This window comes from Taudactylus pleione, unplaced genomic scaffold (genome assembly GCF_031769625.1).
Source record: "Taudactylus pleione unplaced genomic scaffold, aTauple2 ptg000479l, whole genome shotgun sequence".
In the NCBI taxonomy this organism is placed as follows: Eukaryota; Metazoa; Chordata; class Amphibia; order Anura; family Myobatrachidae; genus Taudactylus; species Taudactylus pleione.
Window position 1 is genome coordinate 8276785 of NW_028284881.1, and position 514748 is coordinate 8791532.

The window sequence follows — 514748 nt, forward strand, 5'->3', positions numbered from 1 at the left end:
CCATCATTGTGGTAGGTCCGATGGCAAAATTCCATCTGTGCAGTGTGGCAGCAGCTCCAGTTCCTTTGCGCATGCGCATCCGCGAACTATCAATGATCCCCTTCCCAGAGGTTAAAAACCATCGCTAATCAATTGTTAACACGTCAATGGCCATCCCTTTAACTTGTGCCTCATAAAAGTTGACATAGTCCTCATGTAATGTTTGTAAATAAGCTATGTGTGCTCCAGCTCCCTAGAAATGCAGCAGCCTGCACGTGCTGATATGTAAACAGCTGTGCTTTACACATGCACTTACTTAAAATAATCCGTATTCGTGTTTCAGCTACAGATATAAAAGCAGAAACAGGTCGGGACCAATTGAAAACGGAAAGACGAGCGGAAGCCTGCAAGAACCTGTTCGATCACTTCGTAAACTCGCGTATTCTCTTTATATAAGGTCCGAGGCGAATCCCACCCCAACCTTACACATTACACATGACATCTACAGGGTTAAATGCAAAAGTAGGCCTGGTCAATCGAAAGCCGACAGCCGGGTGGAAGGTTTTACAGTGAATGACAGCTCCGTCGGCCAATGACAGCGGCAGGGCGGCTGGCTATGAGGAAGTGGCAGCAGGGCAGGCTGTTGCGTTGTCCCCTTAGCGGCAGCAGAAGGCGGGGCGGCGGGATAGCCGTTGGTGACAGTGGAGCTCCCTCTGTGCCCAGTGACCGGCAGCACAAGGTAGGAGGGGAGTGGGGAACGTAACTTATCCACCGCTATAAGCTTCTAGAAAGTACGATCTTCACTGCTCAGAAGCCTTGTGGGGACCACTGGTGGCCGGGGCCACTAACGGGGCAGCAGCACCAGACAGGGTGCGTGTCCTAATGTTGTCGGACCACAGGTCCCAGCATGCCTGCAAGTGCTGAGACCTTTACCCCCCACCCCACAGCTGTGAGAGCGCTACAGGCTGCTGCGTGTTGGTGGCTCCATAATTCCCCCTGTGTCATCGCTGTGACTCATGTCACCTGTATAGAATCCTCCTACTGTACCTTCTCCACAGCAACAGGTGACAGCTTGTGGCTCTCAGTGCCGGCTGCTCCCATCGCCGCCATGGGCTCTATATATGTTTTATTCCAGCTTCAATACTCTGCCCAAGTCTTCAGGTGCCTATTGTGAGCACTTCCTGACATGATTTAACTGATTTCTTCATATTTCGGGAGATAGTTATAAGATTATACAAAAAAATAAAAATAATCATGCCAAAAAGAGAAAAAAAAAAGTTCAGATACTGTGTCTTGCTGAGCACCCTCAGTGTAGAAGCACTGTCTATATATATTGCCCCCAATCCACTTGTGGAAGTGTCTATACAGTGGAAGGGGGGGGTTAGGCACCCCTAAGGAGGGTTAGGTTAGTTTGTACTTAGGGATGATCAGGATTCCCAGCGCTGTCACTACCGGGATCTCTGCATCTGTCGGTCTGACGCAGCCGGGAATTGAACTGCCGCATGGTCAGCCGGTATTTCATGCTGATACCCTCGCAGCAGGTATTGGAGATATCTGCTGAGGTCCATCCTTCATACGTGGGGGTGGTACAAAATATTTGCGAGTAACCCCCCCCCCCTCCAAACGAAAACTGGTGTTTTCGGGGAGTAAGCCGCAAATATTTAATGAGAAATGGGCCCCTATATCTGTGTGAAAACCATTACCTTCTACAGTAGTCTGACAGGCGGCCCCGGCCCCGCAGTGTGTCGGCAACATTTCTGCTTGCAGCCCCCGAGGAGACATGCAGAAATGGGTGCCTAAAGCAGTACTTTAGACAGGTTTGGACGCTTTGCACAGCTAATCCTGGTGTTTTCGGGTGCACACTTGTGCCCTAACTCTATCTATCTCATATCATATGAGTGTGTCATGTAAACTGCCCCTGCATTAGATAAACTCAGGAACAATTGAATCGCTCAGATGGGTGCTCACAAAACAATGAACCTCTCCCCATACTGTATATATTATGGTTTTCCTCCCATGGATAGGAACAATGTTGGCCACTCCATACAAATCAGAATGATTTAATTGATCTACAGACTTTCATTGTGTCTTTTTTTTTTTTTTTTTTTTTTTTTACTTTCAAGAAATGAAAAGGCCATTACTACGGCCAGTGCTGTCCAGACTGAACTTGATTTTCCGGTCATTTATCTCCTTTGTTAAAATGTACGTGTCTCTAGGTTCACAGGGGAAATCACCAGCTTTGCATTATGTACTGTAGCTCTAATCTTTCTACTAATCCTCCTGTTTTCATGGCTAGGATACGTTAACAATTTTGCCACTCAGCAATAATCTAAGACCATTGTCAGCAATTTTCATATGTACTACAAAATTCTAGTTATAATTGAGTTTTAAAAGAATGTCCGTGATGAATCTGTCCAAGAATAGGTTTCAACTGATGAAGGAAAGGAGACCTGTCCAATGATGACGTCACCACAGAGCACTCCTCCTAAATTGCGATGTGTGGGGTGCCTTTAGTATGCATTATACTTCCTTTGTTTTCCAGCCTGCTAATATTTTTACATAAATTAAACTGTTAATCCTCTATATGTGTTCTATGTGTTATGTTTCTGTAGTATTGTAGGCGTTCACAAGGCATTTCCAAGAAATGACTAATGCATCCATGTCTTTTCAGAGAACTGAAAGTGATAGTAATTGCTCTGCTTAAAGACACTGATCATGGCTTCCGAGGCTAAGCAGGAGACACAATTGTGTGGAAACTGGTGAGTGCACACCTTAATAATACTTTGCCTGCTTCTCTCTGTACTCCTGAGGATTGGGGATTTGTAATATTAAATACTGTTTGCTTCAGGGGTATATAATATAAATAATTTCACTAATAGAAGCTGTAAAAGTTATTGATGATATGAATGCAAAGAAATTTGTACTCTAATCTACAGCCATGGCCAAAAGTTTTGAGAATGACACAAGTATTGAATTTCACAAAGTTTGCTGCTTCAGTGTTTTTATACCATTTTGTCAGATGTTACTATGGAATACTGAAGTAACATTACAAGCATTTCATATGTGCCAAAGGCTTTTATTGTGAATTACATTAAGTTTATGCAAAGAATCAATATTTGCAGTGTTGACCCTTCTCTTTCAAGACCTCTGCAACTCGCCCTGGCATGCTGTCAATCAACTTCTGGGCCACATACTTGACTGATGGCCACCAATTCTTGCCTAATCAATGCTTGGAGTTTGTCAGAATTTGTGGGTTTTTGTTTGTCTACCCGCCTCTTGAGGATTGATCTCAAGTTCTCAATGGGATTAAGGTCTGGGGAGTTTCCTGGTCATGGACCCAAAATTGAGATGTTTTGTTCCCCGAGCCACTTAGTTATCACTTTTGCCTTATGGCAAGGTGCTCAATCATGCTGGAAAAGGCATTGTACATCACCAAACTGTTCTTGGATGGTTGGGAGAAGTTGCTCTTGGAGGATGTTTTGGTTCCGTGTCATTCTCAAAACTTTTGGCCCTGGCTGTAGAGCAGGGGTAGGCAACCTGTGGCAGCCCAGCTACTATTTAAATACACACTCCAACAGGCCCTGACACTGTTTTAGCATGCCCTAACGGCAAAACTGTGGCAAGGCATGTTGGAATGTGTAGTTCCACAGCAGCTGGAGTGCTACAGTTTTCCTACTCCTGACCGAGACGTTAGTCTGACTGACACCTCTTTGCAGTAAGATACATATTACCTTCACTTTACAGAAATTTACCTATTTTGTTTGCTGGGTGTCCTATCTGTGCAACAACCTTCCTCCTGATGCCTTTATTTTTCTTAAAGGGGACCTGTCAACTGCTCACACTTTGATTTCTATTAGAATGAGGCCCTTTTAGAGTGAATAATTATATGTCCCTTTATTAGAGCATTTAGATGAATGCTTGCTTCATGTCTGTACCACACCTTAAATAGTTCATATTTAGGCAGGCAATGATAATTCGGGTCTGCCTGCCTGCCTTCCCAGAACACAGGCCGGCTACACACTGCCTGAGGTGCTGCGATTCATGCAGGAGTAGAGCAAGTGCTTACCAAAGCCATTGGCTGCATGAGCGAGACGCCACAGGGCCTCATTCAGAGGCAGTCGGAAACTGGGCGGCTGCTTGCATCCTGACCGCCCGCCTATTTCTACTTCAGGGTCCATAGGGTCCACAGGGTGACCTTGGGGGTATAGCTGGATCCTGGATCCTCGGGCACCACGGAGTTAAAGCTTTTAGCTGCTCCCAGGATGCACTTGGGTCCAACCTCCCCTATACCCCGCCCCCGAGCCACAGGCACCTCAGTTTTAGATGGTGCCCGGCCGGAGTCGGGTCACCCTGTGGGGTGGGCTGCAGGAGCAGCCCCCTAAAGCTTTTAATTTTTTATTTAACTTAGTTAAATTTATTTATTAATTTTTTTCTACAGTTTTTTCTCCAGAGCGGCAGCGCTGGGCTGTCTGTACAGACGCCCACGCTGCCGCTCCTTCTCCCTGCTGGCGCCGCGACGCCAGCACTGAACTGGGGATCGCGGCGGGGGAAGCCAGAGTCTGTACTAGCCGGACTCTGGCTTCCCCCAGGACTGCTGCCGGAAAACGCCGGGGAGATCAGGTAAGCCGCGCACCGCTGATTAGCGGCGGTGCGCGGGTTCCTTTCAAATGCAGTCCCATGCCCCCGGTCTAGGGGACAGACCGGGGGCGCTAGCGGTGGCGGCGGGCCCCCCCTCCAGCGGAGGCATACCCCGCCAGACCACTAGACCACCAGGGTTAATATCGCGGCAAGCGGGATGCCGGCAACCCGGGGGTTAATATGCTAGCCAGGGGAGGAAGCCTTCCCTGTCAGCGGCTCCTCAGCTCAGCGCGCCTTTCAGCTCGGAGTCTGGCGTCGCTGAGCTGCAGCTACTCGGCCACTCCTCCTCTGAGGTCTCCAGCGGCCATTTTCTCTGTGGCAGCGTGGATACTCTCAGGGAGCACGCGGACCGGTCCCCCTGTGTACCTCTCCCCTGCAGAAGGACAGTGTACACAGCGCTATAGCCCTCCCAGACACTGAATCTGGGAGGTTGATTGTAGTGGAAAGGTGCAGTGAGTATATCTTCCTGCATGGTATGTGACTTTTGCTAGTGCTGCCTGTCTGTGTCTTTTTTCTACTTACTGTCAGCCTGTACCTATCCCTTTCTTTCTCCTACAAGCCCTACAGGTGTGCGGGGGAAGGGTGTTTCTACTGACCTCACCTATATAGATCACGTATTTGTGAGGTCCGTCACATACAGTTGTGTGCTACACGGTGCCATATTGTGGGCTGTTGTTCAGCACACTGGTGAGTGCGCACGTTTTCTTCCTAAGTCATGTCTGAGGAGGAGATTGAGCACTCCGGGGCTCCAGCATTGTTCTCCTGCAGGCGCTGTTCTGCAGGAGTGGATAGGGAGGATTTGTCACAGGACGGCCTGTGCGGACGGTGCCAGGCGGTCCCTGGTACGTCTAAACCTCCCATTTCGCAGGAGCCACCATGGGCGATGTTTTCCCAGGTGCTGGTGTCCATCGCGGACCGTCTGTCGGTCCCGACTGCCGCCCCTACTAGGGCGTTGCCCCAGCCTGCCATACCCCATTCCCCGGGTGTCCCACAATTATTGCAGACTCCCCCGGGGTCTCAGCCTGTTGGTCCCTATGCGGGGTTGCCAATGTATATTCAGTCCACCCCTGTGGCACAGCCGGCTGTGGTGCCGTTTCAGGCTCCTGTGACAGCTCCTCCACCCTGGGTGTATGCGCTTTCCCACACTGTCCAAGATTTGGCGGCAGCATCTTCGGCTTTTCAGTCGATGTTGCGCAGTGACGTGCCCTCCAGGGCGTCTAAACGCTCAGTCATGGCACAGGCTGCGCATCTTTCGGATTCTGAGGGGTTCTCGGATGATGGTGAGGTACAGGATGACTCAGCCTCAGATGCCTCAGTCCAGGAGGTAGACACTAAGTCTTCCATCAATGTGCGGGCTCTGGTTAAGGCGGTGCGGGCTATTCTTCTGATTGAGGATGAGGCACCCGCTCCCAAGTCAAGGTATCCTAGTTTTAAAAAAGCTAAGGTTACTTCTACAGCGTTCCCCTTGTCTGATCAGTTGACTGATCACATGGCGGTGGCCTGGCAGACGCCCAGTAAGCGTTTCCTGCCACAGAAACGCTTGGCGTCCAATTATCCATTCCCGGAAGCGCATTGTAAGAAATGGGAAACTCCGCCTGCAGTCGATTCCCATGTAACACGCCTCATCAGGAGTGCTACTTTGCCATTGCCGTCTATATCCTCGCTGAAGGATCCTACGGACAGGAAGGTGGAGACTTGTCTAAAGTCTATTTATTCTCTCTCAGGGGCTGTAGCCCGGCCGTCCATGGCCATCTCCTGGGTGGCCAAGGCCATTGAGGGGTGGGCCAACGCCTTGGAGGACACGTTTACGGATGAATCTCCGGACGTCCAGAGGGCGTTGTTAGGACAGATGAGAGATGCCGCCTCCTACATTGGAGAAGCATCTTTGGATGCTAGCCTGTTGACCTCTAGGGTTTCGGCGGCAGCAGTGTCTGCTCGTAGATCCTTGTGGTTGCGGTCTTGGAGAGCAGACGCGGATTCAAAGAAAGGCTTGGAGGCCTTACCTTTTAATGGGGAATTACTATTTGGTCCGGACCTGGACAAAATAGTAGATACCCTGGCAAAATCCAAGTCAGCCTTCCTCCCTTCAGCTACTACACCTGCTAAGGTCCAGAGCTCGGCGTTTCGTTCCTTTCGGGTTCAGGGCAAGGCAAAGGGTCAGTCCTTCCCGAGGCAGTCCGCACCCAAGACCGCCTCAAAGCCAAAGAAGCAAGCCTGGAGTGCTAGGCGCCCTTCTTCCAAGCCAGAAGATAAGCCTTCTGCGTGATGGGACGGGCCTCCCTCTGGGGGACCCCAGAGTGGGAGGCCGACTTCTTCAATTCGCCCAGTGCTGGCACAATACCACCACGGATGCCTGGGTGCGAGAAGTGGTCTCCCAGGGGTACGCCCTGTCTTTTCGGCACAGGCCGCCTTGCCAGTTTTTTTGCACAAGTCCTTCTCAGGACAAAACCAAGGCCTTGCAGGTTCAGGAAGCCATAGAGGCCTTGCTGACGGCGGGGGTCATTATACCCGTACCACAGTCTCAACGTGGGATGGGGTATTACTCTACGCTGTTTCTGGTGCAGAAACCCAATGGCTCTCATCGCCCCATCCTCAATTTGAAGTCCCTGAACAGGTTTCTCAGGGTTCCCAAATTCAGGATGGAAACTTTGCGTTCCATCATACTGGCGATGGAACCGGGGGATTACATGGTCTCCCTGGATATCCAGGACGCCTACCTCCATGTGCCTATAGCAACATCGCACCAACGGTTTCTGCGGTTTGCTATTCTCCACAACCACTACCAATTCAGGGCTCTACCCTTTGGTCTCTCCACGGCACCAAGGGTATTTACCAAGGTGATGGCGGTCATGGCGGCTCACCTTCGGAGCCAGGGGATACGGTTGCTACCGTATCTAGACGACCTCCTCTTGCTGGCAAGCTCCCCGGAGGTACTGATCCAGCATCTCCACCTGACGGTCGCTTGTCTACAGGCGCACGGCTGGTTGATCAACTGGAAGAAATCCTCCCTCATCCCATCACAATGGATGGTTCATTTGGGGGCCCTGCTGGACTCTCGTCAGCAACGGATTTTTCTGACTCCAGAGAAGGTCTCCTCCTTACAGCTGCGGATTCACAGTTGTCTGAGCAGTGGCAGAGTGTCGGTGCACTCAGCGATGAGAGTTTTGGGGTCCATGGTGTCGGCATTCGACATGGTGGAGTTTGCCCAGTTCCATTCCAGGCCCCTGCAGGGGCTGATTCTTTCGGAATGGAACGGATTGCCACACAGGATCCGCTCTCAGATGCTGGTGTTGTCCTCGGAGGTGCGTCTGTCCCTAGCCTGGTGGCTGCAGACAGCGCATCTCCTGGAGGGGCGCCCCTTTTGGATCCCGGAATGGGTTCTGCTCACGACAGATGCCAGTCTCCGGGGTTGGGGGGCGGTGACAGGCTCCTTGTCACTTCAGGGTCGTTGGTCGGCGGAGGAAGCGATTCTTCCCATCAACATCCTGGAACTGCGGGCAGTATACAGAGCCCTGCAGTCGTCCGGCACCGCTCTTCACGGAAGGGCCGTTCAGGTGCAGTCAGACAACGCCACCACGGTGGCGTACATCAATCACCAGGGAGGGACTCGCAGTCGAGCTGCGATGTCGGAGGTGTCCCGCGTCCTGGCTTGGGCGGAGCGCTATCTTCCAGCTCTCTCGGCAGTTTTCATCCCAGGAGTCCTCAATTGGGAGGCAGACTTCCGTTACGATGTGCATCCCGGGGAATGGTCGCTTCATCCAGAGGTATTCCAACTACTCGTGGACAAGTGGGGGCTGCCAGAGCTGGACCTGATGGCGTCCCGTTACAATCACAAGCTGCCTGTGTACGGGTCAAGGACAAGGGACGCAGGCGCAAGTCTGATAGACGCGCTGTCGGTGAAATGGCTGTTTCAACTGGCTTACTTGTTCCCTCCGATATCTCTGCTGCCTCTGGTCCTGCGCAAGTTCAAACAGGACGGAGGCACACTGATCCTGGTGGCCCCAACGTGGCCCAGAAGGCCGTGGTACTCCGATCTGCGGAGCCTGTCCATCGACGCTCCGTACCTCCTACCTCAACGGCGGGACCTGTTGTCTCAGGGGCCCTGTCTTCACCCGGATCTGGGTCGACTATCTTTGACGGCGTGGCTCTTGAGACAGCCGTCCTGAGGTCTCGGGGCTTTTCTAGCTCCGTTATTACCACCATGCTGACGGCGGGCAAGCCTGCTTCCGCGAGGATCTATCACAGAGTGTGGCACACTTACTTTCAGTGGTGCGAGGCCAGAAACTATGATCCCCAGGTGTTCCGAGTTTCGCGTATTCTGGCTTTCCTTCAGTCCGGTTTGGACTTAGGATTACGTCTTTCTTCACTGAAGGTACACGTGTCTGGTCTGTCGGTGTGGTTCCAGCGCAGGATCGCTGCTATGCCGGACGTACACACCTTTTTCCAGGGTGTTTTGAGAATCCAGCCTCCCTTTGTGCCACCTGTGGCCCCGTGGGATTTGGCGGTGGTTCTTAGGGCCTTACAGGGTCCTCCTTTTGAGCCCTTGGAGTCAGTGGAGCTCAAGTGGCTAACTTTTAAAACTGTTTTCCTCTTGGCAATTGCTTCTGCCAGGAGGGTTTCAGATTTGGGGGCGCTTTCTTGTCGTCCCCCTTTTCTGATTTTTCATCAGGACAGAGCGGTGCTTCGCACTCGTCCTGATTTCCTGCCTAAGGTGGTTTCCAGGTTCCACATTAATCAGGAAATTGTTGTACCAGCCTTTCAGTCACCTGATCTTTCGGCTGGGGAGACTTCCTTAGACGTTGTAAGGGCACTCCAGGTTTATGTGGACCGGACTAGTTCTGTGAGGAAGTCGGATTCTTTGTTTATCCTCTTTGGTTTTCACAAGAGGGGTTGGCCTGCCAACAAACAGACTCTAACCCGTTGGCTTCGTTCTGTTATTATTGAGGCTTATATGCAGGAGGGTTTACCTGTTCCAGCCTCTGTTAAGGCTCATTCCACTCGGTCCGTGGGCCCTTCTTGGGCTGCTAGCCGTGGCGCCTCTGCTGTTCAGCTCTGTAAGGCGGCCACCTGGTCTTCCATTCAGACCTTTTTGAGGTTCTATGCGTTTGACACCTTTGCCTCTCAGGATGCATCCTTTGGGCGCCGGGTTCTCCTATCAGCACAGGAGCGTCCCCCGCCCTTAGTTGGACTGCTTTGGGACATCCCCAAGGTCACCCTGTGGACCCCTATGGACCCTGAAGTAGAAAACAAGAGATATGGTAAGAACTTACCTTTTGTTATCTCTGTTTCTACGAAGTCCATAGGGTCCACAGGGCACCCGCCCTGACGCACCTGGCTTCATATGGGCTCTGTGACTGGTCACCAGTTTTCCGTCTCCCATTTCTGTGAGTATGGTTCTTGTGTGTTCCAGTCTTCCTTCTCTCTGTTTCGTCTCCTCCTCCGGCCTGGGCTGCTTACCAACTGAGGTGCCTGTGGCTCGGGGGCGGGGTATAGGGGAGGTTGGACCCAAGTGCATCCTGGGAGCAGCTAAAAGCTTTAACTCCGTGGTGCCCGAGGATCCAGGATCCAGCTATACCCCCAAGGTCACCCTGTGGACCCTATGGACTTCGTAGAAACAGAGATAACAAAGGTAAGTTCTTACCATATCTCTTGTTGTTTCGGTCGTTAGGCTGTGGGTTTACACCCACAGCTCTAACGACCGCTAGGCTTACGACGAGACCCTAGGGTAGGGTCTCACTTGTCGTAAGCCCCGGAGAGCTTCTGGCTCTGTCAGAGCCGGAAGCTCTCCACAGACATCACTAGTGATGTCAGTGGGGCCTCCCCCAAACGGTAGGCGTTCCCATGGGAACGCCTCCGTTTGGGGTGCCACCCCCTGGCCCGCCTTCCAAACGGGGCGAGCTGTCAATCAACATCGACAGCTCACCCCCTTTGGAAAGAGACCTGCTACGACCGGCGCTGTCGATCGTAGCGGGTCTCACGCATGCGCACAAAGGAGCCGGCTCCCTCGTGCGCATGCGCACTTGACAAACATCGAGGCGGTCGTAGACCGTACGGCCGCCTCTGAATGAAGGCCATAGTCTCCACAAGTAAAGATGTTAGGAGAAACCTGAACACTGGGTTGGGAATGAGTGGGCTTTTGGAGCGAATGTAAATTGCGTTACTATATACTACAATAATAGAGCATGAACCAACTAAAAAATACAACAATAAACTAGTTTTTTTTTTTTTTTTTTTACAAAAATTAATTTATTGAATGCTTCCCCATATGAAGAGTCAAGACGTGACCAATATCTTCTTTATTGTCACCAGGAACAGATTAAGCATACTTTCTTAATGTTTAAATCTGACTATTTACTTTATAAACTGCATACTTTTTTTGAAGGACCATCCAATCAGCCTACGTCTTATAAGACATGCTTTCTTTTCTTTGCTAGCCTCTGGGAGTATTGGGCATAATAATACACCTATTACTTTATTTTGAAACAATTGAGTAGTTTGAATGAAACAAAGATTCATAAATGACAACTGCTAAATATTATGAATGAATTTTCAGTACCTGTGTTAGTGCAATAAGAGCAATATTCACCAGTAAAGCATGCTACATACTGCAATTACAAAACCATTTGGGAGCACTTTGCCAGTATGAGCGCTAGATAATGTACACAACACCCTATTATTTTTCCATTCTAACATGTTGTTCTTCTTCTGTGCTTTGTTTCTAGTAAACATGACATTCCTCAAATTAATTTCACTATACACGAGATTCACTGCAGACGTAATATCAGTGTGTGCAAGATGTGCAAGGAGCCGTTTCCCACCAGCGATATGGAGGAGCACATAACCAGTGAACATACTCCGGTAATCACATTTTGCCCACACCCTTTCAATGATCTCTTGCGTATTTGTTGAAAATGATTGAGCCATGCCTAATTCGCCATACAGATGTGTCCACTTACATCTCTAGTTTGTGCACTATAAGTCCCATTACACATAACTTGTGAGCGCCGTGGGACTGAGTAGTGCCGAACGTCTCTTCATGCAACTTTTTCCCTTAAAATGCGTCTTATTCACAAAGCGATGCCATCAAAATAGTATCATGTAAAAACCAATAAAGAAACCAGCAGATACCACCAGAATGAAAGCTAATTGCCTTTACTATGCAGGAATGTTCTGCAACTACTGTATGTTGCAACTCTATTAATTAAAAAGGTCTAGAAATTAGATTATTCTATAGAACACCCAAGAAAAAAACCTATACTACAGATATAGGGCCTGATTCAGAGGTGGACACAATACCGATGTTTGTGTTGTTGACCGATTGTTTTTGTACTGCGCATGCATACGAGTCGCACTTCCCATGTGCCATGTTCATTACAGACGGCAGTCGCTGTGAGGACTTGGACGCAGACGTACTGCGAGCATATTGAGGGCATCTATGCCCGCGCAGTGGTTAACGCTCCAGCGGCTTACTTCCAACGGACATTCTGAGCGACCATAGAGATGCTCAGAACATCAGTGCTGCGACCGATGGTGCCTCTGTGTACGCAAATAGTGTCTCAATACAATCCCAGCAGCTGCAACATTTGCATACTAGTCACCTGAAAGCATTTTGGTTGAACTTTGATATGATTTCAGGCACGATTAGAGTAGTGGGCTTTGTGTAATTTAGTAACATTTGTTGTGTTAATGAGTTCTGTCATTTGTCCTATTCTCTCTGTGTAATGGCAGCTGCTGATGTGGATTTGATTTTATTGCAGGTGACTTGTAAATGTAAAATGACCATGGAGAAGTATGAGTTGGAGGAACATGAGGTCAGTACACACCATTATAGTCTTTGGGTCTGAGAAGTCCAGTAGGACGATAGAGCTTTAGACATAGCAGATCTGAAGAGAATGTTATATTGCTGTATATAATTAAGAATGTGACTTCCTTTCCTTCAGCAAAAAATACATAAATACATTTTTCTCTAGTGTTTAAATTTGTTTTATATGGTTTGCAGTATTCTACAGATATCACAAATAATTCTCATAGTATATTTGAGGAATAAAGAGATTCTAAATTTGCTAAATACAAGTAGAAGCTAAATATTTTTACTTCAACTCTTGCTCTAATGCACTATGGCTATATATTGACTGTTACTCTAAGGGGTATATTACTCAAGTGTGCATTTTTAGAAGTGGAGATGTTGCTCATAGCAACTTATTATTATTATTATTATTATTATTATGATTTTTTAGATAAATGTTAAGTAGAAGCCGATTGGTTGTTATGGGCAACATCTCCACTTCTAAAAACCCACACTTAAGTAAATATATCCCTAAGTGAGGAATGTGTAGAGCAAAATTTTACACTAAAATGAAATGGACCCTGGGGTATACAGCTATGGCATAATCACAAAACCGAATATATGTTCTATAGTTCTTTTGTCATTTAGTGATACTACCTTTAGGTCAGTATTTTCGTTTTGTTCCATAGTTCACCTGGTGACAGAAAGTCCAAGACTGATAACATAGTGCGTATGCATAGTGCCAAATACTCAAGCATGGCTGAACAGAGATTTAGGACCTCATTCAGAGTTGGTCGAAGCGGTTGTACGGGAAAAGGGGCCGGATATGCAAATGATTCCCTCACAAGTTGCGTCCCTAAGTTCGGATCGGTAGCTGGCCGACCAAGGGGAGGAAGCGGCCGGAATTCAAAAAAATACGCCCCCTTCTCGTACGCATTGCACGTCATCTCCGGGCATATAAGGATTAATCGAGACCATTGGGAACCATCGGAAACTGGTCGTAGAGCTTAAGGTTGACCATACCCTCTCTTAAGCTCTACGATCATGTCAGTGTTAAAACCTCCCATGTCACATGTGCCATGACGCTACTTTGTTAATTATGCACTCCCATAAACCGTATGCACTCCCATAAAACGCCGTTCGCATAATTAGGCACGCCTGCGTTCGGATCTCCACTCCCCCGTTTTCAAGCACCTTCCCCTGTTACCACCCACAAACGCCTCAATCTGTCACTCAAACTACCGACCTGGCTGTGTTCAAGGAGAGAGAAATTTCTGATCGTAGCGGCTAGTTTGCGCACGCGCACTGCGAACTTTCCGCATGCGCAGTATAGCGAACATCGGTGGCGTACGACCGTGCGGCCACTTCGACCGACTCTGAATGAGGTCCTTAATGAGGGACCCTTCTCACCTGACTGCCATGTCTGTCTGTAGTATGAAACTGAAACAATACAGTAATAGGACTTAAACTATACAATGGTTATTCTCATTTCCAATCACTTTAAATTCTGGAAGTCATTCACCTAATTTTCAAGTATATCCATGTTACAATGTGTACTTGCTGCCCAGAACCTTCCTCGGCTCTCAGACAGCAGTTGAATTTATATGCAGTAACTTGCACAACAAACAAATGGGTCCCATACATCTAGCTGCTATCGGGACAATTCCCCATTCTGCCAACGCTGGGGAGTCGGGATTATTCAACCCGACCCAAAAAATGCTTGCAATCGGAGGAAGGTCACATAGGCCGCAGCGACTTGGAGACAGCACTAAACCTTTCAATACATCTGACTCCCATTCATATATTAAGTGATTTACCTTCTATCCGGGGGTTAGGATACCCTAACCTCAGTACTTACCGTTGAGACGCCAGAGCCGGCATCCTACGTGCCGACATCCCGACTGTCGGGATTTTGACGAATTCTCAATAAAGGCTTCTAAAATATATAGTTGAGTTCTTAACTCATTTACGCTGGGCTACAACAAGACAACAGTGTAGATACACAGATGGAATACAGATGCCACCGTACACTATTAAACATACTTAAGCAGAGCGCAGACACAGCCATCCTTATACATACCAATAGTTGTAAGGAATATGTCCCATAGACATTCTGTAACTATACAGGATATATCATTCAATTTTATATAATGTCCCTTGAAGATTAATTTGGCCTATTTTACATGAAGCAGTGTATATTTGTTACAGACAGCTCCCAGAGTGTGGAAATAAGCTGTGTAATGTAACAATGGTTACTAACTCGCACCTTACACAGTCTGATTAGAAATAAAATAAATGCCACAACATTTACCCAGTATATGCTGCATCTTTATCAGTGATAGCAATATTCCGTGTAACGCATGTACGTCTTAACAAAGTAGTTAATTTTTCTGTAGTATAATATACTGTAATAGCAAAACAGCTCCCCATCCCCCTGTTCCTTTGTGTCCTTTATATTCTGCTAAATAAGTTCTTAATAAGGACCACTTGTGCACAGTGTAATATGTGGTCATTCACAGCGTGTGTACAAGTCTGCAATTTATACTCTGACTTCTTATAGTTTGTGGATGTTCCCTAGCCTATCATAACTATGTAAATATGTGTAGGTGGCTTCAGGCCTAATTCAGAGATGTACGCTAATGCAATCGCAGCTGTGATTTTGCACGGAACGCAGCTGCAAAAAAGCTTTCCCGAGCATAGGGATGCCCACTACTTTCTTCTCATGTGAAATCTGATGTTGTATACTGGTAACATGACGTACATCGACCAGCCATGCAGCCCTCTGCGGCAGGTCTGACCTGTCTCAAATACAGCGGCTCTCCTGCCACGCAGAGGGCTCTCATGATGCGTATGAGATCACAATGGCTAATTCATGCATGCCCATGTAACAGCGTTTAAATGGCAAGCTGCACCTGTGTTTTCTAACCACCCCCTGTTACCTCCCCCCAAACAGTATCTACCTGTCACTCACTGTGAATGAGTTCACTGTGCGCAGAAACGCAAGACAAGCTCTGCGCATGTGCAGTGCGTCAGGCCCATGGCTCTGTTTTCAAATTGAGAATATTGAGATGGTTGCGGCAATGATGGATTTTTTTAATTTTTTTTTTTTTTCCTGTAAATTACTTGTGCGCTAATCACCTGGTATATTTGATTGTAGTAGTTATTGCACCTCTTTATAACAACAAAACATTGCTTTACAAGTATCTGGTACAACTGGTGCAACCAGATGATGCTACCTGAGATGCTTACATTCTCCATCTTCCCCATAAAAACAACATGCATTGTCTACTTACATTGCTATTCATTCCTGGAAAACCTCCACCTCTAACCATCACACATTGATTGATTGAAGAAAAATTATGTTTTTCTCAACTCTAGTTTGTACATAGAATATTTTTAGTTACATAAGTAACCCAGAAATCTTAATGCCCAATTGACTGTCTCTCTTACAGCGATCTGCTTGTCCTCTCCGCCTGTGTAAGTGTCAGTTTTGTGAGCTAGAACTTGCCTATAATAAACTAGAAGACCATGAAGAATACTGTGGAGCTCGGACTGAGCGCTGTGAGAAGTGTGGGTGCAGTGTGATGACCAAAGACCTCGAGGACCACCCTCTTCAGTGTGGCAAAGTAACGGCGCCAAAGAAACCTTCAAGAGTGCGTAGTTGGACAGACACAGACTATGAGGGTGCATGGTTTGAGCCATTTAGTGGCAGAGCCACTTTCACAGACAATATGTACTCTCAGATGCCTAGACATTTGCCCAATAGATTTTATGGGAAATCCATATTAACCCAGTCCTTTGATGTAGCCCAAAACATGAGGAGAGAACAAAACAAAGGTGAGTTTCCTGACCAGCTGATAAATAAATTTAAAGGAAATGATAGGACTATTAAATTTGTGTTCTCATGGGTATACAATTATTCGATGTCTGCGCCTAATCTTCCAATGCAGGAACCAGATGGTCTGTTGGGAGACATACTGGTTCTGGGCAAATTTCCTTTATAAAGATGTTATTTGGAAGCTATAGAAGGAAACCATCAAATAAGAATTCCAGACAGAATGATACATTTAGTTTGTGTGACGTTAAAGAGAACTTGTCATCTTTCTGGAAAGTATAGATAGTGCAGTATGCAGGAGGGAAGCAGGGAACATTTTCTCTCTATGCTTACCCGTGTATATGGGGCATAACATTTATTATTAGCATTAAAGGACCTGTATCCAAGTAGGTCACCTATGATATACTTGCACAGTTATTTCCCGCACACATCTCCTCTGCTTCACAAGTGCTCAAGGAAGGCAGGAGGGAAGCTTTAATGCCTTTATTTTTTTTCCTGCAATGTCATTGAGACCCTCGCCTGTAAAATTTTTATTCACTTGAAACGTTCAAAAGGTAGAGGCCTAAACAACACAGCTGTCTTTTTTTGTCTTTTAGCTGTACTACTATTAATAATAATAATATCCCTGTAAGTGTCTTTAATAGTAACATGGGGCATAATTGCCACCATTTTTCTCATGTAAGTTCTTCCTTTATCTAGTGAGAGAACAAACAAATCTACCCAGGGATATCCCAGTGCACACATGGGAACAACTACCTGAAGAAAGACCAAACGTACAACGAGTTTACGACTCTTTCCAATCTCAAAGCCATCGGAACACCACACTCTTCAACACCGAGCCTGATCCCCCATTCACTGAGAGAGGAAAAGAATTCTGGATGGACTTTTATTCTAAGGACAGTGTAAAGAAGATGACTCATGAGCAGAGCAATCCTAACTATTTTTCTGATGATGAATCGCTGCCATTGGATGTGCCCAGCGCTCCTACCAGTACGTAGCATTCTTGCCCACATTGTTATGATTTGAAATTGACTTTGCAGGGATCTTCCTTTTACAAGTATATTTACAGTGCTCTATTGAGGTAGATTTAGCTTTTCAGCAATGTAGTATGATACAGGAACTTTCCCATCACAAATTTAGTTGAACTAATATGACTGAGTATGAACTTGGTTGTACTGAGTAATACATTTACCTTTGCGCTGTTAGTGATTGTTTCCTTACAAATAGGAATATAAAGAGTTACCACCTAATCTGCGCACAGCAGCCAATAATGGGAGGTCCAGATACCATTGGATGTCACATCCAAAATAAAATGCTCAATGATGTACAAAAATGGCAAAAGGAGCTACACCTAGGCGCTAAAACATACACATTTAGACATACAAAAAAAAAAGTGTACACACACACACACACTCACACACCTCCCCCCCCCCCCCCACCTCCCCTTCAGGATCTTTCTGTTCGTTCCTTTCCAAGCCAAACGGGGATTTGATGTTGTACGATCTCCTCCTCAAAGATAGTTTGACATGTGGAAAGATATATCCATGTGTAAGTACTTAAATTGATTTCTCTTTTTGTGATCAGAATATATCCATCTCCCCACAACCCTTGTGCCACACCAGCGTAACCCACTCACACAAGGGAGTATGTATCCTCAAAAGGTTTCTTTATGAAGTACCATCACCCGGAAAATTCGAAGGAATAGAGGCAGAAGATATATACTGTGTACCGTAACTCACTTTAGTGAGATGAACACACCACATATAAAGGTTTCTTTAGTGGGGAACTACAAAGCGTACCCAAACTCAGTCTGGAATGGTGGTTGTATGCCTATAACTGTTTCTTTCTACTTCAGGGTCCATAGGGGGTCCACAGGGTTGACCTTGGGGTATAGGTTGGGAACCAAATCCGGGCACCACGCAGTTAAAGCTTTTAGCTCCCAGGATGCACTGGGTCCACTCTCCCTATAACCCCACCCCCAAGCCAGAGGCACCTCAGTTTCAGTTGGTGCCCGGCCGGAGTCGGGTCACCGTTAGCGCAGGGGGAGCTGATTAGCAGCCCCTAAGCTTATTTTATTTTTTTAGGGACAAAGTTTTTTCCATGGACTTTGGACTCTTCAGAGCGGCAGCGTCGGACTGTCCATAGGATGTCTAAGCTGCCGCTCCGTCACCCCGCTGGCGCTGAGACGCCAGTACAGATCTGGGGATCTCAGCGGGACCCCAGAGTCTGTACTAGCCGGACTCTGCGGGCGCCCAGGACTGCTGCCGGATCCACGGGGAGCAGGTAAGGTCGCGGATCACCGCTTGCGGTGATCCGCGCATTTCAAATGCAGTCCTGTGCCTCCGGTCTCAGGGGACAGACCGGAGGCGCCGGCAGTGGCGGCGGGCCCCCCCATACCCCGTGTGTCCACTAGACCACCAGGGACTTAACGATCGGTGCAGGGAGCCGGGTCCTGGGGGTTAATAGCCGGCCAGGGGAGGCAGCCTTCCCTGTTACAGCGGCTCCTCCCCTCAGCTCAGCGCGCCTTTCAGTATCCATAGTCTGGCGTCGCTGAGCTGCTTCCTCCGCGGGCCACGCTTCCTCTGAGGTCTCCAGCGGCCATTTTATCTCTGTGGTGCAGCAGAAATCTCTCAGGATGGCAGTTGGTCCAGTCCCCCTGCGTACCTCACCATCAGGTCAGTGTACACAGCGCTGTAGCCTTCCCAGACACTGAATCTGGGCAGTTGAATGCAGTGTAATAGTGCAGTATATTATATGACATGTTTATGTATATATGTATATATCTGCATTGTATGTGACTTATGCTAGTGCTGACTGTCTGTACTTTATTCTCTCACCTGTCAGTGTATATCTATCCCTTTTCTTTATCTGCCCTAATACAGCTGTACTTAGGGTGGTTCTGAGACCTCACATTTATATACTGGTTAATATTTGTGTGGTTTGTCACATACTGTTGCGTGCTGCACGTTGCCATATTTTAGATGGAACTGTGTGTTGCATACGCTGAAAATGGGTCCCTGCAGCTAATTTTTGGCATCAGTCAGGACCAGTATAGTGCTGCTTAATATTTCCGCCAAGAGGGTTGGTCAGATATGTCTGACCAGGAGATAGAGCGTTATACTGCACCCATTTTTACTATCCTGCAAGTCATGTGCTGCAGGTGTTAGTGCGGAGGATTTGACTCATAAAGGGTTCTGTATGTGGCGTCATCTGGTGCCGGGCCCCTTACACGACCCCCTTGGGCGGTTTGTTTTCTCGGGATCCTCTCAATTGCGGATCACCGGGCGGGCCCCATTGTTGTACCTCACTTGGGGTTACTTCACCATACTGCCCTTTTCATCTCAGGGTATCTCGCAGCTTCTTGCACTCTTCCCCTGTGACACAGACTACCGCTCCCTGCAGGGGTTTTTTCGCAGTATATGAATTCCCCCTGGTGCCACAATAGTCTGTCATTCCCCTTGCAGGGATTACCACAACAGCCACCCTGGGTGGATGTCGTTTTCTACGAAACGCTAATTGGCGTGGTTGACGCCCTGTGGTTACTTCCCAGTTGGCTCTGCCGTGAACTGGATACTGTTTGGGGCTCTTTCCCTCTTACACGGGGGGAAGCCTATTTCAGGTATTATTATCCCTGCTTTAGGGCTGGTAGCAGGTCCATTCTGGTTAGAGTGAATGTTGACCTGCACCTGTATCATACACCCTCAGTATTGCGTGCCTTCGGGTTCCCTGTTGCTGACTAGCGGGTGGATCGCATAGCGGGACTCTGGCTGTTGCCAGATAGGAGGTGTTACAACAGTGTTTGGCCTCCTGTCCCAAATTCCCTGAGGGTCATCACGAGCCCCTCCTGGGGTGGATGGGCGTGTTACTCGTCTGATTACAGACGTTACTACGCCTCCCATTCCTGCGTGGTCGGATTCTTCGGATCCGTAGGTGGTAACTCTGCCTGAAATCAGTATACTTGCTTTCAGGAGTTGTTACCCATCCTACCATGGCTATAGCATGGTTGGTTAATACTATTGCATATTGGGTTGATGCATTTGTAACGTTTTTTCCCCTCCAACACGTCGGGGGTTCAAAGGTATTTGGTCGCTCACGTAATATATGCAGTTGTCATAGGTGGAAATGCCTATATTGGATACCAGTCTCCTAACTTTCAGAGTTCTGGCTGCGACTGTATCCTCCGTAATACCCTATGGCTGCGCTCTGGGAATGCAGAGGTGCAGATACCATCTTTAGGGTTGATATTGTTTGGTCCTGACCTTGACAAGATTGTAGTAACATTGGCAGTATTACTAACGACAAGTTTACCGCTTTCAGCTATGCCCACTACAAGGCCTCAGACTAAGTCTGTTAAGTCTTTTTGTCCTCTGGGTCAGCCTAAAGGTCTGTTTCTTCGTAGACTGTCGGCATCTACAAGGGCCGACATATCCAGTACCGAGCAGGCCTGGACTGCCAGCCGATCCTGCTTCTGAACCTACGGATATCTCTTCAGCCTGACGGGACAGGCCTACAACTGGGAGATATCGATTTTCTCAGTTCGCCCGGTACTAGTGTCAAGTTGCCGCGGCTACGTGGGTAGGAGGGTATGCCCTCTTTGCTCAGGCGGCCTCTTTACAAGGGCCTTACAGATCCAGAAAGCTATGCAGTTGTTGCGGTAAGCGGAGCTAATTAGGCCATCCCCACTATCTCAGTGAGGGACTGGTTGTTCTGCTTTCTTTCTGGTGCGGTGGCTGAATGGTCCTCTTTGGCCTATTCTCTGTCTCAATTCCCTGAACCAGTTCCTAAAGCTACCTGGGCTCAGGAGGAAATCCCTATGCTCCATCATACGATGTTTGGAACCTGGGGACTTTATGGTATCACTGGATATACAGGACGCGTGCCTACGGGTACTTACAGAGACCTTTCCTCAGCATGGGCTGAGGTTTGCTGTATCACAGCAACACTTACAATTTTTCGGGCTCTGCCTGTTGGGACTGTCCCTCAGCCCCACAGGGGTTTACCAGCGTTTTGGATTTTCTGACAGTTCTTCTGTTCATTATATCCCAATGCTCCTGTACCTGGACGGCCTCCTGCTCTTAGCGGGATCACCGGGGTACTTTACAGCCAGGTCAGGATGACTGTGGCTTCTTCAGGGTGCAGACGTTTAATCAACGGGGAAAAAGTCCTCCCTGCATCCCTCTCTGGGTATTCTTCATCTAGGATCCCTGCTGGATTCTCAGAATCTGAGAATTCTTCTGGCGTAAGACGGAATCTCCACTCTTCCATTAGGAGTACATGGTTGTCTGCGCAGTCGACAGATGTCTTTACACTCTGGGATGCATGGTGGAATGGGCTCAGTTCCATTCCAGGCCTTTCCATAATTGGCTCATCTCCAGATGGAACGAGTTTTTTCTGTCGGATAACTGTTCAAACGATGATGCTCTCTCCGGAGGCAAGTCGGTCCCTGTCCGGGTGGCTATGGCCATCTCGTCCAGGGTTTTCTTTGCTATGGACAGTGTCTGGATCGAATCCTTTTCAGTGCAGTTGGACGTCTGTCGATTCCACCCTGTCAATTAACTTACTCTGGCATAACTCTTGTTTCCCGGTGAACCTGAAAAGGTTCAGTCCGACAGGGTCAGGACAGTGGCTTCCTTTTTAGCAACACTGTTCGTTGGGTGGCAATGACAGGTATGTCACATATTCGGACATAGTCCGAGGGTCTCCTCCCGACCATCTCGGCAGCGTTCATTTCAGGAGCTCTCCATTGGGAAGCGGGAGTCCTCAGCCGTCACGACGTGCATCCCGGGGACTAGTCTCTTCCCCAAGAGAGGTTTCATCTCCTGGTGAGCAGGGGGGGCCCCCCTGAGGTGACCCTCATGGCCTTCTGACTTTATCACACTATGGTGTTACAGTCCAGCTCTGGGGATTCTGAAGCAACCTTCAGCGACTCTTTGTCGGTGAAGTGGTCCTTCCACTTTGTGTACCTGTGTTCTCCGGTCTCCCTTCTTCCTCGAGGTCTTTGGAAGTGTTTTCAATCGAGACTGAGATGCTTTCCTGCTGGTGGCTCCTGATTGCCCCAGATGTCAGGGGTACTTGGATCTTCGGAGTCTCTACATCGATACTCCATCCCTGATGCTTCACTGCCCGGACCTGTTGTCTCAGGGTCCTTGGTTTTGCCTTGGACCTGGGTCGTTTCTTTGACTGTGTCCTTACAGTGGTCTTACGGCTTCCCTGGCTTTGTCATCGTTGGAATGATTAGAGCACATGGATCAGCTTTTGCTGGGACCTACCACAAACTGTGGCAGCCATAAATCTTATGGTATTGTACCTGTCGATACAATCCTCCGGTGTCCAGGATTTCCAGATATTCTGGCATTCCTTCCGGCTGGCTTGGGTTTCATACTTGGCCTGGTCTTCCTGACAGTGCGGATCTCTACACTGTCAGTATGGTTAAGATATGGAATTGCTCCACTCTGGTATCCAGTTCATCCTTTGGAGTGTTTTCTTGATTATGCCTCCATTTGTCCTCCCTAGGGACTCCTTGGGAGTAAGTAGTGGTTCTTCGTTACCTCCGGGGACAGTCAATGGAACCGCTGGTTGTGATAGCCATTACATGGTCTATTGCTTAGGCTCTCTCTTTCTCTCAGGGTGTTTATATCAACCAGGAGAGTGTCTGAATTGGGAGCGTTCTCATGTGGCTCCCTCTTCTGGAGGGCATCATGTCAGGGTGTGAGTTGCTCTCGCCCTGTGTTTCTTCTTAGTGGTTTTCAGGTTCCATATTATTCTGGAACTTATGGTACGGCCATTCTGTCCCCAGTCCTCTCGGCTGGTGTGGCCTCATTGACTGTGGTCTGGCCTCTTTGGATTTATGTGATCCGTTCAGGTTCCTTACGGAAATCGGACTCCTTATTGGTGGTCTGAGATTTCTGGTTTTCACAGGAAAGGATGGCCGGCCTATAACCAAATGTTGGCTGGATGGCCTCGTAGGTCTTCCTCAGGGGCCTACCCATGGGTAGGCCTTCCTGTTGTTGATGCTTGTTTTTTCTCGGGCCATGTGACCCTCGTGTGCGGCTCGCTGTGGCGCCTCGGCTGTTTTGCCTTACTAGGTGGCCACGTGGTCTTCTGTCCACACCTTTTTAAGGTTCTAGGCATTGGTTTCCTTTGCCTCTCAGGATGCTTCCTTTTTGGCGACGGATTCTCCTCTCAGCACAGGAGCGTCCCCACCCTTGGTTGAACTGCTTTGGGACATCCCCAAGGTCAACCCTGTGGACCCCCTATGGACCCTGAAGTAGAAAACAAGAGATATGGTAAGAACTTACCTTTGTTATCTCTGTTTCTACGAAGTCCATAGGGTCCACAGGGCGCCCGCCCTGACGCACCTGGCTTCATATGGGCTGTGTGGCTGGTCACCGGTTTTCCGTCTCCCATTTCTGTGAGTATGGTTATTGAGTGTTCCAGTTTTCTCTCTCTTTTTCTCTCCTCCTCCGGCCTTTGGCTACTTACAAACTGAGGTGCCTCTGGCTTGGGGGTGGGGTTATAGGGAGAGTGGACCCAGTGCATCCTGGGAGCTAAAAGCTTTAACTGCGTGGTGCCCGGATTTGGTTCCCAACCTATACCCCAAGGTCAACCCTGTGGACCCTATGGACTTCGTAGAAACAGAGATAACAAAGGTAAGTTCTTACCATATCTCTTGTTTTTCCTCATATTTTCACACATGTATTGCACTCTCCAAATAATGGAATTGGTAAATACCAGATAAGATAAATATTTTTCAAAAATTGTAGATAAAAAAGAACCGTTCCAATGGTATACAAATTGTAAAACACCAAAATGAGCTACTTAAAAACAAATGCATAAAATTTTAAAATAGGATTGAAAAAATTATCCCCCTTGTGGGAAATGTCAACATTTAAATGCTTTGGCAAAATTAGGTAAAATGTTCCAAAGATTAATCAAACATACCTCAACAAAAGGGATCAAAAGAAGTCACACTTCCTCACGGTCGACGCGCATTTCGGCTCGTACAAGAGCCTTTGTCAAGATATACCACAAGACCTACAGTATGTTTCCTTGTGTACCTTCTAGGCAGTATCTTAATTTTATTTAACTATCCTCTTTGCAAACTCCACAACGGAAGCTTGTACACGAAGCTGTTTCCAATACCTTTATACAGCATAAGGGAATAATAACACTAATATACAACATGCTCTATATAAAAGAGGTACATATTACATTGACAAATTTGTTCAGGAACTTATCAAAACTGAAAATATGAGATTAACCTGTACTAGCCAGGGTATTTTGCACTGAAAATGTTAGATCCATTTTTATTGTATATTAAGCAAGCTACTAAGGGCCTGATTCACTGCAGGTCACTATTGTAGCTGCGATTACACACACACAATGCTAATGTTTGCAATCGCAATGCCGTCGCAGGCCAACATAAAGATGCCCACTTCCCCTTACTCCCATCCGTAATAGTTTGTGTCTGCAAAAACATTGTTACCATCAAGTAACATCTGAGCCTCATGCACAATTACACAAGGTCAGACCTTGCTCAGAAATTGCTAACCTCGTCACATGCAGTGGGAGCTCAAGCTGCGCAATGGTGTTCAAACGCACACTGACACACCTGCGTTTCACAGACCCCCACCTGTCAACACCCCCCAAATGCTCACTTCCTGTCAATCACTCTGATGGGTCAGCGTAGTCTCTGCGATCGCAGTGATTTTGTTTTTTATGCACGTGCACTGCGATACGTGCGCAGTACGCAACAATCAGCCACCTGCATTGGTAATCGCAATAGCGAGCCATAATGAATCTGGCCCTAAATTCGATTTGTTTTGTACATTAGTACAGTAGAAGAGACTTGGGGCCTGATTCGGACCCACTCGCAAGTGGATCGATGGTGGTGCACTACGCGCGGTGTGCGCAAGCCCCGGAGCGAGTGAGAAATCACTCGCTCCGGGGGATCGCTACAAACGGGGCAGCTGTCAATGTTGATCGAGCGCTCGCCCCGTTTTGTAGGCGGGGAGAGGGGGTGGCTAGCCAAACGGAGGCGTTCCTGAAGGACGCCTGCTGTTTGAGGGCGGTCCTACTGGCATCACTAGTGATGTCAGTAGTGAGCTTCCTGCTCTATTAGAGCAGGAAGCTCACTGGGGCTTGCTGGAACGTGACCCTACGACAAGGGTCTCGTCGCAAGCCCGATCGCGACCATCACATGGCCGCCCGCAAAAGCTGTGGGTGGTCACCCACAGCTATGCGAGCAGCCAGGGGCCGTTTAAAAAAAAAAAAAAAAACGGCCGCCCTGATTCAGAGAGAGCGCTCGCTTTTTACGAGTGGCTCTGAATCAGGCCCTTAATTCACTCCCTTATCAGTGTGTAAGAGCGAGATGCATCTACATACAGCTTTCTGTTAGGATACTACATGCAATAACCCGGGTGAAGTAATTGAGTTTAAATCATTAATGGTCACTAGACTGGATACACAGGCTGTCATTTGCAGCAGGATCTGGTGTTTAGATAAGTATTAGTATACTTTGCAAATAAAAGTGCCAACATTTTAATTATCCCTACTATGGGAAGATGAAACCTACCTTAACTACAGAGATAGGAAAGAAAGGATGTAGTTGGTGGTCAGGATGCTGGCACTGAGAATTACAACACCAGTCAGAATCCTGGCGCCAGCATCCTGATGGTAAGTGTTTGAGTTAGGGGGAGGGTTAGGTAGCGGGGGTTAGAGTTATGGTTGGGCTGCAAGGGGGAGGGTTAGGATTAGGGGTAGGGTAAGGGTACTTACCGGCTTGTGTCTGTATTTTAACCCAGTCGGGATGCTGGCATCGGGATTCTCAGCACCAGAATCCCATACTAGGGATGGCCATTGGTGTGGTTACCATTGATGGCAAAATAGCAAGTAGCCATCGATGGCTACCAACTATGCAATGGATGACCATTGATGGTTTCACCAACCGATGGTCATCCCTGTTTTTTCTTTCATACGATCTGGGGTACACTCGACCATGGGGTTGCTTGAGGGTCTGAGGGAGCTGGCACTTAATTAGACTAGTATGACTTAAAGGGTGTAGCTCCTCCCCTCTGCAACCCGTGGTCTCCAGTGTTTAAGTGCCCATGGAAGCTGGGCTGTTTTTAGATTAGTTTTTTCTTTCGTTGTAATGATTATTTTACTGTTACTGTAGTATGTGATGTATGGTGCACCCGCAGCACACATCGGGAGATCCGTCGGCTATGGAGCACGGGGGTGAGGAACTCCGCTTAGAGCTCTCCCTCACACTGGCTCACAGGCAACAGCGCGGTCAAAACGGCCGTTTTAAGGCTGTGCATAATTAACAAAGCAGCGTCATTGGCCACGTCACTTGGTTGTCTCTTAGCCTGAACTGTTTGCATGATTGCGGTAGGAAAATCCAACCACAAGCACTGCAAGCAGTTCAGACGCCTTTCGATGTACTCGATTAATCTAATAAATAGCGGAGATGATGTATGATGTTAATGGCCAGGGGGCGTCTTTACAAAATAGCGAGCGCATGGTTCGTTCGTTCGTTCGCTCGCTCAGACATAGAGGCGTCAACAGACCGCAAAGAGCGAGCGCTCAATTTAAATAGCGGCCCATTTTTCTGAACGACCGTTCGCAAATAGCGTCCGGCTCTGAATCAGGCCCTCAGTTCCCAGAGAGCTACAGAGAGTAACGGCCCACACTGCTATGTTTGGGTTATGCCTCTGCTATACAAAATTTGTTTGTTATGGGGTTCCTCTAACCTGCATGAGTATACCACCGGTTCACCTGCATAACTGTTCTCTGCGCTGGTATTCACTCCTGACGAAGAGTATCATTTTAGTCACTCTAGTCTGGTGTGATTTTTCTGCTATCTTAATAGCGTCGGAAACTTGTGTCACAACCGTATACACAGGTGTGATCATTAGTCCTTTCTTTACTGGTTTCGCTTGCGTGCACTTCGTATAGATGGCCAGTCTACTTTGAGTCTGGGTTGTTCCTCTGTAGGGAGGGTGTAGCCTTGATTTTGGTCAGGGGTCTGCATGCTACTGAGTGGTTCACAGGTGATATCCCGAGCTGTATGAGTGCTGCTTGCCTCGGCAGCACATTAGCTACAATTGGAACGATACAGAGACGCTTTGCATGGCCCCTGCACAAGGATGACACGCAACTTCGTGATGCATTCCATAATGGACTTACTTTTCTTCTCTCACTGCAGACAACCTGTTGAGCATAGGTGAGATGTGCCTAATGTCTCTACAAACCCATTGGGCGTGTCTTTTCAGCATGTGACCGCAATAACCAGTGCTAGCGTGGAACTGGTCAAGCTGTTCTGGGTAGCTCTCTACCAGGCTTCCTTGGTGTTTCGTTTTTTCTTTTTTACTAGAGTGGCAATAGATATGCCCACTGTTCCGACAGTCTTTGGCCTAATAATGTAAATTTAGCTGGATGCCTGAGGTTTAAAATCTCAATTTTTGGAGTTCCAGCGTTGGGTTATTTTTGCTTTTCGGCTGCGGTTTTAAAACCGCTATTTGTAGTGCTGACATTGTGTGGCTTTTCCTGGTCTTCGGGTCTATCTAGGTATGACCGAATGGTTTTTTTTTGTCTACAATGGGCCTGATTGTCATAGACACTTATGTTCAAGTGCCCTGAATTGGCACCGTTCATTTTCGGATGGTTCTCTGTCATGCATTAGCGTTGATTTAGCTGATTCTACTTCTCCCACTGTAGTTGCCCCCTGACAGGAGAGGTATCTTTACCCATGCCTGAACTTTTGAACCACAGGGGTGTTTCTGCCTTAGTCTTCCCCTTGGCCCTGAGACAGTGTCTCACGGACTATAGTACCTACACAGGTCCTGCTGCCATGGCCAGCACTGACGTGGGAGCTGCCCTAGACAGGCAAGGGCCCCCTTTTCAGGATAACCCTCTTTTCCAGCTGTCTGTTTTTAAGCCTTATCTACATCCTGGGGATGTTGCCGGGATGTCTGCTGTTATCGTCCTTAGGTGATCATTGTTCCTGGGCTAAGAAGAAAAACCCATCGAGGGACTCTGTACCATTTGATATCCACCATCAATGGCAAAACCATCTACAATCGATTGGTTGTTAATGGTTGATGGTCATCCATACTCCCACCTTCTGTATCTAGCCAGTTTTTTATTTAGTGCCTGAGGGAGAGGCACAAAGATTTGAAGCTTAGGAGTTTTTTAGTTCTAGTTTGCTTTTTTGCTTTTAGGTTGCCTGATCCTCTTATGATGGGCTTTTGGGGAGCAGGGTCAATTGACAGCGCTGGCAGCTGGTGCAACACACTGTAGAATTCGGTCACCAGGTATCTGCGGGTGCTCTGGGGCCCACCTTTGTCCTCCTTAACTGTTGCTTTCCTCTGATGCTTTGCAACGCCTTTACCCAGGAGCTGTGGCTGTATCACTATGGCAGCCACAGCAGGTGAAAATTATCCACATGAATCCAGAGGGCCAGATATAAGGCAGGACTGCAAGTACACAATCACCCGGGCCTGACACAACAATGGTCAGTCCAAGGGAACCTTCCTAAAGTCTGTGGGGTTGTCTGCCCCTCGTTCTTAGCTGTACCTTTTAGCAATCTTATCTCTCCTATGGTTGAAGAACATCATTTTTCAGCCACTTCTGGCTCAGAGAGAGAATTTTCACAGGGGTTCTGACTTGCTGAACTCTGTGGAAGAGGGCACCCGTTTTGTGGAGTCCTTCTTGGAAAACCTTTCACTGCTGTTAGCTGTTTTCTTAGGCAGTGCTCTCCCTTGCTGGGGGATAGCCATTTCAGATGGGATGGGCTGTATAATGGCGCCCTTTTGCGGTCCCTCCTAGGTTTTGTTTAATGGCTTCAGACTTTTCTGTCCTGGGAGAGCCCATGTGGTGGTGGCTACAAAGATTCAGGTGCTGAGCTGATTTGGCTGCTTTTTATATCAAATCTATGCTAGACACTAGCCATGGTTTTGTTGGAGAAGTGGACTCAATGCTAATGGCACCTACCTGGAGTTTGTAGTTTTGTCTGGGATGAGAAGTGGCTGGTCTTTGTTGTGGCTGATGGGTACAGGGCTCCTGCACCGAGCTCTGTGCTACTACCTGATGGTTAAGCTTTTAGGAATTGCTTTTATGGTGAGCACAAAAAAATCCTTTTTTCCCAAGCCTTACGGTCCAGAACTGCATCTGTTCTACTAGTACCATTTAATACTTGCATTACTGGGGGAGTTTAGCTGCTCATTAGCATAATTAGTGCTGAGCTGATGATAGACATGTTTAGGGCTTACCCACACATGGTGCCTGTGCCCCCCATCCAGCACGCAAATGACATCTTACAGTTAATAATGTGTTTTTCAGAGCACCAACCAGCAGACATTCACTGCTCTGTGAACATACATCTTCAGGCGAGCGGTGGTGCCATATAAAAGGAAGGGGCAGTTATTTTGGTTGGGGCGTATCTGTCCTATTAATAGCAATGTACACTTTCTCGTTTGGTCATATAGCAGTTAGTAACAAACTCTGGAGTGTGAAAGGTTGTTTGGACCTTTTCTTTATATGCTGCTTTACACTCTTCCTTGTTCTACTCACCCAAGATAAACGTTTGTGTGGATATAATGTGTATTTTGTGTGACATGTATGATGGCAGAAACCAATAGCAGTGGCATAGCACATGATAGAATATATAATATAGTAAGTACATGCATTGGATTTACAGACCTATTAGTTATGGGGCCCTGTCTGATAACATAAACATAATTATTATATACAGCAGCTTATAGAGCAGTTTGTGGTTTGCCTTAGTAGCCTACAAGTGGCAGTTGCATAGTGTGGAATAAGTTATTTTCCCTTCTTGGGCATATGAAATGGCAAAGTGCAGTACTGTCCACAATCTGTGATATTGGGCAGCTGGCTCACTTACACACGTGTCTAGTGCAAAGCTTAAATGAGATGTTCACTTATGATTAATAATTACTTTAAAGTAAAAGAAAAAACTGGTACCTAATACATTGTAGTTGCATAGTATTATTATTATCCTTTATTTATATGGCGCCACAAGAACATAGAACTAACAAGTGAACAAGAAACCTGTAACTTACAGTACATTACAGTGCAGGACAAGGACACGATTTATATACATTGCTGCAATAGCGATTAAACACACAATAAGCAGCAGGGAATTGGCAGTCACGTGTTAGGTGCCCTTATGGGGAGTAAAGAGTAGAAGAAAATGTAAAGAGAAGCACAGGAGGGAAGAGGTCCCTGCTCGTGAGAGCTTACATTCTAAAGGTAGTATAGTATTAAACTTCTTTAGATTAGATTACAATGCCAATGTCAACTGCTGTGGCATTGACTGTATGAGGTGCTATGGGGCTGGCCATCTCTACCCTCTATCCCGGCTAGAAAAAGTTTTGTAGATCTAAGGTATCACAGAGCCTTTAGCACTATACTACACTTATCTATAATGTGTTTGGGGAAATTGCCATTTCCTTTATTATGAACTGTTGCTTAATGATATAACTTGTATAGCTATGTTATGCTTGAAGTGTGATGTGTTGTATAATTAGCTGTCTACACAATTGCAACGTTTTCTGTTAGCATAAGTTGATTTAAAGTGACCCTCTCACCAGTTATTAATTCTATATCACGTAGTGCCTTGTACACATTGTTATTAATATAAAGGCATGGCCTAGGTCACCCAAGTGAGTTCAAGTGCATACTCTAAGCTGCTAGTTCACAAAAGCAGACTACATTGGGCTGGCGTCCTCTATACATCACAACGGGAGACTTGATTTCAGCATTCTCTTCAGGCTACCTCTTGCTTTACTTCACATACATAGGGCTCTATTTATGTAAAGCATGATCTGGCTATCAAAAAGTATCACTGTATATATCGCATTGATGCGATTTATAGTATGTTTTGTAGCCATTCATGTAAACTTACCTGTCTGATGTCCTCTGGTAAACTGCCCATCTGCGATCCTGGTAAGCAGTGCAAAGACAGACATACTGGGAGTCCGAAATGTCTTCTTTCCACTGTGCATGCGCTGGCGTCTGAAACTAGCAGGTCACGTCTGACCTGCTGCAAAGGATGCTGGTCTAAATGGGGAGGAGCAAGCACGAGTGACAGAAAGAGAGCAAGGAAGTATTCAACATCCTGAGATGCAGAATCTGTACACAGCAGAGGAATGGAAAGTTGAGCTTCCGTACTTCCATGAATCGCTCTCCCCATACTTCTGTATGGGGAAGCGATCTAGCCATGGATCAGGGGCTATGCAGGAGAAGTCATGAACTTCTCCACGGTAACCCCATTCCTGAACAGAAAGAAGCAGTGTAAAGCCCTGTCTTCAGTTTAACAGGGCCTCCGTGAATAGACTCCATGGTTTGTCTGGCTGGTGGTTCCCAACTAAACTAAAACTGATATTTATCTCCCTTTGCTCTTGTGGTTTTTTTTTTTTGTCTCTAGCTGATGACATCCAGCTGCCCTGTGAGTTCTGTGAAGAGCTATTCCCAGAAGAGGATCTTATTTTGCATCAGGTAGGACAAGTCACAAAGCCTTTCTCTCACTCCTCTTTGTAACAAGTCATGTGTGACTATTTGTATTACTATAGTCCATTAACGCTTTTGTAGCCCCTCAAGCTCAACACAGTTTTATCATTGAAACATATACGTTCTTCAATATTTTTTTTTATTTTTTTTGAGTAGCTTCAACTTACTTGATTGAACCAATAAACTGGGGAACAAAATTGTTGTTGTTTTTTTTTTTTTTTTAGTCCCAAGGATGAAAATACCTGATTCTTATAGTATGTTTTGTCTTTTTGTGCTGAATTCAGATATGCTTGGGAAATTTCTGTATCGGGTAAGGTTTTTGAGTGACATGCAATTTTATTTTTTAAAAGACCCATATATTACATACTTATAAAATTTTTATCAAAAAGTAGCTTTATTTGATTTGTCTACAGTACGTTGCCTTGGGAAAGTCTCTCCAGAGTCCAGCAGTAGTCAGTCAGCAAATTGGGGCTTGATATAATGGAACCCAACAAAAAGGAAGAAAAAAAAGAGATAGATAGAGATATATATATATTCTTTACACATTGGTCGGAGCCGGTAAGTGCAGCACTGACTTGGAGCTTCCTGAGAACGGGTACCTGTCTAGGGCGTCTAAAGGATGCTTCGGCGGTGCTACAGCAGCGATCCTGGCTGCAGGGTGCCATTTCAGGCACCCTGCTAACCAGAAGCAGTGGTGTTTGGTACTGTGCCTCCCACAGATCCCTGCATTTAGAATTTACATGTTTTTACATATATTCCTGCCTTCTGATATGTTGGTAGTAGGATAGCTTGTCTCACAATGCTCTTTTTTGGTTACAGTCAGGTTGCAAGCCTGGTGCATCATTCTTCAACAGGAGACCTCCTAGTCCACTCGTGGAACAGAATCCCAAATCATCCCCACCAGCTGATGACTATTCACATAGTATCTTCATTCCCTGTGAATTTTGTGGTGTACCAATGGAAGGAGAGATTCTGTTTCATCACCAGGTAATTCGCAATTGTGTGTGGCTAAGTTGATGGAGCTAGAGATGCAGCTTCTGCAGCTACTTGTTAGAAGGAAAGGAAAATGCTTACACATGTTGTGACTGGATTGTGCACTGGTTAGAGATGCTTTCATGAAACTGGGTTTCTGCTGTTTATATTTAGGGTTGTGTCCCGTAATTAATAATTCAAAAATAAAACCTCAAGTTAAATAGATTTTCTTTTATTTGCCATTTCTTTGCTGATTAACCACACAAACAGCAATGATTACCCCAGGCGCAGTGGTACCAATCTACACTAATCATTAATTCAAAGAAAATTTTGGAGCATATAGAGTAAAAAAGGTTAACTCTAAAAAGACAGTTAAAAGTTATCCTTTATTCCTTTAAATAACATGTCTCAGATGGGTACAGGATGCTGGTGCTCAGGATCCCGGCAGCCAGAATCCCGTAGCCGGCATCCCAACCAGGTTACACTCCCGATGGCTCTAGGTAAATAAGCCTAATCCCAACCCTCCCCGCTGTCTAAACCTAATCAGCCCCCCCCCCCCCCCTACTGCCTAAACCGAACCTCCTCCTCCATGCACCCTAAACTTAACCCTACCCCCATTAGTGCCTAACCCTCCCCTCAAACCCGCTACTTACCTTCGGGATTCCTGCGTCTGCAATCTGAACGCCTGAATCCCCACTGTCGGGAATCTGAACATATCCAGTCTCAGAAATGTTGTGTAAAAAATTAATTAAATCGCATCTTCATATGAACCACAAAATAATAGAATATTTGCACGCCCAGACACCCTGGGGTAGCTTTAATAAAGCTTCTAAAAATAAGAAGTGGTGGTCATAACAACCAGATTTTGTGTATCATTTCTCTATTGCATCCTAGAAAATGACAGACAAAATTTGGTTGCTATGGGCAACATCAGCACTTGTCAGTTTTAGAAGCATTAGTAAATCTAACCCCCTGTCCGCATCTTCAATTCTCTTTTGCCTCCCTTGCCCTCCCCACCTTCCCTTTTGTAAATTGCCACTTCGGCTTCTTTACTATATAAACATTTGGACAACACTGTAACGACTTGTTTTTTTTTTTTTTTTTTTATTAGTTTTCACTTTATTGTTTTTACGTCTTTATATAGCCAGAAAACTGTGCAACGCTTTTAAATTGCAGACAAACCTAATAGAATAAAATCAAGTCTGTGTATTAAGAGAGACAGAGGTAAGAGGGCCCTTCTAGCATTCATGACATTAAGTGACACTTAGTACATATTGCTCCAATTAGATTGCAAATGGGGGAAATGCTTAATGGGGGCCACATTATTCATTTGCACAGATGAGGATTAGAGAGTTCTGTGCCTAAATAAGGAGTATTGCTGTACAATTTCATTAGCTGCAAATGGGATGTAATCTGGTAGGTTGAGTGTTTGATAGATTGGAGGCAGTCGGAAAGTCTTGTTGTACAAGGGAGGGAATTTCACATAGACGGAAGGCTTGTATTTGGGAATGAGAGCAGGTAATAAGTGGGGATGAAGGATGAGCTTGTGAGCAAAGTGGAGAGGTCCAGCTACTTGAGACAAGTGAGCACAACATTTGTGCAGTTTTCTTAATGGCTTTGTATAAGTAAAAGTGTTTTTATATTGGATTTAGTAAAATACTGGCAATCTTGGATCACAATTGCATCTGTGAATCCTGACAGAACACAGCTGCTAATATATGCAGATGCAGCCACAACCTTATCTGCGCACAGAGACGTCCACTGCTGCCTTCTCTTCTGCAAGCGCACATGCACACCAGCATACACATCGTCCACTGTCGACAACTTGTGGCTAGTCTGACCTGTCTTTAAGTCTGTAAGTCTCTGCACAAGTAGAGAGCTGTATACACACACAACGATTTTGTTACCAACGATTTTCTTTCAGATTTTTTAAAGTGTAATGAACGATTTTTTTGAACTACAAACTATTTTTGCATATTCCCTAAATGAAAATCGTTGAGTTGACAAGTCTGACTGAACTACAAACGTGAACGCGCATGAACGATAATCGTTCATCGTTTGACTCAGAAAGTGAACGATTTTTTCAAACTATATCGTTTAACAAATCGTTGTGTGTGTGTGTATGCAGCTTTAGAGACACCTGGATTTTTAAGACCACCCACCCGTCACCTCCCCCAAAAACTTGCAAGCTGACAATCATTTCTGCGTGTTCGCAGGCTTGCGAGTGCCATTGCAATGCGATCGCACACATGTGCTATGCTACATATGCGCACAGGATAAAAATTGCTCGGCTGCGTTGATGTTTGCAATTGCGATCCAAACTGAGAGCGGAGCAGCAGTAATTATTTTCTTTCTTTTTTTTTTTTTTAAAGCTGCTACAAACTAGATTATTAATCATGAAAGGGTGCTTAGGAGAAGACCAGTAAGAATGATTGCAATTGTCCATGTGGGAGATTGAGTGCATTAAATAATGTTGTGGTTTTGTTTTATCTGTGTCTTGTGTAAGATATGTGAATTTGTGTTCTGGATATATGATCATCGATATGTTCATAGATGGATGTAACAGGACTTAGAGACCTATTGGATGAGGGCTAGAAAGGAGAGTCAAAGATGACACCCAGGTAGCGAGTTTGAGGAATAGGTTTTGTTAGACCACAGGTTCTCAAACTCAGTACTCAGGACTCCAAACAGTGCATGTTTTCCAGGTCTCCTCACAGACTCACAAGTGAAATAATTAGCTCCACCTGTGGATCTTTTAAAATGTGTCAGTGAGTAATGACTACACCTGTGCACCTGCTGGGTGACCTGTGTGGAATCCTGAGGACCAAGTTTGACAACCACTGGTTTAGACAAAATGATTGTACTTTGTAGGACCATCTGGTACACCACCTGCATTGTTGAGCAATTTTGGGTTCATATAAGGGGGCTCACTTAACAGTCCACCCATAATTACTGTAACTGGGAGCCGGGTGGGGCAGGGCTTGATGTAGTCATTGCACCATTACTCTTTGGACAAATACAAAAGTAAACAAAAAAAAAACGACCTATATGTGTTTGAGTTTAGGATGAACTATACATAATGCTATACGTCTGAACACACTGATGACTGATTTCCTATTGTTTAGGACGCAACCCATAAGGGAGCAGGAATTGCATGTTACTGTCCAAAGTTGCTTATACTAGCTACCAACTGGATTGCACAACATGTGCTATTGATGACAAGGTTGCCTATGTAGCATGGGTATGCGGTCAGGAAGCCGGCGGTCGAAATTCCGACCGCCGGCTTCCCGACTGTGAAATCCCGGCATGGGACTAATGATAGGCGTAGAAATCCCGACTCCTATCATTATCCACCTGCAGAAATCCCAAAGCCCGGCATACCGAACTAAGGCACCCCTTCCCTCCCCCACGGAAGGGTTAGGTTTAGGGTGCAGGGAGGGGGGTTAGGTTTAGGCACCCCCTGGGGCGGAAGGTTAGGGTTAGGTACTAGGGGGGTGGTTAGGCCCCCCAAAAGGAGGGTTAAGGGGTGGGGGAGGGTTGGAGATAGTTAAAACACTTTGTCGGCATCTAGTCTCCTGCCTTCCGGCGTCTGTATTACATGCGCCGGGCTTATATCCAGCGGTACATACCGATTCCTGTAGCATGCCATACTCTGCAACACAAACTGAGCAGTCTAGTAGGATGTTCATTACAGGCAGAGTTGAACTGGAATACATATGTAACAGGTATACAAATAGGAGGAGCTGACTGGATGCAATGAACCTAAAGTAAACATTGCCAATATGAATTGTAAAGTTAGAGTATGTATTTGATCTATTGGCTTTAGATCAGATAACTCAACAGATCAGTTCAATACATGCAAAGTGATTGATTGGTCTCTCTTTAGGATCAATGTGACATGGGTCCAAACGCTGGAAAAAGCTCTCCCCACTTAACCGCGTACCTTACTGACGATTCACATGTTGAAGAGTACAGAACTCCTGACATCCCGGTCTCCCAGTCATACCAAGGACACAGAGCAGGTTTGTGCTAATGCTTTGTGGTTACAGTATGTTATATATGCTCTAATACCAATGTAATGGCATGCATGAGAATACATAATTACATTCTACAATTATGGCCCGTATTCAATTTGAGGCGAGAAGTCCAGACTTCTCGTCTGCTGGACTTTTCACCTCCTTCGCTTGTTTTCCAGGCGGAAAAGTATCGCGCACGTGCCCGCTATTCCCCGTATTCAATTCCAAAGTAGGCAAAATCGGGAACAGGCGAAACTTGGATTGGCAAAAAAATACAGGAATTTTTGGGAAATAATTGTAGGACCCCCCCTAAAGATGCCCAGACCTCGGGGATGACTATGGGTACCCCCGTTTTTGCCTGCAGAAGAAAGACTGCTTTTTAAATAGATGCGGCAAGTGGTTATTTTTTCCGACCATGAGGAAGTGATGCAGAAGAGCACTTAGGTTTTTTATTTTTTCATTTTTAAAAGTGGTCCCATCAAATTTGGGGCACATGAAAATTGGGGCAAGCATATTTTTAAATCCCTAAAGGTAATTTTAAAAATTCTTCAAAAATACAGCTTCCGCTACTGTGCGCACTGAAAAAGCACCTGCCACATACTCGGGGACCCCACCAGAATTAATTCGTTAGTTTGGCATTTTGTTTCCCTATTTATTTTTTTCACCCCAAAATTTTGAACAATTTTTTTGGGGGTACCTGTTTTTTTTTTTCTTTTACTTTGCACTTTTCGTTTTAAGGAGGCATCCCCAAGGGTGCAGGCTTTTTTTTTTTTTTTTCTTTTTTTTTTGTAGCCTGCACCTCTAAACCCCAAATCTGCACTTTTTTTCACTTGCTATAGGTAATGAAAAAAACAGGGATAATTTTTCAAAGAGACCCTTCGCCCCATTTACGAAAAAAAACGTGAATTTTCGGGAAATATGCCTGGGACCCCCCTAAAGATGTCCAGACATGGGGGATCACTATGGGTACCCCCATTTTTGCCTGCTGAAGGAAGGCAGGGTTTGTAATAGCCGCGCAAGGTGCAATTTTGCGGCTATGAAGAAGTAGTAAAGAATAGCACTTACATTTTTTTTGGGGGGGGGGGGGGGGAATAACTATTCCTTTCAAATTTGGGGTACATGAAAATGGGGTTAAGCAATTTTTTTAAGTCCCTAAAGTTATTTTAAAAAATCTGCAAAATTGCACCTGCCACTTGTCCCTGCCGCATACATGGGGACCCGACTTGACTTAATTTAGATAGTTTGGCACCAAGTTTCCCTATTTTTTTTTTTTTACCCCCAAAAGTAAACCTATTTTTAAACTTTTTGACACAGTTTACCTTTAGGGGACTGTCTTAAGGCTGCACGAGGGTTCCCGCAATGTTGTACCCCAAACCGCAATTCTGCACTTTTTTCCGCCTGCTATTCATAGGCAAAACTTTTTCACCTATTAACATTGACTTTCCGCCTAGGCAAAAAGTCTTCCAAATTGAATATGGAGGAAACTCAAAACAGGCGAAAATGAAAGTATCACGGATCCGGACTTTTTGCCTCAAATTGAATACGGGCCTATCTAGGAACCAATCTAGGAACTGGAGGAGAAATCGAGTGGTGAAGGGGGACTATTATACAATGTAATTTTCCTACTTGCATGTATTGTGTGGAGCCTGTGTGTATGATTGCCTGCTTCAGAGTTCCAATCTTAAGAGTAAAGCATCCACACCATGCACAGTGATACGCAGACCAGACACTGTTTCGTGGTGACTGTATTAGAAGGAAACGTGTCTGACAGCAGGAATAGAGGAGATCGCCTGCACTTACCCTACACCTGCACCTAATCAATGATTCTAATTCAGGTGCTTCACATAGTTACTAAAGGAGAGCGCACAGGGTCATATCTGCTAGTATGAGTATATCTATGCCACTCCTCCTTTAGTAACTGTACAAGGAGCTCTGGCATGGGAATTCTGGGAAGGGGATAAGCAAGGTGTGGGATGGCAGCAGAGGTGAGAATTTGGCTACCTGAAATATAGATATCTTGTCACATGTTAGGTACTGCCTTGAGGCAATACTGGTTAAATCTAAATCACAGCAACCAACCACTTGTAAATTCAAGTTTGTTTTACTGCTTTTCACTAAAACCTGCTTTCCTCCAATGCTTCTTGGCTGTAACACTTTGCTGGCTTTGCTGCCTAGTTTCTGGTAACACTACCATCCCTACCCCCAGGACAACCTGGTGTGTGCAGTGATTGTTTGGAGGTCATGATCCAAACAAAAATAAAGCGTCCCTTTATGGCACGGTCCTCAAGGCACACCAACAGTCCAGGTTTTAAGGATAGCCATACTTGAGCACAGGTGTTTTTGATTTAACCATCTGTGATCAAGCATGGATATCACTAAAACCTGTGCTGTTAGTGTGCCTTGAGGGCCGTGGTTGGGAAACACTGATTTATAGAATGACGTGATGTAGTGAGATTCACTTCTGATCAAAGTAATTTCTTGTTTATTTTAAATATAACTTGAAGAAAGAAAAGTTCTGTCCTAGTGTATTTTGGCTGTTTTCCCTGCAGACAATAATACTGCCAGCACCAACCGATACCAGATGAGGGACAAAGTGAATAACCCTGCCAAAGCCACTGATGCAGCAGGCGGTCTGTATCGCCAGACTGAGATGAACAACACCTCTCTGTGTTACGCCAATATAGATGAGAGGAGAAAAAGGAACATACAGGAGAATTCCCAAGTACTCACAAGCCATCGCAATGACCTCCACAGGCCACCTCTCTATTCAGGAGCATCAAATAGGTAGCATGCCTACTTTCTAATTATAAACCTGAATCAATTATTATATATAGTCCTAGTTATTTTCTCTTTTCAAATAGACCTAAGACTTGGTTCTGTTTGTGGGTGGTATTTGCATGGTAAAGTTCATTAACCTGGATTATTGCTGTATGTCACATGGAGAGTGACCCTTATGAAGTGTGTGCAATGAGTGAAACTTGGGGAGCTTCCTTCCTTCTTTTTGACACTTTTAAATGTTTGTTGTGGTCATTACAGATTTTTTTGATTGACATCATCAGCCTATTTCCCTATTGATTAGCAGCTGGCACTAGTGCTCTTAATCTTTGTACTTGTATGGCCGTCACTAAGGTGCACAGTTGGGCAATGAAACACATCTAGAGGCAATTCTATGAATGGCGATGTTTCACTGTACACGTCACTGCTTTTTGTGATACCCCAACATTGCAGTGCGAGGGAAAACGGAGATGTTGGTGGTCGTGTGGTGCTGGAGAAATAGAACACTCACGGCTCTCGCCGCTAATTAAATTGCCCCCTGAGAGACCAGTTTAACAGTTTGGTAACGTTTATAAGCCTGTTTTCAGGAATACAGCTAGCCAAGCATCATGGGAGTTGTCAGATACTAACCTTATTTTATATAGATTGTACAACAGACATTAAGATATTCATACGAATCATCCATATCCTCTAACTAAAGGTTTAACTTTCATTGACAGGGATATCGGCACCAAGGACAAGGTAAGAGCACATTTCCAATCCATTTAGCCGTCATATTCAGCCATCTATAGCTATTGACACTGCTACATATAGTATGTTTGCTTTTTTTTTTTTTTAATGATGTTTTATTTTTCTCATTCAGACAAAAAAGAAGATAAACATGGGAGCAGATGATGTCGCTAAAGAAGAATGATATGATATTATGTAATTTTCAGAATCTTATTATGGTAATTTAGTTTCTGTATGATACTCCTGTACTACATTTTATATTCCACATCTATAAATGTGTGTGTATATGATTATCATATCAGCTTGTGAGTTCTGTAACCATATAATAACCAACAATGCTTTTATATGGGTTTTATGTAATAAACCCATTATAAAGACTACAGCTCTAGCAAGTGTTGGTGGGATTCACAGGTAGCTTAGTTATACATTAAGAAAATAGTATAGAGGTATATAAAACATAGGAGCAGTAGTAGATAAGGTGTATGTTTTTGTTTGCAAATGTGGTGGAAAACCAGAAATGTCTTTGGGTGCTAAAGGAAAAAGACTAATATATTCTGAAGACACTGAGATGAAAGCTAGGAACACTATTCCGTTCTAAATGACATAAAAATATTTTCTACAATAATATCTATTGCTAATTACTTGTAATGTCTCTTTGCTAGGCTCCTTTATATATTTAAAAAAAAAAAAAAACTTTTGTTTTTTTTATATTACTATTTACCCATCATGTACAGTAGCAAGAAAAAGAAGGCTCATTTGGTATATGCATACATCAGAAACAGCACATTCACATTACTACTGGCCTTCCTCTCCTTATATCTTGTGCCTGTTATGTGTGTTTGTTGTTAATTAAACCCAAAAGTTCAGAAGCAGTACCTACAACGCTGTAATACACAATTATGACAATACTGGGTATCGGAGTAATGCATAGATGTATTTCTACATATGCTGTTCGTACCACTGAGCACACAACATCCCTGCTGTCTGCATGTGATGTTACTGATGCTCTTATTTAGGCAAAAGCAGTCATGTTGTCTAACTGCAGCTTAAGTTTTGTTGCAGACATCAGAATATTAAATGGTTGGTTGTTTGCTGACTGTATAAAACAAACAAGCTATTACTGAATACTGAGGATTGCTTTTAGGAACATACAAATTATGATGCGAATTCTTATTGCTGCAGATTATAATCTGCAGCAACAAGAAATAGCATCATAATTTTATTTTAATCAGTGATTTTGCTTTTTTTAATGTCCAATAAGCTTTCACATGAATTACTCGCTACACAAATGCAGTCCTCATGTTATTATGATTTGATTGATTATAGGCATAGGAATATGATTTATTTTATGGCCTCACCATATACACACCATGGAAGCAGACATTTTGTAACCTGAATAACATCCACAAGAATGCACCACCTCCATTTGCTGGGAACCAGTGACCTCACAAAGTGCCTCAGTCTTCTAGCGAACCACCAGACTGTCCGCACTGCATGCAAATGACAGGTGCAATATTTGTTATATGCCAGAATTGACTTCCTTCTGTTGGTGTAAATAGTGTTTCCATTTTTGTTTTAAATGTGTTTTATATGACATTAAATAAACAATTATTTAATTGGTCTTTGACTAAAATGTTTTTTATAGATACAGATCCTATAGCTCGAGTGAATTACAGTACAGAGGTGTGCACTTATTAGACTCAAACAAGGTCTTGAAAACAAAGTCACACTTTTTCTACAAAACTCTGTGACACACTGTTTACAACAACTATTAATACTTCGTATCAAAGTGAATATAAACCGTTTCTCTTGATGTATTTATCCCTGTATTGGGATAAGTTCTTCTATGAGGCCAGTCTTGGTGGTGGTCGTCGTCTTCAGTTGCTCAAAGATTCTCTTTCGATTTGCATCTGGGGTGTTAACTGGCCAGGGAAGGACATCTGTTATTTTCTGCCAAGGCTACTACCTTAAAAAAAAAATACCACAATGCATTGCAAAACCGTTTTACAGTGTAAATGTAAACAACTGGAGTTGAGTCTTAATTTGCACACATCTGTATATTCGTTCAGTAGAAGACCTCAAGTTCATTATGGATTTTGAAGCAAGTTTTAGCTTCAGTCCCTATAAAAATTAGGTGTAGAAAGCTTCTCTATGTAAAATGTTGAGCAATATGCTTAGAATGCCCCACACAATCTTTGCATTTGTCCCCAGAAAGGGGTTGGGTACGGGATGAGAGCGCTCAGGATCCTGACACCAGCATCCTGACTGGGTTAGGATACAGACACCTGCTGGTAAGTACCCGTTCCCTACCCTAAACTTCTCATCCCGCAGCCCCTAACCATTGGCTGGGAACCAGTGACCTCACAAAGTGCCTCAGTCTACATCCCCCAGACAGGAGGCAGGTTGTAATTTTGTAACTTTACATTTCTACGTTAAAAGGGGTGTGTGTACCCAATCAAATACCATGCCAATGCCATACTTGGCTGCTATGGGTTGGGCTGTACTAGTGAAGAACAGTGGGGAAAAAGGGGACCATGTTGATTTTAAATTAACTTGAGCCAGCCGCTTCTGTATGTCGGTGACTGTCCGAATGTGGTGCTTTGATTTCTATTAGTGGACCGTTCCGAACTCCTAGCTCATCAATGACGCAGAAGAGCTGCCGCATCACAAGGTGGGAAGAGAGCACTCAAGCCGATATAAATGTGCAAAACACCTCTTCTCCATTATCGGCCTTTGAAGAAAAGGGTGTGTGCAATTTAAATGCCCAGGGCAGCTGGTGCACACGTTGGAAATTAGGCAAGAAAATGATGAACCCTAAATGAGTGAAATTGCCGTATCTCATACAGCGTTTGACGTGCCCCAGAGAACTTGACACTCTAGATAGTATTAGTTCAATGTTGGCACCGGCCTTGGCCTCACCTGCTTTGTGATAACGCTGTGCTGTTACAGGGCCAATGCCACTAGATCAGGGATGGGGAGGCCGTATAAGGCCCCCGCAATCATTTGGTCTGGCCCTCCTGAGCTTTTTTTTCTGCTAGCTTCATCTGGATAGCAGGATACCTAAAATGGCACCCTGCAGCCAGAATCTTTGCGGTAGTGCCGCCAGCAGCGTTCTTAGAACGCTTCAGACAGTCATACCGCTGCCCTTACAGTTCCCCGGAGCATCCTCAGATACTCTGGGCATTGCAGTAATCATCTGCGATTGTTGCCTCACACGGAGGGGACGTGGCCTGCACCAAGCCTGCGAATAATGTTATATATATCAAAATGGCCCTCAGTAGTAAAACTGTTCCTCACCCCTACACTAGATGCATGTGGTATTGTAAATGGTGATTCTTTTTAAATAGGGCACTTCTGTTCAGCACCTTTTGAAAATGACTGGATGAAGGAATAGAAGAACAGAGAAAAGAGACCATGGTGCCTGAATGATAACAGTATATAGGACAGAATGTGCTGTACCCTATAGCAACTAATGTGTTTATTCACTTTTATGCTGCATATCCACTAGACCATATGCTCCCATGAGCAGTGATGTGCTCAATGTCGTTAACAACATTGAGCACCCACACATTCGTTTAGTGACGTCGCCCCCATCCCCGTACTTGCAGAACCTGACCATATCGTCAGGTTGCCCTGCAAATAGGGGCAATGAAAGAATCTGTGGTTGCTGACGGCATAACCACTGGATGATATTGCAGATGGTGAACGATAACGATATTGTCAATGTTTCAAATCGTCCAATTTCCTCTTCAGGGTCCATAGGCTCCACAGGGAGACCTTGGGGTATAGATGATGCCGAGTCAGATGGGCACGTTACGCAGTAAATTTTTCTTCCCAGGATGCACTTGGGTCTCCCTCTATACCCTGGGCCAGAAGCACCTCCGTTTCGTTGGGTGCCCGGCCGGAGTCGGGTCACTGCTACTCGGGGGGGCTGATTTAAAAAAATAAACTCTTCAGGGGCTGTTAAACAGCTTTACTTCAAGTGCGGACAGTCCAGGGACTGTTCAACAGCCGGCTCCTCCCCGCTACGCAGCGCGCCTTTCCACCGCAGTCTGGCTGGGCTGTGGCAGCTCTCCTCCGGATCCGCCCCCTCATCTCCGGCGGCCATTTTCTCCTTCATCACTCAGGTGGTGCGGACCCCGGGTCCCCCTACATACCTCTCATCCAGGTGGTCAGTGTATGTAGCACTATATCCTACCAGACGCTGAGTCTGTGTAGTTGATTAGTAGTGCCAGTAAGTGCAGGTGTGTGTTCTGCATTGTATGTGACTTTATGCTAGCGCTGTCTGAGTTTCTTTTTCCTCTGTCAGCCATTTCACTTTCCCTGTGTCTCTTTTCTCACAGAGCCCTGATACAAGTGTTGATCAGGGTGCATCTTGAGCCTCACAGTTTATTGTCCTGTGTGGTGGGTCACATACAGTATACTAATATCCTCTCCACCATGCCTGGTAGTGAGGGTGATATGCCAAATTTGACTCCTGACCTGCTGTCATGTAAAAAGTGTGCAGCGTGATTAGGTGTGGGAAACATGGTCCTTCAAGGACCATGTTTGAAGTGCTATGCCCCTCTAGGTCCCTCTACTGTATCAGCCACTTCACAGGAGCCCCCTTGGGCGTGCTTTGCACAAGCACTTACGGCCAATGCGGTACGTCTGGCAGTCCCTCCTGTGTTACTCCCCACTGGGGTTCACACAGCAGCAGTTTATGCCCCGTCAGAGCCTACTTCAGCTGGCTGCATGCCTGCAGGTTGTATCTCAGCCTCCTTGGGTTAATGTGCATCCCTCTACGGTGCAGAATCTGACAGGAGTGCAGCAGGGGGAGGCATCCCAGATTAGACCGGCTAAAAAAAAATTAGCAGTCCTCTCAATCTACTCAATTTGATGACTGACATATCGTCTGATGATGGGGTGCTCTAAGATGACACTGACTCAGAGTCCTCTACACGAGAGGTGTAGCCAAAGTAAAAAAAAAATTATATTCCGGGTCTGATACAAGCTGTCCGTGCAGCTTTGGTCATAGAGGAGGACGATCATCCAGCACCTAAGTCCAAATATGCTTATTGCATGGAAATAAAGGTTACCGCTGCCATATTTCCTTTGTCTGACCAGCTGGTGGACCACCTGCAAAAACGCCTGGCTTATGCTTGCCCTTTTGCCGAGGACTATTTTACCAAATGGAAAACTTCGCCAGCGGTGGATTCTCATGTGACGCGCTTGGTTAAAAGCGCGACCCTCCCTATGCCATCCATGTCGTCCTTAAAGTATACTATGGGTAGGAAGGTGGAGGTTTGCCTGAAATCCATTTACTCCCTTTCAGGTGCTGCGTGCAGACCGGCCATGGCTATCTGCTTGGTAGCTAGAGCAATGGGATGTTGGGTGAACACCCTGGAAGGGTCCTTGTCCTCATATGCTTCCAGAGAGCAGTTGAATTTAGTGAGCAACCTCTGAGATTCAGCCACCTATATGAACGAGGCTGCCTTGGATGTCAGCTTATTGAATGACAGGATTTCCACTGCGGCTCGCCGCTCCCTGTGGCTACGCTCTTGGAGGGCAGATGCGGACTCCAAGAAGGGCTTAGAGCAGTGGTGGCGAACCTTGGCACTCCAGCTGCTGTGGGACTACATATCCCAGCATGCCATGCCACAGTTCCTGCATTCCCTAATAGCAAAACTCTGGCAGTGTATGCTGGGATATGTAGTCCCACAGCAGCTGGAGTGCCAAGGTTCGCCACCACTGGCTTAGAGTATTTACCTTATAATGGTAAAGTTTTGTTTGGCCCTGATTTGGATACATTTGTGGATACTATGGCAGCGGCTAAGTTGGCTTGTCTGCCTTTTGCCCCTGCTCCCTCTGAGTCTCAGACCTCGTCCTTCCGGAACTCTCGGGCCCCATGTAAGGTTAACACGCAGTCCTTTCCTAGGCCGTCAGTCACCAAGAAGACTACCAAGCCCAAGAAGCAAGCTTGGAGTGTGAGACGTCTGGCTACCAAGCCTGACGACAATTCATCAACCTGATGGGTCGGCCTCCCCTTGGGCGATCCCAGGGTGGGAGGCCGACTTCTTTAGTTAGCCCAATACTGGTGTCAGACTACCACAGACACCTGGGTAAGAGAAGTGGTCTCACGGATACGACCTAACCATCAGTAGTTCTGCACAGGCCTTCTGTCAAACAAGGACAAGGTCTTAGAAACTCAGAAGGCAGTACAATCCTGGCTTCTGGCAGTGGGTCATTGTACCGGTCCCGTTATCCCAGAGGGGAACAGGTTATTGTTCCAGTCTCTTTTTGGTTCAAAAACGGAACAGATCCCACCGACCTGTACTCAATCTCAAGTCCCTAAACAAATTCCTCAGGGTACCTCGGTTCAGGATGGAAACCTACGCTCAATTATACTGGCTATGGAACCTGGGGATTTTATGGTGTCACTGGATATTCAGGATGCATACCTGCATATTCCGATTACTTGGGCTTACCAGCGATTTCTCAGGTTTGCTGTACTACAACATTTCCAATTTCGGGCTGTGTCATTTGGCCTGTACTGCACCTCGGGTGTTTACTAATATTATGGCGGTAATGGCAGCCCATCTGCGGCTGCAGGGAGCCCGCCTGTTACCATACCTGAACGTCCTCTTATTGTTGGCAGGGTCTCCAGAGGTACTTCACCACCAACTACAGCTGACAATATCTGCTACAGATGCACGGGTGGCTGATCAATTGGAGGAAGTCCTTCACTTCATCCCAGAGGATGCTCCATCTGGGAGCTCTGTTGGATTCACAACCGCAGTGGATCTTTATGACTGCCGAAAAGATCTCCACTTTGCAGATGCCTCCACAGTCGCTGAGTGTCCATCCACTCAGCAATGCAGTTACTGGGATCCATGGTATCGACTTTCGACATGGTGGAATACGCCCAGTTTCGTTCTCTGCCTCTACAGAAATTTCTCCTCTCCACGTGGGACGGACTCCCCCATCAGATAAAGGTACAAACGATGGTGCTCTCTCCGGAGTTGCGTATGTCTAGGCTTGGTGGCTGCAGGCGGACCACCTCACCAGGGGGTGCCCCTTTTGGATTCCGGACTGGGTCCTCCTGATGACGGACGCCAGTCTCCGGGGTTGGGGTGCAACCCCGGAGGAGATGGATAGCAGGGGAAATGGACAGCAGAGGAGTCTGCCCTGCCAATCAACATATTGGAACTTCGGGCGGTCTTCAGGGCCCTGCAACAGGCCTGACTCGTACTTCACGGAAAGCCCGTGCAAGTTCAGTCAGGCAACACTACCACCGTGGCTTACATCAACCATCAAGGAGGAATGACAAGTCAGGCGGCAATGACATGGGCGGAAGGTCATCTCCCAGCCATATCGGCAGTGTTCATCCCAGGAGTTCTCAATTGGGAAGTGGACTTCCTCAGCCATCACGACGTGCATCCCGGGGAATGGTCTCTTCACCAAGAAGTCTTTCAGCTCCTAGTGTACAAGTGGGGCCTTCCGGACGTGGACCTCATCGCCTCCCGACACAATCACAAACTGCCAGTGTACGGGTCCAGGTCAAGAGACTCCAAGGCTCTCTTGGTAGACGCTCTGTCAGTCAAGTGGGCCTTCCAATTTGCGTACCTGTTCCCTCCAATCTCCCTTCTTCCACGAGTACTTCAGAAGTTCAAACAAGAAGGAGGCACTGTCCTCCTGGTGGCTCCAGCGTGGCCCAGATGTCTCTCCATCGTCACTCCGTTGATGTTGTCTCAACGTCCGGACCTGTTGTCTCAGGGTCCTTGCCTTTATGGACCTGGGTCTTTGACGGCGTGGGTCTTGAGACATCCCTCCTAAGGTCCAAGGGTTTTTCCGGCTCTTTGGTTAACGCCATGCTCAGAACACGGAAACCTGCCTCTGCCAGGATTTACTACAGGGTGTTTCATACCTACTTTTGAATGGTGTCGTCATAGAGGTTACAATCCCCAGGTGTTTCGGATACCCAGAGTTTTGGCTTTCCTGCAGGCGGGTTTGGATCTTTGTCTCCGTCTTGCCTCACTGAAGGTGCATGTATCTACCCTTTCAGTGTTGTTCTAACGAAGGATTGCTCCTCTTCCTGATATCCGCATTTTCCTACGGGGTGTCCTTCGCATTCAGCCTCCCTTTGTCCCTCCTGTGGCACCTTGGGATTTGGCTGTGGTCCTTAGGGCCCTCTATTTGAACACCTGGACTCGTTGGATCTCAAATGGCTTACAGCTAAGACTGTTTGTTTGTTTTTCTTCTGGCTATTGCTTCTGCCAGACGAGTGTCAGATTTGGGGGCTCTCTCTTACCATTCCCCATTTCTAGTTTTTCACCAGGACAGGGCGGTGCTTAGGACTCTGGGTTCCTTCCTATGATGGTTTCTAGTTTCCACATTAATGAGGAAATTATTGTACCGGCCTTTAATTCCTCAGACCTCTCGGCAGGTGAGGCCTCCAGGAATTTGGAATATTGATACTAATTAATATATGGAGGACTATTTATCTATTTTTATTTATTTTTGGATCGCTCTACATGTCATTGGAAATAATCTTACAGTTTTTATATAAGAATTATTATCTGTATAGTCTGAATTACACCTATCCTGTTTTTTTTATATTAATACTTTATTTTGTCATAACATTTTTTTTTTATGCAGATACAGGTTGAATAAATATTTCTATATTTACATCATTGTTGTGATTGAAATAGCGCAGTTCCTGGTTCATATATTTATCCACGCGGTTCCCCTAATTTACAGTAAACGCAGGCCGGCCAAAACTATCAGGTCATTGGGAATGGTTACCACAAGCCCCGTGCAAACCGTGCCTTAAGGATTTATGTGGACCGTACCAGTTCCCTTCGGAAGTTGATTCCTTGTTTGTTCTCTACGGATTCCACAAGAAGGGATGGCCAGCCAATAAGCAAACTTTGGCTAGGTGGCTTCGCATGACAATCTCTGAGGCTTACACTCATGAGTGCCTTCCAGTGCCGCCATCTGTTACTGCTCATTCTACTCTGTCTGTAGGTCCTTCGTAGGCAGCTCGACGTGGCGCCTCGGCTGTTCAACTCTGTGAGGCGGCCACGTGGTTTTCTGTCCAGACCTTTCTGAGATATTATGCATTTGATACCCTTGCCTCTCAGGATGCTTCCTTTGACCGGCGGATTCTCCTTTCTGCACAGGAGCGTCCTCACCCATAACGGGACTGCTTTGGGACATCCCCAAGGTCTCCCTGTGGAGCCTATGGACCCTGAAGAGGAAAATGAGATATGGTAAGAACTCACCTTTGTTATCTCTCTTTCTAAACATCCATAGAGTCCACAGGGCACCCACCTGCTCTGGTCCCCGGTTTTCAGTCTCCTGTGTGAGAATGTGATTCTTGAGTGTTCCTTATCTGCCTCTGGCCTTTGGCTTGCTATGAAACTGAGGTGCCTCTGGCCCGGAGGGCGGGGTATAGAGGGAGACCCAAGTGCATCCTGGGAAGAAAAATTTACTGCGTAGGGTGCCCGGATGACTCTGCATCCCCTATACCCCAAGGTCTCCCTTTGGACCCTATGGACTTCCAGGAAAGAGATATCAAAGGTAAGTTCTTACCATATCTCTCATTTTATCGTCGAGTGGATACGTGGCATTACAGATCTAGGGGCAGTTGTACTAAGCTCTGGAAAGTGATAAATTAGAAAGTGATAAACTGCCAACCAATCAGCTCCTAACTGTCATTTTTCAAACACAAAGAAAAATGGTAGTTGCTCAGATCAGCACAGTTGGAATTTTTTTGGGGTGCCTTGCTTCTCGGACGTGAGCCCCTTAATATTAGGGACGCCAGTATAGAGGAGCCTTGATGATTGGCCTGGCGCTTATTCATATATTTGCAAATATGTGTAACCAATACCTCTAAATCTCTATTATCATGTAGGATTTAAGTATTGTTTTTGCTGCAGTGTGCTGGAGGGCAAATCTCTTTTTTTCCATTTTTCAAACACAGCCTGTAACATGACAGGAGCTGAGTGGCTGGCAGTTTATCACTTTCCAGAGCTTCGTACATCTCCCCCCCAAGTATTAGAGCAAGTTCAGAGTGTTCAGTGTTCTAAGTGTGTCAAGATTAAGGGAGGGAGTATTCTGGGAGTTTCTAACAAGTGAAGTGAGAGTTTTGTAAAGCTTAAGGTGAGTCTCAAGGGGAATTGTTTAATTTTTATGTGGAGATCAGTATAAGAAAAGGTGCTAATTAAAAAAAAGAATCTACATATCCCAGATACTTATAGCTGTTTATACATTTTTGCTGAAAGGGAGTGCAGGTGAATTTTGTTTGCAGGGTTTAAGTTAAGATGACTACATTTTATAAAGCAGGTACAATAATAACCATTTCTCTTTCCTCAATGCTGGGGGACACTGGACCATAGGTTGTAGCTGGGAATGCAGGAGCTGGCACTTAAATTCAACCTGTAGCTTTAAGCCGAAGCTCCTCCCCTCTGCAACCCCATGATGCCAGTGTAAATTAAGTGCCTGAGGAGTTTGGCACGAGTTGGGGCTGCTCAAGGTAGCTAGTCTTTTTTTTATTTACTTGGTAAATGTTTTTTTTTTTTTTATTTTCGTAAGAGTTGCTGTGCGCTGCCTACAGCAGCGCACAGTGTGAGTGCAGCAACATCAGGAAGGCACAGCTCGGCGGGTGCCGGCTGCTGCAGGGGGGTGCGCAACGGCAGCTCCTCCCTTAGCACTACAGTCTCCCCAGACTGCCTAGACCTGGGGACAAAGCGCGCCATCACCCTTATAGGAGGGTGCCAGGCGGCCGCGATGTCCTGGATGGTGGCAGCCATCTTACCGGGTTTGTTGTTAGGACGGCCCCCTTGTCAGGCGCGCTGGACCACGGGCTACCTGTGGTGGGGCATTCCAAGTGCTTTAACTACATGGGGGGGGGAGTAGCACTTGCTGACTGTAGTATGTGCAAGGAGAAGACTCATAGCGCAGGGGGGCAGAGCCTGTCACAGCTGGACACCCCCCTGCTTGTGGCTGCTTTGTTCAGCCTCACTGACTGCATAGGAAGCTGGAAGATTGAGAACTCTGCTCTCCACGCCATCTGCCTCTGTGGGCTCAGTGTTTACTTGGTGGTGGTTCCTTTGGCTCCTCTCTTCTGCAGCTGCTAGCCTGTCCAGGACAGCTAAGTATCCCATTATTTACGCGGTTTGCTCGGGGCTTGTGGTAACCATTCCCAATGACCTGATAGTTTTCTGGCCGGCCTGCGTTTACTGTAAATTAGGGGAACCGCGTGGATAAATATATGAACCAGGAACTGCGCTATATCAATCACAACAATGATGTAAATATAGAAATATTTATTCAACCTGTATCTGTATAAAAAAAAATGTTATGACAAAATAAAGTATTAATATAAAGAAAACAGGATAGGTGTAATTCAGACTATACAGATAATAATTCTTATATAAAAACTAAGATTATTTCCAATGACATGTAGAGCGATCCAAAAATAAATAAAAATAGATAAATAGTCCTCCATATATTAATTGGTATCAATATTCCAAATGTGTTGCAGGGAGAGAGAAAATTCCATTGATACAAAGCCACTTTAATTGTGAAACAATGTCTCCATCAGGGTGCAATATGCAGTAATTGACAGTGTTCCATAGGAGTAGCCACAGATAGATGGTATAATCAAAGCTATTTGATCACTGCAGTGTATAATATAAAGATGTGGAAACTGTAAAAAAGTCAAATGCTTCTTGTCCGTACTATGGACTATGATAAAAAAAAAGTCACAAGTATTAATTATAGTGGATAGCTTGCCACTTATAGATGGTGTTGATTAGACAATCAGGCTATGCTGAAGTGTTCAGCGTAAGAACTCCGGTCCGTCCTGTATGCTGAGGCTCCGGTCACAGAGCTCAATGAGACAGACGTCTCTATCCAGCTCGGGGCGGTGCACAACAGCCGCACAAGTCAGCCAAATGGTCTGTGAGTCCTGCAGTGTTCTGAAAGAGCTGAACTGTGGCCCTGATTCAGAGTCGGACGCTCTGACAGAGCGCTTGCTCTGAATCAGGGCCGTCCTTCCTGATTTTTAGAGCGGCCTCTTGGCCGCTCATATAGCTGTGGGTGACCACCCACAGCTATAGCGAGCGGCCAGGAAGATGGTCATGATGGTCAAAACCATCGCGATCATCGGGCTTGCGACGAGACCCTTGTGGTAGGGTCTCGTTGCCGCAAGCCCTAGAGTGCTTTCAGAGCCGAAAGCACTCCCACTGACATCAACTGTGATGTCAGTGGGGCCGGCCCCAGACGGTAGGTGTTCCCATGGGAACGCCTCCGTCTGGGCAGCCACACCCCCGGCACGGGCAGCGACGGTTTGCCCGTTGCTATCTGGGTCTCGTGCATGCGCACAACTGAGCCGGCTCCGTCGTGCGCATGCACACTGGGCCAACATCGACCCGCTTGCGAGCGCTCATGAGCGGGTCTGAATCAGGCCCTGTATGCAAACGGCTAACGCTGGTAAATAGCAAATCCACCACTGATGTAACACTGCAATTGCCGGGTGTTGTGAAGGAAAATAAACTGGAACTGAATACCACAGGCTTCCCCGAGCAGGTCCGTGCAATCTTTGGCGTGATCAATAGAAACGATGGAGGAACAGGCAGTCTCCTAATGCATTTCTTTACGCCCCGATAATTTAATCAGAGGGGTGGATACCATGGTGTAAGACTGAAGGTGGTCAGACCAAAATGCACTACCATGGTGTTTTTCACGTGTGCCCAGTGTCAGGCAAAATTGCCATGTGGACAGGTGGACTCCGGGGTGCTGTGCACAGACTGTCAGGCACATGCGCAGCCGTCAGGTGGCACCATGTCCACCCCGGACGTGCCGGTGTGGGCACAGTCTATGGGTCAATCACTCTCTGGCTTGGTGCAGCTTCTGACGCGTCAGGAGAAACAGGCTCGCACCGCAGCTGCAACCGTTTCGGCCATAGAGAGTGCTGGATCAGCAGCGGCGGCTGGCACAGTTACTCCACTGCAGCCTGAACTATCTCGGCTTTGTACCATGGAGTGCTCGGTGGCGGGATTCAAGAAAGTTTCCTCTTATATGGAATGTTCTTTGAGGATCCTAAGCTGCGCGAATCACAGAAGCATCTTCTTTCTTCCAGGAGGCTGCTAGAGGTTTCCGAGTCCGAGGAGGATGAAGGTGAACTACCAGAAGAGGAGGTTACCCCTGAAAGGGAGGACCCGAAGCATTCTCTGAGTCATGGCGTGGAAGATCTAATTGCTGCGGTGCAGCAGTCTCTAGACTTCCTGGACTTGAAGGCACAAGCGGTGGGACCATTCAAGTGCAGGCGTAAAAGGACTGTTACTTTTCCTGCTTCCTTGGTTCTCTCCAATCTCGTGGAAGAGGCGTGGAAGGCCCCAGATGAGACGTTTTCTGTCCCTCGCAAATTTGCGTGTTTTTACCTGCTTTCGTCTGACCATGTCAATAAGTGGGAGCAACCTCCCAAGGTGGATGCGGCAGTGGCCCGTTTGGCTAAGCACAATGTGCTTCCCGTTCAGGGTGCAGCGTCCTTCAAGGATCCGCTGGATAAGAACTTGGAAGGTTGCCTTAAGTCCATATTTAGTGGCTCGGGGTTGTTATTCGCCATGGAAACCTGGGCCCGACAAGCTTGTTGCTGGACTTCGGGGGACTTGTTCAGAGAGGCGTTAATGGATTTGTTGGAACAGCTTCGTGGGGCAGCTGAATATGTGTGAGCCGTCCAGGATAGCGCTCAGGTGGCATCAGGGTTTCGGCTCGGAGGGCGCTCTGGCTCTGCGCCTGGGAGGCTGACGCTGAATCCAAGTGGTCTTTAGATCTCTCTTCGGTGGGGGGATTCTGTTTGGGGCTGAGTTGGACACCATTATTGTCCTGGCTACCGGGGGCAAAATCACTTTCCTGCTCGCAGTGGCCCAAAAACCGCGGGGCCCGTGGTTTTGGGCGTTTTTGCTTCTCCTGTCGAGGGGGAGCGTCTACTAGAGGTCAGTCTGCCAGAGGTTGGTTTCTCCCCAGCAGGGATTCCGCTTCTCGGGACAGGTTCTCGGGTACTTACAGGCACTCGGGAGCCAGGGCTCTGGAGAAGCCTAGTGCCTGATGGGGTCTCGGCCCACCCAGTCCGGTCGGGGGTAGGCGGATACCTGCTACAGTTCAGGGACCGGTGGGTGGCATCGATGGCCAACACCAGGGTGCAGGGCATTGTTTCCCAGGGATATGTCATCGACCTCGGGTCCGCGGCAATGTTTTTCCGCTACGACCCTTCCACGGGGCACGGAGAAGAGAGTGGCCTTGTACCGGGCCATCTGTTCTCTGCGAGTTGTGGTTCCAGTTAGGCATCGGAATGGAACAGGGATTCTACTCCCAACGTCTTCCTTTTTTGGAAGCCCAATGGCACCTATCGCCCGATCTTGAATCTACGGGCCTTGAACACCAGACTGTGTGTGGACCGATTTCTCATGGAATCTCTCCGCTCTGTGATCCAGGGAATGTCGGTCAACGAGTTTTTAGCTCCACGTTCCTGTTTGGTCAGATCATCATTCTCTCCTCAGGTTTGCAGTCGGCCCAGCACACTATCCATTCCAGGCTCTGCCTTTTTCGACTTGGCAACAGCCCCACGCGTCTTCACAAAGATCATGATGGCTATAATGAGCCTGCTGCACAAGGACGGGGTAACGGTTGTTCCCTCTTTGACGATCTGCTGGTAAATGCAGATTCAGCTTCCCAGTTGCAGGCCCATCTGCACCACATGGTGCAGGTGCTTCAGGATCATGGCTGGATCCTGAACGTCATAAAATCTCAATTGACGCCTTGACAGTACCTGATGTTCCTAGGAGTCATTTTCAACACCTCTCTCCAATGAGTCTTACTGCCCGAGTCCAAAGCCCGGGCCCTCCAGGATTTGGTCACAACTGTGCTGTCGGTACCTCGCCCATCCGGCTGTGCATGAAGTGGTTGGGCACTATGGTCTCCACCTTCGAGACCATCCAGTACGCCCGTTTCCACGCGCGGGAGTTCCACTGGGAAATTCCCCACAATTGGACGGGTCGCATGGAGGACCTCTCTTCTTAGCATCTGGTTCTGTCGGACAGCAGTCGCCAATCCCTTCAGTGGTGGCTGGTTTCCGATCACCTGCTCCGAGGTCGCTTCTTGGCTACTCCAGACTAGGCCATTGTGACCACAGATGCAAGTCTCCTTGGTTGGGGAGCTGTGACGTCGATCCTTCATTTTCAGGGTCTTTGATCGGCAGGGCAGTCTCTGATAAAGACCAATGTGCTGGAGCTCCGTGCCATCTTATCTGGCTCTGTTGGGAGCCCAGTCTATCCTAGCCGGCAGGCCGGTGCTTATCCAGTCAGACAACGCCACGGCGGTGGCGTATGTGAGTCACCAGGGTGGCACCAATAATGCAACAATGGCGGAGGTGGCCCGCATTTTCACTTGGGCAGAGATCTTTTGTTCCAGCACTCTCGGCAGTGTTCATTCTGGTAGTGGAGAATTGGGAGGCGGACTTCCTCAGCAGGAACACCTTCCTGCTGGGGTAGTGGTCTCTCCATCCGGAGGTCTTCCAGCAGTTGGTATGGAGGTGGGGTCTTCCGGAGGTAGACTTGATGGCGTCTCGGCACAATTACCAAGTGATCAGATTTTGTGCAAGGTACAGGGACCCAATGGCCTTTGCAGTGGATGCCATGACCGTCCCGTGGCGGTTTTGGCTGGCATATGTTTTTCCTCCAATTCACGTTACCTCGGATAATCTGGCAGATCAAAAAGCAACAGGTTCCGGTGATCTTTGTGGCTCCGAACTGGCTGCGCAGATCGTGGTACGCCGCCGTTCTCAAGCTGGCCGTAGGTCCAGGTTGGCGACTTACGCTGTGGCCGGACCTTCCATGATTTGGCTTTAACAGCCTGGCTTTTGAGACCGAGCTCAGGGGTTTTCCCCTTCTGTGGTCTGTACTATGTTGCGGGCCAGGAAACAGGTTTCCTCACGCAACTATCACAGGGTCTTGAAGATCTACATCTTGTGGTGTGAACGGTGTGAGGTTCACGCATCCCGGTTTTGCCTGCCAATGATTTTAGCTTTCCTTCATGGAGGTCTGCAAGCCGGCTTGCGGCTTTGCTCCTTAAAAGTTCAGATTTCGGCTCTGTCGATTTATTTTCAGCGATGTCTGGCCCTCCTGCCAGAGGTTCAGACTTTTTTGCAGGGAGTGTTGTGGGTTCAACTTCTGTTTCAGCCACCGGTGGCTCCATGGGATCTGACATTGGTCCTCTCTGCTCTTAAGCAGGCCCCTTTTGAGCCTTTGGTTTCTGTAGACCTGCGATTTGTTACGTGGAAATTGGTTTTCCTTATGGCCATTTCCTCGGCTCGGCGGGTCTCGGAGTTGGGGGCTTTGTCTTGCAAACCACCGTTCTTTATTTTCCATGATGATAGGGCGGTACTCTGAACAGTACCTTCGTTCCAACCTAAAGTTGTGTCGGCTTTCCACTTAAACCAGGACATTGTCTTTCCTGTGTTTTCCCCATCGGAGTCTTCCCGGGATCAGGACGATCTGATTCTGTTGGACGTCATCTGGGCCCTGCGGGTCTACTTGGACAGGACTTTGGCCCTCCATCGGACGGATTCCCTACGACGCTCAGAAGCGTGGCTGGCCGGCTACGAAGCAGACCATCACACATTGGATCCGATCAGTCATTTCTCTGGCCTATTCTGATGCAGGGCGACTGGCACCTGCCAGGGTGTCAGCTCATTCTACGAGGGCAGTGGTGACCTCCTGGGCGGCGCGCCACGGGGCCTCCTGGAACAGTTCTGCCGCGCAGCTACTGGTCCTCTATCCACACGTTCACTCTGTTTTACAGGTTTCATGTTTTTATCTCCGGCGACGCCCACTTTGGGCATACAGTTCTCCGGTCAGGCAGCCTGAGCGTTCCCTCCCCTAGGGGTGGCTGTTTGAATGTCCCATGGAAAGAGAAAAAAAGGATTTTTGGGTACTTACCGTTGAATCCTTTTCTCCGAGTCATGTTGAGGGACACTGCGTTCCCTCCCTCATGCCCAGGCACTTTTGAAGTACTGACATCATGGGGTTGCAGAGGGGAGGAGCTTATGGTTAAAGCTACAGGTTTAATTTAAGTGCCAGCTCCTGCAGTCCCAGCTACAACCCATGGTGCAGTGTCCCCCACCATGACTCAGAGAAAAGGATTCAATGGCAAGTACCCAAAAATCCTCTTTTTTTTTTTAACCTGCTTTTTAACTCGGAATATGAATGGATGTCAGAAAGGGCAACTGCCTGAGACTCTAAACTGCAGCTAAATACTCTATTGCACTGACCTCATTAGGACCTGGAAAGCAGAACAGTATCCATCTGGTGTGATGCGAGTTTGTCGCTAGAGCCACATGGCGCAATGCAATAAGTCGTATGCATAAATATTTTTTGCTGAGTTATTAAGTTACCAAATCAATTTCTAATTTAAAGAAGAGAATTGAACACAGTCAGTAGGATATCATCATCAATGTATAAATTGACCAACCCCAATTCAAGCTTCATTTACTGTCCTTTATATTTGTCCATATGCAAGGAGTAAGCACTCTGAATTTAGTGCTTGAAGAAGGGGCAGTTTAGATAGAGGGAGAATTACCCAAAACTGCAAACTCTGTTTAAAACCCTCCCTCTTTAAGGAGCCGTACTCCCGTCTTCTAAACGTTCCTTACATATTGTATAGGAGGGACATTTTATTTTTATACTAGTTTGCAATTGTAAATCTGTTTATTATATTAAAGCTCTACAGAGCATATGACTTAATACATTATAATATTAATGTTCTCTACAGTAGAAGATCTAGGGGGTCTATGTCTTAATAATCACAGACCAGCCGCGATTATTATCTATCTGTATCGCCGGGTAAATGTTGTTTTACCTGTCAGTCTGCTCTGCCTTCAGCTTATAATATAAAACCAACAAAACTATGCAAATGTCCTCTAAGTGTATTCTTGTACAAACTACAAAAATACAGCCCTTGTTCCTTTTAAAATCTGGATGCACTTCAGCCTGTGAATGTATTGGCATTTGTAAACAACTTATATTACATAGGTCACTTTATTTGCTGTACTTGTTGATCATGGGTGTGCTATATTTAAGCATTGTTACACGCATTCCAGTAGTCCTTGTTTTTATTAAAAAAAGCTATAAAATTTAACACATTTAATGCCAGAAAAAATATATTGTTGCAAGATGTTTCCAGGAAATTGTTCCACCTACAGTCCCTAAGTGATATTAGCATAAGAAACATTTACATTAAGCTGGGTACACACTGGAGCGATATCGTTCCAATTTGGCCAAATCGGAATGATAAATCGGGCATATCGCTCAGTGTGTATGCCCAATTTGCGTGCTCTCGCGGTTGAATGCTATATAGTCTGGTCGGGTATGTTGGCCAACCAGTTGTGATCACGTACAGTGCCATGCATATTAATGAAGGACGGAACGAGTGATCGTTCCGTTCCTTGCGTCGCTGTAGTGTGTACCGGCAATTACGCGATGTCCAGGGTATCCCTGGACATCGGCACAATTGCTGGTCGCTCAAGTTTGTACCCGGTTTTAGACTGTAGTTTTAGGTTTAGGGCTTTTATTTCTGAATGGAAGGAGTAATTATTAATTAGGGACTTTTTAATTGTATCTGTTGATCACAAAACAAATATTGACATCAGTATTTGTTTTGTGATCAACAGGAACAATTAAAAAGTCCCTAATTAAAAATTACTCCTTCCATCCAAAAATAAAAAAGTAGGGTAGATGCACAGGTGACATTACATGTGGTTGGTACTAGTCATTAGTTTGGGGAGTGTTTCTTCTTCATGGTCCATAGGCTCCACAGGGAGACCTTGGGGTGTAGGTGATGAGAACTAATCCAGGCACCACGCAGTTAAAGCTTTCAGCTCCCAGGATGCATCGGGTCCACTCTCCCTATACGCTGCCCCCGAGCCAGAGGCATCTCAGTTTCGTTGGTGCCCGGCCAAAGATCGGGTCACCATTTAGCGGGGGGCTGTTCATCAGCCCCTAAAAGCTTATTTCTACTTCAGGGTCCATTGGGTATCCACAGGATACCTTGGGGTATAAGTGATGACGTCAGGCATCAGGCACCACAGAGTTAGTTTTTCATCCTCCCAGGATGCACTGGGATCCCTCTCCTATACCCTGCCCCCGAGCCACAGGCACTCAGTTTTCGTCGGTGCCCGGCTCGGAGTCGGGGCACCTGTATGAGAGGGGGGCTGTGATAGCCCCTGAAGTTTCTTCTGGCAGCTGTGGCTGCACATTGAGTGTACAGCATGGACAGTCAGTACTGACGTCCATGTTGTCACTCCTCCAGAACGCTGTTACCATTCCGGGGATGCTGTTAGGTAACTGGGGTCACTGCTAGCGGTGACCCCCGGTTACCTGGACTGTGGCCGGCTTTACGGGGGACTAGAGAAGCAGCGGGATCCTGCAGAGAGTCCCTGCCGGATAACGAAGTCCTCAGTCCCAAGGCAGGGGGCTCCCTGGGGACTGGCCGCAGCGTGGAGCCAGGTACTATCCTGCATATCCACTACGCTCCTGGGACAGCGGGCCGTGGTGGTGTGGATCACGTCTGGCGTCCTGGGGGTTAAATGCAGGCCAGGAGAGCGCGCCGTCCCTGTACAACAGCCGGCGCCTCCCCTGCTGCACACAGCCTTTCCACAGCGGTCCGGGCCCACCTCCTTTCTGTTTCTCGGCGGCCATTTTCTAAGACTTGATCAGCGTCCAGCAGCGCTTGCCATCGGTGGCTATGTGATCCGGGTCCCCCTGCATACCTCTCCTCCGGTGCAAGGTCTGTGTATGTAGAGCTGTTTCCTACCATGCTCTGTAGTCTGTGTAGTTGATCGCAGTGCTGATAGTGCAGGGGTGCTTCTGCATTGGATGTGACTTAATGCTAGTGCTGCTGCCTGTACTTTCACTTCTGACTGTCAGCCATTTTAACTATCCCTATTCTCTGCTAAAGCCCTTGCGGTGCAGTGTTGCAGGGTGTGTATTGCCTCACTATACAAGTATTGTCTGTGAGGTGTGTCACATACAGCTCCATGTCACTCATCATGTCTGACAGTGAACGCAATTTTCCTCTTCATCCAAAGTGTACCACATGTCATGTACCATTGGTGGAGGGTAATAGAAACTCTGAGGGGTTATGTAAGGCGTGTTTTCTACTGTCGCGCCCGATTTCTGTCTCTGCACCTGTGCTGGAGCCGCCCTGGGCTTGTTTCGCTAAGGCGCTAACAACCCTTGTGGGCTTGCTAGCGACGCCCCCTGCATTTCCCCAGATGGGGTTTTCACAGCAGTCAATGGTGTCGTCGCCCATACAGGGGTTCCCCAGACAGTTAGTGGTACCCCAGAGTCTCCCGCTCTCGCCTCCTCAGGTCTCACAAGAGCCTGCGTGGGTTAGTTCCTTGTCCACTACGGTGCAACACCTGTCGGACGTTTTACAGGAGTCATCATTGCGGCCGCATAAGCGACTTTTGCCCTCTCAGACTGCCCAATATGATCAGGATGACGTGTCGTCTGATGACGGTGACATTTTTGACCTTTCTGACCAGGAGACTTTCCGTACAAAAGAGACGGAGTCTTAAATCTAAGGTCTATATACCGGGCCTTATACATGCAGTCCGTACGGCCTTAGTTATTGGGGATGACGATCCCCCCGTGACCAAATCAAAATATGCCTTCTTTAAGGATATTAAGGGTAATGCCACTGTATTTCCCCTTTCTGGTCAGCTAGTGGATCATTTAGAGGAGGCGTGGAAAAATCTCGGTGAGCGGTACCTAGATCATAAACGTTTGGCCGTTGCATACCCCTTTGCAGATAATTATTTCTCAAAGTGGGAAACCCCTCCACAAGTGGATTCTCATGTCACATGCCTAGTGAGGAGTGCTACTTTGCCCATGCCCTCCTTAAAGGATGCTACGGATCGCAAGGTTGAAATATGCCTGAAATCCATTTATTCCTTTGCTGGGGGGGCGTCCAGACCGGCTATGGCCGTGTGCTGGGTGGCTAAAGCCATGGAGTGCTGGGCTAATAGCTTGGAGGCGTCTCTGGACACTGACTCCTCACCTGACCAGGTGGAGTTAGTGGGTAATCTCAGAGACTCAGCCACGTACATTAATGAGGCAGCCTTGGATATAGGTCTCCTTGCTTCTAGAATCTCCTCGGCAGCAGTGGCAGCTCGCCAAATCTTGTGGTTGCGTTCTTGGAAAGCGAATGCAGATTCCAAAAGGGATTTGGAATGCTTGCCTTTTAATGGACAAGTCCTATTTGGTCCAGATCTGGACAACATTGTGGCTACTCTGGCGGCAGCTAAATCTGCGTGTCTGCCATTGGCTACGATCCCATCAAGGTCGAGTACTTCGTCCTTTCAACCTTACAGAACCCAGGGTAAGTCCAAGGTACAGTGCTTTCTGAAACAGGCAGGAGCCAAGAAATCTGCAAAGCCAAAGAAGCAGGCTTGGAGTACTAGACGTCCTGCTCCCAAGTCGGACGACGAGCCTTCAGCCTGACGAAACGGGCCTCTCTTTGGGGGACCCCAAAGTGGGAGGCCGACTTCTTCAATTCGCCCAGTGTTGGCGTCTGACCACCTCAGACACTTGGGTAAAAGAAGTAGTCTCTCGGGCGTACGCCCCTTCCTTCCGGCAGAGGCCTCCCAGCTGGTTTTTCACCACGGGTCTTCAGTCCAATCAGGACAGGGCCCTGGAGTTCCGGAAAGTATTACACTCTATGACCCAAGCGGGGGTCATAGTGCCAGAAACCCAATGGGTCCTACCGGCCAATCCTCAACCTTCAAATCCCTCAACAAGTCTTGAGAGTTCCTCAGTTCTGGATGGAGACCCTGCATAACATCATTTTGGCGATGGAACCTGGAGATTTCATGGTGTCGTTAGATATTCAGGATGCTTACCTGCATATCCCTATTGTATCAGCGCACCACCGTTTCCTCAGGTTTACTTTGGTCATCGACCACTTCCAATTTCAGGCACTGCCCTTTGGTCTGGCCACAGCGCCTTGAGTGTTTACCAAAGCTATGGCAGTTATGGCAGCTCACCTGCGCATGCAGGGGTTCGATTGTTACCCTATCTGGACGACCTCCTGTTGTTGGCGGAGTCTCCAGAGAAACTTCAGCGCTATCTGCAACTGACAGTCTCTGTGTTACAGGATCACGGCTGGAACATAAATTGGAAGAAGTCCTCCCTGGTTCCATCACAGAGGATGATCCATCTTGGAGCTCTGTTGGACTCCCGACATCAGAGGATCTTTGTGACGGAGGAAAAGATTACAGGCAAAGGTTTGCATTTGCCTGCAGAGTCGCCGGGTGTCTATTGACTCGGCAATGAGGTTACTGGGTTCCATGGTGTCGATTTTGGACATGGTGGTGTTCGCCCAGTTCCACTCCAGACCTCTGCAGAAGTTTATCCTCTCCAGATGGAATGGGTTGCCCCAGCGGATAAAGACACAGACTATGGTGCTTTCCCCGGAGGTATGTCTGTCGTTAGCCTGGTGGCTGCAGACTATGCACCTGAACAGGGGGCAACCCTTTTGGATTGCGGACTGGGTCCTTCCGACGACGGATGCCAGTCTCCGAGGTTGGGGAGCAGTCTCGGGCCCACACTTCTTACAGGGAAGGTGGATGCCAGTAGAATCTGCACTACCAATAAATATCTTGGAACTGAGGGCAGTATTCCGAGCTCTCCAACAGGCAAGACATGTCCTCCACGGAAAGCCCGTGCAGGTACAGCCGGACAACGCCACCATGGTGGCTTATGTAAACCGCCAAGGAGGAACCTGCAGTCAGACAGCTCTGACAGAGGTGTCCCGCATTCTAGTGTGGGCGGAAGGCAATCTCCCTGCCATCTCGGCAGTGTTCATACCAGGAGTCCTCAACTGGGAAGCAGACTTTCTCAGCCGTCAAGACGTGCATCCAGAAAAGTGGTCTCTTCACCAGGAGGTGTTTGAGCTACTGGTGAACAAGTGGGGCCTTCCAGAGATAGATCTCATGGCCTCCCGACACAACAACAAGCTGCCTGTGTATGGGTCAAGAACAAGAGACGCAAAGGCACTTCTAGTAGATGCCCGGTCAGTCAGATGGACCTTCCAGTTTGTGTACCTCTTCCCTCCGTTCTCCCTTCTTCCTCGAGTGATTCGCAAATTCAAGCAAGAAGGCGGCACGCTCCTGCTGATAGTACCAGTGTCGTCTGGGCCATGCTGGAGCTAAGATCTCAGGAGCCTATGCACAGACGCTCCGATGCTGTTGCCTCTACGTCCGGACCTGTTGTCTCAAGGTCCTTGCCATTACCTGGACCTGGGCCGTCTGTCTTTGACGGCGTGGCTATTGAGACTGCCCTCTTGAGGTCCAGGGGTTTTCCAGCTCTGTTGTTTCCACCATGCTCAGAGCTCGGAAGCCATTTTCTGCAAGAATTTACCACCGAGTGTGGCATACTTTCTTTGAATGGTGTTGACTTAGAGGATATGATCTTCAGGTTTTTAGGATATCCAGGATTTTGGCTTTCCTACAGGCGGGCATAGATCACGGTCTTCGCCTTGCTTCACTGAAGGTGAGGGTTTCCGCCCTCTCAGTGTGGTTTCAGCATAGGATTGCTACACTTCCTGATGTCCACACCTTCATGCAAGGTGTACTTCGCATGCAGCCTCCCTTTGTTCCACCTGTGGCTCCTTGGGACTTGGCTGTGGTCCTTAGGGCTCTCCAAGGACCGCCATTTGAACCACTGGGCTCAGTGGATCTAAAATGGCTCACAGCTAAGACTGTGTTTCTTCTGGCCATTGCTTCGGCCAGAAGAGTGTCAGATTTGGGGGCTCTCTCATGTCGCCCCCCATTTCTAATTTTTCATAGGGACAGGGCAGTGCTGCGCACTTGTCCTGGGTTCCTACCTAAGGTGGTATCTAGTTTCCATATCAATGAGGAAATTAGTAGTACCGGCCTTCAATTCCCCAGACCTATCTGCTGGTGAGGCCTCCTTGGATGTGGTATGGGCCCCTAAGGATTTATGTTGACCGTACCAGTTCATTTAGGAAATCGGACTCCCTGTTTGTCCTCTATGGTTTTCATAAGAAGAGTTGGCCTGCCACTAAGCAAACTTTGGCAGGATGGATTCGCATGGCAATTTCTGAGGCTTACATTCATGAGGGCCTGTCTGTACCATCCTCTCTTAAAGCTCACTCTACTCAGTCTGTGGGTGCTTCATGGGCAGCTCGACGTGGTACCTCTGCAGTTCAGCTGTGTAAGGCAGCCATGTGGTCTATCCATACCTTTGAGGTATTTGATACCTTCGCCTTTCAGGATGCTTCCTTCGGGCGGCGGATTCTCCTTGCAGCACAGGAGCGTCTCCACCCTTAAAGGATACTGCTTTGGGACATCCCCAAGGTATCCTGTGGATACCCTATGGATCCTGAAGTAGAAAATAGGAGATTTGGTAAGAACTTACCTTTGTTATCTCTATTTCTATGAAGTCCATAGTGTTCCACAGGACTCACGCCCTGTCGCACCTCTACTGCAGATGGGCTTTGATCTGGTCACCGGTTTTTCCGTCTCCTTCTGGTGAGAATGTGATTTCTTGTGTGTTCCATCCTTTCTTCTCTTTTTTTTTTCTCCTATGGCTTGTGACGTAACTGAGTGCCTGTGGCTCGGGGTTGGGGAATAGGAGAGGGACCTGGGAGGTGCCCGATGCCTGACGTCATCACCTATACCCCAAGGTATCCTGTGGAACCCTATGGACTTCGTAGAAATAAAGATAACAAAGGTAAGTTCTTACCATATCTCCTATTTTCTTTATTTTACAAAGAAGAGCGTGCAGCAGCAGACTGTCCGTGGGACGTCTGCGCTGCCGCTCTGTCACCCCTCTGGTGCCGCAACGCCAGTTCTGATCTGGGGATCTCAGTGGGTGTTCCGGGAGTCAGCGCTAGCCAGGGCCTCTGGAGAGGACCCAGACTGCACCAGGACTTCAGGGGAGAGGTAAGGTGGGTTGCCGCATATGGTGACCCGTGCATAATGGCAGTCGATACCGCTGGTCTCGGGACGACGTGGCTCTTGAGGTCAAAGGGATTCTCTAGCTCGGTCATCAACACAATGCTTAGAGTGCATTACCCTGCCTCTGCCAGGATCTACCACAGAGTGTGGCATACATATTTTCAGTGGTGTCATACAAGACATTATGACCCTCAGGTGTTTTGAATTTCCAGAATACTTCAAGCTGGATTGAACCTCGGCCTACGTCTGGCCTCGTTGAAAGTGCATGTCTCTGCACTGTCAGTGTGGTTCCAAAGTAGAATTGCTCTGCTTCCGGATATCCACACCTTCCTCCAAGGTGTCCTCCGGATTCATCCTCCCTTTGTTCCCCCAGTGGCTCCTTGGGAATTGGCAGTAATTCTTTGGGTCCTCCAGGGTCCTTTATTGGAACCACTAGATTCAGTGGAACTTAAGTGGTTAACAGCTAAGACTCCTTTTCTTCTGGCTATTGCATCTGTCAGAAGGGTGTCAGAATTGGGAGCACTCTCCTGTCGTCCTCCTTTTCTGATATTTCACCGGGACAGGACGGTGCCTCATACTCGCTCTGAGTTCCTCCCTAAAGTTGTTTCTAGTTTTCATATTAATCAGGAAATTATACGACCAGCCTTTCTATCACCAGACCTCTCGACAGGTGAGGGCTCATTGGATGTGGTCCGCGCCTTCAGGATTTGTGTGGACCGTACCAGTTCTCTTCGGTAGTCAGACTCCTTGTTTGTGCTCTGTGGATTTCACAAGAAGGGATGGCCAGCCAATAAACAAACATTGGCTAGATGGCTTCATATGACCATCACAGAAGCTTACATGCAGGCAGGCAGGCCTGCCTATTCCGACTTCTGTTAAGGCTTTTTCGACTCAGTCTGTGGGTCCCTCGTGGGCAGCTAGCTGTGGTGCCTCGGCTGTTCAGCTTTTGTAAGGTGGCCACATGGTCTTCTGTCCAGACCTTTCTAAGGTTGTATGTATTTGATTCCTTCACCTCTCAGGATGCTTCCTTTGGGCACCGGATTTTCCTCTCCGTGCAGGAGCATCCCCACCCTTAAAAAGGACTGCTTTGGGACATCCACAAGGTCTCCCTGTGGAGCCTATGGACCCTGAAGTAGAAATGAGTTATTGTAAGAATTTTACCTTTTTTTTTCTCTTTCCTCGAAGTCCATTGGGTCCACAGGGCACCCTCCCTGATGCACCTGGCTTCATATGGGCTATGTTTCTGGTCACCAGTTTCCCATCTCCTTCTGTGTGAGATTGTGATTCTTCTCTCATCCTCCTCTGGCCTTTGGGCTCGTTACCAACTGAGGTGCCTCTGGCTCGAGGGCGGGGTATATAAAGACTGGATCCATTGCATCCTGGGAGCTGAAAGCTTTAACTGGGTGGTGCCCGGATTGGTTCCCATCACCTACACCCCAAGGTCTCCCTGTGGACTTCGAAGAAGGAGTTAACAAAGTTCTTACCATAACTCATTTTTTCATAAGGAGAAATCCTGGTTAAAACAATCAAGAGTTATGGTATAACATACCTCAGTTAACTCTTTTTCTGCAAGGTCCACAGGATCTACCTTTGGGTATGCAGTTGGAGTGAACCATTGCACCAAACAGCTTACAGCTATGAAACAACCAGCATGCACAGGTCCCCACTATATACCCCCCACCCCCACCCATTCAGTTTATAAACAAGCCTAATGGCAAGAGACTGAAAGTGAAGTAAGAAGTACAATGTACCCAAGAAACACTCTCAAAATATGAAGAGGGAATCAGTTATGCAAAAAAGCAAAGAACAGATCCCAACTGAGGCTAGGTGCATCAGGATGGGCGACCTGTGGACCCTATGGACGTCGAAGAAAAAGAGTTAACTGAGGTATGTTATACCATAACTCTGATTTTCATCTGCAGGGTCCATAAGATCTACCTTGGGGATGTCCTAAAGCAGTTCCCTTAAGAGTGGGGAGGCTCCTGAGCAGAGAGGAGAATCCGCCGCCCAAATGAATCATCCTGGGAGGCAAAAGTATCAAATGCATAAAATTTGATAAAGGTTTGGACAGAAGACCAAGTGGCCACCTTGCACAGCTGTTCAGCTGAGTCGCCATGTGCAACCGCCCCACAGACCGAGTAGAATGTGCTGTCACCTTGGGACAGGGAGATCAGCCTGTGTATAGAGAAAAAGTCTTACGCAACCAGCGAGCCAAAGTCTGTTTGTTAGGTGGCCAGCCTTGTTTGTGAAACCCATATAACACAAAGAGCGCATCTGATTTCCTGATGGAGCTGGTACAATACAAGTAGATACGTAGGGCTTGAACCAAATCCAAGGACGCTTCACCTTTAGAAAGTTCTGAAGACTGAAAGGCCGGGACTACAATTTCTTCATTAATATGAAAACTGGATACCACCTTTGGAAGGTACCCTGCTCTATTTTGATGAAAAATCCAATATGGAGAGTGACGTGACAGTGCTGCCAAATCAGAAACTCTACGAGCTGAGGAAATAGCGAAAAGAAAAAAAGTGTTTTTGCTGTCAACCATCTTATCCAAGGCCCAAAAGGAGAAGCTTGCAGTGCCCTGAGAACCAAAGATAAATCCCATAGTACCACTGGAGGGACAAATGGAGGTTGCAGACGGAGAACCCCCTACAAAAATGTTCTAACATCTGGCAGGCGAGCATTTCTGCCCTGGAACCATACTGACAATGTAGAAACCTGAACTCTCAGGGTAGCCAGGCGAAGACCTAAGTTTAAACCTGCCTGAACAAAAGCAAGCACTCGCGAGACCCTGAAAAATTTAGGGTCATATTTTCTGTGTGGAACACCAAAGAAAAAATTAATTCCAAATCCTGTGATAGATGCGGGCCGACGAAATAGAGAAATCCCTTGGCCTTTAAGATGGAAGACTCGAGCCATGCCGTCAAAGCCAGCTGAGGTAAATCCCCAGATATAGGCAGGGACCCTGCAATAGTAAATCCGGTCGTAGAGGCAGTGGAAGTGGACTGTCTATGGTTAGACATGTCAGATCGGTGAACCAATGTCTCCTGGACCAGGCAAGAGCTATTTGTATTATCCTGCCGCACTCCTGCTTGAATTTTCTGATGACCCTTGGGAGGAGGGAGATTGGTGGAAACAGGTATGCCAACCTGAAGTTCCACCTCACCACCAGAGCATCCACGAAGGCAGCTGAAGGGTTCCTTGTTCTGGACCCGTACCTGGGGACCTTGTGGTTGTGACGTGATGCCATGAGGTCTACGTCTGGTAGTCCCCACCTGTCCACCAGGAGTTGGAAGACATCCGGATGAAGAGCCCATTCTCCGGCGTGTATGTCCTGACGACTTAGGACGTCCGCTTTCCAGATGAGGACTCCTGGGATGAATATTGCTGAGATTGCTGGAAGATAGCATTCTACCCACTGCAGAATGTTCGCCACTTCCCTCATGGCTGCTGGACTTCGTGTGCCTCCTTAATGATTGATATAGGCCACCGCAGTCGCATTGTCAGACTGAATCTGGACAGGCCTGCCTTGAAGTAGGTCCTGTGCCAGAATGAGTGCTCTGTGCACTGCACGAAGCTCCAAAACCTTTTATCTGTAGGTAACTTTCCTGATCCGTCCACCTTCCCTGAAAGGTGTGATGACTTGTCATCGCCCCCCATCCTCGCAGACTTGCATCCGTGGTGAGTAGTTCCCATTCTGGGACCCATAACGGGTGACCCTTGTCTAAATGGGTAGTCTGTAGCCATCAAGCAATGGAGAGCCGAACCTCTGGTGAGATGCAGATCGGAGAACTAATGAAAGATCCCAGGAAGCCACAGGAACAACAAACGGTGGCTGTACATGGAGAACTCCCTAGAAAAAAGTGTGCACCAGAATTTGCATGCACGAGTGAGAGTGAATGGATACCCGCTGCTGACTGAGAAAGGTGTGAATTCTGGTTTGTAATGACACAACCTTCTCCGGAGGGAGGAAGACTCCCTGAGCTCTGGAATTCAACAAGGCTCCCAGATGGAGCATCTCCTGGAATGGAGATAACGTGGACTTCTTTCAATTGATGATCCACCCGTGTGATTGAAGGTACCTCCACCGTCATCTGGATGTGATCCCTGAGAACTGCTGGCGACTGTGCCAAGAGAAGCAGGTCATCCAGGTATGGTAAGATTCTGACGCCCCTGGGGTGCAGATGTGCTGCCATGATTTTCAGAAACACCCGAGGGGCCGTGGACAGTCTAAAGGGTAACGCCTGAAATTGGTAGTGTCTGGTTTGGACAGTAAACCAGATCACATCCAGATGATGGTGGAGGTGCTGCAAGCACACATCGATAATTGGTACGTATAGATGTTGATAATTGGTTCGGATAGGGAAACGTAAATAGGCATCCTGTATATCCAGTGCTAGAATAATGGACCGCAAGGACTCCATGCGGAATTTGGGAATCCGAAGAAATTCGTTCAGGTGTTTAAATGGTATGTAGTTATGTGGGGGGAAGGTTAGGCTATGGGAAGAGGGGTTAGGGTTATGTCACTGGGAGGAGGTTAGGGTAAGGCACCCCCCCGGGGGGGTTAGGGTTAGGCATCCCTAAGGGAGGTTGAGGTTACTTACCTGCCGCTGTCGGCATTTCCTACCTTTGGACAGACGCTGTTGGGATTTGAACCGGCGGCTAATCAGCCACCGGCATTTCAATCCCATTCCGTTTTACATTGAGGATGGGTGGGAAAGAGCCATCCAGTTTCTGAACTAGTAAGAAAACCAAACTCTTTCTGGGATGGGGGCACAGTAATAAGACCCCCTGAGGCCATGAGAGAGCAAATAGATGCCTCGAGACCTTCTACCTTTTCCAACTGTGTAGGAAGGCTGGTGGAAAAGAACATTGAGCTGGTGGAAAAGAACATTGAAGGTGGACGCTGACGAAAGGTGAGAGCGTATTCCTTGAGACACCATTTCCCTGACCCAAGCGTCTGTTGTGGTTTGCATCCACACTGCCAAAAAACGAAGAATCCGAGGTGTGGAGGAGGCACGCCCTATCATGCAGCAGGCTTGTTAGTTGGTTTTGAGGCTGGACGTCCGGTGGATCAGGGTTGTTTACCTCTGGGCTTGGAGCTTTTAGGAGCAGAACTCTGGGTTCTTGGGAATGGCTGACCTCTGGCCTTACCTTGACGGCGAAAGGAACGAGATGCTGAAGTCCTGGGTCTCGTAGTGGTAACAGATGGATAAGATCATGACTACATTGGCTACTTCCAAATCGGCTTTCTTACCAATTCAGGACAAAACAGAACATCACCTGAAAAGGGAAGGGCTTCCAGAACCTTTTTAGATTCTGTGTCTGCCTTCCAGGTGCACAGCCAGAGAGCTCTTCTTGCCACCATGGCCGAAGCAGCAACTTTAGAGGTCAAAATCCCTGAATCTATGGATGTTTCAGATAGATAAGCTGCTTCTTTGATATGTTCAACTGTAGTAACTAAGTCAGCTCTAAGTGTCGATGCCAGGGCTGGACGAGCTAGAGCCCCTGCGTTTACATAAATGGTCTTTAAGAAGTTTTCCAATTTCCTATCTAGGATATTTAAGAGATGCCGTGTTAGGAATAGGTAGGAGGGATGACCAAATAAGCCGAGTAATCTGGGCATCCACTGGGGGAGGAGTCTCCCACTTAGCCCTATCTGCAGCAGGGAGAGGGTAAAAGGTAGCTATATGCTTAGAAACCTGGAAGCATCTACTAGGGCACAGGTTCTCAAACTCGGTCCTCAGGACCCCAAACAGGGCATGTTTACCAGATCTCCTAACAGAATCGCAAAGGAAATAATTAGCTCCACCTGTGTATCTTTTCAAATCTGTCAGTGAGTAATGAGTGCACCTGCTGGGTGACCTGGAAAATGTGAACTGTGTGGGGTTCTGAGGACAGAGTTTGGGAACCACTGTACTAGGGTGAGTCCACTCTTCCACCAGGGGATCTTCTAGTTGTGCAGAAGATGGAAATTCCACCACTGACTTTTTCTGTCTTTTAAAGATAGGTGCCTTGGATGTAGGATGTTGCTCCGATTCCTCAACTAGCAGAATAGTCAACTGCTCTAAGAGCCTCCAAGTCTACAGGAGACATATCCATATCTGAGGTAATGGAAGCGCTAGCATCGTCATCTGAGGATATCTCTGAATCCGAACCTCTGGCAGATAATGGAGTGGAACTTTCACGTGGAGCAGGTCTATATGCCTAGGAGCCCTATTTCTATCCAGACACTTGAGCTAACCCATGGACAGACTGTGAAAAAGTTTGCATCCAGGGAGGCTCCTCCATGGGGAGCTGTGGCACAGCAACAGGGACAGGTGGTACTGGCATTGACATGCGATCTAACATTTGTGACATTACCTGAGTCAGCCGATATGCCCAAGCCGGTTCTTGGGAAGAAGCCATAGGCGAAGTGACCTGTTGCAGGGCCCCAAATCAATTGAGACACAGTCTGTCATGCTCCAGATCCTGAGGAGAAATGACACTAAGACATTGTTTGCAAGAGCGCGATGCAGTAGCACCAGCCACCTTTGTAGCCTTATTTCTGGACATACTGTAAGTCGCAGAAAAAAACTACACTCTTAAATAATTAGTACAGTGTAAGCAAACCAGGGTCTTTCAGTGCTAGTATACAGTGAACACACTTGTACTAGAAATATACCTGCTTTTCTGTAGTCACTACTAGCTAGGTATACAACTTAAAATAGTACTCACCCCTGCAAGGAATTAACCCTCAGTGACCATCCCCAGCGGCACAGACATGAGGAAAGTACACTCACATACAAGGACCATACACTCAGACCACTCGATGCAAAATATGTGGGCAAAGCTCAACAAACCAGCCAAATGTAGCAGGAAAGTAGCGCAGCTGCTGGGAGCAGGCTATCAGAGGATACAGGATCCCTGCTGCACCCTCAGACGCTGAGACAGGCTATAGCTAAAATGGCCTCGCAGTATTCTAGTGGGGGAGGAGTGCATAGAACCGTGCCAGCCCTGTAAAGCACGCCCCGCTTCCCCTGGCTGGTCTAACCCCCAGGGAAATGGCTGCCACTGCAATAAAGCAGCCCCTGCTCCAATACTAGGTTCCTGGTGGTCTAGTGGTGAGCGCGGTCACTCCGGGTGCCCCTACCAGCACCGCCAGAGCAGTTGACCAGGCCTTACCTTATATCCCCCGATGTGCGCCGGATGCGGCTGGCGGCTCCTGTGTGTGGGAGTCCGCGTCCGAAGTTACTGACCCAGTCGCCAGTGCTGCGGCCACCGGCGCTGGTGGAGTGGCAGTGGGGGCGTCTTATAGGAAGCTTTACACTGCCGACTCTTAAACTATTGAAATAAAAATAAAGTAATTGAAATAAAAATCGGAGGACCACCTAAAGTAGCCCCCCTATAAACTGGTGCCCACCCCCTGCCGGCACCAAACTCAAACTGAGTTCCAGTGCCTGGGAGCGGGGTATAGAGGAGAGGAGCCTGGGCTTTTGGGTAATTTGCATTAACAGTTTGGTGCCCAGAGTTGAACCTGTGCCCCCTAGTGGAGGAAGAAGAAATTGTTAACATTCAGAGCTTCCAAATTGCTCCATGCTGATACATGGGGTGTTCTTACAGAGGATAAATGTGTCGTGGGCATGGAGATGGAATTGCAGGCTGGTAAAAATGAGAGATATGGTAAGAACTTACCCTTGTTAGCTCTCTTTCTTTGAAGTCCATAGGGTCCACAGGGTTGACCTTGGGGTATAGGTTGGGAACCAAATCCGGGCACCACGCAGTTAAAGCTTTCACTCTCCCTATAACCCCGCCCCCAAGCCAGAGGCACCTCAGTTTGTAAGTAGCCAAAGGCCGGAGGAGGAAAGAGAAGACTGGAACACTCAAGAACCATACTCACAGAGAAGGAGACGGGAAACCGGTGACCAGTAACACAGCCCATATGAAGCCAGATGCATCAGGGCGGGTGCCCTGTGGACCCTATGGACTTCAAAGAATGATAGATAACAAGAGTAAGTTCTTACCAGATCTCTCATTTTCTTCTTCAGGGCCCATAGGGGGTCTACAGGGTTGACCTTGGGGATGTCCCAAAGTAGTCCTTATAAGGGTGGGGTCGCTCCTGAGATGAGAGGAGAATCCGTCACCCAAAGGAAGCATCCTGAGAGGCAAAGGAATCCAATGCATAGAACCTTAGAAAGGTGTGGACAGAAGACCAAGTGGCCACCTTGCAAGGCAGAACAGCCGAGGCGCCACAGCGAGCCGCCCACAGCCCGAGTAGAATAAGAAACAGAAAGGCCTTCCTATGTGCAGGCCCCTGAGATAGACATACGAAGCCATCTAGCCAATGTCTGTTTATCGGCCGGCCAACCTTTCCTGTGAAATCCATAGACCACAAATAAGAAGGAACTTGAACGGACCACACAAATCCGGAGAGGCCGGACCACAGTCAATGAGGCCACCCCAGCCGAGAGGACTGGAGACTGAAACGTCGGTACAATAAGTTCCTGAATAATATGGAACTTAAAAAACACTTTAGGAAGAAACACAGGGCAAGTGCGACTCACAACCCTGTCTTGGTGAAATATCCAGAAGAGGGAGCCACATGAGAATGCTCCCAATTCCGACACTCTCCTGGCAGATGCAAACGCCATAAGAAAGAGTCTAAGCCATAAACCATGTAAGTGCTATCAAAACTAGTGGTTCAAATGGAGGCCCCAGGAGGGCATGAAGAACCACTGTCAAACAACAAGGAGCCCCTAGGGGGGGATAAAGGGAAGTAGAATTTAGAAAACACCATGAATGAGGGTCTGGATACCTGAGTGTGGATCAATTCCACATCCGAACCATACCGACAGTGCAGAGACCCGCACTTTCAGTAAGGCCAGGCGGAGTGCTAGACCCAAGCCAGCTAGAAGGAATGCCAGAACTTCTGGAAATCCTAAACACTGGAGGATCGTAGCTACAGGTACGATACCATAAGAATTATGCATGCCACATTCTGTGGTAGATCCCAGCAAAAGCTGGCCTACACGCTCTAAACATCCCAATGATAACAGAGCCATAGAAGCCTTAGGACCACAGTAGGGACGCAGTCAAAGACAAACGACCCAGGACCAGGGAAAAGGAAGGACTTCGAGACAACAGGTCCAGATATTGAGGCAGCCGGAACGGAGTGTTGATGGAGAGACTCCGAAAATCTAAGTACCAGAGACTTCTGGGTCAATCTGGAACCCCCAGCAGGACAGTACCTCCATCCCGATTGAACTTCCAAAGACCTTGAGGAAGAAGAAAAACCGGAGGAAACAGGTACACAAAGTGGAAGGTCCACTTCATTGACAAGGCGTCACCGAAGGTTGCTTCAATACCTCTAGTTCTGGACTCGAACACCGGCAGTGTGTGATAGTCAGGAGGCCATGAGGACCACCTCTGGGGAGGCCCCCTCTGCTCACTAGGAGTAGAAACTTCTCATGGAGAATAGACCAGTCCACGAGATGCACGTCGTGATGGCTGAGGAAGTCCGCTTCCCAATGGAGAAATCTTGGAATTAACACTGCAGAGATGGCTGGGAGGAGACCCTTGGACTATGTCACAATGTGTGACATTCCTGTCATTGCTGCCCAACTACGAGTGTCTCCTAGATGTAAGCCACTGTTGTGACATTGTCGGACTGAACCTTTACAGGTTTACCGTGAAGTACAGTATGTGTTAGGCCACAGCGAAGGCCCAAGACAGCTTAAAGTTCCAATAAGTTGATTGGCAGGGCGGAATCGACAGACGTCCAACTGCCCCGAAAGGGCTGCCGTCTGATCACTGCGCCACAGAGATAGGCGTCCGATGTAAGGATTACCCTAGATGAGATGGCCATAGCCACCCAGATAGAGACAGACACACCTCTGGAGAGAGCATCATCGTTTGAACAGTGATCCGATGGAGAAACCCGTTCCATCTGGAGAGGATCAGTTTTTGCAAAGGCCTGGAACGGAACTGAGCATATTCCATCTTTCCGAAACCCTGGATTCCAGAACCCGCATTACAGAGTGTAATGACACCTATCGACTGTGGAGACTCTGTGCACTTGTAGATGAAACATGGAGATCTTGTCTGACGTCAGAAGGATTCTCCGATTCTGAGAATCCAGCAGGGCTCCAAGGTGAATCATACCCTGTGATGGATTCAGGGAGGACTTTTTTCCCAGTTGATTAACCATTTGTGCTTGTGAAGGAAAGCAATGGTTAACTTCAAATGGATTTAAAGTACCTTGGTGATCCTGCTAAGAGCAGGAGGCCGTCCCGATACTGGAGCAGACGGATACCCTGAATAGGTGGGCTGTCATAAAAGCCATAAATTTGGTAAACCCCGGTGGGGCTGTGGACCATCCAAATGGCAGAGCCCAAAAATTGGAAGTGTTGCTGTGGCACAGCAAACCTGAGCTAACGCTGATGAGAGGGCTCTATAGGTTCCTGTAGGTTCGCGTCCTGAATATTGAGCGACACCATAAAGTCCCCAGGTTCCATAGCTCGGATGATGGAGCGTAGGAGTTTCCTCCTGAGCCCAGGCACCTTTAGGAACTGGTTCAGGGATTTGAGATAGAGGATAGGCCAATGAGGACCATTCAGGCCTCTGCACCAGAAAGAAATTAGAATAACTAGTCCATCGCTGAGATAGTGGGGCTGGCATAATTACCCCTGCTTACCGCAAGGACTGTATAGCTTTCTGGATATTTAAGGCCTTGTTCGGGTCTGAAGAAGGGCATGTGTAGCGAAACATGTGGGGAGGCCGTCTGAGCAATGAGAGGGTGTACGTGTGAGAGACTTCAACTCTTAACCAAGCATCCGTGGTGACTTGACACCAGCACTGGGCAACTGAAAAAGTCGGTATCTCACTCTGGGATCCCCCAGATGAAGGCCTGTCCCATCAGGCTGAAGGTTTATCCTCAGGTTTAGAAGCAGGGCGTCTGAAGTTCCAGATTTGCTTGGTTCCAGGTATGGCGGCCTTCATGGAGGCCGACAGCCTAGGAAAGGACTGGCCTTTAGGCTTTCCCAGAGGACAAAAAGACTTAACAGATTTAGTCCGAGGCCTTGTAGTGGAAGTAGCTGAAGGCGGAAATTTGCCTTTGCGATACTGCCCAGGATGCTTTAATCTCGTCAAGGTCAGGACCAAACAATATCTCCCCAATATAGGGTAATCCATTTCAAGGCCTATCTTGTAGTCCACCTCTGCCTTCCATGAGCGCAGGTGGATACAGTCGCAGCCGAAACTCTGAAGGTTTGGAGACCGGCATTCAATGTTGTTACTCCAACATATGAAACTGCATTTTGAATGTGAGCAGCAAAAGGCATCTGATCCCCAGAAGTTTTTGAGGGAAAAAGGTCTACAAATGCATCAGCCCAGCACTCAATAGCATTAGCCACCAATGCGATAGCCATGGTTGGACAGGCAACAGTCCCTGAAAGCGAGTATATTGATTTCAGGCAAAGTTACCACCCACGTATTCTGTAGCATCTGTCAGAGCAGGGATGGGAGGCGTAGTAGCGCTCTTAATCAGACGAGTAACATGAAAATCCACCCCAGGAGGTGATTCCTATTATTTGTAATGACCCTCAGGGAATGGGAAACATGAGGCCAAACGCTCTTGTGATACCTCTTATCTGACGATTGTCAGACCCCCACCATGTGATCCACCCGCTGGTCAGAGAGGGGGAAAACAGCTGAAGACATTTTAATGCTTAAACTGAGGGTGATTTGAGTTAGGTGCAGGTTCAACGTCCTATAACTAGGATGGACATGACCGTCAGCACCAAAGCAGGGATAAAAATACTTGATTTAGGCTCCCCCTCATGTGAAAGAGATAGGAATCCGATACATCATCCAGTGCACCCTTGGCTGGCGATCTGTGTTAGACAGCAGTGCAGACTGGGAAGTAACCACTGGGCGTTTATTATGCCATCTTTTGGCTCTTAGAAACGACATCCACCCAGGATGGCTGTTGTGGTAAGCCCTGCAAGGGAAATTACAGACTGTTGTGGTACCTGAGGGAATTTGAAAAACCCCGGTAGGGAGCGTTAGACTGTGTCACAGGGGTAAACCGCAAGAACTGCAAGATACCCTGAGAGGGAAGGGTAGCATGTTGAAGCAACCCCAAGAGGGTTACAACTATAAGGGCCGCCAGGCGATCCACAATGGAGGCCAGGTCTTAAGAAACAAACCACCCAAGGGGGATCCTGTAAGGGGCCCGGCACCTCATACATAACCCTTTCTGAGGCAAATCCTCCGTACTCACACCTGCAGCATATGACTTGCAGGATAGCAAAAATGGGTGCAGTATCGTACTCTATTTCCTGGTCAGACATATCTGACTAACAACCATCGTGGAAATATCAAGCAGCGCTATACCGGTCCTGACTGATGCTAAGATTAGCTGCAGGGACCCATTATCAGCGTATGCAACACACAGTTCCATTTAAAATATGGCAACGTGCAGCGACTTACCTGATCCCCGGCGATCTGGCTGCAGCCTTGGGATACCTCCAGAGCCCGGCTAGTACAGACTCTGGGGTCCCGCCACGATCCCCAGATCTGTACTGGCGTTGCGGCGCCGGCGGGGTGTAGGAGCAGCAGCTTGGACGTCCAATGGACAGTCTGCCGCTGCCGCTCTGAAGTGTTAAAAACTAAAATAAACTCTTAAAATAAAAAGTAGCTTAGGGGCTGCTAATCATCCCCCCTGCGCTAACGGTGATCCGACTTCGGCCGGGCACCAACTTAAACTGAGGTGCCTCTGGCTTGGGGGCGTGGTTATAGGGAGTGTAGATCCAGTGCATCCTGGGAGCTGAATGCTCTAACTGCGTGGTGCCCGGATTTGGTTCCCAACCTATACCCCAAGGTCAACCCTGTGGACCCCCTATGGACCCTGAAGAAGAAATGTGAGCTCATTTCAGATGGATTTCCTGCACCTGCAAGTATAGGATTATGCACAAATGAAGCCAACTATGAATACAGACAGATCATCCCAATTATTTCTAAGCATGTAATGGGGCTGTCGAATTACGTGCAGCTCTGAGGCCCTTAAGAGTGTGCCTCAATATACAGTTCACACTATCCCTTCTGAATATATATATAAATATGTATGCATAAAGTCTAACACGTGATGAAGGCGCTCTCCCCAAAACGTAGGGGGAGATTTATCAAAGCTTGAAGAGAGGTAAAGTACCAACCAATCAGCTCCTGTCATTGGTCAAACACAGCCTGTAAAATGAGAGACACCAAGCTTTGATAAATCTCTCCCATAGTGCTGTTAATTAATTTTGCATTAGTAGTTCTAGGTTTTCTCTACTTGAATGGATTCCTGGATGATTGAAAGGCCCCCACATTCTCTGGGAAGTACTGAGTTTTTCTTTCAATTGACCCTTTCAGCATGATCTCCGGACTTGCATGACTTGAGATCATGACTTGATGTAGAAACCTGCCATCTACCAGGATGCTCTGGAAGGCCAAAAACAAATAATATTGCTATATGTAGAGAATGTGAAATGTCACCCAGTAACATCACTTCTCTGCACATGATGATTTTTAATTGGCAAAAGGAACTGCCTCGAATGATGCCACCATCTTCCCCAGAATCGTCATACCCCTGAGAATAGAAACCTGTGGAAGCAGAATTACAGTCCTGACCAAAGACTGTAGATCCTGAAGTTTTTCTGAAGGGAAGATAGACTCGCTGAACACGAGTATCGTAGAGGAGACCTAAAAAGATCATCCGTTGAGATGGTATGAAATTTGACTTTGGATTGTTGATTACCCACCCGAGGGATTCCAACGTTTTCTTGACCACCTGTAAAATTATGCATCAACGTAGACTCTGAAACTGCTTTTACTAACAGGTTGTCCAAATATGGAATGATGGTAACTGCCTTTTTTTCTGAATAAGGCTACCATGTGAGTCATTATCTTCGTAAGCACTCTGGGAGCCGTGGATAAACCAAACGGAAGAGCTCAGAACAGGAAATGATGGACTCCCACTGCGAATTGAAGTAACCTTTGATGACCCTGCCAAATTGAAGCATGAATACAGGGATGCCATAAATTCCCCTTCCAACATTGAACTGACGACACAGAACACAGAGACTCCATCTTAAAAGTGTGCCATCTCTAAACGAAGATTGAGCCCTTCAGCATAGGCAGGAACGAACCATTTGGTTTTCTTACTACTGTAGAAAGAGATGAGAGTAGAAACCCTGACTTCTTTGCTCTACAAGAACGGCAATAATAATCCCCGATTTTTACAGAGAAAGCACTGCTGCCCTGATAGCCTCTTGATGAACTTGGTCTTGAGGTAGAGGAGTAGCAGAGAAATGACTTGGACAGGGACCCAGCAGATACAGGTATGCTAGTCTGTGAAAAGGAGAACACCCGGACACAGGGGCTACTCACAAATGGTGCTGTCAGGACTTCTATTGTAGAAGCCCAGCACTACACACATATCAGAGGGAAAAACCCTCTCCCCAGCTTTCTGTGTTCCAGATCCCAGAGCCTACTCAGAGAGAACCAGTGATCTGTGCACTGAATTCACAGACACTATAAATGAAAGCTGGATCAGAGCGGGGATTCCTATAACCCTGACTAAATGGACTGCCTGAGCCCTGTAAACGGGAGCTGAGGCTGATGACAAACACAAAACAAAATAAGAAAAATAAAGCTAACTTTAAGGAGCATAGAAACATAGTGCCTCACTCCACAGGCACTAGAAAACAACAGAGGCTATTCAAGTGGTCCAACCCACTTAACCCAGCGTCAACAGGCAGTGTCACCCAGATTGGATGAGAAGGAAAATCCTGTGTGCAATATGATGTTAAAGCAACAATCCTTGGGTTCTATGGGTGAAATATAGAAAAGGTGCCTGGCACATGCAAGGTGGATAATGGATCACGATGAGAGCATAAAAAAGCATTCAGTATAGATGGTGTCATCTGGACACCAGATCATCTCTTAATAAAATCCCCACTTTATTAAACGCTCTGTACTTTTTGCTCTTTGTATATTTTCTACCCCCGGTCACTCGCTATACCCATCCCAGACCATGCAATAGGCAACCAGGACTCCTGCCTAGTACCCAGTGTACACAGCCAGATTAAGAGGGGAGGTGGTGTCTCTGGACCCAGTTCCACCCAGCCAGCATCTGATCATCAAGCTTCATGCTATGGTGCTGGCTCTTGGGGTTGCGTCAGCGGCACACCCAACCCATCTACTCTGCTGTAGTACTGCAAATAAACATAAAATGTGAACATTAACATTACGGTTAGGTTTAGGGATACCTTACAAATGCCATGTTGACAATATGACCATGTTGATGTCTAATCTGTGTCTATATGTCCTCTGTTGACATTATGACCATGTCGACATGGTCACTGTCAATCTAATATAGTGAACACCTGCAAAAAGACAACTTATTTTACATTAGGTTATTTCTAAGTAGAATGGACAGTCACACAGTGGGAATGGCCACAATATATGTACTGAAGTAATGTTTATGTGAATGCACTTCATTGCATTTTCAAGCGTATGACATGAATGGTATAATAATTGTATTTGCAAATGAATTATTTTCCCCAAGTTAGATATGTTACTTTCTCCCTCTCACCTTATATCCAGTGAACTGTTGGTAACTTTTGGTTTAGGTCTAACTTGCCTATCACGGCATAAACCCGTGAATCACGGGTCAAATGAGACGGGACGCCATTTGCATCATATAAGCCACACCCAATCCATGCGACACAGCAATTCTGGGTATTATTCTTGCCACCCCTCCCCGCATTACTAGAAAGTGGGTGAGTTACAGGAGATTCACTCATTCTTCTGGGGTCCGGAACACTACCCGAAAAATTGTGAATCTCCGGGACCTTCTGGGATAGTAGGCATGTATGGTTCAGGTATAAATAGTTGGTCAAACAGCATTCTTACTCCTCAATCATTTGTCATGATTTTATATTGGATTCCACTGGGGGCATCTACCACTAGCTTCTCTATTGCCACTACTGGCATCTGAAACTATGGAATGGAGCCGCCCTTCCTCATGATGGAGAGATTGGCCCATGAGGGCAAAAAGCTCCACTGACCCATCATGACTCCATCCCTGTAGAAATCGCTTATTAAACCAATCTCCCAGGGCTCTTGACAGAGTTTGCAGTAAATGTAATTAAAAATAACACAATAAAATAACACAATAAACTAAGGACATTCAAAATCAATTTTTTATTCTTATGACACTTTTCCTTATTTATTATGCTTAATGTACACAGCAGTGTCTTAAATACCAATACAGACAGGGAGAATGGCATTGAGTTAAAGGATTTGTTATATGCAACCATAGATAACTGCAATAATAAATATACATCAACTGTACAGCACACTTTTAGGGCTCAAAAAGCAGATATGTTACACTTAAACCCATGCTAAAAGTGTTTCTATTTCAAGTGGGTCACCCTCCTCCTGCAGCGCCATTATAATAACCTTTTACCTGGCAAAACTGGTGGGGTTTATTGGAGGCAGCAGTGGTGGAGAAAGGAGCAGATCTAACTCACAGTAACAGCACATTAACCTTCCCCAGTGTATGGACCAGGACCCTCGGCAAATTGCTAAAACAAAGAGCTTTCCAGAGCAGCATTTTTTGGGGGGGTTGGCATGTTGTAGTGTTGGTGGCTGGAATAACACTAATATAGTATGTAATAATAATGCAAACATAATCTATCATATTTGCAGTTGGGTTACTTTGACATTAGTGTTTATAGATCCCCAGAAACAATGTAGCGTCACTGTCCTGTAGGCTCTGCCTCTGAACTGCTATTTGTCACATGTCTGTATTTAGCAAAGTCCACTTCCAACAACCTTCAGTGACCATTTAGCAAATAAACCCAGCAAGAACAGGGAGAACAGCCCAGCAACCTAAGTACATCTGCAAGTCCTCCTAATAATATGGGTACTACCTGAACAGAGAACATGTCCAATGATGGCAAAGCTAAATCATTGCTGCATTACATGTACCAGGACATAAAGGTAATGGTACAGCATAATACGCATTGCATAGTAATGCCATTAACACGTTTCTCAAATTCCTATAAACTTGTGTGTAATGGGCAAACAAACATCTGTTCCTCTGTACACATTAGTTTCAAGTACAAACATCATAACTATACATCACCCGATTATTTAAATATCTTTAAATGATTTAGCAATATTGTTCTGGCTTACATAGTATAGAAATGTATTCACACACTACATTATCATGGGCTATCTTTACACTGTCCAGGTATCCTGTAGATATCTGCCCCATCCCTGCTGCGTCACAGCATAGATAGTGTTGTCATTTCCAGCAGCACTTTATATGGAAACACTGATTCCACCACTAAAAACACTGCAACAGAAGTAAGTCTGAGCAATAATCTCTGAGTAAGGCGTCATCCAGCTCAGCTTGGGCCATTCTCCCTTTAGGTCAATGCTATGTTAGTGAGTTAAGGTTGCAGTGTCTGCTCCAATATGTAATCTACTTATTGGAAACTAATTCTGCAATCACTTCTGGTGCGTTTACTTACCCAAATAACTGCTGGTCAATAAAAAGGAACTAACAATATGCGGTTTATGTTGCACTAATAATATTCTGCCAAACACCCAGACTTCAATACATATTAAGTCTATTGTGTGATATCAAAATGCACTGATTCCCTTGTTCTCTCTAAAAAGTCCATCTCTGATGACATGAGCTGGTAATAACCAATGCATTTTTACTGTTCTTATTAAAGTCCTCCTGTGCACATTAGTGTCACAGCTCTAGTAATGATCCACTCACACAACACACCCTTTTGCCATTACATGACATGCTGCATATGGTCCAAGCCCTTAATAGAGACAGTGCATTGTATAACTCTGTACTTTCCATCTCAGCACCATAAGGCCACAGATTCAAGTTCCCCGGAGAATGCTCACTCCTAACTGGAGCCCATCAGTCTAAGAAACTGAGCTTGGAAATATACCTAAAATAAAAACAACTTTTTAAATAAAAATACTTCTTAATAAAAAAAAATATCCCTGTGCAGCTCGTGTTCCCATATACCTCTAAATACTGAGAAAAGTCCAACCAAAATTGCCAAATGAACTGGATATTTCCGACAACATTAGACTATGTACAGCCAGCAGAATCCAGTGCTTATTACAACTAGTATAACTTAAATATTACTTTGCAAAATAACTAAAATAAAAAACACTTTTTTCACAGCTCTATATCCAGTGCGTTACATTCCTGAACTCTGGAAATGATTGATCATTAAATAATATTCCGGTGTTTATTCTTATTTACAAAAAGCCTATTATTTTTCATTATATCCTGTTCCTCCAGTCAAGGTATAAAATAACTGGATATTTTTATATTTAGAGTTTTGCCCCAAATGTTAAGGGTTCCTAATACGCTACCTTAGCATTTGGGGAGAAAATCAAGTAATCTGCTCACATCAATCAGTACTAAAATTATTCTACAAAACAACTCACAAACAAGGCAAAAACCCCACCAGAGACTTCACAAATACAAAAGGTAATTGTGCGAGTTTGGGCAGAAACAAACAAACAAAAAAAGATTGTTCAATTATCTTGTTTCCTCAGCGTTCTGTCCATGGGGCAAGCGACAGTTCCTGCTTGTGAGCAATTATAAGTCCCAAATGGACTGAATCCTCCATTCTTCGACCTTCTCCTCTGCTGGTCACATAAGGGTCAACCACTGAGTGGATCTTCCCTATAATGGATAGCGTGCTTCAGTTTCTCAAGCATTATTTCAAGGGAAGAGTACTGAGGGAGCTTTATCATGAACATGCAGGTCTCCACACGGATGTATCTGGAGTCGGGGGAACCTGCAAAAAGTAATTTCCATTCTTAGCAAAAATAAAGTTACCATTATAATCCTGAATGTTAGATAATGTGCGGGAAAGGGAAGAAAAATATGTATAGAATTTAGTGAAGGAATGCATTTGCTGCTTAAGATATTGGTATAACTCCCAACTCCCAGGATTTATATAGGGGTATATATGCCAGAAAACGCACATGACAAGATACACTCCCAACTCCTGGATTTATATAGGGGTATATATGCCAGAAAACGCACATGACAAAATACACTCCCAACTCCTGGGATTTATACAAGGGTATATACGCCAGAAAACACACATGACAAGATACACTCCCAACTCCCGGGATTTATATAGGGGTATATACGCCAGAAAACGCACATGACAAGATACACTCCCAACTCCTGGATTTATATAGGGGTATATACGCCAGAATGTGCACATGACAAGATACACTCCCAACTCCTGGGATTTATATAGGGGTATATACGCCAGAAAACGCACATGACAAAATACACTCCCAACTCCTGGGATTTATATAGGGGTATATACGCCAGAAAATGCACATGACAAGATACACTCCCAACTCCTGGGATTTATATAGGGGTATATACTAGAGAAAACGCACATGACAAGATACACTCCCAACTCCTGGATTTATATAGGGGTATATACGCCAGAATGTGCACATGACAAGATACACTCCCAACTCCTGGGATTTATATAGGGGTATATACGCCAGAAAACGCACATGATAGAATCCATAAAAATCTCCTCATTAACTACTTCCAGTTCAGGACCATCCACTTCATTAATTTAATCTTTTTCGCTGTTGTCCTTAAATACTGTTCAGCTTATTGACATTCATGACCTGCTACATCAATGGTAATCGGAAGCCTAGCTGACTTCCACAGTGATGTGCTAACTTATTTTGGCTTGGAAATTGAGGGGCTGAGGCTAAAAGATATGTTACAGGAATTCTCCTGAAAATAGGGCAGAAACATGAGACACATTTGTTAAGATATTTTACAATCCAGGGTCTGGCTATGGTTACTATAATATCCCTTTAATCAGAGACAACCACGAATTACACAGGTTCTGTGGCTGATTAAAACCAGGTGAAAAGTAGACTTCAAGTCAGCCAGCCACAGAACCTGTGTTATTCATATATGGCCCTTATTAAAGGGATATTACAGCAACCCTAATCTGGGGGCGCACAGGGTTGGGTGGGAACAAACAAGCTTTAATCATAACTTGTGTGAATACAATAACATTTCTTTCTCCCATTATAACATGTTATACAATAATGTATCTCAGAAGCACAGCATCATCTGTAATCCTGACAACAATGATCTCTCTTTATCATGTAGATCACTAGTTACATGTTGTTTTAGCATCTATGTTCAAGGTCAGCTTTTCCCCCTATTCACTTTACCTGTTGCTCCATCAGGTGGTGCTATTTTCATGGGATATGGCGGGACATGTGCAGTGTCTGGTCCTCCATCTTTACATGGACATGTGAAGGGAATACGCTCCTGGTTGCAGGCAAATTTGATGAACTTACAAAGTTCTTCCTGAGTAAACATTTCCAAAGCGCACCAGAAAAACTCTATGTGCTGATCAGTCTCCATGAGACCAACTTGATACATTGTGTGAGCCTAGAAGATAAGAACTTGTGTAAGCAGCACGAATGGAGTATGTCTTCACAAATTAACTATTCTTAAAAATAAAGAAATGACAAAAATCAGCAAATGTGAACATCCTATAAGCAGCTTATGCTGGCCATACACCTGCACGACCAGCATCAGATCCGATTCACCATCCGACTCCCCGGATCTCCCTGACAGTCCCGGCAGCATGTTTGTTGTTTCTCTTAGCAAACGATCTGTCATACGATCGATCCTGTGCCTCACGCGCTCATCAGGGAAAAAGTAATTGAAATTACTTTAATGGACGCACAATGCATCGCATGCACAAAATAAACGGTACGATCTGCACGTTAGGATGGAACATATGTGCTGCACATCTGATCATACGATCCGTTTTAGGAGCTGCAGGAGCGCGCATCGGATCGCATCTTACTCCAAAAATACACGATTTCACAGGATCCATTTTAAGGACTCGTTGAAAGTCGGGCAATCGGCCCGAAATCGTGCAGGTGTATGGCCAGCATTAGACTACCAAAACGCATCTATAATTTGGTGACTCCTGTACCTTTAAAAACTCCAGATTGATAAATGGCAGCCCACAGGTTCTGAGCTCCAGCTCCAGGGCAGTCAGACTGGTTAGAAGCTGCAGGGGGATGATGGAACCCAGGCCAGCACGTACTGCATTCATACAGTCTTGGTTCTTCAGTTCCCGCATACGGAGGTTTCGGATTCCTGCTGCATATATGTCCTTGTTTTCCCAGCTAAAAGGTAAAATATAACACAAGATATAGACACACATCTTTGTGTACTTATACACATACTGTACTATGGAGAGATTTGTACATCTTTACAAATGTGTTTTCCATAATGTTTTTTGCACAAAAACATCTTCAAATGTCTAAGCAAACATGTAAATTACAGACTGCAGAGAAGCTGTGCAGCATTATAAGTTACAGCGGCAGAAGCATATAAATGCTGAAAACATTTCATATATGAACAATATCAATTTGTAATTCCATATTGCAGGCTGAAATGCTGATGCCAATACTTCCCCTACATCACTGCACCAGAAAGTACAGGTGTAAATGTGCCTGAAGGTTTAAAAAGTACAGTATAAATAAAATAGGATTTTTCCACTCGCATTAAACTTTTTCCTTGAAACCACTGAAGGACACTTCCCCAGGAAACAGAGTACATTGGTTCTTTAAATATCTTCCATATCCCCAAACTGCTGGACAGTTATTCTTCCATGCAAGCCCCATGGGATAGAATTCTCTCTGTATGTGTATATATATATATATATATATATATATATATATATATATATATATATATATATATATATATATATATATATATATATATATATATATATATATATATATGATTTTGATGAATTTTAAATGAGTAAAGGAATCTAGTAGAAAATCCAAATTTCTCTATCACCCTACTGGGGGACACTGGAAAATGCGGATATACAAAAGAATGGGGTACTTTGAAAAGTTTGCAAAGCACAACACTTTATGCCAAAAATTGGCGTCTATAGTTTCAAAAACAATGTACTTTGTAAAATTTGGTAACAGTATGTTCAGAGACCAAATGGCCTCCCGACACCGTGCCATAGCACCTTGCTGATGTAGCAGAATGGGCCTTTACAAACAGGTTTCCTGACCACACAGCAAGCATGGCAAATTACAAACGTGAACCATTAGACAACATTTGTTTGAACGTAGGTCAACCCCCTTTTGAAGATATACTAAAGAACCAGAATATTGTTTAATTTTGTGACATCAAGTGGCCTGGAGACAAAGATCTTCAAAGCAAATCCCTCTTCCTCTATAGACAGAATCTGACCTAGTGCTGGAATTACAATGGTTTGATTTAAATGAAAATTGGAAACCACCTTAGGTTGAAAAATGGTTTCATATGAAGCATACTGTAGCTCTATGTTCATGAGGAACCAAAAATGGGAATTTGCAAGATGGAGCCCCTAGATATGACACCCTCTGTGAGGTGGGAAAAACAATTTTTTTTTTTAATTTTTTTTTTATATACATTAAAAAGTGTTTCAAAAGGAAATTGTTGTAACACCATAATGAGGACATGGAAGTCTCAGGGGTGTAGTAGATGAAGGAATGGTTTTCACAAATTCACTGCCACACCCTGCATATGAGCCTGTACTTGCAGAACACCTGCTACCCTCTTCTGAAGAAAACAGAGGGGCAGAATTCTAAACCTTTAAAATGCTCAACTTTAACAAAACCATTTGGCAAAAAACTGGAGCTGCTATAATAATTCTTTACCAAAACAGGTTTCCTGGCTCTGAGCATGGCTTTGAGCACACTGTAACACTGCCCCCCTTTATTAAGGATCATGGCTTCAACAGTCACACCGTTCCGGCCAGTCACACTAATCCTGGATGGTAAAATGGTCCTTGAGTTAATATGTCCCATCTATGAGGAAGACGCCAAGATGGACCTACTGTGCAACATCCTGTTACAGTATGTGTACCACAACAATCTTACCCAGTCTGGTTCTACTTAGATCACAAGTATCCTTAACGGTTTTGAATACATAGAAACACACAGAGACATTGCCATCTATTATTACCTGAGTTTATTATGTAGTTCAGTTAGTGTATGATACCAAGCTGGCTTCGTGTGTGCAACAGTCAAGCTCAATGCAATTTATCTCCCTTGATCAGCTGACCAATTTGGCTCAGATGTAACCTATGTAATCAGGCATACTATATCTTTAAATTCAGTCTAGGGTGCAGCTGTGGTGAGGGGAGCAGCTGTGTTCAAATGCACTTAAGCTAGGTACACGCTATACAATCATTGGGCCGATTTACCAATAATTGGGTGATCGGCCTAATTTATTGTATAGTGTGTATGAATGATTGTTTCAGCGTGATAAAATGGTTAGAAAACATCAACAAACGCATTCCTTTGACTATCCGATCAGTCGGTCAAGACAGAAAATCTCAGCTTAAATTTCCCAATATGGAGCAGCGTGTGCATTCTCAATAATCTGCCTCTATATCCTATCATCATGTCATCCTCCTTGTGGGCGGACATATGCAAATCAGTGTGGGATTGCGGAAAATCGCTAGCTTCTAATAAAAAATTGAACAATGTGTAGCACAGATATGCTTTCAATTTGCTGAAAAATCACCCCGTTCAAAAAAATCTGACTGTGTTCACATAGCTATAGTGTTTAAATCATAAAGTGCATTAAGCAGTTGAACAAACATTGAACATCTGAGAACAGCCAATTTCAACAAAAATTTTTTCATTTCCTTATGTTCAGTCCAAAAATACCTAGACTTTTAATCATAAATCACCACAAATTGTTTTTTTTTTCATATCACTCCATGGTATCTTCTTTAACATCCTTCACTCTCCCTGCATCTCACCCCTCTGTGCATATTGCAGCCACAATAATACACTCCCTTTTTATTAGCACTCATTAGCTTTTTTCTTATCTTTTATACTTAACTATTATATACCCTCAACCTGCTGCCATAAAAAAAAAACTCACACACACACCACCTACAACTATATTTATCTCTCTCTCCTACTGTTTTTATTAACTGGTGACATATCACCAAATCCAGGCCCTACCCACATACAGCCGATTTACAACAGTATATACATCCAGCTAACCTCATAAACATCATGTGTCTCCCAAGACCCTCCAAATCCTTTAAATGTGCCTTATGGAACACATGATCTGTTTATCATACATTAACATCTATTTATGACATTTTTATCTCAAACTACTAAACCTTCTGGCAATAACAGAAACATGGCTCACACAATTGGACCCTACATCCCTTGTAGCACTTTCACACGGTGGTCTTCACTTCACACACATCTGCAGGTCTGGAAACAGTAAAGGTGGTGGGGTTGGAATATTACTGTCCAAATTTTTCACATACACATTTCTACCACAGGTTCCATTACTCACGTTTACATAATTTGAAGTACATTCTATCAGGATTTTTACCCCATTCTCTCTGCTTTCCTGGATCACATGAACAATTTCTTGAACATACTGCATGGCTCTCTCATTTCTAATCCTCTGGCACCCCCACCATCATCATGGGTGATTTTAATATCCCTATTGATAGTTTACAATCTCCTTGCCTTCAAACTGCTCTCTCTAACCTCCTCTCTCGGCTTCTCCCAGTGGACAGTATGGCCACTGCCTTGATCTTTTATTCACCAGACTATGCTCAGTTTCTAAACTCACTAACACTCCTTTGCCACTCTCAGATCACAACCTTATCACCTGCATGTTCTCCTCCATTACTTTAAGCTCGGTGTCACTGAAGTCTACCAAGCCTCCACTAATCTGCAGAAATATTTAACACTAATAATTTTTAACAACTTTCCACCTCTCTGCAAAAATTACTCTCACCAAATTCTACATTCAATTCTCTCAAGATTGCTGTATCACACCTTAACCAAACCTTAGAAATAGCCCTTGATGAAGTGGCTCCAGCTGTCCATCACACTCCAAGCAGACATAGATGTCAACCCTGGCATTCTAAATTAACAAGACGCATACAAAACCTCTCATGTAAAGTAGATCAGTGGCTTCCTCACATATAAGACTATCTACCACTCTTATCATGAGAGTATGGACACTACCAAACAAACATATTTCCAATCTTTCATCTCTGCTCAAGCTTCTTACCAACAGAGACTTTTTAATAAATTTAAATCACTTCTTACCCCTCCCTCACCCAACCCACCAGCTATCAGTGCACAATATTTTGCCTCCTATTTCAAGGACAAGATTATTAAGATCAGAAATGAAATGGTATGCTCTTCCTATGCTAGTGACCTACTCAATTCCTTTCCTGAAAACACTGGCACGTTCTCTTCATTTAGTCCTACAAATGAAGAAAAATAAGAGTTATGGTATAACATACCTTTGTTAACTCTTTTGTCGAGGTCCATAGGGTCCACAGGAACTACCTTGGGGTATGTGGTTGGAGTGATCCAGGCACCAGTTACAAGCTTTAGCTCCCAGGATGCACTGGGTCCGCCTCCATATATACCCCGCCCCTGGCTACAGGCATTCAGTTAGTTACCAAGCCCATGGCAGGAGAAGGAAAGAGGAGAAGGAAGGACAATTGTACATCAGAAACACTCTCTCTAAGAAGAGGGGATCATTAGAATACAAAAGAAGAAGATTACCCAATAACACCAGGTGCGTTAGGGTGGGTGCCCTGTGGACCTCGAAGAAAAAGAGTTAACAAAAGGTATGTTATAGCATAACTCTTATTTTCTTCTTCGGGTTCCATAGGGTCCACAGGAAGTTCACTTCCTGTGGGGATACTCCTGTTTAGCAGAAAGGAGAATCCGAAGTCCAAAGGAAGCATCATGAGAGGCAAATGTTTAAAATGCGTAAAATTTGAGAAAAGTGTGGACGGAAGACCACGTGGCTGCCTTGCACAATTGTTTAGCAGAGGCACCACGACAAAATGCCCACGATGGTCCCACAGATCGTGTAGAATGTGCTGTCACTGTGTTTGGAGAGATCAGCTTGTGTGTAAGCCTGAGAAATCGTCATACAAAGCCATCTAGCCAGAGTCTCTTTGTTAGCTGTCCAGCCCCGCTTATGACACCCAAACAACACAAAAAGAGAACAGATTCTTTATTGGAGTTGGTGCGATCCACTTAGATTCGTAGGGTGTGTACAACGTCCAGAGAAGCTTCACCTACACAAAGGTCTGAGGACTGGAACCATAATTTCTTCATTTACATGAAAGCGGGATACTACCTTAGAAAGGCACGAAGAACAGCTCTATCCTGATGAAAAATCAAAAAGGGAGAGCAATAAGAAAGGGCTGCCAAATCAGAGACCCTGTGGGCCGAGGAGACAGCAAGAAGAAAAACTGTCTTTGCTGTCAACCACTTAAGGTCTACTGATTTTAGGGATTCAAATGGGGGAGCCTGTAGAGCCCTGAGAACCAAAGACAAATCCCAAGGAGCTACCGAAGGGACAAAGGGGGCTGAACAGTCAGAACACCCTGAAAAAATGTCCTAACATCAGGCAGCAGGGCGATCCTTCACTGAAACCAAACTTAAGAGTGCAGATGCCTGAACCCTCAGGGTGGCCAGGCGGAGACCCCGGTCTAACCCAGCCTGGAGAAAAGCAAGCACTCGTGAGACCCTAAAAACTTCAGGATAATCTTTTCTATGTTTACACCACTGAAAATACTAGTGCCAAATCCTGTAATAGATGCGGGCAGAGAAAGGCTTCCATGCCCTGAGCATCGTCTGAATTACAGAATTAATAAAACCCTTGGCTCTTAAGATGGAAGATTCAAGAGCCACGCCATCAAAGACAGACGGGGAAGGTCCGGATGCAGGCAGGGACCCTGTTTTAACAGGTCTGGCCTTAGAGGAAGAGGTCATGGAGTGTCTATGTAGAGACTCTGAAGGTCGGTAAACCAATAGCGTCTGGGCCAAGCAGGGGCTATCAGTATTACTGTTCCGCCCTCATGCTCGAATTTCCTGCTGACCCTTGGGAGGAGGTAGAACGGAGGAAAATGATACGCTAACTTGAAGTCCCACTTCACTGCTAGAGCGTCCCCAAAATGGCTGTGGGATCCCTGGTTCTGGACCCGTACCTGGGGACCTTGTGGTTGTGGCCTGAGGCCATGAGGCCTACCCCTGGTAGTCCCCATATTCCCACTAGGATCTGAAAGACATCCAGATTAAGAGCCCATTCCTGGCGTGTATATCCTGATGACTTAGGAAATCCGCTTCTCAGTTGGGGACTCCTGGTATGAATACTGCCGAGATTGTTGGAAGATGACATTCTGCCCAGACCAGAATGTTTGTGACTTCTGCCATGGCTGCCCGACTTCGCGTACTGTGTTGTTGGACTGTACCTGGACAGGCCTGCTCTTCAGTATATCCTGTTCCTGAACAAGTGCTCTGAATACTGCACACAGTTCCAGGATGTTTATGGATAGGAGACCCTCCTTGGTCGTCTATCCTCCCTGAAAGGTGTGACGACCCATTACTGCGCCCCATACGCGGAGACTGGCATCGGTAGTGAGGAGCACCCCATCTGGAATCAGAAGGGGCAACCCCTGTTTCCATGAGCTGTCTGCAGCCACCATGAGAGGGAGCGCCGAACTTCTGGCAAGATGAGAATCGTTCGAGACCTTACCAGATGATACTGACCGTCCCACCGAGACAGATTCCATCACTGCAGAGGCCTGGAATAGAACTGGGCATATGCGAACTGGGCATATGCCAACATGTTCGAAGGTGGATACCATGGACTCCAGGATATGCATTGCTGAGTGAGCTGACACTCCTTGATTGCGGAGCAATCTGCGCCCCCGCAATTGTAATGCAGCAATCTTCTCCCCCCGGTAGAAAGATCCTTTGTGCCAGGGAACCTATGGCCCCAGATGTACCATCTGTTGTGTTGCAGAAAGAGAAGACCTTTTCCAATTGTCTATCCAGTCGTGTAGGTAGACAATGGTCAGCTGGAGATGACGTTGTAAAATCCCCGGAGACTGCACCAATATCTGGAGGTTGTCCAAGTATGGTAGTATCCTGACTCCTTCTGAGAAGAGCAGCCATGACTGCCATTATCTTGGTAAACGCCCGAGGGGCTGTAGAAGGACCAAAGGACGAACAGCAAAAGTCAGAAACCCCTGGTGGAATATGCATTCTGTATGTCCAGGGAACCAGGAAATCCCCAGGTTCCATTGCCAGCCTAATAGACCGTAGGGTCTACATACGGAACTTGGGCACATGGACAAACCTGTTGAGAGATTTCTGATTCAGAATAGAGCGATGAGACTCATCTAGCTTCTGAATCAAAAACAAATCTGAGTAATAACTCCTTCCTTTGTTAACCAAAGGAACCAGGATTATCACCCCTGAATTTAGAAGCCTGAATGGTCTACTAGAGAGCAAGGCCTAGATAGAATCTGATGGGGGAGTTGTGCCAACAACCTTCTGGGAAGTAACCCTTTAGGAAGGTCCAAAAAATTAAAAGTATTCAACACTTGCGCTTAAATAAAGGGTGTGGCAGCTAGTAAAGTGAAATGGAGTACACCTGAACTCCCTGTAAATATATATATAGGAAAAAGAAAAAACAAAACCAGCTCTCCCTTCAATGAAGTAAATGGGTAAAGTCATCCACTGATCCTAATGTATTCATTCAGTGATGTCTATAACACATCAACACTTACATTAGGGTTCTCACCCAAAGGCATATAAAGGTATCTTTATCCTTACATTCTATCTTCCCTTTAGAGTATGATGTCTAAGGAACTTACATCAGTATCATCACCCACATGCCATAAAAGGTATCTTTAAAAAATCCACGTGTGAAATGGCACACACTGTTGTTATATATATCTCTTTGATTCTAACTGCACTATGGGCCTGATTCAGAGGCGCTCGCTGTTTGCGAGCACTCGCTCTGAATCAGGGCGTTCTTTTGTTTTTTTCGGCCTCCAGGCCGCTCACACAACTGTGGGTGACTACCCACAGCTTGTGCGAGCGGCCTGGCGATGGTCGCAATTAACGCGTCCATTGGGCTTGCGGTGAGACCCTGCGGTAGGGTATCGGCTCCCGCAAGCCAGAGTGGACTTCCTGCTCTAATAGCAGGAAGTCTGAATCAGACCCTATGTACCATGTGACTCCGTTCTTTTATTATTATGAAATTAACAAAGATAATAAATCATTATTAAGGTATTAACAAAACAGACAGAGAGAATCAAGCAAATATAAGAACCCAGCCAACCTAAAATCGTTTAAGGAGGATCATCCCATTTGGAAGCCCACAGTCCAAACCTAGTCTCAACCTTCCTAAAGTAATCAAAGTAGCAATAATATAGGCCCTCTGAAGCTACATGTAAATGAATAGGAAGTAATCTGGAGCAGGAGAACTGGCTATCATGTAAACATCCCCACATTCGTGTAGAGCAACGAGTGGCTGCCCACGATGCCAAGGATATCGGGCCTAACATTGGCAAAAGCAGTACCGGCTACAGGGGAGGAAAGAAAGCACAGAGAGGATAGATCTTGATGTATATGAGATAAATCCACATACAATGCCTGAACCCGAACAGCCATCCGTTGTCCCACTGTGATGATAGCATGCAGAAGATGTTCCATAGTGCCCTAGGAAATTCAATCACAGCAGGGTTAAGGATCAGAATAGGGAGGTAGGTATCAAAGGAGGGTGCCCCACACAGGATATCAGTGCTACAAGGCTGCACCAGACCGAAGATCAAAATTGTAATAAAAGTACCAAAACTGGACAATGCAGGACAGGTCACTGCTGGCTGAACAACATCCAGGAACTACCGGTAACTGTCAACCTGGCCAGGATAAATCGAAAAGATCAGCCTGGAGGAGACTGGCACAAAGAGCAGCAGCAGCCCCCTAAACAGCAGCCAGGATGCCTGATACGGAGACCAGCAGGGAAGATTACCGCAGCACCCAGGAGGTCCGGACGGTGAGGCAGCACTACAGGCACCCGTAGGAAAGCATCAACACACCAACAGCAGGACTAAGGAGTCTGCCCCTCGCACACAGGGGCCGGCCACCTGGGGGGAAACCACCACAGACTGCAGCGGAGCCGGCAGGAGAACACCAAGATGGCGCCCGGAGCTGGCATGAGACAGAGGCCCCACACGGGAACAGAGTGGCAAGGAGCAACACACTGTGACAAGAACCCGTCACATCCAGCCCCATGGCAGCAGGATGAGCTCCGACACCATGTAAGGGCAAAAGCAATCCTCAAGAGGCCACGGGATAGGATATTTGGGCTGGAGAGCATCAGGATTAGTGCCCTACCTCCATGTTCGTCCAGGCCACGCTCCGAATATAAAATACTTTTACTTACACAGAAGGATATTAACCAAACTACCCCAATATACAGTACATCACTTTGCTTAACTTAAAATAGCTCTGAACCCGACCTCTGCGCTCTGCACAATTTCTACGTCTCCACACACATTACAGGACTTTTTTTGGACTGTACCCACTCTGTGGAATGCCCTCCCACGCACAATAAGAATTTCTAGTCTCCAAACCTTCAAGCATTCCCTGAGGCGGAGAAGGCATGCATGAAAAAGTCTGCTTTTATTTCCTTTTAAACAGTGTACTTACAGGTCCTCTGATTCCTGGTTATTTTTGTGTGTAGTGCTTGCTGAACCACCCACATTAGAGACCATCCAATCCATGCCATCTTGCAGACTCTTTATCAAAACACAAGGATTCCTCAACATTTGATTTGTTCGCTGCCTTGCATTCTTCTAGGAGGGAGCACTCAGAATAAGATTTTTCCTAGGACTGGGCAGAACTCTGATGTTTCCGGAACTTACCTGCTACTTGCAAGACAGCTCCTATCTGCCAGGGTAGCACCAAGTGTGGGGAGGAAAGCAGATATCGTGGCCATATACACTCTGCAATATCTCACAGTGTATGGCAATGATATCTGCTGGGTGTCCGGCTGTCAGTTACAATATCTGTCCGTCCAGCATTAGACTGAATTTAGTATTACACTTTAGACATTTTCTTTAGCTATCACAGTAGAAATCTCTAAAAACAGTTGGGATCCAAAAGCTACGTGTGACCAATACATAGAAACTCAGAAAGATATAAAAAGGGGGATAAGCGCTTAGAGGTTCTGGATGGATACACAAAGTAGATAGATGTTAAAGTATACAATATATTAAATAATATCTGCTAGTCAGGAATAAATAAACTGGAATTTAATAGTTAAAAATTAAGAAAATAAGAGACTTCAATGAAACTATAAAGGGTGATCAAGTACATCACTTGGTGACAAAAAAAGACATTTGACACAGAATTATAGAAGATTTGACCCAGGAAGTTATTACCATTAAAACAGAAACATTTCTTGCAAACACAAAGAAATCATGTATCAATAGTGTCAGCTGGCAACTAGAATAGATATGCTAAGACATGTAGGAAACAAAAGTCCAGAGGCAATATGCAGTCCTCCTACTTCTCATAGTGTTTCTGATGACGTTTTTTTGTTTGATTACATACAAAAATAGATTGTAAATAAAAAGATGAAAAAAATGAAGGAAAATTAATAAAAATTAAAAGTGGAAAATATATGCCAAGTTCAAAATATAAAAAAATCCCTTTGTGACATATATAGAATAAATCAAATAGATCTCACCGGTACCAAGAGAGAGAGCTGTAGAGATATACAACTCTAAGTTGAGGCGGGTGGTAATTACTTGTTCTATTTGATAATTCTCCACCACATAGAGCCAGGTTGCAGTTTTCGTGTAAAATACGGGTGTTTTTTTCGTTGGACCCTCAAACTCAAGGTCCGCGCTCCTGTCGGTTCTTGTCTACTAGCGTGCTGCGGTGTTGGCTCCGTCTAATCACTGGTACATGTAGATCAGTGCTTGCAGTTAGAAACGGCCTTGATACGAGGATTAGGAGGTGGGACACAGGTGGAATTGTGTAACACATTTCGGTTATATTCAATGCAGCCGTATTCGATGGTGGGAGACTGTGTGTCACGGACACAAATTATTGGTCTCTTCCTTCAACGTTCATCGCTGGGTAATAAAACCAGGGTACCTTATGACCAATACATGTATTTTTCTTCGATTTTGACTTTGCTGACTGTCCAGCTACTGTATCCATTTTAATGATAAATCCACAGACAATTGCAATTGCTACACTTTCAGTAAATAAATGCTAAAGTGTCACATTTGTGTTTTGTGAGTTTATAACCGTGATAACCATGAACGAAAGTACCTAGAGGAAATTGTATCAAACCATCTGAAGAGTAAAGAAGTGAACAAGTCTATACCAACCAAACAGGTTCAAAAGAATGTACTTGATAAATGCCAGCTAGAAGCTGATTGGTTGCAATGGGAAACTTCTCCACTCTTTAGAAGGTTTGATACATTTCCCACTTAAGAGACAAGATGCCACTAAAATGACATCTCTTAACAGATCGGTATCTGCTTTCCCTGCCTTTAGATCATATTCCATAGATACTCACACAACAGGGATGTGTCTCCCTTTTGCACAAAGTTCCACTTCTTCCCCAGTCATGGCCATATATGTAAATTTCAAGCTTGGCTTGTTGGGGGAGTCTGGGCTCTCAGTAGGAAGATGTTGTGACGCTATCTCAGTACAGAGCACTTCCAGATCAGCCTCATCATTTACCTAGAACAGCAGTCATAGAAATCAGATGCTGTGAAGCATAAAACAGAACCATACTTTCTAATTTATCAGGACAACTTCTGTGAATGACCACAGTGTCAGAGCTGTCAGTTTTCTACCAATATTTATCTAAACAAAAAATTAATAAGTGCTGCATGATGAGATTTGTAGTTCTTTAAGCACTGGAGTGTGTTATATGGGGAATAGGAGAGGAAGGTGATGAAGAAGGAAAAGAAAGACATAGGGAAGAAGGCTGAAGTAGCAAAGCTGGAGAAGTTAAATAAAAAAAGATACATAGTGATCTGGTTTATATACCAGTGATAAAGTGAAGGTACTGCTAAGTTATAACAATGGAAACATTTACATTTTCAAACTTCTTGATGTAGTTGTGGGTTAGAATATCTGCCTCATAAAGATCGGTTTCCATATCCAGCGCTTCTCCCACAAGCATCTTCCAAAAGCAAGGCAGCAGATCCAGAGGAAGGGGCAGGTCTGCTCGGATAGCTATACCAAGGAGCTGGCCAAAGAAATGGAGTAACTGCTCCTCAGCATAGGTTATGGGGCTGGGGGTCAGAAGAAACTTCCCCTGTGAAAGACACATAAGCATAGACATAGTACACACAGATAAGAAACCAAGCCCTGCTAAGCCTAACATTGTAACTAGGTTATCAATTTCCCTGCTAATAGGACACAGACCCTCCTATATATCACCAGTAGTTTCAGGGACTGGTTTGGATGGAGAACCTGTCTGGGAAATTTCTGGAACTGCTCTATTTGGTCACGGGTCTGTGACCAACCTGATAGTACCTGATTCTGAGGTGGAGGCAGTGGCAGTCTTTCTTGTGTCTTTACCTGCAGCTGTGTCTGTGACTTTACTGTGTCGCTACAACCCCTTCCAAGGTGTACTCTGTGAGTCCGACTGTGCGATAACTGAGAAGCCCATTGAGTGTCTATAGACGCTGCAATCATACTTTGTGCATCTTTAGACGCCACCACCGGTCGGACCATTGAAACTTGCCATCAGCCCTAATGCTGGCGGCAAATCATCTGCATGAGTATGGCCTCCAATGTGAGCGATTCAGCATCTCTGTACACAACTACTTTCAGCAACACGCCCATGTCACTCCAATAACACCCATACTACGATACATCTGCTTCTGATTAGCCAACACCCTGTAACCGCCCTGGAAAGCCCAACACATTTCTAATACACTTTGTGCATGCGTCTGAATCTATACGAACACAATTGGGATGTATGGGCGGTGTACTCAGACACATGCACAGATGAAAAACATTACACCACTGCAACCAACATCGGCACTGCATCTGACTCTTAATCACGCCCATAATGTTGTATACTATGCAATAATGGTGCTCATTATAGAACGTCACTCGCCTTCTATCTGCTGATCTCACTCATTACATAATGTCACTCCCCATCTATCTGCTGATCTCACTCATTATAGAACGTCACTCCCCTTCTATCTGCTGATCTCACTCATTACATAATGTCACTCCCCTTCTATCTGCTGATCTCACTCATTATATAATGTCACTCCCCATCTATTTGCTGACCTCACTCATTACATAATGTCACTCCCCATCTATCTGCTGATCTCACTCATTATATAATGTCACTCCCCTTCTATCTGCTGATCTCACTCATTATATAATGTCACTCCCCTTCTATCTGCTGATCTCACTCATTATATAATGTCACTCCCCTTCTATCTGCTGATCTCACTCATTATAGAACGTCACTCCCCTTCTATCTGCTGATCTCACTCATTATATAATGTCACTCCCCTTCTATCTGCTGATCTCAATTGATATATAATGTCACTCTCCTTCTATCTGCTGATCTCACTCGATATATAATGTCACTCCCCATCTATCTGCTGATCTCACTCATTATAGAACGTAACTCCCCTTCTATCTGCTGATCTCACTCATTACATAACGTCCCTCCCCTTCTATCTGCTGATCTCACTCATTACATAATGTCCCTCCCCATCTATCTGCTGATCTACATAATGTCCCTCCCCATCTATCTGCTGATCTCACTCATTACATAATGTCCCTCCCCATCTATCTGCTGATCTCACTCATTATAGAACGTCACTCCCCTTCTATCTGCTGATCTCACTCATTACATAATGTCCCTCCCCATCTATCTGCTGATCTCACTCATTATAGAACGTCACTCCCCATCTATCTGCTGATCTCACTCATTATATAATGTCACTCCCCATCTATCTGCTGATCTCACGCATTATATAAATTTCACTCCTTCTATCTGCTGATCTCACTCATTATATAATGTCACTCCCCATCTATCTGTTGATCTCACTCATTATAGAACGTCACTCCCCTTCTATCTGTTGATCTCACTCATTATAGAACGTCACTCCCCTTCTATCTGTTGATCTCACTCATTATAGAACGTCACTCCCCATCTATCTGCTGATCTCACTCATTATATAATGTCACTCTCCTTCTATCTGCTGATCTCACTCATTATATAATGTCACTCCCCATCTATCTGCTGATCTCTCTCATTATATAATGTCACTCCCCATCTATCTGCTGATCTCACTCATTATATAATGTCACTCTCCTTCTATCTGCTGATCTCACTCATTATATAATGTCATTGCCCTTCTATCTGCTGATCTCACTCATTATATAATGTCACTCCCCATCTATCTGTTGATCTCACTCATTATAGAACGTCACTCCCCTTCTATCTGCTGATCTCACTCATTACATAACGTCCCTCCCCTTCTATCTGCTGATCTCACTCATTACATAATGTCCCTCCCCATCTATCTGCTGATCTACATAATGTCCCTCCCCATCTATCTGCTGATCTCACTCATTACATAATGTCCCTCCCCATCTATCTGCTGATCTCACTCATTATAGAACGTCACTCCCCTTCTATCTACTGATCTCACTCATTACATAATGTCACTCCCCTTCTATCTACTGATCTCACTCATTATATAATGTCACTCCCCTTCTATCTGCTGATCTCTCTTTTAACATAATGTCACTCCCCATCTATCTGCTGATCTCACTCATTATATAATGTCACTCTCCTATCTGCTGATCTCACTCGATATATAATGTCACTCCCCTTCTATCTACTGATCTCACTCATTATATAATGTCACTCCCCTTCTATCTGCTGATCTCTCTTTTAACATAATGTCACTCCCCATCTATCTGCTGATCTCACTCATTATATAATGTCACTCTCCTATCTGCTGATCTCACTCGATATATAATGTCACTCCCCTTCTATCTACTGATCTCACTCATTATATAATGTCACTCCCCTTCTATCTGCTGATCTCTCTTTTAACATAATGTCACTCCCAAGCTATCTGCTGATCTCACTCATTATATAATGTCACTCTCCTATCTGCTGATCTCACTCGATATATAATGTCACTCCCCTTCTATCTACTGATCTCACTCATTATATAATGTCACTCCCCTTCTATCTGCTGATCTCTCTTTTAACATAATGTCACTCCCCAGCTATCTGCTGATCTCACTCATTATATAATGTCCCTCCCCATCTATCTGCTGATCTCACTCATTACATAATGTCCCTCCCCATCTATCTGCTGATCTCACTCATTATATAATGTCACTCTCCTATCTGCTGATCTCACTCGATATATAATGTCACTCCCCTTCTATCTACTGATCTCTCTTTTAACATAATGTCACTCCCCATCTATCTGCTGATCTCACTCATTATATAATGTCACTCCCCATCTATCTGCTGATCTCACTCATTATATAATGTCATTGCCCTTCTATCTGCTGATCTCACTCATTATATAATGTCCCTCCCCATCTATCTGCTGTTCTCACTCATTATAGAACGTCACTCCCCATCTATCTGCTGATCTCACTCATTATATAATGTCACTCCCCTTCTATCTGCTGATCTCTCTTTTAACATAATGTCACTCCCAAGCTATCTGCTGATCTCACTCATTATATAATGTCACTCTCCTATCTGCTGATCTCACTCGATATATAATGTCACTCCCCTTCTATCTACTGATCTCACTCATAATATAATGTCACTCCCCTTCTATCTGCTGATCTCTCTTTTAACATAATGTCACTCCCCATCTATCTGCTGATCTCACTCATTATATAATGTCACTCCCCATCTATCTGCTGATCTCACTCATTATATAATGTCATTGCCCTTCTATCTGCTGATCTCACTCATTATATAATGTCCCTCCCCATCTATCTGCTGTTCTCACTCATTATAGAACGTCACTCCCCATCTATCTGCTGATCTCACTCATTATATAATGTCACTCCCCTTCTATCTGCTGATCTCTCTTTTAACATAATGTCACTCCCAAGCTATCTGCTGATCTCACTCATTATATAATGTCACTCTCCTATCTGCTGATCTCACTCGATATATAATGTCACTCCTTCTATCTGCTGATCTCACTCATTATATAAAGTCACTCCCCATCTATCTGCTGATCTCACTCATTATATAATGTCACTCCCCTTCTATCTGCTGATCTCACTCATTATATAATGTCACTCTCCTTCTATCTGCTGATCTCACTCATTATATAATGAGTGAGATCAGCAGATAGAAGGGCAATGACATTATATAATGTCACTCCCCATCTATCTGCTGATCGCTCTCATTACATAATGTCCCTCCCCATCTATCTGCTGATCTCACTCATTATAGAACGTCACTCCCCATCTATCTGCTGATCTCACTCATAAAATGTCACACCCCATCTATCTGCTGATCTCACTCATTATATAATGTCACTCCCCATCTATCTGCTGATCTCACGCATTATATAAATTTCACTCCTTCTATCTGCTGATCTCACTCATTATATAAAGTTACTCCCCATCTATCTGCTGATCTCACTCATTATATAATGTCACTCTCCTTCTATCTGCTGATCTCACTCATTATATAATGAGTGAGATCAGCAGATAGAAGGGCAATGACATTATATAATGTCACTCCCCATCTATCTGCTGATCTCTCTCATTACATAATGTCACTCCCCATCTATCTGCTGATCTCACTCATTATATAATGTCACTCTCCATCTATCTGCTGATCTCACTCATCATATGTCACTCTCCTATCTGCTGATCTCACTCGATATATAATGTCACTCCCCTTCTATCTGCTGATCTCTCTTTTAACATAATGTCACTCCCCATCTATCTGCTGATCTCACTCATTATATAATGTCACTCTCCTATCTGCTGATCTCACTCGATATATAATGTCACTCCACTTCTATCTACTGATCTCACTCATTATATAATGTCACTCCCCTTCTATCTGCTGATCTCTCTTTTAACATAATGTCACTCCCCTTCTATCTGCTGATCTCACTCATTATATAAATTTCACTCCTTCTATCTGCTGATCTCACTCATATAAAGTCACTCTACTATCTGCTGATCTCACTCGATATATAATGTCACTCTCCTTCTATCTGCTGACCTCACTCATTATATAATGTCACAAGCAGATGTACCCAATTTCATCCGGGAAGACCTTAGATATTTACTGTTTCCATTTCACCACTCCAGTAACACATTAACCCTTCACCCCTATAGTATAATGCATCACTGCTATACCAAGACATTACTCTCTCTATCTGTGTACCAACACATTATCCTCGGTCACCTCTGTAGTAGCACATATCCATCCAACGGTCGTGTTGTAACACATTTGACATTCCACTCCCTCACCTATGCAGAAATACAATCCCTCCCTCACACCTCTAGTAACACATTACCCTCAACTCACCCCTGTAGTAACTTATTCCCCTCCCTCACCTCTGGAGTAACACATTTCCTTCCCTCGCCTCTGTAGTAACACATTACCCCCACTCACCCCTGTAGCAACACATTCCCCTCCCTCTCCTCTGTAGCAACACCACCCCTGCTAACCCCTGTAGTAAAACATTCCCCTCCCCCGCCCTTTAGTAACACATTTGACATTCCACTCCCTCACTTTTGTAGTAACTCATTCCCCTCCCATTCCTGTGTAGTAACACATTCCCTTCCCTCACCTCTACAATAACAATTTCCCCTCCCTCATCTCTATAGTAACATATTCCCCTTTCACTCCTGTTGTAACACATTTTCCTCTCTCAGCTCAGTAATAACACATTCCCTTCCCTCACTATATAAATAGGGGAGACACGCCACCTGCCAGTGATGTTTGGCAGCACTTGGGATGACTGTTGGTGTTTGAATATTGAATTGTGGTGCAGCCACAATGAGTCAGTCAGTCAGGATACTGCACAGGATTAGGAAACATTTTTTCCCTTGTCACCCTTTTAGCAGTCACATTTTTAAGAATCTTTTCTTAGTGGGCACCTACGTCAGGGAAGGAATATAGTTCCTGATAATCATGTTTCTAGGTCCAGGCTGGGCATGGATCAGTCGGTCAGGACATTTGAGATTATATATAATACACACAAAAGCTCTAAGTCCGGCACTTCAAGACAGGCTTACAGGCGACTTGCTCTGGTGCCTTCCTAAGGAGGCATAACACCCCCTATGTATTTACTAATACCCCCTGGGGATATTAGTAAAGAAGGGTGTTGTCTACAGATATACAATACCAGTGATATCTATGACAGTCAATTGTTTTTCTTGTTGATTATTTATTGTCTTACAAATGTAATTTTCTCTTTTAGGCAAACTACCCTCTATGTACATTGTCCTGTCTCCTTGCATTACAGCAATGGGGAAGATGACCAGTGCAACAGGAGTTGCAGCTTACCTTATTTTTGTTAACTGCAGAGCTGGGGCATAGCAGCAGAAGGGACAAGGAGGAGCTCTGGAGTTCTTTACACACTTGCCAGAGGAAATGTCGGAAAGAGCCACCTAAAGAACAGCAATTTATAGCATTACAGATACCTACAGGTTAAACCATGTATCCTGCTAATATATTCTGCATTGGTTATGTGCACAATTACGAACCAACACAAACGCTAGTAAAAATGTTCACCTCATGCAATGAATCACTTGCTGTACGTGATGCAATCTATAGTCATGTACTCTACAGTACAATAATTATTAAGATGGTTGTGTTCTGAAAGACAATTTTTGATCACTGCTTTAAGTATTCATATTTTTATTTAATGAGAGAAAAACACCACATTGTACATAATGTGTACAACACAGGTCTACAAATATTACATTTGTACCTTAAATATTACATACTGCATAGTAATAAGGCCTTAGGGACTATTTGTGAGGAACGTATACAATCACCAAACATGTCACTCACTTGTTCCGTGCACTTCCTCTCCAGTAAAACGAATATTGAATGCATAAGTAGGATCTCCTCCGCTTGCCAGTTTGACGCAGAGCTGGGAGGATGGCACACATGCCAGTTGGCGAGCTGCTTGGCAGAAGTAGGAATTCTCAGAGGTCCGAATTTCACCTACGGATATAGACTCATTGTATTACAGAAGGACATCAAGCAAAAAAGTATATATGCTACCAGGGGCATTTCTTCAAAAGTAGATACAATGAAATAATAATATACATTCTTTGAATGAGACTTCTATGGTAACTATAATTCCATGTAAAGCTTTAATTTTGAATAATTCAGGGTTGTGCTAGATTGGTGGGAACTGGATAAACCCTATTTATTGATTTTTTTATTTTAATTCCCTGCCGACTCCCTATTTCCTAGGAAACATAAGGTGAAAGAGGTGCTGACTCTTGGAGGATGTGGCATTACATTGGCCATCCGCTACTCATTGGACAATGGTAGTAGCTACTGAACATAATGTCATGTTCCTTTACAAAAAAAAAAAAAAAAAAAGCACCTTCCTCCTCCAAGGCTACCCATGTTAAATCCCAACTTAGTGTTTTTCTTTGGTGCCATATATATCGACGGCAACTGAAGATGGTGGTCACTCACTGCCATGACAGCCTGTAAGTAAGCGAAGACGTTTACCATCAACGAAGCCAGGAAGTTCAGTGATGGCCCAGGTGACACAGAGTGACTTATGGTTCCAGGTACCACAAGCATTCCAAAAAGTGTTTTTCATATTATATAGTGCTCACTTTGATATGCAATGCACATTCACAATTTTAACAGGCTATTACATAGACATTTTAAATGCATTGTAGACATGAATCAACCATTGTAAGGAAAGGATTACTCATATATCAGTGCAAAACGGACCCAATTGTAAGTATGGCAGTAATTACTACAGAGGTGTCCTCACTTGTCTTTGCTGCAATCACGTCAAACAGCCCCTGTTGATGTGCTTGGTTCCGTGAGAGACTGCCAGCGCCGGGCATCTGTTTTTTTTGCTGAAATGCATCTAAGTTGCAATGCGGTGTGACTAGGATGCACCAGGAGACTGTGCTGAATAATTTGATATGTGACACTTGTATATATGTTTGTGACTCTCACTCAATCAGCATGCAAAGTGCTACCATGCAGCGGCCACAGTTCCATTTACAGTCTCAGTTACACATAGATATACAAGTGTCACATATCAAATTAATCAGCAGTGTCTCCTGGTCGTCCTAGTCGCATCTCATTGCGCATGTTTGACAAAAAGAAAAAGATGCCCGGCACTAGCAAAGTTGCACGTGATCAGACAGCTAACTAACGCCAGGTATATCGCGCTGTATGGCGTATTGAGGCTAGATGAGCAAGAAGACATCTGTATTTGATCCAATTTGCATTAGATCAATTAGTGCAGGAAAGGGGGAGAACTATTAGAGTTTCATTAAGGTCTAAACTTTCTAAATATGAAATTAATGTCAGGAAAAGTTGTTGTTTTTTTTTTTTTTCAAGTTGCCTGTTTTTCTTAATTCCTATAAAATGAAAATATGTTCACTTTAATATGCTAAAATAGAACAACCCAAATTACAACATCTGCTTAGAGTCCCAAATAAATATGTAATGTTATTTCTGACAAAGCAAACACAGTACAAACGGGCTAAATGGTATCTCTGCTCATGAATGGGTTAACAGACTGGATATGGGGCATGTTTCACTTTGGTTTAGTTAACGCTAATGTAAATTAGGTATATTGCACATACGTTAACTGTTAAATGTAATACTTAGCTGCTGATTTTTGTTTTTACCTCCCACAATTTCCAGGGGATCGAGGCTGATCTCTGGAGCTGCATGGTCAGCCGTTCTTTGCACAGTTGCATTTAACACACGGTTCATCACAGTTACTTTTGTATCATAGAAGATCAGTCCTAGTGTCAGGAGAGAACAGTTACTCTGCACCAAGTATTTCATATCACTAGAGACACAGAATTTACCATGTTCCTACTCCAACAAAATGATGATGTGTAAATCCTTGAAGGCTGTGCTATCGGACATTAACCCAAATTTGTTTTGTAACTGATCAGATTACTTTGTTAAAATACATAAAAAGCAAAGCCAAGGGAACTCAAAGCAAAATATGAGTTTGGTATCCCAATATACAGATTTATTGACATCTCAGTTGAAAAGAAAACAGAATAAAATTCCAAACTATTAAAAATAAAAGGAAAACTGTGAACAGATACACTTAATAAAATGTATGGTACTTTTACAGGAACTATTCTATATTTTGTTCTGTGGCCACTCTGCAGCTGGGGCTCTAAGCAATAACCTGCCCTAGGAATGGCTGCTACAACTATAGATAGAAAATACAAACAACAAAGAGTCTGTAAACATGCAACTTATTTTATATAGGTCAACATGGGAATGCTTGCACACCTTTTGCTTGTTGTAGCAACGCTGGAATACTGTGCATGTACATGTCTGTTTGCCGTAACTCCACAAGTGGCAGGAAAAAGGTCTCCAAAGTGGTGTTCAGTGACTGAAGAAGAGCAAATCGGAGCCGGAGACTTTCTATGGGAACATCTGAACAATACAAGAAATGTGAAAATAATATTACATTACATGCATCATAGACATGGCCTATCTATCAGTGCAAAGACAAAGAATAGTTTGTGTGTCCCTGAGCCTTTCATTGTTTCATTAAACTGTCAATAAACATCTACACATACTACAAAAGCCAGTCACGTACTCAGCAGACAGGACACCCTGGGGTCAGCAGTGTCTGAAGCATCCAAATAGACCTCATGAGGGTGCAGCCGGGCTGGTGTTATTGCAAGGTGACGGCACAACCGGTTTATGTATTGGACCAAAGCCACATCCATTTCAAGATTCCATTTTCGGCTGTATTTCTGAGCATGTCTCGTATCAATGCAAGCACACCTGGAGAAAAAGAGAAGTGACTGTCTTTACTAGCAACAAGGTTGCTGAAAACATAGAGAAGACTAAATGTATGAATAGCGTTAATCTCATTACTCTCATTACTGTAAATGAAACAGTTGGAAAATAGCAACAGTTTACAGGTAAGCATTCGTGAATGCTGTAACATATTAATACCTTTCAAAGTGGAGGTCGTATCCACAAGCTAGTATAGCTCTCCAGATGCTCCGGATGTCCTGTTTAGATTTGTCAACCACAAATTTCTGGAACCCTTCTAGTGTCAGATACTTTTCCTCAGCAACTGAAAGATATAATGTAGACAAAACACATTAGACTTATAATAAGATACCGAATAAAGTAGCAGAAAATATATAAGTAACAATTATGTGACATACTTTCTTGTTTCTTAGTAGGAGATTTGTCAGGGTCCTTCTCATCTGGTCGGCTCTTCTCTGGAGATTTTGGTTTCACAATTGGCTTCTTCTCACTTAGAGCAGTTCTGTAAATAGAATTGTATGTTTGTAAAATTAAAGACATAAAAAATGGGCATCATTTAAATGGTACGTAGCAAAAATGACGACATTTAAAAAGTCAACATGAACATTATGATGACAGACAAAATGACAACATTCAGAATGACAACATTGTCATAATGTTGATAGTGTTAGGCTGTCGTTAGGGCTTAAATGCTGTAAAAAAGCTTCATCGACTTGCCGACTGACCCTGAAGCACACCTGCAGCCTTTATTTGTTTACGTTGTCCTCGTCTATAACCCCATTCCACTGATCCTGAAAAGGACCCCACTGTTTGCTAACATGCATGCAAACAGTGGCGCATGTACCGTGGGTGCAACTGCTATGGTGTCCGAGCTGTCTCTGTGGCCTGCCGCTCTCCCTGCGCCCAGCCACGCACCAAGGTGGGCCTATCCAGTCAGGGCCGTAGAGGGGGGGGTCAGCAATGTTGATTTGGTGCCGGCCCGATAGCTGATTACAGCTGGCGCACTGGCATGTAGTCATGGAGAGACAGAGCCGCCAGTCAGGTGGCAATCAGAGCTTGTGGTCTGGCAGCCAATTAGCAGGGGTGGCTCCTGATTGGCTGCAAGCTCCGAATGACTCGCAACCGGCGTCAGATTACAATACCGCCAGCGCTGTCTATCCATGTCTGCCGCTGCCTGCTGGTGCGCCAGCTATATTTAGCTGGCGGCCCGGCCCCAAATCCACACCAGCTGACTGCTGATGGAACACAGGAGGAGGCGAGAAGCTGCTGGAGGGACACAGGCAGGTGAGTTGCTGGGGGGGGGGCATAATGTGTAAGGGGCACTACTATTGTGTGGAATAATGTGTTATACGGGGCACTACTACAATGTGGCATAATCTGTAAAGGGCATAAAGTGATCATTACGGAATCTGGAAAACTCAGTTCACTGTGACAGAGGACACTACAAGGGAAAGAGTCATCACATAACTCACTAATCTTTCATCATTACTTCACACACAGCAGCCTTAAAATACTCACCGTACACTGTTCAAAACAGCTTTGTCTTTAGAGGCAGGTTTGCCCACTGGTCGCTTAGTGCTCACAACTTTTACTGGGTGCTGCTCCTTTCCAGATTTACTATATTTGCTTTTGTCAAATTTTGGTTTAGGAATGCCATATTTCCGCAGGATCTTCAAACAGAGAAGTGTTACATAGTCAGCATATAGGGGAAGCTATTATCTTTAGGCAATATCTAGTTCAAAAAACAAAACTTCAAGATGGATATAAGACACTAGCATCTTCATTAAAGGGACCATGACCAAAATGTTTTTCATGGTTTGTGTTGTGTGTAGGAGAGTTTTTGTTTTTATCTCCCAGCTTTAGGTAAAGCCATTTCTGTGAGCGACTCCTATCCTCGCTCTTGAGTGCTGAAAGCCCACAGTTACATACAGGATTTCCGGAAAGGGCTCATGTGAGTGAAGAGAAGAGCTGGTTCCTCATGTAAGAATCAGAATACAGCAGTGTCGGTCCCCAGTCCAATATAGCATGCAGTATTCTAATGAGTCCTGCTCTGAGGTTCAGGACCTGCACCCGGAGCACTATTTACTTTTGTGAGGCAAACAGAACTCAGGGATACAGTCCTGGAAGTGATTGATTGGGCCACTCTGTCATTGAGTAGTACAATGTTAAAGTGACTGCATGGGCCAGGCACATTCATATGCAAAATAAGTGAATCAAGATGGACTGCTTAAAAAGTACAGGGGGGCTAGATTTCCATCTGCAAGCCTGTGTGTACAATATGCATAATAAGTCAGGAAGGCCCCTTGTTGTGTGTATTCAATCTGTATAATATATGTATGAACTAGGGATGTGTGCCGACCCCCGTGTTTTGGTGTTGTATCTGTATCTCCTTCAAGGCTTTGGATCTGAATTTGGTTTTACAAAACCACCCTTGCATGTTTTGATTTTGGATCTGTATTTTTCTAAAAAATCATAAAAAACAGCTGAAATCACATAAGTTGGGCCTGTTTTTGTTCCTACAGTATTATTAACCTCAATAACATTTATTTCCAGTCAATTTTGACCACCTCACAGCTCACAATATTCATTTAATCATGTTTAGGCCAAAATGTTGCATTGAGCTAGCTGGCTGACTAAGCTAAGCGACAGCAGTGGGTGGCACTAACATGTGGCAATTCAGCTTCCAACATGGCACAGAGTGGCTCTGCAGTGGTAGACAGGATGGCAGTTTAAGAAACTATATGACCCCATAGGGAGTTTAAAAACTGAGAATGTTTTCATTAATCAAGAACTAGGTCAAAGGCCCAAGGGAGTTGGAGTATGTATGTAGTTGAAGGCAGGGAAAGGAAGGTTGATTGGTAGTAAATGAAATTAAATTTTTTGATTCCAAAGCAAATTTATGAGGGAGGAAAGAAGGCATTTACAAAAAATATATGATTCACATCAGTCCTTGCCCCAGAACAATCCTTGAGTGTTATGCCTGCTGCTGCTGGGCATAGATCTTCATCCCAGAAGGAGACCAGGAAGACTACTAGTAGTAGTTTAAAAAAACAATCCTTTACAAGGGGGAGCAAGTATGACAGCAGTCACCCAGTTGCACAGCGGATCACTGATGCCATAACATCTATGCTGGTATTAGATGTGCGTCCAATATCCACCAATAATACAGTGGGTTTTAGACCGCTAATTGAGGTCCTGTGTCCCCGCTACCAAATCCCATCTAGATTCCATTTCACTAGAAAAGCAATTCCCAGCCTGTACAGGGACGTTAAAAAAAACGTAAGTAGTGTCCTCCAATATGCCGTTGTACCCACTGTCCACTTAGTCACAAATATGTGGACAAGTGGAACAGAGCAAACACAAGATTACATGACAAACAGCCCACTGGGCAGCACCAGCAGCAGCATATAAGAAACAGCACCTCATTCAGAGGCAGGCTACTCAGTGTATCACTGGTTTCACTTAGAGGCATAACGCTGACAACCTTTTAAAAAAATTCATGGAAGTCATTGCAAAATGCCCCCCCCCGACCACCCACCCCGCGCGCTTGGAATCTTCTCAGGATTTGTGATTTCTGACCCAACCAATATTGTGAGAGCACTAAAGCTGGGTGCATTCCAACACGTCCTATGTTTTTCTCACGCAATCAACTTGGTAGTCCAATTTCTTTTTTTAAATGACAGGGTCATGCAGGAGATGTACTCTGTGGCCCGAAAAATTTCTGGACATTTTTGCCATTTAGCAGGTGCATGTAGAAGATTGCAGTACCTATAAGATATGTTGACTTTGCTCTGCCACCAGCTGAAGCAAGAGGTAGTTACAAGGTGGAGCTCCACCCTTTATATGCTTCAGCGGATGGAGGAACAGCAAAAAGCCATCCATAGCTACACAGCGAATTATGACATAGAAAGAGGAGGGGGAATGCACCTTACTTAAGCTCAGTGGAAAAATACTCTCTGTGTTGTGCAAAGTACTGAAACTCTTCAAAGTTTGAAATGAGTTCAGATACTGCCAGCTTGAGTCAGGTAATTCCCCTAGACTGTTGGAAAAGCATACTTGAGGAGCTGAAGGCAGAGCTGAAATGAAGTGATTCTGCAAAGTATGCTTCATCAGGATCAAATGGTTGTCAGGACCTTCCAATCGGATCAATACATTTTGGCGATCGTCGTGGATCCTAGGTTCAAGTCATACGTTGTATCTGTCTTCCCAAAGGGCATAGATCTGAAGAGATGCAAAGACCTGTTGATAAGCAAATTGTCAGATAAAGAGGCACGTGATGCAGCAATGGCTCCTCCTTCAGTTTCTCCAGAAAGTGCGGCTGCCAAGGAAAACGAAACTTTCCCAAAAGACTCACTGGATGAGTCAACACAACCAAGTTTTGACATCTGGTCAGGTCTAAAAGAATTGCCTACAATTAAATTAATGAAACCTCTACCATGACTCCATCTGATACGGTTACCATTCAAAGCATGGTTGAGGACTACTTTTAATGATAGCATCCAAATAGCCATGTCAGATGGTCCGTTTGAATACTAGCAGTAAAAAAAGGCAATTTGGAGGCTTTGCTTTACTTGAGCTGCCCACCCTCCAAGTGTGTACTCCAAAAGAGCTTTCAGCACAGCCGGGAATCCTGTCAGCAATCGGCGTAGGAGGCTACTTCCTCAAAATGTGGAAAAGATGATGTTCATCAAAATTAACTACTGCACAAATTCCACAAGGAATATCTTTACCGCCAATTATGGCCAAAAATTACAGAGGCACCTGTAATGGTGGATTCCAGCGTGGATGAATTAATATTGTGTGAAGAAAGATGATGTAGACATTGATGAGGGTGAAAAATCAGATGATGATGGAGACAACATCTTGCTTCTGTAAAGCTAGTTTGTGCACGTAGAGATCATTGCCAGCAAAGTCAGCTGCCCATTGGTAGCTTGCCTTCTGGGGGCCCAAACAAACCGCTACATGATTGAGGATATTGTTGATGAAGGTGTTGGTGGTGAAGATGCCAGGTGCTTGGATCTAGCAGAGAGAAGGGAGATAGCCGACGCTGGACTGCTTGTTGGTACTTTTTTAGCCAATGTTTCTGAATTTTACAAAAGCTTTTTGGATGGATGCGCTGCAGATGACGTAACAGGGAGGAGATTCCTAGATATTTAAGGTCCCTACCTCTACTTATTCTGGCTTTACAAAGGGTACAGATGGCTTGACAATTGTTGTCCGGATTTGGGTAGAAATAATTCCACACATAAGAAGTGGATTTTTTTGTCTTATGCCCAGACATGACAATAGGATTTTCCTTATCATGGCTAACAACTGTTTCTTCCACTGGTGCCTGATTTACACAAACAACATCATCAACATCCTTATTAGCGTCAGCTACACAAATATCCTACTCATCTTGGTGCATCCTCGATTTTGATGTCAGCATGTTCACTTGTGCTTAAATCATAAGAGGCAGAATCACCCCAGTCATAAATAAAGGCCAAGGCCTTAGCCTTTCCTTTCCACTTCATGTGGTGAAAGGCATATAGCCAATTTTATGTCTTTCTGCAGCTAACTTCCCCTTTGATGTTTTTTTCTTTACCACTGTAAAAGATTGTTTCTTTGATTTTAGATGCCCTGACTTAAGCCCTGTTTGCCCTTGGGCATCAGCTTTAGTAGATGACGTAGTATCGTCATGACTGGTGGCACTGGTAGCAGCTCCAGCACTACTATGTGGTCCTGCTCTCCTCTCAACTGATCGTTCTCCATGTCAACAAACACGAAAAACACACTTCGCTACCACTTACAGTGTCACAATATTTCTTTCAATACGTGGATGATAAACTGCAGTCTGGCCGGCAGTGTAAAAGAACAAAAATAGCGTAGCTAGCATGCACACACAAAAAAAATGGAAAAATAAAATCTTTTTTTTACATTTTTTTGTGGAATGATAACTTTATTTACATTTTATTTTTTACACTAGGGAAGAGCACCCCTGGATTGACAGAGCACTCCTGGATGACACAGCACCCCTTTATGTACTGCAGCCATAGCCCCTTGATGGACAGAACAACACAGCAGCACCCCTTTATGTACTGCAGCCCCAGACCCTTTATGGACAACACAGCAGCCCCCCCCTTTATGTACTGTGGCCCCAGCCCCTTTATGGATAACACAGGAGCACCCCTTTATGTACTGCAGTTCCAGCCCCTTGATGGTACTGCAGCCCCAGCACCTTGATGAACAGGACAACACAGCAGCACTCCTTTATGTACTAGAGCACCCCTGGACAACAGCACCCCTTTATTGTACTGCAGCCCCAGCCCCTTGATGGTACTGCAGCCCCAGCCCCTTGATGGACAGAATACAGCAGTACCCCTTTATGTACAGCAGCCCCAGCCCCTTTATGGACAACACAGCAGCACCCCTTTATGTACTGCAACCCTAGCCCCTTGATGGTACTGCAGCCCCTTGTTTGACAGGACAACAGTGACAGCATCCCCAGCCCGACAACAATGCACCCTTGAGAAGTTGAGAACACGTGCACAGACAGAGCAGCACAGAGCACGTCTGTTCTGTACACTCTCCACAGTCGGAGTGAAAATGGCGCCGATCACTGGGACCTTTATAGAATCCAAAACCCACGAGAATCCGACAGCAGGATGATGACATTTTGCCTTGAGTTAGGCGGGAAAATCCGAGCCGGACTCGGATCCCCTATGTTCGGGTGGGTTCGGTTCTCCGAGAACCAGACCCGCTCATCTCTACTATGAACATATTTCATACACATACATATATATTTATATATACACACACGCATGTGTATGTTGTTACTACCTTACAAATCTTTTATGAGATAACATTAGACACACTATTCTTCCTTAAGGTCTTGCTGTATTTATTCAAGACCTACTGTTTGCTCAAATCTTGTGACCGACAGATAACAGCTGCAACTCTAATCCGACTCCAACTGTCCTATGATGATTGCAGTGTACTGCACTAAATCAAGGATCTGTCTGCTTCCTTGCAGCACTGACCCAAAGTAATACCCCTTTTCACACAGAAAAGTAGATTGCCGAGTCAAGCATTCGGACCTAGTAATTTGCGGGTCAACACAGGTCCTTATTCTGTGTGAAAAGGGTTAACCCAGATCAAAATACCCGGGACTTCGACCCTGGTTTCACCAGGGTTGAAGTCTCGGGAATTGTGACCAGGGTAGGCCTTTCCACACAGAAGAAATACCCGGCTTGATGTGCAAATTATCGGGTCCAAATGCTTGAACCGGCAAATTGCTTTTCTTTGGGGATGGGGTACAGACTGCGACAGGGAAAAAAATCCTGTGCATCAAACGGCGGGTAAAAGCAGACTTTTTGAGGTTTTTCTGTGCGAAAGTGGTTTAAGTGGTCACAACAAACTATCCACAGTCACCAGCAAGTAGGTATCACGCCAACTAAATATAACACCCAGAAGGCAAATATGTGGACTGACACACAGCAGTAGGAGTGTTTGAGTAAGGGAGGATACAGATGCTAGGAGAAGCCTCAAGACAAGAGGTAAAATCCATTCTGTCAAACTAGTGTACGAGTAAATTAAATTAAAATCACAGAGCTGTGCCTTTCAAGAAATACATTGTATCACAGTTCTCAAACATATATGTGCAGAAAGGAGATTATTACCTGTGTCAACTGATCTTCTAGAACTTTTTTGGGGGGGCGAACATTTGTGAAGAAGGTGTGCAGCAGGTTTCCTGGGGTCTGTGAATTGATCTGCTCCTTGCTTAGATAAATGTCGGATACTTTAATGAACTTGGCAGGAGTTAAGCTTAGCATCTGCTCAGCATGAATGCAGCTTTTGAATATTTCTGTGAGAATATCTCGAGCTTCTGGGACTAATTTATCACCTGAAAATAAATAATGGATTACAGTAATGATCTAAAGATCAGATATTTCTACAGTTGCACACAATTGGAGCATATAAGTGACACAGACATTTAATAAAGAACCTGTAAATAATGACAAAATAACTTTAGACCACAATTTATTGAACAAGCTCAATGCACCTTTCATGGACTTATTAGTGAAATAATCTCCCAGACCCGGAATTCCTTGAGTATCAAACAAGCTCTGGTTTACGGTGGAGACTGTCAAGATTTCCTCAGTTGACATTTCCATAAGCTCATCCTCACCATCCAGACTAGACAAACCAATCAAATCACTGCTGTTAAATAAACTTGCTCTGATTTTTTCGATTTTAGCCCGAGAACGCACCTGAAAAAGCAACAAATCAAAAAGGGTTTTAATTTGTGTTAATGTTGTTACTGATATTCAAACACTACACTGTTTAAAAGCACAATTGTTGATTGTCCATAGTCCCCAATTTCTAAATAAAATCTATAGGTTATGGAGATGTTTTAATTTGCATTCAGAATTTTATTTTAAATAGAAAGTATGGCGTTCGCTCACATCAGCTTAATGATATTGCTCAGGTGCATGTAAAGGGTGGGGTTTACACTGAACCACAGAAAAAAAAATATTCCCTCCAGCACATTGCAGCAATATTAGCAAAAATACTTGAATCCTACATGATAATAGAAATTAAGAGGTATTGGTTGCATACATTTGCAAATATATGATTAAGTGCCAGGCCAGACAAACTAAGTACAACTAAAATTAATCTTAAAAGCACATTCAGATTTCTATTTTTATATGGCAAGGTAAGAACTGCTCAAATATCTTAGCTCTAGTATGCCACTTCATTGTCAAGACTTGTGCCTGCAAATATATTTGCTATTACTGAGCTGAGTGTAGATTCTACTTGTATAGGCAGTAGTGATACTGGCGCAGGCCATGCAGTGTTGACAAACAGGCAGCAGTTTACAATAATGTCCAAACACTATTCAGTCACATTTTACAGTAAATTTATTAATTATGTGATCTGGTGCCTTTCAGATAAGGAATTCAGCCTTGTGCATAAGTGTTTATTACATACTGAATAACATTAGAGACAAGGAAAAGAACTTCGGAATCCAAAATGGTCTAAAACAAATAGGAGGGACAGTTTGTAGGAATTTTTTAATTAAAAAATACACTCATCATTCTACACACTGCAATCACTATATCAATCCATGATACTTGTCTATTTATCACAGAACAATCGTATACCTGCCATGAATCTCTATGGGAAAAAGCAAGAACAATTAGGCCAGGCCTGGCCAAACTGTAGCTCTCCAGATGTTGTGAAACAAGTCCCAGCATGCCCTGCCACAGTTTAGGCATTCCCTAATAGCAAAACTGTGGCAGGGCATGCTGGGACTTGTAGTTTCACAACAGTTGCAAAGCCAGAGGTTGGCCAGGCCTGAGGCCATACCAACCAATCAACTTCGGGAAGATTCGCTGAAATCCCTCCTTCCTTCAGCAATACACACCTGTCCTTGTATTGCATTTCTCTCTGTGCCCAATGGGGGACACTGTATATGCTGGGGGTATATAGTGCAATTTGGAAGCTTCTGAGCTTTCAAAATTTAATTTAAAGTCTCAAACTCCTCTTTTATACCCCAGAAGGGCACCAGAAGATGCAGTATTCTTGAACAAAGCATCGAAGACAGAACCAGAAGTACATAAAGAAATGGAGAGAATAATTTTCTCCAACAAGAATAGATTAGTAAGTCTACTGCGCTCAACCCCTATGTGTGGCACGTGTGTGTGTGTGTGTCCAAAAATGGGATAGGAACTAGTAATTCATGGTAATATCTTTATTGAGTGATGAAAGACATATATATTCACTGGCAATGTGGAGACCATGCTTTCCAAACAATGTAACAAGGTGGGTGCAGAGGAACAGTAAAGCTGGCCACACATCTACAGATTATCTGTCCAACCAGCCAACTTGTTGATTGGTTGGAATGAAAATCTGGTAAGGTATGAAAGCAAATGACAATCAGCAATTTGCTCCCAAACGCCGGAAAATGGACAAAAATTGTTGTTTGAACAAATTGTTTAGATCAAACATTTAACACACTTGTCTGACCGACCATTTTCATCTGTTTTCTTGCATTTAGGAGCAAATTGCTGATCATCAGTTACTCCCATACCTTACCAGATTTTCATTCCAACCAATCAACTAGTTGGCTGGTTGGATGCAAGTTGGTCTAGTGTGTGGCCAGCTTAAGGGTACAAAGTTTCCACTGTTAGAACTGTACGAAGGAGACCTTTGGTTTGAGCTTTGAACAGTTCCTGTTGTATACAAAGCCATTAAAGCTTTACAGAGCTGCTGGGTCATCTGTGTGTCTAACCACATCTGAATATGTGACGTGGTGGATACAGTCTCCAGGTGGGTAATAGTATTCACTAACCTATAGGGTAGTATGTAGTTGGTCAAGTAACAGTACCTTATCGATGTGCAGTAAGCGGCATCCCACTTATCTGCTGTGTCTGGGTGTTCCACCTGGTCCTGTGGTGCTGCTTGGGCTGCCAAACGTGCGGTGGCAGACAGCAGTATCACAGCTCTGGTGTACTGACGCCATCTGGTACAGAGCTTCGGCGGGATCACTTCTCTAGAGGACATGCTGGCGGCGGTTCTCTTCGTGGGGATCACAGTCAGGGCTTTGATCCAGTGTAAGTGTCCACTGTTCCAGTGGTGCCGACCACGGTTGTCTCTGTTGATGGACCTACCGGGGGCACACACCTCTTGCTTGGGCTCTGTTCGGCTGCTTGTACACACTTTCAGTGTCTTCCGGGTCTCAGTCACGTGATGCATCTAGCGGTCATGTGTCCCTGCACTCTGGATGTTCGGGGGGTGTAAAGCGGCTGTAGCAGCACAGCCCTGACGGTGATCCCAACAAAGAGAACCGCCAGCAGTATCTCCACAAAAAGCTCTACAACAGATGGCGTCAGTACACCAGAGCAGTGACACTGCTGTCCACCACCGTAAGTTTGGCAGCCGAAGCAGCACCACAGGACCAGGTGGAACACACAGACACAGCAGAAAAGCGGGACGCCACTTACTGCGCATTGATAAGCTCCATCAGGAAATCTGAGTCTCTTATCATCCTGTCACCCTACTGCTTGCACTTTCTGATGACTCTTGAGAGGAGGGAGATTGGAGGAAAGTTCCATCTCACCGCCAGAGTGTCCACGAAGGCGGCAGAGGGGTCCCTTGTTCTGGACCCGTACCTGGGGACCTTGCTGTTGTGATGTGACACCATGACGTCTCCGTCTGGTAATCCCCATCTGTCCACCAGGAGTTGGAACATATCCCGATGAAGAGCCCATTCTCCGGCGTGTATGTCCTGGCGACTTAGGAAGTCTGCTTCCCAGTTGAGAACACCTGGGATAAAAATTGCAGAGATTGCTGGAAGATGGCCCTCTGCCAACAGCAGAATCTTTGCCACCTCCTTAATGGCCGCCGTACTTCGTGTGCCTCCTTGATGGTTTATGTAGGCCACTGCTGTCGCATTGTCGTACTGAAGATGGACAGGCCTGTCCTGAAGAAGGTCCTGTGGCAGAATAAGTGCCCTGTGCACTGCCTGAAGCTCCAATATATTTATTGGTAGATGACTTTCTTGGTCTGTCCACCTTCCCTGAAAAGGTGTGATAACCCATCACTGCTCCCCAACCTTGCATACTTGCGTCCGTGGTGAGGAGTACCCATTCCGGGATCCATAGAGGACAACCCTTGTCTAAATGAGTCGTCTCCAGCAACCAAGCCAGGGAGAGCCGAACCTCTGGTGAGATGCGAATCATCTGATGCTTTATACGATGATACTGACCATCCCACTGAGCCAGGATCCACAGGTGTAGGGACCTGGAGTGGAACTGGCATAAGCCACCATATCGAATGTGGCTACCATGGAGCCCAGTATCTGCATAGCCAAGTGAAATTACACTGTTTGCTTGCACAGAAGATTGTGCACACGAGACTGCAGTGCTACAATCTTGTCCTCTGGCAGAAAGATCCAGCAGCGCCCCCAAGTGCAACATCTGCTGAGTTGGGGAAAGAGAAGACTTCTTTCAGTTGATCACCCAGCCGTGTTCCTGTAAACTAACAATGGTCATCCGTAAATGACATTGTAACAACTCCTGAGATTGGGCCAATATCAGGAGGTCATCTAGATATGGCAGTATCCTGACTCCTTGTCGCCTGAGATGAGCTGTCATGACTGCCATTATCTTTGTAAATACTCGAGGGGCTGTGGCCAGACCGAAGGGTAGAGCCTGAAACTGGTAATATTGCAGATCCACCACAAACCTGAGAAAGGCCTGGTGGGATCTTGCAATCGGGACATGCAGATATGCATCCTGTATGTCCAGTGAAACCATGAAGGCTCCTGGCTCCATCGCCAGCATAATGGACCGTAGACTCTCCATACGGAATTTTGGCACCCTGACATACCTGTTGAAAGATTTTAGGTTCAGGATGGGGTGGTGCGACCCATTGGGTTTTAAAATCAAAAATAAATTTGAGTAATAGCCCTTTCCCTGTTGCATCACAGGAATGGGCACTATGACTCCTGAGTCCAGGAGGGTCCCAAAAGACCCGCAGTAGTACGAAACTCTCACCGGGTCTGTCGGAAGGTTTGTAGGAACAAACCTCTGAGGGGGATGCCTTAGGAATGTAATGGCATAACCCTGAGAGACCAGCTCTCGTACCCAGGCATCCGTGGTTGTCTGCTGCCAGGCCAGGGAAAACTGTAAAAGTCGGGCTCCGACCCTGACATCCTCCAAGGAGAGGCCCGTCCCCTCACTGTAGGCAGTAGACAGTAGGCTTACCGTCTGGCTTGGAAGCCGGGCGCTTGGTTGAGCAAGATTTCTTGGGCTGCGGTTTTCTATGAGACTGACCCTGTCGGGCCGAAGACTGTTTCTTCGTCCTACTCTGTGGACAAAAGGACCCAGGTAAAGACTGCCTTCTAGAAGTAGACATAGATAGCAATTCAGCAGACTTCGTTGTTGCCAACGAGGTCATTAGGTTATCTAATCCTGGACCAAACAGTATCTTGCCTGTAAAAGACAATGGGCTGTCACTGAGTTAGCCGAAACCCTAGAAGCCAAGATGCCTGCGTCAATCCCAGCTTCCCCCAAATACATAGCCAGTTCCTGCATCTGGCCAAGAAGAGACTGCTGCTCTTCTGTTGGATCTACTATAGTCTCCTCTAGAGACCTTGTCCAATACTCCATAGCCTTGGCCACCCAGGCTACAGCCGTAGCTGGTCCGGTAATAGCACCTGATAGTGAAAGATTGATTTCAAGTGATTATCAAGCTTTCTATCCATAATCTCCTTTAAAAAGGATGCTGCAGGAATAGACAACTTAGCGCTCCTGATTAATCTTGTCACATGAGTATCTACCGTTGGGGGAACCTCCCATTTACTACACGCCCCTGGTGCAAATGGGTACCAAGAGGTTACATTCCTAGTGGCATGAAAATGCTTACTAGGGGTATCCCATACTTCAGACATGAGATTTGTCAACTGCCCCGACTGAGGGAAACAATCCTTCGCCACCGCCTGATGTCTAAAGATTACCTCTTTAGAAGTCAGTGCAACCTCCTCTTCCTCTATATTGAGGACATATCTCACCGCTCTTACTAGGGATTGATGGTCTTCTTTCACTGAAACCGACCCAGAGCTTTGAGACTCATTATCTGACGTGGAGGACGAGTCAGAATCCTGAGGCAAGACATGATGAGAACCTCTTTTGAGCCCCTGCTTCTTTACCACCACTGGTCTATCCACCTGCAGAGAGGTTGATGATGGTAATATACTCTGGCTAGTGTTTGCCATTGGGGGCAAACACATAGGATGATGTACATGCTGTGAGTACTCCATAGCACGAGGCACTACAGCAGCTGGAGCCCATACCTCCGTGGCTTTACCTGGACAAAACCTCAGGTGTGATAGCCATCCAGGATGACTCTGGTGCTGGTGCAGTTGTACCAGATATATTTGATAACTGTTTACAATAGTTTTTATAGAACCCATTCAGGTTAACATCCTGGTTAGACAGGCCTGCAGAAAAGGACTTACAGGAGATAAATACCGGAGGGCTCCCATCCTCACCTTCAGACATGTCAAAAAATTTATGAATTGTATAAGGTATACAGTATTAAATGCAATGTGACTTATCAATGAAACACCCCACACATCTGCAGAGGTATGAGGAGAAATACAATGATAGTTGTACCTGACAGTTTAGAAAACATAGACAGCGCAGTCCCACTTTTGAAACATGTGTGAATCCACACATGGGTCATTCCTAGTTCCAATTGATATAGTTAGACCTTGGGTAGTCTAATATTGGGATTTGCAGCACCTTTGTTTACTCACATTCCCTTTTAAAAAAGAAGCGAGCGCCGATCTAAATTAATATATTGTAGTGTACACACAGCAGCTAGAATATAGCCACCCACAATGCATAAATACACTCAATTGCTACAGCAATATGGACTCGACAGGCCAAACCTCTGAGACCAACCGCTTCAGCAGTGCACAAATAAACGCTAAACTGCACGCGTCTCACACACAAGGTGGTCACAATTATAGCAAACTAGACGCGGGAATCCGTAACCAGAAATTTGCGCCTGGGGAGGGGGGGGGGGGGGGGGGCGCGGCCGGGGAAGCGCCTTATCTCCCCCTCCTGCGATCTTGACGGCCGGGTACGCTGAACTACAAGGTAGCAAGACGTTGATTAGTGCGCTCTAGTGCGTCTTACCACTCATCCCCGGCAATAGACGATATGGCCCCAGCCGCCTTAGTGGGTATACGTTAGACGAGGCCTTCACCCGCAGCTGCCTTCGGTGCGTCTCAACACTGGAGGCATGGGACTGCTCGCGCATGATTCCCCGAGAGGAATCCTTACCTGACATCTCCGTGACCCAACTGCAGTCTTGGTCCTCAGTGATAAGCCGCTAGCTAAGCCACGCTGAGGCCTACCGAGTACCTCAGGGCATATAGCAGTGCTGGTGTTTCGGCGTTGGCGGAGGTAGACGGAGTCGCAGTACAGCATCATTATCGGCAGCTGGTACCGCTAAACTCTAGTTTTGAAAACTGAGGTAAATCATAAAACAAAAAAGCTTAAGACTGCCTAGGCAGCCCTGCTGCATAACAGGTGCAACTGGCTTGCCGTGCACCAAACAATAAAACTGAATGCCTGTGGCTGGGGGCGGAATATATAGGGAGGAGGACCAGTGCATGCTGGGAGCTCCAAAGCTTTGCTGTTTAGTGCACTGGATGTGATCCAACTACATACCCCAAGGTAGATCCGGTGGAACCTATGAAAGCATGGTTACAACATTATATTACAATGATTGCCAGTGGATATATATGTGTCTTTCATCACTCAAAGATGTTACCAAGAATTACTAGTTCTTAGCAGATTTTTGGCCACATGCCACACATATGGGCTATACGCAGTAGACTTGCTAATCTATTATCCCATTAGGTCAGGGCGACCTCACTATCTGCAGCAAACCCCGCCACACTACTAGCATCCAGTGTGCAGGGTACCCCCTATTTCATCTGACAAAAATAGGAAAATAACCATAACCAGGATAACAGAAACACAAGCAAACCAGAGCATAAAGGGAAGGCTTCTTAGTGTCCTCCACTGGAAAGGATTTAGCTCCAAGTACAATTTATATATACTGTGTATCTATCTATCTATCTATCTATCTATCTATCTATCTATCATTTCAAAGCCATTGTGGTGGTGAATAGAGGCCAAAATTTGAAAATTCTGTCAATGTCCCAATATTTATGCACCTGACTGTATATATCTATAAGAACGTATTTCATAAAGAACCATTTAATATAAATAAATCCCCGTCAACCTCTTTAAATTACTTTACATTCATTAGCTCCTTTCAGCAGAAAGAAATGTTACTTAAAAAACAGTGGAAAATTAAAAAAAGGCCAAAGCAATGCAAAATTTACAAGACAACAAAGAATGTTGTGATTCTGGTGTTAATTATAGAAAATAAAATGTAAACGAACCTGATGCTAACGGTTTGGGTATCCAAATCCCGGCAGTCGGGATGCCGCTGGTCAGAATACCGACAGCGGTATTCCGACAGCCAGAATCCTGGCACCCACAGGGACATGAGAGGCGAGTGTTTTTCTAACCCCTGCCCTAACCCTTCCACCCCATGCCTAACATTACATCCCCCTCCCTGCACCCTAAACCTAACACCCCCTCCCTGGTGCCTAAACCTAACCTCAGAAATATCTAGTTAACAACCCATCACTAACTTTGGTGTTAAATCTAGAGTACTTTAGTACATTTCGGACTTACAACTGACATTAAAAAACAATAGTATAAGTACTACAGTAGCATTAGACTTATTAAAATAATGGTATTAATGTTATTTTTCTAATAAAACAGTCTAGTAAATTTAAATATATATAATTATTCACAAACACTGTTTTATAAATAATAAACCAGAATACATTTAGGGTCAAAACAAAATGTATACAAATGATACTGCTAAAAAACTAGTACCAGCCTGTGTTGGATTAGCCATTAAAGAGTATAATCCCTGTACATATTAATTTGATTTTACATCTAACAATGTTAGCAAATTACCTCCACGACTGCAAAGCCTTTGATTGGTCTTGACATCAATGTATGGTTGTCCAGTGAAGCAGTTGTAAACATGGTGCCAACATCTGGTAAAGAGATGGTCTCTACATTGTCAAGTTGCTCCACCAGACTGCCTAAACTGCCCATGCTTCCCGTGCTGCATATTGAAAGGTCTAGGCTCTCCTGGCTGGACACTGCATTTGGCTCCAGAAGACCTGGTGGTACAGCAAGTTCTGGAGTAAACTGCTCAATAGATGTTTCACTGGCAGTTTGTGAAACTCCCTGGGAGCTGCACAAGGAAGCCTGACTTGTGGAAGCAGATGCACTGACACTCACTGCAGGAGTCACACTGCTAGAACTGCTAACATCCATGTTATCAGAGATCGTCACAGTTTTTTCTGCCTCACTTTTACATTCAGCTCCTTCTGTTCTCTCTTTATGTTTTAGTGTCTCTGAGTCTTGAACAGGAATGTAAATCTCATCTTTGAAAACCCCACCATGGGCATTGCATGCTTTCCGAATAGCTCCTCTAACAACAGATTCTTCTAAGTGAGTAGGGATCCCTGAAATAACAAGCAAGCGGTTATGGGCAGTGGGTCCAACCAGTGCCTGACTGGCATCTGCTATGGCATCATTTGTGACACCCAGACCTTGTGGATCTTTATTAGTGAGATGTCTGAGAATCATTAGCAGAGTCAACGCCCTGTGGAACCACAACATGTCCTCTGGCTTGCTTCCTCCCATACTAAGCAAAGCAGGATTATTCTCAACCCCTCGCGAAGATGTACGCTTTGCAGATGCTGCTTTCTCACGTTTAATCTTGACTTTCTTTCGCTTTGATAGGAGGCTCGGGCTTTGCGGAGTCTGCCCAGGAGAAGATGATGAAGATGATGATGAATCACTAAGATTTGTGGCATTGGTTGACATCACACTGACTGCAGAACTCATATTAATAGGGAGAGTAACTTCTGCCACAGCCAGGCAAACCTCCATGAGAGCATGAAAATAGGTTGAAAACCTCCCTTGTTCAATAACTCCAGGAACAGATCCCCCGCACGCATTCCCAGAACTCCAGCTTTGAGTCTCCTCATCATACAACTTGCGCAACTCTGTTTGGAGAGCCATAAGCATAGCTAGACATGGATTCAGCTGAAGAGCTATGGAGGACGACAGGCCTGCAGGATTCTTCTTTTGCTCTAGATAATGAATTTTACGAAGTAGTTCTGCTAGAAGATGGAACAGCAGCTCCTTCATAATTGCAGCTTGGTCTGTTGTCCACAGCAAGTTTCCTAAGTGAAATATAATAGATAAATCAAAATGATTCTTACCTCCCCAACATATATAAAATATACCTTGAAGGCAACTCCAATTGCTAGGTTACTAAATAGATCATGCTTTATAAAATATTTTTTTCCTTACTAATAAAACTCTTTTATATAGGTCAACAGCCTCCTTACCTATAAATTCCACCACTTGCAATAGTACAGAAGATGGGATGGTATCAAGTTCATCTTCTGATCTCTCATCCCCATCTTCTAATTTCCATGATAACAGCTGTTCCGTGAAAGCCATTGCAAGAGGAAATTCCAGGGGCAGAGAATGAAAAACCAACACAGCTCCTGGAGGAGGAGACACTCCTATAACAAAATAAATTACATTAGTATGTGCATCTATCGTCAGGGAAACTCTCATTAAGCCCAATAATAAAAGGTAAAAGATTTCAGATGAATGGACATTGTTGGGTCTGGGTCATTAGAGATGGTCAAGTAGACCAGAGGTCCCAACCTGACAAGCTCTAATTTTGATCGTTGCGCCCCCCCCCCCCCCCAAACACACACTATGAGGGTCATAGTTTCGCTATTATTGTATATTGTGAACTGAATTTCTCCCAAGCTTAGACTGACATACATGCTAGCCTTCATGTAAATTGTTACACAAATTCTAGATGTTCAGGTGGGGACGATCTTCAAAATTGGACCACTTGACATGGAATTATCTATCTAGCTCGCCAACTGTAGTTGTATTCCAGTACTGGACAAACTCCAGGACAAATGAAAGTAAGAAACCTAGATATTTATTACTAGTATTATGTACACATCAATAACACGGATGCTACTGTTGTGCCCTGTATTGTAAGGCTTTTTAACTTCTCTTTTCCCCTTAACTTTAATCTGGCTACTTCTTTTTTCCCTGTCTTTCTCACATTCCCCCCTTCTTGGGTATGCAGCCACATTGTCGACGTACACAATGTCAACACTAATGTCAAATGATTCAGAATGTCCACATGCAACATGTCCAGAGTGACAAAAGTCAACATGATGCAGGTCTACATTATAAAAAACAGAGTGTTAGGGTTAGGCTATGGTTAGGGCAACATAGTAATGCTGACTGTCAACATTATGTCAGTGCTGACACTGTGAATGCTGACATGTTAAATGTCGTCAGAGACCCCATCAACATTCTGAATGCCGACATTCAGACCGTGACGACTTTCTGAATGTCAAACTCGTATACAACACCCCTTTCCCAATGTCTCCTACTGTCTTTCTATTTCTATTTCTCCCCCTCTTCCCCCAACTCTTTCCTCCTGCCTCTCTCCCACCAGTCTGTTGCCATGTCCCCCTCGCTTCTCTGCAATGGACAACACCGGCTCTGTTAGACATTCTTTGATATATTTATACCCATTACAGTAAGGGACCCACTGTGCAGCAGAATGGGATACCTTGTACAATGAATTATTTCCTGCCCCCATAAGAGAAAAGACCTCCTGTGTACACGCAAAATCTACAAATATGTAATGTTCCAAAACACTGATCAAAAGCATGTCAGTGGATGCCCGTAATCACCAACACATGAAAAAACAGGATTTTGGTACTTACCGATAAATCCCTTTCTCCGATTCCACAGGGGACACTGGAGTTCAAGACAGTGGGGTATAGACGGTGGTAGAGTAGAGCCTGGCACCTTAAATAATTTAGAAGTGTGACTGGCTCCTCCCCCTCTATGCCCCATCAGACCCAGTTTAAGAACTGAGCCCGAGAAGAGACGGAGGACAACAGGAAAACGAGGAGAAGGAGAAGACCACAGAACGGAACAAGAACGACTGAAGGAGAACAGAGGAAACCACTGCAGGGAATCATGCAGTCACACAACCATAGAAGGAACGAAACAACTGGCAGGTATGCAGCGCTGGGCGGGCGTCCAGTGTCCCCTGTGGAATCGGAGAAAGGGATTTATCGGTAAGTACCAAAATCCTGTTTTCTCCTTCATCCACTAGGGGACACTGGAGTTCAAGACAGTGGGGACGTCCCAAAGCCAACCTCCTGGGTGGGAAGCGCTGAGAACATGCCAACCCTTTGGCCAACCGAACAGGGACCACCAAGAACCAGAGGTTCAACGGAAAGGCAAGAGCTGAGGATCAAATGTCGTGAGCCAGGAGACAATCAGAACTCCCTGCGGAACAGACACAGAAATACCACAACTTACAGCGTAAATAGAATGGAATAAACGGCTAGCGAGAAAACACCCTCAGGTGAGAAGCATCCTAACGCTGTAAGCTCAGCTGAAAACAGACCAAGCCGGACTGTTGGGAGCAGAGAACTCCAACCCGAATCCATATGAGAAGGGCAGTAACCCGAGAACAAAACTCGAGAAAACCGTACCAGATTCAGAAACAGAAAGCTGCAACAATCGCAGATAGCAGAATACCAGCACTGTTGGACATAGTCATAAAGATACAAGTATAACGATACCAATCTACAGAAACAGAGCTGATCCTGTCCACAGACTCCTAACAGAGTATGCAGAGAGGTAAAAGACAAGGCCGAACAGTCACCATGAACCATTCTGGAAGTCCAACTACTACAAAGTTGTAAACAAGCGGAAGGGAGAGACCATAGAAGTCTCCAACGAGTGGAGATCACACTGGGAATGAGGCCGAGGCAGCTTCGAGAGGATTGAGATTACAATACCTGTCAGAGGGTCAGACAGCAGAACAACCCATTCTGAAAACAGAGTAGAAAACAGCGACTGAACACCTGCAGTCGAAAAGCAAATCACAGCCACAAACTTCAAAACAACAGACAACTTCCAACATGATGGAAGTGCGTAGGCAGTACCAACCACTGGCCTGAACATAGGGTGAACAACCAGGATACCCTAGTAGTTATAGAGCACGGATGCAACAGCCACGCAGGAAGCTACCAATATAGGGAAGCATTCCATACCACAAGGCTAGAGCATTAGGACAACCCTGAAGGTACCAGTCAGGTACCCGTCAATGTGATGAAAACATCCACAGAGACTGAACAGGAAATCCACCAGGCCCCCTGCGTAGGACATATTGACTGTCACACTTTAATGTAAAGATGTGCACTAGACCCTCAAAGCGCTTCAGTCCATAATCCCAACAGATCTAGTAGAAGAGTGTCACTAATCTCAATGTTGAAACTATGCACCAGGGAAGCTCTAAAGTGTAGAGCCAACTGATTAAAAAAGCAGATGGCTGCTAGGACCGCAGCTAGGGTGCATAAGGGAGAAAGCGGCTATGCAATGACAGGTTGAGCATTAGTGGGGTAAGCCCGCTTACCTGTGAGCGGCCAAAAGCCCTCTGGACGCTATGTAGAATGTCACTGACCTTTTTCATCTCACAGCAACCTGCCCCGTCAGGTATAGGGAATAGCTTCAGTGGGCTAAGACCCAATGCTCTACAGCACGGACTTCAGTCTGGAGATGTTGCAGTAGAAAACACTGAATAAACTAGCAAAATGTTAGTGGAGGCAGGAAGGTCGTTCAACAGGACTCTATACCTGAGCTTGTTATATTAGAGATGTGTATCCATATAGACATTATACCTATACCACAAAACGGTCTACTAGTTTAAGTATCAGTACATTAACACTTATAATGGAGAAGTGTGTATTACGCCCATCAATCTAATAAAATCCAGGCCTGACCCTGCCTATATCGGCGGGGGCCCTAGGCCTTCATGTAATTTAACAAATGAATCCCTGATTACAGAATAGAACCTGGATTCTCTATGTACAGATAGAATGTACCTACGGGCCCTTTAGAGACTCATGTTATTGAGATATGTGACAAGACAATAATATGGAGTACCGGAATCTATACTGAGAAGGGTACCTGTACATAGACAGAGTGCATTAGTTATCCCGAGAAAGGAAGGGACATATCTGTAGTGATAACCAATAGGGTTAAAAACCAGGTTTTGCCAATTATTAGAAAATATGCATACAAGTAATGGGAATATATCAGTATATATACACCCGTACATATAGATAAACATAGTTGCATAAGAAGGCCATCTCTTTGAAAGGAAGAGTAGTGCCAACATAGCAAGTTAACTTGTCAGACTCCTGCACCGGGAGATCAGCATGCTATATTTATATATGTCCTGCTATATCCTGCATTCTCAGTGTCTTATAAGTTTGCTACCAAGTGCAAAGTTAAAATAATCATAGATCACCCTAAAGGGGGGCGCCATAGATAGGGACTAACAAGAAGGAACTATAACCCCAGAAGGATGGAAGTACATATCTTTATATACAAGAAGGCCCCAGTCATGTATAGGGTTCATAATATAAGCAATGTCTATCACTATGTAAGCTGCAGAACATGACTCTAGTCTACAGAGCCACCATTTAATATATATATATATATATATATATATATATAAGCTGACAGCTTTGGTAATCGCAGGCGGCTTCCCATCCGTGGAAATATAGGTACGTACACACACCCACATACAAATCCTTAGGGAGAGATGGTGTAAAGCAGAGTTATTGTACCAACTACTGGATGAGGAGAGTCCAGACTTCAATTGCAGAATCCTTCTTTTAAATAAGCTAAGTACCAGACATAAAACTGATAACAGATCCTACCTCTGCCTTTTAAGGATAAGAAGCGATATATATATCTCCACATATGCATACCTACATACAAGATTAGTAGGTGCGATAATATTTAAAATTAGAACATGAGCAATACACGTATATGTTCTATAGCAGGGCTTAGTATAAATACATGTGGCTTACCTCAACGCAGGGAGACTGCTCAAGTGTTGCGTGTAGCCATCAGCCTGCTACGGTGTAATGGGCAGGATATTTTATCAGTGTGCTGTCCCAGACTGGTATCGAACCTGGGACCCTTCTGTTACTGGAGTGCTCGCCTTAATCAGTTGAGCTATATATGTGTGCAGAAGAGTAACAATCCACAAACTTAAGGGATTACTGTCCCCAAAAAGTGAGCTGTATTCTAACAGAGCCTTCCCAACATATTAAAAGGGAGACCTGTCCCTTGGGAAAAACCACAGCGCAATCCCCCAATCTAAACAGGGGATAAAGGCCTGCTGTTGTTATTAACACAGCTAAAGAAGTGGCCGTCCCGGCCTCTAATGCTGGGCCACAGGGATGGTAAGCCCAATATGGGATTCTCGTTCCTGAGAATGGATGATTCGGGAGGACCTGACCCAAGGCCTGCCCCCTCAGCCAACGCTGGGTTGAGACCCAACCCAATGGAGAGTTCTCCTCACCCACAGATATCGTTTCAATATTTTTGTATATGTGCTGCCAAAGCGTGCACTGGAACATTGTCAACCTTGCGCAGTGTGCTAATTAACCTCTCTGGAATAAGGCTTGTCCATAGACCACCCGATTAGCAGAGTAGAAAAAAAGGTATATACATACACTATATATATATATATATATATATATATATACACACACACATATATACATACATCCCTATATGGGATTACATATACATCTACATACACACACACACACAACACGTACATTGTAGGCGCCGGGACACGGGGAGCGATCTGCAGAAGTGACAGAGATGACTCTTACACTGCGCTAGGGTAAAGTTATACCGCGCTGTGTGCGCAAAATGTCCATGCTAGCCTAGAAGAGTCCCGGCTAACATAAGCTGTCCCCTCAACAGAACCGCATAAAGCGGAGTCATAGTGCACCTGCTAAGCGCAAGGTTGAGGGAGGGGCAGCAAAAGGCTAGACATATCCATCAGAGCAGCAGGTGTTAGGGCAATGAGCTATACTGCTGTGGAGGGCGCCGAAGCGGCTTAAACACAAGAGCCCCGAAGTAGCTAGCGCCGGAGCTTATACATTAAAGCACCGCCTCAGCAGACTAACAGCTACGCTGTTATAAAACACACACAAGCACAGGGAGAATATACAAACTTCACACAGGGTCATAGTGGGAAACAAACCCATGACCTCAGTGCTGTGAGGCGGCAATGCTAACCATTACGCAGTCTGTGCTGCCCTGTTAAATATATACAGGCTGCCTCAGTGCGACTGGCGCTGTACCTACAGTGAGAGCTCCAGCGCTTTTTGTAAGTGATAGCGCAGTCAGCCGTCTGTCACTTACCTGACCTACAGTTAACGGAGCTTCAATACACATCTCCCCCTTGTGGGGGGAGGGGCAGGAGACCCGGACTCAGCCGGCGGCGGGACCCTTTTCTTCCCCGAGCAGGAGTGAGTCAGCGCTGTGCTACACAACGGACCCTCTTAATAAAAGGGGGAGTTGTTTATATTGTAAGCTGTCCCCTCTCCTTAAGAGGGAAGCGCGCTCCCTTGCCGGCGCTGGTGTGCGCTGCATACTCTTAAAAGAACACCTCTCCTGCTAAGCAGGAGAGGAGAGCCTCAGCTGATGTCCACTGCTCCAGTGAAATGACTCAGCGCTGTGCTTGCCGGCTATTGCTGCTGCGGAGCAATAAGGGGGAGAACCCTTACAAATGGCGCCGCTGTTGCAGGACGCGCCATAAGTGTTTGTTTAGGGCGGGTCTCGACGCCGGGTCCGTGCGCTGATTAAGACAGCGGGACTTAGTAGCCACAGCAGCCCGCCTTGAGTGAGGAGGGCAAGCGCGATCGGCGCTGCTAACGAGCTCTCCTATGCAGCAGCGCCGGCAGCCGCGTGGTGCCCACAGCGCGGCAGTGAGGAGGAAGCCCGACTATAATAGGCGCCGCTAGATTGCATGACGCGCCTCCAGCAGCCCCAGCGACGACCGGGGCTGTAATTTGCGCCCTCGTGACTACAGCACCTGGTGACCCCCTTGACCTGGTATCCGAAGTCGGGGAGAGGGTGGTGCGGGGGCAGGGGAAAGTCGGGCCCTCCCAACAGTGACAGTGTCACTGAGCCCAGCTATACTTCCACTGCTCCTGCTAATCAGGAGCAGTGGTCATACTTACAGCTGCTGCGGCCGGGATGCTGGGCTGAGGGGGCGGAGAGGAACCCGGACACATGCCGGTGTCAGCAGTGGCGGGTCTTCTCGGGGTCCGATGACTCCTTTGTGTGTGCCCCCTCCTCAGGGTCACCGGACACAGGCTGCAGTAGCCGTGTGGTGCCCTTCCCGGCGGCTCCCACGTAGCAGGCAGACTGCCACAGCAAGCAGCCTGCCTGTCCTCAGTCAGCTGAACTGTTATAAAAATTAAAAAATATGAAAAAGGCTGGAGACAGCCTGATGTGCGACCGGCTCTCTCGGGCACATTCTAAAAACTGGGGCTGATGGGGCATAGAGGGGGAGGAGCCAGTCACACTTCTAAATTATTTAAGGTGCCAGGCTCTACTCTACCACCGTCTATACCCCACTGTCTTGAACTCCAGTGTCCCCTAGTGGATGAAGGAGAAAAATGCTATTTTTTTGCACCGGGATCACTTTCTAAAAATGTACGTGTGTCCGAGTCCTGAACGTTACTGATGTGAATTATAGCATCTAGCCCAAGCAGGTCCTTCGTCACATACCCAGCCAGAATGGGTAGGCAGGAAATGTGGGCCATAGAGTGTGAGAGACAAGATCCGCTTTGGCTCAGACATTCCCTGGACGTTCTTCAGTCATTGGGGTGAATTCTGGCACTGTGGAGCAATGCATGCATTGCAATTGCAGCCATACTGTCCTGCAGGTAATTTGGTTTTGTATTTGGCATAGTGGGCCTAGTGCCTCTAATCTTTGAAATAAATTCCCCAGGAAGGAAAAGCTGGCAACCATACTGTACAGTCTTGCTACCGTCTAAAATGAGAATGAGCCTCACTTGGCATTTGCTACCAGCTGGCACCACTTTGTCCCATTGAAAGGTTGAGCTGATGAATGTATCTGTATAGGCTACTGTGGATTGCTGTATCAAGTCTTGAAACCTGGAGGTAGGGTGTAGACTGCAAGGACTGTGAAAAACTGAAGACAAGTTGACTGCACAAGGGCAGCCGTCATCTAATCTCTTCTATTTGTAAGTTCACATCATGTTTGCAGAATCCAAAGAGCAGTGCCCTCCACTCAGGCATCTTTCACTTCCACCAGCGCTTCCTACACACTGCTGTGATGGTAATGCCAAATAAGGTGCTCAGTTGGAATAAGAAAGAACTGAGTTCCAGTTTTAGAGTAAACTTGTCTCTTGTGAGACCAGGCCTCTGGGGAGATTGTGAACTATGACGATTTTACAGAGATACACAAGAAAGACCCACTATTCTATGCATTTAAGGGTTCACTTACTTCATGGATAAAAGTCAGTAACAGAGGTAGTGAGGAGTGATTCCCATTATAAAAACAAGCAAATGGAAAGGGGTCGGAGAAATTGCACACCCCTCATTTTCTGGTGCACAGAGTTTAAATGGGAAATATAACACTGTCTGTGTCCCCCTACTGCTCAAAGAGGGTAAAAGAGTTTCTGGAGCATGATGAGCCCATACTGGAGCGGTCCAGCTATAACAAGTGTGACAATACTCTGCAGTCTACACTGTGGAAGAATTTGGGGATGAGAGTGGGGCAGTGTTTGGTCTGAAGTGTGAATTGAGGCAATATTTGGAGGAGGTAACAGTGTAGGGCAGTGATTTTCAACCTTTTCCAACTGAAGGCACACTAGACAAGATTTTAAAATGCCAAGGCACACCATCCGGCGATGCGGCGTGTATGACCTATAAACGTTATGATAATGTACGATGTGTTATTCTGATTGTGATCTGATATATAAAAACACAAAAAAGAAGGATTCTAGATAGACGGTTTTATATTGTTCTAACTTGAACAGTAAACCTATGTTTGTAATTAATTTAGAATCAAATAAATCAAATCTACAAGTATGGTAAATAAAAAAAAAAAAATAGCTGGTCAATTGCAAATTACAATAATTCTACAAAAGATTACATTTAATTTAGAAAAAAAAAAAAATCACATTACATAAAAAAAAAGCATACAAAAAAATAAGAGTTATGTTATAACATACCTTTGTTACCTCTTCTTCGAGGTCCGTAGGGTCCACAGGAATTACCTTGGGGTTCATGGTTGGAGTGATCCAGGCACCAAACAGTTACAAGCTTTAGCTCCCAGGATGCACTGGATCCTCCTCCATATATACCCCGCCCCTGGCTACAGTCATTCAGTTTGTTACCAAGCCCAAGGCAGGAAAAGGAAAGACAATTGTACCACAGAACAAATACTCTCTCTAAGAAGAGGGAATCATTGAAATACAAAAGAAAAAAATTACCCACTAACAACAGGTGCGTTAGGGTGGGTGCCCTGTGGACCCTATGGACCTCGAAGAAAAAGAGTTAACAAAGGTATGTTATACCATAACTCTTATTTTCTTTTTCGGGTCCATAGTGTTCACAGGAATTACCTTGGGGATGTCCAAAAGCAGTTCCCTTAAGGGTGAGGACGCTCCTGTTTAGAAGAAAGGAGAATCCGACACCTACAGAGAGGCCTGAATACTTAAAGGCTGGAACTACAATTTCTTCATTTACATGAAAGCAGGATACAACTTTAGGAAGGTAACCCGCCCTGGTACAAAGAACAGCTCTATCCTGATGGAAAATCAAAAAGGGAGAGCGACAAGAAAGGGCTGCCAAATCAGAGACCCTGTGGGCAGAGGAGATAGCAAGAAGAAAAACTGTCTTTGCTGTCAACCACTTAAGGTCTGCTGATTTCAGGGTTCGATAGGGGGAGCTTGTAGAGCCCTGAGAACTAAAGACAAATCCGACAGAGTTATCGAAAGGACAAAGGGAGGCTGAACCCTCAGAACACCCTGAAAAAAATGTCCTAACATCAGGCAGCTGAGCGATCCTTCGCTGAAAACCAACAGATATCTGAACTCTCAGGGTGGCCAGGTGGAGACCCCGGTCTAACCCAGCCTGGAGATAAGCAAGCACTCGGGAGACCCTAAAAACTTCAGGATCATATTTTCTGTTTACACCATTAAAAATACGAGTGCCAAATCCTGTAATAGATGTGGGCAGAGGAAGGCTTCCGTGCCCTAAGCATCGTCAGAATTACAGAATTAATAAAACCCTTGACTCTTAAGATGGAAGATTCAAGACCTACATCATCAATGACAGACGAGGAAGGTCCGGATGCATGCAGAGGCCCTGTGTTAACAGGTCCGGCCTAAGAGGAAGAGGCCATGGAGTGTCTATGGAGAGACTCTGAAGGTCATTGAACCAATGAGGTCTGGACCAAGCAGGGGCTATCAGTATTACTGTGCCGCCCTCCTGCTTGAATTTCCTGATGACCCTTGGGAGGAGGGAGATCGGAGGAAAGAGATACGCTAGCTTGAAATCCCACTTCACTGCTAGAACATCCCCAAAATCGGCTGAGGGATCCCTGGTTTTAGACCCGTACCTGGGGACATTGTGTTATTTTTATGGCTAGGAGACCCTCCTTGGTCGTCCATCCTCCCTAAAAAATGTGACGACCCATCACTGCACCCTAGCCGCAGAGGATGGCATCGGTAGTGAGAAGCACCCAATCTGGAATCCAGAAAGGGCGACCCCTGTTCCGATGAGCAGTTTGCAGTCACCACGAGAGGGAGAGCCGAACTTCTGGCGAGATGAGGATTGTTCAAGACCTTACCAGATGATACTGGCCGTCCCACCGAGACAGATTCTATCGCTGCAGGGGCCTGGAATGGAACTGGACCTATACCACCATGTTCAAAGGTGGATACCATGGACACCAGGACCAGCATTGCTGAGTGAATTGACACTGTTTGATTTTGGAGCAATTTGCGCACCCGTAATTGTAACGCAGCAATCTTCTCCCCCCGGTAGAAAGAGCCTTTGTACCAGGGAAGCCTAGTAGCCCCGCCAGATGTACCATCTGTTGTATTGGAGAAAGAAAATACCTTTTCCAATTGACTATCCAGCCGTGCTCCTGTAGGCAGACAATGGTCAGCTGGAGGTGATGTTGTATAATCTCCGGAGACTGAACCAATATCTGGAGGTCGCCAAGCATGGCAGTATCCTGACTCCAACTGAGAAGAGTAGCCATGACTGCCATTATCGACCAAAGGGCAATGGTAATGTTGCTGACGAACAGCAAAACTCAGAACCCCTGGCAATAGGTACATGCAGATATGCATCTTGTATGCCCAGGGCCATGAAATTCCCAGGTTCCATTGCAAGCATAATTGACCATAGGGTGTACACACGGAACTTGGGCACTTGGACAAACCTGTTGAGATTTCTGATTCAGAATAGAGCGATGAGACTCCTATAGCTTCTGAATCAAACACCAATCTGAGTAATATCCTTCCTTGTTAACCATAGGAACCGGGATTATCACCCTTGAGTTTAGAAGCCTGAATGGTCTACTAGAGTGCATGAATCTGATGGGGGAGTTGTGTAAACAACCTTCTGGGAAGTAACCCTTTAGGAAGATATGGGAGAGGCTAAACAGACACTAGTCTCCTTGGAATCTGGAACAGTTTATCTGGAATGTTCCATGCTTCTCCCATAAACCCAGTGAGCTGTACAGAATGAGGTAATCCATCCTAAAATCACCTTCTGGTGTCTGAACACCAAATTTATTAGGTTTTTAGGAGCCACTAATTCATTTTCTATAATGAGAATCAACTGCCCCGCTAGAGAGGAACATCCACTGAGAAATGACACTCTCCTCTCGGAGATAGACCCAGAGGGAGAAACTTGTGTATCCTCAGCCTTCTCAGATTATATTTATATCAGACTCTGAAAGCAGGGTGGACTGAGAGGATGGTTCAGTCCATTTATATGCTTAAACGGCTGATGCCTTATTCGCCTGTAACATCTGCAGATATGTAGATGCCAAAAACAGGAGATATGGTAAGAACTTACCTTTGTTATCTCCGTTTCTACGAAGTCCTTAGGGTCCACAGGGATACCTTGGGGTGTAGGGCTTGGCTCCAGCCATGGGCACCACAGAGTTAAAGATATCCCTCCCAGGATGCACCGGGCCTCCTCCTATACCCCGCCCCCAGGCCAAGGCACCTCAGTTTTAGTATCAAGCCATAGGCCGGGAGAGAGGAAAAAGGAAGAAGAAAGTCTGGAACACATAAGATTCACATTCTCATAGAAAAGGGAGACAGAGACTGGTGACCAGAACAACACCCTATGGAAGCACAGGGCGTCAGGGCGGGCGCCCTGTGGACCCTAAGAACTTTGTAGAAACGGAGATAACAAAGGTAAGTTCTTACCATATATCCTGTTTTCTACATCAGGGTCCTTAGGGATCCACAGGGATACCTTGGGGATGTCCCAAAGCAGTATCCAAGGGAGGGGGCGCTCCTGTGCCGAGAGGAGAATCCGTCGCCAGAAGGAAGCATCCTGAGAAGCAAATGTGTCAAAGGCGTAATGCTTGATGAAAGTATGGACAGAGGACCATGTGGCCGCCTTACAAAGCTGAAGAGCTGAGGCGCCACGTCGAGCTGCTCACGAAGGTCCCAGAGATCTTGTAGAATGAGCTTTCACAGACGGTGGCACTGGAAGTCCCTCATGAGTGTATGCCTCAGAGATCGCCATGCAGATCCAGCGTGCCAAAGTCTGTTTATTGGCAGGCCAACCCCTCTTATGAAATCCATATAGGACAAGCAAAGAGTACGATTTTCTCAAAGAACTGGTACGGACCACGTAAATCCGCAGAGCCCATACCACATCCAAAGAAGCCTCACCAGCTGAGAGATCGGATGAATTGAAGGCTGGGACCACAATTTTCTCGTTAATGTGGAAACTAGACACCACTTTAGGAAGGAATTCGGGACGGGTACGAAGTACCGCCCTATCCGAATGAAAAACTAGAAAAGGAGGACGACAAGAAAGAGCCCCCAAATCCGACACCCTTCTGGCTGAAGCAATAGCCAAAAGGAACACTGTTTTTGCCGTAAGCCATTTCAGATCCACCGAACCCAAAGGTTCAAATGGAGGATCCTGTAGCGCCTTCAGGACCACAGCCAGATCCCATGGAGCTACCGGATGGACATAGGGAGGCTGGATGCGAAGGACACCCTAAATTCTAGCTGAAGCCAGCTTACGAGCATGTAACATGGTATTGACCACCACTCTAGAGAAACCCTTGGACCTCAAGAGGGAAGTCTCAAGAGCCACGCCGTCAAAGATAGCCGACTCAGGTACGGGTAGAGACAAGGACCCTGAGACAATAGGTCCGGCCTCTGAGGTAACAGCCAAGGAGTGTCGATGGATAGACACTGGAGATCCGAGTACCAACTCCTTCTGGGCCACGCAGGGGCCACCAGCAAGATCTTGCCTCCTTCCAGCCTGAACTTTCGAATTACTCGAGGCAGCAGGGAGAACGGAGGAAACAGGTACGCGAATTGGAAGTTCCATCGTGCCGACAGAGCGTCCACCAGGAGAGCTCCTGCATCTCTTGTTCAGGATCCGTATGCCCACAGCTTGCGGTTGTGTCTGGAGGCCATGAGGTCTATTTCGGGAAGACCCCACTTGTCCACCAGGAGTTGGAACACCTCCTGCTGAAGAGACCATTCCCCCGGGTGTACATCATGGCGGCTGAGGAAGTCCGTCTCCAAGTTGAGCACACCCGGAATGAAGACGGCCGAAATGGCCGGAAGATTGCCTTCTGCCCAAGTCAGAATGCGGGACACCTCCCTTAGAGCCGCTTGGCTTAGAGTTCCTCCCTGACAATTTAGGTAAGCCACCGTGGTGGCGTTGTCTGACTGAACCTGCATAGGTTTCCCCAGCAGGAACGGTCTTGCATGCTGCAGCGCCCTGAACACTGCTCGAATTTCCAATATATTGATTGGCAGGTCCGATTCCTCTGACGTCCACCTGCCCTGGAAGACATGTGGGCCTGTCACAGCGCCCCAGCCCCGAAGGCAGGCATCCGTTGTTAGAAGGACCCAATCCGAAATCCAAAACGGACGTCCCCTGCTGAGTTGAGACTTTTGTAACCACCACGTCAAAGACAGGCGCAGTTCCGGAGGGAGCCTGATCATCTGTGTCCTTATTCGACGGGGATTTCTGTCCCATCTGCACAGGATCAACATTTGTAGAGGCCTGGAATGGAACTGGGCATACTCCACCATGTCGAACGTTGACACCATGGACCCCAGTAACTTCATCGCTGAGAGAAGAGGCACTCGGCGACTGCTTAGAACATTGCGTATCTTGGACTGCAACAGGGTTATCTTTTCCTCCGTCAAGAAGATCCTCTGTTGCTGAGAGTCCAACAATGCCCCGAGATGGACCATTCTCTGAGAAGGAATTAGAGAGGACTTCTTCCAGTTCACTATCCAGCCGTGAGCCTGCAATACTGATATTGTCAGTTGTAGATGGCTGCAAAGGACTTGTGGTGACCCTGCCAACAACAGAAGGTCGTCCAAGTAAGGTAACAGGCGAACTCCCTGCAACCGCAGGTGTGCCACCATGACCGCCATTACTTTTGTGAACACCCGAGGAACCGTGGAAAGGCCAAACGGTAGAGCCTGAAACTGGTAATGGAGGTCCGACACTAAATCTGAGGTAACACTGATGAACCCTGGCAATGGGGATATGCAGGTAAGCATCCTGAATATCCAGGGACACCATAAAATCCCCAGGCTGCATAGCTAAAACAATAGAACGCAGTCTCTCCATTCGGAACTGAGGGACCCTTAAAAACTTGTTCAGGGACTCGAGGTTGAGTATAGGTCGGTTTGATCCATTTGGCTTTTGAATCAGAAAAAGGTTGGCGTAATATCCGGTCCCTCTCAGGGATAACAGAACAGGTTCTATTACTCCCATCTGAAGCATAGAACGCACCGACTCTTGGATCGCTAGAGCCTTCGTTGGATCTGAAGGACGTGCTGTTACAAAGAGCTGATGAGGCTTTCTGCGGAAGGAGAGGGCACATCCCAGAGATACCACCGCCCTTACCCAAGTGTCTGTGGTGGTTTTGAACCAACACTGGGCGTATTGCAGAAGTCGGCCTCCCACCTTGGGATCCCCCAAGGGGAGGCCCAACCCGTCAGGCTGAGGGTTTGTCGTCCGGCTTGGCAGCTGGACGTCTGGTACTCCAAACTTGCTTGTGGTCTTAGCGGTCTTTTTGGGACCTGAAGGTCTCGGAAAAGACTGAACCCTAGGTTTTCCCGGAGGGCGATAGGGCCGAAAGGACGGATTTTTAGACCCAGACGGAGTCGGGGCTGAAGGTAGACATGCCGATTTGGCAGCCGCCAATGTGTCCACTATTTTATCCAAAGCTGGTCCAAACAGAACCTGCCCATTGTAGGGTAAGCATTCCAAGCCTTTCTTGGATTCAGCGTCCGCCCTCCAAGAACGTAACCACAAGGAGCGTCGAGCGGCCACAGCCGCCGCAGAAATCCTAGAAGTAAGCAGGCTCAAATCCAAAGCTGCTTCGTTAATATACGTAGCGGAATCCCGAAGGTTACCCACTAACACAACCTGTTCGCTGGTACCCTTAGAAGCAAATGATGCTTCCAAAGCGTCCGCCCACATTTCCATAGCCTGAGCCACCCAGCAGACAGCCATAGCTGGTCTAGATGCTCCTCCAGCAAGGGAATAGATAGACTTTAGGCACACCTCCACTTTACGGTCTGTAGTATCCGTCAGAGAAGACATAGACGGCATAGGCAAAGTTGCGCTCTTTACTAAGCGCGTCACGTGAGAATCCATTTGAGGAGGAGACTCCCATTTAGTGAAGTAATCTTCCGCAAAGGGATATGTACGAGCCAGACGCTTGTGAGGTTGAAATCATTTTACCGGAGATTTCCAGGCCTCCTCCATGTGATCAACTAGCTAACCAGATAGAGGGAACACTGCTGCAGCTCATTTAACCTCTTTAAAAGAAGCATGAGTAGGCGCTGCAGGTAAGTTGTCGTCAGTAATTACCATGGCCGCACAGACTGCCTGTATGAGGCCTGGAATGTAAATACTAGACTTAGCCTCTGCCCCTACTTGAGGAGTGTCAGTGTCCGACAAATCTAGAATTTCGCCCTCATCAGACGAGCTGTCATCCTCATCATCCTGAGCGGATGGATGAGACAATAACGGTCTTTTAGCAGGTCTAGATTGATCCTGCTGAGTGCCCCGCACTCCAGAATCAGACAAACCTGGGTCAGCCTGATTAAGGACATGTTGCGGGGGGCACTGCATTACTATCGGCCCCGGAACTCCCAGAACAGGAGGCGGGACTACCGCCTGCTGTGCAAACCCCAATTGTGGGAACGTAGGAGGGGCTGCAAGCCTATTTACAAGAACAGTCAGGGCTTGTGCAAAACAAGCCCAAGGTGGCTCCTGAGAGGTGCTGGGTACAGCAGCGGTACCAGGGATGGCCAAACATGCAGCACATAACCCATCCTGAAGTACCGCCCCCTCCCCGACACCTGCTTTACATCTGGAGCAGGAAAATAGGAGAGGTGCTCCTCTAACAGAGTCCTCACTGGACATAATGGTATGTGACACTCGTCTCACAGAAATAAATCTTAACCTGTGAGGTAAATTCCTACCCTGACAGTACTGGCACTGAGAGGGCTGGTCAGGAGGAAGAATAGGGATAGTAAAATGGCTGACAGGAGAAAGATCAGGCACACAGCGCTAGCATAAAGTCACAAACAATGCAGAAACCCTGCACTAAGTGCACTATCACTTACACAGACCTACAGCCTGGCAGTGATAGCGCTACATACGCTGACCTTATACTGGGAGGAGAGGTATGTAAGGGGCACCCAGGCTCCGCACACTGCACCACAGCGTCTCGCTCATAAAATTGCCGCCGGAGGATGAAGGGAGGCGGGCCTGGGGAGGATCACTGCCTCAGCCCGCCAAAACCACAAGTAGGGTGCCGGAGAGCAGTGATGGGGAGGAGCCTCCTGTGCACTACAGGGAAGGCATCCTCCCCTGGCAGGCCATTAACCCCCTGGGATGCTGGAGCGTGTTCCGCAATGCTCCAGCCCCGTATCCCTGGTGGTCTAGTCGAGAGCGCAGGCATCCGCCTGGCTCCACTATACTGCCGTCCCCAGGGAGCCCCCAAGCCCTGGGGACGGCGGACTGTGAGTAAGCGGGCGCCTAACGCAGACGCCCGCTGCTTACTTTATGTAGCCCCCCGTAGGTCCGGCCACAGTCCAAGGCCCCCGGGGGTTCCGCTAGCTGGAACCCCCAAGAGCCCGCTGAGCTCCCCGGATCGCTACCGGTGGTCGGCGCCGGTGGGGGTGTCGGAGCGGTAGCATGGACGTCCACTGGACAGTTCTATGCTACCACTCTTGAAGATCTTCAGGGGCTGTTATGCACAGCCCCCCTCCGCGATGACCCAGCTCCCGGCCAGACACCTACTGAAACTGAGGTGCCTTGGCCTGGGGGCGGGGTATAGGAGGGGGCCCGATGCATCCTGGAAGGGACATCTTTAACTCTGTGGTGCCCATGGCTGGAGCCAAGCCCTATACCCCAAGGTATCCCTGTGGATCCCTAAGGACCCTGATGTAGAAAGCCAGATTCTGAACTGAGTGGACATAACCCTCCATCCATGTAATCACTGTGGGAATCCCAAGTGGGAGGCAGTGTGGAGGCTGATAAGCGGTCCACTAACTGCGTCACAACCTGAGACCAGGGGAGCATTCAAGGTGACCCCTGAACAGGTGTTGGCAAGGTGGACTGTTGTGGTGTATAACAAACAGTCCATCCTGTATGAAAACCTGAAAGGTCTACTGCACAAAAGTCTCCTAATTCCCTAGTTCTGGGACCAGGGAAATATTTGCAAGTAACCTACAAGAGTAGGGTTAACAATGCCAAGTGACCCCATTCACAGAAAAAAATAAATGTGAAGCACTCTCTAACCCCTTATACTGGCAGTTTGGGGTTTAGGAAGAAACAAAAAGTAAAAACTTTTTGAACACACACATAAAATCTTTGCAAAAGGGCATTTACATCAATTACCTAAACACATCAGTTTGGTAAGATCTACCTGCATATAACATATTTGCAAATAGGCACTAAATAGCAGTCATATTGGTAGGATATTAATGCAATGCATACAAATAGGCACTGAATCACAAGCAACAAAAGTTGGTAGGATTCCAGTGCTATATACTTTCCTAGGAAAAAGGTATACTCAGATAGACCAAATCTCCCCTCTGCCAACACTCAACTGCATCTGAGCGTCCCTAATTAATTAGGAGAGAGGCAGCCCAGTCTTCACAAATATATGTGAAGTACAATTTAACCCCTACACACCTGAAGCTGGGGGTTAATTGGAGCACTTCCCTAATGGGGCACATCCACTAGACGATCTACTCCCTGTCCAATCTCTTATGCTGGCCTACACGCTACAATTATCGGGGCGATCCCCCTCATATCGGCGGATCGCCCCGATAATTGTAGCGTGTGTGCGGGCGACCGAGGGTTAAATATTGCTCGGTCGGGCATGCACGATTGTCCAGCATGCCCGTCCGATGCGATATTTACCCGGTAACTGTCGGCCGCATCGGGCAGTTTATGCCCAGCGCGGCAGACAGACATTTCCTGTGTTCCTTCCTACGGAAGGAACAGGGAAATGTCTCCTCCCCCGGGGGCGGAGCGCGGATGTCGGGCTATACACTGTGAGATTTCTCTCACAGTGTATGCCGGCGACATCTGCGGCTGGCAGCCGGCCAGATAAAATGTCTGTTGGTCTGACAGACATTTTATCTGGCTGTGTATGCCCATCATAAACGATTTTCCCTGGTTTTTTTCCCTTGAAATTTTATCTTTCAGTCTGAATGATTTGCAAACGATTTGCAAACTATCTTTAATAGATCAAGTGAAATTAACCTGCATGTTCAGTCGACGGACGAGACTATCAAACGACCAGCGGGAGCGCGCATCGTTGATTATAAATCGTGCATGTTTGGTCGTTAACAAACGATTTTTAAACGATAACGACGTCGTTATCGTTCAATCGCCTGCTAAAATTGTGTAGTGGATGCCCCCCTTTATGCTGGCCATACACCTGCACGATTTCGGGCCGATTGCCCGATATTCGATGAGTCGTAAGATGGATCTTGTAAAAATCGTGTATTTTTTTTAGTAAGATAAGATCCAATGCGCGCTCCCACAGCGCCTATAATCGGATCTTATCATCAGGTGTGCAGCCCACATGTTCCATCGTATCGTGTGCAGATTGTGCCGTTTATTTTGTTCATGCGATCCATCGTGCAGCAATTCAAGTCATTTCAATGACTGTTTCCCTAATGAGCACGTGAGGCACAGGATCGATCTTACGACAGATCCTGTGCTAAGAAAAACAACAAACATGCTGCCGGGAATGTCAGGGAGCTCTGGGGAGTCGGATGCTGCATCGGATCTGATGCTGGTCGTGCAGGTGTATGGCCAGATTTAGTCATATAAAGGCAACAATGTAATGTTGCCACCTTCACAAATATCTAGTAAATGTGAAGTACAGTTATAACTGACAGTTATTTCAGAAAAATAAAGGCCGTGTGTTACAGCAAAACTTAATGCATTTAAGCAATATATTTGCAATAGGCTCTTAATCAACTACAAAAAGCACAAACAGCTTAGTAGGATATTGAGCTCTGTATAACCTGGCCACCAAAGGAGAGGTGTACAGGGCCATGATCTGGGAAAAAGAAGCCCAAGGGGGATCCTGCCCAGGAGCTGGTAGGCTGGACTAATGTGGTGACTCCTTGTAAAGCTGCCCATCCACTACTAGATGCGGGGACGACGGCACGATTAAGACATTATAATCGTGCCGTCGTCCCCAAGTGCATACACTGAACGTTCAATGTGTGCAGATCAATCATCCCCGAACATGGCAACCTGCCGGCGGTCGTCAAGTGGCCGACATGTTCGGGCGATGATAGATGTTAAAAACGACCAGCGGGCACGCACATCGCTGGTCGTTTTTAACATTTTACTGCCCGATTTGCGGACGATTTGCCATCGATTGCACGATAACGTCGTCGTTATCGTGCAATCGCCTGTCAGAATCGCCTAGTGGATGGGCAGCATTAGAGTGACCATATAATCTATTCTGTATAACATCCTGAGGGGACAACCCGCCTGTCAGGCCATACATGACACCAGCACAGGGGCTTTCGCCTCCTGCTTCTGATTTTCTTTGGACATAACAATATCCCTAATTAGTTTTCTTTGGACATAACAATATCCCTAATTAGTTATGCAAAGTAATCTAATACAATGTGACAGTGTTTCACACCCAAAACAACCCACACACTTGTAGCAGAGGGCTTATGAGGAGAAACCGCAGTGATAGTTATAACTGACAGTTATCCAGGAATAAAAAAAAGGCAGTATAACACACAGCAGATTTACACACGTCACATACAAAGCAAAATTATATAATTTATATATATATATATATATATATATATATATATGCAATAATCTCCTCGTTAACTACGAACAGCACACAAGGCTAAGTAGGATATCGAGCTCTGTATAACCTGGTCATCCAAGGAGAGGTATACATGTATCAAGCCTCCTGAGATCTGCAGCCACCGAGAGCACCTGAGAGTGGTCTCTGGGCGTCTCATATAAACAAGGAGGCAAGTAGAAGCAACACAGATGGAGGAAACCTAGTCTCTGGAACGGCGTCTGGGTTGGATAGGGGCCGCTGGGGACAGCGTACCTCCCCTAGGCTGTATGGATCAAACGGGCTCATTGACTTATACATGGTCGCCGCCATTATCATCCCCGGTTGCCAGGAAATCTTATGTCCTGGTGGTCTAGTGGGGGAAGCAGTTTACCTGGTTCCTCACAACAGCGGCCTCCAGCAGGTCTCCACCGCCGGAGGTACAGACTGCCACGTGGTTCACTGCCGTTGGCGGTCAGCGGGGAACTACCTTACCTGCGTCCCCGATGTCTCCGGCTGCAGTCCCGGACCCAGCAATATAACTACGCTGGCACCCGCCGAACTCACCAGTTCCCTCACTGGTGTTGCGGCACCGGTGGGGGTAGTCGGAGCAGCAGCACAGGTGTCCATCCGGACACCCCGTGCTGCTTACCCATAGGATAAAAATTAAAACTTGCTTAGGACTGCCGAAGCAGTCCCCTGTTCACAAGGTGCACTCCTGTGCAGCAAACAAAAAACTGAATGCCTGTAGCCAGGGGCGGGGTATATATGGAGGAGGACCCAGTGCATCCTGGGAGCTAAAGCTTGTAACTGTTTGGTGCCTGGATCACACCAACCACATACCCCAAGGTAATTCCTGTGGACCCTATTGATCCCGAAGAAGAAAGCATATGTAAGAAGGAAGAGGAGCAGAGGATGAAATTAGCACAGAAAAAGTGCCAGCCATGTAGAACACAATAAGTCAGTGGTACAGTAATGGTCTCTGCATGAGCCCTATGTGTTGCGCATGCAACTTTGCCAGCATTTTAGATCTCACATTCAAGTTTACAGGATTCTGCCATATAACCAAGGAATAAATAAAAGCACATTTTCCAGAGTAATGAAGCCAGACCTGCACTACGACCCTGGACAGCACTAGGTGAACCCAAGAGTAAGGGGGGATCCAGCCTACGCCCCAACAGCAGAGTGCCCCGCACACCATCCACACAGCACAACATGCTTGAGGTAAGAGAGAACCTCAAGCATGTCACAGAAACCAGGGAACAAATTTCAAGTCCTGAGCAGCAGTAACACTAGGCTCCCCGAGTATACAGCCAGCACTGCCCAAGCCGCAGGTAACTGTATGCAGTGGCCTCACCTAGTACATTCTCAGTCAGCCGGTGCACCTCAGTCCTCCACTGAGCGTGACATCTTGCTGGCGCTGCCATACACCGAGGGCCCCCGCATCCCGCGCTGCCAACGCGTCTTGTGTGACCTATGTCATCACGCCACCGCGTCTCAGTAGGTCATGGCCCAGACGCGTCTGTGCCTTCCAGAAGAGAAGAGCCCAATGTTGCCTGAGGCCGCACATTACTTGTAAAGGTGGCTGCGGGCCCGCGGCTCTGATTGAGCTAACCCAGTGCGGCACACCTGACAACCACCCGCGGCACACTAGTGGTTGAAAAACTCTGGTGTAGGGATTTCATATAGGGTAAAGTAGGGCAGAATTGGAGAGGACAGCAGTGCCTGGAGGCATAGCACACTATTGGTACAGAATTTAAGTTAAAGCAGAGCAGCATATGGAGGGGAGAGAAATGTTGGAGCAGTATGGGGAGGGTAGAGCAGTATTGGGACAGTATGTGAAGGGGAGAGCAATGTTGATGCAGTATGTGGAGGGTAGATCAGTGTTTGCGCAGTATGCGGCGAGGAGAGCAATGTTGGGGCAGTTTGTGGAGGGGGAAACAGTGTTGGGGAAGTTTGTGGCGGAGGGGAGCAGTGTAGGGGAAGTTTGTGGTGGAGGGGAGCAGTGTTGGGGAAGTTTGTGGTGGAGGGGAGCAGTGTTGGGGAAGTTTGTAATGGAGGGGAGCAGTGTAGGGGAAGTTTGTGGTGGAGGGGAGCAGTGTAGGGGAAGTTTGTGGTGGAGGGGAGCAGTGTTGGGGAAGTTTGTGGCGGAGGGGAGCAGTGTAGGGGAAGTTTGTGGCGGAGGGGAGCAGTGTTGGGGAAGTTTGTGGCGGACGGGAGCAGTGTTGGGGAAGTTTGTGGCGGAGGGGAGCAGTGTTGGGGAAGTTTGTGGTGGAGGGGAGCAGTGTTGGGGAAGTTTGTGGAGGGGGAGCAGTGTTTGGCAGTATGTAGACAGGAGAGCAGTGTTGGGGCAGTATGTGGAGGCAGAAACAGCATTTAAGATGAAGCAGAGCAGTATGTGGAGGGGAGAGCAATGTTGGGACTATATGTGAAGTTGAGAGTAATTTTGATGCAATATGTGGAGGGGAGAGCAGTGTTGGGGCAGCATGTGGAGGAGGAAACAGTGTTGGGGCAGTATGTGGATGGGGAAACAGTAACAATATGCAGAAAAGAAAATATTTTAGAAAGGCCTTTGGTGCTAATAGTGTTTCCAAAACACTGATCAGACCGTCTCAAATCATTCAATAGACAGATTTTTACAAGTAACTTGTCTTTTTGATGAATTCTTCTATTAGCGGTGAGATGTCCTCTCAATCCAAATTGGTGGAGTTCAAATGGGATTTCATAGAGAAAAGAAATATATATTATACATATATATATATAGTGTAGTATTTCATTAAAATTGATGTTAATTTATTAACAAAAAATGAACATGCATCCAAACAATAATTGCTCCGAAGTAATGGTAATGTGAGGAACCATACCGTGAGAGGCTCCAAATGAGGAGCAAGCAGGTGAGTATAAAGGTAGGGAGTGTCCGGAATTCCTCCTTCTCACCTTACTGGCAAATCACTGGAACGTTCACAGGGTGTCCTCCTATAATGTAGCAGATGGGTATCCAAATATCTCTAACGCGTTTCGAATTGTCTGATTCTTCCTCAGGGCTGGAAATGGGCAGTGTTTTTTGCAGTTTGTGGAGGACAGAGCATTGTTGGGGAAGTTTGTGGAAGGGTGGAGCAGCGTTGAGGCAGTGTGTGGAGGGGGAAACAGTGTTGGACAGTATGTGGAGGGGGAATAGTGATGGGGCTGTATGTGGAGAGGGGGAGCAGTGTTGGGGCTGTATTTGGAGAGTGGGGGCAGTGTTGGGGAAGTTTGTGGAAGGGTGGAGCAGTGTTGGGGCAGTATGTAGAGAGGAGAGCAGTGTTAGGGTAGGATGTATTTGTATGCATCCTGCATTTGCTGCATACAAATAAAGGAACGTGTCTCTGTACCTGTGTGGAGTCCTATCATGGCTTGGGAGTGCCACCGTCCTCTTGGGTGGGAAGCAGGCTTACAGTAGATACAACACACTTACAGTTCACTCCAATAGCGTAAGCCACCGAATACAGACTGGCCACACTGCAGTATTGTGGCAATTCAGTGTATTCAGACCACTAGGTCAGATGAAAGCAACTGTCACAGCAGGTCTGCCAGGTAGCAGGGAAGGAGAATAGGCCCCCAGTGTATCTGTATAAATGCAGATGAGGAAAGGTGCTCACTCGTCACCGCGCTTCTAGTTCCAGTGCAGAAGGAGCAGAGGTCATAGAGCGCAGCCTGTGTACAGGAAGAGCTGCACACCCCCCCTATGGTATGAAAGTGGAGCCAGATGTAAACAGGAGTGGGGGTGCTCACAGTAGCGTCCCCATCATTTTAGTGTTGTTCCGCCGGGAAATGATCCTGACATTTTATTTAAAACATTAAGCAAAAAAAATAATTAAAAATCATGGCTGATGTACTGTGGTTGGCGCCCCCCTGCCTGAGCCGTAGCATAAGCTTCAACTGCTTCGTCCATGGTATGCCTCTGTTTGACAGTAAGGTTAGCTGGCATAGTGTGTACTATAACTGCTATAGTTGATCTTTCTATAACTTCCAGCATGCAACAAATTTAACATGAAGCTCAGCTTATTTGAACAAAAGTACCACCTTGTTTAACACATGCTCCTTAAATATGTCCAGTGTAATACAAACCTAGCTTGACATGGATCTTGTCAGTGGGAATGATCGCTGTGGGGTACTGGTTCGTGGTTGGTGGTGGTGTAAGACCAGTGTTACTAGGAGACGCATCTCGTGGGTAACACACAGATTCTATTAAATTCAGTTGTCCATTTCTCTTCACTTTATGGCCAAGGCCATACAGGAAAACGCGAGCCCATGGAGCTTTGTACAAAGAGGAACTAGAAAAAAAAACACAGACAACATTAAGAACTAATTCAGATAACTAAACATCTAAAAGCAAGACCTATTTAAGACACTAGTGAACCCTGGGAATAGGTCACATTAGTGGGTTGTTTATGAAGTGTAACTTATAACTGTACACAAAAACAGGATTTTTATACTTACGTTACATACCCTCTTGAGAATCCATTGGGGGATACTGGACTCTTGGGGATTTGGTCTCCCCCAGGAAGCTGACCTTAAAAGTGTTAACCCCTCCCTCTTCCATATCCTATCTTGCGGGGCATGCAGATATTTTTTTTTAACAAAGACCCGCAGGACAGAACCAGAGAAGAAAGGAAAACAAATAGAAAAAACATCTCCCTGAAAAACCCTCAGCCCTGTTTAACTGTAAGGGGTTATTCAATTAAAGGCGAAATCGCCCCTTTTTCGCCATCGTTGGCGAAATCGCCTGTTTTTCGCCTAAAACTGGAGAAAACTTAGCAAATCCCTATTTTTGGGTAAAAATGTGGGGATTTCTTACAGAACACTTTGGACAGCCCCCCTAATGATACTTTAGCGGAAAAAAAAATCATAAGTTGCGCACTTTGGCAAAAAACGACCGCTGAAATTTTGGTCAAAAATGCGTTTAACGTACTAGGCTGGTATTTCAGAGGGCCATAAGGATGCGCCAATTGTTTTAAACATCGCAGGAGGCTGGTGCAGGCAGTTTTGTATATCCGCTAAAAAAACACCTGCGCAAGACACGTGCGATGTTTAGAACACTTGACACATCCTTATGGCACTCCGAAATACCAGCCCCAATACGTTAAACTGAATTTTCACGGAAAAAAAAAAAATGTCACCGAAATTTCAGCGGTTGTTTTTCGCCAAAGTGCGCAACTTACGATTTTTTTTTTTTCGCTAAAGTATCATTAGGGGGGCTGGCCAAAGGGTTCTGAAAGAAATACCCACATTTTTAAGCCGAAAATAGGGATTTTGCAATTTTTTTTCGCCTGATCTGGGATGGAGAAAACTTAAACATTTTTTTTTCTCCAATTGTTTTTTTGCCTGATTCTTGATGACAATATCGCCGTTCTTTGGCAAAAAAAACCTCCGTTTTCGCCTATGGCGAAAAAACTTCCGTTTTCGACGCTAATTGAATACGGCCCTAAGTGGGAGAAATACAGCATACAAAGAGTATCCTCCAATGAATTTCGAGAAAAAGATTTAACGCAAGTATAAATATCCTCTCACGAGATGCTCAGTGATCTGGTAGAAGGGGCCGCTACTGTGGAAGAAATAGGCTTACAGCGGTGAACCTTCTAGCAACTTTAATTTTGGACAGGCCAATTCCTTTTTCTGAGCAACACATAGAATGAAAACTACAGCTATTTTTTGCCATCAAGGGTGTAGACATAGATCTTCAAGACCCTAACGACGTCTAAGGAGATAGATTCCTCTTCCTCAGGATCTGACATACTGCTGGAATAACTTGATAAGGATGGAATTTGGAAACAACGGTCTGTCCTGCAAACAGTATGGGGGGGAAAATGAAAACCGGTATTTAGTGTCAGCATTCTGATAAAAAAAAAAAACCTCTGTATTCCATGGTGTCCAGTATCCCCCATAGGATGTTAGAGACATAAGAGTGACTGAAATGTCATAATATATCTGTAAATCAGTAAAAAGCACAATGTTTCCATTGTCCAAGAGAAGTCTTTTGTATTTTTAAAAGCATTCTAGAAATAGTTTCAGACACAAAGCCTTAAAAATAATTCACTTTCACCAATAAAAGTCTTAGGGCTCAATCTAATTAGGTGAGATTATATTGCCCCCACGAGTAAGCATGGCTGTATATGCAGCACTTACGGTACCTATGGACTTGCACATTTCTGTTTACAGCACCATATGGCTGCGAGCAAAAAAGTGCGATTCCGGGGTGAGATTGGGCCGCGAGGGGGACGAAATGCAGAGCCATCGCCTGCATCTCTATGCCGTTACAAAAGGTTTTCTAATCTTCAATACTTAGGGGGCAAATTAATTAGCAGCGGAAAACATCCCCCCCATAAACATTAAGTGAAATTGTAGTAAAGTTAAAACACTGTGCAGAGTATCTAATTTGAGGTGTACTGAATCTTGGATTAGGAGTTGGTCATCAGATGGTGTGGTTAGATGATTTGCATCTTTTAAGAAACTTTTATACAAGTAGTTTGGATATTTCAAAACTTATACCGGTGTTTGTACCTGCTACACATGCAGCTTTCTTCTGTTTTCCTTTGAGGCACTACAGAGGTATTATCAGTGAAGGGCCCACAAGAATGGTCTCCATTCTGACGTTAGACCCAACAGAGCTGCGCTTGAATTATAGTTTCTAAGTCATATACATGGAGTAAGGTTATGGTTAGGTGAAGGCTAAAAGTAATTTCAATGTTTGGATACTGAACTAAGGTGTGAACTTATTTTACAGCATGAATTATACTTAAGGGTTCATGTTTTTATACAAAGGTCCTTTCTTTAAAGGACACCAAGCTGGCTTTGATCACTTACTCTTTGCGGAATCCAGATTGGCTTTCTTTACAAGATACCACAACAAAGGCTGCTCCAGGGAAAGTCACATCCACGCTGACTTTGGATTCAGTGATTGGGAATTCTTCTAATGAGAACTGCTCTGAGGCATGCTAAACAACAACAACAACAACAAGAAAACAGAAAAACACAGGAATAGTTTGCGATACTATGATCTATATAGCATGTAAATAGGTATACTATATTCTGTGAATATGTGTGAAATGTGAATCTCTAACAAGTATGAAGCTAATTGGAGCACTGACCTGCAAGAAGGAACATATTTGCTTTGTTAGATCCAGAAGACTGTCTTCTCCTTGATGCAGGGCTCTGGTGATGGCCACACCAAGCCATTCTCTGACTGCCTGAGCATTGCCCTGATAAAACAGTATGGTGGTAGAGCAGTCCTGGGTATGGAAGCAATGTTGCAAGGACTGTGCTATAAGAATAGAGGAGGAGCTGATGGTGCCATCTGCAAAATGATCGGCAGCACAATTAATATGTATAAAAATAGCAAATGCAAATATTCATGTAACACTTTCAACTCAATTTGTTTACACAATCATGTATGGTTATATATCCAACAAGCCAATTCTAAAATACCTTAAGTAAAGCTGGTGAATTCAAAGTGTATATACTGGATACACTAGGTATAAAGTGCAAGAGCTCAAGCTCTTCCAAATCTATACCTTGATTAGCTGGGGCATCCTACAGCAGTCCCTAACGGAGGAAATGCTCATAAATTGTCCAAATCTTACATTTTTGGTTAAAAAAGTATTAATTCTGTAGAATGTCATGAAGGAATGCACTGAAGACTATGTGGTGGTTTTGCACAGCTGTTCAGTTGAACCTCCTTGCCACCTTCCAGACAAAAAAAAGTTTAACTCTACAAAATCAAAGGTTTGAAAGTAGGGTACTGTAAGGCTGTCAGCAAAAGACTAAGATCCCTAGGATCTATTGGAGGGAAATACAGAGGTTGAACATGCATCACTCACTGAAACGAGAAACTTCAAGAAGCATAGTTTTAAACCCCCTTCCAGACTGCCCTGCAGCCAAAGCAGTAATCTGTCCCACTGAAAAGAGAAGGTTAGAAACCCTTAATTTCACACCAGACCATCTTCTATACCCTGTGGTAATTTTGGGCTGTAACAGACTCTTGAACTTTGAGCATGGTTTGAACCATACGGCCAGACAAACCCTAAGCTTTAAAACTCAAGCCAGCTGAGGAAGGGGGGCCTAGTTGTAGAGGCAGGCTCTACATTGTGCTCTTTGTCATGCTTCTATACTAAGACCTTCTGGGACCGCCAGTGCTACTAGTGTCACCTTGTGTCCTTTCTGGTGGGCTTGCCTAACAGGGAAAAAGTCCTCAAGGAATGCTATCTACCCCAGAGCCTAGTATGGATGAAAGGCAGCAGTCAAGGACAGGCCTAGTGCTAAGCTGCTGTGACAGTAACAGACAGTCACCACACAACACCTCCAATTCTTCTGGCCAGTGGATGACAGCAAATTGAACACCCAGCTCCATGCTATAAAGGAGGCAAACTTAATTAGGCACAACTAAGTCTGGCTATATGCCACACTTACAGTACTGTCGGAACCACAGGTTTTTGTTCAAGGCAGTGTACAAAAATCCACAAGTCTAGAGTGAGATCTGGCAGCGAGGGGATCAAGTTCAGCTACAGTTGCCGGCGTTTGTACACCATTGCAGCGGCAACTTGCCCTCCTCACTCCTAACTGAATTAACCCCTAATAGTCCAGCTCCTCTGTCTGGCCTCACTGGATGGAAGAATGGAGATTCCAGTTAAAACCTGTGAAGACAGTGAACAGTTTCCACATCTGGAGCAGGTATGTCTCCACATTAGGAGCAGGCTGTCGGCAGAAGATGCTGCCAGTTTGTAAACAAGCCTAACGGCAAGAGACGGAAAGTGGAGAAGGAAGTACAATATACACAAGAAACACTCAAAAAAACAAAAAAAAAAAAACGAAGAGGGAATCATTGGTACAAATAGATAGGAACAGATCCCAACTGAGGCCAGGTGCGTCAGGGTGGGTGCCCTGTAGACCCTATGAACCTTGAAGAAAAAGAGTTAACAAAGGTATGTTATACCATAACTCTTATTTTCTTTCGTCGGGTTTCATAGGATCCACAGAAATACCATGGGGATGTCCTAAAGCAGTTCCCTTAAGGGTGGGGACGCTCCTGAGCAGAGAGGAGAATCCGCCGCCCAATGGAAGCACCCTGGGAGGCAAAAGTATCAAATGAATAGAATTTGATGAAAGTGTGGACCGAAGACCAAGTTGCCACCTTGCAGAACTGTTCTGCAGAGACACCATGTCTAAATGCCCACGATGGTCCCACAGACCGAGTAGAATGTGCTGTCACTGTGTTCGGAACAGGGAGATCAGCCTGAGTATACACATGAGAAATAGATATACGCAGCCACCGAGCCAGAGTCTGCTTGTTAGCTGGCCAGCCTCGCTTACGAAAGCCATATAACACAAAAAATGCTTCTGATTTTCTGATAGAGTTGGTACGATCCACGTAGATACGAAGAGCTCGAACCACATCGAGTGAAGCTTCACCTACAGAAAGGCCAGAAGACTGAAAGGTGGGACTACAATTTCTTCATTCATATGAAAATGGGATACCACCTTTGGAAGGTACCTCACCCGTGTACGGAGGACAGCTCTATTCTGATGAAAAATCAAATATGGAGAGCGACATGTAAGGGCTGCCAAATCAGAAACTCTGCGAGCCGAGAAGATAGCGAGGAGAAAAAACGTCTTCGCTGTCAACCATTTGAGGTCCACTTTGTCTAAAGGTTCAAAAGGGGGAGCCTGCAGCACCCTGAGAGCCAAGGATAAACCCCATGGTGCTACCGGAGGTTGCAGACAGAGAACACCCTTAAAAAAAGTTCTAATATCTGGCAGAATGGCAATTCTGTGCTGGAACCAAACTGACAATGCAGAAACCTGAACTCTCAAGGTAGCCAGATGAAGACCTAAGTCTAGTCCAGCCTGAAGAAATGCAAGAACTCAGGAGACCCTGAAAACCTTAGGGTTATATTTTCTGTGGGAACACCAAAGAAAAAATGAATGCCAAATCCTGTGATAGATGCGGGCCGAAGCAGACTTCCTTGCCTTAAGCATTGTCTGAATCATGGAAGTAGAAAACTTTTGGCCTTTAAGATGGAAGACTCAAGAGCCATGTCATCAAAGCCAGCCGTGGTAGATCCGGATATAGGCAGGGACCCTGCACTAGCAGATCCAGCCATAGAGGAAGTGGACAGTCTAAGGATATACCTGCCAGATCGGTGAACCAATGTCTCCTGGGTCAGACAGGAGCTATTAGTATCATCCTGCCACCCTCTTGCTTGAATTTTCATACCACCCTTGGGAGGAGGGAGATTGGAGGAAAGAGGTATGCCTACCTGAAGCCCCACCTCACCGCCAGACCGTCCATGAAGGCGGCTGAGGGGTCTCTTGTTCTGGACCCGTACCTGGGGACCTTGTGGTTGTGACGTGATGCCATGAGGTCTATGTCCGGTAGTCCCCACTTGTCCACCAGGAGCTGAGATACATCCAAATGAAGAGCCCATTCTCCTGCGTGTATACCCTGATGACTTAGAAAGTCCGCTTCCCAATTGAGGTTTCCTGGGATGAATAATGCAGAGATTGCTGGAAGATGGCATTCTGCCTAAACCAGAATGTTCCCCACTTCCCTCATGGCTGCCGGACTTCGTGTGCCTCCATGATGGTTGATGTAGGCCACTGTGGTTGCGTTGTCGGAATGAATCTGGACAGGCCTGCCCTGAAGGAGGCACTGCACGAAGCTCCAAAATATTTATGGGCAGGTGACTTTCCCGAGCGGCCCATCTTCCCTGAAAGGTGTGATGACCTGCCACCACGACCCATCCTCATAGACTTGCATCTGTGTTGAGAAGTACCCAATCTGGGATCCATAAGTGGCGACCCTTGTCTAAATGAGTCGTCTGCAGCCCCCCATGCAAGGGAGAGGCGAACCTCTAGCAAGATGCGGATCATTTGATACTTTATCAGATGATACTGACCATCCCAATGAGAGAGAATCCATCGTTGCAGGGTTCTGGAATGGAACTGGGTATAAGCCACCATGTTGAAGGTGATACCATGGACACCAGTACCTGCATTGCTAAGTGAACTGACACTTTCTGATTGCGGAACAGTTTGTGTACCTGTACTTGTAGGGCAGCAATCTTGTCCACTGGTAAAAGAATCCTTTTCCCCAGGGAATCCAGCAGCACCCCCTAATGTACTATATGCTGAGTTGGAGAAAGATAAGACTTTTTCCAATTGATTATCCAGCCGTGCTCTTGCAGACAGGCAATGGTCATTTGGAGATTTTGTTTTAAAACCTCTGGAGATTGTGCCAATATCAGGAGGTTATCCAAGTATGGTAGTATCCTGACTCCTTGTCGCCTGAGATGAGCCACCATGACTGCCATTATCTTGGTGAATACCCGAGGGGCTGTGGACAGACCCACAGCAAACCTCAGAAACTTTTGGCGAGATCATGCAATAGGTACATGCAGATAAGCATCCTGTATGTCTAGGGAAACCATGTAACTCTAGGCTCCATTGCCAGCATAATTGACTGTAGGGTTGGGTACATGGATGAATTTGTTGAGAGACTTTAGATTCAGAATAGGGTGATGAGACCCATTTGCATTCAAAATCAGAAACAAATTTGAATAATAACCCCTTCCCTGTAACGTCACAGGAATGGGGACTATAACCCCTGACCTCAGGAGGGCACAAACAGCTTCTTGGAGGGCCAAGGTCTAGACTGGGTCTGAAGGAAGAGTTGTACTAAAAAACTTCTGAAGTGGATGCCTAAGGAACATGAAGGCGTATCCATGAGAGACCACTTCTCGAACCCAAGCATCCGTAGTTGTCTGATGCCAGGGGTAAGAAAACTGGAAAAGTCGGCCTCCTACCCGGAGATCCCCAAGGGGGAGGCCCACTCCATCAGGCAGGCTTGGAGGTTGGACGTTTGACAGACAAGGATTTCCTGGTCTGTATTTTATTGACGGAAATATCCTGTCTGGAAAAAGACTGTTCATTTGCCTTCCCCTGCGGGTGCAAGGACCGAAAGTATGGCTGCCTATACTTGGGGGTAGACGTAGAGGGCAACCGAGCAGAATTAGATGCTGCCAGAGCAGTCACTTTGTTATCCAGTTCCGGCCCAAATAGTACTTTCCCGATAAACAGCAAAGACTCAAGGGCTCTCTTGGACCTTGCATCTGCCTTCCAGGTTCTTAGCCACAGGGTCCTTCTAGCAGCCACATGGTTGCCTATACTTTAGAAGCCAAAATACCTACAACAATAACTGCTTCTCCAACATACGCAGCTGCTTCTCACAATTGGCAGAGATAAGACAGCTGTTCTCTGGTAGCATCTGGTATGCTATCTTCCAGAGACGTCGCCCATTCTTCCATAGCCTTGGCCACCTAGGCTACAGCCATAGCCGGCCTGGTAATAGCTCCAGATAATGAAAAAAAACAATTTTAAATAGTTTTCAAGCTTCTGTCTGTAATTTCCTTAAGTGAAGATGCGGCAGGTAATGTAGAGCTCCGGATCAATCTAGTCACGTGAGCATCTACCGTTGGAGGAACTTCCCATTTGTTACACTCACCAGGTAAAAATTGGTACCGGGAAGTTAAATTCTTTGTTACATGGAAACTCCTATCTGGAGTATTCCATGCTTTAGACATGAGATCTGTCAGTTCTTCAGACTAAGGGTTATAATCCTTTGCCACCTACTGATGCCTAAAGACCGGAGTCTTAGATTTAGGCGGAAGCTCCTCTTCCTCTATACTTAGGACATCTAACAGCTCTCACCAGAGAGGGGACATCCACCGATGATTGGTGGTCTACCTCAACTGAGTAAGAACCCGAACTCTGAGTATCAGAGTCTGATGATGATGATGACGTGTAAGGATTCTGAGGCAACGCCTGAAGGGATACTCTCTTATGCTTTTGATTTACCACAACTGGACTATTCGCTTGCACTACCTACTGTGTGGCTATAGATGGCAGAGTACTCTGACTAGAGGGAGTATAAGCATCAGACCAAAAAGGATTCATGGGAGACATATACATAATATGAGATATGGTAAGAACTTACCTTTGTTATCTCTATTTCTACGAAGTCCATAGGGTTCCACAGGATACCTTGGGGTATAGGCGATGGCGGCAGACATCCAGGCACCACAGAGTTAAAAACTTTTCCATCCTCCCAGGATGCACTGGGGTCCCTCTCCTATACCCCGTCCCCGAGCCTCAGGCACTCCGTTTCGTCACAAGCCATAGGCCGGAGGAGGATAAAGAGAGAGAGAAGAAAGTCTGGAACACACAAGAATCACATTCTCACCAGAGGGAGACGGAAAAACCGGTGACCAGAACCACAGCCCGTTTGCAGTACAGGTGCGACAGGGCGGGAGTCCTGTGGAACCCTATGGAATTCATAGAAATAGAGATAACAAAGGTAAGTTCTTACCATATCTCATATTTTCTACATCAGGGTCCATAGGGTATCCACAGGATACCTTGGGGATGTCCCAAAGCAGTATCCTTCAAGGGTGGGGACGCTCCTGTGCTGAGAGGAGAATCCGTCGCCCGAAGGAAGCATCCTTAGAGGCGTAGGTATCAAAAGCATAATACCGTACGAAAGTATGGACAGATGACCACGTGGCCGCCTTGCAAAGCTGAACAGCTGACGCGCCACATCGAGCTGCCCACGAAGGACCCACAGACCTAGTGGAATGAGCCTTAACAGAAGATGGAACAGGAAGGCCCTCGTGAGCAAAAGCTTCAGAGATAGCCAGTCAAATCCATCCTGCCAATGTTTGTTTAGTGGCAGGCCAACCTCTTTTATGGAAGCCATAAAGGACAAACAAAAAGTCTGACTTCCAATAGACAGAAGTGCGGTCCACATAGATTTTCAAAGCCCGCACCACAGCCAAGGTGGCCTCACCAACCGAAAGGTCCAGTGAAGTAAACTATGGTACAATAATTTCCTCGTTGATATGGAAACTAGATACCACCTTTGGAAGAAACCCAGGACGAGTGCGCAGCACAGCCCTGTGTCTATGAAAAATTAGAAATGGAGGTCTGCATGAGAGAGCTCCCCAATTCTGAAATCCTTCTGGCCGAAGCAATAGGCAGAAGGAATACAGTCTGAATGGGTAGCCATTTCAAATCCACTGAGCCCAGTGGTTCAAATGGCGGTCCTTGAAGAGTCTTCAAGACCATAGCCAGATCCCATGGTGCCACAGGTGGAACAAAGGGAGGCTGAATAAGAAGCACCCCTTGCATAAAGGTGCAGACATCAGGAAGCATAACAATCCTACGATGAAAGTGCAGACACCTGTACCTTCAGGGAAGCTAGGCGAAGACCCTCGTCTAAACCCGCCTGTAGGAAGGACAGAACCCTGGACAATCTGAACACCTGAGGAGCATAACCTCTAGTGCGACACCACTGGAAGAAAGCCCGCCACACGCTATGGTAGATGTTGGCAGATGAAGGCTTCCAAGCTCTCAGCATGGTGTTGACCACAGAGCTGGAGAAACTTCTGGACCTCAAGAGGGCAGTCTCAATAGCCCCGCCGTCAAAGACAGCCGACTCAGGTCCGGATGAAGGCAAGGACCCTGAGACAGCAGGTCATGACATTGAGGCAACAACAGCGGAGTGTCCACTGAGAGACCCTGAAGATCCGTGTACCAGTGCCGCCTGGTCCACGCTGGATCAATCAGCAGTAGCATGCCGCCTTCTTGCATGAATTTGCGTATCACTCGAGGAAGAAGGGAGAACGGAGGGAAGAGGTACGCATACTGGAAGGTCCACTTGACCGCCAGAGCAGCCACTAGACAAGCCTTTGTGTCTCTTGTTCTTGACCCGAACATCGGCAGTTTGTTGTCGTGTCGTGAGGCCATGGAGATCTATCTCTGGAAGGCCTCACTTGTTCACCAGTAGCTGACACACTTCCTGGTGAAGAGACCAATCTCCTGGATGCACGTCTTGACTGCTGAGAAAGTCTGCTTCCCAGTGGAGAACTCCTGGTATGAATACTGCTGATATTGCGCTGAGATGCTTTTCCGCCCATACTAGAATGCGGGACACCTCTGTCAGAGCCGCCTGACTGCGAGTCCCTCCTTGGCGGTTTATGTATGCCCCCGTGGTGGCGTTGTCCGACTGTACCTGCAAAGGTTTTCCCTGCAAGACCTGTCTTGCTTGCTGGAGAGCCTTGAATACTGCCCGCAGTTCCAATATGTTTATTGGAAGAGCAGCTTCTACCGATGTCCACCTTCCCTGAAAGAAGTGTGGACCCATCACCGCTCCCCAGCCCCGGAGACTGGCATTCGTCGTCAGAAGGGCCCAGTCTGCAATCCAAAAGGGGCGCCCCTTGTTCAGGTGAACAGTCTGTAGCCACCAGGCCAGAGATAATCGCACCTCCGGGGAAAGCACCATAGTCTGTGCCTTTATCCTTTGGGGCAAACCATTCCATCTGGAGAGGATCAGACTCCGCAGAGGTCTCGAGTAAAACTGGGCAACCTCCACCATGTCGAACATGGATACCATGGGTCCCAGTAACCTCATTGCCGAGTGAATAGACACCCGGCGACTCTGCAGGCAAAGACGGACCTTTGCCTGTAACGCAGAGATCTTTTCTCCCGTCATCAAGATCCTCTGATGTTGTGAATCCAACAGAGCTCCTAGATGGAGCATCCTCTGAGATGGTAACAGGGAGGACTTGTTCCAATTTATCAGCCAGCCGCGAGACTGCAATACAGAGACAGTAAGTTGCAGATGGCGCTGAAGTTTCTCTGAGGACTCCGCCAGTAACAGGAGATCGTCCAGATAAGGTAACAGGCAGACTCCCTGCAACCGTAGGTGAGCTGCCATAATGGCCATAACTTTGGTGAACACCCGAGGTGCTGTAGCCAAACCGAAGGGCAGAGCCTGAAACTGGAAGTGGTCCTTGACCACTGCAAATCTGAGGAAGCACTGGTGTGCTGGGACAATAGGGATATGCAGGTAAGCATCCTGAATATCCAGCGACACCATGAAATCCCCAGGTTCCACTGCTAAAATAATGGAACGCAGGGTCTCCATCCTGAACCAAGGAACCCTCAGAAATTTGTTGAGGGATTTGAGGTTGAGTATTGGCCGGTAGGACCCATTTGGTTTCTGCACCAGAAAAAGATTGGAGTAATACCCCAATCCCTTCTGAGACAAAGGAACTGGCACTATAACTCCATTCTGGAGCATCGAGTGCATTACCTTCTTGAGTTCCTGGGCCTTGTCCTGATTGGACGGAAGGCCCGTGGTGAAAAACCGTCAGGGAGGACTCCTGCAGAAGGAGAGGGCGTACCCCTGAGAGACCACTTCTCCGACCCATGTGTCTGAAGTGGTCAGACACCAGCTTTTTGGGCGAATTTCAGAATTCTGCCTCCCACTTTGAGGTCCCCCAAAGAGAGGCCCGTCCCGTCAGGCAGAAGGTTTGTCATCGGACTTGGGAGTGGGACGTCTGGTAATCCAGGCCTGCGTCCTGGGCTTTGCAGGTTTCTTGGCGGCAGTCCTCCTAGGAAAGGACTGTACCCTGGGTCTGTTCTGCGTTCTATAGGCCCTTTTTGGAAACAGCATCCGCCTTCCAAGAACGCAGCCACAGGATACGACGAGCCGCCACTGCTGCCGATGAGATCTTGGACGCCATGAGGCCCATATCTAAAGCTGCCTCATTAATGTAGGTAGCTGAGTCCCTTAAATTACCCACCAACTCCACCTGTTCAGGTGACGAGTCTGGGTCCAGGGATGCCTCCAAGGTATCAGCCCAGTGCTCCATAGCTCTTGCCACCCAGCACACGGCCAAAGCCGGCCTGGACACGCCTCCTGCAAGGGAATATTTCTACCCTGCGATCCGTTGGATCCTTTAAGGAGGACATAGAGGGCATAGGCAACGTAGCACTCTTTACTAGACGTGTAAATCCACTTGTGGCGGGTTATTACATTTTGCAAAATAATTATCTGCAAAAGGGTATGCCACCGCAAACCGTCTAGGGGACTGGTAACGCTTACCCGGCGTTTTCCACGCCTCCTCTAAATAATCCACTAGCTGATCAGATAGGGGAAACACTGTAGTATCACTTTTAATATCCTTGAAAAAGGCATATTTTGATTTAGCTACAGGAGGAGCGCCATGCTCAATAACCAAGCCATGCGCACTGCACATATGAGCCATCATCTGTCATCACAGCATCCTGATCTTGATGAGGTTGCAGCTGACGCTTCTGCGCCCGCACAGACGACTAGCCCTGTAACACCTCTGACAGCTGTTGTACTGAGGTAGACAGTGAATTAGCCCACGCAGGTTCATGGATGACCTGAGGGGGCGACAACGGAACTCTGAGGTACGATTAACTGTTTAGGAAACCCCTGCATAGGGGACGACACCATAGACTGCTGTGAGACCCCCATCTGGGGACACGCAGGGGTTGTCGTTTACTGGCCCACCAGGATAGTAAGTGCCGCAGCAAAACAAGCCCATGGTAGCTCCTGCACAGGTATAGTGACAGAAATTGGCCGTGCCACCGCAGGCACGCCTTACATAATCCATCAGCGTTACCATCACCCTCTGCCAATGGTACCTTGCATACAGTACACTGAGGCGGAATGGGGAAATCATGCTCACTGTCAGACATACTGAGTGTGTGACCCGGAGCTTTATGTGACCACAACAAGTTGTATAGTGAGGTATAAATCCCCCTTGCAACACCGCACCGCAAGGGCTTGTTAGCAGAGAAGAAAAACAGAGATAGGGAAAATAGCTGACAGTATGTGAAAGTAACAGACAGCAGCGCTAGCCCAAAGTCACATACAATGCAGAATATTGAAAACCCTGCAGTATCTGCGCTTCATCAACTAACCAGACCTCAGCCTGGTAGGAAACAGCGCTGCATACACTGACCTTGCACCGGAGGAGAGGTATGCAGGGGGACCCAGGCCACGAAGTCCGCGTTAACAGCTTCCAGCAGTGTTTGCCACATGTATTAAAATGGCCACCGAGCAGCAGTGGGAGGGCTGGTCCGGGGGCGGAGCGCATGCAGATGCCTAAATATCTTATGGAGAGGCCGTGTGCAGCGAGGGAGACGCAGGCTGCTTAGCAGGGAAAGCGCACTCCCCAGGCATGCATTTAACCCCTGGGACGCTGGACATTTACTGTTTCTGTCCAGTCCTCAGTCCCAGCGGGTAGCGGAAAGCGCAGGGATCAGTAGCCTGGTTCCACTCTGCAGCCAGTCCCCAGGGAGCCCCCTGCCTGGGGACTAAGGACTGTGCTATTCGGCTGGGACACACCGCGGGACCTTGCCGTTTACCTGAAGCCCCGTAAATCCGGCCACAGTCCGGGCAACCGGGGCCACCACTAGCTGTGACCCCAGTCACCCACCAGCATCCCCGGATCAGTACCGGCGTTCTGGTACCAGCGGGGTGTAGGAGCGACGACATGGATGTCAGTACAGACTGTCCATGTTGTCTGCTCGTTAGATGTGCAGCCACAGCTGCATTGAAGAACTTCAGGGGCCTGCAGACCCCCACTCTGTACGGTGCATCCGACTTCGGCCAGGCACCGACGAAAACTGAGTGCCTGAGGCTCGGGGGCGGGGTATAGGAGAGGGACCCCAGTGCATCCTGGGAGGATGGAGAAGTTTTTAACTCTCTGGTGCCTGGAAGTCTTCCGCCATCGCCTATACCCCAAGGTATCCTGTGGATACCCTATGGACCCTGATGTAGAAAGAAGGATATAAATGCTGTGGGTACCCCATAGTGGGATGCAGTAGCGTTGCAGGAGCCTGTGAAGCTGGTTCACGGTCCACTAGACTTGACAAAACCTGAGACCAAAAGGCCACCCAAGGTGGTGGTGTACTGGATTGGAGAGGTGGTTGTTTACAACAGGCCCTACACAAACCATCTTACACAAAATCCTGCTCTGACAGGCCTGCCGAACAGGATTTACATGATACCAGCGTAGGAGGCTCAACCTCCGTTTTCCCCATGATCTCAGACATAACAATGTTTCACAGGTATAAGGTATAAATGCAATGTGACAGTCTTCTCATGGGAAAAAGACAATGAAAAAAAACCCACCCCCCTGAACAGAGGGATGAAGAGAAACAGTGATAGATATATCTGACAGTTTAGACAATAAAAAGCAGCTAGCATTACAGTCGCATACAATGCAAATATAACGTCATATGCCAATGCAAATATAAATGCACATGGGCTCTGAATCAACTGACCAAAGCCCCGGGGGCTTGGTAGGATATAGAGCACTGTATACCTGACCCATGGGAGAGGCCTACAGGGAGACTCTGAGAATCACCAGCTTTCAGCAGCGCACCATAGGAGAACTGCAAGCATCTCAACACACGAGGTGGTCATAAATAACAAACCAGACGTGGGAACCCACACAGGAAGTTGTGTCTGGGTTGGGGGTGCACCTATATTCCCATAGCTGCTAAATGGCACGGGTACAATGGCCTCACAGTAGTAGACGCTTACTAGTGCATCTACTACCCATCTCCAGCGTCAGAGGATACAGCCCCGACGGTCTAAGTGAGGACGTGGCTCACGGGCCCTCACTAGCAGCAGCCTCCGATACGTCTCCAACACCAGAAGCCCGGACTGCAGCGCATGATTCCCCAACAAGCGATGAATCGCCTTACCTGGTCACCTCCTTGAATCCAATTGCAGTTCGGGCATCAGCGTCGCTGCCAGCTATGCTTCGCTGAGACCAGCCGCAAATTCCCAAAGGCGGTTCAGGAGCTGGTGTTTCGGCAACAGCGGAGGTAGTAGGAGTCGTAGTACATGCATCCCTTTGGACACTTAATACTAACTTAACCCAGTAGTATATAAAAACTAAGGTAAATCAAAAAATAAAAAGCCTAGGACTGCCTAAGCAGTCCTGCTGTTACAACAGGTGCGTCTGGATACTTGCCGCACCAAACAATAAAACTGAATGCCTGTGGCTGGGGGCGGGGTATATAGGGAAGAGGTCCTGTGCATGCTGGGAGCATGAAAGCTGTTTGGTGCAATGGATTACTCCAACTACATACCCCATGGTATCCCTGTGGACCGTATGAAACCCGAAGAAGAAATATATATTTTTTTTACATTTTATAAAATAAATATCAAGTTACCAGGTAGGGGAGGGGTCAGAAGTTGGTTTGACAACAACTGCAGATGCTCCAAGGTGATATCACGGATGGCAGGAATGTGGAATAAGCGAGTAAAAGTGTGTGGAGACTTTGGTGCAAAGATATTGAGTAAAGCAACACGGCAGTACAGTCTGGCAAGGGCAGATTCACATCTCAGCAGCTCCCTACAAGAAGGAAACAAATGTTTGGTCAATATATTAGCTGTCAAATTAACCACATAATAGAAAGTTTCCAACTTCGCTGCAGCTTCATACATAGCCCAAGGAATCATTCAAGGATTTCCAACTACAGTATATTTTATTTTCTATCTGGTCCCATATACTGTAATAATCATCTGTCATCTGTATCAACCAGATACCCATCTTGCACCATACAATAAGACACTCAACACCTTATCAGATTTTATGTTACAATGCACCTGCTTCGCCCTAATGCGGATTGAGATCATATGCAAGAACCAGCTTGTCATCATCCTGTCATACCATTTACAGCTTTTGTTCAGACTGTGACCCGAGTTACCTATGAATTTGGATGTTTGTGCTATCCAAAGTCACCAGACCATTGGTGGCCATTCTTCTGTATCCTGCAGGAGGTCTCTCCAGCATATCTATAGGATACCAGTATCTCACTAAGACCCCTTCACTCCGGAGATAGGTCTCTACTTGCACTAACTCATTCACCTGAAAACACACATAAAGTACCAATGACTGCAAAAGCACAATGTGGTTATTTACAGTACCTTAAGAAAACTAGTTTATTATAAATACAGAATCATGTTAATTTATATATACCACCATATGTATAAATATTAATTATACACCATATGAATGCATACCACTTGAAAAGCTGATTGGAAAAACAAAATGGTAAATAAAATAAATCCTTACCGAATCCACATCCAGGACCACCCCATGCAGGGAAAAGGTTTTTAGCATACCCCTGATTGCAAATTTCGGTAAAGAAGTTCCCACAGCACTACTGGCAACATTGTTGGTGTCAGGAGATCGAACGACAACAGTGAGTCCTAAACACACAGTGACCACATACTTAGATCACACAATGAATCAAAGAGAAATACTAAATTTACAAACATATCAGACAAAAAAGTAAAGATTAGTCTGTACACAGATGCAGCGATATGAGATGTTGTTATCTATTGTTTTGAAGTATAGTACAGTATATAAAATTACATGTATACTGGGAAAAAACTTAGACACATTTTGCAATTAAAATCTTCAGTAACAGCAGCATAACATAAAATAGTACAATATTTCATATACCCCACAAACGATTTCAGGACCATCCAGCAACACAAACGACAGTCATCAGATGATCATTATTTTTAGATCCACTACTCTTGTGTTCACACATTTAGGAGAATACTGCACAGGGCAATTTAAAGTGGGGGTATGAAATGTGGGTACACTTAAACTGTTGTTTACAGCAAAATAAAAAGCACATAAAACACTAGAAGTGTTTTTATCCAATATGAAATATATACCTTTGCGAACTTTATCTATAGTGAACTTATTTGCCTCATCCTTGATGTCCTCGATGGTAGGAAGGTAGAGATCTCTAGGGATGCCACCGTTCTCCTCATACAAAAACTCCACCGTCTGCCGTGCTATATCCACCATTCCTGCAATGCAAATTAATATGGTGCTTACAGAAAGATGACAAGCAGAGATTTAGCAGGATCTAACTGCAGATAACTGGCAGCATAATGATCTAAATGTACAAAAATAATAATGGTCTGTAATCACTGCTGGTACTGAGCATGTAGTTGAAGTAGTAGACTTTGGGTCTGATTCTGGGTTGCACACAAAGTGGCTGTATTGAGGGCAGCTGCAGTAGCCAGATTTACTACTTTATGAGTATGCAAGCAGAAACCCCGTGCCGTGCATTGGTTGTGCACCAGCTGCCACAATTGTCATCAAAAGTATAGGCACTTGCCCCATGCAAGAGATCTGTCTGAAACAGGCTTCTCTACCCCATACGGACGGCTCATGCTAATGACACCCCCCACGATAGGTTGAGACGTGCACTCGCATTGTTAACGCCCAATTTCACGGAAAGACAAACAGTAAAAGTTCCATCTGACTCAGAATAGGACAGATATACAGATGAGCCCTCAGTCGCTGCAAACAGTCCTTGCATAACAAAAGACACTTGGCGCAAGCACAGTAACATGGCATGGGACCTTGTGGCTCACTCACTCACGCATGCATTTTCTTATTTCCCAATCTTACAGCAAGTTAAAGTTGTTTCTAGGGGTTGATTCAATTAGCAGTGGGAGCCAGTGTAAAGGCATTCTGTCGCCTTTACAGGATATGTCTTCAGAGGCTGATTTCTGATTCCAGCCGATGGAGGTACGAGCAGAGATCAGCTATCATAATGGGCTAATATGCACACAGCTGGCAGCAGCTCACGGCTAATTAAATCTGCCCTCTAGTGTCAACCCCACAAATTAGACAACTGTGTACATTGGTCACCAATTACATACCAAGTTGCAGAGCTCCCTTAATCTGGTCCAGGCCAGATTTTCTCTCAGCCTCATTGCGAAAGCGCCTCCGGATTGTTGGAAAGACTTTGGTCTCCCAGGCTTTCACGAGCAAAGCATAGTGATCTTCCTATGACATACATGGAAATAAACTGATTATGGCTCCTACACACAACTCTCACAGAAATACAAGCAACATTTAACAACTAAACGGTGAACTGTGATTTTAAACACACACTAAACATGTTAGAGACCCACAGCAGAGTTATTAAATACAAACTAATCTGCTTAGGATGAAAACTTTTGATTCACAACATTAGCAAAGCTACTGTAGTGTAGTGTAGTTCTGCAAAGATGAATGTATTTAATGAGAAAATACACCTATTTAGTGACATGAAGTAACATGTAATTTCTGAAGGATGAAATGAAAAAGCAGTGCAGATTCTGAGAATATACTGCAAATAAATATTATACAATTCTTCATTTCAGAAGTTTTAGCTCATTCTTGTCTCTATTAATTTAAAATATCTGACCCGTGGCACATCATCATCGTCGTCATCATCACTCTCATCATCTGCAATAGGTGGAGGATGTGGATCAGGACCAGAAGTGACAAAATTTTCATAGCTCAGTTCCATCTTATACCGGCAAGAAGCATCGCTGTCATATTCTACAAGAGGGAGAAGACAGACATGTTTTTTAAACATGCTGTTAATAAGATGTACACGAGAAAGGTGGATACCTGCAATGCTGATGAAGAGTCAACCAGAAATATTCCCTTACGTTGTAACACAGTTGCTGTAGCAGCAATGCGACATGGAGGTCCATGAGTCCCGGGGTCAGATGCTATACTAGTTCCAGCATCATTGTCACTATCAGATGCCATGGCAAATGGCAATGCCTCAAAATTTGCACTTATCTCTTCAGCCAGGTCAATACATAAATCAGCAGCATTGCGATGAGCCTGCCCCTCCGCAAAAGCAAATTGCCGTGATCCAAAATTTGCCCGGATTTTTGTATTCTGTGGACAATTTAAGAGGGTAAATATTGACCTTCATAATATGTTTACATTTATAAAAGACACACTCACTAGTTTTGTTACACAATATTATCTTTACTTTTACTTAAGCACAACGGAAAAAAAGCTGTGCACGCTCGTATCGGAGCACTTTTTACAGATTCAGACTCAGTCGAACACAGATTTACAAATGTTGCACATCAAATACGAATATTTAAAGACAAAGGATGGAGACAAGGACAAACAGACTTTGAGAAGTCAACCAAGCCCTTGAGCAGTAGTACTTTAATTTCATTTATCTACTTTTTTTAAATATGGAGTAGAAAAATTAAGTCTCTAAACCCCATATCAAAACACCTGCTACCAATAAGTGTACTTCAGAAAAAGTCACTAACAGCAGGTTCCTATACAATTGTCACAGATTTATATAAAACAGACAAACACTCAACAGCACTTTGCAGCTATCACAGCTTCTATTGGACACCATATTAAATCCCAGAAGTTGGCCTCAAGAAAGACCATGTAATTGAAGGAAAAGATGCCTGCAGAACCAGTGGCGTAAATTCATTCCAGACGCCCGAAGGCAAGTTAAAATTTGGTGCCGCCCATCACAGCCATTGTAATGCCAGGCGTGTCACACTGACGTAATCTGAGGAGCAGCGACATCAATGAGTAGGGACAGGCTATAGTTAGACGGAGGTGGCAGCTGACTGTCTGACATGGAGCTCTCCACTAGTGAGTGGTGGCTTCTCAGGTGCCATGTATTGGGCGGCCGTGACGGTACACTCCGGGTACATAGTTACAGCCCTAAGTGGGGTGAATATATTGTGGACAATGGAGGAGGTGCCCCTTCAGTGCTGGTGCACGGCGGCAGGCACCTCCATTATTTCCCATAGTTCTGCCTCTGTGCAGAACACAAACAGGCATTTACTGTACCAAATAGATGCAAGTCTCGTTCCCATCCACCCTAGACAGACTTAGGCAGTCTTTATCCCAAAGGTGAAATTAATGATGCAAAATGTTAATTAAGGTTTTGCTTCTTGAGTTACACTAAGAGGACAGACTGGGAGTTAAGGTCTCCGAAAGCACTGATGTGCTGCCCTATCTGCGCAGTACACAGTGACAACACAGCTCCAAATTGACCTGCATTGACTTTACAGCTGGTGTGAAAAATTGTAATATTTCCTCTAGTACTCTAAATGTTTTAAGCAGAATATATTATATTAATATAAGTCAGTAGCATTCATCCATGCAGTCCTTCTGCATCATCATTCTACTTTCTGTAAGCTGCAGAGTGAGGTTTTACGCATATACAAACATAGTACATGGAGAGTCTCCCACTATCGCAATATAAACAAACCTGTATCATTTAATTTCTAAGCGCCAATCCTATCTAGAAAACAGAGCAGCAATTACCTTTTTCTGAATATGCACAACTGGCCACATTCCTCCCGACACATCTTCTAAGAAGGGTCCAAGTCTTTGACCGCAGTAGGTGAAGTAAACTCTGCCTTTGGCAGGCTGACCAGGGGGTGGGGGTGTGCCCTCTGTTCTCTCCCAACCGATACCAGCAGCATCGCCTAAAATGCAAGCAACAGTGCACTGGTAAGACATAGGCATGGGTATAATATTGTATACTAAGGATGTAGTTTTATTAAGAAAGAGCTAATGGAGGCTTGAGTTGGAGCAGAGGAAAATATTTATTCTTAAACTGTTCCTGCTGCTAAAGTGTACATTTAGTTTTTAATGAGGGGGGAGGGGGGAAAAAGGTGACTTATTAAAAATTCTATGGATTAATCTATTTTAGACTAACGACACTTAAAACAGTAGATTCATGTTCTAATTGTGGGCTGTATTTGTATTTCATAGGTTGATATGTGTGCGTTAAGTATATAAACAATCTCCCTTTTATTCCAATGTTTCAGTGGACACCAGCCATTTTCATCAGGGACAATGTGATAAGCAAAACACTCACCTACTTACCAGCACCAATTAACTTTGCAACTGGGAGAAGGTGCTCACAATCACAGCTCGCGATATTTGGAATGCAAATATCACATAACATTAGCGCTGGGACGTAAGCTTCGTCTTGTGACATGATAGAACATCCTTTACCATAGTGATGATTAGAAATAATTAACTATCAATCTAAAAATGAATACATATACAGTACATCACATTCCCTCTTCTGTCTTAAGTGAAGAAATGCAAAATGTGTATTAGAGTCACAATGTATTCAATGTCCCCTAGAGGTCTTAATGAATCTTTGGGGCCTCCAGTGTAGAATCCTCATTATTATCTATGGAGATAAGGCTTCTTACTAGTTTTATTAACTCTTGCAGGTCTTATTATTTGATTACTTCCGTATTGCATAAGTGGTAAACCAGTTGATATTTCTCAAATCATTGATTCAATTAAATTATCAATGTCTGTTTTTCATCTAATGATAGCTGCCATGTTCTGTGCTATTTTAACATTGTGGTAATGCATTTTTTCACATTGTTTTGTATTTGTGTGTAATTACCACTATGGTTACGGACTTTATATAATATTACAAGATGACGTCTACGTCTCAGTGCCACTGTCATGTGATATCAGTTTCCACTAAGGTCTTCTTTGGCGCGCACAAGTGACGACGAGCGGTGGGTGTGAGCGCCTTCTCCCAGGTGTAAAGTTGATTGGTGCTAGTATTTAGGCAAGTATTGTTTTGCTATACTATATTATAATAATTTCTCCTTTACACAAACCAAAATTGTTGCTGACCAAGAATGGTGGTTTATTATAGTTGTGGGCACCCATTACCAAGCTACTGACCTATTTACAAAGTCATATCTTCACTAGAGTTTTTGATCAGCCTATGAAGGAAAATGACCTTAAATTCAACCCTGGCTCCGGAATTTTCCACACTGCTAAACCTACACAACTTCTAATATTCTTGGTGTGTTAAACATGGCACAGCCAAGAACTACACCTATTATTCAAGTCTTCTTATTCTAGGCCAGACTTTATCTATGTTAGCACGCCACTTGTAATGGGGGCTAACGTTGCTACCATCTCCCAGCCATATCAATGCACAGCTAGGCTTTCCGATACACCCCTACTTGCCCCCTTTTCCCCAAAAAGTTTAGTTGATCCATACATGAATCAAAAGCATGGCAGAGTGCAAAACAGACTATATAAGATTTATTTTAACCTAATGTTTTGTACAAGATATACAGATGTGTCCACATACATCTTACTTCCTTGCACGTTAAACAGCCCTTCTAGTAGCGCCATGCAAAGCGAATGGATGTATCTGCATGCAAAATGCTACTTTACAGTACCACAGCCGCAGTTGCAGCGCCACTTAGTCACGCCACAGCATGGCGCAACTAGAAGGGCTGTTTAACGCGCCAGGAGGCTAGATGTATGTGGACCCATCTGTATACATGCTTTCCCAGACAAATCTGTGGCTGAAGAAATGTGGGAAGGGGAGATGGACCCCAAAATTCGACAAAACTATTAAAAACATCAACATATGGCAAATTATAATTTATATGATACTTGGGGGCTAATTCAAATCAGATTCATGATTATAGAGAATCTGTGCGTGCGCAGGACCTATTCTGTGCATGTGCAGAACAAGTCCTGCTAAATCGCATGCAGCCCCTGCTATGTCTCTTTCCGACTGACAGGCAGAGGCATTTAAGGGGCAGTGTGGGGACACCCGGCGCTCCTGGAAACAGGGGCGCGTCAGCCATGTTTTCCAGGAATGGCAAGGGCAGGGGCTGCGTCCACAAACGCAGGTTCCTGGCCTCGCAAGCCGGCCAGCCTGCGCCATATGAGGCTTACTCAGTTGTCCAATGCCGTCCACCATCACAACCATCACATTATCCCAGCCTTTGACCTCGACCTCGGTCTCAGTGCAGGGATTGCAGATGCAGCAGTGGAAGTCAGACACCTCCGACTGCATTTGAATATTTGTAAGGACGGAATTGCAAAGTTGCTTGCGAGCAGCTTTACAATTTCGTCCTGTGCTAGAACACACAACTAACATCTAACCTGTGCTAGGGTCACTCCGTGTCAAATCAACACACTGATTTTACCTCACCAGGTCAGATTTTGTTGTGTATAACAAGAAATGGTGGCTTGCTTATGTGATGGACAAGAATGAAGATGAAGACGAATTAAAAGTGACTTTCCTTCATCCAGCTGAACCTTCACCATCATTCTTCTATCCAAGGAAGCCTGATATACTATGGATACCTCTAATAGATGTCTTATGCAAAGAAGACCCTATGGGGTAAATTTACTAAAGTTAGAGTTTTTTAGAAGTGAGTTTTAAAAGTGATGTTGCCCATAGCAACCAATCAGATTCTACTTAACATTTAACTAGCACCTTCTAGAAGATAACAGCTAGAATCTGATTGGTTGCTATGGGCAACATCACTTTACAAACTCACTTCTAAAAACTCTCACTTTAGTAAATTTACCCCTATAACTCTAACTGGAAGAATTTACATCATGTCTCCTGATGACCCTTTCAAAACCACTGAGGCATTGTCAAACTATCTTCAGCTAACATTGTTGACTGACTAATAAAATGTCAAGTATTTCTTTTCAACTTGATCTATATAATTAAACTAATGAAGCCATCAAATCTATTATTAGCTATTACTACTTGTAATACACCAGGCTTTATTGAATAAACTACCTTGCTTTAAAATTATTTTTAACTATGAACCCATTATTCTCTCATTTTAAATTTTGATAAACATTTAACATTAATATAGACTATTTCCAGAAACTTTTTGAACTTTTTTGTCAACGCATTTTTTAAGATAATCATGATCAAAAATTTCAGTTTGAATTTTGGAAAATGTTTTTCCTCACAAAGCCTATTGTATATCATAGGAAAGGGCATAAAAAAACACAGTAAAATGACACCACTCCCACCTTTCTAGCTTAATTAGGAGAGCTGCTAAGGCGATTTGAAAATATGCTGGTTGTGCGTTTTTGACAGATTTTGTAAAAACTTTACATAGCCATATTTTGGAAACAGCATGAGATATTGAAATAATATTTTGTATTTTTCTTAGACTACATATATACTCTCCATATACCAAATTCGAACAAAATCTGAGCTGGTGAGGTAAAATTTTAACAAAAAGTGTGTTGATTTGACATGGAATGGCAACCGCTTAGTCAATGTGTCTACATTGGCTTGTTCACTCACTTTTAACCCAATTGAACGCCATACAACTCAGAGATGAGTAGGCTATGGACAATTTGGAATATCACTCTCGCTTTTACTATTTTCTTCTCCCCATCTCATCCATGCATTTGGAAAGTATTTAAACATCTTGAAGTATCATTATGAATGCTGCTGTCAGTTAGAAGCCTCCATGAGGGGTTTACACCACCCATTGTTTGGAGCTGTCACCAAGTGACTCCGCTACACCTATGAAATGGAAAGAATGACTTTAACTTGGGCTAAGTTTGGCTTCTGAGGCTTGCTTTCCAGGGTGTCTCTCCTGATTCTTAGCTAGAACTAGTCTATGATTTTCCACAGCCTGTGTTGCAGATTATGTTCAATAATGGGTTTGTACTAAAAAGCACTAGCCTGGCTCAGCCCCTACTCTCCCTCCTCTTTCCACCCTTCCCTGCATAACAGAACCTTTTCTTTATCTGGATCTATGTTCTGAAGTGGAAACAAAAATATTCTGTAGATCTCATGGTCATGATCAGACAACTATAACAGAACTTCTCTAGGATTGACTATACAGGTCAGGCTTATTGTTTTACATTTACAGTGATAGGCATTAATGTACCAGGTAAAGTGGGTCACATTGGACGGTAAAACTTTAGAAGTAAAAGTACTGACTAAGAAACGACAACAGACATCAACATCAACACTGGGATTATTCACTTTTTTCCCACTGCAATCTGGCTGGAATATAGAATATTCAGTCTGTAGCATTTAACCTCAGGCATTACATACCAATTTTACTATAGACTGTAAGATTGCAAGCAGGGCCCTCTTACCTCTTGGTATGTTTGATAATAACCAATCTTGTGTTATTACTTTTTTCTCAATTGTAATCTGCTGGCGCTAAATGTGGTTAATCATAATTCAAACAAATAAAGAGAATAAATAGTCTGAGTTACTACAACATCAAACTGTAGCTTGGTAACAGACAGGTATAATATTGGGCTGAAAATGTGTGTGAAATAATGGCAAACAGAATGAACTCGCAACAGGAACAGTCAAAACAGTTGGGAAAGAAAAAAAACACTAATTGCCTCCTCTCCTCATAAATCAGGAATACAATTTTTTCTTTTAAACATTTCCTAGGTGTTCTCAAAAAGTAGAGTCGTTTATATAAGTAATGCAAAAAAAGTGATATATGAAGCGGATGAACTTCAAATATGCAAGTCCCATACCAGGTGATAGAGCCACATCTAACCGCACACTCTTCCACTGCAATAAACTGGACCCGTTGTAATGTACAGCTCGTCCATTGCTAAAAGAAATAAGAAAATTTGTTAGGGCTTAAAAAAAATGGGATTTTATACTTTAGTTAAAATGATTTTCTCTAAGGGCCTGATTCAACGATGGACGGTATTACACAGCTGCAAGAAAGCGGCTGTGCAATTACCGTCCAACTGAATGCAAATGCAGGTTGTGTCTGTTGAATGCATGCATCTGAGATCCGAGTGCAGGGTCCATAGACGCTGCCTCGGATCACCATTGCAACCACTGCGACCATCGGTTGCGATGGTTGCAGCTTTGGCTAGGCTGTGTTAGCTGAGATGATCTCAGCCTGGCTGACAGAACTGGACAGCCGGGTCCAGGAAGTCTGCGTCTGCTGACGCAGACCCTGGGCTCGGCACGCCCCCGTTTTGGAGAGCGGTTCCGGTACTTGTTCCCTCTCGGCCCCCCAAACGCCACAGCATGTCAATCATTCTGCAGTTAAGGGGGTCTGTGCACTTGCGCAGAACGGCTCTCACGCAAACCTAGAAACATCGGAGATGTACGCACACCATCAGGCCCTAAGTCCAACAGTCGACACCAGAAATAGTGAGGTATAGCGTTTGCACAGGAGCTTGGGCAATTTTGAATTTGCCTCCAAAAGGACAAGCTGATCTCTTCCATACCCCAGTAACCAGCAGGAAGCTTCAGGAAATTGTTCTAAAAGTTTCAGGTTTCAACCCTCTTGGTTGTTTTTCAAAGGACAGAGCTAGAAAGAAAAGAAAGAGCAAGGGGAGACACCAAAGTTTTACAACTAAAAAAACTAAAGGACACTGACAAAGAGAACAGTAAAAGTTATTAGATGGCGTCCAGAGTCCTCCCCCATGGACCATGAGAAAAGGATTTTTTTTTAAAATCCCACATTCTCTTTCATACAGAGTGGAGTACACTGGAGACTTCCCAAAACTGTGCCAATTGAATTGGCACTCAGAAAAAGCAATATGTAGCCTATTATATATAAAACTGGCATCTGTGGACGCACAAAAAGTGGATCTGAATTTAGTGAACAAGTGTACTCAAGATCAGTTGGTCGTTCCAAGGCCAGATTCTACGCCTTGACTCCCTCTCTTTTAATAATCCTCTGAAACTGCGGAAAACAGATCAAAGTCCCAAGGCGCCGACATGGTTTTTACCAACACCACCTTCATATTCTTTGTCCTGGAGCAGAAGTGCTCTTCCTTGTTCATACAAGATGCCACCATTTCATCATCTGGCTGATCCAACCTGTCCACAATCTGCTGGAAGACTTCTGAATAAAACTACCATTCACAGGTGCAGGGCATCATGCTTAGCTGCCAAAGCATGCTTTCCTCTCTTCTGATCTCCCCAAGGATGTCTCTCGTCTTCTGTGACTAACTAAAAAAGTTAATCATGGGTGAAAATTATCACTTTTCTCCAATGGCCTTGTAATTATTATCTATTTGAGAACAAATTAGACATCCCCAGAGAATTCTAGAGCAATATGTTGACTTTACATCTACCTCCCAGGCCCTAAAGCCAGAGAGCATGGTCAAATAGCTCCAATAATGTATCAATTGCAGAGTACTACAGTATCAGAGGCCTCATGGATATGCTACACCATTGTCGGCAAATTCAATGTCAGGCCTGACAAATTTCAAATCTTACACCATTAATTTCAGCCAACTCTCCATTGCCTTACTGACCCAAGCTGACATAAAAATTGGCCTAAGGGAGGTCACTGCTGCCAGATTGAAACCTTAGGTGGAGAATCCAATTTCCGGTATCCTCAGTAGGTAGAGTATATAAGAAAATGTCTTCCAACTAAGTGGAAGAAGGAAAATTGTCGGAAACTTCAAATTACCCACTGGCCTGAATATTTAGTGCCTGCCAGTTAGCTTTGACTACATCCTCTACTGCATGCTTCCTGATGAAGTACTCTTCATTGCACCAGAAAACCTTAGGATCAGAGTCTTCAGAGACCTCATTATTGAGCCTGAAAACAAAATTTGGTGTCTTTTAATTTTTAACACTAATAAACTGGTGGAATCTGGTACTTTTCTTGTAGTATGTACGGCAATGCTCCTGACATTACGAAGTCATGGCAGCAGAGGTTATGCTATGTGAAGCTATAAAATAAAATTGACTAACAAAAACATAATTCAATAGCAGCAATGAATAAGTGCCCAGCTCCGACAGGCACTTTGAAAAACTCAAGCTTGCGTTAGATTAAACAGGGATAAGTAGCAGGGTCATCCACATACACGTAAATATATATATATACATATATATATATATATATATATATATATATATATATATATATATATATATAGATATATGACCATTTATTAAAAACACATAAAACAAACACTAATACACAGAGCATATATAAAATGTATGATGATATTAACTCTCTGGAGTGGAACAAAAATTGTATTAATAATATACTGATACACAGTTAAAACACTTTTTAAAAAACAAATTGCAAATATAAATACACTAGCAAATACAGTATAAGTGAACTAGTTTAAGTAGTTCAACTGCCCAAAAGTATAAATAATCCAGAACTGTCAGAGATCAGAAACATTCAAATGTCATAAAAGTCTCTTATAATTGAATCATAGTAATGTCAGGACTACTGCTCACCACTGCTGGGGTATGACAACAGTGCAATCACAGCTACAACAAATGCTACTAACTGTTGTCTTGCATTGGACTGCCAACTGTGACCACGGCTGAGATGATACAGTGATATCCTATGCCAATAGATTATCCCAGTGCTGGAGAGCAGAAAGGTAATTAGCGGCTGTAGCTGACAGACATGGGACTGTGGTCCTGGCCTCTCTGTTCACACAGCGGCAGCTCAGCCGATGCACAGGTACCGTAGCAGAGTTCCACCAGCAGGCAAAGAGAGCACTCCCTCCGGGTTAATGATTATATTTTCAGCTCCCACAGGTGAAATGAATTGGCAATCTCCACAGAGTGGATCCACACTGCAGGCACCCGCAGAATGTATAAAACGGGAGACAAAGAGGTGTCGCTGCTCCCAATTTAGCGGGCAATCTGCCAATGACACTTGTAAAACTCCAAACTGTGCCAGCGAAACTCTATATCCTCAACGAGTTTCTCCGCACAGCGGTGGCTTTTTCAAGAGGCCGGTTAAGACCTTCAACTTCTGGAGGTCAATTCAAAATGTCCAAGCCTCAGTGCAGCAACTCTATACCTCAGTGTTTCCAGTGTCTGTACGAAAATAGAATTTCTCATTCACCGATATACCAAACACATAGGTGGGCAGCATGTCTGCATTGCCAGTACATCATTCTGAAAACTGTATACAACTACATCATCGTACAGATGCTGTATGTTATGGAGACATTAAAGTATCAGTCAGTAAAAAATATTACAAACAAATTCAAAGAAAGTGAGAGTCCGGTGTGAGATTGGGCAGCGAGAGGGGCGAGTCACAGTGTAGTTGCCACCATTTATACGCCATTGCAACGGCACCTCGCCCCCTTCACGGCTAATTGGATTGAGCCCTCTGCATTGATTCTCACATTTCTTCAAACAATTTGTTTCTTGGGTCACATTTACAAATCGCACAATAACATATTAAACCATGAAAAGGTTTAAAAAGATCTGGTAATTTTCAATGTCAAGTAAGCAAGAACTCTCAAAGAAAAAACAAAAACAAATGTATTTCTAAAAACTATATCAGATGTCAGTGAGTGCAAACCATTGTGGGGAATTTCATTTTTATCTATCTTTTGTTTCACGCATGTCCTTGGTCATTTGTCATGTTGCTATCATATGAAAGGGTGTAGCGAGGGTGGTTCCAGTGGAACATGAGCTCCGGGCGCCAAAATGGACAGAGGGCGCCATTCAGGGTTCCGAAATTCATGGGGAACAACAAAGTATGACGGCCGCCTGTTAGTTTTATCTCGGTTTGTTTGCTCTATATCCTAAGTAAGTTACGGATCTGTGATCTGTTTCTACATTTCTTGCTCCCTCAAGCTGCCCAGAATGCCCCCCTACCTCCGGCCCTCCCTCCGCTGTAATCATCTCCTGTCACCTCCCCTTTCCTGTCAGATTGATTACATTCACTTCTCACCTCCTTAATTCCCTCCCCTCTCTACCCTGTGGTCGGCTATTTGCCCCTGTCCACTCCTTTCTTATTGGCTTCTGTCATCACCCCTCTCTAATCGGCTCTGTGCCCCTCCCCTCTCCTTATTGGCTTCCGTCACTATCTCTCTCTGATCAACTCTTTGCCCCTCTCCTTTCTTATTGGCTTCGGTCACCACCCCTCTCTGATTGGCTTTGCCCCTCTCCTCTTCTTTTATTTTCTTATTGGCTTCTGTCACCTCCTCTCTGATCAGCACTTTCCTCTCCCATCTCCTTTTTGATCCCCTCTCTCCTCCGCTCATTCTGTACTTCAATGGACTTAATAGTTACAGATCTGAGGTAATATCATAAACTTCAATTATAAGGTATGAGTTTAAAAAGAATCACTGCTTTGCTATTTAAAGTAATGGTTGTGTTCCCAGGCATGGCCGCACAGTGTGATTTGAAATTTCTTTTAAAAATATATTAGGAGACCTGAAATAATAATAAAGGTGGGAGACAGAACATGACATGGTTAGTAGTACTAACATTAATATAGGTGCAATGTAAATTTGTAAAGTAGGAGCACTGCTTAGAAGGGAACTTCCCATAGGAGTTCCCACTTCAGTGATAGCTGTTTGGGACCATAATTGCAGTAATAAGCTGTGCACCCTGTGGAATTTCACTCTAGCACATGTATTCTGTCAATTTAAGTTAAATTATCAGAATATATAATACAATCTCCTCTATTGACTAATAACAATAATTCAAAGGAGATAAAAGTCAGATCCTAGGTGCTATACACCAATGAGCTACCCCTCATTGCCAAATGAGCTACCCCTCATTGTCAGATCACCAAAGCTTTCTATTCCCCCAATAGGATCTCTACACCCAGTGCGATACTTCCACTTTTTGCTGTTTTTCTCTTCGCTTCAGTATTCCCCTACAGACTGGCTTTACTCCACTGGCACAATTCAGTACGGGGGAGGCGCTTTGACATGCACTTTCTCCGGGCGCCATGGCTCAACGATACTCCTCTGATCATATGTCATTGTAGTCATGGATTTGCGACTTTGATAATCGTATTTATGCTTTTGTTTGTGCTTATTATATTCATATTATATATGTATTATCTGTTTGATGATTGTCTAGTGCTACGGCATCTTTGCACCATATAAATAAACAATGATGATGATTAAAATCCTGCAGGTCATGAGTCACAATATCTTGACCAGTGTCACATTTACTAGTGAAAAAGGCATCCACACTTACTTGTGAAACAGACATGTACCCACTGGGTTAGTCCATGCACCATCTCGCTTTTCAGCTTCTGTTGCAAAACCAAATGACACAATTGGACCAGTGTCATCATCTATGTCTCCATACGAAACAATTTCAATCTCCCAGTAAAAAGATGGAGCCTTAGAATAAAATGCATACAACATAAGATAAGCAGATCATACTTTACATTAACCACTATTGTTATTTATTTCCTTAAAATGTCTTTGCTGGGCCTCTTTTCAAACTTCCCAATTTAACTCTTTTACAATCATGCATGCTGAACACAAAGCACAAGCCTTTTGAGACTGTGGGGGGAGATTCAATTATCCACAGGGCTTACCATGCAGCTGCCACTCTGCCCTGAGCTATTCAGTTACTGCCGCTACCCCGTGGTAGCGAGGAAAAATCAGCGTTAAGTGCATCCTCTGGCGCTTTCCACACAGGGTAAGTCTATAACTCCGGGCATGTAAACCAGAATCTATGAGTTAACTGCATTAACTGCTGGCTTTCTGTAGGTAGAAATGGGCTTGTAAATGAATAGAAAAAGGTAAGTGGACCTGTGCACTGAGCTGACGGTACTTATGGTTGTGACAAGCTGCTGCGACGGATAGCTGACTATCGATAACTGTACAAAGGAAAAGGATAGTGCTGCACTCAGCCTACAATGATGTGTAGAGGCAAATGTGTAGTTATCAGATAATTTACTTAATGTTGCAGTAAAACCAACCAAAAACAAAATCAAAACAAACATGGACAAATTTCACACATACTTAGACATACATAAATTCACAAGAAAACTTACATTAAAAAAATTCTTTGCCTCAACAACACCAGCAGAAATCAGGAATGATTCCAACATGAGCCAATACAAACACCAATCTGAAACCTCCATCTACGGTCTATCCGAGCCACATGAAAGGCCCACCTATAGACACTTTAACACGAGTGGTGGAAAAAGACATCGGAAAAAAATCAAGCTAACTAACAATAGTCGTAGTAATCTAACAAAAAAAAGAGAATGATTTTGCAGGAACTACAAGACAATAATTCCATTATTGTGACATCCGCAGATAAAGGTGGGGGATTGTGGTCCTTAACAAAACCGATTATTTAGAAGAGGCACAGACTTCTGGACGACACAACTATATATAAAAGATTGAACCATCCCACTGCATAATTCAAAAAGCAACTAGAAATCGACCTACGAGAGGGGTACACACAGGAATACTCACAACAGAAAAACGCAAATTCATAGAAACACAACATCCAATAATTCCGGTATTCTACTACTTGCCCAAAGCCCACAAAAACTCATCAAAACCACCAGGGAGACCAATAATATCCGGCATAGGATCACTCATTTCCAACCTATCAGAGTACTTAGACACAATACTACAACCATACATCCATAAACAACCTACATATCTCAGAGACACAACCCATATCCTGAACATTCTAAAAAACATTCAATGGGATGATCAACTCCGGCTGGTCACCACAGACGTAACTTCCCTCTACTCTGATCACGCACAAATAATTATGAGCATCATGTACCATCTTGAACAGGACAAGAACAGAAACACAACTTAAACTTTAAAGCACAATTACATCTGGTTTGAGGATCAGTATTACTTCCAAACCACTGGAAGAGAGATGGGTACGAGATTTGCCCTAAGCTACGCCAATTTATTCATAATTTGGTGGGACGATCACAACATCTAGTGTAACCAAGACCTTGGGGCAAATCTCGAACTCTGGAAAAGGTATATTGATGTGTTTGTTTTTTTTGGCGGTGAGAAGAAGTGACACTAACCAATTTCAAATCAGCCATCAACAACTATACAAATCATCTCCATTTCACTGCGAAATTCAGTAAAATGAGTGTCGAATTCTTAGACCTGACCATATTCATAGAAGATGGCAAAATACACTCAAACACATTTAGAAAGGCAGTAGAAATCAATAGTTCAATTTTATTTACCAGTTGACATCATCCCAAATGGCTCAACACAATCCCCAAAGGACAATTCCTGAGACTCAGGAGGAATTGCTCTAAACTAGATGATTTCAAAATACAAGGGCAAGAATTAGCAACCCAATTCCTGGAAAAAAATTATACAAAACCCTTGATTGAGCGTGCATTTGAGGAGGCAAGTTCCCATTACAGAAACAATCTTCTTAAGTACTGTAGGAGGTATACTGTACTTTATTACACAGAATTCCAAACAGGTCACAGAAATACAACACATACTGTACTTACTATACATTGGCCAATATTGCTGGAGGATGAAGCATTAGCGGACCACCTACCAACCACACCGAAATTACTCTACAGAAAAGCACCGGATCTTAGACAAAAATGAACACACAACCACATTCCCCCTAAGAATTTACGACAAACCACCATTGGAACAATTGATCCCAACAAAGGATTCTTTCATTGCAGTACGTGTTTAGGGTGCATCAATGCAAATCATCAGAGCACCAAGCCCGCCAGTAGTTTTTTAAATCAAACAGTACAAACAAGGTATACACAATTAAAGACAGATTAACATGCAACAGCAAGGGAGTAATCTACCTATTGGAATATGAATGGCACAAAATATATAGGAAGAACCACAAGACCCCTCAAAACACATTTGAATGAACACATCAGGAACATCAAAAGAGGATTAGAGGAACACAACCTCTCCAGACACTTTAAAACCTGTCCAAAACAGCGATCCAAAATCACACAGATTTTTAGACATATAGGAAGTTACACCCAATTGGAGGGGTGGGGATTTCAACAACAAGATCAATACAACAGAATTAAAATGGATTTATGAAAATTACCCCTTTCACCGTTTGACAAGCTTTGCCCAAAGATTGCGGCTTACTGGACCCCACGGACCCATTTTCGGTGGCTTTTTGGCTGTTACAGACCTGTCCCTGGCACCCGGAGAACTGAGGCCTTGATCACACCAGAGGCCGCGGCCTGGATTTGCTGGTGCTACCCGCCGGTATCGAAGTGGCGCCGCGGAGCACTGGGTGAGCCCTCTTGATTTCCCCACTGCTTCTGCTAACCTCGCGGTCCCCGGGAGGCCCTGTGCACCCCTTACTCACAGCGGCTGGCTTCATTAGTCGCGGCCACGGCTGGACGCCGCCGATACTTGCAGCCGTGTCGCCGCCCCTCCTCCGCACCAAGTACTGCAGCCGGCACCCGACGCCTCTTCACCCTGCGTCCGGAGAAACCTGCTGGGATACCTGCTGTGCTGGCGGAGTGCACAGTTAATCACCCGCAGCTCCTGGATCCTGGAGATTCTGAGGTCTACCGCCCTCCAAAAGCCGCGGCCTCAATTGCCGTCGATACCCGCCGCCAACAGTACACCACCGCGGACATCGAGGCGCAAAGGGACTTAAAGCAAACCCCAAGGGACCCCGGTTGACCACCGCTACCTGCCGCACAGAGATAGTGAGCCCGGAGGGGTAATCCGGCGGTAGCACTGGGGTGACGCCGATCCCCTTCTGCAGCCAGCTCCCTTACTCCTGGACGCTGCTATCTCCATCTGTGACCCCCCTTGCTCCTCTGGTTGCCCTGAAGACCAGTACTACCCCAATTTTGCACCTGGCTGGCTGGGGGGAAATTAATTAACAACAGGGAACATTCTGTGATACGCAGCCTATCCCTGTGTAGGTGACCTTAGATACACTCTCCCATACTTGTACAGATTGATAAAAGGTCTGCCACCATTATAACCTATAAAGAGAATTACTCACAAGGAATAATAAAGCAATTGGAAATTACACATCACCGATATTAAAATCTTATATCATTGCATAACTGGTTTGGAGCTCCCTCCTGTGGCCACTGGTGAAATAACAAATAATAAACTCCAAACATATAACCCTGGACATTTCTCATCTGCCGCATAGATACCAGATACCATCCATAGAATCTGAATCCCAGTATCTACAGAGGCCTTCAGGATACCGCCGGGAAAGTGTGGCTATAGCCCCGGCTCCATGTGCACCACGTTGGGAGATTCCTGTTTGCAATAAATTTCACAGGGAGACACATAATAGAGAAACACCAGCTTAGATGGCCCCCCAACAAACCGGGACGTGGCGACTAAAAAGGCTCTGAAAATTCTTTAAACAACAAATACAAGAGGACCTCCAGTGGGCGGCTCAGATTGACTGGTCGCCTTTAAATAAGAGCTCCCTGCATGGCACCTGAGTCAAAACCGCTATTGGCCACGAATATCATTACTTGGCTCTCTCGAATCAACAAAGGCCCCCTGGACACTGCCAGAAAAGAGTGGCTATAGCCCCGGCTCCCTGTGCAACATACCACTGGAATCTAGCTGCATGTAAGAGCAGCGTCGCTCATAGCCGCAATTTTGAGTTTGTGGCTGAGCATCTATTTCTACATCAACCCCTTGTTCTCAATTACTATTAAAAATTTTAGTAATAAATCTGAACTCTCGCACAGGCCTCTGCATAACGTACAGATCCACGGACCGAAACAAAGATTAATATCTGATAATACATGACATAGGTGGGACTCTATCGGCGTATCCTTACACATCTACGCTCATTGCAGCCACTCGTAAGCGACAATGCAACAGGCAATCCTGTAGTGTGCGTTTCCGGTTACTTGCCCTTTCCGCTACTACGCACATCATTATAGGTACAGCTGTTCCATTGCACCCCAGATAGAGAGATCAATCTCAACATATCATGGAGAAGTTTGTAAAGTCCTAGAGAGGCCCCAGAGGCTCTCAAGCAACAAAAAATAAGGATAAAGCGACAATCTCGGGACCCTCTTCCTCTCCGACCTCCCCGTCTCCGTCTCCTGAGGATCCTCTAGACAATCTGTTTGATTCAAACAAATACAGTACGGTTTCCATTCAAAAAGCTAAAGAAATAGCTGACATAATTTCACCTTTACTAGACCAAAAATTAGCCCCACTGACTAAAGCTATAAATTCAGCTGTTACCCAACTATCACAACACTTACTGAGGCTGACGGAAGTGGAGGAAAGAGTGTCGGTGCTAGAGGATGAGCTACATGAGACCAAAAAAATGGTACAAACCCATGAATCTACTATAACGGCAATGCATGATAAAATAGAGGTCCTGGAGAATAGAAGTAGACGTAACAACCTCAGACTAATCGGACTTCCTGAATCGATCAAACCAAGGGAACTTCTGTCGCTTGTCTCCTCATGGCTACCTACTGCTTTAGGTCTTGAGACATCGGTGAATCCCATCCTGGTTGAGAGAGCACACAGAAATGGCCCGCTCCGACAAGAAACACAACAGCGCCCAAAACCGGTGATCTTCAAGATCCTGAATTATGCTGACAAGATGCGAATTATGGAGGCATATCGCAAAAATAATTCTATTCGTTCCAAGTCTCATCTCAACGTCGAGAGTTTTCTCCTATCTGCAAGGAACTATTTAACAAGGGAATATGCTTCGCACTGATGTATCCAGCAAAACTGCGTATAATGCACGAGGGCAAGCCGGTATATTTTGATTCACCTAAACCTGCCCAGAACTTTCTGAAATCTCTGGACACTAGTTCTGCTTCACCTCGCCTAATCCGAAATGAAAACGACTGATCTGTGAAGGAGATATGTTTCTGATAAGTATTTTTTGATATCAATATGTTGAGGAAAATGTATTTTCTATTATTCCATGTGATGTTTATATTGTGCATTACATCTAATGTTTCGGGGAGTAATGCACCATTTGGTTCGGATTTATTATCTCAGTTTAACTACACGTATTATATTCAATACCTTTTAGGGTTGTTCTACTGGAATCATTACTTATGTTTATTTCACAGTAATTATGAGCAACTATTTTGGTTGCTCTCCTTGGTTCTTAAAATTAAAAAAGTTGTTAGGTTTCTATGGATAATTGCTATTAATTGTAACCAAAATGCAGTTTTTGTTTCTAACATGTGCTCCATGGTAAACAGATTGAGTTGCACGATCTTTCTCCCTTGTCCGGCTTGCTGGGACCGGACGGGAGAAACAGATAGGTATATATACGAATACTTGTTGCCTAAGACTGGTATTGGATGATGACTACTTCAAATTCAGGGGAGCCACTAGCTAAGAGTACACTGAAATTCCTTACATGGAATGTTGAAGGGCTAAATACCCCTATAAAGAGGAAGAAAATATTGCGCCATTTAAAACGTTTCTCACCAGATGTGGCGGCGTTCTTGCAGGAATCCCAGTGGAAGCAAGGAGATTCAAAACACTCTTAGAGATAATTGGGTAAAGGAATTTAAAACTGCATCTTTCACTACTAAAACCAGAGGGGTGATCATTTTGTTTAGTAAATTTATCACCTACGAGATAATAGATGAAAAAGCTGACCCAAATGGTAGATTTTTATTTTTGAAATTGCGGATAGAGGGAAACATGTTTACTTTTGCATGTGTTTATGCTCCATCTGGCCCTAATGCATCCTTTTTTTCTGACATATATACGCAAATTTACAGGTTTGGGCAGAAGGAACTTTAATTTTAGGGGCGATCTTAATGTGACTATGGAACCAGCTGTAGATTATTCGAGTAACTCGGGGAGGGATGGGACTCGACAAGGTGCACCACCCACTCTATCGTTACTTATAGACACATTACACTTGATAGACCCTTGGCGCTATTTACATCCTGTATCCAGAGAATATACTTTCTTTTCCCATCCACATAACTCGTTTTCTAGGTTGGACTACTGGTTGATTCCTGAAACTTTATTACATAGAGTGATAGACTCAGAGATAGCGGATATCCTGATATCTGACCATGCTCCAGTGTGGTTCTCTCTCCGTTTGCAGTCCCCTACCCTTTCTTCTTATGATTGGCGTTTCCCAGACTATTTCTCCTCATCGGAAGACTTTAAACAGCAATTAATAAGTAATTTTCAAAACCATATAAGTGATAATCTAATTCATAAACAGGATATAAATCTTCTCTGGCAAGCTTTTAAACCAGTCATGAGGGGCCATGTGATAGCCTATGTCTCGCACAGGAGAAAATCTCTTAAGCAAAGATTCCATCAGGCCAGTATTTCGGTAGCCACTGCTTATGCCAAAATGTTACAAGATACTTCCGATTCTCATACTAAGGGATATAGGGATGCTAAGGCTTTATATGACCAGATATGTACCGAAAAAGCCCAAACAAACCTCAATTATCAAAAAAACAAGTACTTTCGTTGGGGAAACCGTCCTGGTAAGCTTTTAGCAAGAATGGTAAAATCTTACACGTCTTCTAAGCCTATTTCTTTAATCAATTTGACCCCCTCCGAGTCCACTACAATGCCTGATAAAATCGCAGAAGCATTTTTACAATATTATGAAACATTATACCAGGCACCTATGGATGACTCAGATAAAGGAATGAAGTTTTTAGAACAGGCAGGATTAACCAAACTTACACCATTAGATAGAGAGAGTCTTCTTTTACCCATAACAGAGCAGGAGATTACTTCTATTATAAAAGCGTTCCCTACTGGTAAAACCCCGGGCCCTGACGGATTATCAGCGGATACTACAAAATGCTCACACCGCAGATCACACCCCATCTTTCAGCTTTATATAATTCAATACTTAGCGGAAATCCTGCACCACCTGCATTTAATACCACGCGCATTATAGTTATACCGAAACCCAATAAAGACCCTGCTTTAATTGCCTCATACCGCCCAATTCCTCTGCTCAATCAGGACATGAAATTGTTTTGTAAGATTATGGCCCAGCGCTTACAATCTTTACTACCTAAATTATTGCATCCGGCTCAAACAGGCTTCATTAAAGGACGTCACTCTACTCACAATATACGCACAGTTTTAGCAGCAATGTTTCAGTCACATACGGAGAAAAGTAAAAGAAACATTGTGGTGAGTTGTGACGCTGACAAGGCATTCGATAGTGTCTCTTGGTCTCATTTAATAAGCATATTTAAATATCAAGAGTTTGGTCCTGATTTTATTCATATATTTGAAACATTATATCAAGATCCGAAAGCCTTTTTGACAATAAATCTTTTAAATACCAGACCATTATGCCTAACTCGAGGCACGTGACAAGGTTGCCCACTTTCGCCACTACTTTTTGATTTAGCACTAGATACCCTCTTACGTCACTTTGAAAAAGCAAGAGGCTGGCGAGGCATTTTTTTGGGCAAAACACGAGATAAAATTTTCGGTATTTGCTGATGACCTCTTAATATATTTTCCCAACCCTAAGGAAGCTATCCCACTACTCCTACAAATTCTGCAGGTGTTCGAGGAGATAGCGGGTTTTAAAATTAACTATGCTAAAACAGTGGCCTTGGCCTTTTCTGGGGAGGTGAAGAAAGGCTGGGTAATTTACTTCCCCTTCAAATGGGCAGGTAAATTCCTTTCCCTTCAAATGGGCAGATAAATACATCACCTACTTAGGGGTCAATGTTCCTTCACACCCTTCTCAACTATATGAGGTTAACTATACCCCCACTATTGTTAAAAACATAACGATTTCAATAAATGGGCCCATCTTCCACTATCCTATATAGGTAGATGTCACCTTTACAAAATGATCAGCTTCCCCAGATTCCTTTACATTCTCCAAATGTTGCCAATTATCCCAGACAAAAGAGACCTCAAATTTTGTAATCAGGCTCTACAAAAATTTATATGGGCAGGAAAACGACCCAGAATTTCATTGTTTAATTTGCAACAGCAGACACATTTAGGAGGGGTAAATTTGCCATGTCTCAGACAATATGCTATGGCTGCTAATTATCGAATAGCAATGGACTGGATTGGAGGCCATAACATTTATACCACATACTCTATGGAGCAGGCATTTATTCCCCACCACAACTTGGTATCTCTTTTACATACCCATCCTCGTAATATACCTTCAGAAGCTAGAGAAAACATATTAATAAATCCGACATGCATAGCATGGCGAGTTATTAGATCACAATCCCATTTATCCAAATTGTCCTCAATTTTTTTACCGTTATGGAAAAATCCATCTTTTTCACCTGGTAACTCCGCCCAATTTAAATGCTGGTACGCCAGTGGTGTTCGGTATATTTACCAATTTTTACACGACCAAACACTTCAACCTCTCACCCGTTCACAAATACAGGAGAAATTTCCTCTGGCCACTATCCCTTTATTTCCATATTTACAGGCGATGAGTTATATTCAAAATATGTTACGTGGACTTTCGGAATCCGATCTAAATTGGGGTCTAGATAGTGCACTACGCTGTAAACAAACAGGACCATTATTTTCAACATCTTTTATATACTCCTGTGCCCGACCACTTATAGATTTAGAAACAAGTACTACAGGACTTGCAAAATGGAAGGAGGTCTTCCCACAAATCCCCATAGAGTCTATTGCTCTTTCATGTTTTAAAATGAACAAACAATTGGGATCAGTATCTTATGCTGAAATGCATCTAAAAATATTACACAGAGCACACTACACCCCTAAATTGAAATATATTATTGGTGATGCGCCTGACGCCAACTGTTATAAATGCTCAGCGCCTAACGCTGATATCGTGCATTGCCTGTGGGATTGTCCACAGGTACAAGTTTTCTGGGAGGAACTTAATAATTATATTAAAGAAATTCTAAAAATTGATTTTGTGATCCTTAGAGAATGGGCTTTTTGGAATATATTGGAAAACACACATTCTCAGAGATTGACTAAGGGAAATAAGCTACTTATGACCAAATTAACGGCAGCAGCTAAAAAAAAAACCATTCTCTCACAATGGGTTGACCCTCACCCACCTACTCTTACATTATTACACCCTAGAATTATATTTTTGTTTACAATGGATTTTTTGGCACATGGCTGCCCTATATTCATACTCTATCCCCATCACTTAAGGACTCCATACGGAAATGCTTCCAACTAACATCATGGTATAATTTGGAAATGCTTGATAATGGCCCCCCCTTTTGACTTAACTCAATCTATGATTTTGATCCATGTCATTAATGGTAACCGATTTACTGATAGTACTAATATATGTAACAGTTTATGTAAATGTTTCTTGTGTGTGCAACTACAATTCGTATCTGGATTTCCGCACTGCAAATATTATAATTATTTTGTTGTATGATCGTTCTTGCAAAGTGATTGTTCTATTTACTATGTTGAAGATGATTGTGCATATATCTGTATCACAATATTTTGTTGTCCTAACAATAAAAATTATTTTGAAAAAAAAAAAATGGATTTATGAATTTCCAACGTTCACACCACGAGGCCTCAACCTCGACAATGAAGTCAAATCTATCATCTGCAAAAGATAAATTATGGCCTCTATCATTCCACAGTATACCCTTTTAATATGCACCTTTCTACAAGGACCATTCCTAATGATCAGGACCATTTCTACTAACAAGCACCAATAATTAGAACATATACAGTGACATAACATATAATGGAGAAATCCACTTCAGTTCATGAGGCACTAACAATAATTTGTCCACTAGCAGTTAGGCCTCTAAATTCCACACAGACCTGGGACCACCACCACCATCCCCAGAGATTGTACAACCAACAATAAACCAACACATGAAATACCCGTAGCCACCTAAGTACCTACTATAGAAAAGTGGTATTTACATTTTAAATTACATCAGTGCGTACCCCTCATGATCCATTCTGATCATTGGAACACATAGGAATAATTACATTTCATGTATATGTTCCCAAGTGGGCCACCAAGGGAAACAATTTATAACTAGTCTGATTTTACTTTAATTTAACCAAATTCACGATAAGGTACACTATACCACCCACCTATGCAGTTCTTTATTCTTACTTTACATTTTAAACCTATACTTAGACTTATATAGATCTGTCACCATCACAACCACCAAGGAAATAGAATACACCCAGGGTTCACTACCCACGCTGGCAGTTCCCTTGTAGTTACCATCACGGTATATATGCAACTGATCCTCATAATCTTTTTATTGTTAAGGCCATTTTAGATATACAGTCAGGTGCATAAATATTGGGACATTGACAGAATTTTCAGATTTTGGCCTCTATTCACCACCACTATGGTTTTGAAATGAAACAAACAAGATGTGCTTTAACTGCAGACTTTCAGATTTAATTTGAGGGTAATTACATCCAAATCGGGTGAACGGTGTAGGAATTACAACAGTTTCAATATGTGCCTCCCACTTTTTAAGGGGCCAAAAGTAATGGGACTATCAACTCAAAAGCTATTTCAAGGACTGGTGTGGGCTATTCCCACGTTATTTCATTATCAATTAAACAGGTAAAAGGTCTGGAGTTGATTCTAGGTGTGACATTTGCATTTGGAATCAGTTGCTGTCGACTCTCAATATGAGATCCAAAGAGCTGTCACTATCAGTGAAGCAAGCCATCATTAGGCTGAGAAATCAAAACAAACCCATCAGAGAGATAGCAAAAACATTAGGTGTGGCCAAATCAACTGTTTGGAACATTCTTAAAAAGAAAGAACGCACCGGAGAGCTCAGCAACACCAAAAGACCCGGAAGACCACGGAAAACAACTGTGGTGGATGACAAAAGAATTATTTCCCTGGTGAAGAAAAACCCCTTCACAACAGTTGGCCAAATCAAGAACACTCTCCAGGAGGTAGATGTATATGTGTCAAAGTCAACAATCAAGAGAAGACTTCACAAGAGTGAATATAGAGGGTTCACCACAAGATGCAAACCATTGGTGAGCCACAAAAACAGGAAGACCAGATTAGAGTTTGCCAAACAACATCTAAAAAAGCCATTACAGTTCTGGAACAACATCCTATGGACAGATGAGTCAAAGATCAACTTGTACCGGAGTGATGGGAAGAGAAGAGTATGGAGAAGGAAAGGAACTGCTCATGATCCAAAACATGCCACCTCATCATTGAAGCATGGTGGTAGTAGTGTCATGGTGTGGGCATGTATGGCTGCCAATGGAACTGGTTCCCTTGTATTTATTGATGATGTGACTGCTGACAAAAGCAGCAGAATGAATTCTGAAGTGTTTCGGGCAATATTATATGCTCATATTCAGTCAAATGCTTCAGAACTCATTGGACGGCGCTTCACAGTGCAGATGGACAATGACCCGAAGCATACTGCAAAAGCAACCAAAGCGTTTTTAAGGCTAAAAAGTGGAATGTTATGCAATGGCCAAGTCAATCCCCTGACCTGAATCCGATTGAGCATGCATTTCACTTGATGAAGACAAAACTGAAGAGAAAATGCCCCAAGAACAAGCAGGAACTGAAGACATTTGCAGTAGAGGCCTGGCAGAGCAACAACAGGGATGAAACCCAGCGTCTGGTGATGTCTATGCATTCCAGACTTCAGGCTGTAATTGCCTGCAATGGATTTGCAACAAAGTATTATAAAGTGAAAGTTAGATTTAGGATTGTTTAGTTTGTCCCATTACTTTTGGCCCCTTAAAAAGTGGGAGGCACATATAGAAACTGTTGTAATTCCTACACCGTTCACCTGATTTGGATGTAATTACCCTCAAATTAAATCTGAAAGTCTGCAGTTAAATCACATCTTGTTTGTTTCATTTCAAAGCCATTGTGGTGGTGAATAGAGGCCAAAATCTGAAAATTCTGTCAATGTCCCAATATTTATGCACCTGACTGTATGTCTTTATTTATACAATGAGCCACCATCAATAAGGTATACTAATGATGTCTTTATTTATACAATGTGCCATCATCACCATCAGTAAGGTATATTAATTAGACCTTATCACCATGATCATTTGCAAGAATCGTTCTAACAGCAAAGTAGAAAGAGACTTCCTTAATACCTAAATCGATAGGACTGATCCGCCTGTCACCTGTCCTCTATACAAACTGACAAGTTGATCTACCTATCAGGATCGTAGGCAACATTGTCCAATTTGAACCAAGATAATTTACATAGCACCAATAATCTTAGAGACCGGTCCTCTTTTAACCTCCAGATATCAGAGGAAAGTTACACCAACAATCCCAAAAGGAAGGCCACCATGGCCGAAACACGTTGGAGATCACAAACTCCCCAGACAGCATTTACAAGGCTGAATACACAAGCGAAGACATATTAAAAAGTGATCACTTTGCTATCTGACAAGCCGTCGCCAAGTGACAAGAAGCCGGAATCTCCAACAAGCAGGAGAAGACGCGCATCAAACAACAAGCCGGCAAAGGGAAGGAACGGTCAGCTGTCGAGACCCACGAATGTCTCTGCATTGAAGGGGGTGCCGGTGCCACTGGTTCCTTGAAGCCACAATCGTTATATCCCCTCCACAGATGCCGTCTCACCTCCCTGGAGCACAGTTTCAGCGGGCGCCTGTTGACATGCGCACTGCTGGTATCTGTCCCCGAAAAGGGCAGCTTAGTCCAGAGCACTGCTCAGTGTTACTCAACAGCCGCACTCTGTTGCTCCAAGAAGACTACCCCGGGCAATGGCAACAGTACAATTATTATTGGGCTATCACCACTTACCACTGAAGATCCTTTGGATAGCGAGACTAGCAGGACTCCGCAGTTGACACATAAATATATATATATATACACATACACTCTTTACCTATTATTTGGACTCACTACATAGATTTAGATCCACCATCTCTAATGACATTGCTCTCAGAAGCAGGAATACACTGAGCCTTGAATGCCACATACTTGGAAGTGTGTTCCACATGAGACCATTGGACACAGTGCAATACTTCATCCACACCCACTGTATATTTATCCATACCTGCTCCATATTACCCAGTTTTGCGTTGGTGATTGATCTGTCTGTAATACTGTTGTGCTGCATTATTTTTGTTTTGGTTTTTGTTTTTGGTTGGTTTTACTGCAACAAGTAAATTATCTGATAACTACACATTTGAGTCTGCACATAAGGAAAGCTATACTTGAGCAAAAGTGACTTAATTAGCACCAAAAGAAATCAGTTATTTTGATTTAACCATCTGTGCTCAAGCATGGATATCCTCAAAACCTGGACTGTTAGTGTACCATGAGGAAAAGCGTTTGCCGATGCAAGGTTTTTGCCACATTCCCGCGTATAGCCCTATTCAATTCCAGGACATTTTCGAATGTACGAAAAACTCTATAGGCAGGAGAAGAGATGTGCAAAATCCTTATTTTTGACTCAAAATGTGGGCATTTGGTTCAGAACCCTAAAAAGGTCATGTGATTTTTGGGGTGAAAATGTAAGAAGTGTTTGAAAATGGGTATATGGTATTTTGGGATGATGTATGGATGGGATATGTGTTTTTAGGATTGCAGGAGGCTGCAGCAGGTGTTTTTTTTTTCCAAGTTTTTTAAAAGACACTTTAGAGATCCACCATTTAAATGTACCCCCAACTTAACTACAGCATTTATTTTTTACAAAAGAAATTGCTTTAGATCATTTTTCCACACTTACACAAATATGCATATAACAGCACTTTGATCAATTTAATACTCACTCAATTAGGGCTATTAATGCACTTCTATATTGATTTCCAGGTCAGTTAGGCTTTTTATGTGGTGCAGACTGATTTCCCCAATATAAGCTGCCCTTTTCGCTAGTTTCGCCATTCGCACATATGCGTTTTCGCCTGTCTTGGAATTCAATAGAGCGAAAAGTGGTAGCGCGCATTGTGAAAGTATGCGAAAACTTTGCGACCAAACAGGGGAATGAGGCGAAAAGATTGCAGCGGCGTATGCATTTTGCCGGCAGCGACTTTTCGCCTCTAATTGAATCCGCCTTTTAGTCACAATACAATGTGACTAGGACGCACCAGGAGACTGCTTATTAATTTGATATGTGACATTTGTACATCTGTGTACATCTGTGTGCAACTGAGTCTCTGAATATGAAGTGCTACGATGCAACCGCAGCTTTTTTTCCATGCCAAGGTCCACTGTGCTTCGTATACAGACAAATTAATAAGTACGGTCTTCCTGGTTCATCCTAGTCGCGTAGCATTGCGACTAAGGCGCATTTTCAGCAAAAAATATGAGATATGGTAAGAACTTACCCTTGTTATCTCTATTTCTACGAAGTCCATAGAGTTCCACAGGATACATTGGGGTATAGGTGATGACGTCAGGCATCGGGCACCATAGAGTTAAGTTTTCAGCCTCCCAGGATGCACTAGGGTCCCCCTCCTACACCCCGCCCCCGAGCCAAGGCATCTCAGTTACGTACCAAGCCATAGGCCGGAGGATAAGAATGAAGTGAGAGAAAAAAAAAAAAAGATCTGGACACACACACAAGAATCACAAACCGGTGACCAGAGTAAAGCCCATCTGCAGCACAGGTGCGACAGGGCGGGAGTCCTGTGGAACCCTATGGACTTCGTAGAAATAGAGATAACAAGGGTAAGTTCTTACCCTATTCTCATATTTTCTACTTCAGGGTCCACAGGGTATCCACAGGATACCTTGGGGATGTCCCGAAGCAGTATCCTTCAAGGGTGGGGACGCTCCTGTGCTGAAAGGAGAATCCGCCGCCCAAAGGAAGCATCCTGAGAGGCAAAGGTGTCAAATGCGTAATACCTCACAAATGTATGGACCGAGGACCACGTGGCAGCCTTGCAGATCTGGACTGCAGAGGCACCACGTCAAGCTGCCCACGAAGGACCCACAGACCTAGTGGAATGAGCCCTCACAGAGGATGGAACCGGCAAGCCTTCATGAAGATAAGCTTCTGAAATGGCCATACGGATCCAAGCTGCCAAAGTTTGATTTGAAGCAGGCCAACCCTTTTTACGGAAGCCATAGAGGACAAACAAGGCATCCGACTTCCTAAACGAAGAAGTGCGGTCAACATAAATCCTTAAGGCCCGCACAACATCCAAAGTGGCCTCTCCCACCGACAGGTCAGGTGAGTTAAAAGCCGGCACAACTATTTCCTCGTTGATATGAAAACGGGGAACAACTTTGGTAAGAAAATCAGGACGAGTGCGCAGCACAGCCCTGTTCCCATGAAAAATCAAGAAAGGGAGTCTACAAGAGAGAGCCCCTAAATCAGAAACAAGTCTGGCTGAAGCGATGGCCAGAAGGAAAATTGTATTAGCTGTCAGCCATTTAAGATCCACTGAGCCCAGTGGTTCAAACGGCGGTCCCTGGAGAGCCCTCAGGACCACAGCTAAATCCCAAGGCGCCACTGGTGGAACAAATGGCGGCTGAATTCTAAGAACACCTTGCATAAAGGTGCGCAATATCAGGGATTGTAGCAATCCTACGATGGAACCAGACAGACAGGGCAGACACCTGCACCTTCAAAGAAGCAAGGCGAAGCCCATGGTCTAGTCCCGCCTGTAGGAAGGCTAGCACTCTAGACAGACGGAACTCCCGAGGTGCATAACCTCTCGGTCGACACCACTGGAAGAACGTATGCCACACACGATGGTATATTCTTGCAGAAGACGGTTTCCGAGCTCTCAGCATAGTGCATACTACAGAGCTGAAAAACCCCCTGGACCTTAACATGGCCGTCTCAACAGCCACACCGTCAAAGACAGCGGAGTCAAGTCCGGGTGAAGACAAGGACCCTGTGACAGTAGGTCCGGTCGTAGCGGCAACCGTAGAGGGATGTCCACGGACAGACCCTGAAGGTCTGAGAACCAGTGCCGTCTGAGCCACGCAGGAGCTATCAACAGGAGCGCCCCTCCTTCCTGTTTGAATTTCCGGATTACCCGTGCAAAAAAGGAGAGAGCATCCACCAGAGACGCCTTTTCGTCTCTAGTGCGAGACCCGTACACCGGCAACTTGTTGTTGTGCCGTGACGCCATGAGGTCGATCTCTGGACAACCCCACCTGTCCACCAGAAGTTGAAAGACGTCCTGGTGCAGAGACCATTCCCCCGGATGAACGTCCTGGCGACTGAGAAAGTCGGCCTCCCAGTTGAGGACTCCCGGGATGAATACCGCTGATATGGCCGGGAGATTGCGCTCCGCCCAGATCAGGATGCGGGACACCTCTACGAGTGCCGCCAGACTTCGGGTTCCTCCTTGTCGATTTATGTAGGCCACGGTGGTGGCGTTGTCCGACTGGACCTGCACGGGATGACCGTGGAGAACCCGATGGGCCTGCTGGAGAGCATTGAAAACGGCGCGGAGTTCCAAGATGTTTATCGGAAGCTCCTTTTCCGCCTGAGTCATCTGCCCTGGAACAAGTGTGGACCCGATACCGCTCCCCGGCCCCGAGAACTGGCGTCCATCATCAATAGGACCCAGTTCGCCACCCAAAACGGACGACCGTTGTTGACATGGGTCGTCTGCAACCACCAGGCAAGGGACAGGCGAACCTCCGGAGTGAGCACCATCGTCTGGGACTTGAGACTCTGAGGCAGTCCATGCCATTTGGACAGGAGCAATTGCTGCAGAGGTCTGGAGTGAAACTGGGCATATTCCACCATGTCGAATACGGACACCATGGAGCCCAGTAACCTCATTGCAGAGTGAAGAGACACACGGCGACTCTGCAGACAACTGCGCACCCTCAACTGCAAGGCAGAGATCTTTTCCCCCGTCACAAAGATCCTCTGCTGACTGGAGTCCAACAAGGCTCCGAGGTGCAGAATCCTCTGAGACGGGATCAGGGTGGACTTTTGCCAGTTTATCAACCAGCCATGCCGTTGCAGTACTGCAATCGTCAGATCCAAATGGTGTAGAAGGAGCTCCGGAGATCCTGCCACCAACAGAAGGTCGTCTAAGTACGGCAACATGCGGACTCCCTGCAGCCGCAGGGCCAGAGCCAGAATCTCCCCATCATCGGTCGTCCCCTTGTCATCCTCATAAGGAGTGGACAGAGACGCCACCGGTCGCTTGTGAGGCCGCAACAAAGACCCCTTGTAGTAACACGTCTGACAAATGCTGAACAGAACTTGTCAGAGAATTAACCCACGCAGGCTCCTGAGAGACCTGAGGAGGGGAAGTAGGGAGACTGCGGGGTACGATCAGTTGACTCGGGAACCCCTGCATGGGTGACGACACCACTGACTGCTGGGACAATCCCATCTGAGGGAACGCAGGTTGCGGAGCTAACTGGCCCACTAGGGTTGTAAGCGCTTTAGCGAAACAAGCCCAGGGCAGTTCCTGTACAGGAGCCGTGACAGTAATTGGCCGCGTCAATAAAAAACACTGCCGACATAGCCCCTCCGGGCTACCCTCCCCCTCCGCTATAGGTACCTTACACGTAGTACACAGAAGCTGTAGAGGAAAATCACATGATGGCAAGTATGTGACCCCTCTCACTGATACGCGTTAGTATAGTGAGAGAACCGTCCTGCAATCACCGCACCGCAAGGGCTTTAGCAGAAGAAGAGCAGGGACAGTGAAAAGGCTGACAGTAGAAGTGAAAGTACAGGCAGCAGACGCTAGCAGAAGTCACATGCAATGCAAAGAAATGAATCCCTGCACTATCAGCGCTGATCCTCAACTACGCAGACACAGGGCCTGGTAGGACACAGCGCTGCATACACAGACCTGTTCCAACGGAGGAGAGGTTTGCCGCGGGACCCAGACCACAATGCCACCGATCAGCAACTTCCAGCAGCGTTCACCATGCTTCCATAAAGATGGCCACCGAGGAGCAGAGAGGAGGCCGGCCTGGGGGAGGAGCGCTGCCACAGGGCCAATCGGCAGGTGCAGAGAGGGCTGTGTGCAGCGGGCAAGGCGCGCTCCCCTGGCATGCAATTAACCCCTGGGATGCCGCAGCGCTACCGCTCAGCTGCGGTCCGCTGTCCCAGGGGGGTAGTGGAAGCGCAGGTCCATAACCTGGCTCCACGCTGCAGCCAGTCCCCAGGGAGCCCCCTGCCTGGGGACTCCGGACCATGTTCCAGCGGGGACCCACTGCGGGACCCCGCTGCTTACCTGCTGTCGCCCTTAAATCCGGCCATGGTCCCAAACATCTGGGGTCACCGCTAGCTGTGACCCCAGATGCCTACCAGCATCCCCGGATCAGTACCGGCGTTCTGGTACCAGCGGGGGTGTAGGGAAGACAGCATGGATGTCAAGCATGACTGTCCATGCTTTACCTCCAGATATGCAGCCACAGCTGCCTTGTAGAAAACTTTAGGGGCTATCCTTAGCCCCCCTCTAAACTGGTGCATCCGACTCCGAGCCGGGCACCAACGAAACTGGGATGCCTTGGCTCGGGGGCGGGCTATAGGAGGGGGACTCTAGTGCATCCTGGGAGGCTGAAAACTTAACTCTATGGTGCCCGATGCCTGACGTCATCACCTATACCCCAAGGTATCCTGTGGATACCCTATGGACCCTGAAGTAGAAAGACGCCCCGACGCTAGCAGAGTTGAATCTCGAGCCACGGTGCGTATTGAGATTAGATGTGTGAGGACACATCCGTCTATAAAACTGAACGCTGATCGTAATCATATAATTGCGCTTGTGTAGCGGACTTGCTCCAGTTCCCAGTGTGCGCAGCCGCGATTACAGGACTGGCCACTTGCAGAAGGGGGTAAGTGTAGCGGGATGAGGTGGGGCAGCTGAGGTACTAATAGTAAAATAATCTGATTTTGGCAGGGAAGACTAAAAAGCTACTTATGTTTGTGTATGTACATACATACTGTAAGATCATTACTTTGTTATAATGACTAAAGTTATATTAAAGTTACAATAAAATAATGATCTTCATTACCATTCAGAAATGTATTATTCAAAAGCACAAAAAAAAGAGAAAAAATTCAAGTGCACACTCTAACCATGCTAAACCTAATAATAATATTGCATCAAAGAGGTTCTTAGCATAATAATGGCCATAATTATGGGCCTGCCCACCGTATCCAGATAACCTCTATCAAGCAGGTCCCTAACACTTCTATGGAACAAATACAGGGCACGGGACTCCCTAGGCCAACCCAGCAGAACCGCACCATGGCATCACACTATTGCGAGTTTGCAAGTGATGGTTAAAGAATTATAAATAAACTTGTGTGTGTTTAGTCTTACCATAAGTTAGAGTGTGCACTTGCATTTTATCTCTTTTTCTGCTGCAGCACTACTAGTCTCAGCAGGTAGCACCTCACATTGTGTTTAGGGTGTGCAATCTAGGGCCCCTCCCCCTATTATGCAAAACACCATGAGAAGCCTGCCATTACATTCCCATACAAAGATATCCTTACTTGTACTGGTACAGGTGATGTTGCATATATAAATGTTCCCCGTGGCAAGCCTCCTCCTGCACTTGGGTCTGCCAGGAAAGTGACAGCTGTCAGATGTGATGAAAACATGCAGGCTCGTACTGGTGGGAAAACACGGGATGGGCTCCAGGTAATCTCTTTTGGCTGTCAAAGAAAGGAGACTGTGAAGAATTCAAAGTACATTATGAACCTTGATAAACTACAATGTGAAGGTCTTACCTGTCTGCGCTCAGTCTGGAGAGGTGGTGGTGGTGGACGGGCACAGTCCCGATACAGCATTCGCAGTCTTTCACATTGTACTTCAACCACAGAAAGCCGCTCACCTGTAATGAAAAAGCATGAAACGTAAGACAATACACAGGAAGGATCACTTGCAAGTAAAATATGAGATTTTCTTATTAAATAAACAAACTGAAAAGTGAATCTAATGCTGCGTACACACGGTATGATAAAACTGGACGATTTGAACGATAACGATATCATTCATATCGTTATCGTTCAAATCATTCAGTATTTGGCCCCTTCAACCCACCAACGTCCTGCGATGTGCGGGCACGTATGGATGATAGCGATATCATCCATTGCCCATGCATGCAGGTCAACTTGGTAGATATCGACCAGTTTACTATAGGGACCCACGATCGTTGATCACGGGTCGTTAGCTTATTGGTAGTGTGCTGGATGATCGATATCGATCATCCAGCACACCAGGGAGGGCACAGGACGATCAGATAACGATATAGTTATCTGATCGCTGCGTATGCAGCTTAAGCCTTATCATTCATTGACTCAGATAATATCCAATTAGAAAGATATAATAGCACAACTGTTTTACAGAACAGTGTTGGTTATACATAGCAATCAAATTCTGTAATTATTCTAGCACAGTTTAATAAAACAACAGGATTTTTGGTCAACTTACTGTTGAATCCTTTTCTATTAAGAAGGCTAGGGAACACTGGACCTTGAGATTGTAGGTTGGGGCTGGAGCTGGCACTTAATGTAACCTGTATCTTTAAATCCTAAGCTCCTCCCCCCTGCAATCTCACAATTCCAGTACTTCTTTAAAAGAGTCCGGAGAGGTGTACCAGGAACCCAGTGAAACGGTTAGAACAACAAAATAACTCAGTAGGGAAAAAGACGGTCAAGAACCAAAACCTCGCATGACTGAGCATAAGAGAGGGATCACAGTGCTCCGCAGCCAGTCTAAAGAGAAAAGGATTCAACGGAAGTTGACCAAAAATCCTATTTTCTCTTGCAGCAGGGCTGGGGAATACTGGACCATGGGAAGTCCAACAGCCACCCCCAGGGAAGGGGGTGCCTGTACGCTCAGGCTGCCTGTACGCTCAAAGTGAGTGCCACCGGAGAAAAAAAAACTAAAACCGTAAAGATTAAAAAGGCGCAGACAGTGGACCAGATAGCCACTGAAGTCCTGTGTCTCGATGCCCAGAAGGTCGCCACCGCCCTAGCGGAATGGGCTTACACCCGGTCTCTTGGCGGTCGCCAAGCACCAAAATAGCTACCTACAAGGCCAGCATAGCAGCAAAACATGCCATACTCCTCAGGCACTTAAAGAAAACTGGAATTGCAGTATTATAGGGGGGAGGAGCTTAGGATTCAAAGCTACAGTTTACATTGAGTGTCAGCTACAGCCCCAACCTACATTCCCACGGTCCGGTGTTCCCCAGCCTTGCTGCAAGAGAAAAAGCAAACTTCTGATTCGCTGCTACAGCTGACGCCACCATTTCCTCAGTTACCTATGGAATCAGTTTTATTAATGTCCCCTATTATGTACATTTGCAGGCATAGTATAAACAAAAAGGTTTCACCCCTTCCCATGCAAAGTGTAATAAGATCAACAAAAAGTTTTGAAAATAAGAGTTATGGTATAACATACCTTTGTTAACTCTTTTTCTGTGAGGTCCATAGGGTCCACAGAAATTACCTTGGGTATGTAGCTAGAGTGATCCAGGTACCAAACAGTCAACAAGCTTTAGCTTCCAGGATGCCCTGGGTCCTCCTCCATACATAACCCACCCCTGGCTACAGGCAGTCAGTTATCAAGCCCAAGCAGGAAAGAAAAAATTGAAAAGGAAGGAAGGACCCTTGCATTCCAGACACACTCTGTAAGAGGGAATCATAGAAATACAACAGAAAATAATTTCCCAACAACAACAGGTGCGTTAGGGTGGGTGCTCTGTGGACCCTATGGACCTTGAAGAAAGATAGTTAACAAAGGTATGTTATACCATAACTCTTATTTTCTTCCTCGGGGTCCATAGGGTCCACAGAAATTACCTTGGGATGTCCCAAAGCAGTTTCTCCTAGGGGTGGGGACACTCCTGTGTCTCAGTAGAAAGGAGAATCCTATGCCCAAAGGAAGCATCCTGAGAGGCAAACGTGTCAAACGCATAAAATTTGACAAAGGTGTGGATGGAAGACCACGTAGCTGTCTTGCAAATCTGGTCAGCAGAGGCACCCCGTCGCACCGCCCACGAAGGTCCAACAGATCTCGTGGAATGTGCTGTAACCCTGTCCGAAACAGCTTGTGTGTAAGCCTGAGAAATTGTCATACGCAACCATCTGGCCAAAGCCTGTTTGTTAGCTGGGCAGCCTCGCTTATGACAGCCATACAACACAAATAAAGGATCTGACTTTCTAATGGAGTTGGGGCGATCTACATTCATATGTAGTGCACGGACAACATCCAGTGATGCTTCACCAGTGAAAGGCCAGAAGCTTGTAAAGCCGGAACCACAATCTCTTTATTCATATGAAATCGGGATACCATTTTAGGAAGGTACCCCACCCTAGTATGAAGAACAGCTCTATTCTTATGAAATATTAAAGAAGGAGAGCAAAAAGATAGGGCTGCCAAATCAGAAACCCTGCGAGCTGAAGCGATAGCCAAAAGAAAAAGGGTCTTCGCTGTCAACCACTTTAAGTCTACTGATTTCAGGGGTTCCAATGGGGGAGCCTGTAAGGCCCTAAGCACCAATGTCAAATCCCATGGGGCTACCGGGAGGACAAAGGGATGCTGAACCCTCAGAACACCATGAAAAAATATTCTTACGTCAGACAATGGGGAAATCCTTCTCTGAAACCAAACTGAAAGTGCCGAAACCTGAACCCTTAGGGTGGCCAGATGGAGACCTCGGTCTAAACCTGCCTGAAGAAAAGAAAGCACTCAAGAGACCCTAAACACCTTAGTGTCATATTTCCTCAGTTCACCCCACTGAAAAAACGAGTGCCAAATTCTGTAATAAATACGGGCTGAGGAAGGTTTCCGTGCCTTCAACATTGTCTGAATTACTGAATCGGAGAACCCCTTTGCTCTTAAGACGGAGGCCTCAAGAGCCATGCCGTCAAAGACAGACGAGGAAGATCTGGATACAGACAGGGACCCTGTATTAACAGGTCCGGCCTCAGAGGAAGAGGCCACGGAATATCTATGGAGAGACTCTGTAGGTCAGTGAATCAATGGCGTCTGGGCCAAGCCAGAGCTATCAGTATTACAGTAGCGTTTTCCTGTTTGACCTTCCTGATGACCCTGGGAAGGGAAAACAGAGGAAACAAATACGCCAGTCTGAAGCTTCACCTCACTGCCAAAGCGTCCACAAAATCGGCCACAGGATCCCAGGTTCTGGACCTATACCTGTGAACCCTGTGATTGTGCTTTGTGATCTACCTTTGGAAGACCCCATCTGTCCACTAGGCTCTGGAAACACCGGTGGATGATGAGCCCACTCTCCAGTGTGTATATCTTGCTGACTTAGGAAGTCCGCTTCCCAATTTAGGACTCCTGGTATGAACACCGCCGATATTGCCGGAAGGTGACATTCTGCCCAGACAAGAATGTTTGACACTTCCTTCATGGTAGCCTGGCTCCGCGTGCCTCCCTGATGATTGAGGTAGGCTACTGCAGTGGCGTTGTCTGATTGTACGTGGACAGGCCTGCCCTTTAATATTTCCTGAGCCTGAACAAGCGCTCTGAATACTGCCCTTAATTCCAGGATGTTTATTTATAGAAGACTTTCCCTTGCTGTCCAAATTCCTTGAAATGTGTGACGACCTGTCACGGCACCCCAGCCTCGGAGGCTGGCATCGGTCGTAAGGAGTACCCAATCTGGCATCCAGATAGGGCGACCCCTGTTGAGACCATACGTCTGCAACCACCAAGACAGGACAGTTGCAATTCTGTCGGGAGACGGATCGTCTGTGCCCTTATTGAGTGGTACTCCCCGTTCCAGTGAGAGAGGATTAACCTCTGCAATGGTCTGGAGTGGAACTGGGCAAATTCCACCATGTCGAAGGTTGACCATGGATCCCAGTACTTGCATTGCTGTATGAATAGATGCCGCTCGGCTGTGAAGAAGCCTGCATATCCGCAGCTAAAGGACCGCAATGTTGTCTTATGGCAGATAAATCCTTTGAGCCAGAGAATCCAACCTTGACCTTAAATGCACCATTTGCTGTACTGGAAGAAGCGATTACTTTTTCCAATTTACAATCCACCCATGTCTGTGTAGACATGCTACTGTCTGTCTGAGATGATGCTGCAATTCCTGTGATGATTGACCCAATATCAGGAGGTCGTCGAGATATGGCAGAATCCTGACTCCTTGGCATCTGGGGCAGGCCATCAATACTGCCATGATTTTGGTTAACACCCGAGGAGCCGTTGATAAACCAAAAGGCAGTGCTTGAAACTGGCAATGCTCCTGCATGACTGTGAATCGCAGGAATTGTTGGTGAGATGGTGCAATTGGTACATGAAGATAAGCATCTTGCATATCCAAGGATACCATGAAATCCCCTGGTTCCATGGCCAACACAATTGACCGCAGAGTTTCCATGCAAAAACTGGGAACCCTGATAAACGTGTTGAGACCCTTTAGGTTTAGAATAGGCCAGTGAGACCCATTGGGTTTTTGAATCAAGAAGAGGTTGGAATAATATCCCTTTCCTAGTTGATTCACTGGAACCGGGATTATTACCCCTGACACCAGCAGGTAGTGTATAGCCTGCTGGATGGCCAAGGCTTTCGCAGAATCCGCTGCCGGAGTTGTGCTGAAAAACCTATGTGGGGGACTTCTCCAGAAAGTAAGGGCGTACCCCTGGGAGAATACATCCCGAAGCCAGACATCTGTTGTCGTAAGATGCCAGGCATCTGAATACTGAAGAAGTTGGCCTCCTACCCTGGGATCCCCCAGATGGAGGCCCGTCCCATCAAGCTGCAGGCTTAACGTCAGACCTGACAGCTGGACATCTGTTTGGCCAGGACTACTTGGACTGTGGCTACCTATAAGAGCTGGCTCTAGCGGAAGACTGACCTCTTGCTTTCCCTTTGCGGCCGAAAGGCTAACCGCTTAGGTCTAGCAATGGATGCCGAAGGTAGCCCAGCCATTTTAGAGGCCGCCACCGTAGCAACAATTTTGTCTATGTGCCAAACAAAATGCTCCTCGAGAATGGAAGGGATTCCAGGGCTCTCTTAGATCCTACATCCGCTTTCCAGTCCCTCAGCCAAAGTGCTCTCCGAGTCACAACTGAGACTGCTGATGCTTTAGAGGATAATATACCAGCATCCATAGTTGCCTCTCCCAAGTAGGATGCTGCCTCCTTAATATAGGAGATAATTGTCAGCTGTTCACTTGAAGCTTCTGGAAGAATATTTTCCAGTGTCTTCATCCATTCCTCAATGGCCTTGGAGACCCAAGCTGTAGCCATGGCTGAGCGAGTAACAGCGAAAATATTGCCTTAAGACAGGCTTCAAGTTTCCTATCTGTGGGACAATTAAGTGAGGATGCAAATGGTATAGGCAATGTGGTGCTCCTAACAAGATGTGCCACATGTGCATCCACTGACCGAGGAACCTCCCATTTAGTGCACTGATCCACTGAAAAGAGGTATAAGGCCTTAACCTTTCTAGTAATATGGAATTTCCTATCGGGCAACTTCCATGCTTCACCCATAAAATCCGAAAGGTGCTCAGATCTGGGAAACTCAGGTTTTATAACCCTCTGATGTGTAAACCTTGGAGCCTTTCTTTGTACTGGATCATCCTCGTCAATGTTTAGCACCGCCCTAATCAGATAAGGAACATCTGCAGCTGGAAAACGGTCTTCCTAAGAGGAACCCTGTGTATCCCCCCTTATCAGAAGATGTACCAGAATCTGAAGGCTGGACAGTGTGTGAAACCAACCGCCTCCTAGATTTTGGCTTTACCAGCTTAGTCATTTGTTTAGGCTGCTTAAAAGCTGCTAAAGATGAAGCCACATTCTGACTTGAGTGAACATACATGTCCAACCAGGACGGATGCATCGGGGGAAAAAACATAGCAGGTTGCAGCTGCTCTAAGGGGACCCCAATATTGCGGCTGGCCCAGGGGCCGCCAATCTATCCGCAACCTGTGCCATAAGCTGGGAAAAGGAAGCCCAGGGGGGCTCCTGCCCAGAAGCTGGTAAGTTTGACTGATGTGGAGACTCCTTAACGCAGTGGCCACATAATCCATCCTGTATGAAATCCTGTGGGGACAACCCCGCTTTACAGGCCATACATGACACCAGCACAGTCTTTCAGCTTCCTTGAACATAACAATATCTCTACTGATATGCAAAGTCTGAGCACAAATGTGACAATGTTTCACACCCAATATATCCCACACATGCAGTAGAGGGTTTAATGAGGAGAAACAGCAGTGATAGATTATGACTGACAGTTATTCTGAAAAAAGGCAGCATAACACACAGCATTATGCTATTGTATGTATTGTAAAGAAACCTACCTGGACTACATTCCTGTGCTACCAGGTTTAGTACTTCTACAGCTGCGGGACACTGCTGTATGAACTCTTCACAAAATGAGCTGTCCTCTAACAGCTGCGCCATGACCAGACAAGCTCTAACACAGGGAATAGTCAATAGAAGAATCGATAAGAAAGTCAATAGAAGAATAGTAAAAGGCTGCAATCCTCACATAACAATATACTGACAGATTAACTTTCTACAAAATGATTTAGACTGACTGCAATGTTTATAACATCCTTATATACAACATATTAGTGCAATTAGTAATGACAAGTGCATGAGCAATAAAAACTGAGATAATGAATGTTCAATAGTGTCCCAACTACAGACAAAGTAATTAGTAGCAACATAATTCAAGAGAGGTGTATTATAAAGTAGTACTATAACAATGACAATAGTGAACATAAAAGAGTTTGGGTTGCTAGTAGCTATGTTACATTACATATAGAGAAGCAGAGGTGCTTACCTTGTCCTAATCTCTGCAAGAAGTCGTACCACTGCCATAACTGGAGTTGAGGCGTCTCCTGTTGCAGGAAGTGAGGTGTGAATAGACAGGCATCCCTCCTGGGGGAGTAACATGGACTGGACTGCCTGCACTACCTTCTCAGTAATGGACAGTTTATGGAGAGGCAATGCCTGATGGGGGTGGATGTTGGTGCGGCAAAAAGTTAAATTCAAGCAGTTAGTTTCTAAGTAATGAGGGATGTCATTAACTGGAGCTTTCAATTACTTTATAACTCTCCACCATTAAAAAAAAACCAGAAAAATTGCAAGTAGATTATTCAATAAAAAGGTGTTCTGTCGTCTCCTGTCCTGCCAGACGGAGCTGCAAATAAAGCAGGAGCCGCAGTGTACCACCATTTTATAGTAAAATGAGATGCATCGCTCTTGCCTGAATAAACCAAAATGCAAGACTAATAGCGGTGAGCAGAGAAAGCTAATGCTTCTGTCACTGCTGGGAGATGCCTCATTTACAAGCTATGAGTAAAGTGCTTTTTCCTATTGTATTGTACTGTAGTATCCAGACCACCAAAGGATATAACACTATACAGTCCATCACGCAGACCTGGATTATTCAGGCAGACTAGAGACACATCTTATTTTAATTCCAAACACATTCAGTGTTACTATACAAAGCAGCCCCTTTTTAACGAAATAATGCTAATTCTCAATAATCCCAAAATGTTTTGTCTTACAAACTCAGAATAAACCACATTTATTTGATTTACTAATTTTACAATTTAGATAAGTGTTTAACATGACTTTCGCAGAGGCAACCAATGTTTTGAAGCAGTTTAAAAATTTTAAGGTCTAAGGCAGTCACAAACTCAGCCCTCAAGGCACCCCAACAGTGCAGGTTTTAAGGATATCCATGCGTGACCACAGGTGACTTAATCAATATCTCAGTCAACTTGTTTTAACCATTTGTAATCAACCATGGATATCTCTAAAAACCTGAACTGTTGGGGTGCCATATGGTCAGAGTTTGGGAACCTCTGGTCTAAGGTGTAAACTTTAATTTAAATTTCAATGTAAGCTGTTAAAGTGGGAATACCTTGGGCTAATGCGGAGACCATCACCATAAAAAATGATCCAATATATTTATAGCAAAGTCAGTTATACAATAAAAAGAGGTGAAACCACAGCTACCCCAAAATATTATGAAATGTGTAGAATATAGAATATATATATATATATATATATATAGTCACAAGACCACTAAAACCCCAAGCAAGCCACTCTATTAGCCTTAATTTTATTTTTTAAAGCAAAGCCCACGAAATAGAGACACAAACAGAGTGAACAGCAATTTAATAGTTCTTTGAATAATAATCGTACCTGAATCAACCCCGCTTAGTTGTTGAGAAAAGATCTTTGCACAGTAAGGCAATTAAATTTTTAAGGTATGTACAAAATATACAGGCACTACTAATGGCAAATGCATGCTGCACAAGAGGACAGAATAAATGCAGACAATTCACCCCCAGCATAGTATCTGCACATATCACAATATGAACTAAGAGGTAAAGACAATTACAGAACAAATGCAGCACAATCTCATGGGAAGATAATGGACGGGGATAGAAAGAATGGAGCACTAGCTTATATAATACAGGGTGTTAGACCCTTCTCAAAAAGTATTTCATTATTAGAGTAAATGCATTCAATTTTACTTAGATATTAATGTTAAGAAAAATTAAGCTTTAAACACCAGAAAAATATAAATTCTATAAAATATGCAAATATGTAACATCCTTGTGATATATAGACAAAAGGAGTTATGGTAAACTTACTCTTGTTATCTCTCTTTCTTCGAAGTCCATAGGGTCCACAGGGGAGACAATGAGGTGTAGGTGGAAATTGGAGGACCGGACACCAACATCAAAGCTTTTCAATCCCAGGATGCTCTGGTCTTTCCCCCTATACCCCGCCCACAGCCTGAAACAACTCAGTTTTGTTAACAAGCCCAAGGCAGGAACAGGATAGGAGAGAAGGAAAACTGGTACACTGAAGAATCACACACTCACACAGAGAAGGAGACAAGTGACCAAGAGAAGAAACCCATAGAAGCCAGGTGCCCTGTAGACCCTATGGACTTTGATGAAAGAGTTAACAAGGGTAAGTATTACCATAACTCTCCTTTTCTTCTTCAGGGTCCATAGGGCTCCACAGGGGAGACAATTGGGAAATCCCAAAGCAGTTGTTCAAGGGCGGGGGCGCTCCTAAGCTGAGAGGAGAACCGAGCGCCCGAAGGAAGCATCCTGAGAGGCAAATGTATCAAAGGCATAAAACCTAAGAAAGGTGCGGACAGAGGACCGTAGCCGCCTTGTAGAGGCGCCGCGTCGGGCTGCCCACGAGGGACCCACAGAGCGAGTAGAATCAGCAGATACTGAAGCTGGCACAAGAAGGCCAGTCTGCATGTAAGCCTGTAAGATTGTCATGCAAATCCATCTGTCCAAAGTCTGTTTGTTAGCTGGCCGTCCCTTCTTATGGAATCCATAGAGGATAAAGAGGGAGTCAGATTTCCTGATGGAACTAGTAAAGTCGACGTAGATCTTCAGAGCACGGACCACATTCAAAGAAGCCTCACCAGCCAAGAAGACTGGTGATTGAAAGGCTGCAACCACAATATTCTAATTATGGTGGAAACGAGAAACCACCTTGGGAAGGAAGCCAGGGTGCATTCTAAGAACAGCCCTGTCCTGATGAAAGATCAAAAACGGGGAGCGACATGAAAACGCCTTTAAAACCGATACCCTATGGGCAGATGCTATAGCCAGACTTTCAGATTTAATTTGAGGGTAATTACATCCAAATCAGGTGAACGGTGTAGAAATTACAACGGTTTCTATATGTGCCTCCCACTTTTTAAGGGGCCAAAAGTAATGGAACAAACTAAACAATCCTAAATCTAACTTTCACTTTTTAATACTTTGTTGCAAATCCATTGCAGGCAATTACAGCCTGAAGTCTGGAACGCATAGACATCACCAGACGCTGGGTTTCATCCCTGGTGATGCTCTGCCAGGCCTCTACTGCAAATGTCTTCAGTTCCTGCTTGTTCTTGGGGCATTTTCCCTTCAGTTTTGTCTTCATCAAGTGAAATGCATGCTCAATCGGATTCAGGTCAGGGGATTGACTTGGCCATTCCACTTTTTAGCCTTAAAAAACTCTTTGGTTGCTTTTGCAGTATGCTTCGGGTCATTGTCCATCTGCACTGTGAAGCGCCGTCCAATGAGTTCTGAAGTATTTGACTGAATATGAGCATATAATATTGCCCGAAACACTTCAGAATTCATTCTGCTGCTTTTGTCAGCAGTCACATCATCAATAAATACAAGGGAACCAGTTCAATTGGCAGCCATACATGCCCACGCCATGACACTACCACCACCATGCTTCACTGATGAGGTGGTATGTTTTGGATCATGAGCAGTTCCTTTCCTTCTCTTCTCTTCCCATCACTCTGGTACAAGTTGATCTTTGTCTCATCTGTCAATAGCATGTTGTTCCAGAACTGTAATGGCTTTTTTAGATGTTGTTTGGCAAACTCTAATCTGGTCTTCCTGTTTTTGTGGCTCACCAATGGTTTGCATCTTGTGGTGAACCCTCTATATTCACTCTTGTGAAGTCTTCCCTTGATTGTTGACTTTGAAACATATACATCTACCTCCTGGAGAGTGTTCTTGATTTGGCCAACTGTTGTGAAGGGGTTTTTCTTCACCAGGGAAATAATTCTTTTGTCTTCCACCACAGTTGTTTTCCGTGGTCTTCCGGGTTTTTTGGTGTTGCTGAGCTCTCCGGTGCGTTCTTTCTTTTTAAGACTGTTCCAAACAGCAAAAACATTAGGTGTGGCCAAATCAACTATCTCTCTGATGGGTTTGTTTTGATTTTTCAGCCGAATGATGGCTTGCTTCACTGATAGTGACAGCTCTTTGGATCTCATATTAGGAGTGTTGATAGCAACTGATTCCAAATGCAAATGTCACACCTAGAATCAACTCCAGACCTTTTACCTGCTTAATTGATAATGAAATAACGAGGGAATAGCTCACACCTGTCCATGAAATAGCTTTTGAGTTGATAGTCCCATTACTTTTGGTCCCTTAAAAAGTGGGAGGCACATATTGAAACTGTTGTAATTCCTACACCGTTCACCCGATTTGGATGTAATTACCCTCAAATTAAATCTGAAAGTCTGCAGTTAAAGCACATCTTGTTTGTTTCATTTCACAACGATTGTGGTGGTGAATAGAGGCCAAAATCTGAAAATTCTGTCAATGTCCCAATATTTATGGACCTGACGGTATATTGATCATATAGCTAATCAGCGTGAGGAAACTCTGGTAAAACTAACCTTTGTCGTTTAAATAGTGGCTCTTTTGCCTTAGGAGCAGGTAGTGTCTCTTCTATTTGAAGAATAGATTTTACAGCTCACACTAGTGCAGGTATATTCAATTTAGAGGAGGGTTCCTCGGCTCCCGAGGGGGAGAGAGTGAGATAGGTGTGCCTCTTTTGCCTCCCCAGATGATAATTCAGAATCTGATAGCTGGGTGGACTGGGAAGATAACACAGCACGCTTAGTAGGTTAACTAGGTAAGAGTCTCTCCTGTTGCAACATTTGTTGAAAGGTTGTAAAGGTATCCGCCAGATTCTGCACGGAGGTAGAAAGTACTTCTACCCATGGGGGAGGGCAAAGAAGTTGCAGGGAGTACCTGCTGTGGCCATCCCATAGGGGGAGCTACCACAAGGACCGTTAGGTGGTCTGCAATTTTTGTCAGCACCTATGAAAAAGTAGCCCAGGGTGGTTCCAGAGGAGAGGACACCGTGGCTGATGGGCCCGAGGCAGTATAACGAGATGCACAAAGACCATCCTGATTGAGGTCCTATGAAGCTAAGCCTGTGGGAGCAGTAATTACAAGACACCAGAGTGGGAGCAGCAGGTTGTTTTGTTATTCTTGCCTCTGCCAGACATAGCTGCAAGAATATTGTAACACACAATCTGACGCAACTCAGAAATATGTGCAATATGGCTACAGCTTAGTGAGCAACAGCAATATATAGCATGTGATAGAGAGATGTGAAGTACAATGAACCCCCTATACTTTAATATGCTAGGATTATAGTAGAATAAAGGGAAAGGTATAAGTTGACAGTAATAGGAAAAAAGAAAACATACAGCAGCGCTAGCACAAGTCACATACAAATGCAAAATATACAATATAACTGCAGTGGGCACTAAAATCAACTACACAGACCGCAGTGGCTAGTAGGATATAATGCTGTATAAACCTGGCCCTTGGGAGAGGTATGCAAGGAGACTGGACCCAGCGTTCCCGGAGACCTGATTGAAAATGGCTGTCGTGAGTCTCAGAGGGGATGGAGGGTGAGAGAGGAGAAGCAAGACCGCAGTGGAATGGCACCCTGAGGGGCTGCAGGGAGAGCGCCTTAAATTGTGCCCTGCACCAGTGCTTGTATTGCCCTGGTGGTCTAGTGGAGTCCCGGGTGAACCAGTGTCCACATCAGCGCCTCCGGTCTGTCTCCCAAGACCGAAGGCAAGACTGAGCATTAGATGCAGGTGCCCGCAAACGGGTATCTGCCTTACCTGTCCCCTTGAGTCCCGGCTGCAGTCTGTGGTGCCTTGCTAGCTAGGTTCCCCTCAGAACCCCACCGGGTTTACCTAGCCGAGGGCTGGTGTCACGGCGCCGTGGAGGGGTGATGGAGCAGCAGTGCAGATGTCCAAAGGACTGGTTCGTGCTGCTGCTCAGGGCTAAGCTTGGACTGCTTAATAGCAGCCCCACTGTTAAAATGGTAAACCAGCTATTGCCAGACACCAACGAAACTGTCTTGACCTCAGGCTGTGGGCGGGGTATAGGGAGAAGGACCAGAGCATTCTGGGATCGAAGAGCTTTGCTGTTGGTGTCCGGTCCTCCAAGTTCCACCTACACCTCATTGTCTCCCCTGTGGAGCCCTATGGACCCCGAAGTAGAATTTGTTCACAATCTTGCCTAATTACTAGTAGAAGGGTGCTTAAAAGTATTATTTTTATTATATATTGCAAACAGGCTCACTGAGGGCCTTTCCCCTCCCTGCGACTCACAACTACTTGCTTCAAAAGATACAATCAGTAACAATACTTTCACCCCCAAGCCCTACCTAGTTTGATATTATATTGCTCTGTGTTGTTCCTAAAATAGGTCAACTAACAGTGTTTTGTACTTCTGATATGTCAGATTACACTATTACTTTGTATACACTTTATATGGCATAGCAAACATTTTGTAGCACCTTAAAAATAAAATACACCATACTCTAATGATAAGGCTTTAACTTCATAAGGTCTGCATTCCTCAAAGTAATGTTGGGGAAATGAAAATTCTTCATTTTTTTTGGTCTGGATTATTAGTAGATTAAAAGGGCTGAAAGGTACATTTGTAATGTAGTTACTTTGGGCAAATGCTTGCAAATCTCTTCTGTACATTATAATAAAACCGCTTACCTCTGAGCGTGGAACAAAGAGTCTGAACAATGGGATAGTCAGTGTGTCAGATGCCTTGGAAGATTTTCTAAAATCTAGAGGTGGGAATTTCACAGTTGCAATACCTTCTTGTTCATTAATAGATACAACTACTCCAATACTCCCTGATACGCCTTTACCAAGAACCTAACAGGAAAAATTGTGAGATATAACTCTGAATTGTTTCAAGCCTGACAGACATGTTACATACAAGCAGCAAGGATGATATATGAAGAAAAATATTTAGAATTTTCAAGTAAACATGACTAGGGTACATGAAACGGGATGTTGTTAACATACATACAACCAGCATCCCACAATTAATCAGATATCTTAAACCGGGTACACACCAGCGGTCCCTACAGAAAGTGTACAGGCGGCCGACGGTTCGCCCATACACACAGCCAGATGTGCCGGAATCTGTATGTAATGGCGGCAGTTGAATAGCCGCCGGATCAAATACCAACAGCTGAAAAACGACGGTTCGAAACCCAACGGGGGGTGGTAAGTACCTTAACCCTCCCCTCTCCCTACCCTAACCCTTAGTAGTGCCTAACCCTAAAACTCCCCATGTTGGTGCCTAAACCTAACCCTCCCAGGGGGGGTGCCTAACCCTAATCCCCCCTTCCCCTAACACTCCCTAGGGGGGCCTAACCCTAAGTCTTCCCGTGGGTTCCTAAAAGCTAACCCTCCCCCCCCCCAGCGGCTAGAGCATAAGACACCCGGCTTACCTTCATTCGGTATGCCGGGTGTCGGGATTTTGTCGTGAGGCTAATGATAGGAGTCGGGATTTCGACACCTATCTTTAGTCCCATGTCGGGCTTTTAGTGTGGATATTTCGGTGGGCGTGATAGCGACCGCTGGTATCCTGACTACATCCCAATGTAGTCAGGATGAAGACATATCGGCATCGGCTGTGCTGCAGGGCAGATGTAATGTGTCTGTAAACAACATTGTTCACAGACATTATCTGTACACACCTGCCAATGCACTATGCGATGTGTCACAGCATATCACAGAGTGTGTAGCCAGCCTTAAGGGGCACATCCACTAGCAGACATAGAAACGACTGCACGATTACGACATTGTAATAGTGCAGTCGTTTCACAGTCTGGTGCTGTGCCTACACTGACGTTCAGTCGTTCAGTGTAGGCACATCAATCATCATGCATCATCACATGCATCCCCAGCACGTTCAGGCGATGATTGATGTCGGAAACGACCAGCAGGCGCGCATCGCTTGTTGTTTCCGACATTTACATCCCGATGTATGCCCGATTACTGAACGATTGCACGATTAGGATGTCGTAATCATGCAATCGCTCCATGTTTTTGGGTAGTGTATACGCGGCATCAGGTATATATATCTCAGTCTATGACAAACAGAGCCATAAATGATACCATAAAAGGGGTATACATTTTTAACATAAATTTGTCCTAAGGTAAAATGTGATTTTCTATACCAAAGATATATAACAAATAAAATTCCCTACATTTAGAATAAGGAATGGACTAACCGAGGAATGTAGTTTTGACAAACACCTGGTCAAATGTCTTTTTGGTAAGCAATAGGGCACACATAACATGCAAATGCCGTTACCTGGACTTCTGAACCTATTTTAATAGTCTCCTTGAATCCTCCTAGAGCACACAGAGCAGCAACAGCTTGTCGTGCTATGCCTTGTAGTTTGGCCAGCTTTCTGCCACTACCACTCCCGTTCTCCAATATGTTCTCAGCATACTTGCCCAGCTGTGGTATATGCATGAGGGCACGGGAAAGAACCTGCATAAGTGAAGAAATAAAATAAAAGAAATTTGAACACAGTGCACATTACATGTAAATGTATAAAGGAATTTAAAAACCACCTGTACCTCCAACAGGCAAGTTTAACATTTAAACATTTTAAGGTATATCTGGTCATCACTTTAAGATATACATGATAACAATTGAAGATGGGCTTTTATTCCCATACAAAAACAAAACAGTAAAAAAAAAAAAAAGCCTGTAACATGCTTTATTGGACTACCTTTTCTGTGTAACATGCTTTATTGGACTACCTTTTCTGTGTAACATGCTTTATTGGACTACCTTTTCTGTGTAACATGCTTTATTGGACTACCTTTTCTGTGTAACATGCTTTATTGGACTACCTTTTCTGTGTAACATGCTTTATTGGACTACCTTTTCTGTGTAACATGCTTTATTGGACTACCTTTTCTGTGTAACATGCTTTATTGGACTACCTTTTCTGTGTAACATGCTTTATTGGACTACCTTTTCTGTGTAACATGCTTTATTGGACTACCTTTTCTGTGTAACATGCTTTATTGGACTACCTTTTCTGTGTAACATGCTTTATTGGACTACCTTTTCTGTGTAACATGCTTTATTGGACTACCTTTTCTGCAGTTGTTGTCCATATCTGGGCTGCATTAGACTCCGGGGCCATCAGCAAACTGTGAAGTAGAGCAATGACTTCTGCAGCCATGCTATTTGCTACATGCCCACTAATGAAAGGACGCACAGGATCAGTTCTAATAGAGCAAAACAAATAACAATATGCATCAAATTTCACCAATGAGAAGGAGACAATTTATTGCAAGGTGACAAGATGTGATTAAAACTTCTATTGCAAAGCAACAACAAAACAGATCATGTGTAGAAAATAGTTGGAGCTGCTTAAAAGTAGTCAAATACTTAATTGTGTGAGGCTATATAAGCTCCCGGCTTTATCGAATGGGTTTATGAGTGGGTAGAGGTTGTGTTAGTGACAGTGCAGCCAGCCTATAGAGTCAAGAGGTGATGTTTACCTGTTTACCAGTCAAGATATATAGGGGGAGGAAGAGTAGCCACCTTCCTCTTTGACCATGATTAGGCTATTGAGGTGGTTAGCGCTGCTTTTCTTGCCACCCTTAATTACAGTTTCTAATTCAATCAATACATTTGGCTGTGACCTCTTTAATCGCAATTCATTTGTCAATGTATTTATTTATAGTTAGTTAAGTTAGTTATTGAAATAATTAAGCCACTGGGTTACTTATTTTGTGCTCACAATCCAGGACCAACACATGTCATGTAGCTGAAAACTAGTTCTCTACATATTTTAAATCTTTTTGGCTTTCATCCATGGGGGACACTGGAATATGTTGGGTGTAGATGGAGCTGAAGTAGTCTGGGCACCAAAATGTTAAGTTTTGCACAGCCAGGGATTCTCCTCCCCTATACCCCAGCCCCTGCCTACAGCCTACAGAGAGAAGGGAACAGGTAAGCAGCTATTAGACAAAGCGGTGATACCCCTTCAGTGGAGGAGGCCGCTGGAGTGGATGGTTCATTGAGGTCCCGGTCAGCTCCCCCACTGTACCACCAGGGACAGAGTGTGCAATGAGCTACTGCTTAAAGCGGCTGCAAGTCCTTTTTCGGTCCTGGTGCTGGGCCTAGGGGTTCTTCAGCAACTTCTCTTTTAATATTTCTTTCAATGTCGGTGCTACATCTTCTGCCAGGGGGGTTTCTGAGTTCACTGCCCTGTTTCCAGGTTCACTTTAGGGATGTTTTGTCCTGTCTGTGAGGTCTTACGACCCTTACAGCTTTTTCTCCACTCATCTCTTGGCTGTATTGACAGGGATATAGTGGTTCCGCCTCTTTTTCTGGTGGATCATCAGGTGTCTTTCAGGTTTTTGGATGTGGTGCACGAACTCTGTATTTTTGTTGACAGGTCCCACATTTTGGAGGTGCAGACTCTTATTTGTGCTCCCTGACATCTACAAACGATGTGGACATGCCTCCAAGCAGAGGATGACCAGTCGTATTAGGTTGGTCTTCCGCCAGGCATCTGTTTTCACGCATGCTTATTACGAACTCGATTATTTATACACGCTTACTACAAACTGTGGACCATTTGCCCCGCTCACATGTTTCTCAGGTCAGTGCCACCTTGGTGTAGCACTTTTCCAATTGTGCTTCATGGTCCTCCCACCACACTTCCTTCACTTCTGGCAACTGACACCTTTGACTGGTTCCAAAAAGTTATGGTGAGGGGTCATTTTCACAGCACAGGAGCATTCCCTCCCTTAGTGAAATAGATTTGGAACGTCCCAACGTATTCCAGTGTCCCCCATGGTTGAAACAGAAAATGGGATTTTGGTTCTTACCTGATAAATTCTATTTCTTTGAGTCCATGGGGGACACTGTGGGCGTCTGCCCTTATACTCCTGACTTTGCTTGAGGATGTTGGCGGTCCAGGCCTCTGCACTCCCTTTCGGTGTGTGTGTTTGGTAAGCCTGGTTTTCCCCCCTTCCTCTCCTACTGTTTGTCCTTTTGGCTTTGTATTAACTAAAGGTTTCAGGCAGGAAGTGAGGTATAGAGGAGAAGCAGGCCGGGCTGTGCAAAGCTTAATCTTTTGGTGCCCGGACTGCACCAGCTCCACCTATATCCAAAAGTATTCCAGTGTCCCCCATGAACTCAGAGAAAAGGATTTATTAGGTAAGAACCAAAATCCCATTTCCTCAAAATCCATTAGGGGACACTGTTAATAACTTGAAGATAACAGGAGAAAACTTCCACACTCCCCAGCATCCGGACGCTGCTCCTGGCAGAAGTTGGTGTCTGACATCACCAGAACATGGGAAAAAATGGAGGAGGGGTTCTGTAGTAAGAACCTCCCCCTGTCCCATGGAAGTGTGGGCAAGATGACAGACACCATTGAAACGGTGCCAATAACAAAATGAAGCAATTCGGGAGCCAGCAGAAGACTGTATTTCAGGTTATACCCCACGGATAGAACTGGAACTTAAGTAGCAGGCTCTTGTCTGAGAAACACAGAGTTCTATCACTCAGCCACCCAGTAGGCTGTGGCAGCCGCATAATGCAAGCAGCGGTTCCCAGGACACGGCACTGGTAATCCAGCAATGAGGGAGTCATCTGAGGGAGAATTAGGGCATCAGAGCACCCCCAGGCATCTAGTAGGTGACCACTGCCACTGAACTTTAGTCTAAAAAGCTGTATATAGGGTGCCAGCACCCGACTGTGCATTAAGCAATTTGGAAGCACTACTGGAGCATGTAGGAAAAACCTTGCTGATGTCCTTCTCCTTATCAGGAAAGAGAAGGGAAGATAAAAAAGGACAGATGCAGGATGATGTAAAATACAAAGACTTTCAGACCTCCAACAGCATCTGATGAGGTACCCAAATCCTGAAAAGCACCTTATAAACAAAGGAATATCCCAACAAGCTGCGGTGGTATAGAGGAGGAGGTTTCAAACGTTAAATGCAAAACAGAAAGTGACCAAACTCTAGCTGAGCCACTATACCTCCACATGCTTGAATGCTTTTGATTCTGAAACAGATCTAAAAGACTACTTTCAATCTGCTGGGCAGTGCAAATAGGGTATCATGATATGGTATGTTAGATGACAAAATGCAGCAAAAGAATGATCACGAAGTTTATGTGAAGAAATAAAAATCGCACAACATAAAAGTGTTTATCAGTCCCAATTTTGGTTCCAAACCCTTGAACCAGTTCTAGTTTCCTATGGAGTTTGAAGCTTTGTATAATAAGCTTTATCTTATGAGAAATGGGATTTAGAAATCTACAAAATGCCCATGCCCATCTATGAGGGTTTTAAAAATGCTAATCTTAGAAGACTTGGGTCACAGGGGAGGGCACACATTTAGGGTAGTTATATTATGTTTTCAAATCTTGGTACCTTGCAAGCTCTGAATTTCTCTCTCTGCAGATGGAGGTTTGGGCAGTTTTCTTTTTGTCTCCAGTAGAAAGGTTGCTTGCAGCTTCTGGGCTCAATATTTCAACAGGAGGCCCAACGCTAACTATTAGACCAGACTGGGCCCATTTGGTGGCTTTCCGGAGAGCGGCAGACGATTCTTCAGTGATTACTTCACAGCATCCACTCTACCACAATAACAAGTTAAGAGTGGACATGAAATACAATACAGTACTATACAAATGCACATGCAGCACATATATATAGAGAATATCAGGAGTATTCAATATGGGTGCGATAACATCGTTTTTGCGTTAATATCGGAGGTATGACGTCATTATCGCAGGTTTTAGTTTTACACCGTTTTCAATTTCAAAGACTTATCGCAGTTTTGAAAAGTCTTTGATAAAAAACGGGGATAAGTTTTCACCATTGAATAGGTGTCGAAAAAAAGTGCAGAATTGGGGTTTAGGGGTGCAGGCTTAAAAAAAAATAGCCTGCACCCCGGGGACTGACATTTAAAATAGAACTGTGTCAAAAAAAAGGTAAAAAAAATAGGGACACCCCAAAAAATTGATTTAAAAATTGGGGTGAAAAAAAAAATGGGAAAAAATTGTTTAACAATAGGGAAATAGGTTCAGGGCTATTCTGCAAGTATGCGGCAGGTGTTTTCTAGAATAGAATTATAGCGGCAGGTGCACAAATGCAGAATTTTTAAAAACTTACTTTAGGAACATAAAAATATGCTAGTACCCATTTTCATGTACCCCAAATTTGATGGGACCATTTAAAAAAATGAAAAAAATAACCTAAGTGCTCTTCTGCATCACTTCTTCAATGTCGGGAAAAAAACACCTGCTGCGGCTATTTAAATCCCCGACTTTCAATTACAGGCTAAAACGGGGGTACCCATAGTGATCCCCCATGTTTTTACTACTTTAGGGGGGTCTTACAATTTTAAGGAAAAATTCGTAACTTTATGCAAATCCAACTTCGGAGTTTCCCGTTTTCGTTAATTTTATATTGAATACGGGAGCGCGCCCGATACTTTAATGCAGGTAAAAAATATGAGATATGGTAAGAACTTACCCTTGTTATCTCTATTTCTACGAAGTCCATAGGGTTCCACAGGATACCTTGGGGTATAGGTGTGACGTCAGTCGCTGGGCACCATAGAGTTAAGCTTTTCAGCCTCCCAGGATGCACTAGGGTCCCCCTCCTATACCCCGCCCCCGAGCCAAGGCACCTCAGTTAGTTATCAAGCCATAGGCCGGAGGAGGAGAAGGAAGAGAGAGAAAAAAGATCTGGACACATACAAGAATCACATTCTCACCAGAGGGAGACGGAAAACCGGTGACCAGAGCAAAGCCCATCTGCAGCACAGGTGCGACAGGGCGGGAGTCCTGTGGAACCCTATGGACTTCGTAGAAATAGAGATAACAAGGGTAAGTTCTTACCATATCTCATATTTTCTACTTCAGGGTCCATAGGGTATCCACAGGATACCTTGGGGATGTCCCAAAGCAGTATCCTTTAAGGGTGGGGACGCTCCTGTGCAGAAAGGAGAATCCGCCGCCCGAAGGAAGCATCCTGAGAGGCGAAGGTGTCAAACATGTAATACCTCACGAAAGTATGGACAGAGGACCACGTAGCAGCCTTGCAGATCTGAACTGCCGAGGCACCACGTCGAGCTGCCCACGAAGGACCCACAGACCTAGTGGAATGAGCCTTCAGAGAAGGAGGGACCGGTAGGCCTTCATGAAGATAAGCTTCAGAAATAGCCATACGGATCCAGGCTGCCAAAGTTTGCTTTGAAGCAGGCCAACCCTTTTTACGGAAGCCATAGAGGACAAACAAAGCGTCCGACTTCCTAAACGAAGAAGTGCGGTCAACATAAGTCCTTAAGGCCCGCACAACATCCAAAGAGGCCTCACCCACGGAAAGACCCGGTGAGTTAAAGGCCGGAACAACGATTTCCTCGTTAACATGAAACTGGGAAACAACTTTGGGAAGAAACTCGGGCCGAGTGCGGAGCACTGCCCTGTTCCCATGAAAAACCAAGAAAGGGGGTCTACAAGAAAGAGCCCCTAACTCAGAAACACGTCTGGCCGAAGCAATGGCCAGAAGGAAAACAGTCTTAGCTGTTAGCCATTTAAGATCCACTGAGCCCAGTGGTTCAAACGGCGGTCCTTGGAGAGCCCTCAGGACCACAGCCAAATCCCAAGGCGCCACAGGTGGAACAAAGGACGGCTGAATGCGGAGAACACCTTGCATAAAGGTGCGCACATCCGGGATTGTAGCAATCCTACGGTGAAACCAGACAGATAGGGCCGAAACCTGTACCTTCAAAGAAGCAAGGCGAAGCCCATGATCTAGTCCCGCTTGCAGGAAGGCGAGAATCCGAGACAGACGAAACTCCCGAGGTGCATAACCTCTCGGTCGACACCACTGGAAGAACGTATGCCACACGCGATGGTATATCCTCGCGGAAGACGTTTCCGAGCTCGTAACATGGTACGCACCACAGAGCTGGAAAACCCCCGGGACCTCAGCATGGCCGTCTCAACAGCCACGCCGTCAAAGACAGCCGAGGCAGGTCCGGGTGAAGGCAAGGACCCTGAGACAGAAGGTCCGGTCGTAGCGGCAACCGCAGAGGACTGTCCACGGACAGACCCTGAAGGTCTGAGAACCAGTGCCGTCATGCGGGAGCTATCAACAGGAGCGTCCCTCCTTCCTGTTTGAATTACCGGATTACCCGTGGAAGAAGGGAGATCGGAGGGAACAGGTATGCGAACTGGAATGTCCACCGGACGGACAGAGCATCCACCAGAGACGCCCCTTCGTCTCTTGTGCGAGACCCGTACACCGGCAACTTGTTGTTGTGCCGGGACGCCATGAGGTCGATATCTGGAAGACCCCACCTGTCCACCAGCAGTTGAAAAACGTCCGGGTGCAGGGACCATTCCCCCGGATGAACGTCCTGGCGACTTAGAAAGACCGCCTCCCAATTTAGCACTCCCGGGATGAAGACCGCTGATATGGCCGGAAGATTGCGCTCCGCCCAAACCAGGATCCGAGAGACCTCTACGAGAGCCGCCCGACTGCGAGTTCCTCCTTGCCTGTTTATGTAGGCCACGGTGGTAGCGTTGTCCGACTGGACCTGCACCGGGTGACCCTGGAGAAACCGCTGTGCCTGCTGGAGAGCATTGAAGACCGCACGGAGTTCCAAGATATTTATTGGAAGCTCCGCTTCTGTCGGCGTCCACCTGCCCTGGAACAAGTGTGGACCCGAAACTGCTCCCCAGCCCCGAAGACTGGCGTCCGTTGTCAACAGGACCCAATTTGGAACCCAGAACGGATGTCCCTTGTTGAGGTGGGTCGTCTGTAACCACCACGCAAGGGACAGGCGAACCTCCGGGGTGATCACAATCGTCTGGGACTTCAGAGACTGAGGCAGCCCGTTCCACTTGGACAGGATCAGGTGCTGCAGAGGTCTGGAGTGAAACTGGGCATATTCCACCATGTCGAACACCGACACCATGGAGCCCAGTAACCTCATCGCCGAGTGTAGGGACACCCGGCGGCTGTGCAGGCAACTGCGCACCCTTGACTGTAAAGCAGAGATCTTGTCCTCCGTCACGAAGATCCTTTGCTGTCCCGAGTCCAATAAGGCTCCAAGATGCAGAATCCTCCGAGACGGGATTAGAGTGGACTTCTGCCAGTTGATTAGCCAGCCGTGCCGTTGCAGCAGTGCAATGGTCAGGTCCAAGTGGCGTAACAGGAGCTCTGGAGATCCTGCCACCAATAACAGGTCGTCCAAGTACGGCAACATGCGGACTCCCTGCAGCCGCAGAGAAGCCGCCATGACAGCCATCACCTTGGTGAAAACACGTGGTGCTGTCGCCAGGCCAAAAGGTAACGCCCGAAACTGGAAGTGGTCGCTGCGGATTGCAAACCTGAGGAACTGTTGATGGCGCAAAAGAATAGGGGCATGCAGGTAAGCGTCCTGTATGTCCAATGACACCATGTAGTCCTCAGGTTCCAGCGCCAGAATGATGGACCGTAGGGTCTCCATCCGAAACTTCGGGACCCGCAAAGACTTGTTGAGTGCTTTGAGGTTGAGAATCGGACGATATGACCCATTGGGTTTCTGTACCAAAAATAGATTTGAATAGAAACCCTGGCCCCTCTGGGAGAATGGAACAGGCACTATAACTCCAGCCTGGAGCATAGTGTGCAATACCTTCCGCAGCTCCGTAGCCTTGTTCCGGTCTGATGGTAGACCCGTGGTGAAGAATCGAGCCGGGGGTCTGTGCCGGAAGGAGAGGGTGTATCCGTGGAAAACCACCTCCAGAACCCAAGTGTCTGTCGTAGTGGCCGACCAACACTGGGCGAACTGCAGCAGGCGGCCTCCCACCCTGGGATCCCCCAAAGGGAGGCCCGGACCGTCAGGCCGCAGGCTTGTCATCTGGCATGGGGGCAGGACGTCTGGTACTCCATGCCTGCTTCCGGGGCTTGGCCGATTTCTTAGGACCAGCCTGTCGAGGAAACGACTGTGGTTTGGGCCTGCCCTGGGCCCTAGATGACCGAAAGGACGATGGTCCAGAACCAGAAGGAGCAGCGGCCAACGGGAGACAAGCCGATTTGGCTGCCGCCAGCGTGGCCACAATCTTATCCAGATCCGGACCGAAGAGAACTTCTCCGGTAAACGGCAACGCCTCCAGACCCTTTTTGGAATCTGCGTCCGCCTTCCAGGATCGCAGCCACAAGGTGCGACGAGCAGCCACCGCTGCTGAAGAAATTCTAGACACCAGAGTACTAATGTCTAGGGCCGCCTCGTTGATATAAGTGGCCGAATCACGGAGATTACCAATCAACTCCGCCTGTTCGGCCGGACAGTCGGAATCAAAAGAAGCCTCTAATGAATCCGCCCAGCGCTCCATCACTCTGGCAACCCAGCAAATGGCCATAGCCGGTCGTGCTGCCCCCCCCGCAAGGGAATAAGCGGACTTCAGGCAGATCTCCACCTTGCGGTCCGTAGCATCCTTAAGGGAGGACATAGATGGCATCGGCAATGTGGCACTACGGACAAGACGGGTCACGTGAGAATACACCTGTGGAGGGGATCCCCACTTTGCAAAATAATTATCCGCTAACGGATAAGCCACCGCCAGGCGTCTCTGCGGCTGGTACCTTTTGCCAGGCTGTTTCCACGCCTCCTCTAAATGGTCCACCAACTGACCCGAAAGAGGAAAGACTGTGGCATCGCCCTTCACATCTTTGAAAAAGGCATACTTAGATTTAGCCGCTGGGGGAACTTCGTCCTCAATCACCAAGGCTGTGCGGACCGCCCGAATAAGTCCAGGAATATATACTTTGGACTTAGCATCAGCGTCCTTAGTATGGAGAGGTTCCTGATCGTAAGGATCCAGAATCTCCCCATCATCAGACGTCCCCTCGTCATCCTCATAAGGGGCCGACAGACGCCACCGGCCGTTTATGCGGCCGCATCACAGACTCCCCTTGCAACACATCCGACAAGTGCTGTACAGAACTCGTCAGGGAGTTAACCCACGCTGGCTCCTGAGAACCCGGGAGCGGGGGAAATAGGGAGACTGTGGGGTACCACCAATTGTCGTGGGAAACCCTGCATGGGTGACGACACCACTGACTGCTGGGATAAACCCATCGGTGTAAACGCGGGCTGCGGAGCTAACTGGCCCACTAAGGCTGTAAGCGCCTGAGCGAAACAAGCCCAGGGCGGCTCCTGTACCGGTGCTGTAACCGTAAGAGGCCGCGCCATGGACAAACACTGCCGGCAAAGGCCCTCCGCGCTACCCTCCCCCTCCGCTAACGGTACTTTACACGTAGTACACTGTAGCCGGAGGGGAAAATCACTTTCGGACATGATGGCACCACGTATGTGACCTCTCTCACCAATTATAACTTAAATAGGCGAGAGACCACCCTGCAGCACCGCACCGCAAGGGCTTAGCAGAAATAACAGGGACAGTAATAAAGCTGACAGTTTAGAGAAAAGTTACAGGCAGCAGCGCTAGCACAGTCACATACAATGCAAAGACAATCAATTCCTGCACTAACAGCGCTGATCACTCAACTACGCAGACACAGGGCCTGGTAGGACACAGCGCTGCATACACAGACCTGACCACAGCGGAGGAGAGGTATGCGGGGGGACCCAGACCACGATTCTTCCGTCCAGCGCTTCCAGCAGCGTTCACCATGCGTTCTGGAGAAGATGGCCGCCGAGGAGCAGAGAGGAGGCTGGCCTGGGGGAGGAGCGCTGCCACAGGACCAGTCGGCAGCGTGCAGAGAGGGCTGTGTGCAGCGGGGGAGGCGCTGGCTGTGAGACAGGGAAGGCGTGCTCCCCTGGCATGCATTTAACCCCTGGGACGCCGCAGCGCTACCGCTCTGCTGCGGTCCGCTGTCCCAGGGGGTAGTGGAAAGAGCAGGTTGGTCGCCTGGCTCCACGCTGCAGCCAGTCCCCAGGGAGCCCCCTGCCTGGGGACTTAGGACCATGTGACCAACGGGGACCCACCGCGGGACCCCGCTGCTTACCTTTGTCCCCCTTGGATCCGGCCATGGTCCGGAACATCTGGGGTCACCGCTAGCTGTTACCCCAGATGCTCACCAGCATCCCCGGATCGGTACCGGCGTTCTGGTACCGGCGGGGGTGTAGGGAAGACAGCATGGACGTCAGGACTGACTGTCCATGCTGTACATCCAGATGTGCAGCCACAGCTGCACTGAAGAAAGCTTCAGGGGCTCTTCTAGCCCCCACTCCGACAGGTGCACCCGACGCCGGCCGGGTACCAAACTAAACTGGGGTGCCTTGGCTCGGGGGCGGGGTATAGGAGGGGGACCCTAGTGCATCCTGGGAGGCTGAAAAGCTTAACTCTATGGTGCCCAGCAACTGACGTCACACCTATACCCCAAGGTATCCTGTGGATACCCTATGGACCCTGAAGTAGAAACTCCGATATGAAATGTTAACTTCGACAGTGAAGTTAACGTTTCATATTGAATACACCTCTATATCTTCATAAAACCTACACACAATATCTAGGGCTGAGTTTAATTTAATTAACCACGAAGACCGTAGAGTGAAGTTGCGCATCACATTAACGTGCACTTTGCAGGATATTTCAGCAAATAAAAGTGTCTGGAGAATTCTGTGGTACATTAAATTGTATCTATACCCAGTCCTACATCATCATACCCATTTTTCAGCTTTTTTGAGAAAATTACATGAAAAATTGTGTCTTTATTGATGATATTTTCCAATGAAAAAATCTCTATTATTATTCACTGATACAGTTGTCCCAGGGGTACTGCACTATGTCCTGTCACTTTTCAATAAAGTGAGGATTGTTCCCTAGATTTCACCTAGTAAGGGGCACCCTGATCCGGCTCCCTCCCCAAATGAAGCTCAACAAAAGAATACTAACTTTAGTCATATCTCGATCCATCTTCACCACTTTTTCCATGTTTGCACCAGTGCCAAGACGGAAGGGTCGTCCCTCTGAACTACTATAATGCAGAGGGACTAAGTCACAACAATAGATACAGTAAATGGCAAAACACGATCAATCATATATGGAGTCTATGTACTTTGCAGAATCTGTAGTTCTACATTGTGTATTTTTGGTGAATATAATTCCTGCATAATAATCCACTACAAATGTTTTTTTCTGGGGAGCTTTTCAAAAGTCAAACATTTCACCCAAATTCCAGCTATAGAGTTAGAGCTCTGAAGATCTAAAAATGAAACAGGTTACAGAAGGTCGCTGATAAATTTTATGTTTGTTTCTTGTTCTTCATTAATTCTACAAATGATCAACTTTATCATTCTCATTTTACAAGCTTTTGAGTTGCTATAGACTTTGTATATTCCAAAAGGAGCTGTGTCATCTTTGTGGAATACTCCCGTGTACAGTATATTACCACAGCACCTGTTCAATCTCACGCCCTGTGTCTAGCACTAAAATAATATATCTTCAAGTACAGCTTCAGAAACAATGCTGTTTGTGGTTATGGCGATGTTGTGTGTTAAACGTTTAAATATTTATGATAAACTAGTGAAAGTCAAATCCGTTACCCGTATTTAACATAACATTTAATTCAGTAAATAATTTTTAATTTTGTTATATTTACTTACACAACATAAAACAACATATAATGTGGAATTCAATTCAAGTGACATACAGATGAAAAGCTAAACTTGTCCCAGAATAAAACTTATTTATATTTACAACATAAATAGGAATGAAGCGGTCATGGCTTCCCACCACAACCATTGAAAATGCCCTACCAAGATAGGATCTCCTAATCAGAACATTGGGGGATTATAATTTATCTATACATTAACTGAAATGTATATTAGTACAGGTTGAGTCTCCCATATCCAAAATGCTTGGGACCAGGGGTATTTTGCATAACGGAATATTCCGTATTTTGGAATATTTGCATATCATAATGAAATATCTTGCGAATGGGACCCAAATATACACACAGAATGCATTTATGTGTTATATACACCTTATACACACAGCCTGCAGGTCATTTTATACAATATTTTCAATAATTTTGTGTCTCAAGCAAAGTTTGTGTACAGAAATTAAATTCATTTATGTTTCATATACACCTTATACACACAGCCTGAAGTTAATTTTATACAATATCTTTAATAATTTCAGCCTTATACAAAGTTTGTGTACATTGAACCATCAAAAAGCAAAGGTTTCATTATCTTAGTCATGCCAAAATTATTCCGTATTTCGGAAAATTTGGATATGGGAGACTCAACCTGTACCAGCTGCATAATGTCTGTAATTGTACCCATGCATTACCTCAACAAAGGCTGCAGGACTTCATGAGAAGACTGATCTTCTCGTTTGTGGATGAAAATTGACAGCTTGCCATCCACTGCCTCACTCTCCTCCCCAGAGTCCTTATCTCCCTTCTGAGAACTCTTTGGGCTGTTTTTCGATAAGTTGTTGTCTGGCTCAGAGGCAGTGGGAGAAAGGACAGTCTGACATCCTGAAATATAATAAGGCACAGGAGAGCAGAGATTTAGAACAACAGATATTTTAGTTACTGCTGATTACATTGATGATTTAAAATATCATCTAAGTCTGATATATTATGCTTCCTTCCTTAATATGTAGTTAGCATATATAGTTGTACTAGTAGTGAAATATATGAACTTTATTATCATTTGAGACAAATAAAGGAATGCTATTGAAAATACAGATGTCTCCCATGCATTATGTGTATGTATCTACTGTTTATTTTGAAAAATGTGTTTCATTTCAGTCTCAATGCTTCCCATCCGCCTTACACACTGAGCATTACCTGGGACGACATAGTCTGCTAGTTTTGCCAACAACAAGGAAGCAATCTTTGAGGCTGGGTCACTGGGATCTTCTTGCTCACTGTTCAGGGATGGTACAGTGTAGCTCCAAGGAGGAAGCTCCACATTACCACAGTCCTCCACACTCATTAGTGGCAGGGCAGCACGGCACAGCTGAAGGATGATGAGGACAAGCTTTGGGGACGGGCGCTGATCCAACAGTAGCGATAGAAGTTTGGAGACACAAGCGGGCTGGCTGAGTATTGCTTTCCCTATTTGACTCCTATGTGAATAAAGTAATATGATTAGCATATAATGATCATATAACTGGATCAAGAGGAATCTGTTATCTAGTTACACAGTGAATGGTTTACAATATAACAAATGTCTTAATTTTATTTATTTCAAGGTTTATTGGATGGATTACATTAAGACTAGCAATAACACTCTCAAAGGCTTCTGCTACTGGAGCCATTATGCTGTCTGACTTTGCAGTGTCTGGATATATACAGTCTAAGATAGTCTTTTTGAACATTTATGTAACTTTGACAAGCCTGGCCTGGCCCATTTAAGGTACTCATGCTGTAATTCTGTGTAAACTAGTATTTTGGACTTGTAATTTGCCGAGTCGCTAGTCATTGCATGTTTTGTTTTCCCTCTGACTTCCCATCTTTTTCTAACTGTCTTTTTGTCTCCCTGTCACGTTCTCACCCCCCCCCCCCCCCCACCCACGTGGCATTATGTCCAGCAGCTGCCATGAGTAATATGTTTGTGGCTCACCACCAGGGGGGCTTTTATGTGTATGAAGTCCAGGGCGCCTGCGCTAGTTATACATGATTATATAATAAATTGTACTTGGAATGTCTGGGAACAGAACAGCCACAATGCATCAAACCTTATGAAAGTCATTATAATAGATGACTGTGATTAAACTAAAATATGAGGGGACGACTGATGTTTCAGCTTCTATTCTTATTACTAGATGATTTGTGATTAAATTGTATAGCCAAGGACACAGTCAACCATACTAACTCATATTAATAGATGCAAATACAGAAATAATTGCATATTTTTCCACAGTATAATTTATCCCCAATGGTTTTATTAAAAAGAAAGTGATTGTAAATATTTCACATTATCCCTTTCCTGAAGGCTTCAGAATAACAACCTAATCATCAAGCGCGGAGCATAGAGGCTGTAAATATCAGCAAGGAAAAGAGACTGCTGGCACTCCAAAAGAACCAGAGGGAAGTGACAGGGCAAATGTAGGGTAAGGAGGCTTTCCAGCCATAAATGACCTACTGCCGCACTTACCCGGTTTCTTAGAGGCCCAGAAAATATCGGAATAGAGCTATAACATTACTGCTAATCAGCAACTAATTGTATTGCTTGTATTTGCTTTTAATGCTATTTTTATGGTTTTATTCATTCATTGCTTGTTAACGCAAGCTAACATTTTATTGCTACATAGAAACATAGAATTTGATGGCAGATGAGAACCACTTGGCCCATCTAGTCTGCCCCATTTTTAAACATATTTAAACATATTTACAGTTAAATACACGTAGTGCTTGTTTTTCAAAACTGTTCCATCTTAATTTGACACTGTACACTTTACTTACTAAAATAGTAAGCTTCTATCCTAATGCCACGTCAATGTGGCTACTGTCCATTACCTAGAGAGGTCGTTCAGAAGGCTGAGAACATCCTGCAAAGCATCATTTCCAGCAGCCTGGTTTCCACAACATTCTGTGGCTCGTGCCAGATGGTTAGTTAGAAGGGTGGACACCTGCCGAGCTAAACCAGAGTGTACGGCCTCTGTAGAACCACCTTCAGTGTGTGCCGGTATCCAAGAGTATCATAGAAAAAGATAAAGAACATTCTCATTAAGAAAACAAGCTAATCAGAATAAGGCATATGAACTAGCAAATATTATCTATCTATACCTTCTTCCTTCTCCCACTCTACACATCTGTTGGCCAGCACCTGGAAGGCTGCCCATGCCATGGTTGCCACTTTCTGTTTTTTGGTCTGTTTCTCACTAGAGCTGGACTCTGCCTGGTTGCTCAGGCTACATAATCGGTCCATGAGTTGCACTAATCCACTGCGTACCAAGCACTTTTCTTCACTCCTTAGTAGAGGATAAGAGGATACACAAATGCATAGCATAAGTCGGTGCAAGCAATATTGATAAATTGTCATCTGACTTGTTCTGAAAAATTCTATTACAGATTATACGCAAGAGTTCCACAGTATCTAAACACTAATAATGTTCTTGATTATTTTACAATGACCGTGTGATGATATGTTTTAGTAGTCTGTAGCACGTTCACACACTTGTGGTGGTAATCTACAGATACAGCTAATGCAATTGAGATGGTTTGGAACACGTATTCCGTGAAAATGAGAACTGTTCCCTAATTCTGTGTAATAATACAAATCTAAATGCATTGGTGGGAAGCAATGCTGCATTCTTTCTGGAACAGCTGCAAGTCATTATTTCTGACTGACTTGTCCAATCAGCTGCCACCTCGACTCACGCTTGCTTACGCAAAAAGCTCTGCAGGCTATATGAGTGAGAAGAAGCTAGAAAAAATATCTCAATATATCTGTGAAACTGCGAAATTCTTGATGGAAGAACCACCATGGCTCAGCAAATTGGGGGATAGACGCTGTTTAAAAAATAAATAATGCAAGTTCAGACAACTCTCTTTAATCTCTAATGCACATTTACATATAACCTTACCTAGTATAAGGTATGGTGCACAAAAGGCCTATGCTGTTAGCACAGGCAATAGGATAGCGAGCACAGAGTGACACAACTGAAGTCATGGTCTCCCCAAAGGCTTCTTGGACTTGTTCCACCATCCCTCCACATGTGAGCTCCTCAATCCTGTGAAGAACACACTGTTTACAAACACAGCATGAAGTATGAATACAGCAATACATGATAACTAACATGCAGCCTAGATTTGTTGCAATGCATGGTGTGGATTCAGACAGTTGTAGGACCAGTGATATCAGCTCAGCTGACTGCAGACAAAATATTTTGGTCAAATCAAGCGTCTAACTCTGTAATGGAAGGGATAGCGCTGTAGTGGAATATCAGGCAATACTGATCAATGTATTATAATTTCACAGTTATACCACAAAAAGTACATTTTATAGTAATAATAAACCACCATAAAATAATACAGAGTAAACGTCTCACGACATTTACTATAGGAGCTCACAAAATAAATAAATAAATTATCCTGCCTTGGTCCTCCCTGAAGCACCATAGTAACTGGTCCAACCAGGTGTGTTACTCCTCCAACTCGAACAGCAGCAGTCAGCAGCTCTCTCATGTGCACCAGGGCTTGTTTACGTGTATTCCCACGACGCCACCTTGTCTGAGCAGCAAGCAAAAAGCTACTGCTGGATACCTGCAATAGAGACTAATGTGAAGAAACTGTATAACTCCAGCCTCCCAGAGACAATTCAAAACATGCACAGGTCTAGAGTATGGCATACCGCTTGGTCAGGATTGGTTCCAATGAATGCAAACAGCTGACCTAACAAAACACTGTATGTTGGTTTATCTCTGCTGTCTTCAACAGCCAGAGACTGCAGAAGAGTAAAAGAGCTGCTCCTGTGACTGCTTACATTCCGTCTCCTGAAAAACAACAGCAGAAGGTACATGACAGAGATCAGATATAAAGGCATGTGGCTTTTCTTGTACAAGAATCAGACTTTTTATCTTCTTCTACATTTCGCTAAAATCTGTGCACATGTAGAAATCTTAAAGAAATATGGCTCTACCGTGGATTTGATCTGTTAAACTCCAGATCGTTGCTTCCAATCATTTCTAGATCAGAGGGTGCTGACATGCTGCGCAGGAAGACGGGCTGACGCATTGCGTGGGAGATCACTTTGGCCTCAGATACAGATTTACATGCTGGAAATTGTTCAAATGACAAGAAAAATGTCAGTACAAATACAAACAAATAACGGAATTAACATTAAGAAATAATCTTCATTTTCATTACACCAAAGATTGTAAGTAAAGGTAATAAAAAAAAGGGTAAAAAATATAAAATAATAAGGATGCACACAAAAGTCGGTAATTGTAAATTTAAATACTTTCTTGATATTATTTATTTAATAAATAAGGGCACCTTACTGATTTGGTTTTGCATGTTACATTTTTAAGCACTTTCTGTAAAATGCAATTAGCTGCCCTGGTAAGGACAGACCCAGCAATGTGGCAGTGAGCAGTGATATGTACTGGTCCACCTGTAATAAAGGCTGTATTACCAGCATTAGTCTTTAGTACATGGGGACCTCTCAGATTCAAGTGAAAAATAATGGCAAACCTCTGCTCAGAAAAAATTATGTTACAGCCCTACGGTTTCCCGACCGCTGAAATGCTTGCGCTAGTGTAAATAAACAATTTAGCTTTTCCACTCACAGCTGCTAATCCAATCAGCCAGTACCAGCTGGCTAGTTAGTTCTCAAAACCAAATAGACCCAAAAGATTGTTGGTTTGCTCTTCAGAGTGAAGCTTAATAAAATTTAGTACAATGTAATAACCACTTCACTTTGAAACAAAACATTTAGACAAGGCTTCTCTTAGTAAAATATAACAAATTTAATATACATAATCAAAATTAGCAATTTTGACACACATGAGATATAACAAATCTTCCACATAATAAAACATACATGTATAAAATAGTGTCCCTTGGATTTATCGGTCCTTGTATAAAACTATGTGAAATATGAAATCAGGTAACTCGAGTATAAATCCTCACTAATGAAATACAATTAGTCACAGTCTCCTGTATATTTTAGATGCGTACATATAGTGTGCAATGCTCACCGGCAAGTTGAAAAGCACAAACTGGGATCCTTTAGCTGGAATGGGTATGAAATACCGCCGGCCGCATGGAGCAGAGTGCGACGCAGCAGAAGCCTGACAGTGCTGGAAATCCCGATCGTGGATAGGTAAGTATCCACTAACCTAACCCCCCTAACCCTAACCCTCCTTAGGGGTGCCTAACCCTAACTTCCCCCCCAAGTGCCTAACCCTAATCCCCCCTCTAAGTGCCTAACCCTAACTTCCCCCCCAAGTGCCTAACCCTAACCACCCCCTTCCCCGCTACCTAAACCTAAGTCCCCCGGTGGGGTGCCTAACCCTAAGTCCCCCCCCGGGGGTGCCTAACCCTCCCTCCCCCTAGCCTAACCCTAACCCTCCCAGGGGGGTGCCTAACCCCAAGTCCCCCCCGGGAGCCCTAAACCTAACCCGTCCCCCCCGCGGCTGTCCGCTCGCGACGCCCGGCATCACTACGATCGTGATGCCGGTCCCCGGTCTCCCGGCGTCGGGGAAATGCGGGCGTCTACATGTAGACGCCCGGCATTTCACCCTTGCCGGGATAAGACAGTCGGGAAGCCGGCTGCCGGCATATAGGCAGTCGGCTTCCCGATTGCTTCCCCTTTAGCTTAAGCGTATGGGATCCAGGATTCAGGGTCTTGATAAAGCTCCCTGAAGGAAGCGAAACCAGTCGACAAAAGGATAATAGTGCCCACAGACTGCATCCAGGCAATCCAGATATACCTGCTCTGTCACATTGTGTGGACCTGTACCATTTGGAGAACTTCGTTATACCAAGGTCCATCAGCGTGCATCCAGTATCAAGTGGCTATTACCGGCTGCAACCAGAGGCAAGTGATCCCCACGGGGAGGACCCGGTGTGAGGAGTTCCAGGATACTGCACCAGCCGCTGTAAACAGAAACACTGTGGTTCCCCAGACTCGGGAGGAGAGCCATACAGCGGAGACACACTGCCGCCATCCTCCACAATTTATACGGGGAGGCAGACACTAATATTGAGTGGAAGCATTTCCTCTGGATCCTGTGCACTTAAGCTAAAGGAATCCCAGTTTGTGCTTTTCAACTTGCCGGTGAGCATTGCACACTATATGTACGCAACTAAACTATACAGGAGGCTGTGACTAATTGCATTTCGTTAGTGAGGATTTATACTCAAGTTAACTGGTTTCATATTTCACATCGTTTTATACAAAGACCGATTTAAGTCCAAGGGACACTATTTTATATATGTATGTTTTATTATGTGGTCTCATCTGTGTCATAAATGCTCATTTTGATTATATATATTAAATTTGTTATATTTTACTAAGAGAAGCCTTGTCTAAATATTTTGTTTCAAAGTCAAGTGGTTATTACATTGTACTAAATTTTATTAAGCTTCACTCTGAAGAGCAAACCTCTGCTCAGACCTTTAGTAATCCATAGTCTGATGTTGTACTGCTTCTAGGCTCTGTTCTTGTAGAGGTGTTTATAAAGACAAAAGTTAGGACATATGCCTCATTATATATGTCCATATAATACTGCCTCACAGCACTGAGGTCGTTGGTTCGATACCCACTACGGCCCTAACTGTGTGGAGTTTGTATATTCTCCCTGTGCTTGCGTGGGTTTCCTCCGGGTACTCCGGTTTCCTCCCACACTCCAAAAATATACTGGTAGGTTAATTGGCTCCTAACAAAATTACCCCTAGTGTGTATATGTGTGTGTGAGCATGTGGTAGGGAATATAGATTGTAAGCTCCACTGGGGCAGGGACTGATGTGAATGACCGAATATTCTCTGTAAAAGCGCTGCGGAATATGTGTGCGCTATATAAATAACTGGTAATAATAATAATAATAATATAATATTTTCTGTGCCGTATGAGGAGACAAAGAAGCAGAGGAAAAAAGGGTTTGGATACAAGTGAAGGGCTAACTCAGGGTTGGCGCCTAATGCGGGCCATAATATACGGCCCCGATTTACAGTTCTGCTAATCTGATGTCAGATTCGCCGATTGGCGGCCATCAATGATCAGTGAACGGTCATCGGATTGGGTAAAAACAGCCTGTTAAAAATCCCCGACTCACCAATCCCAATAATTATTTGGATGGGATCAGTGAATCTAGTATTTCCAACATGTTGGATTTCCCCTATACACCGACAGAATGGGGAATTGGGGCCATTCATCGCAGATGTATGGCCACATAACCCTACCTATATGGTCTGTGGTTGATCAAGAAACTATGATAAATCTCCATTGAACAATGAAGTATATTTGAAATACTGTATACCTGGAGGCTCTGTAGGTGTGCCCGATATACTTCTGGTTATGCCAGATTGTGCTGCAATAGTAACATGAAGTAATAACTCTGCTCGGTTCATCAAGCTCTTCACCAGTGTTTTCGTTTTTGCCATGGGATGTGAGGATTTTTGAATCAGGGAATTCACCTCTTGGAAAAACTTCTCTCTGAAGTAGAAAAAAAAAAAGTAAAATAAAAAAAAAAACCCGTAGTAGCTAAAATCCACCAGAAAGGTATAAAAAAAAATATTGGTCTCACCTTTGTATATAAAAAGATCAGTCAAAAGTTACATGGTGCATTAGATATTGTGGTAGGTAAACGATTGATTATTTTTGCTTATACACAAAAACAAGCAAAATGTTCCTACTCTAATATCTCATGGAATATCATTCCTGATTGAAACTTTCCCATTATCTGATCAAGTATGAGACTGTAATGGAGAATAATACTATGTTTTTTAAAATGCTCACATAAAAGATCAATGTGCATCTCTCGCCTGCACACAGGAGTGACCAGTATTTGGGGGCTAACCTAAATAGAATGCCGTTAGATATTAGGAACCACAAAGTGTCCATTACTCAGTGATGGCACTCAGTTCCTAGGGAAGTTCATTGGTACTATTTCCCTTTGATATGGCATTGCAATATGCATTCAGTCAACAGAAGGGCCACTGGGCTACAATTGCAATGCACAAAATGGATGAAATACAGTGCAAGATCCTCACTGGTGGCTTTGGATGTTTGATTTTCATCAAAGAACATGTCTGGCAATTGTGTGTGTGTTGCAGGGACACTGAGATGCTTACTTTAGCTAAGCAGTGTGAAAATAAGATTTTATCTTGTGGAAAGATATTAAGGCACAGGTTCTCAAACTCGGTCCTCAGGACCCCAAACAGTGCATGTTATCCATGTTTCCTCATATAATCACAAGTGAAATAATTAGCTCCACCTGTGGATCTTTTAAAATGTGTCAGTGAGTAATAAATGCACCTGTGCACCTGCTGGGTGACCTGCAATACGTGAACTGTGTGGGGTCCTAAGAACCACTGCATTAAGGAATTGCCAACATAGGGTGAAGCACTGCACAAGCATCTTTATTCCACAAAAACACTTGTGTACAGCAGAGTTGTCCCCAGGGAGTGGAGACTAGGCTTGCACCATAAAATGAGCTATGCAGGCCATCTTCACACACTAGTTCAAAACCAAGCTCTGCACACTGTAAATGAGGTCCACAACAGTGGAAAGTAATTTGAATTTTACATAGTACAAACTATTTGTTTGTCTATCCCAATGGTTCTCAACTGCAGTCCCCAAGGACCACCCTAGGTCATTTTTTGTGGATACTGTGATAATGCACAGGAGAGGTCATCTATTTTGCTGGGTCAGTCATTATCCCACCTGCTTTCACAGACATATCAGGGTTGAGGTTGAAAACCACTGATCTATCCAAAAAGTGAATTAAAAGAAAAAGTGAAGAGAAGGTCCTGCAATTTTATTTCTTTCAAAATAGCTGAGAGACGATCACAAATTACATGAAAGCATATCAGCGAATGTTTGGCTTTACCCACCTGAGAGAGAAAACCATATTCTCAGGATCACCTCCATCAATCACTAACTCTTTCATCGAACATAACAGCTCTAATTCTTTTACTTTGCTCTAGAGATTTAGAATACAAAACAGGCATTAAATACTGATTGCCCCATTGTGCGGGTAACACAAATAACAAAACAGCAATTTCAGAGACTTCTGATCCGCTTACTTCATTGAAGTGATAGTCGTAGAAGAAGGGAGCATTGTTCTCCAGCTTTCCATTCAATGCATCGTCCACCTCACTCTGCCATTTCTGTTCCAGCTCAGCAACACTCTGTCAAAAAAGCGGCTAATGAGTGCGCATGTTCTAGCGTCATGTAGTTAACGAAAATCAAATAACGTTGCCATATGTGATTATCAGTAAGTTTTTTACAATAATGTAATATTCCAAACATACTAATCTCCAAGCACTAGATGCAAACTACTAGATAAATAAAAAAACATTCAAGTAGTCTAAAAAGAACTATTGAATCAGAATCTCAAATTCAATCGTGGCAGTCACTGCACCATTCCTCGCTATGGGCCTTATTCAGAGGTGGACGCAGGAGTCATCAGTGCTGCATCTTTGGTAGCAGCGAATCTGAGAAGGTATGTAAATTATGCAGGCCTCAACTTTTGAAACGAGACGCCCACCTATGGCTTCTCATATTCAATACATGCATTCGAAGGTTACTCAGAATGTCCATCGCATCTAAGCTGCAGAGGCCAGTGAGTGTGCGTCGGGAGACGCAGACAATAGCTTCGGCACTCCAATAAAATGGAAGCGACACACCTTTATTTTGAGCAAACGTTCCCTGCTCCTTCCCCAAACGCCTGCAGCATACAGGCAGAGTTCGCAGTAATATCGTGGCACATGCGAACTGCAGCACATGCACTGCCCCGAAACAATCGGTCATCTGCGACTGAATCAGGACTGCGTCCGAGGATAAATCAGGCTCTCTGTTAAAGGATACTTAAATCATGACTTCCTCAAGGGGCAAACATAATGTAATACTTTCCAAAAAGGCTGCCAACTCATTCAAGTGGCTAATTTAAAACATTTTACAAAACGAGAAGTAAAGTCAGTTTTTTTCAGTGATTACAATCTGCAAAGTCGTGTAGTATACATCCACAGAAATGTAAGTCTATTTTTCAATTTCAAAACGAATTCTGAATATTTAGACTCCATTTTGCTCCTAGCTAAATTTCAGTTTAAATGGCAAAAGAGGAAAGTCAAAATATGAGATATGGTAAGAACTTACCCTTGTTATCTCTATTTCTACGAAGTCCATAGGGTTCCACAGGATACCTTGGGTATAGGTGTGACGTCAGTCGCAGGGCACCAAAGAGTTAAGCTTTCAGCCTCCCAGGATGCACTAGGTCCCCCTCCTATACCCCGCCCCCGGGACAAGGCACCTCAGTTAGTTACCAAGCCATAGGCCGGAGGAGGAGAAGGAAGAGAGAGAACAAAGATCTGGACACATACAAGAATCACATTCTCACCAGAGGGAGACGGAAAACCGGTGACCAGAGCAAAGCCCATCTGCAGCACAGGTGCGACAGGGCGGGAGTCCTGTGGAACCCTATGGACTTCGTAGAAATAGAGATAACAAGGGTAAGTTCTTACCATATCTCATATTTTCTACTTCAGGGTCCATAGGGTATCCACAGGATACCTTGGGGATGTCCCAAAGCAGTATCCTTTAAGGGTGGGGACGCTCCTGTGCAGAAAGGAGAATCCGCCGCCCGAAGGAAGCATCCTGAGAGGCGAAGGTGTCAAACCTGTAATACCTCACGAAGGTATGGACAGAAGACCACGTAGCAGCCTTGCAGATCTGAACTGCCGAGGCACCACGTCGAGCTGCCCACGAAGGACCCACAGACCTAGTGGAATGAGCCTTCAGAGAAGGAGGGACCGGTAGGCCTTCATGAAGATAAACTTCAGAAATAGCCATACGGATCCAGGCTGCCAAAGTTTGCTTTGAAGCAGGCCAACCCTTTTTACAGAAGCCATAGAGGACAACAAAGCGTCCGACTTCCTAAACAAAGAAGTGCGGTCCACATAAGTCCTTAAGGCCCGCACAACATCCAAAGAGGCCTCACCCACGGACAGACCCGGTGAGTTAAAGGCCGGAACAACTATTTCCTCGTTAACCTGAAACTGGGAAACAACTTTGGAAAGAAACTCGGGCCGAGTGCGGAGCACTGCCCTGTTCCCATGAAAAACCAAGAAAGGGGGTCTACAAGAAAGAGCCCCTAACTCAGAAACACGTCTGGCTGAAGCAACGGCCAGAAGGAAAACAGTCTTAGCTGTTAGCCATTTAATATCCACTGAGCCCAGTGGTTCAAACGGCGGTCCTTGGAGAGCCCTCAGGACCACAGCCAAATCCCAAGGCGCCACAGGTGGAACAAAGGGCGGCTGAATACGGAGAACACCTTGCATAAAGGTGCGCACATCCGGGATTGTAGCAATCCTACGGTGAAACCAGACAGATAGGCCGAAACCTGTACCTTCAAAGAAGCAAGGCGAAGCCCATGATCTAGTCCCGCTAGCAGGAAGGCGAGAATCCGAGACAGACGAAACTCCCGCGGTGCATAACCTCTCGGTCGACACCACTGGAAGAACGTATGCCACACGCGATGGTATATCCTCGCGGAAGACGGTTTCCGAGCTCGTAACATGGTACGCACCACAGAGCTGGCAAACCCCCAGGACCTCAGCATGGCCGTCTCAACAGCCACGCTGCCAAAGACAGCCGAGTCAGGTCCGGGTGAAGACAAGGACCCTGAGACCGAAGGTCCGGTCGTAGCGGCAACCGCAGAGGACTGTCCACGGACAGACCCTGAAGGTCTGAGAACCAGTGCCGTCTGGGCCACGCGGGAGCTATCAACAGGAGCGTCCCTCCTTCCTGTTTGAATTTCCGGATTACCCGTGGAAGAAGGGAGACCGGAGGGAACAGGTATGCGAACCTGAACGTCCACCGGACGGACAGAGCATCCACCAGAGACGCCCCTTCGTCTCTTGTGCGAGACCCGTACACCGGCAACTTGTTGTTGTGCCGGGACGCCATGAGGTCGATTTCTGGAAGACCCCACCTGTCCACCAGTAGTTGAAAAACGTCCGGGTGCAGGGACCATTCCCCTGGATGAACGTCCTGGCGACTTAGAAAGTCCGCCTCCCAATTTAGCACTCCCGGGATGAAGACCGCTGATATGGCCGGAAGATTGCGCTCCGCCCAAACCAGGATCCGAGAGAGCTCTACGAGAGCCGCCCGACTGCGAGTTCCTCCTTGCCTGTTTATGTAGGCCACGGTGGTAGCATTGTCCGACTGGACCTGCACCGGGTGACCCTGGAGAAACCGCTGTGCCTGCAGGAGAGCATTGAAGACAGCACGGAGTTCCAAGATATTTATTGGAAGCTCCGCTTCTGTCGGTGTCCACCTGCCCTGAAACAAGTGTGGACCCGAAACTGCTCCCCAGCCCCGAAGACTGGCGTCCGTTGTCAACAGGACCCAATTTGGAACCCAGAACGGACGTCCCTTGTTGAGGTGGGTCATCTTTAACCACCACGCAAGGGACAGGCGAACCTCCGGGGTGAGCACAATCGTCTGGAACTTCAGAGACTGAGGCAGCCCGTTCCACTTGGACAGGATCAGGTGCTGCAGAGGTCTAGAGTGAAACTGGGCGTATTCCACCATGTCGAACACCGACACCATGGAGCCCAGTAAGCTCATCGCCGAGTGTAAGGACACCCGGCGGCTGTGCAGACAACTGCGCACCCTTGACTGTAAAGCAGAGATCTTGTCCTCCGTCACGAAGATCCTTTGCTGTCCCGAGTCCAATAAGGCTCCAAGATGCAGAATCCTCCGAGACGGGATTAGAGTGGACTTCTGCCAGTTGATTAGCCAGCCGTGCCGTTGCAGCAGTGCAATGGTCAGGTCCAAGTGGTGTAACAGGAGCTCTGGAGATCCTGCCACCAATAACAGGTCGTCCAAGTACGGCAACATGCGGACTCCTTGCAGCCGCAGAGAAGCCGCCATGACCGCCATAGCGTCCTGTATGTCCAATGACACCATGTAGTCCCAAGGTTCCAGCGCCAGAATGATGGACCGTAGGGTCTCCATCCGAAACTTCGGGACCCGCAAAGACTTGTTGAGTGCTTTGAGGTTGAGAATCGGACGATATGACCCATTGGGTTTCTGTACCAAAAATAGATTTGAATAGAAACCCTGGCCCCTCTGGGAGAATGGAACAGGCACTATAACTCCAGCCTGGAGCATAGTGTGCAATACCTTCCGCAGCTCCGTAGCCTTGTTCCGGTCTGATGGTAGACCCGTGGTGAAGAATCGAGCCGGGGGTCTGTGCCGGAAGGAGAGGGCGTACCCGTGAGAGACCACCTCCAGAACCCAAGTGTCTGTCGTAGTGAACGACCAACACCGGGAGAACTGCAGCAGGCGGCCTCCCACCCTGGGATCCCCCAAGGGGAGACCCGGACCGTCAGGCCGCAGGCTTGTCATCTGGCTTGGGGGCCGGACGTCTGGTACTCCATGCCTGTTTCCGGGGCTTGACCGATTTCTTAGGGCCAGCCTGTCGAGGAAACGACTGTGGTTTGGGCCTGCCCTGGGCCCTAGATGACCGAAAGGACGATGGTCCAGAACCAGAAGGAGCAGCGGCCGACGGGAGACAAGTAGATTTGGCTGCCGCCAGCGTGGCCACAATCTTATCCAGATCCGGACCGAAGAGAACTTCTCCGGTAAACGGCAACGCTTCCAGACCTTTCTTGGATCTGCGTCCGCCTTCCAGGATCGCAGCCACAAGGTGCGACGAGCAGCTACCGCTGCTGAAGAAATTCTAGACACCAGAGTACTAATGTCTAGAGCCGCCTCGTTGATGTAGGTGGCCGAATCACGGAGATTGCCAATCAACTCCGCTTGTTCGGCCGGACAGTCGGATTCAAAAGAAGCCTCTAATGAATCCGCCCAGCGGTCCATCTCTCTGGCAACCCAGCAAATGGCCATAGCCGGCCGTGCTGCCCCCCCTGCAAGGGAATAAGCGGACTTCAGGCAGATTTCTACCTTGCGGTCCGTAGCATCCTTAAGGGAGGACATGGATGGCATCGGCAATGTGGCACTACGGACAAGACGGGTCACGTGAGAATCCACCTGTGGAGGGGATTCACACTTAGCAAAATAATTATCCGCGAACGGATAAGCCACCGCCAGGCGTCTCTGCGGCTGGTATCTTTTGCCAGGTTGTTTCCACGCCTCCTCTAAATGGTCCACCAACTGACCCGAAAGAGGAAAGACTGTGGCATCGCCCTTCACATCTTTGAAAAAGGCATACTTAGATTTAGCCGCTGGGGGAACTTCGTCCTCAATCACCAAGGCTGTGCGGACCGCCCGAATAAGTCCAGGAATATATACTTTGGACTTAGCATCAGCGTCCTTAGTATGGAAAGGTTCCTGATCGTAAGGATCCAGAATCTCCCCATCATCAGACGTCCCTTCGTCATCCTCATAAGGAGCGGACAGAGACGCCACCGGCCTTTTATGAGGCCGCATCACAGACTCCCCTTGCAACACATCCGACAAGTGCTGTAAAGAACTCGTCAGGGAGTTAACCCACGCTGGCTCCTGAGAACCCGGGAGCGGGGAAATAGGGAGACTGTGTGGTACCACCAATTGTTGTGGGAACCCCTGCATGGGTGACGACACCACAGACTGCTGGGACAAACCCATCGGAGTAAACGCGGGCTGCGGAGCTAACTGGCCCACTAAAGCTGTTAACGCCTGAGCGAAACAAGCCCAGGGCGGCTCCTGTACCGGTGCTGTAACCGTAATAGGCCGCGCCATGGACAACACTGCCGGCAAAGGCCCTCCGCGCTACCCTCCCCCTCCGCTAACGGTACTTTGCACGTGGTACACTGTAGCCGGAGGGGAAAATCACTTTCAGACATGATGGCACCACGTATGTGACCTCTCTCACCAATTAAGTATTAAATAGGCGAGAGACCACCCTGCAGCACCGCACCGCAAGGGCTTTAGCAGAAAGAACAGGGACAGTAATAAAGCTGACAGTTTAGAGAAGAATAGTTACAGGCAGCGCTAGCACAGTCACATACAATGCAGAGAAATAACAATTCCTGCACTAACAGCGCTGATCACTCAACTACACAGACACAGGGCCTGGTAGGACACAGCGCTGCATACACAGACCTGAGCCACAGCGGAGGAGAGGTATGCGGGGGGACCCAGACCACGATGCTTCCTTCCAGACTTCCAGCAGCGTTCACCATGCGTTGCAGAGAAGATGGCCGCCGAGGAGCAGAGAGAAGCTGGCCTGGGGGAGGAGCGCTGACACAGGACCAGTCAGCACAGTGCAGAGAGGGCTGTGTGCAGCGGGGGAGGCGCCGGCTGTGAGACAGGGAAGGCGCGCTCCCCTGGCATGCATTTAACCCCTGGGACGCCGCAGCGCTACCGCTCTGCTGCGGTCCGCTGTCCCAGGGGGTAGTGGAAGCGCAGGTTGGTCGCCTGGCTCCACGCTGCAGCCAGTCCCCAGGGAGCCCCCTGCCTGGGGACTTAGGACCATGTGATCAGCGGGGACCCACCGCGGGACCCCGCTGCTTACCTTTGTCCCCCTTGAATCCGGCCATGGTCCGGAGCATCTGGGGTCACCGCTAGCTGTGACCCCAGACGCCCACCAGCATCCCCGGATCAGTACCGGCGTTCTGGTACCGGCGGGGTGTAGGGAAGACAGCATGGACGTCAGGACTGACTGTCCATGCTGTTCATCCAGATATGCAGCCACAGCTGCATGAAGAAAAAGCTTCAGGGGCTCTTCTAGCCCCCACTCCAACAGGTGCACCCGACTCCGGCCGGGCACCAAACTAAACTGAGGTGCCTTGGCCCGGGGGCGGGGTATAGGAGGGGGACCTAGTGCATCCTGGGAGGCTGAAAGCTTAACTCTTTGGTGCCCTGCGACTGACGTCACACCTATACCCAAGGTATCCTGTGGATACCCTATGGACCCTGAAGTAGAAATACATACAGTCAGGTCCATAAATATTGGGACATTGACAGAATTTTCAGATTTTGGCCTCTATTCACCACCACAATGGCTTTGAAATGAAACAAACAAGATGTGATTTAACTGCAGACTTTCAGATTTAATTTGAGGGTAATTACATCCAAATCAGGTGAACGGTGTAGGAATTACAACGGTTTCTATATGTGCCTCCCACTTTTTTAGGGGCCAAAAGTAATGGGACAAACTAAACAATCCTAAATCTAACTTTCACTTTTTAATACTTTGTTGCAAATCCTTTGCAAGCAATTACAGCCTGAAGTCTGGAACGCATAGACATCACCAGACGCTGGGTTTCATCACTGGTGATGATCTGCCAGGCCTCTACTGCAAATGTCTTCAGTTCCTGCTTGTTCTTGGGGCATTTTTCCTTCAGTTTTGTCTTCATCAAGTGAAATGCATGCTCAATCGGATTCAGGTCAGGGGATTGACTTGGCCATTGCATAACATTCCACTTTTTAGCCTTAAAAAACTCTTTGGTTGCTTTTGCAGTATGCTTCGGGTCATTGTCCATCTGCACTGTGAAGCGCCGTGCAATGATTTCTGAAGCATTTGACTGAATATGAGCATATAATATTGCCCGAAACATTTCAGAGTTCATTCTGCTGCTTTTGTCAGCAGTCACATCATCAATAAATACAAGGGAACCAGTTCCATTGGCAGCCATACATGCCCACACCATGACACTACCACCACCATGCTTCAATGATGAGGTGGTATGTTTTGGATCATGAGCAGTTCCTTTCCTTCTGCATACTCTTCTCTTCTCATCACTCTGGTACAAGTTGATCTTTGTCTCATCTGTCCATAGGATGTTGTTCCAGAACTGTAATGGCTTTTTTAGATATTGTTTGGCAAACTCTAATCTGGTCTTCCTGTTTTTGTGGCTCACCAATGGTTTGCATCTTGTGGTGAACCCTCTATATTCACTCTTGTGAAGTCTTCTCTTGATTGTTGACTTTGACACATATACATCTACCTCCTGGAGAGTGTTCTTGATTTGGCCAACTGTTGTGAAGGGGTTTTTCTTCACCAGGGAAATAATTCTTTTGTCATCCACCACAGTTGTTTTCCGTGGTCTTCCGGCTCTTTTGGTGTTGCTGAGCTCTCCGGTGCGTTCTTTCTTTTTAAGAATGTTCCAAACAGTTGATTTGGCCGCACCTAATGTTTTTGCTATCTCTCTGATGGGTTTGTTTTCATTTTTCAGCCTAATGATGGGCTTGCTTCACTGATAGTGACAGCTCTTTGGATCTCATATTGAGAGTTGACAGCAACTGATTCCAAATGCAAATGTCATACCTAGAATCAACTCCAGACCTTTTACCTGCTTAATTGATAATGAAATAACGAGGGAATAGCTCACACCTGTCCATGAAATAGCTTTTGAGTTGATAGTCCCATTACTTTTGGCCCCTTAAAAAGTGGGAGGCACATATTGAAACTGTTGTAATTCCTACACCGTTCACCCGATTTGGATGTAATTACCCTCAAATTAAATCTGAAAGTCTGCAGTTAAAGCACATCTTGTTTGTTTCATTTCAAAACCATTGTGGTGGTGAATAGAGGCCAAAATCTGAAAATTCTGTCACTGTCCCAATATTTATGGACCTGACTGTATTGGCCTAGATCAGACCTGGCTAACCTGTGGCTCTCCAGCTGTTGTGAAACTACAAGTCCCAGCATGCTTTACAGGCTGGCAGATGGGATGGTATGCTGGGACTTGTAGTTTCACAACAACTGGCGAGCCACAGATTGGCCAGGCTTGGTCTAGATGACTAAAAACCCTGAGTCTCCTCTTAAAGTGAATTACTCCATCCGCCATGCCACTAAAATCAGAAACCATGGCATTGCATGATCCCCATGTTTCTCCGAGTGGGCCATACTATGCTGATATACTGAGAAAGTAAATCGTATAGTAATGGAAATTCTTTGCCCTAATTGACTACTTTAAAACAAAAATAGTATGGCAATATGCAGTGAGAATCTAAATTATTTTCCGACATTCAGAAAAATAGAAGACAATACAGTTCACGCAATTGGTTATATGTGTAGGATGACTTATTTCCAATGTTTATAATGTTATAGTGCACAAGTCAGACATCTGATACAAAATAAAAAAAGAAGGTTCTAAATAAAATTCAACTAAAAAACAAAAAATCATACAAAAATGAATCGTACCATTATGAGTGTAACAAGAATAATCAATAATTATGAATTATTCATGTTTTACCTGTAATTGTCTTTCCATTGCATTGAGTTTCTTGAATGTTTCTCCCATAATTTTACATAGCAAGTCATACTCCTCAAGATGTTCTTCTCTGTATTGATAGTTTATCAAGGACTGTAGAGCATCAACCAAATTCAAGTGCTTAATGACACAGGATACGACCATCTCCTCCATCACATCAGGCTGGATTACTTCCCTGTGTAGCAAGTTGTAAATAACTGCTTTAAATGTCTTATGCCAAAAAAACCACCCCCTCCCCCCAAAAAAACAAAAAACACTTGTATTAGATGGGCCACTGTGAGATGCGAGGGACAGGGGCCTCTATAGCTGTTATTTCTTCATTTGATTTTGGTTGATGATAGAAGCCATCATAATGGTAATGAATAAATAAAACACTTTTATCTCCAAATGTCTTCAGGAAAAATATAATGCTTGCAGATTCACACCGGTGGCTCAGGTTTGAATATTCTGGTGGGTGTTGATCAGAGACCACTGTTAATGGGAAGACACTTTCGCCTTTACCTTTGAAACCTAAAAATGGCTCAGCACTCCCAGATTATGGTCCGTATTCAACTAGCGGCAAAATTTGTCTTGTTTGTCGCCATTGGCAAATACTGACGTTTTTCGCCAAAAAGATGCAAAATTTTCGCCAAAATAACGGCGAAAACAGCAAACAGGTGAAAATGGAGAAAAGAAAAACTGGAGAAAACTTTTCTCCATCCCAGACCAGGAGAAAAAAAAAAGCAAAATCCCTATTTTTGGCTAAAATGTGGGGATTTCTTTCTGAACCCTTTGGACACCCACCCTAATGATAAATTACCCCAACATTTTTTCGTAAGTTTCGAAAAACTGGCATGTAATTATTATGGGGAAAAAAAAAATTGTTGAAAATGGTTTTAACATATTGGGTCTGATTTTTCGGGGGGCGGTATGGATGCGTCAAGTGTTTTAAACATTTAACGTTTTTTAAAATTGCGTTTTTCTTTACAACCCAAAATTTGTGCAGTCGTTTTTCGCCAAAGTACGCAACTTACAAAAAAAATTTAGGGGTAATTTATCATTAGGGGGGAGGGGGTGTTCAAAGGATTCTGAAAGAAATCCCCACATTTTTTGCCAAAAATAGGGATTTTGCATTTTTTTTTTTCTCCTGGCCTGGGAATGAGAAAACTTTTCTACAGTTTTTTTTTATTTTTTTGCGAAAAACGTCCGTTTCCAACAATGGCGAAGAAAACCTGCTGTTTTCGCCGCTAATTGAACACGGCCCTAATTATTTTAAGAACAAGCTATGCATCCCATAGTATTGCCTCAGTGTTTTCGTAAAAACTAGTTATCTAGTTCTCTGCAGTAAGATGTGTTGTAAAGATGCTAGTATTGAGAAACATGGAAAATACTAGTAGGCAGAAGCCTATAAGCACAGCCTCAGCTAACCAAATATCAGCGCAGAGGCCATGAAACTTGTGAGCACACATTAAATACTCACAAAGGAAAAAACCAGCAGAAGGCGACTGGGAAAAGGTGGGCTGCGAGAGGGAGGGCACATTTTCTGGAGAGGTGACTTGTGGAACGAGAGGGTTATAACTAGTAGGTCCTTAGCATATTTTCTACTTTTTCTCTCCATTGAGGCTTAAAGCCCTTACCACTTCCGATAAAATTACGCTAATGATTTACATTGAGATACAGAGAAACAGCAGTACTGAGCAATACTCAAATTGGATCGCTGTAGTCAAATGTGAAGCTAGTCGGAATTAAAAACAGAATCACAAGAAAAAACAAACAAACAAAAAACAGGGGTGTCACAACCTTTCTCAATATCTAATGTCACCCGCAAAAGGTTGACCTCTCTCCACTTTGATATTTGCCCTTATCAAGGAACCACTGGCTGCTGGTCTATGAAGTACTGTTGATTTCTCTGGTGTTGGAGTTGGTCAACAGGAGCATAAAGTTGCTCTTCATGCTGACGATGTTTTGCTCCCAGTCACCAAACTCCTCACATCCCTCCCGAATGTATTCTGTGAAATCCTCCGATGTGGCTTCTTTTTCCAACTTTAAAATAAAAAATTTAATTCCGAACTTATTTCTTCCCCTGCTGATTAAAAAGCTCCTGGAACTCAACTTTCACCAATATTGGCAACCTGCTAGGATTAAATATCGAGGGATTTAGGTTACCAGGGATAAACGCCTCTCTTTTTAAAGTATAGTTTTTAACTATACTACGTTCCTTAGTGCTATTATATTGGATTTTATATCCTGGGGCAAGAGACTTTTCTGTCCTCATAATTCTCCAAGACCTTGATTAAGTACCCATATTTGGTATTATGTCCTTAGGAAAACTAGACAAATACTTTTAAAGGATTGATCTGAAACTGTAAAAGTAATCATATATACAAATTATGGAAAGCTTATATCTTTTTGTGATATTTAGCTAGGATTTTACTTGCTGCTAGAAGTTGTATAATATTCTTCTACTAAAAAAGAAGGCCACACATGCGTATGTGCACACACACACACACACACACACACACACACATATATATATATATATATATATATATATATACACACACACACAGTGAGGTGCATAAATATTGGGACATTGACAGAATTTTAATTTCTACTTCAGGGTCCATAGGGGGTCCATAGGGTTGACCTTGGGGTATAGCTGGATCTGGATCCATGGGCACCACGCAGTTAAAGCTTTGCTGCTCCCAGGATGCACTTGGGTCCGTCCTCCTCTATACCCCGCCCCGGCCACAGGCACCTCAGTTTTAGTTGGTGCCCGGCCGGAGTCGGGTCACCCTGCGCAGTGGGGCTGCATAAGCAGCCCCTAAGCTTTATTCTTTATTTTATTATTTTATTTTTACTGTCTTCAGAGCGGCAGCATCAGACTGTCCATCTGGACGTCTACGCTGCCGCTCCAACAGCCCCGCTGGCGCTGCGACGCCGGTACTGATCCGGGGATCGCAGCGGGACCCCGGAGTCAGTACTAGCGTGGCTCCGGGACCACCCAAGGACTGCTGCCGGACTGAAGGGGCCAGGTAAGCCGCGTGCAGCGCTGTCAGCGCTGCACGCGGGGAAAATGCAGTCTTCATGCCCCGGTCTCTGGGGACAGACCGGCGGCGCTAGTAGCGGCGGCGGGCTCCCCCTCTTCAGGAATACCCTGCGTGTCCGCTGGCCCCCGGGGTGTAAGTACCGGCGGGGAACCGGCTTCCCCGGGGGTTTAGTACTAGCAGGGGAGGCAGCCTTCCCTGCTTCAGCGCTCCTCCCCTCAGCCCAGCGCTCCTTCTCTCATGTGTGCTGGCGTCGCTGGGCTGTTATCTCCTAGCCACTCCTCCTCAGAGCTCTCCGGCGGCCATCTTCCTTAGGCAGCATCGCAGAGCTCCCAGGCAGGCTTCCAGTGGACCAGTCCCCCTGCGTACCTCTCCCCCTGCAAAGGACAGTGTTTGCAGCGCTATAGCCCTCCCAGACACTGAATCTGGGAGGTTGATTGTAGCGGAAGGTGCAGTGAGTAATACTTCTCTGCATGGTATGTGACTTTTTGCTAGTGCTGCTGTCTGTGCTTATTTTCTACTTACTGTCAGCTTTTTACCTATCCCTTTCCTTCTCCTACGGCCCGCAGGTGCGTGGGGGAGGGGTGTTCTTTCTGTGTACCTCACTTATATAAATCTACGTATTTGTGAGGTCCGTCACATACTGCGGTGTGCTCCTCAGTACCATATTGTGGGCTGTTTGGGTTGCATACTTGGGAGTGCGTGGGTGTTATATGCCTTACCTCGTTTCGGTGAGACACTTTTTTTGCAAAAAAGTTTGTGTCATGTCTGATGAGGGGAATGAGCGCTCCGAGGCTCCTGTGTTGTTTTCCTGCCGACGCTGTTCGGCAGGGGTTGACGGGGCAGATTTGTCTCAGGACGGTCTGTGCGGGCGGTGCCAGTTGGTACCTGGACCCTCTAAACCCCCGGTGGCGCAGGATCCTCCGTGGGCAATGTTTACGCAAGTGCTGGCGTCAATCGCGGACCGACTTGCGGTCCCGACTGCGGCCCCTTCTAGGGCGTTGCCCCAGCCTACCATGCCCCGTTCCCCGGGTGTGACTCGTCTGGTGCAGTCTCCTCCCGGGTCTCAGACTGTGGGTCCTTATGCGGGTTTGCCGGTATACGTGCAAACCCCCACGGTGCCGCAGCAGTCGATGGTACCTTTTCAGGGGTATCCTCAGGCAGTACCCCCGCCTTGGGTGGATGTCCTCTCCAGCTCTGTTCAGAGTCTGGCGGCTTCGTCATCGGCTTTTCAACATATGTTGCACAGTGATTTGCCCCCACGGGCGTCCAAGCGTTCCGTTCCGGCTTCACTGGCGGCTCAGTTCACGGACACGGACGTGTCTTCGGATGACGGGGAGATCCATGAAGACTCTGACTCGGATGCCGGGGTCCAGGAGATGGAGGCTAAGTCTTCCATTAATGTGCCGGCATTGGTTAGGGCGGTGCGGGACATCCTTCACATTGAGGAGGATGTGCCCGCCCCCAGGTCAAAATACCCAAATTTTAAAAAGGCCAAGGTAGCTTCGACGGTTTTTCCCCTGTCCGATCAATTGACGGATCATATGGCAGGGGCCTGGCAGTTGCCCAGCAAGAGGTTCCAACCGCAGAAGCGGTTGGCTTCGAACTATCCGTTTCCGGAGGCTCATTGCAGGAAGTGGGAAACTCCTCCAGCGGTGGATTCCCACGTTACCCGCTTAATTAAAAGCGCTACGCTGCCTTTGCCGTCGATCTCCTCCCTGAAGGATCCCACGGACAGGAAGGTAGAGACTTGTTTGAAGTCTATCTACTCTCTCTCGGGGGCGGTGGCCCGTCCGTCCATGGCCATCTCTTGGGTGGCTAAGGCCATCGAGAGCTGGGCCAATGCTTTGGAGGATACCTTTCCGAAAGATGCTCCGGAGATCCAGAGAGCGTTGGATAGGTCAAATGAGGGATGCGGCTTCCTACATTGGGGAAGCATCGTTGGACGCAAGCCTGCTAACCTCTCGGGTGTCGGCTGCAGCTGTGTCGGCGCGTCGGTCCTTGTGGCTGAGGTCTTGGAGAGCTGACGCTGACTCTAAAAACGGACTGGAGGCCTTACCTTTTAATGGGGAGTTGCTTTTTGGTCCAGACTTGGACAAAATTGTGGACACTCTGGCTAAGTCTAAATCAGCCTTCCTCCCTTCGGCTTCTGCTCCTACCAAGGTACGGAGCTATGCTTTTCGGTCCTTTCGGGTTCAGGGCAAGGCAAAAGGTCAGTCCTTCCCGAGGCAGTCGACGACCAAGGCCGCTTCTAAGGCCAAGAAGCGGCCCTGGAGTGCCAGGCGCCCTTCTTCCAAGCAGGAAGATAAACCTTCTGCCTGATGGGACGGGCCTCCCTCTGGGGGACCCCAGAGTGGGAGGCCGACTTCTTCTATTTGCCCAGTGCTGGCACAATACCACCACGGATGCCTGGGTTCGAGAAGTGGTCTCCCAGGGGTACGCCCTGTCTTTTCGGCACAGACCGCCCCACCAGTTTTTCTGCACGAGTCCTTCTCAGGATACGACAAAGTCTTTACAGATTCAGGAAGCTATAGAGTCCTTGCTGACAGCAGGGGTCATTGTTCCCGTTCCTCAATTACAACGAGGGACGGGGTTCTATTCTTCTCTGTTTCTGGTGCGGAAACCCAATGGTTCTCATCGCCCTATCCTCAACTTGAAGTCTCTGAACAAATTCCTCAGAGTTCCCAAGTTCAGGATGGAAACGTTACGTTCCATCATTCTGGCGATGGAACCGGGGGATTACATGGTGTCCCTGGATATCCAGGACGCCTACCTCCATGTTCCGATAGCACCTTCGCACCAGCGGTATCTGAGGTTCGCTATCCTTCAACACCATTACCAGTTCCGGGCGCTAACCTTTGGTCTCTCCACGGCACCGAGGGTGTTCACGAAGATTATGGCGGTCATGGCCGCACATCTTCGGAACCAGAATGTACGGCTACTACCGTATCTGGACGACCTCCTGTTGCTGGCGAGTTCCCCGGAGGTACTGCTTCATCATCTCCACTTGACGGTCGCTTGCCTGCAAGCGCACGGGTGGCTGATAAATTGGAAAAAGTCCTCCCTGATTCCATCTCAGCGGATGGTTCATTTGGGAGCCCTGCTGGATTCTCGGCAGCAAAGGATCTTCCTGACCCCGGAGAAGGTCTCCTCCCTGCAGCTGAGGATACACAGTTGCCTGAGCAGTTGCCGCCTGTCGGTCCATTCGGCTATGAGGGTTTTGGGCTCCATGGTGTCAACATTCGACATGGTGGAATTTGCAGAGTTCCATTCCCGGCCTCTGCAGGGGCTGATTCTATTGGAATGGAACGGGTTACCTCACCGGATCCGCTCTCAGTTGCTGGTGTTGTCCCCGGAGGTTCGGCAGTCTTTGGCTTGGTGGCTTCAGACAGCTCATCTGGTCGAGGGGCGTCCCTTTTGGATCCCGGGCTGGGTCCTGCTCACGACGGATGCCAGTCTTCGGGGTTGGGGGGCAGTGACCGGCTCGTTGTCACTTCAGGGTCGTTGGTCTGCAGAAGAAGCTCTTCTTCCCATCAACATTCTGGAACTGCGGGCGGTTTATCGGGCCCTGCAGTCGTCCGATCCCGCTCTTTACGGACGGGCGGTTCAGGTGCAGTCCGACAACGCCACCATGGCGGCGTATATCAACCACCAAGGAGGAACTCGAAGTCGGGCAGCAATGTCGGAGGTGTCTCGCATCCTTGCTTGGGCGGAGTGTCACATTCCAGCGATCTCGGCAGTCTTCATTCCCGGAGTCCTCAATTGGGAGGCGGACTTCCTCAGCCGTCACGACGTGCATCCCGGGGAATGGTCGCTTCACCCAGAGGTGTTTCAGCTACTCGTGGACAGGTGGGGGCTGCCGGAGCTGGACTTGATGGCCTCCCGTCACAATCACAAGTTGCCCGTTTACGGGTCAAGGACAAGAGACGCAGGCGCCAGTCTGGTAGACACGCTGTCGGTGAAATGGACGTTTCACCTGGCGTATCTGTTTCCTCCGATATCCTTACTTCCTCGGGTTCTGCGGAAATTCAAGCAGGACGGCGGCACGCTCGTGCTGGTTGCTCCGGCGTGGCCCAGACGTCCTTGGTACTCCGATCTGAGGTGTCTCTCCATCGACGCTTCGTACCTTCTTCCTCAGCGTCGGGACCTGTTGTCTCAAGGGCCCTGCCTTTACCCGGATCTGGGTCGGCTGTCTTTGACGGCGTGGCTCTTGAGACAGCCGTCTTGAAGTCTAGGGGTTTCTCCAGTTCAGTCATTGGTACCATGCTTAGGGCACGCAAGCCTGACTCCGCACGGATTTACCACAGGGTGTGGCGCACTTACTTTCAGTGGTGTGAATCCAGAAACTATGATCCTCAGGTGTTCCGGGTTTCCAGAATCTTGGAGTTCCTTCAATCAGGTTTAGACCTCGGCTTACGCCTGGCCTCTCTGAAGGTTCATGTGTCTGCTTTGTCCGTGTGGTTTCAGCAACGGATTGCTACACTACCGGATGTTCACACCTTTTTCCAGGGTGTTCTCAGGATACAGCCTCCCTTCGTGCCTCCTTGGGACTTGGCGGTGGTGCTACGGGTCTTGCAGGGTCATCCTTTTGAGCCTCTTGAGGTGGTGGACCTCAAGTGGCTGACGTTCAAGACCGTTTTTCTCCTAGCAATTGCTTCTGCCAGGAGGGTGTCAGAGTTGGGGGCGCTTTCCTGTCGCCCTCCTTTTCTGATTTTTCATCAGGACAGAGCGGTGCTCCGCACTCGTCCTGAGTTTTTGCCCAAAGTGGTCTCGAAGTTCCACATTAATCAGGAAATTGTTGTGCCAGCTTTTCAGTCGCCTGATCTTTCAGCTGGTGAGGCTTCCTTAGATGTAGTCCGGGCACTTAGAATCTATGTGGATCGGACTGCTTCGGTTAGGAAGTCGGATTCTTTGTTTGTCCTCTTCTGTTTTCACAAGAGGGGTTGGCCTGCCAACAAGCAAACGTTAGCCCGTTGGCTTCGTTCCGTTATTTGTGAGGCTTATGCACAGGAGGGTTTACCTGTGCCAGCCTCTGTTAAGGCTCATTCCACTCCTTCTGTGGGTCCCTCTTGGGCTGCTAGACGTGGCGCCTCCGCTGTTCAGCTGTGTAAGGCGGCCACTTGGTCTTAAACGCATAGAACCTCAAAAACGTTTGAATTGGACACCTTCGCCTCTCAGGATGCATCCTTCTGGCGCCGGGTACTCCTTTCAGCACAGGAGCGTCCCCGCCCTTAGTTGAACTGCTTTGGGACATCCCCAAGGTCAACCCTGTGGACCCCCTATGGACCCTGAAGTAGTAAACAAGAGATATGGTAAGAACTTACCTTTGTTATCTCTGTTTCTACGAAGTCCATAGGGTCCACAGGGCGCCCGCCCTGACGCACCTGGCTTCAAATGGGCTGTGTGGCTGGTCACCGGTTTTCCGTCTCCCATTTCTGTGAGTATGGTTTCTTGTGTGTTCCAGTCTTCCTTCTCTCTGTTTAGTCTCCTCCTCCGGCCTTAGCTGCTTACCAACTGAGGTGCCTGTGGCCGGGGCGGGCTATAGAGGAGGACGGACCCAAGTGTATCCTGGGAGCAGCAAAGCTTTAACTGCGTGGTGCCCATGGATCCAGATCCAGCTATACCCCAAGGTCAACCCTGTGGACCCTATGGACTTCGTAGAAACAGAGATAACAAAGGTAAGTTCTTACCATATCTCTTGTTATTTGGGCCTCTATTCACCACCACAAGGGCTTTGAAATGAAACAAACAAGATGTGCTTTAACTGCAGACTTTCAGATTTAATTTGAGGGTAATTACATCCAAATCAGGTGAACGGTGTAGGAATTACAACGGTTTCTATATGTGCCTCCCACTTTTTTAGGGGCCAAAAGTAATGGGACTATCAACTCAAAAGCTATTTCATGGACAGGTGTGAGCTATTCCCTCGTTATTTCATTAGCAATTAAGCAGGTAAAAGGTCTGGAGTTGATTCTAGGTGTGACATTTGCATTTGGAATCAGTTGCTGTCGACTCTCAATATGAGATCCAAAGAGCTGTCACTATCAGTGAAGCAAGCCATCATTAGGCTGAAAAATCAAAACAAACCCATCAGAGAGATAGCAAAAACATTAGGTGTGGCCAAATCAACTGTTTGGAACATTCTTAAAAAAAAAGTACGCACCGGAGAGCTCAGCAACCCCAAAAGACCCTGAAGACCATGGAAAACAACTGTGGTGGATGACAAAAGAATTATTTCCCTAGTGAAGAAAAACCCCTTCACAACAGTTGGCCAAATCAAGAACACTCTCCAGGAGGTAGGTGTATATGTGTCAAAGTCAACAATCAAGAGAAGACTTCACAAGAGTGAATATAGACGGTTCACCACAAGATGTAAACCATTGGTGAGCCACAAAAACAGGAAGACCAGATTAGAGTTTGCCAAACAACATCTAAAAAAGCCATTACAGTTCTGGAACAACATCCTATGGACAGATGAGACAAAGATCAACTTGTACCAGAGTGATGGGAAGAGAAGAGTATGGAGAAGGAAAGGAACTGCTCATGATCCAAAACACACTACCTCATCAGTGAAGCATGGTGGTGGTAGTGTCATGGCGTGGGCATGTATGGCTGCCAATGGAACTGGTTCCCTTGTATTTATTGATGATGTGACTGCTGACAAAAGCAGCAGAATGAATTCTGAAGTGTTTCGGGCAATATTGTATGCTAATATTCAGTCAAATGCTTCAGAACTCATTGGACGGCGCTTCACAGTGCAGATGGACAATGACCCGAAGCATACTGCAAAAGCAACCAAAGAGTTTTTTAAGGCTAAAAGTGGAATGTTATGCAATGGCCAAGTCAATCCCCTGACCTGAATCCGATTGAGCATGCATTTCACTTGATGAAGACAAAAACTGAAGGGAAAAAAGAACAAACAGGAACTGAAGACATTTGCAGTAGAGGCCTGGCAGAGCATCACCAGGGATGAAGCCCAGTGTCTGGTGATGTCTATGCGTAATTGCCTGCAAAGGATTTGCAACAAAGTATTAAAAAGTGAAAGTTAGATTTAGGATTGTTTAGTTTGTCCCATTACTTTTGGCCCCTTAAAAAGTGAGAGGCATATATAGAAACCGTTGTAATTCCTACACCGTTCACCTGATTTGGATGTAATTACCCTCAAATTAAATCTGAAAGTCTGCAGTTAAAGCACATCTTGTTTGTTTAATTTCAAAGCCATTGTGGTGAACAGAGGCCAAAATATGAAAATTCTGTCAATGTCCCAATATTTATGCACCTGACATTATTTATATATATATATATATATATATATATATATATATTTTGTTTTGTATATATTTATTTATTTTTTTCTTGGATAGAATAAAAAAAGAAAAACATATTCCCAGCTGCCTATAAAAATATATGTTTTTTATAAATAAATAGGACAAGTCCATATGGTATATTTTATGGACAAGCACACCACTGTGACCTTGTCATTGGATGACCTTACTGGTATATTATATTTAACTATACATTTAAAAGTACTGTACAATAAAAAATATTAACGCTAAAAACCAAAACACACACACAAAAAAAAAAAAACACTGGACAGTTCCTTTATAGATAAAAAATGACGTATGGGAAAAGCTATTCCTGGTTTAAAAATAAAATAGTGAGAGCATACATTTTAGTAACAGAGTAAATTGGTGGAGTTTCACTGGACTTGAAAATACATCTTACTTGATACTTGGTCTGAACTGAGGTCGGGCACGTCCAGATATTTCTCTCAGTTTTACCATAATACCAGGAGGCAGCCTGATTCTAGGCAGCTCAAAGTAATTCCCTACTGGTGGCAACAAGATGTCAGAAGGATAGGTAAACTCTCTATCTTCTTCTATGGTAAGAGGCAATGGAGAGGGACTTGGAGTCAGTGCTGGGGATAACGCACCATTGGCTTCTACCTGCCACTGACACCTATAAAATTAAAAAAAAAACATTATTATATTAGAACCACATAGTGAACAGTCACATGCTTTCACACTCTACTCAAAACTAAATTTGGGTTTGAGATCCTTACACGAGATATATGAGAAAGTAGTAATGCAATTTGTGCACATTAAATTATGAGTAAATTAAAAAAGACAAACTCAACATCCTCAGGGGGAGCTGAAGGAACAGTTTCCCTACAAATTGACAGACATTGTCAACTGGCTGCCCCCTTCAGTTCCAGAAACCTCGGAGAGCATGACTTTAGCACTGCTGGACATTGCTTAAGAAATGCTGTACGAGTAGAATAAATGAAATTAAATAAATTGTGCTATGCTGGGTAGTGTTAATGATCAAATAGAGAAGTCTGGTTTAAAAGTGAACAAATTTAATCTAAAATATATTGACACAGAAAAAAACAGTATAAAACAGGAAGAAAATTTCTTCATCAAACATACAAATAAATACAAATTGACTGCAATAGTCCCAGCTAAGCTGGTTAACTTAATGAAAAAAGTCTCTATACGTAAAAGAAAGGAAACACTTCCTCTGTTTTATTTCCAGTGATTCCCGGAGCCTGTTAGTGTGTATCCAATCGCGCACGATGTATCAAATCTCCTCACGCATAACAAATTCAGACCAGCCACATAAAAGCAGACATATGGATACACACTAAAAGGCTCCGGGAATCACTGGAAAAAAACGGATTGTACCTATAGAGATTTTTTCATTAAGTTAACCATCTTAGCTGGGTCTATTACAGTCAATTGTATTTATTTGTATGTTAGTTTGATGAAGAGATTTTCTTCCTGTTTTATACTGTAGGCTTTTTTCTATCTCAATATAATTTAGATTAAATATGTTCACTTTTAAAACAGACTTCTCTATTTGATCATTGACACTATGCAACATAACGCAATTTATTTAGTTAATTTTTTCTTCCTATTTGGAGGTTGCAGACACCTTTTTTCAATTGCTGCAATCTGGGTGTGATTCTGATTAATTTATATCATATATGAAGGGCAGTGTTTAATTTTTTCAGTGCCATCAGATTTAATTAGGTTTTCTGTACGAGTAGAATAACAGTGACTTGCTTTAGATCCAACACACTTTATCAGAGAAGTCCAGCAAAGCTATAGTTTTAGTTTTGATTAATAAACAATGCTACAGTAAGCATAACCAACATGTTATGCTTTGAAACTATTCCCATAATACGTTAAAACCTTTCTATCAACACATGTAGGACACTATATACCATTGTTCTGTGCTATGGCATCGCTTTTTAGGGTACCTGGATTAAAGATCGATCGTGTCTAAATAGTCACTCAATAGGTCAACACCAGATGGTCAACAGGGACAAAAGGTTGACAGGGGCAAATGGTCGACACTTGCCGGAGGATTAGGCTGCGGAAGGAGACTGTTAGGGCTAGGCACATACATACATACTTATATCATTTGAAGCAAACTAAATACACTTGCCTCTGTAAAAGCTTCGACCTAAGAAGTTCATGACAAGTTAACTCTTCTTTGGTGATCTCTGGACCATTGTACAATATCCGAAGCATGGAGCAAGCCAATACAGATAATCCTAAAGCTAGGTCCACCAGAAATGGCAACCCTCCAGAAACATCTTCTGAGGATTCCTGCAACAATAAAATGTAACATGTACAGCCAGATTTTCTAAGAAACTATTAATTTTAATGAAACGTACAGTGCCTTGCAAAAGTAGTCACACCCCTTTGCATTTGTCATGTTTTGTTGCCTCAGAACCTGGCGTTAAAATGGATTGTTTGAAGGTGTGCATCATTTAATTCACAGAACATGCCTACAACTGTGAACTTGTATTTTTTAGGACATTTAGGACAACATAACAGAAAACTTCAGTGTGCATAACTATTCACCCCCCCTAAAGTCAGTACTTTGTCGAGCCACATTTTGCGGCAATTACAGCTGCAAGTCACTTTGGATAAGTCTCTATGAGCTTGTCACATCTTTCCCCTGGGATTTTTGCCCATTCCTCAAGGCAAAACTGCTCCAGCTCCTTCATGTTGGATGTGGTTTCCGCTTGTGAACAGCAATCTTCAAGTCTGACCACAGATTCTCAATTGGATTGAGATCTGGGCTTTGACTAGGCCATTCCAACACATTTAAATGTTTCCCCTTAAACCACTCGAGTGTTGCTTTAGCAGTATGCTTCGGGTCATTGCCCTGCTGGAAGGTGAATCTCCATCCCAGTCTCAAATCACAGGCAGACTGAAACAGGTTTTGCTCAAGAATATCCCTGTATTTAGCACCATCCATCTTTCTCTCGACTCAAATCTGTTTCCCAGTCCCCGCTGCTGAAAAAAATCCCCACAGCATGATGCTGCCACCACGTTTCACTGTGGGGATGGTGTTCTTGGGGTTATGGGATGTGTTGGGTTTGCGACAGACATAGCTTTTCCTTGGTGGCCGAAAAATTAAATTTTAGTCTTATCTGACCAGAGCACCTTCCTCCATACATTTGGGGAGTCGCCCACATGCCTTTTGGCAAACTCAAATCGTGTCTTCTTATTTTTATCACTAAGTAATGGCGTTTTTCTGGCCACTGTTCCATAAAGCCCAGCTCTATGGAGTTTACGGCTTATTGTGGTCACATGCACAGATACAGCAGTCTCTGCTGTGGAACTCTGCAGCTCCTTCAAGGTTACCTTTGGTCTCTGTGCTGCCTTTCTGATTAATGTCCTCCTTGCCCGGTCTGTGAGTTTTGGTGGGTGGCCCTCTCTTGGCACTTTTGTTGTGGTACCATGTTCTTTCCATTTGATGATGATGGATTTGATGGTGCTCTGGAGGATCATCAAAGATTTGGATATTTTTTTTTTTATAACCCAACCCAGAATTGTACTTCTCAACAACTTTGTCCCTGACTGGTTTGGAGAGCTCATTGGTCTTCATGGTGTGATGCCTCTTGCTTAGTGGTGTTGCAGCCTCTGGGGCCTTTCAGAAAAGGTGTGTATATACTGACAGATCATGTGACACTTAGATTTCACACAGGTGGACTTAATTTCACTTATTATGTGACTTCTGAAGGTAATTGGTTGCACCAGAATTTTTGAGGGGCTTCATAGCAAAGGGGGTGATTACATATGCACATGCCAATTTTAAGAATTTTATTTATAAAGATTCTTTTTTATATATATATTTCACTTCACCAAATTAGACTATTTTGTGCAGATCCATCACATAAAATTAAGATAAAAAAAAAAAAATTACAGGTTGTAATGTAACAAAAAAAGGTAAAAAACCAAGGAGTGTGAATACTTTTGCAAGGCTCTGTATATTTATGGAGGAGTGCTTCATTTTTCATATATTGACAGAGTCACATCTTATTGAACATCATCCTGTTCCTGAGAATTGGGCTTGATTAAGATTAACAATTGTAAAGCGCAACGGAATATGCTGCGCTACATAAGAAACTGTAAAGAAATAAAATAAAATAAATTCACAAACCCGGTGGTTTACGTACAACTTTGATGTTTGGCAATTTGCACGTCAGGATCTGTACTGTGCATGTACAGATCTGTGTCTAAGACGACGGTCGCAATGCCCCCTAAGCCACAGCATGATCTACATGTTGTGGCCATTTGGGGGCAGGGAAGGTGCGGCGTCAGCCAGCTTCCCAGAAAACTGGGGCATGTAAGCCCCGTTTTCTGGGCATGCCGAGGCCAGTGGCTGCGTCCTTGGAAGCAGCTTCAATGGCCCTGGCAGCGTGATATACACGGCCATCCTGAGTTACCTGAGGGTTACTCAGATGACCGATGTTCATGCAGCTGATCCTAGGGCTGCGTGTCTGGACGCAGCAATTGATCAGTTTTTAAGGCTTTAGTATTCTTTCCGTATATAAATAAAAGAAAACAGTTAATCTTGTCCAAAACCCCTATATATTTGTGTCTCCGACAATACATAAGCATCTTGTGGTGAACCCTCTGTGTTTGCTTTCATGAAGTCTTCTCTTTATGGTAGACTTAGATAATGATATGCCTAGCTCCTGGAGAGTGTTCTACATTTGACTAGCTATTATGAAGAATTTTTTTTTTTTACCATGGAAAGGATCCTGTGATCATCCACCATTGATGTCTTCACTGGATGTCCAGGGCTTTTTGTGTTGCCAAGCTCACCAGTGCATTCTTTTTTTTCTCAGAATGTACAAACCTGTTGATTTGGAAACTGCTAAGCTTCCCGCTACCTCTCTGATGGATTTTATTGGGTTATTTTTTTTGTTTTTGCAGCCTAAGGATGGCCTGTTTCATTCGCATTGAGAGCTCCTTTGACCACATTTTGTGGGTTCATAGCAACAGCTTTCAAATGCAAATTCCACACTTGGAATCAACCCCAGTCATTTTGCCTGCTTATTTGATAAAGAAATAACTAAGAGATAGCCCCCACCTATCCATGAAGCAGCTTTTGAGTCAAATGTCCAGTTACTTTTGGTCGCTTGAAAAAACATAGTAAACTGATGTAATTCCTAAACCCTTTATCTAAAATGGATGTGTATACCCTCAAATTAAAGCTGATAGTCTGCACTTTAAAACCATATGCTATAGAACTGTAAATTGAATAAGTTTTATTATATGGACCTAAAGGTGTGTGTGTGTATGATTATATATATATATATATATATATATATATATATATATATATATATATATACATACATACATACATACATACACACACACACACACACACACACACACACACACACACACACACACGGTTGGTTCAATAAATAAGGTTACAAGACCTCTCATTGCGTAAATATATTCAACCCGTACAGGTTGAGTCTCCCATATCCAAATATTCCGAAATACGGAATATTTTTAGCAAGACTGCTGTTTGATGGTTCAATGCACACAAACATTGTTTAAAGCACACAATTATTAATAATTAACTATAAATTACATTCAGGATGTGTTTATAAGGTGTATATGAAACAAATTCAATTTCATGTTTATACACAAACTTTGTGTGAGCCATAAAATTATTGAAAATATTGTATAAAATTACCTGCAGGCTGTGTGTATAAGGTGTATATACAACATAAATGTATTCTGTGTTTAGATTTGGGTCCCATTCCCAAGATATTTCATTATGGTATGCACATATTCCAAAATACCTGTACATATACGAATACTCAATAGTATGGCCTTGGTACAGATTATTTTTCCACATTGTCCCCATACTTGTCTAAGCATTTGTTCCAATGGTATACCAAGGCATCTATATCGGCATCAGTTTCAAGCGCCTGAAGCCAGGACATGACAGCTTGCTGAACTTCACCATCAGTTGCCAATCACCTTCCACCCAGGTGCTTCTTCAATGGTCCAAAGAGATGGAAATCACTTGGTGCCAGGTCAGGGCTGTAGGGAGGATGATCCAGTACCTCCCAATGGCAGCGCCGTATCAACTCACGTGTGCGGTTGACTGATGGTGACTTGCTGTTATCAAAGGCAGTGTACCAAACCCAAACCTGTTTCTGTGACATGACGTTATCACTGTACACCTCGACAATTTGGCGATGAATTTCAGCTGCTGATGTGCCCTTTTGACACAGAAATCTGATCACACTACGCACCTCACTAGTCTGACCATGTTTCCGCCAGCCACACCATCTTACAACTGATGTTGTGACAGTATGAATGATATGAGGTGCAATCTAATGGCCGTGAGGGGAAGCAGTGGTCTACCTGCTCAGGCCTGGCAGGAAATTAGAATGAAATAGAGAACATTAAACAAGTGAGAGATCTTGTTACCTTACTTATTGAACCACCCTTGTATATACACAAACACACTCACATGTGTAGATATATAGCTATGCGCACAAATAAATACACATATTAATATTAAATATAAATTATCAAGCGCTTGGTGGGGAAAATATTTTCTTTAAAATTCTCAGATTAAACAGAATAAATTTCTAACAAACCAGTCAAATGAATGTATTTATCTTTCACATGAACTGCTAAAATCGACTAGATATATGACTTATCACTCCACATACCATGTACCGTGGTAAAATACAAACATATTGGAAATATATTTGAATACTATTTAATCTCCTATTTAGAGAAGATGCAAGGTCATTCTATTTTCTTTTATAACCAAATACATCTGTATTTCCATATGTGAACACAAAGGCGACATGTGACCTGTAACAATAACTCACCTGAGCTCTGACAGTACAAGAGAAGCCCCACATTGCTTTATCCGGCGTGTTGTGCTCACGACCACTTCTCATCTCAAAAGAGAATGTGACGGTATCGCCCTCTACCTGACAACATATACCAAACAACATTCACTGTGCTGGATTAAGAGAAGCAAAAATTCAACAAAACATGAATTGATCCTTCTGCTCAAAACCTTCAGACTTGTGAAAAGCAGCCGCTCCTCTGATACCAGAGAATTGTGGGTTGATGTAATACTCAGAGGTGTGAGAACAGACAACTAATTTCTCACTTGGTCTACACTAATGACAAGCTGCTCACATTGCTTGCACATGGTAAGAATATATAGGTGTTAATGTGTTAGGCCATCAGACCTATTGGATACTAGTTAACCTTTTAGACACATTAAAAAAAAAGTTCTCATTGTTGAAGTCACTTCCATTATAGTAAATAGTTATTAATGATTGTATGCTGCCTTAGCTCTTGCAAAGTAACTTGATCTGCTGTACACAGGCCATCAGCAGAGAGACACAATGCATATTTTTATTTTCTCCTTTTATTTGGCCTGGGTATATATTTTAAGATGACCGTTATTTATAGTTATGTTACAGATATTGTTAACATCACAGCTTCGAGAAGGATGTTAATAGAACTGTACTGCAGAGCCGCCCTTCCTATTTCTGCCTCATAACACCATCATCGCCCTAATTTGCTTATATAAATAGTCTTACAATAAAACAACTTGTAAGATGGGTCTAGTGTTCGATATAAAATCATTGTTAGTGTAAGCAAATACCAAGGCTCTGAATATTAATGAGCAGGCGAAGGCTAGCTAGGCACAATCATAAACACGGGGGGGAGGACTAGATATAATGCAGAGGCAAATCAATTACATCTTGGCGTCAAGATACTTTAAGGAGCAAAGGAAAATCTGCACTGACTTCAATAGAACAAAAGAGACTCATACATATGCCAAGCACTTAATGAGTAAATTGGTCAGGTAAATATTGTTCTAAAGCATTGTGTAAGCAGAGATGAGTCACCCAGATAAAATGATGTTTACTGTAACAGGGATCCCTTCACTATTTCTTATTTCGCTTATTGCCCTGGGGGCAGACAATGTATAAGCAGCAATTACATTGCCATATCTTTCTATATAGATAGAGGGCCTCATTCTAAGTAACACACAAGTACCAATGCAGGCGTATATCACCATTTTTAGCCAACTGCACTTGCACCGCAGCACATAAGCAACTTTGGACCTACTGAGCCTTACACATCTCAGTTGCTTTTCCCCAACAACAGAATAGGTGCTACTGAATGGCAGCTACGTGGCAACTGGGCACATGTGGGGAGTTAACAAGCCAGAGATACGTCCCTTGGGCGTGTAGTCAGAGATACCAGCTATTCTGAGTTGGGTTATTTTCAGTCATATCTTGGTGAAAGCATAGGACGCCATTACTAGTGATGGACGCTAGTCTCGTAGCAGGAGGCTCAGAATACAGGACAGCCTCATAGGCCATCAGCAAAACTAAATACATGTACAAAAATGTTAAATGGTACCTTCACCAAATCTTTTGGCCATCCAGTGCCCAATACACTTCTGCTTCCATATCCAAGTGTATTTCCTCCATACTCTGCTACTTTACGACTGTTTGTATTGGGACCTGCGTAGATCACCAGCTATAATACATAAAATGATGTTACGAAGTAAAATATTTTATGACAAAACGTCCACAATTGGAAAAAAGCCAATCTGTCCCCAATAGATAATGGAAGAAGAAAGAGATAGACAAGAATATTAGCCAGTGGAGAGGTGTAGTGTTGGTAATGTAAGATAGGGAGGTAGAATAGGATAAGTTAGACAGGACAGACTAGACAAGGTAGATCATTGCCCATGGCAAAAGATTGGAACAGTCTGGTAAACACCCTGGTACTAATCACCTACACACATCAGATTATCTGAGAATGAGGAACCTTCTCTAGATTTCTCTGCACTAACCTTGTCATAATCATACTGTGAAGAACACCTGCTGTCAAAGCGGAGATACAGACAACGGGCTCCAGGTATGTGAACACTCTCTTTAAATTTGTAGTTGTCTCTGACAGGATGAGCTGTTTCTACGGTTTTTCCAGCAGCCCATGGAGCTGGGATCTTCAGTCCGGTCAGAAAACCAGGCTCCTCCTTCTCTTCCAACATCCTAAATAAGGCAACAGATGTAATGCATAGATATAAAAACTTAACACTAAATTAAATAATGCTACATATGTGCATTGTCCTATTAATTTAATATTGAACTCACTACTGTAGGGTGCAAATTTCCCTGTACTTCTCTCTCCCACGTCATACCTCATAAAAAAGTGAAGGTACAGAAGAGTATGGGATGCCCTTCAGTAACACAGACCAGACTGTTGCTTGATGTCACTTACGGACTATGAGCAGAGCGTTCTAGTGATGTCAAGCCCCCTCTGTGCTTTTCGGTGATACCAAATGTCATTCGTTTATGAGGCAAGAAAAGGAGACTTATGTTGCTTACCTGTTAAGTCTCTTTCTTTGACTCCATAGGGGGCACAGGGATAACACTGGGGTATAGCCCGGAAAGGAAAGTCTGTGCACCAAATAGTTAACTGAAAATTCCCAGAAGCCGAGGCTCCTCTCCTCTATACCCTGCCCCTAGCCATAGGCCATCAGTGTAGATTGCAAGCCCACTGCAGGAGCGAGGCAGAGGAGAAGGAGAAAGGGATCCGGCACACACACAGAACCATACATACAGTTAAGAGTATTATCCGAATTACCCTTCTGGAGAACCCATTTGCTCTCAAGACGGATGTCTCAAGAGCCATTTCGTTAAAGCGAGACGGACCAGATCCGGATATAAGCACGGACCTTCAGACAGAAGATCTGATCGCAGAGGATGACGCAGTGGTGCTCAGAAGATCTGATCGCAGAGGATGACGCAGTGGTGCTCAGAAGATCTGAGAACCACACTCGCCATGTCCAATTCGGTGACACCAGGATCACTGTGCCTCCCTACCACTTGAATTTGCGTAGAGCCTGTGGAATCATCGAGACTGGAAGGAAAATGTATATCAGAGTAAACTCCCATAGAAACACCAGAATGTCAGGATCCCTGGTGCGAAAGCAGTATCTCAGTGCCTGGTGGTTGTGACAAGACGTCGTCAGGCCTATGTCTGGTAGGCCTTAACGGCGGACCAGTATTTGAAAGATGTCCGGATTTAAAGCCTATACGTCTGTGTGAATGTCCTGGTGGCTTAAGAGGTCGGCCTCCCAATTCTGAACTCCGGGGACGAAGATCTCAGACAGAGCTGGAAGATAACGCACCGCCCAACGGAGAACGTGGCAGACGTTCCTCAAGGCATCGTGACTGCGAGTGCTGACCTGATGGTTTATGCAGGCAACCACAGTTGCGTTGTCTGATTGTACCCTGACTGGACATCCCTGGAGAAGAGGCTGAGTCTGGCAAAGCGCCCTGTAGACAGCCCGGAGCTCCAGGACATTTATGGAGAGCTGGCTTTCTGGAAACGTCCATCGACCCTAAACGATTTGATGACAAATCACCACCCCCACCCCTTAAGGCTTGCAATGGTCGTATGACCCAGTCCTGTATCTAAAAGGCGGCGTCCCTTGTCCAGATGTGAGCGCTGGAGCCACCACTAGAGGAAGAGTCAAACTTTTTTGGAAAGAATGAAAGTCAACCTCCCAATGTCTGAATCCTGAGATTCGGTTGAGACCTGTTCCATCGTGCCTAAATGACTAGCTGGAGAAGCTGGGAGTGGAACCGTCCATGTTCAACCATGTAGAAGGTAGAGACCAGAGAGACCAGGGTTTGCATAAAGGAGTGTATATACAACCGACGGTGACTCAGGAAAGCACGGATCCTGGACTGCAGGGTCAATATCTTATCCGCTGGGAGGAAGACTTGCTGAGTCCTGGAGTCTAACAAAGCTCCCAAGTGGAGCATCTCCTGAGGAGTCAAGGTGGATTTCTGCCAATTGATTATCCACCCGTGTGACTGAAACAATTCTACAGTCAGGTGGATGTGATCCATGAGAACTGTCGGCAACTGTGCCAGGAGAAGCAGTCATCGAGGAAAGGCAAGATCCAGTTGTTCCTGTGGCGAAGGTACGCTTCCATGACCTTCGTAAACACACGAGGGGCTGTGGACAGACCGAAGGGTAAAGCCTGAAACTGACAATATCTGATACTTACCGCAAACCAGAGGAATCGTTGGTAGCTGGCTCGGGTGGGAATAGGCTAATAGGCATCCTGGATATTCAACGACGCCATAAAAGTCCCCCGGCTACAGAGCCAGAATGATGGAATGCAGGAACTCCATGCGGAATCTGGGTATCCGGAGGAACCTGTTCAGGTGCTTTAAGTTGAGAATGGGCCGAAATAAGCCTTCCGGCTATTGGACCAGAAAAAGATTGGCGTAGAAACCCAACCCTCTCAGCGACGGAGGGACGGGAATGATAGTTTGCCGGCCAGGAAAGAACAATAGACTACTCAAGAGCTACTGCCTTTCCTGGCTCTGAGGGAAGACAGGTGGACAAAAAGCAGGTCGGTTTTTTCAGAAAAGTAAGATAACAGCCCTGGGACACGACGCCTCTGACCCAGGAGTCTGTTGTGGTCTGCATCCACACGGCCGAAAAGTGTGGAGGCCCGCCCCATAATGCGTATTTTCTATTGAGTGCAAGTCGGTCTATCACCAGACTATATGGCACATGTAAGCTAATGTCAGAAATGAAACTAATGCGGAGATTAGACCGTGTGTGTGTGTGTGTGTGTGTGTGTGTTACATTCTATTACCATTTGGACACTCTTTGCGTAAATACTCTGATAACACACTAGCTGCTTAGGCCTTTGTGTGTAGGGATTTTCTTGGATAACCTATAATGTCTACAAAGAATAGAGCTACCAGGGAGGTGGTTTCTCCAGTGCTGCACACTTGTGAAAAATGTAAAAATGTGTAAGGGCTTTTGCGTCTGTTGCTTTTCGGCTCCGCAGCAGGAGATGCCTTTAGCAGCGGTATCCAGTCAGGAACAAGCTGGGGCCTCTACATTAACACAGGTAATGTCACAGTTAGTAGAATGGATTGTAGACCCTGCTCTCCGTTTTACTAACATTCTCCCTGCTCCTCAACTACAGGAGCCACCATGTATGCAGTCCTTTTCTCAGTCTGTACGAAGGATGGCTCAGGTGTCGGCATCTTTGCAACAGATGCTGGAAAAGTACAGAGCTCCCAGACGCAGGTCCTATACCACTGTTTAGGGGCACTTCTGATGTAGATTCTTTGAACGGTGAGACTAGTGTCTCTATTACCTCAGACATTTGGTCATCTCTGCTGCCGATTCCTAACACTGCTTCTCTTAAGGATCTTACGGATTGGCAGCTCACAAATTTCCTTAAAACCATTTAGGTAATTGCAGGTGCTCTAGCGCGTCCGGCCCTTACCTCTGCTTGGTTAGCTAAAACAGCCATTGGGCTGATGCTTTAGACAGGGCTAGAGGGGGGGGGGGCTGGAGGTGCACGTGCATCGGGTGCTCCGCCTCACACACCGCCAGTGTCCTCCAGCCCGGCACCACAGGGAGGCTCCAAGCCAGACGCCTGCTGAGATTTTATTACCAGCGGTCGACCCCCCTCTTTGCCTGCAGCGCCGCGGTAGCCCGGACGCTGGAGTTCTCTCCTGAACTCCAGCTTCTAGCTTTCGAGAGAAGTCATGACGTCTCTCCCATAGTTCCGAGGAGCAGCCGGGCGGACCAGACGGCGGCGGACGTAGGAGCAGGGTTTAAGGTAAGTAATGTTTTTATGTATTTTTTGTGTAAGCGGCACTATGGGGGCAATACCATATGGGCACTACTGCAGGGGCATTACTTTTGGGCCATTACTATATGGGCATTACTAAGGGGGCATTACCATAAGGGCACTACTACAGGAGCATTACTATATGGGCACTACTACAGGGGCATTACTATATGGGCACTACTGGGGCATTACAATGGGGGCATTATAATATGGGCACTACTACAGGGGCATTACCATATGGGCACTACTATGGGGGCAATACTATATGGGCACCACTACAGGGGCATTACTTCAGGGAGCATTACTATAGGGGCACTGCTGCAGGGGGAATTACTATGGGGGTGCAAAATTACTGTCTTTCCTTGGGTGACAAAAATTCTAGTTTCGGCCTTGCTTTAAAGGATGGGCTTACCTCAGGTACCCACAGAGGTTTACATTTTGGCACACCCAAAATCAAAATTTTCCATGCAACACTATTGGAGGCTAAGCCTCAACTTTCTGTGAAAACAAAACTTAGGGAACCTACTATTGTAAATAAGGAATGTTTGTTGTTTGTTCTTTGGTATCAGGGGTAATGTACTACACTGCTTGCAATGTCCTATTTTATATGTTGGAAAAATTAATAAATAGATAAAAATAGATAAAAATTATTATCTGCAGTCACTTATCAGTGAGGTAATTACCTGTCATCTGATAATACTTTGCTCTTTTGCTCTGAAATTCCACTTGGAGAATTACCAATGTCTGCCAAAACTGTACACTGGGTTTTAAGTAGCAGGGCAGTCTATAAAAAAAAAAAAAAAAAGACATATTAGGTTAGTATTAAAAGAGAAAAATATAGAAATATGATTTATCATTGTAACATAAAAATCAGAGAAATGTGCAATAGTTCTCCCTCTGATAGGGAACAACAAATTCTGAACTACAGAAACGGGGAAAAATACTCCCATCTATTAGTCATATTCTGAAACTCATGACAACTAGTAAAAAGTTTGCTTTACTTTACCAAGAAAGAGTTGGAACAAAGCAGCTTAAAGCATGAAACTCTAGTGTTATGTTTTGAAGGGAGATTTCGTACAGGATAGGGGAGAAGAAGTATCCAACTTCTTCACGTAGTAGGATGGTAGTAAAAAGACAAAAATATACTTAATTTTGAGTCTTGGTTTAAGAGAAAATTGTTAAAGTGTTGATAGTGCACCCCATGGTTTTAGGTATACAATGTACACTTTTAAGGGGAGTTAATTTGCATGTTAGTGTTTGAAACACTATTCAGCATGGATGTCATACTAGATACTTGTCAATTTCTCACAAACACAAACTTATATTTTAAATGTAGCATTTCAATTGTAAAAGCTGTTTCGTGAGGTAGACAAATTGAACTAAAATATCAACGTTCATTTAAACCTTTTAGTGAATTGAAATCAATCTACAGAAAATAATGTTTTTTCTCTAACATTTTATTTTAAATAAATGAATCACAAAAACATAATTGTTTCTATTACATAACAGCACGCTTGTTGTTAGCTTAATAGCTTTTACCAAGAAGTCCATTCCAGCAAATAAGATGAACACCACATACTAGTTTCGTTATACTCTGCTTACAGGACATAACTAATATGCTTTAAGAACAGGTGTTAAATGGAGTAATACCCGCCCATTGTAAAGAATAAGGACAAGACAGATTTCGCTACCTGACTTGTGTAGAGAACAAGTTGTACCAGCTGGGGCATCAGGGCATCTGCCATCACCAATGTCTGTAGGTTGGGGTGCATGAGGGATGTCAGAAGGACTGGTAGAAGGTGGCCAAGCATGGTGGACTTTGTAATTTGCTCTAAACCTTTTAATCTAAAATAAAAATACACAGTTTACAAATCCCACAACTGCTAGTTATTCCAATTGGATGATGCACTCACTCCACTAAAATAACCGGTGGAAAGTTTAGAGGTAGATAGGTGCTAAAGAGCGTATCTAACAAACAACATGATGCAAGATAGGGTCAGTTTTTGCACAAATTCACATTTCCTTTAAAACCATCTAAAATAAGCATTTTATTGGAATATTAAAATAACAAATTTGGTAAAAGGTGTTTGGTAGCCACAGCTTAGTAGATATTATTTTAAATAAATATTCAGGTATTTTTGAAAATATTTGCAACATAAAAATTAGTACCTGTATCTGCGGCTAAAAAACAAACCACCAATAATGCACATGTCCTGCTCAAAATCAAACCTGGTGTAGAACAAATGTTTGCAGGACACTTACAAAAACTGCACTAAAGGATCTTGTAACTGCAGATAATTTATATTTACTTTCTTTATTGTATATTGTTTATGCTTTAACAGACTGCAAAGAAAATTAGTAACAAATGCAGGTTTTAAGGCAGTGTACAGTATTCCCACTTGCTACACCTAGTATGAATAACGATCTTTAAAAATGACAACACTATCTAGATTCTCTGTAAACACTTAACTTTACACAGCAATATGATTAATACATTGTTAAAATCCTAATTTTTTTTTTTTTAAGATCCTGTTGCATTTTTAAATAATCAGGAAAGCAGTTTTATTTTCAATTCAGTAACCTGATAGTTGAAATACGTGAATTTGTACAATATGTGTTTATTGCAGTACTTTGGAAAGAGCATGTGTGCATTATTATTAGATTTACATTGAAAAAAAAGTAAAAACAAAAATTATTTGCCAAATATTTCCAGAAAATTGCTTTTAGTTTTGTAATATATTCAATAATCAAGACAATAAATTTGCTCACCTAATATCTCTGTCTGGAAGATCACTGTTGATAAGAGTGGTTGTGACTCGCTGTAGCATTTCCAGAACTTCATCACACCCAGTTAAAATTTGGGTTGCCAATCCCAAAATGCTAGTCTGCAGTTCCTAGAAGTAAAACAATAAAGAAGGGAAGAGAAAAAAAAAATCAATAAATTAGTTGATATACATCTGAAAACCATATGTTGCTAAGATAACTGCCAAAATGTGGTGAAACTTATTGTAGCAGATTGCTACATGATACAGAATTATACTTAATCAGTTAAAGATAAACAAAAGTAAGAAACAGTTTGAAACTACTGACTAGTGCTGAATGTAAATAAGAAGATGCCAAAGAACATGGAGGTATTCCAGATGGTTTAATAGTAACAGGAGTTGAAAATATCATTGATACTGTTTGTGGGATGATACATTTAATCAGCCCTCTGGATGTTAACGTTCCATAAGTCACATCCAAAGGTTTTGAGTGATATAAAATATATTTCAAACACTCTGGGATCCTACTTTATTACTTATGTCTTAATTAGTTATTAAGTGAAATCAATTAGCTTAATTTCCTGACATTGATGATAAAAGGAGTTTAATAATGTATGTATATAATTGATTTTTTAAATACTGTCTAAAGCGATAATTCAGTTATTAAGTGGACTCACATACCAATATATATAGCACTCCTCTACAGTTTCTCTGTGAAGAAGCTCAATTAAACATAGTAGGGTTAATTTGAAATGCTTTCTTGCAAATTAATTAGGATAGTGTTATTGTTATATTTTACTAATAATTAGAATCATTCCACATATTATAATCATGGATTTATATTATATATATATATATATATATATATATATATATATATATATATGTGTGTGTGTGTGTGTGTGTGTGTATCAAGATTATAGAAGGAACTTGCAGTGGCTATAAACAAGCATTCATTTCACTATCTGATATCTTGGAAAAAGTCCAATTAAGTGTACAAAATGTGTCAGCCAAGCTCCTGCAAATAATTTAATCTCCAATCTGCAGAGGAAGTGAACGCAGAATAAAAAGTCAAACCGCCAATGGCCGCACATGAATTTATGACAGACACGCTCTAATCAAATGTGAGTGACTAATGAAGCTTCCTTTGTTCATTCTAAAGATGAATGGGCATGTACAAAGATCTTTTATATATATATATATATATATATATATATATATATATATATATATACACACACACATTATATATATATATATATATATATATATATATATACACACACACACATACACAAACACACACGGTGGGGCAAAAAAGTATTTGGACAGCCATCGATTGTGCAAGTTGTTGCACTTTAAAAGATGAGAGAGGTCTGTAATTTCCATCATAGGTACACTTTAACTGTGAGAGACAGAATCAGAACAAAAAATTCCGGAAATAACATTGTTTGATTTTTAAACAATTTATTTGTTTATTCTTTCGGAAAAAAAAAAAAAAGAGTTTAACAATCAAATGTTAAACTCAATACTTTGTAAAGTAACCTCGGTTGACAATTACAGAGGTCAAACGTTTCCTGTAGTTCTTGACCAGGTTTGCACACACTGCAGCAGATCTTCAATGCAGATCTTCTCTAGATGTGTCATGTTTTGGGGCTGTCGCCGGGCCCCACGGACTTTCAACTGCCTCCACAGATTTTCTATTGGGTTGAGGTCTGGAGACTGGCTAGGCCAATCCAGGAGCTTGAAATGCTTCTTACGGAGCCACTCCTTAGTTGCCCGGGCGGTGTGTTTGGGGTCATTGTCAACCCAGCCACGTTGCATCTTCAATGCTCTTACTGAGGGAAGGAGGTTTTTCCCCAAAATGTCACAATACATGTCCCCATTCATCCTCTCCGTAATACTGATCAGTCGTCTTGTCCCCTTTGTAGAAAAGCATCCCCAAAGCATGATGTTTCCACCCCCATGCTTCACAGTGGGTATGGTGTTTCTGGGATGCCACTCATCAATCTTCTCCCTCCAAACACGGCATGTGAAGTTTATACCAAAAAGTTCTATTTTGGTCTCATCTGGCCACATGACATTCTCCCAATCCTCCTCTGGATCATCCAGATGGTCACGGGCAAACTTTAGACGGGCCTGGACATGTGCTGGCTTAAGCAGGGGGACCTTTCGGGCGCTGCAGGATTTGAATCCATGACGACATAGTGTGCTACTAATTGTAAACTTTGTGACTGTGGTCCCAGCTCTCTTGAGGTCATTGACCAGGTCCCCCCATGTAGTTCTGGGCTGATCCCTCACCGTTCTCAAGATCATTGATACCCCATGAGATGAGATCTTGCATGGAACCCCTGGTCGAGGGAGATTGTCAGTGATCTTGTATTTCTTACATTTTTTAATAATTACACCAACAGTTGATCTCTTCTCACCAAGCTGCTTGCCTATTGCCGAGTAGCTCATCCCAGCCTTGTGCAGGTCTACAATTTTGTCCCTGGTGTCTTTAGACAGCTCTCTGGTCTTGGCCATGGTGGAGAGGTTGCAGTCTGATTGTTTGAGGGTGTGGACAGGTGTCTTTTATACAGTTAACCAGTTCAAACAGGTGCCATTAATACAGGTAACGAGTGGAGGATAGATGAGCTTCCTAAAGAAGTAACAGGTCTGTGAAAGCCAGAATTCTTGCTGGTTGGTAGGTGTCCAAATATTTATTTTCCACAAGAATATACAAATAAATTGTTTAAAAATCATACAATTTGATTTCCGGAATTTTTTGTTCTGATTATGTCTCTCACAGTTAAAGTATACGGATGCAGGCAGTAATATAGAAATTACAGACCTCTCTCCTCTTTTAAAGTGCAACAACTTGCACAATCGGTGGCTGTCCAAATACTTTTGTGCCCGTGTGTGTGTGTGTGTGTGCGCATGTATATATACACACATATATATATACACACACATTTAGAATTCATATTAATAGATATAGCAGCAATATTATTTAGTAAAAAAAAATAAAATATATATATATATATATATATATATATATATATATAGTAAAAAATGCAAGGATTGCACACTCATAGATACTGATACAACAGGGGTGCTATGTTATAAATATTGTATAGCAGTATATCCCAATAAGGACAACCAGCACACCTTAAAAAGAAAAAAAAAATTGTATTTGTGCATGAAAATAACGGCTTCCAAAGTTTCAATACCTTCAGTCACATATAAACAATTGTAAGTGCATAAGAGCAATACATTACAGACTGTATAGAGACACTCGGAGCCATGATGTGGATAAAGCCCAAGCCCGACGCCCGTTTTTTGTAATCTATCACATGTTTTTTCTGTTTTTCATTTGATTTTTTTCACTTCTTTATTATTTTCTTTATGAGGTATTTGTTTTTATATACATGTTTCCGCTCTATGTGTGGCCTCATTGAAGTAGTGCACTAGCCTGTTTTTATTAAGTAAATTTTGATCCAGCAGGCCAATTCTTCTGCCATATAACAGCCGCTAATTGATTTCCGGCTGCTGGAACGCATATTCTTCATTAGTGTTGCCCGTGATACGCATGCGTAACTTCCGGGTTCCGGTTTGAGAGACGCCGCAGACACGAGACAACATGAAGTGCAGTAACAGATGAGTGTTGTATTCCAATTAGGCCTACACATGAAGCGGGCTTTTTTTGCTCTTTATATTCCGGTGATATTTGGGTTGATATCCTCAGTTGGTCTTGTGCCCTGTGACGAAGGTGCCGTTGAGCACCGAAACGGCCGTTGGGCTTGGGCTTTATCCACATCATGGCTCCGAGTGTCTCTATACAGTCTGTAACGTATTGCTATTATGCACTTACAATTGTTTATATGTGACTGAAGGTATTGAAACTTTGGAATCCGTTATTTTCATGCACAAATACAAACATTTTTTTTCTTATTAAGGTGTGCTGGTTGTCCTAATTGGGATATACTGCTATATTATATATATATATATATATATATATATATATATATATATATATATACGTATATAATAGCTTGTTAAATATTGCTGTTTCTACTACACAGAGATCTGTGTGCTAAGATTAGCTCTGACATCCAAAGACAGAGAGCTTGCTTTATTCAGTTGTTGGACTACTCCCATATTTTGCAATACAGCAGACTGTTTAGTCTGTTGTTTATATGTTAATAAACTATGTTTAAGCTAATTCCATGTGAATTGTTATGCTGCTCTATAATCTGCTTTAGTTTATATGTTATATTGTATTTTTATTTAGAGGGACTGTAATGATGACAAACCACAACCATCACTAGAAATCAATTCTTTAAAGTAAATATATTTGTATCCCTTCCATTTTAATGTTCCTCAAACATTAAATGTTTCATTACCCATTAATGAAGTCACCAAAAAAGAAAACCAGTGTCTACAAACTTGCCAACACCGAACTTGCTTTATATGAAGTGTTATACAGAGGACTGAAACTGTGTGCGCTAATCTGAAGGCTCACTAGAACAAAGAACATAAAATCTGGACAGACAGCTGTCACAAAAGAGACAAACAAAATGAAAAACATCAGATATTTGACAGACATACCCTGTGAAAAGCAAGTGTTTATAAATTACTACTCATTTGTATGTTTTTAAATGACGTGAGAATTGATGAAGCAAACTTGGTATGTTGGATATCAGACCTAGTGACCATAAGGGCCAATGTACCTATCCCTCTTTGCTTGTAGTGGGCATGTGTTCTGAATATCATGACTGCCGTATGAAAATCGCTGTGAAATATTGATGTATGAAAATGCATTTGTACTGACTTTTCCTTTCCAAAAACTTGCCACCTAACTCCTCAAAATAAACCTGCAATGCTCATCTATCTCATTTAAAATTTTTCCTTTGCTTTGGTCCTTAATTTCCTTCACTGGCCAATACCTTCTCCCTTATAATGATCTGATAGTCCCTTTGGCTCCAATGATCTTATGCAGTTCACCATCTGGCAATCTCATCACACACTCATCTGCAAAACTTTTCTATACAAGCACCTTGCCCTATAGTAATCACTACCACGATTATTAAGATTGTATCCCACCTCTCAGAGTATTAACTGACTGAAAATTCACTACTTCTTATGCGTATCGCCACTTTGCTCATACTAACTCTTTTATCAAGAATTATCAGAGAAAACAAATTCCAGTCCATATCTTGAATCATTACCAAGGCCAACCTTGTGACATGAGCCATTATACCTCTACTTAGATCTCACTAGACCACATAGCTTTTAAATTGTACCATACCTACAAGCTCAGTATGTTTACCTAAGTCACTCATGTACTTTGTACAGCTTTTTTGAGTATGTTGCAAAAAAATAACAAATAGGAATGACATTTTTGGTCTAGATTTAAACTTCTAATGTCGGGTACACACTTGGCAGACAGATCACCCGCCCGGCCGATAGACCGATTTGGTGTGTATGCAGGTGTACCTGCACACTTACCAACCGATATGTCTGACCACCGGAACCAGTAGTGACATCACTGTCACCGATTTCTGCGGCTGGCAGTGCCAGGGTCCTCAGGAAATTCAAGCAAGAAGGCGGGACAGTAATACTAGTGGCTCCTGCTTGGCCCAGACGTCATTGTTAGCGCAGGGTCCCTGCCTGCATCCGGAACTTCGCTCGCCTGTCTTTGACGGCGTGGCTCTTGATTCTTCCATCTTAAGAGCCAAGGGTTTCTCCAGCTCTGTGATGCAAACGATGCTTAGGGCACAAAAGCCTTCCTCTGCCCACATCTATTACAGAGGTTGGCATTCTTTTGGTCAATGGTGTTCCCACAGAAAATATGACCCTAATGTGTTTAGGATTTCCCGGGTATTGGCTTTTCTGCAGGCTGGATTAGACCTTGGTCTCCTCCTGGCCACTTTGAGAGTGCAGGTTTCAGAGAAAGATTGCTTCTTTACCAGATGTTAGAATTTTTTTTTCAGGGGGTTCTTCTTTGGCCTCCTTTGTCCAACCGGTAGCACCGTGGGATTTTTCTTTGGTTCTCAAGGGACTACAAGCTCCCCCAGAAGACACTTTTTCTACTAGCTATTTCAGAGTCTCTGACTTGCCAGCACTCTCGTCATTCCTCATTTTTTATCACAAGGATAGAACTGTTCTTCGTACAAGGGAGGGTTACCTTCCTAAGGTAGTGTCCCGTTTTCATATGAATGAAGAAATTGTGTTTCCAGCTTTTCAGATCTTTCTGTAGGTGAAGCCTCCCTGGATTGTAGTTCGTGCCCTCCGTATATATGTGGAGTGTACAAACTCTTTTAGAAAATCAGATGCTCATTTAGTTATATGGTTTTCACAAACGAGGATGGTCAGCTAACAGACAGACTCTGGCTAGATGGTTACATATGACTATCTCTCAGGTATACACACAGGCTGAGATCCCTGTTCCAAACACGGTGACAGCACATTCTACTCGGTCTGTAGGGTCATCATGGACTTTTAGTCGTGGTGCCTATGCTGAGCAATTGTGCAAGGCAACCATGTTGTCTTCTGTTCACACTTTTCTCATGTTCTACACCATTGATACTTTTGCCTCTCAGGATGCTTCCTTTGGGCGACGAGTTCTTCTTTCTGCTAAGGAGCGTCCCCACCCTTAGGGGAACTGCTTTAAGACACCCCCATGGTATCCCTGTGGATCCCTATGGAACCTGAAGAAAATAAGAGTTATGGTAGACTTACCATTGATAACTCTTTTTCATTGAGGTCCATAGAGTCCACAGAGCACCCACCCTGACGCACCTGGCTGCATTGGGTCATTTTTTTTCGGTCACAGAGTCCCTCATCTTGTATGAGTGTGTTTCTGGTGTACGACTGTTCTTCCTTCTCCTGCCTTGGGCTTGTTTACAAAACTGAATGCCTGTGGCCAGGGGCGGGGTATATGTGGAGGAGGACCAGTGGCATTCTGGGAGGAGAAAGCTTTAACTGTTTGGTGCCTGGATCACTCCAACCACATTATCCCATGGTATCCCTGTGGACCTCGAAGAAATAGAGTTATCAATGGTAAGTCTACTATAACTCTTATTTTCAACTCATTAGGCAGATAGTGACTCTCAGCATTACATACTTGGGGGTACTGTATACTTACTAAAGTTCGATTTTATTCAATTTTGGATTTGTGGTGTATTTGAATTGATTTTCAATCAATTATGCACACCAGAAATGTATGGAATGTAAAATCAAATATAAAACTGAGAGCCTAATTCAGACCCGCTCGCGAGCCAAAAGCACTCCAGGGCTTGCGGCAGCGAGACCCTACCGCAGGGTCTCGTCGCAAGCCCGATGGTCGCGATGGTCTTGACCATCGCGACCATCTTTTTGGCCGCTCGCATAAGCTGTGGGTGGTCACCCACAGCTATGCGAGCGGCCAGGAGGCCGCTCCATTTTTAGGTAGGAGGGCCCTGATTCACAGCGAGCGCTCTGGTCAGAGCATCCGGCTCTGAATCAGGCCCTGGATCCCATTCAAAATGGGATATCGACAAAATATTGGTACTTTTACAAAGACGAACATAGGATCCACTGATTTACTAACATTTGTGCAGAAAACCGAACACGGGAGCTCATTCAGACCCGCTCGCTAGATGCGGTTGCTCGCACCTTGCGTATACAAATCCAGCGCACGCCCATGCAAGGAAGGTGATCGCACAGCAAGGCATTAGCATGCCCACTGTGTCTTGGCGTGCGATCACTATGTGTAGGCAGACGCCCAGCAGCCATTCATAAGACGCTCACTTGCGCACGTCATCTCCTGAAAGTGCCTGAAAACATTGGTACATTGAGTACCATTGGATGTGATCGCAGTGCTTGAGGTTGACTATACCCTGCCGCAAGTACTGCGATCACTTAATTGTGAAATCACACCAAGTGACGTGTACTATGATGCTGCCTTTTAATTATGCATGCCTCTGAAACTGCGTTGCAACACTCAGGCACGCCTGCGTTTGCACCTCAACTCCCCCGTTACTAATGGTCTGCCCGTCACCACCCACAAACTGCCTCTCCCGTCGCTCATTCAGCTGGGCTGTCTATGCTGACCGAGCAAACGCTTCCCGCTCTCTCTGTGATTCGTGCATGCGCATTGCGATGCATACGCATTTGCAGAAAGCGACAATCGGCCAGCAATGAGCGAACGCATCCTAGCGAGCGGGTCTGAATCAGTTCCAATAATTCTAAACACAAAAACAAACCCAAAATCCCCAAAATAATAGACTATAACATACAGGCGATTTGAGCTTCTAAACAGCATTCTATTGGTTGCAACTTAATTGCTCTCTTTATAAAAGTGGACACAAGCATGTGCTGCACTGTGGCTGTAAGGATAATGACTAATCCAGGATATGCAATGCTGGGCATCTTTCCTGAGGTATGCAAATCACCCCCTGAATGAGAGGACTCAGGAGTCTGAAGTAGAGGAACAGCAGCAGCTTATTGAGGTACCGCAGAGCCTAAGCAGGTCTAGGTTGTTCTGTGGGCAGTTTAATCTTAATGCCTTCTCTGCTGGCAAGGTCATACAGATGTTTTGTCTCAACCATTCCAACCTTATGATACTGTATTACCTCGTCAAGACTCTGCATGTGCTATATCAGGTCTGCACAATCTGCTGTGTTCTCTGCCTTTTTTTTGCCAACTGGGTCTTTTAAATCAGTGTCTGGGAGAGTGTTAGGTATTTCTCAGCCTACCTTTAGAAGGCACCTCTCACAGGTAATGGCTGCACTGACCCCTCTCTGCAACACCTACATCTGCTTTCCCAGCCAGAAGTTACTGTGGAATAAAGTTAGGGCAGTTTTCTATAGTCTCCCAGGTATGCCTAATGTCCTGGAAGCTATACACTGTACACATATTGGGCTGAGACCACCCAGGAATACTGCAAACCTCTACATTAATAGTCATCATGCATATTATATATGATATGAATGTACAGGTGGTCTGTGATGCAAAACAAAAAATCATGAGTGTTTTAACTGGCTATAATGGTTTGTGTCACGATGCCTACCATTATTAGTAATTTGTCCCTCTCTGCAAAGTACGAGGTGGGACAAATGCAAGAGGCAATGGCATATCAATAATCGGTGCAGAGTGTGCACACAGGCTCACATCACACCCATATACATTTATACTTACCTTTCCACAGTCTCTAGGGCCGCTGCTGCATAGTAAAAAACACAGGGAAAATGGAGGCAGACATTTTCCCGGGGACTTGCACATGGCAGTAGAAATGTCCCTGGGAAGTTGGCGCGGTTGCCAAATTTCCAGAAACCTGCACAGGCGTGGTAGTTTATGGCAAAAAGCCAGAATCTACTGCGCTGCCAGAGAGGAGGGGGCCCTACTGAGTCTGCAAACGGCCCTCTCTAACACCCCAGGCAAAGAGGGATGATTGATGGGTAAGTCACCTGTATACGTTAAGTGACCAGCTAATTGCACTTGTTAATATATGTTACATTTGTGTTTTTCTTTTTGTTTTGCCAGGCGATGTAAGCTATGGCTGTTGCTCCTGGCTTCTGACTCCATTGTCACTACCATAGACTCCTGCTGAGTTTAGTACTTATAGCCACCCAATCTGAAAGAACGCACCTTTGGCCTATTAAAAGCTAGGGTCAGGGTTATTGATAAATCGGGAGGCATATTATTGTTATATCATCCAGCCAAAGTATCCAATACTGTGCTCTGCTGCTGTCTATTGCATAATCTGGCATTAAACCAACCTCTCCCGCAAGATTATGCAATAGACAGTGAGCAAGACGTGGTGTTGTTACGAACAAGTGACGGTGAGCACAAATAGTGGAAGGCAGAATTGGGCCTAATTTATTACCAACTATTTCAGCTGTAAGTATATTAGCATAAGGTTTGCCTTTGGGTCTTGTGAAAATAAAGATCCCTTATATTGTATAGTTTGGGGTAGATGGCTGAAACAATGTAAAAGAATGGTTAATTAGACATTTTGAAAAATTTTCAAAATAAGTGTTTTTTTTTATTTGTAAAAATATATTTGTTTTACAACTATTTTTCACTTTGCAAGGGTGTCTGCCAGGGGGGTTTAAGGGGCACATCCACTAGACGATTAAGTTGAGTGATTGAATGATAACGATCGTTCATAAATCGTTTGCAAAAATGTTTAAAACGACCAGCGATGTGCGTGCCCGCTGGTCGTTTAGACATCTATCATTGTGCAAACATGCTGGTCGACTGGACGATTACGTCAGGTTGAGCAAGTCTGCCGATGATTGATGAGCCTGCACTGAACGACTGCTCGTTCAGTGCAGGCTCATCACAGACTGACTAACGACTGCACGATTACAAAGTCGTAATCGTGCAGTCATTTTCATGTCTGCCAGTGGATGGGCACCTTTAGTAACCATTTTTGCAATTTATATTGCTTGTGGTATATTTGGATCAATAGTAATACATGAGAAAGTCTGGAATTCGTTTTTGTTTTTGATTTTAAAGTTTGATTTTAAAATTGATATACAAAACTGAACAAGAACCCACTAGTCAAAATCAACCAACTAATTGGATTTTGAAACCAATTTCAAAATCGAATCTTAGTTAATGTGGGAATTCGACAGTGAAAACGAATTTCGATTTGATTCGATTTCAAATGATTTAAATAAACCATAGAATCGAGAGCAAAATTAAACTTTAGTAAATATACCCCATGCTCTACAAATGTGTTCTATGCAGATTAGTGTTGACGCATAGGAAGGGCCAGTGATACCACAGAAAGACAAATTACTTAACACTCAATTCTCAGACTTACACCTGATCACATTAGCGGGTACATTTACTACAAGTTGATATTGGCTCTAGATTAAAAGTGACAAATCGACTCATGTGTGTCTATTCAAAATAGTGTATTTATTAAGAATCAGTGTTTGGTTCTATTATGAAATCGCTGGTGATATGATTTCTAATTGAAGTCCTACATTTGGTGAATTCACACTGAAATAGACGCTAAAATAGACTCAATCGACTTCATTATACAAATGGATTCCTATTGGCCGTAGCCTAAATCCCCTGTGGTAAAAAACATACTAGAAAAATAAAGTTTAAATTTGCAACATCACATTAATAGTTTACACAATTGCGTTAACTTACCAAGCAACCATCCCTCTGGCATTTATTCCGTCTCAAATTTATGTGACGGGGATGAATTGCGGAGGATGTAGGCATCATGACATGAACCAGGATAGCCATTTAAAACACTCAGTTTATTGTTTTGCATCACAGACCACCTGCACATTCAAACAGTGATAGTGGTGCCTGTTGGCGTACAAATGTGCAGAATTTGCAGGTGGTCTCAGCTCTATGTGTGAGCAATCTACAGCCATGGCCAAAAGTTTTGAGAATGACACAAGTATTGGTTTTCACAAAGTTTGCTGCTTCAGTGTTTTTAGACCTTTTTGTCAGATGTTACTATGGTATACTGAAGTAAAATTACAAGCATTTCATTAGTGTCAAAGGCTTTTATTGACAATTACATTAAGTTTATGCAGAGAGTCAATATTTGCAGTGTTGACCCTTCTCTTTCAAGACCTCAGCAATTCGCCCTGGCATGCTGTCAATCAACTTCTGGGCCACATACGGACTGATGGCCGCCCATTCTTGCCTAATCAATGCTTGGAGCTTGTCAGAATCTGTGGGTTTTTGTTTGTCCACCCGCCTTTTGAGGATTGACCACAAGTTCTCAATGGGATTAAGGTCTGGGGAGTTTCCTGGCCAAGGACCCAACATTTTTAGGTTTTGTTCCTCGAGCCACTTAGTTATCAGTTTTGCCTTATGGCAAGGTGCTCCATCATGCTGGAAAAGGCATTGTAGTCACCAAACTGTACATGGATGTTTCGGAGAAGTTGCTCTTGGAGGATGCTTTGGTACCATTCTTTATTTACGGCTGTGTTCTTAGGCAAAATTGTGAGTGAGCCTACTCCCTTGGCTGAGAAGCAACTCCACACATGAATGGTCTCAGGATGCTTTACTGCATAAGGCAAAAATGACTAAGTGGCCTCGGGGAACAAAACATTGAAATTTTGGGTCCATGGCCAGGAAACTCCCCAGACGTTAATACCATTGAGAACTTGTGGTCAATCCTCAAGAGGCAGGTGGACAAACAAAACCCCACAAATTCTAACAAATTCGAATAGTTAAAAATATGTCTAGGCAATTCTCTTATTTAGTCGCAATATTGCTTTATTATATTAGTCACAATGTTGCATTTATATATCCAGGCAATTCTCTTAATTAATCACTATATCGCGTTCATATGCACACGTTAAATCCAGAAGTAAAAAAATCCCAATTTAGCGTTACATACAACACTATTGCGTTTATGTGCAAACGCGAAATTCAAATGTCAAATAGTCGCAATTTAGCGTTATATACAAATGCTGTTTGCAGATGTCAAATAGTCACTCCAAATACTGTAGTATTCCTCCTTTGCCCTGGGCCACTTCTCATGCATGCAGATTTCTCAGTGTATGTTCATGCAAAACAAAAGAGGGGTACCAGCACAGCGTAAAACCTTCAACATTTATTTGAAATATCATAAAAACGTGCAAATGGATGCGTACCATTAGTAACCTTTTGGAAAAGGTACACTTTCAAACATGTAGGGGTATTAATATGCTCCCCCTATAGAGCGTTACCTTCCCAGTCTGGGTACAAAGTTGTAATCACAATACAGCAATTTACCAATGCGTTTCAACCTCCTCACAGGTCTTTATCAAGGTGTATAGTGATAGTGGAGTGACTCCTTTTATGTAGGGTTAGGGCGATCCTGCCCCTTACTTGTATTTCAATATCCAAGATAGTGTGTTATAAAACTTTGCTTACTTTTCCTATTCACAGAGCTGTCTACGTGATCGTGGGTGTTGAGGGACCTTGTGACGCGTTCCACATCCCGGAACGCACAAAGTGACTTTTCCTTATATAAGCAGGAAGTGATTTTTGCCTATGCGCTGCGTTCCACTCATTGGAACGCAGTGTACGATGTTCTGTCCTTACAGATGGCTCTGGCTGTTTATCGCCCCACGTGGTATGTGTCCATAAACACAGTACGTGGCCATACTGCACGGCCCATAATCTAATCAGGTGCTTACGGCTGTGATGTATTCCTTCTAGTGGAGTGCGACATAGGGCAGTACTGCGTATGTGGTGTGGGGTGTATTTCCAAACTATGTATTTTATATGGTGGGATATGTTCCAACTCTGATCAGGGTCATATAGTGGGCATAACTCCAGAGTGCTGAAGGTAAATCTCATATTATAATCTGAAGTGTGCTGCATATTATATGTCAAGTGCGTTGCGGATATAAATATACAATGGGTCCATTGTCATACAATATCTACAATGTCAAAAATAACAAATGCATGTGCAAAACATCATAAAAATATACTCTAAAAAGATACATATGAATACAATTTCATAAAACAGTTCATTAAAAGATTCAGAAAACCATACAAATGAGTAAAAGAAATAATATCAAGAGGGTTGTATAAAAAGGGTTATACACAACTCAGACACTGGAGTAAAACAATATTAAATATAAGTTCAACCAGAGGATTCTAAAATTCATAAAAACCATTAATCAAAAACCATTCATAAAAACCATTTGAGTTCAAAATCAGCGTTGAGTCCATGTGGCTCCAATGTTTTGATTTCATATGAGTCTCATTTCTGCTTTAGCCAGAAATGTTTCCACCCCTTTTGTCAGCCAATTGCCCTCTACTTTCTTAATTCCCATAATATATTTGATGTCATTAACAGAATTTTGGTATTTTTCTTGAAAGTGCTTCGAGAGCGCATGATTGGTAACGCCCCTCCTAATGTTGCGCAGGTGTTCTACTCACCTTTCCCTAAGTTTTCAGAGGTTTTACCAATATATTATAACCCACAGGTACACTCAATCATATAGTTACTGCTATTGAAGGTCATGAACTCCTGTATTCTGAATGGTTTTTGAGTGGACCCAGAGTCAAATGTTTCTATTTTTGTGGCCTGTTTGGTGTGTGAAGTACACACCAAACACGAGCCACACCTATGAAAACCTCTTGTCTTTATTCTTCCTGTTCTTATTTCTGGTATTGCACTTTTAACGAATCTATTATTTATATTGGGTGCTCTTCTGTAGGTGAATAATGGTTTCTGGGGTATGATTTCCTTAAGTATTGGATCTTGTTGAAGAAGGAACCAATTTTTCTTGATGATATGGTCGATCATTTTGTACTGATTATTGAATGTGGTGATGAACAGTACTTTTGGTCTTTTCTCTTTAAATTTATTATCCTTATATGTTAACAGTTCGTTCTGTGGGATCTCTCCTCTCTCTTTGATGGCATTTTCTATATTGTTACCGTCATATCCTTTAACCAGAAATTTTTGACGTAAGCATTCTGCCTGCTGAATGAAGTCATCTTTTGGGCAGTTCCTACTGTACGTAGATTCTGAATCTGACTTTTAGGAATATTCTTAAGCCATCTAGGATGGTGATGACTTATGTTAATGTAGGAATTACTATCTGTTGGCTTATTGTAGTTCCTTGTGGCTATACCGTAATCTGTTGAATAATAATTAAATCAAAAAAATTTAACTCCTTCTGGTTGATATTAAAAGTTAAGTGTATGTTAAATTTGCTACTGTTAAGACTTTCACAAAATTTATTAAGATCCTCTTCCTCCTCACTCCAGATAAAAAACATGTCGTCTATAAACCTAATCCAAACCGTGATTTTGTGTAAAAATTTATTATCCCAGATCAACAAATCCTCCCACCAGGCCATAAATAAATTAGCGTACACCGATGCGATCATACTACCCATAGCGGTCCCTTTTGTCTGTATGTAGTACTGTCCATTGAATCAAAAGTAGTTTTTAGTGAGAATGAAATTTACAGAATCCTTAATAAAATTTAATTTAGTCTTCGCTCATGATGTGAGGGTTCTTTCTTAAAGCGTACTCTACCGCGTTAATGTCCAATTTGTGCTCTATTATAGTGTATAGGGCAGCGACATCTGCAGTGACCAAGAAACAATGATCAGGTATCGGGGTATTTTTTAGGGTCCTAATCGTATCTATAGTGTCTTTCACATAAGATTTTACTTTTATAACCTCCGGCTGTAGATAAAAATCGATAAAATGTGCCAGATTTGATGTGATGGAGTCAGTGCCAGCAATGATGGGTCTGCCTGGGGGTTTGATGGGGTCCTTGTGGATTTTGGGTAATAACCGGAAGAACTGGGTGATCTTTAATAAGATATCCCCTCTCCTGTTTGGTTATTACACCCATCTCTTCATACTCAGAGATAATGTTAATTAAATTTCTTCTCAATACGTTCTGTCGGGTTGCCCCTTAATATATTATATGTATCCCTATCTTCTAATTGTCTCATTATCTCTTCATTATATTTGTCAGTGTCCATTATAACTGCCGCCCTTGTCTGCTGGCTTGATGGCAATATTATGATTTTTCTCCAGGCAGCCATCAGTCAGTATGTGGCCTGAAGTTGATTGACAGCAAGCCAGGGCAAATTGCTGAGGTCTTGAAAGAGAAGGGTCAACACTGCAAATATTGACTCTTTGCATAAACTTAATGTAATTGTCAATAAAAGCCTTTGACACTTATGAAATGCTTGTAATTTTACTTCAGTGTACCATAGTAACATCTAACAAAAAAAGTCTAAAAACACTGATGCAGCAAACTTTGTGAAAAACAATACTTGTGTCATTCTCAAAACTTTTGGCCATGGCTGCATAGCTCCCAGGACACTAGCATGGTTGAGAACATATCGAAAACTACATTTAGCTCAAAACACTGACTCCTGGCTGGGAAAGCAGATGTAAGTTTTTGCAAGGGTGTTGACTAAACGTTGGTTGTGATATGCCCATCACCTTCCCAGACACTAACTGAAAAGAGACAGTTGCAAAGAAATGCAAAGCAGCTTGTGCAAGCGATATGGCACGTGACCGTGCACTGAATGTATCCAACTGAGTCTTGACAAGGTTATAGAGTATTATTATGTTGGGATGACTTAGGCAGAACATCTGTATAACCTTGCCAGCAGACAATGCATTCAAATTTAACCTACCATGGAAGAACCTAGGCCTCTGCAGTCTCTGGGGTCCCTCAAGAAGCTGCTGAGGTTTCTCTCTTTTCTGGTCCTGGGTCTCTTCAGTCAGGTGGTGATTTGCATACCACAGGAAAACACAGCATTGCACAGCCTTGAGTTGCCATGATTAATACAGCCAGAGTGCCCCTCATGGTTGTGTTCCTTTTCATATGCATGATAATGTGGCTTGAATTGCACATGGTTTATAAGTTAAACAGAGCTGTTGTCAGATGTGTCTATTAATTTGAGGTCGATTCTGAGTTGATTTTCAAATTGGCTGTTATTAAATAAGGGTTTGGTATAAAACTGTATGTCAAAGTACCGATGGTTTGGACAATGTTTTATTTAAGTCTAAAGTCTGTTTTCAGTTTATTTTGAGTCATTTTTGCCTTTAGTAAATACCAGATTTTAAAATTCGACTGGAAATCGACTCTTCGTAAATTTACCCCTAGGACTCTGACCTAAAGATGTGGGGGGCACTTCAGCTGTCTGTACTGTAGTGGGAAGCAAATACTTTTTATTAGAGGTACAGAGAAATGTCAGACTAAACCTAAACAATGTATTTAACATTCATTATTTAGATCTGGAAATGTAAATATTAGGGTTTAGTGGTCTTTTAAAGAATTCATTAACCAAAAGGCGTATAAAACCATTAGTAACATTGCCAACTTCTACGCTCTTAAAATCGAACCCCAGCTTGGACAGAGACTATCCTCACTGATAACCACCTCATCTTGAGAATTACTCCTTTAGACCCTGCCCATATTGCCTAGTGTGTGATATCTCAGTTTTAAGTTAATTTTAAAATAATGGCAGAAACAAAAAAAAAAAAGTATGACAATTGTACAAAAGAGAAGGATTAAATTGGTAAAAATAGCACCTACAGTACATTAGGGGGGAATTTAGTATCATCTAAAATATTTCTGATATTGAGGTATTTTAATTCAGATGGTTATCATGATAAATGTTGCTAAATCCAGGCTTTAATAGAGAAGTTTGCGCTGTACAGTCTACCAACATATTGTAATGAGAATGTGTGTGCACTAAACTGCATACATGTTTTTCAAATGAGGGTTCTTTTTTAATGTATTACTACCGGTAAGTGATATGCAATATTGGTGCTCAATGCTTACACTAAGCTTACAAATGTATTGCTTCTTGTGTGCAATAAAATGAAACAGACATCAATGGAATATTATACAACTGACGCTGACAAACAAAAAACACTATTAAAATAAAAGTGGTGTTTACCTGTACCTTCAATGTCTCCCCTTGCAGGGAGCTGTCACTATCATCATTTTCATCTGGTTTGATTAAGACAGTGTTACTAAGGAAGTGATTTTGTACAGCCATCAAATAACGCAGGCATGGAGAGGCAACCTTAAACACACAAAAATGTTTATAAGATGAGCAAAAGGATCATACCATCCCACCCTGGAAAGCTGCTGAATGTTTTGCAGCAAACTTCTGGAATTACCACATTTTATTAAAACCAAAAATGTATTTTAGCAATTTTAACATTATTAAATAGAAGGCACTACATGCTTGTGGGCAATAAGGGATCATTCGAACATATGTACTGGGAACATGAGTAATACAAAACTAACATATGCTGCAACAATGCATTTTAACGCAATTTACACATGTGCTTTGCACATTTACCAATAGAGCACATTAACCACTTAACTGATGATTTAATTCCCAGGAACCCGCTCAGATATTGTCGATTTTTTTATTATTTCACAAGTAATTTTTTTAACAGTATACTTAAATATTATATATATATATATATATATATATATATATATATACATACACATATATATATATATATGGTATTTTGCAACCCCCATCCCTGCGTGTCCATAGGCCCCCATTATAAAATAACTGCCTACCACCTATAGGCAATAAACCACCCAGGGGTCATAAATCCTAATAATAATACACCCCATACCCCATTAATAGTAAACAAATCTCTTTTCTAAACCAACCCTTCCCCTGTAAAAGACCCTCTCTCTTTGACCCCCTAGCCTCCTCAGTGACCAGAATAATTAGTTTTTTTTATTATTTTACCCCCCTTTCCAGAGTCATATTTCTCTTTATTAGTGTCCTCCCTCACTCCCACTGATGTTAGGTCCCCTCCCTGGTTACCCCCCAGCCCCCATGGGTAAACACCCCCAGGCCCCCATATGCAGAGCACAGCAACGGATGATCAGTCCCCCTGTTGAAGCTGATTAGCCAAAAAGTCCCCTCCTCGCACTGCGAATCCCGTTCACACAGCATGCTGGGGCGTGATTCCGGAATTGATGACGGCGGTCACAGACTGGCGCATCACTTCCAGGTGGTCCTGGGAGTCGGAGTAGATCCGTTCTGCACTTGTGCATCCATTCTGCATCTCCTCTGCAAAATCCAGCGGGATGGCAGCGTAGTCGCATGTGATGCAACGTTGCTAGCTGAAGCACTGCTGGCTGTGGTCGCATCACATGTGACGCTGCCAGTTAAGTGGTTAATGAATGAGATACATGACATGCTGCATTCTAAACTTTCAAATACATAATCACAGTTTTAGAATGCAGACTTGGGAATTCACTTGTGTCTTATTTAATTCACCTTTTATATGTCAGTTAACATATGAAAGTGCAAAATAAAATATGGTGGTGCAAACAAGCCTTAATACAATACCTAGAGGTTCCCAGCAAAAGTTTGTAAATTTTTACTATTCTATTCTGTATATATTACTGTGCCAATTGTAAGACAGCATTAAAAAAAAATAAAGAGTTAATATTCTTTTTGTTACTATTGAGGTATTATTTTACAAAGGATCTACATGTGCATGAGCTTACTGTTGGCAAAATCAGAAAAAGAGTTGAATGTGTGTAATTGATGTGTTGAGTGCCTCAGTGTCCTAGTACATTACATTAGTACACTGCGTTCTAATAAATAATGCCTCAGCCTACAAATTTATTGGCTAGGCCTAAATAGATCTTACAATTATTTTCTGAAAAAAAGCATTAACTATACAAAATCCTAGAGTAAAAAAAAAAATCCAATCTAACAATGTATGTTTAAAGAATGAAAACACATTTAACTAAAATTCAATACATATGGAATAAAAGAAAGAAAACAAAGAAAAATGATTAGCTACAAAAATGAGAGGGCGTTGGTCTTACAGGCACGGTTGATAAGAGTCTTTGGAAGTCATCTTTAGAAACAGTTTGGCACTTGGTGATCAGAACACAAGATTCACGAACAACAATCTTCAAAATATAGTGCAATAGCTCATCATTTAGCCTATGGGGGAAAAAATACATCAGAAAAAAACGGTTGACATTTAATCGCCAACAAGAGAAAAAAAAAAAAAAAGAAGATAAATCATACATTGTGCCAAGCAATGGTCTTAAGTTGGATACACACAGGCCAATTCTGCTGCTTGGGTCCAGAATGGAGCACCAGGATCAATGACAAACTTTGTCACATGCGAGTGGCCAAAATGGATAAGATTCTGCTGTTCGGCACCTACACTGATGATCAGGATCAGTTCCAGCTTGCACTGGGGCTGATCAGTATGGTCAGGTTAGAGATATACAAACAAGCTGACAATAGTCACCTGGACATTTTCTAACACGCACATTAATGAGCTCAACGATTTATTTTGATCACATCATCAGGAACTGCCCTCATGTCACACACTGTAATAGCACAGCAGGATTTATTAACTTTGGCACTATGGCATGAATTGAAACATTTCTAATTATGTAGATTTCACATGTTCTTCATCTATATCTTCGCTTTAATTAAAATAAAACATAAATGAATAATATAGTGTTTTCTAGACAAATCAATGCCAGAGTAATGATATCATGCAAGTGATGATTTCAGCTGGAATGGTTATAATGAGATTTAATAACAGTGCAGTAAATGGAAGTCAGTTATAGGTTCAAATGTGAAAAACACATTGACTATAAAAGTGTAAAAATAAATGCTTTGTAAATGTTGGAAAACTTACCTGGAACATGCCCAGCAAACTCACAGCGACAAAAGGACGTGTAATGCTTTGCCATTTGAGCATTTTTCTAATACCATACATCTGTATATGGTAATATCTGTGTAATGTGGCTTTATCAGTTTTTGAACAATAGGGATAAAAATCTTAATTACACTCTACCTTTTTTAGCAATTTTACCTTCATGTATCATACATGAAATTTCATGGATACTCTGTTAAATCAAAACAAATCCATGTCACTTGTTAGCCTGCCACCATCGCCATGGGGTGATTGGTCACCAAGTGGGTGGTCTGCATTGTGCTGATCTATATCGTCCCTGGCCTAAAAATGGGCCAGTTGGCTCCGATGGAGTTCTGCTTCCTAGGGGCTGGTCCCTCAGTCTGGAACAGTTACCAGACACGTATCCATGTAATAAGCATACAGGAGAAAGTCTCCAGACCTCCCCCTGCTTGAATGTTTCCAAATTACTAGGGTAGAAACAGGAGAACAGGTAGAGACCACACAGGAACAGCATGGGACTCTGGACTGCTGAGGTGAGAGACCTGGGGCCTGTATAGCAGTGCAGGTATCTGGCACATCAGGGGAGCAACAACAAATAAAGACTGGGCGAAATTTTTCCTAGGCATTGCACAGTATAGGAGTTTTTTCCACAGAAAGAATTTAACTCTTTGTGGCACTCCTTGCTAGAGTAATCCCTTGTTACTAGTGGGCAGATGATTATCTTTGTTATCATTATGAGGAGGCAAAAGATTTTAAAAAAAAAATTGTTACCACAGCATCTTGGCTAGGGCCCTGTGGGGTTTTAAGCCAAATGAGTAAAAGTAAAAAAAAATGTTTTCAAAATACTGCATACAAAAAACAACACAACAAAAAAATACACAGGACAACCTACATACAATCCTTTCTCAGTCCTTATGTGATAATGGGTACTGTACAAAGTACTATATGTATTTTGCTTTAGCAAAATCAGCAGACATATTTGCCACCCAGGACTAACTCTCACAATTGAAAAACCCCACAATTTGTTAAAGAAAGCAACCGTTTACAGCATGTATCTGATTTACCTGTAATGTTCATCTTCATCACTTCCAAACCTGTTATTCTGTAACTGTTCAGTCAAGTTGGTCAAAATAACATCTCTGAGTTGGGAAAGTCCACAATTCCTGTCTCCTATCAGATACAGTGACATCAGATGGAATTTGATTATTCTTACCAAGAAGCCATATTGTTGATTACACATTTTAGATGCTTTACTTAAGATAGGACTTCCCCTGGCCTAGATTACTTTGTGCAGTGCAAGCTTTCATGTGAAAAAAAATGTAAAGTCTTTTGCAACTCAAACTATCACACAATCTCCACCTACTGAGTTGCACTTAAGGTCAGTTAAATATAAAACTGATAATGTAAAATAACTAAAGGCAAATAAGGGTTGTATGTATCTTTCTGTTCTGTCTTTTATTTTATTATATATTGTTTTGTATCGCTCTCTGGTTCTTTTATGTAATTTTTGCATTATTTTTGTGATATTTTGTTTTTGTTTTGTATAGTTATGTTTAGTTTATTTTAATCTTATACTTTATATTTTCTATTTCTATTTTATTTTATAAAATTTCTAAATATATATTGTTTTTGCTATGATGATTGTAAACTACTGTCTATTAATGTTTTTCTTATGAATACTGGAAACTAGTACTTCTAATAAAAACTATTTGAGTAAAATAACTAAAGGCAATCTGTATTAATTCATAATTCAGATGAAACGTAACAACTATTTCACCTGGTTTTCTTATTGTCAACTATCTAAGTTCCTGAGTACCTGTTATGATTCTTATCGCCGGTCCGAATATTTGTTAAGACTGAGATCATGTCTCATTCAGAGCTGCTGCGCATGTGCGGTAGTTTCTCTTAGCTAGCTACACACTATACGATTTAAGTACCAAGCAGAGGTTAGATGCAATGCAACGATACATCTTGTGCGCCATACACACTGCACAATCCGGTGTACGAATGCGCAATGTGTCATTACATGCTGCATGTAACTACACCACGTCGTTCATTGCCTCATCCAGTCTGCTGTGCAGAACGACAGATGGGATGATGCAATGAACAACACACTATAAAATGTGTATGATATATGGTTCAGATCCGCGCTGGAGAGATTTATCATACAATATATTGTATAGTGTGTACCCAGCTTTACAGTTTTCAGAAGGTCTAGGGGTAGCTGCAGCTACTCCCAAGGGGCGGTTGTGGAGCTCAGTGTGTGACTCGCTGCTCACAGCTCCAGCAGGTAAGTGGCTGCTGGCTGCAGTGCTCAGTATGCCCACAACAGAAAACTTATCATTGAGTTATTTAAGAATCTTGTGGTTCTTGTAATGCCAGATTTGTCATCCTATTTCATAAGATGCCTGCAAGTGGTGATGATTAGAAGCTGTATTTACTGTGTTCGATAAAAAGGTGTGGAATTAGCTTTTGATTTAAACAATTGATGAGATGGGGTAAATTTAATGATGTTAGATGGACAGCTGTACAAAGAATAATAACCAGGATGACGTGATATTATAAAAGGAGAGTGTGTGGAAAGCTATATAGCATTGCTCTCCACAGCCATTAAAGCTCAGATTCACAACTCCTTTTCAAATGGTATATGCTCTGTATGGTAGATGTTCCTCCAATTGTTATGAAATTTTCTTTTTCCTAAAAACTAAGGGGTATATTTACTAAAGTGAGAGTCTTTAGAAGTGGAGATTTTGCCCATAGCAACCAATCAGATTCTACTTTACATTTAACTAGTACCTTCTAGAAGATAATAGCTAGAATCTGATTGGTTGCTATGGGCAACATCTCCAATTCTAAAGACTCTCACTTTAGTAAATTTACCCCTAAGTGTGTGTAGAAGTGAGGGATTGCTTTGGTCCGGGGAAGGGGGGGAGGCGAGCAGATCAATTTTTCTTGTAGTTATAAAATTTAATGTTGTATTCCACATGATCTTTTGTATTCAAAGATATATTTCATGTTGTTACTTATTTCCACAAACTGTGTAATTCGATGGACTTTACAGTGCATCCGGAAAGTATTCACAACGCTTCATTTTTCCACATTTTGTTATGTTACAGCCTTATTCCAAAATGCAATAAATTCATTTTTGTCCTCAAAATTCTACACACAATACCCCATTGCAGGTAATCATATATTTGCACCCGGCATCTATTATAGAAAAACCAATGCTGTCTGGAATACTCTAATTTGCTAGGTATACTGTCTGTAATTAATATCCCTAAACTCCAGAGTAACTCTAAATTTAATTATATAGTCAGATCCTGTCTCCTAGCTTCATGGGATGCTGTTTTGGCTCTGCTTGTTTGTATTAGAATTTTATGACTTGTATATGGTGAGGGTGTGGGTATTGGGGGTGGGTGTAATCAGTGACTACACGTTATGCTTAACTATATAATTAGTAGGTTACAAGGCTTTAGGCTTGTACAAGGCTGCTAGGTTTCATTTCAAAGTGGGGTTTTTTTTGTAAGTGGGACTACATGTACAGCATAACTTAAAGAGTTAGTCAGAAGTTAAACAGGAGGAAGACAGGAGGACAACATTTTAAAAGAACTCTCAATAACTTGGGAAAAAAAGCAAAGGATCTTCTGAGCTTCCGGAAACCCTGCAACCAGCTTTCATTATAACCTGGACACACCTTTAGCCAACACCCTGCTTCAGCATTGCAAGCAACTACCTCCTTACTGAACATTTAATTCTTGTATGTTTGTGTTTCTTCTCTACACTGTTTAAATCATTCCAATACCACTGTCAATTTAACTTTATACCACTGTAGTATCTACCATTGTTTCACACCTATACCTTTTATTTTTTTTATATAAAATCATACTTTATACTAATTCTCAAGTCTTGCTACTTTAACAGCTCTATACTCCTTTTTTGTTTATAATATACTATTGTAGTTGTGCCTTTACATCTTCCAGCACTGTTCTTCCTTTTATCTGATTTTGACCTTTGACCTGTACTGCTCCCTCACCTCACACTCATTACTACTGACTTTCCACCCCCCCAACTGCCTCATCTGCACGATGTCTTTTCTTCTACTCCTCCCTCACTCAGCTGCTACATTATTTTCTCCTCTACCACCAGTTTTCACCTCTTTTCTCCATCCACAGTCCCCTCTACATTCTCCCCCTCCTTCCCCTCCTCTGTCTCTCTTCATCACATATAAGTCTCCACTGCATCTCCCACAACTCCAGTATTATTCACTTCTCTTCCACCATGGTCCTGCTGCACCACCACTAAACCCTGCACCCGCTCTTTTCTCCAAGTAATCTGTCCTCTTCCACCCCCACACCACACTAAACCTCCACCTGACCCACCAGCTGCTGTCACCCTTCCTCATTCAGAAGCCAGCCACATAACCCCACACTCCTTATCCCTCTTCTCTAAATCAATATCACCTCCACACTACATCAACCCTAATAATCTCATTCTCCTCTCGCCTCTTAACTCTGTCCCTCTCTCCTGTTCCCTCTGGAAAGCAAGTTTTGTCTATAATAATCTGGTATCCGTTCATGAGCACTTCATCTGCAATGCCTTGATTCTCCTTGCCATCACCAAACCCTGTATTTACCCCTCTGACACCACTGCTCCTGCAAAATTCCTCCATCACTTGGCTTCCTGGCTCTTAATCTTCAAATGGGTCCTCAAGATCCAATTCTTCGTCAATGCTTTCCAGCACTCATCCTAACCCACTACTCTATGCTCCTTCCTCACTATCTAGCCCATCTGTGTCACCCCTGTTTGTCTGACCCTCCCCTCAGAATCTAAGCTCTCGCGAGCAGGGCCTTCTTTCCTCACGTGCTTCTTCTTGCCTTACTTTACTTTCATATACAATGGCACCTAAAACTGCTTACTGACACCCTGCTGCTTATTTAGGTGTTATGCAGCATTGTTTATAAATCATGTACTTGTCGTGCATTGTCTGTACTGTTAATAACTGTTGTCTTGTGTGCTCATTTGTTTCTGTACTTTGTAAGGAACTGCGGAAACCTTGTGGCACCATATAAATAAAAGATAATAATAATAATAATAATGACAACGTGTACAAAGTTTTTTTTTAGATTTTTGCAAATTTAATAACAAAAAAACACTAAGAAATCACATGTACATAAGTAGTCACAGCCTTTGCCATGAAGCTCAAAATTGAGCTCAGGTGCAACCTGTTTCCACTGATCATCCTTGAGATGTTCCTACAGCTTAATTGGAGTCTATATAAAGTCCCACACTTGACAGTGCATGTCAGAGCACAAATCAAGCATGAAGTCCAAGGAATTGTCTGTAGACCTCTGAGACAGGATTATCTCGAGAAACAAATCTGGGGAAGGGTACAGAAAAATATCTGCTGCTTTGAAGGTCCCGATGAGCACAGTGGCCTCCATCATCCGTAAATGAAAGAAGTTCGGAGAAGGGCCCTAGTCAGGGAGGTGACCAAGAACCCAATGGTCACTCTGTCAGAGCTACAGCATTCCTCTTTGGAAAGAGGAGAACCTTCCAGAAGGACAACCAGCTCTGCAGCAATCCACCAATCAGGCCTGTATGGTAGAGTGGCCAGACGGAAGCCACTCCTTAGTAAAGAAGCACATGGCAGCCCGCCTGGAGTTTGGCAAAATGCACCTGAAGGACTCTCAGACCATGAGAGACAAAGATTGTACTCTTTGGCGTGAATGCCAGGCGTTATGTTTGGAGGAAACCAGGCACCGCTCATCACCAGGCCAATACCATCCTTATTGTGAAGCATGGTGGTGGCAGCATCATGCTTTGGGGATGTTTTCCAGCGGCAGGAACTGGGAGACTAGTCAGGACAGAGGGAAAGATAATGCAGCAATGTACAGAGATATTCTGGATGAAAACCTGCTCCAGAGTGCTCTTGACCTCAGACTGGGGCGACAGTTCATCTTTCAGCAAAACAACGACCCTAAGCACACAGCCAAGATATCAAAGGAGTGGCTTCAGGACAACTCTGTGAATGTCCTTGAGTGGCCCAGCCAGAGCCCAGACTTTAATCCAATTGAACATCTCTGGAGAGATCTGGAAATGGCTGTGCACCGATGCTTCCCATCCAACCTGATGGAGCTTGAGAGTTCTGCAAAGAGGAATGGGCGAAACTGACCAAAGATAGGTGTGCCAAGCTTGTGGCATCATATTCAAAAAGACTTGAGGGCTGTAATTGCTGACAAAGGTGCATTAACAAAGTATTAAGCAAAGGTTGTGAATACTTATGTACATGTGATTTTAGTTTTTTTGGTTTTTTTTTTTATTAAATTCGCAAAACTCATAAAAAAAAAAAAACTTATTACATGTTGTCATTATGGGGTATTGTGTGTAGAATTCTGAGGACAAAAATGAATTTATTCCATTTTGGAAGAAGGCTGTAACATAACAAAATGTGGAAAAAGTGAAGCATTGTGAATACTTTCCAGATGCACTGTATATTGTTTTATCTGTAGGCTTCTCATTGCTTCAGTAAAAATATTGGGGAAAAAAAAAAAGTGTGTGAGATAAATATTCATATGCCGATAGCGTCATGTTTAGTCTGTCTTTTGTAATGCAAAAGACAAATTTAGATTTTTTTTTTTTGAGCAAATCTAGTGCCATTTATTTTCTCTATGTCCCATTATCATTGAGGGTCTTTCTTAATATATAATGTATTTAATATCTGAAGCACCCTCATGTGCTTTCTCATTTCATCCTTTATCTCTCAGTTGGATACACACATTTAGAAAAAGAACGGTGTATATACAGTCAGGTGCATAAATATTGGAACATTGTCAGAATTTTCATATTTTGGCCTCTATTCACCACCACAATGGCTTTGAAATGAAACAAACAAGATGTGCTTTAACTGCAGACATTCAGATTTGAGGGTAATTACATCCAAATCAGGTGAACGGTGTAGAAATACAACGGTTTCTATATGTGCCTCCCACTTTTTAAGGGGCCAAAAATAATGGGACAAACTAAACAATCCTAAATCTAACTTTCATATTTTTAATACTTTGTTTCAAATCCTTTGCAGGCAATTAAAGCCTGAAGTCTGGAACGCATAGACATCACCAGACGCTGGGTTTCATCCCATGTGATGCTCTGCCAGGCCTCTACTGCAAATGTCTTCAGTTCCTGCTTGTTCTTGGGTCATTTTCCCTTCAGTTTTGTCTTCATCGAGTGAAATGCATGCTCAATCGGATTCAGGTCAGGGGATTGACTTGGCCATTGCATAACATTCCACTTTTTACCCTTAAAAAATCTCTTTGGTTGCTTTTGCAGTATGCTTCGGGTCATTGTCCACCTGCACTGTGAAGCGCCGTCCAATGAGTTCTGAAGCATTTGACTGAATATGAGCATATAATATTACCCAAAACACTTCAGAATTCATTCTGCTGCTTTTGTCAGCAGTCACATCATCAATAAATACAAGGGAACCAGTTCCATTGGCAGCCATACATGCCCACGCCATGACACTACCACCACCATGCTTCACTGATGAGGTGGTATGTTTTGGATCATGAGCAGTTCCTTTCCTTCTCCATACTCTTCTCTTCCCATCACTCTGGTACAAGTTGATCTTTGTCGTTCCAGAACTGTAATGGCTTTTTTAGATGTTGTTTGGCAAACTCTAATCTGGTCTTCCTGTTTTTGAGGCTCACCAATGGTTTACATCTTGTGGTGAACCCTCTATATTCACTCTTGTGAAGTCTTCTCTTGATTGTTGACTTTGACACATATACACCTACCTCCTGGAGAGTGTTCTTGATTTGGCCAACTGTTGGGGTTTTTCTTCACCAGGGAAATAATTCTTTTGTCTTCCACCACAGTTGTTTTCCGTGGTCTTCCGGGTCTTTTGGTGTTGCTGAGCTCTCCGGTGCATTCTTTCTTTTTAAGAATGTTCCAAACAGTTGATTTGGCCACACCTAATGTTTTTGCTATCTCTCTGATGGGTTTGTTTTGATTTCTCAGCCTAATGATGGCTTGCTTCACTGATAGTGACAGCTCTTCGGATCTCATATTGAGAGTCGACAGCAACTGATTCCAAATGCAAATGTCACATCTAGAATCAAATCAAGACCTTTTATCTGCTTAATTGATAATGAAATAATGAGGAAATAGCCCACACCTGTCCATGAAATAGCTTTTGAGTTGATAGTCCCATTACTTTTGGCCCCTTAAAAAGTGGGAGGCACATATAGAAACCGTTGTAATTCCTACACCATTCACCTGATTTGGATGTAATTACCCTCAAATTAAATCTAAAAGTCTGCAGTTAAAGCACATCTTGTTTGTTTCATTTCAAAGCCATTGTAGTGGTGAATAGAGGCCAAAATATGAAAATTCTGTCAATGTCCCAATATTTATGCACCCGACTGTATATCGGTAAAATTCAGCCCCTCTCAATAACCCAGAATAGTATAAGGATTAATCAAGAGGCTCAGTTATTGCTAGCAATCTGGTCAAATCATTACAGCACCAATAGATGAAGAAAATATGTGCGTGCATTGTAAAAGTGTTAATTATATTCATAAAAGGGTCTTTTACTACAATAAGGATACATTTTTCTTTTCCCAAAATCAACAATTTGGAAAACCCCCTTTAAAAATCTGGTGTTTGCCATTTGTAACAATGGTAGAGGCAGTGCTTTAATGCTGTGCTTTTCCAGACAGGAAAGTGTAGTGTTCCTAAAGCACTGACTCATTGTGATATTGGTACACTGTAATGTGAAAAAAATTTCCACTGCTATCACAATAGCACAATTTAGCTAGGTCGTTTCTCCATTTAGCCTTCTTCGGCCTGAACTGAGCGTGTCACATGGGAGGAAAATTTCCTCTCTTTATTTCAAGCAGTAATATACTTATAATGTACATAAAACTACACATTCTCTGACCTTCTCTGCAGCACTAATGGCTAACTTTTCAAAAGAAAGACAGACAACAGATATTAAATTTACGTTAAAACCTTTTTTCAGAAACAAATAGAGAACAATGGAACACTAAAATATACATTGCAGAGACAGGACTTGGACACTTTAAATTGACTGGAAAATCTCAGCTCCCCGCTTTATACCTCAATTGGTTATTATGGCCTTCAGTCTCTTTCTATGAAAGCCCCAAAAGGAAAGAACTCGGGAGCCCAGAATAAGAGGGAAAGAAAAGAAGCACATTCTCCAATGAGAACCATAATCCTAACAAGGAACAGAGGTGAAAAAAAACCCCCAAAAAACCATGAACAATAAACAGCATCAAGATCAAAGCGTAAAAGGTAGGCGTTAAGTGTCCCCCATTGGATTCTGAAAAAGGGATTTAAGTTCAAAACCCATTTTCTCATTAGCCAATGAGTGCAACTGAGCATTGAAGATGTCCCAAAGCTCTAATTAGTGGAGGCTACACTGAAAAGTCAAGGTGCAAAGGTATTAAATATGTAGAATTTTGTGACTTGCACCAAGACAAGGTGTCCGACTGGCACAGCTGTTCTACTGTGGCCCAATGTTGAGATGGATAAGAGGCCCACTCCAATCTAGTGGAATGAGCCCTCACATTTTCCTTGTCAGGAAGTACTGCTATTAATTTGCAAATCGTCTGGCCTACCTCCCTTGTGGAAATCTTGTAAAACAAACGTGTCATCTTTCCTCAGCAAATTCCTAATCTTACAGACTGTTCTCTCTAATGGCCGAACAATGTCCAGAGAGAGAAGAAATACGTTTTCCTCCGAAAACTTAGGAGTAAATTTACTAACAATTGTTTGTGGTCCATTTGAGCTATGTCTGTGATATCCTCCCGATTTGCAAATCGGAGATTTACTAAAGACAAACTCGCATTGAAATTGCACGTGAAACACGACTTTAGTTGGCAATAGACTACATTAGACCTTTGGAACAGACATCATATGATTTACATAGACAAGAATAGAAATCATGGATTTACGAAGAGTCGTGTTGTCAAACACGAATCACACCAAAATCGCAATCAGAATAAAAGAAATAAAAAGACCTGCATGTGAGCAGCGGGTTTATCTGAAGCACTGCACATGTCACTATGATCTGTGCAGGCTTTTTTGAGTTAAAGTGTAAAGAAAGGGTTAATATTTAAAAAAAAAAATTGTGAGGGGTTCCATTTAAAGCATAACCAGCTCCGGACCTTTGAGCCTGGTCTCGGACTGGGAAATCGGGAGGGAGGGGACAGTCGTGGGGGTTCCCCCATTTTCCCAGTAACCAGCACCGGGCTGAACCAGCCGGGGACCTTACATTATAGCAGGGAGATACACAGAGTGGGGTCACACTGCCATAAGGTTACACCAGCCCCAAACTGGCCATCCCAGGGATGGAAATCCTCAGAAAGTCAGTACCACAAAAAATAAAATGGGGTCCCCCATCACCGAGCATCTATCTACCAGCCCAAAGATGAATAGTTTGTAGCCTCGCCATTTTCTATTTTTTACACAATTACCCTGCATCCAACGCCACCAGGGATGCAGGGAAGAGCCCTGAGCGGTTGATCCTCGGGAGGGGGGATTCTATTTTATTTCCGAGGATCCAGCCCTGGCATGACCAGATTAGGGCTGGTTTTACATTACAGCAGGGGAACCCCACGCTGTGTGTCTTCCTGCTATAGAGCAAGCCTCCTGGCTGACTCAGCCTGGTGCTGGTTACTGGAAAAATCGGAGGACACAACTTAGAGGCCTGGGGCTGGGACTTCACAGATAATGATCTGTGGAGTGCTTGAACCCGCTGCCAACTGTTAACAGATTCATAATTCTATTAGGTTGCGAAGTCTATCATAAAGGGGGCAAAACATGGAACAAAATGATGAGCATCACCATAGAATCTAAACAAACAAACATGCTGCTTAGTAAATTTGTGATTTTGAGTCTAAAACGTTCCAGCGATGTCCAGCGATTTCGTTTAGAAGTCAAACACGATTCTTAGTAAATGTATCCCTTACGCTGGTTTTAAGGCTGGAATCTAAATGTCCTATTTCAGATGAACCCAGAAACAAAAAAAGACTGGTTCTAAACAGCGTTGTTTTCATGAAATATGTGGAAATGAACCTACAAGGTAGAATTTCGAATTACAACAATCTTCTAACTGAAGAAATAGGGCTGAGATCTGAACCTTCAAGGAGCAGAGTTTTAAACAGTCATCCACACTGTCCAGCAGGAACAGGACTAATTAGACCAATCAGAAAGAAGAGATAACAAACCCCTTTTTGCTTATCACTAGGAGATGTAAAATATTCCAAACCCTATTGTAATACATAGATGAAACAGACTTCAGAGTCCTGACTTAATAGAGCTGGTCAAAGCGGCATGTTCCACGCTATATCCTCTGTCATGCTTGAAATGTCAGTGGGCCAAAACTGGGCCAGTCTGATGCTAAACAAATCACCCAAACACGCTCCCTTTTTACCTTCTTCAACACCCAACATTGCTATTAGATGAAATAATATGAGATATGGTAAGAACTTACCCTTGTTATCTCTATTTCTACGAAGTCCATAGGGTTCCACAGGATACCTTGGGGGGGGGGGTATAGGTGTGACGTCAGTCGCAGCGCACCAAAGAGTTAAGCTTTCAGCCTCCCAGGATGCACTAGGTCCCCCTCCTATACCACGCCCCCGGGCCAAGGCACCTCAGTTAGTTACCAAGCCATAGGCCGGAGGAGGAGAAGGAAGAGAGAGAACAAAGATCTGGACACATACAAGAATCACATTCTCACCAGAGGGAGACGGAAAACCGGTGACCAGAGCAAAGCCCATCTGCAGCACAGGTGCGACAGGGCGGGAGTCCTGTGGAACCCTATGGACTTCGTAGAAATAGAGATAACAAGGGTAAGTTCTTACCATATCTCATATTTTCTACTTCAGGGTCCATAGGGTATCCACAGGATACCTTGGGGATGTCCCAAAGCAGTATCCTTTAAGGGTGGGGACGCTCCTGTGCAGAAAGGAGAATCCGCCGCCCGAAGGAAGCATCCTGAGAGGCGAAGGTGTCAAACCTGTAATACCTCACGAAGGTATGGACAGAAGACCACGTAGCAGCCTTGCAGATCTGAACTGCCGAGGCACCACGTCGAGCTGCCCACGAAGGACCCACAGACCTAGTGGAATGAGCCTTCAGAGAAGGAGGGACCGGTAGGCCTTCATGAAGATAAGCTTCAGAAATAGCCATATGGATCCAGGCTGCCAAAGTTTGCTTTGAAGCAGGCCAACCCTTTTTACAGAAGCCATAGAGGACAAACAAAGCGTCCGACTTCCTAAACGAAGAAGTGCGGTCAACATAAGTCCTTAAGGCCCGCACAACATCCAAAGAGGCCTCACCCACGGAAAGACTCGGTGAGTTAAAGGCCGGAACAACTATTTCCTCGTTAACATGAAACTGGGAAACAACTTTGGGAAGAAACTCGGGCCGAGTGCGGAGCACTGCCCTGTTCCCATGAAAAACCAAGAAAGGGGGTCTACAAGAAAGAGCCCCTAACTCAGAAACACGTCTGGCCGAAGCAATGGCTGTTAGCCATTTAATATCCACTGAGCCCAGTGGTTCAAACGGCGGTCCTTGGAGAGCCCTCAGGACCACAGCCAAATCCCAAGGCGCCACAGGTGGAACAAAGGGCGGCTGAATACGAAGAACACCTTGCATAAAGGTGCGCACATCCGGGATTGTAGCAATCCTACGGTGAAACCAGACAGATAGGGCCGAAACCTGTACCTTCAAAGAAGCAAGGCGAAGCCCATGATCTAGCCCCGCTTGCAGGAAGGCGAGAATCCGAGCCAGACGAAACTCCCGCGGTGCATAACCTCTCGGTCGACACCACTGGAAGAACGTATGCCACACGCGATGGTATATCCTCGCGGAAGACGGTTTCCGAGCTCGTAACATGGTACGCACCACAGAGCTGGAAAACCCCCGGGACCTCAGCATGGCCGTCTCAACAGCCACGCTGTCAAAGACAGCCGAGTCAGGTCCGGGTGAAGACAAGGACCCTGAGACAGAAGGTCCGGTCGTAGCGGCAACCGCAGAGGACTGTCCACGGACAGACCCTGAAGGTCTGAGAACCAGTGCCGTCTGGGCCACGTGGGAGCTATCAACAGGAGCGTCCCTCCTTCCTGTTTGAATTTCCGGATTACCCGTGGAAGAAGGGAGACCGGAGGGAACAGGTATGCGAACCTGAACGTCCACCGGACGGACAGAGCATCCACCAGAGACGCCCCTTCGTCTCTTGTGCGAGACCCGTACACCGGCAACTTGTTGTTGTGCCGGGACGCCATGAGGTCGATTTCTGGAAGACCCCACCTGTCCACCAGTAGTTGAAAAACGTCCGGGTGCAGGGACCATTCCCCTGGATGAACGTCCTGGCGACTTAGAAAGTCCGCCTCCCAATTTAGCACTCCCGGGATGAAGACCGCTGATATGGCCGGAAGATTGCGCTCCGCCCAAACCAGGATCCGAGAGACCTCTACGAGAGCCGCCCGACTGCGAGTTCCTCCTTGCCTGTTTATGTAGGCCACGGTGGTAGCATTGTCCGATTGGACCTGCACCGGGTGACCCTGGAGAAACCGCTGTGCCTGCAGGAGAGCATTGAAGACCGCACGGAATTCCAAGATATTTATTGGAAGCTCCGCTTCTGTCGGCGTCCACCTGCCCTGGAACAAGTGTGGACCCGAAACTGCTCCCCAGCCCCGAAGACTGGCATCCGTTGTCAACAGGACCCAATTTGGAACCCAGAACGGACGTCCCTTGTTGAGGTGGGTCGTCTTTAACCACCACGCAAGGGACAGGCGAACCTCCGGGGTGAGCACAATCGTCTGGAACTTCAGAGACTGAGGCAGCCCGTTCCACTTGGACATGATCAGGTGCTGCAGAGGTCTGGAGTGAAACTGGGCATATTCCACCATGTCGAACACCGACACCATGGAGCCCAGTAACCTCATCACCGAGTGTAAGGACACCCGGCGGCTGTGCAGACAACTGCGCACCCTTGACTGTAAAGCAGAGATCTTGTCCTCCGTCACGAAGATCCTTTGCTGTCCCGAGTCCAATAAGGCTCCAAGATGCAGAATCCTCCGAGACGGGATTAGAGTGGACTTCTGCCAGTTGATTAGCCAGCCGTGCCGTTGCAGCAGTGCAATGGTCAGGTCCAAGTGGTGTAACAGGAGCTCTGGAGATCCTGCCACCAATAACAGGTCGTCCAAGTACGGCAACATGCGGACTCCTTGCAGCCGCAGAGAAGCCGCCATGACCGCCATCACCTTGGTGAAAAACACGTGGTGCTGTCGCCAGGCCAAAAGGTAACGCCCGAAACTGGAAGTGGTCGCTGCTGATTGCAAACCGAAGGAACTCTTGATGGCGCAAAAGAATAGGGACATGCAGGTAAGCGTCCTGTATGTCCAATGACACCATGTAGTCCCCAGGTTCCAGCGCCAGAATGATGGACCGTAGTGTCTCCATCCGAAACTTCGGGACCCGCAAAGACTTGTTGAGTGCTTTGAGGTTGAGAATCGGACGATATGACCCATTGGGTTTCTGTACCAAAAATAGATTTGAATAGAAACCCTGGCCCCTCTGGGAGAATGGAACAGGCACTATAACTCCAGCCTGGAGCATAGTGTGCAATACCTTCCGCAGCTCCGTAGCCTTGTTCCGGTCTGATGGTAGACCCGTGGTGAAGAATCGAGCCGGGGGTCTGTGCCGGAAGGAGAGGGCGTACCCGTGGGAGACCACCTCCAGAACCCAAGTGTCTGTCGTAGTGAACGACCAACACCGGGAGAACTGCAGCAGGCGGCCTCCCACCCTGGGATCCCCCAAGGGGAGACCCGGACCGTCAGACCGCAGGCTTGTCATCTGGCTTGGGGGCCGGACGTCTGGTACTCCATGCCTGTTTCCGGGGCTTGACCGATGTCTTAGGGCCAGCCTGTCGAGGAAACGACTGTGGTTTGGGCCTGCCCTGGGCCCTAGATGACCGAAAGGACGATGGTCCAGAACCAGAAGGAGCAGCGGCCGACGGGAGACAAGCAGATTTGGCTGCCGCCAGCGTGGCCACAATCTTATCCAGATCCGGACCGAAGAGAACTTCTCCGGTAAACAGCAACGCTTCCAGACCTTTCTTGGAAACTGCGTCCGCCTTCCAGGATCGCAGCCACAAGGTGCGACGAGCAGCTACCGCTGCTGAAGAAATTCTAGACACCAGAGTACTAATGTCTAGAGCCGCCTCGTTGATGTAGGTGGCCGAATCACGGAGATTGCCAATCAACTCCGCCTGTTCGGCCGGACAGTCAGATTCAAAAGAAGCCTCTAATGAATCCGCCCAGCGCTCCATCGCTCTGGCAACCCAGCAAATGGCCATAGCCGGCCGTGCTGCCCCCCCCGCAAGGGAATAAGCGGACTTCAGGCAGATTTCTACCTTGCGGTCCGTAGCATCCTTAAGGGAGGACATGGATGGCATCGGCAATGTGGCACTACGGACAAGACGGGTCACGTGAGAATCCACCTGTGAAGGGGATTCCCACTTAGCAAAATAATTATCCGCGAACGGATAAGCCACAGCCAGGCGTCTCTGCGGCTGGTATCTTTTGCCAGGTTGTTTCCACGCCTCCTCCAAATGGTCCACCAACTGACCCGAAAGAGGAAAGACTGTGGCATCGCCCTTCACATCTTTGAAAAAGGCATACTTAGATTTAGCCGCTGGGGGAACTTCGTCCTCAATCACCAAGGCTGTGCGGACCGCCATCAGCGTCCTTAGTATGGAGAGGTTCCTGATCGTAAGGATCCAGAATCTCCCCATCATCAGACGTCCCTTCGTCATCCTCATAAGGAGCGGACAGAGACGCCACCGGCCTTTTATGAGGCCGCATCACAGACTCCCCTTGCAACACATCCGACAAGTGCTGTACAGAACTCGTCAGGGAGTTAACCCACGCTGGCTCCTGAGAACCCGGGAGCGGGGAAATAGGGAGACTGTGGGGTACCACCAATTGTCGTGGGAACCCCTGCATGGGTGACGACACCACAGACTGCTGGGACAAACCCATCGGAGTAAACGCGGGCTGCGGAGCTAACTGGCCCACTAAAGCTGTTAACGCCTGAGCGAAACAAGCCCAGGGCGACTCCTGTACCGGTGCTGTAACCGTAATAGGCCGCGCCATGGACAAACACTGCCGGCAAAGGCCCTCCGCGCTACCCTCCCCCTCCGCTAACGGTACTTTGCACGTGGTACACTGTAGCCGGAGGGGAAAATCACTTTCAGACATGATGGCACCACGTATGTGACCTCTCTCACCAATTAAGTATTAAATAGGCGAGAGACCACCCTGCAGCACCGCACCGCAAGGGCTTTAGCAGAAAAAACAGGGACAGTAATAAAGCTGACAGTTTAGAGAAGAAAAGTTACAGGCAGCGCTAGCACAGTCACATACAATGCAGAGAAATAACAATTCCTGCACTAACAGCGCTGATCACTCAACTACACAGACACAGGGCCTGGTAGGACACAGCGCTGCATACACAGACCTGAGCCACAGCGGAGGAGAGGTATGCGGGGGGACCCAGACCACGATGCTTCCTTCCAGACTTCCAGCAGCGTTCACCATGCGTTGCAGAGAAGATGGCCGCCGAGGAGCAGAGAGAAGCTGGCCTGGGGGAGGAGCGCTGACACAGGACCAGTCAGCACAGTGCAGAGAGGGCTGTGTGCAGCGGGGGAGGCGCCGGCTGTGAGACAGAGAAGGCGCGCTCCCCTGGCATGCATTTAACCCCTGGGACGCCGCAGCGCTACCGCTCTGCTGCGGTCCGCTGTCCCAGGGGGTAGTGGAAAGCGCAGGTTCAGTACCTGGCTCCACGCTGCAGCCAGTCCCCAGGGAGCCCCCTGCCTGGGGACTTAGGACCATGTGACCAGCGGGGACCCACCGCGGGACCCCGCTGCTTACCTTTGTCCCCCTTGGATCCGGCCAAGGTCCGGAACATCTGGGGTCACCGCTAGCTGTGACCCCAGATGCTCACCAGCATCCCCGGATCGGTACCGGCGTTCTGGTACCGGCAGGGGTGTAGGGAAGACAGCATGGACGTCAGGACTGACTGTCCATGCTGTACATCCAGATGTGCAGCCACAGCTGCACTGAAGAAAGCTTCAGGGGCTCTTCTAGCCCCCACTCCGACAGGTGCACCCGACGCCGGCCGGGCACCAAACTGGGGTGCCTTGGCCCGGGGGCGGGGTATAGGAGGGGGACCTAGTGCATCCTGGGAGGCTGAAAGCTTAACTCTTTGGTGCCCTGCGACTGACGTCACACCTATACCCCCCCCCCCCCCAAGGTATCCTGTGGATACCCTATGGACCCTGAAGTAGAAAATTAGATAGAAATTCTAAAACCAATATGGTGCCTACAAGAAATATTGCAAATTTTACAAAAATGTGAGGGGGAAATGGGAGTGACTTCTGCATAAATTCACTATATTGTTAAGGGTTCCATATGATTTGGACCTCTTGGGTTCCTCATGGTTTTGTTTGCACAGATTATCTGTATCAGGTATACAATGTAATTTCATGTGTTCTCTATTTGTATTATTATTCTCTAAATTGTATCAGAATCTGACACATGATGCTTCAAACAAATCTTGTTTTTTAAAATAAGGAAAAGTAATCAATCAGAATGCCATGTATTAACTATAACCATAAATGACAATGAATTCGGGGGTGCTGCCCAGAACAACTAAATAGTTTACATCCAAGGCGGAAAGTATTTCTCTTTTAATGGTGCACAAAATTTTTTATATATATATATATATATATATATATATATATAAATATAATTGTGCCTTTTAAAATAGGTACATATAACCACAGTGCCAATATTGTTAAAAACATTAAAGTCAATAACAAAGCAGCTGTGGCACTGTAACATAGCATTTTGCATGCAGATACACTCGCTGTAGCACACAGAATATAGGCGTGACGCATATCATTTTAATCAGCAGAAGCTGCTTGTGCGTTCCACTCACCTTGTTTTGCGAATAAACCGCATTTGAAGGTAAAAAGTTGCACGAAAAGACGCACTGAACTACAGAGCCACGGCATGGCGTGGCTAGAAGGGCTGTTTAACGCTCAAGGAAGTAAGATGTATGTTGACACATCTGTAACTACCATAGGTGCAAGGGGTGCAGCGCTGAAGGGGCCCATCTTCCTTGACAAAGTTCCATGTGTTACATATATTTTTCACCATTGGGTGGTACATAGGGGCCCTTACAAACTTTTCCTATGGGGCCTTCAAATATCTAGTTATGCCTTTGTTCTGTCTGCTTAACCAATTTTCTACACCAAGAATGAAAACAACTGGAACGTTATGCTCCATACGCTGCAAGCCTCTCTCTGACCAATGCATTTTTGGTACCTCCAGTGATGTCACTGTCTAACTGATCCTTGATGGTCCTCCAATGAAAAAACTAGTTTCTTCTAACAAGCCGCTTTGACTTCTAGTACGTTTATCAGAAGCTTTGACTATTCTGGAGTCAAAAGACCATGTAATAGTGACTGAAGAGCGATATACCAACCCTCAAAAGCTGGCATCCATTGTCACAACCATCCAGTCCCATATAGAGAAAAGATGACCTTGGTCAACGTAGTCGTTTCTCAGAAACAAGTGGAAAGATTAACATACCTTGGTGACATCTGAATAGCTTCCCGGACTAGTGATGGTGAGTCTTTTCCATTTTGAAATGTTCTTAATCTGGAGCATCCTTGAATGGAACTATGCAAGAAGAATGACTATAAGCAGCCATATTGTCACACCCCGGGATTTTAGAATCTCTTACATCACCTGGTGTTGCTGATTCACTGGCTGGCATATCTCCTCTGACCAGTCATCTCAGGATTTCGCTGTTGCTGCAGTCCATGGTTGCACGGGCGCCACCATATTGCCTGAGGTCAGCAGACACCGTTGCAACCATTCACAGAGACTTTCTTCTCACAACTCAAGTGTCCAAACCTGGTGCAGAATGCCCTATAAAAACTTTTCCCAGGCACCTGTGATTTGCCAATTCAATTAGTCTCCTTGGAGTTTCTGCCTCCGAAGCTTGTTCTCTGGTTACTTCTGGCTCCTGTATCTACAAACCAGTGCAGTTTCCATTCTGCAAAACACTGTAGCTGCAACCTGCAATCTCTTGTAGTTTCCACACCACAAGCATCCACTGCTCCATTCTACAAAGCACTGCAGCTTCAACCTGCAATCTCTTGTAGTTTCCACACTACAAGCATTCATACCAGAGCAATTCTCACTTGCTACTTCAAGCCTGCAACCGGCTATTAAAAACCGTATTCAGTGCTATATCAAATGCTTATCAACATCACCAGCAGTTTGCACTGCTCAACTATTAAAAACAACTCACTAGCACCACCTGCAGTTCTCTCTCCTCAAATCCCAAACACAACTTTTCTTTCTCCGCTATAACTCATCTGTTAACAGTGCATTGCCGGTCTCAGCCCGGTTACCAGTCGAATTATTGGTAGTAGCCCGGTTACTAGTTGCAATACCGGGCACAGCTCGGTTACCAGTTGCAATACCGGGCCCAGCCCGGTTACCAGCTGCATTACCAGTCGCAGCCTGGTTATCTATTGCTATACCGGTCCCAACCCAGTTTCTATTGCTATACCGGTCCCAGCTCGGCTTCCATATATTAGATATCTCCTAGGACCCACAACTCGTTATTTCTTATCTAGTGCTTGCTCTTCTCCTCAGTCCTTTCTCCATACAAAGGAACTTAATCAAGCTACCTAGTTTTCTGCACATAGTCTCCAAACCAAGTCCCACTGAAAACTCCAGTCCGGGCTCAGAAAAATCCTCAGTCCTGACATGTATGACAAGTGCCCAGCTCTGGAAGGCACTGTATAAAATTGAAGTGACCAATATCGAGGTATAATGGGGAAGCAGCTTGAGCTTTTAACGGTTAATTTTAAAGACCTATGTCACCACACTCTATGCAACAGTGTTCCAGTGTCCCCAATGGATGAATGAGATAAATATGTGCAAGAGTGTAGAAAGATTAACAGTAGATTTAGCAGATTTACAATCTCTAAAGAATACAAAAGTGGAAGGATAATGTGTGAGCGCAGGCAACTATATATTCCAACTTATTTGACACATACAGTATAGTCAAACTTCCAGCGCACAAGATGAAAGGTTTAAAGAACTTTCATCAACTCGATATCTACAAGAAGGCAGCATAAAAATAATAATTGTAATAATCATAATAATGTAATACATAGTCAGTGGAGCTCTTTCTTAAAAGGTATATAAATAAGCACAAAAACAAAGTAAATACATTTTACAAGATGATCATGTAATCTTAAAAAGGACTCTTACCTTCTGTTAAAATCAGCTTAAGTAAGTTATTGATTTCCAACTCTCCTGGGTTCAAGATGTTTAAACCAAAGCTGCAGTAAAAATGAACAGATGGTGAGGGAGTTGGGATAAACTGAAATCACACAACATCCATTAAGCGATACAACAGTCTGATCTTACAATAATTTACCATGACAAAAGCTTTAAGTATAGCTATAGCATGTGGAGAGATACTCATTTATAATATATACTAGTAATAAATAATCACAAAGGGAAAACAGCTTACAATACAATATAGCAAAAAAATATGAATAGGAGAAAAAAAGTGACAGTACAAGTGCAGACCTCTTAAACAAAGTAGAAGCAATACTGCCAAAACATATATGAACCATTTTTGCCCAAGGATGTCCCTGCAGCAACACTTAACCACGGATATGAGATATGTCATACGGCAACCTCTACCCTGCAGCCAGAGACAAATTGTGGCTGCTATTATCAAAGAAGTTTGTTCCCTATAAATCTTTTGCTGCCAAGTGCTATGCTAATATTGTGCATTCAGAGGCCCCGCTAAGAACATGTGTCTAGTCCTTCCTTCTCCAAATGAATTTTATTTGTATGCAACTATGTGAAAATTGATCCAACCACCTGAAATGTTAAGGGACAGACAGAGCAGCATTGGGTATCATAGCCCAGTAAAGAAAATTGCGGTTAAATACTTTTCTCTACATCCATTTGGTGGACACTCCTAATCTTTGGGCATAGAGGGTGTAATGGATTTGAAACACAAATTGCTACAACTTATTTGTAATGCAGCTCCTCCACTATATAACCCCTCCTTGCAATAGCTCCTTAGTTCTTTTCTGATAAAGCCTTCAGAGTCATGAAGAGTGGGACCACAGTGTCCCCTAAGTGGATTTAGAGGAAAGTATTTAACGGCAAGTACAAAAATCCTATTTAGTGACCCCCTGCAAAATGAGGTGCCTAATATGGATGTATATGACGTAATCTAACTGCAATAATATGACCCAGATCATTTCTTTTCTGCAAGATACACCAGTGAGCCCATGTGAAGCGTTGTCTACCTGTCATTGGGCTGGGGGTACATTATTATGCATGGGGATCAACTGCACAACAATGTGTTTCCTATAAGACTAATCAGTGATCAGATGCACAGGATCAGACAGAATTGCAACTTAATGTGAGATGGGTTACCCAAACAGCTATCAAGGAAGGGCAGCTGGCCTTTAGTGTTCATGCTTGAGGACACGTCAGTTCTGGGCCATAGACAAACTCATTCTAGTAGTTAAAGGCAACTTTGTTTTTGGCCAATAACTCCCAGGGTCAGTGGCGGGCTGGGCCGGGGGGCAGGGTGCCATGTGCCCCCCGGGCCGCAGCGTCATGCGGGCCGGTGCAGTTTGTGTCACTGTGACCGAGACTGCACCGCGTGTGTAGCGCTGACCGGACAGAGTTCGGTCAGCGCTACACTGACAAACACACAGCCGCCAGCTCCGGCAGCTGTGTGTTTGTTGTAAGCAGCAGCCAATGAGAGCCTGTCAGACTCTCATTAGCTGCTGCTGCGCCCACTGCGGGAGCCGCTCCATCTTCCGGCTCCCGCAGTGGGCAATGGGAGAGGCGTCATGATGTCATATGACGTCTCTCCCATAATGCAGAGCGGCCCGGCCTGGGAGGACAGACGGAGGAGCTGATGGCGGCGGCGGGAGCGGGGATTCACGTATGTGGGTTTTTTTATTTTGTTTTTTATATTACGTGTGTCTACTGGGGTGGGGGTGTCTGGCACTACTGGGGGCACTACAAAGGGGGGACTACTACTACTGGGGGCATTACAAGGGGGGTGGGGGACTACAACTACTGGGGGCACTACAAGGGGGGGGACTACTACTACTGGGGGCACTACAAGTGGGGACTACTGCTGGGGGCACTACAAGGGGGAGGGGACTACTACTACTGGGGGCACTATAAGGGGACTACTACTACTACTACTACTAATGGGGGCACTAAAAGGGGGGTGGGGGATTACTACTACTGGGGACACTACAAGGGGGGGGACTACTACTGGGGCCACTACAGGGGGGGACTACTACTAATGGGGCACTACAAGGGGGGGACTACTACTACTGGGGGCACTACAAAGGGGGGGACTACTACTACTGGGGGCACTACAAAGGGGGGGACTACTACTACTGGGGGCACTGCAAATGGGGGACTACTACTACTACTGGGGGCACTACAAAGGGGGGGGACTACTACTACTGGGGACACTACAAGGGGGGGGACTACTACTGGGGCCACTACAGGGGGGGACTACTACTAATAATGCACTACAAGGGGGGGGACTACTACTAATGGGGGCACTACAAAGGGGGGGACTACTACTACTGGGGGCACTACAAAGGGGGGGACTACTACTACTGGGGGCACTGCAAATGGGGGACTACTACTACTACTGGGGGCACTACAAAGGGGGGGGACTACTACTACTGGGGGCACTACAAAGGGGGGGGGGGGGGACTACTACTGGGGGCAATACTGGAGGCCTGCATAAGGGTGTATCTCCTGTGGCACACGGGGGCACTGCATATGGGCACTACGACAGGGGGCTGCCCTAATCTTTATTTTTACCTTACATTAATCCCACATGGACCCGCCTCCTCCCTGGAACACTTGAGGGGGGGGCGCCGTAGCACGCATATTCTTCGGACACACACGCTACTCCTCTACCAGGGCCGCCTGCATGCATTTGCCCCCCAGGTTAAAAGTTGGCAGCCAGCCCCTGCCCAGGGTCAATTAAAGCCGCTCAAGTAACCCTTTTAAAGCAATATCCATGTGTCCTGTCTCTGGACACATTAGGAAACGCTGGGGAAATTAGTTATTGGAATAAGAGTATGACATTATTATTATTAATCATTTATTTATATGGCGCCACAAGTGTTCCGCAGCACCTTAACAAAGTACATAAACAAATAGGTTGACCAGTGACTTACAGTACAATACAGTACGATGAGGACAAGGATAATATACATTGCTACATTAGCGACCATAAGACCCAGATAAGCAACAGAGCAAAGCAACCAAGTGTTAGGTGCCCTAGTGGGGAGTAAGTAGATAAAAGTAAAGTAAAGAAAAGCACAAGAGGGTAGAGGGCCATGCTCGTAAGAGCTTACATTCTAAACGGGAGGGCCAGACGAACAGGTGTGACACAAATGGGGTAGACAGGGAGGAAAGGAGCATGTAGCAGCAAGTTAAGATGAGAGCTGGAAGGCTTTGACGAAGTAGTTGATCTTGAGAGCCCGTTTGAAGGATTGTAGAGAGGTGGAGAGTCTGATGGGAAGAGGGAGAGAGTTCCAAAGGTGGGGAGCAGTTCTGGCAAAATCTTGGAGACGTGAGTGGGAGGAAATAATCAATTGGCATGAGAGGCGGCATGCATTTGTTGAACGAAGAGGGCGGACAGGAGAGTGAAGGAAGACTAGGTCAGAGATGTAAATGGGAGAGGAATGGGTGAGAGCTTGGTAAGTCAGTGTGAGAACCTTGAAATGGGTGCTTAAAGGGAAGGGGAGCCAGTGGAGGGCATGTAGGAGAGGAGAGGCAGATGCATTTGGAGGGGAAGATGTGCCGAGCAGCGGCATTGAGGGCAGACTGGAGAGATGAAAGAAGGGAGTTGGGGAGGCCAGATAGGAGGAAGATACATTAGTCCAATCTGGAGATGACCAGTGAGTGTATGAGGGTTTTAGTAGCATCCTGGGTGAGAAAAGGTCTAATCTTGGAAATATTTTTAAGATGGAAACGACAAGACTGCAAGAGATTCGGGATATGTAGTTTGAAGGAGAGGGAGGAGTCCAGGATGACTCTAAGACTGTGCACTTTGGGGCTAGAGGAGATAGTTGTGCCATGCTGGAAGGTGGGAAAATGATCAGCTCAGTCTTAGACATATTAAGTTTAAGAAATCGCTGGGACATCCAGGAAGAGATAGCAGAGAGACAGTTGGACACGTTAATCTAATCATTCCAAGATCAGCCTAAAACATTACCAACATGTGAAACCAAATCCCTAAAAATGTATGTATATGCTATATTACTACAGTGGTGAGAAGCTATACAATAAGTGTAGGGGCATACTTCTTGGAATAACTCTTAAAAACAATTCTCTTGTTTTAAATAGGTCACCAGCCCATACACATAAAACAAGGCGCATGTGTCACTTTAATAGCCTACACACTTTAAATATTCACATTAATGGAACAAATCTTTACATTAATGAATGTTAGGACAAGGTTTGCAGTAGCTTACCAAAAATACACATTGGGCAAAAATTACAGGAGGTTAGGTAGAGAGGAACATATATTATTTATAAACATCTATAAAATGTCCAATATCAAAATATATATAGGTTAGTTGGGGGTGCAATGAGCCTTTAGTCCTAGGTTTTTTTCGATGAAATAAAAATGTTTTAAAATCACAGAGACGGTTAGTGCTATAAAATATTGCACAAGGAAGAACCATATTATTACACTTACTGCAGGATTGTTATATACAGAAAATTATTATAAATGTATGCCAGTGTTTCCCAAATCCAGTCATTAGAGAACCATAACAGTGCATATTTTCCATACTCTATTTGAAAAGGTCCACAGGTGGAGCTAATAATTTCACTTGTGATTCTGTGAAGAGACCTGGAAAACACGCACTGTTAGGGCTTCCTTAGGAAATGGAGTTGGGAAACACTGTCATACATTTATAATCATTTCTGTATATAGCCAGGGGCATATTGAGAAAGCCATTTTCCCGGAGATTTTCCTACTGCGCATGTGCAAAATTCCGGAAAAATGCCAGCAGCACCATTTTTCCGGTGACCTGTGCAGAGCTGTTGCCGCTGATGCGGGACTCAAGGGAGGTTGAATAAGTGTGCGCAGTGTGGGCCCCCCCCTAGGCCCAGGGGTCTGTGTGCACCACACACTCTGCACTTATTATACATGTGCCAGTTTATATAGCATTCATGTAGATGTAGGACGTGAAAATATCCTATGCTACCTTGTACATTTTAAATAAAGGAATACAATTGGGATTTCTGTTTTCACATAGTTGCAGAAGCTTACCTAATAGCCAAGCAGACCTCCTTCAAGATTTCGGGGCAGATTTGGTCCTTTGGTGCCATGAGCAACTGCCACAGTAGCAATCCTGCCCTACGGATGGTCTCTCTATTCTTCTCAGTTTGGGGGTTAAGGAAAAATTTGAATACCACCTGCAAACACAGCACAGTTCAGTTTAAATAAATCAACTTTGTCTTCAATGTCTTATGGTTATCTACAAACAAAGTAGAATTAATTTAATATAATGAACAGAAATCTTAATGCATGACTTATAATAAATTAGCTGATGGTGCATACTAACTTTGAAAAGGATTAAAGATGACCTAGTCTAAACGGAATGGAGACATGTTTTGGACCTGACCTATGGATAAATGAACCTCTACAAAGAGAATTAAACAGATCTATTCTGCATAAGAAACCTACTATTAACCAGTATAGACATGTTTTGCTTCATTTCAACAAACACTTAAATATTTTTTTTTAACTAAATACATTTTTATTGAGGAGAATAACATTACAAGTTCATTTCTGTGAATATTAAGGGAATGTTAAAAATATACTGTATATGTACTAGAATTGTATGTAGTTGATATGTTTGTCCTAGTACAGCCTTAACTAAGCTTACCAGTACCTCTGCCATTCTTTGTCATCTCTTTATGGTCTGTTAGAACTTTTCTATGTTACAGAGAATTGCTAATCCTCTCACAAAACAATAACTTGGGGAATGGACTAGTAGCAGGTGAAATGTGTGATAGATTTGAATTGGAATAGGATATATGAGAGCGGCCACATCCACAAAGGCATCCTTAAGGTGGTGGAAGAAGCTTTAGTACAGCGAGCACTACAATATCTGTATGGATTTTACCATATTGGGTGAGATGTATCAAGCCTTGTTAAGAGTGGAGAAGTGGACAAGTAAAGAAGTTGCCTATAGCAACCAATCAGCTTCTACCTATCAATTACACTTTACAGAATGTAACTGATAAAGGCTGGAGAGACGTTGATTGGTTGCTACTGGTAATTTCCCCACTTTTCAACTTCAGAAGGCTTGAAACATCTCCCTCATAATAATTTACTACATAAGAAGTGACAGATCAGCCTCCATATATTTACCAAGTACATGAAATCAGGCGCAGCTGCATGTTGTTGTTCCAAATGAGCAGCTGTAAAGAGGGGAGAGTCAATCCCACAAATACAGAGTAAACACCAAACAGAAATAACAGCACTCAGGGTGGTTCTATGGTGTCCACCTATACACAGTGTAATCCTATTCAACATAGTCATTCATTATACAGAATAAGGTTGATGAGTAGAATGTAAAGTAAATAATCGAGTATTTAATAAAGTAAAACAGATAGTAATATCAATAAAAACACATCATAATGACATATAAATGTGCATGAATTAATAACAATATCAGAGTACACGGGCTTAATATGTTCTAATACTATCAGAGTGCATGAGCCTAATATGCTCTAATAATATCAGCGTGCAGGAGCCTAATATGCTCTAATAATATCAGAGTGCATGAGCCTAATATGCTCTACTAATGAGATAATAAGTCCAGCTCAATGAGGCGGTTTTATGCATATATTGTTCAATCCTCAAATTCTTCCTCCTTAGCCAAGGTACCTGGCAGATATAAAACACTTACAGTGGTATGGTATCGGTATATCCAACAGTGGGTATAGTTACTAATCTGCAGGGAGTACTTTATGTATATAGACTTTATCCAAGGGAAGAAAAACACACAGCATCCTTTGTGGTAAGATGTCCCTTATTTCTGGATGCAACAATCCAGCCGCTGGAGCAGCCGTTCAAGGTGTAAGTCACGGAAGCCACTGCTGGAGGTGCAAGGAGAGCTTGTAGTATCCGTAAAAGCTGGCAATAGGTGATGAGTATATACACTGACAGTCCCCTGATGCGTTTCGCTGTGTAGAAACCACAGCTTTTTCAGTGGACTGGCAAGGTACCTTGTCTAAGGAGCAAGAATTTAATGATTGAGCAATATATATGCATAAAACCACCTCATTGAGCTGGACTTATTATCTCATTAGTAGAGCATATTAGGCTTATGTACTCTGATATTATTAGAGCATACTAGGCTCATGCACTCGGATATTGTTATTAATTCATGCGCATTTAGATGTCATTATTATGATATGTTTTTGTTGATATTACTATCTGTTTTACTTGATTAAATATTCAATTATTTACTTTACATTCTACTCATCAACATTATTCTGTACAATGAATGACTATATTGAAAAGGATTACACTGTGTATAGGTGGCCACCATAGAACCACCCTGAGCGCTGTTATTTCTATTTGGTGCAGCCTCCATATATTACTGGTGTGAATATGCAAATTGAAGACTGAGTTAAAGCTCTATTGGCTGTACATAGCAACAATGTCAGATGACTTTCTATAGATCTATGGATAGAGTACTACCAACTAAATTAAACAATAGATGTTCAGTACCTGAAACACCACAAGGATACAGCGGATGATACATTTATCTCCATTGACCATGGCTTTCTCCATGATGTCACATATGCTGGTCAAATGGTGTGATTCAATTGGATGCTGTTTTCCCAGAAAGGTTGTGATAGGTAAGCTGTTGCTGTTAGCCAGGAGATTGAGCTGGTGAATACACATGGCACCCACATGATGAAGTAACTGGTTTATGACCTCATTGGTTGTTACAGCCTCCCCTGGAGAAAATGCAGAAAATATTATACTATTTCAATACGTTTATGAATATTTGAAGTTTTGCACCTTCTGTGCTGATATTTTATATTTAGGGTGGCCATAGACAACAGATGAAATGATCCTGAAGTGGACTCCATACATGGAGCGATTTATCGTCAGGTCCCTGCCACCATGATCCCAACGAGCCCTAGAGTGGGCAGGCTCACAACAAGAAAAAACACATGCAGGCCTCCCACTTCCCGCACACTTTATGAATAAACAGATGAAGATTATTAAGGAACCCTATGGAGGTAGGAGGTCAATCGTGTCAGTTTTTCTTCAGAATTTGGGGTAACCAACACTGGGTTGAAAAACCCTATAGTGCTGTTTACATTGTAGGAGGGATCCCAATGCTTATTTATTTAAACCTTTTATTATTTTTACTGGAGTGGACGGTAACATGTGTCTGCCAACAAGGTTGATGTTTCATCTGGGAAGCTATAATCCTCATCCACCACACACTTTCACAATTTCTAAAGGTCACAAATAATTTTTTCCCATTTATCAGTATTATCAGAAATAGCATGTGATAGGGAGAAGAGCAACATAGTGAACTAATACCCAGATATGTGAAACTGGGGGGTATAACTGCGCTCATGTTAGTCAGGGGGTGGTGTGTTCTGGTACGGGGAGTGCTGCACCTTCGTTTGGGAGTACCGTTCCTGCACTGAGTTCAAAATGGAAAGAGGGGTAAGGTGCGCTCTACCTAGGTGTGGTGGTAATGACTGTTGTGTTATAGTGGGTGGGTATGGTGTGGGGTGACGGGGTATGGTGCGAGTGTTGCAAATGGAACTGAGCAGTGTGGGTGGGACTGGTGCTGTGATAATGATGCAATGGTAATGAAGATGGGGGTATATGGAAATGAAAATGCAAGTGAAATTGAAAATGAAACCAGCCGGACACAGGTGTGGGGGCCAAATCTTTTATTGGAGTAGACACAGTGCTGCTCCGATGAGGTCCCAGGCAGATGGTGGATGGGGATGAGACTGGGGAGGTAGGTGGACCCTTTCAGGGGGCTCCTTGCCGTGCGGTTCAGTGACCAGCACGTCACCCCTGCTGGACCTGTGGTCGACAGTCTAGGAAGTCTCGGGAGGTGGGGAATCCGGTGAGTGGGTCAGAACATCTGGGCGGCATCCCGCATGTATGTGAGAGGCTCAGTGTTACCTACCGGTAGGGTTTGTAGTGAGAGGAGGATGTCGACGTTGCAGCCATTGAAGGGATGGTGGTTGCTGCAGTGGGTCGGTGAGCAACAGTCAATAGGATGCCGGTGGGTCTGCGGGTGCACAACTCTGCTGTTGGTGGGAGGTCAACAGACCTGAGGTGGTCAGCGACCAGAGTGTGCAGCTGGTGGGATTGGTTGGCTGCTGGGTGGCCTGTGGCTCATCCTGATGCCGCTGGTGTTGCGGAGCCACTGGCACGGGAGGGGGAGCCGCTGGGGGACCGGATGCAGGCGTGTGTTGTGGGACCACCACTGTGGCGGGGGGTGGTCTGCTCAGGACAAGGTGATGGGCACGCTGGGGGAGGCTGGTCCGAGGTGGAACCGAACACTGAGGTTGTGAGCGGTGCGGACCACCAGGCGTGCGGGCAAATGAGGGGGGTGGCTGGCTGCACCGGCGGTCCCTGGTGGGGATGGGGATCGTCGGTGGAGGCAAGCCGGGATATGTGTGGGATGGGTGGAGGAGTCTCCAACTCGTTTTGGCACTGTATACCTTCTTCAAGGAGGTTGTGAGTGGATCAATGTTTGTGAGGCTCTTAAGTACTGCAATTCCAGAAGTGGGTGAACTATCAGGTGTGATTGTGTAAAGTGGTGATGCGGTGCAGGTGTGTGTGGGGGGAGTGGCTGCGATTTTGTTCCACCGCATCACCACTTTACACAATCACAACGTCTACATCCTCCTCTCACTACAAACCCTACCGGTAGGTAAGTAACACTGAGATTCTCACCTACATGCCGGACGCCGCCGAGGTGTTCTGACCCACTCAATGGATCCCCCCACCTCCCGAGACTTCCTAGACTGTCGACCACAGGTCCAGCAGGGGTGACGTGCTGGTCACTGAACCGCACGGCATGGAGCCCCCTGAAAGGGTCCACCTACCTCCCCAGTCTCATCCCCATCCACCATCTGCCCGGGACCTCATCGGAGCAGCACTGTGACTACTCCAATAAAAGATTTGGCCCCCACACCTGTGTCCGGATGGTTTAATTTTCAAATAAATTTTCACTTGCACTTTCATTTCCTTATACTCCCATCTTCATTCTCATTCCCATTGCATCATTATCATCACAGCACCAGTCCCACCCACACTGCTCAGTTCCATTTGCAACACGCGCACCATACCCAGTCACCCCACACCATACCCACCCATTTTAACACAACAGTCATTACCACCACACCTAGGTAGAGCGCACCTTATCCCTCCATTTCCATTTAATACCCAGATATATTTATATTGAAATATACATCAGTGTGACCCTCCCAAAATATAACTTTTTCAGAAGCAGTGTACTTTATAGTTGTATTATTTATTACTCTTATCGGCAGACAAATAATATAGATTGTGGTGTTCGGAGCCACTTCAGGATGTATTGGATGGCTTGTATCCTTTTGTGTAAATTTGTGTTTTTTCTAAATCATTATCATTACAAAAGAAACAGGCTATTAGGGGTTCTCAACAACATATGTGGTCACAGAAATGTAGGTGTTATTCAGTTGTGTTTCATTTCTGCTACTAAATTACTAGCACTACTAGTACATAGCTGTATTATACAATGTTCTAGTCTAACTGCAGCTTCAACAGTCTTTAAACATTGTTATTTTCCATTCCCATATAAAAATGTTATTAGGGGTTCTTAGCTTGTGATTACCTGTTATTAAGCTGTAGGTATTATTTAGCAGTGTTTAGTTTCTATTGCTAAATTATGAGTAGTACTTGGCATATCTTTGCAGGCTTAGGAGCGATCTGGGCACGTTACAAGCACCCATGATGGCACTGCAAAATGCGATCTTAGCGCCAACATGTATCAAAGAGCCCCCACAGGAACAGAGCTCCGAATGAAGCCCGTTCCTGCAAGGTGCTCGGATTGAAGAGATTCTCTCTTCTCTCCTGTACCGGACTCCTGCACGTGTGGTCTACAGACCATGCATGTGCGGTGGCCATTAACCCTCTCCTGGTCACTTATGCGATATGTAGCCCATAGGCTACAGCACCACAAGGCCATCTTTAGATGATATTAGCTGTGGGGGCCAAGCTGTGGGGGCCAAGCTCTGGAATGCGGAGTAAATCTGACAGCATTCCCCATAGAAAGCTATGGGGTTGCAGCAGCAGCTCTCGGAAATGGAGGGATAGTAGCAGATATCAGAGATATCACGGGAGCGCGCATCGTTAACGATATCTTGCATACACATAAGATATCGTCAAATTTATCGTCTAGTGTGTATGAGCCTTTAGAGAGCTTGTAGTTGAATGTCTGCTTCCTGAAGAATAACTTATCTTAAAACAAATAGCTACAGTGCTGTATTATACTTAATTATCTTCAGTTTGTGGAGCTGTATTGAATCTCAGCTGAAAAAAAATAGAACTAGCTCTTTAGGTACTGTTACATTATTATAGCTGTGCTGGATTGATTGTGGTTTTATTTGTAACAATTAGTAACAATATAACCCTGCAAATTGCATGCCAGAGTTTGTTTATATGCATCATTTGTAATTGACCACAGGAATCTCTATGCAGTTCTATTAAAATTGTTGTATCAAGTGTGCAGATTGAGCCAAAATAAATAAATGAAAATAAAGCATTACAATTTTTTTTTATCATTTGTTATGGGTTTCCATAGGCACCAATATTAAATAATTTTTTCTTGGCTTTGTTTAATAAGCTTGTCAGACTATAAACCTGGCTGATGACTCATTATGCAGTACTTTTCATATAGTGTAAGTAAATTGGCTGTGGGAAAAACTCATGAAGATAAAGGATGTCCATGAATAATTTTAAGAAAGGTCTAGTTCTACAAAGTAGAAATCCTTAGTTCCATGTAATGAATACGAGCCAGGAAATACAAGTTGAAAACAGATATTTTAAACTTTTCAATTGACACCCCCGCCATATCTCTCTTAAGGCCCCCACATATCAGCAATTGATTGCAGCAATCGTGCAATTTGCAATCGATTGTGTATAAAAATCTTTCCCTTTTTCAATCGATTGCAAATTGCACAACTGCTGCAAACAATTGCTGATGTATGGGGGCCTTTACACACCACTACAGCAGCAAAGATATGTGGACAAACAAGCATAATACCCATATATGTGCTTGTCAACCATCCAATTCTAAACCAAATCGACATTAAGGGGCATATTCAATTGCCGGCGAAAAGTCCCGGACTTTTCACCTGGTGTACATTCCGCCTACATCGCTTGTTTGGGCTCCAGAAAAGTTTAGCGCGAGTCCCCGCTTTTTGCCCTATTTCATTGCAAAGGACGCGAAAACGGGACCCGGCGAAACTTGGAGAGGCGGAAAGTCCTGTCAAAAACGGGGAGAACAGCCTGAGAGCCCCCTAAAGATGCACTGACATGGGGGACCACTATGGGTACCCCCGAATAGCCCAGCTGAAGGTATTTGGAGTACTTAAATGCTCTCAATAGATCAGTTTTAGTGCCTTTGCATAAGTGGTGAAGAATAGCATTTCAAAGTTTTTGTGGGAGAATTTATTTAGTCCCAGAAAATTTGGGGAACCTAAAAATGGGGTAAGCATATTTTAAAGTTGCTAAAATTAAGTTTTAAATATTGTAAAAAATCCTACTGCCGCAAGCACCTACAAACTTAAAAACACCTGGAGCATACTGGGGGACCCTCTGGAGTCTATTTAGTAAGTTTTTAAGTGTGTCCCCCAACTTTGTTTTTTATTTTGCCCCCAAAACGAAAGTTATTTTTTGGGGTGTTCTAAGGATTTAAAAAAAAATTAAATAAATTTGGACGCAGTTTACCTTTGGGGGACTGTACTAAGGCTGGAGGGGGATTCTCGCAACGTTGCACCCCAAAACCTAAAAACTGCACTTTATTCTGCCTCCATTCAGCGGCGAATCTTTTTCGCCTATCTGAATGCATTGCAATTGAATTGGGCGGGAAGTCTCCAACTGGCGAAATGACGTCAACGGCGAAAAGTTTTCGCCGATCACGGCTTTTCACCGGAAATTGAATACGGCCCTAAGATGGAGTTTAGTTGTCCCTTCTGGGATAGCTTTCCACTAGATTTTGGAACATGGCTGCAGGAATTCTTATTCATTCAGCCAGTCAGTCACAAGAGCATTAGTAAGGTTGTGAAAATATGTTGAGCATTAAGTCCTGGCTCTCAGGTAATTCCAATTCATTCCAAGGGTATTTGATGGAATTGAGGTCAGGACACTGTGCAGGCCAGTCAAGTTCTTAAACACCAAACTCAGCAAAACATTATGTTGAAAAAGGAAAAAGCCTTCACTAAAACTGTTGACTCAAAATTAGAAACTCTAGAATTTCAATGTACGCAGTAACATTAAGATTTCCCCTTTCAATTGAGATGGACACAGGACAAACCATTAAAAACAGCCGAACCATTACTATTTACAGTTGACATTGCACAAAGCACTCACCTGGCATCCACCAAACCCATATATGTCTGTCAGACTACTAGATATTGAATTGTGGTTCATCACAACAGAGTAAACATTTCCACGGCTCAAGCGTCCAATGGCGGTGTACGTTACACCACTCCAGCTGACTTTTAGCATTGCACATTGTGATCTGAGGTATATGTGCAGCAGCTCAGCCATGGGAATCCAATCCACGAAGCTCCTGACAAACCATTCTTGTGCTGAAGCTACTTCCAGAGGTAATTAGGAACTTGGTAGTGAGCTTGATGTGTTTTAGCACACAGCGATCCCATTCTGTGGTTTTACAGTTGAGCTTCTAGACATTTCCATATACACAATACCAGCACTTACAGTTCACCAGGGCAGCACAAGCAGAGCAAACATTTTATGAATTGATTTGATGAAAAGGTGGCATCCTATGACAGTGACACACTGAAAATCACTGAGCTCTTCAGTTCAACCCATTCTACTGATAAAGTTTGACTGCGGATATTGCATGGCTGTATGATTACTGTTATGCCATAGATGTGGCTGTAATAGCCAAACACACTTATAAGAAGGGGAGTTCACATACTTTTGGCCATGTAGTGTACTTCACTAACGTAATATACACCCAGTATTCAAACCCCGGTCATCTCTTTGCTACCTTCAACTTTCTATCTCTGGCTCATTCTCTTCTCCATTCCTACTATTTGTTGGTGTGCCACAAGGCCATGTTCTATGCAGTTTATTTTTCCCACTATACACATTACACACATTTTCTTGGGGTACAAATTCACTTATTCTGTTTACTGTACCAACTCTATGCTGAAGATAACCAAATCTACAGATCCTCCCCTGAACTCTCCCCTTCTGTACTCTCTTGTGTGAAGTGTGTCTTGGTCTCCCTATGGATGTACCAATGCTACCTAAAACTCAAAATGTCCACAACAGAGCTTATCTTCCATAGTCAACATCTACTCCAAATCACCCTCACTGTCAATAACAGAACAAACTCCTAAGTCTCCTGAGCACACTGCATTGTATCACAATAGATTAATTCCTCATATTCAGCTTCTCTTCCAGACCTGTCACCAGAATATGCTACCAAAACTATTATAAATACCCTATCAACTTTCACTTTGACTACTGCAATCTCCTCACCCATCTATAGCCACTTTAATTCCTCTTAAATACCATAGGCCGGACTGATCATTTTCTCTCCACATCTACCGCACTATTTTGCAAATCAATACACTGCCTCCCCGTGTCCTACAGAACACAGGGCCTGATTCAGACCCGCTCGCGAGCGCTGAGCGCTTGCAAGCGGGTCGATATTGCCCAAGTGCGCATGACGGAGGCGACTCCGTCTTGCGCATGCGCGAGACACGAATAACGACGGCCAAACTGTCGTTATGGGTCTCGCACCAAAGGGGGCGTGCTGTCGATGGTGATTGACAGCACGCCCCCTTTGGTGGGTGCGCCGGGGACGTGGCTGCCCAGACGGAGGCGTTCCCATGGGAACGCCTACCGTCTGGGGCCAGCCCCACTGACATCACTAGTGATCAATTGATCAAAGTCATCAATTGGGACTGCAAGAGCTGGTACTTAAAAAAACTAAACCTGTAGCTTTAGAACCTAAGCTCATCTCCCCTGCAACGCCGACATGTCATTACAATTTTAAAATAGCCCGGTAAGGAGAAGCCGTAATCCCAGGGAAACTGTTTGAACAAGACTACAAAACAGTAGGGAAAGAACAGTCAAGAATAAACCACTGCATGACAGTGTGAGGAAGGGAGGGAACCCAGTGTCCCCAGCCTGATTCAAAGAAAAGGATTCAATGGCAAGTAAAAAAAAAATTCTCTTTTCTCATACATCAAGGCTTGGGGACACTGGACCATGGCATGTTCAACAGCCGCTCCTAGGGGAGGGAACGCTCAGGCTGCCCGACTGCAGAACTGTATGCCCATAGTGGGCATCGCCAGAGGTAAAAACATAAAAACTGTAAAAACAAGCAAACGTGTGGACAGAGGACCAGGCGGCTGCACGGCAGACCTGTTCTACCGAAGCCCCATGTCGCCCCACCTAGGAGGTCGCCATCGCCTAGTAGAAAGCGCAGAGACCCATACTGGAGCCAGTCGCCCTGCACTAGAAGAGGCTCAAGTGATGACGAAGCAGATCAAACGTGCAATGGTCTGTTTCGTAGCCGGCCAACCACGTTTCTGAGCATCGTAAAGAACAAGCAGAGAATTCATATGCTTGACGGAGGAAGTTTTGACCAACTAGACCTGCAGGGACCGGACGACATCAATTAGAGCCAGATCGACCCAGAAAGTCACCCGATTGAGGAAATACTGGGAAGACAATTTCCTGATTCAAGTGGAAAGCCGAAACTAAGGAACCGAATGGAGAACCGCCCTATTGTCATGGAATATGAGAAATGGTGGTTTGCAAGTACCCAACTTGGAAACACGGCGAACTGAGGCAATGGCGAACTTAAGGTCCACCGACTCCAAAGGGAGCCTGCTTGAAAGCCTTGGGGATCATGTTAAGATCCCATGAAGCTATCGGCGAATGAAACGGTGGTTGAACCCGCAACACATCTTGTAAAAAGGTCCGAACCCCTGGAAGAGGGGCCAGACGCCGATGAAAATAGACATAGCCGAAATTTGCACTTTCAAGGAATGAAGCTGTAAACCAGCCTCCAAACTTCCCTGAAGGGCAAGAATGAGGAAGGCAAAACCTTGAAATATGAACCCCACGCTTTTCATACCACAAGATGCACATAGATCTTCCAGACCCTGTGGTAATTGCACGACAAAACTGGTTTCCGGGCCTACAACATAGTACGGACCACCGAAGGTGGAAAACCCTTCGCCCTCAAAAGCCAGGCAATTGAAGCTAATCAATGCCGAAATGGACCCTGCAGTAGCAGATCCATCCGCAGTGGAAGCCATCACCCGGGACCTACTGACAGCTTGAGAATGTCAGCGTACCAGGACCTGAGCAGCCAGTGGAGCCACTAGAATCATGGTTACTTGGCGTTACTGGCCTAGGTAACATCGGAATCGGGAGTAAGATTCACGCTAGGCAGAAGTTCCACGGAATCATCATGGCATCCCCCACTAAAGCCATCAGGTCTCTGGACTTTGTACAAAACTAGGGAACCTAGAGATTAAGAGGATAGGCCATGAGGTCCACTTTCGGAAGACCCCACTTGCGAACCAACTGTTGGAAGATCTCACCCCAGGGGCGTATTTATAAAGGGTGCAGGATGTGCAGGGCCCGCACCACACACCCTGCACCCATATTATACTTAAGTCTCCGGAGTCCCACGTCGATGCCAGTGTCAGTGCTGTCAAAAACGGCAGGAAAATGGACGCCGTGGCCATTCTCCTGTTTGCGCATGCACAGTACAGGGAAAATGGCCACGGCGGCCATTTTCCCGGTGACCTGCGCATGCACTGTAGACTCTGGGGACACTCTAGTCCCCAGAGTCTATAAGTGCAGCACTGGTCGCAAACAGCTCAGTGCGTTGCCGGCCGCCGGACGGAGAGGAGGGGGCCCATGAGGGATACTGCACAAGGACCCACTTCTCTCTACAAACGCCCCTGTCTCGCCCTCAGGAGAAACGTGGTTCTGCTTAGGAAGTCCGCATTCCAATTTTCCACATTTGGAATGAACACTGTCAAGATATTGCCGCATTGAAGGCCTCCGCCCAGTACTAAATGTGTGCTACCTCTGCCATTGCCCGTGCGCTCTTAGTGGCGGCCCTAATGATTTACATACACCATCGGTGTGGCGTTGTCAGAGCAGTCACACACTGGGGAAACGCACCATCAGGAGCAGGCGACCTGGTACCGCCCTATCCTGTTCCTCCCGCAGAAGCGCTGCAAGCTTTATCAATTCGGAGCCCAACCGACCCAGAACCTGTGCACACGTCGGCTCCACCAGGGCAGAGGCAGCACCTCCCGACGCCTGCGAGTCACCAGGCCCCGCCTGACAATTCGCTCACAGCACTTCAGAGTCCAACTGTCCTCATGGCAACTTAATTTTACACTGGGCACAAGTGAAAAACAAAGCTATCGTAGCTCGTTTTGCCTTGACAGGTGTCTGTGTCCGTAATAGTCCCCACACGAGGACAATCCCCAGGAATACCAAGGCATTAAGACATACAGATACTTAGCCTTCCTGCAGAGTGAAGCTTATGGTAAACTGCGCCTGTGTGTGGTCTCAGCCTGCAGAGCCAAATGAGAGCAGTGGAATGGCTGCTCCTGTGTCCTACGCAGCAAACCTGGCTGCAGCTATGCAGGGGAGTATCCAGCACTGACAGGCTTCGCCCTCCTGCACTGTGACTCCACTCTCCGTCCTCCAGTGTTACCCAGCCCCCCCTTGGGGGAAACACTTGGTACGACTCTTGAAAACGGCTACCTGTCAGTGGTGCACACCCTTCAAGGGAGCTACCCCTCACAAATCCAGAAAGATGGTGGTGCCATCCAAGACAACGCTTCCACCTGGCACCCTCTTAAAGGGTGAGAGCGCACACTGTCCCAGGGTCTAGTGCGATGAGGGGGTTACCGCCAGTCAGCTCCCCCCCCCCCCCCCCGTCGCAGCAGCAACACAGCAAGCTAAGCTAGCTACAGCTACTGCACTAGTGTTATCCACAAGCAGCGCACAGGAACCTTCTTAGAAAAGAAAAAATTACAAATAAACCAAACTAAACGTGCCCAACTGCATAGGCACTTAAAGTACACTGGCATGCTAGGGTTGCAGGAGGGAGGAGCTTAGGTTCTGAAGCTACAGGTTTTGTTTTTAAGTGTCTGCTCCTGCAGTCCTAATCTACAACCCCCCATGGGCCAGTGTCCCACAGCCTTGATGAATTAGAAATTAAGTTTGTCTGCCTTGTAGGTCTCTGCTTTAGATTTTAACTTGTTTCACTAATGTGTGGCACTGCTGAGAACTGTTGTGACACCTTACCTATCAAAGCTAATAATAATCATACTTTTAATAATACAGTTTTAGATACTGAGAGGAATAATAACCAAGTTATAGATTATGGCCCTTCATGCAAATTCAGAATATGCAAGTTAGGTTTCACAATTCAGCACAATTTTTTAAATTCAAATATTTATCATCTGGACAAATTCCAGTATTTATTATTGTATGTTTGCACAAATGTAACTTTAGTTTACATATATATGCTTGAACCATTTCAGTTTTTTTTTACCCATTTCAAGGCCAGAGCATGCATTACACTTCATGGCCAAAATAAAAAAGTAAAATTACTTAGATTTCTGCACAGAATGCATGATAACATTCTAGGTGTGTGACAGAGATCAGGGAAGGAAGCAACACTTTTGCAGTCAATGTGTTTACGTTTATTACTTTATGAAGTGTCTGTTCTAGCCAACATTAGAAAATGGTGACATATAATATATTGTAAGTGAGACTTGGAATGTGTCCTACAAATCCACTTCTCAATAAGCAGCCCTTGAAGACGGTGTACCAGGAGAATTTCATAGCAATCGCAATGGAGTAGTAGAGCTGTATACACATCTAGGTATCAGATGACCAGCAATATGAACCAAAAGTAAGCACTATTAAAGAGGGGAAAGGACTGCACAGTAGTACGACTACATACATATTAGTAGATTTTTCTACGTCATGCCAGACTGCATATAAATCCTGTCAAACCGATAAGGCCAGCAGTTTATAGGTTACAAAAACATATTTCAGAAAATATTGCCATATAATGGAAGTGTTATGCAATATACGAAATACACAATATCAATGTTATACATCAGCGGGAATCCAATTTGCAGCCATGCCTTCAGATTGGCCGGGCGAATGTACTTCTCAACCAGTATATTTCTATATTTGCAGAAATAGAAAATCTTGAATAAGAACATCAAATTTACCTTTAGGGTCAGCAATAATGTGAGTGACACCTAGTCTCTGGCACACAACATGGAAAGCCTGATTCCCAGGATTACACCACTGATCAATGTAATCATTGGAGCAGGTCCAGATCATGTTATTCATAGTATCGTAACAAGCACCTGCAAAAGAAGACCATGTAACAAGCACAAGTTAATAGACATTACATGTAAAAAAAATAAAGGAATATTACTACTACTATAGTAAAAAAAAAAAAAAAAAAAAAAAAAAAACACACACGCTTGCTTTAAAAACCCCAAAATAAAACAAGGAGCTACAAACTCACCAAGTCCGGTCACTACAGCCCCACGTCCAAGGGAGCTGCCAGCAGCATCAATGAGGTCAGCTCGGTTTGTGAACTGACCATCAGAAATGTTGAACACAAGGCTGGAAGCAAGTACTGAAAAAGAGTAAATGCATCCATTAGATTTAACACTTTTGTGGCAATTAGTTTCACTAAAGAGAGCATATAACCTAAGAAAAGTGTTCAGAGGAAAGAGGATGAACAAAAATAAAATAAATTAGGGTGACTCTCCAGTTTAAAGGCCCCCATACAGGGGGCAATTTGTATCCGATCTCACATACGGTTCCCTTGAAAATTCTTCCCTTGACATTCTGGGCCTGATTCAGAGCCGCTCGTAAGCGGCCGCTCGTTCGCTCCGAGCGATGTTCGCACATCTGCGCATGGGTCGTAATGCGCATGTGCCAACCAGTCATTGCGGTCGGAAATTGTGTGTTCGTAAAATAGCGAGTGCCTGCTAATTTAAGTGACAGGATGAGGCGTTTGTGGGTGGTAACAAGGGAAGGTGCTTGAAAACGGGGAGTGGAGATTCAAACGCAGGCGTGCCAAACTGTCAAAACGGGCGTTTTAAGGGTGTGCATAATTAACAAAGCAGCGTCATCGGCCACGTCACTTGGTTGGCTCTTAGCCTGAACTGTTCGCATGATTGCGGTAGGAAAATCCTACCACAAGCACTGCGAGCAGTTCAGACGCCTTTCGATGTAGTCGATTAATCTAATAAATAGCGGAGATGACGTATGATGCGAACGGCCAGGGGGAGTTTTTACAAAATAGCGAGCGCATATTTAGTTCGCTCGCTCAGACATAGAGGCGTCAACAGACCGCAAAGAGCGAGCGCTCTATTTAAATATCCGGCCCCTTTTTCTGAACGAGCGAGCGCAAATAGCGTCCGGCTCTGAATCAGGCCCTCTGTACGATTTGTATTTAGAAAAGGTACGATTGTACAAACGACCATACGATGTATTAAGATGTGTCACATCGTACTGTTCGGTCGAAATCGTTCTGCAAAAAAAATCTGATCTACGGTGCCGATACACAAGGCCGGGGGTGCGCATCGCATCGTAATCGTGTATGAAAACACTAGGTTTTCACACGATTGGTCGTTACGATCAGTCGACAACGGCCATATTGTGTGAAAAATCGCCCCATGTATTTATGCTTTGAACAATTCCCTTTCCCTGACCAACAGAACTATGTTTCCCTTGCTCCTAGTACACATGCCTTTCTTGCTGTAGTCATTCAAAATTTCCCAAGGAACGGGTGACTAAACAAAATACTGTTAATAACCCACCAAAGTAGGTGTGAGCACATGGTGAATTGCCAGGAGTCCGAAAATAGATCATGTTAGTTGTCGGGACCAGAGGGGAATCCAATTTTACGCAAGCCGCAAAATGGAATGGGACAAGAATTTTTTATTTTTTTTTAAATAAATATGTAGCTCTATCACATGGGATGTTAGTTTATGTACTCAGTTTGTAAGGTTTAGTGATCCTGAACGCATACTGCAAGTGCCATATTTAATACAGTGACTGCTGATAAAATCTAAGTGATCCTACCAAGAGGCTCTGAAGGAACAATATAACCCTGTTTACCAGAAACTGTATATATAGAGCTACTGTAACTGGAATTGGGCAACATTTTAGAGCTTATATTGCCTTGCAGTGTTAGTCAGAAGCACAGAACACCTACATGTATATTATCATATTGTACAGTATTATTAGTTACAAAAGGACAATTGGAAAGGACTGGCGTGAAAACAGAGAACACAGATTTTGGCAACTCAATTTCTTTCACAACAGCCGGTAAAGTGGACCATAATTATTATTCATATCTAAACTACCTGCACTCCCCAACATGGTTCCCACAGAAAGTGCAATATGAATACATATGTTCAGCACAGAAAAGCAAAACCACCATGGGAAAAAAAAATGCATGGGTGTAAAGAAAAGAACAGTTTAGTGTAGAATTAACAGGGACTAGAGAACGGTGAATGAATTAGAGATACAAACGCTGCTAAATAGAAGAGAAGATGACCAGAAAAACCTGCATAAAAGGAGATAGGGTTAAAGCATCTAAAAAAAAATTGAGTAGACTAATCTGGCAACTTACTTTTTAAAGATGACAAGCCGCTAGCTCCACCAAATAGAGATCGTGTTGCGGAGCTTCCAGATCCTCCTGGGGGTGGTACAATAAGTACCAAGTATGTGCCACATGTATACATTGGAGTCTTTCTTAACATTTTTAGTGGCAGGCCACAGCTTGTATTTGCTGCTGTAACAAATAAGTTAAACAACAACGAAGTTTAACAGGATAATTTTTCATAACAGAGAACTGGTACTGTATTTATTAAATCACCCGTATATCCTTCTCATAGACACATAGGAAGACAGCCATTTAGCTAAGGCAATATTCAGCCTATAAATACAATAGAAACTAGTAATAAAGGCATAAAGTTCCTCGTGTCCATGTCATTAGACGATGGACAAGATTAATCTTTAAAAAACGATTCAGCTCACTAAATGTGTTCCTACACTTTGCACAGTCAGACACATTTAAGAGGATAATCCCAACAGGTCTTATTTTGCCTTCTTGCACATAATAGCTCCAACCTCAATTAAACTCCATTAATCTGGCTATTATCTACCTATCTCAATTATCTATTTTGAAGGAACATACACATGTCAATTCTGGTTGTCCATTCGATTTCTTCTGAGAAATTATTTTATAGTAGTCTAATTATCTAGCACCATTAAGTGTCCAGTCTTATGGTACTCAAAATTAAGGATTTATTTCAAACTATAAATGTGCACACATGAAAAAAGCCAACTGCTGATTACAGATGTGTCCCCATACATCTAGCCTCAATATGCCATGTGGCACAAGAAACCACCGGTGCTAGTAAAGCTGGGTACACACTAGATGATCGGGCGGAGCGGGTCAACATATCGTCCATGTTGGCAAGAGTGTATGCACTATGGCCGACCATGCGCACTCCAGTGGAGTCGTTCATCGCATCGACAGATCAAGTCTACATGCTGTTCAATCTGTCAATTTGATGAACGACTCCATGCTTGTGAAGTCGGCTGGTGAACGACATATAGTGCGGTAGTTCACCAGATCGTGTAGTGTCAGACATCGTGTACCCGGCATAAGCCGCTAGCTCCCTTGTGCCTATGCTAGCAAATGCGTTTTAGTTGCAATGTTATGTGCCTAGGATTCACCAGTAGACTGTGCTGATTAATTCAATATGCAACACAAAATATTATATATATATATATATATATATATATATATATATATATGTGTGCTACTGAGTCTGTATACGAAACACAATGGAAATTGGTGTGAAAAAAGCACTTCATATACAGATCCAGACTCAGTCACACACAGATATAAAAGTGTTGCATATCAAATTGGTGCATCCTAGTCACATCACATTGTGACTAAAACACCTTTTCAGTAAAAAAAAACCCCAAAAACGACAGACCCTAATAGAGTCGCACGGGACCTGAAACGCCAAGAGTGGCTGTTTGGCGTGACTGCGGCACAAACTTATGAGGAAACATCGGTACGTGCTTTACACAAAATGAGTTTGATAACATTCTGACCACTGACTATTATCACTGACACATTATTATTGAGGGAAGAGGAAGTTCAACTAAAAGCAGCACACTGATGCACCTGAGGATCTCAGTGCCCTCTGCGCACTACTGTACTTGGGAATCTCAGTACCTTCTGCACATTGATGTACCCGAGGGTCTGCAGCACACTCTGCACATTGATGCACCGGAGGGTCTGCAATGCCCTCTGTACAGTGACGCACCTGGGAATCTCAGTACCCTCTGCACACTGATGTATCTGGGGACCTCAGCACACTCTGCACACCAATGTACCTGGGATCTCAGTACCCTCTGCACACCAATGTACCTGGGGATCTCAGCACACTGATGTACCTGGGGGTCTATAGCCTTTCTATTTATTTTTTTGTTCAATGTTCAGATGTGGCCTTTTGTGACAAATATAATTATTTTAAAGGATAAAGACCAGAAAAGTGAAGCAATCATTTAACGATTTTAGAATACACGATTATAATAAACTCCCCAATACCAGGATCAGGCTTACCAGTTTGGTCCTCTTTCAGCGTGTTGGAAATGGTTGATCCGGTGAGGGCAGCTAGAGTTGCTGAAGGAGAAGCTCTGTATCTCGATAATCTACTGAGCAGCATTTCATTTATACTTTTGGCAGACTCCCCCTCTTTTCTCATTAGTATTATGCGCTCATGAAGAGGGCTTGCCGTGTGCACTCCATTTTCCACCTAAGCGACACATGCACATAGAAATTCTATGATAAAGCTGCACAACCAAATAAATATAGTTACACTGTCTGGAACTGTAGACAACGTGGAACGTCTCAAATAATGTACATAAAAGGTATCGAAGTTGAGACTAGACACCAACACATGGTGGTACTGATACGCCATATTATCCCTGCAATTCTTCTAAACAAAACCACACTCACATAATGTAACGTCAGTCCAGGTTATATAGGAACTAGTAATAAAAATATGACTAAAAAGTACAATGGAACATGTTCTATGAGAGAACCGCGATAAGCTATGGTGAAATAAAGCACTCTCTTTCACTTGTTTCGTTTCTAAATGCATTACTATGTGGAGTTTGTATGTTCTCCTTGTGCTTGTGTAGGTTTCCTCCAGGTACTCCAATTTCCTCCCACAATCAAAAAAATATACTGCTAAGTTAATGGACTACTGACAAAAATTAACCCTAGTGTGTAGTAAGTGTGTGTGCATGCGATAGGGAATATAGATTGTAAGATCCACTGGGGCAGAAACTGATGTGTATGGCCAAATATTCTCTGTAATGCGTTATATGTATGTGCTATATGAATTATTGGTAATAAATAACATTGTCCACAACTTTCAAAAACTCCTCAACTGAACATCTATTAAGTCCAGCAAGGGTTCATTCTTGGGGACCCTATTCTTACACCGCACAGGCACAACTGTAACCAAAGCAAGTGGCATTTTCTATGGCATGCAATTCTCTGTATCCCTAACCTCACAGCTCACTTGTCAGCCTTCAATACAAATGAAACCCAATGGTGGTCTTAATCATGATCACTGTTTCCAATATTGGAGAAATCACTCCTTAACTTGATTACCCTACTTATTGCGCCAATACAGTGTGAGACATATAAAGATTACTGGAAAGAAGGCAGATATACAAAGTTTACATTGCTAAATGTTTTTAGACTTTTTTTCACGAATTACACCACGTATTTATGTGGCTTTTTTCTCTCCTATAATTGTACTTGAATAATTATATGATATGTAATTACTCTAATCATAATGTTACATAAAAATACCCAAAGATTTAAAGACAAAAATTTGTCACTGGAAAAACATTTATACACATTTCGAGGTTCTTCTCATAAAATATACACTTTCTACAGGAAACATTAAAACACAATCGATAGAACTTTGAACATAATATCTTACAGTTAGTTCGAAGATGTCCATGAAAACAGAGTGGCCTTTTGGAGTCTTCTCATTTAGACTTGCTGGAGACCAGATCCAGTAAAAGTAAGTACCATCTGAAGACAGGTGCACTGTGGTCATATTGCTACCGACAGGAAAATGATTGGCTGGCATGGTGATTATCTGAGAGATCTACAAATAACAGGATCAGTGTAATATTAGAGTACATACAAAAATACCAATAGGTTAGATTATGTGTATTCAATAGGGACACAAAAATAAAGCTTTTAATACAGATTTACATAAGAATACTAATTCTATAAATGTTTAATTTAAATGTACTCCAAAATGTGAAACCACAGCAGCAATGCTTCTAATTCTTTCGTTCTATAAAAGTTATTTTGTTCAATATTGACTAATAAAAGCAACCCATACATTATCGGTCATGTAAGCAAAACTGTGCGGCTTATCTGCTATATTGTGATGAGAGATGAAGACTGCATTGTAACCTGCTCTGTTAAGTGTGGCTATTATTATACTGAGCTGCATTATGTGACTATACCCCAAGTAGCGCTTTCGCTGGCGTATCAAATTGCTACACGGTTCAGCAAAATGTTATTTTCAATTTAAGCTGCTGACCTGACAGTAGACTCAGCAATTTGGGGTTTAAAGGCAAACTCCAATTTAGATTCTATACTGGCCTAACAATATAGTAACTCACATTCCCTATCAGGACAGCAACCTACGGACATTTTTGAACTGAGAGAGTGACTAAGCTGCTAATTCCAGCTACCACTCCTCTTACTAGGGAGACGACAATGAGGATGGTAACAGCCTGCAGGGGAATGAGGTGCAAAGTCTAACTACTAACTTATATAGGCAAGTGATGCTAATACTGCCATCTATACTGGAAAGCATACACTAAACTTATACACAAAACAAAACATTTAATTCTGACCCTTCCTATCATCACACCCAACTGTGCATCTACTTCATGTTACTGTATTGCAGCAAATGGTCCTGTCATAACCCACATACACACTGACCTCTCTCCTCTCATTAAGTAAACAGTGAATGTGATACCTAAAGGAGCAGAAGTGATCAAATCATTTAGGTGTTGCAATTACCACACAACTACCATCTGAGCTGGGGGAGAGAATGCAGGGATACATGGGGAGCTGCATGTGCACAATTAGCTAGCTTTCTACAAACATGTAAAATATAGAAAAGCAAACACTTTCTTCACCGCACTACAGGCACTACATTACAGAAGACACGATACACCCTACCAGAAGAACAGTCCCCATCACTCTACTATAACAGCGTGCATTATTGTGGTCATCAAACAATTTACCACAGTTGCAGCACTCAAACCTAAAACACCCTGTTGGAAGACTCAGAACCCTTCAGCAGAATGGCTAGGTCATAACATACAAGGTTGCCAAACTTTGAAAATAGATTTACTGGACAAATGTATTAATATATATTGATAACTACAATATGTTTACTGGTGAAAACAGTAATATGTAGAAGAAAAATGGGTCCAGAGAGAAATAGTTGGCTCAGAACCCTTTTCAGACCCAAAATAAATGTGTGGTGAAAGTTAAGGAAATGTACTACTGTCAGGATGCGGTCATAATACCGACCGCGGGGATTCCAGGGTTCTGAATGCCGGCACTGGAATCCTGACACCGGTCAGAATACCGGCATCCCGAAGGTAAGTAGCGGGGTTAGAGTTAGGCACTAAGGCGGAGGATTAGGATTAGGGTGCGGGGAGGTTAGGTGTAGGCACTGGGGGGGGGTTAGGGTGCGGGGAGGTTAGGAGTAGGCACTGGGCGGGGTTAGGGTGCGGGGAGGTTAGGTGTAGGCACTGGGCAAGGTTAGGGTGCGGGGAGGTTAGGTGTAGGCACTGGGGTGTGTGTGAAAAAACAAAAACAGACTAATGTGACTCATGTGTGAGGGAGAATTAAATGGACCAGCTCTAAAACTACATACTATGGAAAAATGGGGTGACAGGAACTTATCTGGGGTTGTAATTTCAAACCACATAATGCAGAGAAAACCATTACATATTACACGTGGGATGGGAAGAGAATAAGCAAAATTAAATAAAAAATAAATTAAATAAATGAGAGCATAAAAAGTATTGGGTTGTCACTAAAGTGGGAAATGCATGCAACTAATAACCGCATGGGACTGCTTACACACAGGGCCGTAGCTAGGGTAGTGCGGCCGTTGCCTTCGCACAGGGCACCACAGGTCAGGGGGCGCTGTTTGGGCCTGTCAAATTTCTGTTTATTATCATTCTTGCTTGTAGCTTCCTCTTATTTCATCCCCAGCATCTCCTGGCCTCTCTTATCTCTTACCTGGCCCTTCCCCATGAGGCCATGGCCCTTTTTTGGGTGCATTATGTCCCTTTGAAAAATGAGGGGGGCGCCAATGCTCTTTCTGGCACAGGGCACCAAAAAGTCTAGTTACGGCTCTGCTTACACACACTTCAAAGTAAGTGAGATCTCCCTAATAGAAGGGGGTTTTACTAACTATTAAACATAACAGATTGACAGACATTATGAAATACTCCAAAAATGACGGACCTCTGATTATATAAGCAAAGCACAATGTTCTGGGGATAAGCGAATGCAGGATTCGCCAGCTGAATAACTCCATGTAACACCAATCATGTCAGGTACAATTATGTAAGAACCTGTACTATGAAGAGTTAAATCAGGTCTCTGAATAAACATAGTTCATAAGAACAAACCAAAATCACATATGCTGGTACATGGGGAGAGATGTATTATGCTGCGCCTTTTCTCAGCGCTAAGAGACATCTAGCATTGACGCTTTGCGCTGCGATGTAGGATGTCTTGGTGTTTAGATGTATTGAAAAAACTCACCCCGCTGTCCTGGTTTTGCTGCTTCAGCCTAATGCTGATGTGAGTAGGTACTACTCCTGGAGGATGCACTGCACGAAATCTTAGAAACCTAGAAAACTCATTCTTGACCAATGGAGAATGTGCGAATACACCCGGAAGTGGTGCCAGGACTGGCAAATAACACTTAGCGGATGGTGCTACTTGCTACAGGACAGGCAACAAAAGGCTCAACCCCACAGTGCTTCTGACAGCTATGGCGGCGGTGTTATTTACACAAGCCGTAGGTGCTGCTTTATTAAAAGGTCTGCCTTTTAATACATTTTATAGAAGCTGTAATAACCCCTTTTGGGTTATCACCTCTTAATACATGTACCCCACAATAACAAATAATGCAATTAAATACATTTTAAGTCTGTTGAACAAAAAAAAATTTCAAAATAGTTACGAAAAATAACACAGCCCAACGAAAAAAATTTGTGTGTAGTTGCCAAGGAAATTTAAGGTATGTTGGGGTTGCTGAATTAAAAAATGAAAGTAGTTTTTTCGACTTGGCTCTAGTTCTTGAGATAATAGATACTCTCAAGGTATAGGAAACAGACATAACACGTGCATATGGGAACATTCTAGAAGATGAGATGCAAATATTCTAGGTGTTCACTCCGCGATCATTCTAGAATAATCCCCCTCCATATATAAGTGATCAGCCATCCAACCAGCAGTCAGATGACTGTTGTGTATTGTGTTTTTCTTGTTTCTCGTCCATGTGTCTAAAAAATTAGAGCCTATCAAAACCGATGTAATATTTGGTATCAACAATTTACCCCAAAATCTCTCTAATATGATTAGCAATAAAATGAGCGTTGATTAATATAATCAAGCAACAAAGAAATGTGTTAATAGTAAAGTATGGAATATAAACAAGATTTCAAACTGTGCTCATTATTAGGACCCTTTGATACATAACCACCACCTTTGATCCAGCACTTCCATCTTCTGCACTTAGTAAACTTGGATTCTGCATTTTTCTGTGCTTACTGGGTTACCTACAGTGACGGTCAGCTTACTTCAAATTGAATTTGGCAATTTTTACGTGTTATATATTTGTGCATGGTGACGGATTGCTGACACCCATGATGAAGAATGTTTTCAGCCCCAAAAATGTACTGCTTGAATAAACATAGAAATATCATTTCTAGAGTAGAGTCCATTTATCATTTATTTCTGCCCATATTATTACTGTACATACTTAATCAGTTATATTTAAAATAGCATTATTACCTGAAGGGTATGCTGATCAATTGTCTGGAAAAGAAAATGAGGCTTGTTATCAAAAGATGCTGGTCGGTGAAGGAGTTTTCCACTTCCATAGGCAATCCAACCAGCTTCCAGCTCCTCATTTCGACAGTAAACAAACCCTCTGAAAAGAAATAACTGCATTATGTATATATATATATATATATGCATTATACATCATTAGTTTATTGAAGTCATAACATGATCAATGTCCCTCTTACCTTCTTTTCTCTCTCTAGACCTCCTCCCTTGGAGAACTCATCAGCTCCTTTGGTCTACAATACTACCTTTATGCGGAGGATACTCAAATTTACCTCTCCCCAACAGCCCATATCTCTCATCTGCAACTGTGTCTCCAATCTCTTCCTGGATGGCCCAGCGCTTTCTTAAATTAAACATGTCTGTCTAAGACTGACCTTATTTTCATCCCATCACTTCAGGACCCCTTTTTATCTCACCTCTCTTTCATTGCTGCCAAAAACTGCCCTATCCTGTCTGGGGGTCTGACGCCTCCTTCTACATTCATGCCATCTCCTAATCATCCCGCTTCCACATCTATGGAATATGACTCTTCCTCATCCTTAAGGCTACTGAATCATATGTATACCCTTATATTTGGCATGGACTATTTTCAACCTCAAATTTCTGTTCTTTTTTCATCTATACTCAATGCTACAGCTTGTCTTATCTTCATAGCAAGTCGTTTTGAATGGACTTCTCCACTTATCCATTGCCCCACTCACTTCCCATATAGAATCCAGTTTAAACTCATCACATTTACAGCACTTCATCGTTCCACTGATTCCTACATTTCGGACCATCTCAATCCACAATCTCTCCACTCTTCCTCGGATTGCCTTTGCTTTCTCTTGCATCCAAAAATCTCTAGCACTGTTCCCCACCTCTAAAACGCACTCCCCATTCTTATCCCAGCTCATTTCCGTTATACCCCAGTTCCCTTAGTCCAGGGGTTCCCAACCACGGTCCTCAAGGCACACTAACAGCGCAGGTTTAAGGATAGCCATACTTGAGCACAGGTAATTTAATTAGTATCTTAGTTATTTTGATTTAACCACCTGTGTTCAAGCATGGATATCACTAAAACCAGAACTGTTAGTGTGCCTTTAGGAACGAGGTTGGGAATCACTGCCTTAGTCTGTAAGCTCTCACCTACTCCCTCTTGCTCTCCCTACTCTGTTCCTGTTTCCAGGGCTTTCCCACTCACAGTCTGTGTCTATGATCCTTTTGGTCTGCTCAGCCCAGGGCACTGGGTCATAGCGTTATACTATTAAATTTATCCTCTTGTATGGTCTTTTTGTGCTTTTTATATGTTAACAATATGGGTATGACAAATCGTAAGGCTCTAAGGATATAGTATGATCCTCAAATATCCTATACATTTCTCAGAACTGACCTGTTTTGTGCCACTGAAAATATACCACAGTTTTATTATAGGAGGTAGCTAGTACACTGAATATTTGGCAACCATGTGGGTGTAAAACAAAATAGACATTATTGAAACTGTCCTACAGCTAACAGTAAAGATAGGGTGTGGTACAAAAGAGGACAATGTACAGTTCGACAGTCAATGGGTCGACATGCAATAGGTCGACAGAGACAAATGGAGGTACAAAAGATCAACTGGCAAAAGAACAGGTTCAAATGGTCGACATATTTTTATTATTATTTAATCCTAACCTTCCTCCCCTAGTGACTAACCCTAATCCTAACCCAAGTGCATAAACTTAACTCTAGCCTAACACTAACCCTCCCCCAAGTGCCTAACCCTAACTGTCCCCTCTGGCAGCCTAATCCCAACCCCGACCCGAAGTGCCTCACCCTAACCTTAAAATTGATGAAACACCATTAAAAAAATGGTGTGTGTCAACCATTTGAAACTGTCGACGTTCTAACCCTGTCAACCTTTTGTCAGTCAACCTTTTGTACCTGTCGACTTATTGCATGCTGACCATCTGGTGTCGATTCATTGAGTGTCGACATTTACATTGTCGATCTTCTATCTGGATACCTGAATAAGAGGCTATGTTGCCTATAGCAACCAACTAGATATCTGACTGGTTTCTATAGAAACACCACATTTTCTACAATGCACTGCTACTGTACTTGTGGTTATATATTTTTCATAAATGCTTCAATACCTCTCAACCTTTGTTGTACAATGTGATTCAAGATCTATGTTGCATGCGCTACACATTTTTATTAAGGTAATTTCCATGCAAATCTGATTTCTGATGACAATGAAGCACAAAAATTAGCAGGAATAGTTTCCAGTAACTAATTCACTGCATTTGGTCCTATGAAATTACTGTATAGGAAGGGTTTATAGACTTAAAATTTATGTCACATGAATTTATAAATTTTTGTGTTGAGCCAAATGGATTTTCTTTTCTTTATGGTTTGGTCTCCTTGCACTGCAACTATGTAAAGACCACTTGTTATCTACCACTTTTATCATTTTAAGTGCATTGGAGTCTTAGCTATTATATGTGTATATTTGTGTGCAAAATAGTCTTGACATTCGATTACTAATAATGGTCATTGACAACGTTATCTCCATCACTGCTGAACAGATTCTTGTAGGTGCTGAGAAGAGCGAGGAACATTCACAGGACTCTCCTCTCACTGACTGCTCAGCTCCCGAAGCGGATTGCTGTACTCAGCAACAAGAGCGGGACAGATGAGAGATAACAACGGTGTGCAACTACATGTCAGTGCGACTCTGATCACAGGGACAGCACAGTGGTGCAGTGAGTAATTAAGGAGTATTGGGCTGGGATCATTATACACTAGTGTAGTTCAGTGGTAGATTATAATAGGGGTTTTTCATGTTGTAGCCCAGTGCCCAAGGCAGTAAGGACCATGTATTTTCCGATTCAGATATGGTGTTGATAGTAAGCCCTTGATAAAAGACTAAAGTGGGTTGGGGTGATGAGATTGTTTTTTTATTCCAAGAAAAACAGGGAGACTACACTGCTATTTACTGTGAAGTACATGGAAAACAAGTTTGTTGCATATATATTAACACACTTGGGGTGATAGGCTTGCTATCTGCTATAATAAAATTGAAAATCCATAGCATCCAATAGGGATGACTGCTTGAGCAGGGCCCACTGTAGGTTTAATTGGCCACTTTTGTTGCATGTAGAACAGGCTTAGTCGACTTATAATTCCATAAATATCTGGGGAATCACAAGTCACAACATGTTGGCTGGATCTTGTAGTTCCACACCAGCTGGAGAAGAAGAGATTGCTTACCATGATCCAGACTGCAGTGTATAATATCATGTAGTTCTGTGTTTAAGGAGTACTTTAATACAGCGTAGTAGTAGGTAGACTTTTGCATGGAACATAATTTGGGTAAATAAGGGAGGGGTGCTATTTACAAAATAAATTATGGTAGCAATTCTCATTTAAACTAAGTAGAAATAAGATTTTTTTCAAAGGAATAGCAGTTTTGATTTGATAAAGAACTGCACAATTAATATAACAAGAGATATGGTAAGAACTTACCTTTGTTATCTCTGTTTCTACGAAGTCCATAGGGTCCACAGGGTTGACCTTGGGGTATAGGTTGGGAACCAAATCCGGGCACCACGCAGTTAAAGCTTTTAGCTCCCAGGATGCACTTGGGTCCACTCTCCCTATAACCCCGCCCCCCAGCCAGAGGCACCTCAGTTTGTAAGTAGCCAAAGGCCGGAGGAGGAGAGAAAAAGAGAGAGAAAACTGGAACACTCTAGAACCATACTCACAGAAAAGGAGACGGGAAACCGGTGACCAGTAACACAGCCCATATGAAGCCAGGAGCGTCAGGGCGGGCGCCCTGTGGACCCTATGGACTTCGTAGAAACAGAGATAACAAAGGTAAGTTCTTACCATATCTCTTGTTTTCTACTTCAGGGTCCATAGGGGGTCCACAGGGTTGACCTTGGGGATGTCCCAAAGCAGTTCAACCAAGGGTGGGGACGCTCCTGTACTGAGAGGAGAATCCGTCGCCAAAAAGGAAGCATCCTGAGAGGCAAAGGAAACCAATGCCTAGAACCTTAAAAAGGTATGGACAGAAGACCACGTGGACACCTAGTAAGGCAAAACAGCCGAGGCGCCACGACGAGCCGCCCACGAGGGTTACACGGCCCGAGAAAAAAACAAGCCTCAACGACAGAAATGCCCACCCGTGGGTAGGCCCCTGAGGAAGACATACGAGGCCATCCAGCCAACATTTCATTATAGGCCGGCCATCGTTTCCTGTTAAAACCAGAAACCGCAGACCACCAATAAGGAGTCCGATTACCATAAGGAACTTGAACGGATCACATAAAGCCAAAGAGGCCGGACCACAGTCCATGAGGCCACACCAGCCGAGAGGACTGGGAACTGAATGGCCATACCATAAGTTCCAGAATAATATGGAACCTAAAAACCACTTTAAGAAGAAACACAGGGCGAGAGCAACTCACACCCTGACATGATGCCCTCCAGAAGAGGGAGCCACATGAGAACGCTCCCAATTCAGACACTCTCCTGGTTGATTTAAACACCCTGAGAGAGAGAGAGAGAGAGAGAGAGAGCTTAAACAATAGACCATGTAATGGCTATCACAACCAGCGGTTCCATTGACTGTCCCCGGAGGGAACAAAGAACCACTACTAACTCCCCAGGAGTCCCTAGGGAGGACAAGTGGAGGCATAATCCAGAAAACACTCCAAAGGATGAACTGGATACCAGAGCGGAGCAATTCCATATCTTAACCATACCGACAGTGTAGAGATCCGCACTGTCAGGAAGGCCAGGCCAAGGGTGAAACCCAAGCCAGCCGGAAGGAATGCCAGAATATCTGGAAATCCTGGACACCGGAGGATCGTATCGACAGGTACGATACCATAAGAATTATGTATGCCACAGTCCGTGGCAGATCCCAGCAAAGTCTGGCCTATCTGCTCTAAACATCTCAATGAAGACAGAGCCAGGGAAGCCCGAGGACCACAGTAGGGGCGCAGTTAAAGACAAGCGATCCAGATCCAGGGAAAAACAAGGACCCTGAGACAACAGGTCCAGATAGTGAAGCAGTAGGAACGGAGCATCGATGAGGAGACTCCGAAAATCTTAGTACCAGTGATGTCTGGGACGACCTGGAGCCCCCAGAAGGAAAGCCCCTCCGTCTCGAATTAAACTTCCGAAGACCTCGAGGAAGAAGGGAGACCGGAGGACACAGGTACACAAAGTGGAAGGACCACTTCACTGACAAAGAGTCACTGAAGGTAGCTTCAGTACTCCTAGAGCTGGACTGTAACACCGGTAATGTGTGATCGAGTCAGAAGGCCATGGGGATCAATCCCCTCAGGGAGGCCCCCTCTGCTCACCAGGTGTTGAAACCTCTCTTGGAGAAGAGACTAATCCCCGGGATGCACGCCGTGACGGCTGATGAAGCCCGCTTCCCAATGGAGAGCTCCGGGAATAAACACCGCAGAGTTGGCCAGGAGAAGACCCTTGGACTACGTCAGAATGGGTGACATTCCTGACATTGCCACCCAACTACCAGAGTTGCCTAGATGGAAGCCACTGTTGTGACACTGTCGGACTGAACCTATTCAGGTTTACCGTGACATATGGGTTAGGCCAGAGTGAAAGTCCAAGACAGCCTAAAGGATCAACAAGTTAAGTGGCAGAGCAGAAGCGACAGACGTCCAACTGCCCCGAAACGAATGCGGACCAGACACTGTCTTTAGCAAAGAACACCCTGGACGAGATGGCCATAGCCACCCGGACAGAGACCAACTCGCCTCCGGAGAAAGTATCATCGTTCGAACAGCGATCCGATGGAAAAAACTCGATCCATCTGGAGGGGAGTCAATTATGGCAAGGCCTGGAATGGAACTGAGCACATTCCACCCTACCAAAAGGTAGACACTCTGGTAGACCGCGCATCACAAAGAGTAATGACATATGTCGACTGCGTAGATATCCGCACACTCCAAGTTGAAGAGTGGAGATCTTGTCTTACGCCAGAAAACTTCTCAGATTCTGAGAATCCAGCAGTGCTCCCAGATGAAGAAAACCCTGTGAGGGATGCAGGGAGGACTTTTTCTCCGTTGACTAATTATCTGTGCCGAGAAGAAGCCACGGTTATCCTGACCTGGCGGTAAAGTACCTTGGTGATCCTGCTAAAAGCAGGAGACCGTCCAGAGAAAGGAGCATTCGGATACACTGAACAGGTGAACTGTCAGAAAATCCATAAAGCTGGTAAACCCCGGTGGAGTTGAGGACAGCCCCAAAAGGCAGAGCCCGAAACTTACAAGTGTTGCTGTGGCACAGCAAACCTGAACCCATGCTGATGAGAGGGCTCTGTATGTACCCGTAGGTACGTATCCTGAATACTCGGATATACCATAAAATCCCCAGGTTCCAAACATCGGATGATGGAGCATGGACGATTCCACCTGAGTCAAGGCACCGTTGGAATCTGATTCAGGGATTTGAGACAGAGTATAGGCAAAGGAGGACCAGTCGGTCACCGCCCCTGAAAGAAAGTAGAACAACCAGTCCCTCACTGAGATAGTGAGGTTGGCCGAAATAGCTCTGCTTACCACAAAGACTGTATAGCTTTCTGGGAGTGTAAGGCCCTGATCAGGTCTGAAGAAGGGCCCGTGTAACAATGCCTGTGAGGAGGCTGCCTGAGCAATGAGAGGCCGTTGAGAATCAGAACCTCACTCTGGAAATTCCCCAGATGTAGACCTGTCCCGTCAGGCTGAGGGTATATCCTCAGGTGTAGAAACAGGGTCGTCCGGAAGTCCAGGACTGCTCGGTACTGGATATGGTGGCCCCCATGGAGGCCGACAGCCTAGGAAAAAACAGGCCTTTAGGCTGACCCTGAGGACTAAAAGACTTAACAGAGTTAGTCCGAATGTAGTGGGAGTAGCTAAAGACGGTATCTCCCCATTAGTGATACTGCCAATGATGTAACGATCTTGTCAAGGTCAGGACCAAACAAGAACTTCCCCATGGAAGGAGTGTGCACCTCTGCTTTCCCATAACGCAGCCATAGGGTACTGCGGCGGATACAGACGCCGCCGAAACCCTGAAAGTTAGAAGACCGGCATCCCATGAGGTAATCCCACATATGACCACTGCATATTTTATGTGAGCGGCAAAAGATATTTGAACCTCAGACGTGTTGGAGGGGAAAAACGTCACAAAAGCATCACCATGCGATGGCCATGGTAGGACGGGCAACAGGCCCTGAAAACGAGTACATTGATTTCAGGCAAAGTTACCACCTACGGATCCGTAAAATCCGTCCAGGCCGGGATGGGAGGCGTATTAATGCCTGTAACCCGATGATTAACATACAAATCCATCCCAGAAGGGGATTTCCATTACTTGTGAGGACCCTCAGGGAATGGGAAACAGGAGGCCTTTGTGACTCCTCGTATCTGGCGACAGCCAGACTCCCGCTATGAGATCCACCCTTGGGCAGAAAACGGGAGATGTATGATACAGGTGCAGAATCGACATTCTCTATATCCAGAATGAACCTGGCTACCAGCCCCAAAGCAGGGATAATAATACTTGAAATCGGCTCCCCCCATATGAGAGGGAAAGAGCCGAATATACCATCCAGTTCACGGCAGAGCCACTGGTCAGTAACCACAGGGCGTATATCACGCCAATTAGTATTTCGTATAAAACGACATCCACCAGGGTGGCCGTTGTGGTAATCCCTGCAAGGGGAATGACAGACCGATGTGGTATCGGAGGTAATTCATGTACTGTGAAAAACCCCGGCGGGGAGCGACAGTCTGTTGCACAGGGGTAAATTGCAAGAAATTGCGAGATACCCCGAGTTCAAAAGGGCAGTATGGTGAAGTAACTCCAAGCGAGTGACGACAATGGGGCCCGCCCGGCGATCCTCAAAGGAGAGGATCCTGAGAAACAAACCGCCCTTTAAGGGGGTCGTGCAAGGGGCCCCGCACCAGATGGTGCCGCATACATAAACCTTTCTGAGTTAAAATCCTCCACACTAATTCCTGCAGGCTATGACTTGCAGGATAGCAATAATGGGTGCAGTATCGTGTGCAATCTCCTGGTCAGATATATCTGACTATCTTGACGGAAATATTAAGCAGCGCCATACCGGTCCTGACTGACACTAAGATTAGCTGCAGGGACCCATTATCAGCGTATGCAACTCACAGTTCCATCTAAAATATGGCAACGTGCAGCACGCAACAGTACGTGACAAACCTCACAGATATTAACAAATATATATATGTGAGGTCTCAGAACCACCCCAGGTACACATGTATTAGGGCAGATAAAGAAAAGGGATAGATATACACTGACAGGTGAGAGAAAAAGCAGACAGTCAGCACTAGCATAAGTCACATACAATGCAGAAAAATATATATACATACATAAGCATGACATATAATATACTGCACAATGTCGCTACATTCAACTGCCCAGATTCAGTGTCTGGGAAGGCTATAGCGCTGTGTACACTCACCCAAAATGGCCAGGTACGCAGGGGGACTGGGCTCACTGACATCCTAAGAGTTCTGCAGCACCACAGAGAGAAAATGGCCACTGGAGACCTCAGAAGAAGCGTGGCCCGCGGAGGAAGCAGCTCAGCGACGCCAGACTGTATTATTGAAAGGCGCGCTGAGCTGAGGGGAGGCGCCGCTAGACAGGGAAGGCTTCCTCCCCTGGCTAGCAACTAACCCCCCGGGATGCCGGCTCCCGCTGCCGCTATAATCCCTGGTTGGCTGTGGACACGCGGGGTATGCCTCCATGGAGGGGGAGCCCGCCGCCACCGCTAGCGCCTCCGGTCTGTCCCCAGAGACCGGAGGCATAAGGCTGCATATTCACACGTGGATCACCGCAAGCGGTGACCACGCGACTTACCTGTCCCCGTCGATCCGGCAGCAGCCCAGGGATTCCTCCAGAGCCCGGCTAGTACAGACTCTGGGGTCCCGCTGCGATCCCCAGATCTGTACTGGCGTCGCAGCACCGGCGGGGTGTAGGAGCGGCAGCTCAGACGTCCATTGGACAGTCTGATGCTGTCCATTGGACAGTCTGATGCAGCCCCCCTGCAGTAACGGTGACCCAACTCCGGCCGGGCACCAACTTAAACTGAGGTGCCTCTGGCTGGGGGGCGGGGTTATAGGGAGAGTGGACCCAAGTGCATCCTGGGAGCTAAAAGCTTTAACTGCGTGGTGCCCGGATTTGGTTCCCAACCTATACCCCAAGGTCAACCCTGTGGACCCCCTATGGACCCTGAAGTAGAAAAATGATTAACAGCAAGACTAATGTGCTGAATTAATTTAGTGCATGTATTCTTTACTATTAAGTTGTGCATTTTCTATAGTGTATCCCTATTTCACTGGAACAGAAACAATCCACATCATGCACCATACACAGACAAGCAATGGAGTCCAATCATAGCATTGGTCTACTTTAGTTGTTTGGCACCATATACAGTTGGTACCAGAAATGTAATGCGCCTGATAGCTCTTCCTATTTACAAATGTTCCACTTTATTCCTTTCCGCAGGCCAAAAGCACATCAGGTGCATATCATACTCTTTGTGCCCATGTGACAAAGCAGAAAACTCAACATCCACAGCTGTAAGCATATAAATGTATCATCTTTGTTTCTTTTACCAGCCACAAATATTCCCCCACTTTATGCTATGTTTGCAAAATGAAACAGCTATAAGAACCTCTAAATAAGTATCTAAATAGTACTGCAGACTTAAAGTAATAATAAAAAAAAAACCACAACATCTAAGAAAACCATTTTATAATCAACTGATTTTTATTTTAGCATAATGGCAATCCATTTACCTACTGCAATTATATTAGGCAACAAACTGAAAAATATGCTGTTCTGAAATCAGCATTTTGTATGAGTACTTACGGAGCTTAACTTGCTAATCTGACCAAAAGATAAACAGTCAACATTGGACATTAAGTTATAGATACTATACTATTACTATAAACACAAAAGCACAGCAAGACACATGGCAGTTCTCTCTAAAATAATTAAAATAAAACTTGAGCCTAGTTTCAAGATTACAGACAACAAAGGGAAAACAAATCTACTTCCCATTATAGTAAAAATGAAGACTCACCGTAAAGTGCCGTGCAGTCCAGAGCCCAATTTGCTCAGGCCTCTGCCCACTGAGTTAGTTGTATAGAGATAAAGCCCGTCTGATGCCAAGCAGCGACCCAAGTCCACATCTGAAAATTATAAAAGTGAGCTCAGACAGCAAGAAAATAAAGGGTCTAGATGAGAATAGCACAAATATTATTCTTATGTATCTGAAGTGACTGTAGGTTTATATAGTTACAGACAATCAAACAGTTCTAATTCTCAAAGTCTTTTAACTAGCCCTTGATTGAATTAAGTTAATTACTGCATCCAATCTCATATCCAGTATATATTCCTTTTATTCTATATTGGTTTCATGTTAACGTTTATTGAAATTTTAAAGCAATCAGAAAATAAGGAAAAAAAAAGTCTGATTATGAACCTAAATGTCTGTACAAATTAAACTGAGCAAACATCTGAGGATCATGAATAAAGAACACATTAAACAAAACATTATCAGGAATAGCAATAATATAACAGCCAGGATATAATGACAGCTGGGGGGCAGATATACATTTTTACACCACTTTTTCGGGCCGTAACAGAAGTCTTATTTGCAAGAAAAAGCATAGTCTAAGGGCGGTGGTATCCTATTAGCCCCGAAAATTATTCAGGCGTTAATGGATCCCCCTGGGCTATCCAATTAGCGCCACGACGCTGGCACTTATCCGAGGTCAAGGAAAAAAAAACCCAATAAGAGCCCTGCTTTCGCCACCACAATGGCGAAAATACATAGGTCCGTGAACTTAGCACAGATTTTGTGTTTTTCGGGAGAATATGTAAAATTTTTGGGGCAAAAAAATTTAGGCTAATTGGATACCCAATGAGAGAACCACTCGCTCCGGGGCTCGCAACAACACAGGGCGGCTGTCGATGTTGATCGACAGCTCACGCCATTTTGTAGGCGGGGAGGCTGGACAAACGGAGGCGCCCGAAGAAACGCCTGCCGTTTGTGGGAGGTCCTACTGACATCATTCGTGATGTAAGTAGTGAACTTCCTGCTCTATTAGAGCAGGAAGTTCACTCGGGCAAGGGTCTCGTCTCAAGCCCTATGGTCGCGATAAACGCGACCATTGCCAGGCCGCTCGCAAAAGGTGTGGGTGGTCACCCACAGCTATACCAGCGGCCTGGAGGCGGATTTTTTTATTTTTTTTAAATCCACCCTGATTCAGAGCAAGCGCTCTCAAATAGCGAGCGCCTCTGAATCAGGCCCTCTTGTCCTCGCTTTAACAGAGTGTTAGAAGCGCATTTATTTACACATCAAAAAGTTTCCCTGTAGTATAGTGCACTATTTACTTAATGAGCAATCCCACAGAACCCCAGTGCATTGTACCAAGCTTTAACGCTTCTGAAGGATACTGGCAACTTTGAAATGGACTAACAGCAAAGTTGAAACAATTCTTTCCAGAAAGTCAGTGTCAACTATTCCATTCATATATTTTGTATTACATTTAAAAGGCTTTCAGGAAGGATATGTACAAATCCCAATTGTAGGCTTCTATATATAAACACAAACATGGTTCCGCAAACATAATCGTAGAGGAGCTTTTGACGGGACCGCTATGATTTACCGCGCCCGACTTACCTTCGATCGGGATGCCGGGCGTCGGGCTCCCGATGTAGGTAAAATGACAGGCGTCGGGATTTCGATCCCTGTCATTTAACCCTTGCCGGGATTAGACAGTCGGGAAGCCAGCGGTCGGGATTCTGTCTGTCGGCTTCCCGGCTGCTTCCCCTTTTAACTACCCTACAAAGAAACCATAATGTAGCAACTATAAGATATGTCTTCATTATTCTACTATTTTTTTCCTTTCTGAACTACAAAACAATAAATGAATCAGAATGAGGGACTACACAGCTGTCAGTGAGCAGGGCAAATATGCAGCTAAAACATCACAAAGTTTACATAAGACATGTGAACAGTTTGTGAGACTCACAGAAATGTTACCAGCAAGACGCCTTTGTGGAAAAAAAAATAAAAAAAAAGATGTAAACACCGCATAAACCTGCACTAAGTCCCAGACATCAGTACACACCATACAAAACCACAAAAATTATAATATTCAACATAAGCATTTTCTTCAACAGGTTCAGCATCTTCTAGATTTTTCCCCATTCAGCATTTTCAAATTAAGGAAACACAATGGACTTATTGGGGAATTATGATCAATATGAAAAAATTCCATAACACTCCATAATGTCAAATAAAATAACATTAATGCTTTGTCTTAATGAATTGGAAATAACAGAGCATAATAATAACAGTCAGTGACTGCTCACAATTATAAATTTTGCTTTAATACTTGATAAAAGCACCTTACTTTGAAATATAATAGATGTGTGTCTATTTAGAGAAATCACAAACAGCTTTTCTCATCTGGACACTGTACTATCTGCACGTTCATTACCGGAATATTGTTGCGTTCCATCATTTTAAATCGAGACCATCAGTGAACAGCAATTGTTTAATCATTCCACAGATTCTCAATGGGATAAGGTCTATGCTCTGACTGCACATTGTTTGTGTTGCATTAAGCAGCTCCAATGTGGCTTTTACCCCAGGCTTTGGTTCATTGTCCTGATGGAATAAATATGTTTTCCTAAATCGTACACTATGGGGTTTATGTAATAGGTTGTGAGCTGCAGCCACTGCAGGACCTGCTGCAAGTCTTCCTGTATTTTTAAAGCGGCAATCATTTTAAAAGGCAAAACCAACATTGTTTTGCCTTTAAAATGATTGTTACTTGAAAAATATGGGAAAGACTCGCAGGAGTTTCCGCAGAGGCTGCAGCTCGCAACCTATTACATAAGGTCCCTATATATCACCATAGCCTGCAGCAGGTTTTTCTCAATAGATTTTGCTTATTGTCAGGCAGGCCCTTTAGTGGGATGTAGTTAGAATACAGACACACGGGAAGCCATCTGACAGAATCCCGGAGTCGAAATCCCAACGTAATACTAAAGATATGCCTCTAAATACCAACGCCGGAATCCCGACAGACTACTTCAAGAATGAAGGTAAGCAGTGAGGGTTAACTGCTAGCCACGTGGGGGGGGGGTTAAGTGTTAGGGTTAAGCATCCCCGGGGAAGTGTAAGGTTTATTCCAGGGGAAGGGGGGTTAGGGTTAGGCACCACCGGGGGGAGGTTAGGGTTAGGTATAGGCGGTATGCAGTCGGGAAGCCAGCGGACCAAATCCCGACAACCGGCTTCCCGGCTGCTTAATCTCAGCGAGGGTTAAATGACAGGCGTCTAAAGGTTAGGGTTAGGCGGCGGCGAAGGGGGGTTAGGGTTAGGCAACCCCAGGGGAAGGTTAGGGTTAGGCACCCCCCCAGGGGACTTAGGTTTAGGCAGCGGGGAAGGGGGGGTAAGGATTAGGCACCCCTAAGGGAGGGTTAGGGTTAGGGGGTAGAATAGGTTAGTGAATACTTACCTGGATCAGGATTTTCATCGTCGGGCTGCCGCTATCGGGATTTGAACCGCCGGGCATGGGTCCGGTGGTAAATCATACCGATTCTGGTATAGGCACCCCTGGAGGGAATTACGGTTAGGTACACACAGGGAATTTTAGGCTTAGGTGCCCCTAAGGGAGAGTTAGAGGGGGGGTAGAAGAGTAGGGTTAATATACTTACCTGCCCCATTGGGGTTCTGGTATTTCGGGCTTCCGGCATCGGCTTTTCACCCGCCGAGATTTCATACCCAAGCCCCTGAAGTACATTAGCAATTCAATAGCATTACACTCCCACCACAAGAATGTATGGTAGGGATAGCGTTGTGTAGCGCTAAGTTACATTTTAGTGTCATCAGACCAAAAGATTCTTCCTCTGCTTGGCATGTAAAGATGCGTATCCACTAATAGACGGAGAAACGAGAGCACGATTATGACATTGTAATCGTGCTGTCGTTTCAGTCTGTGATGTGCCTACACTGAACATTCAGTCGTTCGGTGTAGGCACATCCATCATCCCCGTACATGCTGAACCTGGTTGACCAGCATGTACGGGCAATGATAGATGTCAAAAACGACCATCGGGCACGCGCATCGCTGGTCGTTTTTGACATTTAAATATCCGATTTGCAGCCAATTACTGAGTGATTGCATGATTACGATGCCGTAATCGTGTAATCACTCAGTAAGGTCGCATAGTGGATACGCACCTTAAGCCTCAAACATGCTATCTGTAAAACTATGGACACGAATTCCAATGGGTTTTTCTTATTACATACTGTACATATGGAGTAGTGCTTTCAATAAACTTTTGTTTCTTTTGAATGTTCTTTCATCTTAATGAGGAAGCCTTGTTTTGAAATGCACTAATCAACTGTGTGACCTCTCACAGACAGGAGTATTTATTAGATTGGAATCTACTAGGCTACAACTAATGTGTCAATCAATTATTTGATTTCTCTAAACAACGTGGGATTATTTAGTTGTATTTGAGCAGAAGAGGTATATCATTATATCATTAATGTCTGTTTTACAATGAAGAAAAAAAAATTACAGGGCAGCCAAATGCACTCCTTCTGCCATTTAGTTATCTTGCCAGCTACCCTGCCCGCGGTTGGAATATGACATGGATGAAGAGCTCCTCTTCTTTTAAGTAGTCCCCCACTCTCCCTGGTTCGTACACATATACACTGCCACCCTGCTCGTACATAGCTGGCAAGCAGTCACATCACCCTCAGGAATAGGGGAGGGAGGATTTGGTCAACAATAGGAAATGTGGTCTCATCTTAAATGAAATTAGAAGTCAGTTATAAGTACAGAGCGAGGGGAATTCAGTCGACGCTCGCACCATGGTGTAAAGAGTTAGAGTGAGAACTTCCAAAAGGAGAGGAATATTTTTAATAGTAACAAAATGTGCTGCCTTTTTCCTTCCTGCTCTCCATATTATGTCATTCCATTCCCAGCTATTCGCACAGACCCTCTCCCTCTAGGGAGCTTTCCCCCAAAAGACCGCAAAATGACATTTGCTACATCCAAATCCTGAAAAATAGACATTGCCTAGGCTTGTTCTTCCAATTCTAAAGTCGTCACAGAAAAGTAAAATTACTTTTGCTATAAGAATGTGCAATGTAGAAAATATTTTCTCTTTATCAACTTTACATTTAGGTGTGATATAGGTTGTCCATATCAAATGTATTTTTGCCAAGATGGAACTTACTAGTTACCGTAATTTATTATTAATTCATAGCGTTGTAACATTGCAGGATGTGGTTTTATTCCTTACATGAATTTAATATATTTTTGAAAAAAAAATTCTAAATAAAAATAGGATTATTGTATTACTGTATGCTTTTTACCTTTATTCTCATTATTTGAACCACTGGACCCATCAGGAGCTGGAAGCATATCTTCAAAACCCCAGGATACAATGTGCTTGCTTCCCAGTAAACAAGAGGGAGATCCCGGCCCTCCTTCTAGAAGCAGCAGCCTGAAGAAAAAGCAAAAATATGCCTAACAAGACTGAAATAACAGCTACAGTATGGTCCACAAGCCTAAAGATCAATAAATCAAAAGTGCAGAGAATAGCAGCCAAATGGAGCTGAGACACACTAAATAGCTCCCCATTCATAATACATGAACATTAAGAGAGGTCACATACTGTGCAAAGGCCTTCACTTGCTACGCATGTAACAAGTACACATTTTTAATAATTGTTTTATATTCTGAATGAATGATTCCATTTCGTATTCCAAAATAAAATAAAAAAGAATGCAAAAAGCAATACTTGTTCCAGACCAGTTGGATGTACAACAGATATATACAAACAGTGTAATATTGCTAGATGCTTCAAAAGGCTCTGTGTTCTCCTAGATGTTTGGTACAGCCTGTTCCCGTAACAGGCGAGACAGTACCAACACGCAGAGCTGCAGGCAGAAGGCTTTAATTATATTCACTGTGATCATGACATCAGTGCCACTGCTGTCATTATCAATGCTGCTGTACCTTACACCTCCATGGCCTGAAAATCGCAAAAGATTCTTTCCACACAGAGGAACCTTTGAGGTTAGCATGAGGTGGGATCATCCTAAAAGGAACCAAAAGCCAGCCTCTAAATATATAGCTAAGCTTTTTTTGTTTTTTGTTTTTTTAGTAGAAGGAATTCACATATCTGCTAGAAAAAAGCACTGGTAAAACCAATAATGGCTAACTACGCATTTATTTGCGTAGTTTAAACCAGCAGTAGGCAAACTATATACATGGCTCTACTTATCTGGCTGTGTCTGCTGCATTAACCAGAGGTTTAAGAGTACATAGTTATCATAGAACACATATGGAATATTCTGTAGTTCATCTCCTGCAATTCCTTGTATTTTTGCATTACTTCTATACTATAGCATAAACCTGCAAATACTATCCATTCTGTCACCATGGCTTTCTACATTTTATTTACACGGCAGGGCTTTTAGTTCCTTTTTGCCTACACCTCACCAAACCTTGAATAGCTCTACCTCCAGTTACATATCATGTGATGCTGGAATCTATGCGAGTTTCTACATTGTACAGGATCAATCACAGTGACGCCAGCTTGCAAAGATAAAGTAAAAACTATAAATTCAGACAATTATCACCAAGTGTGGGGTACAATCAGTGCTTAAAGTGGTGCTTTTTCAATAAAAGGGACAAGGCGTGGTCTCAAGAGAAAGGGGCGTGGTCACACAATGGTATTTCCAATTCAAATTATGCCACACAGTAGCACAATCTTGATTCACATTACACAACATAGTAGTGTCCCTTATTCATGTATGACACACAGCAGTGCCCCTTATACACAATGCCCACAGTAGAAGTGCCCATTACACATAATGCCCACTTTAGTGGGGCCCCTCATGCAATGCCCACTTTAGTGGGGCCCCTCATGCAATGCCCACTTTAGTGGGGCCCCTCATGCAATGCCCACTTTAGTGGGGCCCCTCATGCAATGCCCACTTTAGTGGGGCCCCTCATGCAATGCCCACTTTAGTGGGGCCCCTCATGCAATGCCCACTTTAGTGGGGCCCCTCATGCAATGCCCACTTTAGTGGGGCCCCTCATGCAATGCCCACTTTAGTGGGGCCCCTCATGCAATGCCCACTTTAGTGGGGCCCCTCATGCAATGCCCACTTTAGTGGGGCCCCTCATGCAATGCCCACTTTAGTGGGGCCCCTCATGCAATGCCCACTTTAGTGGGGCCCCTCATGCAGTGTCCCCTGTAGTGGTAGTGCCACTTATTCAGTGCCCACAGTGGTAGTGCCCCTTATGCAGAGCCCCCAGTAGTGGTAGTGCCCCTTATTCAGAGCCCCCAGTAGTGGTAGTGCCCCTTATGCAGAGCCCTCAGTAGTGGTAGTGCCCCTTAAGCAGATCCTACAGTAGTGGTAGTGCCCCTTATGCAGTGCCCAAGTAGTAGTAGTGGTAGTGCCCCTGCAGTGCCCCTTATGTAGAGACCACAGTATTGGTGCCCCTTATGCAGAGCCCCCTAAGCAATGCCCCCATTAGTAATCCTCCTGCATTAGTGCCCCCAATAGCAGTGCCCATAGTAGTAATGCCCCCCCTGTAGTAGTGAAACCTGAGTAATGCCACTAATAGTAATGCCCCCAGTAGTAATGCCCCCTATAGTGAAGCCGCTTAATAATAATAATAAAAGAAAAAACCTAATACTTACCTTAAAGTTCCGCTCCCGCATCCGCTGCCGTCTGGTACGCGTGGCTGCTCCTCTAACTTTGGGAGGAGATGTCTCTCTGATAGTGCACTGCGGGAGCCGGAAGCCAGAGCTCAGGAGTGAGCTCCTGCCTCCGGCTGGCACTGCAGCGAGGGAGCCGGGCGCTCGCTGGTAACAAAATGTCAGCGGCCGCCCGGCAAATGGAGTCTCCCTGCGGCGCCAGGCTAAGGTGGGTCATAGAAGGCGGAACCGGTTTCAGTCTCAGAATAAGTGACGGAACGCCCCGTTCCGGCACACTTTAAACCCTGGGTACAATATAAATATATATATATATATATATATATATATATATATATATATATACACACATACACACACATACATGCACATATATATATTTTTATTTATTTATTTTGCAGAAATATCAACCAATTTTGATCACCAAGTTCTTGAAACAATGCTATATCTATTTAACCACTTAACTGACTAATTCTTTTTCCGAAAACCGCTCCGAAATTGTCAGTTTTTACTTATGATTGAATTAGGTCAAGAACAGCTTTATAAAACTTATCCAACACGATTTTGTAAAAAAAATAATTTTTTCTAAACACTGTATACCATAAAAATGGCAAATGGCAATTTTTATGGTATATAGTAGTGATGGCCATCGATATAAACATTGATTGTGACCACAGCTGCCGATGTTTCCTTAACATCGGTTGGGGGCTGCTATATATATAGAAAAATTAATGTACTAATCATAACGAGATGCTCCTAAGCAACTACAGAATCATAAGAAACAATTAAGAGACAGCATCGTTATGATTAGTACATTAATTTTTCTTGTTGTAATATGCTATGATGTATCTAGTACACTGTCCATTTTAGGTACTCCAGTCTATACTTTGTTCTATCTGTTAGGTTTCGAGCATGATGTTTTTTCATGGTGTTTATTTTTAGCATACAGTTTCTATACATCACATTATGCTTAATCTGTGATCTGCATTATACCTCTTTTCCACCAAAAACCCAGGTCCGACCTGGGTTTTTGGACATGGTTCCAACCCTGGTCAGACCCATTTACACTGCACCTTTGATCTGGGTTACTCCCAGGTCAGCCCTGTTCACACTGAACTCAGGTCTGCCCTGCTAAACCTGTGAGGTCATAAAAAGTGGGAGGTGAATGCTCCACAACCACCAATCCGCTCATTTTAGGCATGATCCAGGTCAGATAACCCTGGTTGCACCGTTTACACTGCACCATTACCTGGGTCCATCCTGGGTCCAACCCTGGTAGCTACCTGGGTTGGATTGCAGGGTCACTTGACCCAGGTTATTTTTCAGGGACCCTTTTACACTGAGCTGCAACCCGGGTAGACCAAGCAAAAACCCAGGTTTTTGCTCTGGTGTAAAAGGGGTATTAGTGTCTTTCAGTAAGATATAATCTGTTTTTGTCCACAGATCATTGAAGTGCTGTTTAATTTTTTGTTAGTGAGTGTCTATGGTGTTAGTTCACGTCAGGTACACGCCCCCTAGTGAGTCACCGAGCGCCAGCGTGTCTCACACCAATGACGTCATCGGGACTCCGGAGGGCCAGCGTGGGATGTGCACTGTGGTGATGAGTTTCAGGTATGTGTATATATATGTGTGTTTGTTGTAAACTTTTTGATATTGACTTGATAAAAGAGCCCCTGAGCTCTGAAACGTTGACTATCTAAGACACTAGTTTGTCTGCAGTTATTTATCAGTCGTGGAGTGCCATCTCATTTTTGCATTGTGTATATATATGTATATATATATATATATATATATATATATATATATATATATATATATATATATATAAATATGCAAAAAATGGGGTGCACTCACCAGTCTTCCAATAAAATCCTTTATTTAAATGTTACATAGCAGCAGGTATCATAGTATGTCGACGTTTCGGTCCCAAGTGTGGACCTTTGTCAAGATGTATTACAAAGTACTGACAACCCATTTATACCTTCACAGTACACAGAAACACCACCCACTCTAATTACTAAACCCACCCCTAATTAACAAGTATAACATAGAAACAGACTATAAGCATAAAAACAATACCTGATCTGATGGGTACACACCTTATATATCACATATTAATCTAGCATAAGTATATCCAAGGCATATATACACTTTAGAGTCAATGACAATAACCTGATGCCGCTGTAGAGCGTGGTTAAGCTGTCCAGCCGCGTGCGTTCCACCTAGGAAACACTTCCGGTCGGTGGAGCGCATATCCGGCTGAGGTGTAGTCATAGAAACACAGCATATAAAATAATGCAGGAAGTCACCTGACCACCGCGGCATGTTACATCCACACAACATTAAAGTATAGGGGATGACAATGTGCGTTCCACCAAAGGAAAACTTCCTATCGGTGAGACACAATGCCCATCCCATTATCACCAAGGCAACGATATAAACAATCAAGATAGTGATCCATAGTGCTTTCAGGTATCAAACAACTGTGCAAACATCCTATATTGAAAAATATTATACAAACAACACATCAAAGTAAAACTTAATATCACAGGCTAAATATAGCACTATAGGCAAAAGTTGATAAATAACATGCCCTATTCATTATAAGCCACATAGAAAAAAGACCGCAAAAAATAATGAAAAAAATGAAAAAAATACAAAATGTTAATGAAAAATATTTAAAATAAACCAGCTCTGGGTATGGTTATAAGCTATATAGAAAATCTACAGATCGCAACACATTATTATTTTTCAAGAGCCACCATCCAGAATCTCTAAAACGGAGCTTACCAGTGTCTCAATTTTTGAGAGTGTTCCGTAATAATTCGGATTCATTGAATTCACTATCTCAGGTTGAAGATATGAAACTAAGATTTCTGGAAAGAGGCTACAACAAACCAACCATTGATAAATGCCTAGCTAGGGCACAAAACATCTTTTTGACTGGTGATAAAAAAACTGCTAAGAAGAAAAGGCCCCAGAATCCTTTTGTCATCACGACTACCTATGACACAGCGGGTACGGACATTCGTAAAGCCATTAACAAGCACTGGCACTTGGTTTCTTCAGACCCGAATTTGGGTAATAAATTACCAAATAGACCGCTAATTAGTTACAGACGTGGTCGCAATCTGAAGGACATATTGATGCGTCCAGATTTGAATCCTATGAGGGACAGCTCAACATGGTTATCATATCAAAAAACCGGTTGCTTCAGATGCGCCAACTGTACCACATGCAGGAGCATGTCTGTAAGGGAAGGATTCCATCACCCCCACACAGGGCGAAGAATCAAGATTCAACATCGGGTTACATGTACTACAGACCATGTGATATATATCTTGACTTGTCCATGCTCAAAGGTGTATGTTGGGAAGACTATTCGCCCTTTTCGAGAACGCATGGCGAATCACAGGTCTTCTATTCGCAGTGCATTAGTGAATATGGATTCCGATAAACCAGTAGCCAGGCACTTTCTTGAAGCCCATCATTTGTTAGCATCGCTCAAATGTATGATCATCGATTGGGTGCCACCACCCCGAAGAGGAGGCGATCGAGCGAAAATGCTCTTAAAGAGAGAAGCCGTTTGGATTAACAAACTGGACACCATTTGGCCTCGGGGCCTCAATGAGGCAATACATTATGGTATTTTTTTATAATAAATTTGGTTCTCTTTGGGGTGCACCACCTTGGATTATTGCTAATATATTTTTCAATGGATATACGTTTTTCTTTATTTTAAATATTTTTCATTAACATTTTGTAGTTTTTTCATTTTTTTCATTATTTTTTGCGGTCTTTTTTCTATGTGGCTTATAATGAATAGGGCATGTTATTTATCAACTTTTGCCTATAGTGCTATATTTAGCCTGTGATATTAAGTTTTACTTTGATGTGTTGTTTGTATAATATTTTTCAATATAGGATGTTTGCACAGTTGTTTGATACCTGAAAGCACTATGGATCACTATCTTGATTGTTTATATCGTTGCCTTAGTGATAATGGGATGGGCATTGTGTCTCACCGATAGGAAGTTTTCCTTTGGTGGAACGCACATTGTCATCCCCTATACTTTAATGTTGTGTGGATGTAACATACCGCGGTGGTCAGGTGACTTCCTGCATTATTTTGTATGCTGTGTTTCTATGACTACACCTCAGCCGGATATGCGCTCCACCGACCGGAAGTGTTTCCTAGGTGGAACGCACGCGGCTGGACAGCTTAACCATGCTCTACAGAGGCATCAGGTTATTGTCATTGACTTTAAAGTGTATATATGCCTTGGATATACTTATGCTAGATTAATATGTGATATATAAGGTGTGTACCCATCAGATCAGGTATTGTTTTTATGCTTATAGTCTGTTTCTATGTTATACTTGTTAATTAGGGGTGGGTTTAGTAATTAGAGTGGGTGGTGTTTCTGTGTACTGTGAAGGTATAAATGGGTTGTCAGTACTTTGTAATACATCTTGACAAAGGTCCACACTTGGGACCGAAACGTCGACATACTATGATACCTGCTGCTATGTAACATTTAAATAAAGGATTTTATTGGAAGACTGGTGAGTGCACCCCATTTTTTGCATATTTTTGTTCTTTACGGGTGGTTTTTGGACTTCCTTTTGGGTAAGCTACCCCAGCAATTTAACTATGAGGACGTGAGTGTGGACCAACCCGAAATATATATATATATATATATATATATATATATATATATATATATATATATATACACACACACACATACAGTCAGGTGCATAAATATTGGGACATTGACAGAATTTTCATATTTTGGCCTCTATTCACCACCACAATGGCTTTGAAATGAAACAAACAAGATGTGCTTTAACTGCAGACTTTCAGATTTAATTTGAGGGTAATTCCATCCAAATCAGGTGAACAGTGTAGGAATTACAATGGTTTCTGTATGTGCCTCCCACTTTTTAAGGGGCCAAAAGTAATGGGACTATCAACTCAAAAGCTATTTCATGGACAGGTGTGGGCTATTCCCTTATTATTTCATTATCAATTAAGCAGGTAAAAGGTCTGGAGTTGATTCTAGGTGTGACATTTGCATTTGGAATCAGTTGCTGTCGACTCTCAATATGAGATCCAAAGAGCTGTCACTATCAGTGAAGCAAGCCATCATTAGGCTGAAAAATCAAAACAAACCCATCAGATAGATAGCAAAAACATTAGGTGTGGCCAAATCAACTGTTTGGAACATTCTTAAAAAGAAAGTACGCACCGGAGAGCTCAGCAACACCAAAAGACCTGGAAGACCACGGAAAACAACTGTGGTGGATGACAGAAGAATTATTTCCCTGGTGAAGAAAATCCCTTCACAACAGTTGGCCAAATCAAGAACACTCTCCAGGAGGTAGGTGTATATGTGTCAAAGTCAACAATCAAGAGAAGACTTCACAAGAGTGAATATAGAGGGTTCACCACAAGATGTAAACCATTGGTGAGCCACAAAAATAGGAAGACCAGATTAGAGTTTGCCAAACAACATCTAAAAAAGCCATTACAGTTCTGGAACAACAACCTATGGACAGATGAGACAAAGATCAACTTGTACCAGAGTGATAGGAAGAGAAGAGTATGGAGAAGGAAAGGAACTGCTCATGATCCAAAACATACCACCTCATCAGTGAAGCATGGTGGTAGTGTCATGGCGTGGGCATGTATGACTGCCAATGGAACTGGTTCCCTTGTATTTATTGATGATGTGACTGCTGACAAAAGCAGCAGAATGAATTCTGAAGTGTTTTGGGCAATATTATATGCTCATATTCAGTCAAATGCTTCAGAACTCATTGGACGGCGCTTCACAGTGCAGATGTACAATGACCCGAAGCATACTGCAAAAGCAACCAAAGAGTTTTTTAAGGCTAAAAAGTGGAATGTTAAGCAATGGCCAATCAATCCCCTGACCTGAATCCGATTGAGCATGCATTTCACTTGATGAAGACAAAACTGAAGGGAAAATGTCCCAAGAACAAGCAGGAACTGAAGACATTTGCAGTAGAGGCCTGGCAGAGCATCACCAGGGATGAAACCCAGCGTCTGGTGATGTCTACGCGTTCCAGACTTCAGGCTGTAATTGCCTACAAAAGATTTGCAACAAACTATTAAAAAGTGAAAGTTAGATTAAAGTGGGAGGCACATATAGAAACCATTGTAATTCCTACACTGTTCATCTGATTTGGATGTAATTACCTTCAAATTAAATCTGAAAGTCTGCAGTTAAAGCACATCTTGTTTGTTTCATTTCAAAGCCATTGTGGTGGTGAATAGAGGCCAAAATATGAAAATTCTGTCAATGTCCCAATATTTAAGCACCTGACTCTATATATTTTATATATATATATATATATATATATATATCACTATATATATCACAATATATATCACAATATATATATATATATCACAATATATATATATATATATATCTATCACAATATATATCACAATATATATATATATATATATATATCACAATATATATATACATATATATCACAATATATATATATATATATATATATCACAATATATATATATATATATATATCACAATATATATATATATATATATCACAATATATATATATATATATATATATATATCACAATATATATATATATATATATATATATATATATCACAATATATATATATATATATATCACAATATATATATATATATATATATATAACAATATATTTATATATATATATATATATATATATATATATATATCACAATATATTTATATATATATATATCACAATATATATATATATATATATATATATATCACAATACATATATATATCACTATATATATATATATCACTATATATATATCACAATATATATATATATATATATATATATATTGAGGCAGGGTATACTGTGGGGGGTGGAGCTTGCAGGGGGTGTGGGTGCCGCTGGACTTGCAGGGCAGGGGATGGTAGCTGAGGACGGCGCCGACAGCGCTGTGCTACTCTTTATTTACCCTGCGGCTGCTCAGACCTCTGCAGCCGCTGGGTGTGGATCCCGCCGGGCCCTCGCTTGCAGAGCAGGGGAGGGTAGAGGATGACAGCGTCGACATCCCTGTGCTGGTCTTTATTTTCCCGGCAGCTGCAGAGGTTAGAGCAGCTGCCGGGAAAATACGTACCAGCACAGCGATGTCGGCGCTTGCATGGCGGGGGGAGGAGAAAGAAGATGGCACACTTCCTATGCTATGTATTCTTCCTGCTCTGACATCTGCAGCCGCCGGGAGTAGGTTCCGCCGGCCACCGCGCACAGGGCAGAGGGAGGTAGTGGATGGCGCAACCAACAATGCTGTGCTGGTCTTTATTTTCCCGGCAGCTGAAGAGGTCAGAGCAGCCGCCGGGAAAATACATACCAGCACAGCGATGTCGGCGCTTGCATGGCAGGGGAGGAGGACAAAGATGACAGCGCTCTGCTGGTTTGCTTTTTCCCTGCGGCTGCTCTGACCTCTGCAACCGCCGGGCGTGTCCATCCGGACTGCCACTTGCAGAGGCGGAAGATGACAGCGCCATCTTCCGCTGTTGATGGCTATATTCCCGGCGGCTGCTTTTTGCTCTCTGCAGACGCCGGGTGAGGGAGGTGCGGGCGCCGAGCACAAGGAAGAGTGCGGAGGGACCGGGAGGTCCCTCTGAGATTGGCGGCTGCTAGAAGATCATCTTCCAGCAGCCGCCTTCTGAGCTTTAATGACTGGTAGTATCAGATACGACCATGTCAGGGAAAGCCCAGTCTGGTATGGTCGTATCTGATACGACTGTGCCAGGCAAGTGGTTAAGGAAGAGCGACCAATCATAAGCTTACTAGATCATTTTTATCATATTCCAATGGTTCTGTGAGTGTACAAATCATTAATCAGATCTTTTATTAGAATTCATACATTTTATCCTTTATTTATATGGCGCCACAAGTGTTCCGCAGCGCCTTACAAAGTACATAGACAAATAAGTGAACAAGCAACAAGTGACTTACAATACAATACAATACAAGACAAGACAAGGACAAGGAAAAGGTTTATATACATTGCTGCATTAGTGGTCATAACTCTCAAATAAGCAACCAGGTGTTAGGCACCCGAGTGAGGAGTAGATGACGGTATAAGGAGAAGCACAAGAGTGCCCTGCTCATGAGAGCGAACATTCTAAAGGGGCGGGGCAGACACACAGGTGTAACACAGATGGGGTAGACAGGGAGGAAGGAGCATGTAGCAGCGGGTTTAATATGAGAGCTGGAAGGCTTTGATGAAGTAGTGGGTCTTGAGAGCCCGTTTGAAGACTTGTAGAGAGGTGGAGACTCTGATAGGAGGAGGGAGAGGGTTCAAGAGGTAGGGAGCAGCACGGGCAAAATCTTGAAAGCGGGAGTAGGAGGAAGTAATCAGTTGACAGGAGAGGCGACATGCATTTGTTGAGCAAAGAAGGCAGATGGGAGAGTGAAGAAAGATGAGGTCAGAGATGAAAATGGGAGGAGGAATGGATGAGGGTTTTGTAAGTGAGTTTAAGAACATTGAATTGGGCTCTGAAGGTGAAGGGCTTGTAGGAGGGGGGAGGCAGATGTGGAAAGTTTGGAGAGGAAGAGAAAGATATCTATGACATCTATGGATCCCTTATACTGGCCTTCCCCCTAACCAGGTTTTGGTCCTAAAATCCATTCTGTACACTACGACTAGACTATTTAACTTCACCAAACATTGTTCTACTGCTGCTTTGCTATTCCCTACATGTTGCCTGTACTTTACAGAATTAAATATAAAATACTTCTAACATATAAAGCCAATTAGCAAAACTGAACCAATATCTCCTAACTTGGGGCCTGATTCAGAGACAGGTGCAAAGACGATTATGCATGCAATTGAGCGATTGTTTGCCATCACACATGCGTATAAGCCGCACTGTGTGGACGCACAAAGGAATCCATTGCAGAGTGACAGGTTGTCAAGCATTTGGGGGTGGTGACGGGGGGTGGTCTGAGGAATGCAGACGTGTCTGTCCGTTTAAAAGCTGTTACAATGGCGTGCATAAATTAGCCACTGCGAGTGCATACGCAGCTCTGCATGTCAGAAGAGCTCCCAAGGCTGCGGCAGGTCATAACTGCAGCAAGGGTAAGATGGCCACAGATGTGCGCAGATGTTACAGATAATTATGCAGATGTGCGTTGTCGCACGCAGGTGAGAAGGCAGCAGTGGGCGTCTTTATGCTCACTTGATCTTGTGTGCCTACTTGCACAGACTGGGAGCACACAGCGGAGACGATTAAGCAAGAAGGCAACCAGAGCTGAGGTGAGCCGCAGGAGCGGACGGGTAATATACCACGGCAACTCTATTATCATCTACTCCGGAGGTATTCCACCCAGCTCCCCACTGTCTGTGCCAACACCTAATAAGGCATAATTTCCCTATTCAGCGGATAGAACATTCTTTAAATCAGTGAGACTACTTATGAGAACTCATCCTCGATTATACATATCAACTGGAAAAACTCACTCATGGGGGATATTAATGACACTGTGGAGAGAACATTTTTTTTGTCTGATGAGACTAGCAACCTGCATATTTTGCATTTTATTAATACATTGTCTTATTATTGTTTTATGATTTACTGCGATATATTAAATTGTGTGTATTTTTGTCCATCAGCGCTACCTCTGTTGCTTTATATACAGTGCCTTGCAAAAGTATACATTACAACCTGTAATTTTATTTTTTTTACCTGACTTTTATGTGATGGATCTGCACAAAATAGTCTAATTTGGTGAAGTGAAATGAGAAAAATATATATAAAAAAGAATCTTTATAAATAAAATTCTGAAAATTGGCATGTGCATATGTAATTACCCAACGGGGGCAATGTTGCATAGAGTGAATTGAAATCTTGAAGGAGTCGTTGAACAAGGAGGAATTGAGCACTAGTTGTCTGGACCTTCATAACGAAATCTGAAAACATGTAAACATGAATAGGACAGTCCTGAAAGCCTCTAATGCGGACAAGTCTAAGAACGTCGGTCTTGACAGTGGAGCAGTCCAGCAAGGAGGGTACAGGGGAAGATACCAGGAGATAGGTTCCTAGTGGGTCCCTGGTAAACACTTGTAGTAGCAAAGTGGGATAACCAATGTATTAGAGACTCCGCAGGGTTGAAACAGTCACCCGTGTCAAACAATTGTACGAGATTTACATTATTACTGCATATAATGTTCCCCTCCAGATCCAACGACTTTTGCTGCATATTGGACACCTGGGACTCCAAAGTCTCAACTTGCAGGAATAAGTGGAGAGAAAGAGACCCATTAGGTGGTAAGGTGAGCCATAGATACATCAGAACGTTCACAGACTTGCAAATCTTGACACAGAAGGGACAAATCCGACTGCAACTCCTTTATTTTCGCTGTAACCCGTCTCTCACTGTCAAACTGCATCAAGTACCTGTTGCAGGGTGACTGCAGGTGAAGGCAGTGGACTCCCATGTAGCGTTTGTGAAGGAGACTGAGGAGGACCCAGAGAGAAAGTCAGCATCCACAGGTGCCAGGGGAGCAAAAGTAGAGGCACAACATTCTAGTCAGCGTGGGATGCTGTTCCCATAATGCAGGCCATGAACATCAGAAAGCACGAGTGCACAGCCTCTTACAGATTCCAAATGCAAATGAGGAAGGCAGTAGAGAAATAGGGAGGGGAGAGGAGAGAGAGATATCAGAGGACTGGGAGGAGGTAAGTGTGGTGCTGCAGGCGAATCCTCCACCACTGATGGCCGCGGCAGTGCACACTGCCAGCACTGGGACTGCTTGGTGTCACACCTGGCATGCACAGGCCGCTCAAAGATTTTGGCTGTACAAGAGATTCTCTGACTTCTAAAACCGGATCTACTCCACAGTCACTGCACCTTCCCACACCGGCTGACTACAGCGTTCACCGCACGGCAGCACTCAGGATAAGGAGACAGGATAGATTTGACGGACAGCATGCCACCATGCGTGTTACTCCATGTCCGCCTTAGCCACGCCCACCAAACGTGACAATAAGTTAGTTGTGTCAGTGTAACAGAGTGGCGTCCCGCATCCCTGTGGGTGGTCGTCTTACCGCAGAGGGGACCGGACGTAATTTTCGGTGTTGGTCTGGATCCCAGGTAGACAGGTCAGAGGTGACTGAGAGATGCTGCTGCCGGTTTTCTTGTAGGGGTGTACTGTGGGGGGGGGGCGATCCAGTCTGATTGATCAGCCCTCTGGGACTCTTGTTGGTGGTGTCTACTCAGAAGATGCTGCCAACAGAGGCGCCGAGAGGAGAGGGGGGGGGGGGGGGATAAAAAATTACCTGGGCCCGGGCTTGCTGCAGGGGCCCGGAGGGAGCCCGGGTCCGGCACCGCTCCCCCTCCCTCTTAAGTCACAGCTGCCCAGCACACGCTGCTGTGTGCTGGGCTGAACTGGGAGACTGCTCGTGGCTACTAAATCAGCAGCCGGAAAAGTCTCCTATGCCTATGGGCGGAGCGATCACGCTGATCGCGCTCCCCATTGGCTGTGCGCCAGGCTGAGGGGCACACATCACCAACATTTTTTTTAATTATTTTTTCTAAAGGGGTGTGGTCACACTCCCCGTGATTAGGCCACGCGACGTGACGTGACCAGGGCCCGGCGCGGCTCTCGTCGGCCCTGGTTGCCAAAGGTGGTCTGGTTAAACGCACCGTGAGACATCGATCCTGTTGGGAACAACTGCTGTTTTGGGGATGCAACCAACGGTGAACTTCCATAATAAGTTGGTGTTTCTCAGGTGTTAATGCAGTATGTGTTTATGCTGGGCTTCTGTGTACTGTATTCTCCTAATCACCTCTAACCAGTCCATCTGGGGACCCAGACCAACACCAAAAAAACATCAGGACCCCTTTGCGGTTAGAGGACCACCCACAGAAAAGCAGGACGATGCTCTCCGTTATACTCACATCTCTAACTTATCTGCTGAAACAGCATTTGTGGTCACACCACACTGACCAACAACTGTTTTTTTTAAAGCAGAGACTATTATCCACAAAAATTGTTGGAAATATTGACCTTTCTTATTTTGCTACAGATGTGTCCTGCTACATCTTTGCTCCATACACCATGTAGAGTAGCACGCCCTGCTAATCGAGCTGTGCCATGGCGTATCAAGTGGCATTCTAACGTACTGAGACGCTGGAAAAGCCGGAGTGTTTAATACAACTTTCTGTCCACCAGATGTCGCTTTTCATAAACTGCACTGCTCATGCATAAAAAAAAGACAACACATTGTCTGTGGAACCGCCCACTGATTGGCTGACTGAACCTGACATTAGGTACGCTATAAAATAGCGTGTTCAACATGGATCAAGAGCTGTAATTGAGTGTGTAATAAAGGATTAAATTATTCCGTGTGTGAGTCCTGTGTACACTTTTGAAAAACAATTCAGAGTTGTGTATTACTGTGTATTATGCTAGATACAAGTATCAGCACGATAACACCTCACTTTAGAAAAGTCTGTGCAACTTGTGATTATTCTGCAGTGATGTACGGTACTCACACAGTGATGGCATGCCTTAGAAATTAACAGTGGTGTTTGAAGGGCGCTGAAGGAAATCATCACTGAATTACAAGTCTCAGCCCAGAAAGAGGTGTCTTTGGATTACACGCTGATTGTGCGTCTTCTGCAGCAAACCTGCGGAAATTTCGGCACTACTGTATTGCTAGGAGCTTTCGGACATGTCACTAATCGGTAAATAGTGTTCACTCTAGCTCTGGCGGCAGGCAGGGCGCCGGAGCGTGCGCGCCCGAAAAGGGGGCGTGGTCATGAAAATGGGGCGTGTCCAGAAGACGCGTCCCCTTTTCGTCATACTTGGGGGCGTGCCCGGCACTTACAGACACGCCGGGCAGCCCCCAAGCGCTGCAGACAGGGAGAATAGACGCCGGGCGCATGCGCCCGGCGTCTATTCTCCGGCGGTGACCAGGTCACCGCACATTTCTCCACCCGCGGAACACTGCGTCCCGCGGGTGAAGACGGCACCCGCAGGCTCTGAGGGCAGGGTGGTTTTTGCCCTCCAGAAGGAGGGCAGGGCACCGCGCCCCGCTAAAACAGCCTAGCGGGAACGCTAGGTAAACAATGCCGATCACGTGCAATGAGCAGTGGGTTTTAAAGGGCGCTGTATGAAATCTTCACTGAACTACAATTCTCAGGCCAGAAAGAGGTATCTTTGGATTACAAACTGACTGTGCGTTTTCTGCAGCACACTCGCGGCAAGGTCGGCACTGCCATGCTGATAGGTGCAAGTTGAACATGGTGCTAATCGGTACACATAACTACTGTAAGAGCCAGTCACTTCGGTGTGCAGTGCTCACACAGTGATGGCATGCCTTAGAAATGAGCAGTGGGGTTTGAACAGCATTGTATGAAACCATTACAGAACTAAAAGTCTCAGCCAAGAAAGAGGTGTGTTTGGATTACAAGCTGACTATGTGTCTTCTGCTGCAAACTTGTGGCAAATGTCTGTTTTACGACTGCTGCGGATGAGACTACAGAATGCGTCAATGTTAAGTGTGTGCGTGGCTTGTTCTATAGTGTTTTGTATGGTGAATATGATTGTAATGGAACACATTCAGTACACAATATTAGGAGGGTTTTTTTTATCAATTTATCATTTAGTGCTGACTGCAGAGGGAATGGGTATGAAATACCGGCGGCCGCATGGCCTAACCCTAACCCTAACTTCCCCCCCAAGTGCCTAACCCTAACCACCCCCTTCCCCGCTACCTAAACCTAAGTCCCCCGGGGGGGTGCCTAACCCTAAGTCCCCCCCAGGGGTGCCTAACCTTAACCCTCCCTCCCCCTAGCCTACCCCTAACTCTCCCGGGGGGGTGCCTAACCCTAAGTCCCCCCCGGGAGTCCTAAACCTAACCCTCCTCCCCCGCGGCTGTCTGCTCGCGGTGCCCGGCATCACTACGATCGTGATGCCGGGCGCCGGTCTCCCGGCGTCGGGGAAATGCGGGGAAATCCTTGCCGGGATAAGACAGTCGGGAATCCGGTATATAGGCAGTCGGCTTCCCGATTGCTTCCCCTGCAGAGAAACCTCTTCCTGAGCTGAGACTTGTAGCTCAGTAATGGTTTCATTCAGCCTCTCCCTGTTCATTGCTAAGGCAAGCCATCACTGTGTGACTGCCGCACATCACTGTCTACAGTGCCTCAGTGACCGGCATTTAGTTATGTGTACCGATTAGCATCAACCTCCTAGTGGCACCTTTAAAAAGTCACAAAGTGACGAAACGGATTGTTGTTATACATGAACAAGACATCTCCACCATGGATAGCCTAAGCCTTGCTGCACGGGGAATGCATCGGAACCTGTACTCCGGTGTGGAAAGGTGCGGACAACTGCTACCAGTCGCCTTGGCCAAGGCAATATAAACAGAAGCCATCCGGCAGATGTACAAGCTGAGGCAGAGCGGCGTTGGCGCTTTCTGAGAAGGGAAAGGTCACATCTCAAAAGAAGGAACTGTCGACTAGAAGTAGGTTAAGGTACGGAAAGTATTTCATTTTAGCCTGACGATTTCTGATTGCAGTCTGGAGATAACATTTATTTATTTTTCCAAAAAAGGGCTATAAACAGGTTGTCTCAGTCTATGTTTTTACTTTGTATTCTTACAGCACTTGTGGATCTGACGAATAGCTACACTTATTCCTATACACTTACACACATTTTGCTTTGCATTGCTGCACATATTATTTTATTATTTCATTTAGCGTTTTCATTCTGTCCAAATCCTAGTGGTACAGTAGTGCCCACATTGTCGCAAGTGTGCTACAGAAGACTCACAGTGAGTTTGTAATCCAAAGACACCTCTTTCTGGGATGAGACTTGTAGTTCAGAGATGATTTAATTTAGCACCCTTCAAATCCCACTGTTCATTCTGAGGCATGCCAATACTGTGTGAGCGCTGCACAACGCAGTAACCAACACTTACAGTAGTTATGTGTACCGATTAGCGTCATGTTCAACTTGCTCCTAGCGGCACAGCAGTGCTGACATTACAGAAAGTGTGCTGCAGAAGATGCACAGTCCAGTTTGTAATCCAGACACCTCTTTCTTGGCTGAGATGTTCTGTAATGGTTTCATACCCCACTACTAATTTCTAAGGCATGCCATCACTGTGTGAGCTCTGCACACGACTATCTATATTGCAGGAGTGACCGGCATTTAGTTACGTGTACCGATCAGCATCATGTTCAACAAGCTACTAGCGGCACAGCAGCGCCGAAATTGCCGCAAGTTTGCTGTAGAGGATGCATAGTCAATTTGTAACCAAAAAAACCTCTTTCTGGGCTGAGACTTGTAGTTCAGTGATGATTTCCTTCAGCGCCCTTCAAACCCCACTGCTCATTTCTAAGGCATGCCATCACTGTGTGATTGCCGCACATCACTGTCAAAATTGTCGCTAGGTGCTTGCAGAACAAGATGCATAGCACAAGTAATCTCACGGGCAGTCTTTCATAAAATAGCCTGCCGTGCAGTATTACTACAGTACTGTATTCAGGGTTTCCGCTAGGCTTTTTTGCACCATGTCCATTGAAACAGCCTGCGGGTCGCATTGTCCATCGGGTGGGGAAAACTGTGGTGTAGTGGTCACCGCCGGTGAATGGATGCCGGGTGCATGCGCCTAGCATCTATTCACACTGACAGCAGAGCTTGGGGGTAGCCCGTAAGTGCCGGGCACGGTCCCTAAAGTAATGAAAAGGAGACGCAACTTAAAGACACGCCCCCTTTTCCTTGGCTGTACCCCCTTTTTGGGTGCGCGCAGATGTGCCATTTCTCTAGGTCCGGTTCCCTGCCCGCCACTGGACCTTGAGTGAACACTACTATACTGTATTAAAGACACTGTTTACACTGCAGCACTGTACGTGATTGGCCCGTCTGTCAGGGCTTACTGTACTATTCTATTCTGTAGTGCCATATCCATCCACTGCTGTATTATTCAGCACTCAGTTTTAATCAGTGCAGCAATGGCCATCCTGCGGTGAAGCTGTGTATTGCATGCTGTGGATTCTGTCAAGTCTTACCGCGCTATTTTCATGCTGCAACTTAGAAACCAGTAGTAGGGTCTCGTTGCCGCAAGCCCTAAAGTGCTTTCGGCTCTAACAGAACCAAGAGCACTCCCACTGACATCACTTGTGATGTCAGTGGGACCGGCCCCAGACGGTAGGCGTTCCCATGGGAACGCCTCAGCCACGCTCCTGGCCGCCCACCAGAGGGGGCGTGCTGTCACTCAACATCGACAGCACGCCCCCTTTGGTACGAGACCCGGAGCAACGGCTTGCCCGTCACTATCCGGGTCTCGCGCATGCGCACGACAGAGCCGGCTCCGTCATGTGCATGCGCACTGGGCCACCATCGACCCGCTTGCGATCGGGTCTGAATCAGGCCATGAGTTGATATTGTTCCTAAACACTTCCACTTTCTAATAATATCACTTACAGTTGATCGTGGAAAGTCCAGCAGGGATGAAATTTCGCGAACCGTATTATTGCGAAGGTGGCATCCTATCACAAAACCACGCTTGAAGTCACTGAGCTCTTCAAACTACCCATTTTGTATCACAGATGTTTGCAAATGGAGACTGCATGTCTAGGTGCTTGATTTTATACACCTGTGGCAACGGGTCGGATTGATAATTCAATAATTAACAGGTGTGGCCAAATACTTTTGTACATATACTGTATATTTCTGGGAGATACAGTATGAACAAAAATAACATTATGACTTATGATACAAGTTGATGACACCACTTAGAGCCTGATTCAGAGATGGACGCAAATTCCATCGCGAGTGCAAATCCGTGCACAGCCGAGACAACGAAAATATGCTAATGACTTAGCTGATATCTTCTGCACTGAGACGCCCACCTCCGGCATCTCACATCCGCCGCTTATGTACAAAAGCAGAAACATTGGTCGTACGTGGAACCTCTAAATAGGTCTATGCTGTCTTAGACAGAGCAGCTCTCATAAGGTGCTGAGGCCTCTGCAGCTGCAAACAAATTCACAGAGGCTGACTATAGCAGGCCCCCAGACACGCCTGCATTTTTGAAAAACACCCCCGTTACCTCCCCCAAACGCTGACTACTACTTGTCACTCACTTTGCAAATAAATCCGCTCTGCAACTGTCACTAATCCATCTCCGCGCGTGTGCAGTGCGGCTTTTGTGCATGCGCAGTAGCAAAATAAATCGCTCCACTGCACCTAATATTGACAATGCGCCAGCCCTTAGAGTCTGAATCATAAGTATGCACTTAACCAGCAGAGCTTAGACAGTGTGACACAAACAGGCCAGTCAATATCAGAGACGTTTAATCAATGCACTCAAAACTGTTTTTGTATTTTGTCTCAGGATACCCTTGTGACACTAGTATATAAATATTTTACTTCTGATCCAGAAACATAAAATCGATCATATTGCCAATGACAGCATACAAATAATTTGCGCTTACCTATACAATACATCTGCTACAGACAGGGATCCTAAATCAGTCTGTTTTTGTAGCAAATGTACAGTATGAATGAAGGTCTTCAATGATCCCCTAAAATATAAACAAAGTTATAGTAATCAAAATGGTGAAATTCATAAATATGAAAACATGGTAAAAATCTATAGTATATATTTTTATACAAAAATGTTTGTTTTTTGTTTACCAGAGAGACATAATATAACACATACAGACATACAATTAAATAATACAGCCATCCAATAACTGGACCAGATGCACATCAGATAAAAACTAACAATTAAAATACCTCTTAAGGTAGGTCTAAGCCAACACTTATAATAAGAAATCTCTACTGAAATATAAAAATTTTATTCAATTTGAATGTAAATAGACAATAGTGATGAAATGTTCATACTGGCTCAGAAGTCAGAAAAACTTAATATGCTCTGTTAAGGGACTGACAGCACTCAGTCAAGGGGCATGGGTGCATAAAGGAAAAAGGTTATCAATATGATCTACAGCTACCCAAATATAGGACAGGTTTGTGTCATTTTGTTACTATACAGACGCCAGTTCTTACAAACATGTATCCATAATTTGATCAAAATGTGTATTATGAATCAGGTATTATGAGACAGTGGTATAGATATTATTTTACACGTTAGATATATACTGTATGTATATGGTATAGATTTACTCATGTTAGATAGCAATGTAGTCAGGATCCCGGCAGAGGTCATCCCGACGGTCACGATACCAGCAGCAGAATCCCCATGGTCAAAATACAGACTTAATCCCGACGGTGAGTATAATTCTGGCCATACACTAGTGCGATTTCGACCCGATTGCCCACTTTTAGATACATCGTATGATGAATTGTGTGCAAATCATGTAGTATTTAGTAGGATACGATCCGATGCGCGCTCCCGCCGCTCTTAAAATGTATCGTATGATCAGATGTGCAGCCCATATTATCTATCGTAATTGTATGCAGATCGTGCCGTGTATTTGTGCATGCGATACATCGTGCGTCCGACCGGCTTAATTTCAGTGACATTTTGAAGAAGTTTGTGTTTTTTCAATGACCTTCCCTCCTAAACTGCAGATCGATCGTATCGTGAGATCGTATGTACATCGTGTGTCAATCATGCGGCCGGGACTGCCATTGAGCTGCTGGGTAGTTCAAGGGAAATCTTAAGATGAATCTCATCTTAGGCTGGTCGTTCTAGTGTATGGCCAGCATTAGGGTTAAGAAGCACATCCACTTGCCGACTAGTGAAGGACTGAACGATAATGATATCGTTATTGTTCATTAAACTGTGCAGTGCCCACACTGAACGACATATCCTCATCCCTGAACATGGTCAATCTGTCGTTATCGGCAGATTGACCGGCATGTTCAGGCAATGAGTGATGTGGGAAACGGCCAGCGGGAGAGCGCATCGCTGGTCGTTTCCGACATTTTAGTGCCCGATTCATGCACAATGAATGAGCGATTGAAGAATCTTGTGATCGTTCATTAATATTGCCTAGTGGATGTACCCCTTTAGAGTTAAGCTGCATACACACGGTACAATCTGTACCACCACCGACTTTTAAAGATGTCTTTCAAAAGGGGTCCATACACAGTGCAATAAAGCAGGCAATCCGACTGAGTGATGCGATTTGGCTGCTGTATAGCACCGTGTATGGGCCTGATGTCAGACAGAGGACGCACCCGTGGGGTCATACATCGCATCCCCTGATCTTACTGCAGGTTCAGTCGATCAGGGGATGCGATGTGCGATACCAAGCAGCGCTATGCGGGTGAGGGAGGGGGTAGCCGGCATATCGGTCGGCCGGCCACCCAATCGCACAGTTTGTGGCGACCGCGAGATATGTCGGACGTCGGATCCCCCATCGCATCGCACGATGCCATCGCACCGTGTATGGCCCGCTAAAGATATATTTCAGTGAAGTCATCCTGCAACATCTCTGAACATGCAAAGTTGACAATATCGTGCAAGTTGGCCTGCATGTACGGACGACCATAGATATCATTATCATTCATGCAGGAATGCGCATCGCTGGTCATTCACTGCATAAAAATGAACTATATGAACGAAATATCGTTGAACTATGTCGTTCATATCGTACCGTGTACACGCACCTTTAGGGTTGAGTACTAAAGGAAGTGTTAGGATTAGGCTGTGGTATGGGACAGCTAGAATTAGAATACTCACTGAAATTCATCTGGATTTTGACAGTCTGGATTCCACTGCTAGTATTGTGACCATCGGGATGGTCACCACCGGGATATCGTACCCAACCCAAGAGAGATAGTATTACTGTCTCCAATTAAAGCGATATTCCTGTAGTGTATATATAATCCTTAACCTTTTCATAGGCTGCAAGGACTAGATTTTAAATGATAAACACAATACTTCTATGAAAGCCCTTTGTTCTTTGTTCAGCATATCAAAATGCTGTATTTAATAAGTCTTCAGTGTAGACTAAGTGGCAGAAAACTAATGTACCACAATCTAGATCGAAGTTGCATTAAGACATCTGTGAGTGTTAAATAATATTTACCTGCTGCTAGAAAGACCAAAGTAACATTCAGTTCAGAGAACGCTTACCTAGCACAGGCCAATGCAACCAGAGCAGCAGCAGAGTTTTCCTTCTGCTTGAAAGATACATGCTGGCCCAAAGTAGATGTGTCTTCCAACCAGGAGCAAAGCAGAGACTCTATTCCATTTAAGCAGTCAGCAGGTTCTTTAGTCAGACTCAAAGGCTGACAGTCCCGGAGGCAATTCAACAGCACCTCAGCGGTTATATTACAAAGAGAGGGGTCTGTTTTACTCTGAGATTGGATGAGTGGAAATACCAGCAAGAGTCCCATTCGAGATGTAAATGGTGCTTGTTCTGGCTGCTGTAAAAGGCCTTGTCGCTTGAGCAATGCCAAGGTTTCCTCATCGGAGCCCTCCCTTTCATGCTGTTCTTCCAGAGCCAACTGGCGTTGTGCATTCCATAATCCACGCAAGGCGTTGAGGCGGTACTCAAGTAAACGTGCATAAGCATTGCTCTGGTTCCCACACACTGCCCGCAAGCGTTCTGCTAACTCTGAAGGGTTCTTGGTCTCAAATGTTAAAATCTAAAAAATGACAGGGAAGAATAAAAAAAAATGAAAAAAAAAAATAAAAAAACTTCCAAAAACCATGTGTGTGAGGTGCAATAAGTGAAACAATAATAGTTTTTCTTACATGTGTTCAAAAGTTCTTACTGATTCAGCAGGTGTTTGTAAGAGTTCAGCAACAGTTTTCTCTCTCTTAGCAACACACAAAGTTGACAATTCTACTCAGTGATCTTTTTTATCATATGAATGGAAAGTTCTCAGAGGAAGGGGTATGATAAAATCAATGTTTGAAAGGGGCAAGTAGTGAGGAGAGCGTTGTTGGACCGTTACAGATCAGGGCAAACCTGCAGTATCAGACGCAATTCTCCATCAGGTAATATTCCAGTATTATTGTTTAACTTATTGAACTCCACCAAACAATTTATTTTCTGTTGTAGGTTGACATTCTCTAAGCGTGCATTGAAAATACATACAAATTACTAACAGTAAAAAATGGAGAGAATATTTTGCCATCTATAAATAGAAGAACAAAATAACTGAAATCATTTTCCTTCTCAGATTGGACACAAAGGATGGGTAACAACAAAAAATCCTGCATGCTATTCAGTGACTGTTGCACACACAAATATATAATCACTAAACATTACCTGCTAAACAATTGGCCATGGTGCAAATGTGCATTGTTGGGGAAAGACAGGGGTCATTTTTAAACATGTTTTAGTAGATGTTTAGCATGGTAATCTAAATTGTCTGGAAAACCACAAATGCCAACCCTTCTGAATAATAGATTAGACATGTGTATTAATGCCCCAACACAGGTTATCTGTATCATACATGTTAAGCGTTCATTTTGTCAACTGTATATATTATTACACAGAATTTAGTGATATAGCAATGATCTTTATTGTAGGCTTATCACAATTATTACCTTGGTCCATTACTATACTAATCCAATTACTGTCTGTCTGATCATATGAAATGGTGATCATTTAATTGGCCTGATGCAATAGGAGAGCTTAGAGCTTTGTAATAGATCTAAAAACAACTACACTCGCTCATATCAGGGATAGATAACCCAAGAAAAAAAACAGGTGGCTTCTCGAATACACTTGTATTTATCCACCAATAAATGTGTTCAGATCTGGTATGATAAATTGCCTTATGGATTTGTTAAAAAACACTAAAAAGTAGCTGACATTCTAATCATTATTTGAATGTTAAATATAAAAATACTGGTGAATAACAAAGTCAATGGAAACAAAAAGATAAAATAAATTAGTCTTCATTCTAGCACCCTACACATGTCACAACCCATCCAGTTCCTCTTTCCTCCCTAGGGTGTTGCTCTGGTGCTTCTAGCATACTCAGCTGATGCAACAAACTGCTCAGATACAGACCAGTATGTGCTAGATGCACCAGAGCTGAGAGCTACACCCCAGGAAGGAAAGAGGAACTGCACGGGTTGTGACAGGAGCGGGGTGCTAGAATGAACACACTAAATAACCTTATACATATTAGAAAAGTGTAAAGCAGAGATGCTAGACATTGCTGATTCAGGGCAGGACTGGACAGGTTAGTCACATTTTCAAGGACAGGGGATGCTTAAGGAAAGGCATCTGATTGGATAGCTGTGTTCCCTGACAAATCAGTAGCTGCTTTCCTAGCAGATTGCACCTCCAGAAAACTTTTAGGGTTCCACGTAAGTGGCAATTTATTAAGAGGAGAACAAAGTGAGGTTAACTGAAGCTTTACTTTATCTGAAATTGCTCTTGATAATGAAAAGTATAATAAAAATAAATAGACAAGCAAAATATAATGCCAGGTAAAGAAAATTAAGTAAGCTAGAGCAGGGCTTGACAATTTTTTCTAAAATCTAGGAGCCAGGATGAAAGTGTAGGAGCCAGACAACCATCCCCCCCAAAAAATTACAGGAGCGAGGAGCACAGCTCTGTGTGTTATGCAACTGTTATAAAATGGTTTCAGTTGAATGGATACAGTAACATGGAGAACCCCCTCACTGCTCTGCACAGCTCCCCTGCTCCACCCCCCCTCCAGTAATAACGGACAACATTTCACAGAAAATAATGGTGCCAGAAAGTACAACAAAACCCCCCTCCCCTCGTTGTCACACCACTATCCCCATGAAGCCGCTCCACAATCCCTGGCCACGCATAGACCCTACTACCGGAGAGCTCTATGCAGCTGTAGATAGGAGACAGTAGACAGCCTAGACATACAGGAGGATCAGCGTAGACTGAGACAGACAGCAGGGATCAGAGCAGGCCAGGATGGAGAGGAGTCGTCAGTGCAGGCCGGGATGGATACAGGCACAGCAGTCACCGCAGACGACACTCAGCACATGCACTCCTGTGCATGATATGAACACGGCAATACTATAGGCGCAAATCTCTGTCGGAGCTGATGAGGATCTGCTTCCTCCCTCACTGCAAAATCTAGTAGCCAGGCAGCAAAATCTGGTAGCCATGGCGACCTGGCCCCCAGGATTTGTCGAGCCCTGAGCTAGAGTACCAGCTTCTGGAGACAACGTAACTAAAACTCCTTTCCCCAATAAGGTTAATAAATAAATCTGCACAGAAATAAGGTCTTCTTTGCACAGCGACTACTTCATATTTACATAATCATTAAAATAAGCTCTATCTAGAAAAGGGACTATACTTTCCTTTGAGAACCTTTCTATTAGATAGAGGGTTTTAATACTCATTAATGGTGCATACACACGGTCAGATATATCGTTATCATTCAAATAAACCAGTTTCTGGTCCCTTCAAACGATGGTCGATGCGCGGGCACGGATGGTCGATATCGACCAACACCCGTGCATGCAGATCAACCTGGTCGATATCGACCAGGTTAGCCTGTTTACTATAGAGACCCGTGATCGTTGATCGCAGGGTCGTTCTAGTAGTTGTGGGGTTGATGCATGTGTTGGATGTTTGATATCGAACATCCAACACATGCAGGACGATCAGATAACGATCGCTATCTGATCGTTTCCAAGTCTGACCGTCTGTATCCTCCATTAGTCTACATTTATAGAAGCCGAAATTAGAGCTAAATTCTGTCTCCCAATATGATAAGGAAAACACAATTTGCATGGGCACATGAACACGGATAAATGCTGTGTGTAACTGAACCCAATATAGAAAGGAAGAATTAAAAAGGTTTCTCTGTATTCTGGCCAGTGTCAGCCATACACACTGATAAATAACACAATGACCAGCTGCTCACTTGTTTTGCTCCAACAACTACAATTGCAGCCTCCATTGTAATTGAATTCATGTGACTGCAATGCATCTGATACAGTGCTGTACTGTAAAATAACATTGCTTTATGTGGGGGAGGGGTAGCTGCTGATAAGTGAAGACATTCATTTAAAAAACATACTAAAGGAGATGGCTGTGGTGAAATGCAGGATGCACTGCAGCCATAATAGATGGAGGAAGGCCACAAACTGTGACAGAGTAATGGCCTTCCTCATAATGACTGCATGTTACCTTTAAGAGGCAGTGTCATGATTTTCTTTTTTGTTTATTTTATTTTTATTTACATTTTGTTTTTAAAAAGAGGAATGGGATAATTTATTTGGAGCCCTGAAGTCAGACAGTTATGTAAAGCAGGAAGTAAATAATTGCTGCTGCTCTGATCATTTCTTATGCCGGGCATACATTGCCAGATAAACTGCCTGTCAGCCTGCAGGCTGACACTGTGAGATGTCTCACAGTGTATTGGCTCCGATATCTGCGCTCCGCACCCCAAGGGAGGAGACTTTTCCCCGTTCCTTCCATGGGAAGGAACAGGGGAAATTGTCTGTGTCGGCAGCTGCTGGGCACACACTGCCCGATGTGGACGACATTTTACCTTGTAGATATCGCATCGGACGGGCATGGCAGACTGATTGATATTTAAACCCTCAGTCGGCCACACACACTACAATTATTGGAGCGATCCGCGGATATCGGGCGGATCGGCCAATAATTGTAGAGGGTAGGCCCAGCATTACATGTAGACATGATCCTCAAGCTATTCATCTTAAGCTGGGTACACACTTAAAAGATAAGAGCCGTCAACTAGCCGAATAGGTAAGCTACACAAACTTACCAAATGGCCGCTCGATATGTCTGGCCAGACATCACAACTAGACAGGCATTTATAACTGCTCGCCCAGTGTGATGTCAGAGTCGGCAATTCCTGCAGCCAGTGTACGTGCAGTTCGTGGGTCGCCCGCACACACATTCAGCTGCACAGATATATATGTATGATATATCGGCAACGCCTATGCTACAGAGCCTACCTGATATGTCTGTGAATTACATTTAAAAGACATATCGGGTGTACACACCCGCCGATCCACTACCGATATATTGTATCGTCATTTAATCGAACGATATATCTAGTATCGTGTACCTAGCATTAGTCACTGTGAGAGCTCGACGATAAAGAAAAGGGGAAATGCCAGGAGTATAATAAAGAGAAGTCATTTCTAAAAGTATCTTTATAGATTTCAGGCAAGTTACAAACTTAATTAAAAACAATAAATAAGAAACATCCATAAAACACATCTCCAAAAGACTATACCAAATGATACAAGAACATTTAATTTGATATCTTTTCTCTCTCTTTGACAAACAGGAGGGTAGATTTACTAAAGTTTCTAAAAATGAAAAGTGTTGCTCTTGCCTATAGCAACCAATCAGATTCTACCTATCACTTCTCTATTGCAATCTAGAAAACGATAGACAGAATCTGATTGGTTTCTACTTGTCGTTTTAGAAGCTTTAGTAAATCTACCCCATAGTATTAATGCAGGTCTACTACGTTTCTAAACGAGCAGTTAGAGAACTTTACAATGTTCATCCACAAACATAACTAATCTAATGCTGGGTACACACTAGATGATATGTTGTCCCGTCCCGCGGATCTTAGCGATATATCGGATTCATCTACTAGTGTGTACCCATGATATGCGTGCTCCAGCGGGTTGCTAGCAAAATCCCCCTTCAGCCCTGTTGCAGAACACAGCATGACACGTCCCTCCCCCCGTCGGACCCAGCATTGCCACATGCCGGGTCCCGTCACCGGCGATGTCGTGCTGGGTACATATCGTCTGATATGTACCCAGCTTCAGTCTACATACGCTATGAACAACATGATCAGCTTATTAGTGTATGGGTGTACAAAATAATGTACAATTGAAGGAGCCAGCAAATTAAATCGAATATATTAACAGTTATGTAAATAGTGCCAGCATATTCCGTTGCGCTTTGGGAACATAGCAGTAATAAAACAAGACTGGATAATAACAGACAAACAGCAAGGTAAGAAGACCCTGCACGTAAGCTCAACTATAGGGAAAAATTCATTGGATACATGAGAATAAGTGCTACATTTTGTAAATGGTCCAGCTAAATTGCAAAGGTTCTTGGGAGGCTGTATGACCCAGTCACATAAGAGTGTTGTCCTGGGTAGTCAGTGGGTGTGCGAGTGTGGAAAGAGAACACATGTAAACTTATGTGTTCAGGGCCGGCTCTACCATTAGGCAGCTGCCTTAGGGGCGCTGGGATCTGGGGGCGCCACAGAGTCTGCCCCTCACAATAAAAGGATGTCTCTGAGAGAGACATTCTTGTGGTACTAAATGCAGGTGCAGGTGGTGGCTGTGGAACTAAGATGATGCCTCCTCACTTTCACTAGATAGGCTGAAAGTGGGTATTGCTGGCAGTGGTGAGAGGTGGCTCAGTAGGCTGGTTTTGCCTAGGGTGCCGAGAAGCATTGCACCGGCCGTGTAGGTGTTGACTGTGTAGAGGGGACGTAATGGGGTATAGTAGTTTATGGAGGATATGTGGGTGGTTCTGGAATTGGGCAAATACATAGAAAGAGGTTATGAAAGTATTGGGATATGCATTCATTGATACAAAGTAACCTTTTATGCACTTTTACATGATTTGCTATGCCCTATATTAGTGACAGTAGTAACTACTGTTTGAAGCATAGGGATAATTCAGTATAATTCAAGTTTTAAAAATGCAAATACTAAGTACTGGATAAAGATACATGTAATGTTTTACTATTTTACTAATAATGTGTGATGGTTTATTTTTAACAGGAAGTGCAGCATATGCGACTACACATTTTTAATATAATAATACAATGTTAAAACTTCAACAAACACAATCTTTAAAAATATAAATAAAGTAAATAAATAATAATACCATGTTGGTCAACTGAAATTTGTATCATATATTTCCCTTATTTTACTTACGGTTTATGTTTCTCATACTTTCTTTCATTACATACTTTCCCTGTCCATTGAAAAACATAAAAAAGGGCTTAAACTAGAAGATTTTTAAATTATACAGATAGCACCCTTTAAAAGCACCACTAAGCCAAATATTCAAGTTTATTCCATTGATAAAATGTCGAATCTAAAAAAGTTTAACATATGGGGGTCGATTCAATTGCTTTATCACACCTTATCTCCCGGCTAAAGTGGCAGGAGAACGGAAGGCAACATTGAGTTGTATTTGGGCGCCCATGCATATCACACGTCGTACCCAAAATCCCAAATAAGACAGGGTTTAGCCGCATAAAATTGTTAAACTCATCTAAAGTCCTGGTTTGGGCGCCCAAAGTGCCAACTTATCGCAAATTTCTGTTTGCCTGCCCGGGGGGCTGTGAGCAGAAATGTGTGCTCCCGCAGCTGTACTCACCCGAACAGAGCAACAATTGAATTGCTATGTTACATAGATACCCTCTCCATGCCTTGAGAAAGATAAAGGTCAAATTGAAACACGTTGGCTGAGAGGAGGACGGGGGGATATTCTGGCTCTTCTCCAAAAGGACTTTGGAGTTATCCAGAGACGTTTCTCCAAATGTGCTTTTTCTGGTCTACTTTTTGCAAAGTTGACCTTAAGATCTGCATTTAACAGTTTTTCTGTTGTATTGTGTGAATAAAATTACAGAATTACACTATCTGGAATTTTTCCGTATCATTTATAAACGTTGGACCTGGGAATTGGAAGTGGAAAGAGACCTGGGAAAATTGATGTATTGAGATTGGGAGGCTCAATTACCCCCAAAAGGCAGTTGTGTCTACCTCTTTTGTAGACCACATCATCTGGTAGGAAGTTACAGTTTATACACATCCGATATTTTATTGTTGATGACTGTACTACCCTATGTGTATTGTTTCTTTTCTCTTTTGGGAGCTTTAAGACAAGAATTTAAGTGTGAAGACTTTATTTGAGACCTAGAAAATCTCCTTTTAGCGCCTAAGGATCAATATCTGGTGATACTGTAAGTAACTTGTTTATTTATATGAGTGTGTTTTGGTGACACTATTACACCATAGGATCTATAGGCTGCTGGTACTGTGCGCGTTGGTCCTTTCACTTTTAAATTGAATTGCTATGTCAAGTGCCCTGTACCACTAGCCACCGGCGAAAACAATTGAATTTCCCCTTTAGTTGTGATGTCAGAAAATAGCATTTCATATTAAAAATGTGATTTTTACTCACAATAAATCCACACAGAATCACTAGTGAAATAATTAGCTCCAACTGTGGATCTTTTAAAATGTGTCAGTGAGTAATGAATACACCTGTGCACCTGCAGGGTGACCGGGAAAATGTGAACTGTGTGGGGTCCTGAGGACTGAGTTTGAGAACCACTGGTCTAAGTAGGTGGTTCTCAAACGCAGTCCTCAGGACCCCACACAGTTCACGTTTTGCAGGTCACACTGCAGGTGCACAGGTGTATTCATTACTCACTGACACATTTTAAAAGATCCACAGGTGAATCAAATTATTTCACTCGTGATTCTGAGAGCAGACCTGGAAACATGCAGCGTTTGAGGTACTCGGGACCGAGTTTGAGAACCTGTGGTCTAAGTTTCGACTGTCTAAATGTTGACTAAAGCTGGCCACACACTAGACCAACTTACATCCAACCAGCCAACTAGTTGATTGGTTGGAATGAAAATCTGGTAAGGTATGAAAGCAAATGACAATGAGCAATTTCCTCCGAAACGCCGGAAAATGGACAAAAACTGTTGTTTGTTAAATGTTTGATCTAAACAATTTGTTCAAATTTGTCTGAACATTCATTTTCATCTGTTTTCTGGCATTTAGGAGCAAAATTGCTGATCATCATTTACCTCCATTCCTTACCAGATTTTCATTCCAACCAATCAACAAGTTGGCTGGTTGGATGTAAGTTGGTTTAGTGTGTGGCCAGCTTAAATCCCCATCAATGCATATAACAGTTTATAATGCCAATTTGAAACACATAGTTTGTTTGTATATAAGAACAAAGTAGTCTCTTAATGGGATGCAAAATATCTTATATTAATTGAACACATAAAACTTAACTTTTTATTAAAGTTAAGTTTTATGTGTTCACTTAAAAATATATTTGTGCACCCCATTAAAATACTACTTTGTTCTTCGGCTTTTCTCATATATACTGATTTGTCTTGGAGTAGCACCCAAAGAAAATGTGAATATTATATAATCCTCATATTAGGACTAACTAGTGATGCAACAAAATAACAAACTTGGTGTGATCGCCATCGTAGAGATATTGACATAGGTTGTTCGGCCTAAACAAGGAGTTGTGGATGTCAATTTTCCAAAAGAGTTATTGTTTTTATAGCAACATTTATACAATTTAACATAAAGGGGTATATTTAATATTGGGCGGTTTGTCAAATCTGCCAATCATCTGCGGCTTTGACCGATAGTTTTGAAACGACAACATGATTTACCTCTAAATTGACAAACCATTCAATAGAAACTATATCCCGAACTTTGAAACAAACATGACTTTCAATGAAGAAGCTATATATTTTTTTATATCTTCAGACTATACAGTTTCAGAAGAAGATGGTTCCATGAATAAATTTGCTCATCCAATTATGAGCTCCTTTCTCTGTGAAAATGCATACTGAAAGCTAGCACTAAAGACTGCCATTAATTAGCTGTCAGAAAATATAGCTGCAGTATGATGTTAGGCACAGAATGTAAAATTTAGCTCATGCTGGAAGCTTTGTTGAAATAATAATGACAGCTGAAATAGCAATCTCTTTCAAATCAATTTTATCTCTTGGATCTAGAATAGTGGGGATTTTTTTTATATCCAGAGGTTTAAGCATTTCTGTATATGTAAATAAAGGAAATGTAATTATATAGAACCCTCAAGTTCAGTTTAATTGAATGTCCTTGCATTGTTATCATAATATCTTCATGTCTCCACAATTGTCCATTATAGAATACAACAGAATAATACAGAACAGGATGTAGTCAAAAGGTCGACAATGACAATGTCGCCATTCACGGTGACATCACAATGTTAACAATTATGTCGACATTGTTAAAATGGCGACATGCAATGTGCTGAAATTTTAAGAATGTCGGCAGGTGAAATGTCAACATTGTCGAAATGTTGACATTAGGGTTAGGCTGCGGGTAGGAGCTGGCTAGGGTTAGGCACTAGAGGGAGGGTTAGAGATTGGGATAGGGGAGATATACTACCCAAATGCTGGAGGATCGGAGGTGTGACCCGGGAAGTCACAGTCACATGAATGTCAAAACTAGAAAGACGCCTCTGCAGCCGTCGGGAACAGGTAAGTCACCGCTGGTCCACCAGGGACAATATGCCGTCATTTTATCATTGTTTACATGATGAATGTCGACATATCATGCCCAGCCCTACAGAAACAGGTCACTAAAAATGTAAAATGATGAGATTTTGGCCAACTCATTTTATTATTTCTATTCTGATGGAACTAACCAGGGCTAAATTTTCATTAATGTAAAACAAGCCTCATATAAATTAAAGTAAAACCGTGTATCCACTAGCCGATAAAATTAACGATTACGTTATCATTCATTATATCGGCCAGTGGATATGGCGTCAACGACCAGCGATGCGCGCTACCGCTGGTCGTTTACGACGTCACTCATCACCCGAACCTGCTGTCCAACCTGACGATATCGGGAGGGTGACGGCACTGTACGATAGATTGTTCAGTGTGGGCCCAATGTCCACCGCACAATAAAATGAACGTTTGAACGATAACGATATCGTAATCGTTCAATACATCGTCTAGTGGATACGCGGCTTAAGAGTTAAATGCCATCAGATGTAAATTCCGGAGCAGATGAAGGGGTCATGTTGACATCTGGTGGTTTGTTTTTCTACTATTTACCATGAGAACCCAGGGGGAGATTAATCAAAGCTTGGGGGCGATTCAATTGTTTTTCTCGCCCATTCTCCCATCTAAAGTCACGGGACATTGGAGTGAGATATTCAATTGTTTTGGGCGCCTATGCACTTTCATGCATATCGCGCCCAAATAGACAGGGTTTAGCCATGTAAAGCAGCTAAACTCATCTAAAGTCCTAAATACAATGTTTAGAGGCAACCTGCGCCCTCCAGACTGCAGCTCAGTCACACACCCAGAGTGCACCACAACTCCAAACCTTGAAATAAAAACAAAACGGGTGGTTCAACAAGCACTGTCTTCCAAGACCATTGCTGTGAGGACCCTCTTTTGCTATTTTCATGCATGTAAAACCTCAAGTGTTTAATATGCTAATACCATACAAATGGACGCGATCATCCCGTTTACATGTGCCATAATAATTGGGGAGAAGTCTGTGGATCGTGGATAGGAACGTTTTGTTTATTATGAGGAACCTATCTACCAGCGTCTCCTGTTCCTTGTGGGCCCTTTAGAAATGGACACCCGCGTCAGTGATCGCTCCACACTGGCCGCTTGCGTACTTCCGGTTTCTGCGGTTCACAGATGGGAACCCGGAAGTGACGCGTCGATGTTTGCGTTCCACATACGAAGATCAGGAAATTACTTTCTTACTCTTCTCACAAGGATTATTGTTGTTGGCGCCAAAATCCCTTCTGATCTGGGGTCTCTTTGAATACATGGACTGGACCTATTTGTTGTGTTTGCTATTTCTCCTTGTTATGGTCAAAATGTATCATGTGATTGCAGATGTATTACCATATGTTTTTATATATTTATCTGTGTTCACTCTAGCTCCGGCGCGAGGCAGGGCGCCGGAGCTAGAGAGGGCACGTTCGTGCGCGCGCGTCCGAGAAGGGGCGTGGTCATCGAAAAGGGGCGTGTCTATAAGACGCGTCCCCTTTTCATCACTCTTGGGGGCGTTCCCGGCACTTACGGACACGCCGGGCAGCCCCCAAGCCCTGCAGACAGGGAGAATAGATGCCGGGCGCATGCGCCCGGCGTCTATTCTCCGGCGGTGACCGGGACACCGCAGTGTCCCGCGGGTGAAGACAGTTCCCGTAGGCTGTTAGGGCAGGGCGCTTTTTGCCATCCTTCTGGAGGGCAGGACGCTTTTTGCCTTCCAGAAAGAGGGCAGGGCGCCGCGCCACGCTAAAACAGCCTAGCGGGAACGCTATTTATTGTATTAAGGTTTTAAAGGGTTATTTTTGTTTTGGTAAATATGGAAAGTAGATGGATCTTTTCCGGGTTTTTCCTATTCCATAGATGTCATGTGACCTTTGTAGTGGTATATATACCCCTACAGGTACTGTGTCTCAGTACACCCTGAGGAAGGACGTTATGTCAGAAACGTGTTGGTGTTTGCCTATACTGAGACTTTTGGTATTTTTTTCTATTTTTATTCTTGTCATTTTGCCTTCCACTCAGCTTTAGTGGAGACAGTGTTTTATGTATGTACCATTATATATGGTTTTTGTCCAAATAAAATCCATATTTTTGAATAACATTGGACAAGGAATTTTTTTGATTGCCAAGGACCATTTGCCATTCCTTACAAAGATACCTTTATGTGGACATCGATGCCTGATCACAGGTGAGTTTGTATACCTAAGGGTTCTTGACGGGAATGCATGAACAAACCTTAATATAGGGTATGAGGAAATCCTGAATATAAAGATACCTTGCTAGGAACACATTGTTTATTAAGGAGGTGAGTCGTGGAATCAAGACTCCATATCAACAGAAAAGTTTCTTAACACAAGAGTAGCATAATTTGCTGTGTATTCTCTTTTTATATATTTTGAGTGACAGTCCCAATCAAGAAGGACTTCCGCATGGTCATGGAAGACAGCGCTTGTTGAACCACCCGTTTTGTTTTTATTTCATCTAAAGTCCTGGTCAGGGCGCACAGACTTTTGGCACATCTCCACTCATCCCAGGAGGTTGCAAACTAAAAATATGTGTGTTCACTCATGTTCGATCAGAGTAACAATTGAATTGTTCCAGTGGGCGTCCATTCATTATTCATAGAGAGATATAAAGTACTAGCGAATCAGTTTCTACCTGTTATTTTACAAGCTGTCTTTGAAAAATGACAGGAGCTGATTAGTTGGTGCTTTATCTCTCGCCAAATTTTAATAAATCTCCCCCCACCCCATGTGAAAAAAACACTAACAAGTACAAACAACATGAACAAAGAAAGAACATATTACCAACAGATAAAATAAACTAACATCATGAATAGCACCCAAACCACATAACAAATAACATGAAAAGGTTCTTGCTGTATAGAAGAGTCAAAGCTTATGTAGTTTTAGCACTCAGTTTAGGCTCTGAATGAACCCCTTTCTTGTTCGACAGACCAAATTGTCCACTTACATAATGCATATTGATTACAAACCAATGTTGTCACTGAACCCACACTCTGTAATCATTTATGGCCAATTAGGTCTAAAACAGACAAACTGTCCATAAAAATTGTAGTACAGGCACTTTTACAGAGAGGAAGTTGCATATGCACGAAAACTACTTCAGGTAACAGCCTTCACATAAATACACTGTCAGCCTAACTCAGTGTGAGATTTAAATGTGATTTGCAAAATTTATGCCGTAACTTGCATTTTTTTAAAAAGGCATGCACAAACTTCTGCAATGCGTGTCTTTTTTTAGTCATATGAAAGCTATGCAACACAGTACACTAAAGGTGTGTATCCACTAGGCAATTAAAATTAGCGTTTTAACGATAACTACATAGTTATCGTTCAATCGATCATTAATCATTCACAAATCAGTCATTAAAATTTAGAAAACGACCAGCGATGCGCGCTCCCGCTGTTTTTTTCGACATCAATCATCGTCTGAACATGCTGGTCAATCTGCCGATAACGACAGATTCTGCATGTTCGGGGATGAGGGAGGGTGCCTGCACTGAATGACATATCGTTAAGTGTAGGCACTATACAGGATGAGGAACGACTGTACGATTACAATGTTGTAATCATACTGTCGTTCCTCTATCGCCTAGTGGATACGTATCTTTAGAGTGCCTGGAGCAGGGCTGGAATCGGTGTGCAAACATGGATAGTGGGCAAAGTAAAGGCATGTTGTGGGCGTGTAATCGCCAAGAGCCATAATGGCCGGCAAAAAGTGCAGATGTAGGCGCTTGGAGAGGTCTGAGTTTAAGGTGCTCTGACCCCGGTGTATGTGTAACATTGATGATGATGATTGCTGCCATGCTGTTCACACCACTCTCCTACGAATTTGTCCATTCATGCAAATTTTACTTAGAAAGCATCCACCATTGAAGCAGAGCAGTGCCTTCAGGAACATATGGAACAAATGAAAATGGTTATATAAATAGAATCAAAAAGTCACAACTCAGTTGGATGACGTGACAGGTTTTCAGTTGGATTAGGCATTCCTAAATAGCCAAAGTGTACAACATTTCTGGTGTCCCCCCCTTCCTTTTCAGGTACATTTCACATCTTTTTACGCAATAAAAGTTTCTTCATCTGACCAAGAAGCAACTTTTTTCTGTAAAACCCCTTTTATACCAAAAGTCCCGGGTCTGACCTGGGATTTAGAACATGTTTCCAACCCGGATCAGACCCCTTTACACCGGGGCACCGACCTGGGCTCACCGTTCACACCGGAACCGGGTCAACACTAACCTGGCTCTTCCGGAGCAGGTGAGCAGTACTTCTTCCCCTCCCCCCCCCCTCTTAACTCAGTCCGCATCTGTTCAGAGGCAGGAAGGGCGAGTGGAGCACGCTGCTCCGTGCTGCTCGAGCCGGCGCTGGTTGCAGTTGATGCTTGAAGATGAAGCGCCACTGTAGCCGGCCAATCAGGCGGCTTGTGGCACAATCTGGGTCATCGTGACCCGGATCGCGCCATTTACACTGCAGGGTGCCACGGGAATGACCCGTATTCAACCCTGCAAACTACCCGGAGTTGGGATTTTCAGGTCGGTGTAAAAGGGGTATAACTGATAACACTGTAGACAGGGGAGGAAGTTCTGCAGTAAGTCTGCACCAATTATAGAAGGGCTGCACCTTGGACTCTTTAACAGGAATTAAATGGTGCAAATGACACAACCAATCAGATAATGACTTTTGTAGATCTTCAAGTTCTAGTTACTCTAATGGATTAAGATCAGTTTTACAAAAGAAAAGATTAATATTCTAATTAATAGTTTACAATAACCAGTATTGTCCTACAGAACCAGGATAAACCTCCTCAAAGGAATCAGGGGTGTTTTAAGACTGGGGGGGAGCAGACTTACTCCTCACTGAATGAAAAAAAAAATGCACAGGCACATGTGCAGAGTATAGGAAAGATTCTGGTACTGTGCAATCTTCTGCACATGTGCATATTTCTGGTATTTTCTTCAGCAATATGGTGACAGCTCCATATTTCTGCTGATTATATTAGAATTCTGGCACTGCTTTTCTGAAGACAATACCAAAGATATGGGACGTGCATTCCAGGAAAAATGGGCGGAAGGCAAGTAAAGCAATGGGTGTAGGGCGTGCGATGCGTTCCCCCTAGACATATGGTCACGTGTGTACCGTACACCCAGCACCCATTATACATTCATCACAGCTAGGAATCCTGGATAGATATACACAAAGTTGCCCCAATTGGACAATCATGCATCAGATGTGCCGGTATTCTACCATGGATACAGCAAGAGATAGCCATAAATCCCAGCGCAAGATACCAATTTAAGACTTAAGGTTTGAGTATAGCACACCCATAAGGATTTTAGTGATGCAGGTTACAAGAACTTTATGCATGTGAGGTTACACTCAACATCTCTGTGTATGTCTGCTCAGAATTCCTAAAGCAGAGTACAAGCTATAGGATATTGTGCAGATCGTATAGTATGTATGAAGGATTGCACATGCACTGCGGTCATTTATTGCATCGTTTCATCTGCTGGGCTGAACAAAAATGGACGCCATGCAGCATGGAACGGTATATCGCGCCGTCGTATACTGGATCGTTGAGTGTGTATGGCGCATGGGAACTGCATCGCCAGGCCCCTGACGCAACAGAAAATAACACAAATCTGTGCACTATTTAAATTACTCTAATAAAAATAAATATGCTATGAACTAAAGCCTATTTACACCATGTAATGATAAAGCGTCTTAATATTGCCTAATGGGTCCTTTCATTTTTCTTATTGTTTTAATGGCATATCATTAATATGACTAGAAAAATAATATAAACTATGAGCCACAAATACAGTGCAGAAATACAGAACAAGAGGACACATTTTGGAAACCAAGAGGGAGACTTATCAAAGCTTCTAAAGAGTGGAGACGTTTCCCATAGCAACCAATCAGCTTCTACCTATAATTTTATAAAATGTACTTGATAAATGCTAGCTTGAAACTGATTGGATGCTATAGACCAGTGTTTCCCAAACTCATTCCTCAGGAAGCACTAACAGTGCATGTTTTCCAGGTCTCCTCACAGAATCACAAGTGAAATAATTAGCTCCACCTGTAGATCTTTTAATATGTGTCAGTGGAAACCTCAGTGCTCCCTGGGGAATGAACTTGGGAAACACTGCTCTAGACCAGTGGTTCTCAAACTCGGTCCTCAGGACCCCACACAGGTCACATTTTCCAGGTCACCCAGCGGTACACAGTTGTATTCATTACTCACTGGCACATTTTAAAAGATGCACAGGTGGAACTAAATATTTCACTTTTGATTCTGGAGGAGACCTGGAAAACATGCATTGTTTGGGGTCCTGAGGACCGAGTTTGAGAACCTGTGCTCTAGACAATTCTCCACTCTTTAGAAGCTTTGATACATCTCTCCTCTAAAGAGAAAAGAATGGGTCAGGAACAGAAGGGTGAAAAACAAAGCATAACCCAACTCTGCAAATATATGTAGCACAACTGAAATAGTCAATTGTGCCACTACACAAAAACAGTGAATATACAAAACTTAAATGGAGAAAGACAGGTTTAAAAGTTTTACCAATATAATCATGGTGTGAACTGAGAATAAAAAGATATTTGTGCATTTTCTTTATTCTAAGGCCCCTTTCTCTCTCTAGTCTCTATGGCAATAGTAACGGTCAGCTTATATCACTTATGCTGTATGGGGGATGTGTACAAGCAATTTTCATTTCCTGCCAGTGTGTCCTGGGTGAAGAAGAATTCAGAAATCATTTTGAATCTGTAATTACTATCAGAAAAATGCTCCAACAACAGTGGATATAGGGAAGCTCATGGGAATGAAGAACATTCTGTATCATTCAAATGCGTAAACAAAATAAATAACAAAACTTTAATAGAGACTGACAAAAGGATCATACATAATTATTTAACACATTAACCTTTGCACACTTAGGGGGCGATTTAATTGTTTTATTGCGCCCAATCTCCCGTCTAATGTGACAGGATATCGTGGGGCGATAGTTTTTGGTCCCCATGCTTTTTCGCGCTCAAATAGACTGCGCTCAGCCACATTAAATAGCTAAACCAGTCTAAAGTCCTAGTTAGCACGAACAAACAGCAAAACCTGGACTTTTCGCACATTTCTGCTCACCACCTCAGGAGGGTGTGAGCAGAAATGTGTCCACCTGCGGCATTCACACCCGAATGGAGTAACAATTGAATTGCTCCATACACACAGCCACAGGTGACAATTGAATTGCTCCATACACACAGCCGCAGGTGACAATTGAATTGCCCCCTTATATTCACCAAACAGAAGATCTACCATGAACATGGTTTTTTGCCTTCTAAGTAGACATCAATGATTCTCACTCCACAGTTTTGTTATCTTCTATAGATGCTGAACTGAATAAACAACAGAAGGAGATCAATTTCACTAGTTCAACTGTGTACTTACTCTATACAGGAGAGGGTTTAATAGAAGACATTTATTGTTGGAAAAGGATACATAATACTTTTACAGATGAACAGAATAGTACAGAATAATATTTTAGTAACATTTTATTTTAAGACCTTATCCTACAAAGAATAATTGCTACAACAATAAAATTGTCACGTAAGCTTTCAATGAAGAGACATTGGAGATTTGCAAAAAAGATCTGCCATCATCATCAGCCAGTTAGTTGTCCTTTCATAATGAACAGTTGAGCAGCGAAAACATTCCTGAAAAGTAACAATCCATCTGAAATTTAAGTAATAGTGGACCTCATTCAGAGCCGGACGCTATTTGCGCTCGCTCGTTCAGAAAAAAGGGGTGGCTATTCAAATGAACCGTTCGCTCTTTGCGGTCTGTTCACGCCTCTATGTCTGAACGAGCGTACAAAACAAGCGGTCATTTTTTGGAAAACTACGCCCCCTGGCCGCTCGCACCCTACGTCATGGCTGCTATTTATTGGATTAATCGAGTACATCGACCAGCGTATGAACTGCTCGCTATTCTTGTGGTTGGTTTTTCCAACCACAATCATGCGAGCAGTTCTGACTATAAAATAACCCAGTGACGTGGTCAATGACGCTGCTGTATTAATTATGCACACCCATAAAACGCCAGTTTTGACCTTTAAGCACGCCTGCGTTCGGATCTCCACTCCCCGTTTTCAAGCACCTTCCCGTTACCACCCACATACGCCTCCTCCTGTCACTCAAAATAGCAGGCATTCGCTATTTAGCGAACAAACAATTTTCGGCCACACTGACTGGTTCGCGCATGCGTATTACGATCCGTACGCATGCGCAGTTGTGCAAACATCGCTCGGAACGAACGAGCGCCCGCTTACGAGCGGCTCGGAATCAGGCCCAGTGATCATTAAAACTAGCGACTGCCCCAGCTTCGCACAAGGGCAATTTCATCACGCCACAGACCCCTGCATCTCATAACAACCTACGCCATGTCACCAAAGTCCCCTGCATATCACCACAACTCCCTGCTTCTCACTCCTGCCCTATATCTCACCAGTGTCACCACAACCACACTGCTGCTGCCCTGCAGCTGGCTGGGGCCCAGCCATTGTGATGGGAAGGGCAGGAAGATCATGGATGAGAGATTTCTATTTCGGCTACAGAAAGCATTGTCAGCAGCATGTCTACGGGGCTGGGGCACCTGTGAAAATGTCCGCAGCCTCCATGCACACCCCTCCCCAGCTGCCAAACATGGTGAGGAGCAATGTCCTTTTTGCACAATGTAATGTACCCAGTATTTCCTAGGCTTCCTGTTGAGCTTCCTCACAGTTGAGCCCGTCTGAGAACAGAGCTGACTTCCATGGGAGGTGCCTCCTGTTCACCGAGGGCGTGTGGCAGAGCGGGAACAACGCGCTGGAGAGGAAGCACTTCACGGCCGAGCAGTGGTGGCCGGACTTCCCCTGCAGGTTCAACGTAGGGATGGACATTTTTTTCTAATGGTAGTGTTTTTCCATTTGATGGTGGCGGTCCGATGTTTGCCTCCATTGAATAATACCGTGCCTGCATCAGGGCATCAATATGGGTTCGTTTAAGGCGGGATGTAGTCAGCGTCGGGATCCCAACACCAGAATACCGACCGCCGGCATCCTGAAGGTATCAGGCGTTAAGGGGGATGGTTAGGGTGCGGGATTAGGGTTAGGCATTAGGGGGCGGGTTAGAGATAGACACTAGGGGGGAGGGTTAGGTTTAGGCACCGGGGAGGGAGGGGTAGGGCTCAGTATAGGTGCACCTAAATGCACCTCGTTCGGGCATCCGTCCGTCTGCTTTCCGGCTTCGGGATTAAGATAGGCATCAGCATTTTGACGCCTATCTTAACTCCCTTGTAGAGATATCAGCATCGGCATTTAGACCGGTGGCCGCGAAGCTGACTACATCCCGGTTCATTTATAATGTTGGGAGCCAATTAACCTACCCAGTCTATTTTTGAGAGTGTGGATGGAAACCAAAGTACCCGGAGATAACACAGGCAAGCACAGGGAGAATATACAAACACCACACAGGACCATGGTGGGAATCTAACCCACAACTTCAGTGCTGTGAGACAGTAATGTTAACCAGTATACCAACTGTGCTGCCCTAACGGATGACCCAAATAAGTTCCACTGATCTTTAAAATAAACTCCCAACCATCAGATGGGAAAGATCCATTCACACATCTGGGAAATGAGATACATAGGCATGTCAAATGCCACAAAACGGCATGTTCAAATTTACAATGCCTTGCAGGTGAAAATGCTTTAAGTAGCTTTACAACAGAGTTGGGATCCCTGCAACAACATTGTCATGTCTACATAGTCACTATGTTGACATAGTGACTATAGACATGACTGAGTATCCTGGGAAATATACGCTGTGGTACAGATGTATGGAAGTCTTTAGGTGCACCTATTTCATGAACACAAGATTTGCTCAAATAAGCATATTGTCATGCTCTGAACTATTAAAACCACTTTCTTACCGCTCTGATGTCTGTCCAGGATAGCACAGAGGTCCACTCACGCTGCACATCGCTCCCGGCTGGTGCTGAGGTCTGTCTGTGCTGCTCCTGCCCATCTGACGCTCTTCCTCCACTCAGAGCCCTGCTCCCAGACCAGCTGATCGCAGCATCCAATACCTTGAAATCCTCCCCTATAAATTCAATTTCCAGACTGGCCTCTGTTGCCAGTACAAATTCGCTTCTTGATTAAGTTACAGCTCACTGCCGAGTTCCCAGGTAATCTGTATCTGAACGGTCCCAGTCCGTTATAGCCAGTTTCTATATCTGGTAAATAAGTCTCCTATACCATCTTGCACAGCAGTCTGGTTTTTACCACTGAGACTTGTACTTACAGTCACCATCGGTTCCAGACGATACCTCCAATCATCGGTCTCATCCGATGCTTCCAACATCAGGCTCATATCAATTAAGTTCCTCAATTCATCAACATCGGGAGCTCCGTCATGTGCATGCGCGAGACCCGGCGAGCGAAGGACTTTCCATCGCTCCGGGTCTCGCACCAAAGGGGGCGTGCTGTCGATGTTGATTGACAGCACGCCCCCTTTGGTGGGCGTTCCAGGGGCGTGCCTGCCAGACGGAGGCGTTCCTATGGGAACGCCTACCGTCTCAAGCCGGCCCCACTGACATCACTAGTGATGTCAGTGGGAGTGATTTTGGCTCTGATAGAGCCAAAATCACTCCTGGCCTTGCGGTTGAGAAACCCTACCACAGGGTTTCTCTCACAAGTCCGATGGTCACGATGGTCAAGACCATCGCGACCATCTTGTTGGACGCTCGTATATGCTGTGGGTGGTGACCCACAGCTATACGAGCACCAGGAGGACGCTCCATTTTAATGGAGGTGGGCCCTGATTCAGAGCGAGCGCTCTGGTCAGAGAGTCCGGCTCTGAATCAGGGCCATAGCTCAGTGTCAATGGTTAAGACTACAGCTCCCCCACCCTCATATAGTATCACATGGTAGTGGGTAGGTTTGTCAAAAGTGGATATAGCCTCTTTTGGAGAGAATAAATCACTTTCTAAAGTAACCTGAATATCCAAAACACAAAAAAAATTCCCCTAAGTTTAGTGCCCAAATCACCAACTGAAGCAATTCTATCTTGTATCGAACTCAAGGAAGGAATTTGTTGAGGCCCTTCAGATCCAACACGAACTAGAAGGGGTCTATGTACCAAGCCTTGGAAAGAGATATAGTGGACGGAGATAAAGTACCAACTAATCAGCTCTTGTCACTTTACTGTGAACCGTATTCAATTAGCTGCGAAAAGCCGTTTACGGCAATGAAGTTTCGCGAGTGACGTCATTTCGCCATGCAAAAAGTTTCCTCCGCATTCAATTCCGTAGACTTTTCGCCGGTGCGGAAACTCAATGCAATGGAACCGGCAAAAATGTTTCGCCTATGAATAGGTGTAGAAAAAAGTGCAGAATTGGGGTTTTGGAGTGCAAACTTCAGGAAACCACCCAGTACCCTTGGAACAGTCCCCCAAAAGGTAAACTGTGTCAAAAACAGTTTAAAAAATACTTTAGATAACCCCAAAAAAGTACTTTCATTTTGGGGGCGAAAAAGACCAAAGTTGGGGGACAAACTTAAAAACTAGCGAAATAGACTCCAGGGGGGCTCTAAGTATGCCCCAGGTGTTTTTAAAAGTTTGCAGGTGGTCGCGGCGGGTGGATTAACGTTTTTTTAAAAGTTCACTTTAGAAACTTTAAAATATGCTCGCACCCATTTTCAGGTACCCCAAATTTGCTGGGACTACTTCTTTTCACCAAAAAAAACCTGCTAAATGCTATTCTTCACCACTTATGCAAAGACGCAAATGGCAGCTATTGAGATCATTTAAGTAGCCCAAATAACTTCAGCAGGCCTATTCCGGGGTATCTATAGTGATACACAATGTCAGTGCATCTTTTGGGGGGGGTGTCAGGCTGATATCTCCAAATCTGACAGTACGTTACAGTTTTGCTGGGTCCTGTTTTCGACGATTTCTAATTGAATATGGGGATAAGCGGGGACGAGCGTGATACTTTTCCACAATGAAAACCAGCGATGACGCCGAAAAGTCCGGCAAGCGAAAAGTACGGGATTTTTCGCACATAATTGAAGATGCCGCTGTTTATGAAAAATGACATTTAGGAGCTGATTAGTTGGTACTTTATCTCTCCCCAATGCTTAGTACATAGACCTCTAAGTCAGTTAAGCACCAGGATGACACTGGAAAAAACACACCTACACCTATGATCATTTAGAACAGTGTAGAAGACCTCAATGTCCAACAGCCTTTGCCTTGTCAAATGTAAATCACTGCACTACAGGTTAGTTACAAAGCGCTGCGTTTGAATTCCTTGCAGAACTGCAGCATTTTCATAACTAGATTGCATCCCGATGATTTATTAAACTCATAACTGTAGCAATCCCATCGACAAACCACACTTAAGAATAGAAATCACCATTGATGTTCTCGCCCATTAAAAGTAAGGAAACCCAAGATTTACTAAGCGGCAGGTTCTAAACCCGACGCAATCCCACCTATATGTCCCCATCAAGTGTCACATTTTTGGGTGGATTGTTTTTCAATTATCCTCCCTATAGTCCGTTCTTTGCTTCAAGTGATTTTCACCAAACTCAAAAAGAGTTCCTGGACGGAAAATGTTTTGGAAGTGATGAAGAGTGGAATATTGCAGTCAACAACTGGTTCAATAGACTGGAGGTAGCAGATTACAACAAGGGGATGCTAAAGCCTGTGGACAGATATGAGAAATGCTGAAATGAAGGAGGCGATTATGTGCAGAAATAGACAAAGGTACTCTGCGTTTAAATTTGTATTTCATTTTTATAGGCAAACGGTCTTCTTTCTGGACTACGTGTGTGCATGTGTAGAGATGAAATATATATATGTACACACACACACACACACATCTAGCCTCCTTGTGCGTTAAACTGCCCTTCTAGTCGCGCCATGCCATAGCATGACACGGTAGCGCGAGTTTCTTTTCATGCGACTATTTCCCTTTAAATGTGTCTTATTCGCACAGCGAAAAGAACACACAAGCAGCTTATACAGATTAAAATGATATGTGGCAAGCCTATAGTCTGTGTGCAACTGCGGGTGCATCTGGATGTGAAACGCTACGTTACAGTGTCACAGCCACACAGAAGCTGCTTGTGCGAATAAGACACATTTCAAGGGAAAAAGCTGCATGAAAAGACGCTCAGCACTACTGAGTCATACTGCACTCCCGTGTTATGTGTAACTTGTAGCACACGGAGGATAGATGTATGTGGACACATTTGTGCTTGTGTGTGATATATAGATTATATAGACTTGGAGACAATAAATCTATGATGACTAATGATGCACGAATTTGTAGTCCAAATTTGTAGGCCCAAGACATGTGATCAGTGAAAATTTGACAGAACAACAAACACAAAGCTGTCTCCAAAGAAGATTCGGCTTTTTTCAATAAAATACAGATTGTCATCTAACAACCATTACCATTACAACTGAAACAGAAATATCACCTTTCACTAACTTTCCCAGAAAAATGCCATTATTTGATTAGTTTAGACACTAAAAACACACTCAACACTTATTACTGGAAGCAGGCATTTCTTAGCGTGTGGGAGAATACATGTCCAGAACAGGAGGTGTGTTTTTCTACACACTACAGATGATCTCAGCTGATCCTTTATTTTGAAGGAATTCTACAAAATTAGACAGCTCTGTAATGAGCAGTCTCCACTAAAATGAAGCTAAGCACAATAACAAAAATGAGATATATAGTGGTTGCTTACAGTATATCAACAGATTGAAATTTTAATCGTCACCCTTAAGGGGCACATCCACTAGACGATCTACTCCCTGTCCAATCTCTAAACGATTTTCCCTTGATTTTTTTCCCTTGAAATTTTATCTTTCAGTCTGAACGATTTGCAAACGATCTTCAATAGATCAAGTGAAATTGACCTGCATGTTCAGTCGACTGACGAGACGATCAAACGACCAGCGGGAGCGCGCATCGTTGATCGTTAACGACCAAACACTGCACGATTTATAAACGATTTTTAAACAATTGAACGATAACGACGTCGTTATTGTACATTCGCCTGCTAAAATCGTGTAGTGGATGCCCCCACTTAGCCAGCCACTGATTTCTTGGATGAGGACATGTATAGGGTAAAAAAAGGAAATTATGGTACTAGGGGGGTCATTCAGACCCACTCGCGAGCGGCAGTACGCTCGCAAGTGGGTCGATGTTCCCCACTGCGCATGCGCATGACGGAGGGAGCTCCGTCGTGCGCATGCGCGAGACCCGGCGAGCGAAGGACTTTCCATCGCTCCGGGTCTCGCACCAAAGGGGGCATGCTGTCGATGTTGATTGACAGCACGCCCCCTTTGGTGGGCATTCCGGAGGCGTGCCTGCCAGACGGAGGCGTTCCTATGGGAACGCCTACCGTCTGAAGCCGGCCCCACTGACATCACTAGTGATGTCAGTGGGAGTGATTTTGGCTCTGACAGAGCCAAAATCACTCCTGGCCTTGCGGTTGAGAAACCCGACCACAGGGTTTCACTCGCAAGTCCGATGGTCGCGATGGTCAAAACCATCGCGACCATCTTGTTGGACGCTCGTATATGCTGTAGGTGGTGACCCACAGCTATACGAGCGTCCAGGAGGACACTCCATTTTAATGGAGGTGGGCCCTGATTCAGAGCGAGCGCTCTGGTCAGAGCGTCCGGCTCTGAATCAGGGCCTAGATGCATAGAAACTGCATAGAGTAACACACACACACACACACTATACAAGCATCCATTTTGTTGGTAAAATAAGATCAGTGAGAATGCAGCTTATCAATTGATCAGAAAAACAAATAGTCATTTGCATTTGAAATTCAAATAGTTAAGCTGGCCACACACATAGCGATATTTTACCCGATCTGGCCGATTTCGACACACTGGAACGACAGATCGTGTAAAATATGGCCGAATTGATAGTAAATCGTGAGTCCCCGCTGGTCGCACATCGCATCGTCAGATCTACCATGCAGTAGGGCAGATCTGACAATCTGGGACACAACGCACTGGGGGAAAAAAAAAAAAGTTAATATGCAAGATAGAGCTTAAGTCAGATTGGATGCTTTTTACTCCAAATCGTGTGTAGAGCTGCCGGGGGAGAGTTCAGGGTAAATCACACACAACGTGGGATCGTGTGCAGATCGCTGTGTGTATGGGCACCTTTATATTTCAATCGGAATAAGTAGTACATAGGTAATTGCATCTCACTTTGTAAAATAGGAGATACCCGATCCACAAAGACCCAACGCTTTGCTTCCAGACATCATTAATTAGATTATTTTTATTTTTTATAAATGCATACACATATACTTTTTGTTGTCCCTTGCACTGCCTGTTTTTGTTTTCCTCCTCTTCTCTCCTATCTCCATCTTTTTCTCCAGCTACTCTGCCTTAAGGCGCCCATCCACTAGGCTATATTAATGAGCGATTGAACTATAATGATATCGTTATCGTTCAATCGCTCATTAATCGTGCACGAAAATGTCGGAAACGACCAGCGATGCGCGCTCCCGCTGGTCGTTTCCGACATCAATCATCGCCCGAACATGCCAATCAATCTGCCGATAATGACAAATTGGCCATGTTCGGGGATGATGGAGGATGCCTACGCTGAATGACTAATTGTTCAGTGTAGGCACTACATAGTACAATGAACGACTGAACGATAACGTTCAGTCTTTTCATTGTCGCCTAGTGGATGTGCCCCTTTACTCTTGCCTCTGTCTTATTTTTTCCCCATCTCGCTCTCCTGCTTTCTGAACCTATTGCATCTGCTTCTTGCTCTGCTTTCCCACTCTCTCTTTTTTTTATTATTTCAGTACCTCCTCCTCCACAGGCCCATCTTCACTTCTTCCAGTTGTTGTTGCACCGACACTGGCTGAAGCATAAGATGTGCACTGCAGACCTAACACACCTACGCATGTGCCTGGATGTGTTTTCAACTTTATGATGGGCTGGTGTTATTAATTTGTATTTGTTTAGGGGGGAGAGTGGGGGCAGGGTTGCAGTGTTCTCGTGCCATGCATATTGGATCCAACGTGCACCAATGTGATTACATAATTTTTTATCAGCAGTTGACTTTATTATATAGATTATCCATGGCATTAACTTTTTTCTTTTCACCTTTACTATTGTCTTCTGTGTGACATCCTTACTTTTTCTTAGAGCATGTAGCATATGCATCTGTATGTGCTTTTTTCTCTTTCTTCTATACTTTTATACACTGTTGGTTGTGAATGTTGCAAAGCTATTATTAGCAGATTTTCATGAGTGTCTCTGTTTTCATCATGAGATGGTACATGATGAGTATTATGGGACATAACAGAAGTGTTTGGAGACTGTAGACGTGTGGTATGTCAAAACTCACTGGGAGTATCATCACGGACACTGGTGTGAGGGATCAGCGTTAATCTCAACAGGGATTATATGCCAACGTGAACCATTATGGTCTAAAATGTTAAAACCTTAGTACATGACAAACTATTTCTCAGGAGAGCGAAGAATTTGAATAGAGGCATTTGTTATGCTGGTACCTAATTGTAACTAGTGTCCAAAACAAATTGATAATTTACTTAATGTACACAGCAACAGCATTCTTGGCAGCACTTTACAAGTGAGATCTTTGTGGAAATGGTGGAAATGCCGAACATACATTTTTCATTAACCTAGCTATTTTTTTTTTAATTTGTTTTATTTTAAGTAACATTTTGACTAAGAAAGCATAGGTATCAAGAGTGCAGTTATCAAAATAATTATAACCACCCAAGTTTAGAGTTCACTCTAGGGTCCGTCGCCAGGCAGGATGCTAGATCTAGAGAAAAAACACTCAGGGCGCGCAAAAAGGGGGTGTGACCATGAGAAAAGGGGGTGTGTCTTTAGGATGCGCCACCTTTTCCCCACTCTTGGGGGCGTGCCCTGCACTTATGGACATTGCCCCCAAGCTCTCCCTTCTCTGTGAATAGATGCAGGGTGCATGCGCCACTCAACTATTCACCGGCAGTGATCGCTACGCCAGTTTTCCCCCACCCTCTGGACACTACACCCGCAGGCTGATTTGGCGGGGCGCCACTAAAAGAGGCAGGGCACTTTCTGCCCTTTTGAAATCGGGCAGGGTGCGGCGCCCTGCTAAAACAACCTAGCGGGAACGTTACAAGTTGACCGAAAACATTTTGTATATTGTATGTTAAAAATGTTCTCTTCTACTAACATGGTGTAAATGGTTTGCTTTATGCGTCTCAGTGCCAAGCCTTCTACAGGTGCATAGAATGATAATTCCCAAAAATCTAACTTCATACACAATGGGCATTCTGGTGATTTTTTCAATCTATTTTTCCATTGGAAAAATGTCACTGATTATGCTGGATGTGTGCAACAATTCTACCTAGGCTTGTAACACATTAACTAAAAATATCAAATGGTGGGAGTGAAATAACAGAGCAATTAGCATTTCAAAATATGAACAGTAAGGGAAAAAATTATTTTCTGTTCAAAAGAAAGGTGCCACTTTTCTAAAGTGGCATCAGTCAGACATCTGTGTAAATATGTAAATGCAAAGAAGTTGAGTATTATAATGCAACAGCAATGGAGTTAACTGAGATTACAGTACATAAATAAAAAATAATATTGTTTCCCCACACCACTCACTGTGATATATATGAAATTAAAAACTGGGCCTACAGCATCTTAGGAAAAAGTCAATTAGATATTGCCTAGATATTGTTTCACTGTATATGGATGTTACATGTGACTGGCTCAAAATAAGTTACACATAAGTGTTTAGATATGTTTTATAGTGACTGCATTTTTATTAAAAGTCATAGGGATATTATATAGTATTCCCGCTAGGCTGTTTTAGCGGGCATCGCACCCTGCCCTATTTCTATAAAGACACGCCCCCTTTACCGTGACCACGTCCCTTTTTCGGCCGCACTCAGATGTGCTCTGTCGCTAGGTCCGGCACCCTGCTCAGCGCCGGACCTAGAGTGAACACTATTATTTCCTTTACATCACTTTCTCACCATTTATGGTCTACCATAGAAAAACGAAGTACATCTATTAGCGCTCCCTCCTTTTTTCCCTTGCTATATAAAATTAAGTGTACAATGCAGAATGCATATGTGTACATGTTTTAACTGTTTAACTCTTTTTAAAAATAGAAGTGTATTTAAAAAATGTATTCCACACTCACCCTGGTGGTCCAATGGGGATCAGGGCACATCCACCTGTGTTGGGACGCACATCCCCAGTGGTCAGGCAGCAGGCCCTTTGTAAAACAGTAGCAGTTAGCTGCCACACTTTAGCCACAGATGGTGACCACAGAGTAACAGTACAGATGTGTCTCCATTCAACATCCCTTTTTCACCATGTGGTGCGAGAAGCCTGGTGCAATTTCTATGCTGCATAAGTTTTCCTCAATTTTGCTATTGTTTCAGTTACTGTGCTACTTTTTCCTCAATTTTCCGTTTCAGTTCACAATTAGTATACAAGGTTTTTCATGGCAAAAGAATTAGTATAAAATCTCGGATGAAGCATGGCGAGGGTCACTCGTATCAGACCTGGCTTTTGTAGTTTTTCCTCAGTATTGCAAGCTTAGTTTGGACTAGGCTTTTCATCACAAAGGAATTGGTATAAAGTCACAGATTATATGTGCAAATTAATCAGTAGGATCCAGTCATAATCACCAGAGCAGACAGGTGCTGCAGCAACTATATACACAACCCAGAATCAAGCAGATCCAGGTGCCAGTGGAAGAGCCTGGTGGTGAAAGCAACTACTCACTTACTGAATGCACTGTAGTGGTGGTGCACAGTTGGTGAGTGTATAGTGACCAGGTAGTACCAGTAGAAGCAGTCAACAAATATAGGTTACTGATCGTAAAAAGGAATCTCAAGAAAAAAAACTGTAATATCAAACCCCTGCATGGTGACAGTAGTATCTGTAAGATATTATTAACAAAAAATAACTTTGTACAATAATAAAACATAATGCCCACACCCAAAGGATGCTTTATTACATAAGGTTATTCTTCATGATAAATGAACCAAAGGAGTGATGCTGGTATTGTTAATTATATTTTATCTCAGTACAGTGAGCAGTATGTAGAAAAAGAGTGGTGTTCATTCTAGCTTCTTGATTCTAAGGAGCATGCCCAGTACTCACGGAGATGCAGGGCTGCCCCAAGCACCTATGCAACCTCTGCTCATTGCGCACCCCCCCCCGTGCTTCTTGCGACCCGTAGGGGGTGGGGGTGGGGGGACAGGTAGTTGTGCAGCAGCACAGCCAGGCGAGGTGCCGCGGGCCCGCCGGCGTCAGGCTGTTAGGTGCCAGGTGCTAGAATAAACACTATCACAACCTGTGCAGTTCCTCTTTCCTGTCTGGGGTGTCACTCTCTGCTCTGGTGTGTCTAGCACACTCAACTGATGCAAGAAACTGCTGTCATACAGACCAGAGTGTGCTAGAGGCATCAGAGCAGAGAGCGACACTCCAGGCAGAAAAGACGAACTGCATAGGTAGTGACAGGTGCAGGGTGCTAGAATGAACACTAGGCTATGATCAGCAGGGTGTCGGGGCACCTCCATGGGTGGGTTTTAGCATTTTAAAAATCGGGCGCCCTGCTTAAACAGCCTAGCCGAAACACAAATAGAGCACATATGTTTGTATATTTTATTGTAACTTATAGTTAGTGATACAATTAATAAAAAAATAAAATAAATATTAACAAAATAATAAATAGAACACATTTTTAGCAATACCTTGGTTTAGTTAACTCCATTCCAATTTCAGCAGTCTAGACACAATTATTGCTTACAGAACAATTTAAAAAATATACAAACTTTTTTTGGGGGGGCTAAGGGAAAAAAAAATACAAGGTGCTAATCTAATAAAACAAGATAAAAACAATAATAATAAAACAATCAAAAACAAGACACACATTAATAAAGCAAGCCATACAAGATTCACACAAGTAACCTGCAAGAAAAAAAAAAAGCTAATTTAAAAACGCATTGGACAATGTGAAAAACACTTGTAAAATAACACTAGAAGATTTACATGATTTAATGAGCATTATTTCTATACGCTGCGACCTTTCAGAAATAAAGCAGTTTTGCACTAAATATTGATACATTACCAAGAAATGGTAACAAGTAAATGTACATTCATTCTATCTATTCACACCACACAAAAAATATAATTTGACAAAGTTTACTTTGGTCACAAAAGGCATTGAAGGAGTATAATGCCCTACAGACCAAGCAAGGTCTAAAACATAAAATTTCTTGTTTAGCCTCCCATTGCATAGCTAATGAAGTAAATAAACCTTCACTCTACAAATGCTATATTATTTCAATGTTAAATAAATAATACTTTCAAGTGAAGAAACAATTCCTGTATCAAACAGATGATTTTTGACCTTTGAAACCCGATCCATTCTTTTATGTTCCTCTATAAACAATGAGAGAACAGGCAATAGCCAACTTGCTTCTAGAAATCACTTTATTTATTTGTGCTGATCTTAAAATCCCTTTACGTGTAATGAGATATCATTTAGTCAATACAACAGAGAGTGATGTCTGCTTGGTTTAAACAGATATATGCCTGGGATAATCTTCTAAAGAAACAGTCCATCTGGATTTACACCAACACTGATATTTTTTTTTACACTGTTTATTGTTCACAGACACAAGATCAACTGAAATACATTGTTCTTATAGCTGATATCAAAATATGATCATTTTGACAGTAAAAATAGCATGACAACTTGAACAGATGTCTTGCATTTCAAGAGAGAGAGAGAAAGATTATTTAAGTGTGCCTATCATTAAGGAGCAAAGGGAATGATGCACCTGCTCTCTCAGCCAAAGGACAGATCAGTACAAAGGCCTAAACTGCTGTGAAAATCCAAGGGCAGTGATCCTTGGACAAAAGCTCATTGGACTAACACATCCCTGTAACCTGCACATGCAGAATGAGCTGGGTTATAGGGTGTGGAAAGGCAAATGTTCATTGTACACTCTAACAGGACTAAATTCAGTATCCGATCTGTACTAGACTATTTTATTGCATATCTAAAGGTAGCAAGAAATGGTTTATAGCGAGATCTTTCAGATTACACACATTTTAATATTTCATACAATAACACAGCTTGGAAACAGTTTAATTAGGCATTTTATATAGATATTTATAACTCCATATGAAATTGCTTAAAATAATTAAAACATGTATAAAATCAATTTATACTTAGTCAAACAATGTCACCCACATATCCCTATCTTCATATCCCTAATAACAACACAGAAATGTCAATCTTACACTACTAAATTCCATTTTGCACAAGAGTCAAATATTTTTTTATATTTCTATATCACTCTGGACTGCAAAACCCATTCCTACTCAGTGCCCAAGTTACGTTACATTACATGTGCCCCCGGGCACGTAGCCAGGAGAACACAGAGGGTCTAGAGAAAAGACATCTCACAGAATGTACCCAGTGGTGACATACAGTATATTTTTCAACTACACACACATATACACTAACAATATATGATTTGTACAGCTGAACTCTGCAAGCTGCAATAAATAGGCAATGATGCATTTGCCAAACTCTTTGACATAGATAGATAGATAGATAGATAGATAGATAGATAGATAGATACTTTAATTCGAGACACATGTCAATTACACAGGTTTCCTGGCTGATTAAAAGCAGATTAAATGGAGACCTTGATGTCTGTGTAATTCATATGTGTCCATTATTAAATGGATGATATGGCAAAGCCTATGTATAATCTATTCCGATATAAATGTAGGAGCCCAGGAGCAATGGCCTCACCTCCAGGTCCGTGTCCCCGGCTTCCGTAACCCCGATCTCGCTTGGGAGCTCGGCCAAGTCAGTGACCCGAATCAGTCCATCATGTAGAAAGATGGTCTCCTCCTTCACCGACAGCCATTGAGCCGAATCACCAGCCGTCACCGAGCCCATGTCTTCCTCCCCAGCCTCCGGGGCCGCTCCCTCATCCCCTGTCTCTCACTGACACCCGGTGACCCGCAGCATCACACAGACACACCGCAGGGTGGGGCGGCCGCTGCCTATCTACTCTCCTCTTGCCCACCCGATGCCTGCTGTGAACCGTCACCGAGCTCCCGGGCACGACGGGCGGAACTCTCCCAGAGGTCCCCGGGTGACACGGAGACCGGTAAGCAGGACCTGAGCTGCAGCACAACTGTCAGCGAGACGCCATGTTGGCTGAGGAGGCGCTCCCAGCGTGCACTGCGCCGCACGGACCTGGCTGCTGTACAGGCAGAGAGCAGCAGATCTGCCCATTGGGGTCTCTCACTTGTGTGTGACAGCTGCAGGCGGCTGCTGGGACTACTGTATTGTACATACAGGCTAGTGCATGTATTGCTGTTACAGTCCTGTGCATAGGAATATATCTCTGCACTGTGATAGTTTAGTATTAATGGAAGCTGGAAGCCATATTAGATTATATAGGGTTAATTTTAGAATAATTTTTATGGCTGATAAAGGTGTTTCTGTGTGAAAGCTTCATGTTATCATGTTTATGTAATGTAACTAGGTTTCTCATATTCTAAATCTGCTCTCCCCAGTTATTTATAAATATTTTAAATACAGAAGTGTCAGATCCTAAAGGTGGCCATACACGGTGCGATAAAGCAGCCGATCCAATGGATTGGTACGATTTGGCTGCTATATCGTACCGTGTATGGGCATGATATTGGACAGAGGGCCTGATTCAGAGCCGGACGCAAGTGGCCGTTCGTTCGGTATACTAGCGAAAAAATGTAAATTCAAGCGCTCGCTCGTATGTTCGCTCACAGCTAATCTTCCGCCCCATAGTCTCCCAACCCCTCTAGCTAGCGAACGTTCTAAATAGCGACCATCCGTCTCCTCTTTGGTTGCAGGGAACGCTCGCACAAGTCAAATCCGGAAGTAGGCCTGTCATTTTTCGATTGCCTGCTATTTCATTCTGCAAACATACTTGAATCGATTAATAGCAATCAGTATATTCATTAGTTAATTGGTATTCACATCTTTGCAATCTCTTTTTTTTTTCACTGTCAATAAACTTTATTATTGTTCGTGTGTGTCATTCCTTCCGCAGAATACGTACGTTTGTACCAAGGGGATGGTTTTTCAAATTTTAAAGTTTGTTTGAATGCTGCTATTGTTTTGCGTTAGTTTATATGCAGATTTTTCATCTTTATTAATAATATTTAAATTAGCTTACGCATGTCACTGCATCAAGCCTATCATAACTCACATTATATTTGTGAGGGTGTAGGTCACATGACTCATACAATAACCAATACAATGCTTTCTGTTAATTTTCAAAGTACATTAGCCAATCAAATTTTTTCTGGTACCTTTATTAAAACTGTTTTGTGTTGGGGGGAGTGGCCTGACCTTTGAAGAAGATGGATGCGTGCAGCCTGAGCTCCCGCTGACTAAGGGGAATATTACTCTCCTGACACACATTGGTGTCTGCTTTCCGCCCTCCTTACCCACTACTATACCATCCTACCTGGCGCGCGAGGTCCGCGGAATCGGGCGGTGTGTATTCACGCTGCCGCGGGTTGCGGCCTCCAACCGCCTTCTAAGCCACGGCCTTGATTTCCGGCCGTAACCAGACGGGACTCACGGCTACTACACACGCCGCACGCAAGGGCACCCCCTCGCCCTCCGCCCTGCAGTGATTCCACCGCGACTTCCTTCCACCTGCTCGCGGCGGTCCTCGGGATCCGGAGCTGCCTGCCGGAGCGCATTTTACAGTGGAGCTGGTGGGAGATACCGGCGCCATTTTGAGGAGCGCTAAGAGCAGTGCGCTGGTCGCGGCTCACAGCTCAGGAACACAGCACTTGGAGACGGGAGATTTCTTAGTCTCTCTGCTCTCCCTACTCTGGTCATCTTTGCTGGTCGAAGTCCTTTTCTCCTCATATGGTGAGTGCTGTTTACCTTCACCCCCAGCCTGTTACATACTATACAGGCCTGCTCAATGCTCTCTGACATGTTGTAAAAGAATCCTACTAACCCTGGACCTCAGGCGTGATATGGAATAGATCTATGTGGAAACTCCACTGCCACCCAGACCATTTACTAACCGCCCTTTAGGTGTCCGTGACCCCCCTCTGTATTTTTACACATCTCTTGCTAAGTGTCTCCACTGTATGGAGAAATTTTTTCCTCCGCTGATGCCAGGAAAATCAAGTCAGAAACAACGGGGAGATAGACGCAGGGATTCCACCATGGCCGCTGTTATTGAGCCGCAAGTGAAAGACTCTAACTCACAATCTTTGGACTTGATCTCTACTAAGCCTACACAATCTCACCCCGAACAGCCTATAAGTTATGCATCCATGGTGCAGGCTATAAAAGACACAATGGGTCCGATGTTGCAAGATCAAGCAACCATCTTTACACAGGCTATAGCTGAAATTAAGTCAAATGTCACACGTGTGGAAACTCTTGTGGACACAATCGAAAATAGAGTGGGGGTCAACTTCCATGACATACAAAGTCTTAAAAGTAAATGTGACACACTGGAAAAATCTAACCACCAACTATGTAGCAAAATCGACGACTTAGAAAATCATTCCAGAAGGAACAACCTGAGGCTAGTGGGTCTTCCTGAATCTTTCAAGGGAGCTGCCTTATACCATTTCTTGCGTCAGACCCTTCCTGAACTGTTGGAATTAACTGATATTAGCTCCGATTTAGTAATTGAACGAGCGCACCGCCTGGGGCCTGTCAGAGATACAGGTTCAAATAGACCTAGAGTGGTCATCTTCAAATGCTTAAATTTCACACATAAGGAGGCCATCTGGTCTGCTTCTCGACGCAAACGTAATTTAATGTGGGAAAACACCAAGCTATTTTTGTTCCAAGACTATTCTACCGAGGTCACCAGAACACGTAAAGAGTTCAACCCAGTGTGCTCTCGGCTGATTAAGGATGGACGCAAGTTTGCACTTTTGTTTCCTGCACGCCTTCGGTTGTTTGATGGCTCCTCATATCAAGATTTCTCCACGGCAGTGGACGCGATGGCATTCCTAACGGAAGAAGGTGACGCTGCTCAAACATCTCCTCCCGTCCACTCTGTCTCTTCAGTGGGTTGACCTAGAGACTTCCTTCATTGTGTTAATGAAAGATGCATAATGAATGTGGTAATTACTACAATTTTCGTACTGATTTCTCTTCTGCTGGTGTATCTTACCATTCATCTAGCTATATATGATAAATGTCAACATTCCTATCATAGGGCCGTGGCAGGCTAAGAGTATAATGTGTTATATTGTTTGTTTGTTTTTTCTCTCTGTTCCTGTTTCCTTGCTTGAGGTTTTGGGTACTGATGCTAATTTTATCAGAAGTTTCAATGCGTTGCCTGTGGGCATCAGTTATAGATTACCTCCCTGTGGAGGATAATTATATGTGTTTTTATTTTTTTCTCGTAAAAATTTTGAATGTTCTTCTTTTTCTTTTTTCACCTCTTTCCCTTCTCTTTCCTCTTACTAATCCACCCCTCTCCCCCCGTCTTGATGAGGATAAGGTATTTAACATGCGCCATATGATTCTTAAGAACACACTACAGTTTACTATTGCCAACCTTGTATATGGGATAACTTTTAGTAGTGATGCTAGTGTGAGACCTGATTTACCTCTTTCACAATGGGCTCCCTGAACATTGGCTCGTGGAATTTAGGTGGTTTGCATTCTCCTATTAAAAGGAAAAGAGTGTTTACTTATATTCGCAAACTACGCATTGACCTGATGATGTTTCAGGAAACTCATCTACTAGATCCTGAAGTAAATAAATTAAACATGTTCCAATATAAAGTCATGGCCAATGCTTCTTTCACCTCCAAAGCGAGAGGTGTGGTAGTATTAATACATAAAAAGCACTCCTATGTCATACATTCCTCTGTCCTGGATCCAGAGGGCTGTTTTATAATAATTGATACTACTATAAATGGTACTAGATACAAACTGTGCAATGTTTATGCCCCAAATGTATATAACAGATCTTTTTTTCAAAAAATTCTTAATAAACTAAACTCACCTACTGGGACTAGGCTTATAGTGGGAGGAGATTTTAACATTATATCGTCATCAATTCTAGACAGACAAGCAATTAGGACTCGTCCAATTAAACCACCTAAACTTGGTATTTCATCCTTTGAACAACAATTAGATCTTATAGATATATGGAGAACGCTACATCCATTAGAGAAAGAATACACTTGCTTATCAGCTGCTCATGGCTCTCTTTCTAGAATCGACTATTTGTTGATCTCGACTAACCTTTTCCCTAAGGCACAAGAGGCACATATTGAAACGATCTGTATCTCTGATCACGCCTTGATTCGGGTCACTATTACTGAAGAAATTGACAAAGGTCCTTATAGACAGTGGAGATTCCCCACGCACTTGGTCAATTCAATAGAATTTAGATCTATGCTAGAGTCTGCCTGGCAAAAATATAAAAATGATAATGAAGAGCACAGGCTTACGAACCCTACCCTGTTATGGCAAGCGTCCAAGACGGTAATAAGAGGCAAAATAATATCCTATGTTAAACAACATACGAAGAATTACTACAAAAATTACCATAAGGCCCAACGAGAGCTAACTGACGCTTTCCAAACATATAAATCAACACTCTCTCCCATACAAAAAAGGTTATACCTAGATAAAAAATTGATTTTTGATTCCATTGTGTCAAACTACCATGATAGATCACAATATGTCTCAGATTTTAAATTTGGTAACAAAACAGGACGTCTACTTTCCAATCTATTACGTGGCCCTCGCACAACAAATATCATTCAATCCCTATTAGATCAAAAAGGTAATCGAATACACACCGGTGCACAATTATCCAAAACTCTTAGGACGTTTTACTCAGATCTTTATGCAAACAGTCCAATAGACTACGCTCAAAGAGATAGGTTCTGGGAGGGTTTACTCTTACCCCAGATCAGTCAAGAATTAGCAGAAAATCTGTGTACCCCCATCACGATATTGGAACTCTCTAGAGCCGTACGCTCACTCAAACCCAATAAAGCTCCTGGTCCTGATGGCCTTACCGGAGAATATTTGAAGATTCTCTTTCCCCAATGTGGGGATACTTTATTAGAAATGTATAATGATATACTTCAAAATAAATCTCTACCGCTTTATTTTAATTGCGCTATTCTCAAATTACTCCCAAAGCCAGGAAGAGATCTTGAACAACCAGGGTCTTACAGACCTATCTCTCTACTAAATTCAGATTATAAACTTCTTACGAAGATTTTGGCAGATCGTCTTAAGCTATGCCTCCCATCGATTATACATACGGACCAAACAGGTTTTATCATGGGTAGACACTCAGTATCCAATCTGCGGAGAGTTATTTCAATTATGCAGGGATTAGAACTCAAAGAGAGCCAAGGGACACCTTTGCTTCTCTCTTTAGATGCCGAAAAGGCGTTCGATTTGCTAACATGGGATCATCTTTTTGAATCTCTAAGACGTTTTGGGTTTCCTGAAAATGTTATAAATCTAATTTCTGCTATTTATGCTAGTCCAACAACCCAGATAGCCTGCAACGACTATCTGTCTCATCCTGTTGCGATAGGCAGGGGGACGAGGCAGGGTTGCCTGTTGTCCTCCTTGCTGTTCGCATTAGCACTGGAGCCTCTGGCGATCACCCTGAGGAAAGACGAGCAGTTTTCTGGTATCAAAATAGGCTCAGTAGAATCCAAGTTGGCTCTATTCGCGGACGACATGTTGTTTGTCTCCCATCCAGAGACTTCTTTACCCTCAATTTTAGTAAACATTGAACGTTTTGGATCTTTCTCGGGATATAGAGTAAATTTCCACAATTCTGAGTTATTATATTTGGGAGCGGGTTCCCCTTCTATCCTTCCCAGTGTTTGCTCCCAATTCATAAGATCGCAGAACACTTTAAAATACTTAGGAATCTACATCCCCGAAATAACTACTAAATTATATAGATATAATTTTTCCCCAATGCTCTCGAAAATCACTAAGCAATTGGAGGATTGGTGTGACCTTCCTTTGTCTCTGATGGGACGAGTAGCGGTCCTGAAGAGTATAATCTTTCCAAAGATGGCTTATCTGATTCAAATGCTTCCTATTGCCCTTACCCAATTTGATATTAATGTTTACTCAAAAGCAGCCTCCAAATTTTTGTGGCGCGGCGGGAAAACCAGAATAGCTCTAGCTAAGCTTCAGGGTAATAGGGGAAGGGGTGGTTTGGGTATCCCAGATCTAAAAGATTTTTCAGATGCCGTATTTTTTAGATATGTGTTAGATTGGTGCCATGAACGTAATGTTTATACAGATCTGTCTCTAGAAACATAACTATTCTCTCCTTTTGCTCCAAGTGCCCTTTTACACACACCTAAAACCAAACTCCCCAATTTAATTTTAAATAATATAATTTTTCGTGACACCTACAAGGCATGGTGGACCATTAATCGGAGACTCAACCGAAATGCCTGCTCTACTAAATACAACACTCTTTGGGGGAACCCAATGTTTAGCCCGAGCTTAGAGAATTCCCTTTTCCTCGTTTGGAAAACTAAAGGTCTTGCGAAAGTCAAAGACGTTTTTGACCCAGGGGGCACCTTTCCTTCGTTTCAAACTCTTAAAGAAAAATTCAATCTCCCTAATTCGCAATTTTTTATGTATCTTCAAGTCAGACATTTTATTCAGCATATACCTTCTGCTTTGAAAGGCCCAGGTACAAATGATGCATTAGATTCAATTTTCACGTTCACAATACAAAATAATTACAAAACCAAATTTTTGACAAATGAATTCATTTCATCTAAAGGAAATTCCCTATGGCATAAATGCACGGTGAGATGGGCAGTAGATATCCCTGCAGTAAACTCTCCTGAAATTCTTTTGAGATATTATGAGACCACCTTGAGAATCCTACACTCGGCTCGCCTACAGGAAGTCCATGTGAAGATTCTACATAGGGCTTATATTTCACAGAGTAGTAGAGCTCATATGGTATTAGAGGAGACAGGTCAGTGTGTGAAGTGCAAAGCCTCTAAAGCCACCTTTTGGCACAATATATGGGAATGTGGACGTATCCGCAAATTCTGGGATAAGCTTATGTGCTTTATAAATGATTTGTTATCACTACGTCTGCTAAAAGACCCTTTAGCTTTAATTTTAGCGAATTTTAGTAATTGGGATGTGTCCCCACACAATAAAAAAACAGTAATACCGCTCCTTACGTCAATAGTAACGATTGCTAAGAAAGCTATTCTCATAAATTGGACGGTAAAAACCCCTCCTTTTCTTGGTGATGTCAAACGTATGTTACTTCAAGTTCTCTACTTTGACCGGTGTGACACTCTCCCAGATATAGAGAAGGGTGTAGAACGTTTCCAAAGAAAATGGGGATTTTATATATCACATTTGGATAACACCACTCAATCCCATATTAACAACATTTTTGAAACCACTACATGGTACTTGCACCAAAGACTAGCTTAATTCATATACTGTGTCTGTTTCCCTTGAGGATTTGGAAGAATTTTGTTTAAGTTTTTTGTATTGATATATTAAAATGTCTCTACTATAGAAAACTTCGCCCTAGGGCACCTAGAGATATAGATGCTTACCCTCCCCCCCCCTCCCTCTATTCTATTCCCTTTCTTTCTATCCCTTCATTATGAATATGGTTTATCTATATTTATTTTAGTTTTTATATTATTGTACTATTTCTTCAAATGTCTTATTATTACATTGTTTTATTTCATTTGTAGTCAGTCTGAGATACTTGATAATAATTGCTTAAATTCTGGTCGATATTTTTTTTTTATCTTTAACCAATATGTTCGTATTTACTCTGTCATATTTAATGACTTCTTCTTGCTACTTTTGTACGAGTATTTGATTATTACTTTCTGTATTTTTCTGTCTGAAAATCTAAAATGAAAAAGATATTTGAAAAAAAAACTGTTTTGTGTTGAAAAAATCATTGCCATCATGAGAGCCGCAGCATTTACTCGCAGAGAACTCCTGGTCCTCACAGATGTGATGGACCGAAGAATTACTTCGCATCCGGCCCCCATCACTAACCGCCGCAAGCGGCAAGCTTATGCGGAGGTGCGGCGCCGGCTGCGTAACTTGGGCTACCACCGCAATTTCGGCCAGCTCGAGAGGTGCTGGTCAGATCTCCACTGCAGATCCCCACGCCTATTGGCCAATTTGCGTCAGCAAATTAGCGAAAGTAAGTGTATTTTTTTAACATTTTAAATATAAGCATACCTGCGTGTGCATGTTTTCCGTCTAGCCATGTTTCTTTATTTAGGACATACCTGCGTGTGCATGTTTTCCATCTATCCATGTTTCTTTATTTAGGACATACCTGTGTGTGCATGTTTTCCGTATTGCGCTTTTTTTTTGGTTGTGTAAATTTTTTACAAAACCCAAAAAAAAAATTAATATTAAAAATTTTTATCCATCATTTAGGGGCAGAGCGCAGACTACGACATCTACTATGTCAATGATGTCGGCCTCGTCCCCTATCCCCCACTCCCACCCAAACCTCCTTTCCCCAAATTCCCCCTCCACCCCAGACCAGCCAGGTGATGCCCCTACCTCTCATAATATTCCCATCCCTCAAAATTCACCCTCCCCTCCACCCCCCCTCTCTTTTCATCACCCTCCCCTCCACCCACCCCTCTCTTTTCTTCCCCCTCCACACCAAGCCAAATCACCCCTCCTCCATCTGACCAGCACTGGCCCACCACAGAGGAGGACGATGTCGGGGCTCCAGGACCGGTCATCATTATGACCGGTATGTTTCCCTTTTAAACTATGGTTGCTTTTGCATTTTTTTTGTTTTTGGGTGATGTTGTCCTTTTGCCTGTGCATTTCCAATTTGTTAAGTATTTCTAATGTTTTGGATATATATCTTTGCCAAACAATGTCTAGGATGTTTTCCCCTTACACATATCACACATGTCCAAACACTCATACTTGTGTCTTTCTTGTTTACGGTACCAACAAATGTAGTATTTTGGCGTACTTCTCCCTTTTTTTTGTTGTAATTTTTTACGTTTTTATTTATACAATCTTTGCGTTTGCCATTACTTTGTTGTTGTTTTTTTATTTGTTTCTCTTTTTTTAAAGTATAGTCTGATTTTTAAGTTGTTTGGTAACATATAAATTAAGGTGTCAGTTTAATAATCCACACATTTTTTTAACCCACAGAGGACCAGAGGCGGATGCAAGAAATGCAGGATGGCTTGCACAGGTTGAGGGGCCATGTTGTAGGCATGCTCGTGGTCCTGGACCACATGTTGGCGCTCCTGCGCCACTAATTTTTTTGTTTTTTCGCACTAAAAATGTTAAAAAAAATAAAATATATTTTGATTTATTAAAGTCTCATTCCTTGTCTGTAAATATTAGATTGTTTAACCTTACATAAGTTGACTATTGGAGCATGTTTTTTAAAGTATTGTAAATTAGATTGTAGAAAGCTCAAGTAAGTATGTAAGCTGGCACATTAAACACCTAACAATACCAATAGGTTTGTAGAATTACCAGCAATTTTGGCTTTTTTTTTTGGTCGGTAATGTAAATATTAAATCAAACCTGCTTAGGCCTAGATTAGAAAACATACTGATTCACCATAATACCTTTGGTGTTTGTTTTTAGCCACAAAGCATGGTAAAATACTTTACAATTTAACACATTACAGGATTAGCCATTAAGCAAGTTTGCCTTTTTTGGACCAGGTTACACTTGCTTGTAATTTACCAAGGAAATGTTTTTTTAATGTTAACCAAAAATTTATTCCACACAAATAATAAACACAAAGTGAATTGTCACAATCAATTCACACAGTGAAAACACACTAAAAAATACAACCAACACCAAAAATAACAAAATAACAGCAATCAAGAACTGTTTGAAGAAGTAGCATGCCAACATGAATCCACAAATGAGGCGAAGAAATAATTGTTGCATTAGTTATATCCAATGTGGCCACATGAAGTCAATTTTTTGGATCAGGTAGTAGGCATCGTTTTTTTGGTTCATTTTATGGAATAAAAGACCAAAAAAAATAAAATATTAAAATTGGCCATTAAAATCTTACATGTCTACATTGTGTCAATTAACCAAATTTTTAACAATAATTACCTAAAAAATCTGGCCACCACATCATCGCGTATGGCCCCCCCACATACTGACCTCCGACCAACCTCGGGGGGGCCATCCTCAGGCAAGGCATTCTCTGGCTGCATTGGGACACCACTCCTTATGGCGATGTTGTGAAATATCCCACACAGGACCACAATTTTCGAAACCATAGCCGGCAAATACATGAGCTCGCCATCAGAGCAGTGGAGGCATCTGAATTGGCCTTTTAAAAGGCCGATACAGTGCTCCACCACCTGCCTGGTAGCTGTAAGTGCGGAATTATACTCACTTTGTGGCCCTGGTGTGGGAGCCAAATAAGGAGTGAGCAGCCAGGGCGTGCAAGGGTAACCACTGTCTCCTGTGAAAAAACAAAAACAAACATCAGGACCATTGTGTAACAAGCTTTGCATTGGTTGCAACAGAAGGTGTCAACTTACCCAGAAGCCACGCATCACCAGCTTGTAGGTTGTCTAATTTGTGCCAAATCCCTGATTGCCGGATGACGAAGTAATCGTGCACTCCCGGGGAATTTGGCATTCAGGGACAGGATCTGGAGGGAGGGCATCACATACCACCATTACATTCAGTGAATGAAAGTGTTTGCGGTTCCTAAAAATAGCCTCCAGCCTTGCTGGAGGCTGAAGTGGTATGTGAGTGCCATCCACAACCCCTATGATGTGTGGGAAGCCAGCTATTTGGTAAAAATTGGCCTTCACCACACTAAGGGAACCCATATCCAATGGCATTTTAATAAAATGATGGAGGTGTTTAAAAATGGCCTCCATCACTGCCCTCAGGATCCTTGAAAAGGAGGGTTGGGAGATTCCGGCAACTATTCCCACAGTGGTTTGAAAGGATCCTGAGGCACAGAAATGTAACACCGACTTTAATTGCGTAAGTGGTGGTATTGCTGTAGGACTGTCAATTTGCCATTCAAGATCACTCTCTATTAATGAGAGAGTGTCTAGGGTGATTTGGGGAGGAAGACGGTATCTTCTTAATACCTCATCATCTGGCATTCCAAAAAGGGTGACACGTGTTCTATATATCTGGGGCCTTGCACGCCTATGAGGCCTACGCCTGGGACGAAGTTGAGGTTGGTCGGGTTCTGGAACCATGGCCAATATAATACGACCAACATCAACCTGAAATGGTAAGCCAGGTAGTTATTGTTTTAGACAAATGTGTAAAGAAAAATATACTTATCTTTTCTAAGAAATCCAAAGATGCTTACAGGCCGGGGTCTTGTCATGAGTAGAACAACCTACATTTCAAAAGTAGAAAATATTTTTAGCTTTTTTTGGGAAAACTTGGATTGTAAACACATTTTTGGGGGGTAAAAAATAGAGAAGGGAGCACACATTAGTTCAGAAAATCGCATGCTACATTTAGTGGTAAAACATGATTTTACAATGAAAAAAACAAAACACATTAGTGCGCTAAATAGTACGCATTTTTTACAGTAAAATAAGGAGACATTAGTGCGCTAAATAGTACGCAATTTATACAGTTAAATAAGGAGACATTAGTGCGCTAAATAGTACGCAATTTATACTGTTACATAAGGAGACATTAGTGCACTAAATAGTACACAATTTATACAGTAAAATAAGGAGACGTTAGTGCGCTAAATAGTAAGCATTTTTTACAGTAAAATAAGGAGACAGTGCCCTAAATAGTATGCAATTTATACAGTTAAATAAGGAGACATTAGTGCGCTAAATAGTACATTCAGTTTAAATTAAAAACAACTCAAACATTATTTCGCAAAAGAGTACGCTATATTTAGTGGTAAGACATGATTGGTCCAAGAAAAAAAACAACATTACTTAGCAAAACATGGGCCTGATTCAGACCCACTCGCGAGCGGCTGTCCGCTCGCAAGTGGGTCGATGTTATGGACTGAGCATGCGCACGACGGAGGGAGCTCCGTCGTGCGCATGCGCCAGACGCGACAAGCGAAGGAAAGTCCTTCGCTCGTTGTGTCCGATCAAAGGGGGCGTGCTGTCAATGTTGATCGACAGCACGCCCCCTTTGGTGGGCGTGCCGGGGGCGTGCCTCCCTGACGGGGGCGTTCCCACGGGAACGCCTCCCGTCAGAAGCCGGCCCACTGACATCACTAGTGATGTCTGTGGGAGTGATTTTGGCTCTGATAGAGCCAAAATCACTCCGGAGCTTGCGGTTGAAAACCTCAACCGCAGGCTCCGGCTCGCAAATTCGATGGTCGCGATGGTCTCGACCATCGCGACCATCACAATGCACGCTCGTATAGCCTGTGGGTGGTGACCCACAGCTATACGAGCGTCCAGGAGGACGCTCCATGAAAATGGAGCCCGGCCCTCATTCAGAGCGTGCGCTCTGCTCAGAGCGTACGGCTCTGAATGAGGGCCCATATGCGAAGACCAACACATCGAAATTGTAACTTCATGAAACTAAAAACACTTACCAAAAACAGACAAATATCCCAAAGTACAAAAACTTCAATGGGGCAATGCCAAAATAACTGTAAAAATAAAAAATAAGTACTAACATTTGTAAACTATTTACTATTATTTTTTACGGTGGTTTTTAAAAAGACTTACTCAAAAACTCCAAAAAAAAAGCTAAACAATAAAAAAAAAAGCGGAAATTAAATAAGTAAGAAAACAAAACGATCACAAGTGAAGAAATACGCCTCAAACTCCAAATACCGCCAACAATCAACTCCTACGCCAAACCTCCAACATTCATAAACCGCCACCTCGACTCGAGTCACACCAAGCCATAAATAGTCTTTATTTTCCCGCTCAAATTAAGGACGGACAATAGGAGCGCACAATCAATGATGCGGCCGAATAATGCTGACGCATGTATAAAAACGTCACTGAAAACCCCAATCGGTCTGCTGTAGTGAGACCTGAAAGTCAAAAATGGCTACAGAGCAGCAAAGCACTGGCCAAGAGGCCGCCAGGTAAGTATTTGTCTTTTTGGGACTAAAGGATTATGTTTAACAATAATTTGGGTAACGTTTGACATTATAATTTTTACAATCTTTTTAAAAAAAGGAGTGGAGGATGCTATGGAAGAGGCTGCTGGGCCTAGTAGGCCAACTAAACAAAAAAAAAAAAGGCAGCCACAATTCACAAGAAAGGAGATGGAAGTTTTGGTGCAAATGTGCAATGACAACCTGCCACAGGCACCAAGGAATATGGGTGCAAGCCAGAAATGGAAAATATGGGATGACATAGCCAGTGGTGTCAATAGGGTGGGTGATTGTGAACGTTCAGCCCGGGAGGTCAAACGCCGGTACGTAAAAACTACATTTTAGTAAAAAGTGTTTACAGGTCCAAATACTGCAGGAATAATGCCAACTTTTTACCCCACAGATCGAGCGACTTCAAATATCGGCTTAAGCAAAAACTGGCTGATAGGGCTAGGCATGCAGGGGGGACAGGTGGGGGTCCCACCCCTGTGTCACTGGAGCTCACAGATTTGGAGGAGCTGGCCCAGGGGTGTGTGCAGGATGAGGAGGTGTTTGGTGTGTCGAACATGGATACCGACATGCCAGACTTTGCGGCTCCTCATGTTGCCCCAGGTAAATGTTGTAATGTTAACAACTCAGAAATGTGTTTGGGACAATATCTAGATTATAATGTTACTCTTTTCTCTTTTTTCTCACAGAGACACAGGCGGATGAGTCTACTCCAGAGGGGAGCTTTGGCCGCAGAATTTCTGCTGGCTCTGCAGGGGAGGAAGCAGTAGATCCGGCTGTGGACCCTGTGGCAGACAGTCCAGGGCATTCCCCCTCGCAGGCAGTTGGCCTCCTCACTGATCTCAATATTAAAATGGATCAGCAGACCGAGATTCTGCTGAGGATGGACGCCAATCTGCTACGGGTGGCGGACGCCCTGGAGCAAAGTGCTGCGGCCAACGTGACCATTGCTAAGGCCCTGGCGGAAAATACTGGGGCCAACGTGTGAATAGCAAATGCCCTGGAGCAGCTCATTCGCCAGCACATGTTGGAGCCGGCCTCCCTTCCTGCCGGAACAACAGGACCCTCCACCTCTGGCACAACAACAGCCATCCCTCCAAATGTGCCTAGCCCTATGCCTAGTCCAGAGGCCACAACATCTGCCTCTGGCCAGGCCAGCAAAGGACATCCCGGACCCATTCAGGCTCCCTCCCTACCCCGGCCAAACGGGCCAAAAGGCGATGACAGCACTGGCTAATTTTCCACAATCCTTCTCAGTGTTTGCCTCATATTCCTTAATGCCCAAAACCTCCCTCTCCTTTCTTGTGAATTTTTTATTAATTGTGTTTGTTTGTGGATTTCAAATGCCACTTATTTTGTTTGTGTGTTTTTAAAATCATTTGTTATTGTTTTTACGTTATCAAGTTTTTTTTATTTCCCCAAAATTTGTTTAGAAATAAACAAACAAAAAAAATACTGTTGAAAATCTGCACAATTCTATTGTTAATTTATTCAAAAACTGGTTAAAAGGTAATCCCGCAAACAACATTACAAACAATACAACGGAAATCTAAAAATTTTTTAGGGAAAAATAAACCAAGGGTTAAAAACAATTTATGAGTTTTAATTAACACTTAGCAAAAAACAAAAGGACGATTGTTTTCTTGGCCCCTAAAAAATGAAGAAAATCAACAAACCTGCGTACAATATTGTTGCCCGAAAAAAAAAAAAAAATTGGCAAAAACACGCAAATGTACAATAAATTTGTAAGCTAATTGATTGTCTAACCCAGAAATTATCTGCGTACGTTTTTTTGCAACTAAAAAAAGGCTATTTGCTAAACACTTTACAAGCATTTTTGCAATTCAAAACTGATTGTTTTTGAGGCCTCAATTGATAAATCGGGAAACCATCGATGAGCCACGGGAAGAACGAAGAGACCATCGTCATTGCGGTAGAGACCACAAGCTGAGCGAGCAGTTTGAATGGAAAGTGGATCAGACAGTGATGTAACACTTGTTCCGTTCACATTGGCCGTTCGCATCAGATAATTTATGTACGCCCAAAAAACGCCTCGACACGCCTGCGTTTTCCCATCTCCACCCCTGTCACTGCCCCAAAATGGACAGTTCTATCAATCACATTTGACATGTCACTTCCTGTTCGCTATTCGACGAACGACTGAAAAAATGATCGCAAACAGCCGTACGCACATGCGCACTGTTACACCGATGCATGCGTGGTTAACAACATCGGATGACTACGAGCGTACGACCGCTTACGAGCGGCTCTGAATGAAGGCCAGAGCGTGCACCCGTTGGGTCGTACCTCCAGATCTTACTGCAGGTTCAGTTGATCAGGAGATGCAATGTGCGATCCCATGCAGCGCTATGCGGGTGAAGGAGGGGGGATCCGGCATATCGGGCAATCGGCCACCCGATCGCACCGTGTGTGGGGACCACCTGATATGTCGGACATCAAATCCTCCATTGCGTTGCATGGTGCATATCGCACCGTGTATGGCCAGCTTAACCTATTAGTTACTTGGTATACGAGCAAAATATTCCTTCTCTTGGGAATCATTTTTCATTATGATATAAAATAACATTTAGGGGTTCATTCACTTGCGGACAGTGTAGCCAATGTGCCATTGCAATGGCGTTGGAACAACAACAGCACACCAATTCTCCCCGACTTCACAGCCCCATAGGGGTGCATACAAAAGGGGATGTGGTCAAATGGTTGACAGTTATGATGTCGGCATTGTTAAAGTGTCGACATTAGGGTTATGGGGCCCATACATCTAGGCAAGTGGTAGCCAACCTTGGTCCTCAAGAGCTACCAACGGTGCATGTTTTGCAGGTCTCACAGAATCGCAAGTGATTTAATTAGCTCCACCTGTGGATATTTTCAAATGTGTTAGTTAGTAATGAATACACCTGTGCACCTGCTAGGTGGTCTGGAAAACGTGAACTGTTGGTAGCTCACGAGGACCGAGGTTGGCTACCCCTGATCTAGGCTGGATCATGGTAATTACCGTTCAGTCGGGGGATCAGAGAAATCCAACATATTGCACAATTTCGTTTCTGACCTGAAAATTATCAGAATCGTCAGTCTGGGATTTTTAACATGTTAAGTTTCCCTGATTCTGCATTATTTATAGTCTGCAGAACAGGAATCGGGTCGTAGATGTATGACCCGCTTTCAGTGTCGGACTGGGGCATGAAAGGCCCACCAGGGGACAGGGCTGTAGGGAGGGTGGTGCGGCCGTTGCCTCCGCACAGGACGGAATCTTCCAAGGTCACCGGCTGCAACCTGCCTGATTCCGGAGGTCTGCAGGAAGAGACCTCCTGGAGTGCTACGCGGCTCTCACAGAGCAATGCAGAAGAAACTCCCACCCTCCACCTTTCCACTGGCTGAAGAGGTATGTCCATATGGAGAGGAGGGGGCGGGGGTGAGCGAGAGGGGCAGCAGTGCTGCACAGAGCGCACTGCCGTCCTGATACGGCGCTGCCAGGGGATTGCAATAGTAGGGGCCCACTGAAGAGGCGTAACCATCTGCCAAAGTGGGTGTACCTTCGAATAGAGAGGCGTAGCAATAATATGTGCAAGTAGATGGAGGAGTTAACTAGCAATATACCTCTAAAAAGCCAGAGAAAAGGTTGTCCTGATCAGGGCCGTAAGTAGGGTGGTGTGGCCGGTGCGCCCGCACAGAGCGCACATGCTCTGTGGGCGGAACCAACCACCTCCACCCACGATCACCCCTTCTTATCTGCCGCTGCTGCCTGCTGCAATGTATAATAGTAGCGGAGTGCTCGGCTCCTTCATCGGCCGGGCACAGTGGGCAGCACTGCAGCTGCCTGCCTCGTGTGGTCCACCCCCCTCCCCATCTGTTGGGGTTGGGAGGGGGCAGCTTGGGTAGTTGGGACACCAGGTCATTTCCTGCTGGTCCGGCCTCCTCTTTGCTCAGCAGCGACTGTCATACATTTACAGCACTGCTCCCTGTCAGCAGCTGTGGAGGCGAGGGCCAGAGATGTCAGATGTCAGTCTGGTGACTGGTTACGGTGCGTTGCAGTGCAGCTCAGCTCTATGGCCATCACGCATGACCCCGCCCCCTACCTTTTTCATTGGTGGCTTCTCACAATATGCAGCTCTTCTAAAGTGATGTGCTGCGGGACACGCTCCTCCTCCTCCATGGTGGCATCGCGGTGCAGGTGTGACAAGCCTGTGCTGCTTCCATATGAAAACTAACGATACTGCCTTTGAACCTCTATACACCCCTGCCTATACCTTCTGATATCCTGCCTATAAACCTCTAAGGATGAAGCTGTTTTGCGTACGCAGTTATACAGTAAATAAAGACTCCAGACCTAGAACCTGTGGTTCCAAAGCACAAAGTATTATTCAAGTAGAAGTACAGTCAGTTACACGCTAGTTATAAGTACAATTTGGCGCAAAGGAATTATACAGACCCAAGTACAGTTATACATACACAGCGCTCTGGACCAGATGTAGGCATCAGTAAGAAACCCCTCATCAATCAGCATTCAGCACGAAGACCAGGCACCCAGGGTCAGAGCACACATATTTATACCCCCCAGAAATAAACAACACAATAGAGAAGTTCGTTGCTAATACCATTGGTCCTAAAGGAGAGGGCATATGTTACAAGGCATTTAACAGGTTGGTTCAAATAGACACAGTCCAGCCTCTAACAATTGGTGGTCTCTGGTTTCCCACCTCATGCAAATCCTAACAGTTGGTCATTTAATGTACATTTTGTTGCTTGAAGTCTCTGCGGTCCATAAGTTGAGAATGCATGTTGCGATCTCTCCATTGATATTACCGGAATACTGTTGAGAGAGTACGCATCAGTACAATACCAAACATGGCTTACTTATCACGTATAATACCTTAGCTATGAAATAATCTTTATTTCCTAGCAATTATAATAAATGTGCATACTTGAATCTTATACCTTAAAGCTTATGGAACCTTGTATGTGAATATGTAATGTGTGAGTATGTGGGGTTTGATGTAAAGATGCTAGTTAACTTGGGGCAGATGCGTGTGCATGAAGCTAATATTCAGCGTTTTCATACAGGATGCATTCGCTAATATGCGACTAGTTAATAGCGCAATTGTGTGTATTAATGTGTGTATGAGAAATGGTGAAAGATGCAATCGCATGATGCTAATAGTAATATCACCACATGTACTAAAGTGTGAGTTTATCTAAAATAGCGCTTGGGCGGCCATTCACAAAATGGCGTCTTGCGATCTCATTTCCAGGATGGCGTCTTGCGGCCAGTCGCAAGATGGCGTTGCTGCGATCCAATTTTAAACTGATCTTCTCTCAGCCAATTATCCAGCTTCGACAGTCCACCCTTTGATAGCGAACAACATGCTATCACAATCTGATTTTAAAATATAATTTAGGTTTACATTTATATACTATTTAGTGTTATTATGAGATGGCACAAGGTGGTTCTTAATCCATCAATAATGTGTCTCTGAGTGGGGACATAAAACTACTATTATACGCACACCATGGATCTTGGAAGATCATGTGAAAGGTGTGGGGATACACCAGTTCTATAAAGGCAGTCTTGAAGGGGAATTTGAGACTTTACATTATTTTAGGTGTTTTAAAAATAACATTTCAATAATACATTCTATGCAGGTCTAAATATAATACATTAAATGATGATATTTCCTAGTTCAGGGTTGTAATGCAGTTCTGTATTTACCTCGGTATTCATACTGACCATCATCATGATTTGGTTCTTTCGTTTTACTCTATTTTTACATTTTCCACACTTCAACACAATAGGAACACACCGGACACATATGCCTATTATTATGATGACAATCAGTATAAGGATTAAGAATTTGCTGATGCTGGCGATCACTTCCTGGACCCATTCCCCTAGACCTGAGAACCATTTCACTGGGTTCAGCCATGAAACCCATCCTTCTATCTTCTCCCCTACTTCAGAAACTGAAGCATTATGGTTCTTACGAAATTCCCATTTTAGCTGCAGAATTTCATCCATCCATCTTCTGGTCTATCGCTTCCTTATAGTCGCTGGTATCATTGGTGACATAGGTGCAACATTTTACTCCAAATTGGGTGGCCAATGTTATGCAATACCCTCCAGTAACAGCAGTTAAATAATTTAACACTAGCCTGTGTTGCACCAGTTCTTTCTTGTACGCTTGCAGTTCTCTCCCTGTATACCTGAATGTGTCATCGTACATCTCAGTGATATTATCTATCAGTTTAGCAAGTTCCTGAATATATCTAAAATTTAATGTACCCCGAGCGATCCTGGTGGGATCCAGTGCGACTAAAACTTGAAAGCCAGTTGTCTCACTAATTAACTGAGTGGCTTTATGCACGTCACCAGGTATCATATTTCGTTTGCCTCTGTGTTCATATTGCGTGTGGAGATATGGTGATGGTGTGTTTTTATGTATACCAAGCATTTCAACATGTGTGAGGGTCATAACTTCTGGGACTACTCTTCCCAGGTAACACAAACCTTCGGAACTCGGGGAGAGCCACTTATATGCTTTTCTTCCACATATAAAATATACATTATCAGGGAGAACATAAGGAATGGTATGCATCATTATCATTAAGCACATTTCCCTTGCAAATAAATCCTATTTCTGGGTCTTCCATCTGGCACATGCAAGTCTCTGGCTGTATTATTTTAGCACAATAACCATCTGGCACCTTGCCAATAATTTCTTTGGTGGAACTCAATGTATACCGGTACCTAAAATGTCTCCCACTAGATTTAATTGAGCGTAACAGATCATGGTTTATGGACTCATTATCAGCTCTTTGTGAGAAGGTCATCGTGTGATTATTCCCTGTCATTTCCCAACTCCCGGGTTTATTGGGGTTGGTTATGTTTAAACACAAAAGTGATCTATCTACTTGGAATTGGTAGAGTTTGAAATAAGGTGGTTTGGATGAGAGGAATTTTCCATCCAATGTTTTCCCTTTTTGTAATTCTAAAATTTCCGTGATATTCAGCGGAAATGGCACCAACCCTACATTATGCTGTCCCTGTGGCACATGTGAACACACCCAGCAATCAGTTTGATTTAACACTTTGCCTACCATGCTATGATAATCCTCTAAAGGATACCCACCCCAGTACGGGTTATATTTAGGTTGGCACCGTTGGATACAGTTCTCATCAACTAGGGACCCACAAAGCTCACAAATACAGGAGTCTTCAGATGACAAACTTTCACAACGTCCCCGAGTATCCGGAATAACAGCTCTCTTAACAACAACAGTACTAAGATTGGTCAGACACTCGCTTGATTGGCATAGCACTCCTCCTGACTAAACTCTATCAGCGCTGCCATCAGCTCTCATCTTCTCTATCGGTCCTCCATCACAGAAACTGGGTATCCCCAAACAGATCATCACGACAGAAACTCTGGAAGAAAGAACTAGGATTACCACAGCAGACCACTCCATTGCTGGAAGCACTGATCTACACATTTCTTTAGCTCAGGTATCTCACCATAACCTAATCGCTCGCAATTGACAGGTCCACGTTATCGGCCTCGTCTCCGCCTTGTATCTCCACCGGTTGGTTAACCACCATATAGTGAGTGGAATGGACCCACGTATCTTCCCCGGCCACCCTTTCAGGATGTGGTACTTTGTCAACAATCGTCAGATATGGACCTTTCCACCAATCAGTAAAATGACCTGAGCTAAAAAAATTTGGATCATAACAAATTCCCCAGGTTTGACATCATGACAGTTTGCATTAGACATGTTAGTTAATAACACTTTCAATTTCTGTTATTCTTATTCATCTTCATGGGCCCCTGCACAATAACCTCATTATCTTTTTTTTTTTCACATGAGGCTGCCTGTTTAAACAGTATCTCAAAGGGGGACAGATAAAATAAATAACAGTCTGGAATGATCTTGGTTTTATTACCCATCACCTTACACATGTTCTGGGAAATGTCACCTGAAAAATTAGTCCCCCTATCACTTTTAATAATTCTAGGGATATAGTATCTGCATACAGGTTCCTGCAATTAAATCTTGTTATTAATAGCTACTGCTCTAAATAATGCCTGGGCCCCTGGGTTGGATAGTATTCCGAGTATTTGACCTTAGCCTGGCATGGCTGCCATTTATCTTTAGCAACCTTGTGTCCTGTGTGTGAGAGATAAAGTGCAACAGTTTAATATCATTTAAACATGACCTAAATACAACAATAAATCATCCACATTTTACATTAGAACAGATCCATTGGCAGGTTGAAAAGATTGTAAACAGTCATATAAGGCCTGGGAGAAGATACTGTGGTTGCCTATGAACCCATGGGAAACCCGTGTTCATGTGTGGTGTTCTTCACTTTGCAGTACTTACTTATGTGCCCCACTTGGTGACAGTTAAAACATTTTTTTGAACAGGGTGGATGAAAGGATTGTTGTGGGAGTTGAGCAAGAGGGAAAGATGGTGGGTATGGGTAGGAATATGGAGGATAAGGGTATGGTGGGAGGTATGAAGTTTGTGGGTAGCATGGGACCTGTGGTTGTGTATGATATGTGGGGTAAGGATGTGTTTGCTGTGGTGTGGGATTGGTGAGGACGTGTAACTGTTCAGGTGCAAGTGTGTGTATAGGTGCAGGTGTGTCTACTGGCTGTGATGTTACAGTCATTCCTTCCAGAGCTTGGATACTGACAGCCATTAGCTTTTCGCTCTGGGTCTCTCTCTTCTTTGAGATGTTTTTATCATGTTCTATGGCAGATTCTATGAGGGTATCTATTGTGACTCCCCTCCAGCCAGGCTGTGAGGTCTGAACCCAGGTCTTTAAGTCTTCTTTAAGGCCATCCATGAGTATGGTGACAATCATTCCCCTGTGGTGAGTGCTATCTTTAATATCTTCTAACCCAGTGTACTGGGTGATAGTCTGCAGAGCCCGGTCGCAATAATCTTCTGCAGATTCACTCTCCTTTTGCTTTATGGTAAAAATTTTGTTCCAGTTAACTACTACTGGAAAATATATACCCAATTGAGTTATGATGCGGGAAATATTATCTTGGTTTACTTGGTCTGTTAAGGGAACGTCAACATCCAATACACAATCTGTGATACATTTTGTCACGTCGGTATTGTGTGGTAGACAGGCCCTTAACACCACACACCAATCTTTATTAGTTGGCACATGAGAACTACCCAAATTCCTCAAAAATCTTTGACATTTGGCTAGTTCCTTTTTGGGATTGGGGAAATCTTTTATGATGGAATTTAGTTCTGCTCTTGTCCAAGGACAATGCATTACCACTTCCTTCGTGGGCACTACACCGTTCGCATCTGCATTTCCATTCGGAACAGTTATAGTCCGAATGGGATGCAGACCGGCAGCGCTGCTACCTTTGACCTTGCTACCTGGGGGTTTAGTCTGCTGCTGCTACGTATGATATTAACAACTTCCTCTACGGGTGCAGAGGGGGTTAGCACTTCCCTTACTGTTACTGATGGAGATGACCGCACCACTCGTGATTGTTGTGGTGCAGCATCTATCATCTGTACAGCATGGGAAATGGCAGACATTACAATAGGTTCATCATCCACATCATGAACATTTTCTTTAGGGTTGCTTAAGTGAGGATACAAATTGCTTGTTACATTTTTATGGGTATTTTTGATAACTGTACTTGCACCTTCATCCACATAAGGTGGAGGTGGTGTGCGTGAACTACTGGCAATACCTTCTACAATGCTACCTTGCTGCACGTGCGTGCCATTTTGCGGCTCACTCGTATTGCAATTTAGCGTCGCGAATGCATTCTCTGGCAATGCGCTCACAACGCTAGTTTGCGTCGCTTGTGCATTTTTAAGCCACGCATCCCCTTCATACTGCCACAACTTTAAACATTCATAATATTTTACCTTTTTACCTCAAGAGCGCATCAGACTGATGTGATCTCGGACATTATTCAATACATCTTTATCAAAACTACCAATTCTAGGAAACGGTTTAACACTCTTCCTCGTCATATTAAACAATAAATCACAATACCTGGTTGCATTGGCACTGTACCTAATATGCATAATATGCCACGCCGACCCAAGTGGCGCTTCCAACAGCAGCAAATCATTTAACATCTCTACCGTTTGCTTGGCCCTCATCCTGGGAGAACTCTAAGTTTTTCAATAAACATTTAAATTGGTGAAAGACAGTCTAGATACTCTCACTTACCTACGGACGAAATTTCCAGATGCCCCCGCTCACCTACGGAAGAAATTTCTAGATGCCCCCACTCACCTACGGAAGAAATTTCTAGTGTGGCTCAACTACAATGCTCAAATAACCCAACCTAATTATTGGACACTGCAATCACACTGAGAGCCGGTCCCTACAACAAAGACAACATGTACACCTGCTGATGTGTATAGAATGGTAAGCTACTTACCGAGCTACTAGGCCAACTCCTACGCCTAGTACTTAAGGGTCATACAGTACCTTTAACCTTTAGGTCCCGTGTTACACCCTAAACAAATACTCACAATCACACACTCTTTTCCTGCAAAGAAAACTACACATTAACCCAATTATTGGCAACAATTGATAATGTAAACTCAATGGCTTTGTTTAAACATGTGGCAGCACAACCGGAAGTACGTATACGCTATTGTGCGACCAGTCGCATACACAATAATGCGAATACCACACAACCGTATGACAATCTTTAGCTGCGTACACAAAAGTGCGTCATTACTGTGCGCAAAACTGCGACTCAGCCGTGTGTTCAATACTGCGGCACCCCTTTAAATGTTAGGTTCTATCAACAAAGGAAAACAAACTTTTTCCTCTCTTGTCCCTGGATTCTAGTCAGCGTCCCTGGCTCACACGAAAATGGGTATCGATCTCTCAGCACCGAGCGGTTGCAGGTAAACCCTGCATGTGGCCACTCCACCCTTTTGGTGAGATATCGATAACCGTATGTGCCGTGTGAGTGGGTAAGTGACTTCACTACGAGCCCCCAACTAACGATACTGCCTTTGAACCTCTATACACCCCTGCCTATACCTTCTGATATCCTGATTAAAAACCTCTAAGGATGACGCTGTTTTGTGTACACAGTTATACAGTAAATAAAGATTCCAGACCTAGAACCTGTGGTTCCAAAGCACAAAGTATTATTCAAGTAAAAGTACAGTCAGTTACACACTAGATATAAGTACAATTTGATGCAAAGGAATTATAAAGACCCAAGTAAAGTTATACATATGCAGCGCTCTGGACCAGATGTAGGCATCAGCAAGAAACCCCTCGTCAATCAGCATTCAGCATGAAGACCAGGCACCCAGGGTCAGAGCACACATATTTATACCCCCAGAAATAAACAACGCAATAGAGAAGTTTGTTGCTAATACCATTGGTCCTAAAGGAGAGGGCATATGTTACAAGGCATTTAACAGGTTGGTTTAAATAGACACAGTCCAGCCTCTAACAACTGGTGGTCTCTGGTTTCCCGCCTCATGCAAATCCTAACAGTTGGACATATAATGTACATTTTGTTGCTTGAAGTCTCTGCGGTCCATAAGTTGAGAATGCATGTTGCGATCTCTCCATCGATATTACCGGAATACTGCTGAGAGAGTACGCATCAGTACAATACCAAACATGGCTTACTTATCACGTATAAAACCTTAGTTACAAAATAATCTTTATTTCCTAGCAATTATAATGAATGTGCATACTTGAATCTTATACCTTAAAGCTTATGGAACCTTGTATGTGAATATGTAATGTGTGAGTATGTGGGGTTTGATGTAAAGACGCTAGTTAACTTGGGGCATATGCATGTGCATGAAGCTAATATTCAGCGTTTTCATACAGGATCTTATGCATTCGCTAATATGCGACTAGTTAATAGCGCAATTGTGCGTATTAATGTGTGTATGAGAAATGGTGAAAGATGCAATCGCATGATGCTAATAGTAATATCGCCACATGTACTAAAGTGTGAGTTTATCTAAAATGGCGCTTGGGCGGCCATTCACAAAATGGCGTCTTGCGATCTCATTTCCAAGATGGCATCTTGCGGCCAGTCGCAAGATGGCGTTGCTGCAATCCAATTTTAAACTGATCTTGTCGCAGCCAATTATCCAGCTTTGACAAAACAAATGACTCAGCTAGTACAGGGCAGAGGGCACCACACTACACATATCAGGGCATACCAAAGAGGTCTGCGCTTATCAGCCCTCCACTTCCTTATGACCTGCTCCTCGACTGAGTCACTGCTGTTTTAACAGAAGGAAAGAAAAAAAAAGCAGGTAACATGGGGTACTGTGTGTATTGGGGAGTTATATGGGGGCACTGTGTGTACTGGAGGGTAATATGGGGCCATTATGTTTACTGGGGTGTAATATGGAGGTGCTGTGTGTACTGGAGTGAAATGGGGATGCTGTGTGTACTGGTGTAATATGGAGGTGCTGTGTATACTGGGGTGGAATGGGGATGCTGTGTATACTGGGGTGGAATGGGGGTGTTGTGTGTACTGGGGCAATATGTGTGCATTGTGTGTACTGGGGGTAATATGAGGGTGCTGTGTGTACTGGGGGATTTTATGAGGGTGCTAATGTGAATAAGAGGCACTACTTGTGGCATAATGTGAACTGGGGATACTATAGTGTGGCCTTGCCCTTTCTCTACGAGAACACGCCCCTTTTTTTGGACCGCAAGCCTGCGGCACGCACACTGGGCCTGATTCAGAGCCGCTCATAAGCGGCAGTACGCTTGTTCCGAGCGATGTTCGCACATCTGCGCATGCGTACGGTTTTTAATACGCATGCGCAAACCAGTCAGTGCGGCCAAAAATCGTTTGTTCGCTATATAGCGAATGCCTGCTATTTTGAGTGACAGGAGGAGGCGTATGTGGGTGGTAACAGGGGAAGGTGCTTGAAAACGGGGAGTGGAGATCAGAACGCAGGCGTGCTTAAAGGTCAAAGCGGGCATTTTATGGGTATGCATAATTAATACAGCAGCGTCATTGACCACGTCACTTGGTTGTTTTATAGTCAGAACTGCTCGCAATATAGTGGTAGGAAAAACCAACCACAAGAATAGCGAGCAGTTCATACGCTGTTCGATGTACTCGATTAATCTAATAAATAGCGGACATGACGTATGATGCGAGCGGCCAGGGGGCGTATTTTTCAAATAAACATCCGCATGTTTTGTTCGCTCGTTCAGACATGGAGGCGTCAACAGACTGCAAGGAGCGAACGGTTCATTTTAATAGCCACCCACTTTTTCTGAACGAGCGAGCGCTAATTGCATCCGGCTCTGAATCAGGCCCACTGTCCCTTTTTACAATGGGGGGGGGCACCAAAGCTATTTCTGGCCCAGGCCACAAAAATATTTAGTTACGGCTCGGGTCCTGATTAATAAATAGACTGGGACTGTCACGTTCTCACAGCAAGCAAGAACATGTATGTCATCGCAGGTTCAGATTGTGTTGGAAAATCAGGCCGGAAAAATTCTGGAAACAGCCCTTAAATAGGCCTGGCCGACAGTTGAGCAGAGCCCAGCAGCGGAAGCCCGACAGCTCTGGATATCCCGATCATCGCTAAGTTAAGTATATACTAACCTAACCCCCTAACCCTCCTTAGGGGTGCCTAACTCTAACCTCCCCCCCAAGTGCCTAACCCTAACCCCCCCTTTCCCGCTGCCTAAACCTAAGTCCCCCGGGGGGGTGCCTAACCCTAAGTCCCCCCCGGGGGTGCCTAACCCTAACCCTCACTCCCCCTAGCCTAACCCTAACCCTCCCAGGGGGTTGCCTAACCCTACGTCCCCTCGGGTGCCCTAAATCTAACCCTCCCCCAGAAGATTTAAGGCTGTTCACTATGTGCTGTGCTTACATCATACTGGTCTTTGGGGTACACTATGTGTTGTACTTACATCATACTGGTCTTTGGGGCTGCATGCAATGCTGAATGCAGATTCCCAATTATCGGGAATCTGTGAGTGCGCAGGACCCATTCTGCGAGTGTGCAGAATGAGTCCTGAATAATCACATGCAGCCCCTTCAATACCTATGCTATTGGAGACCGTAACATCGGTTAAACTGCATTGATTGCGGAATGCTCTGGCACATTTAACCAGGATGCCGGGAACTGCTCCATAACCGAGCGCTTCGGCACTCCACAGCGGCCTCCTCGGGAGTGTCCGCAGTGTGAGGCAAATACGCCCTGCGGCTAACCAAGCATACTCTGCTTGTTTAATACTGGCTGAATGCACGGCTTTGAGGCTCTGGCAATCAGAACATTGTGGATTCTAAAGCCAAACTGTTCCCGGTGGAACGAGATAAGGTTCTTGGATACAGAAGGTTAATTAAGCCACACAAACCAGTATCTTGAAAAAAAATATAATTTATTACAACAAATAACAAGATATGGAAGAATAATAGTTACTTAGCTTCGGAATATAAGATGGTTACACGATCCAGGAGCCTCCTCTCAGAATAGAGCTGGAACGAACAATATCCTGGCCACCAGCTCCAGTCTCTGGTCCAGGCATAGGGCAGGCCACTGGAAGCTTCTTTGTTCTTCGTTTATATAGTATCCTACTTGCATACCCATCTAACTCTTACTAATATGGGCATAAACCTACTTCAAAGTACTTTATTGGTTAACTACTGATAAGGACTTCTAAAACTTAATGCAAGCATACATCGCAGTAGACGATTTATGGCCTGTCTGCTTCCACATTCCTGTACCATTTCATGCCTGATACCACTTCATGTCTGATACACACATAAGAACCATGAATAGAAATGGCTGTCAGTAGCCATTTTGCTATCCCAATACAATCCACCCTTGGGCTTATGGTGTGGAAGACATGTATGTCATGTTCTCATAGGAATCTTTCCTCCTAATCGGCATCAATTTAACAGAATCCAGCGTGTTAATACATTTCCCTACACAAAGAAATAATACCTTGATCCCAAGATACATACATATTATAATCATGATTCCATAAATAAGCATATGCAGTAAACCAGTGAACCAACCCCCTATTTCTGAACAGGGTTGAACCACTGTAACCAACTTTCCTCATAATACTGTTTTAAAAGCTGCACTGCTCTCTTGGTTAACAAATGATGTGGAATCTGTTTGGTATTAACTTGATTCCCATCTGTAAAGAATGTGGTGGGTATCAAATGTCCCAATGTACAATTACCAAATCCCCCATAAGGCAACCATTTGTAGGCCTTTCTCCCACAAAGGTAATACACATCATCTGGAAGAATATATGGAATATTAGCCACCACAGTGTATACATTGGCCAAAAGATCTCTGCTCTTATCAGGATCAAGTGTTAATTGCATCATGTCTGGGGTATCACTACAATTACGTGTAATGTTTAACAGAGCCCGCCATTCCCTGGTAACATCAACTAATTGAGCTCCTACATCCCATATTTGAAATATCTTCCTACCCACCATACACTCAGACATAAACAATCCCCTTTTATATGTGAATACTCTAATAAAACAGTGAATAATACATATAATTATATCAAATATATCAGTTACTTATAAGATAATATCAGTAAACTAAAACTCAGTTCAGTGAAATCTTGAGAATATTGGTGAGTGTGGATCCAACCAATATAAGGCACAAGTTCAGTCTTGCACAATGCACATAGATGTATGTAATGGTTGTGCTGTCAGATCTTTTAACTCTGTTGTCCTCCTGGTCTCTCTCCTGTATAAGAAATCACTCTCATGCCATCATCATCTCAGGCACACCTCCAGTGACGTTCTCTCATCTCCTGCTCCAACCAGCAACCTGTTGGCTTAAACAAAGAAACAGTGTGAGATAAACCATAACAACAAAACAAAATAAGCATTTACTTATCCTGTTGAAATTATCTCTTCTACCTGTCTCTATATCTCTTCCTACTAAACATTTCATCACAACTTTATCATAAATGTTTGTGTCTGTGCACCAGGTATCGTACTTTTAAATGTTCCACCTTTACCACCTTCTGGTTAACAAAACATATGTACTGTATACAGCCTGCTCTAAAAACCCAACATTGTATATATGAAATTATGAACATTCCTGTTTCCAAAACAACACATCCACTCATTCAATCATACTGTTGTCAGTTTTGTGAATGGTATGAAGCATAGAAAAGCCAATATACTCCATGTTATTTCTGTAAAATGAGTGTCTTTGTCTGCTTGAGTCTTCTCAGACATCCCATAATATCAACAAATCAGTCTGTGTCACATCTCTTCAGGAAAGTCTCTTATCTTGTACCACTCTGCTTGCGACAACTTCACTCCTGAATTACAGTATTTTGTAGCTGTTCAGTACAACACTCATCCTCCATCTTCTTGGTGGCAAATGATGAATTCAAATTGCCAGACTTGTGCAGTTATTTCACAGTATATGAGGCCTTTATCAGTAACAAGCAAGGTAGGCCACATTTCGAGCTGTTGGCAAATGTAACAGGTTTTTGCAGAGTCTCTGACCATGGTCTGGATGTAAGGAATCCCTTTGATTTGAGCTTGCTTGAATGCAGCTTCAGCTCCGTCATGGCTTAACAGTTCTCCTAGCACCATCAGTGCTGTCTTTGCGGTGAATTGCACACCACGTTCTGTGCTCAGTTTACTTGTGCACACACCATTGAAGCTGTAGGTGTGTGTATCAGTATGTCCCACGTCGATCTTCCAGCTTTGGACAGCAGCCCTTATAGACTGTGTCAAATGTCCATTTCTCATTGTGAAGACTTACAGGGCATCCAGTCTTGTCAGTGACTTGGAAAACAGTCATAAATGCAACAAGTTCACTAGCCCCTTCTTCTGGAGGTTGGCTGTCAGCGTGTAGATAGCTGCTTTGCTTCAGCAATTGTCAACAACAGTCCTGTGTGGGTGCAGGTAGCACCATAGTCCATGAACCAATAATGCTCTCCGTCTTGGAAATCTTCCCACCACCGTGGAGCTGTGATCATTAAGAAATCCAGTATGAACAGTTCAAACATTGGTTTAAATTTCACTCGGCCAGCAAGTAGTGCTTTAAACTCCTTAATTAGCATGAGAGTTTCTGCCATTGTCGTTAACAACTGTGTGTCTTTCAGCTGCTTCTAAACCTTTGGCTGGTAAGGCTTTGTAAGGAAATACACTGGGATGCGAATTTCATTACCAAACACAAAATCTGCACCTTTGTCACAAAATATTCCCACAATCAGTGTGTCTGTGATGCATGTATGCCCATTGTGGTTGGTCAGTGTGTACCCACCAACCCCTCCTTCACAATGAGCAAATAAACCATGAACATCATTTGCAATGGATGTTTCATCAGAAAACACATCTTGTTCACTTTTTGCATTGTTAAACTCAACAATGACACGTTGATCATGCCATGTAAAAGTAATGTTATCACAAGGGGAGTATTCAGTCTCATGGGCATGGTCTTTAACTGGAATCCTGCCTAATTCCCACCCCTTCACTTTTGTCTCATTGGGCAAGGCAAAAGGCATCATCACCACCCCTTCACTTAGCAACACCCCTCTGAATGGCCATGCAAACACATCTTTTTTTTCAATCAGTTCACATTGCATAGCAAACGGGACACTCCTGGAAAAGTCAGACATACCATCATTCACCTTAGGAGTATCACTAACCAATGGCATGTTATCAGAAGCCTCATTTGCATTCAATTTTGACTCTGATTTCTGAACATATTCTTTGCATTCATGGGTTTCAACATTTTGTTCACATGTTGTCAAATCATCAAATATTTTCATAACATATAAATGACTCCTCTGATCAATCACATTTTCTGTTTCAAGTTCTTTCTGCGTAACTTCACACACTTCTCTTTGTATTTGAAGCTCACTAATTTCTACGCAAGATGTCTGTAAATCACCAGTTGACATCTTAACTCTTGCTTGTGAGGATTCACTCCCCCTCCCTATGGAATTTCTGTGACAATGTGAATTCAGGCTTACTCTCTCTGTCTCTGAGATAGGCTTTCTTATCACTGCATTCTTCTCGACAGATTTTACACCTCTTTCAACATATATTGGTCTACGCAAAATTTCACTACTTTTACTTTTATCAATACCAGGCAGTGAAAAACCAACATTATGCTTTTTCTGGAAATCAGCCAGCTGAAATCCCAATTCATTTTTCAACATATTTGCATATTTCTTAAAAATCTTAAAATGCATTATTTTTGTTTGTTTCAACAACACAAACACAAAGACAGTAAACAGACAACATACAGATATACTGTGACGTACAGTATACACTCTGTGACTGATCAGGTCACACCTCCCTCATTCACTCATGAGACAGAGGATTTTTTTACATGGGTTTGCACAACCCTGCATTTGCACAACACTACGTTTGCACAGCAATGCTAAAACAATCGACTACACATTCCAAGCAGATATAAGACTATTAACTCTCTGTATCCCACTTCTGACACCACTTTAATGTTCCCGGTGGAACGAGATAAGGTTCTTGGATACAGAAGGTTAATTAAGCCACACAAACCAGTATCTTGAAAAAAGATATAATGTATTACAACAGATAACAAGATATGGAAGAATAATAGTTACTTAGCTTCGGAATATAAGATGGTTACATGATCCAGGAGCCTCCTCTCAGAATAGAGCTGGAACGAACAATATCCTGGCCACCAGCTCCAGTCTCTGGTCCAGGCATAGGGCAGGCCACTGGAAGCTTCTTTGTTCTTCGTTTATATAGTATCCTACTTGCATACCCATCTAACTCTTACTAATATGGGCATAAACCTACTTCAAACTACTTTATTGGTTAACTACTGATAAGGACTTCTAAAACTTAATGCAAGTATACATCACAGTAGACAACGCCTAAAGGATTTATGGCCTGTCTGCTTCCACATTCCTGTACCATTTCATGCCTGATACCACTTCATGTCTGATACACACATAAGAACCATGAATAGAAATGGCTGTCAGGAGCCATTTTGCTATCCCAATACACAAAGCCACACAGCATGTAGAAATAATTTGCTGACAGTGGGACCTGGCTCTATACAGTGGACTCTTTGGCCACCCGAGAGGTTAGATCACAGTAATAATGTGGGACTATCCAATTGTCCTGGACTGACTCGCATGAAAATCTTTAAAGTCTTTTTAATGGGATAAAAGTCTACATAATTGTGGTTTATCACAGTACGGCAGAGTATTTTAATCATTGTACCACATTGCAACATTGTTTATTGTCAGTACAATATGTGTTTATTAAATTGTATCTTTCTATTGTCTAATAGCGCTATCTAGTTTTTCCTTTTTCTTAGTATCCGCCAGCGGGTTGCAGATCCCACTTAGTATAGCTGCTTTGATTAGACAATATTAACCCATCCACTCTGAGGGTTGCGCACCCACCCCCTGCAACATGATGTACAAAGGGTGGAGAGAGGTGAGCCGCTGGCAGCAGGTGAGTTCTGCAGGTATATTGATGCACATGATTGTATGGAGTATCTGAATCAAACCTTTACTGCAAGACCTGACATATGGGATACACCTTTAGAAAATGTAGATGTGACATTTTACATGGATGGGAGTTGTCATAGACAAACTGACACTGGAGAGTTATATACTGTGGTAAATGACGAAGATATCATAGAGGCCGAACCTTTAGGTCCACCTCATTCAGCCCAAGTGGTGGAGCTGGTAGCATTGAGGAGAGCATGTGAGTTAGCAGAAGGTAAATCTGCTAATATCTACACTGACTCTAGGTACGCCTTCAGGGTAGTACATGATTTTGGTGCTCTATGGCGTCTGAGAAATTTTATGACAGCAGCAGGCACACCAATTGCACATTCCAGACATATAAAAGGACTATTGACAGCTATCCAATTGCTTAAGACAGTGGCAGTAATTAAGTGTAAAGACCATACATGTGAGGATGATCCGGTGTCACTGGGCAACAACAGGGCAGTTGAAGCTGCCAAATGGGCAGCAGGGTTAAAAGTAAATGTGCCAATTAACCAAATGATGTTTCAAATGATTAACATGCTGAAATTAATTCATCCAGGAAAAGGCAGTCCGGAGGTCCAAGGGATGTGGGCAAGAGTCTTCTGGACTCTGGAGAGATGGACAAGGTAAGCCAGTGGCTCCCAAGGCATAATACCCAAGCCTGTCTGAGGCAGCGCATGGTCTGACTCACTTGGGAAAGCAAGGTATGTACAAATTGGTGAGAGCATACTGGTGTGCACCGGGTTTTTCTTATCAAGCGGAAAAGAGAGCAATGTCCTGTCTGACCTACTTGAGGAAAAACATTGGGAAAACAATCCCTACCAAACCATCCCACATTCCTCTGACTGACGGACCTTTTCAGGTAATACAAATTGATTTCATCCAATTACCACCCTGCAGGAATCTCAAGTATGTATTAGTGTGCACTGATGTGTTTTCTAATTGGGTTGAGGCATACCCAGCTGCCACTAATACTGCTGTGTTTACTGCTAAGAAGACTGTTCAGGAGTTTGCATGCAGATACGGTATTCCTAGAATTATTGAAAGTGATAGGGGTACTCATTTCACAGGTGATGTCTTCCAAAACATGTGTAAATCGATGGGTATTAATAGTAGACTTCACACCCCTTACTGACCGCAAGCCAGTGCCAAGGTGGAGAGGATGAACGGAACTATTAAAAATAAATTAAGTAAAATCATGGTGGAAACTGGACTGGGCTGGCCAGAAGCACTACCACTTGTCCTTCACAGTATCAGGTCAACTCCTAGACCCCCTCTCAGTCTGTCCCCCTTTGGAATACTGTTTGGTAGACCACCTCACTTGATTATAAGTCTGCAGGAAGATTTGAAAAGTAACAACGAGGTATCTTATATCAATGAGTAAACAGTTAAAACAGCAACAGCAGAAACTGAAATTGTTGTCACATGATATGCCTGAAACAAACTGTCATGATGTTGAACCTGGAGAATTTGTTATGATCAGAAATTTCTTGCATTCAGGTTGTTTGACTGATCGGTGGGAAGATCCGTATCAGGTGTTGCTGATGAGTACAACTTCATTGAAGGTGGCGGAGAGAGATACCTGGGTCCATTCCACTCACTGTAAGAAGGTCAACCAACCGGTGGAGAAACGAGGCGGAATCAAGGCAGATAACGTAGACCTGTCAATTGCGAGTCTGTTCCGGGAAGGTTAAAGGTTACAGTGAGATACCTGAGCTAAAGAAATTTGTAGACCCTTGTTTTCAGCAATGGATTGGTCTGCTGTGGTTCTCTTTGTGTTTTCTCCCAAAGTCCTCATTATCTTGGGTTGTTTCAGGATCTCTGGTTTCTGTGACGGAGGATAGAGGACGGAGGGGGTAGCTGATGGTAATATCAATGAAATGGAGTTGGGAGAAGGAGTGCTAAACCAACCGGGGCAGTATCTGACCAAACCCAGTACAGTAATTGCTAAGAGATCTGTTATTCTGGATACTCGGAGACAGTGCGAAGGTCTATCGTCTGAGGATTATTGTATGTGTGAGTTCTGTGGGTCCGTAGTCAATGAGAGATGCATCCAACAGTGCCAACCTAAGTATAACCAGTATTGGGGTGGGTATTCTTTAGAGGATTATCATACCATGGTGAGAAAAGTTTTAAACCAAACCGACTGTTGGGTGTGCTCTCACGTGCCCCAAGGACAGCATAATGTAGGATTAGTGCCATTTCCATTAAATGTCTCTGAGATTTTAGAATTACAAAAGGGAAGACACTGGAAGGAAAATTCCTTAACACCAAACCACCCCATTTTAAACTCCACCAGTACCAAGCGTATAAATCACTTTTATGTTTGAATATCACCAACTCCAATGAACCAGGAAGTTGGGAGGTGAAGGGGATTAATCAGACGATGACCTTCTCACTAAGATAGCAAAAATAGATCAAGCGCTCTGTGGTAATGGCATCTATTATATTATAAATATTATCTATAAATAGTCTAAATAATTCACTGGTGGGCAAGAACTTGAGGCTGGGTATTCAGGACTAGAGTCCCATAGGTATGAAAAAAGTCTAGTACCAGAGTCTGAGAGTCCTTAATATTAGGGTGATGTATATTTGTCCCAAATGATGATGATGTAATATAATCGTGATATCACACTGGTAGGCGACAACTTGAGGCTGGAAATTCAGAACTAATAATGGTGGATGATAATAAAAGTCAAGTGGGCAACATCTGTCGGCAGAGTGTTCGCACGTGCAGACTTATATGTGTATATATACAGGTCGGCAAAAACTGTGGGCAGATAGTTGTTTACAACAAACCGTAGTCTAGATGTATGCGAATGTAGTCTCCTTCTTCTCCGCTTTCCTCACTGACCTTGAAGTCTGCTGGTACTGTGTCAATCTGTGTCCACAATCACTGCATGTTGGTGTTCATGGGGAGACTATGCTATAAGGATGACTAGGTAATCAATGGTACAATGACTGTTTATTCAACAGTATACAGAGTACAGAGAAATACCCTTCAACCAGGGATTAGATTGTTTAAAATCACAAATAAGTATAGGTAAATGTACCAACGCGTTTCATCTCAACAGGAGACTTTTTCAAGGGCAAATGATGCTTGTACTGTGGAACCATCTATTATATACACACAAAGAGACTGCCTCCTAATTCATTGTGACCCCTGTGTACCGGCGCCATACTTCTGGTATTGTACTTCCGGGTATTGAGCGCCGCGTGTATGATGGGAAAGTTGCAGAGTCCCATACCTGAATTCTCCTCCATTGGAGAATCCCCGTACAGCGGCGCCGCACTTCCGGTGGTTCACTTCCGGGTTGCGCTCGCCGCATGTACAAGGAGAGAGCCATGCAGGAGTGTGTCATATCACCTGACCCTCCTGTCCAATAACCATGACGTGTTGTATCATTGGGATATTACTAACGCCCTCCAGTGACATGCGATAGGGCTACGTTAGGCTTGCTCCTTAATGTGTCCTCAATCTTGGCGGCGGCCATTTTGGGTTAGGTTTTCCCTATATATAACAGCCATGATACATATTGCTGAAATGAGATCATGGAGTCGTCTGATCTAATTGTCTCCAAAGGTGGCAGTGGCCATTTTGGATATATTGAAATTGCAGTTTACATATAATATAATATATAATTTATAATTTATAGCTTAGTTGTCAAACAGTATTAATAACTCATTTAAGTATCTGATCAACACTATGGCAGTTGGTAAGAGTTCAGACCAATAACCTATAAGTGCCTTACTGAATAAGGCACTATTGGTGATATCAATAGGCTAACAATCAGAACTATAAATGAATGTTGTTTCAGAAACCTTGGCCCTAGGTTTCAATAAATTGAAACATAATGTGAATCAGAGAGGGAAATAAAAGAGATAAATAGGGGGATTATTCAGAATGTTTATATAAAGGAATTATGTAATAGACCCGAAATGAAAATCATAATACTCAAATTAGGAATCATATTAATTGAAATAGACTGGTTTCAAGGTTAACAAGAACCTTAGCTTAAACCTTTAAGGTATGTAAATGTATTAACAAAATAAATTGCTCCATACATATAAAGGAATAATACCCCATATTCCTTAATTTAGGGGTCTAGATTGAGTCCATCAGGGTAAAGGGTCTGTAAGTCATAGATCCATTTACTCTCTCTACGGTTTATGACATCTATCTTGTTTCCTCCCCTCCAATTATACATGACTCTGTCAAAACCCGTGAATTTGAGGCCTTTGGGATTGCATCCATGTATGACCCTAAAGTGTTCCGAAACACTATGGGTCTCTAAGCCCTTGTTGATATTTCGACAATGTTCGTAAATCCTTTGTTTGAGGGTTCTTGTGGTACGCCCCACGTATTGTAACCCACATGGGCATTCAAGTAAGTATATTAAATTGTCGCTATCGCATGAAAGTGTACCTCTAATCGCATATTCCTTGTTGGTTTGGTTTGATTTAATTAAGGTTGTTGGTCTCGTACTTGTGTATCCCAACAGTTTACAATTAGAGCATCTCCCACAATGATAAAAACCTTCTCTAATGTTATTCCCATCAATGGTTTTCTGTCTTACATTTTTGGTATTGGTGTTATCCTTCAAATGATTGTGCACTATTTTCTGTTTTATATCTGGGGCTTTGCGAAATACTACGTTAGGTTTACCTTGTATGACTGTTTTCAAACAATGGTCCAAACTCAAGATAGGCCAATGTTTTTTCAGTATAGTTTGCACTTTAGTGGATGCCCCCGAATAATTGGTCACAAAATAAATTTTCTCATGTTCTCTAGTCATGGCCAAAGGTTCTGTTTTAGAATAATTCAACAGTGTCTCTCTAGGTCTGGTTTCTAATTCTTTATATGCTCCTTCCACTATCTTCATATTGTATTTTTTCTCTTTAAATTTCTGTTTTAAATCTGACCCTTGCTTGGTGTAATCCTCCAGTGTGGTACAGTTCCGTCTTAACCGAGTGAATTGACCCTTTGGTATCCCCTTTATCCAGCTCGGATGGTGGTTGCTTTGTGCTAGGATGTAGCTATTTACATCTACTGCTTTATGGTGAGTCTTTGTATGTAATATATTGTTCTGGACGAAAATCTCTAAATCTAGAAAAACAATCTGTGTCTTACTGTAAGTTGAAGTGAACTTCAGATTACAATTGTTATCGTTAATCGTTATCGTTAATGATGGTCAGGAAGTTCAGTAATGCACAGTATGTCATCTATATAGCGTTTCCAAAGGACCAAGTTAGCCCCGAGTTCCGCCCTGGACCAGATCGTGTTGTCCTCCCAATGGCTCATGAACAGATTAGCGTAACTTGGGGCGAACTTGGTCCCAATAGCTGTCCCTCTACACTGCAAATAGAAATCACCCCCGAACCACATATAGTTGTGTGTTAGAATATGTCGTATCCCACGAAGTATGAAGTCTCTCTGTTCCTTATCCATATCAATATCCTGATTAAGAAAATATTGTACACTGTCTATACCTAAATTATGGTCAATGACAGTATACAGTGACGTCACATCGCTAGTTATCAGCCAAAAATCTTTTTCCTATTTTATATCCTGTATTGTTAGAAGGACTTCAGTCGTATCCCGAATATATGATGGTTGTTTTTGTACATAAGCCTGTAGGAAATTGTCAATATACTGAGAAAGAGGGGAGGTGATAGAGTTAATACCAGAGGTGATCGGTCTTCCTGGGGGATTTGTGGTGTTCTTGTGGATCTTGGGCAGGTAGTAAAAAACTGGTATTACTGGATTGGAAGGGGTCAGGAATTCGTATTCATGCTTATTCAGGATCCCTTTGTCTTTCCCTATCTCCAAAAGTGTCTGTAATTCTTTCTGGAATGTGGTGGTAGGGTCTCCCCTTAGTTTCTGATATGTTGTAGTGTCGTTCAAAATACGAAGGGCCTCTGTCTCATAGTCATTCCTGTTCAAAATCACAATCCCCCCCCCCTTTGTCTGCAGGTTTAACCACAATCTCCTTGTTCTTTTCTAGTGATTTCAGTGCTTCCCATTCCTCTTTGGATAAATTCGGTCTAGTGGAGCCTATATTAGGATCCAATTTTTTAATATCGTCAAGGACTGCCTTTTCAAAGGTCTGAATGAAACAACCTTTCAGGTGTGTGGGATTAAATGTGGATGGTGGTCTTAATCCACTATGTTTGAATCTATCTGTCTCTATTTTTGTATTGGTTTGTATACCTGTGTTCTTATCCAAAAAATATTTTTTAAGACTTAATTTTCTCGTAAAGTTTTTAACATCTAAATAAGTATGAAATTTATCCAATTTGTTAGTGGGAGCAAACTTTAAACCTTTGTTTAGAAGGGTAATTTGTGATGTTGTCAGGGTACAGTTGCTGAGATTGAATATGCCCATTGGTTTAACATCTTTGACTACTAAGTTGTCTCTAATTTGCTTTTTTTCCCCTCCCCTGCATCCTCTTCTGGTGCGTCTAACTTTCTTTTCATGGTTGTTTGGGGGTTTCCCATTTCTAAAAAAGAGTCTCCCCATTTTGGTACTTCGGGAAAAGGTGAATTCGTGAGTGTAACAGGGGCAACTTCAGTCAGTGTTTGGGTAATGGGTTGTACTTTGGGTATGAAAGCTCTTTTAGTTGTGTCTATTAGGTCCTGCCAACCCCTCTCAAATGACTGTCGGGCTAGAGACGATATGTCATCTGCATCCTCCTCTAGTACATCTAAAGAATGAACTGAGAAGCTGATTTCTGTAGTATCGCTATCCTCGGTCGATGATTGACTGTAGACTGATAATTCTAGAAGATTGATCTCATTTTCTGGTGGCACTGTAGTTGTGTGTATTCTAGTCATAAACTGTTGGTAGTCAGGTTTAGTTTTTTATATAATGGAGTATGGGTCCCTATCCTCCAACTATCACTATGTAGTTTAGTGTTGTTTTCTACATAAGACTTGCTGTTTGCAGTGTTTTTATTTTCCTTAGAAATGCTTGAAACAATGTTTTTAGTGTCTTGTACTGAGAGTACTTGGTTGTTGTCGTATTGTATAGTTTGTTTCTTAGTCAATTTGTTTTCCTTACTTTTCCTACTATTAATTCCAAATTTGTCTCTCAATATTTTAGATCTTTTTATATCAATAACCTTTTGTTCTTCCCTATCTAGTCTAGTTTTGATCAGTTTCTCTAGATTCACATATTCTAAATCATTTTTGAAAGGTGTTAATTCTCTATCTAGTTGTGTAATGTGTTCTCCCAAAGTGATTAATTCCAGATTCCTTTCTTTAATGATCAGTTTCATTAGACTAAACGAGCATTCTCGTAGGATCCCTTCCCACTCTTTTAGAAACGATGTATTTTCCATGCTGTGTGTCGATGTTTTTGTATTGATAGACCTTTTGGTATAAGATTTTGTCAGGTGATATGACACGCTCCTGCATGGCTCTCCCCTTGTACATGCGGCGAGCGCAACCCGGAAGTGAACCACCGGAAGTGCGGCGCCACTGTATGGGGAGACCAATGGAGGAGAATTAAGGTATGGGACTCTGCAACTTTCCCATCATACACGCGGCGCTCAATACCCAGAAGTACAATACCGGAAGTATGGCGCCGGTACACAGGGGTCACAATGAATTAGGAGGCAGTCTCTTTGTGTGTATATAATAGATGGTTCCACAGTACAAGCATCATTTGCCCTTGAAAAAGTCTCCTGTTGAGATGAAACGCGTTGGTACATTTACCTATACTTATTTGTGATTTTAAACAATCTAATCCCTGGTTGAAGGGTATTTCTCTGTACTCTGTATACTGTTGAATAAACAGTCATTGTACCATTGATTACCTAGTCATCCTTATAGCATAGTCTCCCCATGAACACCAACATGCAGTGATTGTGGACACAGATTGACACAGTACCAGCAGACTTCAAGGTCAGTGAGGAAAGCGGAGAAGAAGGAGACTACATTCGCATACATCTAGACTACGGTTTGTTGTAAACAACTATCTGCCCACAGTTTTTGCTGACCTGTATATATACACATATAAGTCTGCACGTGCGAACACTCTGCCGACAGATGTTGCCCACTTGAGTTTTATTATCATCCACCATTATTAGTTCTGAATTTCCAGCCTCAAGTTGTCGCCTACCAGTGTGATATCATGATTATATTGCATCATCATCATTTGGGACAAATATACATCACCCTAATATTAAGGACTCTCAGACTCTGGTACTAGACTTTTTTCATACCTATGGGACTCTAGTCCTGAATTCCCAGCCTCAAGTTCTTGCCCACCAGTGAATTATTTAGACTATTTATAGATAATATTTATAATATAATAGATGCCATTACCACAGAGCGCTTGATCTATTTTTGCTATATCAGTTTAAGGAATTAGGGATAATTCCTGAGAGAGCAGCTAGTGGTCAAACTTTTGCCTTCCTATGAGCGCCGACTGCTCCTATTTGCCTTCTCACTAAGAGCTGATCATGAGACTATGAATTATGTACTGTTACGCACAATTAGGTCGGGTGGACCGTGGAAGACACTTCCGGTATAAATATACACTAAGTTCCACCAAAGAAATGGTTGGCAGAGTATCAGAAGGGTACTGTGCCAGGGTTATGCAACCAGAAATATGGGAGAACTTGAAATAAGATCATTTGTTAGGGAAATGTGTTGGATGATCATGACGCATTCTATTCCTTATGTTCTCCCCGATGATGTATATTTTATATGTGGTAGAAAAGCGTATAAGTGGCTCTCTCCGAGTTCCGAAGGTTTGTGTTACCTGGGAAGAGTAGTCCCAGAGGTTATGACCCTTACACATGGTGAAATGCTTGGTATTCATAAAAACACGCCATCACCATATCTTCACACACAGTATGAACACAGAGGCAAAAGAAATATGATACCTGGTGACGTACATAAAGCCACACAGTTAATTAGTGAAACATCTGGCTTTCAAGTTTTAGTCGCATTAGATCCCACCAGGATCACTCGGGGTACACAAAATTTCAGATATATCCAAGATCTTGCTAAATTAATAGATAATATCACCGAGATGTATGATGACACGTTTAGATATACAGGTAGGGCATTGCAAGCATACAAGAAAGAACTGGTGCAACATAGACTAGTGTTAAATTATTTAACAGCTGTCACTGGAGGGTATTGCGTAACTTTGGCCACCCAATTTGGTGTAAAATGTTGCACATACATTACAAATAATACTAGTGACCCCCAAGGAGGTGATAGACCGGAAGATGTATGAAATTCTGAAGCTGAAATGGGAATTTCAGAAGAACCATAATGCTTCAGTGGCTGAAGTAGAGGAGAAGGTAGAGGAATGGGTTTCTTGGTTGAACCCAGTGAAATGGTTCTCAGGTCTAGGAGAGTGGGTCCAGGATATGGTTGCTAGTATAGATAAACTCCTGATCTTCATATTGGTTGTCATCATAGTAATTGGCCTATGTGTCAGGTGTGTTCCTACTGTGTTGAAATGTGGAAAATGTAAAGATAAAGTAAACCGAAAGAATGAAATTTTGATGGTGGTTAGAAGTAATGATATAAATACTGAGGTAAATGTAAGACTACATTACAACCCTGAACTAGAAGGTACCATCATATGATGCATAAGATTTAGACATGTATGAAATGTTTTATTAAAATGTTATTTTAAAACATGTTAAATAATGTAAGTTCCTATCCCCTTCAAGATTTCCTTTATAGGATTGGTGCATCCCCACATCTTTCCCATGATCTCCCAAGGTCCGCGGTGTGCATATACGGGTAGTTTTATGTCCCTCCCTAGAGACACATTATTAATGGTTTAAGAACCACCTTGTGCCATCCCATAATATAACATTAAATAATATGTCATAATGTAAGCCTAAATTAAATAATTGTAAAATCAGAGTGTGATAGCATATTGTTTGCTATCAAAGGGTGGACTGTCAAAGCCGGATAATTGGCTGAGACAGAATCTGTTTAAAATTAAATCTGCACAATGCCATTTTGTGAATGGCAACAAGACACCATTTTGCAACTGGCCGACCAGCTCCATTTTAGAATACTCACACATAAGTACATACGGCGATGCTACTATTAGCGTTGTGCGATTCCCACGCAATAGAAAGATGTTAAAAGTCCCCATTATATAAATACTGACAGTTACTAAAACATATAATATGATCAACCCTGCAAAACACGCACCACGGTGTACTCCACAAAACACGTAGCCGCACAACGCTAACTAGCGTCTTTTCTCAATACCCTAATAATTACACTGCACACTTACATAAAAAAAGGTTCCCTAGCATAAAGGTTTATATTTAAGGTATTATTCACTATTAGCAACATTTTTCTGCAAGATATCTAACATAGAGAGTCAGGGATTGAAATGTTTCCTGTAATGCAGTCAGTCTAATTTATTATGCAGCGTGAAAATGGACACAAAGGGCTGTTGGAGGCTGGAATGTGACCATACGAATTGACCTATGAACTGTACTGTAACAGAAGAACCAGGAAGAAGAACCAATGGAATCATGCCAAACTGTTCTATTGTATTGCCTATCTCTGCTAGAGTATATATGTGGGCTCTCTGAACCTGGATGCCAGTCTTCTTGCTTTGCTGTTGACGGAGGTTTCATCTTTGATGCCAGGATCTGGGTCCAGAGCGCGCGCGTATGTAACAAATGTACCTTGTTACATCTGTTCCGGTGTCTGCTCCTGTTACCACCCCGGAACCACAACAAACACAGGGCCTGATTCAGACCCGCTCGCGAGCGCTGAGCACTCGCAAGCGGGTCGATGGTGCCCTAGTGCGTCGCTATGGGTCTCGCACCAAAGGGGGTGTGCTGTCGATGTTGAGTGACAGCACGCTCCCTTTGGTGGGCGTGCCGGGGGCGTTGCTGCCCAGACGGAGGCGTTCCCATGGGAACGCCTACCATCTGGAGCCGGTCCCACTGACATCACTAGTGATGTCAGTAGGATTGCTTTTGGCTCTGATAGAGCCAAAAGCACTCCTGGGCTTGTGGCAGCAAGACCCTACCGCAGGGTCTCGTCGCAAGCCTGATGGTCGCAATGGTCTTGACCATCGCGACCATCTTTTTGGCCACTCGCATAAGCTGTTGGTGGTCTCCCACAGCTATGCGAGTGGCCAGGAGGCCGCTCCAATAACAGGTAGGAGGGCCCTGATTCAGAGCGAGCGCTCTTGTCAGAGCGTCCAGCTCTGAATCAGGCCCACAGATCCTAACATTCAGGGTGTGCAGTCCAGGAATATTTCCTATACATCCCCTTTATATTAGTCCTTGTGCAGAAAACGGGAATCACTTCACCCCAAAACGTGCCACACAATAGCAACAAATGCTCACATTAGTGCTACCTGTGTACAATAGGTGAGAATCATATCAAGGTTTCTTTCCCCCACAAGCATGTGGAATACTTCATATGGAATATATGATGCTCACACAGAGGCTTACTTGAGACATATGGAGTAAAGCATATAAAGGTTTCTTCTTAGCTGCTTCTTCCCTTTTTTTTTAACATGGATAATTCCAACACGATTCCCAAAAGCATAAAGAAACTTGATATAGTGTAGTATTTCATAAAAAAATATTTTAATATAATATAAAAAATAGAATAAACTTCGTCCATATCCTCAGACATATCATCTCCCCCCAAAATGGGCAAATCAAATAAAGGATCAGGTAAAAATGCCCCTCCCTCTCCTCCCCTTGAGCCAACAGATGTCCTAGAATCTACAGGCTCTTCTGCCCCAAGTGTCATCTCCGTCTCTTCCCTACCTATGGTTGAAATGGCAGAGGCCATCTCTAAAGTACTAATGCCCCAGTTTGATAAGCGACTGGAAAGTACTGAAATGAAGATAGAGGCTGCTCTCAATAGAATCAATGCTCATGCTGCCCGTCTGACCACTTTAGAGACAAGGGTCAGTGACACAGAGGATAGAGTTCAGACCATCCAAGATGATACAGCCTCCCACTCCTCCACTATTCAGTCCCTAAAGGAAAAAATCGATGATTTAGAAAATCGACACCGTCGAAACAATTTAAGATTTATTGGTATCCCTGAATCCCATGAGGGCCCACAACTTCTTGACTTTCTTGCTAAGGATATACCTCTAGCCTTAGACATTGCAGATACATTAGGTACTCCCCAAATAGAGAGAGCTCATCGCCTAGGTCCAGAAAGACAGGGTGATAATAATAGACCTCACCCTGTCATAGCAAAATTCCTAGACTACAGAGCTAAAGAACAACTTCTAACTGCTTATCGCAGGTCCAATCCCTTGGTAATCCAATCCCACAAAATTATGATCTTCCAAGATTTTTCCATGTTAGTTGCTCAAAAGCGCAAAGCTTTTTCTGAAATTTGCAACTATCTACATTCCCATAATCATCGTTTTGCACTCCTTTACCCAGAAAAACTCAGAGTGTTTGAGGATGGCCGCCCATTATTTTATGAGAATCCCGACGAGGCCAAACGTCATTTTTTTCCCCACACGTTCACCTCCTAGGCCACCTTTACCTCCTTGATTTAGATTGATCTTATATGTTGGTTCACTGAAATTTACACTAAAGTGTTATTTGTGCTAGGGATTTTGGGCTGTATACGATATCCTTAGTAGTCCCATTATGGGCTCTATATGTTTATTTACAAAATAGTGCATTTTGCTTTTCTTTTTTTTAAGCCTATTGTCCTTACCACACTAGTTTAAGGACGGGCAATAAATAATTCATTATAGTTTTACAGCTCACATTAACTTAGTATATGTAAGCACAGTTAACAGGTTACTTATTGTAAGATTTACATTAGTCAGATGCCCCTGAGTATTTTCAGAGTCTCTTTATTTATTGTTACTGATGTTTTTTGGTTGCAAATTTGGACACATGCCATCCATTTAGGGTGACGTGTCCTCATTTTTTGTTGGTAGGAAAATTGAAAATTGGAGTAGTAGGAAGCGAAAACTGTGCATTGTTTTCTTTTTTGTTTAATGCATATTTTGAGTTTTATTTTGTTAGGTGTCCGGTGCTCACCCATAGGAGTTTTTGTCGGCGGATTGTACATCCTGAGAATGTCTTTCATCAATTTCTCAAATGGCACACAGAGATAATTCATCAATACCAATAGCGACCACGACTTCCTCCCGAGATCCAGTTCAACTGCGTGTTGCCTCATGGAATGTTGGGGGATTGAACTCGCCCATTAAGCGCAAGAGGGTACTTACCCATCTTAAAAAATTACGCTTTGACATAATGTTTATACAGGAGACTCATTGGCGCACGGGAGATATTGCTACTTTATGTGCCCCCTGGATAGATTCATGTATTGCAGCTCCATTCCGCACTAGGTCCAGGGGTGTTGCCATTTTGTTCCAAAAAGGTTTGCCATTCACAATATTAGATCAGCTGGTAGATAAACATGGTAGATTCCTTATTATTGATGTTGAAATTCTGCATTCTCGTTTCACATTGGTGAATGTTTATGCATCAAACACGGACTCTACAACCTTCTTTCACCAAATTACTAGACTATTGCAGCAAAGAAACAATTACCCTCTTGTCATGGGAGGAGACCTTAACACAGTCCTCGATCCACAGATTGATAAGGCCCCTCCACCCCTTAGATCATCCCCCTCGTCATGGCAAATACTCCCTTCTTTATTACATTTATTACAACTATCCAATCCTTGGCGCCTCCTGAACCCCACCGATCAGTCATATACATATCTCTCCGCAGCACATGGCTCACTATCACGAATTGATTATCTATTAGCTGATGTCCTGATGTCTCGCCTCCATGAGGCGAGACACGCTTGCATGACATCTTGATCTCTGATCACACTCCCATCACTGTCACTCTCACATTTCCTTCAAATCCATACCATGATAACATGTGGCGGTTTCCTGCATACTTAGCATCCTCCAAAGATTTCCGTTCTTATCTTAAATTAAAATGGTCCAATTTTATAGATGATAACATTGAACACTGGGACAACCCAGGACTTATGTGGGAAACTTCAAAAGCTGTATTAAGGGGCCATATCATTGGTTACATGGCTAAACGAAAATGTGAAACAACGACTACTTGTATTACACTATGTGCATCTGTTACCCAAACCTTTGCCACATATACTTTGGACCCATCCCCTGAACATCTGCGACTTTATAAGCAAGCTCGTCAGCTATTAGAGGACTTTCTCCTTTCACAGGCGAAACAGAGTCTGGAATTTTCTAAACATAAATATTATCGCTGGGGCAACAAGGCTGGACGTTTTTTGGCCAATATAGCCAGATCACGAAAGCCTAGAAGTCACATTTCTGCAGTTCTTAATCCTTCTACCTGTTCTCCCGCTACTGATTCACAGACAATTTTGTCCCTATTTAACAATTATTATTCAACACTATATTCCCCACAACCAATTAACTCAGAACAACAGAGACTTATACTAGACGAAGCTCGTCTACCTAAACTTAATCAGGATCAGTGTGAGATTCTAGGTTCGGAAATCACTGAACAAGAACTTTGTGATGTGATAAAGGCCCTGCCCGCCCACAAAGCCCCTGGTCCAGACGGTTATTCAGGAGAGTACTATAAAATCCTCCAAGATGATCTCTCCCCACTTCTTTTAGACTTATTTCATCATATTCATCGCGACTCTCCCTCCCTTAGGTCCTTTAAACTTCCCATATGATTTTATTACCCAAGCCGGATAGGGATCCCCTCCTTCTTGGTTCATACCGTCCAATTACATTATTAAATGTAGATTTTAAATTACTTGCAAAAATTATGGCCACCCGTTTGCAGCAAATATTACCCACTCTTTTGACTGATCACCAGTTAGGATTCGTGGCAGGAAGACACTTGGTTAATGGTATCCGTACCGCTATAGCCACCATAGTTGCCTCCAATCAGAACCCCCACACTCAAACTGAGCCTTGATACACACAAGGCATTTGATACAGTTCTCTGGCCCCATCTATTTGAGGTTTTGATTCGCAGAGGATTGCTCCAAATTTTATCAAATTACTTCACTTTTTTTATCACTCCCCTTCAACGTCACTATTGATTAATGGATTACGTGGTACTCCCATGGAGCTGGGACGCGGCACTCGGCAGGGATGCCCCCTCTCTCCTCTCCTTTTTAACCTTGCTATTGATCCTCTCCTTCGTATTTTGCAGCAGTGGTCTAGTTTTCAGGGAGTCCGTGTGGGCACTCAAAATGTCAAACTTACAGTATATGCAGATGACATTCTTTTATACATTCAGGACCCTCAACATACCTTACATTTAATTATGCAAAAGTTTGATCAGTTTGGCAACATCTCTGGCCTTCAAATCAATGCAGATAAATCAAGAGCAATGTTTATCCACTCCACCATTGTTACTCCCCCTTGGGCCTCGCTTTTTTTCTTCTCCTGGGCCTCCTCACACCTGGAATATTTGGGTTTTATTTTACCTAAAAACCCTACTCAATTGTATAATATGAATGTGTCACGGATGACTAGATTATTACAGAGGAGCTCCGGAGCTGGAAACATTTGACGCTTGGAAGAGCTGCCCTTATTAAAATGATGACCTTTCCCCATCTTCTTTATATGTTGCAGGCATTACCTATTCTTCGCACCAAAAAAGATGTTCAACTAATTAATAAACTGTTTCGTTCATTTTTATGGCAGGGTGGTAGGGCTCGCATCAGCCTTAGAAAATTATATCAACCTAAAGCTAATGGAGGAATAAATTTCCCTAATGTCCTAGATTATAACCATGCTTTAATGAGATTTTTGGTTGATTAGCTACAAGATCAAGAGATATATGCAAATACATCCCTTGAATCACAATTTTTACCTACCATGGCCCTGAAATATTTCCTCCACATTCACGAACAAGAGGTTCCGCCAGAGGTTCTTGACAATCCTTTACTAATGACAACTAGACGCCTCTGGCATATTCTGCATCACAAATCTTGTCTTAATGCTTATAAATACATTTATCTCCCGCTGTTGGGTAACTTAGATTTCCAAGATGGAGGGGCAGCATATCCCTTTATGTTATGGAGAGAGAAGGGAATTCATAATATAAGTCATTTGCTTGATGTAGACACCCAGAAGCCCCTGACATTCCATGAGGCAACTGCGAGATTTGAGACTCTAAGGGCTTATCCTCTAGCATATTTTCAGGCACAACATTACATAGCCACGGTAATACGGCCACTTTCGGCTGATGACTGGTGTAATCCATTAGATCAACGGCTCTTAGGACCAATACCCTCACGCAAAGCTATCTCTATATACTATAGATTCTTGAGTGAAAATCTAAATCATGACTTGGTCAGCCAAGGGATGCGCCAATGGTTGACACATTTTCCAACATTGACTATTGAAGACTTGGTAAAAGGGCTACTGAAGTCTCGCACACTATTAACCTCTAGTTCATATAATGAACTTTTTTTAAATGTATATCATAGGACCTATTTGTCCCTTCACAGATTATACAGAATGGGTCTAACCAACTCTCATAACTGCCATAGATGTGTCAGGGAAGAGGCCGATCTTTATCATTGTTTATGGGAATGTCCAGTGGTCCAGGGTTTCTGGAGGCAAGTACGACGGGAGGCTGAGAACCACCTAGTCAATTTTGTACCATTTACTCCAGAATGGGCTATCCTGGGTATCTTCCCAAGGGGCCAGAGGCTCACTGCGGGAAGCAGAAAATTATTACTTGCAATAAGTGCCGCAGCAAAAAAGACTATTTTGCAGGATTGGATACACCCAACTCCCATGAACTTTCAATTATATAAACAAAAATTAAATTTTATTTTCCGTATGGATTGGATTGAGTCAGTGCTTGAAAAGTAGAGGAGGGTCGCCTTTTTTTTTTTTCGATACCTGGGAAAGCTTTATTACGACTCTGCCAATTTTAACACAAACCCAAATTTATCACAGTATGCGTCTGACCCAATGGTACGAGACTAGAGTCCTCCTGGGTGATCCTCCTATTATGCTGCCTGGTGGGTGAGTGCTGAACATTCATTGTTTCTTATTTACTTAATAGATTATTTGTTTTCTGTCTATTATTAGTGTCTAAGTTTTAATTTGCATAGGATTAAATGTTGGACAAAATGGACACAGTTATGTACGTAAACATGAAAATGTCCTGGAATATTTGTAAATGTTTCGACATCTTATACTGTCTTTTTGAACTTGAAATTTATTTTGTATTATTCTGATGTGCAGTGTTATTTGCTTCAATAAAAAATATATTGAAAAAAAAAATAGAATAAAATATAAAAGTAGGATAAACCTCCGCACCAGATAGATGGTGAACACAGATCACATCAAAGTACAAATCAGCATGATAGTGAAACCCGGGTATTGCACCACTGTTTGTATAGGCAGGATCCCGACTGGTATCAAAAGCTGGATCAATCCTCCACTGTCACTACTCCGACATGTTTCCACACTGACGGAAAAATAAATTATTTTCTATTAACATTTGTTATATTTTATTCTATCCAGATGAGAATTTAATAATTTAATATTTGTGTGTCTTAATATTTCATTAGACCTATTTGCTGTAAGATTCATCTTCTAATTGATGGCATATTATATACTTGTTATCATTAATGATTCAAACATTCGGCCTTATGTAATACTTTTTACTGGGTCTATCTGTTTATGAACTAATACATGGAACTTTGCATTGTATTATGTGTTCATGATTTTTGTGCATTGCTTCAATAAATATATATTTTAAAAAAAGAAGCTAAGAATAAACCTTTATATGCTTTACTCCATATGTCTCAAGTAAGCCTCTGTGTGTGCATCATATATTCCATATGAAGTATTCCACATGCTTGTGGGGGAAGGAAACCTTGATATGAGTCTCACCTATTGTACACAGGTAGCACTAATGTGAGCATTTATTGCTATTGTGTGGCACGTTTTGGGGTGAAGTGATCCACGTTTTCTACACAAGGACTAATATAAAGGGGTCTTTCAGTGGCTCTTTTTCTTTGGCTTCATATGCATGGTACTAGATTCATCTAACAATATTGAATTCTAACACATAGTTTTGCATTTCATGTTTTCATGTTTCTTCTATGGAGCAATATTGGTGGCTATGAATGAAGATTTTTGTCGCATTTATCTCTTTGAATACATTTTACACAAGTTAGGTTGACTTGTTTCTTTGTGAAAATGACACGCTGCCAGTGTTCATTGCGCCCAGGTATAAGCTGTTTGTTCATTTGTATTTATGTCTGGTCACATAACTAAACATTTGTAATAGCTAACTAGCTAGCATTCTAAAGAATGTTGACACATACTGGACTTTGTCACAATCTGTATATGATGCAAAACCGACAGAGTACTGAACAGCAATATGGCTTGAAAACTCCATTTTGGTCACTCCTGATACATACCATACAGCCCCCAGATAACACAGCTCCTAAATACAGACACACAGCCCCCCTATAAGGTAACACAGCCCCTATATACAGACACAAAGCCCCCTATAGGGTAACACAGACCCTATGTAAAGACACAGCCCCTGCAAGGTAACAGCCTCTTATACAGACACAAGACGCAGCACCCATTTACAAATAGCCCCTATAGGGCAACATAGCCCCTATGTACAGACACAAAGGTCCTATAAGGTAACACAGCCCTTACATATAAACAGTCCCTATATACAGGCATACAGCCCCCTGAAAAGTAACAGCCTCTACAAACAGACACGCAGCCCCCATATAACATGAATGACAGTCACCTGCTGGATCAGCTCCCCAGGGTCACCGCCCACCCTGGCTGTAGACATGATTCTCGTTTGCTGCCGGTATTGAAGATCCCACTCTGCATATGAAATGGCTCTCACTCCCTGGACCCAGTTACCTGCCAAGCCTCGCCCCTTCCTCTCACACAGGCCCCACACCCAGACTGAATGCAGCTCTCGTTTCAATCTGGAGAGAGGAGAGCGGGGAGGAAGTCCGTAGCAGCCCAGTCCAGGTACACTGTGAAATAGCTTTGGACACTGGGACTGTCCTTGCCCTAAGAGAGGGGGGAGACAATGTCCCAGTGGCCCATTCTGCCCATGCAGCGCACCCCCCTTCCCCATTTGCGTGACCTGCTAAGCCCTGTCCCCTTTCAGAAAGGGACGTGGCCACAACAGAGTGGAGCCAACCAGGAAATTAACCAATCCCCCGGCAACCCAGTCTGTGATTGGCCCACATTAGACTGCGAGTGGGAGAGCTGCATTGCAGGGGGAGGGAGGGGTAGTGGTTAGGGGTTGCGGATAAATGGTAACTGAAACAGGGATGCCAGCGGTTGGGATCCCAGAGGTCAGAATGTTGATGCCGGAATCCCACTAGGGTTAGAATACTGACACTTGTCGGTCAGTATTCTAACCCTCCCCCTGTCCCTACCCCCAACTCTCCCTCCCTGGTGCCTGACCCTAACCTTCCCCAAGTGCCTAAACCTAACACTCCCCCTAGTGCCTAACCCCTTACACTAACCCTTGCCCCAACCCCGCTACTTACCTTTGGGATTCCGGCAGTCAGGATGCCAGCGGCAAGATTCTGACAAGTGTCGGTATTGCGGTGCCTGCATTCTGAGTGCCGGAATCCCTGAGGTCGGGATATTAACCACATCCCACTGGAACGCTGCAGCATCGGATGCCTAACCTGGAAGTGATGGTCAAATAGCTGCCGGGAACCACGCTGGACTTCCTGCAGCAGTCGGGGGCAAGGTAAGTCAACTCTGGGCCACCAAGGACGATATGTTGACATTTCATCACTTACTACATCAGTGGTTTCCAAACTTTATCAGTCCGAGGTACTCTTAGGGTCTCCATATTTTTTTCAAGACACCCCTAAGCCAAAATATTTACCAAGCAATCCCGTTTTTTAAGTAGTTGGGTCAAAATAACATTATAAGTATTTAAAAAAGAAAGGAAAACAAGAGAAAATTGTGTTATTCTTACCCATTGCCCCTTCAGTCTCTCTCCCATTACCTCCTCTGTCTCTCCCTGTGCCCTCTCATGTCTCTCCATTTCCCCATTTTCCTCTCTGTCTCTCCCATTGCCCCCTCCATGTCTCTCCTTTTGCCCCCTCGTGTCTCTCCATTTCTCCCTTTGTTTCTTCATTTGTCCCCTCCATGTCTCTCCCTTTGCCCCATCATCCAGGAACGCAGGATCCCGGCTATCCATAGCAGATGTATGGGGGACTTTACTATTTCTTTAGAATCAGTAGGGTCAGCTGGATAAAGAAAATACAAAGTGTGATTTACATAACAGTTAATCACACAGTTGAACAAACATTGAACAACATTTGAGATCAGGTAATATCAACTAAATCATTGTCTTTGTTTTATGTAATGTCTGAACATGCTTAGATGCACTACCAAAACTCTTAGAGTTATGTGTGCAAATGGGGATGTAGTTATGAGACCAGCGGCTGCGATGCTGCCAAGTCTCAATACCGACAATGGAATCTCGACAAGGGAAGATAGGCATAGAAATACCGACGCCTATCTTAATCCCGATGCCCGAAGGAGAAGTCCGGGGTGCCTTTAGCATTAGCTGTGGAGGCTGGGTTAGGTTTAGGGAGCGTATCGAGGTTAGGTTTTTTCTGGGGGGTTAGGCACCCCTAGGTGGGAGGGTTAGGCACCACTGGAGGGGGTTAGGGTTAGACACTAAGGGGGGAGGGTTAGGTTTAGGCATGAAGAGGGGAGGGTTAGGTTTAGGTACTAACTGGGAGGGTTAGGGTGCGGGGTGGGGAGGGTTAGGTTACAAAAAGGGTTAGGGGGGAAGGGATACCAACCATCGGGATGCCGTTGTCAGGATTCTGACAGGAGGCATCCCGACAGCCGGCATTACCTACCTATTCCATGCAAATGCTAGGGGCTTAGGAGATAAAATTTCCTGTCCCTCCCTCTATCTCCCCATCCCTCTCTCTCTCCATAGTCCAGAATGACAGAAACCACGAGAAGAAAGGCGTCAATCACATTTCAGACAAGTGACCTAGAAACTTGGTGGTGCCACTGGCAGCCAGCATGGTCACAAAATGGACAACCCTGGACATGATAATGGGGTCCTAGGCACAGGCCCATGACAAGTGGGTTCAGCATAATTTTAACATATTGTACACACATCCCCTCTGAGATAATTAGATATGCAGTATTTGCAAGTACAAATGTTTGAAAATATATTTTTTTATTCTATATTTTTCCCACAAAAAGGCAGTAGGAAACCTTAATAGCAATAGTTGTGATGAGGATTTATTTCTCTTTAAAATCAACTGCCCAACATAAAGAATATTATGTTATTTAAAATGGAGGATTACCCCTTGTACAATAGGGCGCAAGAGCGGTGTGGACCTCGTCAGGGTTCATGTAAGGAGATACTAATTTAACAATACCAAGGTTGCAGCAGGGGTAATTGTGTGAGTAGCAGTTCATGTACTGCTTCAGTTGTTAATATTCTTGTAAACCAGTAGTTGTTATCCTGGGGTACTTGCTGTTCCGTTCAGGGATAGTTGAAACATTTTCTGTAATAGCGAGGTGGGGCAAGACATCCAGGTAATAATTATGTATGTACTCTAATGCTGGGTACACACTAGAATGATATATCGTTCGATCGGGTGATGAACGATAGATCAATGATGCATCACACCATTTGATGCCACCCGCAGAATCCGTTAAATATGATGTCACAAGTGGGCGGGAAAATGCAAATGGCTCTGCTGGCAGACCTATCGGGCAGATGATTGGTAATAGTGTTAATTCTAGCACCCTGCACCTGTCACAACCCGTGCAGTTCCTCTTTCCTGCCCGGGGTTTTGCTCTCTGGTCTGGTGCTTCTAGCACACTCTGGTCTGTATCTCAAGTTTGTTACATCAGCTGAGTGTGCAAGAAGCACCAGAGCAGAGAGCGACACCCCAGGTAGGAACTGAAACGGGTTGTGACAGGTGCAGGTTGCTAGAATGAACACTGTGTAAGTGTATATGCCAGTGGTTCCCAAACTGTGCGCCGCTGCACCCTGGGGTGCCTTGGGACACTTGCAGGGATGCCTCAGGTTAGTGGCCCAGCACCAAATCAAATTCTTTATTGTCAGTGTAATGTAAATATGTGCACAAACAGAAGCACAAACCTGTCCACCACTATATAACCAAACCTAAGGATGACAGGTAAGCATAATTTACTTCACTTTACTACTTCACTACATTTTTTTCTGAATTTCTCAATAACAAACTTTTGGCTTAGGGGTGCCATGAAAACAATGCTGATGCAGTAGGGAGCTGTGATTCAAAAAAGTTTGGGAACCACTGGTATATGCACTTACCAATCTTTAGATAGGGGTCATTCGATGCCAAATCATCACAGCTTCCAACGCGACAGTCTTAGATTTTCATGAAATTTGTTAGGATGATAGACGGCATAAAGTAACTTTCATATGTAAAATTTTAGCCCTCAGTGATACACGGTGTTCATGCAACAGGGTTGGAAACATGACAAAAAATTAAAATTTATGCTTGCAAGGTCAACTAAAACGAATCATAACTTTGCTTCTAATTGCAGTAGAAATTTAATGTTGGTCTTTTTTTTAAAGCTAAGGGACCATAGTTTTCATAAGAAAATAGTTTTATATTTAAATATTGACTTTTACATTTATCAAGGTCACATGTGATCTTTGACCTTGAATATCTAAAAAAAGTGAATGTTATTTTTTTGTAAATAAAGTATGTTATACACTTGAATACAATCTTTCTTTGGTATAAGTTTCATTTGGGAAGCCTTTGGGAACAGGAGTAAAAGAAAAATAGTATGGCAGTTGAACCCTTCTTGCACTAACCATGCAACTGGCAAGTTCAGGCTTATCTTGTAGTCTCTCTCTCTATGTAGAATGTACAAAAGTATGTACTGAAGACCACGTAGCTGCTCTACAAAGCTGCGAAGCCGAGGCACCGCTACGTGCCGCCCAAGAAGTACCTACGAAGCGCGTAGAATGCACGGAGATGGATACAGACGGAAGCCGATGCATCTGTAGGTGGGACCCCGACCATTGAGACAGAAGATCTAATTAAAACGTTCTGGAGTGAAATCTGCCGAATTGGATGGCCTTGAAGAAGGCCACCATCTTCCCTAGGAGACGAATGCAACGATACACAGACACTTTTCTGGGTCTGAGCACCAAACAAACCAGCTCCTTGATGGCTATGGCCTTGTCCATTGGCAGGAAGATCCGAAGCAAGATTGTGTCCAGAATCATACTCAGGAATTAAAGTTTCTACGACATCATCAACTGAGACTTTTGGAAGTTGACAATCCAGCCGTGTTGTATGAGTATCTGATGTGTAAGAACACTTGGCACAGAAGGACGTCTGCTGACGGAGCCTTGATGAGCAAGTCGTCCAGGTACGGGACAATCGTTTCCCCTTAAGAGGGCAGATGAGCCACCATTACGGCCATCACCTTGGTGAATACTCTGGGAGCTGATGAGAGACCAAACTGCATGGCCTGAAATTGGTAATGAGTCTCCTTGATGGCAAATCTGAGGAAAGCCTGGTGAGGATTTCAATTCGGAACATGCAGATAGGCATTCTTGATGTCTAATGACACCAAAAACTCTCCTGCTTCCAGTCCCGCAATCACAGAATGAAGGGACTCCATCTTGAACCTGTGAAAGGAGAGATACTGGTTCAAGGACTTGAGATTTTGAATGGGTCTGATGGACCCGTCCGTCTTCAGAAACACAAAAAGGTTTGAGTAAAACCACTGGTTTCTTTGTGCAGTCAGCACCGGAACCAGAACTTCAGCTAGCAGAAGTGCTGTCCAGCAGCCTTGGAACTGAAGTTCCTGAATGATAGCCCCCAGCCTCTCAGACATGTGTCTGTGGTGAGAAGAGTCTAATTCCACACTCTGAATCTCTTTCCCTCCATTTAGGTGTACAAAGGGCCTGATTCAGAGCCGCTCGTAAGCGGCCGCTCGTTCGCTCCGAGCGATGTTCACACAACTGCGCATGCGTATGGGTTGTAATACGCATGTGCAAACCAGTCATTGCGGTTGGAAATTGTGTGCTCGCAAAATAGCGAATGCCTGCTAATTTGAGTGACAGAATGAGGCGTTTGTGGGTGGTAACAGGGGAAGGTGCTTGAAAACGGGGAGTGGAGATCCGAACGCAGGCGTGCCAAACGGTCAAAATGGGCATTTTCAGGGTGTGCATAATTAACAAAGCAGCGTCATCGACCACGTCACTTGGTTGTCTTTTAGCCTGAACTGCTCGCATGATTGCGGTAGGAAAATGCTACCACAAGCACTGCGAGCAGTTCAGATGTCTTTCGATGTACTCGATTAATCTAATAAATAGCGGAGATGACGTATGATGCGAGCGGCCAGGGGGCGTTTTTTTAAAAATAGCAAGCGCATGTTTCGTTCGCTCGTTCAGACATAGAGGCGTCAACAGACCGCAAAGAGCGAGCGCTCTATTTAAATATCCGGCCCCTTTTTCTGAACGAGCGAGCGCAAATAGCGTCCAGCTCTGAATCAGGCCCAAAGTTCAACCACCAGAGAAAGGATATCAGAGTTCTGGGAATTAACTTTACCTGTTGGGGAAGGCAAAGATGGGATCCTGTCCATTTTGAGAAGAGGTCTAGCTGAAACGTCCTTCTGTAAGGAATGGCCACAAATGCTGCAACCATCTTCACTAGGAGTCGAATGCAAACATGCACCAATACCCGACTATGTCGAAGGACCGTCCTCACCATCTCCTGAATATAAGTTGCCTCTTCCTGAGGTAGGAACACCCAATGACATGATCATTCCCAGAAACTGTAGCCTCTGTGTCGGTTGCAGATGGGACTAGGGAAAGATCAGGATTGACAAATGAGAGAGCTGTGAGTCACTGTGATGTGCAGCAATTTGTCCCTGGAATGGGTCTTCAGAAGGAGATCCAGGTGAAGGATAATAGTGATCCCTGGTTTCCGAAGGAGACTCATCATCACAGCCATGACCCTTGTGAATGCCCTGGGGGCTGATGATAAGCAGAAGGGAAAGGCCTGAAACTTGAATGGCGAATCTCAAACCCTCTTGAGGCGGCCAGATAGGGATGTGAGGGTAGGCATCCTTGATATCTAGAGATACCATTAATTCGCCTTCCTCTAGGCCTGCAATCACTGACTGAAGGAACTCCATCCTGAACTTGAAAATCCTTAGGTATGGATTGAGATCCATCAAGTTCAGAATAAGTCTGACCGAGCCGTTCGGCTTCGGAACCACAAAGAAACTGAAGTAAAAACCCATTCCGTCTGATTTCTGGGAACATAGACCACCACTCTCGTGGATAGAAGTCTGTCTATTGCTTCTTGTAAAATGACACTCCTGTCGTTGGAAACTGGTAAAAAGAAAACCTAGCTGGAGGTTGAAGCTGAAAGACTAACTTATATACCCGAGTGATGAGTCCATACTTCTCTGAAGTCCCAAAGATGTGCTCCCACTCTGGGGTCCCCCAGGTCTCCCCCATGTGTGGTTTGTTTACACCACGCAGCAGAAGGAGAACGGGAGAGACAAGCAGCACTGACAGTTATGATCAGACCGCTTTGATTTAGGTAAGTCTGTCTCCTCTCTATTGTATCACCTATGTGAGTGTTTAATTACAGGAAGGTCTCCTTTTACAAATGGTTTGCTAATTAACAACAGATGGCAATTAGGAGCCATCTTGGATACACCATATAAAAAGCCCTCATAACAGCCATGTCACCACCTTTGAAAAAGCTGTGGGTACAACACAGCGAAACGCGTCAGTATTTGGCTGCCTTTTTATACCATCCATTCACCACAGGAGTGCCAATACATGGTCAAAATAGCGTGTTATTCAGCCATACAAACGGACTGCCGAACCTCTGCCCGGGGACCAACTTTTGCGGAAGCCTATCAGCACTGCTAATTAGGACCCCTCAATTCAAGTGGACATTGGATTTGGTAATTATTTCTGGACTGATTCTCAGAACTGTACATGCTCAGTACCATTGGATCAATACCTATTGGATTATTATTTAAGCCTCCCAGCATCTATATGAGACCGATGTGATTGGTGGATTGGATTGCTTTTATGCTCCCTTATATATTTTAATAATATGTCGATATTTTGCATGCTTTATTAAATTAGTAAATTGTTTTTACTTTAAATGAGCGCTGTTACTCTTTCTATTTTTTTCTACTGTAGGGGGCGTAAACTAACAAAGTGGCATGCTGTCCCAGACTGGCTTTCGATCATGGGACCTTTCTGTCACTGGTGTACTCACCTTATCAGGTGAGCCACTTGAGCTCCTCACCAGATTAAAAGGATAACTACCACCGGGACATCTGAATTTTTTTTTAAATGGATGTTCCCAAGCTGACATCAGAAGAGAATCCTGCTCTACTGAATGCAAAAGCTTGTCTTTGTTTCTTTAGAAGGAAAGACTGTCGTGTAACTTCAATACCTGGCGGATTGCAGAAAACAGGATTTTGGTACTTACCAATAAATTCCTTTCTCTGATTCCACAGGGGACACTGGCGTTCAAGACAGTGGGGTATAGACAGTGGTAGAGTACAGCCTGGCACTTTAAATAATTTAGAAGTGCGACTGGCTCCTCTCTCCCTCTGCCCCATCAGTCCCAGTTTAAGAACTGATCCCGAGAGGAGATGGAGGACAACAGGAAAAGGAGGAGAAGACCACAGAACAGAAAAAGGCCAACTGAAGAAGAACAGAGGAACCCACTGCAGGGAACACATGCAGTCACACAACCATATAAGGAACCAAACAAAACAGCAGGTATGCAGCTCTGGGCGGACGTCTAGTGTCCCCTGTGAAGATGGAGATAGGGATCCACTAGGGGACACTGGAGTTCAAGACAGTGGGGACGTCACATAGCCAACCTCCCGGGTGGGAACCGCGGAGAACTTGCTGACCCTTCAGCCAAACCGAAACAGGGACCGTCCAGAACTGGAGGCCCAATGGAAAGTCAAGAGCTGAGGATTAAGTGTCGTAGAGCCAGGAGACAATCAGAACTCCTTGCTGAACAGTCACAGAATTTCCACAACTTACAGCGTAAATCGAATGGAATAAAATGGCTAGCGAGAGAACACCCGCAGATGAGAAGCATCAGAACACCATAAGCTCAGCTGAAAACAGACAAACCGGACTGTTGAGGGCAGAGAACCCCAACCAGAATCCATAGGAGAATGGCAGTAACCCAAGAACAAAATTTGAGAAAACCGTACCAGAGTTGAAAACTGGAAGCTGCAAGAGTCGCAGACAGCAGAATACCAGCACTTCTGGACATAAATCATATAGATAGAAGTATAACTATACCAATCTACAGATACAGAACTGATCCTGTCCACAGACTCCTAACAAGAGTATACAGGGAGGCAAAAGGCAACACCGAACAGTCGTCCTGAACCAGTCTTGAGGTCCAACTACTACAAGGTTGTTAACCAGCGGAAGGGTTAGACCATAGAAATCTCCAACGAGTAGAGACCCCACTGGGCATGAGGCAGAGACGGCTCTGAGAGGATTGAGAATACAATTCCTTTTGGATGGTCAGACAGCAGTACAACCCATTCTGGAAACAGAGGGATAAAATAACATCTGAAACCCTGCAGCTGCAAAAAAACCCACAGCAACAACCCCAAGACAACAGACAATTTTCAACATGATGGAAGTGCATAGTCAGTACCAACTGCTGGCCCGTACAGAGTATGAAAACAACCAGTATACCCTAGCAGATAAAGAGCATGGATGCAACAGCCACCCATGGAGAGCAACCAATATAGGGAAGCATCCCATAAAGCAAGGCTAGAGCACTAGAACAACCATGAAGATACCTGTCAGGTACCTGTCAGTGTGATGAAAATATCAACAGATACTGAACAGAAAAACCAACCAGGCCCCCTGCGTGGAACATAGTGACTGTCACACTTTAATGGAAAGATGTGCACTAGCCCATAGATGCGGTTTAGTCCAGAACCCCAACAGATTGCAGAAGAATAGTGTCACTAATCTCAATGTTGAAACTATGTACCCACACACCAGGAAAGCTCTAAAGTGTAGAGCCAACTGATTAAAAGAGCCGATGGCTGCTAGGAAAGCAGCTAGGGTGCGGAAGGGAGAATAACGGCTATGTAATGTCAGGTTGCATAAAACAGGAGCATCTTCCGAGGCAGTAGTGGGGTATGCCCGCTTATCTGTGAGCGACCAGAAGCCCTCTGGACGCTATATAGAATGTCACTGACCTTTTTCATCTCACGGCAACCTGCCATACAACAGGACTCTATAACTGAACTTGTTCCATTAGGGATGTATATCCATATATAGATTATACATATACCCCAAAAACAGTCTGCTAGTGTAAGTATCCTTACATTAATACTTATAATGGTGAAGTGCGTATTATGCCCACCAATCTAATAGAACCCAGGCCTGACCCTGCCTAAACCGGCCGGTAGCCCTAGGTCTTCATGTTGGAGTATCGGAATTGATACTGAGAGGGGTACCTGTACATAGACATAGAATGCATTAGTTATCCCAAGTAAAGAAGGGACATATCTGTACTGATAACCCCAGATAGGGTTAAAAACTGTTTTTTCACAATTATTAGGAAATATTCATACAAGGAATGGGAATATATTAGTATATATACACAGAGATAAACATACTGTAGTTGTATGAGAAGGCAATCTCTTTGAAAGGAGGATTTAGTACCAACTTAATAAGTTTACTTGTCAGACTCCTACCCCAGGAAATCAGCATGCTATATATATATATATATATATATATATATATATGTCCTGTTTTCTTAGTGTCTTATAAGTCTGCTACCAAGTGCGCCACTGGATCCCCCGAAAAGGGGCACCATAGATATAGACTGACGGGAACAGAACCATAACCCCAGGAGGGTGTAAGTACATCCGTGAAATTACAGGTAAACCTAATGATTGTGGACATATAGGTATACCTACACACACACATATACATATATATATATACATACATACATACACATACACCCAAACCAATCCCTAGGGAGAGCTAGTGTAAAGCGGAGTTCTTGTACCAACTACCGCATGAGGAGAGTCCAGCCTCCATGCTAGGTATCAGGCATAAAGCTGATGAGAACAGATCCTACCCCTGCTTTATGTTAAGGATAAGAAGATATATACATATATACACCTATGCGTACCTACAATACAAGATTAGTAAGGGACGATAATCTTTTTAAAAATAGAACATGAGCAACAGTTAGTGGAAGGAACTGAGGGCCTGATTCAGAGCCGGACGCTCTTTCAGAGAGCTCGCTCTGAATCAGTGCCCGCCTATTGTATTTTTAGAGCGGCCTCCCGGCCGCTCGCATAGCTGTGGGTGTCCACCCACAGCTAGTGCGAGCGGCCAGGATGATGGACGCGATGGTCAAGACCATTGCGACCATCAGACTTGCGACGAGACCCTTGTGGTAGGGTCTCATTGCCGCAAGTCCCAGTGGACTTCTTGCTCTTACAGAGCAAGAAGTCCACCCACTGACATCACTTGTGATGTCAGTGGGGCCGGCCCTAGACGGTAGGTGTTCCCATGGGAAAGCCTCTGTCTGGGCAGCCACGCCCCTGGCCCGCCCACCAAAGGGGGCGTGCTGTCACTCAACATCGACAGCACGCCCCCTTTGTAGCGAGACCCGGAATGACGGCTTGCCCGTCGCTTTCCGGGTCTCGCTCATGCGCACGACGGAGCCGCCTCCGTTGTGAGCATGCACACTGTGCCAACATCGACCCGCTTGCGAGCGCTCATCGCTCGCGAGTGGGTCTGAATCAGGCCCTGAGCCCCAGGACAAAATTCACTCCAAACATGTACTGTATATGTTCTAAAGCAGGGCTTAGTATAAAATACAAATATATATACATACATGTGGCTTACCTCCATGCAGGGAGATTGCTCATGTGCCGTGTGTGGCTGTCATTCTGCTATGGCGTAGGGGCAGGATATTTTAGCAGCGTGCTGTCCCAGACTGGTATCGATCCTGGGGCCCTTCTGTTACTGGTGTACTCGCCTTATTAGTTGGGCTATTTTAGCTCCAGATGCACCCGCTTTTTTGACGTGAGAATCAAGAAGACAAGCTCCGTGCTGTGAGGCAGTAATGTCCTTGTGTGTTCTGCCAAGGGAGCACATAAGATATACATTTATATAGATGCACATATCATGGTGCACTAGCTACCCTGCCTAAATGAACATGCATATATGTGGAAGCACATATACTAATTATAGGCTGGTTTTAAAACCTTCCAGTTCTCACCAGCCTTCTGTGCTTACCTTAAAAGGTATGCATTAGGGGTGTGCACCAGCCACTTTTCGTGTTTTGTGTTTTGGATCTTTCTTCGTGTTTTGGATCTGGATTGGTTTTGCCAAAACCACCCTTCCGTGTTTTGGGTTCTGGGTTTTGTGTTTTGGATCTGTATTTTTTTTTTAAAAAAGCATAAAAACAGCTAAAATCACAGAATTTGTGGGTTTTTCTGCTCCTATGCTATTAACCTCAATAACCTTAATTTCCACTCATTTCCAGTCTATTCTGAACACCTCACAATAGTGTTTTTATGTCCAAAAGGTTGCACCGAGGTAGCTGGATGACTATGCTAAGCGACACGAGTGGGCAGCTCAAACACGTGGTCCATCTAGGAGTGACACTGGAGTGGCAGACAGGATGGCAGTTTGAAAAACTAGGCCCCAAACAGTACATAATGCAAAGAAAAAAAAGAGGTGCAAGATGGAATTGTTCTTGGGCCCTCCCACCCACCCTTATGTTGTATAAACAGGACATGCACACTTTAACAAACCAATCATTTCAGCGCCAGGGTCTGCCACACGACTGTGGCTGAAATGATTGGTTCATTTGGGCCCCCACAAAACAAACTGGCAATCAATCTGTCCCTGCACAAACTGGCTCTACGGAGGCAAGATGTCGTCCTCACCCTCTTCAGTGTTGTGTACATCCTCATCCTCACAGAGTATTAATTCGTCCCCGCTGAAATCCACAACCACAGGTCCCTCTGTACGTTCTGGAGGCTGGTCTCCCTGGAAGAGTTGATAATTAATTTTTATGAACATCATCTTCTCCACATTTTGTGGAAGCAACCTCCTACGCCTTTCGCTGACAAGGTTCCCGGCTGCACTAAACACTCTTTCGGAGTACACACTGGAGGGGGGGCAACTCAGGTAAAATAGAGCCAGTTTGTACAGGGGCCTCCAAATTGCCTCTTTTTCCTGCCAGTACAGGCACGGACTGTCTGACATGCCTACTTGGATGCGGTCACCGATGTAATCCTTTAACAGACAGACGCATGCTTGTCGCTGCTGCTTTGAGGATGCAGGTGCGGCTACAGCCCACACAATTCACAAAGACAGAAAAAAAAGGAATTTTTTATCTTTTGTGGAGCGCACTTTGAGGGTTACACCACCCTTTAACAGACAGATGCACGCTTGGCGCTGCTGCTTTGAGGATGCAGGTGCGGCTACTGCGCATACATTTCACACACAAACACAGAAAAAAAGATTATTTTATTTTGTTGGAGCGCACTTTGGGTGTAACACTGCTTTGAGGACAGTATCATATGCAGTGACAGTAGACTTGTCAGAAATTGTTGGCACGTCCTTCAGTCCGGACCAGATGTCCAAAACGGCCCTTGACTTATGACACAGGCGCACGCTTGGCACTGCTACTGTGTTGATGCACGTTCGGCTACATCGCACACAAGTCACAAACACAGAAAAAAAATTGTGTTTTTTTAATTTTTGGAGCACTTTGGGGGTTACACCACCCTTTAACAGACCTATGGGACACAGGCACACACTTGTCGCTGCTGCTTTGAGGATGCAGGTGCGGCTACAGCCCACACAATTCACAAAGACAGAAAAAAAAAGAATTTTTTTATTGTTTGTGGAGCACTCTTTGAGGGTTACACACCCTTTAACAGACAGATGCACGCTTGTCGCTGCTGCTTTGAGGATGCAGGTGCGGCTACAGCCCACACAATTCAAAAAGAGAAAAAAAAAAGAATTTTTTTATTGTTTGTGGAGCGCACTTTGAGGGTTACACCACCATTTAACAGACAGACGCACGCTTGTCGCTGCTGCTTTGAGGATGCAGGTGTGGCTACTGCGCATACATTTCACACACAAACGCAGAAAAAAAGATTATTTTATTTTGTTGGAGCGCACTTTGGGGATAACACCACCCTTTAACAGACAGACGCACGCTTGTCGCTGCTGCTTTGAGGATGCAGGTGCGGCTACAGCCCACACAATTCACAAAGACAGAAAAAAAAAGAATTTATTTTGTTTGGAGTGCACTCCAAAGGACAAGCCAGCCGACCCTTTACTTGATGACACAGGCGCACGCAGTCGCTGAATGGCAAGAGTGGCTAGAAATTTTTCGGGCCACCCAAAGCGTCTCTTGCACGCCCCTGTCGCTTTTCAGAAAATTCTGCACCACCAAGTTTATTGTGTGAGCAAAACATGGGTCGTGCTGGAATTCGCCCAGATGTAATGCCCGCACAATATTGGTGGCGTTGTCAGATATCACAAATCCCCAGGAGAGTCTAAGTAGGGTAAGCCACTGGGCGATGATTTCCCTCAGTTTCTCTAAGAGGTTGTCGGCGGTGTGCCTCTTACTGAAACCGGTGATACACAGCGTAGCCTGCCTTGGAACGAGCTGGCGTTTCTGAGATGCTGCTGCTGGTGACGCTGCTGTTGTTGCTGCGTAAGGTGATACATTTACCCAGTTGGCTGTCACAGTCATATAGTCCTTAGTCTGCCCTGTTCCACTTGTCCACATGTCCGTGGTTAAGTGGACATTGGGTATAACCGCATTTTTCAGGACACTGAGGACACTTTTTCTGATGTTTCTGTACAGTCTCGGTATCGCCTGCCTAGTGAAGTGGAATCTAGACGGGATTTGGAACCGGGGACACACTACCTCCATCAATTGTCTAAATCCCACTGCACTAATGGCGGATACCGGACGCACGTCTAACACCAACATAGCAGTCAAGGCCTCAGTTATACGTTTTGCTTCAGGATGACTGCTGTCGTACTTCATCCTCCTCGCTAAGGACTGTTGGAGGGTCAATTGTTTAGTAAAAGTGGTGGTGTTCCTACTTCCTCTCTGGGATGATGAACAACTCCCAGCAGCAGCAACAGCACTAGGAGGAAGTGGTTCTTGATCTTTCCCTATTTTATTTTTATCGGAGAAAGTTTGGTCCTCCATTTATGTTATATTGATATATACGTGTGGCTAAGGCGCACACAATCACAGAAAATATTTTTTTATTCTTGTTGGAGACTAGTCACTTTGTGGGTTACACCACCCTTTAAGAAATGAGCCAGCCGTCCCTTTACTTATGGGACACAGGCGCATGCTTGGCGCTGCTCCTTTGTTGATGCACGTGCAGCCACAGTGCACACAATTCACAAACACAAAAAATATTTTTTTATTTGCTTTGGAGTGCGTTTTGGGGGTTACAGCACCCTTTAACTGTCAAGCCAGCCGGCCCTTTACTTATGACACAGGCGCACGCTTGCAGCTACTTTGTTGATGCACGTGCGGCTACTGCGCACACAATTCACAAACACAGAATTTTTTTTTATTTTTTTGCACTTGGGGGGAGCATCCCTGATGGACAGAGCACCCCCTGGACAACACTACAGCACCCCTTTAGGACTGGGACACTGCAGAAGACTTTGGAGTGGACACAGCCCCTATGGACAACTGACTGCACAACACAGTACAGCCAGCCCCAATGAACTTTGGAGGAGTGGACACAGCCCCTATGGACAATAGCAGCACAGCACAACACAGCCAGCCCCTATGGACTTTGGAGGAGTGGACACAGCCCCTATGGACAACAGCAGCACAGCACAACACTGCACTACACAGCCCAGCCAGCCCTAACTCCCACCCTCCCTCTTCACTGTCCACAGCCGAGTGAGAAAATGGCACCGACGCGGGTATCTTATATAGAATCCAAAACCCGCGAGACCCGGAAAGGCGGGATGATGATGTTTTGCCTCAATTTCAGATCCGAGTCAGGCGGGAAAGTCGATCCTGACTCGGATCAGGGGAACTCGGGGGGGGGGGTTCAGATTTCAGAAATCCGAACCCGCTCACCCCTAGTATGCATATGTCAAATAATTCATAGATGGGACTAGAACCCACTGTGTAATGCTCACCAGTCCACTGCCTTAGCTGGTTGAGCTATTCAAGCTCATTGCACGCGCGGAGTGCTCACCAACCATAGAGCAAGTCCGGAAGTCAGGCAATTAGATTAAGCTAGGTGCCCCTTTGTTCTAGAACCAAGGGGAAGCCTGACAGGGGGTAATACCTGGCGCTGCAAAATTGCGGGACCATGTCCGGTCAGCACAGCGCTATTAGCCGGGAATGTGCATTAGGCGCGGAATACCATCACCAAGAGCCGCGCCACTAGCTACAGTACAGAGCTCGCCCACAAGAAGCTCACCCCCATGTGAGGGAGGAGACCAGAATATTATGACACCGCACCAAACATAGGTCCCTTTCCTTATATAACTAAAGGAAAGTCTTACTGGAACTTGCCCGCTGTATGCTATGGTGCACAGGTTGTTCTTGGACCAAGGGGGAGGGCCATGGTGTCTCCTCCTATGAAAATAGGAGAGCTGTGCATAGTCTTACTTCACCAGAGTGACCGCCTGTCACAAACCCAATTAAAATAACACCTCCTCTACTAGACAGGAGAGGTAAGCAATATGCAGCTAAGGTGCTGGGTAGGGCGGGAGACCCGGACCCAGCCGCCCCACTGACCCGGGGATGAACGGAAGACCTGGACTCAGCTGGGTTTCAAGCGGCGGTGGGCTCTGCGGAGTCAGAGGCTGTATAAGGCTTTCTCTGTTAAGCGGGAAGCCTGATAGTGGCCGAACTGTGTTGCATAAATATATGGTTCCACCTGATTAGCACTGGCTAAAACAAGATGCCCCCTCATCAGAACCGCATAAGCAGAGTTATATCTATAGGGTCCATACTAGAAGCAATGCCTTAAGAAATTGTGACTATAACTATGTAAGCTGCAGAACATGACTTTAGTCTATAAAGCCATTTAAAATATATATATACATATATATATTCCACAGCCTCTGGTAATCCCAGGCGGTTCCCATCACTTAGCATGCGCAACCGCACAAGGATGGGGGAGGGTGCAGAAAATAGCTGGACATCACCAACAGTGCAGCAGATATCTGTACCCTAAGAGGGAAGCGGGGGTGCTCTTGCAGGCACTGTCCACGCTGCATTCATCGCTGAGCCTCTCGTGGTGCAACCTTTTCAGGGGCCCAGACCTCTCCCTGCATATAACTCTCCTTACTGGGAGATCTCTTATAATTAATCTTGCGCTGAAGTGCGCAGCCACTAAGGGAGACTGTGGAGAAGGGCGGTGCCTGTAGCTCTCCCGGGCGCAGCAATGGCCACCAGAGATAAGCCCTGCCCCTCAACCGCCGGGAGCCCCGGCACTAGTCCTGCCAACCCTTAGGGTCCTAATATTGGGCTGCTCTGTAAGGAGCCGCAATAGAGGCCATATACTGCCTCCTTAAAGCAGGACTTACCCAAAAGCCAGGGCCGGTGCCTTGTCTCTGAGAACGGCGCTGCTAAATAGCGCTCTACTGGAGAGCGGTATTATGGCATCAGTGCTGACAGCCGCGTGAAGCACACAGTGCGGCAGTTGAGGGAGAGCTCGACTACTGATGGCGCCACTAGTATGCATGACACGCCAATTAATAAGCTCTGCCCCCACTTGCTCCGGTGTTTTGTCCAGGATTGTACTGCCCGCATTAGTTGTGTCCCCTGTAAACCGATGTGAGATTCGGAGTCGAGGAGAAGGTGGTGCTGAGGAAAGTCGGGTCTCTCCAAACAGTGACAGAGCAATATGTCACCGAGCCCAGCTTTTTACATCCACTGCTCCTGCTAATCAAGAGCAGTGGTTATACTTACAGGCTGCTGCGGCCAGGATGCTGGGCTGAGGGGGCGGCGAGGAACCTGGACACATGCTGGTGTCAGCAGTGGTGGGTCCTCGAAGGGTCCAATGACTCCATGATGTGCCCCCTCCTCAGAGTCACTGGACACCGGCTGCAGTAGCAGTGGCGGTGCCCTTCCCGGCGGCTCCCAAGGTAGCAGGCAAACTGCCACAGTAAGCAGTTTGCTTGTCCTCACTGTTGTTATTAAAAGAATTAAAATTAAATAATTAAAAAATATAAGAGAACGGCTGGAGACAGCCTGATGTGCTACCTTCTCTCTCGGGCACAAAAACTGGGGTTGATGGGGCACAGAGAGGGGAGGAGCCAGTTACACTTCTAAATAGTTTAAAGTGCCAGGCTCTACTCTACCACCGTCTATACCCCACTGTCTTGAACTCCAGTGTCCCCTAGTGGATGAAGGAGAAAGTAAAGTCTCTATCTGGACACCGGTTCAGTCTCTTACTGGATTTCCTTAGGTGAATTTGGAGCATATTCTCCTCCGATTGGAGGACTGAGGACAGTCTCTGTGACCTATGGAGAGGATCCAGTTGTGTACGGGAAATAGTCACGCTTTTGAGATCCCATCCCTGGATTCAGCTAAGAACCTTGCCCATGCTGGTTTTTCTAAACCCGCTGACCTGAAGACCTCTTTCTTTCCGAGAAGCTTCCAGCTCAGCAGAGAGATGGGACATAAAATGACATTTGCCCCAGGTGAGTGAACTCACAACCTCAGCATTCCTCAACAGATAAGTCTTATAAGTACCGCATGCTGAATGATTGCGCCACTGGAGCACAATGTAACCATTCAAGATGGCAGATCTGACATTCCTGAAGATTGTTATTCAGGATTGCATTGTCACACATTAGGGAGTTAATGACTGCCCCTGTAATTTTTTTCTGCACACTTTTTGCAGGTAAATAACGTTTGGGATGCCTTAGCGCCCCTTTTAGTCATGATACATGCAGACCCCACACAAACAACAGTAAAGTGTAGTGAAAAAGGTCAAAAGAAACAGAGAGACAAGAGAGAGCCACACTTGCCCTAATAGCGCTCTTAGCAGTGCCAGAAAATGCTAGGCATAGAAGGAAGTAACCATTGTAAGTAGTATTGCCTTAAATGCTCTCCTGACCAGCCTAAACCCCACTGTTTACTTACAGTCCAGGTTAGGCTGTTTCATGCAGCAGCGTTTTTCTTATGTAGCAGTCTGTCCCTCCATGTAATGGCCGCCAGCACCCTTGAGGGAAGCGCTGATGGCCGCTGGGAGGAAGTAGCAGGACTCCGGAGTAACGATACTGGATCAGAACCTCTATACACACCTTCCTATACCTTCTAATGTCCTGCCTATACCTTCTAATATCCTGCCTATACCTTCTAAGGATGACGCTAATCTGCGTACGCAGTCATACCGTAAATAAAGACTTAGAAGTGGAATCTGTGGTTCCAAAGCACAAGTATTATTCAGGTAAAAGTTCAGACAGTTACACGCAATTGATCCATACACAATTTAGGCGCAAAAGGAAATTATACAGACCCAAGTACAGTATACATATGCAGCGCTTCCGGACCCGGAGATAGGCATCAGCAAGAGACCCCTAGTCATACAGCATTCAGCACGAAGACTAAGAACCTGCGTTCGAGCACACATATTTATACCCCCCCCCAGAATAAACAGGACAATAGGGAAGTTTGTTGCTGATGTCATTGGTTCCCAGGGGAGAAGCATCTGTTACAGCACATTTAACAGGCTGGTTCAAATAGACTCTCCCTGCCTCTAACAGCTGGGGATCTTTCTCTTCACGCCCCCTGCAACATCCTAACAGTTGTTCATGAAATATACATTTTGTTGCTTGTAGGCTCTGCGATCCATAACTTGAGTTTGCATGATGCGACCTCCCCACCGATAACACTGGAATACTGTAAAAAGAATACACATCAGTACAAAACCAAACACGACTTGCTTAGCATGTATAATACCTTAGTTATCAAATACCTTTATTTCTCAGCATTTAAACTAACTGAACCAACTTAAATCATACACTTTAAAGCTTATTGAACCTTATGTATGAATATGTAATGTGTGGGTATTCAGGGTTTGATATAAGGACGCTAGTTAACTTGGGGCAGATGCGTGCGCATAAAGCTAATAAAACAGCAGTTTCATACAAAGTCCTATGCATTCGCTAATATGCGACTAGTTAACGGCGCAATTGTGCGTATTAATATGTGTATGAAAAATGGTGAAAAATGCAATCGCATGGTGCTAATAGTATCATCGCCACATGTACTAAAATGTGAGTTTATCTAAAATTGCGCTTAGCCGGCCATTCGCAAAATGGCGTCTTGCGATCGCATTTTCAAGATGGCGTCTTGCTGCCAGTCGCAAGATGGCGTCGCCGCGATTACATTTTAAACTGAACTTGTCTCAGCCAATTATTCAGCTTCTACAGTCCACCCTTTGATAGCAAACAACATGCTATCACAATCTGCTATTAGAATTTAATTTAGGTTTACATTTACATATTATTTGGTGTTATTATGGGATGGCACAAGGTGGTTCTTAATCCATCAATAATGTGTCTCTGGGTGGGGACATAAAACTACTATTATATGCACACCGCAGATCTTGGAAGATCATGTGAAAGGTGTGGGAATGCACCAGTCTTATAAAAGCAGTCTTGAAGGGGAATTGAGACTTTACATTATCTGAGGTGTTCTATAAATAACATTTCAATAATACATTCTATGCATGTCTAAATATAATACATCAAACGATAATATTTCCTAGTTCAGGGTTGTAATGCAGTTCTATATTTACCTCGGTTTACATATTGTCATTTCTGACCATCATCATAGTTTCATTCTTTCGTTTCACTCTGTTTTTACATTTTCCACACTTCAACACAACAGGAACACACTGGACGCATATGCCAATTATTATGATGAAAATCAGTATAAGGATTAAGAATTTGCCTATGCTGGCGATCACTTCCTGGACCCATTCCCCTAGACCTGAGAAACATTTCACTGGGTTCAGCCATGACACCCATCCTTCTATCTTCTTCCCTACTTCAGCCACTGAAGCATTATGGTTCTTGCGAAATTCCCACTTTAGCTGCAGAATTTCATCCATCTTCTGGTCTATCACCTCCTTAGGGTCGCTGGTATCATTGGTGACATAGGTGCAACATTTCACTCCAAATTGGGTGGCCAATGTTACGCAATACCCTCCAGTAACAGCAGTTAAATAATTCAACACTAGCCTGTGTTGCACCAGTTCTTTCTTGTACGCTTGCAATTCTCTCCCTGTATACCTGAATGTGTCATCGTACATCTCGGTGATATTATCTATTAATTTAGCAAGTTCCTGGATATATCTAAAATTTAATTCTACCCCGAACAATCCTGGTGGGGTCCAATGCGAGCAGAACTTGAAAGCCAGTTGTCTCACTAATTAACTGAGTGGCTTTATGTATATCACCAGGTACCATATTTCTTTTGCCTCTGTGTTCATATTGTGTGTGAAGATATGATGACGGTGTGTTTTTATGTATACCCAGCATTTCAACATGTGTGAGGGTCATAACTTCTGGGGCTACTCTTCCCAGGTAACACAAACCTTCGGAACTCGGGGAGAGCCATTTATACGCTTTTCTTCCACAGATGAAATCTACATTATCAGGGAGAACATAAGGAATGGTATGCATCAGTAAGCACATTTCCCTTGCAAACAATCCTATTTCTGGTTCCTCCATCTGGTAGATGCAAGTTTCTGGCTGTGTTATTTTAGCACAATAACCATTTGGCACCTTACCAATAATTTCTTTGGTGGAACTCAATGTATACGGATACCTAAAATGTTTCCCACCAGACTTAATGGAGCGCAGTAGATCATGGTTTATGGACTCATTATCAGCTCTTTGTGAGAAGGTCATCGTCTGATTATTCCCCGTCACCTCCCAACTCCCGGGTTTATTGGGGTTGGATATATTTAGACACTAAAGTGATCTATCTACTTGGAATTGCTGGAGTTTGAAATGAGGTGGTTTGGATGAGAGGAATTTTCCATCCAATGTTTTCCCTTTTTGCAATTCTAAAATTTCCGTGATATTCAGCGAAAATGGCACCAACCCTACATTATGCTGTCCCTGTAGCACATGTGAACACACCCAGCAATCAGTTTGATTTAACACTTTGCCTACCATGCTATGATAATCCTCTAGAGGATACCCACCCCGGTACGGATTATATTTAGGTTGGCACCGTTGGATACAGTTCTCATCAACTAGGAACCCACAAAGCTCACAAATACAGGAATCTTCAGACGATAAACCTCCACACCTTCCCCGAGTATCCGGAATGACAGATCTCTTAACAATAACAATACTAAGATTGGTCAGACACTCCCCTGATTGGCTTTGCACTCCTCCTGATTCCACTCCATCAGCACTGCCATCAGCTCCAGTTTCCTCAATCGGTCCCCCATCACAGACACTGGATATCCCCGGACTGACCAGGATGGTGAACACTCTAAAAGAGAATATGAAAATGAACACAGCAGGCCCGTCCATTGTCACAACAAGACCTGCAAATTTCTCTCAGTTCAGGTATCTCACTACAACCTGTTCAATCCTCCCGGAACAAGCTTGCGATCGACAGGTCCACGCTATCAGCTTTGTCTCCAACTTGTTTCTCCACCGGCTGATTGACCTTTTGCAGTGAGTTGAATGGACCCAGGTATCTCTCTCGGCCACCTTCAAAGATGTAGTACTTGTCAGCAGCACCTGGTACGGACCTTCCCACCGATCAGTCAAACAACCTGAATGCAGGAAATTTCTGATCATTACATATTCTCCTGGTTCAACATCATGACAGTTCGTTCCAGGCATATCATTAGACAACAATTTCAGTTTCTGCTGCTGTTGCTTTAACTGCTTACTCATTGATATAAGATACTTCACAGTTACCTCGTTGTTACCCTTTAGATCTTCCTGTGGACTTATAATCAAATGAGGTTGTCTACCGAACAATATTTCAAATGGGGACAGATTCAGAGGAGGTCTAGGAGTGGTCCTTATGCTATGTAGGACCAAAGGTAACACTTCTGGTCATCCTAGTCCAGTCTCTGTCATGATTTTACTTAGCTTATTTTTAATAGTCCCGTTCATCCTCTCTACCTTGTCCAATTGGGCACTATAGTATGCTACGGGCCTACTGGCATCGCCATGTTTTTGTGTAAGGACACCAGCAGCACAACCATCGGCTTCCGTACAATACAAATCAAAAGGTTTTTCATAATCAAGTATTCCCAATGCAGGAGCTCTTGTCAGACAAAAACATGGTGATGCCAGTAGGCCCGTAGCATACTACAGTGCCCAATTGGACACGGTAGCAAGATCACTCCCCACCTGTTTGAGAAGTGTAGCAGCTACCGCTCTATTAGTGAGTAAAAGTGAGGACGTAGTATTGGGCCATGATATGATTGTCTACACTCCCCATGCTGTATCTGCTCTGTTGAACTCAGCTCAAACCAGACACGTCTCCTCGGCTAGGTTCACCAAATGGGAACTAGCTCTAATCGCTCCTGCAAATATTACTGTTAAACGTTGCAGTACGCTGAATCCAGCAACATACCTACCATATGTACAACATGATGTACAAAGGGTGGAAGGAGAGAAGTTGCTGGCGGGAGGTGAGTTCGGCAGACATAATGATACGCACGATTGTATGACATATCTGAATCAGACCTTTACTGCTAGACCTGACATACATGACACACCTTTAGAGAATGTGGATGTAACTTTTTATATGGATGGGAGTTGTCATAGACAAACAGACACAGGTGAATTGTGTACAGGTTATGCTGTTGTAAATGACAAGACATCATAGAAGCTAAACCTCTCGGTCCTCCTCACTCAGCCCAGGTGGCAGAGTTAGTAGCACTGACTAGAGCATGTGAACTGGCAGCAGGCAAAGCTGCTAACATTTACACTGGCAAGAGTCCTCTGAGCTCTGGAGGGACGACATGGTAAGCCAGTAGCCCCCAAGGCATATTACCCCAGCCTGGCTGAGGCAGCACACGGTCTGACTCATCTGGGTAAACAGGGTATGTGCAAGAACGGTAAAGCTGCTTACAGAGCGGCTAGACTAACCCTTGCACCTAGCCCTTAAGGATCATACGATACCCTTAAATTTGTTCAACAAATATTCACTGTTACACACTTTTTTCCTGCGCAGAAAAATACACGTTAACCCAGATATTGGTAATAGAAAAAAATGTAAACCTCAATGGCTTTGTTCAAACACGTGGCAGCACAACCGGAAGTACGTATACGCTATTGTGCGACCAGTCGCATACACAGGAATGCGACCACACAACCGTATAACAGCTTTTTAACTGCGTACACAAAAGTGCGTCTTTTGCTATGCGCAAACCTGTGACTTAGCCGCGTACTCAGTACTGCGACACCCCTTTAAACGTAAGGTTCTATCAACAGAGGAAAACAAACTTTTTCCTCTCTTGTCCCTGGATTCTAGTCAGCTTCCTTGATTCACACGGAGACGGATAGCGATCTTTCAGCACAAAGCGGTTGCAGGCAAACCCTGCATGTGGCCACTCCACCCTTTGCTGAAATATCGATGGCCGTATGTACCATGTGAGCAGAAAAGTGACTTCACTACGAGCCCCCAACTAACGATACTTGATCAGAACCTCTATACACACCTTCCTATACCTTCTAATGACCTGCCTATACCTTCTAAGGATGACGCTAATTTGCGTACGCAGTGATACCGTAAATAAAGACTTAGACGTGGAATCTGTGGTTCCAAAGCACAAATGTTATTCAGGTAAAAGTTCAGACAGTTACACGCAATTGATCCAGACACAATTTAGGCGCAAAAGGAAATTATACAGACCCAAGTACAGTATACATACGCAGCGCTTCCAGACCCGGAGATAGGCATCAGCAAGAGACCCCTAGTCATACAGCATTCAGCACGAAGACTAAGAACCTGCGTTCGAGCACACATATTTATACCCCCCCAGAATAAACAAGACAATAGGGAAGTTTGTTGCTGATGTCATTGGTTCCCAGGGGAGAAGCATCTGTTACAGCACATTTAACAGGCTGGTTCAAATAGACTCTCCCTGCCTCTAACAGCTGGGGATCTTTCTCTTCACGCCCCCTGCAACATCCTAACAGTTGTTCATGAAATATACATTTTGTTGCTTGTAGGCTCTGCGATCCATAACTTGAGTTTGCATGATGCGACCTCCCCACCGATAACGCCGGAATACTGTAAAAATACTGTACTGCATCAGTACAAAACCAAACACGACTTGCTTAGCATGTATAATATCTTAGTTATCAAATTCCTTTATTTATCAGCATTTAAACTAACTGAACCAACTTAAATCATACACTTTAAAGCTTATTGAACCTTATGTGTGAATATGTAATGTGTGGGTATTCAGGGTTTGATATAAGGACGCTAGTTAACTTGGGGCAGATGCGTGCGCATAAAGCTAATAAAACAGCGGTTTCATACAAAGTCCTATGCATTCGCTAATATGCGACTAGTTAACAGCGCAATTGTGCGTATTAATGTGTGTATGAGAAATGGTGAAAAATGCAATCGCATGGTGCTAATAGTATCATCGCCACATGTACTAAAATGTGAGTTTATCTAACATGGCGCTTGGGCGGTCATTCGCAAAATGGCGTCTTGCGATCTCATTTTCAAGATGGCGTCTTGCGGCCAGTCGCAAGATGGCGTCGCCACGATTAAATTTTAAACTGAACTTGTCTCAGCCAATTATTCAGCTTCGACAGGAGCTAGGCTCCGTCCCCCTGCTATGGCGCTTAAAATTTGGGTAATAAGCGTGCTATGTCTGCTGCACTGGCTGGATGTGCTAGTGATCTGTTTGGCTGCCCCGCTAATCAGAGCAGCCTGCTGCTGCTCTTAGTGTTAACATGACTACCCCGCGAGATGGGGAGCAAGAGCAAACTCACGACGCTGCTCCACTGCAGGCAGCGGCTGACTAATGGAGGACCACAATGCACGCTGCAAGCAGTGGCATGCGGGACATCCTATATGGAGACAGTTGTCTCTTTAGTCAGGAACACCAGGCGAACTGCGTGTAGTTGCGAGGTCCCCCCGGCAGCTCCGTCGATGCAGACAGGCAGTGCAGCTGCTGGGTGTCTGTTCCTGTCAATGTAGATATTCTTTAGCTTCTGCGCTCTATTTAAATACCCTGAGGAGAATGTGAATAACACAGCCAGTTCCCCTCGGGCACAACAAAGACTGGGCTTGTAGGGGGGTATAGAGGGGGAGGAGATAGTCACATTTAAAAATGTAAAGCGCCAGCTCCCACTGTCTGAAGCCTCCAGTGTCCCCTAGTGGATGAAGGAGAAACTGGGGCTGATGAGGCATAGAGAGGGAGAAGCTAGTCACACTTTTAGATTCTTAAAGTGCCAGGCTCTACTCAACACACCGTCTATACCCCACTGTCATGAAGCTCCAGTGTCCCCTAGTAGATGGAGAAAAAAAGTTAATGGCAAATTTTTCATTAAAAAACTGCAGTTCAAATCTTACTGCATTCCACATGGAAATTAATTTGATCTACTGATGTGCCCAGCTATAACGTGGCATCACAGCGCTATCTCTCACGCCACGCATGGCGCGCCACACACCACGCCATGAGTCGCACCACAAAGAAAGTTTATTAGTGAAAAAAGTCATTACGTGTAATACAACATTTTGCCCACCAGATGTCACTTTTCCTAAACTACATAGCGCATGCGTCTGATTTCATTAAGTGTAATACAACATTTTGCCCACCAGGTGTCACTTTCCAATGTACCGTACGGTATGTTCTGTATCACCGGCCGATGATTGTTTGACAGAAGCTTAGACATTAGACTTTACAAACTACAGAACTCTAGTAATGGGTGAAGCGTGTGGCCTAGCGGTCTAATGCCTAGTCTCACTGCTTCTCCTCTCTTCTTGTTCCGTGGGTTCGAGACCTTGAAAATACAGTATGTTTTTTTAATTTATTTTTAAAATCTTCACTTAAAATATTCAGTATTCAATACAGTACATGTGGAACGCATGTCTGCCCAGTGCTTCGGGAGTCAAACAGCGAAACTAGGATTTTTAATTATTGTACATACAGTACTGTACCTTAGAACGCAAACTTGCGTCAATGCCGGCGCTGACATGAACGTGGACATTATAGTGATTTATTATGACCATCAAGTGGCAATGGGCCCCGTTAAAGAGACTGGTTTCTGTATATCAAACTGGCTGCGCATTTAAACCGCAAAATTGTGTCAATGTCTGCGCGTGCCCAGTGGTCGGATTTTAATCACAATGGAATGTGTGCCCCATGTCCAGTGGAGCCAAGCCATACATTAAGTAGCGCTATTTTATGGCGCATGCCCAGTTGTCTGTATTGCTAACAGTACTGTTGAATTTTCACACTAGTGCGATTCTGCACTGACCGAGACTTACAGTACCGCACAGTATACACAATAGTAAATTCATTACTACATAAGGTGCTACAGTAGTGGACTAACAGCAGTTTGTAGGGCAGATGCAGAGCGCAAACTTGCGTCAATGAAAATGCCGTCTTAGACTTGGTAACATTAGTAATTTAATATGTTTAGTAACTGATAGCTGACTGTGTATAACAGAGGGGTCTCTATAGTAGAAACTGACTCGGCGTTTAAACCGCAAAATTGCGTCAATGTCAGCACAGTTTGCGTTGTGGTAACTTATAGCCAGTTCTGATGGGTTACGGTACAAATAGGATCTCTGGCTTGTGCCCAGTGGCGGGGTTGCAATGCATTGCCAGTGGTGCTGCGCCATAGCCATACCCTTTTAGCGCTATGGCTATGTACTGTACGCCATGGCGTACAGTATGGAATATCATACTGTACAGTACCAGGTCATGATTCACACACAGTGAAAGTGTGTTATTATTACACTGACTGTGTAATAATAATATTAAAAATAAAAAGTGTAACCTTGACTGTCTAATAATAATGAAAAGCTTCATTATTAAGCTTCCTGGTTTCGAACCCGGGTTGTACAGACGTCTGCAATGTAGAAGTTCGATTTCTTACCTCTACGCTACAGACGCCTGAGTACTGTACTTCATCGTATGGTACTGTAGATGTCACATAAAGTACTGTAGAGGACTAGGAGAGACTTGTGAGCAAGGGCTTAGGTGATCCATCTTGCTTACACTTCTCTCCTTATGTTCGAGACCTTTATAATTTAATTTATTTTTTTAATGTTCACTATAGTACTGTAGTTCAGTCTTGTTATCCAACCCTTACAAAAATCAATCTATTGTACTGTAGATGTGCCCAGCTACAGTACTGTAGTTTGTTGCTCCATACGGTACATCATACAGTATACCGCATTGTTGCGCGCTACACTGTGGCGGATTGAGTCTCATAGCACTGCGCATGCCCAGTTGTCTGTATTATATGGTACTTATAACTGTAGTTGTAAGTACAATACGGTAGACATTGTAGTGATTCCCGGACTCTAGGAACTACAGTACAGTAGATGCAGTAGTCTAGGGAGCTAATGCCTAGCCCTACTGCATCTACCATTTTCTTGTCCCGCTGGTTCGAGACCTACATACTGTATACGGTAACTTTATTTTGTTATAAATCTTCACTAATACAGTACATTATCCAGAAATTCTGGTATTTCTATGCCACAGTACTTTGACCAAAAAGTCTAACCTTGTTAATAAAAAGTGTAACCTTTCAAGCTTCTAACCCGCAAAAGGGTTGTACAGGCAGCGTAATGTATTGGTTTGATTATTTACCATTACACTACAGCCGCCTGCAATACCAAGTTTGCACCTGGCTTGAGTGTTTCCTACAATACTGTACGTCATCGTATCTCAGGCGCATGCCCAGATCTACTGTATACCCATTTAGCGCTTTTTTTTTTTTTTACTAAACTCAGTACATTTTATATATTAGGGGGTAAATGTACTTAGATGGTAGTACTATTAAGTGATGTTGCCCATAGCAACCAATCTGATTCCAGGATTACTGTACAGTATCTTCTAGAAGGTGCTACTGTAGATAAATGCTAAGTACAGTAGAATCTGATTGGATGCTATGGGCAACATACAGTACAGTAACTTCTTAAATAGAACTCCCATCTTAGTAAATTTACCCCTACAAGTTTCACTTTTTCCCCCCAATTTTTTTTCTTCCACCCCCCAAAATGAAAGTGAATTTTTAGTGGGTTCTGATTTTTTTTAAAAACGTACGCAGTTTACAGTACCTTTAGGGGACGTTGAAGGCTTCCCGCAACATTGCACCCCAATTCACCAAATTTTTCCGCCTGCTATTCATACAGTAGGCGAAACTTTTTAACATACTGTCTTACTGTACATTGCATTGACTTCCAGCCTACAGTAGGCAGAAAAGCTTTCAAATTGAATACAGCGATAATTTCACGCCTGGCAAAATGACGTAATCTCCCAAACTGTTTTTAGCCAATCCCGTGTTTTTGCTCCAATGGGTGAAAAAGTGCCAACCAATGTTCTCCCAACTGTCATCTCACAGGCTGTGTTTGAATAATGACAGTTGGGAGCTGATTGACTGACACCTTATAACTTTTTTTATCACTTCTCACTGTCGAACACTGCTTAGTACAGTAAATAGACCCCCTTGGAGTGAGAAGACGAGACCGGCTAAAAACAGTAAATAGACCACCCCAAAATTGAAAACATCCCTCAGTGTATACAGTACTGTATGTCTACTGTACTGTATTCTACTGTAAGTGCCGGGCAGCTGTGAAATCACTGTGATGGGCAACAGGGATACTGTACAGTATATGACTGTGGGCGTCAACCCCCATCGGCCGGCGCGCCCCTGGTGAGTGAAATCCTGGCAAATAGGACGATACACCCCTGCATCTGTGTGTTATTGACTTTTTGTACAGCACCTTTTTAATGACAGATGCACGTGTTGGGTCTCAGGCGCACTTAAAGACTGAATTACATACAGTACAAACACCAATTGTATAAATTAATGACAATTTTTATTTAACCTACAGTAACATGCTTTACAGAGGGGGGGGGGCGAGGGAACTTGTTTAGCTTTCCACTCCTATAGTCCTCTACTGTCACACGCTTCTTTCTTCTGCCGCTGGCATGGCCTGGAGTTCCAAGCTGGACACGGACATGACTACTGTACAGGACCTACAGTAGGAGGAAAGAGATGACGTGAGAACAGTCCTTCCTCAATGCCGACCGATACGCCCTACTGGGGGACCGAGGACTACACAAAAAGAGTTGGCTTTTAATTTAAAATCATCACAGGCACTTTTGGACTCAGATTCAGAGTTTCACCTATACCAGGTGCAGACTCTACCGTGCATCAGAGTGCAAGGTCCACTGTACGCCCTGAAGAAAGGAGGATAGGCAGAGATGAACAGACAGTAAAAGACAGACACACAGGTTCTCACCGGAGATGCTCTTGTTCTTCATCCTGCTTGATCCCACACACCCTGTACTGTAGGAGAGAGAATCCGCTGTGCAGGGCCCTTCTCTGCTCTAACAGTGTCACACTAATCCACTTCTCCACATTAATATATGCCCTAACTAACCAGACTAACAATTTTATTAATAACTACAGTAATTTGTATTATACTGTAATTAAGCCTGGTGGTGAAATACTGTAAGCAGTGCCCCTAGGCCCACAGCCCATAATATAACGATAAAAAAAAAAATACATGAAACAAGACAGTATTTGGGTGCCCCAGATGGAGGTGAACACCAGCTGTGTGAATACGATAACAGAGCACTAACATTACCAAAAATCTCACCTTATCCTGATGTCGAAGGGACCGCCGCTCTAACCATACAGTAGATGTACAGTAGAAGCCTGTCTCTCAATTCACGGTGCACCCACTACTGTATGTCTGCAACTATGGATGTGGATGTTGAAGCAGCCACTACTACTGTACTGTATATGAACTACAGGAACCTGAAAACTTGAAACATCTGCATTACAAACGGCAACATCAAGCGCAGTAGCAGAAAGTGGCAGCTGCAGCACAATCTGTGATGATGCCAATGTGTGCCTTGGAACAGGGGTCAATGTAGGTGTAAGGAAAAGAGGAAAAGTATGAAGTACAGTACATAAGGTACAGTAAGGGAAAGTTATTGTAGACAAAGCTTATAAAATAAATTAGGAGAATACTGTATAATGTAGGGACAGAAAGCACAACCACAATACTGTACATACAGTACAGTATGGACACAGTGTACAGTACTTAGCAGTCCAGATCACAAACTGAAAAGAGGAAGTTAAACCCCTCCTTCACATTACAAATTATATACAGTACAGTATAAGCTACATAGCAGTTGCTTGACCGTTTCTTTTGATGACAACTGGTAAGACTCTATGGAGATGATCAATATAATTGTTACACTGGGCACGTGTCAATACTGTTCTCCAAAACTTCATTATCCCATCCAAAAGTTCCTGTTTAGTTGTTGGTTTCACATCAGACCTGATGAACCTCTTCAACTGGGCCCAGACCATTTCAATGGGATTCATGTTCCGGTGACCTACAGGTAAGTAAAAAAAAAAATATTCAGTCACAGTACTGTACTTTAGTAAAAAGTGTACTAGAATAATTACTGCTTGGTACTGTACATACTTTTTGGTACAATAAACAGTTAATACAGTACTATAGGACAATACTCACTCTGGTGGTGTGCGTTCCCAATTTATCCCTCTCTCGTCCATGAATTTTGCTGAAGCCGAATGTTTTTAGATCATTATCCTGGAATAATCGATGTCCTGATGGGAAGCATTTTCTCACAAATGGCACCATACAGCAATCTACTATTTTTTCTTGGAAGAAGGTCTTATCCATGATGCCTAAAGAGATGAGAAATTGTCAGTAACAAGCATACACTGTACAGGACTGTAAATAATTTTTAGAATAAGCATTACTGTACTGCACCTTCAAAAATATAGATCGGTCCTGCACCCCAACGAGATATACCTCCCCATACATGGACCTTTAACGGATGCTTCGGACGTGGTTTAAGCGAGAGATGTGCACGGTGTCGGAAGGACAGTCTTGAGAACCTCTCGAGAGAAACCGAAGTTTCATCTGTGAAAATGACGTCATTAAAATTCTCTCCACTATCTATCCACCGTCGTGCTTGTTCAACTCTCTTTACTTTATTAACATCCCTTATCATGGGATTTATCCTGTGAAATAAAAACAAGTTTTAGTTTACTGTCATGTAAAATCAGTGCATTATTAATATACAGTATATATATTTTACAGTATGTACAGTACCTTGTAGGGCCAAAAGTCCATCCCAGTTCCTTACGCATCCGTTTGATGCTGGAACAGGAGATGTCCAGGTCACATTCTGCTTTTAGAATATGTTTGATTTGTAAAGCTGTACGCTCATCATCCTCACAAGTCAATTTGTGCACAATCTTTTTGACGCTCCTACGGTAGAACACATACAGAGCATATAGCAATTATTGGACAGTTAGTGTTGAAATTGGAACACAATACAGTACCAATCTAGCAACATACAGTATACTGTAATAAAAAAAAGGTTGATGTAAAGTACCTACCATGTGCATTTAGAAGGAAATCTATATCTGGTCCCCGTTCTCTCAAATGCATGATAGCGCACAGTCTGTAAGCTAACAAGAATACCACACTCTTTCAGCCAGGCCTGGATCTGTCGTGTTGTTTTGTGTTCTTTTTTCATGCTTGCAATTATCTTGCTGATGGCTTTGCTGATTTTTGCCATGTTTGATGACAAAATCTGTGTAAAGAACAAGAGAAATACGTTACAGTACTGTTGCTGAGTATACAGACTGAGTACAGTATACAGTACATAATTTAATGTTAAGTATCTTAAACACAGGGGGGTATTACATTCTTACTGTACATCAGCCATAACATGTACAGTATAACCAGCTAGTAAATTTCATTTTGCAGGCTGTGTTTAATAAATGATAGTTTTGAGCTAATTTGTGATATATATTTCCCAATTTAATCTCACATCAAGCTTTCATACAGTATGCCCCTAAATACGCAAATATGCATCTACCGTATGAAGGAGACAAACAGGACAATAAACACAGCAATATTGCGACTGAAACTAAAATGGCCGCCGAGCAAAACAAGATGGCGACGGTCACTCACGGGAGACTATGAGGGGCAGCGGGAGGCTAGGGAACGATCGTTGTGTGTGTGATAGTTACTCCATACACAAATAAGCCTCTACGGGGATGTGTGAAGGATGGGGCATACCGAGGTAGCGGCACGATAAACACAGCAATATTGCCACTAAAACTAAAATGGCCGCAGAGCAAAACAAAATGGTACCGTATATGCATTGAAAACTCGCTGCGCAAATCAGCGTCTAACACAGCAAACTGCAAAATGACCGTGAACCTAGCAAGCTCCCATACTTACAGTACCAGCGGGTTGATACTGTAGGAAACACCTGTAGAAGCTCAGGGTACAGCAATGAGCAGCAACAACAGCGACTTACAGTAGAAGTAAGGCAGCGTTGCAGGTGGTAGTAGTAGTAGTAGTATCTCAAGGGTTTGTACTGTTGATACGTGCCGATGAGACAATCCGAGCAGCAAGTCTGTACAGTTAAGTAGCAGATTCACAGTGTGGATAGCTAGTGCGGTCTGAGACGCTCTTTTATGCTACCAGAGACAAAAGAATTCCTTCCCGCAGAAAATCTGGCCGCTGATTGGTGTATTTGAAAAATGCACTTCCTTGTGGTCCAATGGCATGGCAGTTGTGTTGTGTTTATTGTCCCGCTGCCTCGGTATGCCCCGTCCTTCACCCATCCCCGTAGAGGCTTACTTGTGAATCCAGTAACTATCACACACACACATACCGATCATTCCTAGCCTCCCGTTGCCCCTCATAGTTTCCCGTGACTGACCACCGCCATCTTGTTTTGCTCGGCAGCCATTTTTGTTTCAGTCGCAATATTGCTGTTTAACGTGTGTTTGCATTATTGCACCACTTTGCAAATTTAACTTTGAGACTAATGGTTTTAATGGTCATGTACACACTAAGTTTTGATTTATGTTATAAAAATAGCAAATTTGGCGCTGTACTTTACAGTACTGTATATCAGTTGAGCTATTCACACATTTTATTACTGTTGAGCTGACACCTACTGTACCTTACCGTACAGTATATAATTAGGGAGTGTTTTTTATACACCTGTATTTATCATATTTATTATCTTGTGCCTCTATACAATCTCACAATAGTGGTTAGTGCTTTAACAGTTTTAGCGCTGTGTAATCTCCTATATTTACCTGTATATACTGTATAACACACGCACAGTCTTAGGAGACAGAAAGAGTACTGTAATTGTTTACAGTGTTGTAATGTGAAACATTTACTGTATACAGTACATGTATTTCCACTATTTTACTTAACATTGTAATTAGTGTCTTTATACTTGTGTATTTCAGAGTGCACCGAACTGTCAAAAAGGTGAAGAGCAAAGGTTTTTACAACGGAAACGAATCTTGCCCACTTCCACTGACCAAAAGGCTGAGTGCACTAGTCCCACAACGGTCTACAAGCAAACCTTCCAAGAAGAAAACAGGTAAGGAAAATTTACAGGTACCTCTTCTAGTGAAGGCAAGTTAGAATGCAAAGGCAAAGAACAACACTTTGCAAGTGGACATCGGAGAAAATGGACCAGGGAATGTGGAGCAACCCATGAACGTCCCGAACCAGGAGGAAACACCAGTTATTTATGGGCCAGAAGAATTGGACACCTTTGAGCCTCTTGTTGAAGATGTATCCTGCTCACCAACTCAGCGAAAACTGTCATTCCAAGAAGATAACGCATGCACATGTAGCTGTGCCAGGATGGTGAGAGACCTCGTCGGAAAAGTTTGTCAACTAGAAGCGAAAATTGACAACTTGAAAGAAGAGCTGAAGGAAGGGCTGAAGGACACCATTGCAGAAGCAATGAAAGAAGCAATCCGGCAAAGTAAAGAAGAATGGCAAGAGGCCGCTGCCCAGAGTACCAGGAAGAGACATGACCAGGCAATCCAGTATGAAATGGTCACACCGGATGAATTTGAGCCTGAGGAGAACGACGACGATTTCAACTTGGAGACTGACCAATCCTTCCACTTGCTACATATGGACAATACAGTGGCATCAGAGTACTTGGACATGACACCAGTGCCATCATGCAGCCTGCCTCAGTGGGAGAGTACACCAGTGGCATCACATCGCCTGCCTGAACGGTCAGTTGAAGAATCAAGGATCAACAATGCAAGCATGCCTGTACTTTCAACAGGAACGCCTGTCATGTCGAGCACGCCAGCACCACTGACTGTATTTGGAACACCCTTACCGGATATACCACTGGCTGTGATCAACGGTGACAAGGACAATGAAATTTACAGAGCTGTGAATTGTGAGATGCATCGATATGCGCAAGCAATATTTCAGGAACACGTGCCCTACGACCTGTATTGCAATTGGACGAAGCGGGTGAACTTTGATGGAAGTCGGAAGAAAGTGCCAATCCCCAACAATTTAAGAGAAGATATCCTCTCAAGATGCCGGACAAGATTCAGGATTGGAAAAGAAGAACTTACCCGGATAAAGGACACGCTGAATGGGGTGCTGTGCATGCCAAGGAAACATGCATGGAGGACAGTCACGCATACAAGTACAGATCAGCAATCAACAAACACGACTTGAAGGGACTTGTCAGAAGACAGGAAGACCCGGCGCCGCCGCTGTCCAGGACGTGGCAGCGGCAGAAGAAGCTGAGGACAGGCGAGGACTAAAGGGGTGGAAAGCGAAAGAGCTAAAGAAGTTCCCCCCCCCCTCAAAGCCTCTTCCACCATAACAGATAGGCCCTATGTGAGGCCAACGGAACATTAAACCCAACCTACAACAGGTCTGAAGAGAGGAAGACCCATGTGAAGAGAAAAACGGAGGAAAGGAGAGGACTACAGGGGTGGAAAGCAAAAGAGCTAAAGAAGTTCCACCGCTGAAAGCCTCTTCCACCATAACAGGTACCGGTAGGCCCTCTGTGAGGCCAACTGTACTGTACATTAATTAATATTGTAGTTTGTTAGGCTGGTGAGATACAGTAGGGCTGATATTAATGTTACAGTAGATTAGTGTGACACTATTAGAGCAGGAAAGGGCCTTGCATGGCATATTCTCTCTCCTACAGGGACCTCTGTGTGGGATTGAGCGGGACGAAGAAAAAGAGTATCTCCGGTGAGTACTGTATGTACCGTACCTGTGTGTCTGTCTTTTACTGTCTGTTCGTCTCTGGCTATCCTCCTTTCTTCAGGGCATACAGTGGACCTTGCACTCTGATGCACGGTAGAGTCTGCACCTGGTATACAGTAGGTGAAACTCTGCATCTGAGGCCAAAAGTGCCAGTGATGATTTTAACTTAAAAGCCTAATCTTTTTGTGTAGTCCTCGGTCCAGTAGGGCGTATCGGTCGGCATTTAGGAAGGACTGTTCTCACGTCATCTCTTTCCTCCTAGGTACTGTACAGTAGTCATGTCCCTGTCCAGCTTGGAACTCCAGGACATGCCAGCGGCAGAAGAAAGAAGCGTGGGACAAGGGTAAAAAAGGAGAGCGATACAGTGCTGTAGAAAACAATGTGGTGTACTTTACTTACGTGGCTCGGAGACGCGAGTGGGTGGTGGTGGGGTAGCCGCCGGGGAGACGCCAGTGGGTGCTGGTGTTGGTGGTGGTAGGACTGTGGACAAAGAACAGTTTTCATCAAAACCATTTGGAAACAAATAAACTGTGTAATGGTGCATACACACTACACGATATGCCCCCTGAGTCGTCCACTTTATCGCCCAGTGTGTACGCACCATTAATCTTGAACAGAGCCTCCATAACAACAAAAACAAACACAGACAAAGGGAGAAAAAGAGAGAGGGAGGGAGAGAAAGACAGAGAGGGAGAGATACAGTACTCTACTTACGCGTACAGAGGCCAAGGAGCTGTGGCTCTGGCTGCTCCTGTTTGAATTTTTTCACTGTGTGCTTAAGAAAAAAAAGATGATACGGTAGAAAAAACAACACCTCCATACTGTACATAACACCAATACAAACACACAAAAAACAAGAGTGATACAGTAGAAGACAATTTATAGTACTGTATACTGTAGTTGTGTAAGGTACAGTACTTACGCGGGCAAAAACCCAAATTTGGGTCAGTGGGGGAAAGCCAGCGCTTTCCTTGTTGCAGAACTGTTGGGAGAAAAAAACAGAATGTTCCTGTTATACAAGTACAGTAGAGAGAATTACAGTAGGGCCTGATTCAGATACGCGCGCAACCGGGTCGATTGTCCGGCAGTGCGCACACAAGCCCCGGAGCAAGTGACATGGGTCTTTGTAGTACAGGAGGGAGAGAGAGACACTGTGAAAGTAAAAAAAAGGAGTGTGATACAGTAGAAGACAATGTAAAGTAGTGTACGGTACAGTACTTACACAAAATGGACTGTTTCCGTTTCCACGGATCTTCAATTTTCGGCTGGTGCCCTTCTGTGCCTTGCACTGTGGGTAAAAAAAAATTTTCATTTTGCATGAAAACAATATTGAAAAATGTCAATAATTCAGCCTGACAGTACTATTACTACTGTATTATTACACTTTAATGACAGTATCCACTTACTGTACAGTGTGGGACATGGGCATTAGACCAGGTACTGTATACAGTATATGAGGCAATATTGTTCGTCACAGTGCCGGCGTTGTCAAGTGTACCCTATGCACACTTGCTGATGCCGGCAGCAAAGAAAGACAAGGGGGTGGGAGGGTTAACAATATCCATAGATTGACCTGCATGTACAGCCCACTGTGGATATCGTTGATGCCTTGGGGGAGTGCGCACACGCATCCTTGGTGATTTACTGAATACAGTACACACTAGATGATATTAACAACACTGTATAATGAACAATATTGTTAGCGTTCATCCAAATCGTCTAGCGTGTATGCACCTAAAGACAGGTCACCGAAACATACTGTACAGTACTGGAAAATAAGAAAAACACAAGGAGAGAAAGAATTAGCGTGTATTGAGAAGAGGTTGGAGATGCATATATAGAGAGAGAGAGACAGTAAGTATACAGTGGTAGAACGTACTTACAGATCGGGGCAGGGCTGCTGCCTTCCTCCACTATATAGCAGTCATCTGTGTGTCAAAGTAAAACAAATGTTGACAAGTCAAAAAATTAATGAAAACACACGACAGAGAAAAAAAAAAAAAAGAGAAAGAGAGAGAAAAAGAGAGAGCGAGAAAAAAAGAGAGAACAATGTACTGTAGTGTACAGTACTGTACTTACGCAGACTCTCGCTGGGGGTCGCTGGGGGTACCGTCTCTGGCACTGTGGGGAAAAAAACATGTAAAGAGAGAGAAAGAGAGAGAGAGAGAAAAAAAAGAGAGAGAAAGAGGGAGGGAGAGAGAGATAGAGGGGGAGAGAGAAAGAGAGAGGGCGAGAGAAAGAGAGAGAGACTTGGGAAATAAAGCAGAGAGATACAGTACTGTACTTACATGGCATTGTGAGGCCACTGGTTGGTGATGCTGTTGAAAAAAATTACAGCATGTTACAGTAAAGAGAGAAGACGTTGGAGATGTTTAAAGAGAGAGAGAGAAACAGAGGGAGACAGGGAGAGAGAGAAAGAGAGATAGGGGGAGAGGGCGAGAGAGAAAGACAGATAGAAAGAGAGGGAGAGAGAGGGAGAGGGAGGGAGAGAAAGAAAGAGGGAGGGAGAGAAAGAAAGAGGGAGAAAGAGAAAGAGAAAAAAGAAAGAGAGAGAGAAAAAAAAGAGAGAGAGAGAGAGAGAGAGAAAGATAGAGAAAGAGAAAGGGAGAGAGAAAGAGAAAGGGAGAGAAAGAAAGAGGGAGAGAAAGAAAGAGAGGGAGGGAGAGAAAGAGAGAGAGAAAGAGAGAATAAAAGAGAGAAAAATAGAGAGAGGGGGGAGAGGGAGGGAGGGAGAGAAAGAAAGAGAAACAAAAAAAAGAGAGAGAGAGAACAATGTACTGTAGTGTACAGTACTGTACTTACGCAGACTCTCGCTGGGGGCACCGTCTCTGGCACTGTGGGAAAAAAAACATGTAAAGAGAGACAGAGAGAGAGAGAGAGAAAGAAAAAGAAAGAGAGAAAAACAGAGAGAGAGAAAGAGATAATGTGAGAGAGAGAGAGATACAGTACTGTAGAAAAAAATGTGATGTAGTGTACAGTACTTACTCGGCCAGATGAGGCCACTGGAGCCAGGGATGTAGGCTTCAGTTGGTGATACTGTTGAAAAAAAATAATGTTACTATTACACTAGTACAGAAAAGAGACACTGAGAAAGAGAGGGATAAAGAGAGAGAGAGAGAGAGAGAAAGATACCGTAGGTAGAAAGAGACTGACAAGGGAAGAAAAGGAGAGATCTACAGTGCTGTAGAAAACAATGTGGTGTACTGTACTTACAGGGCAGGGGGCTTCCTGCAGCCTCCTCATCAATGACGAGTCTGTTGGGGGTACAGTATAAGAAAAAAAATATTCTACAAAAAAATCAAAAAGGCAGTAGCATGACACTATTGTGTCCATACTGTAACTGTTGTAATCATTACCACTGTCATTTGAGGAGGCTGCAGAAGGTGGTGGTGCTGGTGGTCGTGGAGGTAGGACTGTGGAAAAGAACACTGTACTGTCAGTTTCCCTCAAAACCATTTTTAAACAAATAAACTGTACAAATTTTGTCCAGAGTCTCCATAACACCAAAAAACAAGAGATATGGTAAGAACTTACCTTTGTTATCTCTGTTTCTACGAAGTCCATAGGGTCCACAGGGTTGACCTTGGGGGGGTATAGCTGGATCTGGATCCACGGGCACCACGCAGTTAAAGCTTTGCTGCTCCCAGGATGCACTTGGGTCCGTCCTCCTCTATACCCCGCCCCGGCCACAGGCACCTCAGTTGGTAAGCAGCTAAGGCCGGAGGAGGAGACTAAACAGAGAGAAGGAAGACTGGAACACACAAGAAACCATACTCACAGAAATGGGAGATGGAAAACCGGTGACCAGCCACACAGCCCATTTGAAGCCAGGTGCGTCAGGGCGGGCGCCCTGTGGACCCTATGGACTTCGTAGAAACAGAGATAACAAAGGTAAGTTCTTACCATATCTCTTGTTTTCTACTTCAGGGTCCATAGGGGGTCCACAGGGTTGACCTTGGGGATGTCCCAAAGCAGTTCAACTAAGGGCGGGGACGCTCCTGTGCTGAAAGGAGTACCCGGCGCCCAAAGGATGCATCCTGAGAGGCGAAGGTGTCAAACGCATAAAACCTCAAAAACGTCTGAATTGAAGACCAAGTAGCCACCTTACACAGCTGAACAGCGGAGGCGCCACGTCTAGCAGCCCAAGAGGGACCCACAGAACGAGTGGAATGAGCCTTAACAGAGGCTGGCACAGGTAAACCCTCCTGCGCATAAGCCTCACAAATAACTGAACGAAGCCAACGGGCTAACGTTTGCTTGTTGGCAGGCCAACCCCTCTTGTGAAAACCGAAGAGGACAAACAAAGAATCCGACTTCCTAACCGAAGCAGTCCGGTCCACATAGATTCTAAGTGCCCGGACCACATCCAAGGAAGCCTCACCAGCAGAAAGATCAGGTGACTGAAAAGCTGGCACAACAAGTTCCTGATTAATGTGGAACTTTGAAACCACTTTGGGCAAAAACTCAGGACGCGTGCGGAGCACTGCCCTGTCCTGGTGAAAAATCAGAAAAGGAGGGCGACAGGAAAGCGCCCCCAATTCTGAAACCCTCCTGGCCGAAGCAATTGCCAGGAGAAAAATGGTCTTAAACGTCAGCCACTTGAGCTCCACCGACTCAAGCGGCTCAAAAGGAGGACCCTGCAAGACCCTCAGTACCACCGTCAAGTCCCACGGAGCCACCGGAGGCACGAAGGGAGGCTGGATCCTGAGAACACCTTGGAAAAAGGTGTAAACATCTGGCAGTGTAGCAATCCGTCGCTGAAACCACACGGACAAAGCAGACACATGAACCTTCAGAGAGGCCAGGCGTAAGCCGAGGTCCAAACCCGATTGAAGAAATTCCAAGATTCTGGAAACCCGGAACACCTGCGGATCATAGTTTCTGGATTCACACCACTGAAAATAAGTGCGCCACACCCTGTGGTAAATCCGCGCGGAGGCAGGCTTGCGTGCCCTAAGCATGGTACCAATCACTGAACTGGAGAAACCCCTAGACCTTAAGACGGCTGTCTCAAGAGCCACGCCGTCAAAGACAACCGACCCAGATCCGGGTAAAGGCAGGGCCCCTGAGACAACAGGTCCCGACGCTGAGGAAGAAGGTACGGAGCGTCGATGGAGAGGCACCTCAGATCGGAGTACCAAGGACGTCTGGGCCACGCCGGAGCCACCAGCACGAGCGTGCCGCCGTCCTGCTTGAATTTCCGCAGAACCCGAGGAAGTAAGGATATCGGAGGAAACAGATACGCCAGGTGAAACGTCCATTTCACCGACAGAGCGTCTACCAGACAGGCGCCTGCGTCTCTTGTCCTTGACCCGTAAACGGGCAACTTGTGATTGTGACGGGAGGCCATCAAGTCCAGCTCCGGCAGCCCCCACCTGTCCACGAGTAGCTGAAACACCTCTGGGTGAAGCGACCATTCCCCGGGATGCACATCGTGAAGGCTGAGGAAGTCCGCCTCCCAATTGAGGACTCCGGGAATGAAGACTGCCGAGATCGCTGGAACGTGACACTCCGCCCAAGCAAGAATGCGAGACACCTCCGACATTGCTGCCCGACTGCGAGTTCCCCCTTGGTGGTTGATGTACGCCACCGTGGTGGCGTTGTCGGACTGCACCTGAACCGCCCTTCCGTGAAGAGCGGGGCCGGACGACTGCAGGGCCCTGTACACAGCCCGCAGTTCCAGGATGTTGATGGGGAGAAGTGCTTCTTCCGCAGACCAACGACCCTGAAGCGATAATGAGCCGGTCACTGCCCCCCAACCCCGAAGACTGGCATCCGTCGTGAGCAGGACCCAGTCCGGGATCCAAAAGGGGCGCCCCTTGACCAGATGCACCGTCTGAAGCCACCAAGCCAAAGACTGCCGAACCTCCGCGGACAACACCAGCATCTGAGAGCGGATCCGGTGAGGTAACCCGTTCCATTCCGATAGAATCAGCCCCTGCAGGGGCCGGGAATGGAACTGGGCAAATTCCACCATGTCGAATGTCGACACCATGGACCCCAGAACTCTCATAGCTGAATGGACCGACAGGCGGCAACTGCTCAGGCAACTGTGTATCCTCAGCTGCAGGGAGGAGACCTTCTCTGGAGTCAGGAAAATCCGCTGCTGACGAGAATCCAGCAGGGCTCCCAAATGAACCATCCGCTGTGATGGAATCAGGGAGGACTTCTTCCAGTTTATCAACCACCCGTGTGCTTGAAGACAAGCAATGGTCAGGTGGAGATGTCGAAGAAGCACCTCCGGGGAGCTCGCCAGCAGCAGAAGATCGTCCAGGTACGGCAACAGACGTAGACCCTGACCCCGAAGGTGGGCAGCCATAACCGCCATCACCTTGGTGAACACCCTCGGAGCCGTGGAAAGGCCAAAAGGCAACGCCCGAAATTGGTAGTGATGGTTCAGGATAGCAAACCTCAGATAGGCGTCCTGGATATCGAGGGAGACCATATAATCCCCGGGTTCCATCGCCAGAATGATGGAACGTAACGTTTCCATCCTGAACCTGGGAACTCTGAGGTATCTGTTCAGAGACTTCAAATTCAGGATAGGGCGATGAGAACCATTGGGTTTCTGTACCAGAAACAGAGTAGAATAGTACCCCGCCCCGCGCTGAGACTGCGGAACGGGAACAATGACCCCTGCTTGTAGCAAGGATTCTATAGCTACCTGAATCTGACCCGCTTTGGTCTTGTCCAGAGAAGGACTCGTACAGAAAAACTGGTGGGGCGGCCTGAACCGAAAAGACAGGGCGTACCCCTGAGAGACTACTTCTCGAACCCAGGCATCCGTGGTGGTATTGTGCCAACACTGGGCGAATTGGAGAAGTCGGCCTCCCACTCTGGGGTCCCCCAGAGAGAGGCCCGTCCCATCAGGCAGCAGGCTTATCTTCCTGCTTGGAAGAAGGGCGCCGAGCACTCCATGCCTGCTTCTTGGGCTTGGGTGCGGCCTTGGTCGCCGAATGTCTCGGGAAGGACTGGCCCTTGGCCTTACCCTGAACCCGAAAGGACCGAAAGGCAGAGCTCCTCACTTTAGCCGGCGCAGAGGCCGAAGGGAGAAAAGCCGACTTGGACTTAGCCAAAGTATCCACTATTCTGTCCAAATCCGGACCAAATAGTAAATCACCATTAAAAGGCCAGGCCTCCAGACCCTTTTTTGAATCTGCATCAGCCCTCCAGGACCTCAGCCACAGGGAGCGCCGAGCAGATACCGCTGCAGCCGACACCCGAGAAGTGAGCAGGCTGGCATCCAAAGACGCTTCCCCAATATAGGAAGCTGCATCCCGCATCTGTCCCACTAACGCTCTCTGGATATCCGGAGCCTCATCAGGAAAGGTATTCTCCAAGGCATTGGCCCATGCCTCAATGGCTTTAGCCACCCAGGAGATAGCCATGGACGGGCGAGCCACCGCCCCGGAAAGAGAATAAATGGACTTTAAACAAGTCTCCACCTTCCTGTCCGTGGGATCCTTCAAAGAGGAGATAGATGGCAATGGCAACGTCGCGCTTTTGATCAAGCGGGTAACGTGGGAATCCACCGCCGGCGGAGTTTCCCATTTCCTACAATGAGCTTCAGGAAAAGGATAGTTCGCCGCCAACCTCTTCTGTGGATGGAACCTCTTACTAGGTAATTGCCAGGCCGCCGCCATATGATCCGATAATTGATCAGACAGGGGGAACACAGTTGAGGTCACCTTGGCCTTTTTAAAGGTAGGAAACTTCGACCTAGGAGCCGGCGCATCATCCTCAACATGTAGGATAGCCCGCACCGCCCTAACTAAGGCTGGAACATTAATGGAGGACTTAGCTTCCACCTCCTGCCCCATGACATCAGAGTCAGAGTCCTCATGGATTTCTCCATCATCTGAGGACACTTCCGAGTCCGACAACTGCGCAGCTAGTGAACTCACAACCGGACGTTTAGACACCCTTGGTGGAACATCACCTTGCAACATGGACTGAAACGCCGAGGATGAAGCCGCCAGACTCTGTACGGAGCTGGATAGAACATCCACCCAAGGCGGAGGAGCCGTCGGAGCAAAACTCTGCAAAGGCACTACAGACTGACACGTCCCTGGGGAAGACTGCACATACACAGGCAGTCCCGAGTAAGGACCCACAGTCTGGGCCCCGGGGGAAGACCGCAACATTTGTGGAACCCTCGAGGAATGGGGGATGGTGGGCTGCGGTAACGCCCTAGAAGGGACCGCTGATGGGACCGATAACCGGTCCGCAATAGACGCCAGCACCTGTGAAAACATCGCCCAAGGAGGGTCCTGTGATACAGGGGGGTTGGAGGGGCCCGGTACCAGCTGGCACCGCCCGCACAGACCATCCTGAGATAAGTCCTCCCCATCAACTCCAGCAGCACAGCGTCTGCAGGAAAATAGCACAGGAGCCACAGAGCGCTCAGTCTCCTCATCAGACATGATACCATAAATCACAAGAAACAGGTATCACCAGAGGAATTACGGTTTTAACACCCGCGCACTCACCAGTATGCGACACAACAGCCCAGATATGGTACTGTGTAGCACACAACAGTATGTGACTGACCCCACAAATACGTGTTTTATATAAGTGAGGGTCTCAGAAAAACGCCCTTCCCCCACACACCTGCCGGGCCGTAGGAGAAGGAAAAGGATAGGTATAAGCTGACAGTAAAGGAGAATAAGTCACAGACAGGCAGCACTAGCAATAGTCACATACAATGCAGAAAAGTTATACTCACTGCACCTTCCGCTACAATCAACCGCCCAGATTCAGTGTCTGGGAGGGCTATAGCGCTGTGTACACTGTCCTTTAGCAGGGGAGAGGTACACAGGGGGACCGGTCCACTTGATACCGCCTGGGAGTGTGCGATGTGCCAGTAAAGATGGCCGCCGGAGACCTCAGAGGAGGAGTGGCCGAGAGATAAGAGCAGCTCAGCGATGCCAGACTCCTAGTTGAAAGGCGCGCTGAGCTGAGGAGCCGCTAGACAGGGAAGGCTGCCTCCCCTGGCTAGCAATTAACCCCCGGGTTGCCGGTCCCGCTACCAGCCTGATACCCTGGTGGTCTAGCGGACACGCGGGGTATTCCTCAATTGAGGGGGAGCCCGCCGCCGCCGCTAGCGCCTCCGGTCTGTCCCCAGAGACCGGAGGCTCCTGACTGCATTGAAGTATCCGCGGGCCGCCGCACGCGGCGACCCGCGGCTTACCTGATCCCCGTCGCGTCCGGCAGCAGTCAAGGGAGTCCCCAGAGCCCGGCTAGTACAGGCTCTGGGGTCCCGCCGCGATCCCCAGAGCTGTACTGGCGTCGCGGCGCCAGCGGGGAGAAGGAGCGGCAGCGTGGACGTCCTAAAGGACAGTCTGATGCTGCCGCTCTAAAAGTGTAAAAAAAGTAGAAAAAAATAAAAAATTTCTCTTTTAAAATAAAGCTTAGGGGCTGCTCCTGCAGCCCCACTGCGACAGGGTGACCCGACTCCGGCCGGGCACCAACTAAAACTGAGGTGCCTGTGGCCGGGGCGGGGTATAGAGGAGGACGGACCCAAGTGCATCCTGGGAGCAGCAAAGCTTTAACTGCGTGGTGCCCGTGGATCCAGATCCAGCTATACCCCCCCAAGGTCAACCCTGTGGACCCCCTATGGACCCTGAAGTAGAAACAAACACAAATGAGAGAGAGAGAGAGAGAGAGAAAGAAAGAGAACAGCGTAGAGTAGTGTGTACTGTACTTACTCCAAAAATTCACCCCACTGGGCCCGGCTGCTGCCGGTGGTGGTGGTGTCGGCGGTGGTGGCGCTGCCGGGGCAGGGGGGGCTTCTCGCCCTGTGGGGAAAAATACATGTCGTCATTAAGGAGAATTTGAAAACAAGAGTTCAGACCTCTATTCCAAATTGGAGAGGGATTACGGTACAGTACTGTAGATGGCCTTAGGGAATTAGCTATTGATTAAAATACAAACCAATACAGTATACTGTAGTACAAAAACTACTGTAGTCTGGGAAGCTGGCATTGGGCCCAACATAAAACAGTATGGTACTGTATTGTCCTGTATATAAAAAAAAATACAGTCCAGTAAAGTACTGTATGACCAAGTGGTGCAACGTCACACATACTGTAGGCTATGTGGGTGGCACTGTCGCCACCCCACGAGCTGTACAAGATGGCACATGCGCATGACACTGGAGCCCAAACCCAGCGGAGGACCCCGCTGAGGACTTTGCGAGACCTCGCCGGAGGGGTACGTACGGTATGAATAAATACAGTACCAGTGGAATTTTCGTTTGTATCACAGTGATACCAAACAAAATTTCCCCCTGGTATTTCCTTTCGTTTCTAAATGGGGCACAGAGAAGTGAAAAGATACCAGCCAATCAGCTCCCAAATTTCATTTTTCAAACACAGCCTGTGAGATGACAGTTGGGAGCTGATTGGAGACCCCTGAATCTGTCCATGACGTACAGTAATAATGTCAGACTTAAGGGGGGCAGGGCCAGCACAGAAAAATAGTGTGTACAGTACTGTAGGTTAACATAGATTTGGTCGACAGAGATTAGAATGGTGGATCAATCAACTTGCCTTTTGTTACTGTAGGTTTATTAATCAAACAAGCCATGTCGACCAATAGTGTGTAACCCTTTAGTCCATGTACAGTACTGTAGATTTAATCAGCCTGTCAATCAAATGTCTGCCAGTCATGTCAGTATGTGGTAACAACTGTCAGTCATCGTCAGATACTGTAGTATTCAACACCCTACAGTGAAGTGTACAGTAATGTAGAGTATGTCTATGTCAGAGTCGTGCATTGTACTGTATTCGTTATTTTACAGTATACTGTAATTCATGTGATTATACAGCAATACTGTACTTACTTCGCCTTATACGCCTCCGGATGCGCTGTAGGCGAGGCCTATCCCTCCTCAGCAGGTCCGACCACCTGCGCTGCAGTGAGCTAACGTTGCAGCGTATAGCCTGTGTATCTCACGGCTTGCACTTCTGTAGGCGAGCTCTTTGTCTTGGTTAGTGGCGAACGCTTGGTCCCGCCACTTAACCAACACAAAGAGCTCGCCGGACGAGTAGCGTCTTGCCCTCATAGAAGCCATTTTGACTAGCCAGTGACGCACGTCGTACTTAGCACAACGTCCTCCTACTGGGCATGCGCCCGCCAGAGATGGAAATGCAACAGCATTACAGTAGAGTACAAATACTGTACCGACTGCAGTAATACAGCCAACTGCGCATGCTCAGTTCCTGCAGTTATGAAATCACTATTCTGTGGTGCTAAATTGTACGGCACCGTCAGTTTTGAATATTCAGTACAGGCACATTCATAGCGGCACACTAGTTGTCTTAGCAGACGGGGGATGGTGTCCTTGGCAATGGTGACAATCCGTAGCATTTTTCAGGACACTAGGGCAGAGCTGACTGCTTACAGTAAATGGATTAACAAAGCTTCCTTTATTATGGTAATGTGAGGCTCTTGGCTTGCTTTGGGGGAAGGGACCTGATGCACTGTGTATGACTCTCGGCCCACTGGGCATGCGCCAGAAATCCCATCGCAACCCTCCTACTGGGCATGCGCCCGCCAGAGATGGAAATGCAACAGCATTACAGTAGAGTACAAATACTGTACCGACTGCAGTAATACAGCCAACTGCGCATGCTCAGTGATAGCATAGCGCTACATGGCGTATGGCTTGGCGCCACAGATCCCATTGTACCCCCCTCCATTTCTAATCCATCGCAGATGGCTGACAGCCACCATAGCGCCAACTGTGTAATACAGAGAGCTCTCTCTCATACAGATCCCACTACTACCGTACTTAGTGTGCAAGGTTGGAGCAGCATCACCAATGTCATCAGTTTGCGATGCAACGCTATTTTGCGCAGCAAACGCACAGTCAGCTTTGAACACAGAGCGCTCTCTCACAGACGGAAACCACTCTCAGACACAGTCCAAGGGACGTAGCCATAGTGCACAAGGCTGAGACCGCATATGCGTTGTCGCATGTTTGCGTTTTGCGGTTTTTGGGCGCACAGTATGTGATGCAGAGGCCTGTCTCACATTCTAGACAGTAGATTCACTAACAGTTTCTGCAGTTATGAAATCACTATTCTGTGGTGCTAAATTGTACGGCACCGTCAGTTTGCAGATGCAGAGCCCTGTCAGCCACCATAGCCACAGTATGAAATCACTATTCAGTGAAATACAGTACAGTACAGAGCCCTCTCTGGGCACTACAAATCCCATTGTAAACCCTCCACTGGGCATGCGAATGAAATCCGATTGACGAAAGCGCAGATATTGACGAAAGTTTTGCACTATTGAAACACACAATCTGTTTGTAATGTCTTACTTTTAAGCAGCCTTTTAAACAACACCACTATAGCCTTTTAAACAAGTTTCACTATAGTGTCCAGAGCAGACTGTGACAAAAAAAAAAATACTACAGTACGGTATATTCTTTTCCAGGGATCGAACCCCGGACCATAATTCTACCAAAGTGATCACCTAACCACTAGCCCACACGACAGCTACAGTACAGTGAACCACAGAGAGTGGCCTCATCCTTGTGCACTCCTCCCGCTACTGTTTTTTAATAAAAAAAATAAAATTAAAATTGTCATACTGTAATGCATCCCATCAGTGAAAGCTGTGCGTGCATCTCATTATTCTACAGTATCGGTTATA

At 44.4% G+C, this 514748-nt stretch overlaps 3 protein-coding genes and 1 non-coding gene across 5 annotated transcripts; 2 read left to right on the top strand and 2 right to left on the bottom strand.

Moving 5' to 3' along the window:
- Nucleotides 1-455: 455 nt before the first annotated feature.
- TRAFD1 (TRAF-type zinc finger domain containing 1) lies at nucleotides 456-41880 on the top strand. Its single transcript, XM_088449231.1, has 13 exons — nucleotides 456-718; nucleotides 2651-2738; nucleotides 11340-11475; nucleotides 12375-12428; nucleotides 15856-16240; nucleotides 16938-17228; nucleotides 31687-31757; nucleotides 32589-32756; nucleotides 36628-36763; nucleotides 39307-39541; nucleotides 40252-40273; nucleotides 40395-40479; nucleotides 41588-41880. The coding sequence occupies exons 2-12, from the start codon at nucleotides 2695-2697 to the stop codon at nucleotides 40443-40445; spliced, it is 1593 nt and encodes a 530-aa protein (XP_088305357.1). The 5' UTR covers nucleotides 456-718; nucleotides 2651-2694; the 3' UTR covers nucleotides 40446-40479; nucleotides 41588-41880.
- Nucleotides 27311-27420, top strand: LOC148502962 (U6 spliceosomal RNA). Its single transcript, XR_015869956.1, has one exon. It is a non-coding gene; the product is annotated as a U6 spliceosomal RNA (small nuclear RNA).
- Nucleotides 41881-81493: 39613 nt separating the features above from the next.
- HECTD4 (HECT domain E3 ubiquitin protein ligase 4) lies at nucleotides 81494-415259 on the bottom strand. 2 transcript variants are annotated; one of them, XM_088449233.1, is made up of 76 exons: nucleotides 414839-415259; nucleotides 382733-383247; nucleotides 380118-380207; nucleotides 360226-360356; nucleotides 354904-355012; nucleotides 344742-344880; nucleotides 340609-340779; nucleotides 339213-339405; nucleotides 337200-337358; nucleotides 335076-335189; nucleotides 334771-334911; nucleotides 322979-323211; nucleotides 320504-320649; nucleotides 315415-315485; nucleotides 296089-296194; nucleotides 294189-294309; nucleotides 292270-292398; nucleotides 274890-275014; nucleotides 273812-273965; nucleotides 272804-272904; nucleotides 268296-268494; nucleotides 267857-267976; nucleotides 266296-266400; nucleotides 261570-261733; nucleotides 259845-260078; nucleotides 249076-249268; nucleotides 239953-240057; nucleotides 239761-239849; nucleotides 238185-238360; nucleotides 234841-234976; nucleotides 234553-234694; nucleotides 234298-234464; nucleotides 233786-233932; nucleotides 232986-233170; nucleotides 232716-232869; nucleotides 231042-231322; nucleotides 230537-230726; nucleotides 229136-229217; nucleotides 221652-221854; nucleotides 218347-218482; nucleotides 217548-217730; nucleotides 215930-216094; nucleotides 209396-209565; nucleotides 208908-209023; nucleotides 202343-202446; nucleotides 202106-202267; nucleotides 181942-182090; nucleotides 176523-176602; nucleotides 171516-171679; nucleotides 169865-170102; nucleotides 169615-169751; nucleotides 169085-169211; nucleotides 168083-168220; nucleotides 167469-167605; nucleotides 167101-167261; nucleotides 166564-166745; nucleotides 153597-153802; nucleotides 153313-153443; nucleotides 150577-150782; nucleotides 126311-126490; nucleotides 124857-126142; nucleotides 116342-116549; nucleotides 115959-116182; nucleotides 109819-109970; nucleotides 108699-108802; nucleotides 108481-108604; nucleotides 108116-108306; nucleotides 107803-107949; nucleotides 107175-107294; nucleotides 105349-105504; nucleotides 104839-104942; nucleotides 98374-98595; nucleotides 97846-98012; nucleotides 86363-86558; nucleotides 85584-85806; nucleotides 81494-84154 (listed from the first exon to the last, which is right to left on the bottom strand). In XM_088449233.1, the coding sequence occupies exons 1-76, from the start codon at nucleotides 414986-414988 to the stop codon at nucleotides 84018-84020; spliced, it is 13203 nt and encodes a 4400-aa protein (XP_088305359.1). In that variant the 5' UTR covers nucleotides 414989-415259; the 3' UTR covers nucleotides 81494-84017. The 2 variants fall into 2 exon arrangements, with proteins under 2 accessions (XP_088305359.1, XP_088305358.1); XM_088449232.1 differs by having other exon boundaries at nucleotides 337200-337361.
- Nucleotides 415260-497275: 82016 nt separating this feature from the next.
- On the bottom strand, nucleotides 497276-498540 carry LOC148502964 (uncharacterized). The gene is made up of 5 exons (XM_088449257.1): nucleotides 498401-498540; nucleotides 498111-498269; nucleotides 497766-498019; nucleotides 497505-497680; nucleotides 497276-497364 (listed from the first exon to the last, which is right to left on the bottom strand). The coding sequence occupies exons 1-5, from the start codon at nucleotides 498538-498540 to the stop codon at nucleotides 497350-497352; spliced, it is 744 nt and encodes a 247-aa protein (XP_088305383.1). The 3' UTR covers nucleotides 497276-497349.
- Nucleotides 498541-514748: the final 16208 nt, after the last annotated feature.

What these genes read in the sequence shown, in the direction of transcription:
- HECTD4 (XM_088449232.1), bottom strand. Translation starts at nt 414,988, where the DNA reads ATGGGCTCGGTGACGGCTGGTGATTCGGCTCAATGGCTGTCGGTGAAG. An exon ending in AGCAGACTATGTCGTCCCAG is followed by an intron (nt 230,727 to 231,041) that starts GTAATGCTCAGT and finishes ATTATATTTCAG; the next exon opens with GATGTCAGACTGTCCTTTCT. An exon ending in AGAAATTCAGAGCTTGCAAG is followed by an intron (nt 218,483 to 221,651) that starts GTACCAAGATTT and finishes TTGCTCTATTAG; the next exon opens with AACTGATCCTGTGCGTCCTT.
- LOC148502964 (XM_088449257.1), bottom strand. Translation starts at nt 498,540, where the DNA reads ATGAAAAAAGAACACAAAACAACACGACAGATCCAGGCCTGGCTGAAA. An exon ending in TGGACTTTTGGCCCTACAAG is followed by an intron (nt 498,020 to 498,110) that starts GTACTGTACATA and finishes TTTATTTCACAG; the next exon opens with GATAAATCCCATGATAAGGG. An exon ending in ACCGATCTATATTTTTGAAG is followed by an intron (nt 497,681 to 497,765) that starts GTGCAGTACAGT and finishes TCATCTCTTTAG; the next exon opens with GCATCATGGATAAGACCTTC.
- TRAFD1 (XM_088449231.1), top strand. Translation starts at nt 2,695, where the DNA reads ATGGCTTCCGAGGCTAAGCAGGAGACACAATTGTGTGGAAACTG. An exon ending in AGATTCTGTTTCATCACCAG is followed by an intron (nt 32,757 to 36,627) that starts GTAATTCGCAAT and finishes GTCTCTCTTTAG; the next exon opens with GATCAATGTGACATGGGTCC. An exon ending in TATTCAGGAGCATCAAATAG is followed by an intron (nt 39,542 to 40,251) that starts GTAGCATGCCTA and finishes TTTCATTGACAG; the next exon opens with GGATATCGGCACCAAGGACA.